At 43.6% G+C, this 576716-nt stretch overlaps 16 protein-coding genes, 3 non-coding genes and 8 pseudogenes across 37 annotated transcripts in view; 12 read left to right on the plus strand and 15 right to left on the minus strand.

Moving 5' to 3' along the window:
• Window positions 1-12320: 12320 nt before the first annotated feature.
• On the minus strand, window positions 12321-25125 carry Vhl (von Hippel-Lindau tumor suppressor). The gene is given in 4 exon segments (XM_004673322.2): window positions 12321-13147; window positions 19026-19148; window positions 24667-24870; window positions 24873-25125. Coding segments are annotated over 4 exon segments (777 nt in total). The 3' UTR covers window positions 12321-12950.
• A 13212-nt stretch (window positions 25126-38337) lies between these two features.
• On the minus strand, window positions 38338-51434 carry Brk1 (BRICK1 subunit of SCAR/WAVE actin nucleating complex). 2 transcript variants are annotated; one of them, XM_004651454.2, is made up of 3 exons: window positions 51249-51405; window positions 39570-39652; window positions 38338-38955 (listed from the first exon to the last, which is right to left on the minus strand). In XM_004651454.2, exons 1-3 carry the CDS (start codon window positions 51364-51366, stop codon window positions 38929-38931), a joined length of 228 nt encoding a protein of 75 aa, XP_004651511.1. In that variant the 5' UTR covers window positions 51367-51405; the 3' UTR covers window positions 38338-38928. The 2 variants fall into 2 exon arrangements, with proteins under 2 accessions (XP_004651511.1, XP_044989149.1); XM_045133214.1 differs by lacking the exons at window positions 38338-38955; window positions 39570-39652 and adding an exon at window positions 40975-41304 and having other exon boundaries at window positions 51249-51434.
• Window positions 51435-57757: 6323 nt separating this feature from the next.
• Fancd2os (FANCD2 opposite strand) lies at window positions 57758-58294 on the plus strand. The gene has a single exon (XM_004651455.2). The coding sequence runs from the start codon at window positions 57758-57760 to the stop codon at window positions 58292-58294; it is 537 nt and encodes a 178-aa protein (XP_004651512.1).
• A 3581-nt stretch (window positions 58295-61875) lies between these two features.
• On the minus strand, window positions 61876-236533 carry Fancd2 (FA complementation group D2). Its single transcript, XM_045133802.1, has 44 exons — window positions 236490-236533; window positions 233000-233096; window positions 229727-229867; window positions 218666-218733; window positions 218239-218342; window positions 215335-215395; window positions 212111-212163; window positions 207122-207200; window positions 203102-203226; window positions 192102-192189; window positions 185083-185187; window positions 183554-183654; window positions 183043-183151; window positions 182630-182665; window positions 179390-179533; window positions 175736-175870; window positions 172313-172444; window positions 168690-168800; window positions 160399-160508; window positions 157264-157324; window positions 154835-154954; window positions 153454-153527; window positions 153030-153173; window positions 151788-151888; window positions 150208-150323; window positions 147025-147133; window positions 144926-145033; window positions 143890-144002; window positions 143112-143255; window positions 126024-126140; window positions 124001-124129; window positions 123273-123391; window positions 116516-116626; window positions 100641-100771; window positions 97064-97157; window positions 94406-94528; window positions 92700-92793; window positions 92083-92154; window positions 91292-91330; window positions 87922-87996; window positions 86309-86383; window positions 69886-70032; window positions 66556-66657; window positions 61876-62215 (listed from the first exon to the last, which is right to left on the minus strand). Exons 2-44 carry the CDS (start codon window positions 233061-233063, stop codon window positions 62147-62149), a joined length of 4353 nt encoding a protein of 1450 aa, XP_044989737.1. The 5' UTR covers window positions 233064-233096; window positions 236490-236533; the 3' UTR covers window positions 61876-62146.
• Window positions 74622-75156, minus strand: LOC105944963 (annotated as a pseudogene).
• Window positions 138286-138392, plus strand: LOC123454887. The gene has a single exon (XR_006633543.1). It is a non-coding gene; the product is annotated as a U6 spliceosomal RNA (small nuclear RNA).
• LOC123454879 lies at window positions 234071-234177 on the minus strand. Its single transcript, XR_006633535.1, has one exon. It is a non-coding gene; the product is annotated as a U6 spliceosomal RNA (small nuclear RNA).
• Window positions 236534-236602: 69 nt separating the features above from the next.
• Emc3 (ER membrane protein complex subunit 3) lies at window positions 236603-259989 on the plus strand. Its single transcript, XM_004651456.2, has 8 exons — window positions 236603-236908; window positions 247246-247303; window positions 247891-247984; window positions 249317-249421; window positions 250165-250246; window positions 253262-253341; window positions 254006-254088; window positions 258828-259989. The coding sequence occupies exons 1-8, from the start codon at window positions 236754-236756 to the stop codon at window positions 258954-258956; spliced, it is 786 nt and encodes a 261-aa protein (XP_004651513.2). The 5' UTR covers window positions 236603-236753; the 3' UTR covers window positions 258957-259989.
• On the plus strand, window positions 238348-238492 carry LOC123454957 (annotated as a pseudogene).
• Window positions 259990-272402: 12413 nt separating the features above from the next.
• Window positions 272403-281183, plus strand: Prrt3 (proline rich transmembrane protein 3). 3 transcript variants are annotated; one of them, XM_004651457.2, is made up of 4 exons: window positions 272403-272457; window positions 275991-277032; window positions 277206-277361; window positions 278440-281183. In XM_004651457.2, the coding sequence occupies exons 2-4, from the start codon at window positions 276048-276050 to the stop codon at window positions 280191-280193; spliced, it is 2895 nt and encodes a 964-aa protein (XP_004651514.1). In that variant the 5' UTR covers window positions 272403-272457; window positions 275991-276047; the 3' UTR covers window positions 280194-281183. The 3 variants fall into 3 exon arrangements, with proteins under 3 accessions (XP_004651514.1, XP_044989863.1, XP_044989864.1); XM_045133928.1 differs by having other exon boundaries at window positions 272423-272488; XM_045133929.1 differs by lacking the exon at window positions 272403-272457 and adding an exon at window positions 272646-272947.
• Creld1 (cysteine rich with EGF like domains 1) lies at window positions 280969-294732 on the minus strand. 3 transcript variants are annotated; one of them, XM_004651458.3, is made up of 11 exons: window positions 294622-294732; window positions 293991-294175; window positions 293683-293765; window positions 287038-287148; window positions 286607-286698; window positions 284774-284950; window positions 284591-284686; window positions 283045-283128; window positions 282799-282894; window positions 282475-282609; window positions 280969-281627 (listed from the first exon to the last, which is right to left on the minus strand). In XM_004651458.3, exons 2-11 carry the CDS (start codon window positions 294153-294155, stop codon window positions 281413-281415), a joined length of 1254 nt encoding a protein of 417 aa, XP_004651515.1. In that variant the 5' UTR covers window positions 294156-294175; window positions 294622-294732; the 3' UTR covers window positions 280969-281412. The 3 variants fall into 3 exon arrangements, with proteins under 3 accessions (XP_004651515.1, XP_044989866.1, XP_044989865.1); XM_045133931.1 differs by lacking the exon at window positions 280969-281627 and adding an exon at window positions 282026-282353 and having other exon boundaries at window positions 294614-294724; XM_045133930.1 differs by lacking the exon at window positions 280969-281627 and adding an exon at window positions 282030-282353.
• Window positions 294733-294909: 177 nt separating this feature from the next.
• Window positions 294910-312732, minus strand: Il17rc (interleukin 17 receptor C). 4 transcript variants are annotated; one of them, XM_045133746.1, is made up of 18 exons: window positions 311337-312729; window positions 311023-311044; window positions 310681-310788; window positions 310371-310433; window positions 310174-310283; window positions 308247-308358; window positions 307909-307953; window positions 304300-304439; window positions 304020-304079; window positions 302507-302561; window positions 302243-302421; window positions 302109-302159; window positions 299461-299506; window positions 299182-299303; window positions 298857-298916; window positions 298394-298442; window positions 295741-295836; window positions 294910-295549 (listed from the first exon to the last, which is right to left on the minus strand). In XM_045133746.1, exons 1-18 carry the CDS (start codon window positions 311439-311441, stop codon window positions 294924-294926), a joined length of 2049 nt encoding a protein of 682 aa, XP_044989681.1. In that variant the 5' UTR covers window positions 311442-312729; the 3' UTR covers window positions 294910-294923. The 4 variants fall into 4 exon arrangements, with proteins under 4 accessions (XP_044989681.1, XP_044989679.1, XP_044989682.1 ...); XM_045133744.1 differs by having other exon boundaries at window positions 310681-310833; window positions 311337-312728; XM_045133747.1 differs by lacking the exon at window positions 304020-304079 and having other exon boundaries at window positions 310681-310833; window positions 311337-312732.
• Window positions 312733-312762: 30 nt separating this feature from the next.
• Window positions 312763-326543, minus strand: Il17re (interleukin 17 receptor E). Of its 3 annotated transcripts, none has more exons than XM_045133748.1 (15): window positions 326315-326543; window positions 325952-325967; window positions 322053-322150; window positions 321669-321825; window positions 321439-321515; window positions 320258-320326; window positions 319275-319341; window positions 317501-317676; window positions 317372-317419; window positions 317252-317297; window positions 316962-317116; window positions 315235-315303; window positions 313915-313966; window positions 313740-313838; window positions 312763-313393 (listed from the first exon to the last, which is right to left on the minus strand). In XM_045133748.1, exons 1-15 carry the CDS (start codon window positions 326429-326431, stop codon window positions 312777-312779), a joined length of 1863 nt encoding a protein of 620 aa, XP_044989683.1. In that variant the 5' UTR covers window positions 326432-326543; the 3' UTR covers window positions 312763-312776. The 3 variants fall into 3 exon arrangements, with proteins under 3 accessions (XP_044989683.1, XP_004651420.2, XP_044989685.1); XM_004651363.2 differs by having other exon boundaries at window positions 321439-321578; XM_045133750.1 differs by lacking the exons at window positions 322053-322150; window positions 325952-325967 and having other exon boundaries at window positions 321439-321578.
• Window positions 326544-335904: 9361 nt separating this feature from the next.
• Window positions 335905-343159, minus strand: Jagn1 (jagunal homolog 1). Of its 2 annotated transcripts, XM_045133962.1 has the most exons (3): window positions 342969-343103; window positions 340389-340467; window positions 335905-336875 (listed from the first exon to the last, which is right to left on the minus strand). In XM_045133962.1, exons 2-3 carry the CDS (start codon window positions 340406-340408, stop codon window positions 336413-336415), a joined length of 483 nt encoding a protein of 160 aa, XP_044989897.1. In that variant the 5' UTR covers window positions 340409-340467; window positions 342969-343103; the 3' UTR covers window positions 335905-336412. The 2 variants fall into 2 exon arrangements, with proteins under 2 accessions (XP_044989897.1, XP_004673255.2); XM_004673198.2 differs by lacking the exon at window positions 340389-340467 and having other exon boundaries at window positions 342969-343159.
• Window positions 343160-371937: 28778 nt separating this feature from the next.
• Cidec (cell death inducing DFFA like effector c) lies at window positions 371938-400425 on the plus strand. Of its 2 annotated transcripts, none has more exons than XM_045133922.1 (6): window positions 371938-372026; window positions 388830-388907; window positions 390217-390370; window positions 392927-393085; window positions 393172-393353; window positions 399488-400425. In XM_045133922.1, exons 2-6 carry the CDS (start codon window positions 388855-388857, stop codon window positions 399648-399650), a joined length of 711 nt encoding a protein of 236 aa, XP_044989857.1. In that variant the 5' UTR covers window positions 371938-372026; window positions 388830-388854; the 3' UTR covers window positions 399651-400425. The 2 variants fall into 2 exon arrangements, with proteins under 2 accessions (XP_044989857.1, XP_044989856.1); XM_045133921.1 differs by lacking the exon at window positions 371938-372026 and adding an exon at window positions 387159-387203.
• Window positions 377175-383981, plus strand: LOC101600295 (annotated as a pseudogene).
• Window positions 400426-414312: 13887 nt separating the features above from the next.
• Window positions 414313-418175, minus strand: LOC101612454 (annotated as a pseudogene).
• LOC101612163 lies at window positions 418174-421986 on the plus strand (annotated as a pseudogene).
• Window positions 421987-424974: 2988 nt separating this feature from the next.
• On the minus strand, window positions 424975-426148 carry LOC123454655 (annotated as a pseudogene).
• Window positions 426149-431123: 4975 nt separating this feature from the next.
• On the minus strand, window positions 431124-431416 carry LOC123454870 (small nuclear ribonucleoprotein G-like). Its single transcript, XM_045134554.1, has one exon. It carries the CDS (start codon window positions 431414-431416, stop codon window positions 431228-431230), a length of 189 nt encoding a protein of 62 aa, XP_044990489.1. The 3' UTR covers window positions 431124-431227.
• An 8104-nt stretch (window positions 431417-439520) lies between these two features.
• Rpusd3 (RNA pseudouridine synthase D3) lies at window positions 439521-444214 on the plus strand. The gene is made up of 10 exons (XM_045133379.1): window positions 439521-439640; window positions 439768-439940; window positions 440182-440321; window positions 441768-441812; window positions 441919-442018; window positions 442239-442346; window positions 442426-442510; window positions 442605-442788; window positions 443101-443240; window positions 443854-444214. The coding sequence occupies exons 1-10, from the start codon at window positions 439521-439523 to the stop codon at window positions 444043-444045; spliced, it is 1287 nt and encodes a 428-aa protein (XP_044989314.1). The 3' UTR covers window positions 444046-444214.
• Window positions 444215-446111: 1897 nt separating this feature from the next.
• Window positions 446112-446573, minus strand: LOC101601081 (annotated as a pseudogene).
• A 14648-nt stretch (window positions 446574-461221) lies between these two features.
• Window positions 461222-528075, minus strand: LOC101601381 (actin-related protein 2/3 complex subunit 4). Of its 2 annotated transcripts, XM_045133453.1 has the most exons (15): window positions 527810-528075; window positions 527479-527684; window positions 524130-524248; window positions 521134-521245; window positions 517464-517559; window positions 500672-500840; window positions 500441-500535; window positions 496838-496952; window positions 493536-493731; window positions 477749-477897; window positions 472578-472821; window positions 470627-471062; window positions 462756-462928; window positions 462044-462120; window positions 461222-461881 (listed from the first exon to the last, which is right to left on the minus strand). In XM_045133453.1, the coding sequence occupies exons 2-15, from the start codon at window positions 527479-527481 to the stop codon at window positions 461532-461534; spliced, it is 2334 nt and encodes a 777-aa protein (XP_044989388.1). In that variant the 5' UTR covers window positions 527482-527684; window positions 527810-528075; the 3' UTR covers window positions 461222-461531. The 2 variants fall into 2 exon arrangements, with proteins under 2 accessions (XP_044989388.1, XP_004651520.1); XM_004651463.2 differs by lacking the exons at window positions 461222-461881; window positions 462044-462120; window positions 462756-462928; ... (6 more) ...; window positions 500672-500840; window positions 527810-528075 and adding exons at window positions 510361-511234; window positions 515687-515857 and having other exon boundaries at window positions 527479-527658.
• On the plus strand, window positions 474140-474245 carry LOC123454899. The gene has a single exon (XR_006633554.1). It is a non-coding gene; the product is annotated as a U6 spliceosomal RNA (small nuclear RNA).
• Window positions 527863-547107, plus strand: Tada3 (transcriptional adaptor 3). The gene is made up of 10 exons (XM_045133455.1): window positions 527863-528189; window positions 528292-528352; window positions 528955-529187; window positions 531363-531613; window positions 531751-531856; window positions 536518-536659; window positions 536755-536858; window positions 538450-538559; window positions 541386-541571; window positions 546655-547107. Exons 3-10 carry the CDS (start codon window positions 528981-528983, stop codon window positions 546845-546847), a joined length of 1299 nt encoding a protein of 432 aa, XP_044989390.1. The 5' UTR covers window positions 527863-528189; window positions 528292-528352; window positions 528955-528980; the 3' UTR covers window positions 546848-547107.
• Window positions 547108-566464: 19357 nt separating this feature from the next.
• LOC101602556 lies at window positions 566465-566803 on the minus strand (annotated as a pseudogene).
• Window positions 566804-573636: 6833 nt separating this feature from the next.
• Camk1 (calcium/calmodulin dependent protein kinase I) overlaps window positions 573637-576716 on the plus strand; it is a 15837-nt gene continuing 12757 nt past the window's right edge. For 2 of the 6 annotated variants that reach the window (XM_045133669.1, XM_045133670.1), the window contains exons 1-2: window positions 574031-574150; window positions 576212-576326. In XM_045133669.1, the coding sequence (XP_044989604.1) occupies window positions 574039-574150; window positions 576212-576326 (227 nt within the window). In that variant the 5' untranslated portion in view covers window positions 574031-574038. Of the gene's footprint in view, window positions 573853-574030; window positions 574151-574187; window positions 574233-576211; window positions 576327-576716 lie in introns of those variants that run through there. The other 4 variants (XM_045133672.1, XM_045133671.1, XM_004651467.3 and 1 more) reach the window with 4 other exon arrangements.

Here is a 576716-nt window from a genome sequence, read left to right on the forward strand (position 1 = left end):
CCTGGAGGACTGGAAGGGATTCACACAGGTGACCTTGGAGTGGTAGTGATGGTATTTATTTTAGTATAAGATGCTAGGAAAGAAATTGGATAGCCAGGCATAGTGGCCAGGGTCACTGAGGATAACATGAGCCTAGAAGTTTGAGCATCTGAGATCAGCTTGGTCAATACAGCAGGATACCACACCAGCTCTAACAATGAGTAGTCATTCAGAATGTTCTGGAGAAATTTGGTGACGGTGGTGTATTGGGCAAATTGTAGAACTGCTTCATGTATTTAAAAACCAAGTTTACTGCTCACTTTACTTTTAGGTAATTTGATTTAAATAGTCATCATTAAATTATGCCTTGAAATCTAGATTTTGGGGAAAGTGGCTCTATTCAGTTGCTAAGCTTTCCTGATTCCCTGGGAGAAGAGTCAGTTCTGGAGAGTTTACACTTGAGGTACTGCAGGCATGCTATGTAAGGCTTAGGAGATTTTTCTAGGAACTGGATACATACTCAAGACCTAAGAATAGCCTTTGGAAGCAAGAATTATTGAAATTAACCTGTCTTATTATCCACAAATACTAGATTTTGTGAGTGAATCAACTGCAACTCAAGTCCTTCAGGTTTATGAAGTATGCCTGAGATGGGATGTGTTCTCTTAGAATTAAAAATATGAAAAACTGTCAGGATTTTATGACACCTTTGTACAATTTAACTTCTGAGAACTGCTTACCTATGCTGTACAAGACATAATGGGTTTGGAAGTGACAGAATTATCTCTTGCACACTGCTTCTAGCCTCTGAGCCAGTCGCTTATAATCAGTCTTTCTTTTTTTTTTTAATTTTTATTTATTTATTTGAGAGTGACAGAGAGAGAAAGAGGCAGATACAGAGAGAGAGAGAGAATGGGCGCGCCAGGGCTTCCAGCCACTGCAAACGAACTCCAGACACATGTGCCTCCTTGTGCATCTGCCTAACGTGGGTCCTGGAGAATCCAGCCTCGAACCGGGGTCCTTAGGCTTCAAAGGCAAATGCTTAACCGCTAAGCCATCTCTCCAGCCCCGATCAGTCTTTCTGTAATAATGGCACTTTGAGGGCCAGGGTGTCCAAAGATAGAAATGAGAAGAGCCAGTCTGGAAAGTCTACCAGGAATGTTTCTTCACAGGCAAAGTGTGGATGTTCTCCTCCTGCACTCAAGGACTCCCAGAGCCACACCACGCACATTCCAGGAATTGCAGGTGGGGTTTCCTTGCCAGTACTGATCGGGACGGGGAACTGGAACAGTTCTGTGACCCAGGCATCCAAAGACTTAGAAAGATCACTTCTAATGTAAGACTGAACAGAATAAAAACTAAGCCCTGTGTTGTATTTAAAATGTGGTGTGAGAAGCCTGTTCCATGGAACGGAGTACATCACAGTGAGATGCTGACATTTCCCAGTGAAGAATTCCTTCCTTTGGTCTGACTCAGTCAATTGATGTATATAGGTAAACTACAGATCAGTGGACAGTGTGCGCATCTTAAAGCTTATTTTCTTTTTTTTTTAATATTTGTATTTATTTAAGAGAGAAAGGAGAGAGAGAATGGGCACGCCAGAGCCTCCAGCCACTGCAAACAAACTCCAGATATGTGCACCCCCTTGTGCATCTGGCTAATGTGGGTTCTGGGGAATCAAGCCTAGAACCAGGGTCCTTAGGCTTCATAGGCAAACGCTTAACTGCTAAGCCATCTCTCCAGCCCTTAAAGCTTATTTTCATTTAAATCCCTTGTTTCTGTTTCATTTGAATAAAACTGATTTCTCTCTTTAAAAAAAAAATTATTAGGTAGGGCTAAAGAGATGGCTCAGCAATTAAAAGTGCTTGCCTGAGAAGCCTAACAACCAGGGATGGATTGCCCCCATACTCACGGAAAGCCAAGTGCAATGGTATATGTATCTGGAGTTCATTCGCAGTAACTTGGAGACCCTGGAATGCACACCCCCCTCTTTCTATCTATCTATCTGCTTGAAAATAAATATTGAAAATACCAGAAGTGGCCAGGCCTGGTGGTACATGCCTTTAATCCCAGCACTTGGGAGGCAGAGATAGGAGAATTGCCCTGAGTTCAAGGGCATAGTGAATTCTGGGTCAGCCTGGGTTAGAGTGAAACCCTACCTCAAAAACAGAGGGGTTGGGGAGGGAGCAAACAACAAAATTAAGAAGCTATGTAGCAGGATATAAAATAAATACACAGAAATCAGTAGCCTTCCTATATGCTAACAACAAACACACAGAAGATGAAATCAGAGAATCACTTCCATTCACAATTGCACCAAGAAAGATAAAGTACCTTGAATAAACCTAACCGAGGAAGTGAAGGATCTCTACAATGAAAACTTTAAAACATTCAAGCGAAAAATTGCAGAAGACACTAGGAAATGGAAAAATATCCCTTGTTCCTGGATAGTAAGAATCAATATTGTGAAAATGGCAATCTTACCAAAAGAAATCTACACATTCAATGCAATTCCCATCAAAATTCCAATGGCATTCTTCACGGAATTAGAAAAAAAATCCAAAAATTCATTTGGAATCACAAAAAGTCTCAAATATCTAAAACAATATTGAGCAACAAAAATAAGGCTGGTGGTATCACCATACCTGATTTTAACCTACACTACAGAGCCATAATAACAAAAACAGCATGGTTATGGCACAAAAGCAGATATGTAGGCTCTCATTCTATCCCAGGCTGACCTGGAATTTACTATGTAGTCTCAGGGTGGCCTCAAACTCATAGTGATCCTCCTACCCTGGCCTTCTGAGTGCTGGGATTAAAGGTGTACACCACTGTACCCAGCCATGCTCAAGTTTTTATGTGGGTTCTACAGCACTGAACTTGGCTGTCTTCATTCATAGAGGCCCTCATGCTTAAGTGACAAGCACTCTTAAATGCTGAGCCTTCTTCCCAGACCCTGGCTTAACTTTTTAAAATATATTTTATTTTTATTTATTTGAGAAAGAGAGAGAGAGAGAGGCAGATAGAAAGAGAGAATGGACTCTCCAGGGCCTCCAGCCACTGCAAATGAACTCCAGAGACACGCAAAATCGTGTACATCTGGCTTACCTTGGTCCTGGTGAATCAAACCTTGGACTTTTGGCTTTGGAGGCATGCACCTTAATTGCTAAGCCATCTCTCCAGGCCCTCTAGCTTAAAATTTTAAACTGTGTTTTCATGTGTACACAAGTGTAAGAAGGAGAAATATACCAATGAAGTAAAACTGCAAGGGTAGTGGTGGTATATACCTATAATCCTAGAACTGAGAAGGCAGAGGTAGGAGGATCATTGTGAGTTAGAGGCCAGCCTGGAACTACAGTGAGTCCCAGGTCAGTATGGGCTAGAGTGAGACCCTAAAAAAGAAAAGAAGGGCTGGAGAGATTGCTCAGCAGTTAAGGCATTTGCCTGTAAAGCCAAAGGATCTGAGTTCGACTCTCCAGGACCCATGAAAGCCAGATGCACAAGGGGGCACATGCATCTGGAGTTTGTTTGCAGTGGCTGGAGGCCCTCGCATACCCATTCTCTTTCTCCCTCTCTCTGCCTCTTTCTCTCTTAAATAAATAGCCAGTCGTGGTGGTGCACACCTTTAATCCCAGCACTTAGGAAGCAGAGGTAGGAGGATCGCTGTGAGTTCAAGGCCACCCTGAGACTACAGAGTGAATTCCAGGTCAGCCTGGGCTAGAATGAGACCCTACCTCAAAAAATCAAAATAAATAAATGTAAAGTTTTTTTTTTTATTTTTTTTTTATTTGAGAGCGACAGACACAGAGAGAAAGATAGAGGGAGAGAGAGAGAATGGGCGCGCCAGGGCTTCCAGCCTCTGCAAACGAACTCCAGACGCATGCGCCCCCTTGTGCATCTGGCTAACGTGGGACCTGGGGAACCGAGCCTCGAACCGGGGTCCTTAGGCTTCACAGGCAAGCGCTTAACCACTAAGCCATCCCTCCAGCCCAAATGTAAAGTTTTTAAAAAAGGAAAACTGGGCTGGAGGGATGGCTTAGTGGCTAAGGCATTGTTTGCCTGCAAAGCCAAAGGACCTAGGTTCCATTCCCCAGGACCACGTTAACCAGCTGCACAAGGGGTCACTTAAGAGCCTCAACCAAAGTAATGCCATGACAGGCTTTAAAAATATTAGCAGGCCTAAGTTTCTGTTTCCTGCAAAGTTACTGACACAGCATTTTGCAGTTACTGGAAAACACCACAAACTGCCCAGCACCTAAAATAACCCTGAAACGGGCCAATCAGAAAGGACTAAGTAAATGTTATACATTCTTGTGGCTCCTGTGGCTATAGATGTCTGCTTAATGGCCCTCAACAAATATGTAACCAATCAGCTTACTACATGTACACCCTTGCTAAATGTCAAACAATCATATTCACAATTCCCCTTTTCTTTGTTTGAACCCAATAAAAGCTGCTCCCAAACGCCATTCTGGGCTCTTGGACGGACCCACTGCGTTGGTGAAGTCTGGAGCCTGAGCTTAAGCCCCAAATAAAGCTCTTTGCTGTTGCATACGTGTCTGACCCTCTTGGTGGTCTTCCGGGACTCCACGATCTGAGCATAACAGGTGCATGTGTCTGGAGTTCATTTGCAGTGGCTGGAGGCCCTGGCGTGCCCATTCTCTCCCTCCCTCTCTGTCAAATAAATAAATAAAAATAATTTTTAAAAGAATAATTTTTGAAAAAGAGGGGAAGGAGGAGAGGGTTCAGCCTGCAGCCCAGGCTGGCCTAGAACTCACTATATAGCTTAAGCTGGTGTGGTAGTTTGATTCAGGTGTCCCCCATAAACTTACGTGTTTTGAATGCTAGGTTCCCAGCTGATGAAGATTTTAGATTTAACATCTCCTGGAGGGAGTGTATTGTTGGGGGCGTACTTATAGGTGTTAGAGCCAGTTTCCCCTTGCCAGTGTTTGGCACACTCTCTTGTTGCTATGGCCTACCTTATGTTGGCCAGGGGGTAATATGTCCACCCTCTGCTCATGGCATTGTTTTTCCCTGCCATCATAGAGCTTCCCCTTTAAGCCTGTAAGCCAAAATAAACCTCTTTTTTCCCACAAGCTGCTCTTGGTTGGGTGATTTCTACTAGCAATGCAGACAGTAAAATGGTACTGAGGAGTGGGGTTGCTGCTAGACACCTGTGTGGTCTTGGCCTCCTGGAGTTGATTTTCAAGAGGAATGTGGAAGGATTTGAAACATTGGCCTAAGGGATGCCTTGTAGTGCTTTAAGTACAGCTTGATTGACCCTTCTGGTCAAAACTGAAAGACCTGAATGCAGTAAGAACTATGGACTGTGAGGTTTGGCTTATGAGGGTGAGAAGAGCTTTGGTTGAACTGGGCTAGTAGTTTGTGTGGGAAGCTTGCTGTTATGGTCATGTCCTGAGAAGTTGTGCAGGGTTGCTTTGTGCAGAAATGAACTGGTGTGAGCAGAGGGATATGGCACAAAAAAAATGAAGTCTTTGGGCCTAAATTGTTGCCCATTCACCTGCAAATTGTTTGAGAGATTACAACCTTTCAGATTGGGCTAGCTGACATGCACTGGGCAACAGGAAAAATGTAGACTATTTTAAAGGGGCCTGAGTGCTCAAGGAGTGTCCTCTTCTTCAAAGTCTGCTTTATTCCCCCTGGATTAACAAATTAGCACCCTGCCTGTTATTGTGGAGAATAAGAAATGCTGAAAAGAGAGGATCATTAAGTTTGCAACATGGTTTTGTGTTTTTGAAATGGCCATTGGCAATGTGAATCAGGTTTGCTGGATGCCTACAATGGAGACTCCATGGAGCCATGAGGATGAACAATGGGTTGCGGTGGAGACCCAGTGGAGATGGCTGCTAAGGAAAGCTGCCGCCCCAGGGGAAGTTTTCCAGGACTGTGAGTAGCATAGCTGGAGGGGTGGAATTGGAATGCCAGAGACTTGTTGCTGGTTAGAATTATCAGACTTGGAGATTTGTCATTGACTAGAGTTGATGGACTTGAAGCTACAGAGTTTGATGTTTGCCCTGGTTGTTTTAGATCTTGTATTAGTTGAATATTTCTTTGCTATGCCCAATGCCATCTTTTGCAGTGTAAGTGTTTATTCTGTGTCATTATGAGTTTGGGGGAGAATATTTTGGTATTATGGCTCAGTTAAAAATTCTTGGACTAGCCGGGCGTAGTGGCGCACGCCTTTAATCCCAGCACTCGGGAGGCAGAGGTAGGAGGATCGCCGAGAGTTCAAGGCCACCCTGAGACTACAGAGTTAATTCCAGGTCAGCCTGGACCAGAGTGAGACCCTACCTCGAAAAACCAAAAAAAAAAAAAAAAAAAAAAAAAATTCTTGGACTATGGGGACTTTTAAAGTTGGACTGAATTCATTGTTTTACATCATGTATGGATATCAGTATATGGGGGCCAGGGGTAGAAATGTGGTAGTTTGATTCAGGTGTCCCCCATAAACTCAGGTGTTTTGAATGCTAGCTTCCCAGCTGATGGAAATTTGGGAATTAACGTCTGCTGGAGCGAATGTATTGTTGGGGTCTGGCTTATGGGTGTTAGAGCCAGTTTCCTCATGCCAGTGTTTGGCACTCTTTCCTGTTGCTTTGGCCCATCTTATGTTGGCTAGGGGGTGATGCCTACCCTCTGCTCATGCCATCATTTTCCCTGCTGTCATGGAGCTTCCCCTCAAGCCTGTAAGCCAAAAGTAAACCTCTTTTTCCCACAAGTTGCTCTTGGTTGGGTGATTTCTACCAGCAATGCGAACCAGACTGCAACAGCTGGCTTCAAATCCAGGTCAACTCTCCTGCTTCAGCCCCTCACATGCTGGGATGTGTGTGTGCATGTACACACACACAAAACCAGGCTCTCTTGGGGCTGCAAGTGATGACTGTCCGATTTTCTATGGGTGGCTGGATAATTGAACCTAGAAATGGAAGGCTTTGCAAGCAAGTGTTTTTAACCACTGAGCCATCTCCCCAGCCCCATATTTGTTTTGTTTACTGTCTTCTGCCTGCCAATAAAAAAATAAAAATAAAAATAAACAATAGAGCCAGGTGTGATGGCACACGCCTTTAATCCCAGCACTCACGGAGACAGAGGTAGGAGGATCGCCAAGAGTTTGAGGCCACTCTGAGACTACACAGTAATTCCTCCACCCTCCCCCCCCCCAAACAGTCTCACTCTAGCTCAGGCTGACCTGGAATTCACTATGTAGTCTCAGGCTGGCCTCGAACTCATGGCAATCCTCCTACCTCTGCCTCCTAAGTGTTGAGATTAAAGGCATGTGCCACCATGCCTTGCTCCTTTTTTTTTTTTAAAGGTAGAGTCTCACTATAGTCCCAGGCTAGCCTCAAACCCACAGAGTTCCTCCTACCTCTGTGTCACCACATCTGGCAATGAGATGATCTTTAAGCATAGGACTAGCTAGGTATGTAAGCTAAATTGGTACTTGCCTAGCATGTGTGATGCCCTGGGTTCAATCCCCAGCACCACACAAAACGATGTGGTAATGTCTGTAATTCGGGCATCAAGGAAACAAGAGGTTGGGGAATCAGGAGGTCAAGATCTTTGAATGATTTGATAAAAAAAAAAAAAAAGTGGTCTAGAGCCAGGCATGGTGGCACATGCCTTTAATCCCAGCACTTGGGAGACAGCGGTAGGAGGACTGCTGTGAGTTCAAGGCCATCCTGAAACTACATAGTGAATTCCAGGTCAGCCTGAGCTAGCAACACCCTACCTCCAAAAAAAAAAAAAAAAAAAAAAAAGTGATATAGGCTGGGCATGGTGGTCCATGCCTTTAATCCCAGCAGGGAGGCAGAGGTAAGAGGATCACCATGAGTTCAAGGCCACCCTGAGACTACATAGTGAATTCCATGTCAGCTTGAGCTAGAGTGAAACCCTACCTCACAAAAAGTAAGTGATCTTTGTGAGTGGTATATGTACATATGTGAGGGTGTGTAAGTACAGTTACATACATAAAATACCTGTATATACCTGACTTTTTAAAAAATATTTTTATTTGACAGAGAGAATGGACACATACTGCAAACAAACTCCAGATGTATGTGTTACTTTTTGCATCTGGCTTTACATGGATACTGGAGAATCAAACCCAGGTCATCAGGTTTTTTTGTTTGTTTGTTTGTTTTTCAAAGTAGGCTCTCACTCTAGCCCAGGCTGACCTGGAATTCACTATGGAGTCTCAGGGTGGCCTTGAATTTACAGTGATCCTCCTACCTCTACCTCCCCACAGCTCTGGATTAAAGGCGTGCACCACCATGCCCGGCTTCCTTCTTAATCTTTTTCTATGGTGTTTAAATTGTTTACAGTGATATTTCCTTTTTAGAAGAAACATGAAGCTAAAATAAACAATGTTATTACTTTTTTTTTTTTTAAATCCAGAGGGAGCCAGGAGTGGTGGCACACACCTTTAATCCCAGCACTCAGAAGGCAGCGGTAAAAGGATTGCCATGAGTTCGAGGCCACCCTGAGATTACATAGTGAATTCCAGGTCAGCCTGGGCTAGAGTAGAGACCCTACCTCGAAAAACCAAGGGGAGCCGGGCGTGGTGGCGCACGCCTTTAATCCCAGCACTCAGGAGGCAGAGGTAGGAGGATTGCTGAGAGTTTGAGGCCACCCTGAGACTACATAGTGAATTCCAGGTCAGCCTTAGCCAGAGTGAGACCCTACCTTGAAAAACCAAAAAAAAAAAAAAGAAAAACCAAGGGGAAAAAAGAATCTAGGGGGGCTGGAGAGGAGGCTTAGCAGTTAAGGAGCTTGCCTGCAGAGTCTAAGAATTCATATTTCACTCTCCAGGTCCCACATAAGCCAGATGCACAAAGTGATGCAAGCACATAAATTCATACATGTACACAATGAGGTGCACACATCTGGAGTTTGATCACAGTGGCTGGAGGCCCTGGCATGCCAATTCTCTCTCTCTCTCTCTCGGGCATTAAATAAATAAATAAATCCAGGGACTGAGGAGATGGCCCACTGGTTAAAGATGCTTACTTGCAAAACCTGCTAGCCTGGGTTCAATTCCCTAGCCACCTATCATGTAAAGCTGGACAGGTTTTTGTTTGCAGCAAAAGACTCTGGCAGCCGAGAGTGGTGGCGCACCCCTTTAATCCCAGCACTCGGGAGGCAGAGGTAAGAGGATTGCCGTGAATTCGAGGCCACCCTGAGACTCCATAGTGCATTCCAGGTCAACCTGGGCTAGAGTGAGACCCTATCTCAAAAAAATCAAAAAACAAAAAACAAAACAAAACAAAAAAAAGACTCTGGCAGCACCCCCCCACCACACACACAAAAAAAAACCCAAAAACCATTTTTTAAATTAATTTATTTGAGAGAGAGAAAGGCAGAGAGAATGGGTGCACCAAGGCCTCCAGCCACTGCAAACGAACTCTAGATACATGTGCCCCCTTGTCCATCTGGCTTACATGGGTCCTGGGGTATCAAACCAGGGTCCTTTGGCTTTGCAGGCAGACAGTTTTAACTGCTAAGCCATCTCTCCAGCCCAAATTTTGTAAAGCCAAACAGGCTCAATTCCCCAGTGCTTGCATAAAACCAGATGCACAATGTGGCAGATGTGTCTGAGTTTGTTTGCAGTGGCTAAATGCACTGACACACCCATTCTATCTGCCTCTTTCTCTCAAATAAATAAAGCTAATAGCTGTTTCCTGACCCCCACCCAAGCTTCAAAACTCCCAGCAAGAAGAACCAGATTAAAATAAGACAACATACCCTGTTTCCTTTACTTAGCACCATTTAATACAAACATCAGCTCTTTCAGAAAACTCAAAACAGGGACTATCGTGCTCTCTGAGGAACAAGACATATAATATATTAATGTGGCCCCGAATGAAACACATGGTACTTATGCTGTAGGTTTTCAATTTTCCTTGGACAACACAAAAATATATATCTAAACTGTGAGTTTTGATGAACACGAAATCTTACTTTGACACAAAAGATGTTTTTAAAAAAGTAAAACTAATATTGCAATACTGTCACACCTGCTGACTTGAGGCATACAAGCTGTCATCTGCACTGGCACATGAAACTTTCTACCCCTGTACTTCTGTGCCCCACCCAACATTTCAACAAAAAATTCAATAGTTACATGTGTGTCACTTCATTTGCCGAATACTGAAGAGACTAAAAAGTTAGGTGACACTTGAAGGGTATGTAGCGAACAGCACTTGTTTTCATCCTTGCACTGATGGCAGAGCTTCTGTACCCAGAGGAGGTAACACTGCCTGAAAATACCCTAAACATTAGTTAGAAAAGCATGAGAATGCTGGTATTTATGCAATGTTCATGATAACATAGGAAGATATTTAAGATATAAGGTTAAATAAAAAAAAGTAGGATACAACACTGTATATACTACATGATCTCCAACTATGTCAAACTGGCTCAACCAATCCAAATATACCTTAGAAAAGAAAACAGTTCAGCAGGTCAGCAGTGGCTGTATACAGCACTGAGTACACAGTGGTCCCTCTTCCTTTTACTGTCTTTTTAAGGTGTGAGTCACCACACTTTGCCTTTTTCTAAATTTTGCTCTACTGAGTGATTAAAAAAAAAAAAATTACTACTTACAAGAGTGTGAAAGCCAGGCATGGAGGTGCACACCTTTAATCCCAGCACTTGGGAGGCTGAGGTAGGAGGATCACCATGAGTTGGAGGCCAGCCTGAGACTGCATAGTGCATTCCGGGTCAGCCTGGGCTAGAGTGAGACCCTTACCTTGAAAAAAACAAACAAACAAAAAATGTGATTGAAGTAATAAATTTGAGATAATGACTTCAAGTCCAATCTGTAATACAGAACGCCAACATTCTTGAAAACTATGAAACATTCCAAGGTTCTCTGTGAACCCACTGTTCAGAATAATGATCTGACCAGTCCTATTCATGAAAAATGCTTAACCCAATGGCAATACCGGGGACTTAGAGTAAGGAACAAAAATAATCCATTCCTGCCTATAGCTTACTTAATGTACAGCTGCTCTTCAACATGAGAATTAAACAGGAGCACAGCTCTTTTCTGCTTTTTTCTGTGTGGAATGATTTCCTGACAGCAACTATGGAAAAATCTATTCTAGTTTAGAAACAGAAGTGCTGCTACAAGAGTGGACCAAGATAGTTCACACTTGCATTTGCAACACTTAGGAGGCTGTGAGGCAGGATTTGTCTTGAGTTCAAAACTACTCTGGAAAGTAAGAAAATTGGTCTTAAAAAAAAAAAAAGAAGAGCCAGGCATGGTGGCACATGCCTTTAATCCCAGCACTCGGGAGGTAGAGGTAAGAGGATCGCTGTGAGTTCAAGGCCACCCTGAGATTACAGGTCAGCCTGAGCTAGAGTGGGACCCTACCTCAAAAAAACAAACAAAAAAAAAAAAAAAAGAAGAAGAAGAAGAAAAGGGCTGGGGAGATGATTCAGCAGTTAAGGTACTTGTTTGCAAGGCCTGATGACCTGGGTTTGATGCCCAGTACCCACATAAAGCCAGATGAACAAAGTGGTGCATGCATCTGGAGTTTGTTTGCACCAACAAGAAGCCCTGGCATACCCATTCCTTTCTCTTTCTCTTTGTGTTTTCAAATGAATATTTTTTAAAAAAGAAGAAAAGCTGGGCATGGTCACACACACCTTTAATCCTAGCACTCAGGCAACAGAGGTAGGAGGATTGCTGTGAGTTCAAGGCAAGGTTGAGACTACATAGTGAATTCCAGGTCACCCTGGGCCAGAACGAGAGCCTGCCTTTTAAAAAAAAAAAAAAAGAAGAAGAAGAAGAAGAAAGGCAGGCACCAGTGGTACCTTTAATCCCAGCACTCAGGAGGCTGAAGTAGGATTACCATGAGATTGAGGTCAGCTGGGGCTACAGAGTGAGTTCCAGGTCAGCCAAGGCTACAGTGAAATACTACCTAGTAAAGAAAGAAAGAGAGAAAGGGAAGTGTGGTGGTTTGATTCAGGTGTCCCCCATAAACTTAGGTGTTCCGAATGCTAGGTTCCCAGCTGATGGATATTTGGGAATTAATGCCTCCTGGAGGGAGTGTATTGTTGGGGGCAGGCTTATGGGCTTTATAGCCAGTTTCCCCATGCCAGTGTTTAGCACACCCTCCTGTTGCTGTGGTCCACCTTATGTTGGCCAGGGGTTGATGTCCACCTTCTGCTCATGCCATCGTTTTCCCTTGCCATTGTGGAGCTTCCCATCGAGCCTGTAAGCCAAAGTAAATCTCTTTTTCCCAGAAGCTGCTCTTGGTTGGGTGATTCCTATCAGCAATGCGAACTGGACTGCAACAGGAAGGATGGAGGGAGGGAGAGAGAAAGAAGAAAAATAAAGAGAAAGAAAAGAGTACTTTGAAAAGGAAGAAGAATCAGGCTCAAGTTCAAGTTCAAGGCTAGCCTCAGCTACATAATGAATTCAAGACTAGCCTGGGCTATAAAAATCACTATAAGGTGTTGCTTTACTTGTACTTTAAGGCCACCCCTCCAAGAACTTTCCATGGAAAAATCCAATACTTTGTTCATCTGACATAAATAGATCCAAGACTCATAATATGCTAGGCACTGGGGCCTCTAAGAGGCCTGACCCTGCTCACAGCCTTCCCAGGGTGGAGGCGAACACACACCATTAAGCATAGGCATTGCTGCTTTCTTTCACTGAATTAAACAAACATGCTTACATTAAAACTTTTCTGGCTTACCAGGAAGCAAAAATGCAACCACTTTCTTCTGATGAGTGCTTCTAGAAAGGCAGATTCAGACCCTTCAGATGGTCTGCCCCCTAGCCACCCACAAAGCCCGTTGATGTCAGTTAACTTTCTTGCAAGCAATGGAGTACACTTTACTCCAAGAATGAAACACTTTGAAAAATGGAAGTGCCCTGGCTTATATCTAGATCAAAATTCATCAGAATTACCAAAAACTGAGACACAGGAATGCTAATTTCAGTTAAATTCTTCAGTTTCCTCTTCCAACTGCTGGTTTTCAATGTGCTCCTGGGTCAGCCGCTCTATGTCTTTGCGCAAATCTGGGTGGTCTTCCAGATCTTCATAGAGTGACCTGACAATGTCCAGCCTCCTGTAATTCTCAGGCTTGACCAGGCTTCGCACAACCTGAAGGCACCGCTCTTTCAGGGTATACACTGCAGAGGCGGGAGACGCAGATCTCAGAACAAGGCAAGAGCAAGACACTACCAACCACAGCTATTACATTTAAAGGAGATACTCACTTTAGGTTTAATTAAAAAAAAAGAGGGGGTGCTGGAGAGACAGCTTAGCTGTTAAGGCACTTGTCTGCAAAGCCAAAAGACCTAGGTTCAATTCCCCAGGACCCACATAAGCCAGATGCACAAGGGGACACATGCATCTGGAGTTCGTTTGCAGGGGCTGGGAACCCTGACTCACCTACTCTCTATATATATACCTGCCTATTTCTCTCTCTCAAATAAATAATTTTTTTTTAATGGGGCTGGAAGGATGGCTTAGCAGTTAAGGCACTAGCCTGCAAGTGGTGCATGCTTCTGAAGTTCATTTTCAGTGGCTGAAGGCCCTGGTGCACCCATTCTTCTCTCTTATCTGGCTCTTTCTTTCTCTCTCTCTCTCTCAAATTAAAGCATTTAAAAAGTCCTTATTTTAAAAAGGGGGGGGGCTGGAGGGATGGCTTAGCAGTTAAGGCACTTGCCTGCAAAGCCAAAGGAACCAAGTTCAATTCCCCAGGACACACGTTAGCCAGATGCACAAGGGGGTGCACATATCTGGAGTTCATTTGCAGTGTCTGGATGCCCTGGTGCATCTCTCTCTCTCACTCTAATAAATACATTTTAAAAAATGATGATGGTCTTAAAAAAAAATGAGCTGGGGCTGGAGAGATGGCTTAGTGGTTAAGCGCTTGCCTGTGAAGCCTAAGGACCCCGGTTCGAGGCTCGGTTCCCCAGGTCCTACGTTAGCCAGATGCACAAGGGGGCGCACGTGTCTGGAGTTCGTTTGCAGTGGCTGGAAGCCCTGGCGCGCCCATTCTCTCTCTCTCTCTCTCCATCTGTCTTTCTCTCTGTGTCTGTCGCTCTCAAATAAATAAATAAAAAATGAACAAAAAAAAAATGAGCTGGATATGGTGGCATACACCTTTAATCGCAGCACTCAGGAGTCTGAGGTAGGAGGATCCCAGTGAATTCGAGGTCAATCTGATACTACATAGTGATTCCAGGTCAGCCTGGGCTATAGCAAGAAAGACCCTACCTTGAAATGGACCCTCTCCCCAAATAAAGGTGAAAGAAAGCACATGTTTTTCAGTACCCATGCCCTCGCATAGAAGCTTGCTCTTGAATGTGGCATATGAAGTGACAATGGGAACTCCAGAAGCTTCTGCTTTCTTCCCTGGGAAGCCCTGAGCTACTGAGCTACCCTGCTGGAGAGGCCACACCAAGAGAGACAAGGCCCCAAGATAAATAGTAAGCAGGCTGGCTAAGTTGGCCTAGCCTGCAGAACTACAACAAATAAAATGGTACTGTTAGTCTGGGGTGGCTGTCACATGGAAGTTCAGGTAACAAAAACAGTATAAACTGGTAGGGTTAACAATTCCTATTGTAAACTCACTGGGAGCCAGGTATATATCATGTCTATAAACTTAGCACTCAGAAGGCTGAGTCAGGAGGATTACCAAAAGTCTAAGGAAAGCCTGAGTGTGAGTTTCAGGTCAGCTTGGTTGCAAAAAAACAACAAAATCCAAAAAAAAAAGACAAGCATGCCCAGCACTCTGGAGGCAGAGGTAGGAGGATCGCTGTGAATTCAAGGCTGCCCTGAGACTACATAGTGAATTCCAAGTCAGCCTGGGCTAGAGTGAGACCCTACCTCAAAAAAAGGGGGCCTGGAGACATGGCTTAGTAGTTAAGATGCTTGCTTATAAAAGCCAAAGGACCCAGGTTCAATTCTTCAGGACCCACATAAGCCAGATGCACAAGGGGGCGCATGTCTGTAGTTTGTTTTCAGCGGCCAAAGGCCCTGGTGCACCCATTCTCTCTCTATCTACCTGCATATTTCTCTTTCTCTCAAATAAAAAAAAAAAATAAGCATTTAAAAAAAAAAGAAAGTAAAAAGCTTGGGCCTGTGAGATGGCTCAGCAGTTAAAGGCATTTGCTTGCAAAGTCTGATGGCCTGGGGTTCAATTCCCCAGTACCCATGTAAGCCAGATGCACATGGTGGTGCATGCGTCTGGAGTTCATTTGCAGTGTTCAGAGGCCCTGGTGAATCCATTTTCTAATAAATAAAAAAATTTTAAATCAAAAACTAGCCAGGCATGGTGGGCTAGAGAGAAAGAACCTACCTAAAAAAAAAAAAAAGATCAGAAACTAGATAAAAATTAAATGGATTGGGAGGGTGGCTCAGTGGATAAAAACACTTGCTGTATTAGCATAAGGACCAGAGTCTGAATCCCCAATACCCAAGTGAATGCCAGGTGGGTAATCCCAGGGTTAAGGAGTGGGAGACAGGGCAAGCAAGATATCTTGCTTGACTAGCCTAGTCAGCAGATCCTGGGTTCAAATGAGAGACTCTGCCTCAATAAATAAAGTGGAGATTGATTGAGGAAGACACCTGATGTCAACATTAGGTCTCCTCACACACCCACAGAAGTGCCCACATGCACACACATGTACACACACCACACAAACAGGACATGGTGGCACATGCCTATAATCCTAGCACTTGAGAGAAGTAGAAGGATTGGAGGAAGTTTAAGATCAGCCTAGTCTATACAGCAAGTTCCAAGTCAGTGAGGACTACATAATGACTCAGGCTTAGGCTAAAGAGATGGCTCACCTGTTAAAACAATTGCCCATAAATCCTAATAAACCAAGTTCGATTCCCCAGTACCCACATAAAGCCAGATGAACATTGTGGCCCATGCATCTGGAGTTCATTTGCAGTGACTGGAGACCCACTCTCTCTCTCTGCCAGATATGGTGGCGTACACCTTTAATTTCAACACTTGGGAGGCAGAGGTAGGAAGACCGCTGTGAGTATAAGGCCAGCCTGAGACTACACAGTGAATTCCAGGTCAGCCTGGACTCAAAAAAAAAAAAAAAAACAAAAAAAGACTCAGTCTCAAAAAAAAAAAGAGGGCTGGAGAGATGGCTTAGCTGTTGAGCACTTGCCTGTGAAGCCTAAGGACCCTGGTTCAAGGCTCCATTCCCCAGGACCCACGTTAGCCAGATGCACAAGGGGGCACACGCATCTGGAGTTTGTTTGCAGTGGCTGGAGGCCCTAGTGCACCCATTCTCTCTCTGTCTCTCTCTCTGCCTCTTTCTCCCTCTGTCTGTCACTCTCAAATAAATAAATAAAAATAAACAAATTTTTTAAAAGAAAGAGAGAGAGATGGGGTGGGAGGGGAGTTAGGGACATAGCTCAGTTGGCACACTGCTTGTCTAGCATGCACAAAGCCCTGGGTTCAACCATCAACCCTAAATAACCCAGATATGGTAGAGCACACCTATAATTCCAGCTCTCAGTTACATAGTAAGTTTGAGGTAGGTCTAGGATACATGAAGTCCTGCCTCAAAACAAGAAAATCGTTAATAATAATTTTAAAAAATTGCTGGGGAACAAAATTTCCTGTGAGACAAAATTCACTACATTTAGTTCATCAATGCTCACCTACCTCATTTATCTATTCTTGTTTATTTTATTGTATTTTATTTATTTACTTGAGAGAGGAAGAGAGCAGGTGCACCAGGGCCTCTAGCCACTGCAAACAAACTCCAAATGCTTACGTGGGTTTTGGGGAGTTGAACCTGGATCCTTAGGCATCACAAGCAAGGTCTTAACCACTAAGCCATTTCCTCAGCCCTATTCTTGTTTTGATGTGCTTTTTCTTTTTAATTTTTAAAGTTTTATTAACATTTTCCCTGATTATAAAAAAATATCCCATGGTAATTCCCTCCCTCCCCCCTGACACTTTCCCCTTTGAAATTCCATTCTACATCATATTACCTCCCCATCTCAATCATTGTACTTACATATATACAATATCAACCTATTAAATACCCTCCTCCCTTCCTTTCTCTTCCCTTTATGTCTCATTTTTATTGATGTGCTTTGAAACAGAATTTCATTATATAGCCCAGGTTGACTGGACTTGAACTCATGATGGTCCTACCTTAGCCTCCTGAGTGCTGGGGTTACATGTGTGTTCTGCCACATCTGGCTTACCCACTTCTTAAAACAGGATGATCAGTGTGTACATATTACTTGAGCCCAATGAAACTGCAGGTATTGAGGGGAAAGGCATTGTTGCTGTTCTGAAGTAGGGTCTCACTCTAGCCCAGGCTGACTTGGAATTTACTATGTAGTCTCAAGGTGGCTTAGAACTCACTACCTCTGCCTCCTGAGTGGTGGGGTTAAAGTCATGTACCACCACACCTGGCTTGGCATTTTTATACACAAGAAAATCTAATTCTTTTTATTTTTACTTATTTTTTCATTTATTTACTTATTTGACAGAGGAAGAGGGAAGGAGAAAGAGAATGGGCATGCCAGAGCCTCCAACCACTGCAAAGGAACTCCAAACACGTGCACCCCTTTGAGCATCTGGGTAACGTGGATCCTGAGGTACTGAACCTGGGCCTTTGGCTTTGCAGGCAAATGCCTTAACCACTAAGCAATCCCTTCAGCCCTTTTTTTTTGTTTCTTGAGGTAGGGTCTCACTGTAGTCCAGGCTGATCTGGATTCACTCTGTAGTCTCAGGGTGGCCTCAAACTCACAGCAATTCTCCTTCCTCTACCTCCTAAATGCTGGGATTAAAGGTGTTCATCACCATGCCTGGCTCCCAGCCTACTTTTTACTTTTTATTTTGCAACAGGGACTCACATAAATTGCTCATATATATTACTGGCCTTGAACTTACTCTGTAGTCCAGAAAGGCCTTGAACATCTGATACTACTGCCCTAACATATCAAGTAGCAGAGATTATAGGCCTGAGCCACCTGGCACAACTTCATGTTATTTTATTCTCAGGCTTAATTCTGAAATTCCAGGCAGAAATGTGCCTCCCTCACCCACGTTAGGGAACCAGAAGGCATTCACAATTCTACAATCTCATACTTCTCAGACCATGGACCAACTTCTTCAAGTGACCTACCTTGTATTCGTTACAACAAACTACTGTATCATTCATTCATTTTTTCAAAATTTAATTTATTTGAGGGCTGGAGGGATGGCTTAGCAGTTAAGGTGTTTGCCTGCAAAGCCAAAGGACCCAGGTTCGATTCCCCAGGACCCACATTAGCCAATGCACAAGGGGGAACACGTGTCTGCAGTTCGTTTGCAATGAAAAGCCTGGTGTGCCCATTCTCTCACTCTCTCCCCCTCTTTCTCTGTCAAATAAATAATAAAACTAAAACATTTAAAATTGTTTTTATTTCTTTGAGAAAGAGAGAAAAAGGCAGATAAAGAGAAAATGGGCACACGAGGGCCTCCAGCCACTGCAAAAGAACTCCAGACACATGCGCCATGCACTACCTTGTTCATGTGGCTTACATGGGTCCTGGGGAATTGAACCTGGGTCCTTAAGCTTCCCAGGCAAGCACCTTAAACGCTAAGCCATTTCTCCAGCCCTGGTTATCTGGCCTGGAATTCCTCATTCTACTTCTACCCCATGAATGTTAGAATGATAAGTGTATACCATCAAGCCTGATCTTAACATCTGTATCTTGGGTTTTTTTTTTTTTTTTTTTTTTTTTGAGGTAGGGTCTCACTCTAGTTCAGGCTGACCTGGAATTCACTACATAGTCTCAGGGTGGCCTCGAATTTACAGTGATCCTCCTACCTCTGCTTCCCAAGTACCGGGATTAAAGGTGTATGCCACCATGCCCAGCTAACATCTGTATCTTTTACAAAGATTGAGCTGGTGTGGTGGCACACAAGACAAATAGACAGGAGGATCACTACAAGTTCAAGACCAGCTTAGGCTACATACCAAAACAAACAAAACAAAAACAAAAACAAAAAGAAAGGCTGAATAAAAGTACCTGGCAGTGTGATATTTGCAAAAATAGGCTGTCCATCAACATTGAGAGATGGCACAAATAATTCAGTTTGGTTAACGAGAAGTCCATCGGAGGTCCCTGCATCCCTGAAGAGCCAGAGGTGACCTGTTAACACAAGCAGACTGTTAAGGAGCCACAATGGTTAAGGCCCCAGTTCTATCTCCCCAAGCCACAAAAAATGCTTGCTTCTCCTTCTGCTTAACTGTCATACAGAGCCTGTCTAGCAGCCTTACACCAATACTTAGAAAGGACACATCTTGGGCTGGAGAGATGGCTTAGCAGTTAAGCGCTTGCCTGTGAAGCCTAAGGACCCTGGTTCGAGGCTCAATTCTCCAGGACCCACGTTAGCCAGATGCACAAGGGGGCACACACACCTGAAGTTCATTTGCAGTGGTCGGAGGCCCTGGCACGCCCATTCTCTCTCTCTCTCTCTCTTGCTTTCAAATAAATAAATAAAAGTATACAAAAAAATTAATATATATATATATACATATATATATATATATATAGAAAGGACGCATCTCTACATAGGAAAGGGGCTGAAGAAGGCAAGTGACTTGCTGCAGAAACCAACAGAGACAAAAAGCAGAGAGCACATCTGGGGCACCAAATCCATAGCCATAGTGGAAAAGCAGAGTCCAGGTAAAGTGACTGCAAATCATTCCAAACCCTGCAAAGTGAGACAGGTCACTGGGCCTCCAACACTGTGCTTCTCAAACACCAGCAGGGACAAAAATAGCACATTGAGAACAAGACCAGAAAAGGACACATGCTATAAGAGCAGACAAAGCGAATACATGTGAAAGATCAGCAGAGTGGAAGGCACTGAGTGGGAAGAGGAAGGACAGATCTTAGTGGGGTAATGGACACGTTCTAATACAATTTCACATACATGTTACTTCAACTGCCAAAGACTCACCAGGCCCCAAGATATGAACATTTTACTATATGAATACCTTAATTTTTAAAAATACAAGCTAGGAGCTGGAGAGATGGCTTAGTGGTTGAGTGCTTGCCTGTGAAGCCTAAAGACCCCAGTTCAGGGCTCAATTCCCCAGTGCCCATGTAAGCCAAATGCACAAGGGGGTGTATGCATATAGAGTTCCTCTGCAGTAGCTGGAGGGCCTGGTGTGTCCATTCTTCTCCCTCCCTCCCTCTCTCTCTTTACAAAATACAGTACATGCAAAAAAAAAAAAAAAAGAGTAAGGGCTACAGAGATGGTTTAGCGGTTAAGGAACTTGCCTGTAAAGTTAAAGGATATATTTTTTAATATATTTAATATATTATATATATAATATATATAAATATATATATAAATATATATTATATTTATTATTATATTATATATATAAATATATTTATATATTTATATATATAATATATAAATATATTTATAAATATATAAATATATTTATATATTATATATATAAATATATTTAATATATTTTTTAATTTAAAAGTATTTTATTTTAAAAAAAGAGAGTAAAAGGTAGACATCAGGAAAAAAATAAATCCCCAGAGCTAAGGATCTGTTTAAGAAAGGAGAATATTATCTCAGAATCTAGCACCTCTTCATGAGACATCAACTTACTTGATGGCTTCACTAAAAAATAGAAGCCAGCCGGGCGTGGTGGCACATGCCTTTAATCACAGCATTGGGAGGCAGAGAAAGGAGGATCACTGCGAGTTCAAGGCCACCCTGAGACTCCATAGTGAATTCCAGGTCAGCCTGGGCTAGAGTGAGATGGACCTCAAAAAAAAAAAAAAAAAAAAGAAGAAGAAGAAGAAAAAGGAAAGCCGGGTGTGGTGGCACATGCCTTTAATCCCAGCACTCGGGAGGCAGAGGTAGGAGGATCACTGTGAGTTGGAGGCCACCCTGAGACTCCACAGTGAATTCCAGGTCAGCCTGGGCTAGAGTGAGACCCTACCTCAAAAAAACAAAAAAAAAAAAGGAAATAGAAATTTGGGGCTGGAGAGCTGGCTTAGTAGTTAAGCGCTTGCCTGCAAAGCCTTAATTTTGCAGGTCCTATGTAACCCATATGCATCTGAAGTTCATTTGCAGTGGCTAGAGGCCCTGGCGTGCCCATTCTCTCCATCTGCCTCTTTCTCTATCAAATAAATAAACAAAATATTTTTAAAAATAAAGAAAAAGAAAAACCATAAATAAATAAATAAAAATAAAAAAGAAATAGAAATTTAGAGGCTGGTGAGATGGGTCAGTGGTTAAGACATATGCCTACAAAGCCTAAAGACCTGAGTTCGAATCCCCATTTCCCATGTAAAGATAGATGCACAAAATGACAAAGTATTTACACATCTGAGTTCATATGCAGCAGCTGGAAGCCCTGGTGTGCACCCATCCTCTATATTTTTTTAATTTTTTTTTTTTTTTTTTTTTTTTTGGTTTTTCGAGGTAGGGTCTCACTCTAGCCCAGGCTGAGCTGGAACTCACTATGCAGTCTCAGGGTAGCCTTGAACTCAGTGATCCTCCCACCCCTACCTCCCAAGTGCTGGGATTAAAGGCATGTACCACCACACCCCACCAATAATTTTTTGTTGTTGTTTGTTTTTCAAGATAGGGTCTCACTCTAGCTCAGGGTGACCTGGAATTCACTATGTAGTCTCAGAGTGGCCTCAAACTCACAGCCATCCTCCTACCTCTGCCTCCCAAGGGCTGGGATTAAAGGTGTGCGGCACCACACTCAGCTAATAAATATATTTTTAAAAAAAGAAAGAAATAGAAATTTGAGGCTGGAGAGATGGCTCGGTGCCTAAAGACACTTGCTTGCAAAGCCTGATAGCACGGGATTAATTACTCAGTATTCCACATAAAACCAAAGGCACAAAGAGGTGCATGCATCTGAAGTTCATTTGCAGTAGCAAAAGGTCCTAATGCACTTTTTTAAAAAAAATTTTCCAATGTAGGATTTCACTCTAGCCTAGGCTGACTTGGAAATTTCACTATGTAGTCTCAGAGTGGTCTCAAACTCAGTGATTCTCCTACCTCTGCCTCCCAAGTGCTGGGATTAAAGGTGTGCGACACCACACACAGCTCTCTCTTTTTTTTAATATTTTATTTATGGGAGACACAGCACCCAGGAAGGGAGTATTACTTAAATGACCTAACTCCCTTGACCACTAGTCCTAGGCCAAAATGGTACAGAGTCCTTAGCCAGAATTTTTTGAACTGAAACTGAGAAGAAAATCCCTTTCCAGCATGGAAGCCATAAAACGTAAAACACAGGAACTGTCAGCAGTCATGTGCCCTGCCCTAGGAAACCAGTTGATCTGCAGTGAAAGAAGCGGTGTGCCAAACCCAGGGGTGAGAAACAAGCGTGAAAGCTGAGTTCCCAGTTACAGCTGGTCCTGAAGCTCCACATTCCTGCCCTTTATGGTTTGGTCAACTCTTTTTTTGATTTCACGAGCCAATGAACATGGACACCTTCATCCTCTGCTAAATTACTTGAGATTGAGGTCCTAAGCGCACTCCATGGCACAGTTAGTGTACAGTACCTATACAAATTAAGGTTCTGTCACTTACAACCAAAACACTTAATTACAACCTCTATATTTCTGTGTTAGCTTTAATTGTGGTAAAAATGCACAGAAAAATAACCATTTTAAACATTAAAAACATTTATTTGCAAGGACAGAGAGAATGAGAATGGGCACATCAGGACCTCCTGCTGCTGCAAACAAACTTCAGATGCATGTGCCACTTTGTGCAGCTGGCTTTACGTGGGTACTGGGGGATCAAACCCAGGTCCTTAGGCTTTATATGCAAGCTCCTTAACTACTGGGACATCTCTCCAGTACCCAATGTGCCCATTCTTATCTCTGTTGTTTTTTTTTGGGGGGGGGGGACACAAGATCCAAGTAGGGTCTTGCTCTAGCCCAGGTTAACCTGGAATTCACTGTGTAGTCTCAGGTTGGCCTCAAACTCATAGTGACCCTCCTACCTCTGTCTCCCTAGTGCAGGGATTGAAGGTTTGTGCCACCACACCTGGCCTTTTTTTAAAAAATAATTTTTAAAAATATTTATTTATATATTTGAGAGAGGGAGAGAGAAAATGGATGCACCAGAGCCTTCAGCCATTACAAATGAACTCCAGACACATGTGCCATCCTGTGCATCTGGCTTATGAGGATCCTGGGGAATCTAACAGAGGTCCTTTGGCTTTGCAGGTCAGTGTCTTAACCACTAAAGCCATTTATCTCTCCAGCCCCCCATTTTTGTTGTTGGCTTTTTTGGTTTTTCAAGGTAGGGTTTCACTCTGGTCCAGGCTGACCTGGAATTAACTAGGTAGTTTCAGGGTAGCCTCAAACTCATGGTGATCCTCCTACCACTGCCTCCCAAGTGCTGGGATTAAAGCGTGTGCGCCACCACACCCATCTTCTTGTTTTCTTTTTGAGAGAGGGTCTCACTATTTGTCCCAGGCTGGCCTTGAACTCAAGAGATCCTCCTATGTGCTAGGATTCTAAGTGTGTGCCACCACATCCAGCTCTCGGTGTGCTTTAAAAAAAAATTATTTATTTATTTATTGGAGAGAGAGAATGGGCATGACAGGGCCTCCAGCCACTGCAAACAAACTCCAGACGCAATATACTACCTTGTGCATCTGGCTTGTATGACTACTGGGTCCTTAGGCTTCACCACCAAGCCATCTGTACAGTTCTATATTTTTAATATATGTCTTTATTTACTTTCAAGCAGACACACAGAGAGAATGGGCGTGACAGAGCCTCCAGCCCCTGCAAATAAACTCCAGATGCCTGTGCCACTGTGCATCTGCCTTTAAGTGACTAACTGGGGAATGGAACCCGTGTTGTTAGGCTTTGTAGGCAAGTGCCTTAACCACAGAGCCACCTCTCCAGCACGGTGTGTGCTTTTCAATATGTGTTATGTATGTATCCCCAAAGCTAAAAGTCACCTTTTGAACTTCCTCTCCCACTATCCCTATGGTCCTCTCCCAATTCCTGTCTTGGGTTGCCTGACGCCCTGCTCCCTTTCCTGTCTGGAACTTGTTCCTTACCTGCAAACACAACCCCTTCTCCCCTCGCCCAGCATATGAGACTGGCTCAGCATTGTCACAAACCACTGCGCCCGGTCCCTAACCCTGCAATTATGACACTGGGTGGCCTTTATCGGTTCAGGCGTTCGACTGTCTCCCCATGTGGTGTCCATGAAATTGGAAATCCAACGCAGACTTGGAAGGCAACAGGCCGTGGCGTATATTTCAACAGGGAGGGAGGGGGGCAGGACCTTTGGGTACAAAGAAGTCGGTTGATAAAGAATGCTCTGAGGCCGGGCGTGGTGGTGCAAGCCTTTAATCCCAGCACTCGGGAGGCAGAGGTAGGAGGATCACCGTGAGTTCAAGGCCACCCTGAGGCTACATAGTGAATTTCAGGTCAGCCTGGGCTAGACACCTACGTTGAAAAACAAACAACAACAAAAAGAATGCCCTGCCCTTTGCTAGCGACACCAATTTGGTTCCGTCAAACTCTGGGACCAGAACTCCTCATCCATAAACGGAGCGGAGCAGACAGGAAGCAGGAAGACGGGCGTCGTCCCGCCTGAGACCTGGCGCCGCCTCCTCGGGACAGGGCGGCCGCAGGCTCGTACCTCGGTAGCTGTGCATACGGCGGCCCGTGCCCGGCAGCAGCGTCGGGTAGGGCTGCGGCTCGCCGTCGAAGTTAAGCCACACGGGCAGCACGACGCGCGGGCTGCGGTTGCAGAAGATGACCTGAGAGGGCTCGCGCGAGTTCACCGAGCGCAGCACGGGCCGCGGCCGCCCGTCCTCCATGTTGTCCTCGGCGCCCGACTCTCACCAGCACACTCAGGGAGCGGCTCTTCCGCCGCCGCCCGCTCCACGCCCTCCACTCCCTCTCCGGGAACGCGCCTTCCGGGGCAGTACCGCGCGAGCCGAGACAACCGGGGCTGACGCGCGCCGGCTCGCTGGCTGGAGGCAGGCGTGCGCGCGCGCGGGCGGGCGTTTGTGCGTGCATACGCACGCGCTCCGGCGAAGGGCTGCGTACTCCAAACGCGCGCGGAAAAGGCCGGCTTGAGACTCTGCCAGTGCATAATTGGATCGTGGGGCTGGAGGCGGAGCCAGAGGGTGGTGGGCCCTTGGGTGGAATCGGGTGGAGCCCTGGTAAATCCTACCCCTCATAATTACAGAGTTTTTGGGTTTTTATTTTTATTTTTCTGGTTTTTCGTGGTAGGGTTCTCTGTGGTTCAGGCTGACCTGGAATTCATTTAGTGTCTGGGTGGCCTCGAACTCACAGCGATCCTCCTACCTCTGCCTCCAATTACATATTTTTAAAATATTTTTCTTTGGTTATTTGAGAGAAAGAGGAAGAGAGAGAGAGAGAGAGAAAAGAAAAGAAAAGAAAGAAAAATATGGGCGCGCCAGGACCTCCAGCCACTGCAAACGAACTCCGGAAGCGTGCACCACCTTGGGCATCTGGCTTACTTGAGTCCTGGGGAATCGAACCAGGGTTCTTTGGCTTTGCAGGCAAACGCCTTGACCACTAAGCCATCTCTCCAGACCCTCTGTTAGACTTTTTTTTTTTTTTTTAAGAACTGATACCAGGGAGTGGAGAGATGACTGAGGGTTAAGGCATTTGGGTACAAAACCAAAGGATCCCTGTTGGACTCTCCAGGACCCACATAAGCCAGATGCAAAAGGGGACGCATGCATCTGGAGTTCCTTTGCAGTGGCTGGAGGCTCTGGTGTGCCCATTCTCTCCCTCCCCCCCCCCTCAAATAAATAAATAAAATATATTAAAAAAAAAACTGATACCAAGCCAACTTTCTTCTGAATATAATCAGAATTAAGGAAAATTGAAAAGGAAAGAACTTTTCACACTGCATGCTGTGTGCCTCTGAAATTCAATCATACAACAGTAAGAAATCTTGCATCACTACTGAAGAGTGCCTATTGGTGCCAATGAGCCATCAAGTGACATGGCTGGAATCACAGCTACCTGATTTTCCTTACAAGCATAGTTTATCTTTTTCCTATTTATTTATATTAAACTTTGAACTGACAACTTTCATAAATACAGACAATATATCATGATCATAATCCCTTCCCACCACCCTCTTTTTCCCCTCTCTCAAATTCCCCCTCCATTGAATCCCTTCTCTCCAACTAGTCTCTTCTATTTTGATGTCATCAACTTTTCCTCCATTTATGCAGATCTTATGTAGGTAGAGTCAACCACTGTGAGGTCATGAATATCAAGACCACTTTATGTCTAATGAAAACATTGTAAGCACTCCTCTAACCAAAAGTGAGACTGGCATTAGTATATGAGCATAAACATGTGTTTAGAGGGCATGATATATGCATTTAGCCAGACAACAATAGTATTTTCTCCCCTAGGATTTTTAAATTATTTATTTATTTATTTATTCATTAGAGAAAGAGAGAGAAAAAGATTGGGTATGCCGGGGCCTTCAGCCACTGCAGATGAACTCCAGACGCATGTGCCACTTTATGCAGCTGGCTTACATGGGTCCTGGGAAATTGAACCTGGGTCCTTTGGCTTTGCAGGCAAGCACCTTAACTGCTAAGCCATTTCTCTAGGCCCCACCCTAGGATTTTGACCTCCCTAGCCATAAGCTTTTGATTAGGTTTTCAGTACCAGCCATGGAGCAGGCCTAGAGGCCTAGAGGCCAAGAAGAGAACAGTTGGTTTCCTCATAATAGACATGCCACCATTGTATCAGCTGGTACCTTTGGCTTGAACTTGCAGGGTCCACTGCTGGTTAACACTGTTAGTGACTTTTCTCCCTCTTTCCAGCATCCTGACAGCTAGTCATCAGGCTTCCAGATCAGTTCCAGATGGATTTCCCAGTGACCTACAACATAAGTATATGGAGCCTTCAGCAATAGGGTCTTACCATGTAGTTCTGGTTGGCAACTAATAGCCTGTAATGTTCTGAGGGCTTCAGGGACCTTCCTGGCCAACATAGCAGGAAGGTATTCTATCCTTAGCACTGAATTTTTTCTAATAGCTATCTATGGTTTCTGGGCACAACATCCTCCTCCACCACTGCCACTGCCACTGGATAATTCTGCCCAAACTCTTTTTTTTTTTTTTTTTTTTTTGCAAAGGGCAGTTTCAAAGTAGGGTCTTACTCTAGCCCAGGCTGACCCGGAACTCATTCTGTAGTCCTCAGGGTGGCCTCGAACTCACAATGATCCTCCCATCCCTGTCTTCCAAGTGCTGGATTAAAGGTGTGTGCCACCACCCCTGGCTTTCATTTAATTTTTTTTTCTTTCTATCTTTCTTACTTTATTTTTCTTGGCTTTTTGAGGTAGGGTCTCACTCTAGCTCAAGCTGACGTGGTATTCACTGTGTAGTCTCAGGGTGGCCTGGAACTCACGGTGATCCTTCTACCTCTGCCTCCTGAGTGCTGGGATTAAAGGCATGTGCCACCACACACAGCTTTCAGTATCAGGATGTATTCCCTCCCATGGAGCAGACCTCCAGTCAAATTAGAGGGCGATTGGTTTCCCCCATTACAGACATACCACTATTGTACCTGCTGCCTCATTTGGCCTGGCTGACCAAATTTAAGGCTTGCAAAATCTTTGTAATTTCATGAGGTCCCAGTGGTTAATCTGTGGTTTTATTGCCTGAGCAATTGGGGTTATATTCAGAAAGTCTTTGCCAAGACCAATATGTTGAGGGGTTCCTCTATGTTTTCCTGTAGCAGTTTCAGAGTTTCAGGTCTGATATTAAGGTCTTTGATCCATTTGGACTTAATTCTTGTGCATGGAGAGAGAGAAGAATCTATTTTCATCCTTCTATAGATACATATCCAGTTTTCCCAGCACCATTTGCTGAAGAGGCTGTCTTTTCTCCAATAAGTATTTTTGGCATTTCTGTCAAAGATCATGTGGCTATAGCTACCTGGACTTACACCTGGGTCTTCTATTCTGTTCCATTGATCTACATGTCTGTTATTGTGCCAGTACCAATCTTTGTTTTTGTTACTATGTCTCTGTAATATAGGTTAAAATCAGGTATGGTGATACCACCAGCCTTATTCTTGTTGCTCAAAATTGTTTTAGATATTCAAGGTTTTTTGTGATTCCAAATGAATTTTTGGATTGTTTTTTTCTATTTCCATGAAGAATGACATTGGAATTTTGATGGGGAGTGCATTAAATGTGTAGATTGCTTTCAGTAAGCTTCCATTTTCACAATTTTGATTCTTCCAATCCAAGAACAAGGGAAATCTTTCCATATGTATCCCTTTCTGCAATTTCTCACTTGAGTGTTTTAAAGTTTTCATTGTAGAGATGCTTCACTTACTTGATTAGGTTTATCCCAAGGTTCTTTATCTTTTTTGGTGCAATTGTGAATAAGAGTGATTCTCTGATTTCATCCTCTGTTTGTTGTTTGTTAGCATATAGCAAGGCTACTGATTTCTATGTGTTTCTTTTGTATCCTGCTACATGGTTATAAGTGTTTATCAGCTCTAACAGTTTGCTGATAGAGTCTTTAGGGTCCTTTATGTATAGAATTATGTTATCTGCAAATAACATTAATTTGATCTCTTCCTTTCCAATATTTATCCCTTTAATGAGAGTCTCTTGTCTTATTGTTATGGATATTTCCAGTACTATATTAAAGTGGGGACAGTGGACAACCTTGTGTTGATTTTAGTGGAAAAGCTTCTTTTCTCCATTTAGTATTATGTTGGCTGTAGGTTTGTTGTAAATAGCCTTTATTATGTTGAGACATGTTCCTTCTATTCTCAGTCTCTGTAGGACTTTTATCATGAAGGGATGTTGGATTTTGGCAAATGCTTTTTCTGTATCTATTGAGATGATCATGTGAGTTTTGTCCTTTAGTCCATTTATATAATGTATTACATTTATAGATTTGTGTGTATTGAACCATCCCTGAATCTCTGGGATAAAGCCTACTTGGTCAGGGTGAATGATCTTTTTGATATACTCTTGTATTCTGTTTGCCAATATTTTGTTGAGAATTTTTGCATCTATGTTCATGAGGGAGATTGGTCTGTAATTTTCTTTTTTTGTTCCAACTTTGCCTGGTTTTGGTATCAGGGTGATGCTGGCTTCGTAGAAGAAGTTTGGTAGGATTCCTTCTTTTTCTATTTTATGGAAAAGTTTAAGAAGCATTTGTGTTAGTTCTTCCATGAAGGTCTGGTAAAATTCACCAGTGAATGCACCTGGGCCTGGACGTTTTTTAGTTGGGAGATTTCTGATAACTGTTTGGATCTCTATACTTGGTATACATCTATTTAAGTGGTTAATCTCATCTTTATTTACGCTAGGTAGGTCATATAAATCATGGAAATCATTCATTTCTTTCAGATTACAGTAAGTACCTATGATGTTTGGAATTTCTCTGGTATCTGTTGTGATGGTGCATTTTTTCACCTCTAATTTTATTAATTTGTGTCTTTTCTATTGTTCTTTGTCAGATTTGCTAAGGGTTTATCAATCTTGATTATCCTTTCAAAGAACCAATTCTTTGTTTCATTGCTTCTTTGGAATATTTTTTTTGTTTCTATCTCATTAATTTCTGCCCCAATCTTTATAATTTCTTCCTATCTACTGATTTTCTGTTTGCCTTGTTCTTCTTTTTCCAAGGCTTTAAGGTGAAACATTAAGTTGTTTACTTGCAACCTTTCTAATTTCTTTATTTTTATTTATTTATTTGAGAGTGACAGAAAGAAGCAGATATATATATGTATATACATATACATTATACATACATATACATGTATGTATATATATGGATATATGTAGAGAAAGAGACAGAGACAGAGACAGAGACAGAGACAGAGACAGAGACAGAGAGAATGGGCATGCCAGGGCCTCTAGCCACTGCAAATGAACTCTGGACATGTGCACTCTCTTGTGCATTTGGCTAACATGGGTGCTGAGGAATCAAGCTTTGAACCAGGGTCCTTGGACTTCACAGCAAGTGCTTAACCACTAAGCCATCTCTCCAGCCCATATAATTTCTTAATATAGGCATTAAAGCTAAATTTCCTCTTAAGACTGCTTTCATTGTGTCGCAAAGGTTTTGTTATGTTGTGTTCTCATTATCATTTGACTCTATAAATTTTTTTAATTTCCTTCTTGATTTCTTCATTGACTATTTAGTAGTGTTTGTTTAGTTTCCATGAGTTTGTGTATGTTTTATAGCTTTCTTAGTATTGATTTGTAGTCCCTTTGTTCCCATTGTGACCAGATAGAGTGCAAAGTATCATTTCAATTTTTTCTCTATTTGTTAAAATATGCTTTGTATCCTAATATATAGTCTATTTTAGAGAATGTTCCATGTGCTCCTAAAAAAATGTCTATTCTGCAGCATTTGGATGAAATGTCCTGTGTGTGTGTATATATATATATTCCAATTGTTCTATGACCTCATTTAATCCAGATGCATCTGTTTAGTTTTTGCTGGGATGACCTGTGAATTGATGAAAGTGATGTGAAGTCACCCACTACAACTGTGTTTGGTGTTATCTGTGACCTTAGTTATTTTTTTCTCAATTTTTTATTAACATCTTCCACGCTTATAAAAAATATCCTATGATAATACCCTCCCTTTCCCCACTTTCCCCTTTGAAATTCCATTCTCCATCATATCCCCTCCCCATCCCAATCAGTTTCTCTTTTATTTTGATGTCATTATCTTTTCCTCCTCTTATGATGGTCTTGTGTAGGTAGTGTCAGGCACTATGAGGTCATGGATATCCAGGCCATTTTATATGTGGAGGAAGCACGTTGTAAGGAGTCCTACCCTTCCTTTGGCTCTTACATTCTTTCTGCCACCTCTTCTGCAATAGAGCCTGAGCCTTGGAAGGTGTAATTGAGATATTACTCAGTACTCTAGTCACTTCTTTCCAACACCATACCTTCTGAGTCATCCCAATGTCACTGCCATCTGAAAAGAGATTCTTCTCCACCGAAAGTGAGAGCAACATTAATATAAGTGTATGAATATTGAGAAGTGCTTACTGGGCAGTTTGATAAGCATAGTCTATACATTTATCCAGACATCAGCAGACGTTACACTTCTAGGGCTCATGAGTACCCATTTTAAGTTTTCAGTATCAGGGATGTATTCCCTCCCATGGAGTGGGCCTCCATTCCAATTAGAGGGCACTTGGTTTCTACCATGATAGACATGCCACTATTGCACCCATTGGCTCATTTGGTCTGGCTGGCCAGTGACCTTAGTTCTAATAGCATTTGTTTGATGAAGTTGGGAGCCCCCATGTTAGGTGCATCTATGTTTAGGATTGTAATGTCTTCCTGTTGGAGTATGCCTTTAATCAATATAAAGTGACCTCCCTTATCTTTAGTAACTAATTTGGACCGAAGTCTACCTTGTCAGATATCAGGATAGCAACCCCTACTTGTTTTCTAGGCCCATTTGCTTGAAATACTGTTTTCCAGCCTTTCACCCTAAGATAGTGTTCATCCAGTGTAGAAAGGTGTTTCTTGGAGGCAACAAATTGAAGGATCCTGCAAACTTATGTCTTTATGGTGGGGCCAAGGTCACCATTGTTATTATTAAAAGGTGTAATTATTTTTGCCATTTTTCTTGTTTTGTGTATTTGATAGTTTCATTATAATATTGCATGGAGAGGTCCTGTCAAGTTTTGTCTGGTGTTCCAAAGGCTTCCTTTATCTGCACTGGCATCTCTTTCCCAATTTTGGGGAAGTTTTCTTCTACGATTTTGTTGAAAATGCCTACTATGCCTTTGAAGTGAAATTCTTCTCCTTTTACTATAACCTGAATTCTTATGTTTGATCTTTTCAGTGTTCCGAATATCTTGAAATTCCCATTCATACTTTCCTATTAGCTTGTCTTTCTCTTTTTGGACTGTATTAGATCTGCCACCTGGTCTTTTACTTTAGATATTCTGTTCTCTCCTTTATCCATTCTACTGGTGAAATTTTCTACAAAGTTTTTTATTTCAGTGTTCTTCATTGCTAGCATTCCTAACTGGTTTTTCTTTCCTTATTTATGTCTTGCATTGACCTCCTTATTTCATTAAAATGGTTTCCTGTGTCTTTGATTTCCTCTTTAATTTCTTTGAACATACTTAAAGTCATTATTTTGAAATCCTTCTCAGGCATTTCCTCTAAACCAGTCTCACTGGAGGTCATTTATGATGCAGTAATATTTTTTGGTGGAATTATATTGTTTTGATTTTTTGTGCTTCTTTTATTACAATGTAGAGATTTTTGCATCTTGGACTAGTTTTATACTTGGATTTTCTAATTATCTGCAATATTACTAGATGTATCAGTCAATCTGATGTTATATACCTTCAGGGTAGGAGCTTAAGGTGCTAGGTATGGCACTTAAGACTCCCTGAGTAACCACAATAGTGACCTTAGGTGTTGGGTTTGCATGTGTTCCCACACTCTTAATCCTGTCAACTAGGAGGCTATGATTTCTGGTCTGTAGAGGGTTCCAAGTCAGCTTGTGACCAAGTGAGACCCTTCCCTAACAAACAACAGAAAACAAAGGCACTATAAATCAGGAAGCAACAAATGACAAGCCCAAAATATAGCTTACTTAAGAACTGGCAAATCCAACCATCCATCAGATTTAACATATAATTTATTCTGACATGGAAGGTGCAATTTGCACTTCTTAATGAAGCCTATATACAGGCTTATTTGACCTGGTATAATCCCAGTTACCTTTTCGGATGGGTTTGGTCTCAATTACACTGCCCTGATCACCTGTGCCTGGTACTGTGTAGGTGAGCTCCCTATCCCAGGTCTCTTGTGCTTGCGCTGCTGGTGGGGGAGGGGAGGCTGTGATGGTGGCTGAAGTTCTCCCACTGGTCCTCAAGATCTTCTTCTTCATGAGCCATTCCTCCCTTCATGTTTCTTGAGTTTGCGAGGACCTCCAATGTAAGTGCAGAATCCCCTCACCTGGCTCTTCCTGTGGCTCAGGCTGAGCCTTATGGTGGTGGCCATGTGGACCTGGTGCTACTGCTGCTGGAGCCCCTTCTGCCTGTTTCTGTGGCTTCTAGATGCTCTAAATCTCTACTTCTCCGCTATAGTTGATAATTTCTTATACACCTCGCTGATCAGTGGAAGAGTTTATTTTGCTAGGTTTGTTTTTTGACTTTTTCTCCCCTTGGCTGTTTTGGTGTGGTTCCTACACTGCCATCTTAACCAGAAGTGGTCTTGAATTTTTTATTTTAAATATTTTAATTCATCTATGAGATGGAGAGATATTGAACATAAACATGGGCATATCAGGGCCTCTTGCCACTGTAAACTCCAAATTCATGTACCACCCTGTGCATCTGGCTCCACGTGGGCAATGGGGAACTGAACCCAGGCTGACAGGCTCTGCAAATAAATGCTTGCAACCACTTAGCCATCTTCCCAGCCATGGCCCTGAGCTGCTACTCCACCTCCCATGTGCTGAGATTACAGGTGGGTGCCCCTATGCCTAGTTTTAAACTTCCTTTGCAGTCAGGTTCATGTTTCTAGCAGAAAACACCCAAGAGAAGCTCGTGGGAGTAAAGGGTTTATTTTGCCTTAGAGACTCGAGGGAAGTTCCATGATGGCAAGAAAACAATGATTTGAGCAGAGGGTGGACATCACCTCCTGGCCAACATCAGATGGACAACAGTAGTGTGCCAAACACTGGCGAGAGAAAAGCGGCCGTAACACCCATAAACCCATCCTCCAACAACACACTGCCTCCAGAGGCTCCAATCCCAAAGTGCCATCAGCTGGGGACATAGCATTGAGAACACCTAAGTTTATTGGGGACACCCAAATCAAATTTTATTTAGTATAATTTATTAATTTTTTTGTCTGTCTTTTCTTTCTTGTGTGTGTGTTTCGAGGTAGAGTCTCACTCTAGGTCAGGCTAACCTGGAATTCACTATGTAGTCTCAGGTTAGCCTCAAACTCACAATTTTCCTCCTACCTCTGCCTACCAAGTGCTGGGATTAAAGGCATGTGCCACCACACCTGGCTTGTTTGTCTTTTCAAGATAGGGTCTCAGTCAAGTCCAGGCTGACATCTAAGGGTGGCTTCAAACTCATGGTGATCCTCCTACCTCTGCCTCCCAAGTGCTGGGATTAAAAGTGTATGCCACCATGCCAGGCCTGAACTTCATTCTTAAGGCAGAGTAAAAACTACTTTTCAATCTGAAGTCTTGCATTTTAGGCTTAACAGATCACTGGCTCAAGCCTCTTTTTAGTTTTTCAGTAAGTAAATGAATTAAACCACATTATAGGGTAGGTAACACTTTCAAACATAAAGGAATGAAGAGGTTCCCTTAACTGCCTAACAGGAAGGAAAAAATAACATCAAAAATAGAATTTCAGGCCAGGCATGGTAGTGCAGGCCTTTAATCCCAGCACTCGGGAGGCAGAGGTAGGAGGATTGCTGTGAGTTTGAGGCCACCCTGGGACTCCATAGTGAATTCCAGGTCAGCCTGGGCTAGAGTGAGACCCTACCTTAACCCCCCCCCAAAAAAAAATTCCAGGGCTGGAGATTTGGCTTAGCAGTCAAGGTGCTTGCCTTGCCTTCAAAGCCAAAGGACCCAGGTTCAATTCCCCAGGACCCATGTAAGCCTGATGCACTGGGTGGCACATGTGTCTGGAGTTTGTTTGCAGTGGCTGGAGGCCCTGGCATGCCCATCCTCTCTTCTTCCCCCACTCTCTCCCCTCCCTCTCTTTATCTCTGCTTCTTTCTCACTCAAATAAAAATAAAATACAACTTGAAAAAAAGAAAGAAAAAATTCCAGGTCTCCTTGAGCTAGAGCAAGACTCTACCTCAAAACAAACAAACAAAAAAAAAAATGTAATTTTCATTATGATGAGGCCATTGGGAATAATTTTTCAGAAAGTCTGGCTGCACTTCAACTCATCTGAAAGTCTTTATTTATTTTTGTTTTTCCAAGGTAGGGTCTCACTATAGTCCAGACTGACCTGGAATTCACTATATAATCTCAGGCTGGTCTCGAACTCAGCGATCCTCCTACCTCTGCCTCCCAAGTGCTGGAATTAAAGTTGTGCACCACCAAGCCTGGCAATGTTTTTTTTTTTTTTTAATTTATTTTTATTTGAGAGAGAATGGGCATGTGAGGGCTTCCAGCTGCTACAAATGAACTCCAGAATCATGTGCCACCTTGTGCATCTGGCTTATGTGGGTCATGAGGAACTGATCCTGAGTCCTTTGGCTTTGCATGCAAGCTCCTTAACCATTAAACAATCTCTCCAGCCCAATAGTCTATTTTTTTAAAAATATTTTGAGAGAGAGGATGAATGGGCATGCCAGGGCCTCCTGCTGTTGTAAAAGGAACTCCAGATGTATGCACCACTTTGGGCTTCTGGCTTTATGTGGGTACAGGGTAATCAACCTCAGGCTGTCAGGTTTTACATACAAGCCATTGCTGCAGCCATTTATTTTTTGCTTTTCAAGGTAGGGCCTTGCTCTAGCTCAGGCTGGCCTTGAACTCAGTGATCTTCCTACTTCTGCTTCCCAAATGCAAGCACTTTAACTGCTGAACTATCTTTCCCTTTAATTATATTTTTTATTAACAAAAATTTGGATTTCCAAGCAGGGAATGGTGGTGCACACCTTTAACCCCAGCACTGGAGAGGCAGAGGAAGATGAGGATCACTGTGAGTTCACAGCCAGCCTAGGAGTACAGAGTGAATTCCATGTCATCCTGGGCTAGAAGTGAGACCCTACTTTGAAATAAATGCCAGGAAAGGATAAAAGTGCCAGTGAGTTGTTGGCCAGGGAGGTCTTTGATACCACCAAAACAGTACAGGCCATTGCAAAGGCTCTTGGTTGTCCACTAGAACTAAATGGCAAGACCCTATTCCTGAAGATTACACATGTTTGGGCTGCAGGTCACTGAGAAATCAAGCCAGAATAAGCTGAAAAGAACCATTCTGTAGGGTGCCTTGGGGAGAGTGGATGCTTACAAGCCTTAATATTGGCCAGTCAGGACAAATGTGCCAACTGGTGCAAGAGCAGCATATTTGTTATGGGGGAATCCAACCACTCTCTTATTGGACTGGAGACCCACTCCATGGTAGGGAATACATGCCTGGTAGTGAAAACCTAGTCAAAAGTCTGTGGCTGGGGAGGTCATATAGGTACTATGTAGGTTACTAGGTAAGAAAGACCTGCTGTTGTCAGGCTAAATGCAGATATTATGCCTAGCAAACTTTGAGCCTTGAATGTCAGCAATTGGAAGGCAGAGGTAGGAGAATCACAATGAGTTTGAGGCTAGGCTGAGACTACATAGTGAATTCCAGGTCAGCCTGGGCTAGAGCAAGACCCTATAGTGGTAGTGGTGGGGGAGACACCATAGTGCTGAGAAAAAGTGACAGTGGTGTGTTTAGCAATGAGACATCTCTATCACACCCTTCAGGGCTCAGGGTTCACTATGGAAGAGGTATGGAAAGAATTTAAGAGCCAAAGGAAGGGTAGGACTGCTTACAATGCAATCTTTCAGACACAAATGCCCTCAATATTTATGACCTGGCACTATCTGAAACTACACAGACCTTTTCCTCATAATAGGAGGAAAAGATGATGACATTAAAATAAAAGAGGCTAGCCGGGCATGGTGGCACATGCCTTTAATCCTAGCACCAGAAAGGCAGAGGGAGGAGGATCACCATTAGTTCGAGGCCACCCTCAGACTACATAGTGATTTCCAGGTCAGCTTGAGTTAGAGTGAAACCCTACCTCCAAAACCAAAAAACAAAACAAACAAACAAACAAAAAAGCAACAGAGGCTAGTGTGGGGGGGGGGGCCCAAGATTCAATGAGGGTGAATTTGAGAGGGGAGAATGGGAATAGATGGAGGGAATTAGGGTTCTATTATCTGTTCTTTTTTAAATTTTAATTTATTTGAGAGTGACAGAGAAAGAGGCAGAGAGAGAAAGAGAGAGTCTATGTGCAAGCCAGGGCATCCAGCCACTGCAAATGAACTCCAGAAGCATTCGCCCCCTTGTGCATCTGGCTAATGTAGGTCCTAGGGAATCGAGCCTTAAACCAGGGTCCTTAGGTTTCATAGGCAAGCGCTTAACCACTAAGCCATCTCTCTAGCTTTTTTATTTTTTTAATTAAATTTTTTTTATCTATTCTTAAAAAAAAAAAACTATTTTAAGGGCTGGAGAGATGGCTTAGTTGTTAAGACATTTGCCTCCAAAGCCAAAGGATCCTGGTTGGACTCTCCAGGACCCACGTAAGCCAAATAGATGTACAAGGGGGCACATGCATCTGGAGTTCATTTGCAGCTGGAGGCCCTGGTGTGACCATTCTCTCTCTCTCTCAAAAAAAAAAGAAATATGTATGTGTGTGTGTTTGTGTGGGTATTATAAAAACACCTATTTTTAAAAAGAAAAGACAGTGGGCATGGTGGCACACACCTTTAATCCCATCACTCGGAAGGCAGAGGTAGGAGGATTGCTGTGAGCTGAAGGCCACCCTGAAACTACATAGTGAATTCCAGGTCAGCCTGGGCTACAGCAAAACCCTACCTTGAAAAACCAAGAGAGAGAGAGAAAGAGAAACAGGTATAGGACAGTCTCTAGCCACTGCAAATAAACTCCAAATGCATGTACCACTTTGTGCATCTGGCTTTATGTGGGCACTGGGAATTGTTAGGCTTTGCAGGCAAGTGCCATCTCTCAAGTGCCATTCTTCTGTTTAAACAGCAGTATTTGCTTTCCAAAGGAGTATGTTTAGCTTGCATCATATAAAACAGTCTTCTCTGGACTGCAGCTAAAGGGTTGGGTGATGGCATCCCAACATATAATCTTTATGTCTGACTCAGTGCCTTATCTTTTATTGGACAACAGCACACCTACATAGTAAATACTTGGTCATGTCTGCTAAATGACCAGGTAATTCCCAGGATGCATTAGTCAGTTGAAGTACCAATATAGGAACTCCAGCTGGTAAGCTACCCAGGTTTTGAATTAAACAGTATCTAAAGCTAGGCATGGTGAGGCATGCCTTTAATCCCAGCACTCGGGAGGCAGAGGTAGGAGGGATTGCTGTTGAGTTTGAGGCCATCCTGAGACTGCATAGTGAATTTCACGTCAACCTGGACTAGAATGAAACCCTACCTCAAAAAACCAAAACAAACAAAGAAAACAAAACAAATAGTGTCTGAAGGCTTTTTGTTACAAAATAAATAATCCCACACATCACATTTCTGTGCCATTAGTAAGCCCATCTCAAGCTCCTCTCCCCACCATAGTCACAGCAATCATATAAAGTTGAGGAGTTTATTAGGGAAATATGAGAGGCAAGAGATAACCCAAGTGACAGAAAGAAAACTGAAAATGTCCCTTCAAGCCAACTGGGGGCCTAGCCTGACCTCCTCAAAACAAGAACATGGGTGAGTAAACAATTCTCTGGTACCACACTGCCAAGCATGAGCATCCAGCCAGGACTGTTCCACCCCACCCCAGGTGGGGAGAAAACAGACTGCTGACAGAATCAGTGCAGAGGCCAGGGGAGCTGGAGGGAAAATCTGAGAGGAGTGAGGTGGGGAGGACCTTGACAGAATCCCAGTCTTTGTGGCTCTGAACACCTCAAACACAACAATAAGTAGTTCCATAAAGTGTAACTGAAAAGGTAAAATGCCTAATGCTGTTTCCAGGAGGTCTCCTGGGCTTCTCCCCAATGCCACACCACATTCCAGATGAGCATGGCAGTAGCAAAGGCCACTTTTGAAAAAAGAAAAACAAGAAAAAGCCCTGTTGCTCTTTAAGGAGAGACAAAGGAGCAGAGGCTGCTGGGGCCTTTCCCACGTGGCCTGTGTTCTGTACAGCAACTTCCCAGCAGCAGCATCCCACAGTTCTAGGTGAGCGTCTCACCTTTCGTCACCTGTAAAAGGAAAACTGACATTTACATACATTCAAAAAGAACAAAGACATTTTTTAAAAAATCTATTTTAGGGGTGGAGAGATGGCTTAGTGGTTAAGGCACTTGCCTACAAAGCCTAAGGACCCAGATTCATTTTCCCAGTATCCACACAAAGCCAGATGCACAAGCTGGTGCATGCTTCTGGAATTCATTTGCAGTGGCTACAGGCCCTGACATACCTATTCTCCCTCATATATTCTCCCTCATATAAATAAATACTTTTTTTTAAGGCCAGGCGTGATGGCACACACTTTTAATCCCAGCACTCGGGAGGCAGAAGTAGGAGGATCACCATGAGTTCGAGGCCACTCAAAGAGAGTACAGAGTGAAGAATTCCAGGTCAGCCTGGGCTAGAGTAAGATCCTACAATGAAACACCTCTCCCCCCCCAAAAAAAAATTAAAAAAATCTTATATTAGACTCTATGCAGTGAGAAATGGTAGAAAAGATAGCTTTTGAGTTACATAAGCCAAGTCCAGACAAAGGATTTATTATCTGTAACCCTGTTTCTGGTTCAGGTTTATTCAGTAGTAATAAGTATGTGTTCTCTTTTAGCTAGCCAGAAACCATACTCACCCGTGCTTCTATGTATTCTATTCTCCGCTCAAGGGCTGTCAATTTCTCGTTTAGTGTTGCAAGTCTTGAACGACAAGACATATCTGGTAAAAGGAGACTGATGTTCAGGATTAATGTCACTCCAAAACACAGGCCCACACTCACTCTCAAAGCTGAAGAGGAAATGCATATCATGCCAAGCACACACAGGAACTGAGGGAGGTTGGGTGAGAAGCACAGACACTCGACTGCTGCTGAGGGGGCAGAAAGAGCATAGTGGACCCAACAAGTGTCATGCCCTAACCTCTGAACTCGTGACTGTATGTTATACGTGGCATCAGGAACCCTGCAGGTGTGATTAAGGTTAAAGACCTTGAGATTCTGGAGTTTTTAGGTTGTTATAATCGGACCATAACTCCATAAATGAGGATGATGAGGAGGAAAGGGACTCAACCCTCTAGTACTGGCTTAGAAGAGGGACAGGTCATTAGCCAGAGATGTCAAGGACCTGCAGAGGCTGATGAAAGCCTCTGCTGAAAACAGATCTGTCCCACAAACATATGAAAATAAACTTGGCCAACCACCCAACAAGCAAAGAAATGGATCCTTTCACAGAGCCTGTAGAAAGGTAGCCCTGTTGTGGAAACCAACTGCCCTCTAATTGGACTGGAGGCCCGCTCCATGGAAGGAATACATCCCTGATAAATACTGAAAACCTAAAACAGGAGTAGTCATGAGTCCAAGGGGTATAACGTTTGCTGCTGTCTGGCTAAATGTATATACTATGCTTATCACACTGCCCACTAAGCATTTCTCTTAATGTTCATACTCTTACATTAATGCTACTCTCACTTTCGGTAGAGAACCTTCTCTTTTCAGATGGCAGTGACCTTTGGATGACTCAGAAGGCATCAAGCTGCTAGAAAGAAGTGACCGGAGTGCTCAGTACTGTAATGAATGTCTCTATCACACCTCCCGAGTACTAGGATTAAGGACATGTGCCACCACATCTGGCTAACACCTTAATTTTAGCCAAGTGATTAGTCTTGAATTTCTGTAGACAGTAGTAAAATGACAAATTTACAGGGCTTCTAGCTATTTTTGTCTCAGGTAGGGCCTCACTCTAGCCAAGGCTGACCTGAAACTTACTGTTGTTAGAGGCTTGCCTTGTAGCACAGACTGGCTTTGCAATTTTCCTGCCTGGACTACGACCTCCATTTATGCATCTTAAATTGCTAAAGTTATTATGGCAATATAAAACTAATATGCAGTTGGGCATGGTGGCCCACACCTTTAATCCCAGCACTTGGGAGGCAGAGGCAGGAGGACTGCTATGAGTTCAAGGCTACCCTGAGACTATCAAGTGAATTCTAGGTCAGCATGAGCTAGAATGAAACCCAATCTTGGGGCGGGGGGGGGGGGGAAGGAAGCCCAATATGCCAAGGATGTACACAAGGGCATTTATAACTAGCAAACTAAGAGTTTCAAAGAATGGGTATGACAAGAAAAGAAAACACATAAGATAGAGTCCAGATAATTTAGTGGAAATTGCACTGGATACACCAGAGTACCACAGTAGTATCATGGATATCGTGACTGCAAGGCTGAGGGGGCCTTATACCAAAAAGGTCAGATCATATAGCTAGCCTGAGGAAAAAAACCTCAAAATCTGAAGTATGCTTTCAGGCTGTACTTACAGCTCAGAGGTAGAGTGCTTCCCCTAATTTATCCAAGGCCCTAGGTTCAATCTTCAGCGCTGGTAGGGAGGGAAGCAGATAGAAGAAAGGAAGGTGATAGCATGTGGGCTCTTGAAGCTTGTCATCACTATTAGTAAAGGCCTTTTAGACCTAGAACAAACCTGAAGTGCACATTAAGCACCCTGAAGAACCTGAATTCCATCAGGAAAATGCAGCTTTAACTCTTCAGTTACCTTTTCCAGTATTCCCCAAAATGTATTTTCTCTTATAAACATCTCTAATTGAAATTATTCAACCACTTTTTTTTCTCCACTATTCTCAACATACAGGAGGCATTCTAAAGTATGGTGGTTTTTTCCTACTACCTCCCCCAACACTTGTTCAGTCACCTCTCAATAACTTGTATTTTTTTGTTTTCTTTGAGGTAGGGTTTCACTTTAGCCCACACTGGCCTGGAACTTACTTTGTAGTTCCAGGCTGGCCTACAACTCACAGCAATCTTCCTACCTCTACCTTATGAGTGCTGGGATTAGAGGCGTGCATCACCACGCCTGGCTACTCTTTACTTTCTGAGTCTAAAATATGCACTCTCGGAACAGTCTCCCACACAATGACTCAACACTTAGCTAAACCTTTTCTTTGCATCTCTTCCCTGGCTGATCAGCACAAGTACCTCAGCACTGGTTTTGACAAATCTTCCTACACTCTGATCTTTCCTCAACTTTCCTTTCAGATATTATTCATCTTGCCTGTCTAACCACCCTTCACAAAGACTCGGTTCAGATGAATTTCTCTAAATACTTGTGGATGAACTTGTAATGAGTTATTTATTTATTTAGTATCTTTATCATGTTCCCCTTCAAATAAACCATCAAAAGTAAGGTAGTCACCAGGCATGGTGGCTCACGCCTTTAATCCTGGCACTTGAGAGGCAGAGGTAGCAGGACTGCCCTGAGCTCAAGGCAACCCTGAAACTACATAGTGAATTTCAGGTCAGCCTGGGCTACAGTGAGACCCTATCTGGAAAAACAAAAACAAACAAACAACAAAGAGATGGTCACCTGGAGTGGTGGCATACACCTTTAATCCCAGCACGTGGGAGGCAGAGGTAAGAGCATCATGAGTTCAAGACTACCCTGAGATACATAGTGAATTCCAGGTCAGCCTGAGCTAGAATGAGACCCTACCTCAAAAAAACAAAACAAGGGCTGGAGAGATGGCTTAGCGGTTAAGCGCTTGCCTGTGAAGCCTAAGGACCCCGGTTCGAGGCTCGGTTCCCCAGGTCCCACGTTAGCCAGATGCACAAGGGGGCGCACGCGTCTGGAGTTCGTTTGTAGAGGCTGGAAGCCCTGGCGCGCCCATTCTCTCTCTCCCCCTCTCTCTGTCTTTCTCTCTGTGTCTGTTGCTCTCAAATAAATAAAATTAAAAAAAAAAAAACTAAAAAAAAAAAAAAAAGAACATAAACAAGGGCTGGAGAGATGGCTTAGTGGGTAAGACGCTTGCCTGCAAAGCCAAATGACCATGATTCGATTCCCCAGGACCCATGTAAGCCAGACACACAAGATGGTACATGCATCTGGAGTTCATTTGTAGGGGCTGGAGGCCCTGGTGCACTGATTCTCTCTCTGCTTCTTTCTCTCCAAATAAAATAATAATAAACATAAACAAATGCCTAGCATTTAAAGAAATGGCTTGACAAAAGTATAACATGTCTATGAAGGACCACTGAAGTGGCAATTAAAAAACATATGGGGGCTGGAGGGATGGCTTAGTGATTAAGACATTTGCCTATAAAGCCAAAGGATCCAGGTTCAACTCCTCAGGACCCACATTAGCCAGATGCACAAGGTGATGCATGTGACTGAAGTTGGTTTGCAGTGGCTGGAGGCCCTGGCATGCCCATTCTCTCTCCCTCTCTCCCCCTTTCTCTTGTAAAATAAATAAATAAAAAATATATGACACCTGTATCTGGGACCATAATTTTTTGCACATCTCTCTTTTTTTTTTCTTTTAGTTTTTGAAGGCAGGATCTCACTCTAGCCCAGGCTGACCTAGAATTCACTGAGAGACCCTTTTTGGGGAAAAAAATACATACACATACAATTCAATGGTTTCTAGTGCATTTGTAGTTATATAACCACTATCATTATCTAATTTCAGAGCAGTTTCATCATGGGCTGAGGAATATTGCTCAGTGGCTAAATACACTTGATTGCAAAACCTACTGGCCCAGGTTCAAATTCCTAGTGCCTACCTAAAGCCAGATGCACTAAGTGGCACATACATCTGGAGTACATTTGCAATAGCAAGAGGCCCTAGTGTACCCATTCTCTGTCTCTCCCTCTCCCTCTCTCCCTCTCTCCCTGAAAAAAAATATACATACATACATACACACACACACACACACAAATATATAAGTTTCAGCTGGGCGTAGTAGCACACACCTTTAATTCGAGTACTTGGAAGGCAGAGGTAGGTGGATTGTCATGAGTTCGAGGCCACCCTGAAACTACATAGTGAATTCCAGGTCAGCCTGAGATAAGAGTGAAACCCTACCTCGAAAAACAAAAAACAAAACCAAAAAAAAAGTTTCACCATCCCTCAAGGTGACTTTGTATTTCTTAGCTGTCACTCCCCATTCTGCTTTCCCTCAGCCTCTGGAAACCACTAATAATATGTAGATTCTGAAAATTTTTCTTCTTTTTTTCCTTTGGTTATGCTTTGAATCAAACTCAAGGCCTTCTCATGCTAGGCAAACACTCTATCAGTGACTGACTTAGTCTTTCAGACTTAAGTCTCTCTTAGCCAGTCTCTCTCCCTCTCTCCCCTCTTCTCTTTACCCCCAACTGCTCCTCCCTTTTTTGAAATAAGGTCTTAGCTGGCCTGGAACCCAGTATGTACCCCAAGCTGGCTCCAAACTTAAGTCATCCTGCCTCCATCTCCTGAAAGCTAGGATTATAGGCATGGGCTGTCATACCCATAGTCTCCTTTAAAAAATCTTTTTCTTCTGCTATTCTGCTTCCTCTATCTCCTCTAGGTCTAGCATGAATGTGGGCATCTAAGCACCCCACCTTTCCTAGGCACACTGCCACTTTCTGTCAGGAATTTCTGCTAACCAGGGCCAAGTTTCCTTTCAGTCTGATCTTTGAAAGTTCAAAAGCACACAACATGTATGTGCTCCTCAACTGTTATTTCATATAACCTTAGTATTACAAAAGCCAGCAAAGTCTCTTGGATTCTGTGTTTAGTTTTTTGTTTCGTCTGAGACAGGGAGTCCTTAAAACAGTTCAGTCTGTATTGGAATTCACTATGTACCTCAGGCTGGCATTGAACTCAACACTCTTCCTGTCTCAGTCTTGTGTGTGTTGTTGGAATTATAGATGTGTGTCATGATGCCTGGCTTCTAAACTACATTTGTTTCAATTTTTTAAAATTTAATTATTTGCAAGGGGAGAGGGAGAGAGAGAATGAGAATGGGTGCAATAGGGCCTCTTGCCATTGGAAACAAACTCCAGATGCATGCACCACTTTGTGCATCTGGCTTTACATGGGTGTTGGGGAATCGAACTCTAGCCCTTAGGCATTTCAGGTAAGTGTCTTAACCCCTGAGCCATCTCTCCAGCCCTGTTTCAATTTTTGACCAAAAAAATTAATTTGCAGAGGAGGATTTTTTTTTTTTTTTGGTGTACAAGCAAAGAAATATCTGCTCTGGGATGCTCACATTAAATGCCTTTCATAATTTATAGAGGATAATGGCTTTTTATTTTGGATTAAAGGCACACACCTTTAATCCCAGAACTCAGGAGGTCAGGGTAGGATTACTATGAGTTCAAGGCCAACCTAAGACTACACAGTGAATTCTAGGTCTGTCTGGTCTTTAGCAACAACCTTACCTTGGGGGGAAAAAACAAACAAACATATATATCATAAGGACAGACTTCAACACATGTTTTGGCAGAGATGAGCATGACCCTTTAGGTCTGGTGTCTGTCTGTAGGCTTTGTGCTGTGTTTACGGTGATCTGATTCAGTGGTATAAAGATTAAATGTTTTCTGAAAGGACCTGGAATTCTTTAACACCGGGTAAGCAAGCCATGTGTTTCCAACACAAGAGCATAAGAGGGAACCAATTGCTCTTTCAAGACAGCTAAGGACTGAATGGCTTTTATACTGTAAGAGCAGAGTCCCAGTTTGTGGTTGCCCCTGCCAGTGTAGAAAGCAAACCTGCAGGCTGGAGAGAAGGCTCAGTGGTTGAGGCACTTACCTAAAAAATCTAAGGACCTGAGTTCAATTCCCCAGTGCCCACATAAAGCCAGATGCACAAAGTAGTGCACGCATCTGGCATTTGTTTGCAGCAGCTGGAGGCCCTAGTGTGCCCCTCCTCTCTGTCTCTCCATCTCTGCCTAGAAAGAAAGGAAAAGAGAGAAAGAGACAGACAGAAAGGCTGGAGAGATGATGTGGTGGTTTGATTCAGGTGTCCCCCATAAACTAAGGTGTTCTGAATGCTAGGTTTCCAGGTGATGGAGATTTGGGAATTAACACCTGGTGGAGGTGGTGTATTGTTGGGGGCAGGCTTATGGGTGTTACAGTCAGTTTCTCCATGCCAGTGTGTGGCACACTCTTCAGTTCCTGTTGTGCACCTGATGTTGGCTAGGGGGTGATGTCCACCTGCTGTTCATGCTATCGTTTTCCCTGCCATCATGGAGCTTCCCCTTAAGCCTGTAAGCCAAAATAAACCTTGTTTCCCACAAGCTGTTCGTGGTTGGGTGCTACTAGCAATATGAACCTGACTGTAACAGATGGCTTAGTTATTAAAGCACTTGCCTGCAAAGCCTAAGGACTCAGGTTTTATTCCCCAGTACCCATGTAAGACAGGTGCACAAGATGACACATGCATCTGGAATTCATATGCAATGGCAGGAGCCCTGGTGCAGCCATTCTTTCTCTCCATGTGCCTCTCTTTTTAAAAAAGGGGGCTGGAGATCTGACTTAGCGGTTAAGGTGTTTGCCTGCAAAGCCAAACGATCCCAGTTTGATTCTCCAGGAACCACATAAGTCAAATGCACAAGGTGGTACATGCGTTTGGAGTTTGTTTGCAGCGGCTGGAGGCCCTGGTGCACCCATTCTCTCTCCTTCTCAAATACATAAAATATATTAAAAAATAGAAAGAAAAAAAAAAGACCATCTGCACCTGAGGGCACACAGATGACGACGTAGCAACAGCATCCAACACCACTCTTATAACTCCTAAAGACTTTAAAGAATATACTGCCACAGATTACAGGTCTTTTAGACTATTCCCCCTCCTAATTCTATGTGTGCAGAAGTATAAAGGCCAGAACTCATTTTTTGGGGGGGTGGGAGGGGAGGTTTCAAGGTAGTTTCACTCTAGCCCAGGCTGACCCGAAATCTGTTCAGTAGTCTCAGGGTGGCCAGGAACTCATGACAGTCCTCCTACCTCTGCTTCCCGAGTGCTGAGATTAAAGGTGTGGGCAACCTCAACCAGCTTAGAACATCATTTTAAAATGTTTTTATACTTAGCTATCAAATATGACATGTCCGTTAAATCCCCAGCTGTGTGTCAGCTGCTGTGAAAAAGATATCAATAAATCCCAGCACTCGGGAGGCAGAGGTAGGAGGATCGCCATGAGTTCAAGGCTGCCCTGAGACTACATAGTGAATTCCAGGTCAGCCTGGGCTAGAGTGAAACCCTGCCTGGAAAAAAAAAAGATATCAATAAATGTCAGAAGGCTGAAGCAGGAGGATCATTTGAGATCACAGACTGGAGACCAGCCTAAGCAACAAAGTGAGACATCTTCTTAAGAAAACAAAAACAACAATAACAAAAAATCCTACCATGGTGACAGTGCATGCCTGTAATTTCAGCACCCAAAATGCTAAGTGAAGAGAATCATGGACTCCAGTCCAAGCTGAGCTACATAAACTAGGCCAGCCTGCACTACATAGTGACACCCTGTCTCATAAAAGACAAAGGCCAGGTTTGGTGGTGCATGCCTTTAAGCTCAACACTCAGGACACAAAGGTAGGAGCATCACTGTGAGTTCAAGGCCAGCCTGGAACTACAGAGTGAGCTCCAGATCATCCTGGGCTAGACTAAGACCCTACTTAGAAAAGAAAAAGACCAAAAAAAAAGGAAGAGGAGGAGAGAAAAGAAAGAAAGAGATGGACAAATAAAGGTTCAGGAAGAAGAGAAGAGAAGGGAATAAAAAAAAGGGAGCAAGATAACTTAGTGGTTAAAGGTGCTTGCTTTGCTTGAGAGCCAAGATTCAATTCCCCAGTACGTACATAAAGCCAGATGCACAAAATGGCACACACATCTGGAGGTTGCAGCAGCAAGAGGCCCCAGCATGTCCATATTTTTTCTCTCTCTGCTTGCAAATATAAATAAAATAAAAAAAATTTAGCTGGGCATGGTGGCACATGCCTTTAGTCCTAGCATTTGGGAGGCAGAGGTAGGATTGCTATGACTTTGAGGCCAGCCTAAACCTGAAACTACAGAGTGAGTTCCAGGTCAGCCTGGGCTAGTGAGACCCTACCTCAAAAAATTACAAAAATTAAAAACATGGGGTAGAGAGATGGCTCAGCAATTAAGGTACTTGTGTGCCAAGCCTAACAACCTGAGTTGAATTCCCTCGTATCCATGTAAGCCAGATGCACAAAGCAGCACATGCATCTGAAGTTTCTTTGCAGTGGCTGGAGGCCCTCTTGCTCCCATACTTTCTCTGTGCCTGTATCTCTCTGCCTGCAAATAAATAAATAAATTATTTAAAAAATATTTTGTGTCAGAGAAATAAAGACATAACTTACTGGCTGTGATGTGCCAAGAAGACCTATGTCAAGGATAAATGGATATGGCTAAAAGTGTAAGAGTCCCAAATGGTGGAGAATGCCTATAGTCTCAGCAGAAGGAACACTTGAGACCAAGAGTTTGAGACTAGCTTTGTGAACACAGTGAGGTCCCACTTTCAAACAAAATTAACATTTAATGATACTGAGCTGATGATGTAGCTTGGTGGTAGAGTGTTTGCCTAGCATTTGTGAGGTCCTGGCTTCCAATCCCTGCAGCAGCACAGCACCCCCACCTCCACTTCCTCCCCCCACCCCAGTCTCTCCTTCACATGGCTACCCCTTGCGGTTATGCAACCTAAAGGAAAGAAAAAAAGACATTTACTAATACAATTCAGTGCTAGTGCTAGGTATGAAATTATTACTAGGATCTAGCCCAGACTGACCTGGAACTCACTCTGGAGTCTCAGGGTGGCCTTGAACTCAAGGCAATCCTCCTACCTCTGCCTCCCAAGTGCTGGGATTAAAGGTGTGCGCCACCACACCTGGCAAATTTTTTAAATATATTTTATTTATTTGAGAGTGAGTGAAAGAGACAATGGGTGTACCAGGGCCCTGGGTTTAGTTCATAGTACTACCAAAACAAACAAATAAAAACTCTTGAGAAAATCTAAACCATAAACCAGCAAAGTAAACAATTGTTCATTATTTCTCAAATGTATTCAGATCACTGAAGTCCAACAATTTAGCCCCTTTAGGTCCAACTGCAAACCCATCTTTTTCCATTAAATCATGCAACTTTGCTTATATTCTTTTTCTTTGTTTAAATAGAGGGGCTGGAGAGATGTCTCAGTAGTTAAGGCACTTACCTGTGATGCCTAATGACCTGGGTTCAATTCCCTTGTACACACACAAAGTGGTGTATGCATCTGAAGTTCGTTTGAAGCAGCTGCAGGCCCTGGAGTGCCCATTCTATCTCTCTGTCTCTCTGTGCTTGCAAAAAAAAAAGTATGAGCTAGGCATGGTGGCCCATACCTTGAATCCCAACAATGGGGAAGCAGAGGTAGAAGGATCACTTGGGAGTTTGATGCCAACCTGGGACTCCAGAGTGAGTTCCAGGTCAGCCTGGGCTAGAGTGAGACCCTACCTTGAACAAAACAAAACAAACAATGGGGCTGGAGAGATGGCTTAGAAGTTAAGGTGCTTATCTGCAAATCCTAAGAACTCAGGTTCAATTCCCTAGTACCCACGTAAACCATATGCACAAGGTGGTACATGCATCTGGAGTTCCTTTGCGGTGGCTAGAGGCTCTAGTGTGCCCATTCTCTCTATATACATCTCTCTCTCTCTCAAATAAATAAATACTTTAAAAAGTTAAATTTTAGCCGGGCGTGGTGGCGCACACCTTTAATCCCAGCACTCAAGAGGTAGAGGATCGCTGTGAGTTCAAGGCCACCCTGAGACTACACAGTGAGTTCCAGGTGTCAGCCTGGACTAGAGTAAGACCCTACCTCAAAAAACAAACAAACAAAAAATTGTATTTTGTGACAGGGACGTAGTTCAGTTGGTGCAGTGGTTGCCTAGCATGCACAAAGCCCTGGTTTTCATCCTCAACACCATAGAAACAGGTGTGGTAATACTTGCCTGTCATTCAGCATTTGGGAGGTGGAGGCAGAACTGAGTTCCAGGCTGCCCTGGGCTATGTATCACAACTCTGTCACAAAACAGAGGAGTGGAGAGGAGATCTCTGAATGTAGAAATTATCCTCAAAATGATGACACTCCTCCTACCTCTGTCTTCTGAGTGCTGGCATTACAGGTGTGAGCCACTACATTCAACAGAGAATGAACTACTTCACAGCCCCTTGTTAATATTTTTCTTTTTTTGGTAGGGTCTCACTCTAGCTCAGGCTGACCTAGAATTCACTATGTAGTCTCAGGGTGGCCTAGAACTTGTGGCGATCCTCCTACCTCTCTGCTTCCTAAATGCTGGGATTAAAGGTGTGCACCACCATGTCAGGCTTAAAAAATATATTTGTTTATTTGCAAGCAGAGGAAGATAGCAGACAGACAGAGAATGGGCGTGTCAGGGCCTCCAGCAGCTGCAAACCGACTCCAGATGCATGTGAGTGGCATCTGGCTTTACATGGGTACTGGGGAACTGAACTAGGGTCATTAGGCTCTGCAGGCCTTAACATCTCTCCAGCCCGCTTACTGACAAAACTTTTTTGGAGGAGTTGGAGATGCCAGGGCCTTGGACATGGTAAGCAGGCACTTAACTTGAGACACACCCCTAACAGAACTGTTGCTGTCACCTTTCCACCAATAAGGACTCACAGATTCTTTAGTTGCAAAATGCCATGATTCATTTTCAATTATTTTTAAAAATGAAACTAGTTACTCCCACTTAGTCTAAATTGTTTAATGTTGCTGAATGACAGAAATCAAAGCACGCAACTGAAAAGGATCACTTCATGTCATCTCTACAGCTTGTAATTACATAAGATCTATCAGGTGCCAAGTTCTGCTGCACTTGGAGAACGTGGGGTAGAAGTCTGCTAACAGTTTTCCTGTCCAGATGACTATGAACGATGTAGATAGAACTGAAGACTGTTACTTAGCCGGCCACGCCTAGGAAGATGTTGGAAAAGGTGACTCAAAGAACGAGCTAGACGATAACATGGCTACAGAAGGGATTCTCAAGGCCCTACAGGTTAGACTTCACTTCCGACCTCGTCTCCTACCACTGTCACCCGCAGCATACTTGGGAGAGGGAGAAATGGCTGAGTGGGGGCTACAACAAGAATAGCGCCTAATGGGTTCCGATATGGTCCTAAGGACCAACGGAACCGTCAAGTTTCTTTCAGTTGGACCGGGTCACATCTGCGCCTGCAAGCAAAGGGGAGCGGGAGCTGGACTGCAGTGCCGAGGCAAGGAGGCCACTCAAGAGGGGAAAAAAAATGACACGGAGGACGGATGACGAGTTTGGGCAATGGGCGTGTTAGCGGGTACGAGCGGGACTATGGCAATGAAGTCATCGGCTTAGGGCAGGCTGACCCACCGAGACGGTGACAGGACCCGGGGCGAGGGCGGCGGGAAAGAGGAAGCCAAGGGCAGCCGAGCAGAACGCCGGGGGCCACATCGCTCCTCCAGCCGGCCGCCTCCGCAGCCTCCCTCCTCCCCGCCTCCCCCGCTAACCGAACGAGTTGAGAAAGTCCGAGATTTTCTTGATGCTGCTGGTGATGATCTCAATGTACTCCCGGTTCGCCCAGTCCTGGCGAATCTCCCGTTGCACCGGATCCTCCTGTCCCGCCATGGCGGCCGCCCAAGGAAGAGTGACTGCGCAGGCGCGCCGACCCCACAGGCCGCCAGTGCGCATGCGCCGCCACCTCGCACCCATTCCTCAGGCCTGCGCAGGCGCGGCGCTGTGGCGCGCAGGCGCAAGTAACGACTTCCCTGCGGGCTCGTGCGGCTCCCACACCTCGGACCGCACGCTTCCACTTGGACAGCGAAGACGGGTGCGCGTGGCTCGTAGCCGCACTTCCACGCCCGTAGCTGCGGTTCTGGTCGTTAAGGGGGCGTGGGCTCCGCTTACTCTTCCCTCAGTCGCAATAAGATGGGCACTCTGAATGAATCCCTTTCTACCTTTGTTTTGTCTTGTTTTTGTCGAAGTAGCCTCTCGCAGTAGCCTGGACTGACCTGAAACTCACATTGAAGCCCCAGGCCCCCTTCGAGCTCGTGGTGACCCTTATACCTGCCTCCCAAATGCTGGGACTAAAAGCGCGTGCCACTTCGTCCCATGAATCCCCATTTTGAAAAATGCCTTTCGACGACACAATATTATGTCGCATTTCACGTTCACCAAATAACTTTTATAATGACAATACCCAAGTGATGGAGTAGCTGGTGCGAAATTGCTAAGGTCATGCAAACTGGCGCAATCTTGCCCGAAGGAAATTTAGAAATTGGTAAGAGCTGTAAAACAATCTTGAATAAACCTTTTGAATTTATCATTAAGAAACTCGCTTATAAGCTGGGCATCGTGGCGCATACCTTTATAAAATTCAAGCACTCGGGAGGCAGAGGTAGCAGTAACTCCGTGAGTTCGAGCCCAAGTGAATTCCAGAACAGCCTAAGCTAGAGTGAAACCTTACCTTGGTTTGGGGGGGAAGAAATGGCAACCATGTATGTGGTTAGGGCCAGTGCCCTGCAAAGGGAATTGTCCTCTTCTGTAGTGAATTCTTCTGAGCCGGGAGTTACAAAAGCCTAAATCTACCCACCCAGCTCTTTCCACTTTCTGCCTGTCATCTCTTCGCACAAATGCTCCTGCCATTTGTCTTAAATTAGAGACAGAGCTTGTGCCAGTTTATTTACTCTGAGGTGAATAAGGCTATTTTTTTCTTCCCAAATAACCTAGCTCAGGTATTTCATTGTAGCTAATGAACTCAAGGAGAAGTCTGGATTTGCTGGATATCAGAAATGGTATTTCCTAGAACATGTCCCTTAGAACTGGACAGACTCCAACATGTTGGGACTTGCATATTAGAAGGGGGGGGCACTATTGTGAGCTGGGCATGGTAGATCACATCTTTAATCTCAGCACTCCCAAGGCTGAGTTAGAGATGGCTGTGATTTCAGAATCAGCCTGGGCTGTATGCAGAGTGCATCCTGGGCTAGAGTGAGACCCTTCCTCAAACAACAACAAAGCCAAGTGTGATGGATGGCTTTAATCCCAGTACTTGGGGGGCAGAGGTAGAAGGATCACTGTGAATTCAAGGCCAGCCTGAGACTACATAGGGATTTCCAGGTCAGTCTGGGATAGCTTGGGGAAAAAAAAAAGTTCGGCATCTAGTGCTTCATTTGTTTTAAAAATAACAGTTGTTAGGCTGGAGAGATGGCTGAGCCGTTAAGTGCTTGCCTGTGAAGCCTAAGGACCCTGGTTTGAGGCTCAATTCCCCAGGATCCACGTTAGCCAGATGCACAAGGGGGCGCACGCGTCTGGAGTTCGTTTGCAGTGGCTGGAGGCCCTGGCGCGCCCATTCTCTCTGCCTCTCTCTGCTTCTTTCCCGCTATGTCTGTCGCTTTCAAATAAATAAATGAAAATGAACAACAACAAAAATAACAGGTGTGGGCTGGAGAGATGGCTTAGCGGTTAAGCGCTTGCCTGTGAAACCTAAGAACCCCGGTTCGAGGCTCGGTTCCCCAGGTCCCACATTAGCCAGATGCACAAGGGGGCGCACGCGTCTGGAGTTCGTTTGCAGAGGCTGGAAGCCCTGGCGCGCCCATTCTCTCTCTCTCCCTCTATCTGTCTTTCTCTGTGTGTCTGTCGCTCTCATAAATTAAAAAATTAAAAAAAAAATAACAGGTGTTTCCTTGAATCAGGAGGAAAGCAAATGGACTGGGGAAGGCTTGTAGTTCAAAATTACTTGCAGCTCTTCCAAGTCTGTTTTCTGTTCCTCTCTTCTGACTGCCCTCCAAATTATTTTACACTTACTACTACTTCTTTGGGGATGACATGCACAGCCAGTGGGCACTCAACAAGTGCCTCAACTCTCTTAGGTCTTCCAAAACTGGATCTCAGCCTCTCTCCATGAGCTTCACACAAAGAATTAGACAAAAGCTCTTGCTGGTGCTGCATTCTACAACTGACAAAGTGCAAGAGAAATTCCATGTGCACAAGAAAGGGGCATGTGGGCCATTAGTTCCCGTTAATTCCTGTGCACTGCCAGGTAGCAATAGCAAGAGGTGGACTTGTGCCTTCCCATTCATGGTAACTGACATGAAGTTCACATGGCTTCTGCTCTGGTGAAAATCAGTTTCTCCGCACTGCACGGTGGACCAGAACCATCCCTTTTGAGACTTACTAGATGATAGGAAAGCTTTCAGTCAGGAGGTCAAGGAAAGACACGTGTATCTTTCTCTTGACAGGTAAACATTTATTATTCGGTCTGCACTAGAATCATTGAAATATAACAAAAGCTTGCAGGACACAGCACACTGTGCCTGAGTATGAGGAAGTGTAAGGCGTACAGAAGAACCTTTTTAAAAAAGTCTTTGAGTTTTTAATAATTTATTTATATTTATTTGCAAACAGAGAGAGTAAGAGATAGAGAGACAGAGCGCACATCAGGACCTGTAGCCACTGCAAACAAACTCCAGATGCATGAGCCCCTTGTGCATCTGGCTTACGTAGGCCCTGGGAAATCGAAACTCGGTCCTTTGGCTTCGCAGGCAAGCGCCTTAACAGCTAAGCCATCTCTCCAGCCCTTTATTATTATTTTTGAGAATGAGCATGCCAGGACCTTCAACCACTGCAAACGAACTACAGTCGCATGCGCCCCCTTGTGTGCATGTGCGACATTGCGCACTTGCGTCACTGCATCTGGCTACGTGGGACCTGGACATTTAAACATGCATTCCTAGGTCGCAGGCAAGCGCCTTAACGGCTAAGCCATCTCTCCAGTCCCAGAATAACTTTTCACACGAACTACAGGTCTTGGAACTTTAATGTAGGGACTTGAGTGCCTGACCACAGCTATTGATGTGGGGTTGTCTGTCTTCTGTGCCCTGATCAAAGCACACTGCTATGATGAGGTGAGGAAAATCCTTTCTGTTTTGCTGGCATTCTGAGCTGGGGGGCCTTCCAGTCCTTGACTCCTCCCAGAGGGGTGCCTCTACCCCACCCCCCCTTCCCGCCCCTCACTGGGGCTTGAATGATCTTGGGTCACAAAGGCGGTTGCCAGGCGCCTGCTGGTGATGGTGTGACCAGCTCGGGCTCTCACCGCTGCCCTGCCTCGGCTAGGGACGTGTGGCCCCCCGCTCCCAGGGAGGGACTCCCTGGGAGGCAAGTCCCTTCTCCAAGCACTACAGCCCCTCGGGATCTGTTTACAGTCCACGAGGACCTCGGCTGCACTTTGGCGCTGCCGTCCCCTTTCCCAGGTGTGGAAATGAAGGGGCATGGGTCCTTAGAAGGTGGAAGCCTTTGAAGGGAAATCCTTTTCGCCCAAAGAAACAGTTGTTCGTCCTGCGGACGCTATTAAAGCAGCTGGTAGACTTCCGTTCAACGCCTGCTGAACTGGATTAAGGTGCTTCTGGTGCTGGGCTTTGGAGACAGAACCTTTTTTTTTTCCCCCGGTTTTTCTTTCTTTAAAGTTTTTTTTTTTTTTTTTCCTAAAATTTATATGGGCGGCGGAGGGAGGGAGAGATTGGGAGAAAGAGAAAGAAAATGGGCACACTAGGGCTTTCAGCCGCTGCAAACGAACTCCAGACGCATGCGGCACCTTATACATCTGGCTTACTTAGGTCCTGGGGAATCGAAGCTGGGTCCTTTGGCTTTGCAGCAAGTACTTTAACCACTAAGCCATCTCTCCAGCTTCTTTGTTTTGTTTTTCGAGGTAAGGTCTTGCTCTGGCCCAGGCTGACCTGGAATTCAGCCTCGAACTGACGGTTATCTTACCTACCTCTGCTTCCCCAGTGGAGTCCTGGGATTAAAAAAGTGTGCCACCATGCCTGGTTGAACCTTTTTTTCCCCCCACCCTGTATTTCGAGGTAGGGTATTATTCTAGCTCAGGCTGACCTGGAATTCACTGTGTGGCCTCGAGCTCATGATGATCCTCCCACCTCTGCTTCCCAAGTGCTGGGATTAAAGGCATGCGCCACCATTTTTATTTAAACTTTAGGTGAAGGTGTGAAAGGCTTCGGATCAGAAACCAAAATATTCCACGTTGGCTCATACCGAACATTTGACAAAGCCCTTCACCTTTGGTTCTATTTCCTTTTAGATTAGGATTCCACAATTATGTTGTGGGATACACATTCAAGGGAGTTAATACCCTCATCCTCCACTCCACTGTGCCATAGTGGTGTATCAGTGGCATCAGCTCTTGGATATATCTTTGATTTTTTTCCCCCTCATCCCTGTAGCCCAGGCTGGCCTTGAACTCACGGCAATCTTCTTGCCTCAGCATCTTGTGCTGGGGTTACAGGAGTGAGCCACCATGCCTGGGTTGGATGCACGCCCTTGAATTCAAGCAATCAAGCATCAAAAACCACTCATGGGCTGTTTGGAATGGTAAATGTCCTCTAGTGTTAAGTTTCTCACAATAAGGCAGACGTTTGAGCACGTAGACATTAGCAATAGGACTGCATAGATGAGAAGCATCCCACTTGGAGGAAATCAGCAAGCTTCCTTTATACTTGTAAAGGGGATTTTTGTGGTTGGAAATGTCACCCATGGTTCTTTTAAAAAAGTGACTCTCCCTGTTTCAGACTATGGTTGAGGGTGTCAGGTTTTCAATGGTGGCAAGTACTAGATGGGATGGAGCTGCTGTCTGCTGTCTTTTTGAGGAAGAGAGAAGGCACAAAGAAATTCTATTTGGATAATTTTTTAAAGAATATTTTATTTATGTGTGTATCAGAGAGAGAGGGAGAGGATTGGCATGTAAGGGCCTCTAGCAATTGCAAATAAACCCCAGAAGCATGCACCACCATGTGCATCTGGATTACACAGGTTCTGGGGAATTGAACCTGGGTCCTTAGGCTTCACAGGCAAGTGCCTTAATCACTAAGCCACCTATCCAGCCCTGGATAATTTTTGAATTAACAATATCTTCCTAGTCCTTATTGTCAAAGGAAAAGAAAAATCATGGTATAAACCAGTGGGTATATCCTAGATTTAAAAAAAAAAGTCCAGCCGGTGGTGGTGGCGCACCGGTAAGAATTTGCTGAAGAGACAGACAGGCAGGAGGATCAGGAGTTCGAGGCCAGCCTGGGCTACACATTAAAAAAAAAAAAAGTCCACCCCAAGGGGAAAAGATTAGCAAATTTTAAAGACTAGCCTTTGAAAACTCCTCATCCTAGCTTGTGTGACTCCTCTAAGGGCTACATAAGTTGTCTAGGGCTCTGGAGAGAGCTACTCCCTCATATCATAAAAAACAAAGGCAGGCCAGGCATAGTAACACATGTCTTTAATCTTAGCATTTACGAGGCAGAAGTAGGAGGATCATTGTGAGTTTAAGACCACACTGAGACTACAGAGTGAGCTCCAGGTCAGCCTGGGTTACAATGAGACACTATCCCCCAAAAAGCAAAGGCTTTTAGGGTCAACAAGAAACTGTCTCCAAAATAAATAGTAAAAACTGGAAGGTGCATAAGAGGAACACCATAAGTAGTTCTCAAACTACAAAACACATCAGAATGCCCTGGATGGGATGTGAACTCTGGGCCTCACTCCTGAGTTTCTGATTTTGTAGGTCTGAGGTGGGACCCAAGAATTTGCATTTCTACCAAATTCCCAAGTGATGATGAAGCTGCTAGTCCAGGGATCATACCTTGAGAATCACTGAGTTAGAATCACAAGTACTTGTAAGCCATGTACTTTCTTCTAATCTTAAATGGTGAGATCTCCTCATGAATTCTTGGCCTGTGTTACCTCAGGGGCATTGGCTGGGATATTCCATTCCAAACAAGTCCATCTCATCTGTAGAATGGGTTAACTTTCCTACGGAGGCTTGTGAAAAGGTTTAGTAACGTTTCAATACACATAGCAGATGCCACATTCAGTATGTTACCATCTACTGCATTCTGTGTAGTAGGGACCACAAAGTAAGTTTTAAGTGAGTAATGAGACTGACATTTGCACAGCCATACCCCCAACAAAAGCACTGCAGGGAAATACCATATCTGATTCCTCTCCTTTAGGACTGTCAATGGCAGGATATCAGCTCTGGTCACCATGGACCCCACTGGATGAGAGCTTCCAATGGCTGCGGCACACAACACCTACTCCTTCTTCCAAGCATCCTTTTAGGGCCTCCCTTTCCTTCCCACATACCCCTTCTGACCTTGAAGTGCAGCTGTGCTTTCAAGAGGTCACTCTAGTTCTAGACAGTCCACTCCTAGGACCTGGAGAGAGTCCCAAGTTACCCTGCCACACATCAGAGCTCCAAACTGTGAATAACAAGAAAGGACTGGTCAGAAAGCCACAGCCTGTCCGCCTCAGTGGAGTGGATTCTGTCTTTGGCAGAGTCATCACGGCTCAACCACCCAAATGGACTGGAACCTTCAGAGTTTCAGACAAGTCGGCCTTCTGCAAAATTATCAGCAGGGAGCATCAGTGGCCCACTGGACTTAAGGAGCCTCAGATTCAAATGACAGTGACTATGTGCAAACAGATGCTACGCTCTATCCTCTTGCTATATGCAACATACAAGAAGTGCACCTTCGCCTTGCAACACTCCAAGTAAAGGATCTCCACTTGACCCCCAATTCTCCATGCTACGTCCTCTGCAGCTGAAGCTTACACAAACCTGTCCATGTGATTCCAACTGTGACACCTCTCCAAATATTTTGCTTTTCTGTCAAGCAGTGACAATTCAGGAGTCTTTCTCCTCCCTTTCTCTTCAAAAGTAGAGCAACGGAGAACATTTCCCTATAAAGTTGAACAGGCATGTAAACATCAAACTAACATGTACATGTGGTAACCATTAAACCATATAACCAATCAGTCGTGTGAATTCACTTAAATACTGAATCCAGACAGCAAAGAGCTGGAAAGAAGAAAAGGAAACAGGAAAGAGATGCATGATTATCTCTGAACTAGAGAATAAAAGGATCAAAAATCATGTGGGTAAAGGAATAGTTCAAAACATAGCCTTCCCTCATTTAAAAAATAGATAGGGCTGGAGAGATGTCTTAGCTATTAAGGTGCTTTCCTACAAAGCCAAAGAACCCAGGTTCAACTCCCCAGAGCCACGTAAGCCAGGGGTGCATGTCCATTCTATGTCTCTACCTGCCTACTTCTGTATCTCTCTCTCTCTCAAATTAATAATAAAAATATTTAAAAAAATTTAAAAAGCTGGGTGCAGTGGTACACACTTTTAATCCCAGCACAAAGTGAATTCCAGATCAGCCTGGCCTAGAGTGAGACCCTACCTCTAAAAACCAAAACCAAAACTAAAAAAGGAATAAAAAAAAAAAACAAAAAACCCCACACCGTAATACTAGCGTGGATAGAAATATTAAAACATTAACCCATTTTTATAACCAGGCCAGAAAGACTCTGACAGCAGTACTGAGACTAAGCTTTCTGCCAGATGATGAGAGGTCCCATTTTAGCTCCTAATATCCTTTCGTAAAATATATTTTTATATTATTTATTTGAGAGTGAGAAAGAAGCAGAAAAGAGAATGGGTGTGCCAGGGCCTCCTGCCACTGCTAGCGAACTCCAGACATGTCCCATTTTGTGCATTTGGCTTTACTTGTGTACTAGGGAATCAAACCTGGGTCATCAGGCTTTCAGGCTTGGCAAGCAAGTGCCTTTAGCCACTGAGACATTTCTCCAACACTAATATTCTATTTCTAATAAGCAACTAATTTTTTTTTTAAATTGCTGCTGTTGCTTTTTGGGTAGGGTCTTGCTCTACCCCAGGCTGACTTGAAATTCACTATGTAGTGTCAGGCTAGCCTTGAATTCACAGCAAACCTCCTACCTCTGCCTCCCAAGTGCTGGGGTTAAAAGTGTGTGCCACCACGCCTGGCTATCCCTCCCAAGGTTGGGTCTCACTCTAGTTCAGGCTGGCCTCAAACTCCTAGTGATCCTCCTACTGCTGTCTCTCCAGTGCTGGGATTAAAGACATGCGCCACCATGCCAGGCCTTTTTTTTTTTTTTTTTTTTGATATTTTATTTGAGAGAGAGAGAGACTAAAAGAGAAGGGGAGCACCAGGGCCTCTAGCCCCTGCATGCGCCACCTTGTGCATCTGGCTTAGGTGGGTACTAAGAACTGAATCCAGGTCCTTAGTCTTTACAGGCAAGCAACTTAATTGCTAAGCCATTTCTCCAGTCCTATTTTGATTCTTTTCTCAATTTGTTTTAAATATTAGCGAGGTGTGGTGGCGCATGCCTTTAATCCCAGCACTCAGGAGGCAGAGGTAGGATCACTGTGAGTTCGAGGCCACCCTGAGGGTCCATAGTGAATTCCAGGTCAGCCTGGGTTAGAGTGCGACCCTACCTCAAAACATACCCCCCAAAAAATTTACTGCCGGTCGTGGTGGCACATGCCTTTAATCCCAGCACTTGGGAGGCAGAGGTAGGAGGATTGCCATGAGTTCGAGGCCACCCTGAGACTCCATAGTGAATTCCAGGTCAGCCTGGGTTAGATTGAGACCCTACCTCGAAAAACAACAACAAAAAAATTTACTGCCAGGCGTGGTGGCGCACGCCTTTAATCCCAGCACTCGGGAGAAAGAAGTAGGAGGACTGCCATGAGTTTGAGGCCACCATAGTGAATTCCATAGTGACTCCATAGTGAATTCCAGGTCAGCCTGAGCTAGAGTGAGACCCTACCTCCAAACAAACAAACAAAAAAATATTTACTGACATATGGATGTATGTGTACATTTTATGGGTGTGTGTACATATATATGCATGCCAAGTCCTCTTAGACGCTCTGCACACAAATGCCAGATGCTTGGGCTATGTTTTTACATTGTGATCATGAAGGAGGTGTGGGAACTGAACCTGGGCCAGAAGGCTTTGCAAGCAAACACATTTAACTGCTGAGCCATCTTTACAGCCCCAATTTTGTGATTTAAAAAAATTTTTTGTTCATTATTTATTTATTTATTTATTTGAGAGTGACAGAGAAAGAGGCGCATAGAGAGAGAATGGGCACGCTAGGGCCTCCAGCCACTGCAAACGAATTCCAGACACGTGTGTCCCCTTGCGCATCTGGCTAATGTGGGTCCTGGGGAATCAAGCTTCAAACCAGGGTCCTTAGGCTTCACAGGCAAGCGCTTAACTGCTAAGCCATCACTCCAGGCCAATTTTGTGATTCTTACAACTAGATTACAGTTATGGCTCAGAGCAATGTGGAAAGAGGCCATAAAACCAGAATAAGGGGCTGGAGAGATGGCTTAGGGGTTAAGGCATGTGTGTGGAGCCTACAGACTAAGGTTTAATTCCCCAGTACCAATTTAAGCCAGATGCACAAGGTGGCACATGTATCTGGAGTTCATTTGCCCTCGTACACCCATCCTATCTGCCTCTTTCTATCTCTCTCTCAAATATTTAAAACTCAAAACAAGCATAAGTTTTATAGTACTTTTCTCCCTTTGCCTAACAATAATAATAAAAAAAATTAAGAAGGTAACCAAAATATTCTTTTTGGCTTTCTTTGGTCACTGATAAGTTCAAGTCACTCCTCCAGAAAGATCACAAAGATCCTCTAATCATAAATGAACAGTCCTTATAACAGGGGACATGATTTTAGGCAGGAGACCTATGTTGGCATCAGTTTGATTATAAAAACTCCAACTGAAGCCAGGCACGGGGACAAACACCTTTAACCCCAGAACTCGGGAGGCAGAGGTAAGAGGATTGCAAGTTTGAGGCCATCCTGAGATTACATAGTGAATTCCAGGTCAGTCTGGACTAGAGTGAAACCCTACATCAAAAAACCACAAACAGGGGCTGGGGAGGGAGGGAATCACCATGGGATATATTTTATAATCATGGAAAATGTTAATAAAAATTAAAAAAAAAAAAAAAAGAAACACACACACACACACACAAATAGGGAAAAAAAAAAAAAAAAAGCTGAGTGTTGTGGCGCATGCCTTTAATCCCAGCACTTGGGGAGGCAGAGGTAGGAGTATGGCTGTGAATTCAAGGCCACCCTGAGACTACATAGTGAATTCCAGGTCAGCCTGGGCTAGAGTGAGACCCTACCTCAAAAAACAACAAAACAAAACAAAACAAACAAAAACTTCAATTGAATTCCACCTAGTCCTTGAATAGTGAGGGAAAAGAGGAATGAGGCACATGAGGCAAAATTTAGAAAAGAATGTATTTGTAAAGCTTAAGCCTAAATTCTAGAATAAACTGGAGGTTCAAAACTAGCTCCCAAAGTCCAGACTCACGATCCAGTCAAACCAACAAATTATGTCACACTGAAATCCTGATGGTGTCAGACAATCTGAGAAATCCACAGGCCAATTAGCAATATTTGAAGGACAAAACAGGCAGACAACAGACTTCAAACTTTGAACACAATGGTAAGAGGTTGCCAGAGACAAGAGGGTGACAGTGTCTCTGGGATCTAATCAGAGTTATCACTTTCATCACTATCTTCATCCTCTTCTTCATCATTGGCTTCATCTTTACCATCCTATGGGCAAAGAACAAATATGTATTTTAGGCCACTTCTTTTTTTTTTCTTTTACTTTTGGTTTTTCAAAGTAGGGTCTCACTATAGCCCAGGCTGACCTGGAATTCACTCTGGAGTCTCTGGGTGGCCTTGAACTCCCAGCAATCTTCCTATGTCTGCCTCCTGAGTGCTGGGATTAAAAGCGTGTACCACCATGCACAGCTTTAGGCCACTTCTTTTGTTTAAAAAAAATTTTTTTTTAATTTGAGAGAGAGAATGAATTGGCACACCAGGACCTCAGCTACTGAAATCAAACTCCAGACACTGGAGCCACCTAGTGGGTATGTGCAACCTTGCCCTTCCTCATCTTTGTACATCTGGCTTAGGTGGGATCTGGAGAGTCAAACATGGGTCCTTAGGCTTCAGCAAGCATCAAGCAATCTCTCCAGTCCCTAGGCTGCTACTTGCAATACAGTTCTCACAGATACAACTATACTGTTTCCATGCTTATAAACCAACACTAAATTTTATTTATGTATGTATGTATGTATGTATGTATGTATGTATTTATTTATTTATTTTACCAGGTGTGGTGGCACAAACAGAGCTAGGAGGATTGCCATGAGGTTAAGACCACTCTGAGACATAGTGAATTCCAGGTCAGCCAGGAGTGGTGGTGCACACCTTTAATCCCAGCACTCGGAGCCTGGGCTAGAGCAAGACAGTACCTTGAAAAAAAAAATTATTTTGTTTGTTTTAAATCACTGGTGTGCCAGGACCTCCACCTGCTTTAAGCAAATTCCAGATTCATGTACCACCTTGTGCCTTACGTGGGTCCTAGGGAATCAAAACTGAGTCCTTTGCTTTATAGGCAAGCACCTTAACCACTAAACCATTCTCTAGCTCCTAAATTTTTTGTTGCTTTTGTTTGTTTGTTTGTTTCAAGGTAGGATCTCACTGTAGCTCAGGCTTACCTGAAATTCACTACATAGTCTCAGGGGTGGCCTTAAACTCAAGATTAAAAGCGTGCACCACCACACCTGGCTCCCCTAGATAATTTTGTTTATTTATTTATTTGAGAGCGACAGACACAGAGAGAAAGACAGATAGAGGGAGAGAGAGGGAATGGGTGCGCCAGGGCTTCCAGCCTCTGCAAGCGAACTCCAGATGCGTGCGCCCCCTTGTGCATCTGGCTAACATGGGACCTGGGGAACTGAGCCTCGAAACGGGGTCCTTAGGCTTCACAGGCAAGCGCTTAACCACTAAGCCATCTCTCCAGCCCTATTTTTTTATATTAAAAAAATTTTAAAACATTTTTATTTATTGGAGAAAGGGTGAAAGAGAGGCAGGCAGGCAGATAAGCATGTTAACCACTAAGCTATTTCTCCACCCCCCTAAATCTTTTCTTTTTAGGTTTTTTTTGAAGGAGGGTCTTGCTATAGCTCAGGCTAACCTGGAATTCACTATGTAGTCTCAGGGTGGCCTCAAACTCACGATGAGCCTCCTATCTCTGCCTCACAAGTGCTGGGATTAAAGGCATGTGCCAGCACGCCTGGCCTAAATCATTTTTTTAAAAAAATATTTTTATTTATTTGCAAACAGAGATAGAGAAAATGAGAATGGGCACACCAGGGCCTCTTGCCATTGCAAACAAACTCCAGATTGTAAGTATCACTTTGGGCATCTGACTTTATGTGGGTACTGGGGAATTGAACCAGGGCTGTTAGACTTTACAATCAAGTGCCTTTAACCCCTGAGGAGCCATCTCTCTAACCATTTTTTTTTTTTTTTTTGCGGGGGGTGGGGGGGATTTAAAGGTAGGGTCTTGCTGTAGCTCAGGCTGACCTGGAATTCACTATGTAGTCTCAGGGTGGCCTTGAACCTCTGCTTCCCAAGAGTTGGGATTAAAGGTGTGTGCCACCATGCCTGGCATCTCTCCAGATTAAAGACAGGGTCTCATGTAGACCAGGGTGGCCTCCAACCCACTATGTAGCTGAGGACAACCTTTAATCTCTAATGCTCTGGCACCACCTCCCAAGTGCTGGGATTACAGGCATGCACCACTATAGCTGGCTGTTTCTACTCCTGCATAAGCCTCCCAAGTGCTGAGATTATAGGCACATCTCACCATTGGGTCCTCTTATTCTTGATATCATAAACCAGAAGCCAAGACCACTGATGGAGCTTCTTTAAAAAAAAAAAAAAATTTTTTTTAATTTATTTGACTCAAAGAGAGAGAGAGAGAGAGAGAGAGAGAGAGAGAGAGAGAGAGAGAGAGAGAGAGAGAATGGGCACACCAGGGCTTCCAGGCTCTGAAGATGAACTCCAGATGTATGTGCCACCTTGTGCATCTAGCTTACATGAGTCCTGGGGAATTGAACCAGGGTCCTTTGGCTTTGCAGGCAAATGCCTTAACCGCCAAGCCATCTCTCCATCCCTGGAGCTTCTTTTGATACTGAACCAAATTTGCATGATTTTTTTTTTTTTTTTTTCGAGGTAGGGTTTCACTCTAGCTCAGGATGACCTGGAATTCACTATGTAGTCTCAGGGTGGCCTTGAACTCATAGCGATCCCCCTACCTCTGCCTCCCAAGTGCTGGTATTAAAGGCATGTGCCACTATGCCTGGTCCTTGCATGATTTTTAAATAAGCCAGATCTCTCCAGCTCTTCATGGACGAGACCCAATAACAAAATCTCATCATTAGGCCATGCCTGGTAGCACATATCTTTAAATCCAGCACTGGAGAAGCAGAGGTAGCAGCAACACAGTGAGTTCAAGACCATCTTGCTGGGCTACAGAGTGAGTTCCAGATTAGCCTAGAGTGAGACCGTACCTCAGAAAAAAAAAAAGTCACATCATTATTCAATATAGGATGAAACTACATATGGTGGTACCAGACTGTAATCCAGCACTCAGATGACTAAGGCAGGAAGATTGTGAGTTCAAGGCCAGTCTGGCTATGTAGCAAGATCCTGCATAGATGAGGTAGATGACAATAGATGTGTGTACAAAGAAACAGTCATTAGAAGTATTGGTGCATTTCAACAGGAATTCAACATAAAAGTCTGATTTGCACTTTAGCAGGGAAGGTTTGCATAGGAGAAAGTACAGAATATTGTCTACTTCAAATTCCTTATGAGAACAAGATAGAAGAGGCCAATTATACAAATAAAACAGAAAAGGTGGGTGTGGTGGCGCATACCTTTAATCTTAGTACTCGGAAGGCAGAAGTAGGAGAATTGCCATGAGTTCAAGACCACCCTGAGACTACATAGTGAATTCCAGGTCAGCCTGGACTAGAGGAAAAGTCTACCTTGAAGGGAAAAAAAAAAAATTTAAAAAAAGAGAACGATGCAGACATTTTCCATATTGGACATCCTTTCTGTGTGAGATTCAAATTGTATTACAGACAAGTTTCATAATAGGGTTTTAGAGCTATACTAACTTGGTGTCCAGAACCCAACCAAATTGTAGCAAAAGTTGACAAATTTGTTTGTTTGTTTGTTTATTTGAGAGAGAGAGAAAGAGAGAGAGAGAGATTGAGAGAGAGAGAGAGAGAGAGAGAGAGAGAGAGAGAGAGAGAGGCAGAGAGAGTGAATGGATGTGCCAGGGCTCCAGCCATTGCAAACAAACTCCAGACACATGCACCTGCTTGTGAATCTGGCTTACATGGGTCCTTAAGAATCAAACCAGGGTCCTTTGGCTTTTCAGGCAAACATCTTAACCACTAAGCCATCTCTCCAGCCCAAAATTTGACACATTTTTATTTAGATTTCTTGAAATTCACAAAAGCATCTGTCCAACAGAATAAAAGAAATAAGGCCCTCCATCCCTCCAAGACTTTATAGTAGCAGTCTGACTCCAGGCTCTGCTTTCACCAAATGCTATCAGATTTCTATTTTTGTATGTAAAAACAAGGTTAGATGGGTTAACTCATCTTCTTAACACTCAGAGAGTATGCTATCTCTTCCTTTACCCCTTCTAGAAGGTTTTATACATGAAAAAACAGAAAGGTATGTGATGAAAAGAAATTTTCTTTGTTTTTGGTGCTGGGGATCAAACCTAGGAACAAGTGCATGCTATACCACTGAGCTGCAATTTCTAACCCCTTGGAAAGAAATTATCAACTCTATAACATCTGCTACACTTTGAGAGTATTCAAAATTATAAGATTATATGATTGTTTCTTATGGATTCTGAAGCATTAATATACACACAGAAGCTTTTTTTGCAGGGAATGGAGACAGACATACAAGTGTTTGATAGTAAGTACACACAGGGAAAGTTTTGCATCCTCTGCCAACTCAGAATATTAATAAAATACAACCACAAATGCCACCCTGATGCCCTTTGCAGATACCTCTGTTGCTTTGCTCCCAGAGGCTTGGGATGTCATACCAGTGCCATCCTCACTCTCCTCTGTAGTGCTCTCCTGGGAATTCTGGGACATAATTTCTTCACCCTAAATGCAGAAGGATCAAGACAAATAGTAGGTTGTAATGAGCACATCTGGGGTTTGGGGAAGGAAGACTGTCTTTATAGCTACTATAAGTCATTTTAGGCTGGAGGGATGGCTTAGTGGTTAAGGTGCTTTCCTGCAAAGCCAAAGGACCTTGGTTCAATTCCCCTGGACCCACATAAGCCAGATGAACAAGGTGGGGCATGCATCTGTAGTTCGTTTGCAGTGGCTGGAAGCCCTAGCATGCTCATTCTCTATGTCTCCTTGTCTCTCCCTCAAATAAACGAATAAAAATTATTTTTAAAAAAGAAGGCATTCTAACCACTTAAAATGGAGGATGTAAGGGTGATCTGGCTGGGACATATGTCACTTCACTAATCAACAGGGTTGATTTGGCTGATCTGGCTGGCTAGGCAGATGACTTCTTCCTCCCTCAACACTTCATGTGCACCCCCCATCAAAGCTGCACTTTCCATCAAAGAGGACAACCTTCTCCTAATGGAGGAGCACTGGTCTTCGGTCAAGGGTATACGAGTAGCTGCACTGCCCTGCTAGAAATTCCAAACAAGCTCTCAAAATGGATACCAGTATTTAGGGAAGGCTTGTTCAAATTCAGGTTTCTGAGAAGCTAATGGCACCAGTATGTACTTATACAAAAGGTTTATCTTTCTAGTTTCACATTAGATTTTACAAACCTAGGCTATATTGGTGATTCAGTCAGTGCTAAATATGGATCTAAAATTCCCAAAAAAAAGCGAGGTGTAGTGGTACACACCTTTAATCCCAGCACTTGGGAGGCAGAAGTAGGAGGATCATCATGACCTTGAGGCCACCCTGAGATTACATAGTGAATTCCAGGCCAGCCTGGACTAGAGTAAAATCCTACCTAAAAAAAAAAAAAAAAAAAGGAAAGAAAAGAAAAGCTGAGACAGGGGCTGGAGAGATGGCTCAACGGTTAAGGTCCTTGCCTGTAAAAGCCTAATGGTCCAGGTTCGATTCCCCAGTACCCATGTAATCAGATACACAGGGTGCTACATGTGTCTGGATTTCATTTGCAGTAGCTACAGGCCATGGCATGCCCATTCTCCCCCCCCCCCCCAGTCTCTCTCTCTCTCTGGCTCTTTCTCTCAAATATATATATATATATATATATATATATATATATATATATATATATATATATATATATATATATATATTTTAAAGAAGCTGAGGGCTGGAGAGATGGCTTAGTGGTTAAGGTGTTTGCCTGTAAAGCCAAAGGATCCCAGTTCAATTCTCCAGGACCCATGTAAGCCAGATGCATAAGGGGGCACACACATCTAGAGTTCATATGCAGTGGCTGGAGGCCCTGGTGCACCCATTCTCTCCCTCTCTCTCTCAAATAAATAAATAAAATCTATTTTTTAAAAAAAAAAGAAGCTGAGACAGGAGAATTAAAGTTTGAGATCAGCCTGGGCTACATAGTGAGATACAACCGTTTAAAAAAAGGAGGGAGGGCTGGAGAGATGGCTTAGCGGTTAAGCACTTGCCTGTGAAGCCTGAGGACCCCGGTTCGAGGCTTGATTCCCCAGGACCCATGTTAGCCAGATGCACAAGGGGGCGCATGCGTCTGGAGTTCATTTACAGTGGCTAGAGGCCCTGGTGCGCCCATTCTCTCTCTCTCTGCCTCTTTCTCTCTCTCTGTGTCGCTCTCAACTAAATAAATAAAACTAAACAAAACAAAAAAATAAAATAAATAAATAAATAAAAATAATTTAAAAATAAATAAATTAAAAAATTTAAAAAGGGGGAGAGCGCTGGAGAGATGGCGAAGCAGTTAAGGTGCTTGCCCATGAAGCCCAACAACCAGAGTTTGATTCTGCAGTACCCACATAAGGCCAGATGCATAAAGTGGTTCATTTGCTTCGGCTGGACACATTGGATTACCCATTCTCTCCTTCTTTCTCTCTCTCTACTGGGTGTGGTGGCACACATCTTTAATCCCAGCACTCAGGAGGCTGAGGTAAGAGGATTGCTTTGAGTTTGAGGTCAGCCTGAGACTAACTACACAGTGAATTCCAGGTAAGCTTGGGCTATAGCGAGACCCCACCTCGAGAAACAAAATAAAAATAAAAAAAGCAAAATAAAATAAAATTTCCCTAATATTTGAAGGCATATAAGCACCAACCATGAACAGCCATGCTGAGGCTGAATAACTATCTGGACTCAAATCCTGGATTCACTAGCTTATTGTTAAGTTGGCTTCATGTAAATTACTACTCTGACATTCAATTTTCTCAAGGAAGCAACATAATCTCATAAGGTTGATCTGAAGAAAGAAAAGTAATCCTCTGTCCTGTTCCTCTTATACATAAGAAATCATCAAACTCAGATAGTTTAAGCATGAACCAGGAGGACTGGACTTTGAAGTGAGAACTGCTATAACTTCAAAGCAGAATTTTAAGCAACACAAAACATTGCCCAATGAGACAATTGAATGACCCTAAAATGCTCATTTCTTAAAATTAGAGAGCAATTTCAGTAATACGACAGACCAGTTTAGGAAAAAGTTCAAATAATCAAATAAGTTTGTCCACATTCAGCCACATTGTTATAAATATGCTGAAAGTAGGGATCATACATAAATGCCCCTCAGGCAGTGGAGAAAAGGTTGTACTGATCTGTTGGCCCTGTCCCCAGGCCTTGTATATATAAATTGCATGTTTTGCCTTTTTGTTTTGTTTTGTTTGTTTTTTCGAGGGGTTTTAGCTGACCTGGAATTCACTACGTAGTCTCAGGGTAGCCTCAAACTCAAGAAGATCCTCCTACCTCAGTGTCCTGAGTGTTGGGATTAAAGGCATGTGCCACCATGCCCAGTGTTTTGTCACCTTTGCTGCCTGGGATGCTGGGATAAGGGGTATAGCTGATAGGCAAATATGCCCTAACTATAAACTTACACTAGGTAATTGCACCTAGGTCCTTACACATGCTAGGTAAGCACTCTACCATTGAGCTATACTCTCATTAAGTTGCCTGGGCTGGCTTTAAACTCACTCTTGGCTCAAACAGGCCTTGAACATATGCATAATGCTTCTGTCTCAGTCTCCTGGGGGGAACTAAGATTATGGACCAGGCACAGCTCAAAGTAGTCATTTTAGGAAAATAACTAAATGATTTCTCTTATATTCTTTCTGATGCGCTTACCAAACATAGGATTGGGGGTTTATCATTGGTGGCCCAAAGGATTACCTGCAAATCCCGGTTTTTGAGATTACCCAGCCAGAAAGCCTCTCTACAATTGTTGAGGACAAGCATGGCTTTGACTCTGCAAACTAACAGCTCCAGTGACTTTTTGAGCAAAGGCACATGTTTGGTGAGTCTTATATCCTGGTGAATCTGAAAGGAAATATATATAACATGTAGATTTATCAACAATGTTTTCTTATTTCCATACAGAAACATCTGAATTCCTCATACCTTAAAAAGTGAGTTAAGAGCCTAGGCCTGGCCAATACAGCCTACAGACATGTTCTATCAAACAGCAGTAGTTTGGGAGATTACTCCAAAAAGAATTCCAGCTAAAAATTCAAAGACTAGAAAACATAGCACTACCACCTATAGATTCCTCTTTATAACCTCTATTAACTAGTCTCCAATGAAACCTAAAATATTTGAGCCTTTATTAAAATGATATTAGATAACAGAAAAGTTTCTCTGGTTGGTTTTTCAGTGCTTACAGAACTCAATTTTTTTTAAATAATTTTTTTTATTATTTATTTGCAAGGAGAGAGAAGAGAGACAGAGAGAGAATGGGCACACCATGGCTTATAGCTACTGCAAACGAACTCCAGACACATGTGCCTCTTGTGCATCTGGCTTACGTGGGTCCTGGGGAATCGAACCTGGGTCCCTTGGCATCACAGGCAAACACCTTAACTGCTAAGCCATCTCTCCAGCCCAGAACTCAGTTTTTGAGTTCTTTCAGACAAAGGTGTCAATGGTTCATCAACTATAAGAATGCTTCAACTGGGAAAGTCCTTTCATGTTATCATGTTCTCACAAGAACACAAAAGATAGATGTGCTCCTTGATAAGCACATAGTATAGCCAAAAAGCTCTAAGACTGCTTTAGAAATACATCTAGTCTCTAACAGTGTTATCCCATACATAACATTCCTACCATTCCAATACAGTAATTTATTCCAGCAGCATTTTATATTTTCATCACTCACAAAGCTGTTTTTTTGTTCGAGAAAGGTCTCTAGCCTTCCTGCTTTAGCCTCTCCAGTGCTGTGATTATACGTGTGCACTACCATACCTGGCTTCTAAGAAACATTTCTAGAGGAAAGAGGGCTATGGAGTAGGTGTCAAATTTCAGATTAAAAAAAAACAAAAACTTGGGCTGGAGAGATGGCTTAGCGGTTAAGCACCTGCCAGTGAAGCCTAAGGACCCCGGTTCGAGGCTCGGTTCCCCAGGTCCCACATTAGCCAAATGCACAAGGGGGCGCACGCATCTGGAGTTTGTTTGCAGTGGCTGGAAGCCCTGGCGCGCCCATTCTCTCTCTCTCTACCTCTGTCTCTCTGTGTCTGTCACTCTCAAAAAAATAAATAAATAAAAAATGAACAAAAAAATATTAAAAAAAAAACTTTCCCTTCAGGCAACTGTCCAATCTCAACTAAGATTTACCTACTTTGAATAAACTGCAAATGGTCACAGTCCCAGATAGAAAGGCTTAAGAAGGAGCTGGAGGCTGGCTGTGGTGGCACATGCTAGCACCTAGGAGGCTATGAAGGATCACAACTTCAAAGCCAGCTTGGACTATACTACATAGTAAGCCCCCCATTTTTTTTGGGGGGGGGTTTACTATGTGTGGTGGTTTGTTTCAGGTGTCCCACATAAACTTAGGTGTTCTGAATGCTAGGTTCCCAGCTGATGGAGATTTGGGAATTAATGCCTCCTGGCGGGAGTGTATTGTTGGGGATGGGCTTATGGGTGTTACAGCTGGTTTCCCCATGCCAATGTTTGGCACTGTCCTGTTGCTACGGTCCAACTTATGTTGTCCAGGGGTGATGTCCACCCTTTCCTCATGCCATCGTTTTCCCCTGCCATCGTGGAGCTTCCTCTCAAGCCTGTAAGCCAAAATAAACCTCCTTTTCCAAGAAGCTGCTCTTGGTTGATGATGTTTTTTTTTTAATTTTTAATTATTTTTTTTAATTTGAGGAAGAGAGAGAAAGGAAGAGGCAGAGAGAGAGAATGGATATGCCAGGGCCTCAAGCCACTGCAAACAAACTCCAGAGGCATGCAACCCCTTGTATTTACATCTGGCTTACGTGGGTCCTGGAGATTAGAACTAGGGTCCTTAGGCTTCGCAGGCAAACAAAACGCCTTAACTGCTAAGCCATTTCCCCAGCCCTTGGTTGATGATTTTTAACCAGCAATGCGAACCTGACTGCAACACTATGTAATCCCAGGGTGGCTTCGAACTCACAGTAGTCCTCCCACCTCTGCCTCCCTAGTGTTGGGATTAGAAGCATGCACCACTATGCCTGGCAAGACCCTTTATTTATTTATTTATTTATTTTATTTTTTCTTTGATCCATTTTTTAATCTTATTTTTTCTCAATTTTTTAAAATATTTTCCATGATTATGAAAAATATCCCATGGTAATGCCCTCCGTCCCCCACCTTCCCCCCTTTGAAATTCTATTCTGCATCATATCTCTTCCCCATATCAATCAGTCTCTCTTTTATTTTGATGTCATGATCTTTTCCTCCTCTTATGATGGTACTGTGCAGGTAGTATCAGGCACTATGAGGTCATGGATATTCAGGCCATTTTATGTCTGGAGGGAGCATATTGTAAGGAGTCCTACCCTTCCTTTGGCTCTTACATTCTTTCTGCCACCTCTTCTGCATTAGACCCTGAGCCTTAGAAGGTGTGATCGAGATGTTACTCAGTACTCTAATCACTTCTTTCCAGCACCATGATACCTTCTGAGTTGTCCCAAGGTCACTGCCATCTGCAAAGAGAAAATTCTCTACCCAAAGTGAGAGTAGCATTAATATAAGGGTATGAATATTAAGAGAAGTGCTTATTGGCCAGTTTGATAAGCATAGTATATACACTTATCCCGACATCAGGAGATGTTGCACCCCTAGGGCTCATGACTACCCCTGTTTTAAGTTTTCAGTATTAGGGATGTATTCCCTCCTATGGAGCAGGCCTCCAGTCCAATTGGAGGGCAATTGGTTTCTACCATGACAGATGTGCCACTATTGCACCCGTTGGCTCATTTGGCCTGGCTGGCCAATTATAAGGCTTGCAGTGTCCACTGTTGAGTATCTTCACTGGTGGTATCTCTTTCTCCCATTGAACTACATGTAGAATGGCTTCTTCCAGCTTTCTGTCAGCTGGTCTACATGGAGGAGGTTATCAGCTCAGTTCTAGCAGGATTTCTCAGTGGCCTTACAGCCCAAGTATGTGGAGTTTTCAGCAACAGGATCATACCATCGATTCCTGGTGGGAAACCAAGGGCCTCAGCAATGGCCTATAATATTTGGGGGGCATCATGGACCTCCCTGGCCAACAACTCACTGGAAGGTATCCTAGTCCTGGCACTGAAAATTTTCTGGCAACAATCTATGGCTCCTGAGTGTTCCATTGTCCAAAATTGGAGGATTCCATATGATTTATTTATATCCTCTAAGATTTTGATTAGCCCTCCTTCCACCTTTCTTTTACTCAATCTCCTCCCCTGACCTCACTTTGGGCCTTCTCACCCCCATTAATCTATTCTTCTACTTACATATATACAATACCAACCTATCAAGTACCCTCCACAGAACTACAACCACACATTCCTAGACAGTATAAATATATGGTTGAACTCACATTAAAACGTCACCATTTTATCAATTACATAATAAAACAACTGTCAAGTATCCAATTATTAAGTTACATAGCTCAAAAGGCATATAATATTAGATGTCTGCTCAGTTCGTTAGCAGACCCCACTTTTTTGCAAGTTTGGAAAGAGGAAAATCATAATTCAAACAAAAAAAAAGCCGGTAAAGAACTTTTGTTAAGTATGGAAAAAATTAAGTATTTCAGAAATTTTGATTAAGAATTGTTTACAACAAAGTATCTCTACCTTTATAAACATTTACTAAATTAAAGAGCACATTCTCTGCTATGCAAGACAAAGGCAACACCTGACTGAGATATTGAACTGCCTCTCTCCCATTCTTTCTTCAGGACCTCCCTGTTCATGTGCACCTCAGAGTGCAAACATTAAATTAACTAGAAGGCTTTTTGTTTGTCTGGAGACATTAAAGACATGTGCTTCTTCAACAATGCAGATTTTCAAAATGGAGGTTTTTCCGTAACAGCATAAAAGACAGAATGACATTAAAATAATCACCAAAACAGAGTTGGTTAAAAAAAAAAAATCAACACTTGAGCAAATCTGATGTGTACTGGTATGAATGTGGGAAATGTAAACATAAAATGAGTAGAAAACTATATATATAGACCCTACATTTGAAATGACTGAAGGAATGAACCACCCAGGGTCTAGTGTCCTTAGCTCCTGAACGTTGGTTCTGTGTGATACTAAAAATGTACAATGTTGTGCTGAATGCTTTGGCAACTAATTGTCCTACATGTCTTAGGTACTGACAAGATTCTGCCACAGGGAACATTTAAAGACAACCATGGCCACATGATTTTAGGAAAGGTCAATTGGTGCAAGTAATAATCACATTTTAAATGCTGACCAGCAAGAATCTTTTGCTAAGTGTTCAAATAAGTTGATCATAACCCAAACTTAGAGGTTGCAATTCTGTCAAACTTACAGCCTGGGAAAACACTCCTATGGACTTCATTAGAATTATTCACCAAGCCAAAATGCTGGCTAATTATGTATGACAAAACAGGTCTTGTCTGAAGTTCCATATCCAAGGCAATAGCATCAGGCACCCCAGTTTTAATGGATACAACAGTTGTTTCTATGACCATTGCAGTCTTTGAAGTGCAGCCGCATTTTAGGATGATACTTCTCCAAATACAAAAGGTGCTTGCTATTGAAAGCACCACGCCGCTTTTGTCTTATGAATTGTACTGCACCTTCATATTTCATCCCACCTTCAATTAATGCTAGGGCAACAAGCACTGGAGCTCTCCCAAGTCCTGCAACACAATGCACAGCAATACAAGAACCAGGTTCTTCATGAAACTTGATTTTTACAAGACTTAACCAGTCATCAACAATCTGGTTGGAAGGTGGTGCACCATCATCAAAAGGCCAATCAAGAACACGAATGCCTTCTTTCTCCACAAGAGCAGCGTCGTAAGTTGCTTCACATACTCTTACTATTGTGGTCACTCCATACTTCTTAAATTCCTCTAAAATTTATTTAAGGTTGCATTGGTTGGATTGTAGTAAGGAATCTAATGTTCTTATATGTGACTTCCACAGGAGCAGGGCGGTTCATTCGAGCCATGTTAATTTAGTTTAAAAAACAAAATCAATCCCAGCACTCAGGAGGCAGAGGTAGGAGGATCTCTGAGAGTTCGAGGCCACTCTGAGACTACATAGTGAATTCCAGGTCAGCCTGAGCCAGAGTGAGACCCTACCTTGAAAAACCAAAACAAACAAACAAACAAAAAAACCACCACCCAATAGGGTTATGAAAGAATTAAAAAAACTGAATACAGAAATGGAGCAAAAAAAAAACCCCTGAAGTCTACTTCAATATACTCCAATTGAACTTCTCAGTGCTTTTGAGTATGGAGCTGAGAGAAATGGGAAATGAAATGAACCTCCTAATAAGAAGCAGCAACTCTTCAACCCAGTAATACTGAGGCAATACAAAGAAGTGCACTGAGGTTAACCCCATCCAGGTCTGAGCTATTGTTAAAGCTGTGGATCTCACTTCCACACTGCTGTGTCCAGGCTAACCACTCTTATGGGGGCTTCTTGGTGGAGTACTAATGGATCTCTACAGTTCACTTGTCTGCAGAGAGGTCATGCTGTCCTGGCAGTAATCTCCACTGCCCGTCAGAAACTCCATAAATATGTGACCAAGAACATCACAGAACTGAGGAATATATCTACTCATTGAAGATTGAGGCCTAAACATACAGCCGGTCCCAAGGCGGTGGTGGTCCTGGCGAGGCGGCAGCAGCGGTGCAGGTGGCGAGGGCAACAGGCCACTCTCCATAGCCCATTTTTTGATTGGCTTGATTTCTTATTACTTAACTTTTTTAGTTCTTTATATATTCTAGATATTAATTCTTTATCAGATATATAGCTGGTGAAGATTTTTTCCCATTCTGTAGGTTGCCTCTTTGCTTTATTCCTTTGCAGTGTAAATTCTTTGTAATTTCATGAGGTCCCAGTGGTTAATCTGTGGTTTTATTGCCTGAGCAACTAGGGTTGTATTCAGAAAGCCTTTGACAAGACCAATATGTTGAAGGCTTTCCCCAACTTTTTCCTCTAGCAGTTTCAGTTTCAGGTCTGACATTAAGGTCTTTAATCCACTTGGACTTAATTCTTGTGCATGGAGAGAGAGAAGAATCTATTTTCATCCTGCTATAGAAACATATCCAGTTTTCCCAACACCATTTGAAGAGGCTGTCTTTTCTCATGAGTATTTTTGGCATTTTTATTGAGTATCAGGTGGCTATAGCTACCTGGGCCTTACATCTGGGTCCTTTATTCTGTTCCACTGATCTACATGTATGCTTCTGTGCCAGTACCAACCTGCTTTTGTTACTATGGCTCTGTAGTATAGGTTAAAATCAGGTATGGTGATACCACCAGCCTTACTTTTGTTGCTCAATATTATTTTAGATATTCGAGGTTTTTTGTGATTCCAAATGAATTTTTGAATGTTTTTTTCTATTTCCATGAAGAATGTCTTTGTAATTTTGATGGGGATTGCATTAAATGTGTAGATTGCTTTTGGTAAGATTGCCATTTTCACAATATTGATTCTTCCGATCCAGGAACAAGGGATTTTTTTCCACTTCCTAGTGTCTTCTACAATTTCTCAAATAACCGTTTTAAAGTTTCATTATAAAGATCCTTTACTTCCTCCGTTAGGTTTATTCCAAGGTACTTTACTTTCTTTGATGCAATTGTGAATGGGAGTGATTCTCTGATTTCAGCCTCTATGTTTATTGTTAGCATATAAAGGCTACTGATTTCTGTGTATTTTTTGTATCCTGCTATGTGACTGTAGGTTTTTATCAGCTCTAACAGTTTGCTAGTAGAGTCTTCAGGTCCTTTATATATAGAATCATGTCATCTGCAAATAATGATAACTTGATCTCTTCCTTTCCAATTTGTATCCCTTTTATGTGTGTCTCTTACCTTATTGCTATGGCTAAGACTTCCAAAACTATACTAAATAAAAGTGGGGACAGTGGACACCCTTGTCTCATTCCTGATTTTAGTGGAAAAGCTTCCAGTTTTTCCCCATTTAGTAATATGTTGGCTGTAGGCTTGTCATAAATAGCCTTTATTATATTGAAATATGTTCCTTCTAGTCCCAGTCTCTGTAGGACTTTTATCATGAAGGGATGTTGGATTTTGTGAAACGCTTTCTCTGCATCTAATGACATGATCATGTGACTTTTGTCCTTCAGTCCATTTATATAATGTATTACATTTACCAATTTGTGTATGTTGAACCATCCCTGAATCTCTGGCATAAAGCTTACTTGGTCAGGGTGAATGATCTTTCTGATATATTCTTATATTCTGTTTGCCAATATTTAGTTGAGAAGTTTTGCATCTATGTTCATGAGGGAGATTGGTCTGTAATTTTCTTTTTTGTTCTATCATTGCCTGGTGATGCTGGCTTCATAGAAAGAGTTTGGTAGAATTCCTTCCTTTTCTAGTTTATGGAAAAGCTTAAGAAGCAATGGTTTTAGCTCTTCCTTAAAGGTCTGGTAAAATTCAGCAGTGAAACCATCTGGGCCTGGGCTTTTTTTAGTTGGGAGATTATTGGTAACTGTCCGGATCTCCATGCTTGTTAAAGATCTCTTTAAATGATTATCTCATCTTGATTTTATTTAGGTAGGTCACATAAATCAAGGAAATCATCCATTTCTTTCAGATTTTCATACTTTGTGGGGCATATGCTTTTATAGTATTTCTCTATGATTTTTTGAATTTCTCTGGCATCTGTTGTGATGTTACCTTTTTCATCTCTAATTTTATTAATTTGTGTCTCTTCTCTTCCTTTTGGTCAGATTTGCTAAGAGTGTATCAATCTTGTTTATCCTTTCAAAGAACCAATTCTTTGTTTCATTGATTCTTTGGATTGTTTTTTTAGTTTCTATTTCATTAATTAATCTTTATTATTTCTTCCCGTCTTCTGATTTTGGGTTTGCCTTGTTCTTCTTTTTCCAAGGCTTTAATGTGAAGCATTAAGTTGTTTACTTGCGAACTTTCAAATTTCTTAACATTGGCACTTAAACCTATATATTTACCCCTTAGGACTGCCTTCATTGTGTTCCAGAGATTTTGGTATGTTGTGTTCTCATTACCATTTGACTCCCTGAATTTTTTGATTTCCCTCTTGATTTCTTCATTGACCCATTCATCATTTAGTAATGTGTTATTTAATTTCCATGATTTTGTGTATGCTCTGTAGCCTTTCTTGCTATTGATTTGTAGTTTGATTCCGTTCTGGTCAGATAGAATGCAAGGAATTATTTCAATTTTTCTGTAATTGTTAAGATTTGCTTTGTATCCTAATATATGGTCTCTTTTAGAAAATGTTCCATGTGCTGCTGAATAGAATGTATGTTCTGCAGCATTGGATGAAATGTCCTGTATATATATGTTAGGTCCATTCCTTCTATGACCTCATTTAGTCCAGATGCCTCTTTGTTTATTTTTTCTGAGATGACCTGTCAATTGATGACAGTGGGGTGTTGAAGTCACCCACTACCCCTGTGTTTAGTGTTATCTGTGACCTTAGTTCTAATAGCGTTTGTTTGATGTATTTGGGTGCCCCCATGATAGGTGCATATATGTTTAGGATTGTAACGTCCTCCTGTTGGAGGGTGCCTTTAATCAACATAAAGTGGCCTTCCTTATCTTTCTTAACTAATGTTGGACTGAAGTCTACCTTATCAGATATTAGGATAGCAACCCCTGCTTGTTTTCTAGGTCCATTTGCTTGAAACACTGTTTTCCAACCTTTCACCCTAAGATAGTGTCCATCCTTTGTAGAAAGGTGGGTTTCTTGGAGGCAACAAATTGAAGGATCTTGCTTTTTAACCCAGTCTGAAAACCTATGTCTTTTGGTTGGGGCCAATTGTGCCCGTTGATATTAAGAGATATTATTGAAAGGTGTGTATTCATTTTTCCATTTTTTTTTTGTAGTTTTCCTGGTTTTACCTTTGCTGTCTTGTGTTATAGTATTTGAGTATTGTTTGCTTTGTCCTGGTTCCTTATATGTGTGCTTTTCTTTTTCTTCAGTATGGAGGATTCTTTCAAGTATTCTATTTTTTTTTTAAATTTAAAGTTTTAATTAGTACTTGCTATAAACCAAACACTGACAATCCAAACACAGAGATGCTATGGAGAAGCAAGGACTATGAATCATACAACTTCCGAACTCCTTGCGAAAAAAATCCAGTATGTTTTCTTGGGCAATTGTCTTACTTGCTTTGGGTTATAATCCATGCTATGTTAAGTTGACTATTAAGTAATGCCAAATAATGTACTGTTGTGGTGGTTTGATTCAGATGTCCCCCATAAACTTAGGTGTTGTGAATGCTAGGTTCCCAGCTGATGGATATTTGGGAATTAAGGCCTCCTGGAGGGAGTGTATTGTTGGGGGTGGGCTTATGGGCTTTATAGCCAGTTTCCCCATGCCAGTGTTTGGCACACCCTCCTGTTGCTGTGGTCCATCTTATATTGGCCAGGGGGTGATGTCCACCCTCTGCTCATGCCATCGTTTTCCCCTGCCATCGTGAAGCTTCCCCTCGAGCCTGGAAGCCAAAATAAATCTCTTTTTCCCAGAAGCTGCTCTTGGTTGGGTGATTTCTAACAGCAATGCGAACCGGACTGCAACAGTAAAGTGGTACCAGAAGTGGGGTTGCTGCTAGACACCTGACTATGTGGCTTCAGCCTTTTGTAGCTGATTTTCAAGAGGAATGTGGAAGGCGTTGAAACCTTGGCCTAAGAGATGCCTTGCAGTGCTGTAAGTACAGCTTGATGGTCTATCCTGGTCAGAGCTGAAAGACCTGAAGGCAGTAAGAACTATGGACTGTGAGGTTTGGCTTATGAGGGTGAGAAAGAGCTTTGCCTGGACTGGGCTAGCAGTTTGTGTGAGAAGCTTGCTCTTGTGCCCGTGTCCTGAGAAGTTGTGCAGGGTTGCTTTGCGTAGAAATGAACTGGTGTGAGCAGAGGGATATGGCACAGAAAGAAAAATCTTTGGGTGAACTCTTGCCCGTTCAGCTGCAACTGAGAGATTACAACCTTTGAGACTGGGCTAGCTGACCTGCGCTGGGGCAACAAGAAGAATGTCAACTCTTTTGAAGGGGCCTGAGTGCTGAAGGAGTGTCCTATTCTTCAAAGTCTGCTTTATTCCCCCTTGGATTAACAAATTGGCACCTACCTGGTATCGTGGAGTATAAGAAATGCTGGAAAGAGGGTCATTGAGTTTGCAACACGGTCTTGTGTTTTAGAAATGGCCATGGGCAGTGTGAAGCAGGTTTGCTGGTTGCCTGCATGGAGACCACATGGGGCCATGAGGATGAACCGTGGCTTGCAGTGGAGACCCAGTGGAGATGCCGGGACCATGAGATGGCTGCCAAGGAGCTGCCGGCCCCGATGAAGTTTTCCAGGACTGTGAGTAGCCTAGCTGGAGGGGTGGAATTGGAATGCCAGAGACTTGTTGCTGGTTAGAATTATCAGACTTGGAGATTTGTCACTGGTTAGAGTTGCTGGACTTGAAGCTACAGTTTGATATTTGTCCTGGTTGTTTTAAATCTTGTATTGGTTGAATGTTTGTTTGCTATGCCCAATGCCATCTATTGCAGTGTGAGTATTTATTCTGTGCCATTATGGGTTTTTTGAGGTTATATTTTGGTATTATGGCTCAGTTAAAAGATCTTGAACTATGGGGATGTATGAACATCAATGAGATTGATAAAAACTATGGGGACTTTTAAAGTCAGACTGAAAGCATTGTATTTTACATCATGTATGGATATCAGTTTATGGGGGCCAGGGGCGGAATGTGGTGGTTTGATTCAGGTGTCCCCCATAAACTTAGGTGTTGTGAATGCTAGGTTCCCAGCTGATGGATATTTGGGAATTAAGGCCTCCTGGAGGGAGTGTATTGTTGGGGGTGGGCTTATGGGCTTTATAGCCAGTTTCCCCATGCCAGTGTTTGGCACACCCTCCTGTTGCTGTAGTCCACCTTATGTTGGCCAGGGAGTGATGTCCACCCTCTGCTCATGCCATCGTTTTCCCCTGCCATCGTGGAGCTTCCGCTCGAGCCTGGAAGCCAAAATAAATCTCTTTTTCCCAGAAGCTGCTCTTGGTTGGGTGATTTCTAACAGCAATGCGAACCGGACTGCAACAACTGTCTACCCTAAAGAAGCCTTCAGGAAACCAAATCACAGTCAAGATTTAATAACAAGGCTTTAATGGCTTGGCCATTTTTCTTGTGATACTATAAATATATAAGTCTTGACAAGGTAAGTTAGTTGCGTAGGAAAATCCACAAAAGTAACAGCTTTTCCATATTACACAGTTACGTTCATTCTTTTGGCTTCGCCAGCCTCCCCTCAACCCCCAAGAGCTTTCAGATTACAGGTGGAAGATACTTTCTGCATGGAAGGTAGAAAATAAGCTTTCAAATTTCATCCTCCAAAATCATACAGACACCTGATCACAAGACCTTGACTGTGAGTCTTGTTGCAGAAGGGTCATAGGTTCAGAGATGTGTTGAGTAATCTGCTGTAATCCTGATAGGCTTGCCTTTATAGGTAACTTGATTTTTCTCTCTGACTGCTTTCAATATTTTTTCTTTGGTTTGTGTGTTTGGTAGTTTGATTATAATATGGCAAGGAGAGGTTTTTTCCGGGTTTTGTTTGGCTGGTGTTCTAAAGGATTCCTGTATCTGCATTGGCACCTCTTTCCCAATTTGGGGGAAGTTTTCTTCTAAGATTTTGCTGAAGACACCTACTATGCCTTTGGAGTGAAATTCTTCTCCTTCTACTATGTCCTGAATTCTTACGTTTGATCTTTTCATAGTGTCCCAAGTATCTTGTAATTCCCACTCATACTTTTCTATAAGTTTGTTTTTCTCTTTGTTGGACTGTGTTAGATCTGCCACCTGGTCTTCTAACTTAGATATTCTGTCCTCTTCTTTATCCATTCTACTGGTGTGATTTTCAACAGTTTTTTATTTCATTAAGTGTGCTCTTTATTGCTAGTAATTCTAAATGGTTTTTCTATATTATTTCTATTTCCTTATTATGTCTAGCATTGGCCTCTTTATTTCATCAAATTGGTGTCCTGTGTCTTCTTTGCTAACTTTAATTTCTTCTTTGAGTTCTTTGAACATATTTATAATCATTCTTTTGAAACTTTTTCAGGCATTTGCTCTAACTTGTTCTCATTGGAGGCCATTTCTGATGCATTAATACTTTTTGATAGATTCATATTATCTTGATTTTTGGTGTTTCTTGTGTTATAATGTATATATTTTTACATCCTGGATTATTTAATGATTGGATTTTCTAGTCAGCTGGATATTATTAGATGTATCAGACAATCTGGTGTTATATAACTTTAGGGTAGGAGCTTAAGGCGCTAGGTATGGCTCTGAAGACTCTCAGAGTATCTACAAAAGTGACTCTAGGTGTTGGGTGTGCCTTCTATGAGAGTATTCAAGTAGGCTAAGTGGAACAAAATACAGGCAGATTCTAAACTTTAACTATAAAATGTACACTTTCAGTGAAAAACAGCACAGAGTATTTACCCAAGAGTAGGTACTATGATAACCAGGTCCTCTGTCTGTCCCTTAGGCTGTGTGGTACCTCACCCACTCCCTTAATCCTGACAAGGCAATTAAGATTTCTGGCCTGTAGAGGGTTCCAAGTCAGCTTGTGACCAGGTGAGACCCTTACCTAATATGTAACAGAAGAGTAAACAAAGCTACTATAATTTGAGAAGGAACAAACAACAAGCCCAAAATATAGCTTATTTTATATGAATGGCAAATTTGACCATGCATCTGATTTAACATATAATTTATCCTGATATCCATATCAAGAGGTGCAATTAGCACTTCTGGTTCAGGCATATATACCAGGTTTATTAGGCGGGTACTGAGCTGGTGTAATCCCAGTTACCTTTGGGATGATTTTGGTCTCAGATGAGATCTTGATTGGGTCTCACTTTGGTGCTCAGTTCAAGTGGGTGTGGCCGGGTCCCTGGACCACTGCTCTGTTCCTGAGGGCTGGACACTGGCAGTGGGGCAGGGGAGGGAGCCAATGCTGCTCTAGTTCGCTCGCTGTTCCATGCGTTCTTCTACCTTGTGATCTGCTCCTCCGTTGTTCACTGCCATTCTCCCTTCACATTTCTTGAGTTTGCGGAGAGCTCTAGTGTGAGTGGAAAATCCCCTTGCCTGGCTTTTCCTGTGGCTCAAGCCGAGTGCTACCACCGTGGTCTGGTGGGCAGACAAACCCCGCCAGAGCAGCTTCTGCTGGTCCATGCGGTCTCTGGATGCCCTGGATCTCTCCTACTTCTCTGCTGCCATTTCAATTTCCTATACACCTCACTTTTTAGTAAAAGTATATATTTTGCTGGGTTTTGTTTGGCTTTTTCCTTCCTACGCTGCTTTGGCATGGTACCTATGCCGCCATCTTAACTGGAAGCTCAAGACCCTTTTTATAAAGTACTTTTTTTTTTCTGAGGTAGGATCTCACTCTAGCTCACACTGACCTGGAGTTCACTATGTAGTCTCAGGGTGTCCTCAAACTCATGATGATCCTCCTACCTCTGCCTCCCAAGTGCTGGGATTAAAGGTGTATGCAACCACAACCAACTTAAGTACTTTTAAATATATTTATTTACTTATTTGAGAGGGAAAGATGCAGATAGAGAGAGAATGGGTATGCCAGGGCCTCTAGCCACTGCAATTGAATTCTTGACACTTGTGTCACCTTGTGCTTCTGGCTTTATGTGGGTACTGATAAAAGAAACCTGGGTCCTTTTGCTCTGCAGGCAAGTGCCTTAACTGCTAAGCCATCTCTCTAGCCTCATTAAAAAAAAAAGAGTAGCAGAAAGAATGTAAGAGCCAAAGAAAGAGTAGGACTCCTTACAGCATGCTCCCCCAGACACAAAATGGCCTGAATATGCATGACCTTACGGTGCCTGACACTACCTACACAAGACCATCATAATGGGAGGTAAAGATCATGACATCAAAATAAAAGAGAGACTGATTGGAAGAGGGAGGGGATATGATGGAGAATGGACATTCAAAGGGGAAAGTGGGGGGAGGGAGGGCATTGCCATGGGATATTATTTACAATCATGGAAGTTGTTAATAAAAAAAATTATATATATATGCAATTTATGAGACAGAGAGAAAGAGGCAGGTGTGAGAGAGAGATCAAATGGGTGTACCAGGGCCTCTAGCCATTGCAAACAAATTCCAGACACATGCACCACTTTGTGCACCTGGCTTTATGTAGGTACTGGGAATTTGAACCTGGGTCCTTAGGCTTCTCAGGCAAGCACCTTAGCCACTGAGCCATCTCTCTAGCCCAGTAAGACACCATCTTAAAAAAATATAGAGAGCTGGAGAGATGGCTCAGTGGTTAAGGTGCTTGCCTACGATGCTTAAGGACCTATGTTAGACTCCCCAGATCCCAGGTAAGCCAGACGAACAAGGTGGTACACATGCTGTACTTTGACTGCAGTAGCTAGAGCCCTAGTGTGCCAATTCTCTCTTATTAAAAAATACATATATAATAGCCAGGTGTGGTGGCACATGCCTTTAATCCCAGCTCTCTGGAGGCAGAGGTAGGAGGATCACTGTAAGTTCAAGGTCTGTTGGGAGCTGTAGCTGCTCTTTGACCATGAGAACTGCAGCTGTTTTTGGATCTCCGGGCACACAGGCCTTATTGTATGGCCTTGGCAAACAGTCTTCAGACACAGAGGCATTTGTGGAGCAGCCTTTAGGCATGTAGGCACTGTGTAGAAAGTATTATTTTCTGCATATAAGCTTGTGTTTGCCTGAATAAATCTGAGACCTTGATCAGAATATAGACTTGGGGGTTGGAGAGATGACTTGGTGCTTAAGGCGCTTGCCTATGCAGCCAAGAGAGGTAAGAAAAGCAACGCAATTATAGGACAAGCATTAAGTAAGCATGAATTGTTTGTTGAAGGGCTTAAAACTGCTCTCAAGACATGAGGAACACAGGTTAAGAAAAAAGATTTAGCCGGGCGTGGTGGCGCACGCCTTTAATCCCAGCACTTGGGAAGTAGAGGTAGGAGGATCGCCATGAGTTCAAGGCCACCCTGAGACTACAGAGTTAATTCCAGGTCAACCTGGACCAGAGTGAGATCCTACCTCGAAAAACCAAAAAAAAAAAAAAAAAAAAAAAGATTTAATGAAATTCTTTGTCTTTTTAGAAGATGTCTGTCCCTGGTTCCCCCAGGAAGGAACTATAGATGAGAAGCAGTGGTGCCGAGTTGGTGACTGGGTAAAGCCCACCGCTGAATAGCGGGTCTCCCCGTCTTTTGTATAAAAGGGAGGAGATATTGGGAGCTGTAGCTGCTCTTTGACCATGAGAACTGCAGCTGTTTTTGGATCTCTGGGCACAGAGACCTTATCGTATGGCCTTGGCAAACAGTCTTCAGACAAAGGCATTTGTGGAGCAGACTTTAGGCATGTAGGCACTGTCTAGAAAGTTTTATTTTCTGTATATAAACTTGTGCTTGCCTGAATAAATCTGAGACCTTGATCAGAATATAGTCTTGGTCTCCTTCTTTGTGTCTCTTGTCTCCCATCCAGGTTAATTTCCCCTCGGGTCCTTGTTTAACTCCCCGCTGGCCGGGGCAAAGGTCACCATGAAACTATACAGTGAATTTTAGGTCAACATGAGCTACAGTGAGACCCTACCTTGAAAAACCAAAAATAAACAAATAATAATAATAATATAAAGCCAGGTGTGATAGTGCTTGCCTTTAATCCTAGCACTCAGAAGGCAGAGGATCTCTGTGAATTCGAGGCCAACCTGGAATTACCTCTGTAATACCTCTGAGTGTCAGGTCAGCCTGGGCTATAGCAAGACCTTACCCCATATAAAACAAAACTAAAACAAGATTATAAGGGCTGGAGAGATGGCTCAGCAGTTAAAGGCACTTGCTTGCAAAGTCTGACAGCCTGGGTTCAATTCCCCATGAGCTATATAGGGCCAGGCGCGCAAAGTGGCACATGCTTCTGTAGTTTGCTCATAGTGGCAAGTGGCCCAGCATGCCCATGCTCTCTTGGTCTCTCCGTCTCTCTAAATAAAAATATTTAAAATAATAATAAGGCATTAAAAAGAAAATAATAGCTGGAGTCCAAGAACCTCACAACAGCAGATGCAGATTAAGCCAGCAATGTGGCCTGTCCCTCTTACCTTGGAATGACCACATAGGTGATGAAGCATCCTTGTGTTCAACTGGAGGGTTTCTAGTATGCTCAGAACATCTTCCTAAAACCAACAAAATTCATAAATAAACCAGAATAATATTCTAATTTCATTTCATTTCATTTTATTTATTTATTTTTGTTTTGGATTTTCAAGATAGGGTCTCACTCTAGCTCAGGCTGACCTGGAATTCACCATGTAGTCTCAGAGTGGCCTTGAACTCACGGCAATCCTCCTATCTCTGCCTCCCAAGTGCTGGCATTAAAGGTATGTGCCATCATGCCTGACATTTAATTTCATTTTAGATGCAAGATGTCCTTGCAACAAAGACTTCAGAGAGATTAAACTCTGCAGGTGCCAATCTATATCAATGATCATCTGAATTTGGCTCTCAGATGCCAGTGCCTACCTATCATGTATCCAGCCCCTTACCTTTGTGCCTAGTGTCAATTAGCCAGCTACTAAGACCAAGCTTTCAGGGGGGTTTATTTTTTTAAATGTTATTTTATATATATATATATATATATATATATATATATATATATATATATTTTTTTTTTTTTTTTTTTTTTGAGGTAGGGTCTTGCTCTAGCCCAGGCTGACCTGGAATTCATTCTGTTGTTTCAGCCTGGCCTTGAACTCACAACAATTTTCCTACCTCCACCTCTCATGTGCTGGAATTAGAGTATACCACCATTCCTGGCTAAAATATTTAATTTATTCGACAGGTAAAGAGGTAGACAGAGAGAGAGGGAGACATAGTATGGATATGCCGGGCTTCCTGCCATTGTAAACAAACTCCAGATACATGCACCACTTTGTGCATCTGACTTTGTAAGGGAACTGGGGAATCAAACCTGGGCCATAAGGCTTTACAAGCAAGTGTTTTTAACCGCTGAGCCATCTCAGGGTTTTACTGTTTTGTGCTTATTTTGTTTGTATGTTTGAAACAGGGTCTCATATAGCCAGTATGGTGTCGATACTTGTTCAATGTAGCTGAAAATGTCCTTGAACTCCTGATTCTTGTATCCACCTTGAGTACAGGGTGACAGTCTGTTAGTTTTCAGTTTTAAATATGTTACCATGTCTTAGGTTTCCTAGAAACGCCACAAATTAGGATAAACTACAACCTGTTTTAAAAATGGTTATGAGGGACTAGCTAAACACTGTGTTTTACAAAGTTCAACTTGCTAAATATGTGTAAGGCACTAGCTGTCCTTAATATGCTAGTCCTGAGTGTGACTTGGCTAGAAATGTATGCACTCTATACCACTGAGCTATACACCCAAACCCAAGAGCTCTATTTTTATCATTCCTAAGCTAGAGAACTATGAAGGAAGAAGCAACTGACATAAGAGATCCTGGGTCTATAGATGCACCCCCCCCAAAACAAAAACAAAAACAAATTTAAGGGAATCATAGCCCTCAGAGGGTGTGGAGTTGTTTAGTTTACTTGGACACCTCTAGTGGTAGCTCACATGGGATCAAGTAGATGAGCAACAGGACTGGTCCTCGCCAAGCCCCAATCCAGGAGTCACCACAGACATGCCATCTGTAAAAGCCTCCAGAGTATGTCTTGACCCTCTGCTCTTAGCTCTTACCCGGTGTTTTCTAAAACTGAAGTCCAGGAGCGGCATACACTGCTTCAGAAATGCTTCCACAAAGTGACGTCCATACTGAAGAAAGAGACATACTTGTGAGCACTGACTCAAGGTTTTCACATTGAAAGCCCTGTCTAAGGCAGCATAGGCCACCAAATCCAAGACTTCTATGCTCCTTTTTTTTTTTTAATTTATTAAAGTTATTTGAGAGACAGACAGAGAAAGAGGCAGATAGAGAATGGGCACTCCAGGGCCTCTAGCCACTGCAAACAAATGCCAGACTCATCTGCCATCTTGTGCATCTGGATTTATGTGGGTAGTGGGGAAATCAAACCTGGATTCTTTGGTTTTGTAGGCAAGTGCCTTAACCACAGAGCCATTTCTTCATCCTATGTTCTTATTTTTTAAAAAAATTTTTATTCAGACAGAATGAAACAGAGAGTAAGAGGCAAAGAGAGAGAGAGAGAAGAGAGAAAGAGAGAGAATGCATAAGCATGGGCATGCCAAGGCCTTGTGCCACTCTAAACCAACTCCAAATATATATGCTACTTTGGACACTTAGCTATACATGGGTACTGGGAAACTGACCTTAGGCCATCAGGATTTGCAAACAAGAGCCTTTAACCACTGAGCCATCTTTCCAGCACACCAAGGCCTCCAGCCACTGCAAATGAACCTTGTGCATTTGGCTTACATGGGCATTGGGGAACTGAACCTGAGTCCTTAGGCTTTGCAGGCAAGTGCCTTGACCACTAAGCCTGCTGTTCCACCCTCATTTTTTTTTTTTTTTTTGAGGTAGGGTTGTGCTCTAGCTCAGGCTGATCTGAATTCACTATGTAGTCTCAGGGTGGCCTTGAACTCAGGCAATCCTCTTACCTCCGCCTTCTGAATACTGGGATTAAAAGCATGTGCCACTGTGCTTGGCTTCAAACCCTCATTTTTATATATAAAAATAAACTGGGAGTGGTCCAAAAGGTAAATCTGGAGGATATAGCTAAGCATGCAAAATAAATAAGCTTGCTAAATGACTAAGCCCCCAAATCAGGCAAACATACCTCAGACAAAGCCAGAGCCCTTGCTCTGAGTGCGAACAGAGGAGCTAGTAGAATCTCACATCTCAGAAGGTAACTTATTCTCAAGGGGAGTAAATGCTTAGGACGAGGAAATACATGGCTAATTTCCAATCAAAGAAATCACTCCCCTAACTTATCCAATCTCCTATACTGTATAAAGGTAGAGAGTGAATGAGGCTACAAAAAGCAAATAAAGGATACCTTGCACTTGGAAGGGGACATCAAGAATAGGAAAGGAGCCAAGTGTGGTGGTGCACGCCTTTAATCCCAACACTCGGGAGGCAGAGGTAGGAGGATCACCATGAGTTTGAGGCCACCCTGAGACTCCATAGTGAATTCTTGGGCTAGAGTGAGACTCTACCTCAGGGGAAAAAAAAAGAATAGGAAAGGAGCCAGGTGTGGTGGCATAAGCCTTTAATCTCAGCACGAAGAGAGGTAGAGGTAGGAGGATCGTTATGAGTTCCAGGCCAGCCTGGGACTACAGAGTGAATTACAAGTCAGCCTGGGCTATAGTGAGACCCTACCTTTAAAAAACAAAAACAAAAAAATAGTTGGGCATGGTGGCGCACGCCTTTAATCCCAGCACTCAGGAGGCAGAGGTGGGAGGATCGCTGTGAGTTCAAGTACACCCTAAGAATTACATACTTAATTCCAGGTCAGCCTGGGACAAAGTGAGACCCTACCTCGAAAAACCAAAGGGCCTCAGGAGAGGTAGCTTAGCGGGAAAAGCACTTGCCTGTGAGCCTAATGACCCAGGTTCAATTCCCCAAGTAAGCTAGATGGTGACACATGCATCTGGAGTTCATTTTGTGGGCCCATGCTCTCTCTATCTCTCCCCCTCCCATAACAAAATAAATAAAATATTTTTTAAAATAAAACATATTGCCAGGCATGATGGCACACACTTTTATTCCCAGCACTTGGGAGGCAGATGTAGTAGGATCACCATGAGTTCAAGGCCACCCTGAGACTACATAGTGAATTCCAGGTCATCCTGGGCTAGTGTGATAACCTACCTTGAAAAAACAAAAGATAAATAAAAATTATATTATATATATAATATATAATGTTTATACATACACACACACATACATACACACACACATACATATATGTATTTATGTATTCTCATGATAGTCCTTTTGGATTTACTATCAAAGGCCAATCTGAGAAATCCCCATGAAAGAGAAGTTAGGCAATTATCAGATTATCAGCTCCCATATTTACACAACCACCCCAAGGACGTTTTTGCTTATTTGTGGCATTAAAGATTAAACTCAAGGCCTCGTACATGATAACCAAGTGTTCAACCATTAAGTTCTTTCCCTAGCCCTGTTTGAAAGGGTTTATAAAAAAATAAATCACTCCATAGTGAATTCCAGGTCAGCCTGGGCTAGAGTGAGACCGTACCTCGAAAAATCAAAAAAAAAAAAAAAAAAAAAAAAAATCTCTGGGCTTAGCAGTTAAGGCACTTGCCTGTGAAGGTTAAGGACCCATGTTTGACTCTCCAAATCCACGTAAGACAGATGCACAAAGATGAGGCAAGCACAAGGTTGCACATGCCCACTAGCACCTGGAGTAAGATTGTACTGGCCGAGTCCCTAGCATGCCAATTCTCTCTCTCTTTCTTAAAAAAAAAAAATTAGGGACTGTAGGGATGGCTTAGCAGTTAAGGCACTTGCCTGCAAAGCCAAATGACCCAGGTTCGATTTCCCAGGAACCACATAAAGTCAGATGCACAAAGAGATGCATGCACTTGGAGTTCATTTGCAGCACTGGAGGCTCTGGCATGCCTACTTTTTCTGTCTCTTTTCTCTCTCTATTTGTAAATAAATTTTAAAAAGTGTTTAATATAAAAATATTTTAAAAAAACCCTCAACCACTCTGCAGTCATTCCTCCCAGGTCTAATATTTTGATGAAAAAATTTTAATTCATGTGGCTGGAGTGATGGCTCAGCAGTTAAAAGTGCTTGCTGGCAAAGCCTAACAACCAGGATTCAATTCCCCAGTACCCACATAAAGCTAGATGTACAAAGTGGTGCATGCATTTGGAGCTCATTTGCGGTGGCAGGAGGCCCTGATGTACCCATTCTTCCTCTAATAAATAAATAACTTTTCTTAAGTTTCAATTCGTAGAAGTACCTTATCTAGTCACCCAACTATTTCAGAAAAACATTATCCATTGTCTTCCTCAAACCGCCATCTATTATTAGGTCAGACTCTGGAATGTAGGCACGGCATTAAGTAATCTAAAGTGATCCACAGAAATATTAAACAGGAACCAGGAAATCTCTTACCTTCAAACACACATGCAGAATGGGGTAAATATCAAACACCTAGAAAAGTAAAAGACAAGAAACCAAGACTGAGGTCTGCTTCTGTGAGGTCTTTCTCACTGTGCACAGTACATCTTTAGGTGTTGAAGAGTATTCTAAAATGAGGAAGGTATGTCAATAGTGTAATTGAAAATCAATTTCCAACATAAAAAAAAACCTGTAACTGGAGTGCAAAAAAGGAAGAATGGAGAAAAAGGGATAAAAAGATTGATTCCAACTGGTGATTCTGAGAAGGCATTACTAGATCTGAAACCCTAAAGAAGACTTTTCAAGAGAAGGAAAGGTGAGAGAATGACATTCTAGGCTGAAGTGAGTGCCAGCCTAGGGAATATCCAATGGTGGGGGAAAAGATCATGTCTGAAGAATAATGAAAGCACTCAGACTTGGAAGGACAGTGCATGCATCAGGACTCAAGGCAAGATGGGGCAATAAGAGGTGGTAAGTATTGTGGCAGAAACAAGGAAAAAAACAGCTGAGAAGAGATGCCTCACCTCACCCTTTAATCTCAGCACTTGGGAGGCAGAGGTAGGAGGATCGCCATGAGTTTCAAGGCCACCCTGAGACTACATAGTGAATTCTAGGTCAGCCTGGGCTAGAGTGAAACCTACTTTGAAAAAAAGAGAAGAGGCTACCCATGATGTAGTAGGGGAAAGAAGGATCAAGACATTAGCAAAGAGTGTCAATTCTCAGAGCTAGGATCCTTAGTTTCTGCAGTTAGCTGGTGATATGGGCCAGGGATCCTCCACACTCACTTTCATGAGATTGATGAGAATACTGAAGTCTCGAACAGCCATGTTCCAATATAGGAGCTTCTCTTCATGAATCTAAAGACAGCCAAACATAGGGACCTCTGAGTCACAGACAAATTCTTCTCAACTGTACTCCCACTAATATACAGCTCTTCCATTATCCTTCCAAAGAGATGTGGTAAGCCACATCTCACAAGAAGGTTCACACATGTTCTGTTAAGATCAGGGTGCCTTACAGGCATCTTTTGCTACTGCCAAGTAAGTAAAAACCTCTGCAGCTTATCTACTTGCTCTGTGGCTCTGATTGTCTGGGTAACTTGCTCTCAGCAGTCTACCTCAGCTCTGGTTAGTAAGCTGCCAAGGCTCACAATATTTCACATAGGCTAGCTTTCCTCAGGTTAGTTGGGAAGTGACAAAACTGGGCAGAAGCCAGGGAAAATAGAGCCAAATTCTCACTTGAAAATAGAGGAAAAGGAAATCAAGTGAGAAGCTCTTTGAAAAAACTCCTGGATCTTGATAACTAAAAAGAAATAGCAGAGGAGAAACCCTAGACCCATGAAATAGAATCAGCAACATCCAAGCACTCATCCACTTATTTGAGAGGGGAGTATCTGGACCACCTGCTGCGAGTCTGTTGCTGTTCCAGCCTGGAGACCTTTCACTGTCTTCTCGAGTTCAGCCATCATCACACGGAAAAAAACGACAAAGGTGTGCCTAGAAGAGGGGGAAGCATGAGCACACACCTGACAATGCACTGCTTAAAAAGAACTTCCAAGGAAAATCCAGGACACCTAACAATAATTTACTTCTCTATCTTTTTTGTTTATTTGGATTTTATTTTAATTATTTTGGTTTTTTAAGGTAGGGTATCCCTCTAGCCCAGGATGAACTGGAGCTTACTATGTAGTCTTGGGGTGGCCTATCTCTGCCTCCTGAGGGCTGGGATTAAAGGTGTGCGCCACCAGGTCCTGCTTTTTTTTTTTTTTCCCCTTATTAAGGTAGGATCTCACTCTAGCCCATGTTGACCTGGAACTCATTGTATAGTTCCAGGCTAGCCTTAAACTCACAGGGATCCTCCTACCTCTGCCTTGTGGGCGGTGGGATGAAAGGTGTGCACCACTGTACCAGGTTTCTCTATCTTAAAAAAAAAAAAAAAAATACTGGAGCTGGAGAGAGATGGCTCACTGGCTAAGGTGCTTGCCTGCAAAACCCAAGGACCAAGGTTTGATTCACCAGAACCCACATAAGCCAGACACACATGGTGGTGCATGCGTATGGAGTTTGTTTGCAGTGGCTAGAAGCCCTGGTATGCCCATTCTGTCTCTGTCTCTAATTTTTAATTTGAGAGAAAGAGACAGAGAGAATGGGTGCATCAGGGCTTCCAGCCACTGCAGATGAACTCCAGATATATGAACCACCTTGTGCATATGGCTTACATTGGTCCTGGGGAATTGAACCTGGGTCCTTTAGTCAAGCAGTCAAGTACCCACAAAGCCATCTCTCTAGCCCCCGTTTCTTTCTCATAAATAAAAATAAAATATTATAAATATACATATTTATTTATTCATTTATATTTATTTTTTGTTTTTTCCAGGTAGGGTCTTACTCTGCCCTAGGCTGATCTGGAATTCACTATGTAGTCTCAAGGTGACCTTGAACTCACAGCGATCCCTCTGCCTCTCAAGAGCTGGGATTAAAGGTCTGTATCACCATGCCTGGCATATATTTATTTATTTGAAAGAGAGAGAGAGAGAGAGAGAGGGAGGGAGGGAGAGAGGGGCATATAGAAAGAGAGAGAGAGAGAGAGAATGATCATGCCAGGGACTCCAGCCACTGCAAACAAAACTCCAGACACATGCACCACCTTGTAAATATGTCTTACATGGGCCCTGGGGAATTGATCCTGGATCCTTAGGCTTTGCAGGCAAGTACCTTAACTGCTAAGCCATTTCTCCAGCCCTCTCACCTCAATTTGTAGCATGTTTCCTTCCTATTCTGGACCATGAGAACAACCTGGAGCCTCACTTTCCTGCTACCACTGATGAAGTGGTTCCCGACACCATGCCTTTCCTGACACGGCAGACTAAAAGTTCTATGAAATCATGATCTTTCCATCAGGTATTCTGTCACAGTGATAAGTAACTAATATACCTTGGCTGACAGCCACTTAGAAGTAGTGCATAGTAGATATATAGTGCTAAAGAAAGGAATAAATGTACCTCCCATTTATATCAGAATTAGATGAGAAGTTAAGGTGGTAATGTAGAAAGGGCATACATTATACAATGTGATTCTACCTTAGGAAAAGACCTAGAGGCTCTCTTACCTGGTCAATGTGGGGAAGGTGGAAGATGATGCATCCTTTGTAGAGTTGATCAATTCTGGGATACCAATGCCAGCAATCTCCTCTATGGCCTTCAGAACGTTGCCTGTGTGCTGCAGATAGATGCTTCACAGAGTGATAGAGGAATATGAACACATGTTATGGAATTCCTAAGTCAAGATTTCTTTCATTAAAAAAAAATATTTTATTTTTAATTATTCATTTGAGAGAGGCAGAGAGAGAGAGAGAGAGAGAGAGAGAGAGAGAGAGAGAGAGAGCGCCAAGAGCGAGAATGGGCACGCCAGGGCTTCCAGCCACTGCAAACAAACTCCAGATGCATGCGCCACCTTGTGCATCTGGCTTACATGGGTACTGGGGAATCAAACTGAGGTCCTTTGGCTTTGCAGGCAAGCATCTTAACTCTTAAGCCATCTCTCAGCCCAAGATTTCTTTCTTTTATTTTTATTTTTTTGTTTTTCGAGATAGGGTTTCACTTTAACTCAGGCTGACCTGAAATTCATTATGTATTATTCTCAGGGTGGCCTTGAACTCATAGCAATTCTCCTACCTCTACTTCCCGCTTGCTGGGATTAAAGGTGTGTACCACCATGCCCAGCTTCAAGATTTTCTTCTTGAGCTGTCTCCTGATCATCATGAAGTAAGCAAGTGTGCTTCATGTGCTTACATTGTGTCACCCTCACCATAGCTAAATGACCATGACCCAGAATCTCTAAAAGCATTAGTCAAAATAAATCTGCCATCTTTCAAGTTAATTTTCTGAGGAATTCCATCCCAATGATGGAAAGTTGACTAGTAACCACCGTCAATATCTAGAGGTGTTCTATGGAAATCTATGAAAAGTTATAAAGTAACCTATAACCATCCATGTTTTAATATCAGATCAGATGGGTTAGTGATCAATTTGCAACAACTAGTAAGGCAGAAGGATTTCAAGTTCCTTGTCAGCTTGGGCTATAGTGAGTTCATGGCTATCCTGAAAAACTTATTGAAACCCTATTTCCAAATATGTAAAAAATGAATGGAAGAGCTGGGGCTATACTCCTGTAATCCCAGCACTTGGAAAGTGGAGGCAGGAAGATCAGGGGTTCCAAGCCAGCCTGGATTATATGTAACTGTCTCCAAAAACAAACTACATATAGTTAGTTAGATACCCTGGAAGTGACAGATGTGTATTGGACATGGTAGGCAACAAACACTTGATTCACTATTAAGAAAGTAGGATACGGGTCTGGAGAAATGGCTCAGTGGTTAAGGCATTTGCCTGCAAAGCCAAAGAACCCACATAAATCAGATGTACAAGGTGGCACATGTGTCTGGAGCTTGTTTGCAGTGGCTGGAGGCCCTGGACTGCCCATTCTCTATCTGCCTCTCTCTCTTTCTCTATGCTTCTTTCTCTCTCAAATAAATAAATAAATAAAATTTTTCTTTTTTTAAAAGTAGGATAGGAGGCCAGGTGTGGTGACGCACGCCTTTAATCCCAGCACTCGGGAGGCAGAGGTAGGAGGATCGCTGTGAGTTCAAGGCCACCCTGAGACTCCTTAGTGAATTCCAGGTCAGCCTGGGCTAGAGTGAGACCTTATCTCAAAAAACAAAACAAAAAAAAAAAAAAAGTAGGATAGGGCTGGAGAGATGGCTTAGTGGTTAAGGCACCTGCCTGTGAAGACTAAGGACCCAGGTTCAATTCCCCAGGACCCATGTAAGCCGATACACAGGTGGTACATGTGTCTGGAGTTCATTTGCACTTGGCTGGTCTGAAGAGCCCATTCTCTTCTCTCTCTCTCAAATTAATAAATAAATTTTAAATTGGGAGGCAGAGGTAGGAGGATCACTGAGTTCAAGACCACCCTGAGAATACATAGTAAATTCCAGGTCAGCCTGGACTGGAGCAAGACCCTACCTCAAAAATCCAAAGAAAACAAGAAAAGTAGGATAAGCAGGTAGTGGTGCATGCCTTTAATCCCAGCACTTAGGAGGCAGAGGTAGGTTAACTAACTGTGAGTTCGTGAGTTCGAGGCCAGCCTGAGACTAAAGAGTGAATTCCAGGTCAGTCTGGGCTAGAGTGAGACCCTACTTTGAAAAAGAAAAAAAGAAATTATGATAATCACCCAAACCCTGAAAAGGGTCACTTAGGCTCTCAAGACATATAAAGACAGAAATAATAAATTTGGGGCAGGCTCCTGTAACCTCCACACTTGGGATGTACCTCACTTAAAAAAAAAAATATAGGACACACGTGCACATACCTCCATGTTCTTTGACTGGATATAACAAGATGGACTTAGGTAATAGCAGTAGAATTAAGAAGATCTTAATATGCACATACTTAAACTATGGCCTTATTTATTTATTTGGTTTTTCAAGGTAGGGTCTCACTCTAGCCCAGGCTGCCCTGGAATTCACTATGTAGTCTTAGGGAGGCCTTGTACTCACGGCAATCCTCCTACCTCTGCCTCCTGAGTGCTGGGATTAAAGGTGTGTGCCACCACACCTGGCTCAAACAATACCCATTTAAAACCTCCATTGTTTTCAAGCTGCTTCCAACAAAGATCATTGCTCTGTTCCTGATCACATGAAGGATCCTGATCCCAATAGTAGCAAAATGGAAAAAGGCAATTTGGTTCACTGGAAGAAACATCTCACCACAGCAAATCATGGAGGTGGTCATTAAAAACGGTGTTCTTCTCTCTGTCTCCATGAGGCCACAACCGACAGAGGAACTGTTTGGCCAGGGAAGCTGATGGAATACAAGACAAAAATCTCTTCAGGGGCTGGAGATGGCTCAACAGTTAAAGGCATCTGCAAAGCCTGCTGGCCTAAGGTTCAACTCCCCAACCACCACCTACATAAAGTGAAACAAAAAATAGTGCCAAGTGTCTGGCAGCCACCTACATTCGCAAGAGACCCTGGTATGCTCAGATACACACACATGCAAACACATATATTTTTATTTTAATTTATTTTCTTTTTTGGTTTTTCAAGGTAGGGTCTCACGCTAGCCCAGGCTGACCTGGAATTTACTATGTAGTCTCAGGCTGGCCTTGAACTCACAGCGATCCTCCTACCGCTGCCTCACGAGTGCTGGGATTAAAGGTGTGTGCCACTGTGGAGAGCTGCGATGTGCTGCGCCCTAAAGATGGCGTTGGCTTCCGCCTTCCGCTAGCCCAATAGCGAGCGCTCTCTGGGATAAACAAGTCCTTATTTGGCTGAGGCTGCTTAACTAATTCTGCTTCCTTAATCGTGGACCTATCTGCATGGGCCACGTGGCTCACTAGGGTTGGCTAGTGCAGGACTACTTAGCTTGTGGGTCGGCTCTCCCCGGGGTCAGAAGATTGTTCAAGGTTCCTGAATAAACTGCTTAAAGAAGAGCTCTTGGGTCGCATCACTCTCGCTGGTCAAGGTGGTCGCGACATGCCACCACGCCCAGCTCAAACACATATTTTTTAATGGCTTATTTATTTTTCAAAACATGGTCTCATTTTAACCATGGCTGACCTGGCATTCACTATGTAGTCTCAGGCTGGCCTCAAACTCACAGCGATTCTCCTCCTACTAGGTCTCTTGAGAACTGGGATTAAAGGCATGTGCTACCATGCCTGACACTTTTAAAAAAAATATATTTTTTAGTTATTTATTTGCAAGCAGAGAAAATAAGAGAACGAATATGGTCATGCCAGGGCCTCCAGCTATTGCATACAAACTCCAGATGCATGTGTCATTTCATGCATCTGACTTTACATGGGTACTGGGGAAACTGAACCAGATCATTAGACTCTGCAGGATAGTGCCTTGACAGTTGAGCTATCTCTCCAGCCCACGAATACATAATTTAAAAAAAAAAAAAATCAGGTTGGAGAGATGGCTTAGTGATAAAGGCACTTGCCAGTGAACCCAAGAACAAATGTTTGAATCTCCAAGTCCCAAGTAAGCCAGATGCACAGTGACACAAGCATGTAATGTCGCACATGCACACAAGGAGGCTCGAGTGTCTGGAGTTCATCTGCAGCAGCCAAAGGCCCTGGCACACCCATTCTCTCTCACACACACACAAATTAAAAAACAAAAAAAAATCCCTGGCTGGGGAGAGGGCTCATCAGTTCCAGGTGCTTGCTTCCAAAGCCTGCTCACTCAAGTTCAATTCCCTAGTACCCATGTAAAGCTAGATGAACAAAGTGGCGCATGTATTTGGAGTTCGATTTGCAATGGCATAAAGCCCTGATGTGCTGCATTCCAAGAGTTCTGATAAAAGTTAAAGAAAAATGTCAAGTGTCAGGCACTATCTGGGTGTGGTCATACACACCTGTAATCCAGCACTGGAGAGGTGGAGACAGGAGGATTCCTGGCTAGCTAGCCTAGTCTAATTGGACAGCTCCAGGCCAAAGAGAGATCTTGTTTAAAAAAGATGAACATGCCTTTAATCTAAGCACTAGGGAGGCAGAGCTAAAGGACTGCTTAAATTCTAGGCCAACCTGGGCTGGGGGTAAGGGGGGGGAGATAATGAATAGCCCATGAAGATAACACTTGAGGCTGTCCTCTGACTTCCACATGCATATATCCATATGTGCACCTGTACATATATGTATACACACACACAATATAGAAAGGAGAAAGAAGGGATGGTTAAACACTGGGTATGCGCTAGGGAGATTGCCCTGTGGTTAAAAGCACTTGCTTTCAAAGCCTGCAGTTCCAGGTTTGAGTCTCTAGCACCTAGTAAAGCTGGACACACAAAGTGGCACATGGACCTGGCGTTCTTTTGAAGTGGCAAGAAGCCCTGACACACCTGTACTCTCTCTCAAAAAAATTAAAAACTAATAGTAATTTAAAAATCTTTTAAAAAGCTGGGCATGGTGTCACACACCTTTAATCCTAGCACTTGGGAAGCACAGGTAGAAGGATTGCTGTGAGCTTGAGGCCAACCCTAGAACCACAGTTCAAGGTCAGCCCAGGATAGAGTGAGACCCTACCTCAAAAACCTCTCTCTCTGCCTCTCACTCAAAAGCAAGCAAAAATAATATATTATTTATTTATTTGAGAGAGAGACAGACCAGAGGGAGCAAGAGAAAAAATGGGTGCGCCAGGGCCTCTAGCCATGGCAAAGGAGCTCCAGATGAATGTGCCATCTTCTGTATCTGGCTTGTATGAGCACTGGGGAATTGAACCTGGGTGCATAGGCCTTGCAGGAAAGTGCCTTAACTGCTAGGCCATCTCTCCAACACTGTAATTTGGCCTTTTCATTCTCAATTAAAAGTATTGATTTTGCAGGGCATGGTGGGGCATGCCTTTAATCCCAGCACTTGGGAGACAAAGGAAGGAAGATTGCCTTGAATCTGAGCCCACCTTGAGACTACAGGTCTCAGGCTCGAGCAAGACCCTACCTTGAAAAAAACAAAACAAAAACAAACAAAAAAACCCCAAACAACAACAACAAAAGTATTTAGTTTAAAAAAACAAAACAAAAGAAAAAGTGTGGGCTGGAGAGATGGCTCAGAGGTTAAAGGTGCTTGCTTGCAAAGCTTGATGGCCCGGGTTTAGTTCTCCAGCACCACCTACAGCCAGATGCATAAAGTTGTATGTGTCTGGAGTTTGTATGCAATGGCAGAAGGTCCTGACATGCCCCTACTCACTCACTCACTCACTCATTCTCTCTCTAAGCAAATAAAAATACTAAAAATAAACACAAGGACTGGAGAGATGGCTTGGCAGTTAAGATGCTTGCCTACAAAGCCAAAGGTTTGATTCTCCAGTATCCACATAAAGCCAGATGTACAAAGTGGCACATTCACTTGAAGTTTGTCTGCCCGCCTGGAGATCCTGGCATGCCCACTCTGTCTCTATCTCTGCCTTTTCCTCTCTATCCCTCAAGTAAATAAATAAAATATTTAACAAAACAACAAGACTAACAACAAACAGAAATTTATCCAGGACTGAGTTGGTAAATCAAAGAATGGTACATGCTTAGTATCCATGAGACCCTGGGTTTGATACTATGCCCCCACAACCCAAGAAAACGATACAGCCAGTAAACATAACCAAAGATGCCCTAAGCAGTATCGTAGTTCCTTCTACTTTAACTGCCTTGGTGAAGTAAGAGGGTATGCCCAAGGTTATTTGGAGATTTACATATGAGTATGGTTCTAGTATGGTTTGTGTGAGATATTAATCATATTCATAACCCCTCAAAAAAGTGGGGGGAAAGAACAAGGATCTGGGCCATTACCGAGTTTTTCTTTCTTCTGAGTAGGAGCTGTAGATTTCTCCAAAAGGGCCATCATAAGTCTGAGGAGATAAAGACCACACTGGAAACTGGGAATGCTGTGCTGGAAATTTTGCAAATAATTGAAGCTCTGGCTGCAATGAAAAAGAAAAAATATATCTGCCTGAATTGTCCAATACTCTTCATTTTCAGGTGCTTTACTGCCAATTTCCTTTTAAGCACCTTGATAGAAAACTATCTTTTATGGAGAAATCCAGGCAGAAGAGAGCCTAGGGACAAAATCTTGGCCTTGAAGGGTCACATATGCCAAGAAGCCCATGTACCATGGTACTATGTGAAACCCATGTAAATTATTTTTTATTTTTGGGTGTGTGTTGGTGGATTTGAGGCCAGGTTTCATATGTATCTGAGATATGGCTTGAGGGCTGGAGGGTATACCTGATCCCCCTGACTACAGTTCCCAAGTGTTAGGATTGCAGGCATGGATCACCATACCCAGGAAATTATCCGCTTTTTAAATACTGTTATGTATGTATGTATGTATGTGTGTGATGCATGTGCCATGGTACAAATGTGTAGGTCAGAGGACAACCTCGCAGTAAGTGCCCTCTCCTGACATCTTCTTTTTGAGACAGTCTCATTGTTTTGCTATTATGTGCATCAGATTAGCTAGACTGTGAGCTTCCAGATTCTGCTGGCTTCATCTCCCATAGCTGTAGGTTCATTTGGATGATAAATGTGTGCACCACCTTGAATCTAACTATACGTGGGTCTGGGGAAGGTCAACTTGGATCAGCAAGCTGTGAATGAAGCAAGCACCTTTAATCACTTAAAAATCATCCCAACTGTTATTTACTTTTTCATATTTTATTTATTTATTTGACAGACAGAGAAAGAGGGAGAGAGAGAGAGAGAGAGAGAATGGGTGTGCCAGGGCCTCCAGCCACTGCAAATGAACTCTAGATGTGAGCGCCTCCTTATGCATCTGGCTAATGTGGGTCTTGGGGAATTGAACCTAGGTCTTTGTAGGGAAATGCCTTTACTGCTAAGCCATCCCTCCAGCCCTCTTACTTTTTAAAGCCTTAAGTAACAGACACACTGAAATGGTTTAAAAATCATGTTTAAACTCTGAGCAGTAGAGACAATATGGAAGAAAACAATAAGAGAAAGTGGAGCTCTTAATGTAATGTACATGGCTCAATTTTTTTTTTTTTTCCTCTGGTAGGGTTTCATTCTATCCCAGGCTGTCCTAGAAAGCACTCTGGAGGGCTGGTAAGCCAGATGCACAAGGTGGCGCATGCGTCTGAAGTTTATTTACAGTGCTTAGACACCTTGGTACACCCATTCTCTGTCTTTCTCTGTCTCAAATAAATAAATATTACATAGTGAATTTTAGGTCAGCCTGGACAAGAGCAAGACCCTACCTCAAAAAAACAAAAAAAACAAAACAAAAAAAAAATTTTTAAAGAAAGCACTCTGTAGTCACAGGTTGACCTCAAACCCAGTGATCCTCCTATGTCTTCCTCCTAAGAGCAGGGATTAAAGGCATATACCGGGGCTGGAGAGATGGCTTAGCGGTTAAGCACTTGCCTGTGAAGCCTAAGGACCCTGGTTCGAGGCTTGATTCCCCAGGATTCATGTTAGCCAGATGCACAAGGAGGCGCACACATCTGGAGTTCGCTTGCAGTGGCTGGAAGCCCTGGTGTGCACATTCTCTCTCTCTCTCTCTCTCTCTCTCTCTCTCTCTCTCTCTCTCTCTCTCTCTCTCTGTCAGTCTCAAATAAATAAAAATAAACAAAATAAAATAAAGGTATATACCAACATGCAATAATGATAAATTAAGTGATAAGTACTCATGATTAGTTCAAAATGTTAAAATAAAACAACTAAATGAAAACTAGAGCCAATACCTGATCTCCTCTTTCTGCTCCTTCTCCCCTTCTTTTTTCTTTTTTTTCCCCACAAGGTAGCCTAGGTGGGTCAGGAAATCACTGTGTACTTAGGCTGGTTTTGAACTCATGGAAATCCTCCTACTTCTGCCTCCTGAGTGCTGGGATTAAAGGTGTGTATCACTATACCCAATTTCTCTCTCTCCCTCCCTCCCTCTCTTTCTTTCTTCCTTCTTTTCCTTCCTTCTTCCCTTCCCTTCCCTTCCCTTCCCTCCCCTCCCCTCCCCTCCCTTCTTTCTTTCTTGGCACTTTCTTTCACTCTAGCCCAAGCTGACCTAGAACTCACTCTGTAGTTCTATGTTGGCCTTCAACTTAAAGCAATCCTCCTACCTCTGCTTCCCAAGTGCTGTGACTAAAGGTATGTGCTACCACACATGGATCTTTCTTTTCTTTATTTTGAGAGAGAGAGAGAGAGAGAGAGAGAGCGAGAGAGCGAGAGAGCGAGAGAGCGCGCGCCTTCAGCCACTGCGAATGAACTCCAGACGCATGCGCTCCCTTGTGTGCATGTGCAGCAGCCTATGTCACTGTGTGTCTGGTTTACTTGGGACCTGGTGATTTGAACACAAGTTCTTAGGCTTCACAGGCAAATGCCTTAACTGCTAAACCATCTCTCTAGCTCAGCTCTTTCTTTTTATTACCAGGCACGGTGGCTCATGCCTTTTATCCTAACACTCAGGAAGTAGAGTAAGAGGATCACTGTGAAATGGAGGGCAGCCTGGGACTAAACCATGATTTCCAGGTTAAGTCTGGGGCTACAGTGAGACCCTACCTCAAAAAAAATCAAACAGTATGGACATGGCAGGGCCTATTGCTGCTGCAAATACATGCCAGATGCATGTGCCACTTTGTGCATAAAGCTTTATATGGGTACTGGGGGAATTGAACCTGGTGCAAACAAGTGCCTTTGACCTATGAGTTATCTCGCTAGCCCTCCTTCTTTTTCTATTTGAAAAAAACACAACAACATATTTTACTTATTTTTTAGAAAGATAAAAAGGCAGATAGAGTGAGAATGTGTTCACCAAAGCCTTCAGCCACTGCAAACGAACTCCGGTTGCATGTGTCACCTTGTGCATCTGGCTTACATGACACTAGAGAATTGAGCCTGGCTCCTTAGGCTTTGCAGGTAAGCACCTTAACTGCTAAGCCAAGCCATCTCTTCAGCTCCCTCCTCCTTTTTCTGAAGTCTTGTCATATTGCCCAGACTGGGTCAAACCTACGTTCCTCCCACCTCAGCTTCTGTGTTGCTATACAGTATTCTATTTAAAATGAAATAAAGTCTTGTCCAAACAGGGATTGAAAGCATTGACTGCTAACCCCATGATACCCTTGGCTTCAGGGAGGGTGATGAAAGAAAAACCAAGTCATTCTAGCTAAAACTGTGTAGAAGACAGAGCCTTGCCCCTTATACTGTCTTCTTACCTCCCTCTTCCACTGCCTTAGCCATATGTGGTCTTCCTTTAAGACTAGCAATTAGTGATAACTAGCTGCTCCCTACAGATCAAACCCTGCTGAGGACAGAGTAGGTAGGAACTTGGACAGGTAAGAGTTGGCTAAGGACCACATATTTGTAATCCCAATACTGGGGAGATCAAAACTCATCAAAGGAGGCTGGGAGATGGCACAGATCTACTAGCCTGGGGTTCACCTCCCCAGTACCCACATAAAGCCAGATATACAAAGTGACACATGTATCTTGAAGTTCATTTACAGTGGCATAACACCCTTGCACATTTTCCTCTCTCCTAAATAATGTTTTAAAAATAAAACAAAAGGCTGATGGTTCACATAAAGACAGATACACAAAGTAGCAAATGCACCTGGGGTTTGTGGCAACAAGAAGCCAGGCATGCCCATATTCATTCTCTCTCTTTCCCAAATAAATTAATTAATTAAATTTTAAAAAGCTCATCAAAGTGCTGAGAAAATGTCAGTGGAGTGTTAAGCACTAAGTGAGACATCTTTATCACACCCTCCACGGCTCAGGAACCATGGCAGAGGAGGTGGTAGAAAGAAAGGAAGGGTAGAAGTGCTTTGCAGTACTGTCTTCCAGACGAAAAGTGGCTGTGGCACTCATGACCTCATATGGCTAATGCTACCTATACAAAACCTGCATAATAGGAGGGAAAACTGATATTCTGTATGTATGTAGGTTGTCAATAAAAAGAAAAAGGGGCTGGAGAGATAGCTTAGGAGTTAAGGCTCTTGCCTGGAAAGCCTAAGGATCCAGGTTTGATTCTCCAGTGTCCATGCAAGCCAGATGCACAAGGTAGTGCATGCATCTGGAGTTCGTTTGCAGTGGCTAGAGGACCTACAGTGCCCATCTTCACTCTCTCATCTGGCTCTCTCTCTCTCTCAAATACATAAATCAATAAATAAAATATTTTTTAAAAAGAAGAAAACATGGCTAAGGCAAGAGGATGGTGAATTTGAGATCAACTTTTGGCTGAACATACCCTGTCTCAAATAGCCAGGCATGGTGGCACATGTCTGTAATCCCAGCACTTGGGAAACAGAAACAGTGGCATGAAAAGTTCAAAGCTATCCTGGAATAGGGAAGTGAATTCCAGCTCAGCTTGTGTTTCATAATAACGCCCCGTCTGGCCCATGCCCTGCCCCACCAAAAAAAAAAAAGAAAGAAAGAAAAGAGTTGACCAAGATAATTAATGGTTCTACCATCATAACTTACAAAGGGAAACTTTTGGGCTGATGTATACATGAATATTTATTGTGATATTAAAAAATTATTTGCAAGGAGAAAGAGAGAGAAATGGGCACACCACGGCTAAAAGCTACTACAAATGAACTCCAAACGCATGTGCTACTTTGCATCTGGCTTTGTAGGCAAGTGCCTTAACTATTATGTCATCTCTCTAGTTCTGATTTTGTTTTTTTCTTTTTTTTTTATTAATAACTACCATGATTATAAAAAATATCCCATGGTAATACCCTCCCTTCCCTCAATTTCCCCTTAGAAACTGCATTCTCCATCATATCCCCTGACCACTTCAATCAGTATCTCTTTTATTTTTTTATTTTTTCAAATTTTTATTAGCATTTTCCATGTTTATAAAAAATATCTCATGTTAATTCCCTCCCCCCCAACTTTTTCCTTTGAAATTCCATTCTCCATCATATTACCTCCCCATCACAATCATTATACTTACATATATACAATATCAACCTATTAAGTACCCTCCTCCCTTCCTTTCTCTTCCCTTTATGTCTCCTTCTCTTTTATTTTGATGTCATGATCTTTTCCTCCTATTATGATGGTCATGTGTAGGTAGTGTCAGACACTGTGAGGTCATGGATATTTTGGCCATTTTTTAAAATTTTTTTCTTTTATTTATCTATTTGGTGGGTGAGGAGGAGAGAGAGAATGAATGGGTACACCAGGGCCTTCACCTGCTGTAAACGAACTCCATATACATGTGCAATCTTGTGCATGTGGCTTAAATGGGTCCTGGTAAATCAAATTTGGCTCTTCTACTGAAAAAAATAAAGGTGTAGAAGAAATTATCAGGTAGTCATGAGCCCTAGGGGTGTAACATCTGCTGATGTCTGAATAAATGTATATACTATGCTTATCAAACTGCCCAGTAAGCACTTCTCTTAATATTTATGCCCTTATATTAACGCTACTCTCACTTTGGGTAGAGAATCTTCTCTTTTCAGATGGCAGTGACCTTGGGACAACTCAGAAGGTATCATAGTGCTGGGAAGAAGTGACTGGAGTACTGAGTAAAATCTTGATCACACCTTCCAAGGCTCAGGGTCTAATGCGGAAGAGGTGGCAGAAAGAATGTAAGAGCCAAAGGAAGGGTAGGACTCCTTACAACATGCTCCCTCCAGACATAAAATGGCCTGAATATCCATGACCTCAAAGTGCCTGACACTACCTACACAAGACCATCATAAGAGGAGGAAAAGATCATGACATTAAAATAAAAGAGAGACTGACTGAGATAGGGAGAGGATACAATGGAAAATGGAATTTCAAAGGGAAAGTGGGAGAGGGAGGGTATTACCATGGGATATTTTTTATAATCATGGAAAATGTTAATAAAAATTAAGAAAAAAATGAAAAAACAAAAAAAGAAATCATCAACCTCAGCAGAGAAGTAGGAGAGATCCAGAGCTTCTAGCGACCACAGAAGCAGGCAGAAGTGGCTCCAGCAGCAGAACAGGTCCCTGCAACCATCAAGCTCTGCCTATGTTGCAGGAGAAGCCAGGTGAATAGATGTCTTACTCACACCAGAAAAAGAGGAATCTTTCTACACTGCTGGTGGGAAAGCATTCTGGTACAGCCATTTGTGGAAATCAGTGTGGAAGTTCCTGAGGCAACTAAAAATAGATTTACCATATGACCCAGCTATAGCACTGCTAGGCATAGATCCTAAAGACTCATTGTATCACCTTAGAGATACCTGCTCAACCATGTTTACTGGCACTCTATTCACAACACACAGGAAATGGAACCAGCCTATATGTCCTTCAACTGATGAGTGGATAATGAAGATGTGGTACATTTATACAATGGAGTTCTATTCAGCAGCAAAGAAAAGAAAAATTATGAAATTTGCAGGAAAATGGACCTGGAAAGGATTATACTTAGTGAAGTAACCCAGGCCCAGAAAGCCAAACATCACATGTTCACTCTCATATGTGGATCCTAGCTACAAATAATCAGACTTGTGTGTAAGTTGGAGAAAAAAACAAAACAAAAAACTGGTAGCAGAGGCCGGTAGGCTATAAAAGGGCTATAAGGGATGGAGGAGAGAAGACTTAGGGGGCTGGTACTGTATATATGTAAGTGGATGAACAGATTACTAGGAGTGGAATGGCCTAAGCAAGGTCAGGGGAAGAGACTGAGTAAAAGAAGGGTAGGGAGGGTCAACCAAAATTCAGGGTATTGTGAATAAGCCATGTGAAAATCTATATGTTTTTGGATAGTGGCACACCCGGCAGCCACAGACTACTACTACAAAAATTTCAGTGCCAGGAATGGGATATTTTCCAGTGAGTTGTTGGTCAGGGTGGTCCCTGATGCCCCAAAACATTACAGGTTATTACCAAGGTCGATGGTAAGGCCCTACTGCTGAAGACTCCACTTACTTGGGCTACAAGATCACTGAGAAATCAAGCTGGGGTGTTGGGCCCTAAAAGGCCTAGGCGTGAGGCCTAGTGGAACTTCCTGAGCCTAGCTAAAGTTTGGCGACCTGTCTCTGGCCAGCTATGACTCAGCAGGATGCCTAAGGGCTTCTGGCCTGCTACTTCCTCATGGTAATTGTAATTACCATTTCAATAGTTAAAGTTTACTATTGGCCCTTACCTCTTCTCCCACCCTAAAATCCCGCCTTCGTCCCCAACATGATATAGGCAACTGCTCAGAGTAATAAAGCAAGTTGTTCCTGCATTGCAAAGACTCCCGACTCAGTGTGGTTTTTCTCCAGTGGCCAGGAGAGGTTTCTGAGTCGTCCGACGCTCATCATCCCCTCAACCCCTAGGGAGGAACCAGCAGGCCTGGTCCTTCCCTCGGCACTACCTGTGCGGGAAGGAGCCCCGCATCTGGCGCCCAATGTGGGGCTCTGGGACCCCGACAGACTAGTACACCCCGTGAGAGGCAGTCGTTGAGGAGGTAATCGGTGTTTGCGGGTGAGCGTACCCTCATAAGTTATGAGTTAGTCTTCCTATTTACTGCACTAAACTTTGCTTCTACAACCTGTACTTACTTGTCGACATCTCTTCATTCTGTTTCTCTTTCCTTTCCCTTTCATTTCGCAGACAAGCTGCATCTGCGGCTTTTGTACAACATGTTTACCTATCTTTTGGATCCTTGCGGTTGTGTTATACTCGTGTGTATGTGGGTTGCTATTGCCCTAGTTTTATGGATATCTCTCTCTCAACTTTATAATATGGGACAGTCTTCCTCTAAATCCAATCCTGCCTTAGAATCTCTCAGGGCACTACTAAAGAGTAGAGGGCTTAATTTGACTGATAATCAGGCTCGACAGACCTGGGATTTCCTTTTCAAGCTGGCGCCATGGCTGCCGGAAGGAAATCTCTTTGACTGGGACACGTGGGATAGGGTAGAGGCCCTTGTTTGTCGGGCACATGTGGAGAAGGGTCAAATACTCCCCTCAGGGGTCCTCCTTACAATCTCGGCCCTCAAGGACTGCTTCCCTCCAAGACTAACCAAACATAAACAAAAGACAGAAGGAAAAGATAATATACAGCCTGATCTGGTTACTCCTCCTGGAGATACAGCTATAAAAACCCCGAAAGAGGATACATCTTTATGTTCCTCACTCGATCCCTTTGAGAGTGCTCCCTGGCCTTCTGAGGGACCTCCTCCATCAACTAACCCTTTCTGGAACCCCTCGGCCCCTCCTTCATATTTAGCCGCTAAGACCCCCTCAGCTCCTCCTTCATATTCGGCTGCCAAGCAGCCAGAAAATAAAGCTACCTTTTTATTTCCTGTCAATCTAAATCCTGGGGGCAATCGCCCTGCTGCTTGGTACCCGTGGGAAGCTCAGGACATTAAGGAGCTTAAAAAGGCAGTCTCAGAGGATGGACCCAACTCTCCTTGGGCTGAGACCCTATTACAGGGACTTGCCCATCAACCTTGTACAACCCAAGATTGGAAAAATCTAGTCAGGGCTGTCTTGTCGGGTCCCCTATACCTTAAGTGGTGTGCCTATTTTAAAGATGAGTGCCATGCACAGGCAGAACGAAACCAAAATCAACAGCCACCTGTGCCAATAACTTTTGGAATGCTCTCTGGTATCTCTGATCAATATGCTACAGGCACTCAACAGGCGGCTATACCTGACCCGTATAGGGACCAGGTCAGGGCACCAGGCTTGGCGGCATGGAAAAAGCTTGATGAGGGACCCTCTGAAACCCCCCTTATGAGTATTACTCAGAAACCATCTGAGGACTTGGCCACATTTATTGATAGGGTGAAAAAAAGTCTCCAAAGAAAATTTCCCCCAGGGACATTACGAGATCAATTTACTAAAATGTTGGTCTGGGAAGGGATGACAGCTGATCACCGCCTCGCCTGTGCAGGTCTCAAGGACAATTCCATGAGTAGATGGATTGTAGCCACCAAGGACGTTGGCACTATCTCCCATCAGGCTAGGGCCATGGCTGCTGCCCTTCAGGAAAATAAACAGGGAGATTTAACTGATAAGACCTGCGCATTACAATTAAGTCCTAAAAACTCAACATGTTTCGGGTGTGGGGACATGGGCCACTTTAAAAAGGAGTGCCCCAACAAAACAAAGCCTCTCCTGCCCTCTAGGGGGATGACTAACGCCCCTCGCACCCGCTGCCCTAAATGCAATAAGGGGTTTCATTGGGCTAGGGACTGCCAATCGAAATTTGACATACAGGGAAAGCCTTTAAACTTCTTCCGGGGCTCCCCCCAGCCCCGTTAAATAAGGGAAAAAAATCTATCAAAGCCCATTGGACCATCCCCCTGGTTCCTGGCCTTAGACCCAAAATTATTTTAAATATTGACAATAAAAAATTCAAACTTCTCATTGACACTGGGGCGGACCAAATAGTCCTGAAAAAGGAGGAAGTGCCCCCCTCCTGGCAGCTTGTGCCTGGCCCTCCCCTACTGGGAGTTAGCGGACAATCCACCTCCTGGGAGACTGCCACATGGCTCCCTTGGACTGACCCAGGTGGAGACAAGGGAAAAGTCCGCCCTCTCGTGGTGACTGGGCTCACCACTAACTTACTAGGGCAAGACATCCTTGGAGATGCCGAGGCTTTCATCACTACTGATCATAAGGCCTTTTATAATAATTTGTTAAATAAAAAAAAATGTCAACAATGGTTTAAGGAAGGGAGGGAATGTCATCCTAAATACTCCAATGAATACCCCCAATTCTAAGGGCCACTACACAGCCCCCCACCATTTAAAATCCAGTGGAGACTGGGGGACCCTATAAGGGTTGAGCAGTGGCCTCTCCCTTCTTCTAAGTTACACCAACTCCACATACTTATTGATCAACAGTTGGAGGCTAAACATATCCATCCCTCCACTAGTCCCTGGAACTCTCCTGTCTTTGTCATAAAAAAGCCTAATGGGTCCTGGAGATTTTTACATGATTTAAGAAAGATCAATGAACGCATGATCCCCTTTGGAACCCCCCAGAGGGGACTTCCATGGATCCCAGCTATTCCCAATATATACCATATTACTATCATTGACATTAAAGATTGCTTCTTCTCTATCCCTCTTCATCCAGGAGACATGGAAAAATTTGCATTCTCTGTACCCGCTATTAACTTTTGTGGCCCAGATAGGAGATTTGAATGGACTGTCTTACCTCAGGGCATGGCTAAGAGCCCGCCCATTTGTCAATATTACCTGTCATCCATTTTCTCTTCTCTTTTCAATCTCCCCAATACCCTGTTTTATATCTACATGGATGATATTATTCTTGGGTGCCTAGATTCCTCCACACTCCAGGACCTTACCCATCAGTGTCTAACTATCCTTCATACTCACGGCTTTAAAGTAGCTACTGAAAAAGTTCAAACTGTGCCTCCCTTTAAGATCTTGGGCTCGACCCTTACTCTAGATACAGTTTCACCTGTTAAACCACAACTTTATATTCAGGATTCTTACACCTTGCCTCAACTCCACAAGCTCTTGGGAGAAATTAACTGGATGAGGCCTTGGATACCCATAACTACTGAAGAGCTGTCCCCTTTGTTTGACCTCCTAAAGGATCTTAACTTCTCCTCTCAGGTAATTTTGTCCCCTTGTCATCAACAAATTTTTTATAAGGTACAACAGGCTATAAATACTGCGACCTTAAAGAGGTTCAATCCTAATTTGCCCATCTCCCTCTACATTTTCTCTGGGGAAACATTATGTACTGCACTGTTGGCCCAGGAAGGTGAGCCCATCCAATGGATCCACCTCTCAATCGGTGGGATCCCCAGAGTTTATTCTATAACCAACCAGGTTGCTGATTGCATTATCAAGGGCAGAGACACCTCTGTCCGGTTGTTTGGCACAGAACCTCACCTTATTGTCACTCCCTTTAAGATAACTGATTTCACCTGGCTTCAGAGAAATAATAACAGAGTTACTATGGCTCTCGAGGGGTTTCTAGGTAAAATTGATTGCCATTATGGCCCCCACAAATGGATGAGTTCTTTCTCCAGGTTAGAATGGAAGCCCCCCAGGCTTTTTCTGTCTCAACCTAACCCTGACTTTCTTACTGTGTTTACCGATGGAGGGCACCTGGGGGCTTCCCTAGTCATTTACCCTCCTTTAAAACAGAAAAAAGAGCCTATCCCCATAAAGTCACTCTCCCATGAGGTTGAGGGGTCAGCACAATTCAAAGAACTATTTGCTGTCGTTCTAGCTTTAGACACCATTCAAGAGCCATTTAACTTATTTTCTGACAGCCTTTATGTTGTTAATTTATTACCCAACCTGGTTAAAGCCCATATTAGATTGGACTCCAACCCTATATCTCCTTTGATGATTCAAGCTCGTTCCCTACTCAAACAAAGAATCAATCCCATTTTTCTTCAACATCTCAAGGGTCATCAAAACTTACCGGGATTTCTCTCTCAAGGAAACAATTTGGCTGATAAAATGGCTTCTATGCCTCAATGTAATACTATTACAGAAGCTACACGCTTCCACTTATTGACCCATGTCAATTGGAGAGGTCTCAAACACAGGTTTCCACAGGTACCAGTCAAGAACCTTAAAAAAATTGTCCGGACTTATAAGTCCTGTCAGCCTTTCCTCCAAGTACCCCCCCTTCAAAATACAGGAAGCAATCCTCGAGGGCTCCGCCCTAATCATCTTTGGCAAATTGATGTCACACACTATTCTCCATTTGGAAAGCTTAAATATATCTTTCTTTCAGTCGATACCTTCTCCCGCGCCTGCTGGGCATCAGCACATGCCGGGGAAAAATCTAAACATGCCATTAGTCATATGCTTCAATGTTTTGCCACTCTTGGGCTACCTGGTCAAATAAAAATAGTTAATGGCCCCTGCTTCATAAGCAAGGCCTTTATAGATTTTCTCCAGACCTGGAAAATTTCACATTCCACAGGCATCCCATACAACCCCTAGGGCCATGCTATAATTAAAAGATATAATCAAACTCTCAAGTCTCAATTACAAAAACAAAAGGGGGAGTCCTTACCCCCACATGACCAACTAAAAAAGGCATTATTTACCCTAAACATTTTAAACTTTTCTAAAGAAAATAAACAATTATCCCCTTTTCAAAAACATTGGTCCTCATCTGTTACCTACAGTTCTATCTGGGTAAGATGGAGAGACCCATTGACTGGGGCCTGGAGAGGGCCTTATCCGCTCCTCACAGCAGGGAGAGGGTTTGGATGTGTCTTCCCTCAAGATGAAAAAAGACCCATTTGGGTACCAGCGAGGGACCTAAAATATTTGTCTGAACAAGAGGACACTGACAATCACTTCTCTAGGGAGTGTCCCACCCCTGAGGACTGTTCCTAAAATGGTCCTTTACCCTGCTAAATTAAATAACTCCCTCCCTTGTGGAGGATTGCTGGCTTTGCCTCCAATCTGGGCCTCTCTGGCTGCTTGCAGTACAGTTGTCCATATGACCTTAAAAAGCTACTCAGCCACCTTCCCCATCCCCGTCCAGCTTTTCCCAATGTTTCCTCTGGGCATTTGGGCCCTTCCTTCTCCTAATAATTCCAGTATAGATGTGAGATACATTCATATTTCCTTCTGTAATTTTAACAAAACTGAGCCCAGTGCTCAACGCTGCCCGCCTTCTGGAATGGCTTATGTTTGTGGAGGCAAAATGGCCTGTAACTTTCCGCCCAGCAATTGGATGGGCCCTTGTGCCCCAGGCACCTTAATCCCTGATGTAGATATCATTCCTGGAAGCTAGATTCCCTGGCTAAGGTAGTCCTACAAAACAGGAGAGGACTAGACCTACTAACAGCCGAAAAGAGAGGCATATGTTTGTTTTTACAGGAAAAATACTGTTTTTATGCCAGTAAATCGGGAATCGTCCAGGACAAGATTAAGAGGCTCCAGGAAGACATGGAGAGGAGGCGACGGGACCCCCAAGACAACCTACTACAGACGGGCTTACATGACACCTTACATCCTCCCTCTATCTGAACCCCACCCCATCCTTCTCCTCCTTCTTCTTCTCCTTCTTCTCCTTCCCCTCCTCCTTATCCTCACTGTCGGGCCTTGTGTAATTAACAAAATCACACAATTTATTCACCAGCGGCTAGAGGTAATAAAACCTCATCAGGTCGAGATATCACAGGCTGACAACTAAGAAATTAAGTTCCTCAGATGACCCACTGCCACCTCCCCTGCCCTCCATGTGACCAATGACGGGTAAGATCCCCAGAGGGGGGACAACCTAAGACAGGCCGTGGAGTGGCTCAGTGAACTAAACACCTGGTACTCAATGACGGGTAAGATCCCCAGAGGGGGACAACCTAAGACAGGGGCCACGGTGACTAATGCTCTTACAAAAACAAAAGGGGGAGATGTTGGGCCCTAAAAGGCCTAGGCGTGAGGCCTAGTGGAACTTCCTGAGCCTAGCTAAAGTTTGGCGACCTGTCTCTGGCCAGCTATGACTCAGCAGGATGCCTAAGGGCTTCTGGCCTGCTACTTCCTCATGGTAATTGTAATTACCATTTCAATAGTTAAAGTTTACTATTGGCCCTTACCTCTTCTCCCACCCTAAAATCCCCGCCTTCGTCCCCAACATGATATAGGCAACTGCTCAGAGTAATAAAGCGAGTTGTTCCTGCATTGCAAAGACTCCCGACTCAGTGTGGTTTTTCTCCAGTGGCCAGGAGAGGTTTCTGAGTTGTCCGACGCTCATCATCCCCTCAACCCCTAGGGAGGAACCAGCAGGCCTGGTCCTTCCCTCGGCACTACCTGTGCGGGAAGGAGCCCCGCACTGGGGCTGAGCTGAAAACATCCTCCCTGTAGACCACTGATAGAAAGCTAGGAAAGCTACACTGTATTCAGGCCTATGGGAGGCAGAAGCCATCAGTGGTGAAAACTGCAAGCCTCAAGTTTGGCCAGCCAGGCCAAACAACCGAACAGGTGCAATATTGGCATGTCGGTTATGGGGGAACCAACTGCTCTCTAATTGGACTGGAGGCCTGCCCTATGAGAGGGAATACATGCCTGGTACTGAAAACCTAATCAAAAGGCTATAGTGAGGGAGGTCATGGGCATTGTCTGGCTAAATGCACATATTATGCTAACCAAACTACCCTGTAAGCACTTTATTTAATGTCCATACCCATATGTTAATGCTACTCTCACTTTTGGTTAGAGAAGCTTCTCTTTTCAGATAGTAGTGACCACTGGGATGACCCAAAAGGAACATACTGCTGAAAAGTGACAGAGGAGTATTCAGTACTGAAACATCTCTAGCACACCTTCTAAGGTTCAGGGTCCACTGTGGAAGAGGTGGCAGAAAGAATAGGAAGGGCAGCACTGCTTATAATGCAATTGTCCAGACAGAAATTGACCTCAATATCTATGACCTCGCAGTGCCTAGCACTACCTTTACAAGACCTTCGTAATAGGAGGAAAAGATGATGACATCAAAATAAAAAAGACTAATGGAGACAGGGAGGAGATATAGTGGAGTGTGGATTTGTAAAGGGGAAAGTGGGGGAGGGGAGGGAATAATCATGGTTTATTGTCTGTAAGTATGAAAGCTGTCAATTAAAAAAAAAATCCTGGCATGGAGGTGCACACCTTTAATCCCAGCACTCGGGAGGCAGAGGTAGGATCGCTGTGAGTTGGAGGCCACCCTGAGACTACATAGTGAATTCTAGGTCAGCCTGGGCTAGAGTGAAACCCTACCTCGAAAAAAACATAAACAAAAACAATGAAATAAATGATGGGCTGGAGAAATGGCTCAGTTGATAAAATACTTGTTGTGCAAGCATAAAGACTTGAATTTAGATCCCCCAAACCCATGGAAAACTAAACACAGTAGCAAGCAAGCATCTGTAATCCTAGCACATCTGTGACAAGATGGGAGGCAGATACATGAGAGTCACTTGGTAACTAATAAGCCAGCTACCCTGGTAATCTCAGTGATTAGAAGAGATCCTGGGCTGCACAGACGGCTTAGTGGTTAAGGTGCTAGCCTGCAAAGCCTAAGGACCCAGGCTTGATTCCCTAGAACCCATGTAAACCAGATGCACCTGGTGGCACATGCATCTAGATTTGTTTGCAGTGGCTTAGAGACCCTGGTTCACCCATTCTCCCTCTCTCTTTCTCTCTCTGTAATAAATAAATATAAAATATAAAATATTTTGGGGAGAGAGATAGCTTAGCAGCAAAGGCACTTGCCTGCAAAACCTAAGGACCCAGGTCTGACTACCCAGAACCCACATAAGTCAGATGCATATGGTGGTGCATGTGTCTGCAGTTCGTTTGCAGTGACTGGAGGCCTGGTGTATTCTCTCTCTCTCTGTCCCTCAATAAAAAGTAAAAAACATATAAAAAAAATTTTTAAATAAAATATTTTGTCAGATGTGGTGGCATGCACTTTTAATCCCAGCACTTGGGAGGCAGAGGTAGGAGAAGCACTGTGAATTCAAGGCTACCCTGAAAGGACATAGTGAATTCCAGGTCAGCCTGGGCTAGAGTGAGACCCTACCTCAAAGAAACAAAATTAATTAATTAATTAATTAATTAAAAGAGACAGAGAGATCCTGCTCAAAATAAGGCAGAAGAATCAACACCAAAAATTGTCTTCTGATCTCCATACATTCATCATGCAACATGTGTGTATGTACTCACACACAAAAGGTGAGAAAGTATATATAGTGAAAAAAAGCTAGAAATATAAATTTCCAGTATAAGTACTAAGAGGAAGATTTCTTGGGACCTACCTGAGTAGTTCCTCCAAAGGCTGTTCCTGTTCCATTTGCCTCAGTCGGCCGGCAAGGACGCCCAGGGCTGAATGTAGAAGATGATGGTTTGCACGATGAACAAATCCTTTCCTAAAGTATTATTTCAGAAAGACTATTTAGACAACATCTGAGGCTACTTGGCTACCAGTCTATACCATTAGTAAGCCATTAGAATTTGATAAAAGAATAACAAGGGCTGGAGAGATGGTGTAGCGGTTAAGCACTTGCCTGTGAAGCCTAAGGACCCCGGTTCGAGGCTCGGTTCCCCAGGTCCCACGTTAGCCAGATGCACAAGGGGGCGCATGCGTCTGGAGTTCGTTTGCAGAGGCTGGAAGCCCTGGCGCACCCATTCTCTCTCTCTCCCTCTACCTGTCTTTCTCTCTGTGTCTGTCACTCTCAAATAAATAAATAAAAAATTTAAAAAAAAAATATTAAAAAAAAAAAGAATAACAAGTCTTCAGATATGAAAGTCAGTCACAGATCTATGTATCAGGTTAGAAGTTAAAGTGCAGCAGAGTATGGTAGCATATGCTTATAATCCCAGCACTCAAGAGACTAGGAGGATAGTGAATTTGCAGTGAGCCTGGACTAGCTACTTAGTAAGTTCTGGGTTGGTATGGTTTATATAGCAATACCCTGAACAAACAGGAAGATGAAGTATCCCCCAAACTGTCTTTCTCAATGCTCATGGGTTTTCCAGAAAACAAACTGCTTTTTCATTCCATATATAACAGTGTTTTTTAAAATATAAAAGTAATTTTGTCAAGTCATGTTCAAGTCATAGTACGTGCTCAATCAAGAATACCTCTTGGAGCCGGGTGTGGTGGCGCACGCCTTTAATCCCAGCACTCGGGAGGCAGAGGTAGGAGGATTGCCGTGAGTTCGAGGCCACCCTGAGACTCCATAGTGAATTCCGGGTCAGCCTGGACCAGAGTGAGACCCTACCTCGAAAAAAAAGAAGAAAGAATACCTCTTGGGCTAAGGAGATGGCTCAGTGGTTAAAAGTGCTTAAAAGCGCTTAAAAAAAGCTGCACAAGGGCTGGAGAAATGGCTTAGCAGTTAAGGGCCCTGGTTAGAGGCTCCATTCCCCAGGACCCACGTTAGCCAGATGCACAAGGGGGCGCACGCATCTGGAGTTCATTTGTAGTGGGTGGAGGCCCTGGCACACCCATTCCCCCCCCCTCTGCCTCTTTCTCTCTCTGTCGCTCTTAACTAAATAAATAAAAACGAACAAAAAATATATATATTTTAAAAAAAGCTGCACAAGCCTGATGACCAGAATTCAATTCCCCATAATCCACATGAAGCTGGATACAGCAGTGCATGCATCAGTAATCTCAACTTGCCTAGAGCAATGGGATGCTGAGATTGGAGAATCCTGAAGCTTGTGGCCAGCTAGTCTGTCATTCACAGTGGTGAACAAGAATCCCTGTCTAGAGCAAGGTGGAAGGCTAGGACTGATATCCTGTACACACATACACAGCAAACATCATTAATAATGAACTGGGTGTAGCGGTGTACACCTTTAATCCCAGCACTTGGGAGGCAGAGGTTGGATGAACGATCACCATGAGTTCAAGACCACCCTGACACTACCAAGTGAATTCTAGGTTAGCCTAGGCTAGACAGAAACCCTCCCTTGGAAGATCCAAGAAAAGAGAGAGAGAAAGAAAGGAAGGAAGGAAGGGAGGGAGGGAGGGAGGGAGGGAGGGAGGGAGGGAGGGAGGAAGGAAGGAAGGAAGGAAGGAAGGAAGGAAGGAAGGAAGGAAGGAAGGAAGGAAGGAAGGAAGGAAGGGAAGGAAGAAAACAAAAAAAGAATGGGCTTTATGTGGATGCTGAGTAATCAACCCAGACTGTCAGGATTTGTAAGCAAGTGCCTTTAACCACTGAGCCATCTCTCCAGCCCCAAATTTCTATTTATTTTTTATTTAATTAATTATTATTTTATTTTCGAGAGCAGGAAAGAAAGAAAGAGAGAGAGAGAGAGAGAGAGAGAGAGAGAGATGGGGGTGAGGAGAGAATGGGCGGGCCAGGGTCTTTCAGCTGCTGTAAATGGACTCCAAATGTGTGCACCCCCTTAGGCACATATGCAACACTGCATGTTTGTGTCACTTTTTGTGTCTGGCTTACATGGGACCTGGAGATTCAAACATGTGTTCTTAACCTTTGCAGACAAGTGCCTTAACTGCTAGCCCATCTCTCTAGCCCTCTATTTTTTTTATTTACTTACAGAGAGAGAGAGAGAGAGATTGGGGGTGCACCAGGTCCCCTAACCACTGCAAATGAACTACAGATGCATGAGCTACTTTGTGCATCTGGCTTTATGTGAACCAGTGCTGGGTATGGTAGCACATGCCTTTAATTCCAGTACTTGGGAGACAGAGGTAGGAGGATCACTGAGTTTGATGCTACCCTGAAACTACATAGTGAATTCTAAGTCAGCCTGGGCTAGAGCAAGTCCCTACCTCGAAAAACAAAACAAGCCAAAAAAAAAAAAAATCATTAATTAAGTCAGTTCCATCTTGGAACTATTTTTCCCTTCCTTTTTAAGCCTACAACATCATTTCAGGCCAGGCCTCTAGACTATGGCAGTACATATAACTGGTTTTTGCTTGTTTTTTGTTCTTTTCCAATCTGTTGCTGGGTATGGTGGCACATGCCTTTAATACCAGCATTTGGGAGGCAGAAGTAGGAGGATCACTGTGAGTTCAAGGCCAGCCTGGGTCTACAAAGTGAGTTTCAGGTCAGCCTGGGCTAGAGTGAGATCCTACTTCTAAAAGCTAAAACAAAGCTGGGCATGGTGGTACATGCCTTTAATCCCAGCACTCGGGAGGCAGAGGTAGGAGGACTGTTGTGAGTTCCAGGACACCCTGAGACTACATAGTGAATTCCAGGTCAACCTGGGACAGGGTGAGACACTACCTCAAAAAAAAAAAAAAAAAAAAAAAAAAAAAAAAAAAAAACCACCAAAACAAAAACCCTGAAACAAAGAAAGAAATTCAATCTGTCTTACATGCTACTGTCAAACAGATTTTTTTTTAGGGCTTTATACCACACCCATCTTCCACATGGCAGGGGCTCTCTGTACTCTCTCCTCTTTCCTTCACATAATCTAATAAAGTCTCTCTAAACCTTAATCAAAAGACTTACTTCAAATGTGTTCATTGTATCATGTCTATGGCAAAAAATATAACAGCAAAAGGGACTCCAAAATTGCATTCCTACACAGTATTTGAATTCTTCTGCCTCACCTTCAGACCACACAATCTGACCCCTGAAGCTTTTCCAGGAACCTTTTCCTTTCCTTCTTTTTCTTTTTCTATTCCCCTCTCTTTCTCCTTCCTTCCTTCCCCTTTCTCTCTCATTTTGAGACAAGATCTCATGTAGGCCTTTAACACACTATATAGTGAGGATGACCTTGAACTTCTGATCCTCTTGCCTCTACCTCTCAAGTGGTAGGATTATAGGCATATGCCATCACAACCAGCTTATTTGTTGCTAGGGATCAAACTCAGGGCTTCGTGCATGTAAGGCAAGCACACTACTAACCATGCTGATTGCTTTTTTGTTTTGCATTTATAAAAGTAGGGTCTCACTCTAGCCCAGGCTGGCCTCAAACTAACAGTGATCCTCCTACCTCTGCCTCAGCTAGATTTGCTTTTTTTTTTTTTTTTTTTTTTACGAGGTAGGGTCACACTCTACTTCAGGCTTATGTAGTCTCAGGGTGGCCTCAAACTCATAGTGATCCTCCCACTTCTGCCTCCCGACTACTGGGATTAAAGGCATGTGTTACCATGCCTGGCTTAGATTTGCCTTTTTTGTTGTCTGTCTGTTTTTTTTTTTTTTTTTTGAGGTTGGGTCTCACTCTTGCCCATGCTGATCTGGAATTCACTCAGTAGTCTCAGGCTGGCCTTGAACTCCTAACAATCCATCTACTTCTGCCTCCCAAGTACTGGGATTAAAAGTGTGTACCACAATACCCAGCTAGACTTGCTTTTTATTTCTTTTTCTTTATTTTCAAGGTAGGGTCTCAGGGTGGCCTTGAACTCATTGCGATCCTCCTACCTCTATCTCCCAAGCTCTGGGATTAAAGATGTGCACCACCATGCCTGGTTTTTATTTTATTTTTAAAATATTTATTTTTATTTATTTATTTGAGAGGGACAGAGAGAAAGGGGCAGAGAGAGAATGGGCATGCCAGGGCCTTCAGCCGCTGCAAACAAACTCCAGACATATGCACCACCTTGTGAACCCAGTTTACATGGATCTTAAGTCCTCTGACTTTGTAGGAAAGTGCTAAGACATCTCTTCAGCCCTAGACCTACTTTTTTGTTGTTGTTGTTTTGGGTTTTCAAGGTAGGGTCTTACTCTAGCCCAGGTTGATGTGGGATTCACTCTGTAGTCTCAGGGTGGCCTTGAACTCATGACAATCCTCCTACCTCTACCTCCTAAGTGCTGGGATTAAAGGTGTGTGTCACTATGCCTGGCTTTAGACTTACTTTTTAATTAAACATAATCATTTTTTAAGACATGATGCTGCATGCATTACATAGCCATGTGGCTGTATCACACTTTGTTTACACATTTACCAGCTGATGGACATTTGTGTTCAAGCTTTCATGTGGACACATGCTTTCATTTTCCTGGCCCAAAGTCAATGGGTGGGTTGGCTAGGTTATATGATAGGTACTATCTGTGCTCTATCTGCTCTATCCTCTTGGTATAGGCTTACTGGAGAATCTTAAGCTTAAATTTATGGGAAGTTTTATCTTTTGAGCTTTAGGGCTTATCTCCAGCTGCCTCCTTGAGAACTTGTTTGAGGGGAGTGCAGCTACTTGTATACCTTTGCCAGAAAAATGGCCCCTCACTACTTGGGGAAGGTCATCCTCTTTGATCAAGCACACAGGTTTGGGAGGGATGCACATGCAGCATTGAGGGAAGAAGAGAACAACTGTCTAGCCAGCCAGACCAGATGAATCAACCTGGCAATCAATGGGGTGACAAATGTTGCAGCCAGATCATCTGCACATCCTCCAGCTGCCTCCTCAACACCCTCTTAGAAATGTCATCAATACCTTAGACTCACATCTAAAATGGAATCTACCGCCAGGCGTGGTGGCGCATGCCTTTAATCCCGCACTTGTGAGGCAGAGGTAGGAGGATCACCATGAGTGCGAGGCCATCCTGAGACTACAATAATGAGTTCCAGGTCAGCCTGGACTAGTGTGAAACCCTACCTCAAAAAACCAAAAAACATGGTTTGACTCAGTAAACGCACCAGCCATTTTCTGAGCCAAGAGACTGGAGCTATTCTTTTCTTTCCCTCTCTCTCTTAGCAATTAATATATAGGGAAAGTATGAAGTATATTGGGTTTTTATTTATTTACTTTAGTTGAAAGAAAGAGAAACATGTACATACATAGAGAGAGAGAGAGAATGGGTATACTTGGGCCGCTGAAAATTAATTCCAGAGGCATGTGTCACCTTGTGCATCTGGCTTATGTAGGTCCTGGGGAAATCAAATCTGGGTCCTTTGGCTTTGCAGGCTAGCACCATAACTGCTAAACCATCCCTCCAGCCTTCTCCCACTACTCTCTACTTTTCTCTTTCCCAAATCCTGTTGACTTATCACCTAGATAAATCTCTCTTCAGTTTCCAAACTCTCATCATCTCCTATCTGCACTAGATTAATTTCACTGTACTTAACACCATTATTTCTACTTTTGCCTATGTTGTATCTCCCTAAAGACAAGGGCCTCATCAAGTCCAACTGCTTCTATGGTGCCACAAAATACCCTAGCTCACACTATGTTCACTTTTTCACTACATAATTTGGGATTCACTTACAACTTGTTTAAACAAAATGTCATACTGAATATTCTCCCCAGTTATTAATTTTTTCTAAATATTTTTATTTGCACATGTGTGTGTATGGGCATGTCCAGGTCCCTTGTTGCTACATATGAATAACAGATGCATGCACCACTTTACATAGGTGTGCAGAATTGAACCCAGGCCAGGCTTTGCAAGCAGGTGCTTTTATCTGCTGAGTCATCTCTTCTTTTTCTTCATCTCCTCTTTATTCTTTTATAAGACTGGCCACATTTGGGGGGAGGGGGAGAGGTCTTACTATGTTACCCAGGTTGGTCTCAAGATCCCTGTGAACACAACAGATTTTTCCACCTCAGCCTTGCCAGTAGCTATAACTTTATGAACACAAGCCCTGCCTAGCCTATTTACTATAGATTGCTTGTGACAGTAAACACAAGAAATAAGATGGCTAGATTTGCCAGGCATGATGACACATGCCTTTAATCCCAGCACTCGGAAGGCAGACGTACGAAAATTGTCGTGAGTTCAAGGCCACCCTGAGACTACACAGTGAATTCCAGGTCAGTCTGGGCTAGAGCGAAACCCTACCTTGAAGCCTCTTTCTTACAATTCCAGTGTTTAGTCAGGTGAAAAAGCAAGCACAAGGCTGGAGAGATGGTTCAGCATGTTAAGGCATTTGCCTGCAAAGCCTGATGGCCTATGTTTGATTCCCCAGTACCTATGTAAAGCCAGATGCACAAAGTGTTGCATGCACCTGGAGTTTGTTGCAATGGTTGGAGCCCTAGCACCCATTCACATTCACACACACTCTCTCTCTCACTCTGCTTGCAAATAAATAAATAAATATTAAAAGGAAAATAAAAACACACACACTCCTTTCTCCATACCTCTGACATGTACTTACCAAGCAAAAAGTGAGTGAAAAATCTGCAGTAGCCTTTGGTAACAGGACGACATGATGTGGTGCTCTTGAGCTTCCACTCCTGGTCTGTCATCTACACCATGATCCTCTGCGAGGAAGCACTAAAAAGACAACTGATTTTAGTACAGCTATTGCTCTTGTTTTTCTTTGATTTTTCTCAGCTAACTTGAGGCTAGAGAAATGTATTAGCAGTTAAGGCACTTGTCTGCAAAGCCAAAGGATCCTGGTTTGATTTTCCAGGACCCATGTTAAGCCAGATGCACAAGGGTATGCACCTGGAGTTTGTCTGCAGTGGCTGGAGGCCCTGACGTGCCCATTCTCTCTCTCTCTTTCAGCCTCTTTCTCTCAAAAATAAGTAAATAAATAAATATATAATAAACTCTGGCAGTTGCTTACAGACCCTCACTGCTAAGCCTTCCAGCAAAACATAATTTTCTCTTTCTTGCCCCATCTACCTCGAAAAAAAAGGAAAAAAAAATTCTGAAGGCTGCTTGACCTGGTACTCTGGACATTCTTACTCACTCTAAAGACCCCACCCACTCTATGTAAGACTTCCATCAGTGAGCCTGTCTGTTCTCAAGAACATATAAATGTCTCTCTCCACCTAAGTTCTCCAGCTTGCCTGCACTATTTCTTTTTCCTCTCACTCTCCAATAACATTGTCCTTGAGGGATTTATAAGTTTCTATAATGATGTGATGGTGTTCTGACCTGAAAGTAATTGTGAATATTCTCCAGGTGGTTACACATTGGGACCAGTAACTGAACAACACAATCAACAACTTCTTGGGCAGATCTCTGATGAAGATGTGAAAATCCAATGTTCCGGCTTCCTTTATTCTACAGTAAATTCAAAGTTACAAAGAAATAAATTGCTGGACACATCCACTAAAACCAAATTTGTTAAAGAGACAAGTTAAGGTTCTGATCCCACATAGAATATAGAAGAAATAAGTGGCTTATTTAAAATAGTCCAAGAAAGAAATTTAAAAAATTAAAAAGGGGCCGAGGAAATGGTTCAGTGGCTAAAAGGTGCTTGTTCCATAAGCCTGCTTATCAGTGCTTGCATGCTCAGTGTACATCCTCACTGCATGCAAGGTGGTATATGCATCTGTAAACTAATTCCTTGTGGAAATGGGAGGCGCAGCCTGGAAAATCTCAAAAGCTGATGAGCCTGCTTGTCTGGCCTTCCAAGAAGCAAACAACAAAAAGACACCCTGTCTCAAACAAAGTGGAAAGCAAGGACTAACACCCTGAGGTTGTCTATGAATTTGATGCACATGGCACAACCCACACATTAAACACACACACAAAAACAAAAACATTATGTACATGTAGGAAAATAGAAAATTGTGTTTTTTTTGAAGTTGGGAGCTAGGGAGATTGCTCACTGGTTAAAGGTGCTTGCTTACATAGCCTTCTAGTCTGAGTTCAATTCCCCAGCACCCATGTAAGCTGGATGAATAAGTGGCACGAGTATGTGATGTCTGTTTGTATTCACAAGAGACACTGGTGTACACATACACATACACAAAATTTTTTTTAAGTTAAAAAAAAAAAAAACAGACCAAGGCTGGAGAGATGGCTCAGTGGATAAGCACTTGCAGTCAAGTGTGATAGTTTGAGATTGGATCTCCAGACTTCATTTCAAGCTGAACATAGTAGCAAGATTGTGAACATCTGTAATCCCACCCTATAGTGAGGTGGGAGACTGAGACAAGAGAATCCCCTAGAAGCTCACTAGCCCAGGAAACACAGTGTTTGAGCAAGAGACACAGCCTCAAAACAAGGTGCAAAATAAGGACCAACACCCGAGGCTGTCCTCTGACTGATGCACACACATGGCAAATGTATTTCCACACTTATGTGCGTGCACACACGCACGCACACGCACACACACACAATTAAAAACAAATACAGACTGAGCTGTATTTAGAAAATGAAGGCAGGAGAAGCAAGAGTTCAAGCTTATTCTTAGCTACATTGTGATTCCAAGGCCAGTTTGGTCTACATAAGACCCTGAATCTAAAAGCTAGCCAGGTTTGGTAGTGCATGTCTTTAATCCCAGCACTCGGGAGGCAGAGGTAAGACTGCCATAAGTTCAAGGCCACCCTGCGACTACAGTGAATTCCAGGTCAGCTTGAGCTAGTGAGACCCTACCTTAAAAAAAACAACAAAAAACAAAAAACAAAACAAAACAAAAAACCCTAAAACTCAAAAATAAGGCTGAAGAGATAGCTTAGTAGTAAAGGCATTTGCTTGTGGAGACCGAGATTTAATTCCCCAGGCATAAGGCAGATGCACAAGGTGGCGCGTGTATCTGGAGTTCATTTGCAGTGGTTGAAGGCCCTGGTGTGCCCATTCTTTCTATCTGCCTCTCAAATAAATCAAATTAAAAAAAAATTTAAAACCTAAAAATATAGACCCATCATAATTAATGAGCTTAAGTTCACACATGCAGAACAAATGCTAAATAGATACCCAAGCCATTTTATTGTTTGCATCATCCAACCTCTTCCCCATAATCTGGGTATCCTAGTGTATCTTGTATGTACAGCTCCTGTTCTGACCTCTTTGTTACACTGAGGTTTTGATTAGGCTTAGTCTTAGAGGCTCTTAAACCAAACCTGAGGGCTGGGGGCAGGAGGAGTTTAGTAGCAGAGAGCTTGCCTAGTATTCATGAGGCCCTGTGTTCAATCCTTGGTACCACAAATAAACAAATAAATTTGCTAACCTTGAGGAAGGGGATTCTCTTGGCAAAAGAAGGCATCAGGATATTCTCTAACTTCTGGGAGAGATCGTCCAGTAGGAAAAGCAGCTCGGAAGGCCCAAGTTGCACAACTTCTGTAGCCTATATACATGGAAGACAGAAAAAATAGTTACAATTATGATCTAGGCAACATATTTTCAATATAGTTCATGTTTACTCTTCCAAATCTGACATCTAATGGAAAATGGAAAGTCAGGCTGGAGAGTTGGCTCAGGGGTTAAGGCACTGGCCTGCAAAGCTTAATGTCCCAAGTTCCATTCGCCAGGATCCACATAAAGCTGGATGTAAAAGTAGCACATGCTTCTGGAGTTCCTTTGCAGCATTAAAAGGCCCTAGCACACCAATTCTCTCTGTCTCTCTACTTGCAAATAAATAAATAAAAATAGATGGGCTGACTTCTAGCTAAAATGGCAGTGGAGTGGTCACACCAAAGTAGCCTAGGGGGGAAAATAAGCAAACAAACAGGAAAATATACTCTAAAAGATAACATCTGTCAAAGAACATTACTTTATCCAGCAAAGCTATCTATCTAAATTGACAGAGAACTAAGGACGCCCCACAACAAAAACAGACTAAAGGTATATATGACAACTAAGCCAGCTCTACAGAAAATACTTGATCCTGAAAAGAAAGGAAAGCACACATGTGAGTAAATAGAAAAAAAAAAAAAAACCATACTCAAATAATACTTAATAGAAGAGAGTAAAGGAAAAACAGCAAACACAAATAAGACTGGCAAGAATACATACCCTTTCAATAATAACTCTTTTTTAAAAAAAAATACATATTTATTTATTTAAGAGAAAAAGAGGCAGAGAGAGAGAGAGAGAGAGAGAGAATGGGCACACCAGGGCCTGCAGCCACTGCAAACAAACTCCAGATGCATGTGTCCCCCTGGTGCATCTGGCTTACATGGATCCTGGAGAATCAAACCTGGGTCTTTAGGCTTTGTAGGCAAACACCTTAACAACTAAGCAATCTCTCCAGGCCTAATAAGCTCTTTATTTATTTATTTATTTTTGATTTTTAAATGTAGGATCCTGCTCTAGCTGAGGATGACCATGAATACATTATGTAGTCTAAGGGCAGCCTTGAGCTCAAAAATAACTCTTAAGCACTTGCCTGTGAAGCCTAAGGACCCTGGTTCAAGGCTCGATTCCCCAGGACCCACGTAAGCCAGATGCACAGGGGGCCCACGCACCTGGAGTTTATTTGCAGTGGCTAGAAGCCCTGGCATGCCCATTTTTTTTTCTCTCTCTCTCTCTTTCTGTGGCTCTCAAATAAATAAATAAATAAATAAGAATAAAAATAAATAAATAACTCTTAGATGGGCATGGTGATGCACACCTTTAATCCCAGCACCTGGGAGGCAGAAGTACTAGGATCACCATGAGTTCAAGAGCCACCCTGAGACTACATAGTGAATTCCAGGCCAGCCTTAGCTAGAGTGAGACCCTATCTTGAAAAAACAAAAACAAAAAAGGTCATTTTATATTGATGAAAGAAAAAATTCAACAGGAAAACATTACAATTCTAAACATACACACACAAAGAAGAGGGCTCCCAATTTCATCAAACACTATTAGACTTAAGGTCACGGATAACACCAAGCACAATTGTAGTTGGTGAATATAATACTCCACTTTCATCAACTGAGAAGCCATCCTGGGAAAAATAAATAGAAAGACATCTGGATTAAATATACTCAAAAATACTCATTGGAGAAAAGAAGACAGCCTCTTCAACAAATGGTGCTGGGAAAACTAGATATGTATCTGTAGAAGGATAAAAAAAAGATCCTTCATGTATAAGATGTATAAGATTTAAGTCCAAATTCCTTACAATGTGCTCCTCCAGACACAAAATGGCCTGGATATCCACAACCTCACAGTGCCTGACACTACATACACAAGACCATCATAATAATAAGTAAAGATCACAACATCAAAATAAAAGAGAAACTGATTGAGAGGTGGAGGGGATATGATGGATAGTGGAGTTTTGTTAGGGGAGGAAGGGAATTAGGATATTATTTATAATTATAAGGGAATAGGATATTATTTATAATTATGGAAGTTGGTAATAAAAATTATTTTAAAAAGCAAGATAACTGGATCTTATCTAAAAAAAATTAAGTCCAAATGGATCAAAGACCTCAATATCAGACCTTAAACTCTGAAACTGATAGAAGAAAAAGTAGGGGAAACCCTTCAACATATTGGTCTTGGCAAATTATAATCCCAATTGCACAGGAAATATAACAACAGATCAACCTCTGGAACCTCATGAAATTACAAAGCTTTTGTACAACAAAGGACACTGTGAATAGAGCAAAGAAGCAACCTACAGGATGGAAGAACATTTTTGCCAGCTATACTCTGAGAGGATTAGTATCTAGGATATAAAGAATTCAAAAACTATATAATAAGAAATCAAACAACTTAATTAAGAAATGGGCTATAGAACTAAATAGAGAGTTCTCAAAAGAAGAAATACAGATGGCAAATATCTTTAAAAAAAAATGTCCTACGTCCCTGGCAATCAGGGAAATACAGATTAAAATTACAGTGAATTACATCTCACTCCTGTCAGATTGGCCACCATCATGAAAACAAATGATCATAAATGTTGGCGAGGATGTGGAAAAAGATACACTGTTGGTGGGAATGCAATCTGGTCCAGCCATTGTGGAAATCAGTGTGGAGGTTCCTAAAACAGCTAAAGATTAATCTACCATATGACCCAGCTATAGCACTCCTAGGCATATATCCTAAGGACTCATCTCATTTCCTTAGAAGTACGTGCTCAACCATGTTTACTGCTGCTCAATTTATAATAGCTGGGAAATGGAACCAGCTTAGATGTCTCTCAACTGATGAGTGGATAATAAAGATGTGGCACATTTATACAATGGAGTTCTACTCAGCGGTAAAGAAAAATGAAGTTATGAAATTTGCAGAAAAATGGATGGACCTGGAAAGGATTATACTAAGTGAGGTAACCAAGGCCCAGAAAGCCAAGTGCCACATGTTCTCCCTCATATGTGGATCCTAGCTACAGATGATTGGGCTTCTGTGTGAGAATGAAAATACTTTGTAGCAGAGGCCAGTAAGTTAAAAAGGAAATATAAAAGGAAGAGAAAGGAAGGGAGGAGGGTACTTAATAGGTTGATATTGCATATATGTAAGTAGAATGATTGAGATGGGGAGGGGATATGATGGAGAATGGAATTTCAAAGGGGAAGTGTGGGGGGGGGAGGGTATTACCATGGGATATTTTTTATAATCATGGAAAATGTTAATAAAACTTGTGAAAGATAATAAAAATTTTAAAAATTACAATGAAATTCCATCTCACTCCTGTCAGATTGGCTACCATCATGAAAACAAATTAACATAAATACTGGAGAGGATGCAGATAAAGGGCAACCCTTCTACACTGTTGTTGGAATGCAATCTGGTCCAGCCATTGTGGAAATAAGTGTAGAGGTTCCTGAGACAGCTAAAAATAGACTTACCATATGACCCAGCTATAGCACTCCTAGGCATATATCCTAAGGACTCGTCTCACTGCCTTAGAGATACTTGCACAACCATGTTTATTGCCGCTCTATTCATAGTAGCTAGGAAATGGAATCAGCCTAGATATCCCTCAACAGATGAGCAGATAATGAAGATGTGGTACATTTATACAATGGAGTTCTGCTCGGCAGTAAAGAAATATCAAATTATGAACTTTTCAGGGAAATGGATGGATCTGGAAAGGATTATACTTAGTGAGGTAACCCAGGCCCAGAAGGCCAAATGTCACATGTTCTCTCTAACAATGATTGGACTTCTTCTATGTGAGTAGGAATAAAATACAGTAGTAGAGGTAAGTAAGCAAGAAAAGAGATATAGAATACAATGGGAGAGAGGGGGGACTTAATAGGATGGTAATGTATATATGTTAAATAGAAGAACAGATTAATGGGAGTGAAAAGACCAAAATGAGGTCAGGGGAAGTGATTGAATAAAGGAAAGGTAGAGGGAGGAGTAATGAAAATCTAAGAGGAGAGCCGAGTATGGTGGCACACGCCTTTAATCCCAGCACTCGGGAGGCAGAGGTAGGAGGATCACCATTGAGTTCAAGGCCACCTGAGACTACATAGTGAATTCCAGGTGAGCCTGCACTAGAGTGAGACCCTACCTCAAAACAAACAAACAAACAAACAAACAAAAAATCTAAGTCACATGGAAATCTACTTTTTTGGACAATTAAATGCTCGCTCAGAAGCCATAGATTGCTAATAGAAAATTTTCAATGCCAGGTATGGGATACCTTCCAGTGAGTTGTTGGCCAGGGAGGTCACTGATACTCCCAAAGCATTACAGGCCATTGCTGAGGCTCTTGGTTTCCCAACAGGAATAGATGGTAAGACCCTATTGCTGAAGACTCCACATACTTGGGCTGCAAGGACACTGAGAAATCCTGCTGGAGCTGAGCTAAAAATGACCATTGTGTAGACCATCAGTCAGAACACTTGAAAAAGCTATGCTGCATGCAGGTCAGTCGGACAGAGAGAAATCACTAGTGAAGATACACAATAGCGGACACTGCAAGCCTTATATTTGGCCAGCCAGGCCAAATGAGCCAACAGGTGCAGTAGTGGCACATCTGTTATTGGGGAAATCAACTGCTCTCATATTTGACTGGAGGCCCGCTCCATGGGAGGGAATACATCCCTTATACTGAAAACCTATAACAGGGGTAGTCATGAGCCCTAGGGTTGTAATGTCTGCTGGTATCTGGCTAAATGTACATAGTATGCTCACCAAACTGCCCAGTAAGTACTCCTCTAGATGATCATACCCATATATTAATGCTACTCTCACTTTTGGTTAGAGAAGCTTCTCTTTTCAGATAGCAGTGACCTGGGGATGACTCAGAAGGTACCATGGTGCTGAGAAGAAGGAACAGAGGGGTGCTTAGCACTGAAATATTTCTATTACACCTTCCAAGCTCAGGGTCCATTGTGGAAGAGGTGGCAGAAAGAATGTAAGAGCCAAAGGAAGGGTAGGACTCCTTACAACATGCTTCTTCAGACACAAAGTGGCCTGGATATCCATGACCTTACAGTGCCTGATACTACCTACACAAGACCATCATACTAGAAGGAAAAGATAATGACATCAAAACAAAAGAGAGACTGATTGAAAGGGGGAGGGAATATGATGAAGAGTGGAATTTCAAAGGGGACAGTGGTGGAGGGAGGGAATTACCATGGGATATTTTCTACAATTATGAAAGTTGTCAATAAAATAAATAAATAGATAAAAATTTCAGCTGGGTGTGGTGGCACATGCCTTTTATCCCAGCACTTTGGAGGCAGAGGTAGGAGGTTCACTAAGAGTTTAAGGCCACCCGGAGACTACATAGTGAATTCCAGGTCAGCCTGAGCTAGAGTGAAACCCTAAGTAGAAAAACAAACAAACAACCAACCAAAAATTCACAGAATCAAATGATAATGATAACATAATTTACCAAAACCTTTTGGACAAAATGAAGGCAGTCCTAAGAGAGAAATTTATAGCTTTAAGTGCCTATATTTAGAACTTAGAAAGGTCACAAGTAAACAACTTAATGCTTCACCTTATAGCCTGGGAAAAAAAGAAAAAGGCAAACCAAAAATCAGTAGAAGGGAAGAAATTATACAAATTAGGGCAGAAATTAATGAAATACAAAACAAAAAACAATACAAAGATATAAGGAAACAAAGAGTTGGTTCTTTGAATGAATAAACAAGATTGATAAACTCTTAGCAAATATGACCAAAAGAAAGAGACACAAATTAATAAAATTAAAGATGAAAAAGACATTAGCACAATAGATACCAAAGAAATTCAGAAAATCATAAGGATATAGTTTAAGAACATATACTACACTACTTTTGAAAATCTGAAAGACATGGATGACTTCCTAGATTTATATGACCTCACAAATTAAATTAGAGTGAGATAAACCATTTAAATAGACCTATAACAAGTACGGAGATCCAAACAGTTATAAAAGATCACTGAACAAAAAAAAATTCCAGGCCCAGATGGATTCACTGATGAATTCTACCAGACCTTTACAAACTAGTTACCAATGCTCCTGAAACTTTTCCATAAAATCAAAAAAGAAGGAATTCTACCAAACTCCTTCTATGAAGCCAGCATCAACCCTGATACCAAAACCAGACAAAGGCTAACAAAAGAAAAAATTACAAGCCAATCTGTCTCATGAACATAGATGCAAAATTTTTCAACAAAATATTGGCAAACAGAATATAAGAATACATCAAAAAGATCACTTGACACAAGTAAGTAGGCTTTATCCCAGAGATCTAGGCATGGTTCAGCATATGCAAATCAATAAATGTAATGCACTAGATAAATGGACTGAAGGACAAAAATCACACGATCATCTCAATAGATGCAGAAAAAGCATTTGACAAAATCCAACATCCCTTCATGATAAAAGTTCTAAAGAAACTGGAAAGAGAAGGAACATATTTCAACCTAATAAAGGCTATTTGTAAAAAAAAAAAACCCACAGCCAACATAAAACTAAATGGGAAAAACTTGTACCTTTTCTACTAAAATCAGGAACAAGACAAGTCTTAGCTATAGCCAGGTATAGTGGAGCATGCCTTTAATCTCAGCACATGGGAGGGAAAAGTAGGAGGCTCTCCATGAGTTTCAGGCCACCTGGAAGCTACATAGTGAATTCCAGGTCAGCCTAGAGCAAGAGCAAGACCCTACCTCAAAAAATCAACAAAAGGGATGGAGAGATGGCTTAATGGTTAAACGCTTGCCTGTGAAGCCTAAGGACCCCAGTTTGAGGCTCGATTCCCCAGGACCCACGTTAGCCAGATGTACAAGGGGGCGCACCCATCTATTCATTTGCAGTGGCCGGAGGCCCTGGCACGCCCTCTCTCTCTCCCTTTTTCTCTGTCTGTTGCTCTCAAATAAATAAATAAATAAATAATTTTTAAAAATAAAAAAAAAGCATTAAGTCTTAGCAATAAGACAAGAGATATACCTAAAAGGGATACAAATTAGAAAGCAAGAGATCAAATTATCATTATTTGCAGAAGATATGATTCTATATATAAAGAACCCTATGACTCTACCAGCAAATTGTTAGAGCTGATAAACACTTTTAGCAATACAGCAAGATACAAAATCAACACACAGAAATCAGAAACTTTCCTATATGCTAACAACAAACATGATGAGGATGAAATCAGTGAATTACTCCCATTCACAATTGCCTCAAGAAAAAAAAAATGATTTAAGTTCCTTGGAATAAACCTACCCAAGGAAGTGAAGGATCTCTCCAGTGAAAACTTAAAAAAATTAAAAATTTCAGAAGACACTAGGAAATGAAAAGCCATCCCATGTTCTTGGATTAGAAGAAGAAATATTATGAAAATGTCAATCTTACCAAAAGCTATCTACATATTTAATGCAATCTCCATCAAAATTCCAATGGCATTCTTCATATAAATATAAAAAACTCCTAAAATTCATTTGGAAGCATAAAAAGCTTCAAATATCCAATACAATTTTGAGCAAGACAAATAAGGCTGGTAATATCACCACACCAAATTTAGCATACAGCAGAGCAAAACAAAACAAAAATAGCATGATGCCAGCAAAAAGACAAACACATAAATCAGTGGTAGAGCTTAGACAACCCATCTGCTTTTCAACAAAAATGCCAAAAATATTCATTGGAGAAAACAGAGCTTCTTTAACAAATGGTGCTGGGAAAACTAGATATGTATGTGTAGAAGAATGAAAATAGATCCTTATCTGTCTCCATGCACAAACATCAATTTCAAATGGATTAAAGACCTTAATATCAGACCCAAGACTCTGAAAATGCCAGAGTGTCGCGACCACCTTGACCAGCAAGAATGACGCGACCCAAGAGCTCTTCTTTAAGCAGTTTATTCAGGAACCTTGAACAATCTTCTGACCCCGGGGAGAGCCGACCCACAAGCTAAGTAGTCCTGCACTAGCCAACCCTAGTGAGCCACATGGCCCATGCAGATAGGTCCACGATTAAGGAAGCATAATTAGTTAAGCAGCCTCATCCAAATAAGGACTTGTTTATCCCAGAGAGTGCTCGCTATTGGGCTAGTGGAAGGCGGAAGTCGACGCCATCTTTAGGGTGGGGCACATCGCAGCTCTCCACACCAGAGGATAAAGTAGGAGAAACACTTCAACATATAGGCATAGGCAATGTCTGAATATAACTCCAGCTGCTCAGAAAATAAAACCACTAATTAACCACTGGGACCACATGAAATTAAAAAAGCTTTTGTATAGCAAAGGACACTGTGAATAGAGCAAAAAGGCAACCTACAGAATAGGAGAAAATCTTTGCTAGCTCTACATCTGACAAAGGATTAATATCTAGGACATACAAAAGAACTAAATAAAAATAAAAAATCAAACAACCTAATTAAAAAATGGGCTATGGAATTAAATAGAGAGGCCTCAAAAGAAGAAATAAAGATAGCATATAAACAACACCAACAACAAAATGTTCTATATCCTTAGCCATCAGAGAAATGCAAATTCAAACTACTTTGAGATTCCATCTCACTCATGTCAGAATGGCTGCTATCATGAATACAAATGATGGGCTGAAGAGATGGCTTAGAGGTTAAGACATTTGCCTGAGAAGCCTCAGGACCCATGTTCTACTCTCCAGATCTCATGTATGTAAGCCAGATGCACAAAGGTAAGACAAGCGCAAGGTTGCACAAGCCCACTAGGTGGCACAAGTGTCTGGAGTTCGATTGCAGTGTCTGAAACCAATTGTCTCTCACTTTCTCTAAAATTAAGAAGAGAAAGGAAAAGAAGAGAAAACAGGGCTGGAGAGTTGGCTTAGTGGTTAAGGCATTTACTTGTAAAGCCAAAGGACCTACTAGGTTCAATTCCCCAGTACTCATGTAAGCACAAGGGGCAAATGAGTCTGGAGTTCATTTGCAGTGGCTAGTGACCTTGGCATGCCCATTCTCTATTTGTCTTTCTTCACTCTATGTCTCTCTGCTTGCAAATAAATAAATAAAATAAAATAATAAAAATATTTTTTTAAAAAATCACACACAAGTCTATACATTTGTAGCTAGGATTCACATATAAGAGAGAACATGCGACATTTGGCTTTCTGGGCCTGGGTTACCTCACTTATAGTTATACATCTGACATCCTTTCCAGATCCATCCATTTCCCTGCAAATTTCATAATTTCAATTTTCTTTATCACTGAATAGAGCTCCATTGTATGAATGTATTACATCTTCATTATCCATTCATCTGTTGAGGGATATCTAGGCTGGTTCCATTTCCTAGCTATTGTGAATAGAGCAGCAATAAACATGGTTGTGTAAGTATCTCTAAAGTACTGAGAAAAGTCATTAGGATATATGCCTAGGAGGATATAAGGGAGGGAGGAGAGGGAAGGTCTTAAGAGGATAGCATTACACATATTTAAGCAGAAGAACAGGGAGGGAAAAGGCCTAAGCGAGGTCAGGGGAAGAGATTGTAAAAAGAAAGATGGGGAGGGAGGGTCAATCAAAATTCAAGATAGTCTGAATAAGACATATAAAAATCTACTTTTTATATAACATCAATTTTTTTCTAATTTTTTTGTCCATTTTTATTTATTTGAGGGTGACAGGACAAAAAGAGGCAGCAAGAGAGAAAGAATGGGTGTGCCAGGGCTTCCAGCCACTGCAAATGAACTCCAGATGCGTGCATCTGGCTAACGTGGGTCCTGAGGAATCGAGCCTCGAACCGGGGGCCTTAGGCTTCACAGGCAAGCGCTTAACCACTAAGCCATCCCTCCAAACCAAAAATCTACTTTTTAAAATAATGGAACATCCAGAAGCCATAGATTGTTACCTGGGATGGGATACCTCCCAGTGAGTCATTGGCCAGGGAGGTCTATGTTACCTCCAAATCACTACAGTCTATTGCCAAGGCCCTTGGTTCCCCATGAGAAACACATGGTAAGACCCTATTGCTGAAGACTTCACATGCCTGAGTGGTGAAGTCACTGAGAAATCAAGATGGTGATGAGCAGAAAACCTTCTCCTTGTAGCTCAGCCAACTGAAAGCTGGAAAAAGCTTCACTGTGTGCAGTCTTATGGAAGAAAGAAGTCATTAGCAGTGAAAACAGTGGACATTGCAAACCTCAAGTTTGGCCAGATAGGCCAAATGTCTGAACGAGTACAATAGTGGCATGTCTGCTCTGGGGGAAACTAACTGCTCTCTAATTGGACTGAAGACCCACTCTATGGGAGTGGAACACATGCCTGGTACTGAAAACCTAATCAAAAGCCTATGGCAGAAGAGGTCATGAGTCTTAGGGGTATAAAGACTGCTCTTGTCTGGATAAATACATATATTACTCTCAGCAAATTGGCCTGAAATCACTAAAGTTAATGTCCATACTCATGTATTAATGTTACTCTCACTTCGGGTTAGAGAAAGTTCTCTTTTCAGATGGTGATGACCAATAGAATGGCTGAAAAGGCAACATAGTGCTGAGAAGAAGGGACGGAGGAGTGTCCAGAACTGACACATCTAACAGCCTCCAAGGCTCAGGGTCCATTGCGGAAGAGACGAAGGAAAGAATGTAAGAGCCAAAAAAAGGGTACCACTCCCTCCATACAACTGTCTGGACAGAATTTGGCCTCGATCTCCAAGACCTCACAGTGCCTAGCAATAGCCACACAAGACCCTCATAATAAGAGAAAAAGATGATGACATCAAATTAAAAGAGACTAATGGACAGAGGGAGGAGATATGATGGAGAGCAGAGCTATGAAAGAGAAAGTGGGGGAAATTCCATGGTTTGTTGTCTGTAAGTATAGAAATTGTCAATAAAAATAAAAAAAACTTCAGGAAAATATTTTTTTTTAATTTTTATTAACATTTTCCATGATTATAAAATATATCCCATGGTAATTCCCCCCCTCCCCACCCCCACACTTTCCCATTTGAAATTCCATTCTCCATCATATTACCTCCCCATTACAATCATTGTAATTACATATATACAATATCAACCTATTAAGTATCCTCCTCCCTTCCTTTCTCTACCAGGAAAATATTTTTAAAAAGAAAACAAATGACAATAAATGTTGGCAACCATGTTGTTGGTGGGAATGTAACTGGTACAGCCATTGTGGAAATCATTGTGGAAGTTCCTAGGACAGCTAAAAGTAGATTTACTATATCGCCCGGCTATACCACTCCTAAGCATATATCCTAAAAATTTTTCTTAGAGATACTTGCTCAACCATGTTTATTGCTGTTCTATTCACAATAGACAGGAAATGGAATCAGCCTAGATGTCCCTCAACTGATGAATGGATAATGAAGATATGGAACATTTAAACAATGAAGTTCTATTCAGAGGTAAAGAAAAATGAAATTATGAAACTTGCAGGAAAATGAATGGCTCTGGAAAGGATTATACTAAGTGAGGCAACCCAGGCCCAGAAAGCCAAAAGCCAAATATCACTTTTGCTCTCTCATATGTGGATCCCAGCTACAAATGTTTAGACTTATATGTGATTTGGAGTAAATAATGGTAGCAGTGGCCAGTAAGCTAGAAATGGAGGGAGAAGAAGGGAGGACTTAAGGAGATGGTATTCTATGTGTTTAAATAGATGAACAGATTACTGGGGGTGGAATGGCCTAAGTGAGGTCATGGGAACAGACTGAGCAAAAAAAGGGTAGGGGGAGGGTTAATAAAAATTCAAGATGTGGGCTGGAGAGATGGCTTAGCGGTTAAGTGCTTGCCTGTGAAGCCTAAGGACCCCAGTTCAAGGCTTGATTCCCCAGGACCCATGTTAGCCACATGCACAAGGGGGCGCACACATCTGGAGTTCGTTAGCAGTGGCTGGAAGCCCTGGCGTGCCCATTCTCTCCCTCTCCCTCTCTGTGTCTCTTTCTCTGTCACACTCAAATAAATAAATAAAAATGAACAGAAAAAAATTAAAAACAAAAAATCAAGATGTTAGTCAGGCATGGTGGCACATACCTTTAATCGCAAAACTCCAGAGGAAGAGAGGTAGGAGGATTGCTGTGAGTTCAAGGCCACCACCCTTTGACTACATGGTGAATTCCAGGTCAGCCTGAGCTACAGTGAGACCCTACATCAAAAGACAGCAACAAGTGCTCGCTTTGGCAGCACATATACTAAAATTGGGACAATACAGAGAAGATTAGCATGGTCCCTGCGCAAGGATGACATGCATATTTGTGAAGCGTTCCATTAAAAAAAAAAAAAAGATAGCAACAACAACAAAAATTCAAGATGCTATGAATAAACACCTAGAAGCCATAGACTGTTACTAAAAACTTTTACTGCCAGGAATGAAATACCCCCCAGTAAGTTATTGGCCAGGAAGATCCCTGATGCCCCCAAAACATTACAGGTTGTTTCCAAGGCTCTTGGTTTCCCACCAAAAATATGGTAAGACCCCACTGCTGAATATTCTACATGCTTTGGCTGCAAGGTCATTGAGAAATCAAGTTGGAGCCTGACTGAAAACCTCCTCCTTCTATACCAGCTGACAGAAAGCAGGAAAAAGCTATGCTACATGCAGCCCTACGGGAGACAGAAGTTAGCAGCAGTGAAAACAGTGGATTTTGCAAGCCTTAAGTTTGGCCAAACAGGCCAAACGACCAAATGGGTGCAATAGTGGCATGTCTGTTATAGGAGAAACCAATTGCTGTCTACTTGGATTAGAGGCCCGCTCAGTGGGAGAGAATACATGCCTGGCACTGAAAACCTAAGAAAAAGAATATGGGGGGGGGGTGCTGGAGAGATGGCTTAGCAGTTAAGGCCCTTTCCTACAAATCACAAGGACCCATGTTTGAGTCTCCAGATCCCACATAAGTCAGACACACAAAAGGTGAGACAAGCGCAAGGTACCACATTTTTACTAGGTGGCACAAGTGTCTGGAGTTCATTTGCAGTGACTGAGGCCCTTGCATGCCAATCTCTGTGTTATACTCTTTCTAAAATAAAAATAAAAAATAAAAGAAAAAGACTATGGGGAGGTCATGAGCCTTAGGAGTGTAACACCTGCTCTTGCCTGCTTAAATGTAATATATTATGCTCACCAAACTGCCCTTGTAAGTACTTTTCATACCTATATATTAATGCTACTCTCATTTTTGATTAGAGAAGCTTCTCTTTTAAGAAAGCGGTGACCACTGGGATGACTGAAAAGGCACCACTGTGCTGAGAAGAAGTTACAGAGAATACTCAGCAATGAAACATCTGTATCACACCTTCCAAGGCTCAGGGTCCATTGTGGGAAAGGTGGCAGAAAGAATTTAAGAGCCAAAGGAAAGGTAGGACTGCTTATAATGCAATCTTTCAGACACAAATTGACATTGATATGCATGACCTTGCAGTTTCTAGAACTACCTTTGCAAAACCCTCATAATAGGAGGAAAAGATGATGATATCAAAATAAAACAGAGACTAATTGAGAGATGGAGGGGAGATGATGGAGAGCTGATTTGTGAAAGTGAGGGAATTATCATGGTTTATTTTCAGTAATTATGGAAGTTGTCAATAAAAAATGTTTAAATACACACACACACACATGGGCTAGAGATGGCTCAGAGGTTCAGACACTTGCCTGCACAGCCTAAGGATCCGGGTTAGATTTCCCAATACCCATATAAAGCTAGATGAACAAGGTAGCATATGCATTTGGAGTTCATTTGCAATTTCTAGAGACACTGGCATGACCACTCTCTCTCAAATAAATAAATAAAATATTAAAAGAAATACATATTACTATATACATATTTTTTGCCTTTTCTAGGTCACTCTAGCTGACCTAGAGCTTACTCTAGTTCCAGGGTGGCGTCAAACTCCCAGCAATCCTCCTCTCTATTTCCTGAGTATTGGGATTAAAGGAGGGTACACCACGCTCAGCTACTTTTTTTTTTTTCTTAAAGGTAAGGTCGTGCACTAGCACAGGCTGACCTGGAATTCACTATGTAGTCTCATAGTGGCCTTGAACACACAGTGATCCTCCTGCCTCCCAAGTGCTGGGATTAAAGGCATGTGCTACCATGCCTAGCTCATAAATAAAGTATTTTAACAAGAACTGGAGATGGCTCAGTGGCTAATGTGCTTGCCTTCAAAGCCTAAGGACTGGAGTTCAGTTCCCCAGTACTCACATAAAGTCAGATGCAGAAGGTGGTGCATGCATTTGGAATTCATTTGCAGTGCCTAGAGGCTCCGGTATACCGACTCTCTCTCTCTTCATCTGCCCCTTTCTCTCTCTCAAATAAAGAACAATTTTTTTTTTTTTTTTTTTTTTTTTTTTTTGGTTTTTTGAAGTAGGGTTTCACTCTAGTCCAGGCTGACCCAGGAATTCACTATGTAGTCTCAGAGTGACCTCAACTCACAGTGATCCTCCTACCTCTGGCTCCCGAGTGCTAGGATTAAAGGCATGTGCCACCATGCCTGGCTCGAAATAAATATTTTAACAACAACAAAAAAGATTAATTTAAAGCCAGATGTGTAATCCCAGTACGTGGGAAATGGAGACAGAAAAATCAAAAGGTCATCCTTACCTACAGTGGAAAATCTAAGGCCAGCTTAGATTAACAAAACAAACAAACAAAACAAAACAAAACAAAACAAAACAAAACAAAACAAAACAAAATGCTAGAGTGATGCTCATTGATTAAAAGTGCTCCTTACAACATGCTCCTCCAGACACAAAATGGCCTGGATATCCATGACCTCACAGTGCCTGGTACTACTTACACAAAACCATCATGATAGGAAGGAAAGATCAAAATAAAAGAGAGGCTGATTGAGAGGAGGAAGGGATATGATGGAGAGTGGAGTTTCAAAGGGGAAAGTAGGGGGAGAGGGAGAGCATTACCATGGGATATTGTTTATAAGTATGGAAATTGTCAACAAAAAATTATTAAAAAAAAATAAAAATGTTTGCTTGTAAAGTCTGACTAACCAGGTTTGATTCCCCAGTACCCACGTAGAACTAGATACACAAAGCGGCACATGCTTCTAGAGTTTGTTAGCAGTGGCGGGAAGCTCTGGTGCACATCCATAGTCTCTTTTTCTCTCTCCCTGACTCATCTTCTCTCTTACATACATAAATAAATAATACTAATACCAGCACTTGGGAGGCAGATATAGGAGGATTGTCATGAGTTCAAGGCTGCCCTGAGACTACTAGTGAATTCCAGGTCAGCCTGGGCTAGAGCAAGACTCTACCTTGAAAAACCAAATAAATAAACACATTAAAAAAATAAACAAAAAAAAGGTAAAGGCTGGGAGTGGTGGCCTTTAATCCCAGCACTTGGGAGGCAGAGGTAGGAAGATGACCATATCAAGGCTACCCTGAGAATATATAGTGAATTCCAGGTCAGCCTGAGCTAGAGAGTGAGACCCTGCCTTGAAAAACCAAAATAAATAAATAAATAAAAAATTTTAAAAACATGAATTCAATACAACTTGATCTTTCATATTTCTTTCCCATACTGGTACAACTACTAATTCACTATGGGCAATATTTTAATATTAAATTGCCAGAAATAGAATAAAATCACCTCATTACAATTTTTTTGTTGGTAAATTTTGTTTTTAGATGCCAATAAAACTTATTTGTTTGATTAAAAAAAAAAACTTATCTTTATTAAGACAGAGAAAGGGGTGGGGGAGAGAAAAAGAGAGTGAGAATGGGTGTGCCAGGGCCTCTGGCCACTGCAAACTAACTCCAGATGCATGTGCCTCTGGCTTATGTGGGACCTGGAGAATAAACCTGGGTCCTTAGGCTTCGTAGGCAAACACCTTAAAGCACTAAGTCATCTTCCAGCCTTCAATCATCTCATTTTATTTTTATTTTGTTGTTTATTTTTATTTATTTATTTGAGAGCGACAGAGAGAAAAAGGCAGAGAGAGAGATAGAGCTAGAGAGAGAGAGAGAGAGAGAGAAAGAGAGAGAGAGAGAGAGAGAACTCCAGATGCATGAGCCCCCTTGTGCATCTGGCTAATGTGGGACCTGGGGAATCAATCCTTGAACTGGGGTCCTTAGGCTTCACAGGCAAGCACTTAACTGCTAAGCCACCTCTCCAGCCCAATCATCTCCTTTTTAACTGTTCACTCAGTACACATTTATGGAGAATCTTCCATGGGCAAGAAGATGTAGACAGATTTTTAAAAGTACTGACTCTATTCTGAAGTTACCTATATTCTTGTAATTATTAGGTAAAATCCATGCTATTTCAAAATATTTTTTTCAAAGTAGGGTCTCACTCTATTCCAGGCTGACCTGGAACTCAATCTGGTAGTCCCAAGGTAGCCTCAAGTACACAGTCATTTTCCTACCTCTACCTCCTGAGTGCTGGGACTAGACGCGTGTGCCTTTGAAAGTGTGTTCACTGTCTAACACATAACATAAAAAAGTGAAAGTACACTGACTTCTACAAACCAGAATAATGTTCTACTATTAAAAAAAAAAAAAAACCACACACCAAATAGCTTCTATTATAAAGTCAAGGGTCATTCACGGTAGTATATAGATTCTAACATACTGAAAATAAACTTGAAACTTATAATATTAGGAGGATGACAATGAGTACTCATCATTATCCTCACATATTTAGGCCTTTGAAGTAAGAAATTACTTTTCTCTCTCTCTGCTCCTCCCCACCCTTTCTCCCTCTTGTCTCCTCCTTGTAACCCTACCCTTTCATGCATGGCCTCACACATGGTAGGCAAATGCTCTACAATTTCCAACTTCTTTCAACTTCTCAGTGTTCTTTTTGAACAAAGAACAGAGGGTTGGAGAAATGGCTTGTGGTTGAAGGAATTTGCTTGAAATAAGAACAGACCAGAGAACTTTCTGCAAGTTTTTTTTTTTGTTTTGTTTTGAGCTAGGGTCTCACTCTAACCCAAAGGTTAAGTTTTAAGATTCCAGGCACTTAAAGATGTCACTTACTTTAGTGTGCATTTCAGTATCTAAGATGAACTTGGTAACCAGTCCACAATGTAAAATAGAGAAGACCTCAATGTCCAGCTCTCGGAAAAATGCATGATACTTCTGCAGGGACACTAATGTCTTCCCTTCCTTCCCGGTGAACTCCTGGAAGAAAAATAGCAGCAACCAAAGGAATAGTAAGTGTTATATATTAATCTAAGTTTTAATAAATATTCCAAAGTCCAGATATATACTCATGTTCAGTAAAAAGTTTCAATTTTACTACCTCACTACTTTTCTTTCACTAAAATCCCTAAAGATTTGCACATAATTTAATAAGACAATATAAGCCAACATTCACAGCTTTGGTTGGTTTCTACTTAGGGATGAACTATCAGGCAAATCAAGGAGTCACTGGATGGAATAGAAACGTATTAGTTCACAGACCAAGAAGATCTGCTTTCAGATCTTAGCTCAACCACTGTGTGTCTTTGAGCAAGTAAGTTGCATATGTTCTCTGGGTTTTCATTGTATACTGTATTAAATACAGGCATTATTACTACCATAAGCTTTCAGAGAAATATAAATAAACACAGAAATGGCAGCTGACAACAGAAATAACTAAGATCCATAAGGCCCAGATAATTTCACAAATACAGGAAGCTTACTCTGAATGGTACAAGACAGGAGACCACTAGGAAAGTATGACTGACTGCACTGAGCATTTAAGTTAAATTATTTTTTACCAGGTTTTTTATGTTTATTTATTTATTTTGTCACATATTCTTCATTCCAATACCTTGTCTTGATGGCTTCTACCAGATGACACAGTGTCACATTCTGTGTTTTCCTCGGTAGAATGTGTGTCAGGGGAGGATACTTTGTTGCCATCTGCTTTCCGTTTCCATCCACCTTATATTACAAAAAGAGAAAACTCAAGTAATCAATTGAGTATATTTTGCCAAATATCACTACCCTCAGGAATTTATTACCAAAATTATGCAACACTTAAAAGCCACCTAAAGAAAGGGTTCAACCAGGCATGGTGATGCATGCCTTTAATGCCAGCACTTGGGAGGCAGAAAAGTAGGAGAATCACTGTGAGTTTGAGGCCAGCCTAGATCAAGAGAGAATTCAAGGTTAGCTTGGGCTAGAGACTCTACCTTGAAAAACAAAACACAAAACACAAAAAACAAAAAAAGAGAGAGAGAGAGAAGGGTTTAATAATATAATCTTTCCAATTACTGATGCCTTGATACATATAACCTGTTAGTTCAACATGGATCACACAGGGACACAAGATAAGTGTGGTGGTTTGATTCAGGTTTCCCCCATAAACTTAAGTGTTCTGAATGCTAGGTTCCCAGCTGATGGATATTTGGGAATTAATGCCTTCTGGAGGGAGTGTATTGTTGGGGGTGGGCTTATGGTGTTATAGCCAGTTTTCCCATGCCAGTGTTTGGCACACTCTCCTGTTGCTATTGTCCACCTTATGTTGACCAAGGGGTGATGTCCACCCTCTGCTCATGCCATCCTTTTCTCCTGCCACCATGGAGCTTCCCCTAGAGCCTGTAAGCCAAAATAAACTTCTTTTTCCCAGAAGCTACTCTTGGTTGGGTGATTTCTACCAGCAATGTGAACCGGGCTGCAACAATAAGGAACATACTCACCGGGGCATGGTGGCACATGCCTTTAATCCTAGCACTTGGGAGGCAGAGGTAGGAGGACTATTGTGAGTTCGAGGCCACCCTGAGACTACATAGTGAATTCCAGGTCAGCCTGAGCTAGAGTGAGACCCTACCTCGGGGAAAAATAAAAACAAACATACAACATACCTATTTTTCCTTTGCTTCTATTTTTTGCTGAAGCAGAAGTGCTATGAGGTATTACATCTAAATTTTCCAAGTCAAAGTTTGCAAGAGGAGGAATATAGTCTGGGGTGACTGAAACAGAGAGCAGACAGACTCTATGTATACTATGATCACCATTACATAGGGACGGCAACCATTCAACTGACTAAAAACCATTTTCCAAAATTACCAACTGCAGCAGTGAATGTTTATTAAATATAGTCCAGTCATCAGACATCATTTTGGCATAGCAAAATGATTAGAGAAGTTAAAAGAATATCACATTATGATAAATTATAAGCAATTAATATAAAACAATATAAATCAATTGATACGAGACTAAAAATAAACTTCAATTATAATATAAACACATGATCACATAGCAATTTGTTTACCTAATGTGGTGGTTTGATTCAGGTGTCCCCCATAAACGTAGGTGTTCTGAATGCTAGGTTCCCAGCTGATGGAGATTTGGGAATTAACACCTCCTGGAGGGAGTGTATTGTTGGGGGCAGGCTTATGGGCTTTATAGCCAGTTTCCCCATGCCAGTGTTTGGCACACCCTCCTGTTGCTGTGGTCCACCTTATGTTGGCCAGGTGGTGGTGTCCACCCTCTGCTCATGCCATCGTTTACCCCTGCCAGCGTGAAGCTTCCCCTCGAGCCTGTAAGCCAAAATAAATCTCTTTTTCCCAGAAGCTACTCTTTTTTTTTTTTTTTTTTTGACTTTACTGTATTCTGTAAGTTTGAGAGTTAAACACAGAACCACAGAAGCTTTGCAGTACTGAGCAGTTTTACAGCAAACACGGATTCCCGCGGTCATCTCTACGTGACCCTGGTGGCAGAGGTACTGTGAGTGCAGTCTGTCCGTCCTTGCGGCCTGTCTGGTCAGCGTAACCTATTCTAGTAGCTGCCTGAGAGTCGACAACATTGAGGACCACTCACAGGCTTTATGACGTCGACTTCAAATGTAAAAGCACTTAGTTTACCAAAATCAACTTACATCGGTGACAGGTTACAGTAAAACATATCTTTTGAGAAAAACTTACAAAGATTACATTATGGACTTACAATAAATTCAGAAATTGTTGCTCTTAAAAGAAAAAAAAAACGTATTTTTAGATCTTCCAGCATACTTTAGATGTAAATTTTGTGAATCTACTTCTTTAGATAATTCAAAACTCTCAGCAAAATATCATTTTGAAATATTTCTAAGGCCTAAAGAAACAGGTCAGAGTATCTGTGAAGTGGCTACCTTATACAGAACAGTATTTGTCTCCACCAAGAACACCTCTTCCATTCTAAAGCTGTCTTCCAGTAAATAACTTACACCTCACAGTGTCCAGAAGCTACTCTTGTTGGGTGATTTCTACCAGCAATGCGAACCAGACTGCAACACCTAATGATAGATGAGATGTTTTATCTAATAAATGATAAATGAGAGCCTGAGAGAGGAACCTTATTTTCACCCAGAAAATCAAGGTAACTTCTTAAAAAACATTTATTTGGAAGAAAGACAGAGAAAAAGGAGGCAGACAGAAAGAGAATGGGTATGTCAGTGTCTCCAGCAACTGCAAAGGCACATGTACCACTATCTGGCTTATGTGGGTACTGAGGAACTGAACCTGAGTCCTTAGGTTTCACAAGCAAGCGCCTTAACAGCTAACTCATCTCTCTAGCCCCTCAAGGTAACACTTTGAGCTCCTGGCTCAAACATCAAAAACCAGTCAACGAATTAATTTAATGGTTACATACAGAAGGTATGTAGAGGACTTCATCTTTATCCCCAGTTCATGAAAACAAAGGTCCCTGGAAGTTTAACATCCAAACTAGCAAAGTAATTTGATAGCAGCCAAAATATCATTTTATAAAAAGTTAAGATATTCTTTATTTTCTTAAGCAGTAAGATATTTTGGTGGTAAATATAGAAGCAAAATGGATGTACTTATTCAAAATCTCTGTTCATCATAAACCTCTTCCTTTACATGAGTGTAGGGGACTGCTATTACGGAGCCAGGCTTAAAAGCTAAGGTCATTATCTCCTTACCATTGGCCTAGTAAGGCTTCCAGTATGAGACTCCCTTACCTGCTAAGTACTTCTTGAGGATTTCCTGAAGTTCTACTATATTTTTTAATCGTGTGAGAACCTTCCCTTTCATCTCAGGTGACGTTTGCTGGCAGAAGGCACTCACAACCTGAAAAGCATAAGTTAAATCTTCTTTTTAAGATTTACTTTTGAATTTATTTATTTATGAGAGAGAATGGGTGTGCCAGGGCCTCTAGCCACTGCAAACAAACTCCAAACACATGCATCACCAACTGCATCTGGCTTATATGGGATCTGAAGAATCGAAGCTGGGTCCTTAGGCTTTGTAGGCATGCACCTTAACCATTAAGCAATCTCTTCTGCCCTAAATTTTCTTTTTAAAAAAATTTTTCATAAGCGGGGCGTGGTGGTGGGCATCTTTAATCTCAGAACTTGGGAGGCAGAGGTAGGAGGATTGCCATGAGTTTGAGGCCACCCTGAGACTACATAGTGAATTACTGGTCATCTCATGGTGCTTTCTGAGTCATCAAGCAGGGGGGTGGGGGGGAGAGGGAAAGAGAGAGGGAGAGAGAGAGAGAACACGAGAGTGAGCCAGGGCCTACAACTGCTAGAAATGGACTCCATTTGAAGGAACCACTTTCTGCATCCAGCTTTACATAAGTACTGGAGAAGTGAACTCTAGTCGTTAGGCTCTGCAGGCAGGTGCCTTAACCACTGAGCAATTTCTCCAGCCAAAGTTTGGATCTTGACTGGATCTTGAATGTCCTGCAAGTTTCATGTGTTAAAACCTTGATCCCTGGACTGGGGTGCTGGCTCAGCAATTAAAAGCATTTGCCTGCAAGCCTATCAGCCTGGGGTTCAACTCCCCAGTACCCTCAATAAAGCCAGACGCACAAAAGTGGAGTATGCATCTGACGTTCATTTGCAGTGGCAAGAGGCCCTAGCACACCCATACTCACTCACTCTCTCTCCCCTCACAAATAAAATGAAAAAGATTAAAGCCATGAATTCCAGTGTCTAAAGGGTAGAAAGGGAAAACAAGCAAGGGTAGTGGGGGAGAAGATAAAATATCACATTTTCTCTCATATAGGAAGTTTAGGTTTAAAGAAATACATATATGCATATGTGACATGAAAGCAGAATGGAGACTACTTAGGGAAGGGGATCAGTAAGAAAAAGGACAGAGTGGCATGTGCAGGGAATAGCAAATAGGAACAAGCTACAATGATACTTATATATGAAAATGTCATGATGAAACCCATTATTTTGTACATTAACTAAAAAATATAATAAAATCCAGGCATGGTGGTGCATACCTATAATCACAGCCCTTGGAAAGTGAAGGCAGGCCAATCAAGAGCTCAAGGTCATTCTTTACTACACAGTGAGCTTGTGGCCAGCCTGGGATACATGAAACCCTGATTCAACAGACAAACAAAAAATATTAAAACAGCCAGGTGTGGTAGTGCACACCTTTAATTCCAACACTCGGGAGGCAGAGGTAGGAGGATCACCATGAATTCAAGGCCACCCTGAAACTACATAGTGAATTCCAGGTCAGCCTGAGCTAGAGTGAAACCCAACCTTGAAAAACAAAAACAAAAAAAAAATAACAAAACAAAAGTAAAAGTGCTGGGCATAGTGGCGCACACCTTTAATCCCAGCACTTGGGAGGCAGAGGTAGGAGGATCATTGCGAATTCGAGGCCAACCTGAGACTACATAGTGAATTCCAGGTCAGCCTGAGCTACAGTGAGACCCTACCTCGAAAAACCAAAAAAAGTAAAAGTGAAAGAGAAACCCCTCAAAACTTCTAATTTATTTAAAGAAAAATAACTACTTATACAAATAAAATGTTCCTGAAACCTTTTTCTTTTTCTTTTTTTCTTCTCCAGACACATGCACCACTTTTTGAATCTGGTCGTAGGGAATCAAACCTTTGTACTTTAGCTTTGCAGGCAAGTGGCTTACCCACTAAGCGATCTCTCCAGCCCCTAAAACTCTTAAGAAATATAGAAAATAACCAAATTGTTTTAGTTCAGGCTGACCTGGAATTCACTATGTAGTCTCAGGGTGGCCTTGAACGTATGGCAATTCTCCTACCACTGCCTCCCAAATGCTAGGATTAAATGTGTGTGCCACCATGCCCAGCCATCTTGGGGATTTAAAAAATACTTATTTATGTGCAAGGAGAAAGAAAAAGATGGGTGCTACAGGGCCTCTAACTGCTGCAAACAAACTCCAGATGCATGTGTCACTTTTTGCATCTAGATTTATGTGTGTACTAGGGAATCAAATTTGGACCATCAGGCTTTGCAAGTCTTTAACTGCTGACCCACTCTCTAGCCCCATCTTGGAGATTTTGATATACTGATAGAAAGTTAACAAAGTCTGTATTTTAGAGATGTTTTTCCTGTGTCAAAATGCAAGCAATCTAACTTTCATTCCTGCTTCCACTTGTCAGTAGTTATGCAGTGAGGAAAAATATCTAGATAGTACCACTTAAATGAAACAAGTCCAGCTCTACTGTTTATCACCCATGCTGGCTGAGTCTATAGCCTTTTGGGGTTTTAATTTCAATCTATAAAGTGGCACTATAGTTGCCATACGAATTAAATAGCACAAGTAGGGAAATATGGCTTAGCACACAGTATATTATAGAGAGTACACCATAAATTTTAATGAGTTTTGAACTTTCTTTACTTGAAATTCTACATGTGTAAAATAAAGAAAATGCTTGTCCTATCCACATCATAATTAACATTGTGATGACTGAGCTTATTTAAGTATGCAAATATTCTTTGAAATAAAATGCAAGAGACAGATACTGAGACAGTAGTAAAAAGTTGCCATTATCACTAGCTTTACTATTGTTAATTACAAACACATTCTGAACGAAAGGAAACTACCACCTATTCATCTCAGCAAACCCACGCCGTAAGCATAGACCTGTGCTAGGAGGGGAAGGATTTTCACAGTGGTGAAGGTGAGAAGGTTACTTGGCAGAAGTAGGAATACATGAAGTCTGGAGGAGGTAAAGCTGGGGCTACATGAAGGGGGTTGTAGATACTCTGATTGATGACATCAGGAGGTATAATCAGTCAGATAAGCACATAGACAGTGGTGCTTGGTAGAGACTTAAGGAGTTTTATAGGAGCCAAGAAAATTGTTTTCCTTCGAGAGGAATTGTAAACAACAGGTCAAATTTCTGAACTCTACTCACCTCTCGAAACCAGTTGAGAGTAAAAAATATGAGTGAACACATGAAAGAACGCTCTTTAGCTGACATGGACTCCAGCTTCTCTAAAGGTTCCAGGTCAGTAAGGAATATAGGACAATCTGAAAGAGAAGAACAAATGTTTCCAAATCCCTTTAGATCAAGCCAAAAGAATCTGGATGTTGCTGGATGTGGTGGTGCATCCTTTAATTCTAGCAATTGGGAGGCAGAGGGAGGAGGATGACTGTGACTTGAAGGCTACCCTATTGAGGAGAGTGAGATCTTACCTCAAAAACAAAACAAAAAAAATAAAAAATTAGGAGCTCGAGGGATGGCTTAGTGGTTAAGGTGCTTGCCTGCAAAGCCAAAGGACCCAGGTTCAATTCCCCAGGACCCACATTAGCCAGATGCATAAGGGGGCACACGTGTCTGGAGTTTGTTTGCAGAGGCTGGGGGCCCTAGCATGCCCATTCTCTCTCTCTCTGTCAAATAAATAAAAATAAAATATTTTTTAAAAAGTTAAAGTGAATTTGGGGCTGGAGAGATGGCTTATTGGTTAAGGTTCTTGCCTGCAAAGCCTAAAGACCCAGGTTCAATTCCCCAGTACTAAAGTAAAGCCAGATGTACAATATGTAACATGTGACTGGAATTTGTTTACAGTGGCTGGAGGCCCTGGCACACCCTTCTGTCTGCATCTGCCTCTCTCTTTCAAATTAATAATTAAAAAATTAAAATGAATCTGGATGCTGCCCCTTTAACTCATATTTGAGGGTCAGGTTTCATTAGAGTCAAAAATACACCCACATTTTGTACAGCAGTCAGCAAATGTAAATAGGAATTTGTGCAACAATTATAGAAAGAATGACTGAGAAGTACAATAGGGAATTACAGCAACAATTTATTACCATAACAAGATTCCATACTTACTAATCTTCTCTGGAATCCCATTTCTAATATTATTAAGTTATTATTTTGTGTATTATGTGGTGAGTTCATACATCTGTGGGTCCAAGTGTACGTGTGCATGTTGAGGCTAGAGGTCAACATTAGGTCTCTTCCTCATTCACTCTCCTCACTTTCTTTTTTTCTTTTTCTTTTTTGGTTTTTTGAGGTAGGGTCTCACTCTAGCCCAGGCTGACCTGGAATTCACTAAGGAGTCTCAGGATGACCTCAAACTCATGGCAATCCTCCTATGTCTGCCTCCCGAGTGCTGGGATTAAAGGCGTGTGCCACCACACCAGGCTCTCCTTACTTTCTAAGACAGGGTCTCTTTTTGAATCCAAACAAACTAGCTAGCATGCTTTGGGGACTGGCCTCTCTTCACTGCCCCACCACTGGGACTACAGGTATGCACTGCCACACTTGGCATTCTGTGTATGTCATGGGACCCCAAATTCAGGTCTTCCTACTTATGCAGCAAGCACTTTCACAGTAAGCCACCTACCCAGCCTCTGAAACTGCTTAGTGTTAGTATTCTACTTTATGATGTTAGAAAATTCCTTCTCACATAAACCAGGTACAAGATTGGCCCTTGCTACGGTTACCAAAAAGGTTACAAAGAAAGATGTGAAAACTTCATCCTATACCTAAGAGACCATCAATCTCTTCCAGGTTTCCATTATGTTGTCTTGCTACAAAAAGTCTCAGTAACCGGAAATGGGAAGCCAAGCACAATGGAGACATGGATCTGGAAAGGAAAAAATCCACTTAGAAAACCATTATATGATACACATTATTAGTTCACATCTATAGGTAGCATAATTGTTTTGTTTATTTTTATTTATTTGAGAGCGACAGACAGAGACAGAAAGAGGCAAATAGAGAATGGGTGTGCCAGGACCTCTAGCCACTGAAAACAAACTCCAGATGCATGCACCCCCTTATGTAACTGGCTAATGTGGGACCTGGGGAATCGAGCCTCAAACTGGGGTCCTTAGGCTTCACAGGCCAAGTACTTAACTTCTAAGCCATCTTTCCAAGACTGGTAGCAGAATTTTATAAATAGGACAAAATAGCAAGAAATTCAATTAATATTAAGCAAATATTGACCTAATTACAGGAAGGCAAGGGGTTCGTGGGATAGATGTGAAGCAGAGATAGAAGGAGGGAGTAAGAGAGACAAAGGTAGCCAAGGGTGTTCACAGGAGAAAGCAAAGAGTAAGGATCAGAAAACATCCTAGCATGGTATATGTTGACTCTCACGAGGCAACAAAAATCTCAAAAGCAGTGAATATGTCCCAATCTCTCTAATCCCTACAACTACGGCCTTTCCTGGGAGAAATACTTTTATGTATTTATTTTTTCTCTCTCACTTTTTTTTGTTTGCTTGGTTTTTTAAGGAAGGGTGTCACTCTAGTCCAGGCTGACCTAGAAATCACTATGTAGTCTCAGGGAGGCCTTGAACTCACGGCAATCCTCCTACCTCTGCTTCCTGAGTGCTGGGATTAAAGGTGTGCACCACCAATGCCTGGAATATTTTTATTTTTTTGAGAGAAAGAGGCAGAGAGAGACAGAGAATGGATGCACCAGGGCCTTTAGCTGCTACAAACAAACTCCAGATCCTGCGAACTCCAGATGCGTGCACCCCGCTGCCCCCCCACACCCGTGTGCATGTGTGACATTATGCACTTGTATCACTGTGCTTCTAGCTATGTGGGACCTAGAGATTCGAACATGAGTTCTTAGGCTTTGAAGGCAAGCGCCTTAACCATTAAGCCATCTTTCCAGCCCAAGAAAAACTTTTTACTCAAATTCTCTACAAGTTGAAGGAAATATGGAATTCTTATGAACATTCACAGCTAACACAGTAAGAGAAAAACTCTACTGACTTTTGTTTTGATTCCTGTGAAGTCATCTGATTCCCATCTTTTGCGAATTCCTGAGAAAATAGCGGCAGGAGGTTGATGGCAATCCCATCATGAGTATTGTATTCTTCAAGTCCATAGAGAGCTTTTATAGAAAGCACAAAATCACTGCAAAGAAAATCCCAAATCTGATGTCCAACTCAAAGGTAAATGAGGCTATAGGGGAAAACACTAGAACAAATCAATTCAAACAAACAAACAAAAACTAAGTGGGAACCTCTTAGCAATCCTGGGGCTGGAGAAACCAAGGTATTAGGGCTGGGTGAGGAAGAAGCTGTGGTAGTGGGCAGAGTCGGCTGAGGTCAATGGTAGTGTGAAGCTTGTGTAATGATGAAACTGACATACACTGCCACCAGTACAACCAAACCAGACAGTAAACAGTACTCACATTTTAGGAATAACACAGCAGTCTACCACAAAGGCATCTTGGAAATCATTAAAGATGGTCTGTCCAACCCATTCCTTCAGGGAACAAACATAAAGACAGTGTAGCAGTCTCTATATAAACTATTGTCTGCCTGCCGGCCTTCCTCCTTCCCCTTCTTTTTTCTTTTCTTTCTTTCTTTTTTTTTTTTTTTTTTTTGTTGTTGCTTTGAGGTAGGGTCTCACTCTAGCCCAGGCTAACCTGGAATTCACTATGTAGTCTCAGGCTGGCCTCAAACTCAAAGCAATCCTCCTAACTCTGCCTCCCAAATGCTGGGATTAAAGGCATATACCACCATGCCCAACTCTATTATTAACCTCGCTAGGACGCAGCTTCTCCATTTCACAAACAGAAATGATAATATATACCTCAATACTGTGAAGTAGAAAGTAGAAAAATGGACAAACAGTGCTTAGCTCAGTGCCTAGCAGAGAACAGAGCAGTCAAATACATGGTATCTATCAATACCACTAACAACCTCCTTCATAATCACTATCAGTACTAGAACTAGTAAGTATTACGTGAAAGAGGCTGCAGAAGAGCCCTGAGGCAGGGTGGAACAAAACAGCCTTCCCATTTCCAGTTTGTGAAAGTTGACAAAATAATTTATTTTCACAATGCAACAGAAGAGCCAGGCATGGTGGCCCACACCTTTAATCCCAGCACTTGGGAGGAAGAGGTAGGAGGATTGCTGTGAGTTTGAGGTTAGCCTGAGCTCAGGTCAGCCTGAGCTAGCTAGAGTGAAACCCTACCTCATAAAACAAAAAACAAAAGCCAGGTGTGGTGGCACACGTCTTTAATCCCAGCACTCGGAAGGCAGAGGTAAGAGGATCACCTTGAGTTCAAGGCCACCCTGAGACTACATAGTGAACTCCAGGTCAGCCTGGTGTAAAGTGAGACCCTACCTCGAAAAACTAAAAAAAAAATTAAAAAATAAAAAAGCAAGAGAGGGAAGGAAGAATATATTGTCAAGTAACTATCAGGTTTTATTGCTTTAAGAGCAGATGTTTGGAGCAGAGCATGGTGGCTTATGCCTGTAATCTCAGCCCTGGGTTGGAAGCAGCAGGAGGATTACAGGAAGTTTGAGACCAGCCTAGTCTATCTAGTGAGTTCCAGGTCAGCTGGGATACAGAGTAAGATCCTGTCTTTAAAGACAGTTGTGGTGGTGCACACCTTTAATACCAGCACTTGGGAGGCAGAAGTAGCAGGATTGCTGAGAGTTTGAGGTCACCCTGAGATTACATAGTGAATTCCAAGTTGGCCTGGGCTAGAGTGAAATCTTATCTTGAAAGAAAAAAAAAAAAACAAAACAGAAGACAAACAAACAAAACACATTTGATCTTACCAAGGTTTTTGAAGCCAGCTTTCTTTGCTGGATCAGGTTTGCAAATTCATCATAATAAAGTGCAGAGGCATAGGGAGACTGCTCACTGCAGGAATGAACCAGCTGTAGCAAGGAAGTCACCTGCAACAGATGAAGAAAAAGAATTCTGTCCAACTTTGCAGGCAAAGCTCTATCAATTGAGGTATTCCCAAGCCTCTTGCCCAGTCTGTCTCTTTCCAATTACATCACATATGAAAAGCCATCAGACACCATAGCCAGATTAATTTTTTTAAAGTAAAGCTTTGGTTATATCATGTCTGGACTAAGAAACCTTTAAGGACTACCTCTACTCAAAGTGTGACATAAAAACACCTTATCTAGGGGCTGGGGAAATGGCTTAGCAGTTAACGCATTTGCCTGCAAAGCCTAAGGACCCTGGTTTGATTCCCCAGGACCCATGTAAGCCAGATGCACAAGGGAGTGCATGCATTTGGAGCTCATTTGCAGTAGCTAGAGGCCCTGGTGCGCCCATTCTCTCTTTCTCTCTATCTGCCTCTTCCTCTCTCTCAAATAAATAAATTATATATATATATATATATATATATATATATTATTTTTCGAGGTAAGGTCTTACTCCAGCTTAGGCTGACCTGGAATTCACTATGTAGTCTCAGGATGGCCTCAAACTCACGGCAATCCTCCTACCTCTGCCTCCCGAGTGCTATGATTAAAGGCATGTACAACCAAACCCAGCTAATAAAATATTTTAAAAACACCTTATCTAATAGTCAAGGACCTTTGTTCCTTTGTTTTCTACCTTTAGATCCAAATCTCCATTATACACTTATTTTCCCCCTACACTCCAACCAGTCTGTGCATGCTAGAAAGGTGCTCTACCACTGAGCTACCTATGGCCGAACTTTCTACTTTTTAATCACAGCACACCTTTCTCACTAAGAATTTACAGTTCAGTTAGAGCTATCAGGCAGACACAGAAATACATGCAACCCAAGCCAATAGATTCTAAGTGCCACAAAAAGTGATAAAATCCATAAAAGCTGAGTGCAGGAAAACTTGTTTGAAGCAAAGTTAGTTTATGAAAAGGTTTTAATATCACTCCTTCCAGAGGTTGTATTATTATATATTATATAATATATATTGTATTTTTATATTAGCAGTTAATGGTTTCTGAGGGAAGAGGAATTATGGTCTACAGTGGTGTAGCCACTGGTAAATTTCCCATGCTCCAGTAAATATAACCACTTACCCATGATTATGCAAGTTACCTTAATTAAACTTAGTAGGTAACATGCACACAAGAGAGAGAAAGAGAGAGAGCACAAGCCTGAAAGTAGAAAGGGGACTAGTTGGAAAGAAAGGGTTTAGTAAGGGTGGCGAAAGGGTAAAGGAGGGGGGTCATATGATCAAAATACATATACATGCATGAAAGTGTCAACAATAAAATAAAAAACTTAAAAGATTTCAACACAGATTTAATTATAAGCATAGAGAGAGAGCTAAGAAGAAACAGAAGGAAAGTAGTATACACTTTAGAGTAGGCATGGGCTTTTCGAGTCACCATGGTGAGCCACATGTGAAGGTATGGGCCTATAACTCCAGCACTCTCAGGAAGAAGGGGCAGACCTGATACAAGTTTGAGGCTAGCCTGATCTACGTGAGTTCCATGCCAGCAGGAAGAAGGGTACCTAGCAACATCTTTTCTTTTAAAAAGTTATGAAGAAACATTTTTAAGTAAAACACACAAACAATACTCTGGCTAGAGATGCAGCTCAGTGGTTGTGCTTGTCTACCATATGCAGACCCTGAGTTCTACCCCTAGCACACATCCCATAAACCAACAGTAAGAAGAAGCAATTTTTTTTTTTTTTAATGGAACATGGGCAATTTACAGTGCTTACCACTTAAGAACATGACTTGCCCTCCTGCTTTCATTGTCCTACAGTCTCTTAGGATTTCTTGGCAATCCTGACACAGACAACCACTTTTGGTTACTGTTTCTGTCCTCATGGCACTTAAAGTTAGGAAGAAGAAGAGAATTAACAGAATCCCAGCTGTCACTATGGCAAGGGTAAACCAAAACTATGGAGAAGGAAACCCAGTCAAAATTACTTTTTCCCAAACTACTTAGGTGAATTTCTTTTTTCTTTTTCAAAAATATTTTATTTATTTGAGACAGAAAAAGAGACAGATAGAGAGAATGGGTGTGCCAGGACCTCTGGCCACTGCAAAGGAAACCCAGACACATGTGCCACCTTATGCATCTGGCTTACATGGGTCCTGGGGAATTGAGTCCTTTGGCTTTGCAGACAAACACATTAACCACTAAACCATCTCTCCAGTTCTACGTTGTTTTCCACTGCCTTTGAGATGTTATTCACTTATAATAATCGGACGCAATTCCTTAGTCACTCATAAACGTCTGAACTTACCTGTGTACAAAGTTCGTTGCTCAGGTCAGCTCTCCCTTGGGTCAAATTAGAAGAATCAGTTCTAGAATCAAGAAATTGTTATTTTATTTTTGTAATATTTTATAAGAACTGGCAAAAGGTCTAACAGTATTATCTTCTTTGAGGGATACCTTCATGGAGGCATAATGGAGTATTTATTTTGACCTACAAAAGGTGAACTACAACAATTATCCCTCACTTTTTTTCTTTTATTTTTTTTCCCCTGAGACAAGATCACACTAGGTTATCTAGGCTTAGGTCAAACTCCTGGGATCAACTGATCATTCTGCTTCAGTTGCTAAAGTGCTGGGACTCTCTGCAAGCATGAGTGTGTGTGTAACATACACATATACGTTTATATATGTATTTGTGTGTGGAGAGCAGAAGTTGTCATAAAATGTCTTCTTCCATTGCTCTTCATTGTATTTACTGAGATACGGTCTCTCAGTTGAACACAGAGCTCACTAGCTCAATTTAGCTAGTCAAGCTAGCCTGCTTGCACTGGATTACAGGTGAGCTTCTGTATATGCCTGGATGCTGGGAATCTGAATTCCAGTCTTCATGCTTGTGTGTCAAGTGCTTTATCCACTGAACTGTCACCCCAGACCCTCTCCTTTTCGGCATATAAAGGGCAAAGGTTGATGTTGGGTGTCTCCCTCTATCACTTTCCACCTTATATAGTGAGACAGGGTCTGTCACTGAACCCAGAGTATACCAATCTATATAGTCTAGCTATCCAGCAAGCTCTGAAGATCCTCATGTCTCTGCTTCCCAGTGCTGGGGTTACAGGCATCCAACACCAAGCCTGGTATTTCACATGGGGGCTAGGTATCTGAAATCACGTCCCCACAGAGCCATCTCTTCAGTCTTGACCATATGTAATGTGTGTTTGTGTGTGTGTATATATATGTGTATGTGTGTATGTATGTATGTATATAAACACACACATAATTAAAAAAAAAACAAAGGAGGGCTGGAGAGATGGTTCACTGCTTAAAGGCACTGGCTTACAAAGTCTGATGACCCTGGTTCAATTCCCCAGTACCTAAGTAAAGCCAGATGCAAAAAGGAAAACATGCATCTGCACTTCATTTGCAATAGCAGGAGGCTCTGGCACGCCTATACTCACACACATATATTCTCTCTCTCTATGATTGCAAGTAAATAAATAATATTTATTTAAAAAGAATACCCTATAGGTGAAGAGATGGCTTAGAGATTTAGGTACTTGCTTGCAAAGCCAAAGGACCCAGGTTTGATTCCCTAGGACACACATAAGCCAGATACACAAGGCAGCACTTGTGTCTGGAGTTTATTTGCAGTGGCTGGAGGCCCTAGCATGCCCATTCTCTCTCTCTTTCTCTCTCTCTCTCTCAAATAAATAAAAGTAAAATAAATTTTTCAAAAGAATACACTAATTATAATGATATGGGAAGCATTTTTTTTGGGGGGGGGGGAGGAAATGAGGTCTGATTTTGTTGCTTAAGTTGTACTTGAACTCCTGGCCTCAAGTCATCCTTCTGCCTTGGCCTTCTAATTAGGATGGGCACGCCCATCAAGAGAAAATACTTCCTCAATATATAGTATGCTCTGGACACTGTTCTAACCCCCAGATAGTCCTAATGAGTATATTACCATTTATTTCAGAGATGTGAGACTACACAGAGAGGTAAAGTAGCCTGCCTAAGGTCATTCAGCTAGAAATAAATACAGCCAGGATTGGACTCCAGACAGGCAATATGGCTTCAGCAAACAAATTATTACCCAGTACACTACAGTCTCTTCAGATTATTTTTTCTTCCTCAGATTAGTAATGCTGATTTCAAGGATAGGTCCAAAGGGTCTTAGGAATTCCTGACAAATGATTTCCAAGAAACATGAACAAAATTGAGACGTAAATTTGCAAAAGCAATATTTTCACCAAGTGCTATATCTGGTTCTTCTGCTTCTTTTTGGGGGGCATGCATTGTGTGTGTGATATGTATATATGATGTATGTGTATGTATACACCTATGCACATGCATGCACAGATGAGAGGAGGACATCAAACATCCTCCTTTATCACTCTTCCATGTTGTATCCTTTACAGTAAGTCTTTTACTGAACTTGCCTGCAGCTGTCACTTTTGGTCAGACTGGCTGACCAGAAAGCTCCAGAGATCTCCTTCTCCACCAGCCACAAAACTGGAGTTACAAGTGTGTGTGGCCATGCCCTGCTTTTTTCACAGAAATTGAGGATCAAACCCAGGCCTTCATGTTTCCATGACAAGCACTCTTACACACTGAGCCATCTCTTAAGACTCTAATGGCTCTTTACATGCAACAACTGGGGCATCAAAGAGGAAATGAGGGCATAGTGGCACACACCTTTAATCTCAGAACTTGGGAAGTGGAGGTAGGAGGATCACTATGAGTTCAAGGCCACCATGAGACTACACAGTGAGTCCCAGGGCTAAAGTGGAAAAAAAAGAGGATAAGAAGAGTCCACAAAGAAAACCTTATTTGTACCAAACATGAAGTTCCAAACAGGTTTAATACAGTAGTGCAGAGACTGGCATTATCCAATGACTAGGTCAAAAGCAGTCCCAGAAAAAAATGAATTCTATGAGGACAAGGATTCCCATTTGTAAAAAGACCTCCCAAACTACCTCTAGGTAATTTCTATGCTTAATCATGAGACTTTAATGACTGCTATTAAAAAAATGGCTATGCAGATGCACAAGGGGGCGCACGCGTCTGGAGTTCGTTTGCAGAGGCTGGAGGCCCTGGTGCGCCCATTCTCTCTCTCTCGCTCTATCTGTCTTTCTCTCTGTGTCTGTTGCTCTCAAATAAATAAATAAATAATGAACAAATTAAAACAAAATGGCTATGAAGCCGGGCATGATGGCGCACGCCTTTAATCCCAGCACTCAGGAGGCAGAGTTAGAAAGACTGCTGTGAGTTCGAGGCCACCCTGAGACTCCATAGTGAATTCCAGGTCAGTCTCGACAAGAGTGAGACCCTACCTCAAAAAACCAAAAAAAAAAAAAAAAGGCTATACAATATAGCATTTCATTTTGCAAGTCAGCAACTTGATTAGCTGATATTGAGGCATAGAAGTAAGAATTTCCATGTGTACCTGTCTTCTGCCATGATGCCAGCCATGGTGACTGCACCAATAATTCCAATAAGTTTGAACTTGGAAGTGGTGCTAGAGAGCTGTTTTCGTATCACCAGGTACATGTCATCCTGTAATAAGACAAGGATGAGAAGAGGTTAGGCTGTACAACAGAAAAATGTAAGAATTTTGGGGGCAAAACAAAAACCTTGATTAGGAAGAGTCCTATCTTTTACTAACTGTGTGGTCTATAGTAAAACATGACATTTCCCTAATATTCTCAGAATTCTGATCCATGAGATGGGAATGTTTTAATATTTAGTGACAAACTGAAAAATCTCCAGAACAATGCCTAGCACAAGGCAGACGTTTAATACAAACTGCTGGTGCTATCATGGTGCTTGCTCTCAGAGGCTGTGAGAAATACTATAGTGCTGGCTACTTAGCTAAAATAATGAAATACAATAAAATATTCAGAAATGAATTTAACAAAGGAAAGAAAAGGCTCACACATTAACATCTGTGAAGCACTGCTAGGCAGACATGTGAATGACCTCTATATAACCCAACACAAGCTTCAGGCCACCCGGGGTGGGAGAAAAGCAAAACATGGCTGAAAGAAAAAGAACTAACTGGGCATGGTGATGCTTGTCTTTAATTCTAGCACTCAGGAGGCTAAGGTAGGAGGATCACCATGAGTTCAAGGCCATTCTAGGCTACACAGTGAGTTCCAGGTCAGCCTGGACTACAGACCTTGCCTCAAGAAAAGAAAAAATGGGCCAGGCGTGGTAGCACACACCTTTAATCCCAGCACTCAGGAGGCAGAGGTAAGAGGATCACAGTGAGTTCAAGGCCACCCTGAGACTACAGAGTGAATTCCAGGTTAGCCTGGACTAGAGAGAGACCCTACCTTGAAAAAAAAAAAAAAAGAAAAGAAAAAAGAATTACTATGGGATATATTTTATAATCGTGGAAAATGTTAATAAAAATTTTAAAAAAGAGAGAGAAAAATGTTGTACATCAAAGAACACTGTGAATAGAGCAAAAATACAACCAACAGAATGGGAGAAAATCTTTGCCAACTATATATCTGACGAATTAATATCCAGGTTGAACAAAAACTCTGTGGAAATAATTCTTTAATTTTTATTTACTTATTTATTTATTTTGGTTTTTCGACGTAGGGTTTTGCTGTAGGCCAGGCTGACCTGGATTTCACTATGTAGTCTCAGGGTGGCCTCAAACTCACGGCAATCCTCCTACTTCTGCCTCCGAGTACTGGGATTAAAGGCATGCGCCACCATGTCCAACCAATATTTACTATTTTTTTTATTTTTATTATTTATTATTTATTTTTATTATTTATTATTTATATTTATTTTTATTATTTATTATTTATTTATATTTATTATTTTTTTATTTTTGCTTTTTCAAGGTAGGGTCTCACTGTAGCCCAGGTTGACCTGAAATTCACTATGTAGTCTCAGGGTGGCCTCAAACTCACGGCAATCCTCCTACCTCTGCCTCCGAGTACTGGGATTAAAGGCATGCGCCACCATGTCCAACCAATATTTACTTATTTATTTATTTGAGAGACAAGAAGAAAAGAGGAGGCAGACAGAGAGAGTGAGTATGGGCCTACCAAGGCTTCCTGTCACTGCAAACTTACTCCAGACACATGAGTCACTTAGTCCATTGGGCTTTACGTGGGCACCAAGAATCAAACTGGGCCCTCAGGCTTTATAAGCAAACGCCTATAATTGTTGCGCCATCTCTCCAGCCCTGGATGTTTTATTTTATATAAATTTTTTGTTTTTTATTTTGTTTTTTCAAGGTAGGGTCTCACTCTAACCCAGGCTGACCTGAAATTCACTAGTCACAGGTTGGCCTTGAACTCATGGAGAGCCTGCTACCTCTGCCTCCCAAGTACTGAGACTGAAGATGTGAGCAACTATATGAGCAACTATATCTGGCAAGATCATTGATATTATAATTGTTTTAGATATTTTTATTTATTTATTTGCAAGCAGAAAGAGATAGAGAGAAGACAGACAGAGAAAGGGTGGGCAAACCAGAGCCTCCAGCCACTGTAAACGAACTCAGACACATGTTCACCTTGTGCATCTGGTTTACGTGGGTCCTGGAGAATTGAACCTGGGTCCTTTGGCTTTGCAGGCAAGCGCCTTACCCAGTAAGCCATCTCTCCTTCCAGGTCAGCCTGGGCTAGAGTGAGACCCTACCTCAAAGAACTAAACAATGGCTCAGGGATTTTTGCGGAAGAGGGGGAAAGACTGTAGGAGCCACAGGTTGAGACAACATGCCCACAGGCATTCCCTCCCTCAAAATATAACTGACTGCTGTTCCCACAATGAATAAACAACAACCCTATGCAAACCCACTGATGAGTATCCACAACAGAATGGGGACAGGGACAAGGGAAAAGAGGGTACCAAACTTTAAAAATTGTTAAGTCATCATACCCATATATTAATGCTACTGTCACTTTTGGTTAGAGACTACATAGAGAATTCCAGGTCAGCCTGGGTCTAGGTCACTCTAGGTGAGACCCTACCTTTTCAGATGGCAGTGACCTTGGGATGATTCAGAAAACATCATCGTGCTGAAAAGAAGTGACAGAGTGCTCAGCACTGAAATATCTCAATCACACCTTCCAAGCTCAAGGTCCATTGCGGAAGAGGTGGCAGAAAGAATGTAAGAGCCAAAGGAAGGGTAGTACTCCTTACAATGTGCTCCTCCAGACACAAAATGGCCTAGATATCCATGACCTCACAGTGCCTGACAATACTTGCACAAGACAATCATAATAGGAGGAACAGATGGTGGCCTCAAAATAAAAGAGAGACTGATTAAGAGTGGGAAGGGGTATGATGGAGAGTGGAGTTGCAAAAGGGAAAGTGGGGGGAGGGAGGGAATTACCATGGTAAATTGTTTACAATCATGGAAGTTGTCAATAAAAAATGAATTAATTAAAAACTTATTAAGTCACATAAAAAAACTAAAAAAATAAAACTTTTAAAATATTTTTATTTAGCCAAGAATAGTGGAACATGCCCAAGCCGGGCTTAGAGTTGTTATCTGCAGAACCATATGTTTTTTATTTCCTTTTCTTCTCTCCTCCCTTCTCCCTCCCTCCCTCCCCCTTTCCTTTCCTTTTCTCTCCTTCCTTTTTCCTCCCTCTCTCCCTTCCCCTCTTCTATCCTCCTCTCTCTTCTTCCCTCCCCTCCCCTCCCTTCTCCTCTCCTTTCCTTTCTCTCTCTCTCTCTTCCTTCAAGGAACTCAGTCTGTAGTCCCAGGCTGCCGTTGACCTCACGGCAATCCTACTTCTGCCTCCTGAGTGTTAGGATTAAAGTTTGGGGGCTGAAGAGATGGCTCAGCAGTTAAGGCACTTGCCTGCAAAGCATAGTGGCCTGGGTTCAATTCCACAGTACCGATGTAAAGCCAGGTGTACAAAGTGGCACGTGCATGTGGAGTTTGTTTATGGTATCAGAAGGCCTTGGTGCACCCATTCTCTCTCTGCTTCTCTCTCTCTCTTTCTCTCTCAAATAAACAAACAAATAAATAAAATTTTTAAATTGAGGGGCCTCAGCAGTTAAGGCGCTTGCCTGCAAAGTCTAACAACTCTGATTCAGTTCCCCATTAACCAGGTAAAGCCCAATGCACAAAGTGACACATACATCTGGGATTAGCTTGAGGTGGTGGGAGGCCCTGGCACACCTATACTCTCTCTCTGTATCTCTTCTATCTCTCTCTGTGTTTGCAAATAAACTTAATTTTTTTTTGTTTTTACTGAGGGAGGGTGAGGTAGGGTCTCCCTCTAGCCCAGGCTGACCTGGAATTCACTATATATTCTCAGTGTGGCCTTGAACTCAAGGTGATCCTCCTTCCTCTGCCTCCCAAGTGCTAGGATTAAAGGTATGTGCCACCACACTCACAAGTAACAATATTTACAATAATAAAATTTTTTAAATGATCAAAATATTAAACTTGGTCATGTATATTTTGCCACAACTCAAAATAATATAATGCTTTATATCATTGATATCAAGCTATTCTAAATATTTTATTTATTTGTGAGAAAGTGAGAGAAATAGAGAAAGAGAATGCCAGGCCTCTACCTACTGCAAATGACATCCAGACACATTTGCCACCTTGTGCATCTATCAAGCCATTTTAAAATGTTCTGGTGAGCTGGGTGTGGAGGTGCATATCTTTAATCCCAGCACTAGGGAGGCAGAGTTAGAAGGATTACTGTGAGTTCAAGGCTACCGTAAGACTACATAGAGAATTCCAGGTCAGCCTGGGTCTAGGTCACTCTAGGTGAGACCCTACCTCAAAAAATGACACAATGAAATTTGAAGAAAAATGGTCAAATCTGGAACAGATCACTCTCAGTGACCTCATCCAATCACAGAAAGGTAAACACCGCATACTCTTACCCATCTACAACTCCTAACCTGAATCTACCCAAGTTACTGACATACCTAGCAAGCAACTCGAGGACCAGACAATAGGGAGGGTAAGGAGGGTAAAGAAGGGGGTGGGGGACACAAAACTGGACCCAAACAGCAATGGTACCATAAAACTCTATATCCCAAAAGAGAGACCAAATGGTTGAACCTTCACTAGGCCCTTAGAGGGAACATGGCATTCACAGGCCCTAGAGCAGGTACAATGAAAACTGACCTTTATCTCTTCCTGTTTCTGTTTTTTTTTCTCTCTCTCTCTCTCTTTCCCTCTCACTCCCCCTCTCCCTCTTCTCTCTCATCTCTCTATCTCTTTTATATCACTTATGTTTTTCTTCCTTCTCTTCTTGGATGCTGACCTATAACTCCCAGTACTAGCAGGTAGATATCATCCACAATGATATCATCAGAGAGATATATCTACATACAAGGTTTCCCAAAAGAAGACAGATTTATGTCAGAGTGTTTGATGACCCACCATAGGTTAGTGTTAAGACCCTACTGCTGAAGATACCACACACTGTTGGCACGTGACATGGCTGGAAGCTGGAAGAGAGTAGGTCCCTATACAGTCTGCGTGTCTAGTGCCAGAAGGTGCAACATGAGTGAATAGGGGAAAATGACCACTATCTGTCCAAACAACACATGGTCTAATCTACTTAGCAGCAAACAACCTGACATAATGCTCATACAAGTGCAATAGTGGCACACAGCCATGTTAGGACACCAACTGCTCTCGATTTGGCTAACTGATCTGCTCAGTGGAATGGAACCCATAGCTGGAGCTGGGAAACAAGTCAGAACCATATCCAAAAATAAGCCCGCTCTCCATTAAACTCTCTGTAAAAAATAATGGTTATCACATTTACTTGGTGATAACTTTACTCTCTGTTGGAGAATCTGCTCTCTTTTTCAGATAGATTCCTAAGGAGAGAACCACCCCATCATACCTCAAAAGGACCCCAGCTGAAACTAAGAATAATTGGGGAAACTTGCAAGAACGCTGTTTTCTTGGTAAACCAGGAACAATGGTGATGGAGATAGACACAGAGAACAATCAACCCCTACCAAACCAGATATCCAGAGATACAGAGGTGCCCAAGTTCTCAACACAGAAGCAGACCTAAAATGAACCCAACAGGGCTCAGGGAAATTTGCAGAAGAGTGGACAGAAAGAATATCACAGCTGCACTTTGGTTATGACACGCAGAGACATTTATTCCTACCCCAAACTGAAAGCTAACCCCACAATACATGACCCATATACCCCAACAAGGAGGGTCCCTGTGGAGAGGGGAAGACAGGGAGAAGGCTGACAATGCTACCAACTTGACTCTATTCACTGGCTACAAAAAATAATAATAATAATAATTAGATAAAATGTAATTTTAAAAAAGTTCTGGTAAATGCAAAAGCAAAATACAAAACAAGAATAGGAAAACAGGATTCAGGTAAATACAAACTTGCCAGTGCAGAATGCTATGAACCAATGATAATGACTGCTTCTAGCTTCTAGGGAAACAAACCAGTTGTCTAGAGGACCGAGAAAAAGGTTTTTGGGTTTTTTTTCCCCCCGAGGTAGGGTTTCACTCTAGCCCAGGCTGACCTGGAATTCACTATGTAGTCTCAGGGTGGCCTTGAACTCATGACAATCCTCCTACCAGTGCCTCCCAAGTGCTGGGATTAAAGGTGTGCGCCACTACACCCAGCTTTTTAAAAAACTTTTAACTCTAATTTTTATTTATTCATTTGGGAGATAAAAAGGCAGAGAGAAAAAGAATGGGTGTCCCCACTAGTTACTGCATATGAACTCCAGACACATGTGTCACCTTGTGCATATGGCTTACGTGGGTCCTGAGGAATCAACCCTGGGACTTTGGCTTTGCAGGCAAGTGCCTTAACCGCTAAGCCATCTCTCCAGCCCATAAAATACTTCTTAAAATATAACATTTTCGGGCTGGAGAGATGGCTTAGTGGTTAAGGCACTTGCCTACAAAGCCAAAGAACCCATGTTTGACTCCCCAAGACCCATGTAACCCAGATGCACATAGTGGTACATGTGTCTAGAGTTTATTTGTAGTGGCTGAATGTCCTGGCATGCCCATTCTTTCTCTCTGCCTCTCTCTCTCTCTTTCAAATAAAGTGAATAATAATAATAACAACAATAATAAACTGTGAGCCAAAAGAAATCCTGAAAAAATAAAAATAAATAAATAAGTAAATAAAAATATTTATTTAGAGCTGGGCCTGGTGGCACATACCTTTAATCCCAACACTGGGAGGCAGAGGTAGGAGGATTGCAGTGAGTTCAAGGCCCTGAGACTACACAGTAAATTCCCGGTCAGCCGGGGCTAGTGAGGCTCTACCTCCCCCCCCCCCAAAAAAAAGGGAAAATAAAATAAATTGGGCTGGAGAGATGGCTTAGCAATTAAGGTACTTGCCTATGAAGCCTAAGCACCCAGGCTTGACTCCCCAGAACTCATATAAGCCCTCTAAGCCAGATACATAAGGTGACACATGCGTGAATGCGCACAAGGTAGTACATGGGTCTGGAGTGCAGTGGCTAGATGCCCTGGCACACCGATTCTCTCTACCTCTCTTTCTCATATAAAATAAATAAATAATAAGCTCTGAATGTCAAAGCCAGTCTAGTAAGGATTAGTACCACAAGGTGGTACTCCCGATAAAAGAGGTATGAGATATAATTCTAGCCTAATAACCTCTCCCTTTGCTTGTTTTTTTTTTTTTTAACTCCCACCCCATGGTTAGGGTTAGGGTTAGAAATAAAAATGAAAGCAAGTCTAAATGAAGTTCATCTTATATGTAGATGTTCCTTAAGAAATAAGAGAACTGTTACCTTTAGGAGGATTGCTGGGGCTTTCTGATCCCAACCTTCTAACTGCATAACAGCCAGGTTCAGGTTCAATGAAAGACCTATCTCAAGAGTTAGAGGTAACTGGGTGTGGTAATGCACACCTTTAATCCCAGCACTCTGGAGGCAGAAGTAGGTGGAGGTCAAGGCAGCCTGAGATTACATTGTAAATTCCAGGTCAGTCTGGACTTGAGTGAGACCCTACCTCGAAAAATTTAAAAAAAAAAAGAGGTGAAAGAGCCAGGCGTGGTGGTGCATGCCTTTAATCCCAGCACTCGGGAGGCAGAGGTAGGAAGATCACTGTGAGTTCAAGGCCACCCTGAGACTACATAGTGAATTCCAGGTCAGCCTGGGCTAGAGTGAGACCCTACCTCGAAAAACCAAAAACCAAAGAGGTAAAAGAGTGATAAAGGAGGACATTTGATGTCTTCCTCTTGCCTCTACACATACGCACATAGACCACACACATGTGCATACAACACACACCATGATAATAATAATGAAGGGAATTCTGCCTCTAGACTATTCAAAACAAAACCTGAAAGGCTTTGCTGACTCAATTTCATGGCTAGCTACTTATATAAATGCATCTCCATTCTAACAAACTGAGCTTTTTATTTTATTTTTGAGAAATGGTTTCACTATGTAGCCCAGGTTGGCATGGAACTCAATCTTCCTTCCACAGCCTCCCAAGTGCTAGCATTAAAGGTATGTGCCACCATATCAGGCTCAGGCAGTTTCTTAAGGGCAAAATATCTAAAAACTAGTATCTCAGTATCAGGCATACAATAGGCACTTAATGTTTGTAAGTAAGAAAAGAATGAACAAATGCTGAGACCATGGCAATGTACTGTTTCCACTATTGCTGCATAGGCTAAAGTTATTTTATAGCAAATATCAAATAAAGAGGTTTAAAACATATGGGTTTTTTTTTTTCCCAACATATGGCCTCTTACCTGAATGTGATTGCTGGTTTCATGCTGTCTGCTAAATGCCATTTTGCTGAGAATATAGAAAAGCTTTCGTATTTGCTGAGGGGACATATTCTCCAGATAATCTAAAAGGCCCTGTAACAAAAAATAAATTCAACAATGAGGCTAGCACATAACATGTTTTTAGTTGTAAGATTATTTTAAGGCAAGTTACAAGTAAGGAATTTAGCATCTCACAGCAATTACCTCTGAAAAGTTACTTGTAAGATCCATAAAAAATATTCCCACAGTTCATCCCCATAAGGGATGAGGAAAAAGAAGGGTGGTAAGAGGGGATTATTATCAGGATATTGTCTATATGTATGGAAATTCCAATAAGCTTCATGCTATCACGTCTGTTCCATTATGGAAGCCAGCTCCCTGTTGGCTGGCTATCGTAGTGCTGGAGAATGCTATTCAAGCTCTGAGTGATAACAGTCATGGAATAGTATGAACAACCAGTGGATCCTACAACCTACAAAAATCAACCAACCAAGCAAGATGAACACACCAGTGGCACTTAAGTTATGGGAGTAATCAAAGCAAGTCATAAGCTATGGCTTGGACGGTCATAGAGGGAAGCTTCCACTGTTCTTTAGCTAAATGGAGAGCCTTCGGAATGAATATATTTATCCCCTTTGATCAGTGCTGACCTCACTCTCAGAGAAAACTGCTTTTTACAGATAGTGACGAATACCAGAGAGACCCAAGACCCATCAGAATGACAAGAAAATCAAGCCAAATATCTAACATGGGACAAGTCACCTCTATCACACTTGCCATGGCCAGGGAAACATCACAGATGAAGAAGCAGATTAAATATGAATGCTGCTCTCACAGCTAAATTTGATAACCTCCTCTAGCGAGATGGTGACAGACACTGAGGAGAGTCAAAATGCGTCAAAGTACAAAATCAAAGGCTCCTGAGAGCTCAACATTAAAGGAAACTTCATGCCTTCCAGGACTTAGGGAACAATGTGGAAGAGGGCTGGAAAGAATTTAATAGCCACAGGGTGGAAAGACATATTGTATGGCATTGTCCTCTCCACAGGAACTGACTAATGCACTCATGACGTCACAGTGACTACCAATGCCCTTGCTGAGGAAGACCTTCAATGGAAAGGAGCTGGGGGTGAGGGAAGGAAGATGGGACAAAAAAATAACATGGAGGGAATACAATACATAATTTGCAGTATGTTTATATATTAAAATTCCCAGCTGGGTGTGGTGGTATGTGCCTTTAATCCCAGCACTCAGGAGGCAGAGGTAGGAGGGCTGCCTTGAGTTCGAGACCACCCTGAGCCTACAGAGTGAATTCTAGGTCAGTCTGAGCTACAGTGAGACCCTACCTTGGAAAAATTAAAAAAAAAATGCCCAATAAAAATTTTCTGATCACCTAATATTGGAATAATAATAGCTATACTATCTTTCAAAATTGGCCTGAAGATGAACCAGTAATAGTAAAAGCTTTTAATTAAAAATACTTTCAAGCCAGGTGTGGTGGTTCACACCTTTAACTCTAGCACTCGGGAGGCAGATCAAGACCACCCTGAGACTACAGAATAAATTCCAGGTCAGCCTTGGCTAGAGTGAGACCCTACCTTGGGAGGGGGAAAAAAAAAATAGAGAGTCTAGTTAGGCAGTAAAAGGGATTCAGTGAAGGGGAGATACAGGAGGGGAAATGTGGGAGGGTGGTATAAGGGGATTATAATCAGGGAACATTATATATATATATATATATATATATATATATAGAGAGAGAGAGAGAGAGAGAGAGAGAGAGAGAGAGAGGTTGTCAATAGTTTTTTTTTTAATAAAAATATTTTCTGGGCCGGAAGTGGTGGCTCATGCCTTTAATCCCAGCCCTCAGGAGGCAGAGGTGGGAGGATTACCAAGAGTTCACGCCACCCTGAGACTCCATAGTGAATTCCTGGTCAGCCTGGGCTAGAGACCCTACCTCAAAAACTATATATATATTTTCCCCCTGGGCTAGAGAGATTGTTCAATAGTTAAGGCATTCATGTGCAAATCCTAATGGCTTGAGTTCAATTTCCTAGTACCCATATGAAGCAGATGCACAAAGTAGTGCATGCATCTGGAGGTTGTTATAGCAGCAGGAGGCCCTGGCTTACCCATTCTGTCTCTCTGTCTCTGTCACTCTCTGATTGCAAGTAAAATAAAGTATTAGGGCTGGAGAAATAGCTTAGTGGTTAAGGTGCTTGCCTGTGAAGCCTAAGGACCCAGGTTTCATTCCCCAATACCCACATAAGCCAGATGCACAAGGTGGCAACATGCATCTGGAGTTCATGTGCACTGGTTAGAGGCCCTGGCACACCCATTCTTTCTATCTGGGTCTTTCAAATAAATAAATAAATAAATACACACAGACATTTGTTTTTTTTTAATTAGGCCAGGCGTGTTAGTACATGCCTTTAATTCTAGGCACTTGGAAGGTTGAGGTAGGAGATCACCATGAGTTCGAGGTCAGTCTGGGCTAGAGCAAAATCCTACCTTAAACAAAAACAAACTAATGATGTAAACATATCTTCCCTGTATTTTGCTTCTCTCTCATAGTACTTTTCTCACCCTTTCCTCTTTGAGGTTTCTCAACATTGAATCTATGCCCCAGGTCTCCATTTCAAGTTACTGTTCTTTGGCTTTCCCTCTCCTTATTCAATGCACTGTTCTCTCAAAAGTTATTACAGTTATCCTAACCACCGAAGCCAATGGCTTCTTCAACTTTACCCTTTATATCATCCAACATTTTATACAATTTCCTTTCTCAACCTCTTCTTCCTAAAGACGCTGCTACGCAACATCATCTTACAATTTGTTATTCACCAATCTTGTTTTCTCATTCTCCTTCCACAGACATGTGTTCTAGCCTGCTACTTTGAAATGCTCAACATTTTTGCACTCTTTTTGACTTCTATGATTTTTTTTTTTTTTTTTTTGAAGTATGATCTCACTGTAGTCCAGGATGACGTGGAACTCTGTAGGCCAGTCTGGTCCTGAAATCATGGCAATCCTTCCACCTCTGCCCTCTTTAGTACTGGGATTAAAGGTGTGTGCTACGCTTGGCTCATTTTTTATTTTTTTTACTTCATTTTATTTTTTTCTGATTTATTTTTATTTATTTGAGGGGGGAGGAGACGGGGGGGCAGAGAGTGAGAATGGGCACACCAGGGCCTCTAGGCACTGCAAATGAACTCCCAACACTTGCGCCACCATGTGCATGTGGCTTATGTGGGACCTGGAGAATCCAACCTGGGTTTCATTTCCTTTCTTTCTTTCTTTTAAAGGTTTTTATTTATTTATTACACAGAATGGGAGAGAGAGAAAGTGAGAATGGGAACACCAGGGCCTCTAGCCATTGCATATGAACTCCAGATATATGTGACATCATGTGCATCTGACTTACGTGGAGCCTGGAAAATTGAACTAGGGTCCTTAGACTTTGTAGGCATGCACCTTAACTGCTAATCCATCTCTCTAACCTTCATTTTTTTTTTTTAATCTTTTATCTTAGTACAGCTTGTTAGCAGGTATCAGACAACTCACATGTATGAAACAAGAAAATTGATTTGATATGACAGTGTAGGCAATACCTTAACAAAAACAGCATTCAGCCTCATAGCAGATGGGTTTAGTACTATCAACTCGAGGAAGACATCCAATGCAGTATCAACTTCAGCTTCATTTCCACTACAAACATGGGTCACAAGGGCACCAACTACTTCCTACACAGAAGACCAAAAGGACAGGGTCAAGAAAACACATGGCATAGCCATCTTACAGGGTTGTATGTGCTGGGATTAAAGGTGTGCACACACCCAGCTTTTGAAGATTCCTTTTATTTTTTGTTTTTCAAGGTAGGGTCTCACTCTAACCCAGGTTGACCTGGAATTCATTATGTGGTCTCAAGATTGGCCTTGAATTCACAGTGATCCTCCTACCTCTGCCTCCCAAGTGCTGGGATTAAAGGTGTGTGCCACCAAACCTAGTGTCTTTTATTTTTGAAACAGGGTCTCATTCTAGCCCAGGCTAATGTAGAATTCACTCTGCAGCCCAGCCTTCCCTCAAACGATTCTCCTATCTCAGCCAGGGTTTAAAGAAGTAAAGTGCGTGTCACCGTGCCCTGCAGTTTCTTTCTTCTTTTTGGTTTTTTAAGATAAGAGTCTCACTCTAGCCTAGGCTGACCTGGAATTCATTATGTAGCCTTGGGCTGGCCTTGAACTTATGGCCATACTCCTACCTCTGCCTCCTGAGTGCTGAGATTAATCAGATGTGCCACTACACCTGTCAAATGTTGCAATTTCTTGAAAAGACTACACTTAAGAGACCTATAGTGGTTTATAGGTTTTCTATACATAGTACAGGTTAGACTTGCATGATTCCAAGAAAACATGGGTCATGATGCTTCCTCTAAGAAATTGGGAGGTTACAAAATGGTCTACAATGGCCAGGCGTGATGGCACATGTCTTTAATCCCAGCACTCGGGAGGCAGGGGTAGGAGGATTGATGTGAGTTCAAGGCTACCCTGAGAATACATAGTGAATTCCAGGACAGCTGGAGCTAGAGTGAGACCCTACCTCAAAAAAAAAAAAAAGGTCTGCAATGAATGTCTTCTCTTCCTTTATACTGCTGCTTCATAACTGAGTAATATAGTTTTCTTGGTTGCAATACCTATCTTATGTTGGCTATACTGACAGGTCTACTTTAAATTAATAGAAAAAATTGTGGGCTAGAGGAATGGCTTAGTGGTTAAGGCACTTGCCTGGAAAGCCAAAGAACCCAGACTCAATTCCCCAGGACTCATGTAAGCTAGACACACAAGGTGGAGCATGTGTCTATATTTTGTTTGCAGCAGCTACAGGCCCTGGTATAATAAATAAAAATTTTAAAATAGAAAAAAAAAGAAAGAAAAAAATGCTTCAGGGGCTGGCTTGTGATAGACACTTACCTAGCATGTGTACAACACCCTGGGTTTGATCCACAGCTATGTAGTAGAAATAACTTTTTAGACAAATTTTCATTTGTAAAAGTTCTATTCAAAGACTGGAATGATTGAGGTATCCCCCATAAACTTAGGTGTTCTGCATGCTAGGTCCCCAGCTGATGGTAATTTGAGAATTAAAACCTCCTGGAGGCAGTGTATTGTTGGGGGCGGGCTTATGGACATTGCAGTCAGCTTCCCCTTGTCAGTGTTTGGCACACTCTCCTGTTACTGTTGTCCATCTGATGTTGGCCAGAAGGTGATGCTCACCCTCTGCTCATGCCTTCATTTTCCCCTGCCATCATGGAGCTTCCCCTCAAGTTTGTAAGCCAAAATAAGCCTTTTTGTCCTACAAGATGCTCTTGGTTGGGTGTTTTCTGTCAGCAATCCTAACCTGACAGCAACAGATGGCTTAGTAGTTAAGGTGCTTGCCTGCAAAGCCTAAGGACTCAGGCTCAATTCCCCAGTAAGCCAGATGCACATGGTGGCACATGTGTTTGAAGTTTGTTTACAGTGGCTACAGGCCCTGGCATGCCCATTCACTATCTGCCCCTCTCTCCTCCAAATAAATAAAATTATTTTAAAAACAAACAGTTCTATTCAAATGTGCTTAAACATTGCTAATAAAAGAAATACTATATATAAAAACATAATGTAAGCCAGGCATGGTGGCTCAAAATTATATTTTCATCATTCAAGGGGCTGAGGCAGGTAAAATCTCCATGATCTCAATGCTACTTTGGGGTACAACAGTGAGGTCAGGACAACTGATCTATAGAGTAAGCCCTGTCTCAATCCCTCCCACCAAAATAAGCAAGACATTTTATTCTTACTAACTTTCTACAAATATAACCCTTTTACTCTGGGTATGTGCTAGTAAATTTTGTGTCTTATGTTCATGGGTAGGGAGAGGCCTCAAGCATTCCTCACTTCTTTATATTCCTTTTTAAATAAAATATTTTATTTATTTATTAGAGAGAGAGAGTGAGAGGCAGCTATATTGAGAGAGAATGGGCATGCTAAGTCCTGTAGCCACTGCAAACGAAATCTAGACACATGCACCACCTTGTGTATCTGGCTTATGTGGGTACTGGAGAATCAAACCTGTGTTCTTTCTTAGGCTTCACAGGTAAGTGCCTTAACCACTGAGCCATCTCTCCAGCCCCCACTTCTTTATTTTCTACTATACATTTTCTGAGAGAACAACTTTAGGATCAACTGGAAGCTAATTACTTACAGCTATCATTCCTATACTGTGAAATCTACTTGACAACCCCAACCTTTTAAGAATCCTCTGAAGTAGACTGGACCTGGTCCTTAACTTTCTAACTCCAAAATACTCCTTTCAGAGTTGGAACCTCCAAGCCAGCATCTTCATCTTAAGGTGAAGATGAGAACTGAACTTTTTCATTTTTGTGAAACAGTATACTGCAATGTAGTAGTTCTAGATGGCTTAAAATTCCTTATATACAGCCAAGCATGATGGCACACACCTTTAATCCTAGCACTTGGGAGGCAGGGTAGGAGGACAGCCATGAGTTCAAGGCCAGTGTGAGATTACAGAGTGAGTTCCAAGTAAGACTGGACTAGAGTGAGACCCTACTTTACAAAAAAAAACAAAACAAAACAAAAAAAAACCCTCCTTATATAAAGCAGGCTGGCCTCAAGTTTCTGGCAATCTTCTTGCCTCTCCAGTGCTGGGATTATAGATGTGTACTGTCATGGCCAGCTTAGAACTGAGTTTTCTAAGCCAGTGTCCAAAGTTATTTCCCCTTCACTGTTGTCTAATCAATAAGAAATGTAAGTCCAAATCCCAGACTGGGAAGGCAGAGGTAGGAGGCTTACAGTGAGTTTGAGGCCAGCCTGAGACTACATAGTGAATTCCAGGTGAGTCTGGGCTACAGTGAAACCCCACCTCGAAAAGCCAAAAAAAAAAAAAAAAAAGGAATATTAGCCCAACTACATACAGTTTATCTAATTATATTTCTTTCCAAGGTCTTGTTCCCTCCATACCCAACTATAACTTTAACATACCTGCTGGCTATAAGTGTCAAAAAACTTAAAAGCATATTTATACAGGAGACTGCCAAATGAAATTATTCTCTGGTCTTGGGAGTGAAACAAACTCTGAGCCATCAACAGGATGGATGGACAAATGTCCTTAAGAACCTAGAAGAGAAATAATACAATAAATTATGGAAAAAACTATAGCTACACAGAATCTAAAATGTGCTATTAAAAATAAAATAAAATTGGGCTGGAGAGGTGACTTAGTGGTTAAGTGCTTGCCTGTGAAGCCTAAGGCCCCCGTTCCAGGCTTGATTCCCCAGGACCCATGTTAGCCAGACGCACATGGGGGCGCACGCATCTGGAGTTTATTTTCAGTGGCTGGTGGCCTTGGAGTGCCCATTCTCTCCCTATCTCTCTCTATCTCTCTCTGCCTCTTTCTCTTTCTCTCTGTCTGTTGCTCTCAAATAAATAAATAAAACAAAAAAAAATTAAAAATTAAATAAATAAATAAAATGTGGTATTAACTACTAGTATCTCTTAAGAAAAGAAATTGGGCCTGGAGAGAAGGCTTAGCGGTTAAGGCGCAAGCCTGTAAAGCGTAAGGAACCCGGTTCAATTCTCCAGGTCCCATGTAAGCCAGATGCACATAGTGGCACATGTATCTGGAGTTCGTTTGCAGTGGCTAGAAGGCTTGGCACACCCATTCTCTCTCCCTTTCTCTGTCTCTAATAAATAAATAAAAATAAAATCTTTTTAAAAAAGAGAGAGAGAAGAAATTGTTTTGGAAGCCAGATGTGGTAGTTCACACCTTTAGTCCCAGAACTCCAGAAGCTGAGGTAGGAGGATCATCTAGAAGGATCACCATGAGTGAATTCAAGGTTGGCATAGGCTTCAGAGTGAGTTACAGGCCAGCCTGGGCTAGAGTAAGACCTTCCATCAAACAAACAATATGTGTTTTGGGAATCTCAATTCTCTTCTACTTATAGCACAAGCCCAAGCCCCACCCTCTCTCTTCCTCCTTTCCTCCCTCCCTTTCTTTCTCCCTCTTTATAGTGCTGTGATTTAAACCCAGGAGGCTGGTACATGTTCTACCACTGGCCTATATTCCCAACCCCAACCCTCACTTTAAGAAAATGGTGTGTGTGTGTGTGTGTATGTGTGTCTGTGTGTATATGTGTATGCATGTCTGCATGTGTATACAGACCAGAAGTAAATGCTCAGTGTCTCCCTCTATTACTCTTTATTTATTGAGTAAATAATTAAAAATTTATTTATAAACTGGGCGTGGTGGCACACACGCCTTTAATCCCAGCACTTGGAAGGCAGAAATAGGAGGATCACCGTGAGTTTGAGGCCACCCTGAGACTACATAGTTAATTCCAGGTCAGCATGAGCTAGAGTGAGATCCTACCTCGAAAAACAACAACAACAAAAAAAAATATTTATAAATAAAATAAAATAGCACCTCTTGCTGAATCTAGAGCTTAGTGATTCAGCTCATCTAGCAAACCAGTTAACCCAAAGGACTCCCTCTCTCTGCCTACCTCTCAGCACTGGGGTTATAACATGCACCATCATGCCCAGCATTTTATATAAGTTCTAGGGATTTGAAATGAAGTTTTCATGCTTACATGACAAGCACTTGATCCACTGAGCCCTTTAAAAAACAAAAAATCTCAATCACACTTTCCATGGCTCAGGGTCCATTGTGGAAGAAGAGGCGGAAAGAACATAAAAGCCAAAGGAAGGGTAGGACTCCTTACAGTGTGTTCCTCCAAACACAAAATGGCCTGGATATCCATGACCTCACAATGCCTGACACTACCTACACAGACCATCATGTTAGGAAGAAAAGATCATGACATCAAAATAAAAGAGAGGGACGGGGAGGGGATATGATGAAGAGTGGAGTTTCAAAGGGGAAAGTGGGGGCATGGAGAGAATTCCCATGGGATATTGTTTACAATTATGGAAGTTGTCAATTTAAAAAAAATGAAAAAAAAAATATTATGGCTAGTATTTGCCAAATGAAGAATTATAAACCAGACTGACTAAATCTTGATTTCCTCAGTCACAATGTCTCTGGATAGGCCTGTGTGGTGGTTTGAATAGAATAGATGGCCACCAGTATATTCAGTTGTTTGTAGTTTGCATCTGCTGGCTACTTGGCTGGAGGCAATGTCACTGGGTAGATCTTAAGTTGTGGTGATGGGCTTCCAAATTCAATATAAAGATATGCAAAGTGGGCCTAGCTGGAGTTCCTGAAGTGTGCTGGGGCTTTTGACCTTTAGGCTGGTACTTCTCTCTGCTTGGGCCTGTGAAGGCAGGCCAGCTTCTTCTGCCATTATGGAACTTCCCCTGGATCTGTAAGCTTCAATAAATCCCTTCCTCCATAACTGTGCCTGGTCTGAAAGTTCATCTCAATGAACCTGAATCTGTCTGCTACAGCCTGCTCTGCTGTTACCATTTAAGACCAGTACACATGGTTCAATGCTAACCAAACAGGTCTTTGAAAGACTATCAGGAAGTGACTATGGCCCATCAATAATGCAATACAGGCACACATCAACTCACCCAGAGTAAATAGTCTGTTGGAAGGTTGAATTTCTTTTCTAATTTCATAACTTAAAAAGTTGTTATCAGGTACTAAATTAGGTATAATGTCTTATTAGGGATATAATGCAATAGAAAAGTATATAGCTTCTTTCTCTGAAAATCATAGCCCAAAACATACATCACTGGCAGAAACTAACAGGAATGTACAATGAAATAATATAAAAAAAGAAGTTTTTTGAGAATGGGCTCACCAAGGCCTATAGCCACTGCAAACAGACACCTACCTGTGCCACCATGTGCATCCAGCTTACGTGAGCTCTGGGGAATCGAACCTGGGTCCTTCGGTTTCACAGGCAAGCACCTAACCACTAAAACATCTCTTCACCCAAAATAATATAAATATTAAATACACAATCCTAAGACCCTTGTACATAGTCTTACTACTTTCTAAATTAAGGCCCAATCTACTGGCCTACCCAATTTTCTAAGAAGCCTTTGGCTATTTGAACTGGAGAAGGTGGTGCATACCTGTATTCCTAGGGAGGTAGAGGCAGGAGGATGAGAGTTTGGGGTCATCTTGGCTACACAGTAAGTCTGAGGCCAGCCTGTCTCCAAAGAAAGAGGGAGGGGGTCTAAGCCAAAGAAGTTCAACATAAATTAATTTTCTAAACTTTTTCCTACAAGAGTGAAAATCAATTTTTAAAAAAAACTTATTTATTTATTTGACAGAGAGAGAGAGAGAGAGAGAGAGAGAGAGAGAATGGGCTGCTAGGGCCTTCAGCCACTGTAAACAAACTCCAGATGCATGCGCTCCCTTGTGCATCTAGCTTATGTGGGTACTGGAGAATAGGACCTGGATCCTTTAGGCCTTATAGCAAACACCGCAATTGCTAAGCCATCTCTCCAGCCCCAAGAGTGAAAATCAATTTTAGGTTGGTTAAGATCATAATGTCTGAAATTAAGCAAAGTAATAATCCTACTCTTTTGAAACTTGTTGAGCTCCCTATCAAAAATATAAATACTAGGCAAAGTTATTGTTAGGATTTCCACACTGGGTGGGAGGAGATGTTGTTATCCTTTCTATATCTTTCAGACTAATGTTCCTGAGTACTTCACACTTACCAAGTAATGAGAAGAGAATGTACTATCAAGCAGCTGCTCTTGAATGCAGCCTGACTGAATCTTACTTCTTAGCAGTCTCTCAATGTTCTTCTTAGTCTGAGTGTTGTTGTTATAGATGATGAAAAGCATCACTACGTCCAAAGTCTATTGACATAAGTGTGCGACAGTAAGAAAACAGTCAATTAGCACAGTAACGAAACAGGAAAGGCAACCACTTTCCACTAAAACACAGTAGACGATACTCATCTGCTCAATGTTCACAAAGCCTAGAAATACTTTTCAGAGAAATAAAGTATTACAACTATTATCCATTGGCCTTTCCTAAAAAATATATGAGAATATAAATAAAGGTGATATAACAAAAGTAGTTTTATTTATTTATTTTGTTATTTTTTTTGATGTAGGGTCTCACTCTGGTCCAGGCTGACCTAGAATTAACTATGTAGTCTCACGGTGGCCTCGAGTTCTCAGGAATCCTCCTACCTCTGCTTCCCAAATGCTGGGATTAAAGGTGTGTTCCACCACGCCTGGCTAGAAGTAGCTTTAGACATCTTGATATTTGCTTAAAAAGTTAAATTACTTGCCAATTAAAGTATATACTTCCATCATTAGGAAAACTACTTTGTGAAAAGTTTCAAAACTCTAAATGCTTATCAATACAAAATAAGTTAAATTATAATAATCATTCTCGGAATATTATATAGCCATAAAAATGAGCTAGGCTGCATTTTTTTATTTGGGGGCGGGAGGGGTTTGAGGCAAGGTCTCAGTCTAGCCCAGGTTGACCTGGAATTTACTATATATTCTCAGGGCAGCCTCCAATTCATGGCAATCCTCCTACCCCTGCCTCTCTAGTGCTGGGATTAAAGGCATGTACCACCACATCCAGCTCCATGTATGTTTAACATATATGCACCCCCACTCCCAGCCTGAACTATAAAGTACAAGTCAGTGTGGGCTAGAATAAGACATTCACTCAAAACAAACAAAAGCCTGGTGCAGTAGTGCACGCCTTTAATCCCAACACTCTGGAGGCAGAAGGAGGAGGACTACCGTGAGTTCAAGGCCACCCTGAGACTCCATAGCGAATTCCAGGTCAGCCTAGGCTAGAGTGAGACCCTACCTTGGGGGAAAAAACAAACAAACAAATAAACAAAATCCACAAAATAATAATCATTGTAAAATTACACTTTGTAAGGCTTGCAGAGCCTGCCAGTCTGGGTTAATTCCCCAGTACCCTCATAAAAGTCAGACATATGGGCTAGAGAGATGGCTTAGCAGTTAAGCACTTGCCTGTGAAGCCTAAAGACCCTGATTCAAGGCTCCATTCCCCAGGACCCACCTAAACTAGATACACAAGGGGCACATGCATCTGGAGTTAGTTTGCAGTGGCTAGAGGCCCTGGCATGCTCATTCTCTCCCTCTCTCTGCCTCTTTCTCTCTCTGTCTGTCGCTCTCAAATAAATAAATATATTTTTAAAAAGTCAGACATGGTGGAACACACCTTAAAATTCCCTGAAGTAGGACAATTGCTGTGAGTTTGAGGCCAACTTGAGACTACACAGTGAATTCAACCTGGCTTAGAGGAAGACCCTATCTCAAAAAACAAGCTAAGAGGGCTGCAGAGATGACATGGCAGTTAAGGTATTTGCCTCTGCAGCCAAAGGACCCAGGTTCATTACCCTAGTACCCATGTAAGCCAGATGTACAAGGGGGTGCATGCATCTGGAGTTCGTTTGCAGTGGCTGGAGGCCTTGGTGCACCTATTCTCTCTCTCTCTCTGTCAAATAAATAAATAAAAATATTTTTAAGTGGGGTTTTTTGATTGTTGTTGTTGTTGTTTTGGGTTTTTTTGTTTTTTTTTTTTTTGTATTTTGAGGTAGGGTCTTACTATAGCTCAGGCTGACCTGGAATTCACTCTGCAGTCTCAGGGTGGCCTCAAACTCACTGTGATTCTCCTACTTCTAACTCCTGAGTGCTGGGATTAAAGGTGTGTGCCACCACACCTGACCCATAAAAAGTGTGTAAGATAATCATTCAATAAATGAATGCCCAACTAACAAAAATCACACCAAACAGATACCAACTAAAGAAAAATCTCGAGTTGGAGAGATGGTCCAATGGTTAAAGGCACTTGCTTGCAAAACTTAATGGCCTGGGTTTAACTCCCCAGTACCCACATAAAGCCAGATGCACAAAGTGACGCATGTGTCTGGAGTTCATTTATAGTGGCAAGTGGCATGCCCATATTCATTCTCTCTCTCTCTCTCTCTCTCCTTGCAAATAAAGATAAAGAATATATAAAAATGAAAAATCTCCAAAGGCACACACCTTTAATCCCAGCACTTGAGAGGCAGAGATAGTAGGATTGCTGTGAGTTTGAGGCCAACCTGAAACTACACAGTGAATTCCAGATAGCCTGGGCTAGAGTGAGACCCTACCTTGAAAAACCAAAAAGAAAAAGAGAGAAAGAGAGAGAGATCTAATACCATTACCCCATTACCTTAACAGTGGAAAGACTAACCAACTTGGGTTAGTTCTCCAAGGGCAAAATAAAATCAAATATGGCCGGGTGTGGTGGCTCACACATTTAATCCCAGCACTTAGGAGGCAGAGGTAGGAGGATTGCCATGAGTTCAAGGCCACCCTGAGATGACAGAGTTAATTCCAGGTCAGCCTGGACCAGAATGAGACCCTACCTTGAAAAACAAAAACAAAACAAACAAACAAACAAAAAAAAATCAAATATGTAGTGCCATTAACTTGACAACTCTACCAGGTTGGAGGAGAGTCACATAGGGACCTGATTCATGACCCAAGTGGGGATATTGGTTCTCTGACTACAATTTGATTTTGGTGTTTTTACTGTTTGTTTTTTGTTTTGTTTTGAGGCAAGGTCTCACTTTAGCCCAAGCGACCTAGAACTCACTCTGTAGCCCAGGCTGGCATCCAACTACAAGCAATCCTCCTACCTCAGTGCTAGGACACCCAGTGGCAAACTAATATGCGTATAACACTTTACTATTTCCCTTTCTAGATACAGTAGGTTTAATTAATTGTCAGGATTAATAAGTAAGAACAAACCATTGGCAAGTCACTCCTTCACACCATCTTCAAATGACAAAATTTATGACAACAGCTACAGATGGAAGACTGGAGGGAAAACAAACTCGGAAGGCAAACTAGCCAAGGCCAAGACTTTAATTACAATGAAGTTCATAGTATAAGAATATAAGTTACCTTATGTGCAGCCACTGAATCAATGCTTTCAATTGCCTAGACAACAAAGAGTCACAATGATATGTATTACTCATAACTTCCTCATCATGCTCTGTTCTCTTATTGGAGAACATCAGCTATCATTTACACATGTATAAAAATGTTAAGACTTTTATTTCAGCTGATTTTACATATTGGTTATTTTATTTATTTATTTAGGTTAGTTTTTTGAGGTAGGGTCTCACTCTAGCCCAGGCTGACCTAGAATTCACTATGTATTCTCAGGTTGGCCTTGAACTCATAGCAATCCTCCTACCTCAACCTCCTGAATCCTAGGATTATAGATATGCACCACCACGCCTGGCCATATTGGTTATTGGTTGATTGACACCCATTATATCTTGAATGCTCAAAGTTCCAAAGATCTCACTCACCTTAATCCAGGCTTCTGAAATGGTTTTCTCATATCTAATAGCTGATTTTATCACATCAAACAGGAGAATAACACAGTCTTTATCATTGTTTTCTTGATTTCCTGAAGAACTACAAATAGCAAAGAGGAAAAAAATATTTCTTCTATACTTATCAGAGGAGTTTATAAGATTTGGGTTCCCACCTGAAACTACAGAGCGAATTCCGAAACACTACTGCAAAAATAAATAAATAAATAAAGGTCTGGGTTCCTGATGACTAGTTACGTGTCCTGAAGCAAGTCATAGCCTCATATGTAAGATGGCTAAAAATAACCTTGTAGTAACTACCTGGTATTGATCTGAATGGCTATGAAAACACACATGCAAACTGAAACCATAATTGTATGTAAATGTAATATACTACCAGTATCAGTAGCTACTTTAAGCTAACTATTCAACTTAAGGATAAATGTCAGAAAACTGGTTGTACAAGACAAAGACTGGCAACTATATAAGAACTCCATATCTGTACCTTGCCAATCCTTTACTTTTCAACTTGGTTTGGGAAGCATGAACTCTTGACGGCAAAACAAAATTCTGGACATTCAGTTTCTCCCGAAGCTCAGAAATTACCTGCAGAAAGTATTAGTCATGTATTCTCCTCAATCTTATTGAACAAATCATTCTCAATGGAATTATTTAAACACTAAAATACTGAAGAAAAACATGTTAAAAGATGATTTTTTTGGTGGGAGGAGTTTAGAGATAGGGTCTTGCTTTAGCTCAGGCTGACCTAGAATTCACTATATAGTCTCAGGGTATCCTCGTACTCAAAGCAATTCTTCCTACCCTCTGCCTCCTGAATGCTGGGATTAAAGGTTTGCACCACCATGCCTAGCTTAAGAAAACATTTTAAATGTCAGAATATGCACTCCAAGGACTGGGGATATAGCTCAATTGATAGAGTGCTTACCCACCTTATGCAAGACACTGGGTTCAATTTCTAGCACTGGAAAACCCAGCTTGGACATGTAATGTCCATAAGCCTAGCACTCATGAGGTAGAGGTAGAAGAATTGGGAATTCAAGGGCACCCTCAGCTAAATAGGACTTGGAAGCCAGTCTTGAGATCCTTGAGGCCATGTCAAAAAAAAAAAAAAAAAAAAGCTAATGTCAATATAGTACACCATACCTCAAGTTCCAGAACTACTTAAGGCTCTTCTTTTTAAAAATATTTCAAGGGCTGGAGAGATGGCTTAGCAGTTAAGGTGCATGCCTGTGAAGCCTAATGATCCAGGTTTGATTCTCCAGGTCCCACATAAGCCAGATGCACATGGTGGTGCATGCATCTAGAGTTTGTTTGCAGTGGGTAGAGGCTCTGGTGTGCCCATCCTCACTGTCTCACACTCTCTCTCTCTCTGACTCAAACAAATAAATGGAAATAAATCTTTTTTTTTTTAAATATTTTAAAGCTGGGCATGGTTATGCATGCCTAACCCTGCCTCCCAGCACTTGGGAGGCAGGGGTCGGATCACCATGAGTTCAAGGCCAGCCTGAAACTACATAGTGAATTCCAGGTCAACCTGGGCTAAAGTAAGACCCTATCTTCGAAAGAAAAAAAAATTAAGTGAATACAAATATTTTAAATTATTTGCAAGGGGAGAGAGAGAGAGAGAGAGACAGAGAGAGAGAGAGAGAGCGAGCGAGCGCGAGAGAGAGCGAAGGTACCGGTGCACCAGTGCCTTTTGCTACTACATACAACTCCAGATATATGTGTGACTTTGTGCCTCTGGCGTTATGTGGGTAGTGGCAGGCCTTGCTAGCAAGCACCTTTAACCACTGGCCCATCTCCCTGGCCTTTCTTAAGGTTCTTCTACACAGAAACAGCAAACAACCTGCAGAAGCTTTTCCTGAATAATCAGTCAAGAGTATTAGCTCTATTCTCTTTCCTAAAAGCTATCTGGAGTAACCAGCACTAGCAATCAGTCTGGGGCACCAAAAAAAAGACAATTTGAACATTTATTTCAATGTACTGTAACTTAAGAACTGTGGGAAAGCATACCTTAAGTGCATTGGAGGCTGTTATAGAATGAAAAATGAACTTGATTATCACAGGTAAGTCATCCAATCTGACTGATGACAGCTTATCCATCACCAACTGGAGAATCTAAACATAAAAAACACAAAAACCAGGGTAGGAGATGGCTCAGCTGATAAAGCACTTGCCACCCAATTGTGAGTACTTGAGTTTGGATACCCAGAACCTATGTAAAAGCTGGAAGTTGTGGAGGGCTTCTGTAATCCCAGCGCACCAACAAAGAGGTGGGAGGCAGAGATAGGAGAATTTTCCCAGATGCTCACAAAAGGAACAATGAACAAAAATGAGAGACCACAATGGTTTAAATGGATAGCCCCAAAGACTCAGGCTTGAAACTTAAATCTGCAGTGGACAGAGCCCCACTAGAAAAGACGTATGTCACTAGGGGGCTGATCTAGAAGTCCAGCCAACTATAACATTTCTGGAGAGACATTTGAAGCTCTGGCTGTCATGATTTGCTGGCTGTTTGGTAGTGTTTCTACACTTGGATCTGTGGAAATGAACCAGCTTCTTCCACCATTGATGATGTTCCCCTGGAATTTAAGTCTGAAATAAACCCTTTCCTTCCATAAGTGGTATCTGGTTGGATGTTTGTCCCAGCAACTTGAAGCTCACTGCAATAGATACCCTGCCACCAAACGAGGTAGAAGGCAAAGACTGACCTCAAAGTTGTTTTTCTAACTTCCACATACATGTGCTTATACTCACACACATGGACACACATTAAATAATGTTTAAAAAAAAAAAAAACACAAACTTTGAGGTCCACCAAAAATACTTGGAACTAAAGACTACAGCTAAATTCTAGAATGCTTACATTTTGAAAGTTATTGGGAGAAATAAGAACATGATTATCATTGTCATTACTTTAAAACATAGCTGGTCCTGAATTCACTATATAGTGGAGGAAGACCTTAATTCTTCTTCCTTGCCTCCTAAGTGCCAGGACTATTATTCTGGGCTTAAACTAGGCTGAGAATCAAATCTAGGGCTTTGTGCATGCCAGACAAGCAATGTACCAACTGAACTATATCTTCAGGCCAAACATGTTTTATTCTTTAAAAAATAAAATAAAATAAGCTGGGTGTGGTGGTACATGCCTTTAATCGCAGCACTTAGGAGGCAGAGGTAGGAAGATTGCCATGAGTTCAAGGCCACCCTGAAACTGCAGAGTGAATTCCAGGTCAGCCTGGACTAGAGTAAGACCGTACCTTGAAAAACCAAAAAAATTAAAAAAAAGACCTATTCCTATGGACAACAGTAACTATTTGGGTATCATAGAAAATTTCTACTAAAATTGAATGAAACTGCACATGGTGGCTCATGCTTATAATCCCAGCACTCAGCAGGCAGAGAGGTAGGAAGATCACTATGAATTTGAGGTCAGCCAGCTTGGGCTATAGTAAGTTCCAGGTAAATCTGAGATAGAGACCTTGCCTCAAAAAATAAACAACAAAAATACACAAATTGCTTAAGAGGACATGATTGTGTAGGCGTAAAATTCCAGTAGTTGAAAGGTGGAAAAACAGGTAGATCAGGAGTTCAAGGTCAACCTTCAACATAGCAGATTGTTTTTGCTCTGAGGTAGGACCTTACTCTAACTCAGGCTGACCTAGAACTAACTCACTTTGCTCATTGCAATCCTACTTCATCCTCCCTACTGATTAAATTAAAGGCAAGTACCACTATGCCCACAAACACAGAAGATTTGAGGCCAGTCAGCCAGCTTGGGCTATAGTAAGTTCCAGGTAAATCTGAGATAGAGACCTTGCCTCAAAAAATAAACAACAAAAGTACACAAATTGCTTAAGAGGACATGATTGTGTAGGCGTAAAATTCCAGTAGTTGAAAGGTGGAAAAACAGGTAGATCAGGAGTTCAAGGTCAACCTTCAACATAGCAGATTGTTTTTGCTCTGAGGTAGGACCTTACTCTAACTCAGGCTGACCTAGAACTAACTCACTTTGCTCATTGCAATCCTACTTCATCCTCCCTACTGATTAAATTAAAGGCAAGTACCACTATGCCCACAAACACAGAAGATTTGAGGCCAGTCTAGGCTACATGAAACCCTATCTTAAAAAACAAATAAGGGCTGGAGAGACTGTTTAGAGGTTAAGGAATTTGCCTACAAAGCCAAAGGATCCCAGTTTGATACTCCAAAACCCATGTAAGCCAGATACACAAGCATCTGGAGTTCAGTTGCAGTGGCTGGAGGCCCTAGTGCACCCGTTTTTTATCTCTCTCTCCTCTTTATCTCTTCTTCTTTCTCTCTCAAGTAAATAAATAGTATTTTTTAAAATTTTTATTAGCATTTTCCATGATTATAACAAAAATCCCATGGTAATTCCCTCCTTCCCGCTCCCACACTTTCCCCTTTGAAATTCCATTCTCCATCATATTTCCTCCCCATCACAATCATTGTACTTACATATATACAATATCAACTTATTAAGTACCCTCCTCCCTTCCTTTCTCTTCCCTTTATGTCTCCTTTTTAACTTACTGGCCTCTGCTACTGAATTTTTTCATTCTCACGCAGAAGCCCAATCATCTGTAGCTAGGATCCACATATGAGAGAGAACATGTGGCGCTTGGCTTTCTGGGCCTGGGTTACCTCACTTAGTATAATCCTTTCCAGATCCATCCATTTTTCTGCAAATTTCATAACTTCATTTTTCTTTACCACTGAGTAGAACTCCATTGTATAAATGTGCCACATCTTCATTATCCACTCATCAGTTGAGGGACATCTAGGCTGGTTCCATTTCCCAGCTATTATAAATTCAGCAGCAATAAACATGGTTGAGCACATACTTCTAAGGAAATGAGATGAGTCCTTTGGATATATGCCTAGGAGTGCTATAGCTGGGTCATATGTTAGATCAATCTTAAGCTGTTTTAGGAACCTCCACACTGATTTCCACAATGGCTGGACCAGATTGCATTCCCACCAGCAGTGTAGAAGGGTTCCTCTTTTTCCACATCCCCGCCAACATTTATGATCATTTGCTTTCATGATGGTGGCCAATCTGACAGGAGTGAGATGGAATCTCAATGTAGTTTTAATCTGCATTTCCCTGATAATTAGTGACGTAGAACATTTTTTTAGATGCTTATATGCCATTCGTATTTCTTCCTTTGAGAATGCTCTATTGAGCTCCATAGCCCATTTTTGATTGGCTTGTTTGATTCCTTATTATTTAACTTTTTGAGTTCTTTGTATATTAATTCTCTATCAGATATATAGCTGGTGAAGATTTTTTTCCCATTCTGTAGGTTGCCTCTTTGCTTTTTTCACTGTGTCCTTTGTAGTACAAAATCTTTGTAATTTCATGAGGTCCCAGTGATTAATCTGTGGTTTTATTGCCTGAGCAACTGGGGTTGTATTCAGAAAGTCTTTGCCAAGACCAACATGTTGAAGGGTTTCCCCTACTTTTTCCTCTAGCGGTTTCAGAGTTTCAGGTTTGATGTTAAAGTCTTTAATCCATTTGGACTTAATTCTTGTGCATGGAGAGAGAGAAGAATCTATTTTCATCCTTCTACAGATATATATCCAGTTTTCCCAACACCATTTGCTGAAGAGGCTGTCTTTTCTCCAATGAGTATTTTGGGCATTTTTATCGAATATCAGGTGGCTATAGCTACTTGGGCTTACATCTGGGTCCTCTATTTTGTTTCACTGATCTACATGTCTGTTTTCGTGCCAGTACCATGCTGTTTTTATTACTATGGCTCTGTAGTATAGGTTAAAATCAGGTATGGTGATACCACCAGCCTTATTTTTGTTGCTCACTATTATTTTAGATATTCGAGGTTTTTTGTGATTCCAAATGAATTTTTGGATTGTTTTTTCTATTTCCATGAAGAAAGCCTTTGGAATTTTGATAGGGAATGCATTAAATGTGTAGATTGCTTTTGGTAAGATTGCCATTTTCACAATATTGATTCTTCCAATCCAGGAATAGGGGATGTTTCTCCACTTGCTAGTGTCTTCTGCAATTTCTCGCTTGAGTGTTTTAAAGTTCTCATTGTAGAGATTGTTTACTTCCTTGGTTAGGTTTATTCCAAAGGTACTTTATTTTTTGATGCAAATGTGAATGGGAGTGATTCTCTGATTTCATCCTCTGTGTGTTTGTTGTTAGCATATATGAAGGCTACTGATTTCTGTGTATTTATTTTGTATCCTGCTACATGGCTGTAGGTTTTGATCAGCTCTAACAGTTTGCTAGTAGAGTTTTCAGAGTCCTTTATGTATAGAATCATGTCATCTGCAAATAATGATAACTTGATCTCTTCCTTTCCAATTTGTATACCTTTTATGTGTGTCTCTTGCCTTATTGCTATGGCTAAGACTTCCAGAACTATATTAAATAAAAGTGGAGACAGTGGACACCCTTGTCTTGTTCCTGATTTTAGTGGAAAAGCTTCCAGTCTTTCCCCATTTAGTAATATGTTGGCTGTAGGCTTGTCATAAATAGCTTTTATTATGTTGAGATATGTTCCTTCTATTCCCAGTCTCTGTAGGACTTTTATCATGAAGGGATGTTGGATTTTCTCAAATGCTTTCTCTGCGTCCAGTGAGATGATCATGTGATTTTTGTCCTTCAACCCATTTATATAATGTATTACATTTATCGATTTGCGTATATTGAACCATCCCTGCATCTCTCGGATAAAGCCTACTTGATCAGGGTGAATGATCTTTCTGATATACTCTTGTACTCTGTTTACCAATATTTTGTTGAGAATTTTTGCATCTATGTTCATGAGGGAGATTGGTCTGTAATTTTCTTTTTTTTTTTCTATCTTTGCCTGGTTTTGGTATCAGGGTGATGCTGGCCTCATAGAAGGAGTTTGGTAGAATTCCTTCTTTTTCTGTTTCCTGGAAAAGCTTAAGAAGCAATGGTGTTAGCTCTTCCTTAAAGGTCTGGTAAAATTCAGCAGTGAATCCATCTGGGCCTGGGCTTCTTTTAGTTGGGAGATTTTTGATAACTGTTCAGATCTCCATGTTTGTTATAGGTCTATTTAAGTGATTAATCTCATTTTGATTTAATTTAGGTAGGTCATATAAATCAAAGAAATCATCCATTTCTTTCAGATTTTCACACTTTGTGGAGTATATGCTTTTATAGTATGTCCCTATGATTTTTTGAATTTCTCTGGAATCTGTTGTGATGTTACCTTGTTCATCTCTGATTTTATTAATTGGTGTCTCTTCTCTCTTTCTTTTGGTCAGATTTGCTAAGGGTTAAATAAATAATATTTAAAAAAAAAAAAACAAAACAAGGGCTGGTGAGATGGCTCAGCAGTTAAGGCCCTTGCTTACAAAGCCTAGTGGCCTGGGTTCAATTCCCCAGTATCCATTCACACAAAGCCAGTCATACAGGGTAGAGCATGCATGAGGAGTTTGTTTTCAGTTCTCTCTCCCTCTCTCTCTCTCTCTCTCTCTCTCAATCTGTGCTTGCAAATAAATAAATATTTAAATAATAATAATTTTAACAAAGCTGGTGTGATGGCGCACCCCTTTAATGCCAACACTTGAGAGGGAGAGGTAGGAGGATTGCCATGAGTTCAAGGCCACCCTGAGGCTACACAGTGAATTCCAGGTCAGACTGGACTAGAATGAGACCCTACCTTGAGAAACAAACAAGCAAACAAAAAGATGGCCATATGTGGTTGCATACACTTTTAATCCCAGTACTCAGGAGGCAGAGGTAGGAGGATCACTATCAGTTTGAGGCCACCCTCAAACTACATAGTAAATTCCAGGTCAGCCTGGGCCAAAGTGAAACCTTACCTTGGAAAAAGAAAAAGAATAAAAAAAAAAAACCTATTACTGTTAGGATGAAGGTGTGGTTCTATGGTAGAATATTTGTCTAGCATGAGGTCCTAGGTTTTTATCATCAGCACAGCAAAAATAAATCTCACACACACACACACACACACACACACACACACACACACACACACACAACCCCTACCTACCCGGGCCTGCTGTAATCCCAGCCTGCTGTTATCCCAGCATTTGGGAGGTTTAAAGTAGAAGGATCATGAATTTTAGGACAGTCTGGACTACATGGTAAGACCATTTCAACAAATAAAAATGCTAGGAGGGCTGGAGAGTTGGCTTAGCAATTAAGCGCTTGCCTGTGAAGTCTGAGGACCCCATTTTGAGGCTAGATTCCCCAGGACCCACTTTAGCCATATGCACAAGGGGGCGCATGTGTCTGGAGTTCGTTTGCAGTGGCTGGAGACCCTGGCCCATTCTCTCTATATATCTGCCTCTTTCACTCTCTCTCTGTCACTCTCAAATAAATAAATAAAAATAAACAAAAAAAAATTTTTTTAAATGCTAGGGAAAATAAAGAAAAAAAAGGGAAAGAGGCTGAGATTTGGCTTAGAGATAGAGCACTTCCCAAATGTCCACAAAGCCTTGGGTTTGACACCATTGGGAGAAAACAAAAGTACCCAGAATAGGACTGGGGAGAGGGTTCAGCAGTTAAAATGCTTGCCTAGAAAGCCTGACGACTCTGGCTCGATTCCCCAGGACCCACATTAAGCTGATGCACAAAGTGGCATCTGCAGTTTGTTTGTTGTGGCACTATGCCCTGCCGTACCGATTGTCTGTCTCTCTGCTTGTTAATAAGATTTTTGTTTGTTTGTTTGTTTGTTTTGTTTTTCAAGGTAGGGGCTCACTCTAGCTCAGGCTGACCTGAAATTCAATATGTAATTTTGGTGTGGCCGTGGCGATCCTGTACTTCTGCCTCCCAAGTGCAGGGATTAAAGGCATGCACCACTTCACCCAGCATGTAAATAAGTATTTAAAAAAAAAATTGCTTAAAACTAGTCAATCTACAATACAATCAAACTTATTGGAAAGGAAAGAAAAGAAAAATGTTAAGTATAATTCCAAAATTCAATAATGACTGACTGACATTGGTTATAGCTGGTCTTGTTTCTGAAAATTAGGGTCTTTCCTACCTTAGAGAGGAAGTTCACATCAAGTCGAAGACTGGAAAAGACATCTAAGATTGGAGCAGTAAGTGAAGTATTCTCCATCAATAGTTCACTGTGAATAGTAGAAAATAAAAAGTTGTATAATGGTTTGAACAGAGCTGGGCATATATCAACTTGAGAAAATTATTCACTACAATGGGGGAAGGAAGGTATCTAAAGTAGATTTGTTTCCAGGTCTCCCATGGGTACCACAATCTTCAAATGCACAAGTCCCTTACATGAAATAATAGTTATTTGCATATGACTTTGCAATTTTCCTATATATTTTCAATCTCCTCTACCAGACTTATAGCTCTTCTCCTTTTTTTGTTTTCTTAGTTTTTCAAAGTAGGGTCTCACTCTAGCCCAGGCTGATCTAGAATTCACTATGTAATCTCAGGGTGGCCTTGAAATCATGGCGATCCTCCTACCTCTGCCTCCCAAGTGCTGGGATTAAAGGCATGGGCCACCAGGCCCGGCTTTTTAAAAAAATTATTTTAAATATGTTTATTTATTTCCCGTTAAGATGGCAGCATAGGAATCACACCAAAGCAGCCTAGTGGAGAAAAAGCCAAAAAAAAAAAAATACACTTTTACTAAAAAGTTAGGGGTATAAGAAATTAAAACAGCAGCAGAGAAGTAGGAGAGATCCAGAGAACCCAGAGCCCACATAGGCAGGCACAAGTGGCTCTAGCAGCAATGGCATCAGGTCCACCAGGCCACAGCTGCCAGGCTCATCTTGAGCCACAGGAAAGCCAGGTGATGGGATTTTCCACTCACACTGGAGATCTTTGCAAACTGAAAGGTGATAGGAGAACCTCATTGAACAAGGGAGGAACAGATCATGAGGTAGGGGATCACATGGACCACTGAGAGAACAGCCTCTCCTCCCGCATCTCCAGAGCAACCGCCATCAAGCACCAGAGACCAGTGAATGGAAGAACACAGTACACAGCACTGGGAAACAGAGTAGTGATCCAGCGACACAGCCAGCCTACTTGAACCCACAGCACACCAAAGAGGGACCCAAGCAGGAGCACAGCATAACTGAGACCAAAATCATCCCGAAAGGTAACTGGGATTAGACCAGGTCAGTACCCCCCTTAATAACCCTGGTATATAGGCCTGAACCTGAAGTGCTAATTGCACCTTCAATAGCAGGATAAATTATATGTTAAATTTGATGGATGGTCAGATTTACAATTCCTTTTTTTTTTTTTTTTTTTTTTTTGAGGTAGGGTCTCACTCTAGCCCAGGCTGACCTGGAATTCACTATGGAGTCTCAAGGTGGCCTCCTACCTCTACCTCCCGAGTGCTGGGATTAAGGGTGTGCTCCATCACGCCTGGCACTACAGTTTTTAAACATGCTATATTTTTGGCTTGTTATTTGTTGCTTCTTGATTTATAGTGGCTTTGTTTCCTCTTCTGTTAAACATTAGGGAAGGGTCTCAGTCACAGGCTGACTTGGAAGCCTCAACAGACCAGAAATCTTAACCTCCTTGTTGTCAGGACACTAAGAGGATCTGGTTGTCATAAAAACCTACTCTTGCATAAATACTCTGTGCTGTTTTTCATTGAAAGTGTACACTGTTTTTTAAATATTAGAATGTGAATGTATTTTGTTCCACTCAGCCTACTTGAATACTCTCATAGCAGGCAAACCCAACATGTAGGGTCACTTTTATAGATATACTGTGAGTCTTGAGAGCCACACCTAGCACCTTAAGCTCCTACCCTGAAGATATATAACATCACATTGATTGATGCATCTAACCAGAAAATCCAAGCTTTCAATTAATCCAAGATGCAAAAATATATACATTATAACACAAGAAACACCAAAAATCAAGGCAATACAAATCCACTAAAAAGTATTGATGCATCAGAAATGACCTCCAGTAAGAATGAGTTAGACGAAAGCCGGGCGTGGTGGTGCACGCCTTTAATCCCAGCACTTGGGAGGCAGAGGTAGGAGGATCGCTGTGAGTTCAAGGCCACCCCGAGACTACATAGTGAATTCCAGGTCAGCCTGAGCCAGAGTGAGACCCTACCTCGGAAAAAAAAAAAAAAAAAAAAGAATGAGTTAGACGAAATGCCTGAGAAAGATTCAAAAGAATGATTATAAATATGCTCAAAGAAGTCAAAGAAAAAAAATCAAAGGAATGAAAGAGAAAATTAAAGGAATCAAAGAAGACACAGGATCAATACAAGACATACATAAGGAAATAGAAATAACAAAGAAAAACCAGTCAGAATTACTAGCAATGAAGAACACAGTTAATGAAATAAAAAACTGTAGAAAATCTCACCAGTAGAATGGATGAAGGAGAGGACAGATGACCTAAACTAGAAGACCAGGTGACAGATCTAATACAATCCAACAAAGAGAAAGACAAACTAATAGGAAAGTATGAATGAGAATTTCAAGATACTCGGGACACTATGAAAAGATCAGACATAAGATTTCAGGGTATAGAAGGAGAAGAATTTCACTCCAAAGGCAGAGTAGGCATCTTCAACAAAATCATAGAAGAAAAGCACACACATAAAGAACCTGGAAAAAACAAACAACATTCAGATACTAGTTAACACAAGAGAGCAAAGGTAAAACTGGAAGAACTACAAAAAAAAAAAAAATGGCAAAATTAAATACACACCTTTCAATAATATCTCTTAATATCAACAGCCTCAATGCACCAATCAAAAGACATAGATTTGCAGACTGGGTTAAAAAGCAGGATCCGGGCTGGAGAGATGGCTTGGCGGATAAGCACTTGCCTATGAAGCCTAAGGACCCTGGTTCGAGGCTCAATTCTCTAGGACCCACCTTAGCCAGATTCTCAAGTGGGCACACGCGTCTGGAGTTCATTTGCAGTGGCTGGAAGCCCTGGCGCGCCCATTCTCTCTCCTTCTCTATCTGCCTCTTTCTCTCTCTATCACTCTCAAATAAATAAATAAAAATGAACAAAAAAAAAATTTTGAAGCAGAATCTGGGCTGGAGGGATGGCTTAGCAGTTAAGCGCTTGCCTGTGATGCCTGAGGACCCCAATTTGAGGCTTGATTCCCCAGGACCCATGTTACCCAGATGCACAAGGGGCCCACACGTCTGGAGTTTGTTCACAGTGGCTGGAGGCCCTGGCACGCCCATTCTCTCTATCTATCTGCCTCTTTCTCTGTCTGTCACTGTCAAATAAATAAATAATAAAAATTAAAAAAAAAAACAAAAGCAGGATCCTGGGAGTGGAGAAATAGCTTAGCAGTTAAGGCACTTGCCTGAAAGCCAAAGAAACCAGGTTCAATTCCCCAGAACCCATGTAAGCCAGATGCACAAGGTAACACATGCATCTGGAGTTTGTTTGCACTGACACATGCCATCTCTCTCTTCCTCTCTTTCTCCTACAAATAAATAAAACTTTTTTTTTTTTTAAAAAAAAAGAAGGATCCTTCAATTTGTTGCCTCCAAGAAACTCACCTTTCTACAAAGGATGGACACTATCTTAGGGTGAAAGGTTGTAAAACGGTGTTTCAAGCAAATGGGCCTAGAAAACAGGAAGGGGTTGCTATCCTAATATCTCACAAGGTAGACTTCAGTCCAACGTTAGATAAGAAAGATAAGGAAGGTCACATTACATTGATTAAAGGCACACTCCAACAGGAGGACATTACAATCCTCAACATATATTCACCTAACATAGGGGCTCCCAAATTCATCAAACAAACACTATTAGAACTAAGGTCACAGATAACACCAAACACAGTGGTAGTGGGTGACTTCAACATCCCACTCTCATCAATGAGGTCATAGAAGAAATGGACCTAACAGATATACACAGGACATTTATCTAACAGATATATACAGGACAGATATATACAGGACATTTATCTAAATGCTGCAGAATATACATTCTTTTCAGCAGCACATGGAACATTCTCTAAAATAGACCATATATTATGACACAAAACAAGTCTTAACAAATACAGGAAAACTGAAATAATTCCTTGCATTCTATATGACCACAATGGGATCAAACTACAAATCAATAGCAAGAAAAGCTATAGAGCATACACAAAATCATGGAAACTAATCAATACACTACTAGATGATGAATGGGTCAATGAAGAAATCAAGAAGGAAATCAAAAAATTCATGGAGTCAAATGATAATGAGAACACAATATACCAAAACCTTTGGGTCACAATGAAGGCAGTCATAAAAGGTAAATTTATAGCTTTTAAGTGCCTATATTAAGAAACTAGAAAGGTCTCAAGTAAATGACCTAATGCTTCACCTTAAAACCTTGGAAAAAGAAGAACAAGACTAACAGAAAATCAATAGACGGGAAGAAATAATAAAGATTAGGACAGAAATTACTGAAATAGAAACCAAAAAAAAAAAAAAAATTCCAAAGACTCAATGAAACAAAGAGTTGGTTCTTGGAAAGGATAAACAAGATTGATAAATGCTTAGTAAATCTGACCAAAAGAAAGAAAGAACAGACACAAATTAATAAAATTAGAGATGAAAAAGACACCATCACAAAAGATACCAGAGAAATTAAAAAAATCATAGGGACATACTATAAAAACATATACTCCACTAAGTATGAACATCTGAAAGAAATGGATGATTTCCTTGATTTATATGACCTACCTAAATTAAATCAAGATGAGATTAATTACTTAAATAGACATATAATAAGTATGGAGATCCAAGCAGTTATCAAAAATCTCCCAACTAAAAATGTCCAGGCCCAGATGGATTCACTGCTGAATTTTACCAGACCTTCAGGGAAGAACTAACACTATTACTTCTTAAGCTTTTCTATGAAATAGAAAAAGAAGGAATCCTACCAAACTCCAGGCAAAGATAGAACAACAAAAGAAAATTACAGACCAATCTCCCTCATGAACATAGATGCAAAAATTCTCAACAAAATATTGGCAAACAGAATACAAGAGTATATCAGAAAGATCATTCACCCTAACCAAGTAGGCTTTATCCCAGAGATGCAGGGATGGTTCAACATACACAAATCGATAAATGTAATACATTATATAAATGGACTGAAGGACAAAAATCATATGATCATCTCATTACACGTAGAAAAAGCATTTGACAAAATCCAACATCCCTTCATAATAAAAGTCCTACAGTGACTGGGAATAGAAGGAACATATCTGAATATAATAAAGGCTATTTATGACAAGCCTAAGGCCAACATATTACTAAACAGGGAAAAACTAGAAGCTTTTCCAAAAAAAATCAGGAACAAGACAAGGGTGTCCACTGTCCCCACTTTTATTTAATATAGTACTGGAAGTCTTAGCCATAGCAATAAGGCAAGAGACACACATAAAAGGGATACAAATTAGAAAGGAAGATATCAAGTTATCATTATTTGCATGACATGATTCTATATATAAAGGACTCTAAAGACTCTCCCAACAAATTGTTAGAGCTGATAAACACCTACAGCCATGCATGTAGCAGGATACAAAATAAATATACAGAAAACAGAAGCCTTCCTATGTGCTAACAACAAACACACAGAGGATGAAATCAGAGAATCACTTCCATTCACAATTATATCAAAGAATATAAAGTACCTTGGAATAAACCTAACCAACATAGTAAAAGATCTGTACAATGAAAACTATAAAACACTCAAGCAAAAAATTGCAGAAGACAGTAGGAGATGGAAAAACATCCCTTGTTCCTGGATCAGAATCAATATTGTGAAAATGGCAATCTTACCAAAATCAATCTACATATTTAATGCAATTTCCATCAAAATTCCAATGGCATTCTTCATGGAAATAGAAAAAACAAGCCAAAAATTCATTTGGAATCACAAAAAAGCCTCAAATATCTAAAATAATGCTGAGCAACTAAAATAAAGCTGGTGGCATCACCATACCTGATTTTAACCTATACTACAGAGCCATAGTAACAAAAAAAAAAAAGTCATGATACTATCACAAAAGCAGACATGTAGATCAGTGGAACAGAGTAGAAGACCCAGATGTAAGTCCGGGTAGCTATATCCACCTGATATTCAATAGAAATGCCAAAATATTCATTGGAGAAAAGACAGCCTCTTCAAGCAAATGGTGCTGGGAAAACTGGATATGTATCTGTAGAAGGATAAACATAGATTCTTCTCTCTCTCCATGCATAAGAATTAAGTCCAAATGGATTCAAGACCTTAACATCATCAGACCTGAAACTCTGAAACTGCTAGAGGAAAAAGTAGGGGAAACCCTTCAACATATTGTTTGGCAAAGACTTTCTGAATATAACCCTAGTTGCTCAGGCAATAAAAACCACAGATTCACAAAGGGGTAAGTGTGGGGGAGGGAGGGAGGGAATTACCATGGTATATTTTTTTATAATCATGGAGAATGCTAATAAAAATTTTTTAAAAACCCACAGATTAACCGCTGGGACCTCAAGAAATTACAAAGATTTTGTATACCAAAGGACACTGAATAAAGCAAACAGGCAACCTACAGAATGGGAAAAAATCTTTGCCAGCTATACATCTGATAGAGGATTAATATCTAGGATATACAAAGAACTCAGTGATCTTGGGATGACTCAGAAGGTATCATGGTGCTGGAAAGAAGTGACTGGAGCACTCAGTACTACAATATCTCTATCATACCTTCCAAGGCTCAGCGTCTAATGTGGAAGAGGTGGTAGAAGGAATGTAAGAGCCAAAGGAAGGGTAGGATTCCATACAACGTGCTCCCTCCAGACAGAAAATAGCCTGGATATCCATGGCCTCACAGTGCCTGACACTACCTGCACAAGACCATCATAAGAGGAGGAAAAGATCCTGACATCAAAATTAGAAGAGAGCCAGGCATGGTGGCGCACGCCTTTAATCCCAGCACTTGGGAGGCAGAGGTAGGAGGATCACTGCAAGTTCGAGGTCAACCTGGGCTAGATTGAGACCATACCTCGAAAAAAAAAAATTAACATTGGTCAAAATTAGAAGAGAGACTGATTGAGATAGGGAGGGGATATGATGGAGAATGGAGTTTCAAAGTGGAAAGTGGGGTGGGGGGGTATTACCATGAGGCATTTTTTATAATCATGGAAGTTATTAATAAAAAGTTGGGGGGAAAAAAAAAAGAAGTGACCGGAGTGCTCAGTACTGTAATATCTCTATCACAACTTTTCAAGGCTCAAGTTCCATTGTGGAAGAGGTGGTTGAAAGAATGTAAGAGACAAAGGAAAGGTAGGACTACTTACAATGTGCTCCCCCCAGACACAAAATGGCCTGGATATCCATGACCTCACAGTGCCTGACACTACCTACACAAGACCATCATAAGAGGAGGAAAAGATCATGACATCAAAATAAAAGAGAGACTGATTGAGATGGGGAGAGGATATGATGGAGAATGGAGTTTCAAAGGGGAAAGTGGGGGGAGGGAGGGTATTACCATGGGATATTTTTTTATAATCATATAAGTTGTTAATAAATATTTGAAACAAAAAAATACAAATATGTGTATTTATTTGAAAGAGAAAGAGAGAATGGGCACACCAGGCCTCTTGCCACTGCAAACAAACTCCAGATGTATGTGCCACTTTGTTTATCTGTCTTTACGTGGGTACTGGGAAACTGAACATAGGCCATCAGACTTTCCAAACAAGTGCCTTTAATTTTTAGCCATCTCCCAACCCACCTTTTAAAATTTTTATTTGTATGGAGGGGGCATACCAGGATCTTTTGCTGCTGCAAATAAATGCAATATGTTTGCAATACTTTTTTAAAAATACGTATTAAAAAAATTATTTATCTATTTATTTGGCAGAGAAAGGGGGGAGACACAGAGATAGAATGGGCACACCGGGCCACCAGCCACTGCAAACAAACTCTAGATGCATGTGCCCCCTTGTACATCTGGCTAACATGCATCTTGAGGAATTGAACCTGGGTCCTTTGGCTGTGCAGGCAGACACCTTAACCACTAAGCCACTCCTCCAGCCATGTAGTACTTTTTATGTCTTTATGCAAGGGACAGAAGAATTGAACCTGGGCCTGCAGGCTTTGCAAGCAAGTACCTTTAACCATATCCCCACCCCTATAATACCTAACATAATGTTATGTAAATAACTACCATACTTTATTGTTTAAAGAATAATGACCAGAAAGTCTGGATATGTTAGTGTGTGTTCAATCTGTAGTTAGCTGAATTTAAGAAGGGAACCCATACATAAAACCAAGTGCATTTAGTTCTAGAAATCATAGGTAATAGAAAGTCATTATGTTCCTTATAAAACTAACACAGTATAACAATTAAAATAATCAAAGAAAGTAGAAATGAGAAGCCCTCTTCCATCTTTATTACTCGGAGGTCACTATTGCTGAGTAGGCATCTACCCTTCCTGAAAACAAATATCCACAATAGTAATAATGAAGTGTGGTAAGTATGTGTATGGTGTTCAGAGAAGTGAGAAGGGCAGTGATGGATTCTAAGAGGAGGCTATACAAATAAGTTAAAATAACAACAACAACAACAAAAAAGGACAGGTTCATTGTGAAAGCAAAACAGTGCTCTATCCAGAGGGAACAACTGTCTTAAACCACATAGGAAAGACATCAGAACATCAGCCAGGCATGGTGGTGGATGCCTTTAGTCCCAGCAGTCAGGAGGCAGAACTAGGATTGCCATGAGTTCGTGGCCATCCTGGGACCAGATAGTGAACTCCAGGTCAGCTCAGCCTGGGCTAAAGTGAGACCCTACCTGAAAAAAAAAAAAAAAAAGAATCTGAGTAAGGGCTGGGGAGATGACTCAGGGGTTAAAGGTGCTTTCTGGAAAAGCTTGCCAACCCAGGTTCAATTCCACAGCTTCCACAAATGCCAGGTGTCAAGTGGAATATATGCATAGCAATAGCAAGAGACCCAGGAGTGCCTATACAAACACACACATATACAAAAAGGAGAGCCGGGTGTGGTGGCTCACGCCTTTAATCCCAGCACTTGGGAGGCAGAGGTAGGAGGATCACCCTGAGTTCAGGCCACCCTGAGACTACAGAGTTAATTCCAGGTCAGCCTGGACCAAAGTGCGACCCTACCTCAAAAAACCAAAAAAAAAAAAAAACAAAAAAACAAAAAGGAGAACAATATATCTACAAGGAGGGAAGCAGTTCAGATTTTCAATACATGCCTACATGGAGAGCCCAGAGTCACCTTGCCAGCACTAGGCAAAAAATACAACATTCTACTCCAGGGATATAGTTCTCCTTCCTCTATTCCTTTGTAATAGTTTCACTTGTTTGAGAGAATGAATGGGTGCACCAGGGCCTTCTGCCACTGCAAACAAATTCTAAAGCCGAGCATGGTGGCGTATGCCTTTAATCCCAGCACTCAGGAGGCAGAGATAGGAGGATAGTCATGAGTTCGAGGCCACCCTGAGACTACATAGTGAATTTCAGGTCAGCCTGGGACAGAGTGATACCCTACCTCGAAAAAAAAACAAAACAAACAAACAAAAACATATTCTACATGCATGCATACTACAAGGGTACTAGGAGACCAAACCCAGTCCAGCAGGCTTTGCAAGCAGCATTAACTGTTAAACTATCTCTGCTGAACTATCTCCCCAGCCAAGTTCTCCCCTTCTCTACCTACTAATCTCTACCTACTAATTACACTACTATTTCCAGTAAACAATGGACCTGAGCAGTAGATACATGCAGAACTTTGAACTACAGTCATCACCTAGGCCAAAAATGAAGCTACTCAACAAGTTCCATAAACAACTCTGATGTGAAGCCTGAGAAGCCTTGGAAGAAACAAGTCACAGACCATGTTGAAATTCTCCAGAGTAGACTTATACATCTAGTCTTGAATTAGTTGTTATCTAAGGGCAGTGGGAGAATTCCCGTAATTCCAATTCCTAGGATTTTGGAGGAAGACCAGGAGAGCAAGGTCATCCTTGGCTAGGCAGTGAGACTGAGGCGAGTCTGGGCTACATAATACTCTGTGCTGGGGATCAAACTCAGAGTTTCATGTATGCTAGGTGAGCAATCTACCCAGCCCCCTTTTTTTGGTGGCTCTTTTTTATTTCTTTTTGAGACTTAGTCTCATAATGCTCAGGCTGAAGTTGCTAGGTATCTAAGGATGAATTTAAACCTCCTGATCCTCCTGCCTCTGCTTCCCAGTGCTAGGGTAACAGGTATGTGCTACCATGCCCAGCTACCTCTTTGTGTTGTGGTGGTGGTTGTTACTGGTGTTGTTTAAGGGAGTCCACTATAGTCGACGCTGGCCTGGAACTCACAGAGCTCCTCCTACCTCAACCTTCAAAGTGCTGAAATTAAAGGCATTTGCCACCAGACCCAGCTCAGAGAACACTTAATATATATATATACACATACATACATACATATATTTGAGAGAGAGACACACACAGAATGGGCACACCAGGGGCTCTAGCCACCACAAACTCCAAATGCATGTGCCACCTTGTGCATCTGATTTATATGGGTACTCAGGAATGGAACCTGGGTCCTTAGGCTTTACAGACAAGCACCTTAACCACTAAGCCATCTCTCCAGCCCCAGCTAACTCTTTTTAAACAGAAAGGCACACATTACTTGTGGATGTGTGTGTATGGTATATGTTGCTGCAAAGAAATGCCAGGCACACGTGTCACTTTTTGCATCTGCCTTTAAGTCAGTATTGTGGAAGTGAAACAGGTCTACCAAGGTTTTGAAAGCAGCTGCCTTTAACTGCAGAGCCATCTTCCCAGCCCCGAATCCCACATTATTTTTTCTCTTTTCATGCAGTAGTGAAAAAGCTCTTGCCGGACGTGGTGGCGCACGCCTTTAATCCCAGCACTCGGGAGGCAGAGGTAGGAGGATCGCCGAGAGTTCAAGGCCACCCTGAGACTACATAGTGAATTCCAGGTCAGCTCGCTCTAATAGGGGAGCCTCACTATGTGGAGACAGTGTCTCAGTGCTTATCTACCTCAGTTCTTTCCCCACTTCGGCATGCTGACAATCCCCTAGGATCTCAGGAAGGCTGATGATGAAGTCATGCTGCAGGTTCACTGGAGCAACACTGATCAGCTGCATGATCTTAGTGGTGAGGTCCTGTAGTGGAAGACACTATCAGTATTGTAGCAGATTACTTCAAATAACACTATCCACTCATAAAATACAGACCTTAAGTTACTCTGTATACAATATGACTACAAAAACAAACCAACAAAGGCTGGGGATGGAGATGCACACCTTTAAATCCAACAGTTGATAGGAGGATCATTGTGAGCTTGAAGCCAGCTTGGCTTCATCAACTGAGTTTCAAGTCAGCCTGGACTAGCGTGAGATCCTTTCTCAAAAAAAAGGTGGTGGGCTGGAGAGATGGCTTAGCGGCTAAGCGCTTGCCTGTGAAGCCTAAGGACCCCGGTTCGAGGCTCGGTTCCCCAGGTCCCACGTTAGCCAGATGCACAAGGGGGCACACGCATCTGAAGTTCGTTTGCAGAGGCTGGAGGCCCTGGTGCGCCCATTCTCTCTCTCTCCCTCTATCTGTCTTTCTCTCTGTGTCTGTCACTCTCAAATAAATTAAAAAAAAAAAAAAGGTGGTGCACGCCTTTAAACCCAGCACTCTGGAGGAAGAGGTAGGAAGGATCGCCATGAGTTCAAGGCCACCCTGAGACTACATAGTGAATTCCAGGTCAGGCTGGGCTAGAGTGAGACCCTACCTCAAAAAAAAAAAACTAAAAAAAAAAAAAACTAACAAAAATCAGGTTCAAGACCCAAATTAAGGAATAAATGAGCCAGGCATGGTGGCACATGCCTTTAATCACAGCATTCGGGAGGCAGAGGTACGAGGATCACTGTGAGTTCGAGGCTGCCCTGAGACTACATAGTGAATTCCAGATCAGCCTGGGCCAGAGTGAAGCCCTACCTCCATCAAACAAAAACAAAAAGGATAAGTGACCCTTCAAAATTAACACAAGACAATAGAAAAAATATATAGGATGAGTGGTAATCATCTAACACTCCCCTACATATGTTATTTCAATTAATCTCACAACTTTGAGTGCATATGAAAATTTCCATCTTCAAAATGTAAGGATATGAGTTATCCAAGCACGCATAGTTACATAGCAGACCCCAAATTCCAGCACGATGTGATTCCTTAAGTAATGTTTTCCCTAATATTTATCTTGGAATGTCTGCTAAAATTTATAAAAATGACTTTAGAAATATCTGAAAAGAAGCTGGGCATGGTGACACATGCTTATAAACCAAGCACTTGGGAGGCAGAGGAAGGAGAATCACAAGTTTTAGGTCATCCAAATCTATGAAGCAAGTTTCCAGCTAATCAGATCTTAATACTGAGACTCTCTGTTTCAAAATAACAAAATCAAAGCAAATCAAACAAAACACAAACAAAAACACCTGAAAAGGGCTGGAGAGATGGCTTAGCAGTTAAGGTGCTTGCCTGCAAAGTCAGAGGACCCAGGTTCAATTCCCCAGGACCCATGTAAAGCCCAATGCACAAGGTGGTACATGCATCTGGAATTCGTTTGCAGTGGCTAGAGACCCTGGCATGCCCATTCTCTCCTCTCTCTGTTTCTTTCTTTCTCTCTCAAGTAAGGAAATAAATAAAATATGTTTTTTCTTTTTTAATATATTTATTTTTTTTATTTATTTCACAGAGAAAGAGGGAGAGAAAGAGAGAGAATGGGCACATTAGGACCTTCAGCCACTGCAAACAAACTCCAGACACGTGTGCCCCAGTATGCATCTGGCTAACATGGGTCCTGGGGAATCAAACCTGGGTCCTCTGGCTTTAGAGGCAAATGCCTTAACAGCCCTAAAATATTTTTTAAAAAAGGAAAGAGGGAGAAATGGCTCAGCAGTTAAGGCACTTGCTTAAAAAGCTAACCTGGGTTCAATTCCCCAGTACTCACGTAAAGCAGATGCATAAAGTGGTGCATGCATCTAGAGTTTGTTTCCATCATCTGGAGACCCTGGCACACCAATTCTCTGTTTCTCATCTATCTATGTTTGCAAATAAATAAATAATATTTTAGATGGGCATGGTGACACATGCATTTAATCTCAGCACTCAGGAGGCATAGGTAGGAGGATCACAGTGAGTTTGAGGCCAACCTGAGACTACACAGTGAATTCTAAGTCAGCCTGGGCCAAAGTGAGACCCTACCTCAATAAACAAAAATAAATAAATAAACCACCTGAAAAGAAATATGATGTTAAACACTGGCTCAAAATAGACTTAACTTTATCACCAAACTTTATTTATATTAACAAATTATGTACTTGCAAAAACTTCCTTTAATTTTCCTCATCATGAAATCAAAACATTTGTAATGAAGGAAGATTGTTTAGGGTCTTACCCCTTTTCAGAAATAAAAAGCATTTTGTTGTTTAAAATGATGCCATCTTTAGGGACTAGAGAGATGGCTCAGCAGTTGAGGTGCTTGTCTGCAAAGCCTGACAACCTGGGTTCCATTCCCCAGTCCCCATGTGAATCCAGATGCACAAAGTGGTGTGTTTGTGTCTGAACTTTGTCTGCAACGGCCAGAGGCCCTGGCATGCCATTCTGCCTGTCTCTCTCTGTGTCTCTGCTTGCAAATAGATAGATAAATATATAGATAGATAAACAAATAGATAAACAGATAGATAGATAGATAGATTCCCGCTTTAATATAATCTGCTTGTATACAATATCGAATCTCTTTTTTATTATCACTATTTTTTAAATTATATATTTATTTAACTACTTATTTGAGAATGAATGGACATGCCAGGGCCTCCTGCTGCTGCAAACTCCAGATGCATGCACTACTTTGGGCATCTGGCTTTATGCGGGTACTGGGGAACTAAACCTGGGCCTTCAGGCTTTGCAAGCAAGGGCCTTTAACCACTGAGCAATCTCTTCAGCCCATTCTCTGAATTTTGAAAAACTAATAAATATCTCCCCAAATGTTTAACTTGCATAAGAAAAGATACCTAATTTTTGTAATTGTATAAGCTTCTCTCTTTCTCTCTCTCTTTGACATAGGTCTTGCTCTGGCCCAGACTAAGCTGGAATTCACTATGTAGTCTCAGAGTGACCTCAAAACTCACTGTGATCCTCCTACCTCTGCTTCCTGAGTGCTGGGATTAAAAGTGTGCAACACTGCCAGGCGTGGTGGTGCATGCCTTAATCCCAGCACTCGGGAGGCAGAGGTAGGAGGGTCACCCTGAGTTCAAGGCCACCCTGAGACTACATAGTGAATTCTAGGAGAGCCTGAGCTAGAGTGAAATCCTACCTCAAAAAAAAAAAAAAAAAGGGTGCAACACCACTCCTGGCTTCCTTTATTTTCAATAAGAGTGTCTCAACTTGCATAATGAAAACTAGCTTAACTCTATAAATGGATAAACTTCTTTTATCTTAATTAAGGGAGGGTTTTACCATGTGGCCCAGGCTGGTTTTAAACTTTAGATCTTCCCACCTCAGCTTTCCAAGTATTGGGATTACATAAATGCACTACCACAGCCAGCTTAAGCTTCACTTTGGAAGAAATTTAAAGGGTCAAATGACTGTCAAATTATGAAAACTGGAAAAAGCTAATGGGACAATGGAAATATGTGAGGATTTTATTTAGAAAGGAGAAAAACGCTTCAAGTTTCAAATATTTGGTCAAGTATGACAAACTTTTCTTATATAGCCCAAGATAGAGTCAAATTACTGTAATACTCCTGCTTCTGCCTCTACCTCTTGGGTACTGAAATTCAGGTATGTACCACATCAAGTTCAAATCTTATGTTTTGTTTTTCAAGATAAAGTCTCACTGTAACCCAGGCTGACCTGGAGTTCACTACAGAGTTTTAGGCTAGCCTCAAACTCACAGTGATCCTCCTACCTGTCTCCAAAATGCTGGTACTAAAAGCATGTGCCACCATGTCCAGCTAACTTAAATCTTTTAAAACCCAAGTGATTTAATAACCCCCACCCACCCACCCAACTTACCTTGGTATCCACAATTCTATCAAGCCATTTTAGCTGATTGATAATGAGTCGAGACATGTCAATTCCATCATTGTTTGTGCTGAAATGTCAGAATGAAAAGGAACTTAGTATTCTCTCTCCAGCCCCCATCCATCCAACTCCTGTTCTTTTTATTGGTGGGAGAAGTGCTAGAGATAGAATCAAGGGACTTACACAAGCTAAACAGGTCCTCTAATACAGAGATATGCCTCTAATTCCTTAGCCTTTCTGACTATATAACAGCTAGAATTTTGGCCAGTTAACATTGCTGTATACTTACTACATATGGGGTACAATGGGAGAAATACAGTTGATAACAAAAACAAAAAACAAAAAACAAAAAAAAAAAGGGCTGGAAAGATGGCTTAGCAGTTAAGGCACTTGCCTGCAAAGCCAAAAGACCCAGGATAGATTCCCCAAGGCCCACGTAAGCCAGACAAATGCACAAGGTGGCACATGCATCTGGAGTTCAAGTGCAGCCCTGGCATGCCATTTCTCTCCCTCCCTCCTCCCTTCTCAGTCTCAAATAAATAAATACAAATAAAATGTTTAAAGATAAAAACAGTAGTCATATGCTTAGATATGTTGAAAAAGATGACTAGAAAATGATCTAAACCATTAACAGTGGATACAGCCAGGGAGGTTTCAGAAAGAAGGGATGACATGACTGAATAAGAAGCTCTTAAAAGTAATATGACTTTAGGGCTGGAGAGATGGCTTAGCGGTTAAGCGCTCACCTATGAAGCCTAAGGACCCCGGTTTGAGGCTCGATTCCCCAGGTCCCACGTTAGCCAGATGCACAAGGGAGTGCATGCATCTGGAGTTCGTTTGCAGTGGCTGGAGGCCCTGGCGCGCCCATTCTCTCTCTCTCTCTCTCTCTCTCTCTGCCTCTTTCTCTGTCTGTCACTTTCAAATAAATTTTTTAAAAAAATTTTAAAAAAAGTAATATGGGGCTGGAGAGATGGTTTAGCGGTTAAGCGCTTGCCTGTGAAGCCTAAGGACCCCGGTTCGAGGCTCGGTTCCCCAGGTCCCACGTTAGCCAGATGCACAAGGGGGCGCACGCGTCTGGAGTTTGTTTGCAGAGGCTGGAAGCCCTGGCACGCCCATTCTCTCTCTCTCCCTCTATCTGTCTTTCTCTCTGTGTCTGTCGCTCTCAAATAAATAAATAAAAAATTTAAAAAAAAAGTAATATGACTTTGCTTGGGCTGCTGTAAACCTCCTCTCTGTCAACCAGCTGACAGAAAGCTGAAAAAAAGCTATACTGTATGCAGCCCAGTGAGAAAGAGAAGTCATCAACAGTGGTAAACAGTAGTGGACACTGCAAACCTTAAGAATGGACAGCCAGGCCAAATGTGACAACTGATGCAATACTGACATGTCTATTATGAGGGAAACCAACAGCTAATTGGACTGCAGGCCCATTCCAAAGGAGGGATTACGTGATTGACACTTAAAACTTAGTCAAAAGCCTATGGCAGGCTGAGCATGGTGGCGCACGCCTTTAATCCCAGTACTCAGGAGGCAGAGGTAGGAGGATCACCATAAGTTTGAGGCCACCCTGAAAATAGAGTGAATTCCAGGTCAGCCTGGTCTAGAGTGAGATCCTACTTTGAGAAACCAAAAAAAAAAAAAAAAAAAAAAAGAAAAGAAAAGAAAAGCCTATGGCTGGGGAGGTCATAAGCCCTAGGGAAGTAATGCTTCCTGTTGCTTGGCTAAATACATATATTATGCCCACCAAACTGCCATGTAAGTGCTTTTCTTAATGTTTATACCCATGTGTTAACGCTACTCTCACTGTTACAGAAGCTTCTCTTTTCCAATGGCAGTGACCACTGTGATCACTCAAAAGGCGTCATGCTGAGAAGTGCTCAGGGTGCACTGCAGAAGAGGTGGCGAAAAGAATGTGAGAGCCAAAGGAAGGGTAGGACTGCTTACAATGCACGCTTCCAGACACAAAATGGTCTGGATATCCATGAGCTCACAGTACCTGGCACTACCTACACAAGACTCTCATAACAGGAAGAAAAGATGATTACATCAAAATAGAGACTAATTGACAAGGGGAAGGGATATGATTGGTGGAGAGTGGATTTGTGATGGGAAAAACGGGGATGTGAGGGGAATTTATCATTGATTGAGTGAGACCCCAAAAAATTAAAAACTAAAAATAGCTACAATTTTGCCATGCCAGAGGGACCACTATTAACATACAAGTTTGTTTGTGTGGGTGTCTTTAAAAAAAAAATACTGAGCAATGTATTGTGGTATGCACATGCAATCCCAGTGTTCAGGAGGCTGAGAGAGAACTGACAGTTCAAAGCCAGCCTAGGTGATATTTGGAGACCCTGCAACAATGTACAAAGCAAAAACAAAACAAATACTATAATGAACTATAAATACTGATTTGTAACATGATCCTTCTGTCTCCCAAGTGTTACAATTACAGATGTATATCACCATGCCTTGATAATGAATTTTGGGCTTATTTTTTTACTTTCAATCAATGTACAGTATTAAATAGTCCTCAACATATATAAATTTTACATAGTATCTCAAGTTATTTGTAGTTTTTTTTAAGTGTGTTATAATTATCTTCACATTGATGAAACAAAAAACTGACCAAGAGCAGCTAATTGCAACAATATACCTCCTCTAGCAAGGACCCACCTCCCAAGTTGCCACCAGCAGAGGACCAAATACCCAAAACACATGAGTTTATGGGGGCAACTTCTGATTCAAACCACAAAGTAGTAGTATCTTTTTTAAATTTTGAGGCAAAGTCTCACTATGTAGCCCAGGCTGGTTTCAAACTCAGCAATCCTATTACCTCAACCTCCTAAGGATTACAGGCATGAGCCACCATGATCAGCTGAACAGCACTATCTTTGTTCTCATTCAATCTTTGTTTTCTTTTCTTTTAAAAATATTTTTGTTAATATTTTATATTTATTTATTTGAAAGAGACAGTGAGCCGGGAAGTGGTGGCACATTCCTTTAATCCTAGCACTCAGGGGGCAGAGGTAGGAGGATTTCCATGTGTCTGAGGCCACCCTGAGACTACATAGTGAATTTCAGGTTACTCTGGGCTAGAATGAAATCCTACCTCAAATTTAAAAAGAAAGGGTGGGGGTGGGTGCTGGAGTAATGGCTCAGTGGTTAAGGCACTTGCCTTTAAAGCCTAACAACCTGGGTTCAATTTCCCAGGACCCATGTAAAGACACATGCACAAAGAGGCACATGCATCTGGAGTTTCATTTGTAGCAGGTGGAGGCCCTGCAGTATCCATTCTCTCTGTCTCTCCTCTCTCCATCTCTTTGCTTTCAAATAAATAAATTTTAAAAAGAGACAGAGAGGCAGATAGAGAGAAGGGTCATACCAGAGCCTCTAGTTGCTGCAAATGAACTCCAGATGCATGTACCACCTTGGGAATCTGGCTTTCTGTGGGTCCTGAGAATTCAAATCTACGTCCTTTGGCTTTGCAGACAAGCACCTTAACTGCTAAGCCATCTCTCCAGTCCCTCTTATATTTTTTTAATTTTTAAAATTTTTTGTTTGTTTGTATGGATAGTGGTATGCCAGGATACCAGGGCCTTACCACGGAAACAAACACCAGATACTGTGCTACCTTTTGCATCCAATTTTCATGGATGGCTTGTTAACTGAATCCCAGCCAGCAGGCTCTGCAAGGAAACGCTCTTACCATTGAGCAGTCTTCCCAGCACTTATGGGTTCATTTTAATTCAATTAGCATCTTAGGATAAATTAGAAGACACAGCAATCAAAATGAAGAATTTTGAAAAATCTCAGGCTGGGGACATGGCTCAGCAGTTAAAGGCACCTGCTTGCAGAGCCTTCCAGCCTAGGTAGCAAGTCACCCACATAAAACATGACAAGTATTTCTTTGCAGTAACAAGAGATTCTGCCGTGAAAAACACATATGCTATCAAATAAACGTTTTAAAATAGTTTGAAAAATATAGAGTTTTTCTTTTTTTTCTAAATGCTAGAGATCAAATTATGGACTTTGTACATGTAAAACATACTCTACTACTAAATTGTATTACCAGCCCACATATTGAATCTTTTTCAGTTTCATGTGTACATGTGTGGTGTGCATGTATATGTAGGAAGAGGTCAGTTGGATGTCAGATGCCTTATTCTATCACTATTTATCTACCTTGAGACAAGGTCTCTCCTTAATCTAAAGTTCACTGACTCAGCTAGACTACCTTTTCAGTGATCCCAGAGTGGGGGAAGATTGATTTACCCACTGAGTCATTTCGCTAGATTATTGTGTTGTGTGCACACACACACATGCATGCACATGTAAGTGTGTGTCTGTATGATGTGTCTGTGTGTTTTCATGTTTTAAGTGCTTCCATCTGCTTTGAGGCAAGGTCTCTCATTGTTAAATGCTGCGTTTTCACCAGACTAGCTGGACCCAGAGCTTGCAGCAGATTCTCTTGTCTCTGCTTCCCTTTTTCCCCATACCAGTGGCTAGAATTATCGATGTTTGCTACAGTTTTCTGGCCTTTTTACTTGAGTGGTAGGGTTTTGAACTTGGGACACTCATGCCCACATGGCATGTGCTTTATCTATTGAACCATCTCCCCAGCCTCTTGATTGTTTGGAACAGGGTATCATGTAGCCTAGGCTAGCCTCCAATTCACTACATGGCTGATTTTTAACTTTTGGATCTCTTGCCTCCACCATCCAAATGCTGAGATTACAAGCATAATACATCAAGCCAAGCCCCCATAGGTTGAAACAATCAACCTGTTGATGGTCAAAATGAACAAATTGATTTATATCTACATTAGCAATATATAAGGGAACCTGTTCAAACTGTTCATTCCAACCAACAAAGACCTGTCATGATAAATATAACACTGTAATTTTTCAAAATAAGCTTACCAGAAAGATACTTAACAACATCAGTGTGCTTTGAGCATTTCAAAATAACTCCACTTACTTTTCAAAAAGAAATTGTGGTAACTTTTCAAATAACACTGTGATAATGGCAGGCTGAAAAATAAGACAAAGAGTTATGAGATGGTCTCAAGATATACAATACAAATGTCTATTTATTCCCAGGTCAAAATGGTGAGTAGCAGAAGGCATCATGGTGCTGAGAAGAAGTGACAAAGGAGTGTTCAGCATTGAAATATCCCTATCGCACCTTCCAAGGCTCAGGGTCCATTGCAGAAGACACTACGGAAAGAATGTAAGAACCAAAGGAAGAGTAAGACTCCTTACAACATGCTCCTCCAGACACAAAAAGGCCTGGATATCCACAACCTCACAGTGCCTGACACTACCTACACAAGACCATCATAATAAGAGGAAAAGATCATGATATCAAAATAAAAGAGAGATTGATGGGGGGTGGTGTATGATGGAGAGTGGAGTTTCAAAGGGGAAAATGGGGGGAGGGAAAAATGGGGGAAGGGAGGGAATTACCCTGGGATAGTTTACAATTATGGAAGTTGTCAATAAAAAAAAAATTAAATAAAAAAAGGGTAAGCAGGTATGCTATTACAATATCAAGGTTGGTAACTAGATTGTACAGAAGAATACCATTAGCGGCTAGACAGATGGTGTAGTGGTTAAGGTGCTTGCTGGCAAAGCAAAAGGACCCAGGTCCAATTCCCTAGTGCCCACGTAAAGCAGATGCAGAAGGTGGCACATACATCTGGAATTCATTTGCAATGGCTAGAGGGCCTGGCAACACAGTCTTTCTCTCAAATAAATAAATAAGACAGGCATGGTGGTGCATGCCTTTAATCCCAGGCACTCTGGAGACAGAGGTAAGATGATCGCCATGAGTTCAAGGCCACCCTGAGACTACATAGTGAATTCCAGGTCATCCTGGGCTAGAGAGAGACCCTACCTTGAAAAATAAACAAAAAATAAATAAATAAAATATTTTTAGGACTGGAGAGATGTATTGGAAATTAATGTGCTTGCTTGTGAAGCCTAACGACCCATGTACTATTCTCCAGGTGCCACGTAACCCAGATGCACAAGGTTGCACATGTATCTGGAGTTTGTTTACAGTGGTTAGAGGCCCTGGCACACCCATTTTCTCAATCTCTCTCTCTCTCTCTCTCTCTCTCTCTCTCTCTCTCTCTCTCTCTCTAACACTTTCTCTCCCTCTCACTGTTTCCAATTAAGAAACTTAAAAAAATTTTTTAAATGCTTAAAAAAAATTCTTTTAAAAGGCATTACAGAGCTGGGCATTGTGGCACATGCCTTTGATCCCAGCACTTGGAAGGCTCAGGTAGGAGGATTACTGTGAGTTTAAGGCCACCCTGAGACTACATAGTGAATTCCAGGTCAGCCTGGGCTAGAGTGAAACCCTACCTTAAAAAAAAAAAAAACCTTACAATGCTGAGGGATTCAATAAACTGAGGTTAATGTGAGATGATACATTACACAAAGGAAAAATGTGAAAGAAGGCATAAGACTTCCTGAAAACCTTTACACCACCAGGATGTTTCACATTAAGCAACCACTGGCACTAACACTGAGGCATCAGGTCTTGCCTGAAGAGCAGAGGACAACAAAATATGAGGATAAAATTCTACATGAACCACATCTGCACATGTGAAAGAGGATATTCCGAAAAGAAAAGAGAATAGGCAAAGAAGTAATCATGTGGTTGAAATCTGTGGATGTACCTGTCCTCAAAGTAATTTATGAAGCTATACTGTAAACACATTTAAGAATTATCTGAATAGCAAGCATCTTTTAATTTCAAGGGTGTCAAACCTGTGGACCATGGGCTGCATGAGAACAAAGGTAACTATTAATGCAGCTCAACACAAATCACAAACTTACTTAAAACAATTTGAGACTTAAAAAAATTTTTTTTGGGGGGGGGAAGGGTTTCAAGGTATGGTCTCACTCTAGCCTAGACTGACGTGGTATGCCTTCACTATGTAATCTCAGGCTGGCCTCAAACTCAGAGCAATTCCTTCCTTCCCTTCTTTCTAAGAATGTGCATGTAAGGGTCTCTAGCCATTGCAAAGGAAGTCCAGACACATGTGCCACCAAATACATCTGGCTTACGTGGGTCCTGGGGAATCGAACCTAGGTCTTTAGGCTTCACACATAAGTGCCTTAATTGCTAAGCCATCTCTCCAGGTCCAATTTGAGATTTCTAAAACACATTTTTATGTATTGGAGAGGGAGGAAGGAAAAGGAGGAGGATCACTGTGAGTTCAAAGCTAGCCAGAGACTACATAGTGAATGCCAGGTCAGCCTGGACTACAGTGAAACCCTACCTCAAAAAAACAAAAGCAAGCCAGGTGTGGTGGTGCACGCCTTTAATCCCAGCACTCAGGAGGCAGAGATAGGAGGATCACCGTGAGTTCATGGCTACCCTGAGACTGTATAGTGAATTCCAGGTCAGCCTGGGCCAGAGTCAGACCCTACAAGGAAAAACCAAAAGGAAAAAGAAAATTTTAAAAAGGGGCACTGGAGAGATGGCTTAGCAATTAAAGCACTTGTCTGCAAAGCCTAAAGACCCAATTCAATTCCCCGGGACCCAGGTAAGCACAAGGTAGCACAGGTGTCTGGAATTCATTTGTAGTGGCAGGAGACCCTGGCACGCCCATTCTCTCTATCTGCCCTTCTCTCGCTCTTCTCCAATAAGTAAATAATTAAATAAATAAATACATACATAAGTAAAGTGGGGCTGGAGAGAGAGCTCAACGGTTAAGGCGCTTGCCTGCAAAGCCTAAGGACCTGAGTTTGATTTTCCAGTACCCATGTAAAGCCAGCTGCACAAAGTGACACATGCATCTGTATATTCTTTTTTTAAAAAGAAGAAGGAAAGCCGGGTGTGGTGGTGCATGCCTTTAACCCCAGCACTCAGGAGGCAGAGGTAGAAGGATCACCATGAGTTCAAGGCCACCCTGAGACTACAGAGTTAATTCCATGTCAGCTTGGACCAGAGTGAGACCCTACCTCGAAAAACCAAAAAAAAAAAAAAAGAATAAGAAGCTGAGGGAATGAATGGGACTGTTGGATGACCCAGGCTAGTAACAACTCAAAGACACAGATATTGCTTACCAGACTAACCTCAGCCAAACTGCCATGGTAAAGCTGTTGCATATCCAAACTATCTAATTAGCCCTACTCAACAATGGGCTCTAGTCACATAACATGTTCACAAAAATGTGGAAATCTCACCTGTAATATGTCAATCCCCAAGAGTAGTTTGATGAGGCTCTTAGAGTATGATATACTTGTGCTTTAAAAAAAAAAAAAAATTATTTCAATTACCTTGTTTAAATGGGTTTTTTAAACTTTTATTTGTTGGGGCTGAAGAGATAGCTTAGCGGTTAAGGCGCATGCCTGTAAAGCCTACAGACCCAGGTTCAATTCTCCAGTTCCCACGTAAGCCAGATGCACAGGGTGGTGCATGCGTCTGGAGTTTGTTTGCAGTGGCTAGAAGCCCTGGCGTATCTATTTGCTCTCTCTCTCTCACTCTCCCCCTGTCTCTAATAAATAAATAAATAAATAAATAAAAATAGATCTTTAAACCTTCGTTTATTTATTTGAGAGAGAGAGCAGAGAAAGACGGGGGGGGGGGCACATCAGGGCCTCCAGACACTGCAAATAAACTCCAGATGCCTGTGCCACCTTGTGCATCTGGCTTGCGTGGGTACTAGAGAATCACGCCTCAAACTAGGGTCCTTAGGCTTCGCAGGCAAGCACTTAACTGCTAAGCCATCTCTCCAGCCCTGAACCTGGGTCCTTTGGCTTTGCAAGCAAGTGCCTTAACTGCTAAGCCATTTCTCCAGCCCTGGTTTATCATTTTTCCTTCGATTACATGGTAAGAGCCTATTGTTGAAGACTTCACACTTGGGCTACAGGTCACTGAAAAATCAAGCTGGAGCTGAACTAGAAACCTCCTCCCTGTTGACTAGCTGTCAAAAAGCTGGAAAGTAAAAAAAGTAAAAAAATAAAAATAAAAAAAAGCTGGAAAGTGCTATGGTGCATGTAGCCCTTTGGGAGAGAGAAGTCATCAATGGTGTTATAATCCTGCAAGACCTAAGACTGGCCAGTTAGGCCAAATGTAAAAACTGGTGCAATAGTGACATGTCTGTTATGGGAGAAACCAACCACTCTAGTTGGACTGGAGGCCTGCCTTTAATCTCAGTACTTTGGAGGCAGAGGTAGGTGTATTGCTGTGAGTTTGAGGCCACCCTGAGACTATATAGTGAATGCCAGGTCATCCTGGACTAGAAAATGAGATCCTACCTTTAAAAAAATTACACACACACACACATACGGAGAGAGAAAGAGAGAGAGAGAGACAGAAAACCTATGGCTGAGGCTAATGCCTGCTACTGTCTGGCTAAATGCATATATTAGGCTCATTAAACTGTTCTCTAAATACTTTTTTAAATGTTTATATCTGGGACTAGAGAGATGAATCAGTGGTTAAGGTGCTTGCCTGCAAAGGCTAAGGACTTGAGTTCAATTCCCCAGTACCCATGTAATACAAGACACACAAGGTGGCACATGCATCTGGAGTTCATCTGCAGTGGCTAGAGACCCTGGCACACCAATTCTCTTTCTATGTGCCTTTTCTTTCTCACAAATAAACACATAAATATTTTTTATGTTTATACCCATTTATTACTACTCTCACTTTTGTCTCTTTTCAGATGACAGTTGACCACTGGGGTGTCTCAAAAGTCACCATAGTGCTGAGAAAAAGTGAGAGTAGAATGTTTAGCACTGGACATCTCTATTACACACTTCAAGGCTCAGGGTCTATTGTGGAAAAGGTGGTGTAAAGAATGTAAGAGCCAAAGAGTAGGAATGCTTACACAAAATGGCAGTGCCTGGTATTACTTACATAAGACCTTCATAACAGAAGAAAAATATGATGACATCAAAATGAAAGAGAGACTAATTAGAAAGGGGAGGGGATATGATGGAGGATGAATTTGAGAGGGGGGAATGGGAGTGGAGGAAGAGAATTATCATGGTTTTATTGTCTGTACTTATAGAAGTGGTCAATAAAACGTTTTAAAGGGGCTAGACAGATAGACAGCTTAGTGGTTAACGTGTTTGCTTATGAAGCCTACAGACCCAGGTTTGATTCTATAGTACTCAGGTAAACCAGATGCACAATGTGGCATTTGTATCTGGACTTCGTTTACAGTGGCTAGAGGCCCTAGCGCTCCCATGCTTGCTTGCGCTTGCTCTGCCACTCTCTCAAATAAATAAATATAATAAAAAAAAGTTAAAAGAAATATTATATTCAAAACATAATCCTGTTAAGACAAGAATATGGATGTGAGGCTGGAGAGATGGCTTAGCAGTTAAGGCACATACCTGCAAAACCAAAGGACCCAGGTTCAATTCTCCATGTCCCACATAAGCCAGATGCACATGGTGGCATATACGTCTGGAGTTCATATGTAGTGGCTGGAGACCCTGGCATGCCCATTCTCTCTCTCTCACTCGCTTTATCTCTCTCTGTCTCTAATAAACAAATCTTTTAAAAAATGCTTTCAGCCAGATGCATAAGGGTGAGGCAAGTGCAAAGTCGCACACAACCACTAAGTGGCACAAGCATCTGGAGTTCAACTTCAGTGGCTAAGGCCCAGGTTTGCCAATTCTCTCTCTCTCTCTCTAAAATAAATAAATAAATACTTTCTAAGTAAAAAAAAAAAAGTTTTTAAAAAAAGAATATGTATTGTATATATGTAAGCACAATGATTGAGATGGGGAGGTAATATGATGGAGAATGGAATTTCAAAGGGGAAAGTGTTGGGGGGGAGGGAATTACTGTGGGATTTTTTTTTATAATCATGGAAAATGTTAATAAAAATTAAAAAAAAGAAGAATATGGAATGTGAGCGAACATTTAGTAAGGGAGACATAACGATTTGAAATTCTATCAACATAGATAAGACACATTAAGTCTTTGACTTACAACTTTAATATTAGGTTTACACACTGAGAAAAGGAAGTTTTAACTCAAAAGTAAAACTGCAAAGGAATTTGCATTCTCCACCTCCAAGTTACTCTAAGAGACTGAATTCAGGGAGATGGCATGCCTTCTCCTCTCCATACCTGGCTTCCTCATCCTGCAGGCGTTCACAAGACAAAAGGCAATTCCGAAAGCTATCACAGTCCTCAATGTAAGACTCCAAGCCAGTAACAAATTCTTCTATTACCTTAGTTAGAAGGCGTTAAAAATAAACAAGAGGAGAAAGACTTGTAGTTTAATGTTTGCTGACAGTCCACTCAACTGTATGCCAACATCTTTATAAATTTCTAATTTCATAGCACTTCTGACCAAATCAAATACCACAGAGGAGTTGGAAAGATGTGAGCACTTAAACACACTTACTTGCAAAACTTGCCAGCCATACACATAAGCCACATGCAAAAAATGGCACAAGCATTTGGTGTTTATTTATAATGGCAAGAGGCCTTCACAAACACACACACACACACAAACTTTTTTTAATAAAAAAAAAAAAAGGAAAATACATACTTTGGGGTAAGAAGGATGTATCCTCAGGGTCTGAATGAGCTTCTTTTGGAAAACTATTTGATCCACACCTATAAGAAAAGATCAATAGCTAGTCACTACAAACTGTAAGACCTACCAGTTTTCTTTTTCTTTTGGTTTTTTGATATAGGGTCTCACTCTAGCCCAGGCTGACCTGGAATTCACTGTATTCCCAAGGTGGCCTCAAACTCATGGTGATCATCCTACCTCTGCCTCCCAAGTGCTGGGATTAAAGGCGTGTGTCACCACACCCGGCCGTGGTTTTCTTAAAGACAGGCTTCTTGCCTAATTAGATACCAGTAAAAGCATTTGCAAGCCAAAACTTCTAAACCTATAGTAATTAGATTGGGACTGAAGAGATGGGTTAATGATGAAGGTGCTTGCTTGCAAAGCCTAAGGAACCAGGTTGATTCCCCATACCCATATAAGCCAGATGCACATGGTAGTGCATTCGTCTGGAGTTCGTTTGCAGGGCTAGAGATGCTGGCACACCCATTCTTTCTCTCTATCTGCCCCTTTCTCTCTCTCAAATAAAAAAATAAAATAAAATAAAAAAGACATACAGAAAAGCCAACACTTGTTGTAAAACAGACCTGCTATAACCTTATTTTACAGCATCTGTCTTAGAAACAGGGCTGAATGTGGCTTTCTACATTTTCTTCTGAAATTATTCTGACACAGATCTAATTACTTCCTGTGTATTAATTTTATTTTGTTTGTTTTCCGAGGTAGGGTTTCACTCTGGCCCAGGCTAACCTAATTCACTATGTAGTCTCATGGTGGCCTTCAACTTATGGCAATCCTCCCATCTCTGCCGCCCAAGTGCTGGAATTAAAGGCATACACCACCATGCTTGCCATTTTCTTTTCAATATTTATTTATTTGAGAGAGAGAAAGCCAGAGAGGAAAGAGAGAGTGCATCACAACTCCTGGCCTAAAATGCTCTTTGAGTTCTGTGAAAAGGATTCAAGACTAAATCTTGGGGATCATCCACAAGGCACCCCTCCTGTTTCAGTTTTGCCTTTTGTCCTTCTCTTAAATTACTTGCCAGGCGTGGTGGCACATGGCTTTAATCCCAGCTCCTGGGAGGCAGAGGTAGGAGAATCACTGTGAGTTCAAGGCCATCCTCAGACTACATAGTGAATTCCAGGTAAGCCTAGACTAGAGAGTGAGACTCTACCTCAAAAAACAAACAAAAAAAAACAAATAAAAAAATCAATACTACTTTATAATAAGATCTTTATTTATTTGAGAGGTAGACAGAGACAAAGAGGAAGACAGAGTGAGTGAGTATGGGAGCATCAGGGCCTTTTGCACTGTAAGCAAACTCCAGACACATGCCACTTTATGCATCTGGCTTACATGGGTACAAGGGAATCACACTGGCTGTCAGGCTTTAAAGGAAGTGCCTTTAGCCACTGGGCAATTTCTCCAGTCCTACAATAAGATCTTTGTAAACAAATCTGGGCATAGCGGTTTACAGCAAAGGTGGGATGATCACTATGAAGGCCAGCCTCACACTACATAATGAATTCCAGGCCAGCCTGGGCTACAGTGAGACCCTACCTTGAAAAAAAAAACAACAGTCTAAGTCATTGAATTTCCTAAAAAAAAAAAAAAAAAAAAAAGAAGTAAATGAAGATTAGAGCAGGGCATGGTAACACACACCTTTAATCCCAGCACTCAGGAGACAGAGGTAGGAGGATCACTATGAGACTACATAGTGAAATAATTCCAGGTCAGCCTAGGCTAGAGAGACCCTACTTTGAAATAAACAAAAACCAAAATGAATATTTTTTATTTATTTATTTATTTTTTAAATGGACATTTTTTTTTAATTTTATATTTATTTAATTGAGAGCGACAGACACACAGAGAGAAAGACAGATAGAGGGAGAGAAAGAATGGGCGTGCCAGGGCTTCCAGCCTCTGCAAACGAATTCCAGACGCGTGCGCCCCCTTGTGCATCTGGCTAACGTGGGACCTGGGGAACCGAGCCTCGAACCAGGGTCCTTAGGCTTCACAGGCAAGAGCTTAACCGCTAAGCCATCTCTCCAGCCCAAAATGAATATTTTTTAAAGCATATTTAGGAACTTCTGGGTAAGATGGCAGCATAGTGGCCATACCAAGGAAGCCTAGGCAGGGAGAAAAAGCAGAAAAATAGCAAAATACACTCTTCTACCGAAAAGTAAAGATGTATAAGTTATTATCAACCATAGCAGAGAAGTGGAGAGACTCAGATCTTTTAGAAAGGAGGAAACCAGTTAGAATCCTGCTGAGGTGCCAATGGCCCTGGCACACATGCCTGCCCAGCCAGAAGGCCCAGCCGGCCAGGGCAGAAACCAGGTGAAGGGATTTTCCACTCACATCAGCCTCCTCACAAAGTCAAGAAACCTGAAGGAAAAGACAGCAGGGACCAGCTGAGCAGCTCCAGAACAATTCCAGTCATCCTACACAGTCTCCCCCAACCAATAGTGCTGCAGTGAACCACCCCATCAGAGAACACTTTCAGCCCCTGGCCACAGGGCATCCAGCACAGCCATCAGAACACCAGATCTACAGTGCAACAGAGAAGGACCAAGGTGGGCACTCAGCACTGGTGAGATTGGAAGCCATCCGCAGCCTATCTTTTAGCCTATTTTTGATTTACTCCTTTCTGAATATACAGTTCAGGCTGTCCCCTAGCTGTAGCAACCAGCTGTTTCTTTACTAAGTTTACTTTAAAATTTTTCATCCTGCCTTTCACCCTCCCCTACTGCCTGTGCCCAGTCCAGCGAACAAAGCAGCGGTCCCAGGACCCGGCCACATCAACTTGTACCGATAGCGGGAACCAAGCAGGAGGACAGGTAACTGGGATTGCACCAGAGAAGGGTCTCACCTGGTCACAAGCTCACTTGGAACCCTCAATAGATCAGAAATCTTAACCTCCTTGTTGTCAGGATTAAGGGTGAGGGTAGGGCACCACACAACCTAAGGGACAGTTAGAGGATCTGGTTCTTATAATACCTACTTTTGGAAACGTACTCTGAGCTGTTTTTCACTGAGTGTACATTCTTTAGTTAAATTTTAGAATCTGCCTGTAATTTGTTCCACTCAGCCTACCTGAAGACTCTCATAGCAGGCAAACCCAACACCTAGGGTCACTTTTGTAGATACTCTGAGAGTCTTGAGAGGCACAACTAACGCCTTAAGCTCCTACCCTGAAGTTATATAACATCAGATTGTCTGATACATCTAATACTACCCAGGTAACTAGAAAATACAATCATTAAATAATCCAGGATGCAAAAATATATATAACACAAGAAACACCAAAAATCAAGACAATATGAATCCACCAAAAAGTAGTAATGCATTAGAAATGACCTCCACTGAGAATGAGTTAGACGAAATGCCTGAGAAAGATTTCGAAAGAATGATTATAAGCATGTTCAAAGAAATCAAAGGAATCAAATATGAAATCAAAGGAATCAAAGAAAACACAGAACACCAATTTAATGAAATAAAGAGGTCAATACTAGACATAAATAAGGAAATAGAAATAACAAAGAAAAAACAGAATTACTAGCAATGAAGAACACAGTTAATGAAATAAAAAAACTCTGTAGAAAATCTCACCAGTAGAATAGATGAAGGAGAGGACAGAATATCTAAGCTAGAAGACCAGGTGGCAGATCTAATACAGTCCAACAAAGAGAAAGACAACTAATAGAAAAGTATGAGTGGGAATTTCAAGATATTCGGGACACTATCAAAAGAACAAACATAAGAATTCAGGACATAGTAGGAGAAGAATTTCACTCCAAAGGCATAGTAGGCGTCTTCAATAAAATCATAGAAGAAAACCACCCCCAAATTGGGAAAGAGGTGCCAATGCAGATAGAACACTAGCCAGACAAAACCTGGAAAGAACCTCTCCTCGCCATATTATAAATCAAACTACCAAACACACAAACCAAAGAAAAAATACGAAAAGTAGTCAGAGAGAAAAATCAAGTTACCTACAAAAGCAAGCCTATCAGGATTACAGCAGATTACTCAACACAAACTTTAAAAACCAGAAGGGCATGGAGTGATGTATTCCAAATCCTGAAAGATAACAACTGTCAACCAACGTTACTTTATCCTGTAAAGCTATCCACTCAAATAGACAGAGAAATAAGGACATTCCACGACAAAAGCAGGCTAAAGGACTATTTAACGATAAAACCAGCTCTACAGAAAATACTTGAAAGAATCCTCCATAATGAAGAAAAAGAAAAGCACATATATAAGGAACCAGGACAAAGCAAACAATACTCAAATACTAGTTAACACAAGAGAGCAAAGGTAAAACCGGAAGAACTACAAAAAATGGCAAAAATAAATACACACCTGTCAATATTATCTCTTAATATCAACGGCCAGGGCTGGAGAGATGGCTTAGTGGTTGAGCACTTGCCTGTGAAGCCTAAGGACCCCGGTTCAAGGCTCAACTCCCCAGGACCCACGTTAGCCAGATGCACAAGGGGGCGCACGCGTCTGGAGTTCGTTTGCAGTGGCTGGAGGCCCTGGCGCGCCCATTCTCCTCTCTCTCTCTGCCTCTTTCTCTCTCTGTCACTCTCAAATAAATAAATAAATAAATTTTAAAAAAAAATATCAACGGCCAAAACTGGCCCCAACCAAAAGGCATAAGTTCACAGACTGGGTTAAAAAGCAGGATCCTTCAATTTGTTGCCTCCAAGTAACCCACCTTTCTACAAAAGATGAATACTATCTTAGGGTAAAAGGTTGGAAAATGGTGTTTCAAGCAAATGGGCCTAGAAAACAAGCAGGGGTTGCTATTGTAATATCTGACAAGGTAGACTTCAGTCCAACATTAGTTAAGAAACATAAGGAAGGTCACTTTATATTGATTAAAGGCACCCTCCAACAGGAGGACGTTACAATCCTAAACATATATGCACCTATCATGGGGGCACCGAAATACATCAAACAAACACTATTAGAACTAAGGTCACAGACGACACCAAACACAGTGGTAGTGGGTGACTTCAACACCCCACTCTAATCAATTGACAGGTCAACCCGGGAAAAAATAAACAGAGAGGCATCTGGACTAAATGAGGTCATAGAAGGAATAGATCTAACAGATATATACAGGACATTTCATCCAAAGGCTGCAGAATATACACTCTTTTCAGCAGCACATGGAACATTCTCTAAAATAGACCATATATTAGGACACAAAGCAAATCTTAACAAATACAGGAAAATTGAAGTAATTGCTTGCATTCTATCTGACCACAATGGAATCAACCAACAAATCAATAGCAAGAAAGACCATAGAGCATACACAAAATCATGGAAATTAAACAACACATTACTAAATGATGAATGGGTCAATGAAGAAATCAAGACAGAAATCAAAAAATTTACAGAGTCAAATGATAAGAACCCAACATACCCAAATCTCTGGGACACAATGAAGGCAGCCCTAAGAGGTAAATTTATAGCTTTAATTGCCTACATTAAGAAATTTGAAAGGTCGCAAGTAAACAACCTAATGCTTCACCTTAAAGCCTTGGAAAAAGAAGAACAAGGCAAACCCAAAATCAGCAGACAGGAAGAAATAATAAAGATCAGGGCAGAAATTAATGAAATAGAAACTAGAAAAACAATCCAAAGAATCAATGAAACAAAGAGTTGGTTCTTTGAAAGGATAAACAAGATTGATAAACCCTTAGCAAATCTGACCAAAAGAAAGAGAGAAGAGACACAAATTAATAAAATTAAAGATGAAAAAGGTAACATCACAACAGATACCAGAGAAATTAAAAAAAATCATAGGGACATATTATAAAAGCATATATTCTACAAAGTATGAAATTCTGAAAGATATGAATGACTTCCTTGATTTATATGACTACCTAAATTAAATCAAGATGAGATTAATCACTTAAGTAGACCTTTAACAAGCATGGAGAACCAAAAAGTTATCAAAAATCTCCTAACTAGCCGGGCGTGGTGGTGCACACCTTTAATCCCAGCACTCGGGAGGCAGAGGTAGGATGATCGCTGTGAGTTTGAGGCCACCCTGAAACTCCATAGTGAATTCCAGGTAAGATTGGGCTAGAGTGAGACCCTACCTTGGAAAAAAAAAAAAAAAAACCTCTCAACTAAAACACACCCAGGCCCAGATGGATTCACTGCTGTATTTTACCAGACCTTCAAGGGAGAGCTAACACCATTGCTTCTTAAGCTTTTCCATAAAATAGAAAAAGAAGGAATTCTACCAAACTCCTTCTATGAAGCCAGCATCACTCTGATACCAAAACCAGGCAGATAGAACAAAAAAAGAAAATTACAGACCAATCTCCCGCATGAATATTGATGGAAAAATTCTCAACAAAATATTGGCAAACAGAATACATGAATATATAAGAAAGATCATTCACCCTGAGCAAGTAGGCTTTATCCCAGAGATGCAGGGATGGTTCAACATACGCAAATTGATAAATGTAATACATTATATAAATGGACTGAAGGACAAAAATCATATGATCATCTCATTAGATGCAGAGAAAACGTTTGACAAAATCCAACATCCATTCATGTTATAAGTCCTACAGAGACTGGGAATAAAAGGAACATATCTGAATATAATAAAGGCTATTTATGACAAGCCTACAGCCAACATATTACTAAACGGAGAAAAACTGGAAGCTTTTCCACTAAAATCAGGAACAAGACAAGGGTGTCCACTGTCCCCACTTTTATTTAATATAGTATTGGAAGTCTTAGCCATAGCAATAAGGCAAGACACACACATAAAAGGGATACAAATTGGAAAGGAAGAAATCAAATTATCATTATTTGCAGATGACATGATTCTACATATAAAGGACTCTACCAGCAAACTGTTAGAGCTGATAAACACCTACAGCCATGTAGCAGGATACAAAGTAAATACACAGAAAACAGAAGCCTTCCTATATGCTAACAACAAACACACAGAGGCTGAGATCAGAAAATCATTCCCATTCACAATTGCATCAAAGAAAATAAAGTACCATGGAATAAACCTAACCAAGGAAGTAAAGTATCTCATCAGTGAAAACTATAAAACACTCAAGGAAGAAATTGCAGAAGACACTAGGAAATGGAAAAACATCCTTTGTTCCTGGATTGGAAGAATCAATATTTTGAAAATGGCAATCTTACCAAAAGCAATCTACACATTTAATGCAATCACCATCAAAATTCCAAAGACATTCTTCACGGAAATAGAAAAAACAATCCAAAAATTCATTTTGAATTACAAAAAACCTCTAATATCTAAAATAATACTGAGCAACAAAAATAAGGCGGGAGGTATCACCATACCTGATTTTAACCTATATTACAGAGCCATAGTAACAAAAACAGCATGGTACTGGCACAAAATCAGATATGTAGATCAATGGAATAGAATAGAGGACCCAGATATAAGACCAGGTAGCCATAGCCACCTGATATTCGATAAAGGTGCCAAAAATATTCATTGTAGAAAAGATAGCCTTTTCAGCAAATGGTGCTGGGAAAATTGGATATGTATCTGTAGAAGGATGAAAATAGATTCTTCTCTCTCTCCATGTGTTATGCCCAATTCTTGGCACCCCCAGAGACCACCCAGGAGAACCAAACACGTATGCAAAGGCAAGGAGCTTTATTTTGGGCTTAAGCTCCGACTCTTGACTTCACCAATGCACTGGATCCCTACAAGAGCCCTGAGCAGCAAGGGGACAGGTTTTTTATAGGGATTTGAACAAAGAAGTAGGGGAACGGTTACATGATTGGTAGATTTAAGTAGTAACTGAACTTGTATTTTTCTGATAGGCTTAGGATGCTGGGGGCCAGAGCTGGTGGGCAGGGGCCAGGGGAATTTCAAGCAGATTAGGTAACCTTTATTGTGAGTGGCTATGTGTGTTTGAGGAACTTAAGCAACTTGTTTATGACTATAGAAATGTATGGCAAAGGAATTTGTGATCTTTTTTTCAGTAACTGTTAAATTATTATTTAAACCTTGCTGGGAAACAGAAACTTAGGCCTACTGGTGACTCTGAAGCCTGTCATGGCATTCCTCCGGTTCCTGAGTCCTTCACATGCACAAGAATTAAATCCAAATGAACTAAAGACCTTAACATCAAACCTGAAACTCTGAAATTGCTAGAGGAAAAAGTAGGGGAAATACTTCAACATATTGGTCTGGGCAAAGACTTTCTGAATGTAACCCCTCAAGCAATAAAACCACAGATTAACCATTGGGACCTCATGAAACTACAAAGATTTTGTACTGCAAAGGACACTGTGAATAGAGCAAAGAGGCAACCTACAGAATGGGAAAAAAATCTTCACCAGCTATATATCTGATAGAGGATTAATATCTAGGATATAAAAAGAACTCAAAAAAATAATAAGAAATCAAACAAGCCAATTAAAAAATGGGCTATGAAACTAAATAGAGAGTTCTCAAAAGAAGAAATGTAGATGGCATATAAACATCTAAAAAATTTTCTACATCCCTAGTCATCAGGGAAATACAGATTAAAACTACATTGAGATTCCATCTCACTCCTGTCAGATTGGCTACCATCATGAAAACAAATGATCATAAACGCTGGTGGGGATGTGGAAAAAGAGGAACCCTTCTACACTGTTGGTGGGAATGCAATCTGGTCCAGCCATTGTGGAAATCAGTGTGGAGGTTTCTAAGACAGCTAAAAATTGATCTACCATATGACCCAGCTATAGCACTCCTAGGCATATATCCTATGGATTCATCCTATTTCCTTAGAACTACATGCTCAACCATGTTTATTGCTGCTCAATTCATAATAGCTGGGAAATGCAGCCTAGATGTCCCTCACCTGATGAGTAGATAATGAAGATGTGCCACATTTATACAATGGAGTCCTACTCAGTGTTAAAGAAAAATGAAGTTATGAAATTTGCAGAAAAAATGGATGGATGGATCTGGAAAGGATTATACTAAGTGAGGTAACCCAGGCCCAGAAAGCCAAGCGCCACATGTTCTCTCTCATATGTGGATCCTAGCTATAGATGATTGGGCTTCTGTGTGAGAAGGCAAAAACTCAGTAGCAGAGGCCAGTAAGTTAAAAAGAAGATATAAAGGGAAGAGAAAGGAAAGAAAGAGGATACTTAATAGGTTGGTATTATATATATGTCAGTCGATGAATAGATTAACGGGGGTGAAAAGGCCTAAAGTGACGTCAGGGGAAGAGATTGAGTAAAGGAAAGGTGGAGGGAGGGCTAATCAAAATCTAAGAGGAAATTTGCAGAAAAATGAATGGATTTGGAAAGGATTATTCTAAGTAAGGTAACCCAGGCCCAGAAAGCCAAGTGCCACATGTTCTCTCTCATACGTGGATCCTAGCTACAGATGATTGGGCTTCTACGTGAGAAGGAAAAGACTTAGTAGCAGGGGCCGGTAAGTTAAAAAGTAAATATAAAGGGAAGAGAAAGGAAGGGAGGAGGGTACTTAATAGGTTGGTATTGTATATATGTAAGTACAATGATTGCGATGGGGAGGTAATATATGATGGCGAATGGAATTTCAAAGGGGAAAGGGGGGGGGAATTACCATGGGATTTTTTTTATAATCATGGAAAATGTTAACAAAAAGAAAAAATAAAGAATGTTAATAAAAAAAATGTTAATAAAAAGAAAAAATAAAGAATGAAAAAAGGCCCTTGGTGTCCATCTGCTTCCCAGGACCACACAGGCCACATGGGCCCCAATATGTGGCATCGTCCGGCACAAGCAGGATGGTGGATGGCTGGTACACCTTCACAGAGGGCTTAGCTGGAGGTCAGCGGAAGACAGTGGGTGCCTCCCCTTGAAAATAAGTGCAAGACATCTTGGTTTGCTAACCGCTGTTGCAGTGGAGAGAATATTCTGTTTAAAACAGATAGCAGGCTGGGCATGGTGGCACACGCCTTTATTTCTAGAACTCGGTGAGTGAAACGTATAGCAGACCAGCCTCAGCACAAAGGCAAAAGATAAGAAAATGGGACTGGAGAGATGGCTTAGCGGTTAAGCGCTTGCCTGTGAAGCCTGAGGAACCCGTTTGAGGCTCGATTCCCCAGGACCCACGTTAGCCAGATGCACAAGGGGGCGCACGTGTCTGGAGTTCGTTTGCAGTGGCGGGAGTACTGAGTAACATCTCGATCACACCTTCCAAGGCTCAGGGTCTAATGCGGAAGAGGTGGCGGAAAGAATGTAAGAGCCAAAGGAAGGGTAGGACTCCTTACAACATGCTCCTCCAGACACAAAATGGCCTGGATATCCATGACCTCACAGTGCCTGACACTACCTACACAAGACCATCATAAAAAGAGGAAAAGCTCATGACATCAAAATAAAAGAGACTGACCGAGATGGGGAGGGGATATGATGGAGAATGGAATTTCAAAGGGGAAAGTGAGGGGGAGAGGGTGGGCATTACCATGGGATATTTTATAATCATGGAAAATGTTAATAAAAATTGAGAAAAAATTTTAAAAAAAACCAAAGCGGGGGAGCATATTTAGGCTAATATATTATCTAGTTGATTTTTATGAAGATGGCTCAGAAGTTAAAGGCACTTGTTACAAAGCCTACCAGCCTGTACTGAATTCACCAGTCACCCACATAAAGCTGGATGGGCATTCTTTTGTAGCAGAAAGAGACTGTGACCTACCCATACACAGACATACAAATAAAAACAATTTTTGGGGGGAGGGAGCACTGGGCGTGGTGGCACATGCCTTTATGAGAGAGGAAGCAAGAGAAAGAGAGAGAAAATTGGTGGTCCAGGGCTTCCAGCCACTGCAATTGAACACCTGACATGTGTACCCCTTTGTGTGCATACATGACCTTGCACATGTGTAACTTTGTGTGTCTGGCTTACATGGAATCTGGAGAGTTGACCATGGGTTCTTAGACTTCCCAGGCAAGTGCCTTATATCCGCTAAGCCATCCTCCCAGCCCTAAAGAAAAATTTTTAAATAAATAAAGTATTACCCAATTGATTTTGATTCTCTCCAGTTTTAAGGATAAGTCCTGATGTCTTAACAAGCCTTTTAAAGACACTGTCGTTTTCTTCAATTTCATTAGGAATATGAGAATTCTTTGCCTTTTTGGAAATTGGTTGCTTCTTGCTTCCTGAAAATAAACACAATGTTCAAGAATATGACCAAAGAATAATTCAAAGGTTAAAAAGCAAACTCCTAATCCCAGCACTTTAAAAATAAAGGGAGGGGAGGGTATTGCCACAGAATGCTTTTAATAATCATGGAAAATGTTAATAAGAATTGAGAAAATAAATAAATAAATAAATAAAATAAAGAGAGGAAGGGAGAGAAAGGAGAAATCCCTTCTGAAGTTCTTTTTTTTTTTTTTTTTCCCAATGAAGGGTCTCATTCTAGCCCAGGCTGTATTGTCAGGGTGGCCTCAACCTCACAGCAATCCTCCTACCTCTCCCTCCCACGTGCTGGGATTAAAGGTGTGTGCCACCACAGCCATTTAGCTCTTCTTTTTTTTTTAAGTTTTTTTTTTAAATATTTTATTTACTAGAGTGGTAAAGAAAGAGAATAAGTACACCAGGGCCTTCAGTCCCTTTAAATGATCTCCAAATACATGTGTCACCTTGTGCATCTGGTTTACATGGGTCCTGGGGAACCAAACCTGGGTCCTTTGACTTCCCAGGCAAATGCTTTAACTGCTAAGCCACTTTTCCATCCCTATAAAAAGATTTTTATTCCCAGAATAGTACAGTATGCATGAATTTTATCAAGCAAACTTCAAAATATATCACCCAAGGAAACCAAGGCATAACATATGCCTGAGAAAGACCCAATCTCTGGTTTCTACCACCTTTCTTTTCTCCTTCCTACCCTGTGCATCAAGAAGCCCTTACTCGGTCCTTCGGTGTGTAGTCTATTGAACAGATGAGTACAGTGTGGTTGTGTCACTATCTTAAGGTTGTTCACATTTGCTGGGACATCTCCCTTCACGAAGTTTTCCATTCTCCCATATGGCTCTCATTGTTTCTGTTTTTATTTTGGGGATTTTTTTTTTTTTTTTTCCAAGATAGGGTCTCACTGTAGCCCAGGACGACATGGCACTTCCTTTGTAGTCCCAGGTTGACCTTGAACTTGATCCTCCTACCTCTGCCTCCCGAGTGCTGGGATTAAAGCCTGGCTCTTTAATTTATTTTTAAAATATTTTATTTTATTTAATCATTAGAGAAAGAGGCAGATAGAGAGAGAATTGGCACACCGGGGACTCTGGCCACTGCAAACAAACTCCAGACACATGTGCCACCTTGTGCACCTGGCTTTATGTGGGTACTGGAGAATAGAACCTGGGTGCTTAGGCTTTGCAAGCAAGTGCCTTAACCACTAAGCAATCTCTCCAGCCCATGGCTCTTTTTATTAATTGGCTTATATTAGAGGCAGGTCAGTTTGCTGGGGAGAGGAAGATGTTGAAAAGCACAGCAAATAAGACACAAGCAAAATAGGCAGCAATTGCAATCCAGAACCTGGGGTCATTGAGCAGTGCCTTGTCGAAACAGCTGAACACCGTGTAGCCTATGGACATCCCAGCAAATCCACCTGTAAATGTGAGCTGCAAAGGACACCGGAGACCCATTTGCTGGGACAAAGAACCTTCTGTAGAGAGCAAATCCCATGTCTGACCCAACTGGAATTCACTATGTAGTCTCAGGCTGGTCTCGAACTCACAGTGATCCTTCTACCTCAGCCTCTCAAGTGCTGGAATTAAAAAGGCTTGTGTCACCATGCCCGGCTCCGACTTGTTTTATAAAGGTCATTCTGGCTGCTATCAGGATGATGATCAGCAGCCTGACAATTCCAAAGGCAGGAATCATTTCTCGGAAATTCACTAGAACATTCATAAAATAGCCTCCCAACAGAGCGTAGACTTCTCCAGAAGCACCCACAGGAGACTTGAGAGGGTCGAAAATGGAGCTGGCAAGTGAACCTTTAATCCCAGCACTTGGAAGGCAGAGGTAGGAGGATCGCCATGAGTTCGAGGCCACCCTGAGACTCCTTTTTTTTTAAAGTTTTTATTTTTATTTATTAGAGTCAGAGGGAGGGAGGAGAGAGAAAGAGAAAGAATGGGTGTGCCAGGGCTTCTAGCCATTGCAAACAAACTCACCATGTGCATCAGGCACCTGGAGAATTGAACCTGGGTCCTTAGGCTTAGCAGGTAAGCACTGTTAACAGTTAATATTAAGCCATCTCTCCAGCCCTGAAGCTTAGGGACACCTTTTCTGGGGAAGTGGCTCAGCAGTTAAAGGTGACTGCTTGCAGTGCCTGTCAGCCAGGCTCAATTCACCATAACCCACATAAAACCAAATGCACAAGCAGGCATGGTGGCACATGCCTTTAGTCCTAGCACTTAGGAGGCAGAGGTAGGAGGATCACCATGTGTTCGAGGCTACCCTGAGACTACATAGTAAATTTCTGACCAGCTTGAGCTAGAGTGAGACCCTACCTCAAAAAAAAAAACATAAATAAAACAAAACGAAAAAAAAAAAATGAACCCACAGATGCACAAAGTGACATATGCGTTTGGAATTTGATCACAACAGTAAGAGTAAGGACCTGGCATGCCTATACTCTCTCTCTCCCTCTCAAATAAATAAATATTTTAAAAATATTTCATATTTATTTATTTGAAAGAACGAGAAAGAGAAAATGGGTACACCAGGGCCTCTAGCCACTTCAAAGAAACTCCAGATTCATGTACCACCGTGTGCATCTGGCTTACATGGGTTCTGGTCAGTTGAATCTGAATTTTTCTTTAAGTGAAAGAGCTAGGAATATAGCTCACTGACAGAGATTTACTGAGGCCCTAGGTTCAATTTATAACACTGGGACAAACAAAGCCTTTTCTAACAGGTTTTTCTTGAAATTCTAATCATCTTTTTTTTGTTTATTACTTAGCCTGAGGGTGGCCTCCAACTCAAGGCAACCCTCCTACCTCTGCCTAGAGAGTGCTGGGATGAAAGGCATGTGCCACCACACCCAGCTCTAAACATCACTGTTTTAAAAAATATATTTATTTGTTTGTGTGAAAAGTCAGAATCTGTCCCAAAGTCATAAGTGGAATTAGAGGAAGAAACTCAATCATTAATCTCCTAATAGTAAATTTTTGTGCTTTATCCTTAACATCTTCACAACTGTACACACTTGAAAAGTAGGACTCTTCTGTCTCTTTGCCAGTCTCACAGATTTGGGATATAGATAAAGTAAATGGCCAGATACTTACTGAAGGCATCTTCTGTATGGATTTCTTTATCCTCAGATTTTGATAGTTTTCTTTTGAACTCCATTTTGAACAAAGTCTTCTGTACTTAAATCACTTCCTAAGACAAAATTAAGGGTTGAAAATTTAGCCCAGGGCTGGAGGGATGGCTAAGTGGTTAAGGCACATGGCTGCAAAGCCTAAGGACCCACGTAAGCCTGATGCACATGGGGACACATGCGTCTGGAATTTGTTTGCAGTGGCTGGAGGCCCTAGCATGCCCATTTGTACTCTCTCTCTCTCTCCTCTCTGTCTCTAATAAATAAATAAACAATAAATAAATAAAAATTTTAAAAGTATTAAAAAAAAAAAAAATGCCCAGTGTGGTGACACACACCTTTATTCCCAGCACTCGGGAGGCAGAGGTAGGAGGATCGTCGTGAGTTTGAGGCCACCCTGAGAATTTAGAGTGTATCCCAGGCCAGCCTAGACTACAGTGAAACCCTACCTCGAAAAACCAAAGGCTCAGTGGTTAAGGCAATGGCCTGCAAAGCCAAGGATTTGAATTTGATTCCCTAGTATCCACGTAAAGCCAGATGCACAAAGTGGCACATGCATGTGGAGTCCATTTGCAGGGGCTAGAGACCCTGGGACACTCATTCTGTCTGTCTCTTCTCTCTCTGCTTATAAATAAATAAAAGTTAATAAAATATACTGTTGGACTGGAGAGATGGGTCAGTGGTTAAGGTTCTTGCTTGCAATTCTTAGCAATATGGGTTCAGTTCCCTAGTACCCATGTAAAGCCAGATGCACAAAATGGTGCATGTGTCTGGAGTTCATTTGCAGTGGCTAGAGGCTGCCCGTGTACCCATTAATTCTCATTCTCTCTCTCCTTGCAAATAAAATAAATAAATGTTTTGTTTTTAGAGGTAGGGTGCCACTGTAGCACAGGCTGACCTGGAATTCACTCTGTAGTCTCAAGGTGGCCTCGAACTCACAGCGATCCTCCTACCTCTGCCTCCTGAGTGCTGGGATTAAAGGCATGCACCACCAAGCCCGGCTCAAATATTTTTTAAAAAAATTTATTAGTTATGTAAAAATATGGAATGCTTCACAATTTTGCATGTCATCCTTGTGCAGGGGCCATGCTAATCTTCTCTATATCATTCCAATTTTTGTATATGTGCTGCCAAAGCAAGCACTAAAAAAAAAATATTTATTTATTTATTTATTTGACAGAGAAAGAGGAAGAAAGAAAAAGAATGAGCATGCAAGGGCTTCCAGCCACTAAAGACAAACCCTAGACACATGCACCCCTTTGTGCATCTGGCTAACATGGGTCCTGAGGAATCAAACCTAGGGCCTTTGGCTTTGCAGGCCACTGGGACGCCAAGCCTTAACTGCTAAGCCATCCCTCCAGCCCAAATAATTTTTTGTTTTGTTTTGTTTTGGTTTTTTCAAGGTAGGGTCTCACTCTAGCCCAGGCTGACCTGGAATTCCCTATGGAGTCTCAGGGTGGCCTCAAACGCATGGCAATCCTCCTACCTCTGCCTCCCTAGTGCTGGGATTTAATTTAATTTAATTGGGCTGGGTGGGATACGCCACCACACCTGGTCCAAATAAAATTTTTTTTTTTCAGTAGTGTTACTGAGGGATTGCAAGGAAATTTGGTCTAGCTTCAGGTGGGGTTGGCAAAGGAAAGTAGAGGAAATTTCACTAAGAAAAAAAAAATTTTTTTTTCCATGCTACAGCCTCTTGCAAGATAGGCAAGAACTCTACTTCCAAGTTACATCCCCTTACCAGAGAAAATAATCTCTTTTCTTGGGGGAGAGGGGGTTCATGCTAGGGTCTCACTCTAGCTCAGGTTGACCTGGAATTCACAGTGACACTCCTACCCCTCCTACCTCAGCCTTCCAAGTGCTAGGATTAAATGCATGCACCACCACACCCAGCAAAAATCTTTTTAATAAAATGTTTTTATTTATCGGAAAGAGACACGAGGAGAGGAGAAAGAAGCAGGGGGTAGGGGGTACAGGGAGGGAGAGAGAGAATATGAGCAACAAAGACACACACAAAGTATGGGTATGCAAGGGCCTCGCACCACTGCAAACAAACTCCAAACTCATGCACCATTTATGCATCTTGCTTTATGTGGGTATGAGGGAATCAAACTCCAGCCAACAGGCTTTGCAAGCAAGCACCTTTAACTACTGAGCCATTTCTCCAGCCCAAGTGAAGGTGATATTTAAGGAAAGATGTAAGAGCTGCAATGACACTTAGCCAGTAAAAGATATTTAAGAGTAATCTAGGCCAGGTATGGTGGCACACGCCTTTATTCCCAGCACTTGGGAGGCATGGGTAGGAGGATTACCATGAGTTGGAGGCCATCCTGAGACAACATAATGAATTTCAGGTCAGCCTAGGCTAGAGTGAAACCCTACCTCAAAAAAACAAAAGAAAACAAGAGTAGTCTAGAAAGAAACTCACATTGAAATAGGAAAGAGCCTGCAGTTAGAAATGACTGTGATACTATTACTGTATTAAAACAAAAAAACAGAGCTGGGCATGATGGCACACTCCTTTACCTCGAAAATCCCCCCCTCCAAATCCCACAAATTAAAAAAACTTAAAAAAAAAAAAAAAAGACTAAACCGGGGGTGGTGGCCCACACCTTTAATCCCAGCACTCGTGAGGCAGAGGTAGAATGATCACTGTGAGTTCGAGGCCACCCTGAGAATACAGAGTGAATTACAGGTCAGCATGGACTACAGTGAAACCCTACCTTGAAAAACCAAAAAAATAAAAAATTTTAAAAAAAGAAAAAGAAACATCTCCTTCCCTGAAGTGATTCTTCTGTAACTGAAGTCTGCTACTTCAGCTTCCCTGCTTCCTAGAGTCTATCTAGGAGCACTTAACACATCATACTAGATTGGGCTCCTTGAGCAGGTTCTCACTCTCATTTATCTGTTTTTCTAGCATTTGATCATAGTATCAGGCACCCAGAATTTCTGAGGTTAGGAGTGTAGGTCAGCGGTACAGCACTTGCCTAGCATGCTCAAGGCCCTGGGTCCAATGCTCAACACCTGGGAAAAAACATCTGAGACTATTCGCTGAGTAGCAGTAGTTGGCAGAACAGGAAAAACACTGATATTTATATACATAATTCATGTGTCGCTCACAAAACTGGTTGAGGTAGATACCCTTACTAGACTCATAATCAGGGGCAGAACAGGGGTTGTGACAGCCTGGCTCCATAACTTTGGCTCCCAACAACCAGCACGGTGACAAGTTGCTTGTTATTTGCTACCTATTAACACATAACCTTGGTCAGCCATTTTGCAGATGGAAAAACTAAAGTACGTCAGGACGGGCTCACTTCGAACAAAACGTGCGACACCACCTCGCTTCCAAAGAAACCTAAAGGTCGGGGAGGGGAGGATGCCTGGGCCCGGACAGCAGGCCACAGGGACGCCAAGCCTCGAGTGACCTAGAGCAGGCCCAGGGCGCTACTCACCCGCCGAGAAGCCGTGGCCGCCACTCGCTTTAGACTTTCCCGCCAGGCGCAACGCCGCTCTGACGGCCTCGAAGCGCGCCGCGTCGTGACGTCACGCTCCCGCGCCGGAAGTTGGCAGCCCGGCGGCCCAGCTAGAAGCGGCTCAGGGAGAAGCGAGACTATCCTGTATCCCACGCCAGCCAGGCTGAAGGGCGGGAGAAGGCCCGGAGTCGAAATCCAAAAGCAACTCAACTCCTCCCAACCGACAGCCAACTTTCAGTGGGGATGGCGGGGCCAGAGCTGTTGCTGGACTCCAACATCCGGCTCTGGGTGGTGCTGCCAATCGTAATCATCACTTTCTTCGTGGGCATGATTCGCCACTATGTGTCTATCCTGCTTCAGAGCGACAAGAAGCTCACCCAGGAACAAGTGTCTGACAGGTCAGTACCCTTCCCCTATCCAGCTACCCTCACTCCGGTGACCTTGGACTGGAAAGTACAAGAGTTATGCAGTTTGCCTGAGTTCGCGTGGTGCTCCAATGGTAGGTTGACCTTGTAAGTTATCTCTGTTTCATATTGATCATTTGTAAAATGGTGATAATAACAGTACCTACATAGTAGATAGAACAGTCGTCTGCATTAAAGTATATGATATCTGAAAAGCCTTTATTAACATAGGGCCTGGGAGGGATGTATTAAGAGCTCAAAGTAAACGATGTGATATTGTTATACTAGTATCCAGGTCATCCTGCTCCATCCTGTTAAGAAAAGTGTCTTCTGGGTGCTAAGTGCATAATTTCTTTTTCTTTCTTTTTGTTATTGTTGGTTGGGTTTTGTTGTTGTTTTTTAAGATAAGTTCTTCCTCTAGTCCCGCTGACTAGAGGAAGACTATGCAGTCTCAGGGTGACCTCAAACTCAAGGCAATCCTTTGCCTTCCTCCAAGTGCTGGGATTAAAGGCATGTGCCACCACGCCCAGCCTATAATTGCTTTTGATACTTGTAAATTCCAGACAAGTGGATATCATACTCCACATTCTACCTAACTATTGCAAAGATTAGCTGAGATGTTAGAAAACAAAGTACTTTATAAAATATAAGATTTCCATTAGGTATTATGGGTTGTACTGATCATTTCCCCTTCTAAACTGAAGGCAACTTCTTCCTCACATGATTCCTTACAGAATTTATCTGTGGAGACAAATACAAGATGATTGTACATAATACCTACACACGTGCCATTCCACATTAAAGTAAAATAATGCCAGAGTATATGAGTAGTCCTGTAACCCCAGCACTCAGGAGGTAGGGGCAAGAGGATTGGCTGCAAGTTTCAGGCTAGCCTGGTCGATATTGTGATTTCCTGGCCCTCCAGGGCTACACTGTGGAACCTTGTTTTAAAAAACAAATAATTGGGGCTGGAGAGATGGCTTCGTGGTTAAGGCATTTGCCTGCAAAGCCAAAGGGCCCAGGTTTCATTCTGTAGGACCCACATAAGCCAGATGGACAAGGTGGCACATGCGTCTGTAGTTCATTTACAGTAGCTGAAGGCCCTGGCATGCCCATTTTCCCTCCCTCCTTTACTCCTTCCCCCTCTTTGTCTCTCTCAAATAAACAAAATAAATTATTTTTAAAAAACAGGGGCCGCAGAGATGGCTTAGCAGTTAAATACTTGCCTGTGAAGCCTAAGGACCCTGGTTCAAGGCTTGATTCCCCAGGACCTGCGTAAGCCAGATACACAAGGTGGCACACGCATCTGGAGTTTGTTGGCAGTGGCTGGAGGCCCTGGCACACCCATTCTCTTCTCTCTCTGCCTCTTTCTCTGCCTGTCACTCTCAAATAAATAAATAAAAATAAAGAAAAAAAAATTTAAGAACAAACAGTTGGCCCTGAATCAAAGCCGGCAGTTTTGCTGAAGTTGCTGGTTTCAAACAGGAGCCTAAAGAAATGTCTTTCTATAGTCTGTTGGTCATTAGAAAGTTCAGAAATTTGGAAATGTGATGGTCAATGCATTAGAATAAAACATCTGGGGCAGGGATAAAAACAAAAATTTGAGGGGTGACCAACGTTCAATTCCCCTGTACCCATGTAAGCCAGATGCACAAGGTGGCACATTCATCTGGAGTTCGTTTGCAGTGCCTAGAGGCCCTGGCATGCCCATCCTCCCTCCCTCCCTCTCTCTTTTGGTCTCTCTTTGTATCTTTCTTATCTTTCTCCCACTCAAATAAATAAAGATGTTCCTTTAGGGAAAGTGAGGGGAGGGAGAGAATTGCTATGAGATTATGGAAGTTGTTAATAAAAAAATTTTAATTAAGGCTGGAGAGATGGCTTAGCAGTTAAGCGCTTGCCTGTGAAGCCTAAGGATCCCGGTTCAAGGCTCCATTCCCTAGGACCCACGTTAGCCAGATGCACAAGGGGCACATGCATCTGGAGTTCGTTTGCAGTAGCTGGAGGCCCTGGCCTGCCCATTCTCTGTTTCTCTCTCTGCCTCCTCTCTCTCTCTGTCACTCTCAAATAAATAAAAATGAACAAAAAAAATTTTATGAAAAAAATTTGATTAAAAAAATCCCTTTAAATAAACATGTTTTTGTTGTTGTTGCTTTTTGGGGTTTTTTGTTGTTGTTTGTTGGTTTTTTCTTTTTTTTGAGGTAGGGCTTCACTCTGGCCCAGGCTGACCTAGAATTAACTATGTAGTCTCAGAGCGACCTCAAACTCACAGCTATCCTCCTACCTCTGCCTCATTTGCAAGCAGAGAGAGAGAATGTCCAAGGCCTCTAGTCACTACAAATGAACTTCAAATGCATGCACTGCTTTGTGCATCTGCCTTACATGTGAACTGGGGAATTGAATATGGGTCTTTAGGTTTTGCAGACAAGCACTGTAACCACTGAGCCATCTCTACAACTCAAACAAAAATGCTTTCAGTTACTAAGCTGGACATTGTGATGCATGTCTTTAATCCTGGGAGGCAGAGGTAGGAGGATCACTGTGAGTTTGAGGCCACTAGTGAATTCCAGGTCAGCCTGGGCTAGAATAAGACTCTACCTTGAAAAACAAAAAAATACAACTCTTTCTTTAACATCTCACGATCACTTAGAAATTTCTCTTGTTAACAAATAAAGTAACCTTAGGTTCAGAATTGTCTACAGTTAAGTGTCTAGCAAAAAAATGTCATAACAGTCTGGTGAGGTGGTGCATGCTTTTAATCCCAGCACTGAGGAGGCAGAGTTTGGTGGATCGCCGTGAGTTCAAGACCACCCTGAGACTACATAGTGAATTCCAAGTCAGGCTGGGCTAGAGTGAGACCCTACCTTGAAAAACCAAACAACAACAAAAAAAGTAATAACATGGATTTTATCATATTTCTTTTGGGTATGTGTGTGTGTGTGTGTGTGTGTGTGTGTGTGTGTTTTGTTTTGTTTTTTAATGAGAGAGAGTGCATCTGAGAATTAGTGTGCCAGGGCCCCTAGCCACTGCAAACAAACTCCAGATGCATGTGCCACCCAGTGCACATGCATTACCTTGTGTGTCTGGTTTACATGGGTTCTGGAGAGTCAAACCTGGGTCCTGAGCCTTTGCAGGCAAATGCCTTAACTGCTAAGACACTTCTTCAACCCTTTTTTGTGTTTTTTTTTTCTTTTTATTGACAGCTTCTATACTTACAGACCATAAACCATGATATTCTCTCCCCTCCTCCACTTTCCCCATCATAAATCTACACTCCATCATATCCCCTCCCTTTCACCATTAGTCTCTCTTTTATTTTGATGTCATCATCTTTTCCTCCTATTATGAGGGTTTTGTGAGGATAGTACTAGGAACTGTGAGGTCATGGATATGAAAGCCAGATTCTGTCTGGTCAGTTGCATTGTAAGCTGTCTCCTACTCTTCCTTCAGCTCTTACATTCTTTCTGCCACCTCTTCCACAATGGACTCTGAGCTTTGGAAGGTGTGATAGGGATGTTTTAGTGCTGAACATCCCTCCATCATGTCTTCTCAGCACTATGGTGCCTTTTGGGTCATCCCAGTGGTCACCACCATCTCAAAAGAGAAGCTTCTCTAACCAATAGTTAGCATTAATATATAGCTATGAACATTAAAGTGCTTACAGGGTAGTTTGGTAGTAATAATATATGCATTTAGCCAGACAAGAGCAAGCATTACATTCCAAATGCTCATGACCTCCTCCACCATAGGCTTTTGGTTAGATTCAGTACCAGGCATATATTCCCTCCGGTAGAGCAAGTCTCCAGTCCAATTAGAGAGCAGTTGGTTTCCCCTATAACAGACATGCCACTATTGTACCCGTTCAGTCATTTGGCCTACTGGCCAAACTTAAGCCATGCAGTGCAGCTTTTCCAGCTTTTTGTCAGCTGTCCTACCCGGAGAAGGTTTTCAGCTCAGCCCCAGTTTGATTTCTCAGTCACCTTACACCCAGGCATGTGGAGTCTTCAGCAATAGGGTCTTATTATCTGTTCCTGGTGGGAAATCAAGAGTCTTGGCAATAGCCTGTAATGTTTTGGGGGCATTAGGGACCTCCCTGGCCAACAACTCACTGGAAGATATCCTGTCTCTGGCAGTGAAATTTTTTCTAGTAACAGTCTATGGCTTCTGGGTGTGCCATAATCCAAAACAGTAGGTTGTCATGTGATTTATTCACAATGTCTTGAATTTTGATTACCCTTCCCCCCATATTCCTTTTACTCAATCTCTTCCCCTTACCTTGCTTAGGCCATTTCACCTGCAGTAATCTGCCCATCTACACACACACGTGTGTGTGTGTGTGTGTGTGTGTGTGTGTGTGTATACACATACATACATATTCTCTCTCTTTCTCTCTCTCTCTCTCTCTCTCTCTTTCTCTCTCTCTCTCTCTCTCTCTCTCTCTCTCTCTCTCTCTTTCTCCCCACATCCCCTTAAGTCCACCCCTTTCTGACCAACAACTCACTGGAAGGTATCCCATCTCTGGCACTGAAAGTTTTCTAGTAGCAATCTATGGCTTCTGGATATGCCATTGTTCAATAAAGTAGGCTTCCATATAACTTATTCATACTCACTTGGATTTTGATTAACTCTCCTCCCACCCTTCCTTTACTCAGTCTCTTCCCCTGACCTTACTTAGACCTTTCTAACCACATAATCTGTTCTTCTACTTACATACACACAATACCATCTCCTTAAGTTCTCGCCCTCTCCCCTCCCTTATAGCCCCTTTCTAGCTTACTGACCTCTGCTACTGAGTTTTATTCCAACTCACATATAAGTTCAAACATTTGTGGCTAGGATCCACATATGAGAAAGAACATGCGGTGCTTTGCTTTCTGTGCTTGGGTTACCTCACTTAGTATAATCCTTTCCAGGTCCATCCATTCCCCTGCAAATTTCATTTTTCTTTATTGGTGAATAGAACTCCATTGTATAAATGTACTACATCTTCATTATCCACTCATCTGTTGAGGGATATCTAGGCTGGTTCCATTTCCTAGCTATTGTGAATAGAGGAATAATAACATGGATGTGCAAGTATCTCTAAGGTAGTGAGAAGAGTCATTAGGATATAGGAGTGCTATAGCTGGGTCATATGGTAAATCTATTTTTAGCTGTCTCGAGAACCTCCACTGATTTCCACAATACCTGTACCAGATTACCTTCCCATCAACAGTGTAGAAAGTTTCCTCTTTCTGCATCCTCACCAGCACTTATTGTCATTTGATTTTTTTTTTTTTTTTGATAATAGCCATTCTGACAGAAGTGAGATGGAATCTCAAAGTAGTTTTAATTTGCATTCCCCTGATGGCTAAAAATATAGAACATTGTTTAGATGTTTATATGCCATTTGTATTTCTTCTTTTAAGAACTCTCTATTTCATTCCATAGCCCGTTATTTAATTGAGTTGTTTGATATCTTATTTTTGAGTTTTTTGAGTTTTTTATATATTCTGGATATTAATTCTCTATCAGATATATACCTGGCAAAAATTTCCTTCCATTCTGTAGATTGCCACTTTACTCTGTTCACAGTGTATGTGTCATACATATGTGTGTGGGTGCACATGTGTATGCATTTACATTTGGAGGCCAGAGGACAGCCTGAGGTTTTATCCTTAGCATTACTGTCCATCTTTTTTTTGAGATAGAGGGGTCTTTCATTGCTCTGGAGCTTACCAGTTAAAATAGTCTGACTGTCCAGTGAGCTCCAAGGATCCTCCTGTTCTGCCTCCCCCGCACTGGGATTACAGGCATATGCCTTCATGCCTACCATTATTAAATAGATATTAAAATTGAACTCATGTTTTCATGACCAGCCCAAGAACTTTTTTTAATCTTTCTGTTTATTTTTATTTATTTGAGAGCAGCAGACAGAGAAAGAGGCAAATAGAGAGAGAATGGGCACGCCAGGGCCGCCAGCCCCTGCAAACCAACTCCAGATGTGTGCACCCCCTTGTGTACCTGGCTAATGTTAGTCCTAGGGAATCAAACCTTGGTCCTTTGGCTTTGCAGGCAAACACCTTAACTGCTAAGCCATCTCTCCAGCCCAACAATGTTTTACTCTCCAGGTTCCACATAATCCAGCTGCCCAAAGTGATGCAAGCTCGCAATACAAGGTGACAATATGTCTAGAGTTTGATTGCACTGCTGGAGGCCCAACACACCAATCCTCTCTTGCTATCTCACTGTCTTCCAAAAAAAAAAAAAAAAAAATGGCCAGTCTGTTGGGCTTGCCTCAAAAAAATTTAGCTTTAAAATTCTATATTCAGGCATGGTTGTGTTTGCACATCTGTAATACCAGCACTTGAGAGGCTGAGGCAGGAGAATTAAGAGCTCCAGGTGAGCTGGGCATAGTGGCACACACCTTTAATTCCAGCATGTAGGATTCAGAGGTAGGAGGGTCCCTAGGGGGATAGGGAGAGTTCCAGGTCAGCCTGGTCTATATGTGGAGAACCTGACTCAATAACAAACATGTTCCATGGATCGCCATTAAGAGCTCCTAGAGGCTAATGCTATCTTCATAGAGAATCTCTGCTTTAGGGAAAACTCAACATCTCTATTCATGATTGTTCCATCTCTTTCTCTCTGTTTGGAAAATTAGCACATTTTTATTTTCTTTTGAAAAAAATGTACAAAATATAATTTTGAATAATACCACAAACCCCATATGTTCACCACTTGGAATTATGTATTAGAATATTTGCATATTTTCCTTCAACATTTAAGAAAAATAAGATTATGAGGCTGGAGAGATGGCTTAGCAGTTAAGCCCTTGTCTGTGAAGCCTAAGGATCCAGGTTTGAGGCTTGATTGTCCAGGACCCACGTAAGCCAGATGGACAAGGTGGTGCATATTTCTGGAGTTTGCTGTGGCTGGAGGCCCTGATGCCCCCATTCTCTCTCTCTCTTTTCTCTGTCTGTTGCTCTCAAATAAATAAATAAAAGATAAGATTACAATCAAGTTGTCATGGATGATGAAAGAAGACAAAATAAAGACATTAAAATAGAAGACCTTTAATGCCAGCACTCAGGGAAATAAAAGTAGAAAAATAAAAACAGTAGTAGTAGGAGAGTGTGGGCAAGCCAGAGTGACTGAGGGGACTGATTAAAATACATTACGTGTAGATATAAAGTTATAATTTTTAAAATTTTTTTTAGGTGGGGGAAAAAAATCAAGGCTTTGCCAGATGTGGTGTACACCTCTGTTTCTGAAACTCAGGAGATTGAAGCAGGAGAATCATAAAATTAAGGCCAGCCTCTGCTACATAAATAAAGCTTTACTGTAAGAAAGTGCTTTTTAATTGTAAATTAACAAGTCTATCTAGTATAAAGACATTTTAGATATTCATAGAAATGAAATTATAATTTTCTCATAGAATTTTTATACTTTGCAGAGTGTTGCCTTGGATCTTACCTTAAGAAAGTGAGCATTTAGAGAAAATGGGATTATTTAAGTTTGCCCTAATGCCTTAGTTGACAGTTCTCAACCAGAACTGTTCAGCAGTATAATAAATATAGGAGATGTAGCTGAATGTCTGTTTCTCACAGTACCTGGAGAAGCCCAGAATTATCATACAGTGAACGAGTTTTCATGGGTGGCCAGCCATCTGCCCTACACTCTACTTGTATGCTTGGTGTGCACAAAAGACAGTACAGTAGTAATCACATCGTGTGAGAAACCTGAAGGACTTAGAAATCCTTCAGAGGGCTAGGGAGATGGCTTAGCAGTTAAGGTGCTTGCCTGTGAAGCCTAAGAGTTCACATTTGACTCTCCAGATCCCACATAGCCATACACACAGTGACACAAACACAGTGTCACACATCCGCACAAGGAGGCACCCATGTCCTGTAGCAGCTAAAGGCCCTGGCATGTCCATTCTCTCTCCTTCTTTCTCTCAAAATTAATTAAAAAAAAAAAAACCTTCAGAGTTTTGCTTTTGCTCTTAAGATTTTGTCAAGGGTTTCACACATGTGAGGACTGGAAATTGGATCCTCAGCACTGATAATGTTCTGTGGCATGGTGGCCTGCCTGTAATCTCAGTTTCGGGAGACAAAGACAGGATCTTGGGGGCAAGCTGGCTACTAGCTGAATTGGCAGCTCTGAGTTCAAGTGAGATACCCCACCTCAGTAAATGAAGAGAAAGCCTGGCACATGGGAAGCACAGATAGGAGGATCACTCTGATTTCAAGGTCATTCTGGGCTAGAGTGAAACCCTCCTCAAAACAAACAAACAAAAAGGGGAGTGGAGAGATGGCTTAGCAGTTAAGGCCCTTGCCTGCAAAGCCTAAGGACCTGAGTTCCGTTCCCTAGTACCCATGTAGAGCCAGATTCATAAAGTGGCACATGTGTTTGGTTTTCATTTGTAGTGGCAAGAGGCCCTGGCATACCCATTCTCTCTCCCTCTGTACCTGCCTTTCATTTGCTCTCAAATAAATAAATAAAATAAAATGTTTCTTTTATTATTATTTTTTATTATAATTATTTTGTTTTGTTTTGTTTTTTTGAGGTAGGGTCTCACTCTAGCTCAGGCTAACCTGGAATTTACTATGAAGTCTCAGGGTGTCCTTGAATTCATGGTGTGATACTCCTACCACTGCCTCCTGAGTGCTGGGATTAAATGTGTGCGCCACCAAACCCGACGTCCAAATAAATAAAATACTTACAAGAAATAAAAATAGTAACAATAAAAGGAGAGTTATCAAGGAAGACAACAAATGTCAGCCTCTGGCTTCCATACACACCTGCACACTTGTGCACTCACAGACACATCACAGTGGGGCTCACATGGCAATACTTGTTCTTGCCCTCCTCTCTAAACTTATTTTCACATTTTCTCTACTTCTCTTTCTTCTCATAAGTGGCATGCTCTCAGGTTCTCAGAGACTAGGTATCAATTCTAATTCTGCCACAGGACTTGTGCCCAGGGCAATCCCCCTAGCATTGTTTTATGTTTGTGTGTTTGTTTGTTTGTTTTTGAGGTAGGGTTTCATTCTAGTCCAGGCTGACCTGAAATTCACTATGTAATTTCAGGGTGGCCTTGAACTCACAGCTCAGGAGGTGCTGCAGCTGAGAAATGTAGGTGAATATAGTGGCAAGCCAACCAAAGGCACCTACTGCTTGGAACAGGGCATTTGTACTGGGCGGAGAAAGAAAGCTAAGCATTACTTCCTTATATTAATTTCTGCCTATTTTCTTCTCATTTTTCAAGGATATCCATTCACTTAAAGGCTTTTTACCACCTTTAAACAACTTGTTACAACCTAGAAAAAAAATGGATTTTGTTTATCTGTCTGTTTAAGATAGGGTTTCACTCTAGCCCACACTGACCTGGAACTCACTCTGTAGCTTCAGGCTGGTTCGGAATTCAATGTGATTCTCCTACCTCTGCGTTCGAGTGCTGAGATTAAAGGTGTGCAACACTATGCCTTGTGCTCATTCGCTTGTGCTTACATGCTGTCTCTTTCTCTGGTTAAAAATTAGCATTTTAGGGGCTGAAGAGATTGCTTAGCAGTTTAAGATGCTTGCCTGTGAAACCTAAGCACATAAATTCAGTTCCCCAGAACCTACACAAGTCAGACACACATGGTGGTTCGTGTGTCTGTAGTTCGTTCACAGTGGCTAGAGGCCCTTGTGTGCCCATTTTCTCTCTCTCCTAATAAATAAATAAAAAATAAAATATTTTTAAAAATTATTATTTTGACTTCTCTATTGATATTTTTTACAACACCCATTTGTATGGCATTCTATTATCTGTAATGATCAACTGTATTCTAAAATCACCAAATAATTCAATTTGCCCAGTAAATGTTTATTGGGAAGTTGGTCAGAGTCAGAGGTGGAATTTGTATTTGTTGTCCATCAGATAACAACCTTCTCAAGGCCTGTCCTCATTTCTCTGTGCAAATAAAGAGGTTTCTTCTTTTATCCTCGCCCTCCTTCCTCCCCGTGCCCCAAGTCCCCTGAGCAGTATCTAGTTGCTCCTCTCACCATGCAGAGAAAACTTCCTGGCTCATTCTGAAGTAAGAAAGGCTATATGTAATGTCCTGTGTGTCTTCCTCAGAAGTCTATTTATTAAGAACCACAATCACTTCTGGAGGCCTGCTTTCCCAAAAACCTGAGTGTTCAGTCTATTACACTGGTTTTTAGGATACTTGAATTTTGGAAAATTTCCACACACAGCTCTTGCCAAATAGGTCCTCTCTCGTGTTTAAATAGGTCTTTTCTTTTATTCTCCCATTTTCTTCTAGTGTTTCACTTTTTAAAAATCTCATTGTGTTGGTTGTGTTTTTCAGTCAAGTCCTAATTCGAAGCAGAGTCCTCAGGGAAAATGGAAAATACATTCCCAAACAGGTACTCATTTATCTTTTATTAAAATGTTCCACCAGGGCTGGAGAGATGGCTTAGCGGTTAAGCGCTTGCCGCTTGCCTGTGAAGCCTAAGGACCCCAGTTCGAGGCTCGGTTCCCCAGTCCCACGTTAGCCAGATGCACAAGGGGGCACACGCGTCTGGAGTTCGTTTGCAATGGCTGGAGGCCCTGGCGCGCCCATTCTCTCTCTCCCCCTCTATCTGTCTTTCTCTCTGTGTCTGTCGCTCTCAAATAAATAAATAAAAAATAATTTAAAAAAAATAAGTGTTACAATGTTCCACCATTTACTGCTCTTATAAAACACCTGAATGTTTTATAAAACATCTGGATGTTTTATAAGAGGACTCTGGGAAAAGCTGTGGCTTGATGGTATTTGCTGTCACTGTTATCTCACCCTCCATAGGAATTGTTTTTAATGTGACTCAGCTGAAGTGTCAGATCCACTGCCAAGCAGGCTGACAGCTCTGAGGGAAATAGCATATTCCAAGCCCTTTTGACCAAACCTCTGGAGGTGAATTGATGATTTACTGTGTTACCCTTCTTATTTAAAATGCTTTTTTTCCCCTACTAGTCTTTCTTGACACGAAAATATTATTTCAATAACCCAGAGGATGGATTTTTCAAAAAAACCAAAAGGAAGGTTGTGCCTCCTTCTCCTATGACTGGTATGTTATTTCCTTCTCTCACCCTCAAAAAGGGTTATGACGTAAATAGGTTTACTTAAATACTAAAGTGTAAATATTTTAAGGGAATTTAGAAGTAATCTATGACGTTTGTGGGAGGGGAGTTTTTTGAGGATTTTTGCAGTATCACCCAACAGCTGTCAGGTTTAAACATTTAAGCCCCTTGACCCAGAAATTTTTCTAAAATTTTCTTCCTCAGAAACAAGTTTGTTTTTTTAGTTTTGTTTTTAAGGTAGGGTCTCACTCTAGGTCACGTTGACCCAGAATTCACTGTGTAGTCTCAGGGTAGCCTTGAACTCAGGTATCCTCCTACCTCTGCCTCCAAAGAGCTTAGATTAAAGGTGTGTGCCATCACACCCAGCTTTTTTAGTCTTTTTTGAGGTAGGGTCTTACTCTAGCCTGGGCTAATCTGGAACATACACTGTAGCCCCTGACTGGCCTCAAATTCACTGTGATCTTTCTACTTTAGCCTCCCGGTGCTATGCTGGGACTAGAGGTGGTACCACTGTGCCCTGCCAGAAACTTGTAAAACTATGCAGATTTGCCAGTAGGAGGATCACTGTAAGTTCAAAGCCAGCCTGGGGCTACAGAGTGAGTTTCAGACCAGCCTGGTCTAGGGTGAAACCCTGCCTAGAGTTGGAGGACAGCTGCAAATTTATCTTCAAGATAGTCATTAGCATCATTTCTTAGCCAAAAAAAAAAAAAAGAAGAAGAAGAAGTTGGAAAGAAGGCTGGAGAGATTGCTCAGGGGTTAAAGGTGCTCAGTTGCAAGGCCAAATGCCCTGGGTTTGATTTCCCGGTACCCACATAAAGACAGGCACAAAGTGGTGCATTCATCTTGCAAAGGAAAAAAGCCCTAGGGTGCCCATTCTGTCTGTCTCTAGATATTAGGCCAACATGGAAATACCATCCAGTCCAGGGCCTTGTACATGCTATGCAAGTGCTCTATATATTATACATATAGATAGAATGGTGGGAGGAAGCCTGGCATGGTGGCGCACACCTCTAATCCCAGCAGATGGGAGGCAGAGATAGAAGGATCATTGCTGTGAGTTCAAGGCCAGCCTGGGCCTACAGAATGAATTGCAAGTCAACCTGGTCTAGAGTGAGACTCTGCCTCAAAACACACACACACACACAGAGAATGTTAGAAAGATATACAACAAGTATTTCAAAAAGTCGAGGCCTAGCATTAGCTTCACAAGACCCTCATAATAGGAGAAAAAGAGAGACTAATGGAGAGAGGGAGGGGATATGACGGAGAGCAGATTTGTCAACCAAAGGGAAACTAGCAATCTTTTGCTTTTGTCATAGATCCCACTATGCTCACAGACATGATGAAAGGGAACGTAACGAACGTCCTCCCTATGATTCTCATTGGTGGATGGATCAACATGACATTTTCAGGCTTTGTCACAAGTAAGTTACAGGTCCAGCAGGCCTCATGTTTTCTTTCTCTGTGTTCCTTCCCCAAGTCTCTACTCAGAGAAATCTAAGTGCTACTGAGGCCCTAATTTATGGGTCTGGTGTTTTCTTATGAAAGTAGTAACATTCTTTGCACAGAAATTTAATGTACTACCACTTATTTAATAGCACCTAATTCAACTCAGGTCCTAAGTTCTTGATGTGTATGCTTTTTGCTAAAGTAGACACAAACGATTGGCATGTTAATTGGCCTCCACAATTGGTATGATGTCCTAGGGTGAGGAGGATGAAAGCAGCTTAGTTCTGTTCTAACTTTCTGTGCTGGGTGCAGTGCATGTCTGTGCGTTGGTGTGCTGATTTGCTTGGTTATCATCAGCTTGATTTCTCAGCTGTGTGGTCCTCTGTGTTCACATACCCCATGAGGGCTTGATGAACCCATCAAAGTGTTTTCTAGATATTAAGACACAGTACAGTTCGAGTGCCTGCTTCCTTAGCAGTCTAGAAGCTGGCATTCAAGAAAGATTAAAGCAGACATTTTGACTTTTTTTTCTTCTTCAGAAACTGCCACTGGTTTCTTTGTGGAAATCATTTTCCAGAAGCCATGTGGCAGAGATTTCCCACCTCCTCAGGAAAAAGAATATGTGCATTTACACTCCACTGTTCTAAAAATAAAATGGCTTGGATACTCATGAACTTCTTTTTTAAAGCAAAAATGGTGTTTTTCTATTTTTCTGCAGCCAAGGTTCCATTTCCACTGACACTCCGTTTTAAGCCTATGCTACAGCAAGGAATAGAACTACTCACATTAGATGCATCCTGGTAAGACTTTCTTTTATCTAATATAATAAAAACTAAAACCAAACCAGGTGTGGTGGCACACACCTTTAATCTCAGCACTCAGGAGACAGAGGTTAGGAGGATCACTGTGAGTTCAAGGCCACCCTGAGACTGTATAGTGAATTCTAGATCAGCTGGGGCCAGAGTGAGACCCTACCTCGCAAAACAACAACAACAAAATAATAATAATAACAAGCTGGAGAGATGGCTTAACAGTTGAGGCACTTGCTAAAATATTTCTTTAAAAAAAGCCTAAGGATTGGAGGGATGGCTTAGCAGGTAAGGAGCTAGCATGCAAAGCCTAAGGACCCAGGTTCGATTCCCCAGGTCCCATGTAAGCTGTATGCACAAGTTGGCACATGCAGCTGGAGTTTGTTTGCAATGGCTAGAGGCCCTGGTGTACCCATTTTGTCTTTCTCTCTCTCTCATAAATAAATATTTTAGGGCTGGAGAGATGGCGTAGCGGTTAAGCGCTTGCCTATGAAGCCTAAGGACCCCGGTTTGAGGCTCGGTTCCCCAGGTCCCACGTTAGCCAGATGCACAAGGGGGCACACGCGTCTGGAGCTCGTTTGCAGAGGCTGGAAGCCCTGGCGCACCCATTCTCTCTCTCTCCCTCTATCTGTCTTTCTCTCTATGTCTGTCGCTCTCAAATAAATAAATAAAATTAAATAAATAAATATTTTAAAAATTGGAGGTGGGGGGAAAGCCTAAAAATAATGTCACCCAAAGATCACAGTTCAGTGTTTGCAATTATTGCATAAAGCTTTTTGTTTTGTTTTTGTTTTTCAGTGTAGGGTCTCACTCTAACCCAGGCTGACCTGGAATTCTCTATGTAATCTCAGGGTGGCCTAGAACTCACAGTGAGCCTCCTACCTTTGCCTTTCAAGTGCTGGGATTAATGGCATGTACCACAACACCCAGCTAAGTTTTGGTTTTATTGTTTTTGTTGTTGTTTTTGTCTGTTAAAACTTTACTTAAGGGGGCTGTGAAAAATAGTTTAGTGGTTAAGGCATTTGCCTGCAAAGCCAAAGGATGCAGGTTCAATTCCCCAGGACCCATGTAAACCAGATGTCCAAGGTGACACATACACCTAGAGCAGTGGTTAAAGGCCCTGACATGCCCATTCTCTCTTTCTGCCTCCTTCTCTCTCAATAAATAAAATATTTTCCAAGGCTGGGAATGGAGGTACATGCCTATAATCCCAGCACTCAGGAGGAGGAGGTAGATGGATCACTTTGAGTCTGAGGACACCCTGAAATTACATAATGAATTCCATGTCAGCCTGCTCTAGAGCAAGAGCCTACCTCAGAAAAAAAGAAAGTTTTAACATTGGACCACACAGTCTGCCCACATCCACTGCTTAGGACATTGTTTACTACTATAAACCAAAATCCAAAATGCTGTTTGGAAACTGCTGCAGTACCTGTAATACATATATTCTGGCTCACCAGACCCCTGTAAACTACTCTCTATGGTTTTTCAGAAACAAAGACAAACAAGAAGAGGGTCTCCAGAGGTGCTTGTGACTCACCTCATTTGTGTTAGGTGGGAAGGGCAAAGCAGATGCATAAATCTAGGCTGTGTACAGCTCTGTGGGAAGAGCTGTATTTCTTAGAGATCACATGATTCCCTTAAACTTCTACCTGCCAAGCCCATTTGGGCTTAAAAAAAAAAAAAAAACCTTTATGGGGGTGGTGGAGAGATGGCTTAGTGGTTAAGATGTTTACCTGTGAAAACTAAGGACCCTGTCAATTCTCCAGGTCCCACATAAGCCATATGTACAAGGTGACATGTTTATCTGGAGTTCATTTGCAGTAGCTAGAGGCCCTAGCATGCCCATTCTCCTTTTCTCTTTTTCTCTCTCTTCTTTTCTCTATGTCTAAAATATATTTTTAAAAAAGTAAAGCTGGCCGGGCGTGGTGGCGCACGTCTTTAATCCCAGCACTCGGGAGGCAGAGGTAGGAGGATCACCGTGAGTTCAAGGCCACCCTGAGACTACATAGTTAATTCCAGGTCAGCCTGGACCAGGGTGAGACCCTACCTCGAGAAACCAAAAAAAAAAAAAGAAAGTAAAGCTGGCCACTGTGGTGCACGCCTTTAATCCCAGCATTCAAGAGGCAGAGGTAAGAGGATCACTGTGAGTTCAAGGCTAGCCTGAGACTACATAGTAAATTCTAGGACAGCCTGGGTTAGCATGAGACCCTACCTTGAAAAACCAAAAATAAAATAAAAAACTTTATGGGTTTGAGCCCATTTCTCTTTTCTGAGCATTTGAGCAGGTGTGTACTGACATACTTGTGTGCGGGCAACTACAGCACTGCCTGCACAGGTGCTAAAGTTACTGCGGCAGGTACATCAGCCTACTGCAGAGAGACGCATTTAGCTGCTTGTGGCCTGGTGGAAAGACCACAATAGACATTCTCCCTTTAGTGTTTATTATATGCAAACATGTTTTAGTTCCTGAAATGGGGATCTTAAGATAAAGATTTCCACCTTTAATTCAGAAGGCAGAGGTAGGTGGATCACCATGAGTTTGAGGCCACCCTGAGACTACATAATGAATTCCAGGTCAGGCTGAGCTATAGTGAGACCCCGTTTTGAACTCCCCCCCCCCCACACACACACACATACACAAGAAAGAAAAGAAGAAGAAAGGATTTCAGTGATAAAGTTCCACACTTGGGCTGCTTTCCCATAAGTAGTCGCCCTCAGCATTGCCACTTCTGATCCTCTGTTATGCATGTAGCACACAGACACACCAATAGTAACTTTCTGGGTGCATGCGGCTCAGGACAGGAGGCTTCTTTTAGACTATAGTCTGAGTTGGTGAAACTGTTTCATCATCTGACTTTTTTTTTCCTTTGGTTGTGCCTTACCTATGTAGAGCCTATTCCAGGGAACTTCACACATATGCTGACCAGCTTGGGGGTAGTGTAGAAGTGTGAGCTATGTTTGTTTCTGAAATAACTACCTACACTTTCCCTCTTGCTTTGCTAGGGTGAGTTCTGCATCCTGGTACTTCCTCAATGTATTTGGGCTTCGGAGCATTTACTCTCTAATTCTGGGCCAAGATAATGGTAAGCAATATACCTACTGTGGCATGCTTCATGCTGGAGCAAGAAAAGCATGTAGATCAGCAGTTTGTTAGTCACACACAGCACTTTATTCCTTAAGTTTGTAAGATATTCTGAAAGAGCACTTAAATACCACAGTTCAAACTAGAGATATGTGTTCCTTGGCAGTCTCTTAGCACTATTTGGTTTCTTGGCATCTTCCACCTTCATGTGAGAGATACAGCACCAGCACCAGAAGCCCACAAGCTTCTAACCAGAAGCTTAGAGAAGCCTATCAGTTCACTAACTACCATTCTTGCTGATACTAGTTTGGTTCTTGTTCCATGATAAGGATCAGACACCTTAATTCTATTTTTCTATAGATAAGGACATAATGGTTAACCTGTGGAGTGGTTAGCAGATAGATAATGAAGTGATGTGTGGGCATATGTTGCTCAATAAGTGGTGACTATATCATGGAAAATTTAAAAAGTTATTGTAGCTGTTGTCACCATTTTTCAAGAGCAGTATAGTAACTTTCCCAGAGCCACATTGCCACTGGGTGGCATGCAGTCAGTTGTCCAGTTCTTGGAATCCACCACTAAGCAGCTATGAGTGCTGTGTGATATTCTTCCACAAGGATACTGGGTACGTAAGTCTTGCTACTCACTGGACCGTCTTCTCATAGCTGCCGACCAGTCACGGGTGATGCAGGAGCAGATGACAGGAGCAGCCATGGCCATGCCTGCAGACACCAACAAAGCTTTCAAGGTAAGCATCACTTCTTCCAGAGCAGCAGTGCTACCAGGTAGTTGCACCAGTCCTTTCTTTTTTTTTTATTTTTTGGTTTTCGAGATAGCGTCTAACTCAAGAACAAGTTGACCTGGAATTCACTGTTTAGTCTTAGGGTGGCCTTGAACTCATGGTGATCCTCCTACCTCTGCCTCCCAAGTACTGGGATTAAAGGTGTGCACCACCATGCTCGGCTCTCCAGTCCTTTCTTAACTACAGTTGCATTTTCTATAGTTTTTTGCCCATAGTAAAGTGCAGTCCAGAAATATTCATTGGGAAATTAAAAATAAATTTCAAATTGCACACTGTTCTGAATAATGTAATGAAATCTTATTTTGTACTACCCCATCCAAGACAGGAATCAACTGTGTTCAGTGTTTGTAGCTACCCTTTATATGCTACCCTCCTTGTGACCACTGAAGGAAGAGAGACTATGTTCCCATTATTACACTGTGATCTTTATTTATTTATTGGTTTTTCAAGGTAGGGTCTCACTCTAGCTTAGGCTGACCTGGAATTCACTATGGAGTCCCAAGGTGACCTCGAACACACAGCAATCCTCCTACCTCTACCTTTGGAGTGCTGGGATTAAACATGTGCGCTACCATGCCTGACCTTTGTTTTTTTTTTTTTTAATTTTTTTGTTTGTTTGTTTATTTTTATTTATTTGAAAGCGACGGACAGAGAGAGAAAGAGGCAGATAGAGAGAGAGAGACAGAATGGGCACACCAGGGCCTCCGGCCACTGCAAATGAACTCCAGATGCGTGCGCCCCCTTGCGCATCTGGCTAACGTGGGTTCTGGAGAATCGAGCCTTGAACCGGGATCCTTAGGCTTCACAGGCAAGTGCTTAACCGCTAAGCCATCTCTCCAGCCCTGATTTTTTTTTCTTTAAAGGACACACTGTAAGCTGGGTGTGGTGGTGCACACCTTTTAATCCCAGCACTCGAGAGGCAGAGGTAGGAGGATTGCTATGAGTTTGAGGCCACCCTGAGACTACATAGTAAATTCCAGGTCAGCCTGACCATACCTCAAAAAATATATATATTTATTTATTTATTTATTTGAGAGACAGAGAAAGGTAGACAGAGAGAGAATGGGCACACCAGGGCCTCTAGCCACCACTGTAAATGAACTCCAGACACGTGCACCATTTTGTGCATCTGGCTTTATGTGAGTACTAAAGAATTGAACCTGTGTCCTTTTGTTTTGCTGACCAGCATCTTAACCACTAAACCATCTCTCCAGCCCTACAATGTCTTCTTATGATATTTGTTCTGTCTCATTACTGATCTCTTGCTATGCCTAAACTTGATTATGGAAACAACAGTATATCTCAAGTTAGACTGTTTTACAGTTGCAGGTCTCCTCCATTTGCTGGTTTGGGAACAGATCTTCTGAGAGTAAAGCGCTCTACTCTATTTTAACAGTGGATTCTGAAGCTATGTGCAGGGTTACACATTCATAGTTCCAGCTATTCTGTACCTGAGCCAGGAGTTTGAGGCCACCCTGTCTTTAAAAGAAAAAGCATATGTGGGCTAGAGAGATGACTTAGTGGTTAAGGCACTTCTGTGCAAAGCCAAAGGACTCAGGTTGAAGTCCTCAAGACCTACATAGATACTAGATACACAAGGTGGTGCGTGTGTCTGAAGTTCATTTGCAGTGGCTGGCAACTCTGGCATACCCATTCTCCCTTCCCAACCCCCAAATAAATAAATTTATTTTTTTGAGGCTGGTTCTCCTTGTAGTTCAGCCTGGCCTTGAACTTGAACTTGTGATGATCATCCTGCCTTGTGAGGACTTAGATTAAAGCCGTGAGCCACAACAGCCAGATTTGGAGTACCAGAGCCTCCATTCACTGCAGTCGAACTCTAGATGCATGCACCATCTTGTGTGCATGTGCCACGTGGTATGTCTAGCTTACATGAGATCTGAAGAGTTGAACATGGGTTCTTAGGCTTTGCAGGCAAGTGCCTTAACTGCTGAGCCATCTCTCCAGCCCAAATAAATTAATTTTTAAAAGCTGGAAAATAAAACAAAAAATTTTAAAAAGCACCTGGGCTTGTGTGTGAGAGCATATAGCTGAGGTACTTGCCACTTAAGATGAACTCCAGACACTTACACCACTTTTTGTGTTCAGCTTACATGGGTGGCTTGGGAATTTAACCAGGTCTAGCAGGCTTTGCAAGCAAGCACCTTTAACCACTGAACCATCTTGCCACTCCCCCCTGTGAAGTTTTTATATGGCAAAATCTCCCTCATTTTCCATGATAAAAACTAAAAATAGACTGGAGATGGCTGAGCAATTAAGGCACTTTCCTGCAAAGCCTAGCAACCTGGGTTCGATTCCCCAGCACCCACCTAAATCCAGATGCACAAATGGAGCATGCATCTGGAGTTGATTTGCAGTGGCAGGAAGCCCTGGTATACCCATTCTGTCTTTCCTTTATCTGCCTTGTTCTCTATGTCTCTCTCAAACAAATGAGAATATCTGGGGGATGGAGAGATGGCTTAGTGGTTAAGATGCTTGCCTGCAATGCCAAAGGACTACGTTCAGTTCTCCAGGATACATGTAAGCCAGATGCACAAGGTGGTGCTTGTGTCCGGAATTCATTTGCAGCAGCTGGAAGCCCTGGTATGCCCATTCTCTCTACCTGACCCCCCCCCTCAGATAAATAAGATAAAACTTTTTGTTGTTTTGTTTTTATTTTTTGAGGTAGGGTCTCACTCTAGTCCAGTCTGACCTATATAGTCTCAGGCTGGCCTTGAACCCAGGACAGTCCTACCTCTGCCTCTCAAGTGCTAGGATTAAAGGTATACGTCACCACGCCCAGCCTAAAATAAAACTTTTTTTAAAGATGTTCTAAAATTTTTTTTAATAAAATATAAGGGATCTCCTTCATTCTGGTGCACCAAAATGCATAAAGAATTCTTAGAATACAACAATTTAAAAAAGGCATCCACATCTCCAGCACTCAGGAAGCAGAGGTAGGAGGATTGCTGTGAAGAGCTGATATTCATGTTCTTGGATTAGAGGATTTCTGCTATATTCAGATAGCAATGATCCCCATATTAATGTGAGATGGAACATAGTCTCTATCAAAACCCCACCTCCCTTCTCACAGAATGACGAAAATGGTAAGAACTGATGAGTGTGGTGGCACACGCCTTTAATCACAGCACTTTGGAGGATTCCCAAGGGTTCAAGGCCACTCGGAGACTACATAGTGAATTCCAGGTCTGCCTGGGCTAGAGTGAATCCCTACCAAAAAAAAAAAAAAACTTGAAAACTTGAAGGGGTTGGAGAGATGGCTTAGCAGTTAAGGCATTTACTTTCCTGCAAAGCCAAAGGACCCAGGACCCACATAAGCTACACACACAGGCTAGTCCATGCGTCTGTAGTTCATTTGCAATGGCTAGAGGCTCTGGCATACCTAAGTCTCTTTCCCTCTCTCCTCTCTCAAATAAATAAATAAAAGGAGGGCTGGAGAGATGGCTTAGCGGTTAAGCGCTTGCCTGTGAAGCCTAAGGACCCCGGTTCGAGGCTTGCTTCCCCAGGTCCCACGTTAGCCAGATGCACACAAGGGGGCGCACGCGTCTGGAGTTCGTTTGCAGAGGCTGGAAGCCCTGGCGCGCCCATTCTTTCTCTCTCCCTCTATCTGTCTTTCTGTCTCTGTTGCTCTCAAATAAATAAATAAAATATTTAAAAATAAATAAATAAATAAAAAGATTAAAAAGTAAGGTTGTCATGGTGGCTCACACTTATAATCCCAGCACTTGAGAGGCTGAGGTTGGACAATCACCATGAGTTCAAGGCCAACCTGGGTTACAGAGTGAGTTCCAGGTCAGCCTGGTACTAGAATGAGATCCTCCCTCAAAAAGGACTGGAGAGCTGGCTTAGTATTAAGTGCTTGCCTGTGAAGCCTAAGGACCTCTGTTCAAGGCTAAGTTCCCCAGGACCCACATGACCCACGTTAATGCACAAGGGGCGCATGCATTTGGAGTTCGTTTGCAGTGACTGGTGCACCCATTCTCTCTCTACTGCTTTCTCTGTTTGTCGCTCTCAAATAAATAAATTTAAAATGCCAGGTAAGGTGACACATACCTTTAGTCCCAGTAATTTGGAGACAAGAGATAGAAGGATCACTGTGATTTTGGTTAGAGGGATGAAGAGATGACTTAGCAGTTAAAGTGCTTGCCAGCCAGTTTGGGATTTTGATTGTTTTATTGTATCCCCTTCTGGACTGAGACAGTCTATATAGCTGAAGATGGACTTGAACTCCTGATCCTCCTGCCTCTGCTTCCCTAATACTGGTATTACAAGCATGCACTAGCAAGCCTGGCCTAAGTAAGGTGTGTTTCCCTCCCCACTTTTGGTTGGTTGGTTGTTGGTCTTTTTCCCTTTTTGGTTTTTCAAAATAGGGTCTTGCTCTAGCTCAGGGTGGCCTTAAAGTCACAGCAATCCTCCTACCTCTGCCTTCCTCTGTTGGGATTAAAGGCATGCATCAACACCCCTGGCTTTCTAGTTGTTTTCTAATGCTTTATGAAGTTAAGACAGCCAACCGGTGAGCAGGACAGGAGCACTTACAGGATCCAATGAGCTTATGCACATAAATAGCTGAAGCTGGCTTCCCCTCAGACTGGGTCGTCTCCAGGTCACCTTGTTGTCAGTGACAAGTCCTCATGTGCTTTTCCTGCCCTGTGTTCTTATCTTTGCAGACAGAGTGGGAAGCTTTGGAGCTGACAGATCACCAGTGGGCACTAGAAGATGTTGAAGAAGAGCTCATGGCCCAGGACCTGCACTTGGAAGGCATGTTCAAAAAGGAACTTCAGACCTCTATCTTTTGAGTGCTGAGCAGGGATTAGCGGTGTCAGAACTTGAGTAGCGCTTAACCTTGTAACTTTTGCTGGAGCCGGAGCCTCTGAGAATAAAAAGGAGGGTGCAAGGGCTGGCGGGCGTGCAGCAAGGCTCGTTCTTGTCTGAGCTGGGTGCCCCTTACTGTTGGAAACTAAAGGAAAGAGGAGTGTGCTGGCTGACGTGCTGCCTAAAGTGTTGTGTGCTCACATTCTAGTCAAAAAGGGGGAAACTCAAGCTATGGTAATAGATCAAAACTTAGCAAACACTCAGTCTGAAAGAAGCATTGTCAGTTATAATTAGTTATTATCATGTTTGTCAGCCTGACTTCTAACCACAGTAAACTCCTGTTTGCTTAGGATCCCAACACCCTGCATTTTATCTTTAATTTCTTGTTAGTCTTTTTAAACTTTCTTTACAGAAGTAATACATTTTTGCTGCTGAAAACTTAGAAACGATGGATGAACAACACATCTCCCTATACTGTTCATTTTGAACCTACAGAATGACAAAGAGCCAGTATATACCAACCTTACTGAAATAAACTCTTCAGAGTGAATACCCAGGGCCAGGACAGAGTCAGCAAACCTTTCATATCTCTTGCTATTGTCCATTGAAAATCGGTGACCCTGAGGCACTGCCAGACTTTCAAGTGTCTTTGGGATCATCAGAGACAGGTGACATACTACAAGTTCTTTATCTGAACTTCAGAAAATATCAAATCCATTGGCCAATCAATGGTGCTGTACTGTAAGTGGCTATTCACTTGAACAAATGGCCTCATTTCCCAGTTCCTCTGGATAGGAGAGAGTTTACATATCACTGTAAGAGGGAGAGAGGGCAGCTGCTGGGAGATACATAGATCAGGGTGTCCAAGAGGACTCTGTCTAGATGAGCAACCCCAGGGAAGTGGCAGGGTGCCATTTCTGTACCAAGAAGTGAATGTAATTTGCATGTTGAGCACTGTAATCAAAAACAAGCAACTCTTGACTCTACTAATTAAACAATCCTGTTTTCTCTTCTTTACCTGTGATAGTGTTTCCTCGGTGGGTCCTGAGAGCCTCTGCCAACAGTTAAGAGTGACTATCTTAGACCAGGGCTTTGGGGGTCTTGGAATATGGCTCAGTGATAAAACGTTTTCTTTGCAACTCTCAGTAATAAAACATTTTCTGTGCAACTCTGAGTACCTGAGTTAGGGTCCCTATACCCTATGTAAGAGCCAGAAGTTTTGATAGGCTTCTATAATCCCAATATGCCTACTGCAGGAAGGGAGGCAAAGCCAGCCATGGTGGTGCACGCATTCGGGAGGCAGAGGTAGGAGGATCGCCATGAGTTCCAGGTCACCCCTGAGACTACATAGTGAATTCCAGATCAGTCTGAGCTACAGTGAGACCCTACCATGAAAAACCAGGGGAAAAAAGGCAGAGGCATAAACTCCCAGAATGGTGAACAGTAACAGTGAACAACAAGTAGATCTTGCCTCATCCAAACACAATTGCACTCACCAAGTATTAGAAATCAAGGGGCTACAGAGATGGCTCAGTAGGTAAGTGCTTCCTGCACAAGCATGAGGGGCCCTGAGTCCACTCATGTTCTAGTTTCTAGAACCTACATACGCAGCTGGGCCCCGCACACCTGTAACTTCAGTCCCACTAAGGGGAGCTAAGGAATTGTCTGGGTTCACGGAAAGCTGCAAGCTCCAGTGTCGGTAAGCAACTTCTCAGAACAGGTGCAAGCGAAGAACAGAATGCCGCCGAGTCTCCACTGGTAAGCACATACATGTGCATATGCCACACACACTACATTGCACGCACACAAACCAAACAAGGCAAAAGAGGGCTGGGGATGTAGGTCACCAAGACTGTTTCATACCTAGAACCAAAAGGAAGAACAGCCTCAGAGAGACTGGGCTGGGGAGATGGCTTACTGGGTAAAGCAAAACACTTGCCAGGCAAATGAGTGAGTTCAGAAACTACTTAAAACCAAATGTAGTCTAGCCTGGCATACACAGTGATAACAAGAGATTCTGTCTCAAGGTCGTAGGTGAAGATCAATACCTAAGGTTGTCCTCTGACCTCAACACGTCCCATGGCATACCCATGCACACACAGAAGACACAACTACTTTAGTGGGTAAAGAACTAGTCTGGGCTAGAATGTGACCCTACCTTGAAAAAACAGAAAAAGAAAAATAAAATAAAACTGTCCATAGCAGTGTCCCTTCCAAAAATGACTACTTAATGCAGTGTTTTGGGCGGGGCAGTGTATGCATGCATGTACATTGGGAATTGAACTCAAAGCCTCTGGAATTCTAAGCTCGTGCTCCACCATGCAGCTACACCAAACATTTCATTTGTGCAAAGTACTCACAAGATGGTGGAGCCTTGTACAGCCTTTTTCTTTCTCCTGCTTCATGGTGACTCTCGCTTTAAATTCTCAAGCATACACAAGAGTAGAGGGATTTATAGGACTTCTCATGTGCCCCTCATCCTGTTTTAGTAATTATCAATATTTTGCCAATCTTATATCTCCCAAACCCACTGTTTGGGAGGGAATAGGGACTGGGATGAATTAAATATTTTTGTTTGGTTTTATTTATTTAGAGAGCAATAGACAGAGAAAGAGGCAGATAGAGAATGTGCATGCCAAGGGCTCCAGCCACTGAAAACGAACTCCAGATGCATAGGCGCCACTTTCTGCATCTGGCTTACATGGGACCTGGGGAATCGAGCCTTGCACTGGGGTCCTTAGGCTTCACAGGCAAGCGCTTAGCCACTAAGTCATCTCTCCAGCCCCCTATAACTTTTATATATGTGTGTGTGTGTGTGTGTATGTGTATGTGTATGTATATATATATGTGTATATATACATACATACATATATATATATGGAAATATATGGATATATATATATACCTATATATGGATATATATATATATATATATATATATATATATATATACACACACACACACACACACACACACACACATCCCCTAAGAGGGACAGAGAGAGAGAGAGGGTGGGGGCGCCAGGGCCTTTCAGCTGCTGTGTACTAACTCCAGAAGTGTGCACCCCCTTGTGGGTATGAGTGCCATTGCATGCTGGCATCACTGTTGCATCTATACTTGGGATCTGGAGGATTCAAACAGGAGTTCTTAGGCTTCATGGCAAGTGCCTTAACTGCTAGGCCATCTCATTTAATTTATTTACTTAATTGAGAGAGAGAGAATGTGCACTCCTGGACCTCTAGCCACTGCAACTTTGGCTTTGCAGGCAAGCACCTTAACCGCAATGCCCTTTCTCCAGCCCAGGTCTGTAATATTTTAAATACAAGAGGGTAGCAAGTTCAAGGCCATTCTGGATAATTTAGCCAGACCTTGTTTCACACAAAAAAGAAATCTAGGTAAAGTGACATGAACCTGTAATCCCAACACTTGGGAGGTGGAGGCTGGAGAACTAGGTCAAGGCCAGCCAGTCAACACCAAAATTAGGGGAAGCTGAGAATATAGCTCAGTGGTAGAACATTTGCCTAGCATGTGCAAGGCCCTACTCCAAACTCCAGTATAATAATAAATACTGAATAAATAAATTATAAACCTTAGATGTATCATTTTACCCACATTTTTTAACTTTTTTATTGACAACTTCCATAATTGTAAAAAAAAAAAAAAATCCCATGGTAATTCCCTCCCTACCCCCACTTTCCCCTTTGAAACTCCACTCTCCATCATATCCCCTCCCCCTCTCAATCAGTCTCTTTTATTTTGATGCCATCATTTTTTTCCTCCTATTATGATGGTCTTGTGTAGGTAGTGTCAGGTGTTGTGAGGTCATGGATATCCAGGCCATTTTGTGTTTGGAGGAGCACATTGTAAGGAGTCCCACCCTTTCTTTGGCTCTTACATTCTTTCCACAGCCTCTTCCAGAATGGACCTGAGGCTTGAAAGGTGTGATAGAGATATTTCAGTGCTGAGCACTTGTCTGTCACTTCTCATGGTACCTTCTGAGTCATCCCAAGGTCATTACCATCTGAAAAGAGAAGGTTCTCTACCAAAAGTGAGAGTAGCATTAATATATGGGTATGAACATTAAGAGACGTGCTTGCTGCACAGTTTGGTGAGCATAGTATATACACTTAGCCAGAACAGCAGCAGACATTACATTCCTAGGGCTCATGACTACCCCTGTTGTAGGTTTTCAGTATCAGGGATGTATTCCATCCCATGGAGCGGCCTCCAATCCAATTAGAGTGTGGTTGGTTTCCTCCATAAGAGACGTGCCACTCTTTCACCCATTGGCTTATTTGGCCTGGCTGGCCAAATATAAGGCTTGCAGTGTCCACTATTGAGTGTCTTCACTGGGGATTTCTCTTCCATTGAACTTCATGCAGTGTGACTTTTTCCAGCTTTCTGTCAGCTGATCTACACAGAGGAGGTTTTCAGCTCAGCTCCAGCAGGGTTTTTCAATGACCTTGCAGCCCAAGTATGTGGAGTCTTCAGCAATAGGGTCTTACCATCTATTCCTGGTGGGAAACCAAGGGCCTCGATAATGGCCTGTAATGTTTTGGTGGCATCAGGGACCTCACTGGATGGTATCCCATCCCTGGCACCAAAAAATTCTAGCAACAATCTATGGCTCCTGAGTGTTCCATTGTCCAAAAATTGGGTTTTCATATGACTTATTTATATCCTCTTAGATTTTGATTAGCCCTCCCTCCATCTTTTCTTTACTCCATATCTTCCCCTGACCTTACTTTGGCCTTTTCACCCCCATTAATCTGTTTTACTTACATATATACAACACTATTCTATTAATTTCACCCCTCCCGCCTTTCTATTCTCTTTATATCCCCTTTTTAGCTTACTGGCCTCTCTTACTGAGCTTTGCTCGTACTCAAATAGAAGTTCAATCATTTGTAGCTAGGATCCACATATAAGAGAGAACATGTAACATTTGGATTTCTGGCCCTGGGTTATCTCACTAAGTATAATACTTTCCAGATCCATCCATTTTCTTGCAAATATCATAACTTCATTTTTCTTTACTGCTGAGTAGAACTCCATTGTGTAAATGTACCATATCTTCATTATCCACTCATCAGTTGAGGGACATCTAACATGGTTCCATTTCCTAGCTATTGTGAATAGAGCAGCAATAAACATGGTTGAGCAAGTATCTCTAAGGTAATGAGACAAGTCCTTAGGATATATGCCTAGGAAAGCTATAGGTGGGTCACATAATAGATCTATTTTTAGCTATCTCAGGAACCTCCACACTGATTTCCACAATGGCTGGACCAGATTGCATTCGCACCAACAGTGTAGAACGGTTCCTCTTTTTCTGCATCCTCACCAGCATTTATGGTCATTTGTTTTCATGGTGATAGCCAATCTGACAGGAGTGAGAGGGAATCTCAATGTAGTTTAATCTGCATTTCCTTGATAACTAGAATTGTAGAACTTTTTTTTTTAGTTGTTTATGTGCCATCTGTATTTCTTCCTTTGAGAACTGTATTCAGTTCCATAGCCCTCCCCCTTTTTAAAGGTAGGGTCTCACTGTATCCCAGGCTGACCTGGAATTCACTCTATAGTCTCAGCGTAGCCTTGAACTCACAGCAATCCCCCTACCTCTGCCTCCCGAGTCCTGGATTAAAGGCATTCACCACCATTCCCAGCCATAGCTCATTTTTAATTGGGTTGTTTGATTTCTTTTTTTTTTTTTTTTTTTCTGAAGTAAAGTCTCACTGTAGCCCAGGCTGACCTGGAATTCACTATGTACTCTCAGGGTGGCCTCCAACTCACAGCAATCCTCCTACCTCTGCCTCCTGAATGCTGGGATTAAAGGTGTGCACCACCACACCAGGCTGATTTCTTAATATTTAATTTTTTGAGTTCTTTGTGTACCCTAGAATATTCCTCTATCAGATGTATAGCTGGCAAAGATTTTTTTTCCCATTCTGTAGGTTGCCTCTTTGCTCTATTCACAGTGTCCTTTGCTGTACAAAAGCTTTGTAATTTCATGAGGTCCCCACGGTTGATGTATGGTTTTATTTCCTGAGCAATTGGGGTTATATTCAGAAAGTCTTTGCCAATACCAATATGTTGAAGGGTTTCCCCTACTTTTTCTTCCAGCAGTTTGAGAGTTTCAGGTCTGATATTAAGGTGTTTGATCCATTTGGACTTAATTCTTGTGCATGGAAAGCGATAAAGATCTGTTTTCATCCTTCTACAGATACATTTCCAGTTTTCCCAGCACCATTTGCTGAAGAGGCTATCTTCTCCAATGAGTATTTTTGGCATTTTTATTGAATAGCTATAGCTACCTGGACTTTTATTGTGGGTCCTCTTTTCTGTTCCATTGATCTGCATGTCTATTTTTGTGCCAGTAGCATGCTGTTTTTGTTACTGTGGCTCTGTGATGGTTAAAATCAGGTATGGTGATACCACCAGCCTTATTTTTGTTGCTCAAAATTGTTTTTAGATATTCGAGGGGGTTTTTTTGTGCCTCCAAATGAATTTTTGGATTGTTTTTTCTATTTCTGTGAAGTATGCCATTGTTATTTTGATGGGGATTGCATTAAATGTGCAGATTACTTATGGTAAGATCACCATTTTCACAGTATTGATTCATCTGATCCAAGAACAAGGGATGTTTTTCCATTTCCTAGTGTCTTCTGTGTAAGTGTTTTAAAGTTTTTACTGTAGAGATCCTTCACTTCCTTGGTTAGGTTTATTCCAAGGTACTTTTTTTTTTTTTTTAATGGAATTGTGAATGGGAGTGATTCTCTGATTTCATCCTCTGTGTGTTTGTTGTTAGCATATAAGAAAGGCTACTGATTTCTGTGTGTTTATTTTGTATCCTGCTACATGGCTATAGGTGTTTATCAGCTTTAACAGTTTGCTGGTAGAGTCTTTCAGGTCCTTTATATATAGAATCATGTCATCTGCAAATATTAATAACTTTATCTCTTCCTTTCAATTTGTATCCCTTTTATGTGTGTGCCTTGCCTTATTGCTATGGCTATGACTTCTAGCACTATATTAAATAAAAGTGGGGACAGTGGACACCCTTGTCTTGTTCCTGATTTTAGTGGAAAAGCTTCAAGCTTTTTCCATTTAGTATTATGTTGGCTGGAGGCTTGTCATAAAGAGCCTTTATTATGTTGAAATATCGTCCCTCTATTCCCAGTCTCTGTAGGACTTTTATCATGAAGGGATGTTGGATTTTGTCAAATGCTTTTTCTGCATCTAATGAAATAATCATGTGATTTGTCTCCTTCAGTCCATTTATATAATTATTACATTATTGATTTGCATGTGTTGAACCATCCCTGCATCTCTGGGATAAAGCCTACTTGGTTGGGGTGAAGGAGTGAATGATCTTTCTGATATATTCTTGTATTCTGTTTGCCAATATTTTGTTTTGGTTTTTCAAGATGGGGTGTTACCCTAGCCAAGGCTGACCTGGAATTCTTCCTGTATTCTCAGGGTGGCCTCAAACTCACTATGTAGTCTTAGGATGGCCTCAAACCTCATGGTGATCCTCCTACCTCTGCCTCCTATGCTGGGATTAAATGTATGTGCCACCATACCTGGCTGGCTGGCTTTCTTTCTTTCTTTCTTTACTTATTTATTTATTTATTTATTTATTTATTTATTTATTTATTTTTGCAAACAGAGAAGAAGATAGACAGACACAGAGAGAAAGAATGGGTGTGCCAGGGCCTCCATCCACAGCAAACAAACTCCAGAAGCATGTGTCATTTTGTGCATCTGTCTTCACGTGGGCCCTGGGGAGTCAAACCCAGGTCATTAGACTTTGCAGGCAAGCATCTTAACTGCTGATCCATCTCTCCAGCCCTCAGTACACTTCCTTCTTTATTTTTTTTTTTCCAAGGCAGGGTTCACTCTAGCCCATGCTGACCTGGAATTCACTATGTAGTCAGGGTGGCCTCGAACTCACGGTGACCCTCCTACCTCTGCCTCCCAAGTGTTGGGATTAAAGATGTGCCACCACACCCGGCTTCACTTCTTGAATCAGCTTGAACAACAGTGTCAGCGTCCTAGCACTATAAGCAGAATGATAGTTATATGCAAAAACAGCACAGGGAAATGTAGCAAGTTCTACAAAAGCTCAATCTCCATGTGGTCTTCATAGCAGTCTGTGGGGAACGTCTAACCAGGCGTGGTGGTGTACAATTATGATCCTAGCACTACGCAAAAAGTAGAGGCAAGAACATCAGAAGTTCAAGGCCATCTTCTCAAAAATAAAAAGTGGGGGCTGGAGAGATAGTTTAGTGGTTATAGTGCTTGCCTGCGAAGCCTAATGACCCATGTTTGATTCTCCAGGTCCCATGTGAGCCATGCAGTGGCTGGAGGCCCTGGCCTGCCTATTCTCTCTCCTTCTCTCTCCACCCCTCGTATCAAATAAATTTTAAAAATTATAAAAATTTATAAAATAAATAAAAATTTAAAAGTGGACCATGGTGTGTCATGCCTGTAATGCACTTGGGAGATAGAGGGAGAAAGATCAGGAGTTCAGAGTCATCCTTGGTTACAAAAAGAATCAAGGCTAGCGTGGACTATATAATGAGACTCTGTATACATTAAATACATAGATAGATATAAGATAGATATAATGAATGTTAAAAATAGCTGGACTTGGGCTGGATGTGTGGCTTAGCAGTTAAGGCATTTGCCTGCAAATCCAAAGTACTAGGTTTGACTCCCCAGGACCTACGTTAGCCAAATGCATAAGGGGGTGTATGCATCTGAAGTTCGTTTGTAGTGGCTGGAGGCCCTGGTGTGCCCATTCTCTCCTCTTCCTCCCCCCCCCCACTCTCTCTCTCTGTCAAATAATAAGTAAAAATAAAATATTTTTTTAAATAGCTGGGGTCAGGTATGATGGTGCACACCTTTAATCCCAGCACTCAGGAGGTAGAGGTAGGAGGACCGCCGAGAGTTCGAGGCCAGCCTGAGACTACATAGTGAATTCCAGGTCAGCCTGGGCTACAGTGAAACCCTACCTCAGAAAACCAAAAACAAACAAACAAATAAATAAATAAAAATAGCTGGACTTGGTGGTGCACACTTTTAATCCTAGCACTCAAGAGGCAGACCTAGGAGGATTGCTTTGAGTTCAAGGCCAGCCTGGAACTACAGAGTGAATTCTAGGTCAGCCCTACCTCAATAAAAAACAAAAAAAGAGGGCTGGAGAGATGGCTTAGCGGTTAAGCGCTTGCCTGTGAAGCCTAAGGACCCCGGTTCAAGGCTCGATTCCCCATTACCCACGTTAGCCAGATGCACAAGGGGGCGCACATGTCTGGAGTTCATTTGCAGTGGCTGGAGGCCCTGGTGTGCCCACTTTCTCTGTCTCTCTCTCTCTCTCTCTCTCTCTCTCTCTCTCTCCTTTTTCTCTGTCTGTCGCTCTCAAATAAATAAACCAAAAAATAAAAAATAAACAACAAAAACAGAAAGAGAGAGAGATCTAAATGCCAGAAGCAGTAGCCAAAAGAGTTGAAAACAATTGCTTCAGGGGAAGAAGAATTGGGAGTGAGAAGAAGTAGAGTCAAGAGCCTACGATTTTAAAATATCAGATTAAAATAATAATAAATAAATAAAATATCAGATTTATTAACAAAACAAATGACTTTAAAAACCATCAGGTTTTACTTTAGTTGGTACTGGGAATAGCTAAAACCTGAGAATGAATGAGTTTAGACTCCAGGATCCACAAAGGCTGACTCCAGCCAAGTTAGTGGAAGAGCATTTCATCCCATGCCCTCAGAGTTGAGGACAGTTGGCAGGGCACCAAGCAGGGTTGTGGCAGGCCCCTGCCCCCACCCGTTCCACCTTTTGTTTGTGCGTCATGCCTGCCCGAGCAGCCAGCTAGAAAAAGGGTGCCAGCCAACTGTTTGAGCATTGTCTACACTGGACAATCTATCACCACCAGCCATGCCGGCTCTTCTCTTCTCTCCTCTCCTCTCCTCTCTTCTTCTCTCTTCTTTCTCTCCCTCTCCCTCCCTCCTTCCCTCCCTGTCTCCCTCCCTCTCTCTTTCTCCTTAGGAGTGTCCAGGGTACTTTTGCATTACAGCTCCTCATAGCTCCCAGCTGTGATGATAGTCTGGAGCCTTTCAACAGTTTGGAAGGTGTGTTTGCATGGAGCAACTCCTAGCAGCGGGAACCACATGGCAGGTCTGGGGGCTTTCATCTCCTTCATATCCCCTTCTTCCTTCTCTGAGGTTCTTCCAGAGGAGCAGCTTGGCTCTCAAGTTATCCTTGTGGATTGCTCGTTGCCTTTAACAAGTTCCTTAACCTTTCTGAGCTTCAGTTTGCCAGCTCTCAAATGAAGAGTATAGCAATACAAAGAGTTGTTTTCAAGACTTACAAAGAATGAAGCAAGTAGATTCTAGCATACCTCTTTCCAGACTAAGTGCATGATAAACAGGACCTATTGATCACCACCCACCCACACTTAGCAGCATCCTCCACTTCCACCTCTTCCACCCCAGGATCCTGGAAAGATGTGAAGAGCCCTTCCCTCCTACACCCAGCACCCAGTATTCCCCACAACATCCACCACTGCAATTCCCTTCTCTTTCTCTCCAACAGTTTTCATCTTGGCCTCTGGCCAAAGGGATCAGAATGTCCTGCCTTTGTCTGGATTCTCAACCCCTCCAGTGCATAGTATAGAAACCCCAACGGATGGGGCTTGCAACTGGAAAATATCACTCAGAAAACAGTGCTTTTGAGGGGGATAAACACACTCTGAGTAGTGGAACCAGGCCAACCCTGAGCTGCTCAGAGGAACCTAATGTCTTGAAAGGCCCATCAGAGAGTCACAAGGGCAGCAAGAGGAGCACTCAAGCAGGACCCCGACCATCTGTAGTGGCCCTAAGACTTCCTTTTCATGGAGACTGACTAAAGGGAAAAGGTGTTTCCCCTCAGGAAACTAGGATGAGGTCAGGAAGGGGAGTATACTGTGGACAGCTCTCCAAATGCCAATTACCTACTAGATAAGGTACCACAATCCATGTAATGTCCCACAAGCTGGAGCAACTGGCTCCATATAACAAGATAAAAAGCAAAGAAAGAAAGACCAAAGAGTACCCTTATAATGCCAGCACTTTGGGGAGAGGCTGAGGTAGGAAGATTGCCATGAGATCAAGGCCAGTCTGCTATACAGGTCAGCCCGGGCTAGAGTAAGACCCTGCCTCAAGCAAAGAAGGCTGAATGCTAAATAGCATCAAGGAACCAAGTGGGCACAAAGCCATGTGGAAGACCTAGTAGACTCATATTGAATGTCAGTGGCTATGAGGTCAAACATGACTCAACTTTTCACATTGGGACAAAACCCTGAGATAATCAACTTGGAAGGGTGGGGGTTGAGGTTTATTTTGGCTCACATCCATGATTGCTTGGCCCTGTTGTTCTGGTTTCATGGTAGTGTACTATATCATGACAAGAGTGCTTGATGCAGGAGGCCTGTTCACCTCAAAGTGACCACCAAGCAAAGAACAAGAGAAGTGGCTGGGGTTCTAATATTCCCTACAAGGGCATGTCCCCAGTAACCCATTTTCTTCCATTAAGCCCACCTCCTAAAGGTTCTACCAACTTCCAAAAGCACCTTGGGCTGATTACTGATCAAGTGTTTATCACATGGGCCTTTGGGAGGCACTTCAGCTCTAAACCATAACAGGTCATATTTTTTAAACTTTATTTATTACTTTATTTGTAAGGAAAGAGCAGAGCAAGCACTCCAAGGCCTCCAGCCGCTGCAAACGAACTTCAGATTTATGCATGTACCACTTTGTGCATCTAGCTTTATGTAGGTACTGGAGAATCGAACCTGGGTCATTAGATTTTTGTAGGCAAGTGTCTTAAGTGTCTCCACGCCTGGCTTCGTTTTTCTTTCTTAAAGTAATAGTCATTATCCTCATGGTCACAAAAGGAGTACATAGTGTGTAGAATATTGATAAATAGAATGATAAACTTAAGCCAAGTGTGGTGGCATGCACCATTAGTCCCAGCACTTGGGAGGCAGAGGTAAGAGGATCGCCATGAGCAAGGCCACCCTGAGACTACATAGTGAATTCCAGATCAGCCTGGGCTAGAGCAAGACCCTACCTCAAGAAACAACAACAACAAAAAAAAAATTTTGAGAGAGACGGGAAAAGAGTATGGGTGCACCAAGGCCTCTTGCTGCTGCAAAGAAACTCCAGATGCATGTGCAATTTTATGTGTCTGGTTTTACATGGGTACTTGGGAATTGAATCTGGGCCTGAAAGTACATTTAACTGCTGAGCCATTTTTCTAGTCCAAGATTTTCTTTTTTTGAGACAAAGTCTCTGTACATCAGGCTGGCCTTGAACATGCTACATAGCCTACGATGGCCTTGAACTCATAATCCTCCTGCTTCCACTTTCTGAATGCTAGGATTACAGGTGTGTGCCATTGGGCCTGGCCACATATATGTTTTCTTAAGCAAAGGAAATGATGTGGTGGTTTCAGTGAGTACATCAGGGGACAGAGTTGAAGAGGCCATGAGTAAAACTTGTTCTTGGAACATTTCTGTGTTGCTAGACAATCAGTATATATTATTTTTTTAATTCAAATGACTAAAATGTTAATAGGTCTACCCTAGAAATTTCTCTGTGGCATTACAGAGTCTATAGCAATTTTGATGACTATATGCATTCCCTATGTGAATTTTCCCAAACTGATGGAGTTTAATGATGGACAGGTGAAGGGCTGCAATGTAGCACAGTGGTAGACTTGCCTAGCAGGCATGAGGCCCTCGGTTTGATCCCCAGCACTGAAAACAAAACAAGCAAAGAAAAAACAGGTAGTAATAGACATTTAGTATGTCACAAATTGTCTAAGGAAGGACCTGTAGCACTTGGCAGTGTCTCTGGAACCTGAAAATGTGCCTAATGCCATCTCTAACTAATCTCAGCTAGATTACCTGACAGACGCAGCGGAGCATGAGCAGAGATGTGCACATGGATGGGCCCTGTCCCATTTTCCTGCTAGCAAGTTCGAGGCCAGCCTGAGACTACACAGTGCATTCCAGGTCAGCCTGAGCTACAATGAGACCCTACCTCGAAAAACAAACAACGACAAAGATCTAGAGTGTCTGCATCAGGCTGTAGGGTAGGATTTAGCTATGGTGATTATCTATGCACTTTCCCTATAAGGACCTAGTAGAGCTAGGAAGGAAAGAAGCTCCCTATCTCATGAGGTACGCAAACAAGCCTAGGTCTTGCATAGCTACTGCAGGCTCGGACATGACCCCAGTTACGTTTTTTTGCCTTGGGAATGTGAGAGAGGGGCAGTGGGACGGGAGGGGGAGTCCACCTCCAAGTGGAAAGGGTTAAGCAGCCCGAGCTCCAGTGGGCGGGCTCGGAGCAGATCGGCAGCGCCGCGCTCTGCTGGCCAAGTCTGAGCATCTCGGAGGATGCGGCGAGGGGATCAGCTGCAGGGACGCGCGCAAGGTGAACGCGGGGCTGGGGGTGCTGCGCGCAGGTGAGGAGCTGGCCGAGGGAGGGGGCGAAGGCGAGACCGGGGCAGGGAGCATGGCCTGCAGCCCCCAGAGTGTGCCCGGGCGGCCAGGCCTACATGGCGCCCACCCCACCCAGGACACTGCAGGAAAGCGCAGAGCCAGAGGAGAAGGAGGTGGATGAGCGGTAACCTGAGATGGACCAGCTCCTGCAGGCTGCGGATCCTTGGCCCTAGCGCTATCTGCCCCCGGGTCATTCTCATCCCTGTTGCAGAGAGATATCTCCCCACCCTCAAATCTGTCCAGCCGCAGGACCCCCAGCGCTGGGCAATTCCCCGCCTTGTCTCTAAATGCCCGCATCTCTTGGATGGGGGTGGTAAGCAGATGGGATGTCATTCGCTGGCGGCTCAGCCCAACCATCTTCTCCTCTGTAAGGCTTTCAGATCTCCCAAGCAAAATGAGCCCTGTGGTCTTCTGTATCCCTGGTATGTGCACACATCGGCTGTGTGACCATGTGTCAGTTGCTCAACCTCTCAGAACCCTGCTTGCCTCCTTCCCTCCCTGCACAATGGATATACTTACACCTGCTTGTGTGGGGAGCCTAAGTGGGTCAATAGCTCAAGACCAGTGCAAAATTATCTAGCAGTTCCGGTGTTAGGAATCCCTAAGTCCTTCCCACAGTTCCAGCCCTGAAACCAAGGCCTCTTTATGGGTCCCCAGCCTGGGCCTGGAGTGAACCTGGGGCTAGGTGGGTGTTGAGAAAGAAGGTGCCAAGGCTTTAAGGCAGTTGGAATTGAGTTAGGGGTGACCCAGAGCCTTTAGCGAACCAGGTTCCTGGGAAAGGTGCCTAGAGGTAGCGGTGGCTTCTTCAGGTGTCTGACCTACCAAAGGTTAGGAGTGAGGGAGACGTGGAAACAGCTGCCTCTCAGAGAAGAAAAGGACACAGTCCTGTCCCTAACACAACCAGGCCTCAGCTACCTGGCCACCATGGGCCCCTTCTGCTGCCCTGGCCTACTTAGGGAGGGACTTGAGAGCAGGTACCTAAAAGCAATAGGTGAAGGTGTGAAATGAAAGTGACAGGAACCCCAGGCCAGAGGGCAGACTGGAGGTTCAAGAACAGAAAGCTTCTTGGAAGAGGGTCTAAGCTGAGATAAGCCACCACCATTTTACCCAGGCATGTGCACTGGCCTCTTTAAAACATTCGTCAAGCCAGGCATGGTGGTGCACGTCTTTAATCCCAGCACCCAGGAAGCAGAGGTAGGAGGATAGCTGTGAGTTCAAGACACCCTGAGACTACATAGTGAATTCCAGGTCAGTCTTGGCTAGAGTGAGACCCTACCTCGAAAAAAAAAAAAAAAAATCTTCAGATTTTGTCATTCCCAAGCTTCTTAGGGCAGGTACACTCAAGTCTAAATGCCTTATGTGACCTGCCAGGCCCCTAGCAATTTGGCCTGTCATCCTAACTTCATCTCCTGCTTTCTATCTTCCAGACATCTTGTGTTCTTTCTCTCTTTTTTTTTTTTTTTTTTTTTTGAGGTAGGGTCTCACTCTAGCCGAGGCTGACCTGGAATTCATATGTAATCTCAGGGTGGCCTCGAACTCATGGCGATCCTCCTACCTCTGCTTCCTGAGTGCTGGAATTAAAGGCATGTACCACCACACCCAAAGTGTTCTTTTTTAAAAATTGATTTTTTTTTTTCACTATATAGTCTCAGGCTGGCTGTGAGCTCACAGTGATCCTCCTACCTCTGCCTCTTGAGTGCTGGTATTAAATGCACCACCACACCAAGCTAAAATTATTTAATGGCATGTATGGGTAGGGGTGGGGCATGCCAGGGTCTCTTGTTGCAAATGAATGCCTGTACTTGAGTAGATGGGGAATTGAACTCAGGCTGGCAAGCTTTGCAAAGTTACTTTTAATCACTAAGCTGTATCTCCAACTCTACCCAGTGTTCTTGAGCTCAGAGCTCATTCCTGCTCTGAGGCCTATGCATATGCTTTTCCCTCAAATCTTCAAATGCCCTGCTCTCTTATCTTTCAACTATTTGCCTTAACTGTAACCTGAGAGATGCCCTCCTGGCAACCCTTTTATAAATAGGCTGCCATTCCTCTTATCTCCTAATCCCATTTTATATTACCTTATTTAAAATTATTTACTGTCCATCTCACTTCATGCCAATTCCATGGCAGGCAGTCTTGTTCACAGTTTATTCCCAAGGTTGACATGCAGTAGTTCAGTTTATTTGTTGAAATAGTTAAAAGGGAGAAAGTTTTTGGCCAAAGGTTAAAGAGATAGGGCCATACTACCTACTAAACTCTTGCTATGGGCATGTTTCATTATTTAAGCCTTTCAAGAATCGCTTTGAGGTATCAGCCTCATTGTACAGACAAGAAGGCCACAATGCTGAGAAGCAAAATCACTCACATGGTAGATGGTAATTCTGTGCTTCCCATTAAGGTCACCTCTAATGCATGGGTATTCTTCTCACATCAGAGCTGAACCTTTAAAATTATAATTTCAAGGCTGGAGATGTAACTCAGTTGGTAGAATGCTTGTCTGGCATGCATAAGGCCCTGGATTCCACCCCCAGGACCACTTAAAACCAGGTATGAGGTGGGCATGGTGGTGCACACCTTTAATCCCAGCATTTGGGAGGCAGGGGCAGGAGGATCATCATGAATTCAAGGCCACCCTGAGACTACATAGTGAATTCCAGGTCAGCCTGAACTACAGTGAGATCCTACCTAGAAAACAAAAACAAACAAAAACAGGTGTGGTGACATATACCTGTAATGCCAACTCTTAGGAGGTAGAGGTGGGAGGATCAGAAGTTCAAAGTCATCCTTGGCTACATGATGAGAAAGAAGCCAGCTTGGGATAGCTCGGTTGGTGGCACACACCTTTAATCCCAGCATTTGGAAGGTTAGAGGTAGGAGAATCACTGTGACTTTGAGGCCACCCCTGAGCCTACAGAGAGTTCCAGATCATCGTGGGCTAGAGTGCGACCCTGCCTCAAAACACCAAAAGAACAAACAACAACAAAAAGCATTCAATTTCACCAAGTGAAGAAAGAGGGAGAGTGTGTTCCATGCTGATGGAACAGGTGCAGAAATCTGACCATAAAGACAGTCCAGTGAGTACTGGTCAATAGGTGAGCAGCCTGTTGCAGCCATGGCCTTGGAAGGCCAGAGAAACTGCTTACATTCTCTCCTAAGGTCAATAAGAGCCATGGAAAGTTTTGGAAGAAGGGTAAGTGGTATGACCAGATATGCAGGGGTTTTGTTGCTGTTTTGCGGCAAGTTCTCACTCTAGCCCAGCCCTACCTAGAAGTTACTCTGTAGCTCCAGGTGGCCTCAGCTACTCAGCCTCCTGAGTGCTGGGATTAAAAGAATATGCCACCATGCCAGCCAGTCAGCAATTTTCAAAGCTTTAAAAACTGAATTTGAAGCCCTTGAAGAAGTTATAGGAACCTCTAACTGTCACATGTCATCCATTCTTGTCTTTATTTTCTCTCCTGTCTCTTGTAGGCTCCTCCGGTGAGGGCTGGAAGTTCAGGGCTCTGCACTGAGGCATCAAATTAGACCATGGCCCCTAGTCCATGGGACCATGTATGTGGGCTTCTGCTGCTGTTGCTTCTGCCACCCCTGGGGGCTGGGCCTGCACTGGGCAGGGACCTTCCCAGGCCATTTGAGGACTCAGAACCCCACCTGATTCCATCACAGCACCAGATCTTTGACCTCCTCTGGGAAAAGCCCAGAAATGAGAGTCCCTGGCAAACTGACACCCCACAGACCCCTGCTGAAGGCTCTGAGAAGTCTATAGACACTCCCCTGAGCCCAGCCTTGCATGGACCCAAAGCAGCCCCTGCACCCCAGAGAAAACAAGTCCCAGTAGCTGATGACCTGCAGCTGGCCAGAGGGCCCAGCTCCCAGGGTTGGACAGGGCTTCCTGATTCCCAGGAGCTCCCAGAGACAGAAGACCCCCACCCAGTGGGGACCCCCCACCTCTCTTTCATCCCCACAACTCCAAGACTTCAACTCAGGGTGGCCACAGTTGCCCCTTCCACACAGGAGACCAGAGACCCAACAGGACAGCAACCAGCTAGAGATGAGAGTCTGAAGGCCAAAGCCAAAACCACGGTCCAACAGTATTCCTCCCTGGACCACCAGGGCCCTTATCACACTCTTGTGCCCCAGGAAGGTACTATCAGGAGGCCAGTGCTAGAGGAACAGGGTGGGCATGAAGAGAACTTCCAGGAGGTTGCCCAAGGCCCCATCTTTACAAAGCAGGATCCAGTGGTCCCCAAGGTTGGTTCAGCATCCCCAAATGAGGTGACATCACCTCAGGAACCTGGGGTCCAGCCAGACCTGGTATTGGCCAGAAGCCTTCCTCCTGCTGAGGAGCTGCCAGCTGAGCCCCTCCATAAGGCAGGAGCTGGACAGACTTGGGAAGCCAGCTCCTTGAATCCCACACCCAAGCAAACTGACCTCCCCAGTGAGCAAGATACCCCAGGACCCCAGCCCACACCTTCCCCAACTTCTGAAGCTCCTGACAGACAGCTGGGACCAGGTGGGTAACACAGCAGGGCTGCAAAGACCAGTAGTGCAGGGCAACTGGGTGTGACTTTGGGTCCCACTCTTTTCATGTGATAATAAGGGTGAAAGTGCCTTCCTTCCTAGGGGACTGGATTTGGGGGACTGATAAAAGGTCAGGCAATGTGGTTACTGATTTTGTCATTTCAGCAATAGCAGCAATGAATGGAGCAGATCCTATCTCTCCCCAGCGGGTGAGAGGAGCAGTGGAGGACCCAGGCACCTCCAAGTCCCTCATCCCTGGTCTCGCAAACCCTGGCCCAGCTACAAATGGAACAGAGGGACCTGTGAGGGATCTGAAGCCAGGTGAGCCTATGGGTGGGAGCTGGAGGATGAGAGAGTGTAGGAACCAAGAACCTGTGTGAAGTGATGGTGGGGTAGGGATAAAGGGAGACAACACCTGCTTAAAGGGAATGGCCAGCACCTCCTTCAAGTAGCTTAGAGGAATAAACTAACACTCACTGGGAACTCCCGGAGAAAGAAGTCATTAGCCCTTTGGAGTTAAAATGTTATTACAGGGTTCTCAAACACTGGAGAAGTTGGTGTTTGAAAATATCTATGCCGAACCAGGTGTGGCAGCGCACACCTTTAGTCCCAGCACACTTGGGAAGCTGAAGTAGGAGGATCACCAATGAGCTCAAGGCCAGCATGGAGCTACCAGAGTAAGTTCCAGGTCAGCCTGGGCAAAAGTGAGATCCTACCTTGAAAAACAAAGCAAAAAGGGCTGGAGAGATGGTTTAGTGGTTAAGACACTTGCCTGCAAAGCCAAAGGACCCAGGTTTAATTCCCTAGTACCCAGATGCACAAGGTGGCACATACATCTGGAGTTAATTTGCAGTGGCTGGATGCCCTGGTGTGCCCATTCTCTCTCTCTCTCTCTCTCTACTTCTTTCCATACACACACACACACACACACACACAGTATACCAAACTGGGCCTGGAACCCCTGTACTTGGGATGCTGACACAGGATGATCACATTTAAAAAGGGGGAGGGGCTGTAGGGCTGTAAAGATAACTCAGTGGTAGAGTTCTTGGTTACTATGTGACATATTGCAGCCTCTTTAGGACCCAATAACTGGCAGGTGCTATTATCAGTATTTGACAAGATTTTTTTTCAAGGTAGGGTCTCACTCTAGCCCAGGCTGACCTGGAATTCAATATGTAGTCTCAGGGTGTCCTCCAACTCATGACAATCCACCTACCTCTGCCTCCTGAGTGCTGGGATTAAAGGCGTGCGCCACCACGCCTGGCTGACAATGTTTTGTTTTGTTTTCTTGATCCCCCTGCCTCTACCTCCTAAGTGCTGGGAATAGCATGTACCACCACACCTAACTTTCAGAAGCACTTTTCAATGGGCTATCTTAATATCATTATTATTGCAGATGAAGCAGAGGAATGGCCTGGACGCCCCCAAAGCCATCCTCCAGCACCCCCAGTCCAGGCCCCCTCGACATCACGCCGTGGCCTCATTCGAGTCACTACTCAGAGAGCCCTGGGCCAGCCACCTCCTCCAGAGCCCTCAGCCAGCTCCATGGCTTCAACCCCAGCTTCCAGTCCCTCAGCCAATGGCACTGCGCCCCCTCTGCGCTGGGGACCCCTGCGTCGGGTGCTGAGTTTTTCCTGGGAGCTCCATGTCTATGGAGTGGGGATACTCTTTATGCTACCCGCGCTACTTGCGCTGGCCACGCTGGTAGCCGCCCTGGCAGGACCCCGATTAGCCCTAGTGGCGGCTGTGCTGGTGCTGGTGGCTTCAGGGCTGCGATCTGCCTACATGCTCACCGATCCTTATGGCTCTCAGGCACGGCTGGGCGTACGTGCGGGCCTGGTGCTCTACAACCTTCCCTTCCCCTTGCTACTGTCGGCGCTCGCGGTCCTGACTCTGCTGGGCCTGGGAGCGGGGCTGCCACAGCCGCTGCAGAACCCGCTCCTGCTAGGAGCCTTGGAATTGGTACATGGCGCGGGATTGCTGGCGACAGACCTGTTCTCCACAAAGCCGGTGCTCAACCTCCTAACCCAAGGCCTATCTTGCGCCTGGGGCGCGTCCGTGGCTCTGGGTACCCTGTGTCTGTGTCGCCGCCGCCTGCTGGACGGCCCGCGGGGCTGGGACGCTACTCCGGGGCCTCGGCTGCTGGCCGTGGCGGGCTCGCTGGGTCTGCTCGCCAGCGGTTTGCAGTTGGCGGCCGCGCTCTGGCTGTACCCGGGGCCGGGCCGAGTGGGCCGCTTCTCGTGGGCCTGGTGGGGCGTCCACTTCTGGCTGCGTCTGTTGGAGCTGACGTGGGCCCTCGCCCTGGCATTGGCTGCCCTGGCCGCCATGCGCCCCAGGCCGCCCACGGAGCACGCTTGCTGGGCTAAGCTGCTGCGCCTGGCGTGCCCCGCGCCGTCGGGCAAGAGCGAGGTGCCCGAAAGACCCAATAACTGCTACCCCGGGCCTAGTGGCGTCGGCACAGGCGGCTTGGACATAAGCAAGAGTCTCATCCGCAATCCAGCGGAGAACGGGCTGCCTGCCACGCCCGGCTCCGGCGTCTGGGGCTCGGCGGCATCGTTGGGCCGCGGTCGTCAAGGCGGTCCGGGCCTCTCCCGTAGCGGCGTGGGGCCGGCGCCGTCGCTGAGCGAGCTGGACCTGCGGCCCCCGTCGCCCATCAACCTGAGTCGAAGCATCGACGCGGCGCTCTTCCGAGAGCACCTGGTTCGCGACAGCGTGTTCCGGCGCTGTGGCCTGGCCTCCTCGCCGCTAGGGGGCGCTCTGCGGCCGCGCCGCGGGAGCCAATCCGACGCCGACCTAGACGGCACGGGCACCTCCCTCCTCCGCGGCCGCTGCCGCTCGCTCAGCGACGTCTGCGTGCGCCGGCCCGTCCCGCAACATGTCGTGGACCAGCCCGTCGGGGCGGCGGCTTCAGGAAGCTCCCTGGACAGCTTCTCCAGAGGCTCGCTCAAGATCAGTTGGAACCCGTGGCGCCATGGTCTTTCGTCGGTAGACAGTCTGCCCCTAGAAGAACTGCCTAGCACAGTGCAGCTATTGCCCACCCCGACACCAGCTCTAGTCCCGGGTCCTCCCGCCCGGCCGCCCGGAGTGGAGGTGCCCCGCTGCAAGCCTGGAGACTCCCGCAGCGCCTCCAGTGACACCATTGAGCTCTAAGTGGCCATCTGGCTGGACCACGACCTTCTTCTGTATGCCTACATGGCTGACCAGGGCAGTTGACTGAAAAAGCTGGCCTTTCAGGACCTCTACCTGACTGCAGACCCTGCAAACAGCTGGGCTTGAATTCTCTCCATCCCTTTTTTTTTTTTTAATATCTCTATTTTTTTCAGCCAATATTTTGCACAGAGGCTGTGAGTTACATGGGATACAGGGTGGATGTGCATGGATTTGAGCATGAGGGATAGAGGCCAGGTGCCCCTGAAGCCCCACTGTGAAAAGATGGCATCTCACTTGTCCAGATTGACTGTCCTCTTTGTGCCAAAGAAATAAACCTTTCCTATTTGGCTCAAGTCTCCCTCTGGTCAGGCCAGAATCCTGTCGCAGAGGAGACATAGGAGGCCCCTGTCCACCGAATTCAAGGGGGCCAGCCAGAGGCCTTCCAAAGGAAAGTTACTTCAAACTTTGTAGTAACAGCTACCAGCATCTGTTGTGCAGTCTCCAGCTTTTACCAGGGAGCACCTCTTTAATTCGCCGGTAAGCCTGAGTGGAAAGCATTCTCACGGCCACCTCAGAAATGAGAGATTTGTCTAGGGTCCTGCAAATGACACATGGTACTCAACCCAGAAAGCTCCATTCTCAGCTAAGCTGGTGCCTCTGTCATCCTTCTGTTCTCCCTCCACTTAGTCATCAGGATAGTTCTCAATTCCCCTGTTTTAGAAAAGTTCCCAAGGATAGTAGTGATGGGGGTGAGGGAGAGTGGTAAGACCAAAGCTTCTCCAGTTTCCAAGACCTTCCTTTATTTCCTGAGATGAATAAATAAGGGGTGAGTACAGAACAGGAGCTGGCAGCATGCACCTGGCAAGAGGGCCGTGGGTGCTCCTCCCCTGTGAGGACCCCTGCATCCTAGGCAGAGGCCAAAGCTCACTAGCAACCTCCCTAAGGAGACATTTTATTTTTAAATCTACACTCTCTGTGAGGCCTGCCCAGCCCGCCCACCCCAGGTTAAGATTTCATAGCATCCAGCATCCAGAGCTTTTTCACCCAGTGGCCAGGCCTGGGTGCCTGGGCTGCTCCACAAGGCAGGTGTTTACCCCACCTTCAGAAAGTGGGAGTGATTACCTCACTCAAAATGAAACCCAACAGCCCAGAGTGTCCAGGAGGAGACAGGCACCTCTAGGGCAGCCTGAGTGGGACAGCCTGCAGGTGGTGGCATGGATTATCTGCCCTTAATGAAGCCCTCCAGCACACGGTCACTGCGCTCGGACAACCAGTACCCAGTCATGGCTGCCACAGCCCCGATGAAAATGGCAGTGAACACCAAATCACCCTTAGCAGCAAGTGTTGCGAGTGCACAGATAATGACGCCAAAGAACATCTGTTGCAGGACCACCATTTCATCTTCTGTCACCTCCGAGAAGAAGCCCTCTGACTCTGCAGAGAAGGGTGTGCAGCTCGTTACTCCCACCTGTTCCTGGCAGGCCCTGGAGCTGCCTACAACTCCCACACTTGGTTGCTTCTGCCAAGCCTTCCAGCACACCTGACACACAGCACCATTCACTGCTCAGGACTCCAAAGGGGTAGTTGTTAGCTCTAAAGTGGAAAGGAGGCTGATAAATGAAGGGATTGCTCAAGCCCTTGCTGAGGGCATGTTGCAGCAGGGTTCCCACCGCAAGTGCTAGTCCAGCTCCAGAGCCAGGATGCCAGATTTGAATTACAGCTGTGCGACCTGTTTGCCACATGGCCCTGGAGAAAGCTATCCTGTTCTCATGCATTTAATTTCCACATAGGTAAAATGGGGATGAGACCACTTATGGTGCAAGGTTGTTTCAAGAGGTTCAACATCATGCTAGGTAGGATCACTGTGTGGCCCACAGTGAGCACTGTGGATTGGTCCCTGTCATCAGTGTGGTTACTCTTCATCTCACCACACCCAGGGCCTACAACAGTTCCATGGTCCATTACCAGGACTGGTTACAATGGGCAGATGAGAAAACAGACTTATGAAGGAAGAAAAAAATTTTTTTAAACAGGGAGGTGGCCGGTAGGGGAAGTCAGGCTTTTTTTGGAGGGGGGGGGCGGATGAGGAAGAAGGAAGGACAAGGAAGAGCAGTTTGATGCCCAGTCTGATTCTCTTTCTACCTGGGAAGTGAGGCCAACCTGGAGAGCAGACACAGGGTCCAGGTCTCAGCACAGCCTCCTGGAGGCTGCTGCTGCTGCCTGGAGAAGGTGCTTGCCCACTCTCCCCTGGTATGACGAGCAGCCCACCAACCCTACTCACCTGGGATATGCTCCTTTACACAGATGCCCTCCACCTGTTTGTAGCCCTCAGCACAGACACAGCGGTAACCACCATCAGTGTTTTCACACTTCTCGTTCTCTCCTGGACACACTGTTGTCTCACACTCATCCACATCTGGGGAGATGGGAAGGGTCAGAGTGATGACTGCCAAGGCCTCCATGTCACATGCTAGACTGTATTTCACTAATATCCTGACTTTCTCTGCCTCTTCCCAGGCAACATGACACCCTTCCTTCCCCTGCCCCACCCATATTCCAGCCTCCTTCCAGTCCAGGTGCCTATGCCCACTGGCAGAATACTTACCAAGACATTTGGAGCCCACTTGCTGGTAGCCTGGCCTGCATTTCTTGCAACGGCCTGGTCCTGCCCCCATACAACCCAGGCAGGCCTTGGCACAGTCTGAAGAAGAAAGAATAAGGGCTGCCCCTAGGGCCATGGAGCCAGGAGGCCCTGGAGCCTGAGAAAGCAGAAGTTTGGAAGGAGAGGCTTGGTGTGGTCTCTCACCCCACCCCCAATCTGCAGCCTCTCCCTGCAGAAGTGGGCACTGACCTCGGCACTCGTAGGAACCTTCTGTGTTCACGCAGAACTGGTTGGCTCCACAACTGGCGCTCTCTGTTCCACACTCATCAATGTCTGCAGAGGCCATTGGTGGGAAGGAATTAGCAAGGAATGAATTTCTTTAGGATATACATGAGTTGCAGAAGCTGCAAGCTGCCCACCAACACTGAGGCAAAGGTACAGCTGGACTCACACTGTTCACTCAGAGACTCTCCATGCTTGCCTCACAGCTATGTAGCTCTGAGATGGAGCTCTGCACACAGGATGAGTAAGGAGACAGAAGTTATGTGTTCTGCTTTTAGCCTAGCCTTAAAACTATAAGCCCTGGGCAGGAGGGATGGCTTAGTGGTTAAGGCACTTGTCTGCAAAGCCAAAGGACTCACTTTCAATTCCCCAGAACCCACATAAGCCAGATGCACAAGGTGGCACATGCATCTGGAGTTCCTTGGCAGCAGCTACAGGCCCTGGCGTGCCCATTCTATCTGCCTCTTCCTCCCTCTCTCAAATAAACAAGAAATTATTAAAAAAAGAAAAAAACCTATCAGCCCCTTTCTGGGTGTATGGTATGTGCATACATGTTCACGTGTGTATATGCAAATAAGAACTCACACCATATACACAAATAGATATGTATATTTGTTATATTTATAAATACATTCTTTGGAGACAGGGTCTTAATTTAGCCCAGGTTGGCCTTGAGCTCATGGCAACCCTCCTATATCAGATTTCTGAGTGCTGACATTATAGGTATAAGCCACTATACCTTGCTCAAATTCTGTATCCTTTAAGTCAGGGTTCCCCCTCCACCCCGTCACAGCAGCTTAACGTGCCCCAGTCTATATAGGTAACTAGGCAGGAAATGGATCTGATACTGAATCCAGGTTTCCTGACCACCACTTCAGTGTCCTCATACTTCTGGCTCACCCTCACCAATCCTAAATGTTCAAGACTTGGCCAAAGTGACACCTCCTCCAAGAAGTCTTCCTGATCCCTTACTGCCGCCACTGAACTGGATTTGGACAGGCATCTCCCACTGCAGGGAGGACAGTTTATACTGTAAATGCCCATCTATTCTGCCTTCCCAGCCTGACGGTGATGTCCATGATGATGAGGATGTGCTGGTCTGGGCCAGGCACATGTGAAGGGACCTGTGGCTTGAATATAAAAACATAAAATGTGCCCCCCTAGCCTTATGTGAATAAGCCTCATACTTGATCTCTAGCTGGTGTGGCCTTGCTGGGGAAGGTACGTCACTGGGACAGGCCTTGGGATTTTAGCCCAGCTCAGCTTGCTAGTGTTAACCAGCTCACTCTCCTTCCTGTCAGCTGATGATGAGATGTGATGGCCAGCTGTCTGCTCCTGCTACGCCTTCCAGGCCACAGTGAAGCTTCCTCTGGAAACTGTAAGCTGAAATAAACCCTTTCCTTCCATAAATGGCTTCTGGTTGGGTGCTGTCCCAACAATGAGAAGCTAACTGCTATAGGAATGAGGTCCAGGCCACTCCCCATCCTCCTAGGCCCAGGCAGAACCCACTCACCTATACACTTGAGGTGATGCAGGGCCCAGCCCTTCTTGCACTGCAAGCAGTTTGATTCCTCAGGTCCTGAGCAGCGGGCACAGGGCCCAAAACATGCTGGATAGAAAGTGGGCAGTGTGAGAGCAGGAAGGCAGGTGACCCCCTTCCTGTTCTTGCCCCATACCACACCTTTTGACTACCTACCCGAACATACCAGATGGCTGCTGTTGCGCTCTGCCTCAAAGTAGCCAAGGCCACACTGGCCGCAGGCCTCACCCCCGTAGCCGGTTTGGCAGTCACAGTGCCCACTGCCCCCTCGAGTCCCTTCCCCTTCACAGTGCCCGTAGCCACCGCAGGGCTTCTCTGTGCCCCCAGGACATGCTGTGGGCAGATACCAACTGGGTGAGATATTATATACAACTATGACATAAAAGAATATTTTCCACACATTTTGTCATAAAACTTAATATCCTATTATGAAACTATTAATTTCTAAGTTTTAATTTATTTGTTATTTATTACTACTCCTGTCTCAGCCTGTAAGTGTTGGGATTATTGGCATGCACCATCACATCTGGTCAATCTTTTATAAGACTGAATCCACAAGGTGGCCATGGCATGTACACCTCACAGGAGCTGATGCTTCCTACATAAAACCTGCAGAATAGGAGGGGGTAAAATGACGACATCAAAATAGAACAGAGACTGGTTGTAAAGAAGGGATTCAGTGAAGGGGGATGAGGAGGAAGGGCATGGAGGGTAACAGGAGGGACATATTATTTTTATGTATGGAGATTGTAAAAAATAATGAGTAAATAGGGATGGAGAGATGGCTTAGCAGTTAAGGTGCTTGCCTACGAAGACTAAGGACCCGGGTTCCACTCCCCAGAAGCCACAGTAATCCAGATGTGCAAGGTGACAGATATGCACAATGTTACACATGTGTACAAGGTGGTACACGTGTCTAGAGTCTGGCTGTAGTGGTCGAGACACTGGCGTACCAATTATTTCTTGCCCACACACTCTCTCTCGTAAAAAAAAAAAAAAAAAAAAAAAAAAAGTTAGCTGGACATGGTGGCACATGCCTTTAATCCCAGCATTAGGAGGAAGAGGTAGGAGGATCACAGTGAGTTCAAGGTCAGCCTGCACTAGAGTGAGACCCTACCTCAAAAAACCAAAAAAAAAAAAAACCCAAAGTAAGTACTGACTTGACCATCCCAGTAACTAATCTTTTGGCTAGAGGGCTGGAGAGATGGCTTAGCAGTTAAGGCATTTGCCTGCGAAGCCAAGGACCCAGGTTCTATTCCCCAGGACCCATGTAAGCCAGATACACAAGGTGGCACATGCGTCTGGAGTTTGTTTACAGTGGCTGAAGGCCCTAGCGCATCATTCTCTCTGTCTCTCTCTCACCCAAGTGAATAAAATAAAATTAGATTAAAAAAAAAAAGGCTAGAAGCAGGCAGGGATGGTGGGGCATGCCTTTAATCCCAACTCCTGGGAGGCTACAGAGAGAAGAGGATTGCTATGAGACTACATAGTAAATTCCAGGTCAGCCTGGACTAGAAAGAAACCCTACCTTGGGGGAAAAAAAAAAAAAAAGACTAGAAGTCTGACATTGTTACATATGCCTGTGATCACAGGTTAATATAGGAGGACTGGGTCACAAGGCCAGCCTGGGTTACAGATGATAATAAATAAATAGGGCTTCTCCTCAGGACTGTGATGATAATAAATAAATAGGGCTTCTCTTCAGGACTATGAAGGGGTGAGCAGTAATAGTCTGGTCAGATAAGAGATTGAAGTAGGTGGCATTTATCTATACCTGATAATGACCACAACTATAAGTTAGCCCTATGCCTTTTCAGAGCCTGTCCCTACTGATTTACTCATCTCAGCACTGGAAGGCAGGCCAGAGCTGAGATCCAAAGAAGTTACCTGAGTAACCTGTACTCACACAGCCAGGAAGGCCACAAGTAGGACTGGGGCCCTGCCCTCAGCAGTCTCCCCTGACCCCAAAGAGAAACTTGAAAAACTCACGTAGGCAGGAGGGCCCAAAAGTGCCTGAGGGACAGCAGAGCTTCAGGGAATCTGAGCAAAGCCACTGGAAGAGGTCTGGGGCTTCTTGCTGCCTGAGGCAGGGGCAGGATTGGGTGAAAGTGAGAAGGTACCAAGATAGTGACAGAAGGGCTGCCACCTCCACTTCCCACTTTCTGCCCCCACTGACTGTGATTCAGCCAGGCTTGGGAATAAGTCCCACAAGGCCACCTGACCAAGGCCCATTTCCCATTCCATACAGAACTAAACAGCAGGTCCAGGGAAGGAGTTTGGGTCTCATAGCAAGCCCTCAAAAATTCTGGGTTTGGAAAGTTCCAAACAAAGACATGGCCCCCTACATGCACCCCTGCTTTTTGGCCAAGTGAAAGCCTTACCACCAGACCCACCCCTAGCGAAGGCCCCACACCACTCACTTGTGAAACCACCAGCTTTCCACCAGCTCCTCACTCAGCTCCAGTAGGCGATGGCACTCAAAGTCTGACTTGCTGCAAACACCTTCCAACACCTCCACCAGGCGTGTCTCACTGACAGAACAAGACAAGGATAGTAGGAAACCCACTGCACTCCCGCCACCTCCTCCTCAGGTCTCTCTCCACCCTCCCTCATATGACAGTATTAAATGAGGGACCACTGGCATAATGGAAGGGGTACTGGTTCTGGGAATCAGACAGATCTGCATTTGAAGCTAGTTGTGTGGCTTGGGCAAGTTGCCAAACCTCACTGGTCCTGTTTCTCTCTTTCTCCCCCTCCCACTTTTTTCTGGTACTGAGACAGGGTTTCATCATAGCCCAAGCTGGGCTCTCCTGCCTCTACCTCCCAAGTGCTGGCATTACCACTGTGCGCCACCATGTCTGGTACACTTCTGTTTTCTCATCTGTAAAATGGGAACAATAATAACTCCCCTGCAGATGTGATGTAAGAAACCTTAAGCCCTGTATCTGAATTAGAATACAGCTTTGCTGTTAGATGTAACTAAAATATGTATCACAGGCTGGAGAGAGGGCTTAGCGGCTAAGCGCTTGCCTGTGAAGCCTAAGGACCCCAGTTCAAGGCTCGATTCCCCAGGACCCACGTTAGCCAGATGCACAAGGGGATGCACGCATCTGGAGTTCATTTGCAGTGGCTGGAAGCCCTGGCACGCCTGTTGTCAATCTCTCTCTCTCTGTCTGTCACTCTCAAATAAATAAATAAAAAATGAACAAAAAAAATTTTTTTTAATAAAATAAAATATAAGCTAGGAGTATAGCTCAGCACTAGAGTAAGGCCTTGAGTTCCATCCCTACACAGCTTCCCTACTTACCAAGTATGCAATCTAACAAGGAAGCGGAGAAACTGGAACCTTTCTACACTTCAAGTGGGAATGTAAGGTGGTGCAACTACCATGAAAAAACAGTTTCTCAATAAGTTAAACATGGAATCGTCATGACTCAGCAATTCCACTCTGAGGCACATATCCAAAAGAATAGAAAACGGGTGTTCAAACAAAAACCTGTACACAAATGCTCAAACCAATATTCATGACAGGCAAAACATAGAAAACAACCCAAATGTCCATCGACTGATGAATGTTCCAAGAAAATGCAGCATATCTATCCACTGAGATACTATTCAGCCATAAAAGGGAATAAGGTAATGTACTTCAAGTATCATACAATATGGATGAGCTGAGAAACATGCTAAGGGAAAAAAGCCAAACACAAAAGGCCACATACTGTATGGTTCCAAATGAATCAGAAAAGCCATACATGTTTCTGCATGATTAAAACATATTAGTGAATATCTAATATGAGATTCCTTGTTTTTTTTCATTTTCAAGTAGACAGAGATAGAGAGATGAGAGACAGAGAGAATGGGCACACCACAGTCTCCATCCACTACAAACAAAACCCAGACACATGTGCTACTTTGTGCATCTGGCTTTATGTGAATACTGGGGAATCAAATCTGGGTTATTAGGCTTTGCAGGCAGGCACCTTAACCACTCAACCATCTCTGCAGGTGAGATTGTTTTTTTAAACAAAATTTTTTTATTTGAAGAGCCAGGCGTGGTGGCACACACCATTAATCACAGCACTAGGGAGGTAGATGTAGGAGGATCGACGAGAGTTCAGGGCTACCCTGAGACTACATAGTTAATTCCAGGTCAGCCTGGGTCAGAGTGAGACCCTGCCTTGAAAAACCAAAAAAGAGAGAGAGAGAGACAGAATTCCAGGTCCACCTCCCAAAACCAAATAAATATATTTGCTTATGAGCAAGCACATGTGTGCACTTGTGTGTGTATGAGTGTGCCAGGATCTCTTGCCACTGCAAATGAACACCAGATGCACATGTGTGTGAAAAAAAAAAAATATATATATACACACACACATACATACATACATACACACATACACACATACATACATACACACATACATACATACATACACATACACACACATACATACATACATATAATGTCTGCCTTTGCTAGGGAATTAAACCAGGGCAGGCAAGCTTTGCCAACACATGGCCTTTAATGTTTGAGCCATCTCCCCATACCTGAGTGGTGAAAATTCTTTAAAGCCAAGTGTGGTGGTGTGTGGATTTCATGTTCATCAACAAGGTAACCTTTGCACAGGCTAACCTAAGGACATAGAAAACTACTACTTTGGTTCAGCACAGAGACATCTTTATCTCACCTTCCAATGCTCAGGGACCACTGTGGGAGAGGTGGTGAAAAGAATTTAAAAGCCAAATCTTACCAAAAGTAATCTATACATTTAATGCACTCCCCATCAAAATCCCAATGGTATTCTTCACAGGAATAGAAAAAACAATCCAAAAACTCATTTGGAAGCACAAAAACCCTCAAATATCTAAAACAATTTTGAGCAACAAAAATAAGGCTGGTGGTATCACCATTCCTGATTTTAACCTATATTACAGAGCCAATGTAACAAAAATAGCACAGTACTGGCACAAAAGCAGACATGTAGATCCATGGAACAAAATAGAGGACCCATATTAAGTCCAAGTATCTATAGCCACCTGATATTTGACAAAAATGCCAAAAATACTCTTTGGAGAAAAGATAGCCTCTTCAACAAATGGTGCTGGGAAAACTTCAAATATATCTCTAGAAGGATGAAAATAGATCCTTATCTCTCTCCATGCACAAGAATTAAGTCCAAATGGATCAAAGACATTATTATCAGACCTGAAACTCTGAAACTGCTAGAGGAAAAAGTAGGGGAAAGCCTTCAACATATTGGTCTTGGCAAAGACTTTCTGAATATAACCCCAATTGCTCAGGAAATAAAAACATCCATCAATCACTGGGGTCTTATGAAATTACAAAGCTTTTGTACAGCGAAGGATACTGTGAATAGAACAAACAGGCAACCTATTCACAAAGAGAAAACCTTTGCCGGCTATACATCTGATAGAGGATTAATATCCAGGATACACAAAGAACTCAAATCACAAAATAATCAAAAAAAATCAGCTGGGCGTGTTGGCGCACGCCTTTAATCCCAGCACTCGGGAGGCAGAGGTAGGAGGATGACTGTGAGTTCGAGGCCACCCTGAGACTCCATAGTGAATTCCAGGCCAGCCTGGGCTACAGTGAGACCCTACCTCAAAAAAAAAAAACAAAAAACACTCCAATTAAAAACTGGGCTTCAGTGCCGGGCGTGGTGGCGCACGCCTTTAGTCCCAGCACTCGGGAGGCAGAGGTAGGAGGATTGCCATGAGTTCAAGACCACCCTGAGATGACAGAGTTAATTCCAGGTCAGCCTGGACCAGAGTGAGACCCTACCTCGAAAAACCCAAAAAAAAAAAAAAAAAAGGGCTTCGGGAAGCTGGAGGGATGGCTTCACAGTTAAGGTGCTTGCCTGCAAAGCCAAAGGACCCAGGTTCACATTAACCAGATGCACAAATTCAGTCTGGTGATCTTATTAACAGAACATAATCTGCTTTCTATCTGCCCCCCCCTCAAATCAATAAATATTTTTTTTTAAATAAATTGGCTATGGAACTAGAGTTCTCAGAAGAAATACAAATGGCATATAAACATCTAAAAAAATGTTCTATAACCCTAGCCATCAGGGAAATGCAGATTAAAATTACATTGAGATTCCATGTCACTCCTGTCACAATAGCTACCATCATGAAAACAAATGACAATAAATGCTGGCAAGGATGCAGAAACAGAGGAACCCTTCTACACTATTGGTGGGAATGCAATATGGTCCAGCCATTATGAAAATCAGTGTACAGGTCCTAAGACAGCTAAAAACATATCCCAGCAATGCCACATCTAGGCATACAGCCTAAGGAATCGCTTCAATACCTTAGAGATACTTGCTCAACCAGGTTTATTGCCGCTTTCTTCACAATAGCTAGGAAATGGAACCAGCCTAGATGTCCCTCAACTGATGAGTGGATAATGAAGATATGGCACATTTATACAATGGAGTTCTATGCAGCAGTAAAGAAAAATGAAATTTGCAAGAAAATGAGTGGATCTGGAAAAGATTATTGTTAGTGAGGTAACCCAGGCCCATAAAGCCAAATGTTGCATGTTCTGTCTCATATGTGGATCCTAGCTACAAATGATTGGACTTCTATATGAGTTGGAATAAAACCCAGTAGCCGAGGCCAGTAAACTAGAAAGGGGATATAAAGGGAATAGAAAGGGAAGGAGGGGGGACTTAATGATGGTATTGTATATATGTCAGTATAACAGATTAATGGGGGTGAAAAGGTCAGGGGAAGAGATTGAGTAAAGGAAAGGTGGGGGGAGACTAATCAAATTTAAGAGGAAACGGGCATGGTGGTGCACACATTTAATTCCAGTACTTGGAAGGCAGAGGTAGGTGGATCACACGGAGTTCTCTACCTATTTATTTTATTCTTTTTTAAAAAATTAATTTATTGGGCTGGAGAGATGGCTTAGCAGTTAAGCGCTTGCCTGTGAAGCCTAAAGACCCGGGTTCGAGGTTTAATTCCCCAGGATCCATGTTAGCCAGATGCACAAGGGGGTGCTTGCATCTGGAATTTGTTTGCAGTGGCTGGAAGCCCTGGTGCACCCATTCTCTCTCTGTTCCTCTACCTGCCTCTTCCTCTCCCTGCCACTCTCAAATAAATAAATAAAACTGAACAAAAAATTTTTTTAAAAATGTATTTATTTATTTTATAGGGTGAGAGAGAGAATGGGCGCAGAGTCTTCAGCCACTGCAAAAAAACTCCAGATGCATGTGCCACCTTGTGCATCTGGCTTATTTGGGTCTTGGGGAATCGAACCATGGTCCTTTGGCTTTACAGGCAAATGCCTTAACCGCTAAGCCATTTCTCCAGCCCTACCTGCCTATTTCTGTATCTCTCTCTCTAAAATAAATAAATAAAAATAAAATATTCTTTAAAAAAAAAAGGCACCATAGTGTTGAGAAGTGAGAGTGCTCAGATGATGACATCAAAATAAAAGAGACACAGAGTGAGAGGGGAAAGGGGTATGATGGACAGTGGAGTTGCAAAGGATAAAGTGGGGGGAGAGGGAACTACCATGGGTTATTATCTACAATTATGAAAGTTGTCAATAATTTTTTTTTAATTTAAAAGCCAAAGGACACCAAGTGTGGTGGCACACACCTAATTTAATCCCAGCACTCCAGGAGGCAGAGGTAGGTGGATGGCTTTGAGTGGAGGCCAGCCTGGGAGGCCTACAGAATGAATGCCAGGTCAGCCTGGGCTGAAGTGAGACCCTATCTTGGATAAAAAAAAGCCAAAGGAAGGGGTGGGGTGCTTACAATACTGTCTTCTAGACACAAAGAGGCCTAGATATTCATCATTTCACAATTGCTGGCACTATCTATACAAGACCTGCATAATAAGAGGGGAAAAATATGACATCAAAATAGAAGAGACTAGTTGCAATGAAGAAGGATTCAGTGGAAGAAAGACATGGGGGGGGACGTTGAAAAGGAAGGGTGGTAGGAGGTGATTACGGAACTTTTTTGTTTCGTTGTTTTTGAGGTCAGGTCTCATTCCAGCTTAGACTGACCTGGCACTCACTCTATCATTCCAGGCTGTCACAGTGATCCTCCTGCCTCTGCCTCCTAAGTGCTGAAATTAAAGGAGTGCTTCATGGAATTATTTTTTAAGACTTAAAAGAAACTTTATTAGGTTAAGAGCATGAAAGAGAAAAGAAGGTACAGAGTACTCCTGCCATATGGAAGGCAAGAGGGGACAGAGAGTCCATGTGGGAGTAGCCTAGCTGGGCTGAGATGAGGGGGCTTATCAGAGCAGGGACCTGGAGTTTCAGAAGAGATAACGACCAAAAGAGAGTGGAGTATTTTTTATATTTATGGAAATTTTCAATTAAAAAAAAAAGTCCAAAAATGGGCAAGAAAGATGGCTCAGAGGTTAAGGCACTTGCCTGCAAAGACAAAGGACCCAGGTGGCACATGTATCTGGAGTTCATTTGCAGTGGCTGGAAGCCCTGGTGTAACCATTCTCTATCTGTCCATGTGCACATGGACATGTGCTTTCACCTTCCATTATCCTCCTTCACTGCAGTCCACCCACTTCTGGGAGACCCACCAACTAAGTCCCACCCTCCTCCCAAACCCCTTCTGAGTGTCACACAGCTTGCTTCTTCAGGTCTGTGTTCAAAAAGAACACCTGGCCTCCAACTCATCGGTGGTCTGCCTGCTTTACTGTTCTTCACCTGACAAGTTATGTAAATATTTATTCGCTGTTTCTTTCCTCTTCTAGAATGCAAGATTTATGAAGATTGTATTTGTTTGTTTGGTTTGTTTTTGCAGGTAGGGTTTCACTCTAGCCCAGACTGACTTAGAATTCACTATGTAATCTCAAGGTGCTGAGATCAAAGGCGTGCACCATCACACCCAGTAAAGATTCGGTTTTGCTTCCTGGTTTACTTCAGTACTGTAAACAGTCATTGATATTTGTGAAATGAATAAACACTCCCCAAGTGCTTGTAGCACCCCCCCCCCTTTCAACCAGTTAAATAGGATTGAAAGGTGAGGTATATATCTTCCCCATCATCCTCTTACCTGTCTTTGTATTTGGACAACTTCTCTTCCTCCCAGGCAGTGTTTCCACCACCAAAGTTGTCCCGGATGGTTCTCTCCAGGCCCTAGATATGGAGAAAATTAGTAAGACCTAACCAGATACATTCTAGCATTTCACTATTTTATTGGCCAGGAAACTGAGGCACAGAAGCAAACTGCCCAAGGCCATAATTGGCAAGCTACCAAGATGGGACTTGAGTCCATGCAGATGTGCATTCCACGGCGGCCTGTTTTCCACTACTGTGCTACAGTAGCTGGGACGCCTCTCTCGAGGCTGTTGGTGCACCCACCTTGTTGAAGCTGTCGACCAGTGCCCTGCAGGTATGACATGGATGGGGGGCAGTGAAGGGAGAAGAATGGGGAGGAGAGGGCTGGAGCCAGACAGGCCCTGGGAGACCCAGGAACAGGCTCAAGCCCCAAAGCAGAGCTGGGACCGGGCCCCTCCGTGGGGCCATCTTTTTCCAGGCGGGGGAACCTGCAAATAGAGGGTGGGGACAGGAGTCACTAGAGGAGCCAGGCACTGGTTGGTTCTGAGATGTCCCAGGGCTGGGAGCCCAGACCTGCGTAATTACACAGGAGGGTAAACTGAGGACCCGGAGGAGCGGGAGAGGGGTTGGGTGAGAAAAGAAACTTTGCAACTCCAGGAGAGAAATACTACTCCCGTTATACTGGGGGAGGTGGCCTGTATCCTTGACAAAGAAAGAGTCAAATCATGGTTTTAGGGTCTTCGTGAGTTACTAGGGGCGAGATCAGCAAAATTAAGGCGACAGGCTCAGATTCCAAATAGTCAGAGAAGGCCGAATGGGCGGCCTTGAAGGAGGAGCCTGGATCCGGATATGAAGAAAGGGGACCAAGTTCGGAGCCTCGCAGGGAAACAAAGACACGACCCAACCAGGGAGGGAAAGGTCCAGACCAGCGTACACCGCGAGGAAGGGAAAAGTCACCGCCCCAGCCACAGACACGGCGAACTAGATCTCCTCCAGCGCCGCCGCCGCCATGCCTGCGTAAAATGTTGAACCTCCACCGCACCGCAGTCAGGGGGCGGAGGCCTCCTTCCAGCCAACGGCTGCTGCCCGTGTACCATTGCGTCACCCCACGCTAGCCAACCATAGGCGGCGTCGGGCCGCGCACCTGTTCCGGCTTTAAAGGGACGTAGGGTTAAAGGCCATCCCAGTGCTCGCCAATAGACACACGTGTGCTTCGCGTGGGTATAGTGTGTTCCTTTATTCAAGCCCAGGCCCCGGTCCCAGGTCAGGGCCCGCATCCCGCCCCCCGGGCGGGAAGTAGCGGTCCAGGGCGGGCTGAAGGGCCCGGCACACTTGCTCCGCCCTCTCCTGGAGTCGCCCCGGGGGCGTGGCGCCGGGCTCCTGCAGGGCGCTCAGGAAGCCCGGCAACTGCGAGGGTAAGGAGAAGACTGGCGCGGCGCGGAAAGGGGCGGGCACGTCGTCCGGATGCAGCAGTCCATCGAAGCACACCCCGAGGTAGCGACCCGGCGCCCGACCTTGCAGGAAGTCGGGCAGCACGCAGCTGAGCGAAGCGGCGAAGGCGTCGTGTGGGCCCGGCGCCTGCTCGGACGCCGACGCCGCGTCCTGCAGCCACTGCTGACATAGGGCCACGGCCCCGGGCGAGAAGAGCAGGACCACCACGCCGCCCTCCTGCAGGGTCTGGCGCCGCTGTGCGTGGAACCAGGCCAGGGCCCCCTGCGCGCTCAGCTCGCGACGGCTCCATAGGTCCACGGCTACGCGCAGCGGCAGGTGGCTCAGGGCCGACGCCAGAGCGGCCACCAGACGCTCGAAGCCCGCGCCTTCGGTGGCGTGCAGGAGCAGAGCCACACGAAGTTGTGCGGCCGCTGCGGAAGACGGGAGAACGGGCGTGAGCCGGCCGTGGGGAGCGATCTCCAGCCGCGGGCGCAGGACCTGCCCTAAGAGCCTTGGCACCCTGTGAGGGGGAGGGCCCCAGGCAGCAGTGTCTCACCGTCCCTCTAGCTCACCCAGCCCTTCCGCACTTTGGACTGCCCCTATGGAATGACTGGGAACTCACCTTTCACGCGGTCCTTCCGGAGGAGGAGGAAGAAAAAAAGTGCAGCGCCCAAGAGTAGGCAGGCCAGCCAGACCAGGGCCCAGCGCTTGTGGATATCTGACACCCAGAGAAGCACGGGCGGGTTAGAAACTTGACACCTTCACTCCAGTTCGGAGAGGAGCAAGACAAGGCGTAAAGAAACCAAGTATACTGACCCAAAGGCCATAGCACATAATGTGAGAACATAGTACCATTTATCTGTGTGACTTTGGATAAATACCTCACCTCCTGTCTCAGGATGTTTGTGAAGTTGGGATAACAGGACCAAGTGCATAAGGTTGCATGTAAAGTACTTAAAGCCAAGCATTGTAAATGTTCAAATGTCAGCTGAAATTGTCCCCTAGGGCTAGTGTTGTGTGTCCTTGGCCTTTCTGTTTTGCCTGACTGCAATAGCCTTCCAACTGGGATCCCTGTTGTCTTCCTCAAGTACAGTGATTCTACAGGCAGACCTAGAGGTCTGTTTAAAATGCAAGTATTTGGGCTGGAGAGATGGCTTAGCGGTTAAGCGCTTGCCTGTGAAGCCTAAGGACCCCGGTTCGAGGCTCGGTTCCCCAGGTCCCACGTTAGCCAGATGCACAAGGGGTTAGGGTTAGTTCGTTTGCAGTGGCTGGAAGCCCTGGCTCGCCCATTCTCTCTCTCTCCTTCTATCTGTCTTTCTCTCTGTCACTCTCAAATAAATAAATAAAAAATGAACAAAAATATTTAAAATGCAAGTATTAGCCGGGTGTGATGGCTCACGCCTTTAATCCTAGCACTTAGCAGAGGTAGGAGGATCCCGTGAATTCGAGGCCAGCCTGAGAGTATATAGTGAATTCCAGGACAGCCTGGGCTAGAGGGCACCCTACCATGGAAGAGACCAAAAATAATAATAATAAAATAAAATACAAGTTATTCTTTTTTTTAACATACATGTGAGGGTAAGCACATGGCCAACCTTGGTAGTACCACCTCTTTGAAACAAGCACTCATTGGCCTTGAGTTCACCAATTAGACCAGACTAGCTGGCTAATTGCTTCAGCAATCCACCTCTCTGGTTCCCCAGTGCTATAGGTACATACTTGAGCATTTCTATGTGGTTTCTGGGAATCAAATTCACAGGACAAGCGTTTTACCAAAGGAACTATCTCCCCGGCCCCAAATACAAATTTTGTTCTAGCCCTTGAGGGAACGTGTGCTCTAAGCATAAAACTCAAATACCCTTCTAGGCCTCTCATCTTCACCTCATGACAAGCTTGCTTGCCTGCCCCAAACACTGACAACCTTGCAACATCTCAAAAATGTACTTCAAGCCAGGCATGGTGGTGCACACCTTTAATCCCAGCACTAGGGAGGCAGAGGTAAGAGAATCGCCATGAGTTGGAGGCCACCCTGAGACTCCATAGTGAATTCCAGGTCAGCCTGGGCTAGAGTGAGTGAGACCCTGCCTAAAAAAAAAAAAAGTACTCCAGGAACTCTCCGGAGAGATGGCTTAGCAGCTAAGGTGCTTGCCTGTGGGCCAAAGGACCCAGGTCTAATTCCCCAGGACCCACATAATCCCGATGCACAAGGTGGCACATGCATCTGAAGTTTACTTGCAGCGGCTAAAGACCGTAGCATGCCCATTCTTCCTCTCTCTCCCTAATAAATAAATAAAAATTAAATATTAAAAAACTTCAGGCTGGGTTTGGTGGCTCACACCTTTAGTCCCAGCACTCAGGAGGCAAAGGTAGGAAGACTGCCATGAGACTACATAGTGAATTCCAGGTCAGCATGAGCTAGAGTGAAAACCACCTCAAAAAAAAAAAAAAAAAAAAAATCAGGGCTGGAGAGATGGCTTAGCAGTTAAGGCGCTTGCCTGCCAAGCCTAAGGATCCAGGTTTGTTTACCCAGTACCCATGTAACCCAGATTCACAAGGTGGCACATGTGTCTGGAGTTCATTTGCAGCAGTTAGAGGTCCTGGCACACCCATTTGCTATCTGTACACCTTCCCCTCCATAAATAAATACATATTTTTTAAATGTACTTCATAGGCTGGATGCAGTGGTGCACACCTTTAATCCCAGCAATCAGGAGGATCGCCAGGAGTTGAAGGCCAGCCTGAGATTGCATAGTGAATTCCAGGTCTGCCTGGGCTAGAGCAAGACCCTACCTTGAGAAACAAAAAAAAAAAAAAAAAAAAAGAAAAGAAAGAAAGAAATGAGGGCTAGAGAGATGGGTTAGGGTGTTAAAGGTGCTTGTTTGCAACCTGATGGACCAGGTTTGAATCCTCAGTATCCATGTAAAGCCAGATGCACAAAGTGGCATAACAGCCACACTAATTTATATTCATTCATGTTTTATTTTCTGTTTGTTTGTTTGAGGTAGGGTGTTGCTCTAGCCCAGGCTGACCTGGAACTCATTATGTAGTCTCAGGGTGACCTCAAACTCACAATAATCCTCTGACCTATGCCTCCTGAGTGCTGGTATTAAAGGTGTGTGCCATCATTCCAGGCTCTGGGAGATGGCTCCATGGTTTAAGGAGCTGGTTTGCAAACCCTGCATGACTAGGTTCATTTCTCCAGTTCTTTCATAGAGCCACATGCACAACAGGGGCCTCCTAGTATATAGAGGAAGGGCAATTCTTGTAATACTCACACTTCTCCATGGGGCAGGCCCATAGTGCTCCCAGGTCGTCATCCCACAGCTGTAAGACAACCAAGTTCAGAGTCCCCAAGTTGGTGTTCCACAACCATTAGTTTCTGGCCAGCCTGATGGGATTCCCTGCATCAGCTCTGCATTTCCTAGTATACGGCAGCTCCTGCAACCAGCTCTGCCTTTGCTTAAGCTGAGCCTACTGCCCAGGCTGATTTCCTCCATGCCAAACTGGGCCCACAGAAAGAGATCCATCAGTGAAGCTCTCCGGAACCTAACATTTATGGGTGTGTTCATCCATTTACTGGTCTCTACTAAGCAGTGAGCTCCTTGGGGACTGTAACTATGCTTCTATGCTTAACCTCCCCAGAGCTAGATACAAAATAGTCACAAACAAATACTGAGTACTGGTTTTAGATATACTGCCTTTGGTCGCTGGGACAAGGCCCTCCTGTTACCAACTCACCTTCAGACACTGTCCTGACTGAAGGTCTTGCAGCAGCTGTTCTCCAAGGTGAGCTGCTCTCTGCCAAACCAAAGAAGGGGGGCTGTCACCTCAGGGTAGTACCCTGAGGAGACCATCAGTATGCAGTTCAGCAAAATTGGCTTGAGGAAAGCTGGGAGACTTGAGAGGCTACTGAAAAAGGCCAAAGTCAGACACCCCACACACTCACACACCATTCATTCATCCCCAGAGAGGAGCACAGAGCCTGACAGAATAGGAGGAATGTGAGTGTCATGTGAAATTTGGAGGAAGATAGGTCCATGGAGGAAGGTCCACTCATCCTCACCATGGAAGTCTTGCTGGGCAGTGGAGTACAGCCACTGGGTCCCAAGGCACAGAGTGATGTGTCGTTCTGCAAGCCTCTTGACTCCACCAGCAGCATATCATTCTTGAAGGGTCCCAGGGAGTCTGGGAGGAATGAGAGGCCACTCTGAGCAAAACCCAGCCATGCTGGGAGCTGCCACCCACCCCTTCCCATGCCCTGACCTTCATCCCCAGAAGCTAGCACCTCTAGGATCACCTAATCACAGTGGCCCTGTCCTAGCCACCCTCAAGCCCTACTTACCAGACCACAAGCACACTTGCAGCTGCACCTTCTCCCTACTGCTCACCTGCTTAGAAAGGTCCAGAGTTAGAAGCACCAGAGAAAGCAAGAGCCAGGGCAGGAGAGGGGCAGGCAAGTGGAAACCCATCTGTCTGTGTCTGCACTCGACTAGAGGTTAGGCAGACCAAGGTTCAGGCCGCAGGATTGAAGTTTTCTTAGCCCCAACCCTGTGAGCATACCTGTCCTAACAGGCATAAAGCCTGTTAAAGCCTTAAAGTTCTTTTAATAAACAGACACTTAAAACATTCCCTTTTCAAAAATAAAAAAAAAAAAATCCCTTTTCGTCTAACCATTGCAGTCCCTTCCCACCTGACCACCTGCTTAACATTATAGCCCCCAACCCTCTCCCTCATTCCTTCTTTTTTTTTTTTTTAATTTTTTGTTTATTTATTTGAGAGCAACAGACAGAGAAAGAGAGAGAGAGAATGGGCGCGCCAGGGCCTCCAGCCACTGCAAACGAACACCTGATGCGTGCGCTCCCTTGTGCATCTGGCTAACGTGGGTCCTGGAGAATCGAGCCTCGAACTGGGGTCCTTAGGCTTCACAGGCAAGCGCTTAACCGCTAAGCCATCTCTCCAGCCCCTCATTCCTTCTTTTGCTGGGATATTTAAATTCAGTTTAAACATGTTAACTTACTATAATACATTTTTTGCTTTTCTTCATTAGAACATAGGTTCCTTTGACATGAGAAAATTTATTGGTTTTATTTACTGACAGACCACAAGTGCCTGGCACACAGTAGATGATCTTTTTTATCATCATTAAATTACTGTATTTATTGAGGGAAATACAGAGCCAAGGAAAGACATCCATGTGGCTAGAGATCCCACATGGAGGGCCTGGGAAAACCGTGTTTTAGAGACAGGGTCTCATTGCAGGGCCCAGTCTGGCATGTAACTTACTATGTAGCCTACACTGTCTTCCAAGTGCCTAGATCAAATGTGTGGTGAGTCACCATTCCCAGCTAAATCGTCAATAAATGTTTTGTTGTTGTTGTTGTTTTTCGAGGTAGGATCTCACTCTATCCTAGGCTGAACCTGAAATTCACTATGGAAGTCTCAGAATGGCCTCAAACTCACAGCAATCCTCTTACCTCTGCCTTCCAAGTACTGGATTAAAGCACTAAGCTCAATAATTTTTTTTTTTACTTCATTATTGTTTAATCTTTTTAAAAAAAAATTTGCTTTATTTTTATTTATTTAAGAAAGAGAAAGAGGCAGAGAGAATGGGTGTACCAGGGCCTCCAGCCACTGCAAATGAACTCCAGACACATACGGCCTTGTGCATTTGGCTTACATGGGTCCTGGAAATAAACATGTGGTCCTTTGGCTTTGCAGGCAAATACCTTAACTACTAAGCCATCTCTCCAGCCCAATAAATGTTTTTTATAGCCAGGTGTGCTAGCACATATCTTTAATCTCAGCACTGAGGAGGCAGAGGTTGGAGGATCACTGTGAGTTCGAGGCCACCCTGAGATTACATAGTGAATTCCAGGTCAGCCTGAGATACAGTGAGACCCTACCTCAAAAAAACAAAAATTAGGGCTGGAGAAATGGCTTAGCTATTAAGGCACTTGCCTGCGAAGCCTAAGGAACCAGGTTTGATTCTCCACCACACACGGCAGCATCTGGAGCTTGTTTGCAGTGGCTGGAGGCCCTGGCATGCCCATTCTCATTCTCTCTCCACCCCCCCCCCAATAAATAAATAAAATATATTTTTAAAAATGAGAGTTTCCAGGCATGGTGGCACACACCTTTAATCCCAGCACTCAGAAGGCAGAAGTAGGAAGATCACTATGAGTTCCAGGCCAGCCTGAGACTACATAGGGAATCCCAGGTCAGCCTGGGCTAGAATAAGACCCTACCTTGAAAAAAAGGGGGGTGGCTGGAGAGATGGCTTAGCAGTTAAGACACTTGCCTGGAAAGCCAAAGGACCCAGGTTCAATTCCCCAGGACCCACATAAGCCAAGGTGGCTCATGCATCTGGAGTTCATTTGTAGGGTCTGAAAGTCCTGGCGCACCCATTCTCTCACTCTATCTGCCTTTCTCCCTCTCTCCCTTTTTCAAACAAATAAGATAAAATAAAGTTAATTTTAAAAAGTTAAAAGTGGGGCTGGAGCCGGGCGTGGTGGCACACGCCTTTAATCCCAGCACTCGGGAGGCAGAGGTAAGAGGATTGCCATGAGTTCAAGGCCACCCTGAGATGACAGAGTTAATTCCAGGTCAGCCTGGACCAGAGTGAGACCCTACCTCAAAAAAAAAAAAAAAAAAAAGTGGGGCTGGAGAGATGGCTTTGTGGTTAAGCGCTTGCCTGTGATACCTAAGGACCCTGGTTCGAGGCTCGAGTCCCCAGGACCCATGTAAGCCAGATGCACATGGTGATGCATGTATCTGGAGTTCATCTGCAGTGGCTGGAGGCCCTGGTGTGCCCATTCTTTCACTCTCTCTCTCTGCCTCTTTCTCTCTTGTCACTCTCAAATAAATAAATATAAATAAAAGAAAAAATAAAAATTAAATAAAAAGTTAAAAGTGAATGTTGAGGATATAACTTGTGTGAGATATATGTGCAGGTTTCACCCTCAACCCAGTGCTCTGGATCCCCCTTCTGACCTGGACACACATGTTGGGGTGACCATCCAGCAATGGGAACTTGTGGACCTTCTGTGGAAAGCAGGAATGAGTGAGGTCATGAAGGGGGACTCCAGGGTTTCCCTCTCTCCACCTCCCACCTCCACCTCACTTACATTCACAGTGACATTCTCCCGTGGCAGCAATGGGACTGCCAGGCAGGGACTCTGGTCGGATGCCTGCCAACACAGAGTCACCTCAGCAGACAAAGAACATGGTGCACTCAGCCTCCAGCTCCGTGAGGGTAGCAGCTGCAGCCTGGCTGCATGCCAGAGGTTCCTGTGTGCACGGGGATCTGCAGCAGAGGCCCAGGGTCACTGTGCACTAGGCTTCCTAGACACCCATGCTGTCTCCAGACCGTCTATGGGAGATCTCCTCACCTTTCTGGAAGGGGCAGAAGTTGGTCCTGACAGAGTCAGGCTCCAGGGGCCACAACTGGAAAAAGCAAATGGTTTTGTTCAGGTTAGTTCAACCCAGCCAGCCCTCTATGAGCATGTGCCAGGCCCCTCTCTGCTAGGCAGTAGAATGCATTCGCAGCTATATTTCACAAACCATATTTCACTTTCACAAACACTTGCCAGGCCATCTCCCTTTATAGAGATACATAGAGAAATCGTCACAGCTGCAAAATATATTCTTTCAGCAAACACTATGCTGAATACTCACATTTGTAATTAACCAACTTTTAAAATATTTTATCATTTATTTGACAAAGAGTGAGAGTATGGGCAAACCAGGGCCTCCTCTTGCCACTGCAAACAAACTTTGTGCATCTGGCTTTATTTGGGTACTGGGGAAATGGATCCTGGGCCATGAGGCTTTACAGGCAAGCACCTTTAACCAGCAAGCACCTTTAACCACTGAACCATCTTTCCAGATCCTCAACAAACTTTTTCTGAGGTAGGGTCTCTCTCTAGCTCAGGCTGACCTGGATATAGCCTCAGGGTGGCCTCAAACTTTCAGTGATCCTCCTACATCTGCCTCCCAAGTGCTGGGATTAAAGGCATTCGCCACCACGCCCAGCTAACTTTGAACTTTGATCCTCCTGCCTCTACCTCCCAAGTACTGGGATTTCAAGCATTCATCATCAGACCCCACTTTGGTGATGCCCAAATGTTAAAGGGATACATTAACAAGAAAGGGCAGAGAAAGGAACCAGGAGAGGCCAGGTGATTGCAGGTAAGTTTCAGGAAAGCTGTGACATGTGAGCCAGCAGGATCTAGCTGTGCCAAAAGTGATGAGGACTGCCTGAACAAAGGCAACAGTGGGTGTATCATTTCATAAACTTCCCACAGAAAACACTGAGAAAAATATAGTGGGAAAAGTTCAGTTGAGGACAGACTATGGGGCTCAGAATGGCAGACAAGCGATGGAAGAGAGGTGGGTTAGAGGTTGTTGAATGTCAAAGATCAAGTGAATGGGACCCCGTGACTAATTAAATGTGTGATGCAGGTAAAGAAAACAACCAAAATATTTAAGCCTGGATGTGGCATTCTTCCTTACCTCAGCCCCATGATCCCATTCCCATTTTACAGGTAGGAAGCAGGTTCAGAGAGTGGCTTGTGCACACAGCTGGTAAACAGCAGAAGCGTGGATTCAAACCCATCTAAGTGCATAGCACACATTCAAAGGAGCACAAAGAGAGAGTTCAAGGAGGAAGGGATGATGTCAAGGAACAGGTGATATGTTAGTGGGCTGTGAGGCATAAATGGCAATCCTGTGGATGGAAGACTAGGAAGATCATTCTGGGCATGTAACAGGCAGAAGGCATAGGACAGCCAAGGGCCCAGGGAAAGACAGCCCCCTGAGGGAGTCATGGTCTCCCAAACAGTATGGAGGATAGTAAGCCCAGAAGGGTGGAGGCCACCTTATCTCCATCTTCTCTGCTCCTACCTGAATGCAGAGGCAGGGAACCAGGTCTGTATGGTTCAGAGTAATGGTCTGCGGCCCAGTCTGTGGGACAAACAGATGGAGAGAAGTTGGAGAAGGTAAAGAAGAGGAAGAGGGGAAGGCCAAAGTTGACAGAACCAGACAGACAGAAGTCCTCCTCCCCTCATCAATGTTCCCTTGCTCTGGGTGTGTCCTCCTCAGGGGTCCTTTTTGACAGTGTATACACATCTTTAGCATAAACATCAGCCTGGGGTGGAAGTGGAGCTGGGAGGAGATGCCTTACCAGGTTTCTGTGCCACCAGGGTTTGAGGGGACCCTGGACCTGATCCCAATACAGCAAGAGGCCAAAGTGCTTCCTCTCAGGGACATCCAGCACCAGACACACATTGTCACCATCTGCAGACACGTTGAGCCATGGCAGGACTGGTGGGGAAAGCAGAGAGGGCAGCTTAGACTTTACTCCTGCACAGCCACCCTGGGCCATACTCACCAATTGCCCCTTTGGAGATGCTATCAAACCTCTTGGACTAGGAGGCCTTAGGAGGGCAGAGATTGTACTCATCTCATACTAGATGTTTTCCCCAGCCACTCAGACCCAGAGCTAAGCCCACGGAGGCTCTTGTGGTCTTGGGATAGCTTCTCTCTCTCTTTAGTCCCTCTAAAGCCAGTAGGGTCCTACACCTCCTTACACAAAACATTCTCCTCAGAATTTCATTATGCCCCACAGAGCACTCCCAGTAAAAGCCAGAGTCCTTACAATAGCTTTCAAGGCCCTAACAAATTTAGTTGCCATGACCTCTCTACCCTCATCTCCTAGTACCTGTGCCCTTGATTACTCTGCCACAGACAAATTGAACTTCTTATCCCTTAAGGACATCTAACCACATTCATACTCTATGTCCTTCACACTGCTCTCTCCCTGTGGCACCACAGTTTCTCAAATATATGGTTCCTCCATCATATCCTCCACTACAGTGAGGCCACCCCTTTGTTGCCAATTCCCAACCTTCCTATTCCTTTTTCTTGAGTTTTCTCTATAGCTGTAGTCACCATCTACCCTACTGTATAGCTCACAGCTTTATGGGTTTATTGTGTCCTCCCTTACCCACACCCCAACTCTGACAAACAGCTCCATAAGGACAGAGTTTTATCAGTTTGCTTATTAATTTATTATACCTATGCCTAGTGCAAAAAATTACTTAGTCAATATTTGTTGAATAAGGGAAGCAATATCTACTGAATGAAGAAGTGAAATACATGATGTCTATCTGTTTTCAAAGATCTGGTGTGGAGTAGTCTATGGATTGCCAAAGAGAAAGGCCACATTAAAATGTAAGGGGCTAAAAATAAAACAAAATTTAAATAAAGAAAGACTCAGGCTAGAGAGATGGCTCAGTAGTTAAGGCACTTGCCTGCAAAGCCTAAGGACCTGGGTTCAATTCCCCAGTACCCACGTAAGCCAGGTAGGCAAGGTTGTTCATGTATCTGGAGTTCATTTGCAGCAGCTGGAGGCCCTAACGTGCTCATTCTCTCTATTTGCCTCTTTCTCTCTCAAATAAATAAATAAAAAATAAAAAAGAAAGACAAAGAAATTATATTTTTTAAAAAAGCAAATAGGGGCTGGAGAGATGGCTTAGTGGTTGAGGCACTTGGCCTGAGAAGCCTAAGGACCCATGTTCAACTCCCCAGATCCCAAATAAGCCAGACACACAAGGCGGCAAATGCACAAGGTTACACATGTGTACAGGGTGGCATATGTATCTGGAGTTCAATTGCAATGGCTGGAGGCTCTGTAGTGCCAATTCTCTCTCTCTCTCTCTCTCATTAAAAAAAAAAAAAAAAAAAAAAAAGAGGGCTGGGGCTGGAGAGATGGCATAGCGGTTAAGCGCTTGCCTATGAAGCCTATGGACCCCAGTTCGAGGCTCGGTTCCCCAGGTCCCACGTTAGCCAGATGCACAAGGGGGCGCTCGTGTCTGGAGTTCGTTTACAGTGGCTGGAAGCCCTGGCGCGCCCATTCTCTCTCTCACTCTCTATCTGCCTCTTTCTCTCTCTGTCACTCTCAAATAATCAAATAAATAAATAAAAATCTTTTTAAAATATTTTAAAAAAAAGAGGGCTGGAGAGATGGCTTAGCGGTTAAGGTACTTGCCTACAAAGCCAAAGAACTCAGGTTCAATTCCTTAGTACAAAGTCAGATGCACAAGGTGGCACATGCATCTGGAGTTCTTTTACAGTAGCTGGAGGAGGCCCTGGCATGCCTATTCTCTGTATATATGTACACATCTGCTCCTTCTCTCCTTTTTCTCTCTCAAATAAATAAATAAAATATTTTTAAAAGAAATAAAAGAAAAGAAAGTTAAAAATTTTGACCTAGAATTCATTATGTAGTCTCAGGCTAGCCTCAAACTCATAGTAATCCTCCTACCTCTACTTTCTGAGTGCTGGAAAATTTTTAATATTTCCAAACCACCAGTGTTTATATCTTAATTTTGGTGCAGTGTTGGTTGTGCAGGTATATACATACATAAACACTAGCTGAACAGAGTTGAATATAGGGGCACACTCCTATAATCCCTGCTACTTGGGACATTGAGGCAGGAGGATTCCAAGTTTGAGCCCAGCCTGGACAATATAGGATGAACCTGTCTCAAAATTTTTTTTTTTACTTACTGGGCATGGTGGTGCATGCCTTTAATTACAGTACTCAGGAGGCAGAGGTAGGAGGATCACCATGAGTTTGAGGCCACCCTGAGACTACATAGTGAATTTCAGGTCAGCCTGGACTAGAGTGAGACTCTTCTTTGAAAAACAAAAAAAAAAAAAAAAAAGTTTTTTTTTAAAAATATAATTGAACTGGACAATAAAATCAGAGCATTTATAAACGTTTCTGTAAGTATGTTATACAGACTAAGTAGAAAAAAATACAGGACTGGAGAAATGACTCAGCAGGCACAAGGTGGCACATGTGTCTGGAGTATGTTTATAGGGCTAAAGGCTATGGCACACCCATTCTCTCTCTCTCTCTCTCTCTCTTTCTCTCTCTCTCTCTCTCTCCCTTCCTTCCTCTCTCAAATAAATAAATAAATAAATATCATATAAAAATACAAAACAGGGCTGGAGGGATGGCTTAGCAGTTAAGGCGTTTGTCTGCAAAGCCAAAGGACCCAGGTTTGATTCCCCAGGACCCACGTTAGCCAGATGCATAAGGGGGTGCACGCATCTGGAGTCCATTTGCAGTGGCTGGAGGCCCTGGTGCTTCTCTCTCTCTCTCCCTCTTTCTCTGTCAAATAAATAAATAAAATAATTTTTAAAAATACAAAACAAAGGTAACAGAACCTTGATCTTCTTGGCCCTTATATTTCATGTTTAACTGCATTTCCATTTTGATCTGTGGAGGAGGGCACCACAATTTTTCTCTTTCCTTCCTTCCCTTCCTCTTTCCTTTCTTCCTTCACCCCTTCCTTCCTTCCTTCCTTCCTTCCTTTCTTCCTTCCTTCCTTCCTTCCTTCCTTCCTTCCTTCCTTCCTTCCTTCCTTCCTTCCTTCCCTCCCTCCCTCCCTCCTTCCTTCCTTTCTTCCTTTAAGACAAGTTTTCATGTAATCCAGCTAGCTTCTAATTCACTCTGTGGCTGAAGATGACTTCTAATCGGCCTCCACCTTCTGCGTGCAAGCACCATAATATTGGCATTACTTGGGACCACTAGATGTCCCTGGTTACAAGGAAGAGATTCATGTTTATATTTCCAATGCCTGATGGAATGAATGAATGAGCTAGGTGAGCTTCTGGAATGTGATATCCCAGAGCTGAGAACTGAAGTCAACTTCAAGGGCTCCTCATGTGAACAACAGACCCCATCCCTCCCTCCACTCAGCCCACTGTTCCTAGCCCCTACCCCAGCAGCTCTGGATGCTGTCCCGGACTTCGAGACCCCTGCAATCTGGAGAGAGAGAGCACAGAAAAGCCTCCAGTGGGGCTGGAGGCCAAAAAAGAAGCAGGCTAATCCAACACATGAGGGCTCTGGGGGGACTTCCTGACCCCCAAATACCACCCACGCCTACCCAGTGCACAAAGCACTCACCCCAGGGGCTAGGAAGCTATGCCATCTGGAGAGAAACACAAGGATGTCAGCTCAGAGCCCTGTCTGAGATGGGGCTAGGAAGAGGGGAGTGACTAGGGGAGACAGACTAGGCAGGTCAGGACAGGGGCCCTTGAGACTCTGAGGCCATTTACCAGGTAGCTGCTGGGTGAGGTTGAGTTCCTTCTGGTACCTGGGCTGTGTGTAGGACCAGATTCTCACCTCAGCCCCCAGACCAGCTTCGAAGCAGTCAAATACTACAGAGCCCTGTAAAGGAAAAGGGTGGTAAAAGGCTGGTGGTAGATGGCTCTGAATCCAAGCTAAGGACTTAGGTTTGTCTACACGGACCATTCAGCCTAGCCACTGCCCACATTCCCAACCATGTCTAGCCTGAAAGCTACCATTAAAGTACCTCCACAGGTTCGTTCTAAAGCAAGCATCCTTTGTAGTGGTGTTGAAAGGGCAGAAGTAGACATGGCTGTCTGAGTCCCTGCCCCACCCTTACTGTCCTAGGCTGGCCAAAATAAAGTTCCTGAAACACCCCAACAAAAGTACGGGGCTCTCTCCTCAGTAGTGCTTATAACTGCCTTGTGAGGTGGGTCAAGCAAGTCTTCTACTCTATAATTTTCCAGATGGGGACTGGGATCTGGAGGAGTTTGAATGATTTGGTTCCATTGGAGTCAGACCTTCCAAATATGTGTGGCCTGCCCCACATGCACAAGCATGGTCCTTAGTCCAAGAGTTCAGAGAAGTGCATGCATCCCATAAAATGCCCTTCTCCAAGCCTCTTCTCTACTTGAGTTTCATTCTCCAGTACCCACAGAAAGGCAGATATATGTGTCACTTTGTGTGTCTGCCTTTCTGTGGGTACTGGGGAATCAAACCCAGGCCATCAGGCTTTGTAAACAAGTGTATTTAACCACCAAGCCATCTCTCCAGCCCCACTTTCACATCTTTCCATCATTTATTTCTTTCTTCTTTTCTGGTTGTTTATTGTTGTTGCTTTGTTTTGTTTTGTCCTTTTGAAGTAAGGTCTTGTTCTAACCCAGGGTGATCTAGAACTCACAGTGATCCTCCTACCTCAGTCTCCCTAGTGCTGGTATTAAAGGTGTGTGCCATCATGCCCGGCTCATTTATTTTCTTAATAAGTCTGTAGGTATCATTTAAAAAAAAATCTTTTTTAGAAAAAGGAAGGTTAGGACTGGGGAGCTGGCTTAGTGGTTAAAGGAACTTGCTTGCAAAGCCTGGTGTCCTAGGTTCAATTCCCCAGTACCCAAGTAAAGCCAGAAGCACAAAGTGGCACATGAGTCTGGAGTTAGTTTGCAGTGGCAGGAGGCCCTGTTGCACCCATTCTCTTCCCACCCACCTCTTTCTGTCTCTTTCAAATAAATAAATTAATTTTTTTAAAAAAAGCAAAACAGGAGCCAGATATGGTGGCACATGACTTTAATCCAAGCACCTGGGAAGCAGGAGTAGAAGGAGCGCCATGAGTTCAAGGCCACACTGAGACAACATAGTGAATTCCAGGTCAGCCTGGATGATAGCAAGACCCTACCTCAAAAAAACAAAAACAAACAAACAAACAAAACCAAGGTATGGGAATGTCAATGTATAATAGAGTGCTTGCCTCATATGTTCAAATCCTTTGGTTCAGTTCCCAGCAATAAGCACACAAATACATACACACACATCACACAACGACAACAACAAATACTACTAGCATCATCATTACCACACACACACACACACACAAAAAAAAAAAAAAAAAAATCAACCCCAGTTATACACCACTACCACAAGTAGAATAGCTACAGTTTCAAACTACAGTACCCAGTGTTGGCAAAGATGAAAAGCAAATGGATGCTTCCAAGCTGGTGGGAATGTCAATGGTGATTTCTCACAAAGTCAAACACACAAGGTAAGCTGCTCTTATCCTCACTTTACAGAGAGAAAAGCCCAGGCAGGAAGGGCTGAAGGATCTTGCCCATTGCTCTGATCAGAACCAAGAGACAGTACATGAGATTGTTTTGGATCTTGTATCTAGAAAGTGGTTATTCTCATCAGGAGGATGACTTCACATACCACAGATTGACCAGGCTGCACCAGAGTAGCAGGCACTTGTACCTCCAGCAGGGCGCAGCGGGCAGTGGGGTAGGCCTGGAAGGAGATCACGACCTGGGCCTGGAGAGAAGCTATGAGCAACAAGTGGGGGTCAGTCAGGCCAGGGGCCATAGGCAAGACGGTCACAAGAAGCAGTTGATCCAGCTGGCTCTCCTTACCGTTCCTAGGATCCTCGAACTCTGAAGCAGATTTTATCTCATCTTTAGGCTGTACCCAGTGCCCTGCAAGGAACAGAGAGCCAGCCCAGATTAGGCTCCTCCTCTAGGCTGGCTTCTGCCTTGGTTTCCCTTTCAAAAAATTCTTTGCTTGGAAGCAGGAACCAGGTCTGGGGAGACCAGGCTAGCCTAGGGATGCTCAGACCAGAATCAAACACCACGGATACCCCACACTGTCTGGTGGAGTCCCTGCTCCTCATGACTTCCCCAGATACTCATGTGTATACACCCAGTCACAGGACAACTTACTCACCATGCACAGCCAAGTGAACAGTAACACGAACACAGAGATCACAGTCGGTCTGCTGTCGACACCTCAACACCAGTTCTGTCTGTAGGAGCGTAGGCACCAGCACAGGGCCTGGGGCAGACAAGATATTCCCAGGCAGGCAGAGCATATCACCATCTGTGTGTGAAAGTGTGGTGGGAACTGAAACTGCTTAGAGTCCAGTTTGGTTGCACCTGTCACCTCCAGAGGATCAAGAAGCTTGGCCTATCCTGGGCCAACGGTGGGCAGGATGGGCATGGGGCTAGAACAGTTCTTATTCCTTTTACCAACTTTTGACATTCTTTCTTTAAAAGAAGCAATACTTACCCCAGAGGTGGCAGGAGAGGTCCTGAGAAGGAGGGAAAAGACAGGGTTTATGCCCCCAAATCTAAACATGTCTCCCTGCCTGAGACCCTTCCCACCGACTTCTTTCTGGAACTCCCCAGCTTCAGCCCCAGCCCCTCCCAAAAGAAGACAGCGCCAGCTCCTGTCCCTTTTCATCTTCTCTGCTTACACCAGCACCAGCCAGACCAGCCAGGGCTGTTCTGGTGGAGGCAGTTGACAGGAACAAAACCAGGGCTTTGATAGGCCACAGACTGAACCCTGAGCCTTCCCCCAAAGGTGCTGGAACCCAGACTCACAGGAGAACAGCGTGCAGTGTCCTGAGGCCCCACAAGCCTCTCCAGAGAGATGACCACGGGGCTTCGGCCCAGTGCCAAGGACAGCAGGAACCAGGGCACAGGCATTCTTCCAGGTGCTAGACAGCACCCAAGCCTGAAGGGCTGCCCTGCCCCCCCGAGGGGGGGGCAGACACACCGCTCTTGCTGCCACTCAGCTCCAGGTTGGTGGGTGACAGTGGGGCAGGGGGAAGAGAATGAGAATTCCTCCCTAGCCTGAGCTAAATTTCCCACTCCTGGGAGCCCTGACTCCCGGTCCAGTTTTCAGCCCAAGTGCTTTCGGTTTGGTTCCCAGCAGCCAGCCCGACTGTTCCCGCCCCACCAAGTCCCTCCCACAGACACCAGGCCTGGGAGCTAGCAGTTTTGGATTGGGGTAGTGGCCTATCCTTCTCCTCCTCCTTGGCTGACACCTGGCTGGGAGGAGCTGGGGAAGCCCGCACAGCCGGCATCTAGGCTGAGTAAGGGAGCTCTTAGTCACCCCAGTGTCCCTAAGCGAAAAGGCCCCAGGACTGAGCAATCCAGGGTATTTCCACTTTCCACGTGACCAGTGCACTTCAGGGACCCACTGAGTACCTCTTTGGATATTTTGGGCTATTCATACACTCCCTGGGCCCCAGTGACCCCTGTGGGACAGGAGCTCTGAAGGCAAAGCTACAAGGCACCACAAAATGGGCTTTTCACTCACGGCCTGATGTAGGTTCAAGGCTGGTGGTGGCAAGGGACAGAGAACCCAGAGCCCAGCAGACAGAGGTGTTGGGGGGTCACCAAGGCTGGACAATCAGCCTCGCTGAACCTCCGTCTTTCCTTGGGTCTTAGAAGAGTCACAGCAAAGACAAGATTCCAGGAGCTCACCAGGTCCTCCCTGCCTTTCACAGGCACTGCTTGTGTGCATGTGAGGGCCGTGGGGGCTGCTAGAGAGTGCGCTACACGGACTCATTAGCTGCCCCAGAACGAGCCTCAGGCACACTCCCCAATTCAGAGAGCCAGCCGCACAAGACTGTGTGTCTTCACTCATCCAGCACATTCGCCTTTATTGATCTTTCTGGAGCTTGGTTTTCTGCAGCACCTCTATTCTGGCCACCTGGGGCCAAAACTTTTCCTGGGTTGAGAAAATCCTATCTTGCTCTCTGGGAAGGGCCTCCCTCTGGGAAAGCGGTGGGGGGCGGGGGGGCTGCTCCTTGGCTCTCAAGGTATTTTTCCTCCCTCACATCTCCTGAGCTCCCTGCAGGGCAGAGAGCGCTCCAGCTCCCTGGCCCTGGCTCAGCTCTTCAGCCTGGACTGGAGCACGGCAGCGGGCTCTTTCTGGAGCTCTGCGGAGAAGCGGCAAGGACACGCGAGGGACCTGGGCTGGGCCTTCCCGGGTTTGGGGTCAGTACTTCTCGGGGACACTCAAACGCAGAGGCCTCACACCGGGGCTACGGTCCGTACGCCTACAGGCTGCGGCCACAGGCAACCGGAACGGCGGGGAAGCTCCGTGGAGTCTCGGCGGGCAAGTCTGGCGGCTTCGAGTTCAAGGCGGCGGCACAGCTCCAGGCGGCCTCGCCAGCACTGCCGCGCCCCGGGGCGGCTCCAGCGGGCGGCTGGCGCGGAAGGCCGCGCGTCTAGTGCCCGCAGCAGGCGCGGCAGGTCCCGCAGCAGGCGGTAGCGGGGCAGCGCGCGCAGCGGTCCGGGGATGTCGCATTTGGCGCAAAGGCGACTGAAGTAGCCGAGCAGCAGCCGCGGACGCGGGGCAACGCCGAGCAGGGCGCGCAGGGGCCCGGCGTGGGGGTCGCAGGCCCGGCGGGGGCCGCTCCACAGCAGCAACACGGTGCCCTGCTCCCGCGCCACGCGCTCCCGCGCAGCCCACAGCCAAGGCAGCGGTCCCCTGCGGGCCACGTGCGTGGCCTCCCACAGGTCCACGATCACTGCCCGCCCGCCGCCCAGCGCGGTCCGCAGCAGCTCCGCCAACGCGGCCACCAGGCGCCGCTGCTCCTCCGAGTCAGCCGCGTGCAGGAGTAGTACTGGCCGCGCGTTGCCCGAGCCTGTGGGGCGACAACACTGCATGGGATGTCCGCTGGACCGCAGCCCGGGCCTCTCTCCTCCAGGCCTCCGGCCTACATTCTAGGGCGCCCCCCAACTTGCCCGCGCCGTGCCCTTATTTCCCCGGGAGTCAGTATCCAATTGGGGCTTGTAGACGTAATTCCCACCCCATCGGCCTCCTGCAGGTGTGCGATCAGGATACAAATTCCAGAGGGTTCTTTGCCTGAACCACTTCTTCCCACTTGGGGGCCTGAAGCGTGCCCTGTGACATAGTACTTAGAATGCAGCAACCCTGGGTTTGGGCAAGTGAGAAAGAAAGCTGAGAAGGTGTGCCCCGGGTGAGCATACCTGACAGTAGGTACCGGCAGGTGAGGACCAGAACTACACCTAGAAGAGCGGTGAGGCCCAGCAGTGCGAGGGTCAAGAGCCCCAGGTGTCTGTGAGAGACTGAATCAAGCAGAGTGAGACCAAGCCTACCTTCGTAGTGCCCAGGTTCCCTCTCCCCCTTCACCCATGAACTCACCATCAGGACACAAGAGGTGCTTCCAGGCAAACTGGACATCGGATCTCCACACCTGGGGATACAGGGGAGGCCCCACCCCTGTGAGCCAGAGTATCTCCTCCCAGGGAGTGAATGAGGTCCAAGGGTATAAAGGGGGTCCCCCACTGACTTGTGAATTCCTCCAGCTCTGGTTTTATGTCTGGCCCAGTGCTGGGCCTGGCACGGAACAAGGTGGGTAAGTGAGTGACAGTGAGATGGGGCCAAAAACAAGCTTACAAAGCTGGCCAAGACGTCTATGAAGACCTAAGGAGCACAAGCGAACTGAAACAACCAGAAACCACTAAGTGCTGGGTCATTGTCACCATCCGTGCCTCACTCTGGACACAGAGCACTAGGCTTTCTCATTTTTCAGGGCAAGGCAAAATACCATTAAAAAATAGCATGTAAGTTGGGCTGGAGAGATGGCTTAGCAGTTAAGCGCTTGCCTGTGAAGCCTAAGAACCCCGGTTCAAGCCTCGATTCCCCAGGACCCAAGTAAGCCAGATGCACAAGGGGCACACGCATCTGGAGTTCTTTTGCACTGGCTGGAGGCCCTGGTGTGCCCATTCTCTCTCTCTCTCTCTCTTTATCTTCCTCTTTCTCTCTCTATCACTCTCAAATAAATAAATAAAAATGAACAAAAATAAAAATAAAAAAATCAAATGAAGCAGTAGCATTAAAAAAATAAATAAATAAATTGGGTTGGAGAGATGGCTTAGCAGTTAAGTGCTTGCCTGTGAAGCCTAAGGACCCGAATTTGGAGGTTCGATTCCCCAGGACCAACGCACAAAGTGATGCATGCATTTGGAGTTCATTTGCAATGGTTGGAGGCCCTTCCATGCCCATTCTCTATTTGCCTCTTTCTCTCTCTGCCTGTCTGTCTCTCTCAAATAAATAAATAAAAATAAACAAAAAAAATTTAATAGCATGTAAATAGTGACAATTAGCCGGGTGTGGTGGCGCACGCCTTTAATCCCAGTATCTAGAGTTTATAATGAAGACAATGATGAATCAAAATGAAAAGAAGAGATGGTATGGTGGGACACGCCTTTAATTCCAGCACTTAGGAGGCAAGGTGGTCCTTGAGACTACATAGTGAATTCCAGGTTGGCTGGGCTAGACTGAGACCTTACCTCGAAAAACTAAAAAAAAATTAAATTAAATTAAAAATTTAAGAAACTGACAACTAATTCCAATTTAATATACTGTTCTAGTCAAACCAAACAGTTTTACAAACTGTATTTGCCATATGTGGAGTAGATGTCAATGGAGTGTCTGCAGACTGAAAGTAGGATTCCTTACCAGGACACAGCCTCCTGGCCTCAGGAAGGGAATGATGAGGTCTAGTGTCACTGGGCCTGAGCCCTGGGTCTGTAGGAGGAACAAACAGCAGAATGACTGTCCAATTATCATTGTCATTGTGCTACAATATATGTCTACTAGTAGTAGCTACCAAAGAGACTGAAAAGCTCTGAAGGGCAGAGACTGTGCTTTTCTTTCTTTCTTTCTTTCTTTTGGTTTTTCAAGATAGGGTCTCTCTCTAGCCCAGACTGACCTGGAATTCACTATGGAGTCTCAGGCTGGCCTCACACTCATGGTGATCCTCCTACCTCTGCCTCCCTAGTGCTGGGATTAAAGGCATGCGTCACCATGTCTGGCTTGTGCTGTTCGTATATATCCCGGGGCCTAATACACAGCGGACATAGAATAGGCACTCAGTAAATATAAAATGAATTGGACAGAACTGCCTGCTGTGTATCTGCAGATGGGATGTGGCTCCACCCTGTGTCCCAGTGTTAGTTTGGGGGTTGATCAATATCAGTCTTCATCCTTTAGTAACACTATCTATGGTACCCCATGCCCCTTAGACCCCACTTTCCAGTCAGCTGGCTGGAGATACTCTCACATTGTAAGTGTTTATTAGCACCTGTCTGCTTGGAAGTACCATGGGATGCAAAGCAAATAAACAAGCTGCAAGTGAGCCTTTTAGAAAGAACTGGAGGCTGGGGAGGTGGCTTAGTGGTTAAGATGCTTGTCTGCGAAGCCTGAGGACTCAGATTCAATTTTCCCATACCCACATAAGCCAGATGCACATAGTTGACACATGCATTTGAAAGCCATTTGCTACAGCTAGAGACCCTGGCATGCCCATTCTATATATACATATACATATACATATACATATACATATACATATACATATACATATACATATATATATATATATATAAAATCTGCCTCTTTCTCTCTCTCAAATAAATACATAAAAATAAAAAAATAGAAAGAACTGGAGAGAGCCAGTCATGCTTAGCCAGTTTTGGTGCTGTGGTTCTGCGGGTGTATCTGATTGTGGTTTTTTTTTTTTTTTTTTGGTTTTTTGTTTTTTTTTTTTTTTTGTTTTTCAAGGTAGGGTCTCACTCTGGTCCAGGCTGACCTGGAATTAACTATGTAGTCTCAGGGTGGCCTTGAACTCATGGCGATCCTCCTACCTCTGCCTCCCGAGTACTGGGATTAAAGGCGTGTGCCACCACGCCCGGCTCTGATTGTGGTTTTTAAATCAGATACACAGAAAAGAGTCTGTCAGTCAATTTCTCAGTCTATCTAACAGAGTTAAGCATTTCCAGTATTGTATAGAAAGCACCTCAACTTCTAGGGGCCTTGTCTTTTCAAGACTGTAAACTCCTATAAGGAAGAGGCATGAGACTCAGTAGAGGACAGCTGGGTGGCACCAATATACAATGTTCAAGCCACTTGGGTGGGCTAGAGATTGGCTGAATGTAGGAGTGCCAGTCCCTGGCCTCTGTTACCTTTGTAAGCTGAGAAACTGAAAGGCTCAGGAACCACCTCACTGAGCACCTATGAACTGGTAGACCAGCTAATCAAAGGCTGAGCAAATAAATAAATTAGCCAGAGCCAGGGATTTCTTGCCTCCATCAACCCAGAGTCTGTCTCACAGAGCTGACAAGGAGATTGGGGATAAGAACTAGCAAGAGAATCCAGTGGGGGACCAACCCCTGGCAAGGCCATACCTGGCTGACACTGTATACAGGAGGCATCAAGGTGTCTGGTCCCAAGTCTGGGTGCCTCCAAGCAGCACTGAATGTGGCATACATCCTTGAGGAAAAGTGAAGGATCAGCTGCTGGGCCTGGATATCCATGCTTACATTCCAGGATGGGAGAGACCCTGTTTGTGGGAGGTGATCAGAGCTGGGCTGGATTGAACCTGGAGTTCAGAGCTGGAAAAGGGTTTGCTGGGTCACAAATGGATGAGGGTGAAATGTGGGAAGAGTGCTCAAGCTGAGGTCACTTATTGACTCACCACTCTGATGAGGACATTCAATATGGCTGCTGTTTTCAAAGGAGAACTGAGAGATATAGGGAAGGCAAGTTAGTAAGCCCATCCTTCCCCCTTCCCCTTCCCCTTTGCCCATGGCTGTACCTTAAAGCAGAGCTTGGGGTGCAAGTCTACCTTCTCCACAATATACCACTGTGTGGGAGAGAAAAGTTAATCAATGAGAAGATCTCTGGACACCAATTCTGCCCATCCTGGGGATGAGGCTGTACTCACTCCTTCTGATTCTTGAGCTGTGGCATTGGGGAGGTCTTCACAGGGCAAGGATGGGTCCTGCCTCTGGCAGAGGGAAGCCTCAAGCTTCAGTGGACAGCGGAGTGTGAGGGACATGGCCATCTGGTTGTGCTGGCTGTAGTCAACAAAGTGCACTGACTTCCAGAAGTCCAAGCCATCTAGGCAGGTGGTAGGGTCCAAGGGTGAGGCCTTAGCCTGGCTCTCTAGCCCTAACTTGCCCACCCCCAACCCCAGCCCCAGGGCACTAGGAGGAAATATGAAAGGACTAGGGGCCCCAGCCTAATTTGGTACTAAATTGATGTGCAACTCTTCTCCAGTCCCCCTTATTACCTTTCTATTCAGTTTCCTTTATCTTCCCATCCAGAGCCTCCATTCTGGCCAGCCCCCTGCTGTGCTCCATACTCTGCCTAGACTCCTCTCAGAACCTGGAATGCCTTCCCCTCCCCTCTCCTTTCTTTTTCTTCTTCTGTTTTTTATTTATTTATTTATTTATTTTGTTTTTTTGAGGTAAGGTATTGCTATAGCCCAGGCTGACCTAAAATTCACTATGTAGTCTCAGGGTAGCCTTGAACTCACAACAATCCTCCTATCCTGCCTCCTGAGTGCTGGGATTAAAGGCATGTACCACCATGCCTGGCTTCCCCTCTCCTTTCTAAATCCTGTCTCTTTCTGTCTTTCTTTCTTTCTCTTACTTTTTTTTTTTTATTTTGGCTCACTCCTTCTTTTTCCTTCCTTTCTTTCCTTCTTTTTCTTTTTCTTTTCCTTTTTTTTTTTTTTTTTTTTTTTTTTTGAGGTAGGGTCTCACTCTAGACCAGGCTGGCCTAGAATTTACTCTGTAGAACCAGGCTGGCCTCAAACTCACAGCAGTTCTCTTACCTCTGCCCCCAGACTGCTGGGATTAAAGGCATGCACCATCTCACCTGGCCCTGTTCATTTCATTTCTTTTTTTTTTTTTAATGTATTTATTTATTTGATAGAGAGAAAGAAAGGCAGATAGGAAGAGAGAGAATGTGTGCGTGCCAGGGCCTCTAGCCACTATAAACAAACTCCAGATGTTTGTGCCACCATGTGCATCTGGCTTACATGGGTACTGAGGAATTGAACTGGGTACTTTGACTTTGCAGCCAAGTGCCTTAACCACTAAGCCATCTCTCCACTCCCTCCCCCACCCCCCGTCATTTCCTAAGCCCAACTCAGGCACCAGTTCTGAAAGACCTCTGCTTACCACAGCTTCCATAGGCTTTTCCTTTTCTGAGTTTATATCCTGCAAGCAGCCTTTAGTGATAACCCTGCTTCATGTATGTAGGCTTTCTGCTACTCACTTATGTCTGAGAATCCTGTCTTTCCTTTTGGAGGATACACATAGCATACCAAATGAACTTGTTCACATTCTCATGCAGATTTAATTCAAACAATTTGATAGTGAGGCAGGCCAAGTCTGATGGCTTTACAGATGAGGAAAGGAAGGTTCAAAGGAGAATCTGTGGTGGAGCTGGGAAGAAAGAGCTCAGGTCTCTGGTTGGTCCTCCAGGATATCATTCTCTGGGTCCCATCCCCCTGACCCTCCCTCACTTCTGCAATGCTCAGCACTCGGGGTGCAATTACTGCTGATGGAGAGACATCACAGCCTTCTTCCCCCACTGATTCCAAGGGAGGGAAATGTCCTCATGGGAGTGTGAATGTGTGTACATGTGTAAGACAAAGAAGGAGTGAGAAACAGATGTGTGTGTCCTAGGGTCCATAAAGCAACACTCACAGGCTTCAGGCCAGCTTTGAAAGGGACATTTTTTGTGCCTCACAGTGTCCTCTTGCAGGTAGGATGCCTAGGACAGAAGAGCATGCAGAGAGGGTCAAGTGAATGGCTTTTGCTATGTTTCTCATTCTGGCTCTAGCTTACTACACTTGCTTGAGTTGGGGAACAATGTGGGATATGGGTTGAGGGGAGCTTGGAGCATAGGAGAGAGCAGCAGGTGAGGGACGATATCTCTTCTCCCCAGAGAAAACTAACTCTGGTAGTAAGGAAAATTTGAGGTCTACATTCCTCAATTTTTACCTTCTCTGACTGCTATTCTCGCTGTCCTATGTTAATCCTTCTTCTGTAGTGACCATGACCACCCTAGCAGTTGCTTGTTGCACCAGATGATCTGCCTGATCCATACTTCTGGTTTCCTTCTGCCTTTCCTGAGTAGTCCAAAAATTTACCTTAGTCATCCCAGACTTGTAAGGAGAGGTGAAGTATGGCAAGTGGATGGGCATTTGGTGGACAAGACTTTGGGAGGCATATGGAACTTTGGCTCCCCAGAACACACAGCAATAGTGATATATCTAGTTTGCCTCTGTGGTCTGAGACCAAGTCTGGACCAGGAAAGTTGGGTCTGGGTGGGATGTGGTTGCAATCCCCTGGGAAGGTACTATGCTCTGAAGGACCCTTCCACCTCTGACTATGTGTGGCTCAGACAAGCCGGCACTAGTTTGCTAAACATCTCAGCAAGGGTTCCTTGGGGCCTTTCTTTTCCAGGCCCACCTAGTTCTTTTTATTTTTATTTCTCTACCTCAGGCTGATCTGGAATTCACTATGTAGTCTCAGGCTGGCCTAAAGCTCATGGTGATCCTCCTGAATGCTGGGATTAAAGGCGTGCGCCACCACGCCTGGAAACATCTAGTCTTTTTTACGCTGAGTTACTGGAGTTGTGCTTGGCCAAGGAGCTATGGATGATTCATGAATTTTCATCTACTCACCTCTATGCACAGGCAGGGCAAAAGGAATTCATATGGTAGGTCTGCAGTGTGGCCCCCAGACACGACTTTCTGTTAGTAAAGCAGCAAAGGGAGAGAAGACATCTATGAAAAATCGTGAAAGCTATGGCCAGGGAAGCTGGGGCCTTGGGCCAGAATAGCCCGGGCTGCAGGTAACAAAGCAAAGGAGAACTTGAGCTCTGAAGAGAGGGGGAACTGAGTGGTCTTGCTTCTTGGGGGTAGCACATACCCTAAATTTCCTCACATGGGCCTTAGCTCTTCCACTGAAAAAGTTCCTCTTAAGGGCATCTGCTCTGTAATCTGGCTATTTGCTTCAGGTACTGTACATGAAGTGGAGGTAAGGAAGGGAATATTTCCACCTGTGGGGCTAGAGAGATGGCTCAGCAGTTAAGCTGAGCTCCAACTGTGTACTAGGTAGGGAGCTAAGAGAATTAACTCTATTAAACACTAGCATCCCAGTGAATTTGAGTTATCACTGTAGAAATGAAGAGAGCTGAGGAGCTCCAGGATATGACATTGATTTCTGCAAATGACATCAATTATGCACAGGGGTCTCTGCACCTGGGGGTTGAGATGGGTTGTTAGGAATTGAATTGAGAGATAGGGGGATGTCTCATTCTCTGAGAGGCAGGACAACAGGTGGGCGAGAGAAGGGTACCAAACATGTGACCATTTTTTTATGTTATTAGAGGGAACACTTTATGTAAAGGATATTTTTTCTTTTCTTTTCTTTTTTCTTTTTTTTGGAGGGGTGGTGGGCAGGTCTCAGTATAGCACAGGCTAACCTAGAACTCACTAAGCAGCCCAAGCTGGCCTCCAACTCCTCCTGATCCTCTCTCTTCAGCCTCCAGATTTTAGGGATTACATATGTATATCACTATGCCAGGCTGGAAAATGTGTCTTAATGAAACCTGAATGACAGTAAGGGTACATACTATGCATACTAAGGGTACATACCATGCTCATTTCTCTACTGATAATTATGGTGCCTCCAGAATTCCACCTACTCATTTGCTCACTCACTAATTGGTCTAATCCACGGCAATCTTAAAGCTAGACACCTCACTTTGAAAAGTTTTGGACAGTTACCTTCTTCCCTGGGTCTTAGTCTCCTCATTTGCTTAGCACTGTGGATCTGGCTCTTTACAGGGGATACTCTGTACCTGGATGTCGAAGGGACCACTCAGGTCTTCACATTCCAGTGCCCATTGGTAACAAAGACGTACACTGGCCTCTGGTCCTGGAGGAATAGTTATCCGAATAGCCCGGGCCGCAGGTAATAAAGCAAAGGAGAACTTGGGCCCTGGAGAGAGGGTGGGGGGGGGTACTGAGTGGTCTTGCTTCTTGGGGGGGTAGCACAAGTAGGACTTCTCTTGTCATACATTATGCCTACCTGTGTGTCTTTGTAAGCCTGCTCTGGGGAGATTCTCCATTTCTGGATCTGAAGGTTGGGTCCTTTTGGAGCGCAGCCGGTTGTGAGAGAAGGCTGGAGTAGGAATGGAAATGTGGTGGCCTTTGTCAGACAGGGAATGGCTACCCAGCAGTTTCCTCTATAAGCAAAGAACAAAGTGGCATTAGAGTAGCAATCAAGAAATCTGGCTTCTCATTCTGCCTCTAGTACCTGAGAGATCACAGCAAGTTGTTCAGACTCATTTGGCCTCAGTGTGCCTTACTTTGTAATCTCTACATTCAAACCTCTCTCAGGTAGATAAAATGAGGGACAGAAAGAAAAGGGCTGTGGGCCATGGGGTATGGCCAGAATTGGCAGGTAGAGTACCTGGAAGGATGCTGGCATCTTGTGTCTCTGATAGAACTTGAACTTGTAAGAATGTTTGTATTTCTGCACCAAGTGATGGAACCAATCCCACTGAAGGCCTGCAGAGGGAAGACACACTTACTATGCAGCCCTTCATAGCTCCTACCCTTCCTGGAGACATGACCCAATCAATGGTGGATAGAAAATCATTTTTAAAAAATTTTTTTGTTTATTTTATTTATTTATTTATTTGAGAGCGACAGACAGAGAGAAGGAGAGAGAGAAACAGAGAGAGAGAACAGGCACACCAGGGCTTCCAGCCACTGCAAACAAACTCCAGACACATGTGCCCCCTTGTGCATCTGACTAACGTAGGTCCTGGGGAATAGAGCCTCAAACCGAGGTCCTCAGGCTTCACAGGCAAGCGCTTAACCACCAAGCCATCTCCCCAGCCCTAGAAAGTCATTTTAAATCAAGGACAGCAATAATGCCAAACTTCTTTGGTGGCAAAAATTATGATGTGATGCCAGGCGTGGTGGCGCACGCCTTTAATCCCAACACTCGGGAGGCAGAGGTAGGAGGATAGCTATGAGTTCAAAGCCACCCTGAGACTACAGAGTGAATTCCAGTTCATCCTGAACTAGAGTGAGACCCTACCTCAAAAAAAAAATTATGATGTGATAAAAGATATTAATTGTTTAACTAGAGAAAAAAGTCACACACACTCACCTCCCATAAAAGTATTCATAGCTGGGTGTGGTGGTGCACACCTTTAATTCCAGCACTCGAGAGCAGAGATAGGAGGATTGCTATAAGTTTGAAGCTACCATGAGACTACATAGTGAATTCCAGGTCTGCCTGGGCTAGAGCAAGACCCTACTTCAAAAAAAAAAGGGGGGGGGAGGGAATTACCATGGGATATATTTTATAATCATGGAAAATGTTAATAAAAATTTTTTAAAAAATTAAAAAAAAAAAGGGGCTGGAGAGATGGCTTAGCGGTTAAGCGCTTGCCTGTGAAGCCTAAGGACCCCGGTTCGAGGCTCAGTTCCCCAGGTCCCACGTTAGCCAGATGCACAAGGGGGCGCACGCGTCTGGAGTTCGTTTGCAGAGGCTGGAAGCCCTGGCGCGCCCATTCTCTCTCTCTCTCCCTCTAACTGTCTTTCTCTCTGTGTCTGTCGCTCTCAAATAAATAAATAAATAAAATTTTTTTTAAAAAAAGTACTCATGGTAACATTATTTCTAATAATGAAAAGTTAAAAACTACTAATTTGGGCAGAGGAGATAGCTCAGTAGTTAAAGGTGCTTGCTTGCCAACCCTGTCAGTCCAGGTCTGATTCCCTAATACTCATATAAAGCCAGATGCACAATGTGGCACATATGGCTGGAGCTCATTTTCAGGGGCAAGCGACCCTGTGTGCCCATACATTCTTTCTTTCTTTTTCTCTCTCTCTCTGTAATAAATAAAAGTATTACAAAAAAAAAAACTGCTTATTATTGGCTGGGTATGGTGGCATACACCTTTAATCCCATCATTTGGGAGGCAGAGGTAGGAGGATTGTGTGAGTTCTAGGCCAGCCTGAGACTACATAGTGAATTCCAGGTCAGCCCAGGCTACAGTGAGACCCTACCTCAAAATAAATAAATAAATAAATAAATAAATAAATAAATTAAATAAAACAAAAAAACCCCTGCTCATTCTTTTGTTTTTTAATACTTATTTATGTATTTATTTGAAAGAAAGACATATAGAGAGAATGGGCATATTAGTGCCTCCAGCCACTGTAAATGAACTCTAGATGCATGTATCACCTTGTGCATCTGGCTTACATGATTACCAGGGAATTGAACCTGGGTCCTTAGGCTTTGCAGGCAAGCACCTTCACTGCTAAACTATCTCAATGGTTTTTTTTTTCAAGGTAGGGTCTCACTCTAGCCCAGGCTGAACTGGAATTCACTATGTAGTCTCAGGGTGGCCTCAAACTCATGGTGATCCTCCTACCTCTGCCTCCCAAGTGCTGGGATTAAAGGTGTGCGTCACCACACCTGGCTCTCCAGCCCTCATTCTTTTTTTGTTTGTTTGTTTATTTTTATTTATTTACTTGAGAGCAACAGACACAGAGAGAAAGAGGCAGATAGAGAGAGAGAGAGAGAGAAAGAATGGGCACACCAGGGCCTCCAGCCACTGCAAACGAACTCCAGATGCGTGCGCCCTCTTGTGCATCTGGCTAACATGGGTCCTGGGGAACTGAGCCTCAAACCGGGGTTCTTAGGCTTCACAGGCAAGTGCTACCGCTAAGCCATCTCTCCAGCCCTCCAGCCCTCATTCTTAAATAGTATATTTAGGGCTAGAGATGGCTTAGTGGTTAAGGTGCTAGACTGCAACACCTAAAGACTCAGGTTCGATTCTCCAGATCCCATGTTAGCCAAGCTCACAAAGGTGAGGCAAGCCAAAGGTCACATATGCCCAGTAGGTGACACAAGCATCTGGAGTATGATTTTGGTGGCTGAGGCCCTGGTGCACCAATTCTCTCTCCCTATCTCTAAAAATTAAATTAAATAGTATATTTAGTGTGTAGCAAATGAGGCAATGAAAGTATAGAAATAAGCCAGGTATGGTGGTGCATGCCTTTAATCCCAGTACTTGGGAAGCAGAGGTAGGAGAATTGCTGAGAGTTCGAGGCCACCCTAGACTGCATAGTGAATTCCAGGTCAGCCTGAGCTAGAAAGACACCCAAATTTGAAAAAACAAAAACAAGAACAAAAAGAAGAAGGAGGAAGAGGAGGAGGAGGAAAGAAAGAAAGAAAAAGAAAGTATAAAATTAAATAGGTTGTCTTCTTGGCCATTTGCTAAGATCAGAAGTGTAGAGATCCTACCTACTTTACAAAGTAAGTTCATAGAATCCAAAAATTTTAGGGCTTGGTATGACTTGAAAAGAAAAACATCTTAGCCAGGCGTGGTGGCATACAAGTTCAAGGCCAACTTGAGACTACATAGCAAATTCTAGGTCAGCCTGAGCTAGAGCGAGACCCTACCTCGAAAACAACAACAACAACAGCAACAACAAAAAAGAAAAACATCTTCATCAAGTCGTACAGTTGCATCCATGAATATTAATCATGATGGACTATTTTAAAATGCCATAAATCCCTGTTGAGATTAACAGAACAGGGCTAGAGAGATGGCTTAGTGGTTAAGGCACTTGCCTGCAAAATCTAATTCCCCAAGACCCACATTTGATTCCCCAGGACCCAAGCAAGCCAGATGCACAAGGTGGTACATATATCTGGAGTTTGTTTGCAGTGGCTGTAGGCTCTGGCATGCCCATTCTCTCCCTCTCTCCACCCTCCACCTCTTTCTCTGCCTCTCTCAAATAAATAAATAAAATATTTTAAAAAGAGAGATTAATAGGATAAAAATCTAACTTAATAAAAGTCCCACTTGCCTCAGCCTAGGTATCCCACCACACACAAATGCTTCTAATTCATGCTTCCACTAAGAATGGCTCAATGGCTATTTCTAATACCTGAGGAGTGTGACACCACATGAAAGCACAAATAGCAGGGCCTGTGCTAGATCCAAGGACACCAAGGCTTTGTAGAGAGTAAAGTCAACTGGGTGTAGCAAGGAGTTTGAGCAGAACTTCCTGCATAAGATAGAAAGGAAAGCTGGCATGGTAGCACATGCTTGTAATCCCAGCACTTGGGGGGTTGAGATAGGAGGATCAAAAGATCCAGGCCTGGGCTACATAGTGAGATCCTATTTCAAAATAAAAACAAAAAGACAGAAAGGAAAAATGGCAGGGTCTAAGGCGGTCCCTCATGCCTCCAAGCAAGTGAATTTGAAGCTGAGCTCTGACACATCCAGAAAGTATAATTTTGAGAAAGCTAAGTCTAGTGGGTCAGGAAATGAGACTCACCGGCAAAACTCTTGTCCTGAAGGTACACGGCCAAGTAGGGAAAACAAAGGAAAGAGATACAATTAGGAGGGATTCCCATAAGGGGTATTCACCTTGGGCTCTTGGCCTCAAATCATCCTATTTTAATGGGGTATAATAATTATATCATAACTAGTGATCCACTCTGGCTTTTTTTCCCCCAACTTCACCCTATCAAGAACCTCAGCACACCAAGATCTTAGAAATCTCTTTGAGACCATGTAGGTGACACACTGGAGCTGCCACCAGAGCACAGGAAGAACAGAGCCTGGGAAGGGCAGGCAGGAGAGTGGGGGCGCTTCACTCTGTGCCACGCAGGCATCCCACCTAGAAACAGCACCTTACCACCAGTAGACAGCAGGTGATCCAGCGCGGCAGGAGGGGACAGCTGATTCCAGCAGAGGCCGAGAGGAGCGGTAGGAGGAGCGGCAGGAACAGAGCTGCCAATCTGGGATTCCCCATGGGCTTCTGCAGGATCAAGGCTCCCAGAACATGGCTTTGTGGTCTGAAATAGGGCAGCAGGGCCTAGTGGAGGAGCTGCAAGGAGCGCATGGTACCAGCAGGAGATCTCAGTCTTATCCTACCCGGGTTCCTCCCTGCCCCAAAGCTCCTCCTCTACCCTAACTAGCAGGCTAGGTTACATTCCTTCTCCAAGCAAAGGGACTGAGGAACGCTTGCTCTTTAGCCGACCATACTGATCTCACCTGAAAAACAGGGGGCTCTTAGTGGGGGCAGACAACTGACAGAAAAGAGACCAGCATCAGGATGAGGAGGTGCACTCATTTCTTAACCCTTCCTACTCCTGAAACACCCTGCACACCTGACCAGGCCATTAACACACTCTAGAAGTTGGGTCTTGCATAGACATGCAGTTCAACCCTTTACACAGAGCTGTTAAGCCCTGCTATACACTGGGATGCCCAAGATACAGAGGTGATTGACATACTGTTTAAAGTCAGACAAAAAGAAAGAAGAAAGAGAGAAAGAAGAAAAGAAAGAAAGAAAATTTTAGGATATATATAACTCTTCAATGCTCCCATATGTACACTGGCTCCTCACCTGCCTAATTCTGAACTATGGCCCCACTTTCTCTACCCATGAACCCTTTTCCAGCTCTTTTTGGCAAAGGACTCCACACCTAAATGGTTTTCAGCTCCAAGGAGCCACTAAACAGTACAGTCTGCCCATGAAGCCCAGAGCTCATAGCTGAGACCTGGAGCAGAGGGAGCCGCCCCACACACTGACCTGGTTTCCTGTGGTTTCCGGTGCAGGAGAAAGGCTGACGAGGCTCCAGTCTTTGTGGGGACCCTCCCCATCATCCCACAGCTTCCTCCCCCACCATGGAACCCTTGAGCTGCTTCAGCCCTCACCTTGATGACATTCACAATGGAAGAAAAGTTTGGGGCATGCCCACTAGGACAAGGAATCTTGAGACTGTTATTGTCTCAGGACTCAATGTGCACCATTCGTCAGTACTATGCGCACAGCCTTCCTTTGACCATTCCTGTCTTCAGACCCACACCTGACCCATTATCCTAAAAATATCATTTCAGGTTTTTAAATATATATTTTATTTATTTATTTGAGAGAGAGAGAGAAGGGGATAGGGAGAGAGAAAGAGAGAATGGGCATGCCAGGGCATCTAGCCACTGCAAACGAACTCCAGAGGCATGTGCCCCCTTGTGCATCTGGCTTATATGGGTCCTGGGGAATCGAACCTGGATCCTTAGGCTTCTTAGGCAAGCACCTTAACTGCTAAACCATCTCTCCAGCCCTTTCTTTTCAGTTTTTGAGTTAGTTAAAAAGTTAAAGTTGGGGACTGGAGAGATGGCTTAGCTGTTAAGCGCTTGCCTGTGAAGCCTAAGGACCCCTGTTCAAGGCTCGATTCCCCAGGACCCACGTTAGCCAGATGCACAACGGGGCGCACACATCTGGAGTTCGTTTGCAGTGGCTGGAGGCCCTGGCACGCCCATTCTCTCTCTCTCTCTCTCTCTTTCTCTGCCTCTTTCTCTCTCTGTCACTCTCAACCAACTAAATAAAAATGAACAACAAAAAAATTTTTTTTTAAAGTTAAAGTTGGGGAACTGGAAAGATGGCTTAGCAGTTAAGGTGCTTGCCTAAGAAACCTAAGGATCCAGGTTCGATTCCCCAGGACCCATATAAGCCAGATGCACAAGGGGGCACATGCCTCTGGAGTTCATTTGCAGTGGCTGGATGCCCTGGCATGCCTATTCTCCCTCTCTCTTTCTTTCTATTTGCCTGCCTCTCTCTCTCAAATAAGGAAGGAAAAAAAAAACAAACACTAAAATTGGGTTAGAGAGATGGCTTACTGGTTAAGGTGCTTGCCAGCAAAGAAAAAGGATCTAGGTTCAATTCCCCAGTACCTATACAAAGCCAGATTCACAAGATGGTGCAAGGGTCTGGAGTTTGTTTGCAGTACCTAGAGGCCCTGGAGCACCCATTCTTTCTATTTGCCTCTTTCTCTCTATCTCTAAAAAATAAGTTAAATAAATATTTTAAAAGTCTTTGTTTGGGACTGGAGAGATGACTCAGCAGTTCAGGTGCTTGCCTGTAAAGCCTAACGACCCAGGTTCAATTACCCAGTGCCCACAAAAAGCCAGATGCACAAAGTGGAGCATGTGTCTGGAGTTTGTTTGAAGCAGCAGGAAACCTTGGTGCACTTACACTCATGCTGTGATTCCTACCAGTCTCTTTATCTCTCTTACTCAAATAAATAAAGTTATTTTGTTTTGAGGCAAGTCCAACAGACAGCTTTTTTTAAAATGCAAAAGTGGGGCTGGAGAGATGGCTTAGTGGTTAAGCGCTTGCCTGTGAAGCCTAAGGACCCCGGTTCAAGGCTTGGTTCCCCAGGTCCCACGTTAGCCAGATGCACAAGGGGGCGTACGCGTCTGGAGTTCGTTTGCAGAGGCTGGAAGCCCTGGCGCGCCCATTCTCTTTCTCTCCCTCTATCTGTCTTTCTCTCTGTGTCTGTCACTCTCAAATAAATAAATAAATAAATTAAAAAAAAAATAAAAATAAAATGCAAAAGTGTGAGTGTGTGTGTGTGAGAGAGAGAGAGACAGAGAGAGAGAAATAGAATTGGTGTGCCAGGGCCTCCAGCCACTGCAATCGAACTCGATGTTTGTGCTCCTTTGGGTGCATGTGTGATCTTGTGCACTTGTGTCACTGTGCATCTGGCTTACGTGGGACTTGAGGAGTCCAACATGGGTCCTTAGGCTTCGCAGGCAAGCGCCTTAACTGCTAAGCCACCTCTCCTGCCTGCGAAGCCTAAGGACCCAGGTTTGATTCCCCAGGTCTCATGTAAGCCAGATGCACAAGGGGCACATGCATTTGGAGTTCATTTGAAGTGGCTATAGGCCACGGTGTGCCCATTGTCTCTCTGTCTCTCTCCTCTCTCTTCCTGCTTGCAAATAAATAAATATGAATAAATTATTTTTTTAAATTCTTTATGGGCTGAGAGATGGCTTAGTGGTTAAGGAGCTTGCCTATGAAGCTTAAGGACCCAGGTTTGACTCTCTAGGTCCCACATAAGCCACACACACCTGACGCAAATGCCCAAAGTTGCACATGCGCACAAGGCGGCACACACTCGAGTTTGATTACAGCAGTTGGTGGCTCTGGCATGCCAATTCTCTCTCACTCACCCTCTTGCATAAAAAGGGCCAGTCTGGGGCTGGAGAGGTGGCTTAGCAGTTAAGCGCTTGCCTATGAAGCCTAAGGACCCCAGTTCGAGGCTAGATTCCCCAGGACTCATGTTAGCCAGATGCACAAGGGGGCGCACACATCTGGAGTTCGTTTGCAGTGGCTGGAGGCCCTGGCGCTCCCATTCTCTCTCTCTCTGCCTCTTTCTCTCTCTGTCTGTCACTCTCAAGTAAATGAATAAAAATAAACAAAATAATTTTTAAAAGGCCAGTCTGTTGGGCTTGCCTCAAAAAAAAAAGTTTTTAAAAAATGGCCAGGTTGAACCAGTCTACCTCTTTAATGTCAGCACTCAGGTGACAGAGGTAGAAGGATCACCATGTTTGAGGCCACTCTGAGATTACACAGTGAATTCCAGGTCAGCCTGGACTAGAGTGAGACCCTACCTTGAAAAACAAACAAACAAAGAAAAGGCCAGGTTGTGGTGGTGCACACCTTTAACTCCAGCACTTAGGAGGCAAAAATAGGAGGATCGCTATGAGTTGGAGGTCAGCTTGGGACCACAGAGTGAGTTCCAGGTCATTCTGGGCTAGAGTAAGACTATCTGGAAAAAAAAAAAGTTAAAAAAGGGCTAGAGAAGGCCGGGCATGGTGCATGCCTTTAATCCTAGCACTTGGGAGGCAGAGGTAGGAAGATCTCCGTGAGTTCGAGGTCACCCTGAGACTAACTAGTGAATTCCAGGTCAGCCTGAACTAGAGAGATGGTTCAACTGTTATGGTGCTTGCAAAGTCTGAGAGCCTGTGTTTGATTCCTCAGTACCCACACAAAGCCAGATACACAAAGTGGTGCATGTGTCTGGAGTTTGTTTGCAGAGGCAAGAGGCTCTGGTGCATCCATACTCATTCCTCCTTGCCCCCCACCTCTCTCTATCTCTTAAATAAATAATAATAATAGTTATTATTTTTGTTTTTTGAGGTAGGGTCTCGCTGTAGCCCAAGCTGACCTGGAATTCACTCTGTAGTCTCAGAGTGGTCTTGAACTCATGATAAAATAAACAAATGTTTTTAAAAACACTTGAGGTTGCCGGGCATGGTGGCGCACACCTTTGATCCCAGTACTTGGGAAGCAGAGGTGGGAGGATCATCAAGAGTTCGAGGCCACCCTGAGAGTACAGAGTGAATTCCAGGTCAGCCTGGACCAGAGACCTTACCTCGAAAAACCAAAACCAAATCCAGAAACAAAAACAAAAACATTTGAAGGTCCAGCTGGGCGTGGTGGCGCACACCTTTAATCCCAGCACTTGGGAGACAGAGGTAGGAGGATTTCCATGAGTTCAAGTTCACCCTGAGAATACATAGTGAATTCCACCTCAGCCTAAGCTACCGCAAGACCCTACCTGGAAGACAACAACAAAATGTTTAAAAATCCAGGTATGATGGTCCACACTGATAATCACAGCACTCTGGAGGCTGGGGTAGGAGCATCACTGTGAGTTTGAGGCCAATGAGAGGCTACAGAGTTAGTTCCAGGTCATCCTGGGTTAGAGTGAGATCTTACCTTGAAAAAAAAAAAAAAAGAAAGAAAGAAACAAAATTTTTTAAAATGGAAGGGCTGGAGAGTTTGTTCAGTGGTTAAGGCACTTGCCTGCAAAGCCCAAGGACCAGAGTTCGATTCCCCAGTACCTATTCAAAGCCAGATGCACAAGGTGGCACATGCATCTGGAGTTCATTTGCAGTGGTTGGAGGCCCTGGTGTACCCATTCTGACAGAAAGCTGGAAGAAGCCATTCTGCATGCAGTTCAATGGGAGAAAGAGAAATCACCAGTGAAGATACTCAACAGTGGACACTGCAAGCCTTATATTTGGCCAGGCAGGCCAAATGAGCCAACGGGTGCAATAGTGGCACATCTGTTATCAGGGAAACCAACTGCCCTCTAATTGAACTGGAGGCCTATTCCATGGGAGGGAATACATCCCTGATACTGAAAACTTAAAACAGGGCTAGTCATGAGCCCTAGGGGTGTAACGCCTGCTGTTGTCTAGCTAAATGTATACACTATGCTTATCAAAATGCCCAGTAAGCACTTCTGTTAATGTTCACACTCTTATATTAATGCTACTCTCACTTTTGGTAGAGAATCTTCTCTTGTCAGATGACAGTGACCTTTGGACAACTCAGAAGGTATCATGGTGATAGAAAGAAATGACCCCAGTGCTCAGTACTGCAATATCTCAATCATACCTCCCAAGGCTCAGGGTGTAATGTGGAAGAGGTGGCAGAAAGAATGTAAGAGTCAAAGGAAGGGCAGGACTCCATACAACATGCTCCCACCAGACACAAAATGGCCTGGATATCCATGGCCTCATAGTGCCTGACACTATCTGCATAAGACCATCATAAGAGGAGGAAAAGATGATGACATCAAAAGTAAAACGGAGACTGACTGAGATGAGGAGGGGGTATGATGGAGAATGGAGTTTCAAAGGGGCAAGTGGGGGGAGGGAGGGTATTACCATGGGGTATTTTTTATAATCATGGAAGTTGTTAATAAAAATAAATAAAGAGAGGAATAAGGAAGTAGGAGGGAAAATGATTTGGTCAAGGTCAAAGTCTGTAGCCCAGGGAGCTCCACTTCAGCTAGGCCCTTGCAACTCCATGCTCTATCATCCTGTAGTCTTTATTCAGCTTTTTCTTACAATCAAAAAGGGTCTACCCCCCACAGTGTAGTTTTTTGGCCTTGGCGCCCATCCATCTGTAGCCCAGGCTGACCTGGAATTCACTATGTAGTTTCAGGGTGGCCTCAAACTCAAGGCGATCCTCTTACCTCTGCCTCCCAAGTGCTGGGATTAAAGGTGCGTACCACCACACTGGCTATTTTTTTTTTTTAAGATATATTTTATTTATTCAAGAGAAACAGAGAGTGAGAGAAAGAGAAAATGGGCATACCAGGGCCTCTAGCCACTGCAAACAAACTCCAGATGCATGTGTCACCTTGTGCATCTGGCTTACATGGATCCTGGGGAATTGAACCTGGGTCGTTAGGCTTTGTTATCAAGTACCTAAGCCACTGAGCTATCTCTCCAGCCCCAGTATTTTAACTTTGCATTACAATCTCCACATGTTGTGTATAATAATGTATACTGATCATAATCCCCTCCCACTGCTTTCATTTGTTCCCACTCCTCTATCCCCTCCACAGAACCCCTTCTTTCTAGCTAGTCTTTCTTCTATTTTGATGTCTTTTTTCTTTTGCTTTCATAGTATGCAAGTCTTGTGTAGGTAGTGTCAGTCACTGTGAAGTTACAAATTCAACAGCCACTTTATCTGGAAGACAGCATTTATTTATTTTGGTTTTTTTGAGATAGGGTCTCAAACCATCCCAGGCTGACCTGGTATTCACTATGTAGTCTCAGAGTAATTTTGAAGTCAGTGATCTTCCTACCTCTGCCTCCCAAGTGCTGGGATTAAATGTGTGTGCCACCACCCCCAGCTGGAAGGCAGCATTTTGAAGTATTCCTCTTCACCCTTTGGTTCTTATATTCTTTCCACCAACTTTTCAGTAACAGTCCCTGAGCCTTGGAGGGTGTGGTGGTTTGAACTAAGTGTCATCCATAAACTCAGGTGTTCTGAATATTACATCCCCATCTGGTAGCAATTTGGAAATTAGAGCATCCTGGAGAAGATGTGTTGTTATGGGAAGTCTTATGGGTGTTATAGCCAGTTTCCCTTTACCAGTATTTGGCACATTCTCCTGCTACAGGTATTCACTTGATGTTGGCCAGGAGGTGATGTCCAGCTCATGCCATGTTTCCCCTGCCATTGTGGAGCTTCTTCGCTAGTCTGTAAGCCAGAATGAACCCTTTTTCCTTCAAGTTGTTTGGTCAGGTGCTTTAAGCCAACCATGAGAAGGTAACTGCAACCGTAAGTTGGTACCAAGAAGTGGGGTTATTGGTGCTAGAAGCCTGACTATGGCTTTCGGCCTTTTGGAACTGATTTGGGGGAGGAATATGGAAGGATTTGAAACCTTGGCCTAAGAAATGCCTTGCAGTGCTATAAGTTCAGCTTGATGAACTATTCTGGTCAGAAAGACCTGAATGGACTGTGAGGTTTGGCTATGAGGGGAAGAAAGAAATTTTGCAGCAACTGGGCTAGAATCAATTTGTGTGAGAGGCATGCTGCATTCTGCCTGCATGTGTTCTGGGAACTTGTGCAGGGTTGCATTATGTAGAAATGGACTGGTGTGAGCAGGTGGATACAGCACAGAAAGAAATGACAGTTGGGTGTGGTGGCACACACCTTTAATCCCAGCACTCAGGAGGCAGAGGTAGGAGGATCCCCATGAGTTGGAGGCCACCCTGAGACTACATAGTGAATTCCAGGTCAGCCTGGGCTAGAGCAAGACCCTACCTTAGAAAAATAAAAAACAAACAAACAAAAAACTCATTACTACACTAGAACAAAAGAATTAGGGGCTGGAGAGATGGCTTAGCGGTTAAGCGCTTGCCTGTGAAGCCTAAGGACCCCGGTTCGAGGCTCGCTTCCCCAGGTCCCACGTTAGCCAGATGCACAAGGGGGCGCACGCATCTGGAGTTCATTTGCAGTGGCTGGAAGCCCTGGCGCGCCCATTCTCTCTCTCTCCCTCTACCTGTCTTTCTCTCTGTGTCTGTAGCTCTCAAATAAATAAATAAATAAATTAAAAAAAAAAAAAGAATTAGAACTATGGACTATGGAGAGGGCAGTTTGGCTAATACATATGAGCATCATCCAGAGGTAATAAAGTGCAAGGGAAATGTCTTTCATGTTTCCAGCAGTGTTTGGGTAAACACAAAATGAACACACCGTGATTAAAAACCTTTTTAAAAGTATTTTTTATTTATCCATGAGATAAATGCAAAGATCATCCTTATTCCACCCAATTACCTTGATCTCCACACTTTCATGCTATATTTAATGTTATGATTTCTGGGTATGAGGGTTGGAGAGGTGGCTCAAACAACTAAGTCACTTGCCTACAAAGATAAGGATCTGGGGTTCCCCAGTTCCCACATAAAGCCAGAGACAAGGTAGCCCATGCATCTGGAGTTGGTTTGCAGTGGCTAAAGGCTCTGGTGTAACCCTTTCTATCTACCTCTTTCTCTCACAAATAAATATATATAAGAAACTTCCAAGTATGAAAGCAACTTTTGTTTCAATCAGCTCTCTCACATTTATCTGTTACAGGTCAGTATATTGCTTATGGCTCATTCCCCCTAGAAGTACCCTGCTTTGGTAACCAGTAAAGGCCCATATGCTGGCTGTTTTGCAGGCAAATGCCTTAACCTCTAAGCCATCTTTTTAGCCCTATATTCATATATTTTTAAATTCTTTGGATACCTTGCTTGCAAAGCCAAAGGACCTAGGTTCAAATCCCCAGAACCCACATAAAGCCAGATGCACAAGGTGGCACATGTGTCTGGAGTTCATTTACAGTGGGCTAGAGGCCCTGGCGTGCCCTGTCTCTCAAGTAAATTTATTTTATTTTATTTATTTGAGAAAGAAAGAGGGGAGGGAGACAATGAGCAGGCCAGGGCATCCAGCTGGTACAAACTCCAAATGCATGTGCCAACTTGTGCATCCAGCTAATGTGGGCTCTGGGGAAATCAAACCTGGGTCCTTTGGCTTTGTGGGCAAGTGCCTTAGCCACAAAGCCATCTATCCAGCCCTTAAAATATATATATATATATTTACTTGAAACTGGGTGTGGTGGTGCACACCTTTAATCCCAGCACTTGGGAGGCAGAGATAGGAGGATTGCCATGAATTTGAGGCCACACTGAGACTCCATAGCAAATTCCAGTTCAGCCTGGGCTAGAGTGAGACCCTACCTCAAAATAACAAAATAAATAAATATATATATATTTATATATTTGAGAGAGAAAGAAAGAGGAAGGGAGAGGGAGAGAGTGTGTAAATAAAATATTTTTGAAAATTCTTTGGATACTATTATTCAGTTTTAGACACATAAAAGACTAGTAAGTATAAAATTCAAGAGCCCATACTCTGAGCCAGCTGGAGAATGGATTATTTTTTGGATAGACAATTTAAATGCCAGGCCCATAGTTCTCAACCAATGAGTTATAGGGTTACAATTGTGTCTTAAGTTCCCCATGACCCCTCCCTCCTCCACTGCCATTGTCATGTTTCTTAGGAAGCTTCTATTCATTTCATAATGCCTAAGGCCACTCAAGTAAACACATCTTTTACACTCTGGCAAATCCCAAACACCAGGCACAGGGTGGACAAGACAGTATTAATTTTATTGAAATTCTCTTTAATAAAATGGTTCGCAGTAGAGAACACAACCTGCAGGGGGAGCAGCTTCCCAAATATTTCCTGCCCTGTGACCCACAGAATTAAGTAGATTTGATTTATTCCTTAGTTCTTTCAGTCTTAGTTGTAAAGGGGTGATGAATGGAAGAGGGGGAAATGACCATGGGAGGCAAGGATAAGGCTCGATTTTAAACAAAAACCCTGAAGGGCTTTAACTTCAACTAGATGCAATCTGTTTCATAGCTGTTGGTCAACCCCTTCTAACCAGTTAGGAATAAATTAAATATAGCTTCACTACCTCAGCAGATGGCAACAGGAAAACTCTAGGCCAAAATATGAACCTAGTGTGCATTTGGTACAAACACCACAGCTGCCCAAGTCAACAGAAGAGATTTCAGAACAGCTTCTCTACCCTTCACTCTTCTTAGTGGAAGGCCCAGGTTTCAGCCGTCAGTGGAGTCCATCAGGCAGGCTTCATTTACGCTTCTTCTCCTGTGTGCTGATGAACCAAGAGTCTAGTAGTTTCTTGCTGTAGTACAGCTGCCAGGCATGCACTTGGACTGCCAGTACCAATACCAGGTACATAACAGAGACAGCAGAAAAACCAAATAAGAAGCGGTAGGTCTTGCCATGGCGGTAAAGTTGCTGTGCAGCAGGGAACATCTCCATGCTGCCATAAATGAGGGGAGCAATGGAAAAGAGTCCCATGCTGATCATAGAGAGCACCAGGTAGCTAATGTTGTTGCGGGGAAAAGAGAGCAGGCCCAAGAGAGATGGCACAATGCTCAGCAAATAGGGATATTCCCACTGATAAGGCATGGCCACCTGATCATGTGACAAGAGCCTCAGGTGTCCTATGCTCATCTTGGCAACCAAGAGCAGCCATATGACCAGATGCACGTAGATCAGCTTCTTGATTTCATACTTGAGAGTAACACTGTGGGGCAGAGAAGAGGGAGAAGCACCTTTCAAATTTTTCTGATCACTATATGACAGGCACCTGTATCAGACACAGGGATACAAACTTAAATGATATGTCTCTAATAGAAACTGGCACAAGGAACAGAAAAAATAAAAACTAGAAAGTGGCAGGGCACGGAGGCACATGCATTTAATCCCAGCACTCGGCTCGGGAGACAGAGGTAGGAGGATCACCATGAGTTCGAGGCCACCCTAAGACTACATAGTGAATTCCAGGTCAGCCTGGACTAGAGTGAGATCCTACTTTGAAAAACAAAACAAACAAACAAAAACTAGAAAGTGAAGTGTAAAAGTTCTAGTAAATATATGTTCTATGGGATTGCAGGAGGGAGTATTCAATTCTGCATGAGATGGAATATCAGCTATCTAGAGGAGGAAGCTATTTCAGTTAGGTTCTGAGATATGAGTATGGGTGGAGGTAGACATTCTGTGCACAGGCAATAATTTGCTGGCACAACAGCGTAACCATTTGTATTTCAGGAAATCAAGCAGCTGTGTGTGGCAAGTACACACTGGGGGAGGGAGATAGTACCAGGATATGAAGCTGCAAAGACCATAAAAGAGTTGGCCTAAAGGAAGGATAATGGGGGCTGAAGAAATGGCTCAGGAAGCACTTGCTTGCAAAGTCTGATGGCCCAGATTCAATTCTCCAGTACCCACATAAAGCCAAATGCATAAAGCAGTACATGTGTCTGGAGTCATTGGCAGTGGCTGTTAAGTGCTAGCATGCCATACTCACTCTCTCTCCCTGTCTGAAATAAATAACTTTTTTTTCAAAAGAATAATGGTGGCACATACGTGTAGTTCCAGCACTAGAAGGATGAAGCAGGACTGTGAGTTGGAAGCTATCTTGGACCACTAGAAAGACCCTATCTCAAAAAAAAAAGACAATGGCCAGATGTGGTGGTGCATGCCTTTAATCCCAGCACTGGGAAGCAGAGGTAGGAGGATCGCCATGAGTTCAAGGCCACCCTGAGACTACATAGTGAGTTCCAGGTCAGTCTGAGCTAGAGTGAGACCCTACCTTGAAAAACAACAACAAAAGACAATGGACTAGAGACATGGCTTGGTGGTTAAGCCACTTGCCAGTAAAGCCAAAGAACCCAGAGTCTATTGCCAAGTACCCATGTAAAGCCAGAAGCACAAACGTAGCCACATGTGTCTAGAGTTCACTTGCAGTGGCTAGAGGCCCTGATGCACCCATTCTCTCTCGCTCGCTTAAATAAATAAAATAAAGAGAAACGAATTCTAAGGGCTGGAAAAATATTTGAAAAACAATTCTGAGCTGTAATAACTTTTTTTTTTTTTTTTTTTTTTTTTGGTTTTTCAAGGTAGGGTCTCACTCTGGCTCAGGCTGACCTAGAATTCACTATGTAGTCTCAGGGTGGCCTTGAACTCTTGGCAATCCTTCTATCTCTGCCTCTCGAGTGCTGGGATTAAAGGCATAGGCCACCACACCAGGCTATGAGCTATAATAATTTTACACCATAGAAATACAGGACAAGCTGGAGAGATGGCTCAGAGTTAAGGCACTTGCCTGCAAAGACTAACAACATGGGTATGATTCCTCAGTACTCATGTAAAGACAGATGCACAAAGTGGCATATGCATCTGGAGTTCATTTTCAGTGGCTGGAGACCCTGGTGTGACCATTCTGTCTCTCTCTGCTTGCAAATATATAAAGAACGAAACACAGGACAAAATGGAAACCAGGCAGGTATGGTGATGCACACCTTTAATCCCAGCACTCAGGAGGCAGAGGTAGAAGGATTGCCATGAGTTCAAGGCCACTCTGAGACTACATAGTGAATTCCAGGTCAGGCTGGGCTATAAAGTGAGACCCTATCTCAAAAAAAGGAAACTAAAGAAGTGCACTCTCTCAAATCTTAATTCTCTCAGATTACAAATGTATCCTATTCATACACTCAAAGGCAATGTTTATGCTCTAAGTAGGCATGAAAATATGTGCCTAGTGTTATAAGGCCAAGCAGGCATGGGTCTACGGTTAATAAGGGCCCAAGAGTTTGTCATTCTTCAAAACCATGGAGGAAAAAAATGTGAAAACATTCTGGAGAATTCAATGGATTTAAGGAAAAAAAACCTTTAGGGCTAGAGAGATGGATTGATGGCCCAAGTTCAATTCCCCAGTACCACATAAAGTCAAACACACAAATGATACATGCGTCTGGAGTTCGTTTGTAGCAGTTATAGGCCCTGGTGTGCCCATACTCACTCTTTCTCTCACATACATAAATAAAAAAAAAATTTTTTTAAATGTTTGCACTCGAGAAATGGCTTAGCAGGGGCCAGGTGTGGTGGCACACACCTTTAATCCCAGCACTCATGAGGCAGAGGTAGGAGGATCGCCATGAGTTTGAGGCCACTCTGAGACTACATAGTAAATTCCAGGTCAGCCTGAACTAAAGTGAAACCCTACCTCAGAAAAAAAGTTTTGTTTTCTTTTTTTGAATATTTTATTTATTTATTTATTTGAGAGAAAGAGGTAGAGAGGGAGAGAATGGGCACGCCAGGGCCTCCAGCCACTGCAAAGGAACTCCAAATTCATGTGCTCCCTTGTGCATCTGGCTTACGTGGGTCCTGGAGAGTTGAAATGGGATCCTTTGGCTTTGCAGGCAAATGCCTTAACCACTAAACCATCTCTCCATTCCCAGTTTTGTTTATTTTTGAGCTGGAGAGATGGCTTAGTGGTTAAGACACCTAGTGCCTGTGAAGCCTGAGGACCCACGTTCTACTATCCAGGTCCCATGTAAGCCAGATGCACAAGGTGACACAAGTGTGCAAGATGCACATACACACAAGGTGCTGTATGTGTCAAGTTTGACTGCAGTGGCTGGAAGCCCTGGCACACCATTTCTCTCTCTCTCATTAATAATAATAATAATAATGATGATGATGATAATGATAATGCCAGTTTGTTGAGCTTGCCTTCAAAAAAAAAAGTTTACTTTTAAAAATCATTATAGAGGGCTGGAGAGATGGTTTAGTAGTTAAGTGCTTGCCTGTGAAGCCTAAGGACCCTGGTTCAAGGCTTGATTCCCCAAGTCCCACGTAAACCAGATGCACAAAGGGACACATACATCTGGAGTTCGCTTGCACTGGCTGGAGGCCCTAGCACACCCATTCTCTATCTATCTGCCTCTTTCTCTGTCTGTCACTCTCAAATAAATAAATAAATTTTTTAAAAAGTCATTATAGAGCCAGACGTGGTGGTGCACACCTTTAATCCCAGCACTCAGGAGGCAGAGGCAGGAGGTAGGAGGATCACCATGAGTTGGAGGGCACCCTGAGACTAGATAATGAATTCCAGATCAGCCTGAGCTAGAGTGAAAAACCAAAAAAAAAAAGTCACTATAGAAAATGTGAAAAAGGGGGGCCAGAGGGATGGCTTAGCAGTTAAGGTGTTTGCCTGCAAAGCCAAAGGACCAAGGTTCGATTCCCCAGGACTCACATTAGCACACGGGGGCACATGCGTCTGGAGTTTCTTTGCGGTGGCTGGAGGCCCTGGCATGCCCATTCTCTTCCTCTCTCTGTCAAATAAATAAAAAATTAAATATTTAAAGCCAGGCGTGGTGGCACACACCTTTAATCCCAGCACTCGAGAGGCAGAGGCAGGAGGATCACCACAAGTTTGAGGCCACCCTGAGACTACATAATAAATTCCAGGTCAGCCTGAGCTACAGTGAGACCTTACCTTGAAAAACAGAAACAAATACAAATATATAAATAAATATATTTTTTAAAAAAGCCAAAGGGCCCAGGTTCAATTCCCCAGGACCCACATAAGCCAGATGTACAAGGTGAGGCATGCATCTGGAGTTTATTTGCAGCAGCTGAAGGCCCTGGTGTACCCATTCTCTCTCTTTCTCAAATAAATAAACTAAATTTTAAAAAATGTGAAAAAGTACATAAAAAAATCAGGTCAGACATGGCAGCTCATGACTTTTAATAATCAGTGCTTCCTAGAGTTCAATTTCCATGAAAGCAGGGTACAGTTTTGTTTTTTCCCCCCTTTGGTTTTTCAAGGTAGGGTCTGCCTCTAGCACAGGCTGACAAGGAATTCACTATGTAGTCTCAAGGTGGTTTTGAACTCATGGTGATCAACTTACCTCTGTCTTCTGAGTGCTGGCATTAAATGTGTGCACCGCCAACCTGGCTGATTCTCCCTGCCCTCTAGTAAGCTTTTTTTCTTTTTCTTTTCCCCAAGACAGGATCTCACTGTGGCCCAGGCTGACCTGGAACTCACTCTGTAGCTCTGTGCTGGCCTAAAACTCACATCAGTCCTCCTACCTCAGCCTCCTGAGTGCTGGGAATAAAGGTTCATCACCACAACTGGCTCAATAAACTTTAAATAAAATATACATGTGTGAGGATATGTGTGTGTGTGGGGGGGGGGAATGGAGGGAGAGAGGGAGGGAAGGAGGGAGGGAGGGAGGGAGAGAGGGAGAGAGAGAATGAATATGAATGAATGGAGATGCCAGGGCCTTTGCCTCTGCAAACAAACTCAAATTCCATGTGCCACATTGTGAATCTGGCAATACATGGGTAATAGGTAATAGGGACAGCTTGCTTTGCAACCAAGAGCTTGTAACTGCTAAGCCATCTCCCCAGCCCTCACCTTTCATCTTGTTTTGAGAGTCTCTGATCTCTTTGTTGTACTGCATTTAACAGTTTATCTGACCCGGAAGCTTCTACAGATACTGTTTCTGGCTTCCATCTTGGGCTGGAGAGATGGCTCAGCCGCTAAGGTGTTTGCCTACAAAGCCTAAAGACCTGACTTCGATTCCCCAGTACCTACAAAAACCAGATGCATGGTAAGGCATGCATCTGGAGTTCCTTTGCTGCAGCTGAAGGCCCTGTGCTGCCCATTCTCTCTCTCTCCTCCTCTCTAGCTGCCTCTCTAAAATAAATAAATTCTGAGCCTGGCTGGTGGCTCACGCCTTTAATCCCAGCACTTGGGAGGCAGAGATGGGACTGCCATAAGTTCGAGGCCACCCTGAGACTACACAGTGCTAGAAGGAGACCCTACCCCGGGAAAAACAAAAATTCTGTCTTCCATCTTGCCATAGGAACACTAGGATTGCAGGCCTGAGTTACCACACTTAGCTTTACCGTTCTGGGGACTGGACCTTGGTCCCTCACACTAGCACACCAATCACTTTACGCAAGGAGCCACCTTCCCAGCCCAAATTTTCTTGTTTTAAATTTTGGTTTATTTGTTTGAGAGAAAGGGGGAGAGGGAGGGAGAATGGGCGCACCAGGGTCTCCAGCCACTGCAAATGAACTCCAGAAGCACCCGCCTCCTTGTGCTTCTGGCTAATGTGGGTCCTGGGGAATGGAACCTGGGTCCTTTGGCTTCACAGGCAAACACCTTAACAGCAAAGCCATCCCTTCAGCCCCAAATTTTTTTTTTAATTGAATTTAATCATTTAACATGAAAGCAAAAATCAGGTGCATTTGCTTACTTATATCCTCAATGCCTACCACAACGTAAGATGAATATAAACTTACCAAAAGTTTATCAAAGGAATAAGTGAATGAAGAAATACCATGGTAGTGTTTCTAAACTTCACCTTAGACACATCTTTTACCATCCACATCCCTCTAAACAGTCCAAACCCTAACAGCAACCACGTGGGTAGGTTTTATGCTATGCCCTTTACATAAATTATTTAATTCTTTACCCAAACCTAAAAAGCAAGATGACTTTCTCCCTCTGAGGGTGAGGGAACTGAGGTAAGAAAGGAGGTTTCCGGGTCAGGTCTGAGGCAGGCGCTGAGAATGTGAGGCCAACTTGAGCTGTACGGCTGCTCTATTTAGTGAGACCCGGTCTCAGTCAAAAAACCTAAGGTCATACAGAGGCCAGGTATGGGGGTGATTCCAAGCCCGCGCTGGTGAAGGAGGCGAGGGGCTCTCAGGGTCTGCGGTCAGGCCGGGGGCGTCACGGGGGCAGGGGCTTGACAGAGGCAGGACCCCGACACCCTGCTGGCTCCGCAGCGCAGGCCTCGCAGGTTCCGGCCTCGCTTCGTACCTCATCTGGTAGTGCATGGCGACACGCTCCCGGTGCTGAAAGTCGCTGCCGTCCGTGCCAGCCGCTCGCGGGCCGGCCCGAGAGGCCATGGTGCCCGGCCAGAACCGTGGGGCCCTCGCGCCCACGAGCTGCTGCCACTACCCAGCCAAGCCCTCTCCTTCAAACCCCGTAGGCGCCGCCTAGGCCCAGCTACCTACAGGCTGCAGGTCCCAGAGCAGAACTTCCGGGGCCTCTCTGTGCTGGGAGGACCGACTCGGTGGTTACTCTTCCACGCATGCGCCTTAGGTCTTCGGCGCTTCGGTTGCTCGGCAAATGGAGCTGCTCGGAAATTATTGCTTAGCCTGGAACTGCTGCTGCTGCTTTTTTGGTTCGAAGTAGGGTTTCACTGAAGTTCAGGCTGACCTGGAATACACTATGTAGTCTCAGGGTGGCCTCGAGATCACAGTACTCCTCACAGTAATTGCAGAGTCGGATTAAAGGCATGTGGCACCACGACCAGCCTAAGCTTGTTTTTATCTTTTCTTTTAATAGTCCATTTAAAAATATTTTTTTTTATTTGAGAGAAAGAGGCAGATAGAGAGAATGGGCCTTTAGCCACTGCAAACGAACTCCAGACACACGCTCCACCTTGTACATTTGGTTTATGTGGGTACTAGGGAATTGAATCTAGACATTAGGTTTGGCAGGCAACTGCCTTAACGGCTAAGGCATCTCCAACTTTTTTTTTTTTTTTTTTTCGAGGTAGGGTCTCACTCTGGTCCAGGATGACCTGGAATTAACTCTGTAGTCTCAGGGTGGCCTTGAACTCACGGCGATCCTCCTACCTCTGCCTCCCGAGTGCTGGGATTAAAGGCGTGCGCCACCACGCCCGGCTTCCAACTTCTATAATTATAGACAAAAAAAAAACAACATAATTTTCTCCTCTCTTTCACTTTCCCCTTCACAAATCCACCCTCCATCATATATCCTCTTTTTTTCCCTTTCTCTCTCTCTCCCTTTTTCTTTCTTTCTTTCTTCCTTTTTTTTTTTTTTTTCAAGGTAGTGTCTCACGGTAACCCAGGCTAACTTGGAACTCACTATATAGTTTCAGGGTGGCTTCAAACTCATGGCGATCCTTCCACCTCTGCCACCCAAGTACCGGCGCCAGCACACCTGGCTCCCTCATCCCCCTTTCAGTTAGCCTTTCTTTTTTTTTTTTTACTTTTTTATTATTGTATTTTTTTAAATTTTTATTAGCATTTTCCATGATTATAAAAAAATCCCATGTTAATTCCCTCCCCCCATTTTCTCCTTTGAAATTCCATTCTCCATCATATTACCTCCCCATCACATTCATTGTACTTACATATATACAATATCAACCTATTAAGACCCTCCTCCCTTCCTTTTCTTTCTTTTAAAATTTTTTTTTTGAAATTTATTTATTTGAGACCGACAGACACAGAGAGAAAGACAGATACAGGGAGAGAGAGAGAATGGGCGCGCCAGGGCTTCCAGCCTCTGCAAACGAACTCCAGACGCATGCGCCCCCTTGTGCATCTGGCTAACGTGGGACCTGGGGAACCGAGCCTCGAACCGGGGTTCTAAGGCTTCACAGGCAAGCGCTTAACCGCTAAGCCATCTCTCCAGCCCTCTTTTTTTAAATTCTAACTATTTTATTTATTTATTAGAATATGGGCTTGCAGGGCCTCTAGCTACTGCAACAAACCAGTCACATGTGCTGGAGAATTGAACCTGGGTCCTTAGGGTTTGCAGGCAAGTGCTAAGCTGTGCCCTCTTTTATTTGGATATCTTCATCTTTTCCTCCTATTATGAGGGTCTTATGTAGGTAGTACCTGGTATTGAGAGATCATAGATATCTAGGCCATTTTGTGTCTGGAAGATTACATTGTAATTTTACATTCTTTTTTAAATTTTTGTTTATTTATTTGAAAGTGACCGAGAGAGAGAGAAAGAGGCAGAGACAGAATGGGTGTGCCAGGGCCTCCAGCCACAGCAAATAAATTCCAGATGCATGTAGTCCCTTGTGCATCTAGCTTACATGGGTCCTGAAGAGTCAAGCCTTGAACCAGGGTCCTTAGGCTTCACAGGCAAGGGCTTAACCACTAAGCCATCCAGCTCTGGCTCTTACATTCTTTCTGCCACCTCTTCTACAATGGACCCTGAGTCTTGGAAGTTGTGATAGAGATGTCTCAGTGCTGAACACTCCTCTGTCACTTCTCAGCAGTGTATCTTTTGAGTCAGCCCAGTGGTCACTGCTGAAAGAGAAAATTCTCTAGCCAAAAGTGAGAGTAGGCCAGGTGTGGTGGTGTATGCCTTTAATCCCAGCACTCAGGAAGCAGAGGTAGGAGGATCACCATGAGTTCGAGGCCACCCTGAGACTACATAGTAAATTCCAGGTCAGCCTGAGCTAAAGGGAGACCCTACCTCGAAAAACAAACAAAAAAGTTGGGAGTAGCATTAATATATGGGCATGAACATTAACAAAAGTGCTTACAGGGTACTTTGGTGAGCATAACATAGTATGCAACCAGACAATAGCAGATGTTACTCCCCTAGGGCTAACGACCTCCTCTGGCCATAGGCTTTTGACTAAGTTTTCAGTACCAGGCATGTCAGTCCTCCAGTCCAATTAGTGGTTGGTTTCCCCCAGAACAGACATGCCATTATTACACCAGTTGGCTCATTTGGCCCAGCTGGCCAATCTTTTTTTTTTTTTTTTTTGTATATGGAGATTGCCAAGAATAGCCTTCCACTTTATTTATTTATTTGAGAGAGAGAGAGAGAGGGAGGGAGGGAGAGAATGGGCATACCAGGGCCTCCCATCACTGCAAACAAACTAAGGATGCATGCGCCCCCCCCTTGTGCATCTGGCTTATGTGGGTCCTGGAGAACTGAACCAGAATCCTTTGGTTTTGCAGGCCTTAACCACTAAGCCATCTTTCCAGCCCCTTATTTTTTGAATTATTTTATTGACAACTTCCATAATTATAGACAATACCCATGGTACCCTTCCCTCACTTTCCCCTTTGAAACAGCACTCTCCATCTGTTGCAGTCAGGTTCACATTGCTGGTAGAAATCACTCAGCCAAGAGAGTAGCTTGTGGGAATGGTTCGAGGGAAGCTCCATGATGTCAGGGGAAAATGATGGCATGAGTAGAGGGTGGACAACCCCCCTGGCCCACATAAGGGTACAACAGGAACAGGAGAGTGTGCCAAACACTGGCAAGGGGAAACTGGCTATAATATCCATAATCCCACCCCCAACAATACACTGCCTCCAGGAGGCATTAATTCCCAAATCTCGACCAGCTGGGAATCTAGCATTCAGAACACCTAAATTTATGGGGGACACCTGAATCAAGTCACCACATTCTGCCCCTGGCCCCCGTAAACTAATAACCATACATGGTGTAAAATGCAATGCACTCATCCAAGTTTAAATGTCCCCATAGTTTTTTTTTTTTTTTACCAATTCCTATGATATTCATATATCCCCATAGCCCAAGATCTTTTTTTTTTTTTTTTCAAATTGAAAGAGGATTTTAATCCAAGCGCGCTGGGGCCCATAGTCATACACCGCACAGGGGTAGAGGACTGCAGAGCCCCGAATGCAGGAATGGGACAGTTTTTATACGGTTTCTAACAAAGCCTGTGCATTAGACCAATCATTTTTTTAATATCAGGAGCCCGCGGGGTGCGAGCCAGTCAGTTTGTGCCACCCCATAGTTTCTAAGCCAACTAGTTTAATTTGTTCAAGCCCCTCGTGGACCAATCATTCTCTTATGACCTTGGTGGTCAGCATTTGCGCAGGTCCTTGGGTGGGGGTAGAAGAGTGTGGTATCAGTCTCCTATGACTTTGGAGGTCTGAGGCAGGCTGCTACAGCTTATGGTGCAGGCTATTTACAGAAACCAAATAAGTGGTTTACTTTATTACTCATTTCCCATCCTTGAGGGCTATCTCATGCTCTTTTTACCTAGTTTTATATTAGGAGCGGGGTCTGATATAATGAGAAGAGGGATTCTTTACTTGCTTTCAACAGAGAGTAAAGCCTGGAGTTTGAGGTATGCAGGGGCCTGCTTAAGCTCCCTTTGGAGCGTGATAGTATTTCTGGGCTTTTGAATTCTTGGGCCTTTCATTTCCCACTTTTTCTCTGGTTAATAGTTCTAATCCTAGAACTTGGAAGGACTAAATGTAAGCTTTTTCTTTGCCCTGAAGGCCCTTGTATTGTTGTCTAAGTATTATGATCTGGACCTCGCTCACTTGTTCTCTAACAAAAGTAAAAATCTTATTAAGTATGTAAGGCCCAACTGAAAGCATCAGGAGCAAAACCATTAAGGGTCCCATCAGGGTGGAAAGCAGAGTAGTCATCCAGGGGACTTGTTGAACCATCCCTCAAACCATCCTTGGTCAGTAGGACGAGGTAGGGGCCCTTCCATCGAGTCTCAAGGTTTCCTGCGCGGTGGCGTCTGGCATAGACCGAATCTCCCACCTGGAAGCGATGTGGGACCTGTAAGTCTCCTTCTCCTGAGTAAGCCTCCCGGAGTCGCTTCCACGCTCGTTGTCTCACCCACTCGAGCGCCTTGAGCCTAGAGAACAGAGGCTGGGAAAGCGGCACATCAGTACTATGTATAGAGGTTATTTCTACCAGTGGAGGAGGCCCCCCGTATAGCAATTCATAGGGGGTCAGTCCAAATTGTCCTGGTGTGTTTCTGACCCTAAAGAGCACAAGGGGTAGGAGAGCTATCCAATCATTAGCACCAGTCTCTGTGGTCAATTTGGTGAGGGTCTCTTTAATGGTTCTATTTATTCTTTCTATCTGTCCTGAACTTTGGGGTCTGTATGCATAATGTAATTTCCAATTAATCCCCAATATTTTGGCCAGTCCTTGACTTACCTGGGCAACAAAGGCTGGACCATTGTCTGATCCTATTACCTTGGGTATCCCAAATCTTGGGAAAATTTTTTCCAGTATTTTCTTAGCCACCATGGTTGAGTTTTTTTTTTTTTTTTTGGGGTAGGATAAGCCTCTATCCATCCTGAAAAAGTGTCTACAAAAACTAGTAAATACTTATTACCATACTTAGCTGGTTTTACCTCAGTGAAGTCCACTTCCCAGTGAGCACCTGGGCTGTCTCCCCTTAGCCTCTTCCCAGGAGGCATTCTTGAGGGATTAGCATTGACCATCTGGCAAGGTACACAATGCTTGACTACTGAGCCAGCTATCTCTGGCAACCTCAGAATATGGTAAGGAGACGTCGGCAGCAGTTTTTGTAGATGTTTGGTCCCCAGATGGGTTAGGCGGTGTATTTGTTGAACGTACTCTAGTCCCTTTGCTTGAGGTAGAATCTCTTTTCCCTCTGAGGTAAAACAGGCCCCCTCCGGAGTTTCGGAGAACTGGCCTAACTTTCTAACTTCTTGCCAGTCACCTGGGGTATATCGTTGCTCACTTTTTTGGTTTTTTGGCTTTTCTATTATGGGCAGAAGGTTGACCCCCCTGGGCAGCCTGCTTGGCCATTTGGTCAGCCATCTGGTTCCCTTTGGAGATAAAATCTTTGGCTTTTTGGTGGCCAGGGCTATGCATAATGGCCAGTCTTTTGGGTAGATGTAGAGCTTCTAGCAAACTTAGAATTTATTTTTTGTTTTTAATTTTTTTTTCCTGCTAAAGTAAGTAGCCCTCTCTGTTTGCAGATGGCCCCGTGTACGTGTGCAGTAGCAAAAGCGTACCTGCTGTCCGTGTAGATATTCACAGACTTTCCTTCAGCTAGTCGTAAGGCCTGTGTGAGAGCCATGAGCTCAGCCTTCTGTGCTGAAGTTCCTTCTGGCAGACTGCTGGCCCAGACTGTTCGTGTCCCGTCTACTATCGCCGCCCCAGCCATCCTCTTACCTTCTACAATGTAACTGCTTCCATCTGTGAACCAGGTTAATGTTCCTCCGGTCAGTGGGACATATGTAAGATCCTTTCGGATCCCAGTTTCCTCAACCAGCAGTTGATGACAGTCATGAGTCACTGGCTCATCAGTTTCTTCAGGCAGAAGAGTAGCAGGGTTGAGGGTGGCAGGAGGGGCAAACGTTATCCTGTCGGTGAGGAGCAGGCTCTGGTAGTGAGTCATACGGGCGTTAGTCGTCCATCGGTCTGGGGGCTGCCGGACAATGTTCTCCAGGGCATGGGGGGCAATGACAGTTATCCTCTGCCCTAGAGTTAGTTTATCAGCATCTTTGATCAACGTGGACACTGCCGCTATGGCTTTTAGACATATAGGCCATCCATTAGCCACAGGGTCAAGTTTCTTTGATAGGTAGGCAACGGGTCTTCTCCATGGCCCTAAGGATTGTAGCCCAAGATCTTCTAACTGAGCCATAATACCAAAAAATAAACTCAACCCATAATGGTATAGAATAAACATTCACACTGCAAAAGCTGGCACTGGGCATAGCAAAGAAATACTCAAGCAACACATGATTTAAAACAACAAGGGCAGGGCTGGAGAGATGGCTTAGCGGTTAAGTGCTTGCCTGTGAAGCCTAAGGACCCCGGTTCGAGGCTCGGTTCCCCAGATCCCACGTTAGCCAGATGCACAAGGGGGCGCACGCGTCTGGAGTTCGTTTGCAGAGGCTGGAAGCCCTGGTGCGCCCATTCTCTCTCTCTCTCCCTCTATCTGTCTTTCTCTCTGTGTCTGTCGCTCTCAAATAAAATAAATAAATAAATTGAAAAAAAAAAAAAACCAACCAGGGCAAACATCAAACTCAGTAGCTCCAAGTCCAACAACTCTAGTCAGAGACAAATCTCCAAGTCTGGTCATTTTAACCAGCAACAAGTCTCTGGTATTGCTATTCTGCCCCTCCAGCTAGGCTACTCACAGTCCTGGAAAACTTCATTGGGTCCCGCAGCTTTCCTTAGCAGCCATCTCATGGTCCCGGCATCTCCTCTGGGACTTCACTGCAATCCACGGTTCATCCTCATGGCTCCATTGGGTCTCCATGCAGGCATCCAGCAAACCTCCTTCACACTGCTTATGGCCATTTCCAAAACACAAGACTGTGTTGCACACTCAATGACCCTCTCTTTCCAACATTCCTTATACTCCACAGCATTACCAATTTGTTAATCCGGGGTGGGGGGTGATAAAGCAGACTTTGAAGAACAGGACACTCCTTGGGCATGTAGGCCCCTTCAAGAGTCTACATTTTTCCTGTTGCCCCAACGCAGGTCAGCTGGCCCATTCTCAAATGTTGTAATCTCTCAATTGCAGCTGACTGGACATCAGTTCACCCAAAGGTTTTTCTTTCTGTGCCTTATCCCTCTGCTCACACCAGTTCATTTATATGCAAAGCAATCCTGCACAACTTCTCAGGACCCAGGCATATCAGCAAGCTTCCCACACAAACTGCCAGCCCAGTCCAGGTAAAAGCTCTTTCTCAACTTCATAAGCCAAACCTCACAGTGCATAGTTCTTATTGCATTCAGGTCTTTCAACTCTGACCAGAATAGCCCATCAAGCTGTACTTACAGCACTGCAAGGTGTCTCTTAGGCCAAGGTTTCAAATCCTTCCATATTCCTCTTGAAAATCAATTCCAAAAGGCCAAAGCCACACAAAGGTGTCTAGCAGCAACACCACTCCTCAGTACTGTTAGGTCAGAACACAATGGAGTCACTGAGGACAGCAGGAGAGCACCAGAGGGTCATCCACATTCCTCAAGGAACCACCCAGCCATTATCCCTTCCTTGCCTAACATTGCCCCAGGTCTAGGTTTCCTACCCCCTTATCTCTCAGGACACCCAGTTACTATTCTGGTGTCACATCTTGGCCATCTTAGATCTCCCCTAAAGAAACCTTTTACTTCCCCCTTCATTACCTTCCCCCAACTGAAGAGCTCTATATAGTCCATTGTCTGTGAGCCCAAGTCAACTGCTCTGCTCTTGAGAGTCAGTCCTGGCAGCTTGTGTTTTTCCTGAATAAAAGCTTCCATCTTTGCCTCAGAGTGGTCTCTGTGGCCTTGGTCACCCCTGAATCTTACAGGTACCACTTTACTGTTGCTGTCAGGTTTGCATTGCTGGTGGAAATCACCAACCAAGAGTAGCTTGTGGGCAAAAGTGGTGTATTTTGGCTTACAGGCTGTGGTAGTTTGATTCAGGTGTCTGCCATAAACTTAGGTGTTCTGAATGCTAAGTTCCCAGCTGATGGAGATTTAGGAATTAATGCCTCCTGGAGGGAGTGTATTGTTGGGAGTGGGTTTAGGGGTATTAAAGCCAGTTTCCCCTTGCCAGTGTTTGGCACACCCTCCTGTTGCTGTGGTCACCTTACGTTGGCCAGGAGGTGATGTCCACCCTCTGCTCATGCCATCGTTTTCCCCTGCCATCGTGGAGCTTCCCCTCGAGCCTGTAAGCCAAAATGAATCTCTTTTTCCCAGAAGCTGCTCTTGGTTGAGTGATTTCTACCAGCAATGTGAACCAGACTGCAACACAGGCTCGAGGGGAAGCTCCATGATGGCAGGGGAAAACGGCATGAGCAGAGGGTGGACATCACCCTCTGGCCAACATAAGGTTGACAACCAGAATAGGAGAATGTGCCAAACACTGGCAAGGGGAAACTGGCTTTAATACCCCTAAACCCACCCCCAACAATACACTCCCTCCAGGAGGCATTAATTCCCAAATCTCCATCAGCTGGAAATTTAGCATTCAGAACACCTAAGTTTATGGGGGACACCTGAATCAAACAACACCATCATGCCCCTTTCCCCTCTCAATCAGTCTCTTTTATTTTGATGTCATCATTTTTTCCTCCTATTATGATGGTCTTGTGCGGGTAGTGTCAGGCACTGTGAGGTCACGGATATCCAGGCCATTTTGTGTCTGGAGGAGCATGTATTAATGCTACTCTCATTTTTGGTTAGAGAAGTTTCTCTTTTCAGATGGCAGTGACCTTGGGATGATACAGAAGGCACCATGGTGTTGAGAAGTGACAGAGGAGTGCTCAGCACTGCAATATCTGTATCACACCTTCCAAGGCTTAGGGTCCATTGAGAAAGAGGTATAGGAAAGAATGTAAGAGCCAAAGGAAGGGTAGGACTCTTACAACGTGCTCCTCCAGACACAAAATGGCGTGGATATCCGTGACCTCACAGTGCCTGACACTACCCGCACAAGACCATCATAATAGGAGGAAAAAATGATGACATCGAAATAAAAAGAGACTGATTGAGAGGGGGAGGGGATATGATGGAGAGTGGAGTTTCAAAGGGGAAAGTGGGGGGAGGGAGGGAAATACCATGGGATTTTTTTTTTTTTTTTACAATTATGAAGTTGTCAAAAAAAAGTTAAGGGCTGGAGAGATGGCTTGGTGGTTAAATGCTTGCCTGTGAAGCCAAAGACCCCGGTTCCAGGCTCGGTTCCCCAGGACCCACGTTAGCCAGATGCACAAGGGGGCGCACACATCTGGAGTTCGTTTGCAGTGGCTGGAAGCCCTGGCGCGCCCATTCTCAATCTCTCTCTCTCTCTCTCTCTCTCTTTCTCTCTCTCTCTGTCTCTGTCTCTTTCTCTCTCTCTCTGTCACTCTCAAATAAATAAATAAATAATGAACAAAAAAGTTAAAAAAAAGAAATACTCATAAAATGTTTGTGGGTAAAATGATACATCTAAGGTTTATAATTTATTTATTCAGTATTTATTGTTACACTGGAGTTTGAAGTAGGGCCTTGCACATGCTAGGCAAATGTTCTACCACTGAGCTATATTCTCAGCTTCCCCTAATTTTGGTGTTTTTTGACTGGCTGAGGCTGGCCTTGACCTAATCCTCCAGCCTCCACCTCCCAAGTGTTGGGATTACAGATTCATGTCACATCACTTGGGTTTCTTTTTTTGTTTGAAACAGGGCCTGGCTAAATTATCCAGACTGGCCTTGAACTTGCTATCCTCTTGCCTCACCCTCCTGCATTTAAAATATTACAGACCTGGGCTGGAGAGATGGCATTGCGGTTAAGGTGCTTGCCTGCAAAGCCAAAGTTGCAGTGGCTAAGGGCCCAGGAGTGCACATTCTCTCTCTTTCTCAAATAAATAAATAGGGCTGGAGAGATGGCTCAGCGGTTAAGCGCTTACCTGTGAAGCCTAAGAACCCTGGTTCGAGGCTCGTTTCTCCAGGACCCACGTTAGCCAGATGTACAAGGGGGCGCACGCGTCTGGAGTTCGTTTGCAGTGACTGGAGGCCCTGGCGCGCCCATTCTTTCTCTCTCTCTATCTGCCTCTTTCTGTCTGTCACCCTCAAATAAATAAAAATAAATAAAAAAATTAAAAAATAAGTAAATAAATTAAATGATATGGCCTAGCAGTTAAGGCACTTGCCATGAAGCCTAAGAACTCCTGTTTGAATCCCCCAGATCCCAAGTATAGATGCAACAGTGATGCCAGCATGCAATGGCACTCATACCCACAAGGGGGTGCATACTTCTGCAGTTAGTTCACAGCAGCTGAAAGGCTCTGGCGCCTCCATTGTCTCTGTGCCCCTTTCTCTTAAATATATATATATTTGATATATATTATATAATATATATATGGCTGGAGAGATGGCTTAACGGTTAAGCGCTTGCCTGTGAAGCCTAAGGACCCTGGTGGGAGGCTCCATTCTAGGTATCCTGTAAGCTAGCTGTAGAAAGTGGCGCGCATTTCCCTGATGGCTAGGGATGTACAAATTTTTTTTTAGATATTTATATCCAGCTGGCCAAACTTAAGGCTTGCAATGTTCACTGCTGTTTACCATCATTGATTACTTCTATCTCTAATAGGGCTGCTTGCAGCATAGCTTTTTCCACCTGCCACCTGGTCCACAGGGAGGAGATTTTCAGATCAGCTCCAGCTTGTTTTCTCAGTGACCTTGCAGCCCTAGCATGTAGAATCTTTAGCAACAGGGTCTTACCTTCTGTTTCTGGTGGGAAACCAAAAGCCTTGGCAATGGACTGCAATGTTTTTGGGACATCAGGAAACACCCAAGCCAAAAACTCATTGGAAGGTACCCCATCCTGGTAATGAAATTTTTCTAATAACAGTTTGGCTTCTGAGTGCACCACTATTCAAAAAAGTAGGTTTTCATACAACTTACTCATAACATCTTAATTTTTTTTTTGTTTTCTATAAAATTTTATTTATTTATTCATTTGACAGAGAAAGAGAGAGGGAGAGAATGGGTGCACCAGGGCCTCTAGCCACTGCAAACAAACTCCAGATGCATGCACCTCCTTGTGCCTCTGGCTAATGTGGGTCCTGGGGAATCGAACCTAGGTCCTTTGCATTTGCAGGCAAATGCCTTAACTGCTAAGCCATCCCTCCAGCCCATCATAACATTTTTAATTTTGATTAATCCTCCTTCCACCCTTTCTTTACTTAATCCCTTCCCCTGACCTCACTTAGGCATTTACACTCCCAGTAATCTGTTCATCTGCTTACATATATACAATATCCTCTCCATTAGTCTTTCTCCCTCCTTCTTCCATTATAGGCCTTTTCTAATTTACTGGCCTCTGCTACTAATTTTTACTCCAATTCACATACAAGTCTAAACATTTGTAGCTGAGATCCACACATGAGAGAAAACATGCAGTGTTTGGCTTTCGGGGCCTGGGTTACCTCACTTAGAAAATCCTTTCCAGCCGGGCATGATGGCGCATGCCTTTAATCCCAGCACTTGGGGAGGCAGAGGTAGGAGGATTGCTATGAGTTGGAGGGCATCCTGAGATTACATAGTGACCTTCAGGTCAGCCTGAGCTAGAGTGACACCCTATCTCGAAAAACCAAAAAGGAAAAAAAAAAAAAAGAAGATAATCCTTTCCAGATCCATCCATTTCCCTGAAAATTTCATTTTTCTTTACTGCTTAATAGAACTCTATTGTATAAGTGTACCACATCCTCATTATCCATTAATCAATTGAGGGACATCTAGGTTGGTTCTTTTTCCTAGCTATTATGAATAGAACATCAATAAACATGGTTAAGGTCCATCTTTTCAAGCCTTCAAAAACTTTTTAATTTCATGAGGTCCCAGTGGTTGATAGCAGTTTTATTTCCTGAACAACTGGGGTTATATACCAAAAGTTGTTGCCTATTCCAATATGTTGAAGTGTTTCTCCTACTTTTTCCTCTAGCAGTTTCAGAGTTTCAGGTCTGATATTAAGGTCTTTGATCTATTTGGATTTGATTCTTGTGCATACAGAGAGATAAGGATCTATTTGTATTCTTCAACATAGATATCCAATTTTCCCAGCAACATTTGTTAAAGAGGCTATGTTTTTTACAATGAGTATTTTTGCTGAAAATCAGATGGCTGTATGTAATATGATGGAGAATGGAATTTCAAAGGAGAAAGTGGGGGGGGAATTAACATGGGATTTTTTTTATAATCATGGAAAATACTAATAAAAATTTTAAAAAATAAAATAAAATGCAAGCAAAAAAATATATTAACATTTTAAAAACTTAAAAAAAAAAAAAGAGAAGGAAAAAGCAGCAGCTATCCATGGATGGTGCAGAATGGGAAAGAAGGAATGAGGAGAACTACAAGTCCAGCCACTCCGCCTAAGTCACCCCCTTGGGACTGCATTGTAGTCATCCCACAAACATTGCCTGGGCATTTCTAAATCCACATCTGTACCAAGCCACCAGGATACAGAGACCTTTACACTCCTAGACTTCAAGGAACTTAATGTCAGCTGACCAAGCCTTAGGACCTCTCTGGCCCCGCCAGCCACCTCCCTGCTAGCCTCTGGGAACTGCTTTACATCCTGAGATTCCTGTCCACATCCCTGTTCTACCACCGAAAGCTAGAAGTAATCTAGGGTGATGTTTCACATGCTAGCCAAGTACTCGGCCATCAAGCTCCAACACAGCCTGTCCCATGCTTCCTAATGCAGAGCAGAGTGGAGTGCTGCAAATGGTGTACAGGAAAGTCTGAGGAGAGTTCATTCTTCAGCCAACCCAGCATTACAAGAGGTGGGGGAGATGAGACCTAGGCCCTAGGTCAGAGCTTGGATACCACTATGCAATGAGAAGCATGAGGTCAAGTAACTTGGGCAGCACTGAAAACTGATTTATCAAGTTATCAACCAAAACATCTAAACACAAGTTCCAGTGCTATGCCTAGAAGCTACAGCTGGCCTTGTAGACAACTTTGACTTGATAATTTAAAGATTGATAATTCATCTATAACATTAAATTTTTTAAAAATTAAAAACTAGCCAGGCATGGTGGTGCATGCCTTTAATCCCAGCACTCGGGAAGCAGAGGTAGGATTGCCATGAGTTTGAGGCCACCCTGAGACAGCATAGTGAATTCCAGGTTAGCTTGGACTCGAGCAAGACCCTACCTTGAAAAACCAAAAATGAAAGAATAAATAAATAAAATAAAAAGTTGTAAAAAAAAAAAAAAAAGAAAAGAAAATCAGATGGCTGTACCTGCCTGGATTTACATCTGGTCCTCTATTCTGTTCCATTGATCTATATGTCTATTTTAAAAATTATTTTATTTATTTATTTGCAAGTAGAGAGAGCAGAAAAAAGAGACAGACACACAGAGAGAATAAGCACTCTAGGGCATCTAGCTGTTGCAAATTAACCCTAGATGCATGCACCATTTTGTGTACCTGGCTTTACATGGGTGCTGGGAAATTGAACCTGGGTCATTGGGCTTTGCAGGCAAGCATCTTAACTGCTGAGCCATCCCTACATGTCTATTTTTGTGCCAGTAACATGCTGGTTTTTTTAAAATTCTATTTTTATTTATTTATTAGAGGAAGAGAGACAGAGAGAGAACGGATACACCAGGGCCTCCAGCCACTGCAAACGAACTCTAAATGCATGTTCTACCTTGTGCCCAGCATGCTGTTTTTGTTATTATGGCTCTATAATGTATCTTTTTTTAAAATTAATTTACTTTTGGGCTGGAGAGATGGCTTAGCTATTAAAGCCCTTGCCAGCAAAGCCAAAGGATCCCGGTTCGACTCTCCCTCCAGGCCCCACGTCAGCCAGATGCACAAGGTAGAACATGCATTTAGAGTTCGTTTGCAGTGGCTGGAGGCCCTGGTGTGTCCGTTCTCTCTCTGTCTGTCTTCTTCTTTCTCTCTCTCAAATAAATAAATAAAATATATTAAAATTAATTTATTTTTATTAACAACTTCCACGATTGTAAACAATATCCCATGGTAATTTCTTCTTTCCTCTTTGAAACTCCATTCTCCATCATATCCCTTCCCCCTCTCAGTCAGTCTGTAATGTATCTTTATTTATTTATTTATTTTTATTGGGTTTTCAAGGTAGGGTCTCACTCTAGCCCAGGTTGACCTGAAATTCACTCAGTAATCTCAGGGTGGCCTCGAACTCACAGTGATCCTCCTACCTCTGCCTCCTGAGTACTAGGATTAAAGGTGTGCACCACCACGCCCAGTTATTTATTTATTTTTATTGACAACTTCCATACTTATAAACAGTAAACCATGATAATTTTCTCCTCTCCCCCACTTTCTCTGTAATACATCTTAAAAAAAAGTCAGGCATGGTGAAGCCAGGCATGGTGGTGCACGCCTTTAATACCATCACTTGGGAGGCAGAGGTGGGACAATCACCCTGAGCTCAAGGCCACCCTGAAACTACATAGTGAATTCCAGGTCAGCCTGGGCCACAGTGAGATCCTACCTCAAAAAATCAGGTATGGTGATATCGTCAGCCAGCCTTCTTTTTGTTGCTCAAAATTGTTTTAGCTATTAAGGTTTTTTTTTGTTTGTTTGTTTGTTTTTTTGAGGTAGGGCCTTACTCTAACCAAGGCTGACCTGGAATTCATTATGTAGCCTTGAACTCACAGTGATCCTCTTACCTCTGCCTCCCACGTGCTGGGATTAAAGGTGTGCACCACCATGCCCAGTTTATTTCAGGTTTTTATTTTTAATTTCTTTATACTTCCAAATGAATTTTAGGATTGTTTTTTCTATTTCCATGAAGAATGCCATTAGAATTTTGATGGGGATTACACTATTATGTAGTTTGCTTTTGGTAAGATGAACATTTTCATAATATTGATTCTTCTAATCTAAGAACATAGGATGTCTTTCCATTTTCTCATGTCTTCTGCAATTTTTTACTTGAATGTTTTAAAGTTTTCATTATAGAGATCTTTCACTTCCTTGGTTAGGTTAATTCCAAGGGACTTTATTTTTCTGGAGGCAATTGTGATGGGAGTGATTCTCTGATTTCATCATGTTTGTTTTTAGTATATAGGAAGGCTACTGATTTCTGTGTGTTTATTTTGTATACTGCTATGTTGCTAAACGTGTTTATCAGCTTTTCCAGCAAACTGTTAGAGTCTGTAGAGTCTTTTATGTATAGAATCATATCATCTGTAAATAACGATAATCTTATCTCTTCCTTTTCAATTTGTATCCCTTTTATATGTCTCTCTTCCATTATTGCTATAGTTAAGACTTCCAGTACTATATTAAATAAAAGTAGGGACAGCTGGGCATGGTGGCACATGTCTTTAATCCCAGCACTCAGAGGCAGAGGTAGGAGGATCACTGTAAGTTCAAGGCCACCCTGAAACTCCATAGTGAATTCCAGGTCAGCCTGAGCTAGAGTGAGACCCTACCTCGAACCCCCCCCCCCAAAAATGGAGACAGTGGGCACCCTTGTCTTGTTCCTGATTTTAGTGGAAAAGCTTCAAGTTTTTCCCTGTTGGTATTATGTTGGCTGTAGGTTTGTCATTAAATAGCCTTTATTAAAATTATTATTATTATTTTGTTTTTTTGAGATAGGGTCTCACTCTAGCTCAGGCTGACATGGGATTCATGATGTAGTCTCAGAGTGGCCTTGAACTCATGGCAATCCTCTTACCTCTGCGTCCTGAGTGCTGGGATTAAAGGCGTGCACCATGTTGCCTGGTCTTATTTTTATTTATTTATTTGAGGGTGAGAAAGTGGCGGGGGGGGGGCAGATATGTCAGGGCCTCCGGACACTGCAAAGGAACTCCAGATGCATATGCCACCTTGTGCATCTGGCTTAGGTGGGTTCTGGGGAATCAAACCTCAGTCTTTCGAAGGATGACCAATATTTTGGTTCCTATTCCCAGGTCAGAAGGCTGCAGGAGATGATGAGACACTTGCTAATGTCTAGCTTCTGGTAAGTCACCTGTCTTCTTGATCAGAGAGGATATGGAAACCCAGAGATGAATTCCAAGTTGGTGTATCTGCAACAGGAGAGTTACATCAGGAAAAAAAAAAATCAGTTCTCCAGGCTTCCCAAAAGAGGGAGGACCACTTGGTGAGCATTGCCTTAACTTATCCTAGAAGATGAAAATGCTGAGAGTCATAGATAAAAGTCCCTAAAAGTCTCTCCTACAGCGCCATTATTGACCTCCAAAATATATAGTTAATTCTGGTAGTCTGCATGGTCTTAATCACCCAATTAAAAAAAAACAAAACTGCCGGGCATGGTGGCACACGCCTTTAATCCCAGCACTCAGGAGGTAGAGTTGGCGGATTGCCATGAGTTCGAGGCCACCCTGAGACTCCATAGTGAATTCCAGGCTAGAGTGAGACCCTACCTTGAGAAATTGAACAACAAAACAAAAAACCCCCACAAAATATTATGAAATAAACAAAGAGTCAGATTAACAGGCTCCCCTGTCTGACGCTGGTTTACAACACTAAACTCTGACATTAACTCATGCCTTCTCCTCTGCCTGTCCCTGATTAATCAGCCACTGTTGATTGTAAATAAAAATTCCAAAAATTGTCCTCACTGGTTATATTCACCTGATAGTTATTGATTTGTATTAGTCCAATCTATCCTTGGTATATCTTATTAAAGGAGGTATATCACTAAGGACAGATCTGAGACCCCCATCCTAGCATGTAAAAACAACTTCAAATTCTAATTATTTGTACTTGCTGATGTGGGTGGTGCTGGTTGTTTGAGGGTGTCTCTTTGCTCAAATTTATAGAGTTACCAGATTTGCTTGCCATCGATGGTGCTTCCTTAACATTTGTAACACAAGGGGACCCACATACTCTCAGGAAATTGGGCCCATACTCATCAGCCAAGGGGTATAGATTCATCAACCCAGAGTCAAGAAGACAATGTTCTCAGCTGATTATAGCAGCTAACAGATAACCAGGAACCCAGAGGGTCCCCTCCAAGTCAAGCTCCAGAGGACACCTGCCCCTGACAAGGAGACTACAGCCCTACTCTAGTCACTCTGAAAGCTGACTAGTCTATGCATGACAAGAGTTTGAGGAATTCAACATGAGATTTAAAAAATATATATGATGTACACTGTGCCTTGTTAAAAAATTACATGTTAGAATATAAGAGATTATGACTGAAAAAAAGAGAAATGTAAAGTCACTATAAGAGCTAACTGCTAAGAAGCTGAATTTGTCTCTTTCAGTAGCTGAAGGAATCCCAAAGAGGCAATTTCTATTAATCTTTGTTCATTTGGTCAGTTGCAGCAGGCCCTTTATTACTTGTCTTACTTGCCCTAAGAAATTGGGTCATGTGTTCTCTGGGACATTATGAATTTTTAAAAATATTTTATTTTTTTATTCACTTATTTGATAGAGGGAGAGAAAGAGAGAGGGAGAGAGAGAATGGGTGCACCAGGGCCTCCAGACATTGCAGACGAACTCCAGACACGTGTGCCCACTTGTGCATGGGTTCTGGGGAATCGAACCTGGGCCCTTTGGCTTTGTAGGCAAACGCTTTAACCGCTAAGCCATCCCTGCAGCCTAACATTACTAATTTTGTATCCAGAGAGAAACTATTAAAATACTTACTCTTCTTAAACATTATCAACTAATACAGTCAATGGAAATAAACCCCCCTATCAAAGATTTGACAGGGATACATAAGAAAAGGGGGGGATGAAGAGCCAAGCTGACTCCATTTTAACAGCAAGAGCCATTTTGATATAATGACTAAGTTAAATTTCTGTTTTTCTAAGTTTCTTTGTCTGAGCTGGGGCCACAAATTTTTTTTTCCTTGGTTACTGTTCCCAGAATTGTGTATTCATAATGTTCCAGGAAGTAGTTTAACTCTAACGGCTGGTCTGCTTCTGTCACCATGCTTGCTTGCCTCTGAAGACCCCCTACCCTGTGATTTCTATGGTTTCACCCTATAAAAAGATTCTGAGAAGCTCACTCAGGACTTCTCTCTACACCTCGCCTTTAGGATACAGACGCTGGACCAGCTCTATTGTGCACAATTAAAAGCTTGCTTCAATTTGGCCATAATTTGTGATCAGTGATCTTTATTCTTGCAAATTCTGAGTTAACACTACCTGTGATTTCTTTCCTCACTGTCAGTTCTGCTCTACTGCCCAGGTACTCCTCCTGGAAAACCAAGCCTCACTTCACTCCATTAAAACTCACTTCTCCCCTTCTTTCCTCTTAAACTCTGACATAAAGGGGTCAGGACTGGTCATTTCTGGAATACCCAAAATCTGACCACTGAAGCCCAAGGAATTTTAGGTGCGACATCATTCAGTCAATTTATTTCCTAGAGCCTGACTAGGACTTAAATTTCATTTCATAGACCCTGGGGGTCCTTATTGCACTACTTCTGTTTCATAGACCCTCGAGGGTCCTACTGTGGGAGACTCACATCTTCTGGTGCTGACCAAAAGATACACCCACATCTCCAAATGGCCAGCTCAATAGCAGATGTGTCTTTCTGACAATCTTTGTCTCAAAGTTCAGCCTCTATCAAAAACTTCAAAGTGGGCATTACTTCCTATCTGCCTCACTGATACACTGCGGCTGAGGCTTCTGACCCCTCTCCCCATTCTCTTCCTCAGGGGAGCCTGCAGGATGGAAACTTCCCATCCTCGCTATGCTACAGCCGTTCCTACCCCTCCACCTGTGCCTCAGCTCTTATAGACCTCCCTAAGCCTCCACTTTTACTCATGTCTCATTGAAGGTCTTCCCCCCCCCCAACATCTGATACCACATGGTAAGACAGAACTCATTTCTCCACCGTGTGGACCTTCATTTACCAGTCATAAACAGTGGCCACATAAATTGTTCTTTGTGACACCATCAACTACATGCCTAGAGTCCTTTTAAGGAAAAAGAAAAAGTATCAATTTTTTGCCCCGGCCAGCGGGGAATTAAACCTGAGGGGAAATTAACCTGGATGGGAGACAAGAGACACAAAGAAGGAGACCAAGTCTATATTCTGATCAAGGTCTCAGATTTATTCAGGCAAGCACAAGCTTATATACAGAAAATAAAACTTTCCAGACAGTGCCTACGTGCCTAAAGTCTGCTCCACAAATGCCTCTGTGTCTGAAGACTGTTTGCCAAGGCCATACGATAAGATCTCTGTGCCCAGAGATCAAAAAACGGCTTCAGTTCTCATGGTCAAAGAGCAGCTACAGCTCCCAACAAATTTTAAATTCAAATTGCAAGAAGCTGTTAGTTAAGATATACTGTCTATACTGCTGATATGGAAACATTGACTTACAAATGAGTACTTGTATGAATTTTAAAACATCAAATTAAGGGGGCTGGAGAGATGGCTTAGCAGTTAAGGTGCTTGTCTCTGAAGCCTAAGGACCCAGGTTCGATTCTCTAGCACACATGTAAGCCAGATGCATAAAGTGGCACATGCATCTGGGGTTCATTTATAAAGGGGGGGAGGGGCGGCTAGAGAGATGGCTTAGCTGTTAAGGCTCTTACATTCGAAGCCTAAGGACCCAGGTTCTATTCTCTAGGTTCCATGTTAGCCAAATGCACAAGGTGGCACTTGTGTCTAGAGTTCATTTGCAGTGGCTGGAGGTCACTCCGGCCCCATTCTCACTCTCTCTCTGTCTTAAATAAATAAATAAAATAGATAAATAAAAAGGCGGGGGGGCTGGCTGGGCATGGTGGTGCATGCCTTTAATCCCAGAGGTAGGAGGATTGCCGTGAGTTCGAAGCCACACTGAGACTACATAGTGAATTCCAGGTCAGCCTGGGCTAGAGTGAGACTCTACCTTGAGAAACCAAAAATAAATAAATAAATTTTAAAAAGGTGTGTGTGTGGGAGGTGGAGGGATGACATAGCGATTAAAGCATTTGCCTGCAAAACCAAAGGACCCAGGTTCAATTCCCCAGGGCCCACATTAGCTAAAGGCACAAAGGGGCACATGTGTCTGAAGTTAGTTTACAGTGGCTGGAGGCTCTGGCATGCCCATTCTCTCTTTCTCTCTCTCCCTCTGTCAAATAAATAAATAATGAAATATTTTAAAAGATAAGTTCATTTATAGCGGCTGTATGCCCTGGCATACCCCTTCTCTCTACCCCACCTCTTTCACTCTGTCTCTCGCAAATAAATAAATAAAAATTTAAAACTATCAAATTAAGGCCTCACCAATTTAAACTATAACTAAAATCTTTAAAAGGACATCTTCTAATTGTGTTTTGTGTTTTTTTTTTTTTTGTCATGTCTAATGCTAGCCAGCCATGCCATGTCATGTGTTATATATTTTATGTAGTCTGCCTGCATTTTTTTTTTTTTTTTTTGGTTTTTTCGAGGTAGGGTCTTACTCTAATTCAGACTGACCTGGAATTCACTATGTAGTCTCAGGGTGGCCTCGAACTGCCGAACTGCCTCCCAAGTGCTGACATTAAAGGAGTGCGCTACCACACCTGGTTTTTTTTTTTTTTTTTTTTTTTTTTTTTTTTTTTTAACGTAGGGTTTCACACTAGCTCAGGCTGACCTGGAATTCACTATGTAGTATCCAAGTGGTCTTGAACTCACAGCAATCTTCCTACTTCTGCTATATTTTGGGATGATGTTAAATTGCTAAGAACAGGTTTACAATATATTTAATCTCATTTACTTCTGGACTTTTGGCTTTATGTTTATTTATGCTTACTACAACAATATGCCAAAGTTTAATCCTGCTCCTAACATTGTCTTCTGAATGTTTATTATGACTTAAATCCTTAATCTTTAAAGAAGTGATTACTTTGGGTTTAGTGACAAAATACAAGAATCAACATTCTTGTATAGGTCTCCTATATTTGTAACTGTTAAGATACAACATACATGCTTTCTGTTGAGCCACAGCTTCTTTGATTTTAAGGTTAATTTCTAACTTTTTATAATCACAAAATAGAGAAAGGTATTGCTGAAGACTCCACATACTTGGGCTGCAAGGTCACTGAGAAATCCTGCTGATAACCTCCTCCATGTAGACCAGCTGACAGAAAGCTGGAAGAAGCCATTCTGCATGCAGTTCAATGGGAGAAAGAAATCACCAGTGAAGATACTCAACAGTGACACTGCAAGCCAAATGAGCCAATGGGTGCAATAGCATCTTTCATGGTGGAAACCACCTGCCCTCTAATTGGACTGAAGGCCCACTCCATTGGAGGGAATACATCCCTGATACTGAAACTTAAAACAGGGGTAGTCAGAAGCCCTAGGGGTGTAACGCCTGCTGCTGTCTAGCTAAATGTATATACTATGCTCCACAAACTGCCCAGTAAGCACTTCTCTTAATGTTCATACCCATATATTAATGCTACTCTCACTTTTGGTAGAGAACCTTCTCTTTTCAGATGGCAGTGACCTTGGGATACTCAGAAGACATGATAGTGCTGGGAAAGAAATGACAGGAGTGCTCAGTACTGCAATATCTCTATCCCACCTCCCAAGGCTCAGGGTCTATTGTGGAAGAGGTGGCAAAAAGAATGTAATAGCCAAAGGAAGGGTAGGACTCCTTACAACGTGCTCCCCCCTCTGACCTCTGGTCAGAAGACAGTGTCTTTTTCCCTTTCAGCACTTGGAGGGAGAGGTAGGATTGCTGTGAGTTTGAGGCCACCCTGAGATTACATAGTGAATTCCAGGTCAGCCTGGGCTTCAGTGAGACCCTATCTTGAAAAACAAACAAACAAAAAATTAATTTATCATCCTTTCCTGTATATGAGTTGACATCTCTGAACAACTGAGGCACCTGCTGTTCTGGGTTATATTTCTTATAGACATATTCCTATTAAACTAGACATATACAGACCTTTTTAATATTTTTGTTTTTTTGTTTGGTTTTTCAAGAATTTTTCTCTAGTGTAGGCTGACCTGGAATTTACTATGTAGTCTCAGGATGGCCTTGAACTCATGGCAATCCTCCTACCTCTGCCTCCTGAGTGCTGGGATTAAAGGCATGCACCATGACGCCTGGCTAATTTTTAATGGCTTAGTGGTTAAGGTGCTTGCCTGCAAAGCCAAAGGATCCTGGTTTGCCCTACAGGAGCCACATAAGCTGGATGCACAAGGGGGCGCATACATCTGGAGTTCATTTGCAGTGGCTGGTGGCCCTGGTGTGCCCATTCTCTCTCTCTCTTTGTCTCTCCTCTTTCTATCTCTCTCAAGTAAATAAATAAATAAAATATATTTTAAAAAATATTAAGCAAGGGCTGGAGAGATGGTTTAGTGGTTAAGGTGCTTGCCTGCAAAGCCAAAGGACCCAGGTTTGATTCTACAGTGGCCACATAAGCAAGATGCACAAGGTGACACACACATCTGGATTTTACGGTGGCTCGAGTCCCTGGCATGCCCATTCTCTCTCTCAAATAAATAAAAATAAAAAAATATTTTAAAAAGCCAGGGGCTGGAGGGATGGCTTAGCCATTAAAGGGCTTGCCTGCAAAGCCAAAGGACCCAGGTTTGATTCCCCAGGACCCACGTTAGCCAGATGCACAAGGGGGCACATGCATCTGGAGTTTGTTTGCAGTGGCTGGAGCACCCATTCTCTCTCTTTCTCTGTCAAATAAATAATAAAATATTTTTAAGAATAACCTGGGCCTGGTGGCGCACACCTTTAATCCCAGCACACGGGAGGCAGAAGTAGAAGGACTATCGTGAGTTCAAGGCCACCCTGAGACTACATAGTGAATTGCAGGTCAGTCTGGGCTATAATGAGACCCTACCTTGTAAAACCAAAAATAAATTAAGGAAGAGCTGGGCATGGGAGTGCATGCCTTTAATCTCAGCACTCAGGAGGCAGAGGTAGGAGGATTGTCATGACAGTGAATTCCAGGTCAGCCTGGGCTAAAGCAAGATCCTACATCAAAAAAACTGAAAGAAGGAAGGAAGGTAGATAGGTAGGTTGGGAGGCTCAGCCAAGAGGACTGTCTTGTGTTTGAAGCCAGCCTGGGCTACATAGCAAGACCTGTCTCAAAAAAACAAAAAACAAGGCTGGAGAGATAGCTCAGCATTTGCTTGCAAAGCCTGAAGGCCTGGATTCAACTCCCCAGTACCCATATAATGCCAGATGCACAAAGTGGAGCATGTGTATGGAGTTCATTTGCAGTGGCACTAGATCCTGGCATACCCATTCTAACCTCATGCCCTGTGCTTGCAAAAAGACAAAAAACGACATAATGGTCCAAGTAGCATGTATCTGTAGACCCAGCAACTTGAAAAAGGGAAGGAAAAGGGAGGGATGAAAGAAGCGATTGGAATCTATATCACCCAGGTTTACCCCAATCCCTGGAGTAATCCTCTTGCCTCAGCCTCCCAAGTTCTAGGACTAAAGACAGATGCCACTGAGCCTCGGTTTCTTGTATTGTTTTGTTTGTTTGTTTTTTGAGGTAAGGTCTCACTCTAGCCCAGGCTGACCTGGAATTCACTATAGAGTTGCAGGGTGGCCTCGAACTCACAGGGATCCTCCTACCTCTGTCTCCCTAATGCTGGGATTAAAGGTGTGCGCCAACACACCCGGCTTTGTTTTTGTTTTTTGAGGTAGGGTCTCACCCTGGCCCAGGCTGACCTGGAATTAACTATGTAGTCTCAGGGTGGCCTCAAACTCACAGTGATCCTGAAAGGTGAGAGAGGTGATGCAGGGGCCAACGGAGTCTCCCTCAATGTTTCTCGAGAGGCTCATGAAAGCATTTAGGAGGTTCACACCCTTTGACCCCACCTCTAAGATTCAAAAAGGCTCAATAACATTAGCTTTCATAGGACAGTCAGCTCCTGATATCAGAAAGAAACTTCAGAGATTGGAGGGATTACAGAAAGTTGAGCTGCGTGATTTAGTAAAAGAGGCAGGAAAGGTATATTACAAAAGGAAGACAAAAGAAGAAAGGGAGGATAGGTGCAATAGATGACAAGAGAAAAATCTGACCAGGATCCTGGCCACAATGGTAAAAAAAAGAAAGAAAGAAAAAAAAATTCTAAAATTTAGGACAGGCCCTAGTCAGATAGGGAACATGGGCAACAAGACCCCAACTTGATAGAGATCAATGTGCCTGTTACAAGGAAAAAGGGCACTAAACAAGAGACTGCCCTAAGAAGAACAGCAAAGGACCTAGGGTCCTAACCCTTAAAAAAAATAAAGACTAGAGAGGATGGGGCTCAGAGCCCCTCCCCGAGCCCAAGGATTCAAGAACTCCCCAACCATCTTTTATGAAGCCCTACACAGGGACCTAACCAATTTTAGAGTTCAACACCCCCAGGTAACCCTCCTTCAATATGTTGATGACTTACTCCTGGCAGGAGCTACCCAACAGGACTGTCTAAAAGGTACAAAAGCATTACTACTGGAGCTGACTGACCTTGGTTACCGAGCCTTGGCTAAGAAGGCCCAAATATACAAAAGAGAGGTAACATATTTGGGGTACTCCTTGCGGGATGGACAAAGATGGCTGTCAGAGGCACAAAAGAGGACTATAATACAAATATCGGTTCCAACTATGGCCAGACAAATTAGAGAGTTCCTGGGGACAACTGGGTTCTACAGACTATGGATCCCAGGGTTTGCAACCCTGGCAGCCCCCCTCTATCCACTAACTAAAGAAAAAAGGAAAATTCACTTGAAACTCTGAACACCAGGGGGCATTTGATGCCATCAAGATGGCACTATTAAGTGTGCCTGCCCTAGCCCTCCCTGATGTGACTAAACCATTCACCCTTTACGTAGATGAGCATAAGGGGATAACCCAGGGAGTCCTAACCCAATCCTTAGGGCCATGGAGAAGACCTGTTGCCTACCTATCAAAGAAACTTGACCCTGTGGCTAGTGGATGGCCTATATGTCTAAAAGCCATAGCAGCAGTGTCCACGTTGATCAAAGATGCTGATAAACTAACTCTAGGGCAGAGGATAACTGTCATTGCCCCCCATTCCCTGGACAGCATTGTCCAGCAGCCCCCAGACCGATGGATGACTAACGCCCGTATGACTCACTACCAGAGCCTGCTCCTCACCGACAGGATAACGTTTGCCCCTCCTGCCACCCTCAACCCCGCTACTCTTCTGCCTGAAGAAACTGATGAGCCAGTGACTCATGACTGTCATCAACTGCTGGTTGAGGAAACTGGGATCCGAAAGGATCTTACATATGTCCCACTGACCGGAGGAACATTAACCTGGTTCACAGATGGAAGCAGTTACATTGTAGAAGGTAAGAGGATGGCTGAGGCGGCGATAGTAGACGGGACACGAACAGTCTGGGCCAGCAGTCTGCCAGAAGGAACTTCAGCACAGAAGGCTGAGCTCATGGCCCTCACACAGGCCCTGCGACTAGCTGAAGGAAAGTCTGTGAATATCTACACGGACAGCAGGTACGCTTTTGCTACTGCACACGTACACGGGGCCATCTACAAACAGAGAGGGCTACTTACCTCAGCAGGGAAAGAAATTAAAAACAAAGAAAAAATTCTAAGTTTACTAAAAGCTCTACATCTACCTAAAAGACTGGCCATTATACATTGCCCTGGCCACTGAAAAGCCAAAGAACCAAAAAAGTGAGCAACGATATACCCCAGGTGATTGAGAAAAAGTTAAAAAGTTAGGCCAGTTCTCCGAAACTCCAGAGGGGGCCTGTTTTACCTCAGAGGGAAAAGAGATTCTACCTCAAGCAAAGGGACTAGAGTACGTTCAACAAATACACCGCCTAACCCATCTGGGGACCAAACATCTACAAAAACTGCTGCCGACGTCTCCTTACCATATTCTGAGGTTGCCAGAGATAGCTGGCTCAGTAGTCAAGCATTGTGTACCTTGCCAGATGGTCAATGCTAATCCCTCAAAAATGCCTCCTGGGAAGAGGCTAAGGAGAGACAGCCCAGGTGCTCATTGGAAAATGGATTTCACTGAGGTAAAGCCAGCTAAATATGATAATAAGTATTTACTAGTTTTTGTAGACACTTTTTCAGGATGGATAGAGGCTTATCCTACCAAGAAAAAAACCTCAACCGTGGTGGCTAAAAAAATACTAAAAAAAGTTTTCCCAAGGTTTGGGATACCCAAGGTAATAAAAACAGACAATTGTCCAGCCTTTGTTGCCCAGGTAAGTCAAGGACTGACCAAAATATTGGGGATTGATTGGAAATTACATTGTGCATACAGACCCCAAAGTTCAGGACAAGTAGAAAGGATAAATAAAACCATTAAAGAGACCCTCACCAAATTGACTGCAGAGACTGGTGCTAATGATTGGATAGCTCTCCTACCCCTTGTGCTTTTTAGGGTCAGAAACACACCAGGACAATTTGGACTGACCCCCTATGAATTGCTATACGGGGGGCCTCCTCCACTAGTAGAAATAACTTCTATACATAGTACTGATGTGCCGCTTTCCCAGCCTCTGTTCTCTAGGCTCAAGGCGCTCGAGTGGGTGAGACAACGAGCGTGGAAGCGACTCCGGGAGGCTTACTCAGGAGAAGGAGACTTACAGGTCCCACATCGCTTCCAGGTGGGAGATTCGGTCTATGCCAGACGCCACCGCGCAGGAAACCTTGAGACTCGGTGGAAGGGCCCCTACCTCGTCCTACTGACCAAGGATGGTTTGAGGGATGGTTCAACAAGTCCCCTGGATGACTACTCTGCTTTCCACCCTGATGGGACCCTTAATGGTTTTGCTCCTGATGCTTTCAGTTGGGCCTTGCATACTTAATAAGATTTTTACTTTTGTTAAAAAAACGAGTAAGCGCGGTCCAGATCATAATACTTAGACAACAATACAAGGGCCTTCAGGGCAAAGAAAAAGCTTACATTTAGTCCTTCCAAGTTCTAGGATTAGAACTATTAACAAGAGAAAAAGTGGGAAATGAAAGGCCCAAGAATTCAAAAGCCGAGAAATACTATCACGCTCCAAAGGGAGCTTAAGCAGGCCCCTGCATACCTCAAACTCCAGGCTTTAAAGTAAAGAATCCCTCTTCTCATTATATCAGAGCCCACTCCTAATATAAAACTAGGTAAAAAGGGCATGAGATAGCCCTCAAGGATGGGAAATGAATAATAAAGTAAACCACTTACTTGGTTTCTGTAAGTAGCCCACACCATAAGCCATAGCAGCCTGCCTCAGACCACCAAGGTCATAGGAGACTGATACCACACTCTGCTACTCCCACCCAAGGGCCTGTGCAAATGCTGACCACCAAGGTCATAGGAGACTGATTGGTCCACGAGGGGCTTGAACAAATTAAACTAATTGGCTTAGAAACTATGGAGCGGCAAAAACTGACTGGCTCGCACCCCGTGGGCTCCTGATGTTAAAAAAAATGATTGGTCTAATGCACAGGCTTTATTAGAAACCGTATAAAAACTGTCCCGTTCCTGCATTCGGGGCTCTGCAGTCCTCTACCCCTGTGCGGTGTACGACTGTGGGCCCCAGCGCGCTTGGAATAAAATCCTCTTGCAGTTTGCATCAAGACCACTTCTCGTGAGTGATTTGGGGTGTTGCCATATCCGGGCAGAGCGTGGGGTCCTCGTTTTGGGGGTCTTACAATCCTCCTACCTCTGCTTCCTAAGTGCTGGAATTAAAGGCATGCACTACCACGCCTGGGTTATCCTCCTTTATATGACCTATAATTCTAGCCCTCGGAAGGATGAGTCATGAAGACTATTTTGAATTCAACAAACAATTAAGCAAATAACAACAGAAAAATAATGTGATATAACAAATGACTGGGGAGCTAAATTGGCCTATGGAGTTGGTGTGGTGGCACATGCCTTTAATCCCAATACTCAGGAGACTGAAGTAGGATTGTTGTATGTTCAAGGCCAGCCTGGAACTACAGAGTGAATTCCAGGTCAACCTGGGCTAGAGTAAGATCCTAGCCCAAAAAGAGAAAATTGGGCTGGGGATTCAGGGAAGGTTTTGGAGGATGTGAGCTTTGAGCTATATTCAGGCAGGTGAGACAGATGCTGATCTGAAAATCTGAGGGGACAATCAATGCAAAGGAAGAATCATGACTCAGGTCTATAGTTGCAGTAGTCCCAGAATGCAGGAGTCAGAGGTAGAAGAATGAGGAATTCAGAATCATCCTCTGCTCCATACAGAATTTGAGAACAGCCTGGGCTAAATAAGAGTGTCTTTCTCAAAAAAAAAAAAAAAAAAGAAAGAAAGGCCTGCGAAGCCTAAGGATCCAGGTTCAATTCCCTAGGACCCACATAAGCCAGATGCACAAGGTGGCACATGTGCCTGAATTTTTTTTTTTTTGCAGTGGCTGGAGGCTCTGGTATGCCCATTCTCTGTCTCTCTGTCTCTTTCTCTTTCTATGAAATAAATAAACTTTTTTTTTTAAAAAAGAATCAAGTGCAGCCGGGTGTGGTGGCGCACACCTTTAATCCCAGCACTTGGGAGGCAGAGGTAGGAGGATTGCCGTGAGTTCGAGGCCACCCTGAGACTCCATAGTGAATTCCAGGTCAGCCTGGGCTAGAGTGAGACCCTACCTCGAAAAACCAAAAAAAAAAAAAAAAAAAAAAGAATCAAGTGCAAAGGATCTGAGAAGGGAACACAAATAGCTTAAACCTTAGACAGCAGAGCCAAGGGAAAATCCAAGCCAGGCATTTCAGAAGGGAGTTCTGGGGGAAAGGGTCAGGCCTCTCCCTTGGACATTCATGCCCTAAACATTTATTAAGCATTCCATGTGTACTTGATGTCCCATGATAAATCAGTCAGTGGATGACTCAAGCAGACTGGTCCTGACAGACTGCAAGTACATCACAGAAGGCACATACAGAGAAGATAGAGAAAACTGCCACAAACTAACCTTGCCTGCAGGCGCTCCTCAGTGATTTGGAGAATACCAGGTGGGTTCCTTTGAAATCAACCTACACTTCTTGATTTTTTTTTTTTTTGTTGTTGTTGTTTGTTTGTTTGTTTGGGTTTTTTGGTTTTTCGAGGTAGGGTCTCACTCAAGCTCAGGCTGACCTGGAATTTACTCTGCATTCTCAGGATGGCCTTGAACTCACAGTGATCCTCCTATCTCTGCCTCCCGAGTGCTGGGATTAAAGGCATGCGCCACCACGCCCGGCAGAGATAGGAGGATCACTGTGAGTTGGGAGGCAGAGATAGGAGGATCACTGTGAGTTCGAGGCCACTCTGAAACCTCATAGTTAATTCCAGGTCAGCCTGGACCAGAGTGAAACCCTATGTTGAAAAACCAAAAAAAAAAAAAAAGGAGGCTAACCATGTGGGCAAACCCTCTTTCCCTCTTTCTTGCCTGTGATTTTGCCTGAATAGCAGGGTATAAGTCTGTCTTTCCTTCCTTGCCTGGCTGGGAAGGGGGCAGCACTTCTTTTTGCCTGGGCAGTTTCCTGCTTGCCTCCTGCATGTGTCTTGTTTTGGGGTGCTTTCTCACTTTGTTACATGTATGATTTTTCTTTGGTCACTGAGTCCTTCACTATTTTTATAAAATATATTTTTGTTTATTTATTTGAGAGAGAGAGAAAGAGAGAGAGAGAGAGAGAGAGAGAGAGAGAGAGAATGGGCATGCCTGAGCCTGCACACTGCAAATGAACTCCAGATGCATGCGCCCCCTTGTACATCTGGCTGATGTGGGTCCTGGAGAATCAAACCAGGATCCTTTGGCTTCGCAGGCAAATGCCTTAACTGCCAAGCCATCTCTCCAGCCCCTCTTTTTTTTTTAATTGACAGCTTTCATACTTACAGACAATAAGCCATGATAATTCCCTCCCCTCACCAATATCTCCCTTCACAAATCCATATTCCATCATATCCCCTCTGTCCATTAGTTTCTCTTTTATTTTGATGTCATTATCTTTTCTCCTATTATGAGGGTCTTCCTTCACTATTTCTCAATCCTCTCAGGTCTTTTCTGTGAAGGGGATCTTTTGGTTCTCATACTTTGCCTTCTACATGTGGGCTTATTGCCTCCTCCAGAGTCTTTTTACCCCCAGAGTTCCTCTGTGGAGAATCTCCCTTTCCAGCCGGTCAAGGAAAAGTCTCCTCCAACTTGAGACTTTCAGCTAGCCTCCTCCCAGGATCTTAATTCCTCCTACTATAAACCTCAATTCATAATTTACCCTTCTTGGAATCTATTTCATTAGTCATTTGCTAAAATAGGATAAGGACCCAAAAGTTGGTGTTCACAGATCCTCCTTGAACCCCCAAATCCTGCATCAATATCACTACTGACCCAGGCTGGCCTCAAACTAGAGATCTTCCTACCTCAGCCCCTTGAGAGCTGGGGGTAGAAGTCTGTGTCACCCTGCCTAGCTGAAATTATTTTGTTTATTTACATATTTCTTTTTTTACCTTTAAAATGTATTTTATTTTTATTTATTTGACAGAGAAAGAGAGTGAATGGGCGCACCAGGGCCTCTAGCCACTGCATACAAGCTCCAAACGGGTGTGCCTCCTTGTGCATCTGGGTCCTTTGGCTTTGCAGGCAAGTGCCTTAACGGCTAAGCTATCCCTTCAGCCCTTTTCTTTTGTTATTTCGAGGTAGGGTCTCACTTTGGCTCAGGCTGACATGAAATTCAGTATGTAGTCCCAGGGTGGCTTCGAACTCATGGCGATTCTCCAACCTCTGCCTCCCAAGTGCTGGGATTCAAGGTGTGTGCCACCACACCCAGTTTACACATTTCTCAGTTTTGGGTCCTGAAAGTGTGGTTCAAAGCTATCTTGTTTCCTGCCATATTCTCAGCTACTAGTGTTGCACAGGAAGTGCTGAATGAATGATGGACTTAGCAAGATTCACCAGGGAAGGATTTAGATCTAAATAATAGTAACAATGCAAAGGAATTTAGAAGCTGCTTTTGCCAAAAGGAAGACATCCTCACTTGGACCTGCAGAGATGCATGAGTTTGATGCTGGGCATGGTGGTGTACGTTTTTAATCCCAGCACTCAGAGGCTGAGGAAGCAGGATCACCAGGCTTTCAAGGCCACTCTGAGACTACATAGTGAATTCTAGGTCAGTTTGGACTAGAGTGAAACCCTACCTCAAAAAAAAAAAAAAGTTTGCCATCTCTGCTTTCATATTTCCTCTTCCTCCTTTTGCTACCTTAAACTTAGATTAGCTTCCTCCTCAACTCTGTACATAGACATGTTAGTCATGTAAGGAATCCTCAGTTTACCTGATCCCTCTCTCCACCCTTCAAGGGTGAAGATACCCGGATAAGGGTAATTAAGACACTCAAAGTTTAGAGGGATGTCATAAGCAACAGGTTGTCAATTTACTAGCTTTTGAAACTTTAACCTGGTGGAAGACACAGCAGCTGTCCTAAGCAATCCCTTCTGGCCACTCCATCACCCATCCTCCCTCTGAGCCCTTTCTCCTTTCCAGCTCATCTCAATTTCCAGCACTGGGGAGTCTTGCAGGCAACCGTCTCCCCGGTACAGGCAGGAACCCCACAACCAGACTTGAGATAATGATCAGTCATACCAGTGTGGCCAAGACTGTTTGACTATGTGTATGTACTGCAGACTCCCCCTTCTCTTTTTCTTCCTCTAGGAAATCCTGGGGCTATTGTCAGTACTCCAAAGACAGTGCTTATGATGCTGGTCATAAGCTGGGCATGGTGGCCCAGCACTCAGCAGGCACAGATAGGAGGATCATTATGAGTTTGAGGCCAGCCTAGACCACAGTGTGAGTTCCATGTCAGTTTGTTAACTATGACTCTGTCTCAAAATACAAAATAAAACAAAAGAACAGAAAAAAAAAATTAAGCCAGGTGTACTGGTGCATGCCTTTAAACCCGGCACTTGGGAGGCAGAGGTAGGACTGTTGTGAGTTTGAGGCCACCCTGACACTACATAGTGAATTCCAGGTCAGTCTGGACTAGAGTGAGACCCTACCTTGAAAACCAAACAAACAAACAAACAAAAAACCAGAAAAGATGCTCATCACCCTTACTTTTCCTGATGTGACTTTAAATGAAAAAACTTCTTTTCCTGTCTCACCATAACTTGTCTCTCTGACTGAATTTTTGAGGTGTCAGGTGGCAAAATCTGGTCTGTTGGGGTCAGGCCTGTGGCCTAGGATCCTGTAACGATAGATAATTCCTATTTATTGGACCCTGGGGATGGATAGACTCTCAGACAAGTACATTTCATGATTACCTCATTTAGTCTTCATGAAAACTTTGTTGAGTAGAAGCTGTTATTATCCCTCTGTCAGATCAAAATGACCCTTAGGCAAGGAGATCATTTAGCTAGTGTCAGACCAGTGGTTTTCTAAATGGGTTCCTGTATAGCCACAGCCTCAGCCTCAGCTTCTCTTAGGAATCTGTTAAATATGCAAATCCAGAGCTGTGGAACACATGCGGAGGAACTAATCTTCAGCACCATTCGCAAAAACATCTTTTATTTATTTTTTTTGACGTAGGGTCTCATTCTAGCCCAGGCTGGACTGGAATTCACTATGTATAGTCTCAGGGTAGTCTTGAACTCATGGCAATCCTCCTACCTCTGCTTCCCCTAGTGCTGGGATTAAAGGCGTGCACCCCCATAGCCAGCTCAAAAAAAAAGAAAACTTTTTATTTAGTTCAGTGGTAGAGCATTTGCCTAGCAAGTGCACAGCCCTGGATTCAGTCATCAGCATGGGGCATGGAAAGATTCAACAGATAAGATACTGAAAAAAAAAAAACAAAAAACTAAGCATTTGTGTCAGTGGGTAAAGTGCTTACCTTGTGTGGTGGTTTGATTCAGGTGTCCCCCATAAACTTAGCTGTTCTGAATGCTAGGTTCCCAGCTGATGGATATTTGGGAATTAATGCCTCCTGGAGGGAGTGTATTGTTGGGGGCAGGTTTATGGGTATTTCCCCATGCCAGTGTTTGGCACACTCTCCTGTTGCTATTGTCCACCTTATGTTGGCCAGGGGGTGATGTCCACTCTCTGCTCATGCCATCGTTTTCCCCTGCCATCGTGGAGCTTCCCCTCCAGCCTGAAAGCCAAAATAAAGCTCTTTTTCCCAGAAGCTGCTCTAGGTTGGGTGATTTCTATCAGTTATGTGAACTGGACTGCAACACCCTGAAAGTATGAGGAACTTAGTTCAGATCCCCAGCCCCACATAAAATCCAGGTGAGGTGATGTGCAACTGTAATCCCAACACTGGAGAAGCAGAGATCCTTAGGGCTTACTGGCTAACTAGTCTAGCTCAGGTGGTGAGCAATAGGTTCAGAAAAACATCCTGTCTCAAAAAAGGGGGGAGGGGCTGAAGGGATGGCTTAGTGTTTAAGGCACTTGCCTACAAACCAAATGACTCAGATTCAATTCCCCAGCACCCACATAAGCCAGATACATAAGGTGGCACATCCGTCTGAAGATCATTTGCTGTGGCTGGAGGCCCTGGCACACCCATTCTCTCTCTCTCAAATAAATAAATAAAATTAAAAACAAATAAGGTGGGGGGAGGGAGGGTATTACCATGGGATATATATTTTTTTCTTCCAAATTTTTATTAACAACTTCCATGATTATAAAAAAATATCCTATGGGAGGGGGTATGATGGAGAATGGAGTTTCAAAGGGAAAAGTGGGGGGAGGGTATCACCATGGGGTATGTTTTATAATCATTGTTAATAAAAATTTGAAAAATAGCCAGGCGTGGTGGGACACGCCTTTAATCCCAGCACTGGGGAGGCAGAGGTAGGAGGATTGCCCTGAGTTCAAGACCACCCTGAGACCCCATAGTGAATTCCAGGTCAGGCTGGGCTAGAGTGAGACCCTATCTCGAAAAACCAAAAATAAAAATAAAAAAAAGTTTGAAAAAATAGCCAGTGTGCACCGAGCACGCGGGCAGCGTCGGGTGGCCATGCTCTTAGTGCCTTGCCCCACCTCCACTTAGGCCTCTGTGCGCCTCCGCCACCGCTGAAGTTCCTGCCTGGTTAGTACTGGGGGAGAGCTATGCTGCCCGGCCCACCTCGGCTTTGAGGCGAGAGGAGCCCCTCGGCCTCTCTCCGCTTGCTGACTTGCATCGAGCCCAGGACCACCATGTCCACGGCGCTCTCCTTCGGTCCGGGGCTTTGGGCTCCACCACCATAGCCGCCGGAGGGACTGGCACAGGAAGCGGATTCTCCTTCGGGTCCAGGACTTCTAGCAACCTGTGAGGCTCAGTCTTGAAACTCTTGGAAACACTGCAACTCCAGCAGTCATTTCTGCTCCTTCCAGTGGTTTTGGAACTGGACTCTTTGGATCTAAGGCTGCCACTGGGTTCACTCTAGGAGGAACAAGTACTGGACCACCAGCCACTACATCTGCATCTACAACAGGATGTAGTTTAGGATTCAGTAAACCTGCCACATCTGCCACACCATTTGCCCTGCCTGTTACTTCTCCCTCAGTTAGTGGTCTCATGCTTTCATCTGCTCTGACATCAATGCCAGCAGCATCCACAGGATTTACTCTAAACAATTTGGGAGCAACAACAGCCATAGCTACAACTGCATCCACAGGCCTTTCTTTAAGGGGAGCCTTAGCTGGTCTGGGAGGTTCACTATTCCAGACAAATACAGCAACATCAGGTCTTGGACAGAATGCTTTAACTTTGTCTTTGGGAACTACAGCACCCACTTAAAGTGTAGGCAATGAAAGCCTTGGTGGTATAGATTTGAGTACCTCATCAGATAAAAAGAGTGTTAAAACAGGAATGAGACCAGAGGATAGTAAAGCACTGAAAGATGAAACCCTACCTCCTGTCATCTGTCAGGATGTTGAATATCTCCAAAATTTGTCAAGGAACAAAAACAGGTTCAAGAAGAAATTAGTAGTGGTTAAGATGGTGGCTTAGGTACCACGCCAAAGCGGCCTAGTGGGGAAAAAGAATGAAAAAACTCAGCAAAATACACCCTTTTACTAAAAAGTGAGGTGTATAGGAAATCGAAATGGCAGTGGAGAAGTAGAAGAGATCCAGAGCCCGCACAGGCCGGCAAAAGCGGTCCTGGCAGGTCGGCAGACCTCAGCAACAGCAGCGCACCGGAAAGCCTCCAGGCTCGTTCTAGCAGCAGGAAAAGCCAGGTGCGGGGAGCTTCCACCCATACTGGAGCTCTCCGCAACTCAAGAATCGTGAAGGGAGAGCGGCAGTGAACAACGGAGGATCACAAGGTAGAAGAACACGTGGAACAGTGAGAGAACTAGGGGAACTAGAGCAGCTGCGGCTACCACACCCGCCCCCCCAGCCCCGGGACCTGGCTGCGCCAACTTGAGCCAACAGCAGGACCCAAGCAGGAGCAGAGTCCAGCAGCAACATCAGCGGCTCCAGAACCAACAGCGGCAGATCCAGCAGCAGCAGAGGATCCAGCAGGGGCAGCTAAAGCAGCAGCAGCAGTGGTGGACCCAGCAGAGGCCGCTTTAGCAGCAGCAGCAACAGATCCAGCAGCAGCAGCTTCAGCAGCAGTAGCGGTTCCAGCAGCGGGGGTGCTGATCTGCAGGGCCACAGTTGCCAGCCTCGGTTTGCCCTGCAGGAAAAGCCAGTGCCCAGTGCCAGAAATCAGAACAGCAGCCTGAGGATCCAGGCAGCAACTTGACTGAGACCAAAATCATCCAAGGTAACTGGGATTGCACCAGGGAAGGGTCTCTCTCACTTGGTCACAAGCTGACTTGGATCCCTCAACAGACCAGAAATCTTAACCTCTTTGTTGATAGAGGATCTGGTTGTTATAATAACTACTCTTGCATACATACGTGGGGCTGTTTTTGACTGAATGTGTACAGTTTAGTTAAATTTTAGAATCTACCTGTATTTTATTCCACTCAGCCTGCTTGAATACTCCCATAGCAGGGAAACTCAACCCCTAGGAACACCTTTGTAGATACTCTGAGAGTCTTAAGAGCCACACCTAACACCTTAAGCTCATACCCTGAAAATATATAACATCAAATCAATTGATACAGCTAAGAATACCCAGCTAGCCGGAAAATACAAGCTTTAATTTAATCCAAGATGCAAAAATATATACATTATAACACAAGAAACACTAAAAAGCAAGACGATATAAATCCACCTAAAAGTATTAATGCATCAGAAATGTCCTCCAGTGAGAACGAGTTAGAGGAAATGCCTGAGAAAGAGTTCAAAGGAATGATTGTAAATATGTTCAAAGAGGTCAAAGAACAAAATCAAAAGAATCAAAGAAGAAACCAAAGAGGAAATCAAAGGAATCAAAGAAGACGCAGGACACCAATTTAATGAAATAAAGAAGGCAATACAAGACATAAATACAGAAATAGAAATAATAAAGAAAAACCAGTCAGAATTACTAGCAATGAAGAACACAGTTAATGAAATAAAAAACTCTGTAGAAAATCTCACCAGTAGGATGGATGAGGGATAGGTCAGAATATCTAAGCTAGAAGACCAGGTGGCAGATCTAATACAGTCCAACAAAGAGAAAGACAAACTTATAGAAAAGTATGAGTGGGAATTTCAAGATATTTGGGACACTATGAAAAGATCCAATTTAAGAATTCAGGGAATAGTAGAAGGAGAAGAATTCCACTCCAAAGGCATAGTAGGCATCTTCAACAAAATCATAGAAGAAAATTTCCCCCAAATTGGGAAAGAGGTGCCATTGCAGATACAGGAAGCCTTTAGAACCCCAGCCAGACAAAACCTGGAAAGAACCTCTCCTTGCCATATTATAATCAAAGTTCCAAACACACACACCAAAGAAAAAATATTGAAAACAGTTAGAGAGAAAAATCAAGTTACCTACAAAGGCAAGCCCATCAGGATTACAGCAGATTATTCAACACAAACTTTAAAAGCCAGAAGGGCTGGTGGTATCACCATACCTGATTTTAACCTATACTACAGAGCCATAGTAACAAAAACAGCGTGGTACTGGCACAAAAACAGACATGTAGATCAGTGGAACAGAGTAGAGGATACAGATGTAAGCCCAGGTAGCTATAGCCACCTGATATTTGATAAAAATGCCAAAAATACTCATTGGAGAAAAGATAGCCTCTTCAGCAAATGGTGTTGGGAAAACTGGATATATATCTGTAGAAGGATGAAAATAGATTCTTCTCTCTCACCATGCACAAGAATTAAGTCCAAGTGGATTAAAGACCTTAACATCAGACTTGAAACTCTGAAACTGCTATAGGAAAAAGTAGGGGAAACCCTTCAACATATTGGTCTTGGCAAAGACTTTCTGAATACAACCCCAATTGCCCAGGCAATAAAACCACAGATTAATCACTGGGACCTCATGAAATTACAAAGATTTTGCACTGCAAAGGACACAGTGAAAAAAGCAAAGAGGCAACCTACAGAATGGGGAAAAATCTTTGCCAGCTAAATATCTGATAGAGGATTAATATCTAGGAAATACAAAGAACTCAAAAAGTTAACTAATAAGGAATCAAACAAGCCAATCAAAAAATGGGCTATGGAGCTAAATAGTGCTTCTCAAAGGAAGAAATACGAATGGCATATAAGCATCTAAAAAAATGTTCTATGTCACTAGTTACCAGGGAAATGCAGATTAAAACTACATTGAGATTCCATCTCACTCCTGTCATATTGGCTACCATCATGAAAGCAAATGATCATAAATGTTGGCGGGGATGTGGAAAAAGAGGAACCCTTCTACACTGCTGGTGGGAATGCCATCTGGTCCAGCCATTGTGGAAATCAGTGTGGAGGTTCCTAAAACAGCTAAAGATTGATCTACCATATGACCCAGCTATAGCACTCCTAGGCATATATCCTAAGGACTCGTCTCATTTCCTTAGGAGTATGTGCTCAACCATATTTATTGCTGCTCAATTTATAATAGCTGGGAAATGGAACCAGCCTAGATGTCCCTCAACTGATGAGTGGATAATGAAGATGTGGCACATTTATACAATGGAGTTCTACTCAGCGGTAAAGAAAAATGAAGTTATGAAATTTGCAGAAAAATGGATGGATCTGGAAAGGATTATACTAAGTGAGATAACCCAGGCCCAGAAAGCCAAGCGCCACGTGTTCTCCCTCATATGTGGATCCTAGCTACTGATGATTGGGTTTCTGCGTGAGAAGGAAAATACTTACTAGCAGAGGCCAATAAGTTAAAAAGGAGTATAAAGGGAAGAGAAAGGAAGGGAAGAGGGTACCTAATAGGTTGGTATTGTATATATGTAAATACAATGATTGAGTTGGGGAGGTAATATGATGGAGAATGGAATTTCAAAGGGGAAAGGGTGGGGGGGAGGGTATCACCATGGGATATTTTTTTATAATCATGGAAAATGTTAATAAAAATTTTAAAAAATAGAAAAAAGAAATAAGTTCTAGAGCTAGGGAGATTTTCCAGTGGTAAAAGTGCTTGCTTGCAACGCCTAAGGACCCGGGTTCAATTCCCAAGTACCCACGTAAGCCAGATGCACAAGGCAGCACATGCATCTGGAGTTAGTTTGCAGTGGCTGGAGCCCCTGGCATGCCCATTCTCTTTCTGGCTTCCTCTCTCTCTCCCCCCCCCCCCACTCTCTCTCTCTCTCATAAATAAATAAATAAAATTATATATATATATCTATACATATATATATATATCTATACATATATATATTTTTTAAAAATAAGTAAAGTCTAGTGCTGGAGAAATGGCTCAGTGGTTAAGCAAACATGAGGGACATGAGAGACCACTTGAGGTACATCTTAAGGACCCACATAAACAGCTGAGCATGGCTTGGAATTCACTATGTAGTCTCAGGGTGGCCTTGAACTCATGATGATCCTCCTACCTCTGCCTCTGGAGTGCTGGGATCAAATGGGTGCACCACCATGCCCAGCTAGAAAGGGCAATTTGTGAGATGGCAAAGCCTAAGAGGGATTAGCTATCACCCTTGTAGAGGCTGGTGACAGATGGTGCGGCCTATCTGCCTTGTCTGGCTGATCCCAACAGTCCTTTAGGCCTGCCTGTGACCTTGGCCTGGGACTGTCTGCTGAAGACCTTTGGCAATGGAGGAGATGGTTCTAGGGAGGTTCTAGCACCAAGGAAGGGACTCAGGTGGCACCTACTGTACTGCCTTGCCATGTTGGGCAAGCTGGGTGTGTCTTTCCATTCCTGGAGAGTTGGCTCACTGTTCCCTCCTTGCTGGAAACAAACTCAAGATGCCCATGGTGAGGTCAGTTTCAGTTGAAGATGCCTTGCATGAGAAAGAAGAACAAAAATGTATTTCCTCCTTTTTAATTAGAGTTTTCAGTTCGCATCTAGAGACTTAGATATCATTAACTCTGGCATTTTCAAATACAATTTGTTTTAGTTGATTCTCATCCCCCATCTTCCCCTGAGCTCCCCTCTTCCCCACACAAGGTTCCTCCCCCTTCTGTTTCCACGTCACATGTGCTCTTTCACCCTTCCCTCACCTCTCCCCCTGAACATCCCCGTACTCGCTCTCCATTACCATTCTGCTTTTATAGATTTGACCAAAATTTCCCTCTTTATTTGCATGCTCATAGATGTAATTAGCTGGGATCCACATGTCAGAGGGAACATGCAGATTGGGCCCATGTGAGTATGGGTCACTTCACCTGATAAAATTCTCTCCAGGTTCATTCATTTGTCTGAAAATTTCATTGTTCTGTACTACTAAATATAATTTCTTTGTGCGTATGTACCACATTTTCATTATCCATTCATCTATTGATGGGCATTTAGGGTGATTCCACTTCATAACTATTGTAAATAAAGCAATAAACATGAATGTATAAGTAAAAAAAAAAAAAGAAGAAGAAATTAGTAGAATGTCTTCCAAAGCCATGCTTAAAGTCCAAGAAGACATTAAAGCTCTGAAGCAGCTTCTGTCTTTAGCTGCCAGTGGATTGCAGAGAAACACCCTCAATATTGACAAATTGAAAATAGAAATGGCTCAGGAGTTAAAGAATGCTGAAATAGCTTTAAGAACCCAGAAAACACCACCTGGACTCCAGCATGAAAACACAGCTCCTGCTGACTACTTCAGAATCTTGGTTCCACAGTTTGAGGCACAGCTTCAGCAGTACAGACGACAAATTGAAGAACTGGACAATCATCTTGCCTCTCAAGCAAATAATTCACATATAACCCCTCAAGATTTATCAATAGCTATGCAGAAAATTTATCAAACGTTTGTAGCTTTAGCTGCCCAACTTCAGTCTATTCATGAAAATGGAAAGGTGCTCAAAGAACAGTACCTTGGTTACAGGAAAATGTTCTTGGGAGATGCTGTAGATGTGTCTGAAGCTAGGTGAGCAGAAACTGAGAAGTGGCAGAATGCACCCACAGTTACTACTGGACCCACCCCTTTCAGCACCATGCCAAATGCAACAGCCGTTGCCATGGCTGCCACACTTACACAGCAGCCACAGCCTGCTGCAGGGCCACAGCCATCTCTGGGAGTTAGTTTTGGAATGCCATTCGGCTTGGGTATTGGCACTGGCTTGCAATCAAGTGGCTTAGGTTTTTCAAACCTTGGAGGATTTGGAGCTAGCTCTGGTTTTGGATGCAGCACCACAGGGGCCTCTACATTTGGATTTGGAACAACAAATAAACCCTCAGGAAGTCTTAGTACAAGCTTTGGCAGCTCAAGTACATCTGGGTTTAACTTCAGCAACCCTGTCATCACAGCATCAGCTGGTTTGGTATTTGGGGTGTCCAATTCTGCCTCTGCAGGTTTTGGAACAGGAGGACAACTCCTTCAGTTGAAGAAACCTCCATCTGGAAACAAAAGAGGAAAAAGATAAACATATGGGTTGATGTGTTGAGAGACTGCTTAGCCAGCGCCGCTCCCTCTATGATTCTATTTTTCTAATGCAGCAATGGAATTGCATCCCAGGAGATTTACAAAGCTTTCATATTTTTTCCCTACTCTGGAATTTGAACTTTGTTTGCCATACTGAGCGTCATCTTTCTTGTGGATTTTATATCCAATTGTGTTTTTTTTAATTCTAAATGTAGGAAATGTGATTACATTAATGATTGATAGTGGTAAAAACAACAACAAAAAACAACCTGAAACCTGTGATTTAACGTAGTGTTGATGTAAGTGTTTTTGTTGATAAGGTAATATGCACATTGGTTTCTTACACAGATGGTATGAACTGTGGTGCCTATACTTGTATTAGTTCCTTGAAATGGTATTTTGAACTATACTGCAGGGCATCTTGTGAATATGTATATAATTATATGCAGAATAATACACACTATGTGTGCATATGAAATATATATTTACAGACTTACTAATTTTGCCTCAGACTGTTCCCCTTTTCTAGTGATATTCAATTTTTCACCTTTTAAGCTTGAAATCTTCAGTACTTACAGTGATCAGCTAGAGAGGTACCCAGTCATTTCATTTGTTTGTAACACTTACTAAGTGGTTATTGACATAAATAATTAACCAACTCAATGGCAGTGCTCCCAGTCCTTTCTGTTTTTGTTTCCACCTCAACCTTTAGTAGATACTTCCAGTGAGGGGTACTGCTAAGACTCATCACCAGATTTTAACAACCTTTCCCCTTACTTACTCCCCTCCTACTACTATGAGATCATTTCTCCTATCTGAAATGGGCTTTCAGGAGCATATTTAAACTCCAGACTGTGGGCCTGGGGACAAAGAGGTATTAAGCCAAATTGAATCTATGCAGGTGAAGGGCAGACGCATTGTTAATTCACTGAGAACTTATTTAGCTGTGCCAGCACAGGCCCTTCTTACAGGGCTAACTGACACCAAATGGAGGCTTCTCAGCCTTCTATGTCTTAAGTGAGTGCATAATTTGTAATAGAGAAAAATGGATTTTAAGAAAAATATTCTTTGTAACAACTGTAAACATGCAGTTTTAACAGTGAACAAAGCTCCAGGTGATGGAGCAGAGGCGTGTCAGGTTGTGCCAGTGTAATATATGTCCACATTAGCAGTGATGTCGAGTGGGTAAACAAGAACCCGTACAAAGAGAAATGCCTTAGCCATGATTTTTGAAAACCAGTAGATAGGCCTCTATTTATCTTTCAAGTACAGTTTGCAAATGGGATAGAAACACGGAGTTTCACTGAAAATAGTTTTAAGTTTTTAATATAGAGGTTTGTACATAATGTGCATCAGTGAATATTTCCAGAATTATTTTCACCTATGCACCTTTTTTCTAAAATAGGTATGATGTATATAAATACACATATATTTTCTAGTATAATGTTAGTTGGGTTTGATTATAAAGTGTCATCTTTTATTTATTAGCATATAACAATGATTGGCTTTCATCATTTTGTTATTTTTGCATCTTGATGCATTAAGATAAAGTTCTAAACATGCTTTTATTATAGATTTCTCTAGTACTACAGTCTCCAGTCCAGATCATGGGGGAAGATAGGGAGAAAAAAGTGTGCTTTTACTTTTTGAGTTACTGTCAGAGTTATATACACAGTTGCACCAAACTTTCTTTGGGGGGGAGACATTGCATTGTGCTACAAATATCTGAATATATATATTTTTTCCTTTCTGTACTTTACATTTCATGTGTTGATCAACTGGAGATCTGTAACAGGTTAATTTGTGACAGGAGTCAGAGTGTTTTGTCATTGTCTTGTCTTCACTTTGTTCAGCACCTCCTGTGGAAACAATAAAACTTACTGTGTCAGTTGCTTTGAATCTTAAAAAAAATTTTGAAAAATAAAAAAGAAAGACAGAAATAAAAAATAAGGTGGGGCTGGAGAGATGGCTTAGCAGTTAAACACTTGCCTGTGAAGCCTAAGGACCCCGGTTCGGGCTCAATTCCCCAGGGCCCACATTAGCCAGATGCACGAGGGGGTAGGGTCTCACTCTAGCCCAGGCTGACCTGGAATTCACTATGTAGTCTCAGGGTGGCCTTGAACTCATGACAATCCTCCTACCTCTGCCTCCCAAGTGCTGGGATGAAAGGCGTGCACCACCACACCAGGTGAGCTTCTGTCTTAAATAAGTAAACAGATATGATTCATAGGGCATACAATTTAACCCCCTCCCCAACTCCAGTATATTTTTGGTATATTTACAGTTATTCAGCTATCACCAAGCAGATTGTGATGAGATGGATAGATAAGAGCATTCTGTTTCCTCTAGAAGAAATACGGCACCCCTTAGTAGCCACTCTCCATTTTCTTCCCATCCCCACTCACAGCCTTAATCACCAACTAATCTATTTTCTGACTTCATTGGTTTATGTATTCTGGACATTTCATATATGTGGAATCATATTGTGATCTTTTATGGCTGGCTTCTTCCATTTTGTGTAATAATGTACAGCTTTTCAATTGAGAAGTTATACATTATTTATAATGTATATTCTATTTTGTTTTGTTTTGTTTTGGTTTTTTGAGGCTGACCTGGAATTCACTATGTAGTCTCAGGCTGGCCTCAAACTCAAAGTGATCCTCCTACCCCTGCCTCCTGAGTGCTGAGATTAAAGGTGTGCACCATCATGCCCAGCATATACTGTATTTTTATCCATTCACTGAGTAAAGAACATTTGTGTTGTTTCCACCTTTCTTGTGATTCTAGAACCAAATAAATAGACAATTGAGATTAACTATCAGAGTAGCCTAGGCTGCCTAAAACTCTCAGCAATCCTCCTGCCTCAGACTTCCAAGTGCTGGGTTTACAGACTTGAGCCATCTCACCTGCCTTCAAAGCACTTCCTGTTATTGTAACTAATTCCTATCACAATCCTATAAAACAGGATCATTATCTGCTTACAAATATGAGACTCATCTGAGCAGCTAGCATGAGGTGGAACTCAAACCACAACCCACTTCTGCCTTCTGTGCCCTCTTGCCTGGTATCATGTCCTGGCTGTACTCTCTTGCAAAGCTTTCAACACATGCCTTCTTCCCTCCTTTCAGGCCTTTCTGGAAGTCAGGCTGGCTCAAAATCCCTAGGGGAGCATTTCAGACTCACTCCCTATGCCTTTTTCCCCAGTGGGGTGGAAGGCCAGGGGTGTGGCTTCATGGGTGATGGAAATAAAATGGAGAGAGAGGCCTGTGCTGTGCCGGCCACACAGTGTTGTAAGCAGGCTGTGAGGGGGAGGTGAGCAGTCTGGTGTTTTGCTCCTAGAGCAGGTGTGGTGGGGCTTGGTGGAGTTTTGCCAGGGATAGAAAGTGGGGAATAATGCTAATGTGAGTGGGTTTGGGATGTGCTAAGCGGGGAACAAGGCTTTGACTGTGGGGGCTAATCTGGTGAGATTTCAAGTTGTTAGAAGGAAAGAATGGTTTTATTACTAGATAAGGGATTCTTTTAAAATATTTTATTTGTTTGGGAGAGAGGGGAAGGGAGAAGGAGAAAGAAAGAGGCAGAGAAAGAGAAAATGGGCATGCCAGGGCCTCCAGCCACTGCAAACTCCAGATGCATGGGCCATCTTGTACATCTGGCTTACATTGGTTCTGGGGAACCGAACCTGGGTCCTTAGGCTTTGTAGGCAAGTGCCTTAACTGTTAAGCCATCTCTCCAGCCCAGATTTTAAGAAATTCTGTTTATTTGCACATGTGTATATATTTGGGCATGCCAGGATCTCTTGTGATTGTGATTGGACACTAGATGCATGTCACACTTTTTTAACATCTGGCTTTATATGGGTGCTGAGGAATTGAGCCTCAAGCCAGCAGGCTTTGCAAGCAAGAGACTTTATCTACTGAGGCATTTCCCCAGCCCCAGGGGAAGGGGATTCTGTCCCATGCCTACTCCTTCCTGTGCTAAGGGCTGAGATGCAGGGACCAGTGATACTAGAGCAGAAATGGACAGAGAGGCACCTTGCCTAGGAAGGGTAAGATGGATAGGTCATTCTGTGAGCCATCTAAGACTTTCTGGATCAAAAGCAGGGAAACTGGGGCCCTGAGGCTATATCCTTCAAGCTCTGAGTCTGAGGAGAGCATTACAGGTGGAAGGGACTGCCTGGGCAGAGGACTGGAGCCAAATGTGAAGGGTTGAAGCATAGAGAAAACAGTGACACGGGAATCCAGGGCTACCTGCCTAGACCTGTGCTATCCAATATGGGTACTCAGAGTCACACACCACAGTGGCTATTAAATTAGCTAAAATAGAACAGAATTCAAGATTAAGTTCCTTAGGGTTCAGTAGCCACATATAGCCAGTAGCTATGGTATTGGAGAGCACAAACTCAGACCATCTTCAGCATCACAGAAAGTTCTCTTGGCCAGTGCTAAGTCTCAGGAGGGTTCAATTGCTCAAGGGTCTGTGGGAGAGAGCAAGCTCAGATGGGCTAGCTGCCTGTGAAGTGTCTGAGCAATTGGTGACCTTCAGGTCCCTAGCAGCGAGAGGTGACTCACCTCCTGCCAACATAAAGTGGACTCTGCCCCCAGGGACAGGAACAAGCCAGGCAGGGCTTCTTTAGTGCTGACTTGAGCTCTCTTGCTCAGTGTGAACAGAGCCGGGGCCAGAGAGACATGGAGTGAGTGGAGCTGATGCAGGGAAGCAGCTGCTAAGGGGAGGCTAACCTAAGCACGGGGGGGGGGGGGTAGGTTTTTAGAGGCTCCAGCTGGGTCATAGCTGGCATAGGGCTTGGGGAGGCATAGGGACATTTACAGGAGAGATGGTGCAGGGACTTGCTGGGTAGTAGTTGGGATACACAGTCAAATGATAAAAGAGAGGTCCTTCCTCCTACCCCACTCTAACCAGTTATTTCTGTTTCCATCCCAGGTCCAACACAGTCCAGCTGACAAGGATGGAATATGCCATGAAGTCCCTCAGCATGCTTCACCCCAAGTCCCTGTCCAGGTGAGGAGAGGGCACAAGGGAAGAGGAGCTGTCAGTTAGAATGTCTCAAACTCTAAGTGTCTCCTGGAACAAGGCGTAGTGGCACATACCTTTAATCCAGCACTTGGGAGGCAGAGGTAGGAGGACTGCTGTGAGTTGAAAGCCAGCCTGGAACTACACAGTGAATTCCAGGTCAGTGTGGGCTCGAGCAAGACCCTATCTTGAAAACAAAGCAAAACAAATAATAATAATAAATAAATTATTATTAATTATAATTATTATAATATTATTAATAATATTATATTATTATAAATCATGTTATTATTATATTATTATAAATAATAAATTAATAAAATAATAAAAATAGAAATTAAAAATAAAGAGTCTCCTGCCCTACCAACTGAGCTAGCATCTCACAGAACTCAAACTTTAGTGGATATAGAAATCATAGGGGCAACTCCTTAAAATGCAGACTTGAGCTGGGCTTGGTAGACACACCCTTAATCCCAGCACTCGGGTGGCAGAGGTTAGAGGATTGCTGTAAGTTCGAGGCCAGCCTGGGACTACATAGTGAATTCCAGTCAGCCTGGGCTAGAGTGAGACTCTACCTTGAGAAAACTAAAAAATAAAAATACACAACTGAGTGAAGGGGTTGGTAGTGGAGCCTGAGATCCTGCAGTTCCGACAAGGCTGCGTAGGGTGTTCCTACTTCCACCTCCACTGACCACCACATCTGCAATAGAGAGGGGCCAGGCTATGTGCTTGATGCTTCCATTCCTGATCCCCTGTGAGCCTCCTACCTCCTCCTGGAAGTGGAGCTCATCATTCCAGTGTGAGGAAACAGGCACGGAGTGGACCCTCATTCACCTACTAAATCTGTTGGCAGTCAAAATTTAAACTTGGGCCTGACCTAATCCCAGACCCAGATTCTCTCCAGTCTTCTGTTCTGTGTACTTCAGTGTTCAAAAATGCCCTACATTGGCCTCAGGCTTTCCCTACTTTGCAGGTGAGGGGACCGAGGCCAAGAGGGGAAAGTGATCATAGAAGAATATGGCTTGGCCCCATTGCCTTGCTACCTGTCGGAAAACCACTTAGTAACTTGTTAGACATTCAAACCCTCCATCTGTGCCAGATCTGCTGAATGGGGGTCTGCATATGAGCAAGACCTAAGCAATTTAGGGACATCCATCTGAGTTGCATTCTCTGGCTGCCTGTGAGAAAGTCGCCTGAAGCAGGCGTGCTGGGTGGGAGGGAGGAGGCATGTGTATGCTCAGCCTAGCAGTCCTTGTGGAAGGCAGCGGCTCACCTTGATGTTCCAAACTGTCCGTAGGCACGTGGCAGTGAGCACAGCAGTTGTGACCCAGCAGCTGCTGTCTAAACCTAGCCGGGACGCCCCCAGGGCCCGGCCCTGCAGAGTCACCACCGCAGATCGGAAGGTGCGCAAGGGCGTCACAGCACACAGCCTTAAGGACCTCATCAGCAAGGTAGGGACCTATTTGCACTCCACATAGCTCAGCCCCAGATCGTCACTGAGAGCTGGTCCTGCCAGCTGCGTTTGTCTTCTGGGTTGTTGTCTGGGGTTCTGGGTGGAGAGGGGAGAGGAGGAGCAGGAGAGGGCATAATGGTGAAAAGTTCATTTGGGTTGGCTTTATCTGCCTGGAGAACTATGACAGGTGATAGCTGTCTAGTGACAAGCGAAAGTCAATACATTACCTTCCTACACAATAACAGTAGGCCAGTGGTATTTACAGAGCATTTTCTTGCTGAAAAGACTCTTAGGCTCCCTTTTCCTGTGGTTCTTAAAGTCTAGTGGAGGCATGGCAGTGTGGACAGCCTGTCCTCTCAGTAGTCAGAAGGTACAGGCTGGAAGATCACCTGACGGCCAAGGCCAGCCAAAGATACATAGCCAGACCCTGTACAAACCAAGCCCCCAAATCAAAGCAAAACATTAATAGTCACTTTACCTGAAAGTGTCTAAGAGTTGGGGAAATGCACAGAACGTCAGAGCTTTCCTTCTTCAACTCTTACCTGCAGCCAGCACAGCTCCTATCTCTGTATTCCACCATGAGACTTATGAAAAGGCTCTGTTCAAACTCTTAGTACACTTTTGTTGGAGGAAACCCAGAGCAGTCAGCTCTTGTACTGATAGCAAGCAAGAACAATACACCATCCCCATTACCCCTCTCCTCTCCAGTGAGGGGGGACTTCTCCCTCTGCCCTTACAATTCTGCTTGTTCTTTTAAGTTTTATTTGTTTATTTATTGAGGCAGGGTTTCACCCTAGTCCCAGGCTGATATGGAAATCATTATGTAGTCTCAGACTGGCTTTGAACTCACAAAGATCCTCCTACCTTTGCCTCCCAAGTGCTAGGATTAAAGGCAGATATCACCATGCCTGGCTTAAGTATTTATTTATCTATTTACTTGAGAGAGACAGAGAAATAATATAATAAATAAACAAATAAAAATATTAAATAAGTTGGGTGTGGTGGTGCATGTCTTTAATTCCAGCACTTGGGAGGCAGAGGTAGGAGGAGGATCACCATGAGTTCAAGGCCAGTCTGAGACTACATAGTGAATTCTAAGAATTCCAGGCCAGTTTGGGCTAGAGTGAGACCGTACCTCGAAAAGCTAAAACCAAAACCAAAACAAAAACAAAACCCAAGGGCTGGAATGTGGAATGTGACTCAGTGGTAGAGTGTTTGCCTAGCATACATTAGGGTGGCTTAGGCTGCCCTGGAACTCACTATGTAGCCCAGGCTAACATGAACTTGTGGCTATCCTGCCTCAGCCTCCCAAGACCTGGAAATATAGTAGTGAGTTATCTACCATCTACCTCTTTTCTTCTTTTCTTTCCTTCCCTTTTCTCTTTTCTTTCTTTTCCACAGGATGAGGAACTCACTATGTAGATGAGGCTGGCTGAAACATGCTTTGATCCTCCTGCCTCTGCCTCCTAAGTGGTAGGATTACAGACATATGCCACCATACTTGGCTGAACTGTATAATTTAAATGTGAAGTTGTACAGGCCTGTAAACCCAGCTACTTGAGAGGTTGAAGTAGAAGGCTCCCAAACTCAAGGCCTGCTTTGTGCTGCAGGGTGAATTTAAGGCCAGTCTAGACACCTTAGTAAGATCCTATCTGAAAATCAAAAGGAAAAAGGGAAGCTGGATATGGTGGTTTACACCTATAATCCCTGCACTAGAGGTAGGAGAATTGCCATGAGTTTGGGGCCAGCCTGGGCTACAGAATGAGTTCCAGGTCAGCCTAGACTAAAGTGAAACCCTGCCTAAAAGAAAAAGGAAAATGAGGACTGTAGGTGGAACTAAGTGGTAGAGTGCTTACCACATGCAAATACTACCAATTTTTAAAAATTATTAAATTATTATATTTATTGAGGTCAGTAGAGCCAAGGAAAGGCACCTGCAGGGCTAGAGATCCCATGTGGATGGCCTGGGGAAGAAAGCGTGGGAAGAAAAGAGAAAAGAAAGTTCAAGGAGCTCCTGCCATGTGGGGAGCTGGAGGGGAAAAAGAACCCATGTGGAGAGTCAGGGCTAGGGGGCCCTCTACTACCAAAATTTTTTCAGATCGCAGCATGGTAGCACACATCTTTAATCCCAGCACTCAGGAGGCAGAGGTAGGAGGATTGCCATGAGTTCAAGGCCACCTTAAGACTACATAGTGAATTTCAGGTCAGCCTGAGCTAGAATGAGACCCTACCTTGAAAAAAACAACAACAAAAAAATTTTTTAAAGACTTATAAATTATATCTCACTAAATTAAAAGTACATACATGGCTCCTATTATATTTTATTGGACTGCCCTGTTCTAGACTATTCCCAAGCTCTCTTAGTACTAGGAAGTGTCAATGTACAGTCCTTGGGTGGTGACCCCAGGGCAGAGAGCGTGGGCCCCAGGGCCACTGTGTGGATCCCAGCCTGCTTGATCTTTCTCTGGCTACTGAGGTGCTGCTAAGTGGGTCTTTCCGGTCCAGCTTTATGGTTCCATGGGGATGTCAAAGACAAGGCCAATCTATTCCCCAGGTCTGCGACATCTTGAGGCTGAAAGATAAGCGTTTCTCCCTGGTGCTAGAGGAAGATGGTACAATGGTAGAGACTGAAGAGTATTTCCAAACCCTGGCAGCAGACACAGTGTTCATGGTCCTGCAGAAAGGACAGAAGTGGCAGTCCCCATCAGAACAGGTAAGGGCCGCCCTGTACAGGGGAGAAAATGAAGAGCTTGGGAGAAGTTCTGGAGGGGCACTAAGCATGGGTTTGTCTGGGAGCAGAGGAATAGGTACCTGCTCTCCCAGAAGCCCACCAAGAAGATTGATGTGGCGCGCATGACCTTCGACCTGTACAAGCTGAACCCACAAGACTTCATTGGCTGCCTGAACGTGAAGGTGACTCTCTATGACACATACTCCCTCTCCTACGACCTGCACTGCTACAGGGCCAAACGCATCGTGAAGTAAGTGGATTGGGGCAACTGGGGCCGGGTGGGTACAAAGGAAGGCTGAGCTTCTGCCTGTCCCCATGGAACTGAGCCTTTTCAGCACAGGGGATAGCAAAATGTAACAGTCACATTTGTTTTGTTTGGTATTTTTATTTTATTTTATTTTTATTAACAGCTTCCACGATTGTAAACAATATCCCATGGCAATGCCCTCCCTCCCCCCCACTTTCCCCTTTGAAAGGCCATTCTCCATGATATCTCCTCCCCCTCTCAATCAGTCTTTTTTTTTTTATTTTGATGTCATGATCTTTTCCTCCTCTTACGATGGTCTTGTGTAGGTAGTGTCAGGCACTGTGAGGTCATGGATATCCAGGCCATTTTCTGTCTGGGGGAAGCACGTTATAAGGAGTCCTACGCTTCCTTTGGCTCTTACATTCTTTCTACCACCTCTTCTGCAATAGACCCTGAGCCTTGGAAGGTGTGATAGAGATATTGCAGTGTTGAGCACTCCTGTCACTTCTTTCCAGCACCATGATGCCTTCTGAGTCATCCCAGGGTCACTGCCATCTGAAAAGAGAAGGTTCTCTACCAAAAGTGAGAATAGCATTAATTTAAGGGTATGAATATTAAGAGAAGTGCTTACTGGGCAGTTTGATGAGCATAGTATATACATTTAGCCAGACAGCAGCAGACATTACACCCCTAAAGCTCATGTCTACCCCTGTTTTAAGTTTTCAATATCAGGGATGTATTCCCTCCCATCGAGCCGGCCTCCAGTCCAATTAGAGGGCAGTTGGTTTGCACCATGAAAGATGTGCCACTATTGCACCCGTTGGCTCATTTGGCCTGGCTGGCCAAATATAAGACTTGCAGTGTCCACTGTTGAGTATCTTCACTGGTGATTTCTCTCTCTCCCATTGAACTGCATGCAGAATGGCTTCTTTCAGCTTTCTGTCAGCTGGTCTACATGGAGGAGGTTATCAGCTCAATTTCAGCAGGATTTCTCAATGGCCTTGCAGCCCAAGTATGTGGAGGAGTCTTCAGCAATAGGGTCTTACCATCTATTCCTGGTGGGAAGCCAAGGGCCTTAGCAATGGCCTATAATGTTTTGGGGGCATCAGGGACCTCCCTGGCCAAACATCTCACTGGAAGGTATCCCACCCATCTCTGGCAAACACGTTTGTGCAGAGTTTATTGAAGTGTCTTGGACTGTACTAGGGTATGCTAAAAGGTGCATACTCATGTCTTGGCTGAATATGCAATGAGTTTTTATGATTATCTTCTATGGCAAAGTGCATCTTTTCACCCCCCAAAATAAACTTTCCAAGGTAGCCTTGTAATGTGTATGCAACCAGCATTTCACACAAGCTAAGCACATACTCTAACATGTCCAGCTAATCAGTTTGTAAAAAAATGAGTATGCCACTGTAAGCCCAGAACTTGGGGATGGGGTAGAGGCAAGATGACCAGGAGTTCAAGGCCAGCCTTAGCTACATAGTGAGTTCAAAGCCAGCCTGAACTACATGAGACCCTTCTTAGGTACAGCCTTAAAAAAAAAAAAGTAATAGTGGAATGTAGAAATAACTCAGTGTGTAAGGGTGCTTGCTGTGTAACCCTGAGGGCCTGAGAAGGTCCAAGTTCTAGCCCTAGCACCACACAAGAAGCACAGCATGGCTGGGTATGATAACATATGCCTTTAATCCCAGCACCAAGGAAGCAGAGGTAGGAGGATTGCTATAGTTCAAGACTAGCCTGGTACTACAGAGTGAGTTCCAGGTCAGCTTGGTCTAGAGCAAGACTCAACCTCAAAAAACAAAACAAAACAAAACAAAACATGAAAAAAAGTAGCTAGGCTGTAGAGATGGCTTAACAGTTAAGGTGCTTGCCTGCAAAGGCAAGGGACCAGGTTCAATTCCCCAGTGTCCACGTAAGCCAGATGAACAAGGTGAGACATGCATCTGGAGTTCATTTGCAGTGGCTGAAGGCCCTGGCACACCCATTCTCTCTCTCGCAAATATATGTGTGTGTGTGTGTGTGTGTGTGTGTGTGTGAGTGTGAGTGTTTAAAAAATATTTCCCTGGGCTGGTGGGATGGCTTAGCAGTTAAAGCATGTGCCTGTAAGACCAAAGGACCCAGGTTCGATTCCCCAGGACCCACGTTAGCCAGATGCACAAGAGGGCACACACATCTGGAGTTAGTTTGTAGTGGCTGGAGGCCCTGGCATGCCCGTTATTTCACTCTCCCTCTTTCTCTGTCAAATAAATAAATAAGAATATTAAATTTTTTTAAAAAAAGAAACTTAAAAATTACTTCCTTAAAGTCTGGAGAGATGGCTTATCAATTAAGGCACTTGCCTGCAAAGCCAAAGGACCCAGGTTAGATTCCCCAGGACCCACATAAGCCAGATGCACAAGGTGTCCCATGCTTCTGGATTTTATTTGCAGTGGCTGGATACTCTGACATGCCTATTCTCTCTCTTTCTCTCTACCTGTCTGTCTGTCTCTCTCTCTTTGTAATAAATAAAAATTAAATATTTAAAAATTCCTTAAAGACGGGCTGGAGAGATGGCTTAGCGGTTAAGCGCTTGCCTGTGAAGCCCAAGGACCCCGGTTCGAGGCTCGGTTCCCCAGGTCCCACGTTAGCCAGATGCACAAGGGGGCGCACGCATCTGGAGTTCGTTTGCAGAGGCTGGAAGCCCTGGTGCGCCCATTGTCTCTCTCTTCCTCTATCTGTCTTTCTCTCTCTGTCTGTCGCTCTCAAATAAATAAATAAAAATTAAAAAAAAAATTCCTTAAAGACAAAGCTGAGCATGCACATCTCCAGTCTGGAGACCAGAGAATTGCTGGGATTTGCTGGTCAGACAGACTGACTAAAAATGACAGCTCCAGGTTCAATGAGAGACCCTGTCTCAAGGGAACACGGGAATAAGCAATAGAGGTAGAATCTGATGTTCTCCTTAGGCCTCTGCATGTGTATTATAGGACATGCACATATGCACACATACATACATACACCACACATACTCCACCATACATAGTAGACACACACACTCATGCACACACACCAAAGCAGCAATGACAAGCCAGATGTTTTGGCTTATACTTGTGATTCCAATTCTTTGAAAGGCTGAGGCAGGAGGACAGCCATGAGTTTGAGACCACTGTGAGCTACACAAAAAGCCCGTGCCTCAGAAAAAGAAAAGGCAATGGAAAGTTGAGTTATCTTAGTGACAGTGCTGTCACTATGAATCTTTTTCTTTTTTTAATATTTTATTTATTTTGAGAGAGAGAGAAAGAGACAAATAGGGAGAATGGAAGCTGGGTGTGGTGGCGCACACCTTTAGTCCCAGCACTCAGGAGGCAGAGGTAGGAGGATCACTGTGAATTGGAGGCCACCCTGAGACTACATAGTGAATTCCAGTTCAGCCTGGGATAGAGCGAGACCCTGCCTCAAAACACCACACACACACACACACACACACACACACACACACACACACACACACACAAAAGAGGGAGAGAGAGATAATGGGCATGCCAAAACCTCTAGTGACTGCAAAACAAATTTCAGACACATGCACCACCTTGTGCATCTGGCTTTATGTGGGTACTAAAGAACTGAATCTGAGTTTTTTGGCTTTGTGGTCAAGCACCTTAACTGCTAAGCCATCTTTCCTGCCCAGTTATTTTTTTGTGTGTATGTCACTATGATTTTTTTTTAAATAAAAGACCTGGGTTTTTGTTCCTTGATTTTTTAAACATTATTTATTTATTTGCAAGCAGAGAGAGAAGCAAGACAGGGAGAATGGGCACACCAGGACCTCAAATGAACTCCAGATGCATGTGCCACTTTGTGCATCTGGCTTTACAGGGGTACTGGAGAATTGAACCCAAGTCCTCAGGCTTCGCAGGCAAGTTCCTTGACTGCTGATCCATCTTTCCAGCCCCATCATTATGATTTAAAAAAAATGGCAAATTACAGCTGGAAAGATGGCTTAATGGTTGAGGCACTTGTCTGCAAAGCCTAAGGAAGGACCCAGGTTCAATTCCCCAGTATCCACATAAAGCTAGCTGCACAAGGAGGCACAAATGCCTCTGCATGGAGTTTGTTTGCAGTGGCTAGAGGCCCTGGCATGCTCATTCTCTCTCTATTTATCTCTTTCTCTGTCTCTCAAATAAAGTAAATAAATAAAATATTTAAAAATTTGTAAAATAGGGCTGGAGAGATGGCTTAGCAGTTAATGTGCTTGCCTGTGAAGCCTAAGGACCCATGTCCAACTCTTCAGGTCCCACGTAAGCCAGATGCACAAGGTGATGCTAGTGCACAAGGTCACACATGCACAAAAAAGGTGGCACACATGTCTGGAGTTATTACAATGGCTGGAGGCCCTGGCATGCCAAATATCTCTCTCTTCCTGTCTCTCTCTTTACCTCTCTCACATAATAAATAAAAGGCCAGTCTGTTGGGCTTGCCTCAAAAAAAAAAAAAAAAAAGAAAGAAAGAAAAGAAAAAATTTTAATACACATTGCATACAATTTTCCAGTTTTTCCTTTAAATTTACAATTCAGTGTGTTGTAGTCAGTTCCACATTGCTGGAATGACCATCCAAATGGGACACAGTTTTATGGGAGGAAGGGGTTTATGTCAGGCTTACAGATCCAGAGGAATGTTCCATCTGTGGTGGAAGAAAGCAGTTAGAAGAAACCATAAACTTGTAAGCAGCTAGTCTGGTGTTCTTAGTAGACAACAGAGACTATCTCAAACAAGGTAGAAGGAAAGGAGCAATGCTCCAAGTTATCCTCTGACTTCAGTATGTGTCACACAAACACACACAAACACACACACACACACACACACACACACACACAGAGTAATGAAAAGAAGCTGAGAAGCTGGGTGTGGTGGCACATGTCTTTAATCCCAGTGCTAGGGAGACAGAGGTAGGAGGATCTTTATGAGTTCAAGGCCACCCTGAGACTACATAGTGAGTTCCAGGTCAGCCTGGGCTACAGTGAGACATTACCTCGAAAACCTAAAACAAAATAATAATAATAAAAGCAACAAAAAGCTAGGCATGGTGATGCATGCCTTTAATCCCAGCACCCAGAAGGCTAGAGTGAGATGCTACCACCACAAAACAAAATAAAAGGACTGGAGAGATGTCTCAGCCATAAGGACACTTCCTGTGCAAGCATCTGGGAGTGGCCAGAGAGCAGAGACCTGAGAGTCACCAGGGCTCACCCCCCCCCAAAAAAAAAGCAAGCCCAGAGATAAGTAAGAGACTCTGGCTCAAATAAGAAACTAAGAAACTGAAAAAGAACTGGAGAGATGGCTTAGCAGTTGAGGCACTAGCCAGCAAAGCCAAATAACTCAGGTTCGATTCCTCAGGACCCACATAAGCCAGATGTACAAGGTGGCGCATGCATCTGGAGTTTGTTTGCTGTGGCTAGAAGCCCTGGTACACCCATTCCTTCCTTCTCTCTCCCTCTCTTTCTGCTTCTTTCATGCTCTCAAATAAATAAATAAAAATAAAATTACTAAAAAATTTGCATATCTTTAATCCCAGCACTTGAGAGGCAGAGGTAGGAGGATTGTCGAGAGTGTGAGATCACCCTGAATCTACACAGTGAATTCCAGGTCAGCCTGAGCTAGTGTGAGACCCTACCTCAGAAAACCAATATAAATAAATAAATTAATTAATTAATTAAAAATTAAAAATAAAGAAACTGAGTCGGGCATGGTTGCGCATGCCTTTAATCCCAGCACTCGGGATGCAGAAGTAGGAGGATCGCCGTGAGTTCAAGGCCACCCTGAGACTCCATAGTGAATTCCAGGTCAGCCTGGGCTAGAGTGAAACCCTACCTCGAAAAAACCACATAAATAAATAAACTGGAAAAGAGTAATGGAGGAGCACATGGGCGGGGGTCCTCCAGGGCACATAGTGTACACCACATGCACACACACACCATCACTACACAAACACACACCCTGGATATACATCTGTAAGCAGAAAGAGAACATGAGAGTACAAGCAGGCAAGCTAACTTGAAGCTAGTTCCTCTCACATGGAATATCGAACACATTTTGGGGAATGCAAAGAGGGGTATTCTCCATGTGTCTGACCTGAGTGCCTTATCATTTTTTTCCAGGGAAATGCTCCGCTGGGCCCTCTTCAGCATGCAGGCCACAGGTCACATGTTGCTTGGCACCTCCAATTACATGCAGCAAGTCCTGGATGCCACAGAGGACGAACAGCCCTCCAAGGCCAAGGCCTCCTCCCTCCTCCCTGCCTGCCTGAAGATACTGCAGTGAAGGCCCCAGTCCTTCCCCAGCCAAGGACTAGACTGGGGATTGCTTAGCTAGAAGTACCCACAGCAAGCCTGGCAGCTTCTGACACTCCCTCCTCCCCTCACAACACAGCATCATGGACAAGCAAGCACAAGAAAGGGCTGGAACCTTGGGGTCAGCTGGTACAAGGAGAACTTCTGGTTTCTGGCCTGACCAGGCCTCTTCCTGTTCCAGATAGCTTTAGTGACCAACACTGGTCCCTGGTGGTCTGTGGCAGGAAGTCTGCCCCCTGCCCCCCGGGATTCTGTCTTCACATGCTGTACGCCACTCCCTCCCTGCTGTAGTGCGCAAATCCTCTAGACCTGAAATGGCCATCATGGAGCAGATATTGCTGTGGTAACCTGTGGTCTACCTTGGCCCTGTCATAGCAATGAGATAAAGTGATAGAGTGATGACTAAATCTATGGTAAGGGTACCACCATTGTCAACACTCCCTAGAAGCAGGAGGGGAGGAGGATCATCACTACCTGCAGCTGCACATGATCTTGGGAGAAGCTAGAGTATGTAGGAGGTGGAGGTTAACTAAAGGTGACACTGCATTCATGCAGCGTTTGTGAGGCTGTAACCCATGCTGGGTGGGACTCTTCAGTCATGCTGTTTTTCCTTCTATAAGTAGCCCTCACCCATGCTCCTGTAAGTCTCCCACTAAACTCATTGGTTTGCCAAGCTGGACTTGGGTGGACTCATCTCTTTGATCTGTCATGGGTGCCCTGGCTGGGTTGAACAGACATTTGTTGAAATCTCCCCAGGAAAGGTCATGTAACACTTCCTTCTGCCCTCAATCCCAGAATACTCCTGGGTGAATTATCAAGCCCACTAGTGGATGATATTGAGAGTTTGCAATAAATTATTTATGTGGATACATCTTCTTTGCCTGTATTCTTTGGGGATGGGCTGGGGTTGCAAAGAGCTAACAAAAGACAAGAATCTATTGTCAAACCACTCTCCATAATGTTGTGGAACAGAAAATAACATGTTTTTTGGGGGGGGAGAGGAGGGGGAATTGAAACAGTGTCTCATATACTGTAGCTGACCTCAAATTCATTATGTAGCAGAAGATAACTTGACTTCATGATCCTGCTATCTCCACCTCCCAGTGTTGGGATGATGGGCATGTGTCACTCTGACCAGCGGTTTTGTTTCTTGAGAAACAGTCTCACTCTGTAGCCCAGGCTGGCCTCAAACTCATGGCAATCCTTTTGTCTCAGTTTCCTGAATGATGGGCTTACAGTTTGGAGCCATTTATACCCTGGTAGGAAATAGCATTTTTCCTATCTTAAAAAAAAAGTATCTGATTTTGGAAGTCTTTCACATTTGAGAGGAGCAGATCACATAATCCTATATGACTGTCAACTTACAAATGGAAATGGCCTATTTAGATGGAATGAATCATTCTTCTAAACTCCTCATTAGGTGGGAAAGTACTAGTGCAAGGCCATGCCCCACCCGTGCCAATCGTAGCTTGCTCACAGCCTACCATTCGTTCATGTTCAGAACTTCTAACCTCAGGATTACAAAGGCAACTACTCCTAGTATGGTGAGATCTGAGCTTGCTCCCCAGCACTGCAAATATAAACACACACAGTGAGCACAAGGTAGGGTCTCACTCTAGCGTAGGCTGACCTGGAATTCACCATGGAGTCTCAGGGTGGCCTTGAACTCATGGTGATCCTCCTACCTCTGCCTCCCAAGAGCTGGGATTAAAGGTGTGCACCACCATACCCGGCTTTTAGAGAGGCCATTTCTTTTGTAGCTGGAAACTCACATAAGACAAGTATGAAAGACCTGGCTTGTTGGCGATTGTGCCATAGTCTGTGATTCTCAGACTCAAAACACAACATTTCATAAGCTTTACTTTAAAGCCTATTTGAATTTTTATTAAGCCAAAGGGCTGTGTTACCCAAGCTTGTCTGGGAAGCAACTGTTGGCAACTGTCCCATGTCTGTCCCATGCCTGCAGCCATGAGTGAGTGGGGAGAGTGGCCAAGCCAACTGAAAATTTTTTGTTTCTTAAATTTTTATGTATTTGAGAGAGTCAGAGAGAGAGACAGAGACAGAGAGAATGAGCATGCCAGGACCTCCAGCTGCTGTGAATGAACTCCAGATGCGTGCACCACCTTGTGCATCTGGCTTATGTGGGCCCTGGGGAATCGAACCTGGCTTCTTTGGCTTTGTAGGCAAATGCCTTGACCACTAAGCCATCCCTCCAGCCCCTGAAAAGTATTTTTTTATTGTCGTGCACTTGCACTTGGCTGGAGGTTGGCTCCAAGTCAGACTGGCTCCATGGAGTTGGCTCCCGACCAGGAGGCCCAATGCTTGCATCACTCCTGCTCCACCCTGGCTGAAGCATGGCCTATCTACACCTCTTAGAACGTTATAAATAACTAAGCCAGAAGCCAGTGATGCAAGCTGATATTTGTCCCAAACACTACTCCTCCTGAAACCCACTTGCACAGTGTGTGAATTCAGTGACTGACCATGGCCTCCTGGCACTGAGCCTTCTCAGCCAAGGGGGACTGGGGTTCTTCTCCTTTGCCAGAAGCTTGGAGCCCAGTGAAATGCAGATCCTGAAAGGGAACAGGAGAGTGAAAGTGCCATGAGGCAAGAAGGAAACTGCCAAAGAGCTGGAGCACTGAGAGGTCCAGGGACCAGTCCAGTTCAAGTGGGGAAATAGCCTTTGTAGGTGCCGACACTGCCAGTGGAAGAAAGGTCAGCTGAGCTGAGGTGGCTTGTGAACCAGGCCCAGTCCCATGTTGGTCTTGATTTTCTTTTTTCTTTTCTTTATCTCTCTTTTCTTTTGTCAAAACAAAAGACACAGCCTTTACCTCAAGGGAGATAAGAGTTTATTCTGGAGCCAAATATGAGTGATCATGGCCCAGGAGCACAGATTTAGGCTACCCCAAATTTCATGTTTACAATTTCATGAAGGTTTTATAGTTACAGAACAAAAGAAGATCATAAGTCAAGGCACTTTTCAAATACATCAGCTGTCCCTCAGGTAGGTGGGTTATAGCAAAGCTGGGAAATCTACACCATAGGCCTCAGATGCTGTCTGATGGCATTCTTAGCCCTTGGGCTGGTGGAAGCTGGGGTCTGTCAGTACATTCCAAAAAGGTTGCACCTGATGAACTGACAGTCATGTGGTAAACACAGAGGTAGGCAATAAATCACTATTGAGGGCTAAAGATAGTCCAAGGTGGGACTGGAGAGACAGTTTAGTGGTTAAGGTGCTTGCCTGAAGAACTCAAGGACCCAGGTTTGATTCCCAGTAGCCACATAAAGCCAGATGCACAACGTGGCACATGTGTCTGGAGTTCATTTGCAGGGGCTGGAGGCCCTGGAATGCCCATTCTCTCTCTCTCTCTCTCTCTCTCTCTCTCTCTTTCAAATAAATAAGTATTTTTTTTTACATTATCTCATTTAATGTTGCAGCCCCCAAAAGAGAGAGTGGTCATCAGTCCAGTTACAGACAAGAACACTCATGGCACAAGAGGGACATGGCTAGGTATGGTGGCACACCCCTGTAATCCTAGCACTTGGGTAGTAGAAGCAGAAAAACCAGGAGTTGGAGGCCAATCTCAGCTACACAGCAAGTTGAAGGCCAGCCTGTGCTACAGAGATGCTGTTTCAAAACAAAACAAAATAGTAAATAAAAATTTTAAAAAATTTAAGCTGGGCATGATGGCACACACCTTTAATCTAGCGCTCAGGAAACAGAGATAGGAGGATTGCCATGAGTTCAAGGCTGCCCTAGATCAGCTTGGGCTAGAATGAGATCCTACCTTGAAAAACAAAAAACAAAAAACAAACAAACAAAAAGACTTCTGGTTAAGGTGGTGGCATAGGAACCACACCAAAGCAGCCTAGGGGAGAAAAAGCAAAAAAAAAAAAAAAAAAAAAAAAAAAAAAAAAAAAAAAAACAACAACAACAACAAAAAACACCAGCAAAATATACTCTTCTCCTAAAAAGTGAGATATATAAGAAATTAGGGCTGGAGAGATGGCTTAGTGGTTAAGCGCTTGCCTGTGAAGCCTAAGGACCCCGGTTCGAGGCTCGATTCCCCAGACCCATGTTAGCCAGATGCACAAGGGAGTGGGCACGTCTGGAGTTTGTTTGCAGTGGCTGGAAGCCCGGGCATGCCCATTCTCTCTCTCTCTCTCTCAGTTTCTGTCTCCTCTCTGTCACTCTCAAATAAATAAATAAATGATAAACAAAATTTTTTTTAAAAAGTCTCTAATTCTAAAAAAAAAAAAAAAAGAAAGAAAAGAAGAAATTAAAACAGCAGCAAAGAAGTAGGAGAGATACAGAGCATCTAGAGCCCACATAGGCAGGCAGAAGTGGCTCCAGTAGCAGCGGCGGCACTAGGTCTCCTGGCCACAGCTGCCAGGCTCGGCTTGAGCCACAGGAAAAGCCAGGTGAGGGGATTTTCCACTCACACCAGAGCTCTTCCCAAACTCAAGAAATGTGGAGAACCACAGTGAACAACGGAGGAGCAGATCATGAGGTAGAGGATCACATGGACCAGGAATAGAACTAGAGCCACCATTGACAACCTCTCCTCCCCCACCGCCAGTGCAAGCACCAGCAAGAACCAGAGACTAATGGAAGGGAGATCACTGCACCCAGCACCAGCGAACAGAGCAGGAATCCAATGACCCAGCCAGCCTACTTGAACCCACAGTGCACCAAATAGGGACCCAAGAAGGAGTGCAGCATAAGTGAGACCAAAATCATCCCAAAAGGTAACTGGGATTACACCAGGTCAGTACCCATCTAATAAACTTGATATATAGGCCTGAGCCAGAAGTGCTGATTGCACCTTCCATAACAGGATAAATTATATATTAAATCTGATGGATGGTCAGATTTGCCATTCTTAAATAAACTATATTTTGGGCTTGTTATTTGTTGCTTCTTGATTTATAGTGGCTTTATTACCTCCTCTGTTATACATTAGGGAAGGGTCTCACTTGGTCACAAGCTAACTTGGAACCCTCAACAGACCAGAAATCTTAACCTCCTTGTTGTCAGGATTAAGGGTGTGGGGTATCACACACCCTAAGGAACAGTTAGAGGATCTGGTTGTCATAATACCTACTCTTACATAAATACTCTGTGCTGTTTTCCATTGAAAGTGTACATTGTTTAGTTAAATTTCAGAATCTGCTTGTATTTTGTTCCACTAAGCCTACCTGAATACTCTCATAGCAGGCAAAGCCAACATTAGGGTCACTTTTGTAGATACTCTGAAAGTCTTGAGAGCCATACCTAGTACCTTAAGCTCCTACCCTGAAGAAATATAACATCACATTGATTGACACATCTAACAATATAGCAGCTAACTAGAAAATCCAAGCATTAAGCTAAACCAAGATGCAAAAATATATACATTATAAGACAAGACACACCAAAACTCTAGACAATATAAATCTACCAAAAAGCATTAATGCATCAGAAATGACCTCCAATGAGAAAGAGTTAGAGGAAATGCCTGAGAAAGATTTCAAAAGAATGATTATAAATATGCTCAAAGAAGGCAAAGAAGAAATCAAAGAGGAAATCAAAGGAATCAAAGAAGACAAAGGACACCAATTTAATGAAATAAAGAGGTCAATACAAGACATAAATAAGGAAACAGAAATACTAAAGAAAAACCAGTCAGAATTACTAGCAATGAAGAATGAAATAAAAAACTCTGCAGAAAATCTCACCAGTAGAATAGATGAAGGAGAGGACAGAATATCTAAGCTAGAAGACCAGGTGGCAGATCTAATACAGTCCAACAAAGAGAAAGACAAACTAATAAGAAAGTATGAGTGGGAATTTCCAGATATTCGGGACACTATGAAAAGATCAACATAAGAATTCAGGACATAGTAGAAGGAGAAGAATTTCACTCCAAAGGCATAGTAGGTGTCTTCAACAAAATCATAGAAGAAAACTTCCCCCAAATTGGGAAAGAGGTGTCAATGCAGATACAGGAATCCTTTAGAACACCAGCCAGACAAAACCTGGAAAAAACCTCTCCTCGCCATATTATAATCAAACTACCAAACACACAAACCAAAGAAAAAATATTTAAACCAGTCAGAGAGAAAAGTCAAGTTACCTACAAAGGCAAGCCTATCAGGATTACAGCAGATTGCTCAACACAAACTTTAAAAGCCAGACGGGCGTGGAGTGATGTATTCCAAGTTCTGAAAGATAACAACTGTCAACCAAGGTTACTTTATCCTGCAAAGCTATCCACTCAAATAGACAGAGAAATAAGGACATTCCACGACAAAAGCAGGCTAAAGGAATATTTAAAGACAAAACCAGCTCTACAGAAAATACTCAAAAGAATCCTCCATGATGAAGAGAAAGAAAAGCACACATATAAAAAAATCTGGAAAAAACAAACAATACTCAAACACTAGTTAACACAAGAGAGCAATGGTAAAACTGGAAGAACTACAAAAAAAAAAAAAGGCAAAATTAAATGCACACCTTTCAATAATATCTTTTAATATCAACAGCCTCAATGCCCCAACCAAAAGACATAGGTTTGCAAACTGAGTTAAAAAGCAGGATCCTTCAATTTGTTGCCTCCAAGAAACTCACCTTTCTACAAAGGATGGACATTATCTTAGGGTGAAAGGTTGGAAAACAGTGATTCAAGTAAATGGGCCTAGAAAACAAGCAGGGGTTGCTATCCTAATATCTCACAAGGTAGACTTCATTCCAAAATTAGTTAAGAAAGATAAGGAAGGTCACATTACATTGATTAAAGGCACACTCCAACAGGAGGACATTACAATCCTAAACATATATGCACCTAACACGGGGGCTCCCAAATTCATTAAATAAACACTATTAGAACTAAGGTTGCAGATAACACCAAACACAGTGGTAGTGGGTGACTTCAACACCCCATTCTCATCAATTGACAGATCATCCCAGCAAAAAATAAAGAAGTATCTGGATTAAATGAGGTCATAGAACAAATGGGCCTAAAAGATATATACAGGACATTTCATCCAAATGCTGCAGAATATACATTCTTTTCAGCAGCACATGGAACATTCTCTAAAATAGACCGTATATTAGGACACAGAGTGAATCTTAAATACAGGAAAATTGAAATAATTTCTTGCATTCTATCTGACCACAATGGAATCAAACTATAAATCAATAGCAAGAAAAGCTACTGATGAGAATGACAACACAACATACCAAAACCTTCGGGACACAATGAAGGCAGTCCTAAGAGGGAAATTTATAGCTTTAAGCACCTATATTAAGAAATTAGAAAGGTCTCAAGTAAATGACCTAATGCTTCAGCTTAAAGCCTTGGAAAAAGAAGAACAAGGCAAACCAAAAATCAGTAGATGGGAAGAAATAATAAAGATTAGGGCAGAAATTACTGAAATAGAAACCAAAAAGTAATCGAAGAATCAATGAAACAAAGAGTTGGTTCTTTAAAAGGCTAAAAAAGATTGATAAACCCTTATCAAATCTGACCAAAAGAAATAGACACAAATTAATAAAATTAGAGATAAAAAAGGCACCATCACAACAGATACCAGAGAAATTCAAAAAATCATAGGTACATACTATAAAAACATATACTCCACTAAGTATGAAAATCTTAAAGAGATGGATGATTTCCTTGATTTATATGATCTAAGTAAATCAAGATGAGATAACCACTTAAATAGACCTACAACAAGTATGGAGATCCAAGCAATTATCAAAAATCTCCCAACTAAAAAAAGGCCCAGATGGATTCGCTGGTGAATTTTACCAGACCTTCATAGAAGAACTAACACCATTGCTTTCTAAGCTTTTCCATAAAATAGAAAAAGAAGGAATCCTACCAAACTCCTTCTATAAAGCCAGCATCACCAGGCAAAGATAGAACAACAAAACAAAATTACAGACCAATCTCCCTCACAAACATAGATGCAAAGATTCTCAACAAAATACTGGCAAACAGAATACAAGAATATATCAGAAAGATTAGTCACCCGGACCAAGTAGGCTTTATCCCAGAGATGCAGGGATGGTTCAACATACGCAAATCGATAAATGTAATACATTATATAAATGGCCTGAAGGACAAAAATCACATGATCATCTCATTAGACCAGAAAAAGCATTTGACAAAATCCAACATCCCTTCATGATAAAAGTCCTACAGAGGCTGAGAATAGAAGGAACATATCACAATATAATAAAGGCTATTTATGACAAGCCTACAGCCAACATATTACTAAATGGGGAAAACCTGGAAGCTTTTCCACTAAAATTAGGAACAAGACGAGGGTGTCTACTGTTCCCACTTAAAAAAATTTTTTTGTTTATTTTTATTTACTTATTTGAGAGCGACAGACAGAGAGAAAAAGAGGAAGAGAGAGGGAGGGAGAGAGAAGGAGAGAGAGAGAGAGAGAATGGGCTTCCAGCCACTGCAAATGAACTCCAGACACGTGTGCCCCCTTGTGCATCTGGCTAACGTGGGTCCTGGGGAATCGAGCCTTGAACCCCGGTCCTTAGGCTTCACAGGCAAGTGCTTAACCACGAAGCAGTCTCTCCAGCCCCCCACTTTTATTTAATATAGTACTGGAAGTCTTAGTCATAGCAATAACACAAGAGATGCACATAAAAGGGGTACAAATTGGAAGGAAGATATCAAGTTATCATTATTTGCAGATGACATGATTCTATACATAAAGGACCCTAAAGACTCTACCAGCAAACTGTTAGAGGTGCTAAACACCTATAGCCATGTAGCAGGATACAAAATAAATACAAAGAAATCAGTAGACTTCCATTATACTAATAACAAACACACAGAGGATGAAAGAAAATAAAGTACTTTGGAATAGACCTAACCAAGGAAGAAAAGGATCTCTACAATTAAAACTTTAAAACACTCAATTGAAAAATTGCAGAAGACTCTAGGAAATGGGAAAACATCCTTGTTCCTGGATCAGAAGAATCCGTATTGTGAAAATGGCAATCTTACCAAAAGCAATCTACACATTGAATGCAATCCTCATTAAAATTCCAAAGTCATTCTTCACAGAAATAAAAAAAAAATCCAAAAATTCATTTGGAATCACAAAATCCTTGAATATCTAAAATAATACTGAGCAACAAAAATAAAGCTGGTGATATCACCATACCTGATTTTAACCTATACTACAGAGCCGTAGCAACAAAAACAGCATGGTGCTGGCACAAAAGCAGACAGTGCAGATCAATGGAACAGAATAGAGGACCCAGATGTAAGCCCAAGTAGCTATAGCCACCTGATATTCAATAAAAATGCCAAAAATACTCAGTGGAGAAAAGACAGCCTCTTCAGCAAATGGTGTTGGGAAAACTGGATATATATCTGCAGAAGGATGAAAATAGATTCTTCTCTCTCGCCATGCACAAGAATTAAGTCCAAATGGATTAAAGACCTTAACATCAAACCTGAAACTCTGAAACCGCTAGAGGAAAAAGTAGGGGGAACCCTTCAACATATTGGTCTTGGCAAAGACTTTCTGAATACAACCCCAGTTGCTCAGGCAATAAAACCACAGATTAACCACTGGGACCTCATGAAATTACAAAGTTTTTGTATGGCAAAGGATGAGGTAGAAACTAACCTAGGCTGGTTTCAAACTCCCTATGTAGCTGAGGATTACTTTACACTCCTGATCCTCCTGCTTCCACCTCCCAAGTGCTGAGATGATGGGTGTGGTGGATTGATTCAGGTGTCCCCCATAAACTTAGGTATTCTGAATCCTAGGTTCCCAGCTGATGGAAATTTGGGAATTAACACCTCCTGGAGGCAGTGTATTCTTGGGGGCAGGCTTATGGGTGTTATAGCCAGTTTCCCCTTGTCAGTGTTCGGCACACTTTCCTGTTCCTGTTGTCTACCAATGAAGTTGAGGAGATGATGTTCCCCCTCAGCTCATGCCATTGTTTTCCCCTGCCATCATGGAGCTTCCCCTCAAGTATATAAACCAAAATAAATCTTTTCTCCCCCCACAAGCAGCTCTTGGTAGGGTGTTTTCTGCAGCAATGTAAGCATGACTGCAACAATAGTCATGTACCACCACAACCAATTTATGAGGTGCTTGGGAGAGAACCCAAGACCTCATGTGTGCTAGGCAGTCACTCTCACAACCAAGCTATATCCCCAGCAGAAAAAAAAAAGTTTGAAAAAATATTTATTTATTTTTATTTATTTGAGAGAAAGAGGGAGAGAATGGGTGCACCAGGGCCTCCCGACATTGCAAACAAGCTCCAGATGCGTGTGCCATGCACCACCTTGTGCATCTAGCTTACATGGATCCTAGGGAATTGAACCTGGGTCCTTTGGCTTTTTAGGCAAGCATCTTAACTGCTAAGATACCTCGCCAGGCCCCCCAAAACACTTGTCTCTTAAAAAAAATATCAAATCTTAGCCAGGCATAGTGGCACACACCTTTAATCTCAGCACTCAGGAGGCAAAGGTGGGAAGATTGCCGTGAGTTCAAAGCTACTCTGAGATTATAGCGATTTCCAGGTTGAAAGGCCCAAGAATTCAGAAGCTCAGAAATACTATCACGCTCCAAGGGGAGCTTAAGCAGGCCCCTGCATACCTCAAACTCCAGGCTTTACTCTCTGTTGGAAGCAAGTAAAGAATCCCTCTTCTCATTATATCAGAGCCCACTCCTAATATAAAACTAGGTAAAATGGCATGAGATAGCCCTCAAGGATGGGAAATGAGTAATGAAGTGAACCACTTATTTGGTTTCTGTAAATAGCCTGCACTATAAGCCTTACACTATAAGCCTTAATAGCCCACACTGTTAACCTTAGTAGCTCGCACCATAAGCTGTAGCAGCCTGCCTCAGACCACCAAGGTCATAGGAGGCTGATACCATACTCTGCTACCCCCACCTAAGGAATTACACAAGTGCTGACCTCCAAGGTCATAGGAGACTGGAACCACACTCTGCTACTCCCACCCAAGGACCTGCGCAAATGCTGACCACCAAGGTCATAAACTAATTGGCTTAGAAACTATGGGGTGGCACCAACTGACTGGCTAACACCCTGCGGGGCTCCTAATATTAGAAAATGATTGGTCTAAGGCACAGGCTTTGTTAGAAACCCTATAAAAACTGTCCTGTTCCTGCATTCAGGGCTCTGCAGTCCTCTACCCCTGTGCGGTGTACGACTGTGGGCCCCAGCGCGCTTGGAATAAAATCCTCTTGCAGTTTGCATCAAGACCGCTTCTCGTGAGTGAGTGATTTGGGGTGTCGCCTTATCCGGGCAGAGCATGGGGACCCCCTGCGGGGGTTTTTTCCTACAAGGTCAGCCTGGGCTAGACTGAGATTTTACCTAAAAAAAAAAAAAAAAAAGTCTGGAGGGATTTCTTAGTGGTTAAGGTGTTTGCCTGCAAAGCCAAAGGACCCAGATTTGATTCCCCAGGATCCATGTTAGCCAGATGCATAAGGGAGTTCGTTTGCAGTGGCTGGAATCCCTGGAGCACCCATTTTCTCCCTCTTTCTCTGTCAAATAAATAAAAATAAAATAGTTTAAAAAATCAGATATTCAGAGTTTATATTCCTGTCAGTAAGTTTAGCTATGCTACTTGCTGAAAAAGCTGATCAAGATGTCCTATAGCAAGCACTTGGAAGGCTGAAGCAGGTAGATGGCCTTGAGTTCAAAGCCAGTTTGAAGCCGGGCATGGTGGCGTACACCTTTAATCCCAGCACTCAGGAGGCAGAGGTAGGAGGATCGCCATGAATTCAAGGCCACCCTGAAACTACATAGTTAATTCCAGGTCAGCCTGGACCAGAGTGAGACCCTACCTCAAAAAACAAAAACAAAAACAAAAATAAAAAACAAAGCCAACTTGATCTACATAGTAAGTTCAGGATAGCCAGGGCTACAGAGTGAAAAACCTGTCTCAAAAAAATAAAATAGGGCTGGAGAGATGGTTTAGCAGTTAAGGTGCTTGCCTGTGATGCCTAAGGACCCATGTTCAACTATCAGATCTCATGTAAGCCAGACACACAAAGATGAGTAAAGCCCAAGGTTGCACATGCCCATTTAGCTGGCGCAAGCATCTTGAGTTCAATTTCAGTGGCGGAGGCCCTGGTACACCAATTATCTCTCTCAAAAAAAAATATATATATATTATATATATATTTATATATATGTGCTGGGATTACAGGTGTGAGTTATCATGCCTGGCTTCACCTCAATTTTTTTTTCTTTTCTTAAAAAAGTATTTATTTGAGAGAGAGGCAGATAAAGAGGATGGGCACATCAGGGCCTTCAGCCACTGCAAATAAACTCCAGACACATGTGCCACCTTGTGCATCTGGCTTACATGAGTCCTGGGGAATAAAACCTGGGTCCTTTGCCTTCAAACACCTTAACTGCTAAGCCATCTCTTCAGCTCTGTCCCACTTTTTAGTCTTAAGAATTTGAGGTTGAGCTGGAGAGATGGCTTAGAGTTAAGGCACTTGCCTGCAAAGTTAAAGGCCCCAGGTTCAACTCCCCAGGACCCACTTAAGCCAGATGCACAAGGTGGCGCATGTGTATGGAGTTTGTTGGCAAGGACTGAAGTCCTTGGCACACCCATTCTCTCTACCTCTTTCTCTTTCCCTCTCTCTCAAATAATAAAAATTAGCTGGGCGCAGTGGTGCATGCCTTTAATCCCAGCCCTTGGGAAGCAGAGGTAGGAGGATTGTCATGAGTTCCAGGCTACCCTGAGAATACAGTATGAATTCTAAGTCAGCCTGGACTAGAATGAGACCCTACCTTGAAAAACCAAAAAATAAAATAATAATAATAATAAGTGGGACAAATTAATCCTTCAAGATTCAGTTCAGTTCCTGGTACTTTCTCAACAGCAATTGCAGTGGCATAAGACCCCCTTGGGGAATCTGTCTGTAAACCTCACATCTAAGTCCTGTAAAGAGCAGCTGCTGGGTGGGCTGTAGGGCATCACCCTCTAAGGTGGTCTTGTCCAGCTAACAACAGGAGCTTCCAATGACTCCCCAGGAAGCTCAGGCAGGCTCTGCGCGGGGGCAGCTCTCCAGCACATACTCACCATTCCTTCTTTGACTACCCCTGCTCCTTCTTTGTTGCTCTAGAAGGCAAGCGTGCTAGTTAACAGGGAAAGGCTTCCAGTTTAACTGCAGTCTGATTTCTCAGTGTCCTAGAGCTCAGCAATACTATCTTACCATCTAGCTCTTATCATCATGTATGTACAATTTTTATTTTTTTGAGGTAGGGTCTCTCTCTAGCCCAGGCTGACCTTGAATTCACTATATAGTCTCAGGCTAGTCTAGAACTCATAGCAATCCTATCTTGGCTTCCCCAGTACTGGAATTAAAGGCATGTGTCACCAACTCACCTGGCCATACTCAACTTATTTATTTGAGAGCTTGTTTGGAGGTTCTAGGAAGGTAGTGCAGGTACTCTATACTCTTGACCGAGACCAGTCCTGCTCCATTTGGAGAAGGTTGTCCTCTTTTTTTTTTTTTTTTTTTTTAAATTTTTTTTGGTCATTTTTTATTTATGAGCGACAGACACAGAGAGAAAGACAGATAGAGGAAGAGAGAGAGAATGGGCGCGCCAGGGCTTCCAGCCTCTGCAAACGAACTCCAGACGCGTGCACCCCCCTGTGCATCTGGCTAACGTGGGACCTGGGGAACCGAGCCTCGAACCGGGGTCCTTAGGCTTCACAGGCAAGCACTTAACCGCTAAGCCATCTCTCCAGCCCAAGGTTGTCCTCTTTGACCAAACATTGTTAAAAAAAATTTTTGTTGTTCTTTTTGAATTATTTATTTATTTATTTGAGAGCAACAGGCAGAGAGAAAGAGGCAGATAGAGAGAGGGAATGGGCGAGCCAGGGCCTCCAGCCACTGCAAAATGAACTCCAGACGCGTGGGCCCCCTTGTGCATCTGGCTAACGTGGGTCCTGGGGAATCGAGCCTCCAACCGCGATCCTTAGGCTTCACAGGCAAGTGCTTAACCGCTAAGCCCTGACCAAGCATTTTTTGAAGGCTGCTGCTAAACTCCTTTCCCTTTGAAAAAAAAAAAAGCAAATTTCAAGTCATGATAGTGCAAGAGGTAAGTTTTTGATTTACAGAATATTTATAGACTAATTGTGATTAGTCTATAAATAATTTCCAATTCATTGAAAAGAACAGAAACTGCATTGACAAGTTTAATTTTGCCTAAATTTACCAGTGCATCCAGGAATCACACACCAGGATTAGGATAGTTTGATTATCTGTGATTCTGTGAGCCCCGCACATCGCGTCTGGAGGGAGGGTAGGACCAGCGAATGGACGGACGGACAGACGGACCGAGGCCCCACAGGCTCTGTGCTGTGCATCACTCTCTCCTCTGCAGTCACAGTACCCGAGAAAGCAGTTCTCCCCCAGATTCGGTCCTCAACCAACTTTCAACACGACTCTTATGAAGAAAGCAGTGCGGAATGGAAGACTCGTTTGTTCAGTTAATCTGGGAGGTCTGAGTGTTCTGGGCTCCGCGCCGGCATGTGTCACAGATGTGGCTCTTCTGAATGTGAGTACTCACTACCGAAGGGCTCCGCGGGTCAAATTTTTCGCAGCCACTGTCGTCAGTCATCACCTCTGTCCCCTGCTGCTCTGTGGGACGCGAGCAGGTCGGCTGGTTTCTGGAGTCTTCAGTCCGGCCCTCGTGGAAGCCCATGGCCTGATGGCTGGCCATGAAGACACTCCTTTCCATGCGAGAGAGGCTCAGAGTACTTTCTAGGTTGTTTGGGTGAAAATCAGAGTAAGGGGGAGGAGGATAGGAGGGCTCTGGGTCTCCAAGTTGACGTCTACCTTCAGCTGCAAACCCAGAACAGGCCATCGGAGGACTGAACGCTGGCCCCACACTTTCAGCTGACCTCTGTCTGCTTAACATCGTCTGTTGCAATCGTCTTTCTTGTTCCTTTTCATTCTTCCTGAGTGATTTGTCTTCTTAATTTGTTCACTTCTGCCTGACAAGATTAAACACCCGCTCACTCTTTTCTACATCCGCACTCACTGCCTGCACTTTCTCCTGAAGTGCATTATAAACTTGATAAAGAGCCCTGATGTCTTTCAAGACTCCATCCTTGTCAAAAAAGTCAGTGCCATGTTCTTTGATAACTTTGGAAAAACTCTGAGAAGTGTTTGGCACTGAAGATAATTTGTATTCCTGCTAGCTAGTATTGCCTAGATTGGGAATAGCAAGTGATATCCTTTGATTATACCTGCGATTTGGTGTAAAGAGAACATATTCTAAAGCATGAGTGGGATTATTGGCAATGGAGATGAAACTAAAGAGAAGGAAGACAAGGTCGGGCATGCTGAGGATGCGGGTGAGCTGCTTGTGGATAACCTGCTCTCCATATGACATTGTGTGTTTCACTGGAAAATCTGTACCACTGATAACCTTCTTCCTTTGATATTTAAGAATTCTGTCCAAACTCTTCATTAACTTTGCTTGCGTAGTCATAAAAACTAAAAAGTTTAGAACAAGGCTGATGATTGCAGATACCTTGTACTGTGTGGCACTTCTGTATGCTTGTCTTATTTATCCTCCTCTTTGTCTGGAAGGCAGAAGTACACCTGGATATTCCTTTCTCTGCCTAGCTCAGTCCTCAATCATGACATTTTTAATAGATGTTTGCAATTACTTGTAGAAATTCTGTGTTGCTGATTTGTGAGTCCCTGATGCTAACTTTCCTTTTTTTTTTTTTTAATTTTTTATTTATTTCTTTGAGAGCGACAGACACAGAGAGAAAGACAGATAGAGGGAGAGAGAGAGAATGGGCCCAGGGCTTCCAGCCTCTGCAAACGAACTCCAGACACGTGCGCCCCCTTGTGCATCTGGCTAACGTGGGACCTGGGGAACCAAGCCTCGAACCGGGGTCCTTAGGCTTCATAGGCAAGCGCTTAACCGCTAAGCCATCTCTCCAGCCCCTAACTTTCCTTTTGCCTTACTTCTCCTAGCAGAAATCCTTCGTGGTCTGAGTTGCTTCGGCACTGTGGAAATACACAGCGCTGAAGGTGCAGTTGGAGATGGGAACCGCCGTGATGGAAAGCTCTTAGATGTTCTTTTTGTGTAATATGATTTTAATTTATATATTTATTGGGGGACAGATAGAGAAAGAGAGAATGGGCATGTCAGGGCCTTTAAGCCACTGTAAATGAACTACAGACACATGTGCCACCTTGTGCAACGGGCTTACCTGGGCCCTGGGGAATTGAACTTGGATTCTTTGGCTTTGCAGGCAAGTGACTTAACTGCTAAACCATCCCTCCTTTCGTGTAATATGAAAAGCACCAATAAGAAAGACATGGGATTTAAAAAAAAAAAAAAAGCAGGTCATGGTGGCACGCAGGAGGCAGAGGAAGGGGGATCACCAGGAGTTTGAGGCCACTCTGAGACTACATAGTGAATTCCTGGACAATCTGGCCTAGAGTGTGACCCTACCTTGAACCCCTCCCCTCAAAAAAAAACCACAAAAAACATGTGAGCCAGGCATGATGGTGCATGCCTTTAATCCCAGCATTCACCAAGCAGAGGTAAGAGGCTTACTGTGAGTTTGAGGCCAGCCTGAAACTACATAGTGAGTTCCAGGTCAGCCTTGAAAAAATAACTAAAATAAAAAGAAAAGAAAAGAAAAGAAAAGAAAAGAAAAGAAAAGAAAAGAAAAGAAAAGAAAAGACATAAGGATGGGAAGTACAAAGGTGAATTGGTCCAGTGTGGTAACAATAGAAAGTAAGTAAAGATATTTTTGTGCTTTTGTAAATTTACTTTTCAACATTGAATTTTGTTTGTTTGTTTGTTTTCCCAAGGTAGGGTCTCACTCTAGCTCAGGCTGACCTGGATGGAATTCACTATGGAGTCTGAGGGTGGCCTTGAACTCCTGGTGATCCCTCTCTGCCTCCCAAGTCCTAGGATAAAAGGCATGAACCACCATACCAGGCTCATTTAAAATTTTTTGTTGTTGTTTATTTTTATTTATTTATTTGAGAGCAACAGACAGACAGAGAAAGAGGCAGAGACAGAGAGAGAATGGGCATGGCAGGGCCTCCAGCCAGAGCAAAAGAACTCCAGTTGCATGCACCGATTTGTGCATATGGCTTACTGGGTCCTGGGGAATCAAGCCTCAAACCAGAGTCCTTAGGCTTCACAGGCAAGTGCTTAACCTCTAAGCCATCTCTCCAGCCCTGAATTTTTTTTTTTTTTTTTTTTTTTTTTTTTTTTTGAGGTAGGGTCTCACTCTAGCTCAGGCTGACCTGGAATTCACTATGTAGTTTCAGGCTGGCCTCAAATTTAGGGTGAACCTTCTACTTCTGCTTCCCAAGTGCTGGAATTAAAGGCATGTGCCACCACACCCAGCTTCACATTGAATCAAAATTTTTTTTGTTTGTTTATCAAGGTAGGGTTTTACTCTAGTCCAGGCTGACCTGGAATTCACTATGTAGTCTCAGGGTGGCCTTGAACTCACATTGATCCTCCTACCTCTGCCTTCCGAGTGCTGGGATTAAATGCGATTAAAAATGGAACCAAGTCACCAAATAGAGGTTTGTGGTGTGTTTTTTTTTTTTTCCTATAAAGGGTTGGGGGCTCTTTCTCCCTATATAATAGAATCATTGCTATATACTGTTAAGCCATTGATAGACATATAGACAGACAAAGAGTGGTTATGTTTATCATGAATCCAATCTTTAGGGCCCCAATCAATAATAGAACAGTTTTCCAATCTGGTACATGTCCTGTAGGGCTCCAACACATTTGCCATGGGACATATATATATATATATACATATATATATATATATATATATATATATATATATATATATATACACACAGGATGAGGGTCTGTATGAACAGAGCAGCAGAGTGTGGGGGGCTGAAACAAATAGTTTCTTTGGGGCTGGAGAGATGGCTTAGTGGTTAAGGCACTTGCCTGCAAAGCCAAAGGACCCAGGTTCAACTCTCCAGGGCCCACATAAGCACATGCATCTGGAGTTTGTTTGCAGTGGCTGGAGGCCCTGGCATGCCCATTCTCTCTCTCTACCTGCCTATTTCTGTATATTTCTCTCAAAGAAAAAAAAATTAAAATTAACCTTTTAAAAAAATAGTTTCTTTGTCATTTGTATAACTACCTGCAACCAAAAATTCAGTTTGGCTGGTTTTTAAGTGGAGCTTGGGTATAAGGCATAAATTATTAGAACCCATGCATATTGACAAATGAATGGACCAATAATCAATTTCTGAGGGTGAAATGTGAGTAAGATTAAACTGGCTGTAAATTTCAGAAGGCTGTATGCCTCCTAGCCAAGAAGTGAGGCTATGGAAAATAGGGAGGGGCAGATCCGTCCCAGTCATCAGCTCCCATAAAGGGAGGTCAGCAAGGAAAGCCCAGTATGAGTTCCCTTTGACCCCAGGTCATTACCACATAGGAGATGACTGCCACCATGTCCACAAGCACAATGGCAGGATTTTAGGTTGTCCTGACACAGAACCACCTCAGTCTCATGGGAGTCTCTTCAGACTCTGTCAGGCCACAAAAGGCCCTTCCTGGTCTGCAACAGGAGCAGAGGGCTAGGCATGATTGTTTTGGTTTTCCTGAGTTTGAGCATCCATGAGACAGACCATCTTTTTGAACAAAAATAAAATGAAAAGTAATGATAGTAGCATGTAGTTCAGTCATGTGTGACTCTGGCCTTAACCCTTATTCCACCTCTTTTTGTTTAAATAAACTGTTTTTTTATATACCATGTGTCTTTTTTGGTCTAAATATGCCTAAAATAGCGCTTGGGAGGCTGAGGGAGGAGGATCACTGTGAGTTCAAGGTCAAGCCGAGACTACATAGTGAATCCAGATCAGCCTGGGCTAGAGCGAGACCCTGCCTCAACAACAACAGCAACAACAAAATGTTCAAGAATTTCATTCTAGCCCAGGCTGACCTGGAATTCACTATGCAGTCTTGGCCTGACCTTGAACTCACAGTGATCCTCCTACCTCTGCCTCTTGAGTGCTGAGATTAAAGGTATGTGCCACCATGCCCAGATGCCTTTTTAAAATGAAAACATACCTTAGTTTGTAATTTTATTTCTTTATATTGAATGGTCTCTTATTATTATTATTTTTATTATCATTATTATTGTTATAATTTAGAAATTAAAGCAAAAACCGTGGAAAATGTATTTTATAGAAAGCGTAACAGTTATAAATACAGACAAAATACATTAACAGTCCTGTGGGCTGTTAATAAATTTAAATTAATTAATTTGTTAAAGATTTAAGTCATAATATAAATCTAAAAGGTAACTTTAAAATTTTTGTAATAAGTATGGAGAAGCATTAAGCCAAAAGCTTAGAAATGAATTATTTTAGATATATTGTAAGTCTGATTTTAGCAATTTAGTATTATCCATGTACCATGTGTGTGTGTGTGGGGGGGGGGGTTCAAGATAGGGTCTTGCTCTAGCCCAGGCTGACCTGGAATTCACTATGTAATTTCAGGGTGGCCTTGAACTCACTGTAATCCTCCAACCTTTGCATCTCAAGTGCTGGGATTAAAGGGGTGTGCAACCATGCTGAGCTATCCATGTACTTTTTATTTTTTTAAATATTTTATTTTTTATTTATTTGAAAAAGAGGCAGAGAGGGAAAGAGAGTGAGAGAGAGAGTGAGAGAGAGAGAGAGAGAGAGAGAGAGAGAGAGAGAGAGAGAGAGAATGGGCATGCTAGGGCCTTTAGTACTGCAGACAAACTCCAGATGCATGCACCACCTTGTGCATCTGGTTTTTGTGGATCCTGGAGAATTGAACCTGGGTCCTTTGGCTTTGCAGGCAAGTGTCTTAACCACTAAGCCATTTCTCTAGCCCCCATTTACCTTTTTTAAAAATATTTTTATTTATTTATTAGAAAGAGAGAATGGTCACTCCAGCGCCTCTAGCCACTGTAAATGAACTCCAGATGCATGAGCCACCTTGTGCATCTGGCTTACATGGGATCTGGAGAGCTGAACCTAGATTTTTAGGTTTTGCAGGCAAGTGTCTTAACTGCTAAGCCATCTCCCCACCCCTAAAAAATATTTTTTTTTATTTATTTAAGAGAAAGAGGCAGAAAGGGGGTAGGGAGAGAAAGGGCACATCAGAGCCTCCAGCCACTGCAAAAGAACTCCAGACACATGTGCTACCTTGTGCATCTGGCTTATGTGGGTTCTGGGGAATCAAACTAAGGTCCTTTGGCTTTGTAAGAAAGTGCCTTAACCATTAAGCCTTCTCTCCAGCCCTACCCATGTACTTTTGAACATTTAATGGACATAAGTTTAGTTACACATGAAGACAAACTACCTGAAACATAAACAGAACAGCATAACAAATGAGATGAGTTCTAAGTCAATGTTACTATATTTATAGTATAGACAATATACATCACCCTTAGCCACAAAGGCCACTGTTAAGGCCAAATAAATCTGGAGTTTTAAAATTTGTCATTAGTTTTAAAATCAAACAATTATGTTAATTGTTATTTTTTTACAGCACTAAGTAATAGGGCATCAGCTATACAAAGTTAGAAGTGACATATTTTTGTTTGTCTTTGGGAAAACTCTGACATTGAGGGAACAATTATAAATCAAGTGAGGGTCTTTTTATCCTCATTTTCCCCACCCATTATGGAGTTGTCAACAGCTCCATTACCATTACTATATACCTTGTATCACTGTATTGTTTTGTGTTAAAGTTTTAGTAGCTACCTTGGCAAGGCATTTTTTTTTTTTGTATACTTTCTTATTTATTTAATTGAAAGTGATGGACACAGAGAGATAGAAAGAAGCAGATAGAGAGAGAATGGACATGCCAGGGCCTCCAGCCACTGCAAACTAACTCCAGATGCATGTGCCCCCTTGTGCATCTGGCTAACGTGGGTCCTGGAGAATCGAGCCTTGAACCAGGGTCCTTAGACCTCACAGGCGAGCTCTTAACTGCTAAACCATCTCTCCAGCCCAAGGCATTTTTTTTTTACCTTAAAATAACTTTATGTTATATCTAGAGAAAAATTAAAATATCAAATAACACCCTCCAGGTGAGGACATTTTTCTATGAGAGGAGAGAATAAAATCTTGAAGCAAGCTGGGCGTGGTGGCGCATGCCTTTAATCCCAGCACTCGGGAGGCAGAGGTAGGAGGATCGCCATGAGTTCAAGGCCACCCTGAGACTACAGAGTTAATTCCAGGTCAGCCTGGACCAGAGTGAGACCCTACCTCGAAAAACCAAAAAAAAAAAAAAAAAAAAAAAAATCTTGAAGCAGAGACTCTTGTTTTGAGGGCCAGTCTAAGCAATGAGGACTTTTTGTGAAATTAGAATTGAGATAGGTGGGCTGGAGAGACTATCAGTGGTTAAGGCACCTCATCCACCAGGCACTTCGTACAAGTAAATTTGAAGAAAAAGATGATAGTGTGCCTAAGTTGGAGCAGCTCAACAGCCTGGATTGTACGACTAACATGAATCTAGTGCTTACAAAGCAATATGGAACTATTATTATTAGAAACCTTTCAGTGGAACTTATGCCTTCCAACAGCTGCCCATTTCATTGAATATTATCTCTCTGAAGCAGTACATGAAACAGATCTTCATGATGGCTGGCCAATGATTTGCTTAGAAAAAACTAAACTCTACATGGCCAAGTATGCAGATTACTTCCTGGAAGTGTCTCCACAGAGTATGCCTTTCTAAATCATGCACCTTCTGTAGTAGCTGCTGCATGTGTGGCTCCTTCGAGGATTATACTTGGTCTTTCTCCAGCATGGCCTACGAGACTGCATCGCCTTACTGCTTACTCCTGGGATTTCTTAGTGCAGTGTATTGAGCGGCTATTAATTGCTCACAATAATGACGTGAAAGAAGCAATCAAACAGAGAGGACAGACAGGTTCTCAGTCAGCAGAGCTGGGTGTGTTCCAGACAGCCTCCCACCCCTCGCTGCCAGTTCACTTTCAGCAACCTCAGTATCTTCCCCAGACCTCCCTATAGTAATGCCATTCTCTATCAGAACCACCAAGCTGCTGGCAGATTGTCTCTACTACGCACACCTCATCTTACACACTACAGACATGTCCTTCTGGCTTTCAAACTAGTGTTCAAAACCTTGGGCACATGCAGACTGGTGTTGGGATGTCCCTGGCAATACCAGTGGAAGTTAAGCCCTGTCTGTTTCCTATAATCAGAGCTATCAAGTAAATGAACATTACCCATGTATTACTCCATGTTTTTTTTTTTAAATTTTAAAATTTTTGTTCATTTTTATTTATTTATTTATTTATTTGAGAGTGACAGACACAGAGAGAAAGACAGATAGAGGGGAAGAGAGAGAATGGGCGCGCCAGGGCTTCCAGCCACTGCAAACGAACTCCAGATGCATGCGCCCCCTTGTGCATCTGGCTAACGTGGGACCTGGGGAACCGAGCCTTGAACCGGGGTCCTTAGGCTTCACAGGCAAGCGCTTAACCGCTAAGCCATCTCCCTACCCAAATTTTTAAATTTTTATTAACATTTTCCATGATTATAAAAAAATATCCCATGGTAATTCCCTCTACTCCATGTTTTGAAAGGTGATTATTTGTACGGGTTATAACTGACCCAGACTATTTTGTGACTTGTAGCTCTCAGGCAAGCTTTTTGTAAACCACTCTTCAGAAGGAAAAGGGATCCAAATAACACCAGAACTCTTCAGGTACCAGCACCAGGAAGACTTTTGATATACCATGAATACCTAGGAGGACTAAGCAAACCCTCTAAGTGTGCGTGTCAAATCCTGTTACAACAAATCCCTGTGTGACAAAAAATACTCAAGTCCTGGTGGGTGATCCAAATATTTCAAAACACTCCACACAGCAGAAAACTTGGACAGAATCAATTTGCCATCCTGAGATTTGACCTGTAGTAGGCTTTGGACCTTATTATGGCGTATATGTCAAAGACTAGTGTTTATCTGTGGTCTTGCCAACAATGTCTTTTATGAAAGAATGTTACAGTATTAATTTTTGAACATACCTTTTTTAATTCAGGAGTTTTGAATTTTATTTTATGACCTACATAAAGTCCAGTAGGTTTACTATGGAGTGGAGGGTATCCAGGGTAGTACTCAGGTTCTGGTAATACAGTACTTTGTTATGAGGAGGATGGTTTTATAAACAACTTTAGATTCCAGCTAGTTAGTGTACACAAGCAAGGGTACTGCTTACAAAATGTATTTCATCATTTTCATTAGGTTGGCCCCACAACTGCCTGGAACATTTCATTATGTTGTTAGTGAATGAGAACAGCAATAATTGTCATTACAGCAAGGGCAACTTGGGTATAAAACATCTGGAGAGAATAAACTTAAAAAGTGAAAAATGTAATAACTGATAAACTATACACATTGTGCTCTTATCCATGGGAAAAGAGAGATTTGCTGGAGGGAAACTTTCTGGTTTGAAAGGTATATCTGTGTATGTGGTTTTTTTTTAATGGCACTTGAAATAGAAGGTAATCTGTGTGGCAGATACGTGACTGCCAAAGTGTGTATTGGAAAAAACTCATTATTATAAAGATGTGGGTTTGCAGCAGGAGTCTCAGTAATCAAACCAACAGCCTTTGTGAGGAAGGGATGGGGTCCCCATGGATGAATGTTGCTGGGTGGATTCTGCCAGCATATAAACCAACTCTTGTTATTGGAATAAAGTTTAACATTAACTGAAAAACATTATGGATGTATTGCCATAATTTTTGTTCTTAAATATTGGTACGATCTTGTATATTGTTTGTAGTTTTATAAAGCCATTTATTATTGTAGCAGATAGTTTGTATTTAAGGGCTGGAGAGATGGCTTAGTGGTTCAGGTACTTGCCTACAGAGCCAAAGGACCCAGGTTTGATTCCTCAGTACCTCTGTTAGCCAGATGCACAAGGTAGCACATGAATCTGGAGTTTGTTTGCAGGTGGTGGAGGCCATGGCACGCCCATTCTCTCTTTCTCCCTCCCTCTTTCTCTTCCTCTGTCAAATAAATAAAAATAATATATTAAATAAATAAATATTTTCAAAGATTGTATTTAGAGGGAGGGAATTACCATGGGATTTTTTTAATAATCATGGGAAATGCTAATAAAAATTTAAAAATTTTAAAAAGAAGATTGTATTTAATTTATGGAAGTCCAACAAACCTAAATATTTTATTGTTAAAATTTTATTTATTTTTAATTTTTTTTCTGTTATTTTCTGTTCTGTTTTTTATTTTCTTCATTTCTTTCATTTTTTAAAAATTTTTATTAACATTTTCCATGATTATAAAATATATCCCATGGTATTCCCTCCCTCCCCACCCCCACACTTTCCCATTTGAAATTCCATTCTCCATCATTAAAATTTTATTTTTTCATTAATTTTTTTAAAGTTAAAATCCAAAACTTTATCCAAGTCACCACTTAAACAGGATTTTTTTTTCTTTTGAGGTAAGGTCTCACTCTAGTTCTGACCTGAAATTCACTATGTAGTAGTCTCAGAGTGGCCTCGAACTCACAGTGATCCTCCTACCTCTGCCTCCTGAGTGCCGGGATTAAAGGCCTGCACCACCATACCTAGCTGCTGCTGCTTCTTTTCCTTCTTCTTCTTAATATTATTATTATTATTATTATTATTATTATTATTATTATTATTATGAGAGAGAGACAGAAAGAGGGAGAGAGAGACCAGCTCCAGACGCATGTGCCCCCTTGTGCGCATGTGTGACATTGCAGGCTTGCATCGCTTGCATCTATCTGGCTACTGGGACCTGGAGATTCAAACAAGCGTTCTCAGGTTTCTTCACAGGCAAGTGCCTTAACCACTAAACCATCTCTATAGCCCTTAAACGGGAGTCCTTAGAATGAGATACCTACTGTAAGACACACACCAACACTAAGTAGTTGTCAAGGGCACTCCACTACCTCTCCTGACAAGCTTGTTTCTGCTCTGACATTCTGCTGAAAGAACAATTCAAGGTGCAACCTAGGGCACAGGCCTGGGGAAAGCTGAGGCTGTGGAAGTAGCCTGATGGAGCTGCAAAGTGGTCATCAGGAAAGTAAGTTTGATCAACAGCAAAAGTACTTGAATTTAAGTGATGGTTTCAGACTGAAGAGAGCAGAAGGTACACTTTCCATACATGAACACAAGGGAAAGGCCATCCAAGGACTGGCATCCACTACCAGCTTGAATCTTCTAACCGTGACTTCATCTGAGTCAGGTGTCCCTCAACAGCAAAGTACTGAAGAAAATCGCTTTGGACTGTAGCCCTGAATCCCAGGTAAGGACTGTTTCTTGGCATAGAGAAACCCAGAGTTCTGGACTTGCAGAAACAAGCACGTTCTAAAGGTCATGTATTTGTTTCTCTACCAGTACTGTGCCACTGATTCTTGCATAAAATTCTGAAAGGCTGGCTCTTCCCGGCTTTCCTCTGCGACTCTGTGGTCGATGTCGTCAGTGTCACTGTCAGCTTCCTCGTCCTCTTCATCCAAAGTTCCTTGAGTCAGGATCAAGTCATAAGGGTCCAGCACAGGAGAAGTCCTGTCTTTGCTGGTCCCTGTGTCCAAGGCTATGGAGCCCATATCTTTCTGAAGATATTCCAGTTGCTGTTCACCTTGTACACTTGCCAGTGATTTCTCTAGACGTTCGTATTCAGGATGAGCCTCCCTTTCATATTCTTCTGCAGCACTGGTGACTTGCACAGAGTTCTTTGAAGCCATTGCCCACCACAGCACAGACACCCACCACTCTGAGTGAGCTGTAGAGCTCATCTAACACCAGGCTCATTGAACGAGTCAAGTTACTGACATATGTTGTCTCTTGATTCAAGGCATCTTGGAAAGCCTAAAAATCCTGCATTCATTCCACCACAAAGCTATGATCAATGATGTCAGTTTTGTTCAAGACCAAAAATGAAAGGTCACTGGGTTTAGTACTTTGAGACGTGTCTATTACATAGATGACCACTGTTGGAAATGAGGATGCCAGGGCCTCAGTGATGATTGTCCCAGAAGCTGGCCAGGTGAATGCCTCAATCTGCCCAGGTGTGTCAATCAAGACATATTTGAATGTATTCTAGGCCTTTTCAATAAATGTCATTACCTGATCAAATCTGTTAGGAAAGAGATTGAGTGATGTCACTATACCACTATTTGGCCCAAGTCCATATTGCTTCATGACTTCACTATACTTCACAGTGTCCCAAATATCAATATTGGCAGGAAGGGGACTTCATGTCCGGCTGGGTCCAGGTTAATCACATAAGGTGGAGAACCTTGGCTATGCAGGTGTCCTGTACAAAGGTGGTTTTTCCAGATCCTGCTATGCCCAACATGAGCAGACACATGGGAGCTGAGGAGCCGAGGAAGCTTGTGGCTGCTCAGGAGCCAACAGTGCTACCATTCCCCGCCGCCATGCCCACCACATGCCTTTTTAATTAATTTATTTTTTTATTTATTAGAGAAAGAGAGAGAATAGGCACACCAGGGCTTCCAGCCACTGCAAATGAACACATGCTCCATAATGTGCAGCTGGCTTACGTGGGATCTGGAGAATCGAATGTGGGTCCTTAGGCTTCATAGGCAAGTGCCTTAACCTCTAAGCCATCTCTCCAGTCCCAAACCTAAATATCTTAAACTAAACCAATTATTAAGGAAAAACTTACCAACCCAATTATTTAAAAAAATCTGTACTCAAGCCGGGCATGGTGGTGCATGCCTTTAATCCAAGCACTCGGGAGGCAGAGGTAGGAGGATCACCACGAGTTCAAGGCCACGCTGATACTACATGGAGAATTCCAGGTCAGCCTGAGCTAGAGTGAGACCCTACCTTGAAAAACAAAACAAAACAAAACAAAATCTGTACTCATGGAAGTAAAATAATTCTTTTAAACTAAGGCACTAAAAGGGTGGTGTAACTCCCATTGAAATTGTCTTATGAGGCTGGAGAGATGGCTTAGCAGTTAAAGCACTTGCCTGAAAAGCCTAAAAATACAAGTTTGATTTCCCAGGACCCACGTAAGCCAGATGCACAAGATGGCACATGCATCTGGAGTTCATTTACGGTGGCTAGAGGCCCTGATGTGCCCATTCTCCCCCACTTCTCAAATAAATAAAAGTAAAATATATTTTAAAAATAGCCAGGTGGTGGTGGCGCACACCTTTAATCCCAGCACTTGGGAGGCAGAGGTAGGTGGACTGCCAAGTTTGAGGCCACCCTGAGACTACATAGTTAATTCCAGGTCAGACTGGGCTAGAGTGAGACCCGACCTCAAAAAACCACACACACACACACACACACACACACACACACACACACACACACAAATGTTGAGCATGAGGCTGGAGAAATGGCTTAGTGGTTAAGGCAAATGGATGTGCAAAGGCCTCCTGCCACTGAATTAAACTCCAAATGCATGCACCACTTTTTGCATCTGGCTTTACATGGGTACTGGGGAACTGAACCTAGGTCGTTAGGCTTTGCAGACAAGCATTAACTGCTGAGCCATCTCTCCAGCCCTACAAAATGTTTTAAAATCTGATTCTTTCATATAGCTTGTTTGTAATGTCTCCGGTAGTAAAGTAACTCAATATGGCATGGCAAAAATATATAGATTAAATGTAATATTTTTGTTTTCTTTTCCAGTTTCCAACTACAAACTTGTTGAAACTTGAGGTAAGACCTACCTCTATTCCAGGTTGACAGGCCTGCCTCAAATTTATAGATATCTTTTTACTTTTGTCTTTCAAATGTAGAGATTAAAGCCTTGTGCAATCACATCTTGTAAGTCTAGCTATTTTTGGTCTTTATTTTTAGTTAATTAATTATTATTATTATTATTATTAGTTTTTCAAGGTAGGGTCTCACTCTAGCTCAGGCTGTCCTGGAATTCACTATGTAGTCTCAGGGTAGCCTTGAACTCATGGTGATTTTCCTACCTCTGCCTCCCGAGTGCTGGGATTAAATGCATGCGCCACCACACCCGGCTATTTTTTTTTTAATTTTTAAATTATTTATTGATTGATTGATTGATTATTTATTTATTTTTATCTGAGACAGAGAAAGAGGGAGAGAGAAAGAGAATGAATGGGCATGACAGGGCCTCCAGCCACTGCAAACCAACTCCATATGCATGCGCCCCCTTGTGCATCTAGCTTGTGTGGGTCCTGGGGAATCGAACCTTTATCCTTTTGCTTCACAGACAAGTGTCTTAATCACTAAGCCATTGCTCCAGAGCTTGTCTTTATTTATTTATTTATTTTGTTTTGTTCGAGGTAGGATCTCACTCTGGCCCAGGCTGACCTGGAATTCACTATGTAGTCTCAGGATGGTCTTGAACTCAACAGCAATCCTCCTACTTTTGCCTCCTGAGTGCTGGGATTAAAGGTGTGCGCCGCCATGCCTGGTTCTATAAATTTTAAATCTATATCCTGTTTAAAATATTTTAATTTCATATCCAAACATATCCTCAGCAAAAGAAATACCTCAGGTGGCATCACCATACCTGATCTAAAGCTATACTACAAAGCCATAGTAATAAAAACAGCATGGTACTGGCATAAAAACAGGAGTATAGACCAATGGAATAGACTTGAGGACCCGGAGTTTGGGTCCAGCAACTATAGCTACTTGATATTCGACAAAGGCCCAAACAATATAGGCTGGAAAAAAGATAGCATCTTCAACAAACGGTGCTGGACAAACTGGATAACCACATGCAGGAAACTAAAACTTGATCCACACACTTCACCGTGCACTACACTCAAATCCAAATGGATCAAAGACCTCAACATAAGACCAGAAACTCTAATACTACTGGAAGAAAATTTAGGAAGTACTTCCCATGATATAGGAATGGAAAAAGACTTCCTGAACAAAACCCCAGTGGCTCAAGTTCTTAAACAGTCACTCAACCAATGGGATCATATGAAACTGAAGAGTTTCTTTACAGACAAGCATATAAGCAAAGCCAATAGAATTCCCACACAGTGGGAGAAAATATTTGCAGGTTATCCAACTGATAGAGGCCTTATTTCTAGAATTTACAAAGAACTCAAAAGTCTAAACAATAAGAAGATAAATACCTCACTCACAAAATGGGGTGCAGAGTTGAACAGGCAATTCACAGAGGAAGAAATACAAATGGCAAACACACACTTAAGAAAATGTTCATCATCCCTAATCATCAGAGAAATGCAAATTAAAACAACTATGAGATTCCACCTTACCCCAATAAGGATAGCCAACATCAAAAAGTCAAATGAAAATAAATGCTGGCGAGGATGTGGAGAAGCAGGGACACTCATTCACTGTTGGTGGGAATGCAGGATGGTATAACCACTCTGGAAAGCAATATGGAGACTCCTAAAAAAGCTGACTATAGAAATACCAACAGACCCAGTTACTTACTGGGCATCTACCCTAAAACCTTCAAACCAAAGGCCAGAGAGATTTGCTCAACCATGTTTGTAGCGGCTCAATTCGTAATAGCTAAAAGCTGGAATCAACCCAGATGTCCATCATTAGAAGAATGGATAACAAAGATGTGGTATATCTACACAATGGAATTCTATACAGCAGTAAGAAAAAACGACACAAAGAAATTTGAGGAAAAATGGTTGAACCTGGAACAGATCATTCTCAGTGAACTTACCCAATCACAGAAAAAAAATCGACACATAGTCTCACTCATCTACAACACCTAACCTGAATCTACCCAAGATACCTTACATACTCAGCAAGCACCTCATGGACTAGACAATAGGATGGAAGGGAGGGCATCGAAGGGTGGAAAACAGTAATCTGGACCCAAATGGCAATGCTACCATAAAATTCTACTTCCTAAAAGACAGACCAAATGGCTGAACCTTCACTAGACCTTTACAGGAAACACCTGAACCACAAGACACTGGAGCGGGTAGGATCAAGACTAACCTAAATCTTCTACATCTTCCCTCCCTCCCTCTCCCCCTCTCCCCTCTATCTCTCTCCTCTCTAACTCTTGTATATTAGTTATGTTTTTCCCCAATTTATCAGTGGGCACTGGCCTGTAACCCCCACTTCCAGCTTGGGGCTACCATCCACAATGAGCTGTTGATCAGAGAAACCTACAAGGTTTCCCAAAACAATGACAGACTTCTGTCAGAGTACTTGATGACCCACCAAAGGCCAGTGGTAAGACCCTATTGCTGAAGACTCCATATGCAGCTGATACACAAAATCGAACAGCATGGCTGGAAGCCAGGAGAGAGTCATTCCCCAGACAGTCAGCGTGTCTAGTGTCAGAAGGCGCTACATGGGCGACTGGGGGAAACGACCAATAACTGTCCAAGCAACTCATTGTCTAATCTAATTAGCAACAAATAACCTGACGTGATGCCCACACAAGTGCAATAGTGGCACACAGCCATGGTGAGGAACCAACTACTCTTGATTTGGCTAACCGATCCACCCAGTGGTACTAGACCCATAGCTGGAGCTGGGAAACAAGTCAGAACCATACCCAAACACAAGCCCACTCTACAATATCAAGCTACCATCAATCATGGGGTACAAGAGGGCCTACACCTATCAATCTGTCTATCAAAAAGGTAAGTGTTATTTCAATTTTCTGGGTGCTAACTTACTCTCCGTTGGAGAATCTGCTTCTCTTTTTCAGATAGATGCAGATCCTATGGAGACAGCTGCCCCAACATACCTCAAAAGGGGCCCAACTGAAACTAAGGACAATTGGTGAAACAAGCAAGGGTGATGTTTTCCTGTGAACCGGATACCAGCACAAAGGGGAAGGAGACCAACGCAGAGAAAAATCAACTCCTACCAAATCAGAGAGCCAGAGCCTCAGAGGCTCCCAACACCTCAGCACTGAAGCAGACCAAAAATGAACCCAACATGGCTCAGGGAAATCTTGTGGAAGAGGGGGCGGAAAGAATGTCAGAGTCACATGTTGGGTCATGATTTGCAGAGACATTTAGCATACCAATAACTGGGGACTAACTCCACAATGCACGACCCATTTACACTAACAAGGAGGGTCTAATGGGAGGGGTTAGATCATAGATGAGCCTAAACAATGGTACCAAACTGCCTGTATTTGATGAAAAGAAAACTAATAAATCAAATTAAAAAAAATATTTTAATTTACTTTTTGAGAGACAGAATGGGTGGACCAGAACCTCCAGCCACTGCAGAGGAACTCCAGACTCATGCACCACCTTATTCATCTGGTTTATGTGGGTCCTGGGGAATCAAACTTAGATCCTTTGGCTTTGCAAGCAAACGCCTTAACTGCTAAGCCATTCCCCCAGCCCTAAATCTATATCATTTTTAAATTGTATTTTTCAAAAAGTTTAATATGAAAAAGTACATGACTTGATTTCACATCAATAGTAAAATAGGCCTTTTGAGAAGGGGGCATGAATTCCTCTGAAAAGCCACTGTTTAAACTCGTTCCAAAGCTTTCAACATGATGATGCCATTTCCTCATATGACCACCATCCCAATATTATTTTGCTGCCCACTAGTTGCCATTTCCACACATTCATCGATCACAAGATTGATGAAGGGATCAAATCCCCGCAGTATTCCTTGGACATGTCTGCTGCCATTTAATTTCAGTGATAACTTCTCATCCATAAGTTTCTTCAGCTTGGAAGGATGGGCCTTGCTCATGGCAGCTTGTCCGCAGGACCCGCGCTCCTCACCAGGGGGTTTACAGCCAGTCTTGTGCCCTAAATCTTATATTTTAAAAAAGATATGACTTAATAGAAATAGACCTTGAGCCAGGCGTGGTGGCGCACGCCTTTAATCCCAGCACTCGGGAGGCAGAGGTAGGAGGATCTCCGAGAGTTCGAGGCCACCCTGAGACTACATAGTGAATTCCAGGTCAGCCTGAGCCAGAGTGAGACCCTGCCTCGAAAAACAAAACAAAAAAAAAAACAAAAAAAAAAAAAAAAAAAAAGAAATAGACCTTAAACATACTGTTTGGAAGGAGGAGAGCACAGATAAACAGGCAATAACTTTTAAATCTTAATATTACACTGTAAGTTAAAATTGATCTAAAAATATAAAACATTATTTTAATATTTAACAACAAAGACATCTTTCTTACATATCAATAGGTTTACCCAGATTCTTTTTTTTTTGGGGGGGGGGGTTGGTTTTTCTGAGGTAGGGTCTCACTCTAGCCCAGGCTGACCTGGAATTCACTATGTAGTCTCAGGGTGACCTTGAACTCATGGAGATCCTCCTACCTCTGCCTCCCAAGTGCTGGGATTAAAGGCATGTGCCATCATACCTTAACATAAAAATCCCCAACAAGCACATAAAATAAAATTTTATATTTGGTACTTGTATTTCATCCTGAAAAAGAAATCCACTGTAATCTAAATTAAAGGACCTTTAGAATATATTTAGAGGTATTTTGGTATTTTATTTTTGTTACCTATGATCATATAAAAATGGGATAGAATTGTTGTAAAACCTGTTTGGGAAAGAAATCATTATTAAAATTTATACATCTGAGCTAGAGAGATGGCTTAGCAGTTAAGGAACTTGCCCACAAAGCCAAAGGACCCAGGTTCAATCCCCCGGGACCCACGTAAGCCAGATAAACATGGTGGTGCATGAGTTTGTTTAAAGCGGCAGAAGGCCCTGGTGCACCTATTCTCATTCTATCTATATATCTATCTGCCACTTTCTCTCTTTAAAAAAATGTATGTATCCAATAAATGTTAATATCTATAGCCTAACTGATGCTTATGTATTATGATTCCAATGAATATTACATTGCCCAAACAAGTAGCATTTATGATTTTATGAGTCATCTAGTAAATCCAAAAATAACATTTGTATAGGTTTTAAGAAGTTAACATTAGCCAAGAGAAAAATGGCTGTTAGCACTTCTGTTGTCCCTGTGGCAGTGGCCGTGGCTGTAATCCCCAGCGTGGCCACTAATGTAGATTTCTCGGAGTCATGGGAGATTAAAAAGCAGCTGCTGTTGATTGTTTCCTCACCCGGGTGCAGGGCCTGTTGCACAGTAGAAAATGATCCCCCAAGCTGGCCTTCCCCCTTCCAGCGCTGCCCCTGACCAAGCTGCAGCCACTGTTGCCCATGGCTGAGACCCACCAAATGACCCTGAGCTTTCATCAGTGTCACCTTTTCCTGACTGACCTGCTAGAGGACATTTGGTTAATGCATGGTCCATCCACACCTTTGATCAACTACTTGAGGCTACTGAAATCCTTTGGTCACAGGACATTATGTCTTTTCAGCCTCACCAGATTGAACTCTTCACTCTCGCCCTTCATTTTGCCCTTCACCAGGATTGCTCATACTCTGCCCCATCCTTCCCCTTGGTCTCACTTCATACCATTAACATTCTAATCATAAAATGTCACTTCTACTTCCACTCACCTTACTCTTTCTACCCTCTCTATTAATTTCCAACTCTTCCCAAAGATTATAGCTTCTGCTTACACCTTACCTGACACATATGTGCCCTTTGTATCCCTAATAGGATCTGCCACCACAGGATCTCACCTTTCATGTCCTGACACCATAATTGGCCCTATTAAATGGAATAAGGATGATCAAGGAATATTTCGCCAAGATACCATACAGGGACCATGAAGAAAATCTCACAAATCAATCGAAAAGAGATAACAAACTACAGTATCTATAAAACTCTTACTAGCCCTCAAGACTCAGGGATAGATTCTTTCTTTCTTTCTTTTTTTTTTGTTTTGTTTTGTTTTGTTTTTCTTTTTTTTTTTCAATATTTTTTTGTTGTTCATTTATTATTTATTTATTTGAGAGCGACAGACACAGAGAGAAAGACAGATAGAGGGAGAGAGAGAGAATGGGCGCGCCAGGGCTTCCAGCCTCTGCAAACGAACTCCAGACACGTGCGCCCCCTTGTGCATCTGGCTAACGTGGGACCTGGGGAACCGAGCCTCGAACCGGGGTCCTTAGGCTTCACAGGCAAGCGCTTAACCGCCAAGCCATCTCTCCAGCCCTTGTTTTGTTTTTCGAGGTAGCATCTCACTCTGGCCCAGACTGACCTGGAGATCACTATGGAGTCTCAGGGTGGCCTTGAACTCACTGCGATCCTCCTACTTCTGCTTCCTGAGTGCTGGGATTAAAAGCATGGGCCACCATGCCCGGCTAGATTCTTGTATTAAACTTCAAAGGAGATTCCCCATAGATACAGATTACTCAAAGACCTTAAACTTAAGTATGTCCATGAGCCCCCTAGAGTCCTTAAATACTCAAAACTTCTGGGTATAATTGCTGTTGACACATGAACAAATGTTCTATTTGCCTACAAAAACAAAACAACAACAACAACAGAAAACTCAGTCCATCAACTGTTAACTAATAACCTCAGGGACCTGTCAATCAGATATAATAAATATGTTAATGTCACTGGGGACAAAATTACAACACAAGACTATCCTGTACTCCATTCTGAGCCAGCACTCCCAATCTCTTTAATGATCCAACAACACTGTTTACACATCAACTGTACCCTCCTCCTAATTTCCTCTAGACCCTCAACTCCTAATTGTTCTATTAAAAGAAATATTTCTTTACCTTATGGCAAACATCTACCTAAGGGATGGGTCTTCCTCTGAGGCCAAACAACCTACCAGGCCCTTCCTGCCAAATTATCTGAAATCTGTTCCACTGGACAGATCCTTCCCTTACTACTTTCCCTAACCCCTTCTAGAGAAATTATCATGAGCTTGCCCGCCAATTGTGATGATAATTTAATCTTATTATATCCAAAACAGGTAACCATCACATCAGCCTTTTTTCTGCCTGTTTCAGGCCTTGTGACAGGAATACAAAAGGAAATCTCAAAATTGGCCTGTGTTTTCAGTAAGACTGCTAATGTCACTGCATGAGTTCTGGCAGAAATTAACCAAAAAATAAAAGAACTCCAGATCTCAATATTACAAAATGGAACTACTACTAATTTCCTATTATTAAAACATCATATTGAAAGCTTGGCATGGTGGTGTATGCCTTTAATCCCAGCACTTGGGAGGCAGAGGTAGGAGGACTGCCATGAGTTCAAGACCACCCTGAGACTACATAGTTAATTCCAGGTCAGCCTGAGCTAGAGTGAGACCCTACCTCAAAAAACAAACAAACAGGGCTGGAGAGATGGCTTAGTGGTTAAGCGCTTGCCTGTAAAGCCTAAGGACCCCGGTTCAAGGCTCGGTTCCCCAGGTCCCATGTTAGCCAGATGCACAAGGGGGCGCACGCGTCTGGAGTTCATTTGCAGTGGCTGGAGGCCCTGGCGCGCCCATTCTCTCTCTCTCCCTCTATCTGTCTTTCTATGTCTGTCGCTCTCAAATTAAAAAAAAAAAAAATGAACAAAAAAAACCCCAAACAAACAAAAAATCATATTGGATGTCAACAATTCCCTGGAATATACTGTTTCAACATCATAGATAATCCTAATATTGCTGGGCGTGGTGGTGCATGCCTTTAATCCCAGCACTTGGGAGGCAGAGGTAGGAGGACTGCCATGAGTTCAAGGCCACCCTGAGACTACAGAGTGAATTCCAGGTCAGCCTGGACTAGAGAAAGACCCTTCCTTGAAAAACCAAAAAAAAATCCTAATATTATTCAACAACAGATAAGTAAGAAATCAAGCAATAAATTAACAAAATCCATGAGTAATTTTTGGTCAGACTTAGGGCAATGGTTTCCATGGTTAAGCTCTTTACTGAGTCCCATTGTTACGATTCTGCTAATCGTTACTCCCTCTGCTAATTCTCTCTCCCTCTTTTTTTGTTTTGTTTTGTTTTGTTTTGTTTTGTTTTGTTTTGATTTGATTTGATTTGCTTTGGTTTTGGAGGTAGGCTCAGGCTGACCTGGAATTCACTATGTAATCTCAGGGTGGCCTCGAACTCAGGGTGATTCTCCTACCTCTGCCTCCCCAGTGCTGGGATTAAAGGCATGCACCACCAGGCCTGGCTTAATTCTATTTTTTTGGTCCTTACATACTCAGATACCTCACTAAATTCCTCAAAGACAGAATACACACCTTCACTTCACAGTGAGTCACTAAATTTCTCATGGCCACTTAATATCAGCCCCTGAACATCCAACTTCCACAGGACTACATGGGACACCCCAAGATTTACTACCCTTCCCAGCAAAAAGTAGTTGGAGAAGAGCTTGTCACCCCCATTCTGGCCATGCAGTCCTCCCCTAAATGCCCCACTCATTCCCAGTTCTCCCCAATCTTTTTTATCTTTCTGGAGTCTGGACTGAAGGGTTAATAGCCTTCTATGAAAACTAGAAGGAACTAAAGAGCTAACAGCTATCCCTAAGACTAGCAAGCAATAAAGAAGCCTCAGAGGCATGTGGCCTTGAAAGGCCTAACTACTCCCCATGATTGATAAACTTCCCTTAGCCCAGAAAACCTTGAGGAAACAAAAACCATCTGGTGGGATATCCTCCCTAGACAAGTTTGCTAAAAAAGCTTATTCTGAGCAAGGACACAAATAACTACAGTTCTTTATCTACTTTCCTTGGACCTGCAGCTGGCACAGTGTTTTTCTTAGGATCCTCCTTATAAGTTTAAACCCCAGCCTACTTCAGTGCTTCAGCCTTCATCCTGTGGGAAGCCTACTGCCCCTCACTGTACCTCTCAATAAACAATCTGTCTGTAGAGATCATGTCTGATGTTCTCTTTTGCTTTTCTCTTACATTTTCCTTATACCTGGTGTGCCCGTTCCCTCTCTCAAATAAATAATAAATAATATTAAAATTAAAAAGTCAAGTTTACTTAAATTTATGAATATGTAATTAGAAGGCCTTTTAATATGTCACCAAAACATTCACATCACATACATTCACACTTTAAGTTGGTATATCAAAAGTATTTTGTTTTATTATTTTTTTTTAATTTTATTAGCATTTTCCATGATTATAAAAAAATCCCATGGTAATTCCCTCCCTCCCCCCGCCCACACTTTCCCCTTTGAAATTCCATTCTCCATCATATTACCTCCCCATCACAATCATTGTACTTACATATATACATATTGTATATATTACATATATACAATATCAACCTATTAAGTACCCTCCTCCCTTCCTTTCTCTTCCCTTTATGTCTCCTTTTTAACTTTTTAACTTACTGGCCTCTGCTACTAAGTATTTTCATTCTCACGCAGAAGCCCAATCATCTGTAGCTAGGATCCACATATGAGAGAGAACATGTGGTGCTTGGCTTTCTGGGCCTGGGTTTATTTATTTATTTATTTTTATTTATTTATTTTTATTTATTTATTTTTTTTGAAGCAGGGTCTCACTCTAGCTCAGGCTGACCTGGAATTTACTATGTAGTCTCAGGGTGGCCTTGAACTCTCAGCAATCCTCCTACCTCTGCCTCCCAAGTGCTGGGATTAAAGGTGTGTGCTATCGGGGCTGGAGAGATGGTTTAGCGGTTAAGGCACATGCCTGTGAAGCCTAAGGACCCAGCTTCCATTCTCCAGGTCCTATGTAAACCAGATACACATGCATCTGGAGTTTGTTTTCAGTGGCTAGAGGCTCTGGTGTGCCCATTCTCACTGTCTCTCATTTTCTCTGTCTTCTAATAAATGAATAAATAAAAATAAACCATTTTTTGTTTATTTTTATTTATTTATTTGAGAGCAACAGAGAGAAAAAGAAGCAGAGAGAGAGAGAGAGAATGGGTATGCCAGGGCCTTCAGCTACTGCAAACGAACTCCAGACGTGTGCACCCCCTTGTGCATCTGGCTAATGTGGGTCCTGGAGAATCGAGCCTCGAACCAGGGTCCTTAGGCTTCACAGGCAAGCATTTAACCGCTAAGCCATCTCTCCAGCCCAAAATAAACAATTTTTTAAAAAAGAAAGATATAGGAGGATCACTATGAGTTTGAGGCCACCCTGAGACTACAGAGTGAATTCTAGGTCAACCTCAGATAGAGTGAAACCCTACCTCGAAAAACAAAAGAAAACTTGAAGTGGCCAAAACCTATTGTTATGCTCTATTTTCTTCTGACAAGACAACATACAAAAATAAACATGAAAGCCGGGCGTGGTGGCACCCGCCTTTAATCCCAGCATTCAGGAGGCAGAGGTAGGAGGATCGCCGTGAGTTCAAGGCCACCCTGAGACTACAGAGTTTATTCCAGGTCAGCCTGGACCAGAGTGAGACCCTACCTCGAAAAACCAAAAAAAAATAAAATAAAATAAATAAACATGAAGTAGGATGTGGTGATGCACACCTTTACTCCTAACACTCAGGAAGCAGAGGTAGGAGGATCACCATGAGTTCAAGGCCATCCTGAAACTACGTAATGAATTCCAGGTCAGCATGAGCTACAGTAAGACCCCTACCTCAAAAAACCAAAAAAGTAAAATTTGCATGAAACATGACAAATATCTCCTAGGTGCACCTTAAGAAAATTACATTGCAACTTTATATCTTTTTAAAAAATATTTTATTTATTTATGTATTTGAGAGACAAAGAGGCAGACAGAGAGAGAATGGGCACTCAGGGCCTCTAGTCAGTGTAATTGAACTCCAGGTGCATGTGCCACCTTGTGCATCTGGCCTACGTGGGTACAGGTGTCCTTAACCACTAAGCCATTTCTCCCACCCGTAACTTTATATCTTTTGAGATGTAAGATTCAATAACATAAAAGATCACTGGTGAAGTTATTTATGTAGATCTACAGCAAATAATTATCCACATGTTTCTGAGGGCTAAACAACAGAGAGGAAGAAGTCCTTACAGATGGAAGTATCTTTTTAAATGTTTAGGTCAAAAGCTTATATTCTGTTATTCAGTCTATATATTCTGCCCTTAAAAGCTAGGGAAACTCTTTTAAACACATATCCAGATTTAGAGACTAATCAACTCATCAGGTTCATAACAAGCAGGGAAATTTAGAAGAAAGCCAATTTTTTATATCTTGGATCCAGAATGTTCTGCTTTAAGAGTAGCTCTTCCATGTTGTTTCCAATTGTTCTCTTGAAGGTGGGAAGCGTTTAGTATGTCTTGGGAATCAGCCTGTACATAATATCCTACCAGAAAAGCCATGCACCATAGAAAGAGATCAGCAAAATTATCCAACACATGTTTGAAAGAAAAAGAGAGAAGCTGCTATTTGCTATGGCACAGTGAAAGAAGGCAAGGTCACCACTTTGGGCCCAGGCAAGGTGGGTAGTCTTGGCTAATAGTAACTGTTTAATGGAAAAAAAGGAGGTTGTTCCCCAGGAGGAGGACCTGGGTCTGAAAGCAGAACTGACAGAGGGATGACGTTGGAGGTCTCCCTTCTCAAGAGCCCATCTCATATTCTGTCTCCCCGGGAGTCCACAATGCCACATCCACTGTGCCATGGTAAGGAAACCAAAAATTACTACCACCTACTGTCTGCAGTAGCTTTAAAGAGTTGTTCCTCTAAGATGTGCCCCCTGAGGATGATTTTTTTTTAATATCGAGAGGCTGGAGAGATGGCTTAGCGGTTAAGGTGCTTGTCTGCGAAGCCTAAGAACCCAGGTTCAATTCCTCAGTACCCATGCAAGCCAGATGCACAAAGTAGTGCATGCATCAGGAGTTCCTTTGCAGTGGGTTAGAGGTCCTGGCACCCATTCTCTGTCCCTCTCTGTATCTGTCTGCTTGTAAACAAATAAAATATTAAAATAGGAGGGCATCTTAGCGACTAATGCCACCATGAAAATGCTGAAGGAAAAATTAAGAGAAAGTTTTCTGTTCAGTCAGGCATGGACAAGAGCTCCATGAGAGAACCAGATGCCATCCTGACCGTTCTGGCAAAACTAGAACTCGCAGGTAACGCAGTCTCCACACCAGGCCAGGCTCGTCCAGGTTTTAACCTAAACCAGGTAAGTCCGCCCAAAGTAAACTCCACTTTTGTGCCTGTTTTCCCAAGAGCCCGAATGAGAAATTCCACATTTCCTTCCGGGTCGGGCCCAGGGGCTCGGAGCCACGCCCCCCGGCGCTGGCTGACAGCTGGCTGGGCCAGTCAGCGCGCTGCGGGCGGGAGCAGGCCGCGCGGGCGCACGTGCGCGCGCTCGCTCCGGGATGGGCACCCTGCGAGTGTGGAGGGGGCTGCCGGGAGGCTGGCTGCGGGGGCTGGGGCTGTGCGCGCCGCTCGGGGGCGCGGGCTTCAGCAGCGAGACCCGGTGATTACAATCTCCCGCTTTCCCGTCGGAAGAAGGCCAGGACGAGGGGAGGGATTGGGATCCCGTCCCCGCGGGTTCTGGCCCCGCTGTGCTGCACGGCACCGGGCGCCCCGCGCCCTCCGAGGGTGGGGTGGGGAGCGGGGCGGGGCGCTGGTCCGCGGGGCTCGGACGGGAGGAGTTTCGGAGGCGCAGCCCCGCCGGCCTCCCGCGGGTCCCTAGTCGCCTCTCGCACCCCTTCCAGGCGACCGGCGCACGCTCGAGGCTCCCGCAGGCCCACGGGTCCGGCCGTGGAGCAGCCCTTTCCCGGAAGGCTGCGGACAGAGACTCTCGGGCGGGAGGAGCTGGTTGACGCGCTGAGGGCCGCCGTGGTGGACCGGGAAGGTGAGGGGCCCTCCTGCTCTGCAGGTGCAGACACATCCTGTCACTGAGGTTCACAGACTTGGGAACAGGCACACCATTCTAAGATCTGCTGTAATAAGCTATTGTAGCCTAAGCAGCATGCTTTGTGACTTCAGGAAAATAACTCAGTTTCTCTGAACCTGAATTCATGTAGTGATGCGTTCATTTTGCACATATTTTCTGAACATGTGCTGTGTCCCATCAGAGCCACACAGTGCTGAAAACAAGGTTTCTGCCCCAAGAGAGCCAATAGTCTAGTGTGAGAAACTAATCAGAAAATCACCGCTGAAGCTAGTGGTAGACGCCTGTAATCCCAACACCAGGGAGGTGGAAGCAGGAGGATTGCCAGTTTGAGGCCAAGATTCTGTCTGGGGAAAGAAGAAAAAAAATCGGGCTGGGGAAATGCCTTAGTAGTTAGGGTGTTTGCCTGCGAAGCCTAAGGATCTTGGTTCAATTCCCCAGGACCATGTAAGCCAGGTGCCCAATGTGGCCCATGCACCTGGAGTTCTTTTGCAGTGATTGGAGTCCCTAGCATACCCATTCTCTGTGTGTGTGTGTCTCTTTCTCTCTTGCAAATAAATAAATAAAGTATTAAAAATTAGGGCTGGAGAAAGGGCTTAGCAGTATTTGCCTGTAAAGTCAAAGGACCCAGGTTCAACTCTCCAGGACCCACATAAGCCAAATGCGTCTGGCCTTCCTTTGCAGTGGCTGGAGGTCCTGACACACCCATTCTATCTACCTTTTCCTCTCTCTCAAATAAATAAATAAAAATAAAAATATTAAAAATCAGTGCTGTAAACAAAGTGTTATGGTTACAAGGAACAGGAGGACCAGCATTTTATTGAGGAGTCAGTCCTGTCTAGATTGACAGTCAGGGCAGTATGAGCCAGGCCTATGAAAAACTGGGACAGAAAGTCCAGTGTGGTGGCACATACCTTTAATCCCAGCACTTTGGAAGCAGAGGTAGGAGGATTGCTGAGACTGCATAGTGGATTCCAGGTCAGCCTGTTCTAGAGCAGGACCCTCCCTTGAAACCAAAAAAAAGGGGTGGGGGGGACAGAAGAGACAGCAAGTGCAAAGGCCCTAAGATGGTGACAGGTGACTTCTGTGAGAAACAGAAATTCAGTTTACAGTGGGTCGATAATTCTTTTTTATTTTACTTTTTTCGGTTTTTCGAGGTAGGGTTTCACTGTAGCCCAAGCTGACCTGGAATTCACTATGTAGTCTCAGGGTGGCCTTGAACTCACCATGATCCTCCTACCTCTGCCTCCTCAGTGCTGGGATTAAAGGCGTGCGCCACCACGCCTGGCCAATAACTCTTGAGAAGTGGAGTCATGCTGAGGTGACTGGGGGAAAAATGTTCATAGACCTGCTCATGCAGGTTGACCACCATTGCTCTTTCTGATGCCCATGTAATGTATGTTTTAGGGCCTCTGTTGACACTGAACAAGCCACAGGGTCTACCTGTGACAGGTAGGACTGAGGAGGGGGAAGGGAAGGAGGAATAGTGGGCTGGAGAGTCAAGTATGACCTGTTGGCTTTTGGGAGCAACTTCTCCTTTTCCCTCTTTATTTTCCAGGAAAACCAGGAGAGCTGACCTTGCTGTCGGTACTGCCACAGCTGAGCCAGTCCCTGGGGCTCAGGGAGCGGGAGCTCCAGGTTGTCCGAGCACCAGAGAAGTGAGTGATGCATAAGGGGTTTTTTACAGCTACTGTACCTGCCAAAGGGTAGACACTTAGTACTTGCCAGTTAGTAACTGTTAGGCATGTGACTGAGCTCCCTGGAGGCCAGGACAAAATGAGAAACACTGCATGGTCTTAAGACTTGTTTCTCAGGAGGTCTGGATTATCCTGGTGTTACTGGCCTTAAGCAGATATTCTTTTTGCCCTCTTCTTCCAGGGAGGCCTCTGGGCTTGTGCTCCTCTCCAGTTGTCCCCAGACAGCAAGCCACCTCCAAAAGTTCTTCAGCCACTCAAGGAGAGCCCAGAGACCCACAGCCACTTACTGGTGAGAGGTGCAGGCAGCTCCTGGGGCTATGGGGAGGTCTCAGTCTGCCACCTTGTGACCTCCTCCTGCCCTTTCTCAGTGCTGTCACGTATGGCATCCCAGCTCCTCGTGAGGGGAAGATCTCTGTGGCTCTGAAGCTGGAATGTCTCAATGGTATCAATCTTGTGAGTCAGGGGCTACCAGGGAGGAGAGTCCTTCCAGGCATACAGCCCTGCAGAGGAGTCTGGGCAGGGGTGACTGGTTCCACTGTCCATGTAGCAGCAAGATGTGTGGGTGGCACTCCCAGGTGTGGATGTTTGTTCTTGGCTGGCACCACAGGCTGTTCCAGTGGAGTCCCCATCTCGAAAGGACACCCAGAAAGGCATCAAGAAGACCATTAGCCACTTCCATGTAATGGCCACAGGCCATGGCTGTGCCCTGGTCCAGTTGCAGCCACTGACAGGTGGGTCTCAACAGTACTTGGTTGGTGGAGGCAAGGGGAGCATCTGGTGGACCCCAAGAGTGCGAGAGCAGGCCTGGCTGGAGGTGGCAGCTCTGAGTTTACAGCCTGTCTCCAAAGCAGATGTGGTTCTTTGTTCCAGAGCTTCAGCCTCAAGGTTGAATCTGATAGGCCACATAGGTAACCAACTTTTACAGTTCTGACCTACTCCTGTGCCGCTGTCTGGAGGCAGGGGCCACCTACAGATCTACAGGATCTGAGAAAGGGTGGTTAGGAAGAGCAACTGTCTCTACATCCCTCACTTGTGTTGCCCAGTGTTCCCCAATCAGCTACAGGTTCACATGGTGCTACAGCTCTGCCCTCTGCTGGGAGACCACACTTATGCTGTTCGCATGGGCACTGTCTTGGGCCAGCGCATCCTGTTGCCAGCTGAGAGCACCAAGCCCCAGAGACAGGTACCCAGGCCCACCTGCCTGCTCCCTCCTTGGGTGTGGTTTGGCATCACCTGGTGCAGCTTTGCCTACTGAGGCTGGGAGGCAGCTGCCTTGACTTCCTGTGCCCCATAGTACTACGTGGTTTTGGCAAGTGACACTGTTCTCCAAGGCCTACTGTCCATATGCCCAGTAAGAGGTTTCTATCAGCCCCTTTGTCTGCTGTCTTTTTAAAGCTATTTGGTGCAAGGAGCAAAAGAAGTAGAGTGTGATTTTTCCTCTGGTGTTATGTCCAACGAATGGGAATGCAGTAGTAGATGACTTTGCTCCAGGTAGCAGTGGGCCTGCGACTATCTGTCCAGTGAGGAAGACCAGAGGTTCACAGGAGTGATTTTATGGGCCATACCTAGAAGCAACATGTGCCTTTCTAAAAGCTTCAGAGGGGCTCAATCATGTGGCCTCTCCAGATGCAAGAGGGGCTGAGAATTGTAGTGTAGCTCTGTGTGTGTGGAGAAAGAAAATAGCAGCTACAGACCTGGGAGGATATGTAGCCTCACTCCCTCCTCCATTAGCTCTGGGTGCCCGACTGGCTGCAAACACATGTAGCTGAAGGCTGCGATGTCCCCTCCAATCCTAGGTCCTGGATGAAATTCTCCTCAGACGCCTGCACCTGACTCCCTCCCAGGCCGCCCAGATGCCCTTGCACCTCCACCTGCATTGCCTCCTCCTTCCCGGCACCAGGAGCAGGGGTGCCACCAGAGAGCTTCTGGCACCCCCGCCCCCTTATTTCTCTCGGACCCTGCAGTGCCTACAGCTCTCTCAACAATAGGGAGTAAGGGAGAGGTCTGTGTCTGGGTCACAGTGCTGAGCCTGTTGCAAGTCCTAGGCTCCACAGTCATGCAAACCTACGATGAGATCTTTGTAGGCACTTGCTTCCTTTTGTGGCACTGGGCAAGTGACTTCTCCCTGGACTTGAAATAATAAACGTTCCTACCTCATGATCTGGTTTTGAGGATTTTCTGAGAAAGGCGGTGTTTACCATGGACCATGCTTTGTGTTCTCAGTTGAATATGTGGCCAGGTCTGCAAGAGGTTTCTGTTGTAATCCTGACCAGGAGAGGTTAGATTTTTTAAAAAATATTTTATTTTTATTTATTTGTTAGGGAAAGAGGAAAGGAGAGAAAATGGGCACGCTAGGGCCTTTAGCCACTGCATACGAACTCCAGACACATGTGCCCCCTTGTGCATCTGACCTACGTGGGTCCTGGGGAATCAAAATGAGGTCCTTTGGCTTCGCAGGCAAATGCCTTAACTGCTAAGCCATCTCTCCAGCCCCTTTTTCTTTCTTTTTTTTTTTGAGGTATTCACTGTAGCCCAGGCTGACCTGGAATTCACTATGTAGTCTCAGGTGGCCTCAAACTCATGGCGATTCTTCTACCTCTGCCTCCCAAGTGCTGAGTACTGGGATTAAAGGCAAGAGCCACCATGCCTGGCCCAAAGATGTTTTCAAACACAGGTGCCAAGATTTTATATTGTGTTACTTGTCCCTTTCTGACAATTTCTAGGTTAAATTAATTGGTTTAGATTTGTATTGTTTTCAAGACTGGTAACAGGTTCTGCCTGCATTTATAGCTATTAGATATTTAAAGGGTAAGTTGTGTCTACTTTCTATGCTTCAGATATGGCCTGTGCTACCACAGGACAACTAAAAAAAAAAAAAAATGGTTGGACAAAATGACTTTAAGCTCTTGTGCCATTTTTTTCCCCCAATTATTTGATGCAGTGTCTCACTCTAGCTCAGGCTGACCTGGAATTCACTCTGTAGTCTCAGGGTGGCCTTGAACTCACAGTGATCCTCCTACCTCTGCCTCCCGAGTGCTAGGATTAAAGGCATGTGCCACCATGCCTGGCGCTTGTGCTATTGTTTAACTAGACCTGTTTTAGTAATGAAATGTCCTCTGTACGTACATATATTGAGGCTGGTGTAACTTCCTTTCTAAGTGTGTTAATCACCTATGTAGAAGCCAAAGCCAATTGGAATCATCGGAGCAAAAAAGGGCCAGTATTTTGGCCTGTGCTCCCAGGTCATGAGGCCACTGGAGTTGATGGGACACTTCTACACTGGCCCCCTGGTAAGTCACCTGTCTTTCTGAGCAGGGAGGATACAGAGACCCAAACAAAATTGATGTACAGTCTGAAACAGGAGAGTCACAATTGTGGAGCAATTACTGCTCCTGTCTTCCCAAAGAAGGGAAAACTACTTGGCCAGCACGGACCTGACTCATCCTAACAGACACCAATATCGGAGAAGTTATAGGTTTACTCCCAGGTCCCTAAAATCTCCTGTGGAGAGTCATTAGTGACCTCAGAATTAATCCTTGGTTTAATTTTAGCTATCTGCTTGGTCTTAAACACTCAGAAATGTATGACCAAAGATAAAGGGAGATACCTTAAATATGTAAATAGACTATTAAGTAATACAACAAAAGCTTTCTAAAAGGGGAAACAAGCCAGGCATGGTGGCACATGCCTTTAATCCCAGTAAGATGAGGCTGTAGCTCAGTAATAGTGCTTACCTGTTATGTGAGGTACTGATGTAAGACTCTAGCACTGCCAAGGGGTAGCAGAGAGATATTTTAAAAGCCATTTTCTGACGATTTTATATTAAAAATAGGTTCGTTCTTTTTTTTTTTTTTTTTTCTTTTTTTGAGGTAGGGTCTCACTCTAGCTCATGCTGACCTGGATTTCACTATGTAGTCTCAGGTGGCCTCAAACTCATGGTGATTCTCCTACCTCTGCCTCCTGAGTGCTGGGATTAAAGGCGCATACCACCACGCCTGGCTTTTTTTTTTTTTTTTAAAGTCTGAGGCTTTTATTAACTCATATACACAATTATTTATTTGTCTTCTGGTTTGTTGAAGCCCCCAGTCAAACAACACTTGCCACAGTAAGGTCTGTCAAAGTGGCTGGCCATAAAAACCCCAGCCCCACACTCATCAGGACACTCTCAACGAAGGCAACTAATTTTACCATTTTCCTCCACCTTATAATATTCCAGGACAGCCAACTTAACCTTTCTCTTGTACTTATTTTTCTTGGGAGTGGTGTAAGACTTCGTCCTCTTTTTAGCACCACCACTAAGTCTCAGTACAAGATGAAGGGTGGACTCCTTTTGAATGTTGTAGTCAGACAAAGTACGCCCATCTTCCTGTTGCTTTTCAGCAAAGATCAGCCTCTGCTGCTCAGGAGGAATTCCTTCCTTATCCTGGCTCTTGGCCTTTACATTTTGTATAGTGTCCGAGGGTTCAACCTCAAGCGTGATGTACTTCCCCATAAGGGTTTTCATGAAAATCTGCATCTTGGCGGTGGCCCCACTGCAGATGGCAGATCGGACAGTAAAAATAGGTTCTTAAATCTAACATATCAGCAAGAGATTTACTTTTCTAGGTCATAAGAAAGGTGAGAATAGGAAATGTGACTGGAGAGATGGCTTGGCAGTTAAGGTGCTTGCCTGTGAAGCCGAACGACAGAGGTTTGATTCCCCAGGATCCACCTAAGTTAGATACACAAGGTAGCTGGAATTGGGTGCCGTGCTGGAGGCCCTGGCACATCCATTCTCTGTCTGCCTCTCTCACACACACATACGCTCCCCAAGAAATAAGTAAAAACTTTTTTCCTTAGGTTATTTTTTTTGTTTTTTTTTTTTTTGAGGTAGGGTCTGTCTCTAGCTCAGGCTGACCTGGAATTCACATTGTAGTTTCAGGGTAGCCTCGGATTCACAGCAATCCTCCTAATTCTGCCTCCTGAGTTCTGGGAGTAAAGGTATGCACCACCACACCCCGCTAAATAAAACTATTTTAAAGAAAATATGAGTATGGCAAAACTTTTTACATTATTTTAATTTTTTTATTTTGGGAAACAATTATAGTCACAGAATAGTTAACAAAATACAGACTTTTCCCATATGTCCATAACACAGTTTTCCCTAATGATAATGATATATTGTCATGGAACACTTAACAAAATAAAACGCCAAATAAACAGACAGAATTGTATCACTATTTTATAGCCCTTGTCTCTTACTCTTTTTTTTTTTTTAATTTTTTTTTTAATTTGAGAGCGACAGACACAGAGAGAAAGACAGATAGAGGGGGGGAGAGAGAATGGGTGCGCCAGGGCTTCCAGCCTCTGCAAACGAACTCCAGACACGTGCGCCCCCTTGTGCATCTGGCTAACGTGGGACCTGGGGAACTGAGCCTCGAACCGGGGTCCTTAGGCTTCACAGGCAAGCGCTTAACCACTAAGCCATCTCTCCAGCCCCTCTTACTCTTTTTTAAAAATATTTTTATTCTATTTATTTATTTACTTGTCAGAGAAAGAGAGAGAGTATGGGTACGCCAGGCCCTCCAACCACTGCAAACAAACTCAAGATGCATGTGCCCCCTTGTGCATCTGGCTTACATGGGTCCTAAAAAAAATCAAACCTTGGCCCTTTGGCTTTGCAACATTCCATGGTAATTCCCTCCCTTGCCCCACTTGCCCCTTTGAGTCTCCACTCTTTACCATACCTCCTTCCCTTTTCAATCAGTCTTTTATTTTGAAGTCATGATCTTTTCCTCCTATTATGATGGTCTTGTGTAGGTAGTGTCAGGCACTGTGAGGTCATGGATATCCAGGCCATTTTGTATCTGGAGGAGCATGTTGTAAGGAGTCTTACTCTTCCTTTGGCTTTTACATTCTTTCTACCACCTCTTCCTCAATGGGCCCTGAGCCTTGAAAGGTGTGATAGAGATATTTCAGTGCTGAGCACTCCTCTGTCACTTCTTCACAGCACCATGATATCTCCTGACTCACCCCAAGGTCACTGCCATCTGAAAAGAGAAGCATCTCTAACAAAAAGTGAGAGTAGCATTAATATATGGGTATGAACATTAAGAGAAGTGCTTACTGGGAAGTTTGATGAGCACAGTATATACATTTAGCCAGACAGCAGCAGATGTTACATTCCTAGGGCTCATGACTACCCCTGTTGTAGGTTTTCAGTATCAGGGATGTATTGCCTTCCATGGAGTGGGCCTACTGTCCAGTTAGAGGGCAGTTGGTTCCCCCATAACAGACGTGCCACTATTGCACCTATTGGCTCATTTGGCCTAGCTGGCCAAATTTAAGGCTTGCAGTGTCCGCTGTTGATTATCTTCACTGGTGATTCATCTCTCTCTCTCATTGACCTGCATGCAGCGTAGCTTTTCCCAACTTTCTGTCAGCTGGTCTACAAGGAGGAGGTTTTCAGCTCAGCTCCAGCAGGATTTCTCAATGACATTGCAGCCCATGTATGTGGAGTCTTCAGCAATAAGGTCTTACCATCTATTCCTGGTGGAAGCCAAGGGCCTGTAATGTTTTAGGGTTATCAGTGACCATCCCTGGCACTGAAAATTTTCTACTAACAATGTATGACTTCTGAGTGTTCCGTTGTCCAAAAAAGTAGGTTTCCATATGACTTATTTATATCCTCTTAAGTTTTGATTAGCCCTCCCTCCACCTTCCCTTTACTCAACCTCTTCCCCTGACCTTACTTAGGCCTGTTTATCCCCATTAACTGTTGTCTACTTACATATATATGCAATACCATCCTATTAAGTCCCCCCACCCTCCCTTTCTGTTCCTTTTATATCTCCTTTCTAGCTTACTGGCCTCTACTACCGAGCTCTATTCCTACTCACATAGAAGTACAATCATTTGTAGCTAGGATCCACATATGAGAGAGAACATGTGACGTTTGGACTTTTACCCTCAGAGCTGCTCTCCACCCAAGTGTTGATCTCCTCTGCATCCAGTCAGAAGCTTCCACAGAGTTAACAGGCTGTGCCTCTGCACCAAAATATGTCCTCACATCCTCTAAATATTTATTATGAAATGGGTGCATTCTTTCCCCACATATTGTATTGGCAGTTGTTAGTATTAAGAGTTGTCCGGCTTGAGTTCTGCCATGAGCATCTGGAAATCAAAGTGTATTTCTCCAACCCTGCCAGGACTGAATTCCTGCCTTATCTGAGCTGCACTGTTTCCTTTGGTACCTAAGTACACCATGGCCAAGAATGTGGAGATTCCCCAGGGAGAAAAGATGTTTTTCCCTTCAGCAGCTTCAGGTAACTTTTTGATAAATGCCAGGGCAAACTGGTTAATAGATGATGCAAGAAAGTCCATTGGGAAAACCTAAGAAAAGCTTTCTTTTTTTTTTTTTTGTGGTTAACACAACATTTATTCTTACAGAAAATTAGAACATGCCAGATATACAGTGTGATCTCAACAATGTAATACCCAAAATAGGAAAGAAAGAAATTTAGAGAGTTATCAGTGAAAATGTTTTGTTGATAACTACTGGGTGATGGAATCAAATCTATAGACCAAAATAATGTAAATGGATTTTTCAAGTCAGAGTCCCACACTAGCCTAGGCTAACCTGGAACTCACTCTGTTGCCCAGGCTGGCCTTGAATTCATGGCAATGCTCCTTCTTCAGCCTTCCAAGTGCTGGAATTAAAGATGTGAGCCGCAGTGACCAGCGTGTAAAGGCATTTTATTTAAGTGGTTTGTTCAACATTTTATTATGATACTGTACTCGGTCCATGATGGTCGCATAGTTGGTTGAAAGAGTATCTGTAGGATTCCAATGTCTAGAGGGCTTCTTTGACTTCCATAAAACCGGGCCTGAGGGAATGATGCGGATCAGGGTTTGGGGTTTGCAGAAGGCTCCTGGCCCCATTCCTATTCTCTGCTCTTCTTTCCCATCAAATCTTCACTCCTAGTTCAATGGAATCTCCTCAGACATGCTTTTCGTTATGGGCCCACACCATCCATGCCACGAAAGAGTTAATGGCTTTATAGTTTTGCCCCTGACAGTGCAGGAGTTCCAAGGGGAGGAGGAAGTCACATGAGCATCCGTGTCCCTGATGGTGCTCAGAGAAAAACAATGTGCTTTGTAGTTCCTTCAAGAGTGTGGACCACTGGTCACTGCGCAGTCCTGTGGCTGCGTGAACACTTAATCCGGGGCATGAATCCAGTTGGAGCCTGATGGCTGTGATGGACACTTTGTGATGAGGAGAGATGTATGCTGCTATTGACTAGCAGAACCTGGTGACATAATGTTCTGTTTGTGCCCAAAGGGCATGAGCTGTGGGGTCTGATTGAATGCAGGCTAAAGGAGGTGGGGAAAATACTGTGTTTATGTGGGAAACAGGGTGGTGGGTGGCCTTCATCCTGAGAGCAGAGCCAGAAAGGACTGTTTAAATGGTCCTGTGGCAGCTTTGTGGCAGAGTGGAGGTATTAGTGGAGTGAGATGAGAGACAAGTTGGATTCTAGATTTCTTAACTCATTTTTCCTATGACTCAGAAAAATTGCTTTCCCTTCTGAAGTACATATAAGTAATAATTTATATGAGAAGATTGTTCCAAAGGTATAGTTGGGAAATTTGTCTGGTAAAGTATTGGAGTGATATTACATATTTCAAATATGGTTTATTTAACCCTGTTGACTGTTACAAACAAGTAAGATCTACATTCTTTTATTTTTATTTTTTTTTAATTTTTAATTTTTATTAGCATATTCCATGATTATAAAAAAATATCCCATGGTAATACCCCCCCCCACTTTCCCCTTTGAAATTCCATTCTCCATCATATTAGCTCCCCATCTCAATCATTGTACTTACATATATACAGTATCAACCTATTAAGTACCCTCCTCCCTTCCTTTCTCTTCCCTTTAGGTCTCCTTTTTAACTTTTTAACTTACTGGCCTCTGCTACTAAGTATTTTCATTCTCACGCAGAAGCCCAGTAATCTGTAGCTAGGATCCACATATGAGAGAGAACATGTGGCACTTGGCTTTTTGGGCCTGGGTTACCTCACTTAGTATAATCCTTTCCAGGTCCATCCATTTTTCTGCAAATTTCATAACTTCATTTTTCTTTACTGCTGAGTAGAACTCCATTGTATAAATGTGCTACATCTTCATTATCCACTCATCAGTTGAGGGACATCTAGGCTGGTTCCATTTCCCAGCTATTATAAATTGAGCAGCAATAAACATGGTTGAGCACGTACTTCTAAGGAAATGAGATGAGTCCTTCGGATATATACCTAGGAGTGCTATAGCTGGGTCATATGGTAGATCAATCTTTAGCTGTTTTAGGAACCTCCACACCGATTTCCACAATGGCTGGACCAGATTGCATTCCCACCAGCAGTGTAGAAGGGTTCCTCTTTTTCCACATCCCCGCCAACATTTATGATCATTTGTTTTCATGATGGTGGCCAATCTGACAGGAGTGAGATGGAATCTCAATGTAGTTTTAGTCTGCATTTCCCTGATGACTAGAGACGTAGAACATTTTTTTAGCTGCTTATATGCCATTCGTATTTCTTCCTTTGAGAATGCTCTATTTAGCTCCATAGCCCATTTTTTGATTGGCTTGTTTGACTCCTTATTATTTAACTTTTTGAGTTCTTTGTATATCCTAGATATTAATTCTCTATCAGATATATAGCTGGCGAAGATTTTTTCCCATTCTGTAGGTTGCCTCTTTGCTTTTTTCACTGTGTCCTTTGCAGTACAAAATCTTTGTAATTTCATGAGGTCCCAGTGATTAATCTGTGGTTTTATTGCCTGAGCAATTGGGGTTGTATTCAGAAAGTCTTTGCCAAGACCAATATGTTGAAGGGTTTCGCCTACTTTTTCCTCTAGCAGTTTTAGTTTCAGGTCTGATGTTAAGGTCTTTAATCCATTTGGACTTAATTCTTGTGCATGGTGAGAGACAAGAATCTATTTTCATCCTTCTGCAGATATATATCCAGTTTTCCCAACACCATTTGCTGAAGAGGCTCTCTGTCCTCCAATGAGTATTTTTGGCATTTTTATCGAATATCAGGTGGCTATAGCTACCTGGGCTTACATCTGGGTCCTCTATTCTGTTCCACTGATCTACATGTCTGTTTTTGTGTCAGTACCATGCTGTTTTTGTTACTATGGCTCTGTAGTATAGGTTAAAAATGGGTATGGTGATACCACCAGCCTTATTTTTGTTGCTCAGTATTATTTTAGATATGTGAGGTATTTTGTGAGTCCAAATTAATTTTTGGATTGTTTTTACTATTTTCATGAAGAAAGCTTTTGGAATTTTGATAGGGATTGCATTAAATTGCTTTTGGTAAGATTGCCATTTTCATAATATTGATTCTTCCAATCCAGGAACAAGGGATGTTTCTCCACTTTCTAGTGTCTTCTGCAATTTCTTGCTTGAGTGTTTTAAAGTTCTCATTGTAGAGATTCTTTACTTCCTTGGTTAGGTTTATTCCAAGATACTTTATTTTATTTATTTATTTTTTGATGCAATTGTGAATGGGAGTGATTCTCTGATTTCATCCTCTGTATGTTTGTTGTTAGCATATATGAAGGCTACTGATTTCTGTGTATTTATTTTGTATCCTGCTACATGGTTGTAGGTTTTGATCAGCTCTAACAGTTTGCTGGTAGAGTCTTTAGGGTCCTTTATGTATAGAATCATGTCATCTGCAAATAATGATAACTTGATCTCTTCCTTTCCAATTTGTAACCCTTTTATTTGTGTCTCTTGCCTTATTGCTATGGCTAAGACTTCCAAAACTATATTAAATAAAAGTGGGGACAGTGGACACCCTTGTCTTGTTCCTGATTTTAGTGGAAAAGCTTCCAGTTTTTTCCTATTCAGTAATATGTTGGCTATAGGCTTGTCATAAATAGCTTTTATGATATTGAGATATGTTCCTTCTATTCCCAGTTTCTGTAGGACTTTTATCATGAAGGGATGTTGGATTTTGTCAAATGCTTTCTCTGCGTCCAATGAGATGATCATGTGATTTTTGTCCTTCAACCTGTTTATATAATGTATTACATTTATAGATTTGCATATATTGAACCCTCCCTGCATCTCTGGGATAAAGCCTGCTTGATCAGGGTGAATGATCTTTTTGATATACTCTTGTATTCTGTTTGCCAATATTTTGTTGAGAATTTTTGCATCTATGTTCATGAGGGAGGTTGGTCTGTAATTTTCTTTTTTTGTTCTGTCTTTGCCTGGTTTTGGTATCAGGGTGATGCTGGCCTCATAGAAGGAGTTTGGAAGAATTCCTTCTTTTTCTGTTTCCTGGAAAAGCTTAAGAAGCAATGGTGTTAGCTTTTCCTTAAAGGTCTGGTAAAATTCAGCAGTGAATCCATCTGGGCCTGGGCTTTTCTTAGTTGGGAGATTATTGATAAGCTTGCAGCTGCCTGAATAAGCTTGAGCCTTGATCAGAACTTGTCTTGGCTCCATTCCTTGTGTTCTTGCCCCAGGTTCATTCCTGCTCCTTCCCTCGGGTACTGTTCGATTCTGTGCTGCGGGTCGGCACACTTCTGCATCTGACTTATGTGGGTCCTGGAGAATTGAACCAGGATCCTTTAGCTTTGCAGGCAAGTGCCTTAACCACTAAGTCATCTCTCCAGCCCTTGGAGTTTTTTCTTTGTGGTAGGGTATATAACCCAGGCTGGCCTCAAAACTTGCTATGTAGTCATGAATGCCCTTGAATTACTGGCTGTCTTGCCTCTAGCTTCCAAGAGCTAGAATTACAGACATTCGGCATACCTTTTCTTCTGACTTGGCACTGGATTTAGGGTTGTCGCTAATGAATCGAGATTCATTACTAGGATGACCTCAAGATGTCAGTTGAACTAGATCTGCAAAATTCTTCCCATATGAGGACACACTCACAGGGGATATATAGGTAGGACCCTCTTTGGAGGATTACCATGTAGCTCACAGGTAGGAAATGCTGTATTATTACTTTTCAACCTTAATATAATGTTCATGTCACCTGTAAATGTCATGTCACATGCAAGAAAACTCATACATGGACAATAACCAATCCTAATGGCTAATAGGTTTAATATGATATAGGAGTTCCTTTCCTAATGGCTCTGATAAGTATCACTCTCCTGAAGAGCTGTTTCCTTTCCTGTTCATAAGATCAACATGAGATAATTGCCTACTATGTACACAAATTGCAAAATGAAGTTTGACAAATGAAAAACCAAAAGCCATACCCATGTGACTACGATTTCAACAATGGACTACAATGTCAATGTTTCACTCTCAAGTAGCACAAAAGTTCACTGTGCTTACTACTCTGAACTAAACAGCTGCCTGTACCCTCTCCCACTGGACTTCTGAACTCTGGACTAGAGGCCTCACACCATGTGATCTGCTGCACTCATACCCTCATCAGATCACAATGTTCGAGACAAGGTACTCACTGTTGGTCTGTGGTGGAGGTGCTCTGTCTCAGACCTTCGAAACTTTGGGCATTTCTCACTTTTCAGTCCCTGGACAATAGGAGGCTCTGGGAGTCCCCCACCCCCCATGTATCACTCCACTGGACACCTTAAGCATTATGAGTGCAAGGACACTCCCTCCTAATCTTTGGGTTTTGTTTGCCCTCCTTAAGCCTGGGAGATGTCCCTGGTGGTGGGATTGGCCACTCCCTTAGTATCTGTCCTCCAAAATGGGCTCTAAATTATCTGTTCCCAAAAAATATTCCATTGACATGTCTCAAAGCTAATTTAAAAGAACTCGGACTCTGAGCTCCTACCTATGAAATTACTCCAACTCTCTATTCAAATTTGGCCAGTAAACAATGGCCAACACTGGCCTGAATTTGGTACCTTGGATTTCAACATTCTCATTGGTAACTTTCTCCGATGAAATGCCACAGCAAATGGTGCGAGGTTCCCTTCCCTGCTTCTGCCCCTTCTAAAACTCACACACAGTTTCACCAGCTGGCCATGACTTAACAGGTTCTCTTTCCTCTTACACCAAATTTGAGCCATCCCACTAAGTCAAATACAAACCCTGCCTCCAAAAAGAAACTCCTGTCTTCACTGGGCCTCTTTAACTTCTCCTACATATGGATATCTAATTTTTCTCTCCTTGCTAAAAGTTAAAATCACTATTCATCTTCTAGGGTTTTTTTCCTTTTTCTCTCATTTCCCCCTTTTTTTTATTATAAGCCACCAAAGGAAAAATAGTCAACTTTAAATTTAAACCACTGGCTGTTGCCCTGTTAAGATTTAAGTCCTCACCAATTTAAAATAACTAAAATCTTGACAAGGATGTTGTCATGTCTAATATTGGCCAACCATGTTATGTCATGTGTCCTATGTTTCATGTCGTCTGTCTTTATATATGACTAAATTCATGGTCATTAATTGTTCTAATGCTTATGGTCACTAAGTATTCTAATGCTCATATATTTTAAGATAATAAATTATTGGAAACAGGTTTACAATGTACTTACAATAATTAAACTCTATGATTTTAACAACATGCTTGTTCATGGTTACTACATGTGGTAGACATATTTGTATACCAAATTCTAATCCTACTTCTACAGAAAGAGATGTTTTAGATCAGAAAAGACTATGAGATAAATGATTGTTATAAGGCATGTTATTAAAAGGATATGAAAGTGATATAAAAAGGTTGTGGGACTTAAGCTGAAAAAGGTTTAAGTTGCCTTGATAAAATGGGTTAACTTAAAGGTTTTCATTTTTCATATTTTTTCTCATCTTAATTGTTCATATAATTCAGACTTTACTCTTTGTAACAAGTTGATAAATTCACTTATACTGCCATGTCTCAAAAGTTAAAATTGAGCTATGCCTGTATTTCCTACCATTAAATTTTGACTACTGAAAAAAAACTACATGTTTAACAAAATCAAGATTCATTTTAATGAGTTTTGTTCATTTAAACCTTATCCAAATACAACATAAAAGTCAAAATATGAAAATAATATAACTGACCTTATGAATAGTCAAAAAGGGGGGAGTCTAGGGAGACTGCTGACCCAAGGAATGGGAGGACAGACAATCAGAACCCAGACAATTTATAATTAACCACAAGAACAAAAACCATAAAAACAGAAGTTATAAAAAAGTTGCTATGATTGAATTGTATCCAAATGCTAAATTTATATGTTTTCCTATGGATAAAGTCTTCCTTTTATTGGATAAAACATCTGCTTCTCTGTTTACAACAATAGATTTCTATGTATTTTGCTCTTATATCTTTTCCCATTAGTTAAAAATTTGTTTAATAAGCCAGGTGTGGTGGCACACGCCTTTAATCCCAGTACTCAGGAGGCAGAGGTAGGAGGAGTGCTGTGAGTTCGAGGCCACCCTGAGACTATGCAGTTAAATCCAGGTCAGCCTGAGACAGACTGAGACCCTACCTTGAAAAAAAATTTTTGTTTAATAAAATGTCATTCTAATAGATACATAAAACCTTATTAAGAAAGATATTTAAGCCAAGCACGGTGGTGGATGCCTTTAATCCCAGCACTCGGGAGGCAGAGGTAAGAGGATCTCTATGAATTTGAGGCCACCCTGAGGCTATATAGTGAATTCCAAGTCAGCCTGGACTAGAGCAAGACCCTACCTAAAAAAAAAAAAAAAAAGAAAGAAAGAAAGAAAAGAAAGCTTTAAATATGGTCCATACAAGTTTAAAATGGTTTAAACATGTAAACAGTAAGATTAAACAACAAAAGATGGCCAGATGTGGTAGCACACACCTTTAATCCCAGCACTCAGGAGGCAGAGGTACAGAAGTAGGAGGATTACTGTGAGTTCGAGGACACCCTGAGACTACATAGTGAATTCCAGGTCAGCCTGAGCTAGAGTGAGACCCTACCTCAGGGAAAAAAAATTAATTAGTCAACAGTTTTCTCTTTAAAACAGATTTGTAAAAGGTTGTGTGAGAGTTCATCTGTTTTAGTTCAACAAAGACCAAATTCTGCTCTTTTATGTTCTCTGGTATCTCAGGTTTATTGCTCGTAACTAAATTAACTCTTAAGACATACATATTCTCTGTCTTAGGGCACAGCTCCATGCTCAAACAATGGTCTTCACCTAAAATAAATGATTTCATACTCTACGGCCCTGCTTTCAACCTTCCCTGGGTAATTGGTACCCACACAGGTATCTAAACTAATCAAAGATGTTACCAAAGACAAATGCCAAAACTTTATGCTGCCTTACTTAACATGTTCTGCCTGTACATGTAACTATTACATGTTTAAAGAATAAGATATGCCTGACTTCTAAAAAGCTGTTCCTCTGTATTTCTCTTGCCTTAATTGTTTACATAGTTCAAACTTAATTTTTTTTAAAATTTTTTTTAAATTTATTTTATTTGAGAGAGAGAAAGAGGCAGATGGAGAGAGAGAGAATGGGTGCTCCAGGGCCTCCAGCCACTGCAAATTCCAGACACATGCACCCCCTTATGCATCTGACTAACATGGGTCCTGGAGAATCGAGCCTCGAACCAGGGTCCTTAGGCTCCACAGGTGAGCGCTTAACCGCTAAGCCATCTCTCTAGTCCAGTTCAAACTTAATTCTTTACTTTTGTGCTGACACTGTAGTTTTTGTACTGTTCCAAGGCCATGGTTTGTATTACAGCTTCTGGCCAGTACTGAAATTATCTTATGTTTCTTCTTAACTCCATAACATAGATACAGATATCTTTCTAATAATTGACCATTTTTTCAGACCATGGAAGTGATTCCCCTGGACTCATGATGATGATTCTCCACTCTGTCACTGGTGCTGGTTCTATAAGCCTTAGTTTCCCATATTAATATCAAGGTCACCAAGATTAAGATATTTAAAATAGTTTTGTCTGTTTATTTATTTAAATTCTATCTAAGTGTGACAAAAAAAATCAAAATCTAAGCCTTTATTTTGTTGCATAGGACACCTGTTTACAACAATAGGTTTCTTAAATATTTTACTCTTATATGTTTTCCTATTGGGTAAGACTTATTTATTTGCTATATTTATTCTAATAGGTAAATCTGGGCCTAATTATATAAAATATGTCATTGTATTATATGACCAATATAATTATATAAAACATAATTTCATTATGTTTATATAATAAACTGATAATAACAAACTTTTAGTCTTTCAGCCCAGCATACTTTTGTTAGTTCTTCTGAAGATAAGACTTTTTAGCGGGACGTGGTGGCGCACACCTTTAATCCCAGCACTAGGCAGAGGTAGGAGGACTGCCATGAGTTCAAGGCCACCCTGAGATGACAGAGTTAATTCCAGGTCAGCCTGGACCAGAGTGAGAGCCTACCTCGAAAAACCAAAAAATAAAATAAATAACTAAAAATAAGACTTTTTGATCTTTGGACCAAGTAAGTAAAGACTTATGCAAAAAGAAACCTTTTGGGGCTGGAGAGATGGCTTAGTGGTTAAGGTGTTGCCTGCAAAGCCAAAGGACCTAGGTTCAATTTCCCAGGACCCAAGCCAGATGCACAAGGTGGCACATGCATCTGGAGTTCATTCGCAGTGGCTGGAGGCCCTGGCACACCCATTCTTTATCTGCCTCTCTATCTGCTTCTCTCTCAAATAAATACAAAATAAAAAAGAAACCTTTAAACCTAAACTTCAAACTTAGTTAACCTCTTAATCTCTATCCAAATATTGCTTTAATACTAATCTCTTATACTTTCTACCTTACCCAAACCAAATCTTTATATTTCCACAAATTCCAATTAACTTTTTATCCAAGTTAACAAGTCCTTCCTCCTATATTATTTTTTTCAACCTTAAATACAATGTTCATGTACCTGTAAATGTCATGTAACATAACCAGATCATAATGGCTAATAGATTTGACATGAACTAGGTGTTTCTTTGCTAATGGCTGTGGTATCACTCTCTTGAAGAGCTGCCTGCTTGCCTGTTCATAAAATCAACGTGAGATAATAGCCTACTATGTATACAAACTGCAAAATGAAGTTTGACAAATGGAAAACCAAAAGCTGAGGTGGGTGTGGGGGCACATGCCTTTAATCCTAGCACTCAGGAGGCAGAAGTAGGAGGAGTTTGAGGTCATCCTGAGACTACATAGCAAATTCCAGGAAAACCTGGGCTAGAGTGAGAACCTACCTTGAAAAAAAAAAAGCTGAGACTCCCAAAAGCCACACTTGTGTGACTAAGACTTCAACAATGGACTACAATGATTGTTGTGAAAAGGAAATGTTACCAATCCAGTGCCAATAATATTTTGGGCTGTATTAGCCTTTTTTTTTAAATTTATTTTTCGAGGTACGGTCTCACTCTAGCTCAGGCTAACCTGGAATGCACTATGTAATCTCAGGGTATCCTCGAACTCATGGCAATCCTACCTCTACCTCCCAGGTGCTGGGATTAAAGGTGTGTGCCACCATACCCAGCTGTATTCGCTTTTTTTTTTTTTTGGTTTTTGTTTTTTTGAGGTCTCACTTTAGTCCAGGCTGACCTGAAACTCACTATGTAGTGTTAGGGTGGCCTTGAACTCATGGCTATCCACCTACCTCTGCCTCCCAAGTGCTGGGATTATAGGTGTGTGCCACCACACCCGGCTTTGTATTAGCCTTTTTAATGGCCAATATTATTTCTCTACATGTGACCTGACATCTCTCTGTGACTAGCTAAGATATCTATTGCTATAAATTTAAAAAAATCTCACAGCTCTACTCCCTTCAAGTTAAACCTATCCTGACATGTACTTTATTCCCCTGATTATAATGTTCACTCTCTCTTTTGGTCCTTGACTACTCAATGAAGTCCTCCAAGACAGAATCTTTGCCTTCACTTCACAGCAAATCACTGAATTCTTATGGCAACTGAGTATCAGCCCCTGGGCATCCAACGTCCACAGGATTGTGCAGGACACCCTGTGAGATCTACTCCCCTTCCCAGCAGGAAATAATCAGAGGATCTGATGTCACCCCTGCTTCTGCACATGTAGCCCATCCCAAGGTGTCCCACTTATTCCCAGTTCTTCCAATCTTTTTTATCCTTCTGGAGTCTAGACTGAAGGGTTAATAGATTTCCCTGAAAACCAGAGGGAACTAAATAGTTACTATGTATCCCTAAGGATAGAAGGCCATAAAAGAAACAACAGAGTTCAGTCTGGCTTCTCGGATTGATGTACTCCCCTTAGCTCAGATGGTCTTGAAGGACTAGAAATCATCTGGGTATCCTCCCTTAGATAATCCTGGCTGAAAAAGCCTATTCTGAACAAGGACACAAACACCTACAAGTTCCTTATCTACTGTACCTGGTATAGTCTATTTCTTAGGATCCTCCTTATAAGTTTGAACCCCTGCCTGACTCAGTGCTTCAGCCTTCATCCTGCAGGAAGGCTGTTGCCCCTCAGTTTCTCTCAACAGTCTGCCTTAGAGATCAAGTCTGATGCTATCTTTGGCTTTTCTCTTACACTTTCCTTATACTGCTACCTCTGCCTCCCTAGTGCTGGGATTAAAGGCATGTGCCACCATACCCAGCTTCCTTTTTCTTTTCTTTTGGTTTTTCTAGGTTTTTCTCACTAGTGCAGGCTGACCTGGAATTCACTATGTAGTCTCAGGTGGCCTCAAACTCATGGCGATCCTCCTACCTCTGCTTCCTGAGTGCTGGGATTAAAGGTGTGCACCACCACACCCGGCTTAAAAAATATTTTTATTTTAGAGAATAAATATGGTTGTGTGAGAAACTCTAGCCACTGAAATTAAATTCCAGATGCATGTGCCACTTTGTGCATCTGGCTTTGTGTGGGTTATGGAGAATTGAACCCAGGCCATCAGTCTTTGCAAGCAAGTGCCTTTAACCACTGAGCTTCTTTCCATCCCCACATCTCCTTTTGCAGACTCTTCCACACTTTATCCAAGGAGTCCTGCACTGGAAGCCCTGTGTCTGGGAAGTTGGGCCTTGGTGGTGGGCCATTGTTGATGGGCTATAGTTCTTGCTCCAAACCTGGGGCTGAACTCTCTCCACCCCTGTTCTTCATACCCCAACAGTGGAGCCAAGCCCAGAGTACTTTATTCACTCCTTTTATTTGGTGTTGGATCTGGGATGGGGCAATGGGGATCAAAGCAGGGGGGGGGGGTTGTTTGTTTTTTTCTTTCTCTGGCATAGATTTATAGTTCCCATGGTCCCAGCCTCTGGGATGTTAAAATAAAGGACAGGGGGTGTTCAGGGAGGCGCAGCCTCTTCTCAGGGTTTGCATCAGTCTTGGGTGTGTCGTAGAATCTGGCCTCAAACTTGTCTTTGGCCTTGACCTTCCTGTGGGTGCTAGGAAGAGATCCAGCTTCAAAGGGTACAGGCCACAAGGCACTTCCAAGATGGAGGCCTTGAAGGGGTTGGGGAACAGCAGCCTCCATGCAAAGGGGGGAAGAGGAGAGAAATGATGAAGACTTTGTCTAGGAAAGGGGTTCAAAGAGAGATGAGCCCTTCCCTTGGGCACTGTCCAGCCTGTGCCTTTCAGCCCCCACCCAAGTGTTCAGCATTGCCCACCAGGTTGTGAGGCACAGTTCGAGGCCCACCTTTCTCGGCTTCAGGATGCTAGGTGCCAGCTTTAGATGAGGGTGAGGTGGGAAGGATATCAGAACCTTGGCAGTAGGTAGAGTCATCAAGGCCTTGCCTGTGGTTGACAGAGCCTTAGAGCCCACCAGCTTACCGTGCTGAAGTCTGAGGACCTGGCTCTGTGATCGGAGCACATGGGGAGAAGGCAGCTGGGCCTTGACATGTTGGCTGGGGAAGTGGGGAGGGGCTGCAGGAAAAGGGGAGCTGTGAGGGTCTGAGGAGGGCCCAGGGCTGACCAGTTGTCCCACAGGGTTTGTGTGGAAGTGGTGGAGAGATGGTGAGGTGAGGACAGATGAAACCCTCCCAGTTCCTCCTCCAGAGACCATGGGAAGAATGGGGTCCCACAGACCTGGGTCTGCATCCCAGCTCTGCCCCTTCTGAGCTGCAGAACCTCTGGCAACTTCCTTATACTTCCTGCCACCTCGGCTGGAAAATGGGGACAATAGTACCTACCTCACTGGGGTGCTGGGAGGACTGAGGGAGCACAGTGGTAAGAGCATGGTGTTAGCAGTCAACTGCTGTACAAGTGTCAGCTCCTTTCCTCAGAGGCCACTACACAGAAGCAAACTGCCTATAGCAGCAGCAGCCTGGGCTCTGAGAAATGAGCCCTGGCAGGTTTTGGTCTAACTTCTTGGCAGGGTGACTACTTTGGAGGTAGTAATACTTAATTTGTCTGTATATTTAAAGATACACAGTGTGATTAGTTTACTCTGTTGGCCTCTGGCGGGAAAGAGAAAATCTAGGAGAGGGAAGGACTTGGATTGCAGAAGATATCACATTGGGACACTGGAGTATTTGAGGGAAACAATTTTATCTCAGTGCCTGGGGTGTTTTCAGGCTCAGTGACCATCTGTTTAGGGGTGGGGTTGCCTATTCCCACTAGCAAAAGTTCTTGTTAAAATTGTAGCCCTTCCTGGTGGTGGGAGGGTCCCACTTTGAGAGGGTGGGGCAGACCAGGACTGTGGCACTTTGCCTTGTCTTTCTTTCCCTTTCCAGGATCTGAGGTGGTGGCAGTGGAGTCTGGCCTCTCCATAGCCCCAGCACTGTTCCTAGAAGCTGACCTGTAGGTAGGGGTCCCTGAGTCCTTGCCTTCCCCAGAGCCTTGCTGGGTCAGCACATGGTGGACTGCTTGGCGGGCCCCCATCCGCTTGTGACACATCCTCATAGGCTTCTTGATGGTGGAGCCCTCCACCAGGAGCTGGATACCCACATACTGGGGCACTTTCACAGCAGGCTGTGGGCAAGAAGAAAAGACAAAGCCCACTTAGACACTAGCAATAGAATCTTTGGCCTAGAGGACAGATGAATGGAAGCAATTTCTGATGTGCCTGTTTAAGAGACATTTCTGGGCTGAGAAATGAGGAGCCCACCTTTACCCCTAATAGGTGTACCTAGAGTACCCAGAGAATCACAGAGCCCAGGTATTGTCCATGCCTCCACAAGCACCTGACCCCATTGTTCTCCCAGGTTTCTCCTGGAATGTGCTAGAATGTGTGTGGTGGCTCTATACTATAGACCACAATGGATGGACAGTGTCCTGAACATAGCCAATCAGATTCATACACAGAATTTGAAAAATGACACTGAGACAGAGAGACAGATAAGAAGCTTATGGCCTGCCTGCAGCTTCCTGTGAGCCCAGCATGGGAGAATAGAAACTGAGACCTTTAAAGAAGGCAGAGGAAGCCACAGTGGTGCTAACTCGAGGTCCCTCCCAGCTACTCAGGAGTATAAGACAGGAGGACCATGAGTTCAAGTTCATCCTAGGTAACTTGGTGAAACCCTGTTTTAAAATTTCAAAGGTGGGGAAGGGAAAGAAAGAAGAAAGGAAGGAAGGAAGGAAGGAAAAAAGGGAAGAAAGAAAGAGAAATTCAACCAGTTTTGGTCAGCTCACCAGAAGAGGGAGTTTTGGCCTAATGGCATCCTGTCCTCAAAAATTAGAATAATGGGGCTGGAGAGATGGCTTAGCAGTTAAGGCATTTTCCTATGAAGCCTAAGGACCCAGGTTTGAATCCCCAGTTCCCATGTGAGCCAGAGGCACATGGTGATACAGGTGTTTGGGCTTTGCAGTGGCTAGAGGGCCTGGTGTACCCATCATGCTCTTGTTCTCTTTCATATGTTCTCTCAATCTATCTCAAATAAATAAATAAATAATAGAATAAGGTCAAAATTCAGCTAGATCACTTCAGTGTTACTTAAGGTAAGCCCTCCGGGAAGATTCATTTCACCTTCAGAGCTGTGACAGAACTGGTGAACTTTGAGCATTTGAGGCCAGGTGGTCTACATAGTACCTCATCATACATACATAGGAATACATAGCAGAACCCTATCTCAAAAATAAGTAATGGGCCTGGGTATGGTGGCACATGCCTATAGTCATAGCACTTGGGAGGCAGAGGTAGGAGGATTGGTGTGAGTTCAAGGTCAGCCTGAGACTACATAGTGAATTCCAGGTCAGCCTGGGCTATAGTGAGACCCTAACTCAAAAAAAAAAAAAAAAAGAAAAAGAAAAAGAAAAAAGTAATGGGTTGGTGAGAAGGCTCAGTGGTTAAAGGCACTTGCCTGCTGGCTCCAGATTCAATTCCCCAGTACTCACATAAGATCAGATGCACAAGGTGGCACATGCACCTGGAGCTCATTTATAGCAGCAAGGGACCCTGGTATACCCATAGCACTATCTCCCTCCACCGCCCCTCCCTGTACACAAATAGAAATATTTTTGAAATGGCAGGCATGGTGGCACACACCTTTAATCCCAGAACTTGGAAGGCAGAAGTAGGAGGATCCTCGTGAGTTCAAGGCCACCCTGAGATTACATAGTGAATTCCAGGTCAGCCTGAGCTAGAGTGAGACCCTACCTTAAAAAACAAAACAAACAAAATTTTTAAAAAATTAGAGTGTGTGTGTGGGGGGGGGTCTGGAGAGATGGCTTAGTAGTTAAGGTGCTTGCCTGCAAAGCCAAAGGACCCAGGTTCAATTCCCCCAGGATCCACAAAAGCAAAATGCACAAGGCAGTGAACGTGTCTGGAGTTCATTTACAGCAGCTGGAGGCCCTGGTGCACCCATCCCCCTCCCCCAACCTCTTTCTGTCCAGTAAATAAGTAAATAAAAATAAAAATATTTTAAAAATTAGAGCTAGATGTGGTGGTACATGCCTTGAATCCCAGCACTTAAGAGGCATAGGTAGGAGGATTATCATGAGTTCAAGACCAGCCTGAGACTACAAGTGAATTCCAGGTCAGCCTGGGTTAGAGCAAGACTCCACCTTGAAAAATAAAACAAAATAATAATAAGGAAATAAGCGAGCAAGAGAGAGAGAGAATGAATACGGCTGGGGGTGTAGCTCAATGGTACAATGTTTGCCTAGCATGCATGAGACCCTGGATTCTATTTCTAGTACTAAAAAAAGAGGTGGGATGGGGCTGGAGAGATTGCCTAACAACCTGAGTTCCATTCCCAGTAAATTAAGCCAGATGTACAAAGTGGTACATGTATCTGGAGTTCATTTGTAGTGGCTGAAGGCCCTGGCATGCCCATATTTTATCTCTCTCATTTCTTGCAAATAAATAAAAATATTTTTTAAAGGTGGGGAGGGCTGGAAAGATGGCTTAGTGGTTAAGGCACTTGCCTGCAAAAACAAAGGACCCAGGTTCGATTTCCAATACTCATGTAAACCTGATGCACATGGTGGCAAATGCATCTGAAGTTCGTTTCCAGTGGTTAGAGGCCCTGGCACACCCATTTTCTCTCTATCTGCCTCTTTCTCTCTCTCAAATAAATAAATAAAACTTTTTTTTAAAAAAAGGTGGGGAGCAGGGCATCATGTGTCACAATTATAATCCCAGCACTCAAAAACTCAGGAAGCCAGGCTGGAGAGATGGCTCAGCAGTTAAGGCACTTGTCTACAAAGCCAAAGGACCCAGGACCCATGTGAAGCCAATTACACAAAGTGGCGCCTACATCTGGAGTTTGTTTGAAGTGGCTTAGAGGCCCTGATGTGCCCATTCTCTATTTTCCTCTCTCTCTCCCCATCTATCTATCTATCTATCTATCTATCTATCTATCTATCTATCTATTTTTCAAATAAATAAATAAAAATAGTGGTGGCACACGCCTTTAATCCCAGCACTCAGGAGGCAGAGGTAGGAGGACTGCAGTGAGTTAGAGGCCACCCTGAGACTACATAGTGAATTCCAGGTCAGCCTGGGCCAGAGTGAGACCCTACCTCAAAAAACCAAAAATAAATAAAAAACCAAAAATAAATAAATAAATAAATAAATAAAAATAAAATATTTAGGGGCTGGAGAGATGGTTTAGTGTTTAAAGTGCTTGCCTGTGAAGCATTAAGGACCCAGGTTTGATTCCCTAATACCCAGATGCACAAAGTAGCACATGTGTCTGAAGTTCGTTTGCAGTGGCTAGAGGCTCTAGCATGCCCATTCTCTATGTGCCTCTTTCTCTCAAATAAATAAATCAATGAAATATTTTTGTTTGTTTGCTTGTTTTGAGGTAGGGTTTCACTCTAGTCCAGGCTGACCTAGAATTCACTCTGTAGTCTCAGGGTGGCCTTGAAATCGTGGTGAACCTCCTACCTCTGCCTCCCGAGTGCTGGGATTAAAGGTGTGTCCCACGCCCGGCTAAATGAAATATTTTAAAAAATAAAAATAAGCCAGGTGTGGTGGCGCATGCCTTTAATACCAACACTCAGGAGGCAGAGGTAGGAGGATCACTATGAGTTCAAGGCCACCCTGAGACTACAGAGTGAATTCCATGTCAGCCTGGGCTAGAGTGAGACCCTATCACAAAACAAACAAACAAACAAACAAACAAAAACTTTAAAAAAGAAACTCAAGAAGCCAGGCCTAGGCTATATAGTGCATTCCAGGCCAGAAAAAAAAGGGGAAGAGGGGATGGATGAAATGTAGTTCAGTGGTAGAGCATTTGCCTAGCATGCATGAGGCCCTGAGTTCAATTCCCAATACTTAAAAAAAATTTTCGTGCCGGGCGTGGTGGCGCATGCCTTTAATCCCAGCACTTGGGAGGCAAAGGTAGGAGGATCGCTGTGAGTTCGAGGCCACCCTGAGACTCCATAGTGAATTCCAGGTCAGCCTGGGCTAGAGTGAAACCCTACCTTGAAAAACCAAAAAAAAAAAAAAAAAAAAAAAAAAAATTCGTGAGCCCTGTGTGGTGGCACAAGCCTTTAATTCCAGCACTCAGGAAGCAGAGGTAGGAGGATTGTCGTGAATTCAAGGCCACCCTGAGACTACCTAATGCATTCCAGGTCAGCCTAGACTAGAGTGAGACCCTTCCTCAAAATAAATAAATAAATAAATAAATAAAGATAGAAAGGAAAAGAAGATAAACAATATCACAACAAGTGGGTGGCTAGGGAGATGGCCCAGAGGTTAAAGGTGCTTATTGGCAAAGCCTGGAGGTCCAAGCTCAATTCTCTAGCACCCACATAAAGCTGGACACAAAGTGGTAGTTTTGTTTGCTAGAGTTTATTTATAGTGACAAGAAACCCTGGTGTGAAAATAATTTTAAAACAAAATGCAAAAAACATGGCTTAGCAGTTAATACATTTGCCAGTAAAGCCTAACAACCCTGGTTCAATTCCCCAGTACCCACATAAAGCCAGATGCACAAAATGGCACATATGTCTGGAGTTTGTTTGCAGTGGCTGGAGGCCCTAGCATGCCCATTCTCTCTGTCTTCTCTCTATCTCTCTGTGCTCACAAATAAACAAATTTTTAAAAATACAAAAGAAGTGGGAGTAGGAAGATTGCTCAGTGGTTAAAGGTACTTGCTCTGCAAGGCTGCCAACTAGAGTTTGAATCCCCAGCATCCACATAATGAGTGGCACAGGCATCTGTAATGCCAGAAGATGCCTCCAGAAATGGGAGACAGAGCTAGGAAAATCCTGAAGCTCTAGGACCAGGTAGACTGGGCTTCATAGCAGCAAAAACGACAAGAGAAGGCTGGGGAGATGGCTTAGTGGTTAAGCGCTTGCCTGTGAAGCCTAAGAACCCGGATTCAAAGCGTGATTCCCCAGGACCCATGTTAGCCAGATACACAAGGGGGCACACGCGTATGGAGTTCATTTGCAGTGGCTGGAAGCCCTGGCGCGCCCATTCTCTCTCCCTCTCTCTATCTGCCTCTTTCTCTCTCTGTCTGTCGCTCTCAAATAAATAAATAAATAAATAAATAAATAAAATAAATTGAAAAACAACCCACAAGAAAGACCTTGTCTCAAACAAGGTGGAAGGAGACAATCAACACCCCAAGAAGACAAATAACACCTCCACCTGCATGAAGTGGCACATGTTCACACACATACACACACACACACAAATAACGATGATGATGATGGAGGGCTGAAGAGATGGCTCAGCAATTAAAAGCACCTTCTGATTAAGAATGAGAGCCCAGGAGGCCTGAGAGACAACTTAAGTTTGATCTCCAGGCCCCACATAAACAGCTAAGTGTAGCCACAAACATCTGTAAACCTAGACCCTTATGGGAACACAGAGCTAAGAATCAATGTACCTCATGGCAAAACAGTAAGAGCTTCTGGCTCAAGTAAGAATGTACAAAAGAGCATTGGAGTACATGGGGCGCTGCATGTGCATAAACCACACACCACATCTCTCTCTCACACACATACATAGAAAAAAATTTAACCAGATATGGTAGCTTGTCTATCTAATCTCAGCACTTAAGAAGCTAAAGTATGAACCTTCATTAGACACTGGCCTAAAAAACTCAAAACAGGCCAGCAACAAATGATATTTGGGAGACAATGCACCACATGAAAAATGCAGGTGCATAATCCCAAGCCTGACATGCTCCAGACATCTATAGTTAACCAACCAATCAACCTTTCTTCTTCTTTCTTTCTTTTTGAGGGTCTCATGTCTCCCAGGCTGCTCTCAAAATCACTATGTAGATGAGGATGAACTTGGACTATTGATCATCCTGCTTCTACCTCCCAAGTGCTGGGATTTTAGGTGTATGTGCCACCTCCTCAAAAATGGCCGTGAGTGGTGATGCACACCTTTAACCCCAGCACTTGGGAGGCAGAGGTAAAAGGATCACTGTGAGTTCAAGGCCACCCTGAGACTACAGAATGAAATCCAGGCCAGCCTGAGCTAAAGTGAGACCCTACCTTGAAAAAACAAAAACAAAAAACAAGCAAACAAAAAAAACATATTTGATCAGTTTTAAATTGAAAATTATTTCTTCTCTTCCATTTCCTCTGCTTTTTCTTCCTGAACTACTTATATATTTTAGAGACACATCTCACTGTGTTGCCTTAACTGGCCTGACACTATGTAGACTAGGCAGGTTTTGAGCTTGTAGAGATCTACCTGCTTCTGCTGCTCAAGTGCTAGGACTTCAATCATGTGCCACCATACTGAGCTATGTTTCCTCATTTATTTTGAGGACAAGAGAGGTAGCTCAGCAGCAAGCACTTGCCTAGCATATGCAGAATGTAGTAGCTCTAAGTTCAGTACTTGGACTCTGAAGCAGGATGATTAGTTAAGTTGTAGACCGAGCTACAGCATGGGTTCGAGTGAGACCCTGCCTCAAAGAAAGAAAAAAAATCCTATTTTAAACCAACTGCTCTGATTGGATTTGAGGCCCACTCCATGGGAGGGAATTCATGCCTGGTACTGAAAACCTAATAAAAAACCTATGGCTGAGCCAGGTGTGGTGGCACACGTCTTTAATCTCAGGTAGGAGGATCACTATGAGTTTGAGGCCATCCTGAGACTACCTAGTGAATTCTAGGTCAGCCTGGACTAGAATGAGACCCTGCCTCAAAAAACAAAACAAACAAATAAATAAAATCCTATGGGGAGGTCATAAGCCCTGGGTGGAAACTACTAGTGTTGTGCGGTTAAATAGATATATTATGCTCACTAAACTGCCCTCTAAGTACTTATATTTATGCTCATATGTTAATATTACTCTCACTTTTGGTTAGAGAAGCTTCTCTTTTCAGATGGTGGTAACTAGTAGGATCATTCAAAACTTGTCAAAGTTCTGAGAAGTGGCAATGGAGTGTTCTAAGTGAGACATCACTATCATACCTTCTGAGGCTCAGGGACCATTGCAGAAGTTGTCCAAAAAAAAAAAAAAAAATCCAGCCAGTTGTGGTGGCATACACCTTTAATTCCAGCACTCAGGAGGCAGAGGTAAAAGAATTAGTATGAGTTTGAGGCCAGCCTGGGACTACAGAGTGAGTTCCAGGTCAGCCTGGGCTACAGTGAGGCCCTACCTGGAGAAAAATTTTAGGGTCAGGTGTAATGGCACACACCATTATTCTTAGTACTTGGGAGGCAGAAGTAAGAGGATTGCTGTGAGTTCTGGGCCACCCTGAGACTGCATAGTGAATTCCAAGTCAGCCTGGGCTAGAGTGAAAACCTACCTGGAAAAAAAAACAAAACAAACAAACAAACAAAAAAAACAACACAGAATAAAAGAAAAATCCTAGCCAGGCATGGTGGTGCACACTTTTAATTCCAGCACTCGGGAAGCAGAGGTAAGAGAATCAAAGTGCGTTTGAAGCCACCCTGAGACTACATAGTGTATTCCAGGTCAGCCTGGGCTATAGCAAGACTCTACCTTGAAAAAATAACACCAAAAAAAAAAAAAAAAATCCTGTTTTAGAAGTTTAGAAGCCCAGGTGTGGGGGGGAGGCTCATTAGGCTCTCTTGCTGCTAAAAATGAACTCCAGATGCATGTGCCACTCTGTGCACCTGGCCTTACATGGATAGTGGGGATTATAACCTAGGCCATAAGGCTTTGCAAGCAAGTGCCTTTAACCACTGAGTTCTCTCTCCATTCATAACCCAGGTCTTGAATGGAGTCTGTCTGCAGAGCCCTGTCACTGTGGAGCTGCCTGTCAGAGGGGTCTGGGGCACCTCACCTGTTTATAGATGAGCTCAAAGGCTCCTGTGTCACAGTTCGGGTCCAGCCGATGGTCGATAACCACACGCAAGGTGTCAGCTTGCACACCAGCACAGAGACGGGCAGTAACGTGTGTGGAGGGTGCCATGGTGGGGCTGGCATTGATTTCAATCAGCCAGGGCTGGAAGTCTTCTCCAAACACAAAGTCAGCACCATAGAGCTCAAAGCTGGCCTTCCGGCTCTGCACAGTGTCCTGGGAAGACTGCAGTGCGTGGATTACAGCAGCCTTCATGCCAGGCTGGATGACACTGGACCAGGCATTTGGAGCTCCCATCTCCTGCAGATGGATCTGAAACCTCTGGCTGGACCACATGTTGTCCGGGGGCAGCAAGGGGTTCCGGTGGCAGGAGGTCTCCAAGTGCTTCTGGATGGAATTGTTGCACAAGTGCACAGAGCTGGTGAGAGACAGGGCTCAGCTCAGGTGTGTCACAACCAACTCAGGGGCACAGGCAAGTCCTGGGACCAGCCATCTAAAATAGGATTCTGCTTGGAAGGACAAAAAGGGCAAGAGGCCTTGACCCACCCATTGTTCTAGAGCCAGAACCAGTCACTTGGTGCTACTTAAGGGGCCACAGTAGCAAGCGTTTTGAGTGTAGACCCAATTAATCCTTTTATGTTTCTAAATTAATAAAGTGGAAACATCATGGCACATGCCTTTAATCCCAGCACTTGGGAGGCAAAGGTAGGAGGATTGCTGTGAGTTGGAGGCCACCTTTTGACTACTTAGTGAATTCCAGGTCAACTTGGATTAGAGTGATATTTTACCTTTAAAAAGAAAAAAAAAAAATTCAGGTGTGGTGGCACAGGCCTTTAATCCCAGCATTTAGGAGGCAGAGGTAGGAGGATCACCATGAATTCAAGGCCACCCTGAGACTACATAATGAATTCCAGGCGAGCCTGAGCAAGAGTGAAACTCTGCCTCCAAAAACCAACCAACCAATCAAACAAACAAACAAAAAAAGATAAAGAGTCTGGTGGTGGCACATGTCTTTAATCCCAGCACTTGGGAGGCAGAGGTAGGAGGATCACTGTGAGTTTGAGGCCACCCCGGACTACATAGTGAATTCCAGATCAGCCTAGACTAGAATAAAACCCTACCTTGAAAAAACAAACAACAACAACAAAAACATAATAAGGTGGGCATATAGGATGACCCTGTAGTCACCAAGGCAGGCTCAAGTCCTGCCTTCCCCATGGATGTGAGATTTTAAGCAAGCTGTTTAATCTATATACTTCCCATACTTACAAAATGAGGCAGAAACAGAAACACTTGCCACATATGAAGCACCCGATAACAGATAGCCACAGATTTGTGAAAACTAATCTTTTAAATCTTTTTGAGGTGATCTCATGTGGCCCAGGTTAGATTTACTCTGATCCTCCTGCCTTCACTTCCCAAGTGCTGGGACTATAGCATGAAGCATCACATGTGTGTGTGTATGTAGGGTCCAGAAACCAACCACAGGTGTCATCCTCAGAAACACCAGCCATATCTTTTTTTTTTTTTTTCTAGGTAGGGTCTCACTCTAGTCTAGGCTGACCTGAAATTCACTATGTAGTCTCAGGGTGGCCTGGAACTCACGACTCTGCCTCCCTAGTGGGATTAAATGGGTGCACTACGATGCCTAGCAGATCATTTTACTTAAGTTAATTGCTAGTCTGTTTCTCCCTGCTAGGAGTGGAGTCCTTGAGAGCTGGGATCTTGTTTGCTCACTGCTGTATCCCCAGGGCTGAGAGCAGTGAACCCCACAGCACCCTCTTGGCAAGCATCTGCAGGAAGGAAGAATGGGTGTGGGTGCTTCACTGCTGGCAGAGTTCGTGTTTAAAACCTAGTTTTGCTGTAGCAGTCCTGTTTTCCAACCCCCACACGACACTGTCACTCAGGGAAGGTATGTGTGGTATGAGCTCACTTGTCCAGGTTCCTCAGGGAGAAGGGCTGTGTGGAGAAGCGGATGTAGCTGTCTCTGTAGAACCACACAGTAAGTGGGTTCCAGTCAGTCACCAGAAACCACTGTCTCAAGTCAAATTTGGTGCCAAAGATGAGCAGGGGGCGCTCAATATACTTCTGCACCACCCACTTGCCATCCTTCATCATCATGGGGTTGCAGTCTACCAGCTTCAGCATCTTTTCCAGGTGGTCCATGCACATGATGCCTAAGGGGGAGAGGAAATGGTCAGGAATCAGGAGGTGGGGATGGGCTGGGTAAAATGCCAACAGAATATAACCATCTTGTCACCAGCTCTCATCCTCACAGAACCCAACCAAATGTTAAAGCTGTACTCCCTTGGCCAGAACCCTGTGGTTTTAACCTTTTGTCTAGATAGAAAACTCTAGCCTAGGCTGACCTGGAATGCACTCTGTAGTCCCAGGCTGGCTTCAAACTCACAGTGATCCTCCTACCTCTGACTCCTGAATTCGGGGATTAAAGGTGGACACCGGGGCTGGAGAGATGGCTTAGTGGTTAAGCACTTGCCTGTGAAGCCTGAGGACCCACGTAAGCCAGATGCACAAGGTGGCACATGTGTCTGCAGTTCGTATGCAGTGGCTGGAGGCCCTGGTGTGCCCATTCTCTCTCTATCTGCCTCTTTCTCTGTCTGTCACTCTCAAATAAAAAATAAAATAAAACTTTAAAGCCAGGCATGGTGGCGCATGCCTTTAAAAAATTTTTTTAATTAAAAAAAGAAGGTTATAGCCGGGCATGGTGGCGCACGCTTTTAATCCCAGCACTCGGGAGGCAGAGGTAGGAGGATCGCCGTGAGTTCAAGGCCACCCTGAGACTACAGAGTTAATTCCAGGTCAGCCTGGACCAGAGTGAGACCCTACCTCAAAAAACAAAAAACAAACAAACAAACAAAAGAAGGTGGACACCATCACAACCAGCTAATTTTCTTCTCTAATTAACATTCATTTAAGAAAGGTCTGGGCCAGGTGTGGTGGTGCACACCTTTAATCCCAGCACTAGGGAGGCAGAGGTAGGAGGATCACTGTGAGTTCGAGACCAGCCTGAGACTATTTAGTGAATTCTAAATCAGCCTGGGGGCTAGAGCAAAACTCTACCTCAAAACAAAAACAAACAAACAAACAAACAAAAAACTGGCTGTAAAGATGTCTTAGTGGGTAAGGTGCCAAAGGACCCAGGTTTGGTTTTTCAGGAACCACACAAGCCAGATGCACAAGGTGGCATGTGCATCTGGAGTTTGCAGTGGCTGGAGGCCCTAGCATACCCATTCTCTCTTCTATTCTCAAATAAATATAATGCTGGAGACATAGCTTAGGGGTTAAGGTGCTTGCCTACAAAGCCAAAGGACTCAGGTTTGATTCTGCAGGACCCACATAAGAGAGATGCACAAGGTGGTGCATGCATCTGGAGTTCATTTGCAGTGGCTGGAGGCCCTGGTGCACTCATTCTCCATCTGCCTCTTTCTCTTTCTCTCTCTCAAATAAATAAAAATAAAATAAACAAACAAAATAGTGCTCACTTTGGAAGCACATATACTAAAGTTGGAACCATACACAGAAGATTAGATGGCCCCTGCATAAGGATGACATGCAAACTCATGAAGCATTCCATATTAAAACAATTAATTAATTAAAGCCAGGCATAGTGGCATATGCCCTTAATCTCAGTGTTCTGAGGCAGAGATAGGAGGATCGCCGTGAGTTCAAGGCCACCCTGAGACTACAGAGTGAATTCCAGGTCAGCCTGAGCTAAAGTGAGACCCTACCTCGAAAAACCAAAACCACAAAATCAAAAATCCAGGAAACTATTTCCAGGAATTTGTCCTGAAGAAGCAAATGTAAAATGCCAGACACATATGTGTACAAAATGGTCACCATAGAGTTGCTTATAAAAAGCAATTAAGGGGCTGGAGAGATGGCTTAGTGGTTAGGCGCTTGCCTGTGAAGCCTAAGGACCCTGGTTTGAGGCTCAATTCCCCAGGACCCACGTTAGACACATGCACAAGGGGGCACATGCATCTGGAATTCATTGTCAGTGGCTGGAGGCCCTGGTGCGCCTATTCTCTCTCTCTTTCTCTACCTGCCTCTTCCTCTCTCTGTTTGTCACTCTCAAATAAATAAATAAAAATGAACAAAAAAAATTTTTAAAGCAATTAAGTGGGCTGGAGAAATGGCTTAGTGGGTAAGGCACTTCCCTACAAAAACATAAGGACCCAGGTTCAATTCCCAGATGACCCACATAAATCAGATGCACAAGGTGGCACATACGACTGGAGTTTATTTGGCTAGAGGCCCTGGCACACCCATCCTCCCTCTCTATCTGCTTCTTCCTCTCTCTCTCAAATAAATAAATAAAATATTTTTTAAAAAAGCAATTAAGTAATTGAAAAAAGAGAAAGAACGTAAGCCATCCAGGTGTGGTGATGCATGCCTATAATCTTGGAATTGAGGAGGCTAAGGCAGGACTGCCATGAGTACAACATCAGCCAGGACTACAGAACAAAGTCTTATCTCTTAAAAGCACAAAAACAGAGGTGGGCTTGATGGTACACACCTTTAATCTCAGAACTAGGGAGGCTGAAGTAGGATTGTCAATGAGACTATATAGTGAATTCCAGTTCAGCCTGGCCTTGAGCCAGACCCTACCTTGAAAAACAAAAAACCAACAGCAATAAATATCTATCAAAAATTAGGACTGGCAACAGGTGCAATAGTGGCATATCTGTCATGGTGGAAACCAACTGCTCTCTAATTGGACTGGAGGCTGGCTCCATGGGAGGAAATACATCCCTGATACGGAAAACCTAAAACAGGGTAGTCATGAGCCCTAGGGTTGTAATGTCTGCTGGTATCTAGCTAAATGTTTATACTATGCTCATCAAACTGCCCAGTAAGCACTTCTCTTAATGTTTATACCCTTATATTAATGCTACTCTCACTTTTGGAAGAGGACCTTCTCTTTTCAGAGAGCAGTGACCTTGGGATGACTCAGAAGGCATCATGGTGCTGGAAAGAAGTGACAGGAGTGCTCAGTACTGCAATATCTCTATCACACCTTCCAAGGTTCAGGGTCAGTTGCAGAAGAGGTGGCCGAAAGAATGTAATAGCCAAAGGAAGGGTAGAACTCCTTACAATATGATCTTTCAGACACAAAATGGCCTGGATATCCATGACCTCACAATGCCTGACACCACCTACACAAGACCATCATAATAGGAGGAAGAGATGATGACATCAAAATAAAAGAGAGACTGATTGAGAGGAGGAGGGGATATGATGGAGAATGGAGTTTCAAAGGGGAAAGTGGGAGGAGGGAGGGCATTACCATGGGATATTGTTTATAATCATAGAAGTTGTTAAAAAAAAAATTAGGGCTGGAAGCCGGGTGTGGTGACACACGCCTTTAATCCCAGCACTTAGGAGGCAGAGGTAGGAGGATCATCATGAGTTCCAGGCCACCCTGAGACTACATAGTTAATTACAGGTCAGCCTGGACCAGAGTGAGACCCTACCACGGAAAACAAAAAAATATAGGTCTGGAGAGATGGCTTAGCAGTTAAGGCAATTGCATGCAAAGCCTAAGGACCCAGGTTTGATTCTCCAGGTCCCATGTAAGCCAGATGCACAAGGTGAAGCAAGTGCACATGGTCGCACATGTGCACAAGTTGGCTCACATGTCTGGCATTTGATTACAGTGCTTGGAGGCCCTGGCATGCCAATTTTCTCTTTCTCTTCTCTCTCTCATAAAAAAAAAATTATAAAAAATATTTTAAAAAATTAAAAGGGCCAGTCGTGGTGGCACGTGCCTTTAATCCCAGGGCTGAAGAGGTGTTTTGAGTTGAAGGCCAGTCTGAGACTACATAGTGAATTAGAGGTCAGCTTGAGCTAGAGTGAGTCCCTACCTTGAAAAACCAAAACCAAAACAAACAACAAAAAGAGCCCAGTTTAGTGGTGTAGGCAGAGGTAGGAGGATCACTGTGAGCTCAAGGCCAGCCTGGGACCACAGAATGAATTCTAGGTCAGCCGGGGCTAGAGTGAGACTCTACCTCAAAAAAAGCCAAGAAAAAGGTTTGGAGAGACGGCTTAGTGGCTAAGGCACTTGCCTATGAAACTTAAGGACCCAAGTTCAATTCTCCAGGTGTCATGTAAGCCAGATACACAAGGTGGCACATGCATTTGGAGTTTGTTTGTAGTTGCTAGAGGCCCCGGCACACCCATTCTCTCTCTCTCTTTCTCTGCCTTTCTCTCACTCTCTGTCTCAAATTAAAATAAATAAATAAAATTTTAAAAGCTGGGCTGGAAAGATGGCTTAGTGGTTAAGGTGCTTGCCTGCAAAGCCTAAGGACCCAGATTTGATTCTCCAGGTCCCATGTTAGCCAGATGCACATTGTGGCACATGCATTTGGAGTTCGTTTTCAGTGGCTAGAGGCCCTAGCATGGCCATTCTCTCTTTCTCAATCCCTCTGTATCTAATAAATAAAACAATAAAAAAACTTTTTTAAGCCAAAAAAAAAAAGGATGGAGCTAGGCGTGGTGGTACATTCCTTTAAACCTAGCACTTGGGAAGCAGAGATAGGAGGATCACCATGAGGCCACCCTGAGACTACTTAGTGAATTCCAGGTCAACCTGGACTAGAGTGAAACTCTACCTCAAAATAAATAAATAAATAAATAAATAAATAAATAAATAAATAAATAAATAAATGGCTGGGCATAGTGGCACATGCCTTTAGTCCTAGCACTCAGGAGGCCATCTCTCCAGCCCTGATATTTTTGTTTGTTTGTTTGTTTTGTTTTTTTGGTTTTTCAGGGTAGGGTCTCACTCTAGCCCAGGCTGACCTGGAATTCAATATGTAATCTCAGGCTGGCCTTGAACTCACAGTAATCTTCCTAACTCTGCATCCTGAGTTTTGGTACAAAAGGTATACACTACCACACCCAGCTCCTAAACTGATTTTTGTCAGGTATTTTTGTCTCAGTAAAGAGAAAATAACTGATACAGTAACAAAAGTGGGATTTGAAACCAGGCAATAGGGGAGAGTCTAAATTTGTACCTCCTTGGCTTCTAATGGCAGACAGAGGTTTCAGATGCTGGTATAGGAAAAAGAGGCTGACCCCCACCTCGTCCACGGGACTTGGCTCCTGGCTTCACGATCCAGATGTTGCGTTCCCCTTCCATGTCCATCTGGGGTACCACAGCCCGCAGCTGCTGCAGGATGTTCTCACAGCGTTGAACCTGGGTATCGAGGTGTTTGAGTTCTGCCCCTTCACTGTGGGGAAATGGGGGGATGGTGGGACTTGGACAGGGTGGGGTCTGGGGGTAAGTGGGAGGATAGGGCAAGTGGTGACACCTCCCCTTCCCTTGGCTGTGCTCCAACCAGCTTCAATCATGCCTACCCCCTTGAAATCTAGACAGGCTTTCTCCCATCCCATGCTGTGCTCAAGCCACCCATCCCCTAACCTGCTCATACTACAGGAAGAAGACTGCTGGGCAATCTCATTTACTATACACCCTAGCCTCACCGCAGCATCCCACCATTTGTCACCATCCTTCCCATTAAAATTGCCTTTGAAGCTGGGGGTGGTGGCACATCCCTTTAGTCCCAGCACTTGGGAGGCAGAGACAGGAGAATTGCCATGAGTGAGTACGAGGCCAGCCTGAGACTGACTACATAGTGAATTCCAAGACTGCCTGGGCTAAAGTAAGACCCTACCACAAAAATAAATAAATAAATACAATTGCCTTTGGCAAAACTGGATGGGTTTAGGTCCTGATGATGTGCCAGGCACTGTGCCAAGGGCTTTCCATATATAACTCTATGTAACCATATATAACCACTCATCCTCTCATCTGTGGGGAAGCATTACTGATCCCATTGTAGAGAAATGCAAACTGAGGCTAGAAGAGTTAAGGAACTTGCCCAAGGCCAAAGGCCTGATCATTACACCTAAAGGTGCTCCCCTCCTAATATGGACCTGACACAGGTCAATAGGTGGGTCACCTCCCAGTCACAGGCTCATGCACATATGTATCCTACCCTGTCTGGCTTTGATTCTCTGCCATCATTCACCCACTTCTGACAACTGTGTATTTAGTTATTATGTATCTTCTCCCACTAGAACTTTTTGCTCTGTGATGCTGAGGTTTGACTTGAACCTAGGGTCAAGAAAGCTAAGCACACACTCCAGCAGTGAGCAGAACCCCAGCCTGAGCAGGAAATAACCTGTTTCTGTTCTCAGTTGTATTCCTCTCTCTAAGCACTACCCCTGCCACTTATCAGGTGCTCTGTCAAAAGTCCATAGAGGAGCTGGAAGATGGTTCAGTGATTAAGGTGCTTGCCTGCAAAACCTGATGACAACAGTTTGATTCCCTAATATCCACATAAAACCAAGTACACAGTAGTGCATGCATGTGGAGTTCATTTGCAGCAGCTGGAGGCTCTGGCATGTCCATTCTCCAACCCCCCCCCCAAAATAATGCAAATAAGTAAATAACAATTTCTTTTTAAATGTGTTTTAAAAAACACAGAAAAAAGTCCATTAACTTTGAAGGAGTCTGCCATAGCAATGAGACTAAATAGATAGATTCATGGGCAAGAGGAACCTTGTTCCCTGGAGGAGGGAGAGCCCTGTTCTGAACAGGGTGGAAAATGTCCTCAGTTCACCAAGCCATGAAATATCCCAGATGGTGGCCTCATCCAAATTCTGCTGAACAGCAAGGAAGCCTCCCCTAAGAGTAACTTGTTAGTCTGTGTCTTGGCCATAGAGATTTTTTTTTTTTTTTTATGAGACACGACAGGAACAAGGACAACCAAACAGAGGGAGCTTGGAGGTCTCCCAGGAACATTCACACCTCAGTCCTGATAAACTGCTGCTTAGTAAATTTGGAATGGGATCAAAAAATCTGCCATCTGGTGGTGTCAGAAGTTCCAGTAATTTTACAAAGTATATCCAAGGACTTTTGGTTAAGATGGTGGCTTAGGAAACATGCCAAAGCAGCCTAGGGGAGAAAAAGCCACAAAAAAAAAAAAAAAGAGAGAGAGAGAGAGAGAGAGAGAGAGAGAAAGAAAGAAAAAAAAACAGCAAAATACAGTCTTCTACTAAAAAGTGAGGTGTATAAGAAATTCTGAACTGCAGCAGAGAAGTAACATCTAGAGCCAACAGAAGCAGGCAGAACCAGGTCCATGTGGCAACAGCGGCAAGGCTCGGCCTGAGCCACAGGAAAAGCCAGGTGAGGAGGTTCTCCACTCACACCAAGCTCCTTGCAAACTCAAGAAACACAAAGGGAGGACAGCAGGGACCAATGAAGAAGGAAGACAATTGGGAGGACCAATGGGAGAACTTCAGCCACCATCCACAGCCTCCCCTCTCCCATGACCAGCGCAAGTGCCAGCAAGTACCAGAGACCTGGGGAGGGAGCTCACCTACAGAGCACCCGGCACAGGCAATCAGAGCAGTGACCCACCAACTAAGCCAGCCTACCTGAGCATACAGTACAGCAAAGAGGGACCCAAATGGGCGTGCAGCATAATTGAGACCAAAACCATCCCAAAAGTTAACTGGGATTACACCAGGTCAGCACCCACCAAATAAGCCTATTATATAGGCTTGAATCGGAAGTGGTAATCCATGTCATCCATGTCAGGGAAAATTATGTTAAAGCTGATGGATGGTCAGATTGGTCATTCTTAAATAAGCTATATTTTGGGCTGGTCATTAGTTGCTTCCTGATTTGCAGTGCCTTTGTTTCCTCTTCTGTCCTTCATTGGGGAAGGGTCTCACTTGGTCATGAACTGACTTTCAAACCCTCTACAGACCAGAAATCTTAGCCTCCCAGTTGACAGGATTAAGGGTATGGGGAAACACACATCCTTAGGGACTGTGACTATGTTAAAGGATCTGGTTGTCATTATATGTACTCTTGCTTAAATATTCTGTGCTGTTTTTCATTGAATGTGTACATTGTTTAGAATTTTAGAATCTGCCTGCATTTTGTACCACTCAACCTACTTGAATACTCTCATAGTAGGAAAACCCAACACCTAGGGTCACTTTTGTGGTTACTCGGAAAGTCTTAAGAGCCACACTTAGCACCTTAAGCTCCTACCCTGAAGATATATAACATCAGATTGATTGATACATCTAATAACAAATACTGCAGATAATTAGAAAATCTAAGCATTAAATTAATCCAAGATGCAAAAATATATACATTATAACACAAGAAACACAAAAAGTCAAGACAATATAAATCCACCAAAAGTATTATAAAATTATAAAATAGCATTATAAATGACCTCCAGTGAGACTGATTTAGAGGAAATGACTGAGAAAGATTTCTTAAAATTATTTATTTATTTATTTATTTGAGAGTGACAGACACAGAGAGAAAGACAGAGGGAGAGAGAGAGAATGGGCGCGCCAGGGCTTCCAGCCTCTGCAAACGAACTCCAGACACGTGCGCCCCCTTGTGCATCTGGCTAACGTGGGACCTGGGGAACCGAGCCTTGAACCGGGGTCCTTAGGCTTCACAGGCAAGCACTTAACCACTAAGCCATCTCTCCAGCCCCTGAGAAAGATTTCAGAGTATGATTATAGATATGTTCAAAGAAATCAAAGAGGAAATCAAAGGAATGAAAGAGGGAATTAATGAAGAAATCAAAGGAATCAAAGAAGACACAGGAAACCAATTTAATGAAATAGGGAGGTCAATACAAGACATAAATAAAGAAAGAGAAATAATAAAGAAAAACCAGTCAGAAATATTAGCAATGAAGAACACAGTCATTGAAATAAAAAAAAAAAACAAAAAACCTCTAGAAAATCTCACCAGTAAAATGGACGAAGAAGCAGACAGAATATCTAATCTAGAAGACCAGGTGGCAGATCTAATACAGTCCAACAAAGAGAAAGACAAACTAATAGAAAAGTATGAATGGGAATTTCAAGATATTCATGACACTATGAAAAGATCAAACATAAGAATTCAGGTTATAGGGGCTGGAGAGATGGCTTAGCGGTTAAGCGCTCACCTGTGAAGTCTATGGACCCCGGTTCGAGGCTCGGCTCCCCAGGTCCCACGTTAGCCAGATGCACAAGGGGGCGCACGCGTCTGGAGTTCGTTTGCAGAGGCTGGAAGTCCTGGCGCGCCCATTCTCTCTCTCTCCCTCTATCTGTCTTTCTCTCTGTGTCTGTCACTCTCAAACAAATAAAAAAAAAAAAAAAAATAAATAAATAAAATAAAGAATTCAGGTTATAGTAGAAGGAAAAGAATTTCAGTCCAAAAGCTCATTGAAGAAAACTTCCCCCAAATTGGGAGAGAGATGCCAATGCAGATACAGGAAGCCTTTAGAACACCAAACAGACAAAACCTGGAAAAAACCTCTCCTTGTCATATTGTATTTTTTTCTCAATTTTTATTAACATTTTCCACAATTATAAAAAATATCCTATGGTACCTCCAGTGAGTTGTTGGCCAGGGAGGTCCTGTCCTTTATGTCCCCAAAACATTATAGGCCATTGCTGAGGCCCTTGGTTTCCCACCAGGAATCGATGGTAAGACCCTATTGCTGAAGACTCCACATACTTGGGCTACAAGGTCACTGAAAAATCCTGCTGGAACTGAGCTGATAACCTCTTCCATGTAGACCAGCTGACAGAAAGCTGGAAGAAGCCATTCTATGTGTAGTTCAATAGGAGAAAGTGATACCACCAGTGAAGATACTCAACAGTGGACACTGCAAGCCTTATAATTGGCAAGCCAGGCCAAATGAGCCAACGGGTGCAATAGTGGCACGTCTGTCAAGGTGTAAACCAACTGTCCTCCAATTGGACTGGAGGACTGCTCAATGTGGGGAAATACATCCCTGATACTGAAAACTTAAAACAGGGGTAGTCATGAGCCCTTGGGGTGTAACATCTGCTGATGTCTGGATAAGTGTATATACTATGCTTATCAAACTGCCCAGTAAGCACTTCTCTTAATATTTATACCCATATATTAATGCTATCTCACTTTGGGTAGAGAATCATGGAAAATGTTAATAAAAATTGAGAAAAAAAACAAAAAAATATATCCTATGGTAATACCCTTCCTCTCTCCCCACTTTTTCCTTTGAAATTCCCTTCTTCATCATATCCCCTCCCCATATCAATCAGTCTCTCTTTTATTTTGATGTCATGATCTTTTCCTCCTCTTATGATGGTCTTGTGCAGGTAGTGTCAGGCACTATGAGGTAATGGATATGTAGGCCATTTTATGTCTGGAGGGAGCACGTTGTAAGGAGTCCTACCCTTCCTTTGGCTCTTACATTCTTTCCGCCACCTCTTCACATTAGACCCTGAGCCTTGGAAGGTGTGATAGAGATGTTACTCAGTACTCCAGTCACTTCTTTCCATCACTATGATGCCTTCTGAGTCATCCCAAGGTCACTGTCATCTGAAAAGAGAAGATTCTCTACCCAAAGTGAGAGTAGCATTAATATAAGGGTATAAATATTAAGAGAAGTGCTTACTGGGCAGTTTGATAAGCATAGTATATACTTTTTTCCAGACATCAGCAGATGTTACAACCCTAGGGCTCATGAATTCCCCTGTTTTAAGTTTTCAATATCAGGGATGTGTCCCCCCCACCCCATGGAGCAGGCCTCCAGTCCAGTTGGAGGGCAGTTGGTTTCCACCATGACAGACATGCCACTATTGCACCTGTTGGCTCATTTGGCCTGGCTGGCCAATTATAAGGCTTGCAGTGTCCACTGTTGAGTATCTTCACTGGTGGTATCACTGTCTCCCATTGAACTACATGTAGAATGGCTTCTTCCAGCTTTCTGTCAGCTGGTCTACATGGAGGAGGTTATCAGCTCAGTTCCAGCAGGATTTCTCAGTGGCCTTGCAGCCCAAGTATGTGGAGTTTTCAGCAATAGAGTCTTACCATCTATTCCTGGTAATTGCCATATTGTAATTAAATTATGAAACATACAAACCAAAGAAAATATATTGAAAGCAATTATAGAGAAATATCAAGTTATATACAAAGGCAAGCCCATCAGGATCACAGCAGATTACTCAACACAAACTTTAAAATCCAGAAGTGTTTAGAGTGATATATTCCAAGTTCTGAAAGATAACAACTGTCAACCAAGGTTACTTTATCCTGCAAAGCTATCCATTCAAATGGATGGATAAATAAGGATATTTCACAACAAAATCAGGCAAAAGGAGTATTTGAAGACAAAACCAGCTCTACAGAAAATATTTGAAAGAATCTTCCATGCTGAAGAGAAAGAAAAGCACACCTAGAAAAAACAAACCATACTCAAATACTAGTTAATACAAGAGAGCAAATGTAAAACCAGAAGAACTACCAAAAAAAGGGCAAAAATAAATATACACCCTTCAGTAATTTTTCTTTTTCTTTCTGTTTTTTTTTTTTTAGGTAGGGTCTCACTCTATCTCAGGCTGACCTGGAATTGACTGTGTAGTACCAGGGTGGCCTTGAACTCATGGCAATCCTCCTACCTCTGCCTCCCAAGTGCTGGGATTAAAGGTGGGCACCACCACGCTGGCAATATTTTTTTGTTGTTGTTGGTTTTTTTTGTTTTTTTTTTTGGTTTTTCGAGGTAGGGTCTCTCTCTGGCTCAGGCTGACCTGGAATTCACTATGTAGTCTCAGGATGGCCTTGAACTCTCGGTGATCCTCCTACCTTTGCCCCCCCGAGTGCTGGGATTAAAGGCGTGCGCTACCACGCCCGGCTTGGCAATATTTTTTAATATCAATGGCCTCAATGCCCCAACTGAAAGACATAGGTTTGCATACTGAGTTAAAAAGCAGGATCCTTCAATTTGTTGCCTCCAAGAAACTCACCTTTCTACAAAGGATGGACACTATCTTAGGGTGAAAGGTGGGAAAATGGTGTTTCAAGCAAATGGGCCTAGAAAAGAAGCAGGGGTTGCTATCTTAATATCTGACAAGGTAGACTTCAGTCGAAGATTAGTTAGAAAAAATAAGGAAGATCACTTTATATGGACTAAAGGCACACTCTAACAGGAGGACATTATAATCCTAAATATATATGCACCTAGCATGAGGGCTCCCAACTTCATCAAAGAAAAGCTATTCGAACTAAGGTCAGGGTTGGAGAGATGGCTTAGTGGTTAAGCATTTGCCTGTGAAGCCTAAGGACCCCAGTTCAAGGCTTGATTTCCCTGGACCCACATTAGCCAGATTCACAAGGGGGCGCACGTGTCTAGAGTTTGTTTGCAGTAGCTGGAAGCCCTGGCATGCCCATTCTCTCTCTCTCTCCCTCTTTCTCTGTCTGTTGCTCTCAAATAAGTAAATAAGAATGAACAAAAAAGCTAAAAATAAAAAAATAAATAACTGGCTAGAGCAGCTTCTGCCTCAGAGTTCTCAGGTCTGTACCCCAAGCCACTGAGCATCTTCCCATCTCTGAGCAGACATCAGCCTGGAAAATAAAACATCTGCAGAAATGAGCCCATGCATCACTGGCAACAACACTACTCAGCCTTCCATGCAGGGTGTGCTCCAGCAGAATGGAGATGGAGTCCCCAGTTCCATTCCTATAGGGGCAGAGAAGTGCTTATTGGGATTATTAGGATTATAATGTCCTCCTGTTGGGGCCTCGGGAGTCAAGGTTAAGGAGGACTGTGCAGGAACGTGTAGCACACACCAGATGAAATCGACAGTGGTGATGAAGGCATCCAGATTTGAAGAAGGAACTCTGTGTGCCTCGAGCTCTTCTGAGGATCCACCTCTGACAGGATGTGAGCCAAATGATACTGATCTGGCGACTGATGTGGACCCTGAGTTGTACCCAGGGGAGGAGGATTCATGTGTATGGAGCAAGTCAGAACTGACACGTTCTGAAGGCCCGCTTGGATCACTTGAATGGTGCCCCGTGCCCCCTGAAGAGTTGACTAAGGCATTTGATTTCTGAAGAAAGAACTCAGGAAACCAAGAAACAAAGGAAGAACTGCACAAGAGGTGGGCACAATGGCCCAGGCCTGAAAGCCGAGCTTCCAGGAAGACTGAGGTGGAAGTGTCGCTTGCCTCCAGGTGTTTCAGTCAAACCTGTCTTGAAGAACTAACCCTGTTCTATAAAAGAGCAATAATTTCTGAAATGTACAATTCCTTTTATGTAACTCATCTTACATAGAGACTTTGAAAAGGATCCCATTGCCTTAATAAAACAGAAACGAGGAGAGGTAGATGGCTTAGCGGTAAAGTGCTTGCCTGTGAAGCCTAAGGACCCTGGTTCGAGGCTTGATTCCCCAGGACCTACAAGGGGGCGCACGTGTCTGGAGTTCGTTTGCAGTGGCTGGAGGCCCTGGCGCGCCCATTCTCTCTCTCTATCTGCCTATTTCTCTCTCTGTCTGTTGCTCTCAAATAAATAAATAAAAACGAACAAAAAAAAAAAAAAAAAGAACTAAGGTCACAGATAACACCAAACACAATTGTAGTGGGTGACTTCAATACCCCACTCTCATCAATTGACAGATCATCCCAGCAAAAAATAAACAAAGAGGCATCTGGATTAAATGAGGTCATAGAAAAAATGGACCTAAGAGACATTTCATACAGGACATTTCATCCAAATGCTACCAAATACACATTCTTTACAGCAGTACATGGAACATTCTCTAAAATAGACCATGTACTAGGACACAAAGCAAATCTTAACAAATACAGGAAAACTGAAATAATTCCTTGCATTCTATCTGACCACAATGGGATCAAACTACAAATCAATAGCAAGAAAAACTATAGTGCATACACAAAATCATGGAAACTAAACAATACAATATTAAATGATGAATGGGTTAATGAGGAAGTCAAAAAAAATTCATAGAGTCTGAGCTGGACATGGTGGCACATGCCTTTAATCCCAGCACTTGGGAGGCAGAGGTAGGAGGATCGCTGTGAGTCAGAAGCTACTCTGAGACTACATAATGAATCCCAGGTCAGCCTGGGCAAGAGTAAGACCCTACCTTGAAAAACCAAAAAAATAAGTAATAAAATAAAAATTCAGGGCTGGAGGGATGGCTTAGCAGTTAAGGCGTTTGTCTGCAAAGTCAAAGGACCCAGGTTCAATTCCCCAGGACCCATGTTAGCCAGATGCATAAGGGGGTACATGCATCTGGAGTTTGTTTGCACGGGCTGGAGGCCCTGGTGTACCCATTCTCATTCTCTCTGTCTCTCCTTCTCTCTCTCCCTCTTTCTCTGTCAAGTAAATAAAAATAAAATTTTAAAAATAAAATAAAAATTCATAGAGTCAAATGACAATGAGAACACAACATACCAAAACCTTTGGGACACAATGAAGGCAGTCCTAAGAGGGAAATTTATAGCTTTAAGTGCATATATTAAGAAATTAGAAAGGTCGCAAGTAAACGACCTAATGCTTCGCCTTAAAGCCTTGGAAAAAGAAGAACAAGGCAAACCAAAAAGTAGTAGACAGGAAGAAATAATAAAGATTAGGGCAGAAATTAATGAAATAGAAACAAAAAGAACAATCCAAAGAATTAATGAAACAAAGAGTTGGTTCTTTGAAAGGATAAACAAGATTGATAAACCCTTAGCAAATCTGACCAAAAGAAAGAGAGAAGAGACACAAATTAATAAAATCAGAGATGAACAAGGTAACATCACAACAGATTCCAGAGAAATTCAAAAAATTATAGGGACATACTATAAAAGCATATACTCCACAAAGTATGAAAATCTGAAAGAAATGGATGATTTCCTTGATCTATATGACCTACCTAAATTAAATCAAAATGAGATTAATCACTTAAATAGACCTATAACAAACATGGAGATCCGAGCAGTTATCAATAATCTCCCAACTAAAAAAAGCCCAGGCCCGGATGGATTCACTGCTGAATTTTACCAGACTTTTAAGGAAGAGCTAACACCATTGCTTCTTAAGCTTTTCCAGGAAATAGAAAAAGAAGGAATCCTACCAAACTCCTTCTATGAGGCCAGCATCACCCTGATACCAAAACCAGGCAAAGATAGAACAAAAAAAGAAAATTACAGACCAATCTCCCTCATGAACATAGATGCAAAAATTCTCAACAAAATATTGGCAAACAGAATACAAGAGTATATCAAAAAGATCATTCACCCTGACCAAGTAGGCTTTATCCCAGAGATGCAGGGATGGTTCAACATACGCAAATCTATAAATGTAATACATTACATAAATGGGTTGAAGGACAAAAATCACATGATCATCTCATTAGATGCAGAGAAAGCATTTGACAAAATCCAACATCCCTTCATGATAAAAGTCCTACAGAGACTGGGAATAGAAGGAACATATCTCAATATAATAAAGGCTATTTATGACAAGCCTACAGCCAACATATTACTAAATGGGGAAAAACTGGAAGCTTTTCCACTAAAATCAGGAACAAGACAAGGGTGTCCACTGTCTCCACTTCTATTTAATATAGTTTTGGAAGTCTTAGCCATAGCAATAAGGCAAGAGACACACATAAAAGGGATACAAATTGGAAAGGAAGAAATCAAGTTATCATTATTTGCAGATGACATGATTCTATACATAAAGGACCCTAAAGACTCTACTAGCAAGCTGTTAGAGCTGGTAAAAACCTACAGCCATGTAGCAGGATACAAAATAAATACACAGAAATCAGTAGCCTTCGTATATGCTAACAACAAACACACAGAGGATGAAATCAGAGAATCACTCCCATTCACAATTGCATCAAAAAAAATAAAATACCTTGGAATAAACCTAACTAAGGAAGTAAAGAATCTATACAATGAGAACTTTAAGACACTCAAGCGAGAAATTGCAGAAGACACTAGAAAGTGGAGAAACATCCCTTGTTCCTGGCTTGGAAGAATCAATATCGTGAAAATGGCAATCTTACCTAAAGCAATCTACACATTTAATGCAATCCCTATCAAAATTCCAAAGGCTTTCTTCATGGAAATAGAAAAAAACAATCCAAAAATTCATTTGGAATCATAAAAAACCTCGAATATCTAAAATAATACTGAGCAACAAAAGAGGCTGGTGGTATCACCATACCTGATTTTAACCTATACTACAGAGCCATAGTAACAAAAACAGCATGGTACTGGCACAAAAACAGACATGTAGATCAGTGGAACAGAATAGAGGACCCAGATGTAAGCCCAAGTAGCTATAGCCACCTGATATTCGATAAAAATGCCAAAAATACTCATTGGAGAAGAGACAGCCTCTTCAGCAAATGGTGTTTTGAAAATTGGATAAATATCTGCAGAAGGATGAAAATAGATTCTTCTCTCTCGCCATGCACAAGAATTAAGTCCAAATGGATTAAAGACCTTAACATCAGACCGGAAACTTTGAAACTGCTAGAGGAAAAAGTAGGGGAAACCCTTCAACATATTGGTCTTGGCAAAGACTTTCTGAATACAACCCCAATTGCTCAGGCAATAAAACCACAGATTAACCACTGGGACCTAATGAAATTACAAAGATTTTGCACCGCAAAGGACACAGTGAAAAAAGCAAAGAGGCAACCTACAGAATGGGAAAAAATCTTCGCCAGCTATATATCTGATAGAGGATTAATATCTAGGATATACAAAGAACTCAAAAAGTTAACTAATAAGGAATCAAACAAGCCAATCAAAAAATGGGCTAAGAGCTAAATAGAGAGTTCTCAAAGGAAGAAATACGAATGGCATATAAGCACCTAAAAAAATGTTCTACGTCACTAGTCATCAGGGAAATGCAGATTAAAACTACATTGAGATTCCATCTCACTCCTGTCAGATTGGCCACCATCATGAAAACAAATGATCATAAATGTTGGCGGGGATGTGGAAAAAAAGGAACCCTTCTGCACTGCTGGTGGGAATGCAATCTGGTCCAGCCATTGTGGAAAACAGTGTGGAGGTTCCTAAAGCAGCTAGAGATTGATCTACCATATGACCCAGCTATAGCACTCCTAGGCATATATCCAAAGGACTCATCTCATTTCCTTAGAAGTACATGCTCAACCATGTTTATTGCTGCTCAATTTATAATAGCTGGGAAATGGAACCAGCCTAGATGTCCCTCAACAGATGAGTGGATAATGAAGATGTGGTACATTTATACAATGGAGTTCTACTCAGCGGTAAAGAAAAATGAAGTTATGAAATTTGCAGAAAAATGGATGGACCTGGAAAGTATTATACTAAGTCAGGTAACCCAGGCCCAGAAAGCCAAGCGCCACATGTTCTCCCTCATATGGGGATCCTAGCTACAGATGACTGGGCTTCTGTGTGAGAATGAAAATACTTAGTAGCAGAGGCCAGTAAGTTGAAAAGGAGACATAAAGGGTGGAGAAAGGAAGGGAGGAGGATACTTAATAGGTTGATATTGTATATATGTAATTACAATGATTGTAATGGGGAGGTAATATGATTGAGAATGGAATTTCAAACGGGAAAGTGTGGGGGTGGGGAGGGAGGGAATTACCATGGGATATATTTTATAATCATGGAAAATGTTAATAAAAATTTAAAAAAAAAAAAAAAAGAAAGAAATTAGGGGCTGGAGAGATGGCTTAGCGGTTAAGCGCTTGCCTGTGAAGCCTAAGGACCCCGGTTCAAGGCTCGGTTCCCCAGGTCCCATGTTAGCCAGATGCACAAGGGGAAGCACGCGTCTGGAGTTCGTTTGCAGAGGCTGGAAGCCCTGGCGCACCCATTCTCTCTCTCTCCCTCTATCTGTCTTTCTCTCTCTGTCTGTCACTCTCAAATAAAAAAAAAAAAAATTTAAGAAATTAGAAAGGTCTCAAGTAAATGACCTAATGCTTCACCTTAAAGCCTTGGAAAAAGAAGAACAAAGCAAACCAAAAATCAGTAGATGGGAAGAAATAATAAAGATTAGGGCAGAAATTAACCAAAAAAACAATCCAAAGAATCAATGAAACAGAGTTGGTTCTTTGAAAAGATAAACAAGATTGATAAACCCTTAGCAAATCTGACCAAAAGAAAGAGAGAAGAGACACAAATTAATAAAATCAGAGATGAAAAAGGCACCATCACAACAGATACCAGAGAAATTCAAAAAATCACAGGGACATACTATAAAAACATGTACTCTTCTAAGTATGAAAACCTGAAAGAAATGGATGATTTATTTGATATATATGACCTACCTAATTAAATCAAGTTGAGATTAACCACTTAAGTAGACCTATAACAAGTATGGAGATCCAAGCAGTTATCAACAATCTCCCAAGTAAAAAAAAAGTCCAGGCTCAGATGGATTTACTGGTGAATTTTACCAGACCTTCATGGAGGAACTAACACCAATGCATCTTAAACTTTTCCATAAAATAGAAAAAGAAGGAATCCTACCAAACACTTTCTATGAAGCCAGCAACACCCTGATACCAAAACCAGGGAAAAATAGAACAAAAGAAGAAAATTGCAGACCAGTCTCCCTCATGAACATAGATGCAAAAGTTCTCAACAAAATACTGGCAAACAGAATAATACAAGAATATATCAGAAAGATCATTCACTCCGACCAATTAGCTTTATCCCAGAGATGCAGGAATGGTTCAACATATGCAAATCAATAAATGTAATATATTATATAAATGGACTGAAAGGCAAAAATCACATGATCACCGGGCGTGGTGGCCCACGCCTTTAATCCCAGCACTTGGGAGGCAGAGGTAGGAGGATCACTGTGAGTTCGAGGCCACCCTGAGACTCCTTAGTGAATTCCAGGTCAGCCTGGGCTAGAGTGAGACGCTACCTCAAAAAACAAAAAAAAAAAAAATAAAAATGAATTAGATGCAGAAAAAGCATTTGACAAAATCCAACATCCCTTCCTGATAAAAGTCCTACAGAGACTGGAAATAGAAGGAACATATCTCAACATAATAAAGGCTATTTATGATAAGTCTACAGCCAGCATATTACTAAGTAGGGAAAAACTTGAAGTGTTTCCACTAAAATCAGAAACAAGACAAGGGTATCCACTGTCTCCACTTTTATTTAATATAGTACTGGAAGTCTTAGCCAAAGCAACAAGGCAAGAGACACATATAAAAGGGATACAAATTGGAAAGGAAGAGATCAAGTTATCATTATTTGCAAATGACATGATTGTATCCACAAAGGACCCTAAAGACTCTATCAGCAAACTGTTAGAGCTCATAAACACCTATAGCCATGTAACAGGATACAAAATAAACACACAGAAATCAGTAGACTTCCTATATGCTAACAACAAACACACAGGAAAAAATCAGAGAATCACTCCCATTCACAATTGCAACAACAACAAAAGTACCTTGGAATAAACCTAACCAAGAAAGTGAAGTATCTCTATAATGAAAACTTTAAAACACTCAAGTAAGAAACTGTAGAAGACACTAGGAAAGAAAAGATCCCTTGTTATTGGAATGGAAGAATCAATATTGTGAAAATGGCAATCTTACCACACTTAATGCAATCCCCATCAAAATTCCAATGGCATTCTTCAGGGAAATAGAAAAAAAAATCCAAATATTCATTTGGAAACAAAAAAACCTCGAATATCTAAAATAATACTAAGCAAAAAAATAATAAGGCTAGATATGTATCTGTAGAGGAATGAAAATAGATTCTTAAGTCTAGATGGATTAAAAATCTTAATAACAGACCTGAAGCTCTGAGGAAACTCTGCTAGAGGAAAAAGTAGGGGAAACCCTTCAGCATATTGGTCTTGGCAAAGACTTTCTGAATATAACCCAATTGCTCAAGCAATAAAACCACAGATTAACCATTGGGACCTCATGAAATTACAAAGATTTTTGTATGGCAAAGAACACTGTGAATAAAGCAAAGGCAACCTACAGAATGGGAAAAAAATCTTTGCCAGCTACACATCTGATAAAGGATAAATATCTAGTTCTTTGTATAAAAGAATTCAAAAAATTAAATAATAAGAAATCAAACAACCCAATTAAAAAATGGGCTATGGAACGAAATAGAGTTCTCAAAAGAAGAAACACACATGGCATATAAACATAAAAAAAAAAAATGTTCTACATCCCTAGTCACTAGGGAAATGCAGATTAAAACTATGTTGAGATTCCATCTCACTCCTGTCAGATTGGTACCATCATAAAACCAAATGACCATAAATGCTGGCAAGGATGCAGCACAAGAGGAAGCCTTCAACAGAGTTTGTGGGAACACACTCTGGTATTCTGGTAAATAATAAATAAATAGGTATGGTTGAACTAACATTAATACATATTATCATTTTATTAAAAAAATGATTAGTGAGCAGGGCGTATTAGTGCCTGACTTTAATCTCAGCACTCTGGACGCAGAAGTAGGAGGACTGCCATGAGTTCAAGGCCACCCTGGGCTACATAATGAATTCCAGGTCAGTCTGGGCTAGAGTGAGACCCTATCTCGAAAAACCAAAACAAAAGATTGGTAATGTGCTGGAGAGTTGGCTCAGAGGTTAAAGCACTTGCTTGCAGGCCTAATGGCCTGGGGTTCGATTCTCTGGTAACCATGTAAAGCCAGATGCCAAAGTGGTACATGCACCTATAGTTCTTTTGCTGTGGCTAGAGGCCCTAGTGTACCCATTCTCTGTCTTTCTGTTTGCAAATAAATAAAAATATTCCTTAAGATGATTAGTGATGTCCCCAAGGTCACAAAGCTTGAAAACTATAACCAGAATCTGACAGCCTGGGCCATGGTCTTAATGCTAGGAAGCATATCCAGGAAGAGTGGTTTGGACTCTACCATGAAGCCAGCAGGAGCCCTCAGAACCCCTGAGCAGGAGGAGCAGGACAAACCAAAAGGGGAGGGCCTTGTGCTGTGCCAAGTAGAGGGGGTCTGCCTAATACCCTGCCTGCAGGGTACTTACTGGACTACTTGGTAGTAGCGCTGAAGGAAGAGGGACCACTGCTCAGGGCTTAAGCACATCGGAGCTCCCAGGTCCTTGTCGATGTCCATGTGAGCCAGATTGCTAAGGTGTTCTTCACAGGCACTCAGAGCCTCATCAACAAACTGTGGGGACACTGCTGCTGGCTGTTTCTTCTGTTTCTTGGTCTGTGTGTCTCCTGCAGAGATAGGAGGGACCTGTCATTCTTCTACTTCAAAGCATGTAACATGACATATACCACCGCTCCTGTGGACCTCAGGCCTAGCACAAACCTAAGTACCAAGCTTCCCTGCATCCTGTCACTCACCTGAAACTGCTCTAGATTCACCTGCAATACTAGTGGCCCACCCTTGGCCTCTAATGTCCCACCCAGGACCTTGCAGTTGAGGCTCCACGCTAAATGTCTGCAAGATCTCTAGGACAGCCGTATCGCCAGCACACACAGGGAGCCTTCTCAGTTCCTAGACATTCTGGGACATTGGATACCCTGACTACAACACAGCCGGGAGCCTGGTGAGCCCAGATATACATAAAACCGAATCTGACATGGCTCTTTATGTCCTAGCAGATGCCAGAATCCAGCCTCACTCCCAGAATCCTCATAGACAGGTACAGCCTGTAAGCCACAAAGTGTTCACCTACACGTATGATGCCACCATCAAGAGGCCCGACACAAATGGAAGTAAGGAACATACTCCTCAGAGGACTGGATGCACACCCACAGCCCTGAACATCTATCTGCAATGTTCCCAAACCTCCTGAAGCCTAACTCACACCTGAACCCAGCAGCATGAAGTTCAAACGCAGGGTCTCTGATTCCACAGGGTGCCTTGGCCCTTTATTCTGGCATACAACATTCTTCTAGGTACCCAAGTTATGTCTCCCTCTGGTAAGAGCTGCCCTTTTCTTCCCCAGTGCCTAGCTATGGGGCTCCAGGATTGCAGGGCTAGTTTTAGAGCTATGTCTGAGGAGGAAAAGAGTATGCAATGGCCCAGGCCATCATGCAAACTCCCGAGTTCCTTTCCTCTTCAGTGTTCCTCATGCTCAGGACAACTTATAAGAAAGTTTCTTTTCTTCCTCCTCCCCAAAGACTTGAGCTGGCTGCAACAGGGATGAACTATGGAGTTCTCAGTATGCCTCTTTACAGTGCTCATTCACAGGCCAGGCACATGCAAGTTCTGATCAATTAACAAAAGGATACCAAGACAAAAACCAAAAAAAAAAAAAAAAAAAAAGCCAGGTGTGGTGATACACACCTTTAATCCCAGCACTCAGGAGGCAGTGTAGGAGGATCACAGTGAGTTCAAGGCCACCCTGACACTACAGAGTGAATTCCAGGTCATCCTGAGCTACAGTGAGACCCTACCTTGAAAAACCAAAAAGAAAAAGAAAAAAAAAGGATAACAAGATAAACAGTGTAGCTGAGACAGAAGAACAGATGAGTGGATGGACTGCAGGATGGATGGATGTTAGACAGAACAATGGACAAACAGATGGAATGATAGGTTGATGAACCTGTGGAAGTAGAGAAAGGAAGGTGGGATGGACAGGTGGATAGGTTATGGATCAGCATTGAGTAAGTAGGTGGGATAATGGATGGCTGAATGGATGGATGGTGAGTGGAAGGATGAATAGGTGGATGGATAGATGGAGGGACAGATTGGTGGGAAAGGATACAGGCTGGTCAGGCAGGTTACACATACATGGATGGATGGATGGAAGCATGATGGTGAAGGGTAGAAGTGACATGGCACTCACCTTGGGTGTCTTCCACTTCTTCCAGGATGCAGTTGGAGTCTAGCTTCCATTCTGATTTTACCACCAGCTTGAGAACGTTGCGGGCAGCTGTCAGCCAGAAGTCCTCTGCTCCCGAGGCAGGGGATACCTTACTCAGCCCCTAGGCTCGAGACCTGTCCTGGTTCCGGAACCTCATCATGACTTGCCCCATTATGGATCCGGAACCTGTCTCCACCCTTCTGACTCTAGAGCCTGGTTCCTCTTCCAGCTGGAGACTATCTGTGGTGGTCTGATTCAGGTGTCCCCCATAATATTAGGTGTTCTGAATGCTAAGTTCCCAGCTGATGGAGATTTGGGAATTAATGCCTCTGGGAGGCAGTGTATTGTTGGGGGCGGGCTTATGGGTGTTATAGGTAGTTTCCCCATGCCAGTGTTGGGCACACTCTCCTGCTGATGTTGTCCACCTGATGTTGGCCAGGGGGTGATGTCCACCCTCTGCTCATGCCATTGTTTTCCCCTGCCATGATGGAGCTTCCCCTAAGTCTGTAAGCCAAAATAAACCTTTTTTCCCCACAAGCTGCTCTTGGCTGGGTGATTTCTGCCAGCAATGTGAACCTGACTGCAACATTATCATTTCCAAATAACTGGACTTGGCATATCTAGTCTTCCTAAACTGGCCCAGGCCTGTTGTCCTATTCCTTTCTTCACATGGGTTCTTTTTAAATTTTTATTATTTATTTATTATTATTATTATTTTGGTTTTGAAATAGAGTCTCATTCTAGCTCAGGCTAACCTGGAATTCATTATGTAGTCTCAGGGTGGCCTCAAATTCACAACAATCATCCTACCTCTGCCTCTGAGTGGGATTAAAGGCATGAGCCACCACGCCCGGCTTCATGGGGCCTTTTTGTTTTCTGAGAGAGGGTTTTGCTATGTAGCCCTGACTGACTTGGAATTTTCTAAATAGACCAGGTTGGTTTTGAACTTGTGGTAATTCTGCCTCTGCCTTCTGAGCACTGGGATTACAGGCATGTACATTACACAGGGCTAATCCAATGCTGAGGTCAAACTCAGGACTTTGTGCATGTTAAGCTATATCCCCCAAACCTGCATCCACTAGACCCTGACTTTAAATCTATCTCAGATTTGGAATATAAATTAAAACATGGCATATAATCTAGATCTAAATTCTGACATGAATGGAGAATCCATGCTGAGTTGGAACCCCACAGCCAAAGCCAATAGCCTTTTACAGAACCCCATCCCACCAACAGAACTTATCATCAGCCTGGAATTGCTCTGGATTCCAAATGGAACCAACTGCCAACTTCCACAACCTGCTCTACAATACAAGCTGGGTTCCTAGGCTTCTCTGGAGGCCAGGGTTGGCCAGGCTAGAAGTCTCACTAAGGGAGGACCCATGAGTGGAAAAAGGATTAGGGGCATGGAGGAAATCTGTTTAGATAGATGAGGATGAGAGGTGAGGCCTGCTGCTCCCAATCCAGGAACCTGAGGGATTCAGGCACATGACAGGGGGTCTCCTTACCTATGAAGGCTTTCTTGTCGTCCTCAGCCCCTAGGCGGTAGCAGCGTGGGAAGAAGTAGTCAGCATCAGCCTCATCAAACCAGGGCAAATTCCGAAGGTTGAGACACAGACCCACCTATGGAAACAGACATTGAGGGGGTGGGGTGCTCAGAGTGCTCCAGTGGGTTCCCTGACATGTAGGACATGTCTAGACAGCAAGGAGGGGCCCTGGATGCTCTCAGAGGCCACCCCCTTGCTAGGCCTGACTTGATATCTGTCTTCAAGTTTATTTAGTTGACAATGATCCGTATCCCTCCATCCACCCTTTCCCACTGTAAGACCTGCCTCCTCCAGGAAGCTTTCCTAGCTCACACCAATGATTAAAATGGCAGACTCCAGTGATAAAGCCTTTCATCGCTGTTGCACATTTACACAACAACTCTTACGGTAGCCCCACTTAAAGATGTGGAAACTGAGGCTTGGAGAGGCACAGCTAGTGCTAAGAAACCAAGGGAAGACTCAATGAAACCATCAGCCAGTTGCTTAGGTTAGGGCCCTTTGCTCGATTTTTGGATTTGGTGGGGTTTTTGTTGTTGTTGTTTGTTTGTTTTTTTGTTTTGATCCGATGGGAATCTGGAGCCCATTTAGTCATTATATCAATATATATCAGATATGGTGCAGGAGTTGGATTTGAACTGAGGCCTGACTGACCCCAAGTTTTACTGAATCACATACTTTGTACTCTCCTCATTATTTTCTCTTACTAATAAGAGTAAGGAACAGGGTTTTCAGCCCAAGTGGTTGGTGTTGGAAGCTGCTCTCCCTACTTCCCTGAGGAGCCCACCTTTGTAGTAAAGGATCCTGCCCGGGCATAGTGGTTTATCATCTGATCTTTGGAGAGGAAGCGACAGTCCAGCACATTCCTCCGAGTGGTCCAGATGAGGTAGGGAGTCTCATTCCGAACCATACGGGACTGGGAAAAAGGGAAGGAGATGGAGTCGGGGATGCTGCTGTGAGCCGCTTCTCACTGCCCTACTGCGCAGAAAGGAGAGGACGCATGTACCCAACGTGTCATCTGGCCCACACACCATTTTTATGTAAGACAGGAGAGCCACATCTTCCTGCATGCAGGACATATGTTGGTCGAACAGCAGGCTAGCTTTCTAGCTGCCATTTGGCTGAGTGTCCCAAAGTAGTGACTAGGCTCCATCACACAATGTCACACCTTGCTGGAGCCTATGGCTGGCCCAGGGGCAGCACAGTGACTCCAAGCTGAAGGGTATACAGCACGGTGCCCCACCTGTCCACCTTCCCTACAACTCTGGGACATCGGATGGTTAATAGCCACTGACAGTGTCCCAGACCATGAGACAGATCTCTCTGTATAGCCCATCTAGGCCTTGAATTCACCATCCTCTTGCTTCACCCTCCCGAATGCTGCATTACAGGCATACACACAGCTTGAAACCGCCACTTCTGTAAGTTAGAGAAAAATACATGTTGGCTATTTCAGGTTGCTCAAATTGTGAGCCTTTATATAAATCAATTACCTTCCCTTTACCTCAATTTCCTCACCTGTGAAGTGGGGATCATAGTAACACCTACCTCAGAGGTGACATGAAAGCTGGAGAAGTGGCTCAGTGGGTGAGAGCACTTGCTGTGCAAGCATGAGGACGTGAGTTCAAACACCAGCATCCACATCAAAATCTGAACCTGGATGTATAAACCTGTAATACCAGTACTGAGGGGGAAGAGACAGGAGGCTCACTGGGGTTCTGTGGTCAGCAGGTCTAACCAAAAAATGAGACTCTCCAGGTTCAGTGAGAGACTGTGTCTCAGGGAAGTAAGAAGAGTGACAGAAGAGGACAGCCAGTTTTTTCCTCTGGCTTCCACACACATGTGCATGAGCATGTACACAAGTACATAGACCATACACACCACACACACACACACACACACACACGCACACGCACACGCACACGCACGCACGCACGCCAGGTAGCATGGTCCACACATATGCACTTAGAAGGTGGAGGCAAGAGGATTAGGAGTGCAAGATCATCCTCAGTTGCAGAGTTAGAGGTCAGCCTGGGCTATATGAGACATTGACTCAGAAACACAAGCAGGAGGAGAGAAAAAGGGAGAGAAAGGCAAGTAGATTGGTGAATGCTTGCCAAGCATACATGAAGCCCTGGGTTTGATTCCTAGCACTACATGAATTGGGCATGGTGGCACCCACTTGTAATTCTAGTACTCATGGGAAGTAGGTGGAAACAAGAGGATCAATAGTTCAAGGTCAGAGTCAGGTGTTGTGGCACCTCCTTAGTGTAGGGAGGCAGAGGTAGGCGGATCACTGTGAGTTCAAGGCCACCCTGAGACTACTAGTGAATTCCAGGTCAGCCTCGGCTAGAGTGAGACCCTACATGGAAAAACAAAAACAATACAAAACAACAACAAAAAAGAGTTCATGGTCATCTTCAGCTACATAGCTAGTGTAAAGTCAGCTTGGGAGACATGAAATCTTGCCCTGTCTCAAAACAAATCAATGGTGGGACTGGAGCAATGATTCCATGGAAGAAAAGAGTCCTTGAAGCACAAGCATAAGGATCTAAATTTGATCCCCAGCACCCACATAAAAAGCCGGACATAGCTGGGCATGGTGGCGCACGCCTTTAATCCCAGCACTCACAGGCAGAGGTAGGAGGATCGCAATGAGTTCAAGGCCACCCTAAGACTACAGAGTTAATTCCAGGTCATCCTGGACCAGAGTGAGACCCTACCTCGAAAAAAAAAAAAAAAAGCCAGACATATCCGGGCATGGTGGCACACACCTTTAATCCCAGTACTGGGGAGGTAGAGGTAGGTGGATCACTGTGAGTTCAAGGCCAACCTGAGACTACACAGCGAATTCCAGGTCAGCCTGGGTAGAGAGTAAGACTCTATCTTGAAAAAACAAAAAGCCAGACATGGCTTTGTATGCTTGTAACCTCAAAAGTGAGGGGAGGAACAGAGATTGGAAGAGTGCTGAAGTTCAGTGATGAGACAATTTAACTGACCAATGAGGAGCTTCAAGTTCAGTGAGAGGCCCTGTCTCAGGGAAATAAAGTGAAAGAGCCAGCAAGGCAGGCATCTAACATCATCCTCTGGCCCCCACATGCATGTGCACAGATCTCACACTTGTCCATACAACACATATACACACTACATATTGCACACACCCCAAAACATTATGGAAATATCATACAGTTCTACTAAGTCTGAGTGGGGCCTTGCTCTGAACCAAGTATTGAACTCTTTAACACACGTGCCATCCATACAATCACACCAGACTATTTCAGCTTTCCAAGCCTTCCTTCCAGCCTGCCCTGGCCAAGAGAAAAGGAGAAATGAGTCTGTTCTTGGCAGGGAGAGCCACCATGCCTGAGAATATTTTAGCCTAAGCCTAACCCACTCCTTAATCACTCTGCAGGCCTCCCCAGCCTTTAGAAGGGTAGCATGTGTTTATACAGATAGAGAAATTGAGGCCCAGAGAAAGAAGGACTTGCCTGAGGTCACCTAGCTGGACACCAGTACTCTCCTAACTAGAAAGTTCCCTTGACTCATCCTGACCCTCAGGGTCCTCACCATCAAATCATGTATTTCATTTAGGTCGTCAAGTTCCAGAAAATCATCAAAGTTGAGCACCTGTGGTGCCTGGAGCTCCTTATTCTCTTCATCCTCTGTGGACGTAGAAAAACCCTCCATGGGACCCTGTCTGTGCCCCACAGACTTATAAGGTCTCAATTGTAAAATGATGGGGACCAAAGTTAAAGGGCTTGGGAGGGGCAGCTAGTGGAAAAGAAGGAACCTGCTCACCATTGTCTGTGGCATTGCTATCACCCAGCGTTGAGCTATCTGGATCATTCTGGGATGGTGGTAGGATGATGCCTTGGTGGTGGACCATCTTCTTTTCTACCCAGCCCCTCCGACGCAAGAGACACCGGATTACTGGGTAGCAGCCTTGGATCATAAAGATCTTCTTATGCTATAAAGTGAGAGATGGGGACTTGTTCAGTAAGCATTGCCTTGGTGTCAGTCTTATAGGACAAAACAGAGGATGAGACAGTTCTAGTTTTTACATTTAGGGAAGTTTTATATCCCAGCAGAGATGGCTCCTAAATATGGAGAAAAATAAGGATACAAAGTAATCTTTACAATGTATTACTATGTGGTAAACATAAAGAATATGCTTTTTTTTTTTTTTTTTCTTTTTTAGGGAGACAGAGAGAGATAGAGAACTGGCACACCAGGGCCTCAGGCACTGAAATCAAACTCCAGACATTTGCACCACCTAGTGGTCATGTGGGACTTTGCACTTACCTCACCTTTGTGTGTCTGGCTTACATGGTCTGGAGAGTCAAATGTGGGTCCCCAGGTTTTGTAGGCAAGCACCTTAACCTCTAAGCCATCTCTCTAGCCCAGAATATGCATATTATTAGGTAGTTATCCATACCATATTGGTTACCAAACAGACACACAGAGGTCAAATAGCTTCTCAAAAGTTGCATGGTGATTAAGAGAGAGAGAAAGCCCTGGTGTGGTGGCGCACACCTTTAATCCCAACACTCAGGAGGCAGGGGTAGAAGGATCGCTGAGAGTTTGAGGCCACCCTGAGACTACATAGTGAATTCCAGGTCAGCCTGGGCTAAAAAAAAAAAAAGAGAGAGATACATGGTCAATGAAAGTCAGAAAGGAGCTATGAACACATAGCTGAACTAATGGCAGCTCAAGCAGAGGGAACAGCCTGTGCAAAGGTGCAGAAGCCAGTATGAGTAGAGTCTGAACTTAGGGTTTATACAAGAGGCCTAAAGCAATAGGGTAAGCAAGGAAGTACACAATTCAAGGCTGTGCTAGTTAATCTCCAATTGTCAACCTGATAGATTCAGAAGCATGATGGAAACAAGTCTCTGGGAATGTCTGAGGGGTTTTCTAGATTAGGAAAGTGGGCAGCACAACTCCATGGGATGGGGTCCTCAGACTGAATTTTACTTCCTCTATTCAAGAGGAAAGCACATTCATGAGGCAAAGGTAGGAGGATTGTCATGAGTTCAAGGCAACCCTGAGACTACAGAGTGAATCCCAGGTCAGCCTGGGCTAAAAAAAAATGAAGAAAGAGGACTGGATAGATGGCTAGGGTTAAAAGCACTTCCTGTTCAGGCATGAGTGCCTGAGGAAGCCTGAGAGAGTTTTGACACCTACGCAAACAGGTAGGTGTAGCATGCACATCTGTAACCCTACTTCTGTGAGGAACCAGAGAACACCTGGGCTCAAGGGAAAAATAAATAAATAATAAATGTTGGGGCTGGAGAGATGGCTTAGCAGTTAAGGCATTTGTATATGGACCCAGGTTCAATTTCCCAGGACCCACGTAAGCCAGATGCACAAGGTAGTACATGCGTAAGGAGTTTGCAATGCATTCTCTCTCTCTCAAATAAATAAATAATAAATAAATAAATAATAGAGGAAAGCAAGCTAAGAGGTGAGCCAGGATTCATGGTTCTCCACTTCCTGATTGGACTGCATGTGACCAGTTGCCTCAAGATCCTACAGCTTCACCTTGATGGACTGTAACCTTGAACTATATGCAGAAATAAACCATTCCTTTCTTGTTTTTCTGGCATTGAGCCCCAGCATGAAAGTAACTAATACAGAGGCTATGTAGGTTTGGCACTCTACTGCATGAAGAATAGATTGGCCAATCGTTCCATTGTGGAGGCAGACCCTTTGAAGGCTGTTGTAGTTTGTACAATCACAGTATATAGAAGATGGTTATAGTAAAAATTAGGAGGAAGTCAATGGGCTACGACTCATCCTGTGGTGGTTAAAGGCATATGCTTGCAAAACTTGCTGGCATAGGGTCATAGACTACATAGTGAATTCCAGGTCAGCCTGGGCTAGTGCAAAACCCTACCTCAAAAATAAATAAATAAATAAATAAACAAACAAATAAATAAATAAAAAAACAAAAGAAAAAAGGGGGACTGGGGAAATGGCATTTGCCTGCAAAGCCTAAGGACCCAGGTTTGATTCTCCAGGACCCACATAAGCCAGATGCACAAGGAAGCCCACGTGTCTAGAGTTCATATGCAGTGGCTAGAGGCCCTGGCATGCCCATTCTCTCTTTCTCTCTTTCAAATAAATAAATAAAATATTTTCTTAAAAAAGGAAAAAGATCACACATGCTGAAATCTGATTTTCTTTTTCAGAAGGTAGGGAGACCAGAGGAGATAAACCACCCCTCACACCTCAGCCAAGACCCAAGTGAAACAACAGAGGAATTGTGGAGATGAGCAAGAGTCACTTCCATGGTGAACCTGACAATCAGTGCCAGGGTGAAAGCTATTCAACACCTACCAAAACAGAGATCCAGAGCTCATCACTGAAGTAGACTTAAAACACGCCCACCATCGCTCGGAGAATTGTTCAGAAAAGATTATAAGAGCCACAGGTTGGTAAATCATACCCAGAGGTATTGCCACCCTGCCCATGCAGCAAGAACTGACAGCGCTCTCACAATGTGTAGCCCACAACTCCATGGTGAGTACCAGAAACATAGCTAAGGAGAGCCCTCAGTGGAATGGGGGCAAGGAGGAAGGAAGGAAAAGATGGTACCAACACATGATGTATCCATAACAAGTCTGTTTTTAGTTAAAAAATAAATAAATAAAAAAGAATAGAGAGGAGAGGAAGGGAGGAGAAGAGAGAGGAAGAGTAGAGGAAAGAGTAGAAGAGTAGAGGAAGAGAAGATAGGAAGAAAAGAGGGAAATGAGAGGAGAGCAGAAGAAAGAAAAGGGAAGGGAAGGTCAGGAGGAAGGGTAAGAAATGAAGGATGAGGGCTGAAGATATGGCTTAGCAGTTAAGCGCTTGCCTGTGAAGCCTAAGGACCCTGGTTCGAGGCTCAATTCCCCAGGACCCACGCATAAGGGGGCGCACGCGTCTGGAGTTCATTTGCAGTGGCTGGAGGTCCTGGCATGCCCATTCTCTCTCTTTCTCTGACTCTTTCTCTCTGTCTGTTGCTCTCAAATAAAGAAATAAAAATAAACAAAAAAAAATAGATGAAGGATGAGGGCTGGAGAGATGGCTTAGAGGTTAAGGCACTTGCCTACAAAGCCTAAGGAGCCAGGTTTGATTCCCCAGTACCCATGTAAGCCAGCTGCACAAGGTGGAAAATTTGTCTGGAGTTTCTTTGCAGTGGCTAGAGCCCCTGGCATGCCCACTCTCTCTCTCAAATGAATTTTTTAAAAGCATGTGGAGTGGTGGGTGGGGTAGCTGGAGAGATGCCTCTCAGGTAAAGCACTTGCCTGTAAAGCGTAATCACCAGAGTTCGATTCCCCAGTACCTACATGAAAGCCAGATGCACAAAGTGGCACATGTGTCTGGAGTGCATTTGTAGCACCTAGAGGCCCTGGTGTGTCCATTCTCTCCCTCTCTCTCTTTATCTCTCTGCTAGGTGTGGTGATGCATGCTTTTAATCCCAGCACTTGGGAGACTGAGGATCATTGTGAGTTTGAAGCCAGCTTGAGACTACAAAGTGAATTTCAGGTCAGTCTGGAGTAGAATAAAACCCTATACCGAAAAACAAAACCAAAAAAAAAAAAGGAAAGAAAAGAAAGATTGTAAGAGCCATAGGGTGGGAAGGAGCATCCTGAGGCATTGTTCCCTGCCTCGCCCCCACACAGACTGACTGTCCCTCGGTGGAATAAGGGCCGGGGAGAGGGTATATAAGAGGATAACACAAGGGGAATGGAACCAACACACGATTTGTTCATAAAGTTCATAATTTCTAAAAAGATTCATCCAGCTGAGCCAGGCATGGTGGCCCAAACCTTTAATCCCACCATTTGGGAGACTGAGGTAAGAAGATTGCTGTGAGTTCAAGGGTAGCCCAAGACTATATAGTGAATCCCCGGTCAGCCTGAGCTAGAACAAGACCTACCTTGAGAAACAAAACAAAATTCATCCTGGAAGGAGAGATAATGATTGATCTGGCTCTACAAATTGGAGGACGGGTTAAAAAAAACTGGATTAACAGGATTGGGCACGAAAATAGAAGTATGGTTTAGGACACAAGTGTGAAATGCTTGAGAGCTCACTGGGTGGAGAAATCCAGCAGAAGGCTGGATCTTCAGGGTGGTGAGCTGGAAGCCAGGTAGGAGAGGGCATGTACAGGGCATAGCATGCTGCCTGGACTCCCAGCCCAGGCCAGGAGGTAGGCATGGGAAGGCACACAGGAAACCACTAATGTCTGGCAATTGAATAGCAGAATTCAGGAAGGGAGCAAGGAAAACTAAGAGTGCAGTCAGCCATGTGAAGAGTGTGGGGCACCGGTGCATAACACGGGGTACTCCAGCAAGAGGTCAGTAAAGGGCTTCAGGACTTGCTCCTTACAGGCCACCCCTGGAGACCTGAGAGTGGTTTCCAATGGGAATGGGATAGAAGGGCAGGGAACAGGGCAGGGCAAAAGGAGCTGAAGAGTGAATCCCAGATAAGACCATTCTACCAAGTTTAGCCCGGAAGGGAAAGTGAAATGCGGAGGCACTTAAAAGACGGATTGTAAGAAAAGGTCTAACCCAGGCTGGCCTCAAATTTGTGGTAATCCTCCCACCTCAGCCTCCCAGAGTGCTGGGATCAGAAAGTAGGCTACCATGCACGTGACCTTCTTAGGGACATGAGAAATGAGAACTTGAATCACACCACTCTCCATCCCTTCCAACCTTGATAGCTGTCTCCACGTGGATTTTGGCATTTATGAACCGGCCCATCTGGTGAGGTGTCTTGGCGAGTCCTAGCCAGAGGACAAGGGAACCTGCAGAGATGTGAAATAAGGACATGGTAGGCTGGAAGCTTAGCCTAGGGGCCTTTCTGGCTCCTCTGGCTTTCTTGTGCCCCTTCTCTTCCTTTGGAAGTTCAATCTCTGCCACTCTTCTTACACGCCCATTCGCTCCACCCCCAAGTCTTCTCCCCATAGCCATCAGGACTTGGGCTGTCGGACCTCACCATCCTGAGGAGGCAGCGGATCATCCAGTTCCGGGGTGCGTGAGGGGTCGACAGGGCAGGGCTCCACAGAGTCCGGGGCCTGGGTGCCAAAGGCGAGTGTCTCACGGGTGCTGCCTAGGTGGCATGCATTGGCACGACTGCAATACCAGCGACTGCCGCCAGAGCGCACACCTGGGCTGAGGCGGGTCCCCTCCATAGCCACCGCCGCAGGGCTAGATAACTGGGGTGTAGCTCTGAAGGCGGGAGCTTCCTTGACCAGCTGCATTCGGGGCCGCCCTCCTGGGTGTAGCAGGTGGCCCCAGGCCCCAGGGGCCCAGTGCTCAGAAGCAGCGCTGCCCCTGGGACCTGCATTCGCCACTAGCAGCCCGCAGCCTTCCAGCCCAGCTGCCCTGCCTCTCGCAGCTGAGGCCTCTGTTCTGGCTCTGTTTCCTGTTGCCTAGGAAACTGTTCCCTGGCACAATCACTCAGGTGAAAGGTTCGAGAGCTGCCAGGGCTTCACACTAAGAGCACCGGGTGGACTAGTGTTACTACGTACATCCTGTATTCAGCAGTTCAGATGGCCCAGTGCTCTTGGCTCAGGGTTAGGATCTGTCACGTGGTCCCTGCCCTCAAGGAGTTTAGAGCTCAGTGTGAGGAAACAAAACGATAGCAACAGAAATACATATACTGTAAGGGCAGTGAACAAACAATGAGCTGAACCCTGCAAGGGGGCACCCATTAGGGAAGGTAGTCAAGAATGTCTAGGAAGAGTTGACAGTTAAACTAGAGCCACCAAGTGAAGAATATGCAGAGGAACCCTTCTCAGCAACAGACATGGAGAGTCTGCAAACCTTTCTGGGGCATTAAATGCAACTGGTGTGGCTCGATTAGGCTTGCAGAACCTGACAGGCAGGGACAGTAAGGTTATGTTAGGGGATAAGTAGGAAAGCCAGCCGGGCATGGTGGTGCACACCTTTAATCCCAGTACTCAGGAGGCAGAGGTAGGAGGATCGACGAGAGTTCAAGGCCATCCTGAGACTACACAGTGAATTCCAGGTCAGCCTGGGCCAGAGTGAGACCCTACCTCGATAAACAAAAACAAAATAATAAAAATAAAAAATATTTATTTTGGAACTCACTATGTAGTCTCAGGGTAGCCTCCAACTCATGGCGCTCCTCCTACCTCTGCCTCCTGAGTGCTGGGATTTAAGGCATGCACCACCATGCCCAGCCCAAAACATTTTTTAAAAAGTTACAAGGAGGGACTAGAGATGGCTTAGGGGTTAAAGATGCTTGCTTACAAAGCCTGATGCCTGCTTCAATTCCCCAGTACCCATGTAAAACCAGATACACAAAAGTGGTACATGCATCTGGAGTTCATTTGCAGTGACAGGAGGCTCTGGTGCACCCACTTTCTCTAATAAGTATCTTTTTAAAAAAATTTACAGGGAGCCAGGTATGGTGGCACACACCTTTGTTCCAGCACTTGGGAGGCAGAAATTTGCAGAACACAAGGTGTTGGAGGCCAGCTGGGGACTACAGAGCAATTAAGACTGCCTCAAAAACAACAACAACAACAACAACAACAAAACGCTGCAAACCAACTCCAGACGCATGTGTCCCCTGTGCATCTGACTTATGGGGTCCTAGGGAATCAAACCTGGGTCCTTTGGCTTTGCAGGCAAACACCTTAACCACAGCCACCCCTCCAGCCCAGACCTCACTTTTTAAACACTCTCACAGAACTCTATCATCACTGTTAAGGTTTGGTGTTGGGCACATAATTACTACACTCTAGCAGTGGCTATTCAAGCAGAGTCCAGGGAAGAGTATCCCAGGCCAAGAACTTAGTTCTAGTGACAAGGCAGTTAGATCCTCCATCCTACCAGGTGAGCCCAACAGAGATGCCCTTTCCCAGTTTCCATTTGGCTTGTAACTGGGCTTTCTAAATGACAGTTCCCAGGAGAAAAATGGTTGGCAGCCACCCAGTCTGTCCTAAGCCTGCAAATCTAAGTTTTAGAATCTTTGAACCCTGGGAGATAAATTCCTGACAAAGCAGGGTTCTGGCTGGCTCACCAGGACTAGGCTGTCTTGTAAGGGTTGAATGACCAGTTTCTATTCCCTCTTGGGTCATTTAGCTCAGTCTCTACAAAGCATGTACCCAGAAAGCCCAAATGATGCAACAAGGCAAGAGATCACAGAGGTAGTGTCATAAAGGGTACAGCAGTTCAAATGCTCCCTCTCTCAGCCTTTGAAAAAGACCCCTTTGAGGCCTGAGCATGAGCTCAGCCATAGGCTTGCTTAATATGCTCAAGTCCTGGGGTCAATAACAGCACTGAAAAAACAATTTTTTTTTTTTTTTTTTTTTGGTTTTTCATGGTAAGGGTTCGCTCTAGCCCAGGCTGACCTGGAATTCACTATGTAGTCTCAGGGTGGCCTCGAACTCAAGCAATCCTCCTATCTCTGCCTCCTTAAGTGCTGGGATTAAAGGCATGTGCCACCATGCCTGGTCGGAAAAAAAAAACCTTTTTAACCTCCCCCCAAAAAAAATATTCCTTTGGCTGGGCATTGGTGGTTCATGCCTTTAATCTTAACATTTGGGAGCTAAGGAAAGAGGATCTCTGCAAGTTTGGGGGCCACAGGGTAGTTCCACGCCAGCTGGGAACAGAATGGAACCATGTCTCAAAAAAACTAAAAACCTGGGCTGGAGAGATGGCACAAGCACCTGGAGTTAAGTTTTCAGCGGCTGGGAACCCTGGTGCACCCATTGCTGCTCTCTCTCTCAAATAAAAGGTTATTTTTTAAAGACCTTAAAAGAAAAAAAAAAAAAAAAAGCCAGGGCTGGAGAGATGGCTTAGTGGTTAAAGGTGCTTGGCTTGCAAAGTCTGAGAGCCTGGGTTCAAGTACCCAGTACACATGTAAAGCCAGTGCAAAAAGTGGCACATGCATCTGTTCATTTGTAGTGGCTAGAGGCTCTGGCACACTCATTCTCTTTCTGCTTGCAAGTAAATAAAAATATTTTTTTTTAAAGCCCAAACCAAAATATTCCTTTAGCCAGCTGGAAAACTCATAGGTTATTTTTTTCTTTTTGTTATTTTTATTTATTTATTTTCTAGGTAAGATCTCACTCTAGCCCAAGCTGACCTGGAACTCACTTATGTAGTCTCAGGGTGGCCTTGAACTCATAGTGATCCTCCTATCTCTGCCTCCCAAGTGTTGGGATTAAAGGCATGAGCCACCATACCCAGCTTCTTATTTTTTTTTTAAATAGTTTTTTGTCCATTTTTTATTTATTTATTTGAGAGCAACAGACACAGGGAGAAAGACAAATAGAGGGAGAGAGAGAGAATGGGTGCACCAAGGCTTCCAGCCACTGCAAACGAATTCCAGACGCATGCGCCCCCTTGTGCATCTGGCTAATGTGGGACCTGGGGAACCAAGCCTCGAACTGGGGTCCTTAGGCTTCACAGGCAAGCGCTTAACCGCTAAGCCATCTCTCCAGCCCCCAGCTTCTTATTTTTTAAGACAGGATCTCACTCAGTAGTCCACGCTGGCTGGTATTCCCAAGTATTGTACAAATATGAACTACCAAACCTGCCTCAAGACCAAGCATCCTCAAAGCTGTTTCTGACACTCTCTCTCCTATAAATATACCCTTCATCATCCCCAGACTCCAACAGTAAACACAAAATATTTCATGCACCTGTTTTAAAGACATAGCTTCTACTGGATCGTTCCATTTTCTCAAAGTAGGTCAAATGCCATTACCAATGCCTGAAACACTGGAAGTTAAAATAGCCTGGATACTGAGCTGGGGGAGTGGTCAACTAGTGTTACTTCAGAGCCCGTGTGGAAGGGACTGGGTTATGGCTATGTAGTCATCATTTCCACTTTACACATTAAGAAACTTGAGACACAGAATACAACTTACCCCAAAATCAGCAACAAAGTCAGGACTCAAATACTTTTTTTTGGTTTGGTTTTTTTTTTTACCTTAGAGTCAATGAGTAGACCTAGCACACTTCGATGTAACTTTCTTCAGCACTGTTAAGGATAACTGTTACTAGCTACTTGTAGCAACTTAGTACTTGAAATGTCACCAGTGAGAATGAGGAAGCAGATCTTCCTTCACTTAATTATAATGATCAAAATTTAGATAGCTACATGTGGATAGTAATTACTGTATAGCACAGGCAGACATTAAGTCTACTGTTGCCAGGCTGGGAGATTTGGAGCAAGTTACTGTATATATTGTGACATCTGTTTCCTTATCCACAAAATAGGATCATATTCTGAGGTTACCGTCTAGCCCAAATGAGAGCATTACGTGAAAAACATGAAAGCTCTATAAAGTCAGAGTATTTTCAGAAATGAACAGTTTCTGGGCTACAGTGAAGGAGGTCTCTGAGCTGGGCCTCTGGCAGAGGACAAAAAACTGTCTCATAGGGAGCTCCAGACCCCTACCAGCCACAGAGCCCTGGGGTATAATTAAACACCTACTTTTCACATACATACACAGAGCACAGACCTCATGCAGCCCCAATGGGGCAAAAAGAAACTTTAATTAGGGGAGGGAGGATCCACCAGAATCACAGGAGACAGTGAGCTTGGGAGCAGAGGAGCCAGAGCAGGGAGAGGCTTGGCCAGGAGCTCTGGGGGACTCACCTCCACCTTGAGGGAAGGCACCGCACCCAGACAAGGCAAGATATGGCGCCTCTCAGATGGGAGGCGTCAAGCAGCCCCTGCAGCCAAAGGGTTCCTGGCTTTTGGGCTCCAGCTGCTAGGCCTGGCTGTCACTCATGATTCAGCCCTTGTCCCCAACCAGTGTTGGGTGGCCATCTTTAGGCAGAGCTCAGGAAGCTGGCAGAGGGTCCCCGCCACCGCTACTGGGCCCAATGAGGCTAGTGAATAAGACAGCAAGGAATCTGAAACTTTCCTTTCTCACCACCTGGGGTGGCATGGGGAAAACAGTCGCCTTCTGGCTCCAGGCCCGCCCAGACCCACAGCGACCAATAAGGTACAATCACTGGGACCAGTCACAGCCACTGGAGGTGGAGGTTTGTTTAAAAAAAAAAAAAGACAAAAAGGTTACAGTCTCCTACAAGCACAGAGTTTAAGTTTCAAGATCTTTAAAAAAAAAAATCCTGGCCCAGGGGACTGAACATCAGAAGCCAGCCTGACCAGGCACATGTGGCCTTGGGGCAGGTCCACTGCTGCTTTCTTGCCCAGCTGCAAGCACACCACCCCCTCCCGCATTGAATGCCCACCCGACCCAGCTCCCCGCTGCCACTGCTGCTGCTTCTGCTGCCACCGCTCCAGTGACTCCAAGACGCCTTTGCAGACACGCAGAGACACAGGGAAGGCTGAGGGGAAGGCCACGAGATCCAGCCAGGTGGATTAAAACTGTCAAGAGAGAACCAGACAGAGAACGGTGGTTGTTACTGTATCCAGGTGAGTGGGCTCCAGGGAGGCTGGCTGAACCACCACTGTGATTCCAACTCTGAGAGGCCAAGCAAGTATCACAGTACCTCATGAGAATACACTTCACTTAATCAGCCCTTAAGCAGTGACTACCATCACTGACCTGAAACCCACCACTGGACAAGTCAGAAGACTGAAGTGTTGAGGGTTCCCCACAGTTCTCCACACATAACTTTTCTGCCTTGTCGAGTGCTTGATTGCATTAGAGCTGCCTTCAGACATGGTAGAGCTACACATAAAGAGCTTGGGCACTCAGTGAGTCAAGGGGAGAGGGGCCTAGGATCTGGTACTTTGTGTCATGCTCTGGGTGATCCTCTGACCAGGATGGGCCTGAGAAATGCTTTCAGCTCAAATACTCGTCATGGTGCAGAGAATAATCATCAGTATTTGATAGACCACAGACTATCAAGAGCAAAGGACTGAGCACAGTGCAAGACTGGCCACGTGGTATTCAAGACTATGAATGAGTTGCCAACTTTTTTTTCTGAGGTACGGTCTCATTCTAGCTCAGGCTGAACTAGAATTCACTAGGTAGTCTCAAGGTGGCCTCAAACTCAGATCTATCCTCCTACCTCTGCTTCCTGAGTGCTGGGATTTAAGGCATGCACCATCATAGCCGGCTAGTTGCCAATTTTATTTTATTTTTAAATATATATTTTATTAATTTATTTGAAAGAGAGAAAGAGGCAGAGAGAGAGGGAGAGAATGGGTGTGCTAGGGCCTCTAACCACTGCAAACAAACTCCAGATGCATGTGCCATCTTGTGCACCTGGCTTATGTGGGTCCTGGAAAAATCAAACCAGAATCCTTTGGCTTTACAGGGAAACATCTTAACCACTAAGCCATCTCAACAACCCTAGTTGCCAATTTTAAATACACACCAGACTCCACATACAGATCCACACAGGATTCATACAAAAGTTTTGGGCTAGTCTGATTATGTAAACCTGTATCCCAACATCTATGGAGGCTGAGATAGGAGGTTCGTAAATTCAAGGTTTGCCTGAGCTATAGAAAAATGCTGTCTTAAAATCCAAAATAAAGCCAGATGTGGTGACAATGCTCCTATGAGTTCGATGCCACCCCGAGACAGGCAAGCTGAGCTACAGTGAGACCCTACTTCAAAAAAAAAAAAAAAGGGAAAAGGACAGCTGGAGATAGAACTCAGTGGTAAAAATGCCTGCATAGCATGGACAAGGCCCTAGATTCAATCCCTATTCTTGAAAAAAGGGGGAGGGACACCAGGAATAGATGGTAAGACCCTATTGCTAAAGACTCCATGTATTTGGGCTGCAAGGCCACTGAAAAATCTTGCTGGAACTGAGCTGATAACCTCCTCCATGTAGACCAGCTGACAGAAAGCTGGAAGAAGCCATTCTGCATGCAGTTCAATGGGAGAAAGAGAACTCACCAGTGAAGATACTCAACAGTGGACACTGCAAGCCTTATATTTGGCCAGGCAGGGCAAATGAGCCAACAGGTGCAATAGTGGCACATCTACCATGGTGGAAACCAATTGCCCTCTAATTGGACTGAAGGCTGGTTCTATGGGAGGGAATACATTCCTGATATTGAAAACTTACAACGGGTAGTCATGAGCCCTAGGGGTATAACGTCTGCTGCTGTCTGGCTAAAAGTATATACTACGCTTACCAAACTGCCCAGTAAACACTTCTCTTCATGTTCATACCCATATACTAATGCTATTCTCACTTTTGGTAGAGAACCTTCTCTTTTCAGATGGCAGTGACCCTGGGATGACTCAGAAGGTATCATGGTGCTGGAAAGAAGTGACAGGAGTGCTTAGTACTACAATATCTCTATCACACCTTCCAAGGCTCAGGGTCCATTGCGGAAGACATGGCATTAAGAATGTAAGAGCCAAAGGAAGGGTAGGACTCCTTACAATATGCTCCCCCCAGACACAGAATGGCCTGGATATCCATGACCTCACAGTGCCTGACACTACCTACACAAGACCATCACAACAGGAGGAAAAGATAGTGACATCAAAATAAAAGAGAGACTGATTGAGAGGGCGGAGGGGATATGATGGAGAATGGAGTTTCAATGGGGGAAGTGGGAGGAGGGAGGGCATTAACATGGGGTATTTTTTATAATCATGGAAGCTGTTAATAAAAGTTTGAAATTTAAAAAAATATATCTGCAGAGGGCTGGAGAGATGGCTTAGCGGTTAAGCGCTTGCCTGTGAAGCCTAAGGACCCCGGTTCGAGGCTCGGTTCCCCAGGTCCCACGTTAGCCAGATGCACAAGGGGGCGCATGCATCTGGAATTCGTCTGCAGTGGCTGGAAGCCCTGGGGCACCCGTTCTCAACCTCTCTCTCTCTCTCTCTGTCTCTTTCTCTCTGTGTCACTCTCAAATAAATAAATAATGAACAACAACAACAAAAATTATCTGCAGAGACAGACAGATACGTCGAGACAGAGAAAATGGGCACACCAGGGCCTTCAGCCACTGCAAATGACCTCCAGATGCATGTGCCACTTTGTCTATCAGCTTTACCTAGGTACTGGGGAATTAAACTCAGGTCATTAGGTTTTGCAGGCAAACACCTTAACCATTGAGCCATCTCTCCAGCCCCATGATGTTTTTTTAAAATCGCATTAACTCTTAGAAATGTAATTATTCATGGAAAATGTTAATAAAAATTAAAAAAAAAAGAAATGTAATTATTGATGAGCATGGTGTTGCACACCTTTAATTTTAGCCCTTGAGACGGTGAGGTAGAAGGATCGCCTTCAGATTAAGGCCAGCCTGAGGCTCAAGAATTCCACTGGGCTGTACAGATAGCTCAGTAGTTAAGGCACCTGCTTGCAAAGTCTGATGGGCAGGGCTTAATTCCCCAGCACCCATCTAAAGCCAGATATACAATGTGGCACATGCATCTGGAGTTAGTTTGCAGCTGCTAGAGGCCCTGTTGAATCCATTCTCTCTCTGTCTGCAAATAAAGAAATATATGAACTTAGCTGGGTGTGGTGGCGCACACCTTTACTCCCAGCACTCAGGAAGCAGAGGTAGGAGGATCGCTGTGAGTTCGAGGCCACCCTGAGACTACATGGTAAATTCCAGGTCAGCCTGGGCTAGAGTGAGACCTTACCTGAAAAAACCAAAAAACCCAACCAACCAACCAACCATAAATGAAATGACTGACTACTGAATGAGAAAGCTAAATAGTAAATTAGGACAAGAGCTATCTTCCCCTTGGTTGAACAAACCTAGAGGCCTCTTTGTCCTATGGTCAAAAACTTTGGTGCTACCAAACATAAAGTTTGTAGGGTACCAGAGGTGCTCTCATGTTCTCTCAAAGTTCAACCACTGTGAAAGGTGAACATCAGTAGCATCCTCATTTCAGAACTGAAGCAGCTGAGGTTTTAGTTGTGACATGTCTGAATAGGCAGGCAAGTCAGAGTGACACCAGGTGGTCTGACTGGTGAGCATGCTGAACAAACTCTACCTTCTGCGGATAGCATACTGAGTTTGTACACTGCCACCTGCAGGGCAATTAAAGGCCAGGGGAAGCGGGAGTAACTTCCATCTTTAGGAATCTAGCTCCTTCTGGGCTGTGCCTGTGTGTACTGGGAGGAATAAACACTAACCCTACCATCTAGAGATCAGTCAATGCTGAGTGGAACATATCCACAAACTGAATAGTTTGGAAGAGGAGGAAAAAATAAGCAGTATGTCCTGAATATCTAAACAAGAGCAACTATGTTATTAGTTCCTCAATGTAAACAAGCTCAAGAGACTGCAATCCTCTCTGTCAGATGACCACAATCATGATTTCAAGCCTGAGAAACAGACGATGAAGAAAAATATTTAAGTCTATTTGAAAGTGTAATTATACAATGATTAATTGACATGTATTCCCAGAAAATTCACATGTACCCTCAGATTTGAACTAAAATAGGTAGGGACTATGCAGATCTATATAGATATTGTAAGACAGAGAATTAATGTCCAAGTTCCCCTAACAGGCATCCCAGATATCTAGAAATGGAAAATACCAGCTGGGCGTGGTGACACACACTTTTAATTTCAGCACTTGGGAAGCAGAGGTCGGAGGATCACCATGAGTTTGAGGCTACCGTGAGACTAGTGAATTGGTCCAGGTCAGCCTGAGTTACAGTGAGGTCCTACCTAGAAAAACAAAAACAAAAACAAAAACAAAAACAAAAACAAAAACAAAAACAAAAACGAAAAAAGAAAGAAAGAAAGAAAAGAAAAAGAAAGAAAATGCCCTGCAGCTCTCAAAGATGAATCTTGCACCAGAGGTCCAAGGGGGCCTCAGGAAATATGAGGAGCACAAAACCCACAGCTCCTTCCACTTCCAGCAGAGCAGAAAGTCCTACTCACATTCTTAAGGAATTCCTCAGCCACGATGCGTGCTCGGGCATTGACTGACAGCTTCATCTCACTAATCTCCTTGTCGATCTCCTCCATGAAGTGAATCACAAAGTCCACCAACTTGTGTTTGTACATCTGCTCTGTGTGGAAGTTGGTGATCAGAAAGCTGATGTCATATCCCTAGCAAAGAAAGCCAGCAGGGAAGAGAAATAAGAAATTAGCACCTTAGGGAGACTTGGCTGGCCAGATCTTCTCCACTTACCTAAAAGCTTATAGTGGGTTATTAATCCTCTACCAAGGTACATGCTTTTCAGTCAGCAGCCTACCTGCTCAAGGATCGCATGGGTGTCTGTGTACATTTGATTTGCATAACTGAACCCACTTCAGAATTTTGTGTATGTCAGATGTCTCAGGAAGACTGGCACAAACAACCCCACATCCAAAATTAGTCAAGGACAGAGGCTGAGGAGATGACTCAGTGAATAAAGTGCCTCCTGGGCAAGTTTGACTCCTAGAAATTGAGTCTCTAGCATCCATGTAAATATCACATGTGCATGTTAGCCTGCTTTAACCCCAGTGTTCTCAGGAGGTGTACACACAGCTGGGCATGGTGGTGCTCGCCTTTAATCCCAGCACTTGGGAGGCACAGAGGAGGCTCGATCTGAGTTCAAGGCAACCTTAAGACTACACAGTGATTTTCCAGGTCAGCCTGGGCTAGAGTGAGACCCTACCTCGAAAAACCAAAAAAAATAAAATAAAACTGTGCCAGGCATGGTGGCTCAAACCTTTAATCCCAGCACTAGGAAGGTAGAGGTAAGAGGATCACTGTGAGTTTGAGGCCAGCTTGGGACTACTGAATGAGTTCTAGGTCTGCCTGAGGTGGAGTGAGACCCTACCTCAAAAAGAAAAACAAAAAACTACGTGTGAAGCCGGGCATGATGGCATACACCTTTAATCCCAGCACTCGGAAGGCAGAAGTAGGAGGATCACTGTGAGTTCAAAGGTACCCTGAGACTACATTGTGAATTCCAGGTCAGCCTGGACTAGAGTGAAACCCTACCTCGGGGGTTGGAGGGGAATGGGGGAGTGTGTGTGTGTGTGTGTGTGTGTCTCTGTGTCTATATATATATATGACACACACACACACACACACACATACATACAAAAATGAGTCAAGGGCAAATAAAAGGAATTCACATCTTGTTCCAGAAGAAAACAGAAGAGGTGACAATGGAAGAGAGGTGGCCCTGGGTTTTTTTGTTGTTGTTGTTGTTTTTCGAGGTAGGGTCTCACTCTGGTCCAGGCTGACCTGGAATTAACTATGTAGTCTCAGGGTGGCCTCGAACTCTCGGCAATCCTCCTACCTCTGCCTCCCGAGTGCTGGGATTAAAGGCATGCGCCACCACACCCGACAACCTGGGTCTTTTACTATGGGAGAATGTGTGAGAATCTGATTACCCTGAGTGCCCCTCCCAGAGACTAGAACTAGGACAAAGAGAGCGAATTTGGCTGATGTGAGGTATGGTGGCTGTTTAGCCACTGAGGATATTTTAAGTTAACCTGGCATGGAGTTTGCAAAGATTTAAGTACACAGTTGTCAACAAATGACCCAATGTTTCCTATGGCTTTTACAGGCTAAGTTCTGTTGGTGACAGAGCTCAGGAAGGTTCTGTTTCAATTGTGATACAGGGTCTGGAATATAGCCCAGGCTGAATGCCCCGTACTCAGGAAGGGCACCTCATGATAAAACCCTAAGGACTGAGTATACAGACCCACATGATCTTACCTCCACTGGTTTTCTTCGAAGGATAAAGAAGTTCTCTGCTCGCATCATCATAAAGCGCATAAATTTATGGCATAAAATCTTCTCAATCTCATCAGCCTGGTAAGAACAAAGGAGAAAGATGGCTCTTAATGCTGATAGCCTAAGCCTGTTAGCCTGGTTTTCTGTTCCTGACTCTAATACTTTCCAGACTCACTGGACACATGTGTTTGATACTGAGAGGAATGACTGCTGAACTTTGAACTGTGGCACTTCAGTATCTATGTTAGGGCTACTCTAATGTAATGAGACATTCCTGTCTGGCAAGGTAATTCAGGCAAACCAGTGTTATTAGCTGTCAGAGCCCATCCCTATATTCACTGCTATCTTTCCTTTCTCACTTCACTAGTTCTCAAAGTGGGTGGCTCATATCTCCTGAGGTATCACAAACTTAGGGCAGGTCTACTTTAACAACACCCAACAGCAAACAATTCCCAGTTTCCCCCTTTTTGATTTACTTCAGTATTTCTGAAGGAATTCTGGGGCTAGAGAGATGTCTTAGTGGTCAGGGCTCTTGCTTATAAGCCTGATGGTCCAGATTTGAATCCCTAGGACCCACATAAAGCCAGATGTATAAGGTGGTGCATGTATCTGGAGTTTGTTTACAGTGGCAAGAGGCCCTGGCATACCTATTCTCTCTCTCTGGTTGCAAATAATAAAAAGTAAATTTGCCAGGTGAGGTGGCACACACCTTTAATCCCAGCACTTGGGAGGCAGAAGTAGGAGAATTGACATGAGTTTGAGGCCACTCTGAGACCACATAGTGAATTCCAGGTCAGCCAGGACTACAGTGAAACCCTACCTCAAAATAAATCAATCAATATATAAATATTTTAAAAATTAAAAAAAAAAAAAGGTCTCGCCAGGGTGGAGGCACACGCCTTTAATCCCAGCACTCAAAGGTAGAAGTAGGAGGATTGCTGTGAGTACAAGGCCACCCTGAGACTACATAGTGAAGTCCTGGTCAGCCTGAACTAAAGTAAAATCATACCTGGGGGGGGGGGGGAATGTGGAGCTAGAAATGAGTGCTAGAATGCTGGTAGTTATCTCCTAGCACATGTTAACTTTCCTGTTTTGTTTTGTTTTTTTTTCCCTTTGAGGTACAGTCTCACTCTAGCCCACAGGCTGACCTGAATTTAATTCCCTATGTATTCTCAGACCAGCCTGGAATCATACCAATCCTCCTATCCCCGCCTCCTGAATGCTGGGTTTAAAGGCCTTCGCCACCACACTTCCATCTTAACAGAAGACCTAAAGAGTTGGAGCTTTCAGTAGGCAACAGTATCTAATCTGAATTTAGCAACATTGTTGTGTTTTGGTTGGTTGTTTTTAGAGCTGCTCTTCAATGTGACAAGTAATACTGTTTTTCCACTTACAAAACAAAGTTTTCTTTTTCATGCTTAAGTAAAAGAATGTAAGTCAAGTTTGTCTGTCTGGAGTCAGGGTCTCAATCTAGCCCAATCTAACCTACAACATCTGCTCTGTGTGGAACAGCATGTTGGCCTCCAACTTACAGCTATCCTCCTATCTCAGCCTCTTATGTGCCAGGATTGAAGGGATATGCCACCAAGCACGGCTGTAAATACATTTTTTTAACAATCTGAGAAAAATATATTTACTTACTTGAGAGAAAGAGGCAGATTAGGAGAGAGAGAGAGAGAGAGAATGGGGGCTGGAGAGATGGCTTGGCGATTAGGGCACTTGCCTGCAAAGGCAAAGGACCTAGGTTCAATTCCCCAAGACCTATATCCCAGATGCACAAGGTGGCGCACATGCATCTGGAGTTTGAGTGGGTGGGGGCCCTGGCACACCCATTCTTTCTCTCTCTCTCTCTCAAATAAATAAATAAAAATAGAATTTTTTTTTTTTTTGAAAAGAGAGAGAATGGGCATGCCAGGGCTTCCAGCCGCTGCAAATGAACTCTAGACGCATGTGCCCCCTTGTGTATCTGGTTTATGTGGTCCTGGGGAATCAAACCTGGGTCCTTTGGCTTTGCAGGCAAGTGTCTTAACCACACTTCAGCCCTAAAAATCCATTTTTAAAGCTGTGAAGTAAATAATCACCCACACAAGGGATACATAAGCAAGGCAAGATTCACAGAGTGTTGGGAATGACAGATGTTTACAAAATACTGCCTGAGGAAACACAAGAAATGTTTGCTGTTGTTATTTTAATATTTTTATCTATTTGTTTTGTGACAGTGAATGGGTGTGCCAGGGCCTCTTATAGCAGCAAATGAACTCCAGATCCATGAGCCACATTGTACATCCAGCTATATGTGGGCACTGGGAATTGAACCCAGGTCAGCACCTTTAATCTCTAAACCATCTCTCCAGCCCTAGTACTTTCTTTTCTAAAGGGCAGCTTTAGAAATTCATATCAGCCAGATGTGGTGGCTCAAGTCTTTAATTCAGTCTGAGGTAGGAGGATTTCTGTAAATTCAAGGTAATGTGGGCTACCAAGTGTGTTCTAGGTTAGCCTGGGTTAGAGTGAAGAGTGGAAGGGAGGTGAAGGAAGGAAAGAGGGAAGGGGAAGAAAGAAACCAGTTTAGGGTTGGAGAGATGGTTTAGCAGTTAAGGTGCTTGCCTGTGAATCATAAGAACCTAGGTTCAACTCCCCAGAACCCATCTAAGCTAGATGCACAAGGTAAGCTAGATGCACAAGGTGACCCATATGCACAGGTGGGGCATGCAAACAGGTGGCACACACGTCTAGAGTTTGTTTGTAGTGTCTAAGAAACAAAGTAGTCACGTATGGTGATGTACACCTTGAAACCCCAGCACTTGGAGGACTACCTTAAGTTTGAGGCCAGCCAGGTACTACAGAATGGGTTCCAAGTCAACCTGGCTAGAGGCAGACCCTTAAAGGCTGGAGAGATCATCAGCAGTTAAAGGCGCTTGCCTGAAAGCCTGAGTAACATTCCCCAGTACCCACGTAAAGCATGCATCTGTAGTTTATTTATAGTGGCAAGATGCCCTGGCCCACCCTTACTCTCCCTCTCTCATAAATAAATAAATACAAAGAAAAACAAAGAAACTACGGTTATCAAATTGGCATTGCTTTTGCTTAATTTTCTAAGTGGACATAACCCTCATTCCTTAAGAATGTTCTAGGAGCTGGGTGTGGTGATACATGCCTTTAATCCCAGCCCTCAGGAGGCAGAGGTAGGAGGATGGCCATGAGTTCAAAGCCACCCTGAGACTACATAGTGAATTCCAGGTTGGCCTGAGCTAGTGAAACCCTACCTAAAAAAAAAAAAAAAAAAAAGAATGTTCTATGACCTTATACCCAACTAGTTTCATGGCCTTGCCACTAGATTTCCTTATTTTCTAATCAGGGGAAAAGACTATGAAGTAAGATTGCTTTTTGTTTTTGTTTTTCAAGGTAGGGCCTCACTCTAGCCCAGGCTGACCTGGAATTCACTATAGAGTCTCAGGGTGGCCTTGAACTCATGGCGATCCTCCTACCTCTGCCTCCCAAGTGCTGGAATTGCAGGCATGTGCAATCAAGACAGTGCCTATTGATTTGTTCTGTATTACCATTCCAAGTACATTCCACAAGGCAGTCTCTGAACCCACACTCTAACCTTTCAGAAGACAGTCCTCAACACTGGGCCTCTTCCATAGCGACTCACCTGTTTCACAGCGATGCTGACCCGGACAGAGTTGATGGAGCCCTCAATTAGAACCTTTTCCTTCTCATTCCTGCTGATGGTGACAGGCTGCAATAGGAGCTCTTTGCTACTCCTGAAAACAAAATCACAGAGGCCACTGTACAATAAAGGGACAGAACAGCCATGGCAACCAACAACAAGTCCTAGAACCACTATCTGACACCTGTGAGTCCAAGGACTGCTAAGAAAGGCCAAGGAGTATGTTTACCAGCAGAAACAGCACAGGCTCTAGGGTCAGAGTGAAAAGGTTTTGAAATCCAGCCTTCGGTTGCCTTCTTTAGGCAATACACCCTGTTGGAATTCAATTTCCTCATCTGTGAAATGAATGAATTTTATTTCAAAGGGTGAGGTTGGAGAAACCAAAAAGGACCAAGTGCCTAATAATGCTCTATTTTATTTTATTTGAGAGACAGAGGAAGAGAGAGAGAGAAGCACAGACAGAGAATGGACATGCCAGGGCCTCCACTGCAAACGAACTACAGACACATGTACCACCTTGTGCCTCTGACTTAGCTTAGATGAGTTCTGGAGAATTGAACCTGGGTCCTTTGACTTTGTAGGCAAGTGCCTTGACTGCTAAGCCACCCCTCCAACGCTAATAACGATCTTTCTTTTTCTTCTTTTGATTTCTTGAGATAGGACTTGTTGTGTAACCCAGACTAGCATTGAACTTTCAATCTCCTGCCTCAGCCTCCCACATTCTGGGATTAATAGGCATTTGCCATTGCACCTGGCTACATTACAACTTTTTTGGGGGGAGGGGTTGAGGTAAGAACTTGCTGTAGCCCAAGCTGACCCAGAATTAACTAGAGTCTCATGGTGGCCTCCACACCCAGCTCTAGATTACATTTCAAAAAACAATAACTATTATGAAATGAAGACTACTGAAGAAAAAAAATCATTCAAAATTTGGAGCATTTGTGGCTGGAGAGATGGCTTAGCAGTTAAGGTGTTTGCCTGCAAAGCCAAAGGATCCTAGCTAGATTCTCCAGGACCCATGTAAGCCAGATGCACAAAGTGGTGCATGCATTTGGAGTTCATTTGCAATGGCTGGAGGCCCTAGTACACCCATTCTCTTCCTCTCTGCCCTTTTCTCTCTCTCAAATAAATAAATAAAATATATTTAAAATTTTGGAGCATTTGGTGGTAAGAAACTATATGCTCTATAGGCTGGTAGGCAAAGAAAAATTAAGAAAATATAAGGCCAGGAGTGGTGGTGCATGCCTTTAATCCCAGCTCTCAGGAGGCAGAGGTAGATGGATTGCTGTGACATTGAAGCTACCCTAAGACTCCGTAGTGAATTCCAGGTCAGTCTGGGCCAGAGTGAGACTCTACCTCGAAAAACCAAGAAAAAAGAAAATATAAAAATCAGCTGAGTATAGTGGCACACGCCTTTAATACCAGCACTCAGGAGGCAGAGGTAGGAGGATCACCTTGAATTCGAGGCCACCCTGAGACTACATAGTGAATTCCAGGTCAGCCTGGGCTAGAGTAAGACCCTACCTCAAAAAAAAAATCATATCTATCTATCTATCTATCTATCTATCTATCTATCTATCTATCTATCTATCTATCTTCGATCTGCCGGGTGTGGTGGTGCAGCACTTGGGAGGTAGAGGTAGGAGGATTGCTATGAGTTTGAGGCCAGCCTGACACTACATAGTAAATTCCAGGTCAGCCTGGGCTAGAGCAAGACCTTACTTTAAAAAAAGAAGGGGGGGTGCTGGAGAGATGGTTCAGCAGTTAAGTCACTTGCCTGTAAAGCCTAACTACCAGAGTTTGATTCACCAGTGCCCACATAAAGCCAGATGCACAGTGGCACATACGTCTAGAGGTCCTAGCACACCCATTCTCTCTGCTGGTGTGGTAGGAAGATGGTTTTGAGTTTGAGGCCACCATAAAGACCACATAGTGAATTGCAGGTCAGCCTGGGCTGGTGTGAAACCCTGCCTCCAAAAAAAAAAAAAAAAAGGAGAGAAAGAAAAGAAAGCATGCATGTACACAAGCATGCACACAGGAATTGGCAAGAGTGCTGCTTCCACTGTGAGCCTGACAACCTGTACTAGGGTAATGGAGATCAACATGGGGGACATGCAAAACGCACCAAAGCAGAAATCCAGAAGCTGCTGGGAGCTCAACACAAAGTAGACTTAAAAACACACCCATTAAGGCTCAAGGAATTTTGCAGGAAAGGCAGTAGGAAGAATGTAAGAGCCACAGGGTAGGAGGGAATTTTAGAAGGCCTTCCCCCCACCTCACAATGACTGAATGCTACTCTCATAACCCACAACTCCACAGTGAGTACCAGATATCCCACTAAGGAGGGTCCTCAAGTAGAGTGGGGAGCAGGGAGGGAAATGATGGCACCAACACATGATGTGCTCATATAAAGTTTTTACTTAATGAAAAAAAAAGGAAGGGACCTGGAGAGACGGCTTAGTGGTTAAGGCACTTTCCTGCAAAGCCTAATTAGCCAGGTTCAATTTCCTATTACCCATGTACAGCCAAATGTACAAACAGGCATGTGCATCTAGTGTTTGTTTGCAGTAGTTGGAGGCCCCAGCGAACCTACTCTGTCTCTCTCCTCTCTATGCTTGCAAATAAAATTTAAACACACACACACACACACACACACACACACAAATATCTTTGATCATTAAATTAGAAAAGTATATAGAAGGCATCTCAGTAACTTTCATGAATACCTTTCATGAATACCCTGCTCTCTAAGAAGTCACACCAATTTTGGTTCCAGAGGAGCTTCTCCCCTGAGTTTTGCTCTGCCAATCCCCTGACCCTATTTTCTTAACTCCAAATCAGGAAACACCATTCATCTGACTTATGTTACTGACAGGTGTTTTGACAGTTCCAAAACATAGGTTCATGACCCCTTCCAGAGAAGGTCCATTCCTAAGTGCTGAAACCCTCGGTCCCACCCTGACCTTTTCCTTCCCTACCTGACTTCCACCTCCGGCTTGTTGTGTCTTTCCACGACCTGGGAGGAGAAGTTCTCCAGGCAGAGGGCAGCCTGGAGCGTGGCCCGCACGGCGCTAAGGTAGGGGCGGAGAGTGGCAGTCTGTAGAAATAAACTCAAGAAGTTGGAAGGAGCAGAATCTGCTTCACCCAAACCATAGTCCCCCTTCTCTAGTTCCCATGAAGTCAGTCATGAAGGTTTTCTATTCTGAGACATCACAGTGCACAGAACACAGCAGACCTCAGAGATGTCTTTCAGTCCCAAGCCTACAGCACGGGTTCTCAATAGCAAACTGTTCTGCCTGCCAGGGGACATTTGACAATGTCAAGACATTTTCTGATTTACAGCAGAGAATTATCAGCCCTAAATGTTATCAGTGCTGAGGCTTAACTCTGATATAGAAACATAGAGGCAACTTTCCTTCTGTGTGTCTATTACACAACAAATGTGTACATCCACTGTTTGCCAGGCACTGAGCTAGCTGGGAATTCAAATTAAGGTCATCCCTACCCTCAAATACCTCAAATAGGATTGGAGAGATAGCTTAGCAGTTAATGCACTTGCACAGACAAAGTGGCACAGGCATCTGGAGTTTGTCTGCAATGGCTAGAGGCCCTGGTGTGCCCATTGGTTCTATTTCCCTCTGCTTGCAAAATATTTAAAATATCTCAACTAGGGAGGAATGTATGGTTTATTAGAGGATAAAATACAAATGATCTATAAATAATCCATATTGGCAGAAGTTGGTTTTGACCAGTTACAGGATCAGGAGGGGTTTCACAATGAGAGGAAGCAGAACAAGGGACAATCCTAGTGGAGGGAGCAGCTTCTAGCTACACTGGTCAGTTATATTAATCACCTTAAGCAAGCTTTCTCTCACTTCAGTGTTTGTCACATGCTGAACCTCCCATCTGCAACCTTTCCTCCTCTCTGTTTAAGTCAGTTCTTCAGAGCTCAGCTGTTCCTCTAAGAGGCCTTTTTGATTTCCCTTTTCAATGCATGTACAATTTACAGTACGTAGTTTGCATATAATTTATAATGAAACATTCTTCATGTATCCTGCCAAATGAATTCTCCTTCTCTAGACTGTGGTCCTCATGGTCAACAGTTCCAGAGGTTGAAGCTAGCTCAGTGCCTACCACTGGTACTTTACTATTGCTGCAAAATGAAGGAACAAATTAAGTAATTAAAGGAGGACTAGATTAACACAAGAGGCTGTTAAGAGTCCCAGAAGTGAGCTGAAGAGATGGCATAGCAGTTAAGGTACTTGCTTGTGAAGCCTAAGAACGTATGTTCGAATCTCCAGGTCCCATGTAGCCAGATGCACAGTGACACAAGTGTGCAATTTCACATATGTGCAAAAGGGGGCAGATGCCGTCTGGAGTTTGTTCACAGTGGCTGAAAGGCCCTGGTGTGCCTATTCTCTCTAGCTGCCTCTTTCTCGTCTCTCTCAAAAAATAAAGAGCCACACGGTAGTGCACGCCTTTAATTCCAGCACTCAGGAGGCAGAGGTAGGAGGATCGCTGAGAGTTTGAAGCCAGCCTGAGACTACATAGTGAGTTCCAGGTCAGCCTGAGCTAGAGTGAGACCCTACCTCAAAAAAAAATAAATAAATAAATAATAAGAGTCCCAGAGAAATGAGTAAAAGGCTTATTCTTCTGTATATGGGAAGCATTTTAAAATACATAGATCAGACTGGATAAGGTCATAAAAAATCTAGAACATCTGCCTACTGAGTTAGCTTTTCTTCTAATGTGGCAAGAACTAGTGGGGTTTTCTGAGAAGGAAGTTACATGAGTGCAGCTGCACGGTGGCTCTGTGGAGAATGGACTGAAGAGGGAAGTGAGACATTCAGCAGAGAGGGCTTTTCAAGTGCTGATGAGCACCAGGACTGGGGCAGTAAGATTACAAGCACCACAGCAACCACAGAGCAGGACTAACATCAGAGGATAAAGGAACCAAAAATACAACTACTCACTTCCAACAAATCATGTACCTCAGTGCTTGCTGAGCATGTGTGAGGTTTTGGGGTCCATCCCCACATTAAAAAACTAAATTACGCCAGGCGTGGGTGGTGCATGCCTCAGGAGGCAGAGGTAGGAGGATCTCTGAGAGTTTGAGACCAGCCTGAGACTCTATAGTGAATTCCAGGTCAGCCTGGGCTAGAGTGAGACCCTACCTCGAAAAACAAAAGAAAAAAAAAAAACTAAATTAGTCCAGAAAATTCCATTTATATGGCAGAAAAGGCAAAACTGTAAGGGAAATAGCAGTGGTTATCTGGTGTGAATGTGTTGGATTATAAAAGGATCTGAGAAAATCTGATGACTTGATTGTAGTGGCTATGTGATTATTTTTGCAAATATTCATAGACAGTAAATCTAAAGGTGAACTTTAGGTGGCCAGCTCTGTGGTATTTGTCCTTTCATGAATAAAATAATCTCATGAAATAGCACAATGAATTTGAACTTTAAAAAAAGGTGTTTCCTCAAACAAAAAGAAAACAAGAAAACGCCAGCTTTGTAGCTGAGTTCGTATGAAACCAGGATAGGGAACACAGAAAAAGTACGTTTACAAAGGCTGGTGGCTTTTGAGTAAGAGGCCTAATTTCAAATATCTTCAGAACAATCACTAGAACACAGAAGGCCATCAAAGCCTGTAAACTGGATAGGCATTACCAGGTTAAGCACTAGGAAGAGAGGGCGTTGAACCCACACGTAAGAAACCGGAGCAATCTCGGGAAGGGGAGGGCCAGCAGTGTATCAGAGTTTACGAAACACAGTAAGTTAGCATAGGCGAGTTCTGACCAGGAAGGAATCTGAATGAAGGCAACACAAGAGACCTCCCCACTGAAAGGAAGCAAGGCTAGAGGGACCGACCGGGGACAAGAAGTGGACAGCTGCCTCCCGACGCCGTGGGGCTAGAAGGCAGGCGAGGGCACGGGTGTGCTTCGCGAGCTCCTCTGCAAGAGGAAGAGACACTGTCTACAGATCTCAGGGGCCCTGCCATGGACTACGAGGCCTACTAAGTGCCCACAAGGCACAGCCTAGACGATACTGCTCTGGCTTCACCCAAGCTTCACGAACATTCTGCACTTGCCTCCAAAGTCCCACTGGAAAGCCTCCAGGCCTGCTTCTTCCTAGGGAGTCCCCCAGATCGCCCCTTGCTCCTCACTTCGGCCCCCGCCCCACTCCCTTCCTCCCACCGTCACCGTATCCCCACATCCCCTGACATCCCTCAGCCCCGAGCCTCGGCTGCAAGCCGCATCTCCCCCAAACCCACAGCCTTGAGGCAGAACAGAGGGTCTGCCGGGCCAGCCCGGCCCCGGCTCTCACCATCGCGGGCGCTGGCTGGGCCGGAAAGCGGAAGTGCGGAAGCTAGCAGCCCGCGACGCCTTGCCCTTTCGCCAGAGGCGCAGCCGCAGTCTCCGCCCGGACTCCTGGGAAGTACCATCTGCGCTTCGAGAGGGGAAGACAGAGAATGGGCCTACTTGGATCTCCTAGACTGCTCAGGTTACGGTTACTGTGGCACCCTTAAAGCCCTAGAGTAGAGCAGAGCACAAATATTAAACATCCTCCATGTACCCCTGCATCTCTCACGTATGTCTTTGACTTTGTGTCACATTTGCTTGGGTTTCCCCCCCGTCGTATAATAGTACAGTCCGACCTTAGGTTGGGCACCAAATTAGGACAAGCGGAGCTGCGGAGTTCGACGTTCTTCCGGCCGTGCTCCGATCCCTTCTCCCGGCCCCTCCTACCTGCAGCCCCTGGGGCTCGGCGGGGCTAAGTGGCGCGCGAAGATCCCGGCCGCCGAGCCCCGCCCCTGTCCCGGGCTGCTGCCTCGGGTTCGCCTAAGGCCCAGCAGCCCTCCTCCAGAAGTCTCCTCGCGGCCTGCAACCCCCACCGCCACTGACCACAGTGGGCTCGCCGTCTCCCCGCCCCCGCGTCAGCTTCTGGGGACCCGCCCATAGCCAGTTCGGGGCGGTTGCTCTGGTCCACCAGATCTCCCCGCCCCCTCCTGCGGGTGCAGGAGGCCGCGGAGAAGAGGTAGAGGGGGCTGGGGCTGCGTTAGGGGCCCCCTAGAGAGCGGGCTATTGGGACGACCCACGGGCGGAGCCAGCCACTAAGCAGTCTCACTTACTCTGCCAGGCACCGAGTGAACTGGGCCCTAACGAGCATCACCTCTTAATCCTCAGAACATCCCAGGGAGGTAGGTACTCGCTATACCCATTTTACAGATTCATACTGCTTAGGGGGAAAATAAGAGTTGAGACATCACCTTTTGTGCTGGAAAAACTGAGACTGGGGTTACATAATATATTCACAGGGACACATAAGTAGAGAATGGGCTGGAACTAACTTCTCCCTGACTACCCCAACCACTTAAGGACAGAAAAGAGGAAAAGGAGTAAGGTGAGACGAGAGGCTGGAAGAACCTCTAAGGAGAGAGTGCTTGAAATTCCGAGCTTAGCCCAGTGTAGGAAAAGAGTACACAGAAGGGCATGGGAAGACGGCACAGCGCTTAGTGCTGCAGATGTAAGACTACCTGGGTTCACATTGCAGCCAGTACCCCAAGCACGTGTCCACGCGCTGTCTCAGTTTGCTTCTTTGTAAAAAGACTGCTCTAGTGTTGGGTGCAGAATTCAGTGAAATAAGCTCTGTCCCTTGCTTGCTGCAATAGTGGTAAGCCCAAGCTTTTCCACCAGTTCTATCTGTACGGCAACTGAAGCCTAGATTCCCTGTTGGAGCTACCTCCCATGGAAGAGACAGCTTTTCTCAAACTACATCTCATCAATGGTCCTCTCCTTCTAGGTCCACAGGGTCCCATCTCCTGGGCCATGAGTGAGCTGAAGGACTGCCCGTTGCAGTTCCATGACTTCAAGTCTGTGGACCACCTGAAGGTCTGTCCCCGCTACACAGCAGTGCTGGCCCGCTCTGAGGATGATGGCATCGGCATTGAGGAGCTGGACACCCTGCAGCTGGAGCTTGAGACACTGCTGTCCTCTGCAAGCCGGCGACTGCGTGTGCTAGAGGCTGAAACCCAGGTGATATCTCAAAGAGGGATGTCTCCACAGATAGATTATGTCAACACATGGGATGGGTCTCTATCCGTTGAGGCTAAGGGACTCAAGTGCATGGTCCTTATAAACTGTAAGAATTCTCATTGACTTATTTATATACAGAGAGATACAGAAGGAATGAGTGTGCCAGGGCCTCTTGCTACTTCAAAGGAACTCCAGATGCATGCCCCACTCTGTGCATCTGGCTTGACATGGATGCTGGAGAGTCAAATCCAGGCTGTCAGGCTTTGCAAGCAAGCACCTTTTAACCACTGAGCCATTTCTCCAGCCCCAAGAATGTTCATTTATTAAGCTTTCATGACTCCACCAGTCATGTTTTGGACCCTGTGCTAGTCAGTTGAGAGCTATAAATTAGGACAGTTGTGGTCGCTGGGGGCATACCAACTGAAGGAGATGGAGAGATCTAGATTTGAACCCTGTCCAAAGCACTTGATAGTGTTACTGTTTCCTGGCTCTTTGGCCTGAGAAAGTTACCTCATATCCCTGAGCCTCAGTTTCCCTATCTACAAAGTAAACAAATAACACCTATCTTAGAATTTGGATGAGTGCTAAAATTTATTTGCAAAGGCTCAGCTCAGTGTCTGACACTAAGTAAGCTTTTCACATGTTATTTTTTTTAAGTTTTTTTGTTTGTTTGGTTTTGGTTTTTCAAGGTAGGGTTTCACTTTAGCCCGGGCTGACCTGGAATTCATTCAGTAATCTCAGGGTGGCCTTGAACTCATGCAATCCTCTGCCTCTCAAATGCTGGGATTAAAGGCATGCAACACCACGCCCGGCTTTTTTTTTTCTTTCCTGAGGTAGGGTCTCCTCTAACTCAGGCTGACCTTGAATTCACTATGTAGTCTCAGGGTGGCCTTGGACTCACAGCAGTCCTGTACCTCCCCAGTGCTGGGATTAAAGGTGTGTGCCACCACACCCGGTTTAAGTTGTTGTTGTTTTTTTTTTAAACTTTTACTGTTTTATTTTTGTTTATATGAGAGAGAGAATGGGAGTGCCAGGGCCTTAGCCACTGCAAACTAACCACAGATGCGTGCGCCACCTTGTGCGTCTGGCTTTACATGGGTCCTGGGGAATCAAACCTGAGTCCTTTGGCATTGCATGCAAGCACCTTAACTGCTAAGGCATCTCTCCTGTTCTTCACATGCCTTTTTTGTTTGTTTGTTTCCTGAGGTAGGCTGACCTGGAATTCACTATGTAGTCTCAGGGTGGCCTCAGAACTCACAGTGATCCTCCTACCTCTGCCTTCTGAGTGCTGGATTAAAGGCATGCGTCACCATGCCTGGCTCAGTTCTTCACATATTATTTTTAGGTATTACTATGGTTTTTCTTTCTGTGCTAGATCCTTGGGAACAGAGATGGTTAAGATGAGCTCCTAGTGATCTTAAAGCCCAGCAGAAGAGACAAAATAGAACCAAATAGCATGGTTGAGTCTTACTTAGTACAGGTGCCAGGGACCTAGACTGGAAGGAGATATCATTCCTACTAGGCCTCAGGATCAGTCCTGTTGCCTGTCACTTACAGGACCTTCCTGAGGAGAGCTGAAGCACAGTCACTTGTACTGTAGAAGACTTCCTAGGCACATGATGTTTGACATGAATATTTCCTAGGAGGCTTGCTTGGCTTCATTAAATAATTACTGCCAGCTTCCCTGCACTGGGGTTTGCTTATTTGTGCTTTCTGCTGAACAGCTTAGATAACAGGAAAGTCATAATAAAGACTAAAACTGAACAAAATGATGAGAAATACATGAATAAAATCACGTGAGATGAGCATAAAAAAAGAGCTTTGAAGAAGTAGTAGGAGGTTGTTACATGAAAAGATATGCATAAGGGCTAGAGAGATGGTTTAGCAGTTAAGGCACTTTCCTGCAAAACCTAAGGATCTAGGTTTGATTTCCCCAGTACCCATGTAAGCCAGATGTACAAGTTGGTGCATGTGTCTGGAGCTTGTTTACAGTAGCTGGAGGCCCCGACATGCCCATTCTCTCCCTCTTTCTCAAGTAAATAAATTAATATTTTCAAAAAATGATAGGGCAGGACCTTGGACCCTCTTTGGTTTTCATATCCTAATTTACTCATAGAGGAAAGAAATTTGTCCTGTATCTTCCCTTCTCCTAGTGACAATCTCTGTAAATTTCAGATCCTCACGGACTGGCAGGATAAGAAAGGTGACCGACGATTTCTGAAGCTGGGAAGAGACCATGAGCTTGGAGCTCCACCCAAACATGGGAAGCCCAAGAAGCAGAAGCTAGAAGGGAAAGCAGGACATGGGCCAGGCCCTGGCCCTGGCCGACCCAAATCCAAAAACCTTCAGCCCAAGATCCAAGAATATGAATTCACTGATGACCCAATTGACGTACCACGGATCCCCAAGAATGATGCCCCCAACAGGTTATGGGCCTGAGCACCCTAGGGGGAAGGAGGGGGGTGGAGTTTAGGATTCTGACACTTGACAGGAGAAGCTTAGGAAGCCCAGGGCTGAGGCTGGAGGAACCCAGAGGTGCCCACCCAGGATCTTCTCCCTGCAGGTTCTGGGCCTCTGTGGAACCCTACTGTGCCGATATCACTAGTGAGGAGGTTCGCACACTTGAGGAGCTCCTGAAACCCCCCGAAGATGAAGCTGAACATTACAAGGTAGAAACCCTGAGCTTCCATAGACATGGGAAAGAACAAGAGGACTCAGGAGAGCCTCAGAATCCCAGAGAGCACACCCTTTTTCACCTGTCTTATTCCTTCCTGGCTGCCTGCTGGGGATTGAACCCAGAGTTTCATGTATGTTAGAAAAGTAATTTAAATTTTTGTTTGTTTGTTGTTTTTCAAGATAGGGTCTCACTGTAGCCCACACTGACCTGGAATTCACCATGTAGTCTCAGGGTGGCCTTGAACCTACAAGTGATCCTCTTACCTCTGCCTCTATAGAGTGCTGGGATTAAAGGTATGCACTATCATACCTGGATTTTTTGGGGCGGAGGTTGTGGGGTTTTTTGGTTTAAAAATTTTATTTTTAGCAGCTGGCGAGATGGCTTAGCAGTTAAGTCACTTTCCTGCAGAGCCTAAGAACTCACGTTCTATTCTCCAGATCCCATGTTAGCCAGACACACAAAGGTGTGGCAAGCACAGGGTTGCACATGCCCACTAGGGGGCCCAAGCATCTGGTGTTTGAGTACAGTGGCTGAGGTTCTAGTGCACCAGTTCTCAATCTCCCTCTCTGTCTCTTTCTCTCTCTATCTTGTTCTCTAAATCAATAAAAATAAAAAATATTAGCTGGCCATAGTGGCACATGCCTTTAATCCCAGCACTTGGGAGGCTGAGGTAGGAAAATTGCTCTGAGTTTGAGGCACCCTGAGGCTACACGTAGTGAATTCCTGCTCAGCCTGGGCTAGAGTGAAACCATACCTCATCCTCCCCCCAAAAATAGTATATATATTTGTTTTTTGTTTTTTTGTTTATTAGAAAGAGGTAGAGAGACAAAAAATGGGCACACCAAGGCCTGTAGCCCTGCAGATGAACTCCAGACACGGCTACCACCTTGTGTATCTGGATTACGTGAATACTGGGGAATCAAATCTGGGTTCTTAGGTTTCACAGGCAAGTGCCTTAACTGCTAAACCATCTCTCCAGCCCAGTAATTTTTATTGGTGGTTTTTCAGGTTAGGATCTTGCTCTGGCCCAGGCTGACCTGGAATTCACTGTGTAGTCTCAGGGTGGCCTCAAATTCATAGTGATCCTCCTACCTCTGCCTCCCAAGTGCTGGGACTAAAGACTTGGGCAACCATGCCCAGCCAAGTAACTTTTTTTTTTTTACAATGAAAATAAAGCACATAAATAATAAAGTGTAGGAAGGTGTCAGGAAGTTACTCTAGCTTAGGACAACACGCATAACAAAGCCCTGCTTCCTGGCCACCAATAGTTCCTGTTAACCACAGGATTAAGTCCACGTGTGTCATTGTTTGGTGGTACTGTCTATATCCCCTATCCAGTATCCTTGGCCACACCTCTTTTTTTTGTTTGTTTGTTTGTTTTCCAAGGTAGGGTCTCACTGTAGTTTAGTGCTGACCTGGAATTCACAATGTGGTGTCTGGGTGGCCTCAAGCTCATAATGATCCTCCTACCTCTGTCTCCTGAGTGCTGGGATTAAAGGCTGCGCTAACATGCCCAGTTTGGCCACACCTTTCTTTGCTTTTGATTGTTTACCAGTCCCACCAACCACCTTATCTCTCCCTCTTGGGTCACACAGATCCTTAGGATTGTCTGGTCTTGTATATGAGTTAGTTTTCCCTTAACAGACTGCCTCATTTTTCAAGGATCTGATTTCATATTCCTGTCACCTAAATGTTTTTTGAAATTCCTTAACAGAAAGCAGAGGCTGAGGTCTAGGGAGACGAGTTAGTGGGTAAAGCACTTGCCAGGCAAGCATGTGTACCTGAGTTCAGATCACCAGACTGGACTTAAAAGTTGGAAACTATGGGGAACTTCCGTATTCCCAGCGTGCTTATGGCAAGACGGGGTGACAGAGACAGGAAATTTTTCTTGAAGCTTGTGAATCAGCTAGTCTGGTCAACCAAGATATGAACATGAGAGACCCTGATTCAAAATGAGATGGAAGGCAAAGACTGACCTCTAAATTGCCCTATGACTTTTACGTGTATGCCAGGACTCACACAAGGCTCATGCCTATAATCTCGGCATTTGAAAACCTGAGACAGGAGGACTGCTCTTAGTTCTAGGCCAACCTGAGCCACAGTGTAAGTCCTTGTCTCAAGAAAATAAAACAAGGGCTGGAGAGATGGCTTAGCGGTCAGCATGCTTGCTTGTGAAGGCTAAGAACACTTGTGGTCGAATCTCCAGGTCCCACGTAGCCAGATGCAAAAGTGACAAAAACATGCAATGTCACATGTGCACAAGTGTGTGCGTGCATCTGGAGTTCATTCACAGCAACTGAAAGGCCCTGGCACCCCCATTCTCTTTCTCCACCACTTTCTCAAGAAAAAGGGCTGAGGAGGAGGCTCAGCAGTTAAGGGTTGTTTGCGAAGTCTGGTTGCCTGGGTTCAGTTCCCCAGTACTCATGTAAAGCCAGATTCACACGTATCTCGAGTTTGTTTGCAGTGGCAAGAGCTGGGCATGGTGGTACAAGCCTTTAATCCCAGCACTAGGGAGGCAGGGGTAGGAGGATCACCATGAGTTCAAGGTCACCCTGAAACCACATAGTGAATTCCAGGTCAGCCGGGACTAGAGTAAAACCCTACCTTGAAAAACCAAAATAAAAGCCAGGTGTGGTGGCGCACGCCTTTGATCCCAGCACTTGGGAGACAGAGGTAGGAGGATCGCAGTGAGTTCGAGACCACCCTGAGATTACATAGTGAATTCCAGGTCAGCCTGAGCTAGAATGAAACCCTACCTCGAAAAACCAAAGAAAATGAAAAAGAAAATCCAAAATAAATAAATAAATAAAACTGGATGTAGTGGCACATTGCCTTTATTTACGTATCTTTGGTCTTTCAAGGTAGGGCCTTACTCTAGCCCCAGCTGGTCTCCAACTCACAGTGATCCTCCTACAGAGTGCTGGGATTAAAGGCATGAGCCATTATTATGCCTATATTATTTTTTTTTAATATTTACTTATTTATTAGCATGCATACAGAGACAGAAGAGAGAGAGAATGTGTACACCAATGCCTCCAAATGCATTGGCCATTTTGTACATCTGGCTTTACGTGGGTACTTGGGGAATAGAACCAGGGTCATTAGGTTTTGCAGGCAAGCACCCTAAATAACCACTAGCACTTAGCAGGCAAAAGTAGGAGGATTGTTGTGAATTTGAAGCCAGTCTGAGACTGTATTGTGAGTTCCAGATCAGCTTGGGCTGTAGTGAAACTACCTCAAAGAAACAGTCAATGACAAGTAAGTAAATAAAAATATTTTTCTAACAAATGTGGGGTGTGGTAGCTCTTGCTTCTAATCCCAACACTCAAGGATGAAATAGGATCACTGTGTGTTTGAGACCAGTCCAGGCTAGAGACTAGAGTGAGACCTTGCTTCCAAAATTGGGTGGACTGATTTCACTGTTGTGCTGCTCTAACAACTCATTTGCTGCTTTTCTTGCACTTACCTGAGTTTATTTGAGGGCTGGAGCTATAGTTCAGTGACAGAGCTCAGTGACAGGGCATTTCTTAGCATAGATAAGGCATAGGTTCATTCCTGACTAAAAAATAAAACAGCAAAAAATTATTTTATACCTGTAATCTTGCATTCAGGTGGCTAAAGCAGGAGGACCATTAGTTTGAGATCAGTTTGTACCACATAGCAAAACCTGTCTCAGAAAACTTGTTTTGAAAAAATGAACCCTATTGGCAGTAGCAACACAAAAAAATAATTTCCTCTTATCGCTGCCCCAGTGTCCCTAGTTCTCTTTAGAGGCATTACTTGTGACTGAGATGACCCACATAGACATATTATTTTACACCTTGTACCTTGGATATTATGACAACTTCTGTATGTATTTTGTTCTCGTTTATATATTTTTATTTATTTGAGAGAAAGACAGCATGGGTATGCCAGGACCACTTGCTGCTGCAAATCAACTCCAGATGTATTGTGCATCTTGCTTTTTCATGGGTACTGGAGAATCAAACCCAGCCTCACAAGCTTTGCAAGCACGTACCTTTATCTGCTGAGCCATCTTGGTTATTTTCAGATAGGATCTCAAGGCCCAGGCTAGCCTCAGACTTGATCCTCTTACCACAGCCCCCTAAGTGCTAGGATGACAAGTGTGCACCACCATGCCAGTCTATTTTTATTCTTGTTTTTTTTGTTTGTGTATATGTATGTGTGCGTGCCTATGTATGTATGTATGTGTGTGTATGTGTGTGTGTGTGTGTGTGTGTGTGTGTGTGTGTGTGTGTGTTTCCCTTATGTGAGCCAGAGCCAGAGAGAGAGTTGGCATGCCAGGGTCTCCAGGCACTGTAATGGAACTCCAGACACATGTGCCACCTTGTGCCTCTTACTGTCAGTGATCCTCCTACTTCTGCCTCCTGAGTGCTGGGATTAAAGCCATGTGCCACCATGCCTGGCTCTGTTTTCATCTTTAGGTACCTGTCTCTCTATTAAAGTGTGAGTATAGAGATTATTACCTCCTTGTCCCTTTCACCTAGGGACTTGGGTAACAGATAAGTGATTAGGAAAGATAAATTGAATGAAAAGCTTACAAGTGATGCCAAATGCTCAGAGAGCCCTCCACACTCTAGACTCTGGTGGCCAGTGTGTGCCCCTCAGGACTGAATGGTACCTGTTCCACAGATCCCCCCACTGGGGAAGCACTACTCCCAGCGCTGGGCCCAGGAGGATCTTCTGGAGGAGCAGAAGGATGGGGCCCGAGCAGCTGCCGTAGCTGACAAGAAGAAAGGCCTCATGGGACCACTGACTGAACTGGACACAAAAGGTAGACACCTCAGCTAGCTCCTTGTCCACCCCTGGCCAGGATTTGAATTTCCAGAGCTTCAGATCACCTGTCATCCTCTTCCCCTTCTACTTTAGATGTGGATGCCCTGCTGAAGAAGTCTGAGGCACAGCATGAGCAGCCCGAAGATGGATGCCCCTTTGGTGCCCTTACGCAGCGTCTCCTACAGGCCCTGGTAGAGGTGAGCACTCACCTCAAACTAGGAAACACCAGCTGGCTGTGTGATGTACACCTGTAATCCCAGCAGCTCTTGGGACATACAGGCAAGAGGATCTGGAGTGCAAGGGCTAATGAGACTCCCTGGTAAAACGAAAACACACATAGGTACACAACTCAGGGGTCACATTTCCTTTCTGTTTTTTTTTTTTGGGTAGGGGGCTTTTTGAGGAAGGGTCTTGCTCTAGCCTAGGTTGACCTAGAATTCACTATATAATCTCAGGCTGACATTGAACTCACATTGATCCTCCTACCTCCTCTTACCTGCCAAGTGCTAGTATTATAGGTGTGTGCCACCCATGCCTTTTGTTTTGTTTTGTTTTGTTTTTTTGGTCCTTTCTGTTTTTATTCTTTATGCCTGTCATTTTCATAAATTTTCACAACTGAGCTTGTATTACCTGCCCAGAACCCACAAACTGAAACATTCCCATATCCTAGAAGCAACACATACTCAAACATGGGATTGTTGCTGCTCTGCAGCACTTTATGTTGGGACTGTGTTTTGTTTGGTGAGACAGTTTCACTCTACTCCAGGCTGGTGTTGAACTCATGGGGAGCCTCCTGCCTCAGCCTCCCAAGAGGTAGGATTACAGATAAAAGCCATTATAAGCCGGGCCTGGTGGCACACACCTTTAATCCCAGCAATCGAGGCAGAAGTAGGATATTCGAGAGTCCTGGTCAGCCTGGGCTAGAGCCAGACCCTACCTTCCCGGGGGGCGGGGGGGGGGGGGAAGAAAGCCATTACACCTGGCTTTTCCCAGCTGCCTTTGTGAGCATTAGGTAGGGATTTTCCAGGTCTTTCCTCACTGGAGGCAAGGAGAGTTGTTAGTTTCTTGTTGCATGTGAGCAGTTTGGGCTCAGAAAAAGGAACTTAAACTCATCCAGCTGATAATAAATGAAGGTAGGAATCAAACTGGCTTCAGGGTTTCCACTACCTAACCCAAGAAACATTCTTTTACCTCACTGAGGTTCTGGGTTGGCTAAGGTGGGATGGGGGGCAGTTCTCTACCTCAACCTATCAGACAGAGACCCCAGCTTATTTTGGCTTTGTTCTCTGACCAAGGTCACTCTGGGTGTGATTGCCACTCAAACCAAGCCCATAGAAAGTGAACAAGAGTGTGTGAAGGAAGCTTTTGGGATATGACTAGCTGTGACTGTTTGGATCACTTCCCATGGACATTTGTCCTATGAGCACACCTGATTGCAGAGGAGCCTGGGCAGCATAGTGCAGCAGCTGTGGAAGAAAGAACATGGTGTGAACTGCTAACCTTTGTCCCATTGTGCTCCACATAGTGCCATGTGTCTTGCAGAGGCTTGACAATCCATAGCTACTTGTGAACATCTGGTAGATGACTGTTATTACTGCTTTTCTGTCCACTTTACCCAAAAGGAATTTCTAGACTGACCAGAGCTTTTAGGGAAGGCTTCTCACCACAGGTGGGAGTGAAAAAAAAAATGAAAGGCTATCTTTGGCCCGTGAAAACTGAGTAAGTCTGAGAGGAACAGGAAGATAGAAACCCTGTAGCTCTTTGTCACTGTCATCTCTGCTCTTCTAGGAGAATATTATTTCCCCTATGGAGGACTCCCCGATTCCTGACATGTCTGGGAAGGAATCAGGAGCTGATGGGGCAAGCACCTCTCCCCGCAATCAGAATAAGCCCTTCAGGTGAGTGATGCCCCCCCCATCTGTACACCACAGCCTGGGCCCTGCTTCTCACGTCTGTCTTCTCATGAGGAAGGCCTTCACTAACAGTGAGGCTGAGGACAACTTGATAAAGCTCAGTAGAAGCCTTCCACAGGAGTGTGGGTCCAAGGTTCCTGCAGACACAGGCTTAGTCTAGGAGTCTAGGTTTGGTCATCACAGGCTTGCTTCTAGAAGTAACCTGAATGCCCAACTGAAAGGGATTAGTTGGCTAAATTGTCATAACTCCATGTGATGAAATATCCTGAAACTACTAATCATATTGGAGAAATATAATTGATTGATGTGAAAGATTATAAGTAGTAGAGTACCAAATGGGAAAATATATGATCCAATTTTTTTCGTTTGTTTTGTTTTTTCTAGGTAGGGTCTCATTCTAGTCCAGGCTGACCTGGAATTCACTATGTAGTCTCAAGGGCCTTGAACTCACAGTGATTCTTTTACTCTGCCTCCTGAGTACTGGGATTGAAGGCGTGTGCCTCCGTACCTGGCTATTTTATTTTATTTTAAAGAATTTTTTAGCCAGGCATGGTGGCGCACGCCTTTAATTCCAGCACTTGGGAGGCAGAGGTAGGAGGATCGCCATGAGTTCAAGGCCACCCTGAGACTGCAGAGTTAATTCCAGGTCAGCCTGGACCAGAGTGAGACCCTACCTCGAAAAACCAAAAAGGAAAAAAAAAAAAAAGTATTTTTTAGAGCTGGAGAGATGGCTTAGCTGTTAAGGCGTTTGCCTTTGAAGCCAGAGGACCCAGGTTCAAGTATCCACGTAAACCAGATGCACATGGTGGGCACACCCATTCTCATCTGTTTCTCCCTCTCAAAATAAATAAATGAAATATTTTTATTTATTTATTTGAGATCTCTAACCCCACAAATGAACTCCAAATGCATGTACCACCATGTCCATCTGGCTTACATGGGTATTGGGGAATCAAACCTGGGTCCTTAGGCTTTGCAGGCAAGTGTCTTAACAGTAAAGCCATCTCTACAGACCCTGAACTATTTTTTAAGTGTTTTTTTACTTATTAGCAAGCAGAGTGAGACAGAAATGGGGAGGGAATAGGCAAGCCAGGGCTTCCAGCTGTTGCATATGAACTCCAGATGTATGTGCCACTTGTGCATCTGGCTTTACATGGTGTAGCAGACAGATTCAGGTTCGCTGAGATGAACTTCCAAACCAGGCACAGTTATGGAGGAAGGGATTTATTGAAGCTTACAGATCCAGGGGAAGTTCCACAATGGCAGAAGAAGCTGGCCTGCCTTCACAGGCCCAGGCAGATAGAGAGAAGTATAAGCCAAAATAACCAAAAGCCACAGCACACTTCAGGAACTCCTGCTAGGCACACTTTGCATATCTTTATATTGAAATCTGAAACCCACCACCACACCTTAAGATCCACCCAGTGACACTGTCTCCAGCCAGGTGGCTACAGATGCAAACTACAAACAAACACCTGAATATACTGGGGGCTATCTATTGTATTCAAACCATCACATTCCACTGTTGGCCCCAAAAGATTTATAACCATCACACATTGTAAACTGTACTCAGTTCAGTTTCAAAGGTCCCCACAGTATTGACCAATTTAAGATATTAAGACATATAAAATCAAACAAGTTGAACATTTCTAACATATAAAGGCACTGAATATATTGGGGGCCACCTATTCTATTCAAACCACCACACATGGGTATTGGGGAATCGAACCTGGGTCATTAGGCTTTGCATTAGGTTAAGGGAAGTGCCTTAACCATAGAGAAATCTGTCCAGCTCCCCCCCCAAAAAACAAAAATAAAATAGGGCATGGTGGCGCATGCCTTTAATCCCAGCCCTTGGGAGGCAGAAGTAGGAGGAGCGCCATGAGTTCAAGGCCACCCTGAGACTACATAGCAAATTCCAGGTTAGCCTGGGCTAGAGTGAGATCCTACTTTGGAAAACCAAAATAAATAAATTAAATATATTTAAGAGGCTTGGGCTGGAGAAATGGTTCAGTAGCTAAAGAAGCTTACTTGCAAAGCTTGCTGATACAGGTTCAGTTCCCTAGTACTCACATAAAGCCAAATGCATGTGCCTGGTACATATATCTGGCATGCATTTGCAGCAGCAAGAGGTCCTGCCCCCATATGCAAATAAATAAAAATATTTAAAGTAAAAATTAAAAATGTATTTAAGGATTGTAAAGCTAAAAAAAAGAATTCTAGCCTGGTGTGGTGGTGCATGCCTCCCAGCACTCAGGAGGCAGAGGTAGGAAGATTGCCATGAGTTGCCTGGGATTACATTGTGAATTCCAGGTCAGACTGGGCTAGAGTGAGACTGCACTTCAAAAAACTAAAAATAGGGCTGGAGAGATGGCTTAGCGGTTAAGCGCTTGCCTGTGAAGCCTAAGGACCCTGGTTGGTTCGAGGCTCGATTCCCCAGGACCCACGTTAGCCAGATGCACAAGGGGGCGCATGCGTCTGGAGTTCGTTTGCAGTGGCTGGAGGCCCTGGCACGCCCATTCTCTCTCTCTCTTTCTCTCCCTCCCTCTTTCTCTCTGTGTCACTCTCAAACAAATAAATAAAAATAAAAAAACTAAAAATAAATAACCCTGGAAATAAATATGAAAGATCACAACTAACACATAACAAGATCTGTAGTACATTTATGTATGGATATATAGCAGTCCCCCAAGGTAATGGAAAGTCTCCACTAACCCTGGAAAGCTCAGAAACCTCCGAGGGTAGCTCCTTCTGGCTGGCCCTTCAGTTGAGGGACCATTCCCAGAGCTGGAGGGCTGGCTTTCCCCACAGTGTGCCACACACCAAGTCCCTGGAGAGCCGTATCAAGGAGGAGCTGATTGCCCAGGGCCTTTTGGAGTCAGAGGACCGGCCTGCTGAGGACTCAGAGGATGAGGTCCTTGCTGAACTACGCAAACGCCAGGCTGAGCTGAAGGCACTCAGTGCCCATAACCGCACCAAGAAACATGACCTGCTGAGGTGAGTGAGCACAGGAGGGACTGGCCACTGTGGTCACCTCCAAGGGGCTTTATATAGACTTCTTAAACATGGCTGACCCTTTGCATCCCCCAAGAGCTTTGAACAAGTACATATAAAAGCCCCCCTCCCAGGAATGTTTCAGATAAATATTAAGTCCAGGGGCCAGGCTCCAGTACCCTACAATTGACTGACTGACAGATTTGAATTCAACTTTGGGGATATGGGGTTTTTTTTGCACATGTGTGTGGGTACATATTTATAGCTCACAGATTAGACTAGTTGGTCAGCAAGCTCTAAGAGTCCTCCTGAAAAAACAGAATCATCTTGTTTCTACCTACCCAGCACTAGAATTACAATACACGATGCCTGACATTTTACATAGGTACTGGGGATCTAACTCTTCTTCCTTTTTTTTTTTGATTGTAGAGGTAGGGTCTTACTCTAGGCCAGGCTAACCTGGAATTCACTATGTAATCTCAGGCTGGCCTTGAACTCATGGCATTCCTCCTACCTCTGCCTCCCAAGTGCTGGGATTAAAGGTGTGCACCACCAACCCTGGCTTTTCTTTTCTTTTCTTTTTCTTTTTTTTTTTTTTTTTTTTTTTTTGAGGCAAGCCCAACATACTGGCTTTGTGGGGGGGGGGGGGAGAATTGGTGCACCCGGACCTCCAGCCATAGTAATAGAATTCCAGACACATGCACCATCTTGTGCAGATGTGCAACCTTGAACACTTGTGTCACCTTGTATGTCTGGCTTACGTGGGATCTGAAGAGTCAAACATGGGTCCTTAGGCTTTGCAGGCAAGCGCCTTAACTGCCAAGTCATTTCTGCAGCCCTTCTTGTGCCTTTTGTTTTATTTATTTATTTAAAAGAGAGAGAAATAGAGAGAAAGAGAAAGAGAGAGAGTATGGGCATGCCAGGGTCTCCAGCCACTGCAGATGAACTCCAGATGCATGTGCCACTTTGTGTATCTGGCTTACATGGGTTCTGGGGAATTGAACCTGGGTCCTTTGGCTTTGCAGGCAAGCATGTTAACCACTAAGCTGTCTCTCTAAGTCTTCTTGTGCTTTTGAGGGAAGCACTTCACCAACTGAGCTAACTCCCCAGGCCTGGGCATAGTAGCTCATGCCTTAAATCCCAGCACTTGGGAGGCCAAGGTAGAAGAATTACCATGAATTCGAGGCCACCCTGAGACTACATAGTGAATTTTTGTTTAGCTTATTATATATTTTTTTTTATTTGAGAGAGAGAATGAGAGGGTGAGAGTATGGGCACACTAAGGCTTCTTGCTGCTGGAAACAAGCTCCATATACATGCTTCACTTTGGGTGTCTGGCTTTACATAGGTTCTAAGGAATGGAGCTCTGTCCAGGAGGCTTTGCAACCAAGTGCATTTAACCACTGAGCCATGTTCCTGGCCCCTTGAATTCAGTGTTTTTTGTTTATTTCAGGTTTTACATTAATATTTATGAAAAAGAGAATATGAATGAGCATACCAGGGCTACCTGCCAATGGAAAAGAACTCCAGACCCATATGCAACTTTGTGCATCTGGCTTTGTAAGAAAGCATTTTTAGGGCTGGAGAAATGGCTTAGCAGTTTATACCTGCAAAGCCCAAAGACCCAGGATCGATTCCCCAGGACCCGTGTAAGCCAGATGCACAAAGTGGCACATGTATCTGGAGTTCGTTTATAGCAACTATAGACCCTAGCATGCCCATTCTCTCTCAAATAAATTAAATAAATAAATATTTAAATCATGTGCCAAGCATGGTGGCGTACTCCTTTAATCCCAGCATTTGGGAGACAGAGGTAGGAGGATCACCATAAATTCGAGGCCACCCTAAGATTACCAAATGGGCTAGAGCAAGACCCTACCTCAAAAAACAACAACAAAAAAGAGCACTTGGGCTGGAGAGATGGCTTAGCAGTTAAAGTACATGCCTGCAAAGCCTAAGGACCCAGGTTTGATTCTCCAGGTCTCACATAAGCCAGATACACATGGTGGCACATGTGTCTGGAGTTCGTTTGCAGTGGCTAGAGGCCCTGGCACACCCATTCTCACTTACTTTCCCTCTGTCTGTCTCTAATAAATAAATAAACAAGTAATCTTTAAAAAAAAAAAAAAGTGCACCTGCAGGCCTGGGCATAGTAGCACATGCCTTAAATCCCAGCACTTGGGAGGCCAAGGTAGAAGAATTACCATGAATTCGAGGCCACCCTGAGACTACATAGTGAATTCCACGTCAGCCTGGGCAAGATCCTACCTTGAGAAACAAAAGAAGAAGAAGAAAGCACTTTTATCCACTCAGCCATCTCTCCAGCCCATTGTGTGTTTATTTTTAATTTTTTATTTATTTACTTATTTGAAAGAGGCAGAGGGAGAGAATGGGTGTGCCAGGGCCTCTAGCCATTGAAAACAAACTCCAGAGGCATGCAGCACCTTGTGCATCTGGCTTACGTGGATCCTGAGGAATTGAACTTGGGTCCTTAGGATTTTTAGGCAAGTACCTTAACCACTAAACCATCTCTCCAGTCTATTTGTTTCAAGGTAAGGTTTCATCAGGCTCATCTGGAATTTACTCTGTAACTCCAGGCTGGCCTCAAAATCAGTGATCCTCCTACCTCCACCTCCCTAGTTGCTGGGATTAAAGGCATGTGCCACCACACCTAGCTATGTGTAATTATTATTTTGTTTGTTTGTTTTCTGGTTTGTTTTGACTTTTCAAAACGACATCTATGATTTTTATTGGCTAGTCACTGAAAATTAATCAGTGCTTTTAAAAATTGGCCATAGGCAGGGCCTGGAAAGATGACTTAGCAGTTAAGGTGTTTGCCTGTGAAGTCTAAGGACCCAGGTTCGATTTTGCATTACCCACTTAAGTCTGATGCACAAGGTGGCACATGCATCTGGAATTCGTTTGCAGTGGCTATAGGCTCTGGTGCGCTCATTCTTTCTCTCTCTCTCTCTCTCTTTCCCTCCCTCCCTCACTCCCCCAGAAGTAAAAGAAAAAGAAAATTGGTCACAGGGGTGCTCGTTTTATATTATCTCATATCCATCTTGCCCTACATGGACAAGAGTATAGGTGATATTTGAAGGAAGGTCAAGGTAGGAACTGCTGCCCTTTCACAGCTTCTCACAAGCAGGTATGCATGTGGCTGAACCTCATGAAACCCTGACAGGTGGGGCACACTCTTTTGCCTGGCCAGCACTTACACTGTCTATGACAGGGAGAAAGCTGAGCACAGTCTCCCTAGTAGCTGTTTGGGAACCACATGCACTGTTAAAAGGAGAGGCAACTGCTGAGAAGCTGAGGGCACATGAGGATAAGGAAATGAGTGTGCCAGGCTCTCCTGCAGTTTTACTATAGACCAGTTTCAGGACTATGGGCAAGACACCCCTGTTTCAAGCAGCAGCATCCCCTTCTGGAAACTGAAAAGGCTGTGCCATATCTCTAAACATCCTTCAGTGGAACGAAGTCAGAGTTTGTTTGGTTACTGCCATGGTGCCTCCCTGACCACCTGCTGCCTTAAGATGGCTGGGCTTCATCTTGTTCTGCAGTATGGATGCCAAAGAAGGAAGCAGGTCTCCTGGCACTAAAACATTTTTTTTTAATTATTCATTTGCAAACATAGAAAGAGAAGGAGAGGGAGAGGCTGGGGCATGCCAGGGCCTCTTGTCACTACAAGCAAACTCCAGATATATACACCACCTTGTGCACCTGCCTTTATGTGGGTCCTGGGGAATAGAACCCCAGGCATTCAGGCCTTGCAAGCAAGCACTTTAACCACTGAGCCATCTCTCTAGCCCTAAAGCTCTTTTTTGGGGGGGGCAGGGGCTTTCAAGATAGGGTCTCACCCTAGCCCAGGCTGACATGGAACTCACTGTATAGTCTAAGACAGACCTCAAACTCATTGTGATCCTCCTGCAACAGCCTCCCGAGTGCTGGGATTAAAGGTGTGTGCCACCACACCCAGCTTTTTAAATTTTATTTTTTTAATTTTATTTATGTGTTTATTTGAGAGAGACAGGTACAGATAGAGAATGGGTGCACCAGTGCCTCCAGCCACTGCAAATGAACTCCAGATGCATGTGCCGCCTTGTGTATCTGGCTTTACGTGGGTACTGGGGAATTGAACCCTGGCCCTTTAGGCTATGTGGGCTATGTGGGCCTTAACCACTGACGAATCTTTCCAGCCCCTCCCCTCCCTTTTTTTTGTTTTTGAGACAGGGTCTCACTTTCTAGTCTAGGCTGACCTCAAACTCTTGGCAATCCTGCTTCAGCCTCCCAAGTAGTGGGATTACAGAGGTGAGACAATTACACCCAGCAACCATAACACCTTTCAAGCCATTTGTTTAAAAACATTTTGCCCAGGTAAAGCCAGACACAAAGTAGTGCATGCATCTGGTATTTGTTTACAGTGGCAAAGGACCCGGATGCACATGTATACACATGTATACAAACTTGTGAATTTGAGGATTACCTCAAGTTCAAGGGCAGTCCGGTCTACAGTATGAGACCCTGTCTCGAGTTTTTTTGTTTTTTTCAAGGTAGAGTCTTCCTCTACCCCAGAAAGACCTATATCTCCCTTTGTAGTCTCAGGCTGGCCTTGAACTCACAGCAGTCCTCTTACCTCTGCCTCCCAGGTGCTGGGATTAAAGGTATTTATCACTGCACCCAGCAAAAAGATTTTTTTTTAAACAGTCATACCTTCACCATAAAATTGAGAAGCAGAGATTTCCCACATCCCTTGCCCCCGCCCCCATTAGTTAATTTTTTTTCAGAGTAGGGTCTCAGTCTAGCCCGGGCTGACCTGGAACTTACTCTGTAGTCCCAGGCTAGCCTCAAGCTCACAGCAATCCTCTTACCTCTGCCTCCTGAGTACCTACCACATTGTCCCAGATAAATGTAGCTCTATAACTTTGCAAGTTATAGATCATGGCCATGATCATATGAAACAGGGCAAGCTTGGGATGGGATGGGATGGGATGGGATGGGATGGTGAGGTGGTTTAGTCTGGAAGATGGAGGAGACAACATTCTGAAGCCAGGGTGGTTGACAACTGGCTGGCTGGTTCCCACAGGCTGGCAAAGGAGGAGGTGAGCCGGCAGGAGCTGAGGCAGCGGGTCCGGATGGCAGACAATGAGGTCATGGATGCCTTTCGTAAGATCATGGCTGCTCGTCAGAAGAAGCGGACCCCCACCAAGAAAGAGAAGGACCAGGCCTGGAAGACTCTGAAGGAGCGTGAGAGCATCCTAAAGTTGCTAGATGGGTAGCTCTCACTTTGCTGCTGGCAATCTTCCTGGTCTGGCAGGGGCCAACTTCCTTCAAAGCCCTGGCCCATGGCTGCCCATCAAATGCCCACGGTCTCTGGAAGGCTGAGGCCCTCCTCCCTGGTCTCTCAGGCTTTGTTTCTAGATTCCTCTTTTCCTTTTTCACATCCCCCATACTCCTCTGTCCCTTGAGGACTTCTCCCTTGTGGTTTTGTTAAATGCAAACTTAAGAATAAAGTGACTGCTGTGTTTTCTTATTTTAATTTTTTTAAATATTTGATTTACTTATTTATTTGAGAAGGAGACAGAGATAGGTAGAGAGAGAATGGGCGTGCCAGGGCCTTTAGCCACTGGAAAAAAATTCCAGATGTGTGTGCCACCTTGTGCATCTAGCTTTATGTGGGTACTGGGAAATTGAAACTAGGCAGTTAGGCTTTGCAGGCAAGCACCTTAACCTCTGAGCCATCTCTCCAGCCCCTTATTTTATTTAAAGGGTTTTTTTTTTTCAATGTTATATATTTGAGAGAGAGAGAGATAGAAATAGGCGGGTAAAGAGAGAAAGAGAGAGAAAATGGGTATGCCAGGGCCTCTAGCCACTGCAAACAAATTCCAGATGCTTGAGCTCCCTTGTGCATCTGGTTTATGTGGGTCCTTTGGCTTTTCAGCAAGTGCCTTAACTGCTAAGCCATCTCTCCAGCCCCCGTATTTTAACTTATTGCATCTGTTACTTTGGGACAGGGAGAAACTGAGGTAGGTGGCAAAGGTTAAGGAGGGCACACTTGGTGTCTCAGCCTGTGGACACTCATCCCTAGCATTCACTGGAGACTTCTAAGCACCTTTTCCTGAGGATACTTGTGGCGCAGAGTGTGTTGGCAGGGGTCGGGTGGGTTTGGATGGGATTGCCTTCAGGGCTGGCCAATCTAGATATGCATGGGGCCACTAGTGGCCCTGTTCTTCAGATGTCTTTACACTGTCCTCCATAGTGACAGCTTCAATTAAGGTCACTACCCTCTAGTTGTGGGGTGACAGGCAGGAGCAGTGGAGGCCAAATGCTTCCTCATTCATGCACAACCCTTTCCCAGATGTCTATGTCTCAGTGGCCCAAACTGGGCTCATATGTTTTTCCTAAAACAATCTTTAAGGCAAGAGATGACTCTAATGGGCTTCTTTTGTTTAGTTGGGAATTTTTGTTTTGTGACAAGGTTTCACATATACCAGGCTGGCCTCAAATGGCCTGTGTTGCAGAGGATGACCTTGAACTTCTGGTCCTCCTGCCTTCACCTCCACATATAAGCATATGCCCAGTTTTATGTGGTGTTGGAGATCAAATTCAGGGCCTCACACATGCTAGGCCAGGGCTTATCAACTGAACTACATCCCCAGCACCAAAAAGGTATCACTATGTGATCCTGGCTGCTGCAACCTAACAAACCCGCCTCTGCCACCCAAGTGCTGGCATTGTAGGTTTGCGCTACCTTGCCTTGCCTGCTCCACTGAGTTTCAGCTAGGCAGAGTATAGTCTGCTGCCCCACGAAGCCCAAGATAGCAGGAGGAGAGAACAGAACCTGACAGGACTTGAGCAGGAAGGAAAGTGATTGCTGAGTGGGCCATCAACAGTGTAACAGAGCTTGGATAGGAAGCAAAGCCTGGGGGATGCAAATAAATCAATGTTCTCCCTGCCTCAGCTTCCCCTAGTAGACTTACCAGTTACATCAGACCACAAATGTGTCTTTTAGCTTGAGCTATATCACTTTCAAGTTTTGTCATTTGTAAATAAAAACCTGACTAATTTGGCTGATTTGGGGCTGGAGAGATGGCTTTAGCAGTTAAAGCACTTACCTCAAAGTTTAAGGACTCAGATTCAATTTTTCAAGGCCCACATGTACCAGATGCACAAGGTAGCACGTGTCAAGTTCTTTTGCAGTGGCTGGAGGCCCTGTTGTGCCCATTCTCATTCTCTCTGTCTCTCTCTCTCTCTTCCACCTTCTCTATCTGTCGTTCTCAAATAAATAACAGATCAGCCTGGGCTAGAGTGAGACCCTGCCTCAAAAAACAAAAATATGGGCTGGAGAAATGGCTTTGCAGTTAATTGCTTGCCTGTGAAGCCTAAGGACCCCGGTTCGAGGCTCGATTCCTCAGGACCCATGTTAGCCAGATGCACAAGGGGGCCCACACATCTGGAGTTCGTTTGCAGTGGCTGGAGGCCCTGGCATGCCCATTCTCTCTATCTGACTTTCACTCTGTCTGTCACTCTCAAATAAATAAAAGTACCAAATGTGTGTGTGTATGTGTGTGTGTGTGTGTGTGTGTCTGGCTAAATGTATATACTGTGCTTATCAAACTGCCCAGTAAGCACTTCTCTTAATGTTCATACCCATATATTAATGCTACTCTCACTTTTGGTAGAGAACCTTCTCTTTTCAGATGGCAGTGACCTTGGGATGACTCAGAAGGTACCTTTTTGTTTGTTTGTCTTGGTCATCTTTTTTTGTTTGTTTTTTTGTTTTTGTTTTGTGAGGCAGGGTCTTACTCTAGTCCAGGCTGACCTGGAATTCACTATGTAGTCTCAGAGTGGCCTTGAGCTCATGGCAATCCTCCCACCTCTGCCTCCCAAGTGCTGGAATTAAAGTCTTGGGCCACTATGCCCAGCCATCTTATATTTTTTGATGTTTAATTCTATTTTATGACAACTTGCATAATTATAGACAATAAACCATGATAATTCCCCTCCCTCCCCTACTTTCTCCTTCACAAATCCACTCTTTATCATATCCCCTCCCCCTCTCGATTGGTCTCTTTTATTTGGATGTCGTCATCTTTTCCTCCTATTATGAGGGTCCTGTGCAGGTAGTACCAGGCACTGTGAGGTCATGGATATCCAGGCCATTTTTGTGTCTGGAAGAGTGTATCGTAAGCGCTCCTACCCTTTCCTTTGGCTCTTACATTCTTTCTACCACCTCTTCTGCAATGGACCACCCTGAGCCTTGGAAGGTGGGATAGAAATGTCTCAGTGCTGGACAGTCCTGTCACTTCTCAGCTTTTTGTTTTGTTTTGTTTTTCTAAGTAGGCTCTTGCTGTAGCTCAGGCTGACCTGGAATTTACAGAGACCCTCCTACCTCTGCCTCCTGAATTCTAGGACTAAAGGTGTGCCCCACCATGCCCAGGTGTTTTTAGATAAGGCCTTATGTATCTTGTGCTATTCTCATACTTGTGATGTAGCAAAGGATGACCCTGAACTTCTGATGCCTCCATATCCTGAGTGCTGGAATTACATGCCCAGTTTTTATGCTGTAGAGGATCTGAACCCATGGTTACATGCATGGTAGCAAGCACTACATCAACTGGGCTCCATCCTCAGCCCCATCCTTGATAGGTTTTAGGACTATGATTGTGTTGCTGGAGCCAAAGGAGCCAGGGTTAGAGGAAGTTTGGTTCAGTAGGAAAAAGGGAAATAAGTTCTAGTCTCCAAGACTTTTCATTTGAAGCCACCCTGGCACGTAGGAGAAATCATAGAAAGAGTGCATGCACCTACACAAGCATTTCCCCAGATATCTCACGACAGATGGAATGCAGGGAGATGAGGCTTGTTCCATAGTGGGGTCACCAGACTACCAGCTCCTGCACACATTGGTTGGGGGACACCTCGTGGGCCCCAGCTCCCGTCCTGGCCTAGGACTCAGGACTTCTGGGGAAAGAGCACACACAAACCACTGCAACACGGCTGTCTGTGTCCTAGCGCACTGGCTCACTGACTCCATCAGCTTGCTCCTTTTCTTTCTTATGCACTCCCTGGCCCTGTTGCCATGGCTGGGAGGTATGCAGGTGACCGAGGCTCCCAGGACAGGGAGATGCTGGCCCATCAAAACGCACAAGATGAGAGCCACACACAGAAGAGAGGAGATACACAGTTTGCAGGGACCTGGGCAGAGAATGATGACTCAACAACAGCTCAGAGGGTCGTGAAAGTCTCCCAGGAGGACAGGAGAGGAAGTTGACAGGCAGAAGATGGCATTCCAGACAAGGGAAAGGCACAGCATGGAAGTGTGAACAGCTGGCCTGCTCCCGGAGAGAAGCGAGAACTTCAGCCTGACTTGGGTGTGTGGAATGGGAGGGGACAGGCACACAAAAGAAAGTGGGACAGTAGTTTGGCAGCAGGCTGAGAGAAGTAGAGGAAGAGTGTGGACTTTACTCTCCAGGGCAATGTTTCTCAAAATGTGGTACCTAGGCCAGGAGCCTCAGCATCACCTGGGAACCTGACAGGAAAATTCTTGGGTTCCAGACCTACAGAGCCAGAAACCCTTCTAATGGCACCAGCCACCTCTCTTAACATGGCCTGCAAGGCAAGTACAGTGGTATGTGCCTGTAGTGCCAGCTTCTGGGTAGCCCAGGAGTTTGAGGCCAGCCAGAGCAACAAAGGGAGATCTTATCTTTAGATAAACTAGATACAGTGTCTCACACCTATAATCCCAGCACTTTGGAAGTGGAGGCAGGAAGAGCCACACATTCAAGAGCAGCATGGGCTACATATATAGTGAGTTCCATGGTAGTTTGGGCTACAAAGTAATATCCTTTCTCAAAAAATATGAATAAGGAGCCGGGCATGGTGGTGCACACTTTTAATCCCAGCACTCGGGAGGCACCATGAATTTGAGGCCACCCTGAGACTACATAGTGAATTCTAGGTCAGCTGGGATAGAGTGAGACCCTACCTTGAAAAACCAAAGCACACACACATATGAATAAGAGGCTGAGGAAATAGCTTAGCAGTTAAGGCACTGGCAAAGCCAAAGGATCCAGATTCGAATCCTCAGGACCCACATAAACCAGATGCACAAGGTGGCACACGCATCTGGAGTTCGTTTACAGTGGCTGGAGGCCCTGGTGCGCCCATTGTCTCTATCTTCTTCTCTCTCTCTCCTCTCAAATAAATAAATAATTTTTTAAAATATGAATAAGGACTGGAAGAATGGCTTAGTGGTTAAGGTGCTAAGTCTGCAAAGCCAAAGGACTCAGAATTGATTCCCCAAGACCCACATAAGTGAGATGCAAACATGGCTCATGCTTCTACAGTTTGTTTGCAGTAGCTGAAGGTCCTGGCATGCCCATTCTCTCTCTCTCTGCCTCTTTCCCTTTATCTCTCTCAAGATAAATAAATAAACGGATAAATTTAAAACTTAAAAAATATGAATAAATAGGGCTGGAGAGATGGCTCAGCCATTAAGGTACTTGCCCATAAAGCCTAACAACCAGAATTTCATTCCCCAGAACCCCATGTAAAGCCAGATGCACAAAGTGGCACATGCACTGGGAGTTCCAAGCTGACCTGGAACTCAATATGTAGTCTTGGGCTGGCCTTGAACTAGTGTTGATCCTCCTACCTCTGCCTCCCAAGTGCTGGGACTAAAGGCGTTGTCACCACACCTGGGTCCCTTTTGTAAATTTTTATATTTTATTTTTACTTATTTATTTGGGAGAGAGAGGCATAGAGAGAGAGAGAATGGCATTCCAGGACCTCTAGTCACTGCAAATGAACTCCAGATGCATATGCCACCATGTGCATCTGGTTTGAGTCCTGGGGAATCAAACCTGGGTCCTTAGGTTTTGCAAGCGTCTTAACTTCTAAGCCATATCTCCAGTCCCTCTTTTGATTCTTTCTTTCTTTTTTTCCCAAGGTAGGGTTTCACTGTAGCCTAGGCTGACCTAGAATTCACTATAGACTCTAATGGTGGCCTTGATCCTCTTACTTCTGTCTCTCAAGTGCCTGGCTTCTCTTTTTCTTTTCTTTCTGATTTCTTTTCTTTCTTTCTTTCTTTCTTTCTTTCTTTCTTTCTTTCTTTCTTTCTTTCTTTCTTTCTTTCTTTCTTCTTTCCTTCCTTCCTTCCTTCCTTCCTTCCTTCCTTCCTTCCTTCCTTCCTTTCTTTTGTTGTTGTTGTTGTTGTTGTTGTTGTTTGAGGCAGGGTCTCACTCTAGCTTAGGCTGATCTGAAATTCACAATGTAGTCTCAAGGTGGCCTTGAACTTTTTCTTTTCTTTCTTCCTTTTTTTTTTTTTTTTTTTTTTTTTAGGTAGGGTCTCACTCTCACTCTAGCCCAGGCTGACCTGGAATACACTATGTAGTCTCAGGGTGGCCTTGAATTCATGGTGATCATCTAACCTCTGCTTCCTGAGTGCTGGGATTAAAGGTGTGCACCACCACGCCTTGCTTTGTCCTACTTTTAAAAAGAATTGATAGACAGACTCAAGAAAGATACATTACAAATTACTAAGTTTGAGGGGGAAAAAATCACAAATTGTGGGGTTCAGGAAACACGTTCTCATGTAGAAACACAGGAGTGACCAAGACCACAGAGACCACTCTGAGGCAAGGATGGAAGCTTTTATTCAAGGGAAAAAGCACGAGCCGCCAGGACTGACTCTCGAGAGCAGAGCAGTCGACTTTGAGATCACAGCTAGTGGGCTGTATCGAGCTCTTCAGTTGGGGGAAGGTGAGGAAGGGAAATAGCTAGCGTGTGAGACTAGAACAGTGGCCAGGTTAGAGAGAGGGAGGCAGGAAACCTAGACCTGGGGCATTATTAGGCAAGGAAGGGATAATAGCTGGGTGGTTCCTTAAGGAATGTGGATGATCCACTTCCTTATGTCTCCTGCTGTAACTCCATTTTGTCCTAACCTAAAATTCCAGCCTTTTGTTAATGATAACAGACAAAGGTTGAGCCTGGCATGGTGGCGCATGCCTTTAATCCTAGCACTTGGGAGGCAAAAGTAGGAGGATCACCGTGAGTTCAAGGCCACCCTGAGACTACAGAATTAATTCCACATCAGCCTGCACCAGAGTGAGACCCTACCTCGAAAAAACAAAAAAAAAAAGAGACAAAGGTTAATTTCTTCATGCTGACCATAAGGATGATGTGTTCTTATGGAAGAGGCTGGATAATGTGGTCGATGGGTCCCTCTTCAGGGCAGGTGATGAGGAGGCAGTCTCATGGTGGCTAGAGGTGGCAGAGTAGTGAGATCAATAGTGCCAGTGTAGCATGTTGTTACAACTTGGTCCTGAGCAAAGTAGAGACTTCTCTCATACCATCCCTGTATTGAGCTGCCTTCAGGGCAGTCACTGGCAGACACCTGTTATAGAGAAGGTGAGGGAGATGGGCTCCGTGCACCCCATGAGAAGACACAAGGGAGAATCAAGGAGCTTGTTACTCTTGTCAAAACGCCAGGTGTAAAGGCAAGATGAGCATTCAGAGGTGAGAGATAGAGGGCTTGGGACAAGAGGAGGCAGAAGGGCATTTGGGGATTAGGGGAAGTGTAGGAACACAAGAGAGTTTAAGTTTGAGAATGCCCATTGGGGTGGCAGTGTAATTATCTCTGGATGAGATAGGGTAAGCGCTAAGGAAGGATGGGGCCTAAGGAATAGCTCTGATTCTGGCTAAGGGAAATGGGAAGAGCTGGGGTCAGGATAGGTGAAGTTAATCAGGGATAGGTATAAGCAGAAGGCATGAGTTAATGTAAGTCAGCATTAGACAGGGAAATCTATTAGGCCAAATTATGGTTTATATTGTAGTTGTATTTTTCTCATTGGGTGATTAAGACCATGTAGGCTGCCAGAATTAACTGTATATTTTGGAGGTCAGTAGTGGCTCTGTAGGAGAGACTTTCAGGGACCTGTAAGTAGTTCTATGACTGTCAGCATTGTCATCTGCTAGGATAAATCAAGGCAGTGCTGACCAAGTGGTCCTCCCTATTTTGGGAAGCCTGGAGGACTAATTTTCCTCTGATGTGACTCTCCTGCTGCAGATACATTGACTTGGAATTCATGTCTGGGTCTCCACATCCTCTCTGAACAAGAAGACAGGTGACTTACCAGAGGCTAGAAGTTCAAGTAAACCATCATCTCCTGTGGCCTTTTGACTCAGGAGCAGGAACCAAAATATTGTTTATCCTTGTAACTTCAATGTTTCCAATTGATTTTGGCTTCTACATATAATTATTACTCAGAGAGATTGTATGTATCTGAGTAGCAAAACAGGTTAGTTAAAAAGGGTGCAGAACATATTTGGTTAGCAAAGCAGATCTGGTTAGAGAATGACATAATAGTTTAAAATCATTCTGATTAATATTTAAATTTAGTTGTCAGGTGATAGTGTAAGCTATATCTGGGACATAGAAAGCATACACCTATCTTTTTTTTTTTGGTTTTTGGTTTTTCATTTTTTGGGTTAGAGTCTTACTCAAGGTTAGCCCAAATTCAGGCTGACCTGGAATTCACTATGGAGTCTTAGGGAGGCCTTGAGCTCACAGCAATCCTCCTACCTCTGCCTCCCTAGTGCTGGGATTAAAGTCATGCACCACCATGCCTGGCTAGGCAGAATATTTTAGTAGCCCTAAAAACATTATTTTTTTTTATCAATTATTTTATTAATAACTTTAAGGCAATTGATTTAATCTAGAAATTGTATGTTAGGAAAAAAGGACAGTATAAAAATTTAGCATCTGTGTTTGAAAACAACTTTGGCTAGTCTGTATATCAATGTAAGTACCAATTAACCCCCAAACTGGAAGCAGAACAGCAATTTAAAGTTATTTTTCTAGGGCAGGAAACATGTTTTAAGTATCAATATTGCTATAAGCAATGAACTTAAGATACCAGAAATGAGACAATTGATTAAGTGAAAACTTGACTGAGACTGATTATCCATAGCTCAAGAATAAAATAAAATTTTGTCATCATTGAGTTTAACTGGAGACAATATGACAGACACAAAGTAATTTCTTAAATAAATAGCTTTTACCATTGAGCAATTTCAGGGCTTAACTATTTATTTATATTTATGACTGTTAAATGAAGCTTAGACAAACTATATTAACATTGTTTGTATACAATGGATTTTTCCAAGACATGGGGAGCTTTTTTAGTTTTTCTAAGAACAAAAATTACAATAAGTCACTTTTTTTTTTCTTTTTTTTTTGAGGTAGGGTTTCACTCTAGTCTAGGCTGACCTGGAATTCACTGTGTATTCTCAGGGTGGCCTTAAACTCACGGTGATCCTCCTACCTCTGCCTCCTGAGCGCTGGGATTAAAAGAGTGCCAACTTTTTATAAAACTTAGATTATAACCTCAGTGATAATCATCTAGCAAAATCAGCATGAACAAGACAAGAACCATCTTAAAATTATAGAGTTTTAGGCAGGCATGGTGATGCATGCTTATTGATAGCTAAACATCATGGACTTTGTATGAACCAAATTACAATATTCTGATATTTGGAAAAATCTGATATTAACCAAAGGTAAAGTTTACATATTTAAGGCACATGAGGCTGCAGAGAGTAAACTATGAACAAAAAAATCTTGACAGAATTGAAAATAAACAAGAAATTTGTATGGCTTAAATATGAAGACATAAAAACTTTTATCATCTTTAAAGTTCATCAGAAGTGGGATACCTTTATATAATATATATATTTATAAGGAGATTTAGCACTTTTTAAAGTTATGCAAGATGCCCATCCAATCTATAAGTCAGGTTTGGTTTTTTTTTTTTTTTTGGTTTATTTTAATTTATTTATTTGAGAGCGACAGACAGAGAAAGACAGAGAGAGAAAGAATGGGTATGCCAGGGCCACCAGCCACTGCAAACAAACTCCAGATGCATGTGCCCCCTTGTGCATCTGATTAACATGGGTCCTGGGGAATTAAGCCTCGAACCGGGGTCCTTAGGCTTCACAGGCAAGTGCTTATCTGCTAAGTCATCTCTCCAGCCCTATAAGTCAGTTTATGAAATTAATTTAGCTATATTTAACATACCCAAAGAATAGAGGAAATGTATTAAATTGCCATGATCTAATAAAAAAGAAAACAAGTCTCATGAAGAACAGCTGAATGAGCATGCCAGGGCCACTTGCCACTGCAGACAATTTCCAAGTGTGTGCTCCTCTACGTGCACCTGGCTTTGCAAATAAGCACCTTTAACTGCTGAGCCAAAAAGAAATATTTTTAATCTCTTAACATACACAAAACTTTATGACACAATCATTAACTATTTGAACCTTAACCAACTCTAATTCTGCCTGTGATAATTTGGTAAAATTGTTCAGTAATGACATAAGTTAAAATTAAAGTATCAAGACTGATTATTGGAGGAAATGAAGAATTACATCTTAAATCACAACAAAATTTTCAAGTGTGTGGCAGATAAATACTGTTTAATATTTCAAATGTGGCCTATTTACTTTATAAAATGGGGGGGAGAGAGTAAACAGTTCTTCTGTGAGGATTTTTTTTTTTGAGGCAGGGTTTTAGATATAATAATCTTAGGAGAGAATATTGATGAGTCAATTTTAACCTTAAGATTTAGTTAAAAGGTTGACAAATAGAGGAACCTAATTAACTTTGTTGGGTACTCTAAATTCAGTCTTTCATAACCATTCATACCTTCATCTACATACTTTTACCTTACAATCCATGTAACCACTCTGTAGCACTCTTTTTCATCAGACATTTAACATCCAACATATAAAGTTTTCTTTCCAGTTTATCTTTTTCATTCAGTTCATATCATAACTACCAACAAAAACTTTTATTGTCCTTACCAAAACACTTTTAATATGACCATTTTTTCCCCTTCAAAGGGCCTTTTGAGGGCTGGAGAGATGGCTTAGCGGTTAAGCGCTTGGCTGTGAAGCCAAAGGACCCTGGTTCGAGGCTCGATTCCCCAGGACCCACGTTAGCCAGATGCACAAGGGGGCACATGTGTCTGGAGTTCGTTTGCAGTGGCTGGAGGCCCTGGCGTGCCCATTCTCTCTCCCTCTCTCTCTCTCTCTGCCTCTTTCTCTGTCACTTTCAAATAAATAAATAAACAGAAAAAAAAAATCAAAGGGCCTTTTGAAATAACTTTTTTAAAAGAGTAGAACAGATTTCACTTATACTATTTACCCTGAATAAACATAATTTTGGAATTTTGTTTTTTATAACTTTCCTAAAACACATTTTTTTTCAAATTTTTATTAACAACTTCCATGAATATAAAAAATATCCCATGGTTATACCCTCCCCCACAACTTTCCCCTTTGAAATTCCATTTTCCATCATATCCCCTCCCCATCTCAATCAGTCTCTCTTTTATTTTGATGTCATGATCTTTTCTTCTTCTTATGATAGTCTTGTGAGGGTAGCATCAGGCACTGTAAGGTCATGGATATCTAGGCCATTTTGTGTCTTGAGGGAGCACGTTGTAAGGAGTCCTACCCTTCCTTTGGCTCTTACATTCTTTCTGCCACCTCTTCCACAATGGACCATAAGCCTTGGAAGGTATGACAGAGATATTTCAGTGCTGAGCACTCCTCTGTCACTTCTTCCCATGGTGCCTTCTGAGTCATCCCAAGGTCACTGCCATCTGAAAGAGAAGCTTCTCTAACCAAAAGTCATTAATATATGGATATGAACATTAAGAGAAGTGCTTACTGGGCAATTTGATAAGCATAGTATATACATTTAGCCAGATACCAGCAGACATTACACCCCTAGGTATCATGACTACCCCTGTTTTAAGTTTTCAGTATCAGGGATGTATTCCCTCCAATGGAGTAGGCCTTCAGTCCAATTAGAGGGCAGGTGGTTTCCACCATGACAGACGTGCCACTATTGCACCTGTTGGCTCATTTGGCCTGGCTGGCCAATTATAAGGCTTGCAGTGTCCACTGCTGAGTATCTTCACTGATGATTTCTCTTGCTCCCATTGAATTGCATGCAGAATGGCTTCTTCCAGCTTTTTGTCAGCTGGTCTACATGGAGGAGGTTTTCAGCTCAGTTCCAGCAGGATTTCTCAGTGGCCTTACAGCCCAAGTATGTGGAGTCTTCAGCAATAGGGTCTTACCATCCATTCCTTATGGGAAACCAAGGGCCCTGGCAATGACCTATAATGAAAAGAGAAGAACTTTTTTTTTTTTTTTTTGGTTTTTTGAGGTAGGGTTTCATTCTAGCCCAGGCCGACACGGAATTTACTATGGAGTCTCAGGGTGGCCTTGAACTCACAGTGATCCTCCTACCTCTGCCTCCTGAGTGCTGGGATTAAAGGCATGCGCCACCATGCCCGGCGAGAGCTGAAACATATTGTTTAAAAAAAATATGAAAGCAGATTTAAACATTAGAAAATTTAGAAATTTTTTTACAAAATTAGTATTGAGCCGGGCATCGTGGCACATGTCTTTAATCCCAGAACTCGGGAAGCAGAGGTAGGAGGATCACCGTGAGTTCGAGGACACCCTGAGAATACAGAGTGAATTCCAGGTTAGTCTGGCCTATAGTGAGACCCTGCCTCAAAAAACAACAACAAAAACAAACAAACAATGAAAAAACAAAATTAGTATCAAGTACTTCTAAATTGAAACATAAATCTTGAGGCTATTGTCGGTTAGTAGTTCCATAGAAGTATGAAAAAAATCAAGTAAACATAAAACAGTTACAAATTTCTTATAAGAAGTCTCCATCTGTTTATTGAGACTTGGCATTCTTTCATCATCATGCTGGGGCCAGAATCCTGAGATTCTCTGTGCTTGCAGCCCCCTGGCTCAGCAAGGCAGGGAAACTAAGAAAGAGCCTTTTTTTTTTTTTTTCCTCCTTAAATTCCAGTGAGAGTTTTGCTTTTTCCTCAGGCTATATAGGCTGCTTTCCGATCCTGTCATTTTACAACTCTTTCAGAGCAGGAGAATCTTTATTTATTTATTTGTTGCCTATGATCTTAATTACTTTTAGTGTTTCTTCTGGGAGACATTCCACAGTAAGAACTAACTATGCCATCTGGTACAGTGGGCTTTGTGGAAAACATCCCACAGTGAAATGACACTGCTCAGAACAGAAACCATTCTGCAGCCTTAGGACTATGAGCCCTGTACATACTCACACACACATTCATTTCAAGTGCACTTTTCATATAGACTCTAGACAACCATTTCCCCTTCACACATTCATTCATTTAGAAGTTTTGCATTCCCATTTAAAATTTCTGTTGTATTTACAACTCTGGAGACTAAAATCAAATCTTCTTACCAGGTAGGCTGTCAGGAGAGGGTGAGGGAGCTGGAGGAACTATTGGGATGAGGTGGCTAGAAAGACCTGGTGAGAAAAGCAGGTAGAGCAGAGGAAGGCTGTGCATGAAGAGTGAAGATAGGGTATTTCAGACCATTTGCCTGTATGTTGGCAAAAATTTGTTTAAACCAGTGAGAATTTGGAAATAAAAAGTATAATTTTCAGGCCATTTGGACTCATTATCCAGCTTATGGATGTGGCCAAGCAGAGTTGCAGAGAAAGATAAGATGTCGTCCAAGAGTTGTAGGAGGTTTTAAGTTGTTAAGGAGATAAGGAAAGAGCAAAACAAGGGTGACGGAAAAATAAACCAGAGCTTAATCTGGGTTTACACAGAACACCAATATGACCCCCTGGCCCATTAGGGTGAATGGGGCCTGCACCAACCACGTGGACAGAGGCTGTACAAATCACAACTGTTGGCTTTTTAGCCTGTTAGTGGGCGAGGAAGGCGACTGTGCTCCCGATGGCAAAAGCAGCTGGCTGTGAAAGATGAAAGCAGCTGGCAGAGGAGGGAGAGGGGGTGTCCTGAGATGGTGCAACCAAACCAAAGGGTGCCCCTTAGGGTATGGAAAACCAGAGAGTGTGAACCAACCCTGAGGGGTCGAGAGTGCTTCTTTCTTGAGACCTGGGGTTGGGGCTTAGCAGCCTAGGGGTGTGGCCTGGCATGGCGGCATGGCTTCCATGAGGAGGGATGAAATCTGAGAGTACACCAACCTAAGAGAGGGACACTTACCAAGAAGGAAGAAGGAGACAGAGAAGGGAAGAAAAGTGAGGCTGAATTGTAGTGGGTGTGAGAGCCTGTATCAAGCAGGGATGGTCCTAAGTCTTCAGAGGGTCAAATGGCAGCTCAGTGGTCTGGTCCAGGGGAAAGGAGGTCTGGCTGTCCCAGAGGGCAACTGGAAGCTTCCTATCCAAGTCACGGCACCAGATGTAAGGTTCAGGAGTGACCAAGACCATGGAGACCACTCTGAAGCAAAGATGAAAGTTTTTATTAAGGAGAAACGTGAGCTGCCAGGACTGACTATCAAGAGTGGAGCAGTAGACTTTGAGATTACAGATAGTGGGCTGTACAGAGCTCTTCAGTTGGGGAAAAGTGGGGAAGGGAAAAAGTTAGGATATGAGACCAAGTGGGAGATAAGGGGGCAGGAAACCTAGACCTGGGGCATAGTTAAGCAAGCAAGGGATAATGGCTGGGCAGTTCCCTGAGGAATGTGGATGACCCACTTTCTTGTCTCTGTCACCCTCCTGCTGTGACTCCATTTTGTCCTGACCTAACACATAAGGTTCATTTAAGAGACACTGAGGGTTTTTTGGGAAAATTACTAGAGTACAGTGCAAGCATGGGGACTTAAGAGAAAGTGAGGATTTTAAAGGGAAATTAGGGTAAAGCTGCAAACGTGGATAAAAAGCATAGGTTTTTAAAGAGTTTGCTGGCACATGGAAAGCAGAATCTAGGAGCTTGTGTAGGGAAACTTGAGAAGAACCTGCATGCGGTAGAGTCAGAAACCAGAGGAATATCATGCATGTAATCAAAGAGAGAAGTTACCCCAAACTATAAAGCAGAGCCAAGCAGAAAAGCCATCCAAACCAATACACAGTTTTATGCTCTTCCCCACCCCCACCCAGCCAGGGTGAGTGGTGGGAAGTCAGAATCACTCAGCTCAGCAGAGCAGAGTGGAATAAGGCAGAGTCCCTAGCTGCAGAGTACAGGACAGGAAAAAGACCAGCGCCTTTGTAAGCAAGCAGAAGTCCCAATTGGTTGGTGAATTTAGAGAGCGGATCCCTGGGCCAGCCCATCTGGCAGTCTGTCTTGGTAGCGTGCTACACTGGATAGCAGAGGGCGCTGTAGATCAGTCTCAATCAGACACAGATTCTATTTCTGCCAAGTTCCCTTTTTCTGTTGGGGGGAAGCAGCTTATTTCAAAACTAGCTTTCTTCTATCCTTCAGTAGAGTCTCACTCTACCCCAGCCTGACCTGGCCCTCACTTTGTCGTTCCAGGCTGCCCTCAAACTTACAGCGATCCTCCTACCTTTGCCTCCCAAGTGCTAGGATTAAAGTTGTGTGCCACTACACCTGGCTTAAATAATTTTCTTTTCAAGGTAGAGTCTCACTCTAGCCCAGGCTGATGTGGAACTTACTCTGCAGTCCCAGGCTGGCCTCAAACTCACAGTGATCCTTATATGCCTGCTGAGTACTGAGATTAAAGGCATGCACCACCAAGCTTTAAATGTTTATTTTTGAAAATTTCATATATACATAAATGTATTTTGATCTTACCCCCATGCTCATGAAAGCAACCCTGATTTAATTCAGTGGGTCATAAATGAGAGGTTTTTAAAAAAACATTATTTAGGTATTTATTCATTTGTAACCAAAGAGAGAGAGAAAGAGAGAGGAAAGAAGGTAAAGTCTGAGGCCAGCCTGAGAATACACAGTGAATTCCAGGTCAGCCTGGGCTAGGGTGAGACCCTAGCTCAAAAAACATTCTCTCTATATATATAATTTATTTATTTATAAGCAGAGAGAGAATCAAATCAGGGTTGTTAGGTTTTGCATGCAAGTACCTTCCTTAACTGCTGAGCCATCTTTCCAAGCCAAAACTTTGTTTTTTAATTTTTAGAAATAATTTTGGAGCTGGGCATGGTGGTGCATGCCTTTAATCCCAGCACTCGGGAGGCAGAGGTAGGAGGATCGCCATGAGTTTGAGGCCACCTTGAGACTGCATAGCGAATTCCAGGTCAGCCTGGGCTAGAGTTAACCCTATCTCGAAAAAGAAAAAAGTGTCTATATATATTTGGAGCCAGATATGGTAGTAGCGCACATCTTTAATCTCAGCACTCAGGAGGCAGAGGTAGGAGGATCGTGAGTTCAAGGCCACCCTGAGACAACATAGTGAATTCCAGGACAGTCTGGGGTAGAGTGAAACCCTACCTCAAAACACACACACAACATATTTGACAGAACATGGTAGCTCATGCAGGAGCCATAGATTGTTACTAGAAAATTTTAAGGGCCAGGGATGGGATACCTTCCAGTGAGGTGTTGGTCAATGAGATCTCTGATGCCCCAAAAACATTTCAGGCCATTGCCAAGGCTCTGGGCTTCCCACCAGGAATATAAAGTAAAATCATATTGGGCTGGAGAGATGGCTTAGCGGTTAAGGCATTTGCCTGAAAAAACAAAGAATCCTGGTTCGATTCTCCAGGACCCACGTAAGCCAGATGCACAAGGGGGCACATGCATCTAGAGTTCATTTGGAGTGGCTAGAGTCCCTGGCGTGCCCACTCTCTCTTTCTCTCTCTCAAATAAATAAATAAATAAATAAATAAATTTTTTTTTTTTTTTTTTTTTTTTTTTTTTTTGAGGAAGGGTCTCACTCTAGCTCAGGCTGACCTGGAATTCATTATGTAGTCTCAGGGCAGCCTCGAACTCACAGTGATCCTCCTACCTCTGTCTCCCAAGTGCTGGGATTAAAGGCGTGCGCCACCATGCCTGGCAAAATATTTTTTAAAAGTGTTTTTAAAACAAAGTAATACTATATTGCTGAAGACTCCACATGCTTTCGCTGCCGGTCACTGAGAAATCAAGTTGGAGCTGAGCTAAAAACCTTCTCCCTGTGACCAACTGACAGAAAGCTGGAAAATGCTGTGCTGCATGCAGCCCTATTGGAGACAGAAGTCATTAGCAATGAAAACAGCGAACTCTGCCAGTCTTAAGTTTGGCCAGCCAGGCCCAATGAGCCAACAGGTTCAATAATGATATGTCTGTTATGGGGGAAACAAACACCTCTCTAATTGGATTGAAGGCCATGAGTTTGATGTCACTCTGACACTACATAGTGAATTCCAGGACTGCCTGGTCTACAACAAGACCCTACCTAGAAAGACAAAAAAAAAAAAAAAAAAAAAGTTAAGCCAGGAATGGTGGCACATGCCTTTAGTTCCAGAGTGAAACCCTACCCTGGGGGTGAGGGGAGGGAGGGCTGGAGAAATGGCTTGTTAAGGAGCTTGTTTGCAAAAACTAAGGACCCAGGTTCAATTTGGTCCCACATAAGCCAGATGCACATGGTTGTGCATGTGTTTAGAGTTTGTTTGCAGTGACTAGAAGGCCCTGAACAGCCCATTCTCCTTCTCTCTCTCTCCCTCTCTCTAGCTCTAATAAATAAATAAAAATAAATCTTTTAGCCAGGTGTTGCGGCTCATGCCTTTAATCCCAGCACTTGGGAGGCAGAGGTAGGAGAATTGCCATGAGTTCAAGGCTACCCTGAGACTACATAGTGAGTTCCAGGATGGCCTGGGTTAGAGTGAGACCCTAACTCAAAAGAACCAGTAATAATAATAATAAACCCAAAACATTATATATACCACTTCATGCATCTGGCTTTAAGCGAGCACTAAGGAATCAAACCCAGGCTTTAGGCTTGACAAGCAAGTGCCTTTAACCACTGAACCATCTCTTCAGCCCCCTAACCTTTTCTATTTTTATTTGTTTTGACTTTACTGTATTCTGTAAGTTTGAGAGTTAAACACAGAACCACAGAATCTTTGCAGTACTGAGCAGTTTTACAGCAAACACAGATCCTCGCACAGTCGTCTCTACGCTACTCTGGTGGCAGAGGTACTATGAGTGCCTACCTGGTCAGCATGAGGATGCATCGGAGCACAGCAGGGCAGCCCTGGGGAACCACAGCAGCAGTAGTTGGTGAATGGTTGTGCACAGAACTGACTTGAAGGCTCACACCGGAATTGTCCTATAGTCCAGGGGCACACACACTGACAGATGGAGAACGTCACTTCTATTGACAAGATAATATGTTACTTATGTTTTAAGTTTAAAATTCCAGGGCACTTTAAAAGCAGACAATACAAGGTGTTCAAATTCTAGATGCCATAACCTATTCTAGTGGTTGCCTGAGAGTTGATGACACTGAGGACCACTCACAGGCTTTATGAAGTCAACTTCAAATGCAAAAGCACTTAGTTTACCAAAATCTAGTTTATTGGTGACATATTACAGTAAAGCATATCTTTTGAGAAAAAACTTACAAAGATTACATTGCGGATTTACAATAAGTTCAGAAATTGTTGCTCTCTTTTTTCACTGTGTAGTCTCAGGGTGGCCTTGGACTTATGGTGATCCTCCTACCTCTGCCTCCCATTAAAGGGGTTAAAGGCTTGCACCACCATGCCCTGCCACTGTTGCTCTTAAAAGAAAAAAAATACTTTTAAGATCTTCCAACATGAAAATTCCAACATGTAAATTTTGTGAATCTACTTCTTTAGATAATTTAAAACTCTTAGCAAAATATCATTTTGAAATATTTCTAAGGCCTAAAGAAATAGGTCAGAGTTTCTATGAAGTGGCTTCCTAATACAGAACAGTATTCATCTCTGCTAAGAACACCCATTCCATTCTAAAGCTGTCTTCCAGTAAATAATTTACACCTCACAGTGTTATACAAATATGTCATGTTTCTGGCATTTAAATCTATGCTACCACATAGACAATTTTTACAAAAAAAGTTTTCTATTTTTATTTTATTTTATTTTGATAGAGTCTCAGGGTGGCCTTGAATTTATGGCAATCCTCTTACCTCTGTCTCCCAAGTACTAGGATTAAAGGTATGTACCACCATGCCTTGCTATTTTATTTTTTATTTTAATTTTCTTTTTAGTTGTTCAAGGTAGGGTCTGACTCTAGCCCAGGCTGACCTAGAATTCACTATTCAGTCTCAGAATGGCTTGGAACTCACAGTGATCTTTCTACCTCCACCACCTACTGAGTGCTGGGATTAAAGGAGTGTGCCCCATACCTGGAGAAGAGACAAAGAGACAGAGAGAGAAAATGGGTGCTCCAGAGCCATTAGCCCCTGCAAAGGAACTACAACTGCATGTGCCACTTTGTGCATCTGGCTTTATATGGGCACTGGGGAATCAAGCTTGTGTCGTTAGGCTTTGCAGGCAAACACCTTAGCCACTGAACCATCTCTCCAGGCCTATTTTTATTTATTTAAGCCATTTCTCCAGCCCTCCTATTTCTTAAAATTTATTTGAGAGAGAGAGAAAGAGACAGAGAGAGGGAGAGAGAGGGAGACAGAAAATGGGCATGCCAGGGCCTTCAGCCGCTTCAGATAAAATCCAGATGCATGCACCCCCTGTGCATCTGGCTTATGTGGGTCCTGGAGAGTCAAACAGGGATCCTTTGGCTTTGCAGACAAGTGCCTTGACTGCTAAGCCATCACTCCAGCCCCAGCCCCCCCTATTTTTATTTCTAGTTTTAATTTTATCTTTTATTTTTTCCCCCTAGGTAGGGTCTTGCTGTGGCCCAGGCTGACCTGGAATTCACTATGTAGTCTCAGGGTAGCCTCAAACTCAAGGCAATCCTCCCACCTCTGCCTCCCAAGTGCTGAGATTAAAGGCATGCACCACTACACCCGGCTTATTTTTCTTTTCTTTTTTTTATTAACAACTTCCATGATTTTTATTTATTTTTTTTAAAACAAGCTCTGGCAAGTTTTATTAAAGAAAAGTTTTACATAGTTTACTTTTCACCAATCTGCTCTGGCATGCTTCTAATAATGTCAGAATCACCTGGATCATGGTAGGCAGTGTGCATACTTTGTAGTACCACATGCTGTGCCTAATTCAGTATGATTGCCACTATAGTGTTGGACAGCAGTTTCAGCCAACATAGCATAGTAGTCTATCTCAGATTTCCTCGACACTGGGCAGTTGGCGAGGATGACCAATTGTGCTTTTCCCTGTTGATCATCTTTAGCGTCTGCTTGTACCCCAGCACGTACTTTCCACTCTTCATAACGAGCTGGAGCCTCGAGTTGATGGACTCCAGGGATGTTTTTGTCTTCTTTGTGGCCACCATCTTCCTACCTTAGGTGTGGGATGGGCCCCAACCAAGAGCAGTTGCCAAGATGTAGTATTTTTATTTTTTAAACAAAATTTCATTATAGACCAAGCTGGTCTGGAATTCACAAGGTAGCCTTGAATTTAAAGTAAATTTCATGTCTGAGCTTCTCAAATGCTAATATTACGGTTGTGGGATTACAGCAGGCACCCACTCCAAACCCAACGGTGCTGCTACTGCCTCAGTCGTAGGAAAAGAAAAATGTGCACATGACATTTAATGATATTAATTTTAATTTTTATTTATTAATTTGGGAGAGAGAGAGAGAGAGAGAAACAGAATGGGTACACCAGGGCCTCCAGTCACTGCAAATGAACTCCAGATGCATGGACCATGTCGTTTATGTGAGTCCTGGGGAATCAAACCTGGGTCCTTTTGGCAAGCGCCTAAACCACTAAGTCACCCCTCCAGCCCTTAATGATATTTAAATCTATTTTATTTCATGTGTGTTTGTGTGTGTATGTTAGTAGTTTTGTTTCCTGAGACAGGGTCTTTCTGTTTTTGCTGCTTTATTTTTCGAGGTAGGGTCTCGCTGTAGCCCAGGCTGACCTGGAATTCACTATAGAGTCTCAGGGTAGCCTCGAACTCATGGCAATCCTCCTACTTCTGCCTCTCGAGTGCTGGGATTAAAGGTGTGCACCACCACGCCCGGCGAGACAGGGTCTTTCTATGTAGTGTTGGTTGGACTCAAATTTGCTATGCAAACCAGGCTGGCCTCAATTTGTAACAGTGCTTCTGCCTTTGTGTTCCCAATGCTAGGATTATAGATATCAGCCATTATAACTGGCCATTTCTTATACTTAAAATTTTTTTTTAATTAGTTTTTTTTTGAGGTAGGATCTCACTGTAGCCCAGGCTGACCTGGAATTCACTATGTAGTCTCAGGGTGGTCTGGAACTCATGGTGATCCTCCTACCTCACCCACTAGAGTGCTGGGACTAAAGGCGTGCGCCACATACCCAGCAAAACTTGTTAGTTATAAAGTTAGTATTACTCAACAAAAAAGTTTGGAGAATATAGACATGTTGAGAAAAGCAAAAGAAACAAAACCAAATAAGAACTTTCTTTGGTCACTGTTAACATTGGTGGTGTTCTTCTCCACTCTGCTATGAATAAATTTATGGTTTGTGGGTCACTTTGAAGGTATCACATTGCATCTCACACTGCTTAACCTCATATGAAGTTATTCTCTCTGGTTTTTTTTTTTTTTTTTTTTTTAGGTATGGTCTCATTCTAGCCTAGGCTGAGCTGGAATTCAATATGGAGTCTCAGGGTGGCCTCAATCTCATGGCAATCCTCCTACCTCTGCCTCCTGAGTGCTGGGATTAAAGGCGTGTGCCACCACGCCCGGCTTTGTTTTTCTTTTTTAATTTTTATTGACAACTTCCATAATTGTAAACAATATTCTATAGTAATTTCCTCTCTCCCTCCACTTTCTCCTTTGAATCTCCACTCTCCATCATATCCCCTCCCCTCTCAATCAGTCTTTTATTTGGATGTCACCTCCTATTATGACGGTCTTGTGTAGGTAGTGTCAGGCACTGTGAGGTCACGGATATCTAGGCCATTTTGTGTCTGGAGAAGCACATTGTCCTACCCTTCCTTTGGCTCTTACATTCTTTCTGCCACCTCTTCCACAATGGACCCTGAGCCTTGGAAAGTGTGATACAGATATTGCAGTGCTGAGCACTCCTCTGTCACTTTTCAACACCATGGTGCCTTCTGTATCATCCCAAGGTCACTGCCATCTGAAAAGAGAAGGTTCTCTAATCAAAAATGAGAGTAGCATTAATATATAAATATGAACATTAAGAGAAGTATTTACTGGGCAGTTTGGTGAGCACAGTATATACTTTTAGCCAGACAGCAACAGATGTTACACTCCTAGGGCTCGTGACTACTCCTATTGTAGGTTTTCAGTATCAGGGATGTATTGCCTCCCATGGAGTGGGCCTCCAGTCCAATTAGAGAGAGGTTGTGTTGCAGTCAGGTTCACATTGCTGGTAGAAATCACCAACCAAGAGCAGCTTGTGTTGGGGGTGAAGAGGTTTATTTTGGCTTACAGGCTTGAGGGGAAGCTCCACAATGGCAGGGGAAAACGATGGCATGAACAGAGGGTGGACATCGCCCCCTGGCCAACATAAGGTGGACAATAGCAACAGGAGAGTATGCCCAACACTGGCAAGGGGAAACTGGCTCTAACACCCATAAGCCACCCCCAACAATTCACTCCCTCCAGGAGGCATTAATTCCCAAATCTCCATCAGCTGGGAACCTAACATTCAGAACACCTAAGTTTATGGCAGACACCTGAATGAAACCACCACACCCATGTTTGATTCTCCAGATCCTACATAAGCCAGCCACACAAAGGTGAGACAAGAGCAAGGTTGCACATGCCCACTAGGTGGCCTAAGCATCTAGAGTTTGATTGCAGTGGCTGAGGCCCTGGCATGCCAATTCTCTTTCTCACACACTCTCTCTCTTAAAAAAAAAATTGAGCCGGGCGTGGCGGTGCATGCCTTTAATCCCAGCACTCGGGAGGCAGAGGTAGGAGGATCGCTGTGAGTTCGAGGCCACCCTGAAACTCCATAGTGAATTCCAGGTCAGCCTGGGCTAGAGTGAGACCCTACCTTGAAAAACCAAAAAAAAAATAAAAATAAAAATAAAAATTGATAATAATCCTAGCACTTGGGAGGCAGAGGAAGGAGGATTGCTGTGAGTTTGAGGCCACCCTGAGACTACATAGTGAATTTTAGGTCAGTCTGGGCTAGAGCGAAATTACCTCAAAAAAAAAATTTTTTTTTTTTTGAATGCTAGAGAGGTGGCTTAAAAGTTAATGTGCTTGTTTGTGAAGCCTATGGACCCAGATTATATTCCCCAGTGCCCATGTAAGCCAGATGCACAAGGTGGTACATACAACTGGAGTTTTTCCTGCAGTAGCTGGAGGCGCTGGTATGCCCATTCTCTCTCTCTCTTTCTCTCTTACTCTCTTCTCTCTCAAATAAATAAATAATTTAAAAATATTATTATTATTATTATTATTATTATTGGTTTTTCAAGGTAGGGTTTCACTGTCGTCCAGGCTGACCTGGACTAGAGGAAGATCCTACCTTGAAAAAAACCAAAAAACAAAATAGGGAATGTCTGTTTATTTATTTTAAAATTATTATATATATATTTTTTTTATTGACAACTTCCATAGTTGAAAACAATATCTCATGGTAATTCCCTCCCTCCCCCCACTTTCCCCTTTGAAACTCCACTCTCCATCATACTCCCTCCCCCTCTCGATCAGTCTCTCTTTTATTTTGATGTCATGATCTTTTCTTCCTATTATGATGGTCTTGTGTAGGTAGTGTCAGATACTGTGAGGTCATGGATATCCAGGCCATTTTGTGTCTGGAGGAGCACATTGTAAGGAGTCCTACCCTTCCTTTGGCTCTTACATTCTTTCTGCCACCTCTTCACAATGGACCCCGAGCCATGGAAGGTGTGGTTGAGATATTTCAGTGCTAAGCATATCTTCTCAGCACCATGGTGCCTTCTGAGTAATCCCAAGGTGACTGCCATCTGAAAAGAGAGTGTTCTCTAACCAAAAATGAGAATAGCATTAATATATGGGTATGAACATTAAGAGAAGTGCTTATAGGACAGTTTGGTGAGCACAGTATATACGTTTATCTAGACAGCTCATGACTACCCTGTTGTAGGATTTCAGTATCAGGGATATATTCCCTCCCATGGAGTGGGCCTCCAGTCAAATTAGAGGGTGGTTGGTTCCCCATTAACAGTCATGCACTATTGCACCAGTTGGCTCATCTGGCCTGGCTGGCCAAATCTAAGATTTGCAGTGTCCACTGTTGGGTATCTTCACTGATGATTTCTCTCTCCCATTGAACCGCATACAGCATGGCTTTTGCCAACTTTCTGTCAGCTGGTCTACATGGAGGAAGTTTCAGCTCAGCTCCAGCAGGGATATTTAATTTATTTATTTATTTGAGAGAGAGAAAGAGAAAGAATGGGCGGGCCAGGGCCTCCAGCCACTGCAGAGGAACTCCAGATGCATGTGTCCCCTCAGGCATCTGGCGTATGTGGGTCCTGGAGAGTTGAACCAGGATCCTTTGGTTTTGCAGGCAAACACCTTAACCGCTAAGCCATCTCTCCAGCCCTGTTTATTTATTTTTGAACAGAAAGTATGGGTACATGGGGGCCTCTTGCTGCTGCAAAGGAACTCCAGACACATACCTAACTGTGCATCTGGTTTTACATGGGTACTGGGGAATCAAACCCAGGCCAGCAGGCTTTGTAAGCAAGTGCCTTTTTAAAAATTATTTATTTATTTATTTATTTAGGTAGGGTATCACTCTCGCCCAGGCTAACCTGGAATTCACTATGTAGTCTCAGACTGTCCTGGAACACACTGTGGTCCTCCTATCTCAGCCTCTTGAGTGCTAGTATTAAAGGTGTGTACCACCACTTCCAGCTTTTTTTTTTTTTTAATTTGTTTATCAAAGAGAAGAAGAGACAGTGGAGTGCACAGCACTAAATAAGACATCTCGTCACACTTTCCAAGGCTCAGGAGCATTGTGGAAGAGGTGGTGGAAAGGACAGAAGAGCTACCCAGTGTGGGGGCACACACCTTTAACCCCAGCAAAAAATCCAAACAATAAAAAAGTTAAACAATTTATTTGTGTGTGTGCGCGTGCACATGCCACAGTGCACATGCCACAGTGCACATGCAGAGGTTAGAGGAGTGGTCTGTGCTCCATGTCCTTTGAGACAGGGTCTCTTGCCACTGCAAATGGGCTTTAGCTCTCTCGGCTCCACCTCCCATTGTTGTAGGAGCTCAGAGATCACAGAAGTGCACTCCACCTGTGTCTGGCTTTATGTAGGGCTGGGGAATTGAATCTGGGCTGGTAGGCTTGCTAGCAAACCTCTTTAGCTACTGAGCCATCTGCCTAGCCATTTATTTGAGAAAGCCAGGTGTGGCGATCCACAGCTCTAATCCCAGCACTCAGGAGGCAGGCAGTGGTAGGTGGATTGCCCTGTGTTTGAGGCCACCTACATGGTGAATTCCAGGTCAGCCTGGACTAGAGGGAAACCCTACCTTAAAATAAAATTTATTTGAGAGAAAGACAGAGCATGGGTGCACCAGAGCTGATTGTCACCGCAAATGAACACCAGACACATGTGCCACTTTGTGCATCTGACTTTATGTGTGTAATGGAGAATCAAACCCAGGCTGGAAGGTTTAGCAAGCAAGTGCCTTTAGGTGCTGAGACATCTCCCTAGCTCTCTCACACCCCCTTTTAATTTTTTTTTTCAAGGCAGGGTCTCACTTTCTAGCTCAGGCTGACCTGGAACTCACTATGTAGTCTCAGGGTGGCCTTGAACTCACAGTGTCTATCTCTGCCTCCCAAATTAAAGACATGTACCATTACACCCGGCTAATTTTTTTCTTTTCTTTTCTTTTCTTTTCTTTTCTTTCTCTCTTTCTTTCTCTCTCTCTTTCTCTCTCTCTTTCTTTCTTTCTCTCTCTCTCTCTCTCTCTCTCTCTCTCTCTCTCTCTCTCTTTCTTTCTTTCTTTCTTTCTTTCTTTCTTTCTTTCTTTCTTTCTTTCTTTCTTTCTTTCTGTGGTGTTGGGGGGTTTGAGCTAGAGTCTCACTCTAACCCAGGCTGACCTGGAATTCACTAGGCTAGTCTTGAAATCATAAGGATCCTCCTACCTCTGCCACTGGGATTAAGGGTGCTGGGATTAAAGGCCTACACCACCATGTTTGTTTATATAGATACTGGGTTTCAATATGTAGCCTCCAAGTGTTGGCAGTACAGGTGTTCTAACCACTTTACATCCATTACCCTGCAGCCTCAAGAGAATCCTGTCAGCCATCAACATGCCCATATTCCAGGGGAAGAAACAGGCTCAGAGAGGTAAAGTGTGGCCAGGAGTAGTCTGACTCTAAGGCCCTCTAACAACACCCTTGGCTCTCTTCCTGTCTGTATGCTGGGCACAATAAACTGACTGCCCCAGGACGAGGGAGTCGGGGTATGTGTGGTTCTCTGTCCAGCTCCAGCTGGAAAATACAAGAACCTAGTAATAAGAGTGGTACTAGGAGAGAGGCTGCGACCCAAGTGCCTCTGGTGGCCCCAGGGCAGCCCCTTCTCTAATTCCTGGCAACTGCTCCCTTCCTATTCTGCATTCAATTTATCCCAAAGAGCCTTGTATAAACCGACTTAAGTCAGGTCCTTTGGCCCCTTGCCTGCAGCCTTAGAAGCAGACTTCTGTTCCACCCTCCCCATCCCGGCCCCAGCCATGGGCCCCAGTCACGTGGACCTCTTTGGCTGCTGCTTTCGTGATCCAAAATTAACTCCCCACTCCTTTCCCTCTCTGTCTGGCCCCTCAGGCGCCACACGGTTCTCAGGGAAGACTGGTCTATCTGACAGACTTGAGGCCTCAGTTTACCAACCTATCAAATGGGATTCCCTCTTCTTGCCTTGTCCTGTTGTATCCCTTATACTCCTCACCTTCCTCTGAGCCATTCTGAAGGCTCAATTCCCTTTTCCCACTGGAGGGCAGGGAAAGCCGGGAGAGGCAAAACCTTGGAAACAGACTCCAGAGCCGCTGTGAAAGCAGCTGCAGGGTGAAAGTGGCCAGCCCTGGCGTCACAGACGTGCGCTCCAGTTCTGCTTGCCTCTGACCAAATGCTGATTTCAAGACCAACCCTTTGGACCTCACTTGTTCCCTCTGACATGGGCCCTGCTGGGGGGTAGCATCTCGCTCGGGTTGACAGACGCCCCCGGCCCAGCGGGAGACAGCGACCTTGACTCCCCTCCCCATCTTCAGGCTGCAGGCTCCTCCTCCACTGACATCAGAGCCGCACTCGGGGCGGAGAGAGGCCCACAGCCCAGGGCCGGCAACCGAGCCAGCGGCGGGAGGACAGGCGCAGAGGGAGCGCAGCGCTAGCTACCTCCGCCTCGCAGCCAGCTCGGCGGGGCAGACGCAGGTACTCACTCTGCCCTGCTCTCCCAGAGCTCCAGCCGCTGGGCCCGCTGTCCACGGAGGGTGGGGTGCCTCTGTGGGCTGGACCCTGGGGGTGGTGGTGGACAGAGCTGGGCCTTTCCAGACCCGCAAGTGCCAGGAGATCTGGAGGGATACTGACTAGGTGTCAGCGGGGTGGGTAGGGAGGTCTATGCCGGCGGTCGGGCCTGACGGGAAGGGCGTGGCCTTAGGAAATACAGATGGAGGCATGTGGGGGTGCCTTAAACGTCTTACTGCCGGCATGTGCTTCAGCGCGCAAGGAGGTACCGTGATGTTTGGGAATTCATTTTTTTGTTACAGACGGTGACCAGACGTTGTGTGTGCTGCTGTCTGGCCTGCAAGGTAGTAAGTCAGCATTGGAGTGGAGGGGGGTTCAATTGTGCCCTAGGGGTGTTTAGTTGGGTAAGAGGTTGGAATTTGGTGTTCAGTAAGGACGTCCAGGGCATGGGCCAGATAAGCTGGAGGGTGTAGGTGTGAGTGAAGCTGGCATGTTTGGTATACTGGGGAGGGTTGTCACTTTGTTCAGGTGTGCATGGACATATGTTCTGTAGTGTAAGGGGTCTGAGTGATGGATGCCTCCTAGACAGGCAGGTGTGAGGGTGTCTGGGAATGTGTATGTTGATGTACGGGTGTACATGCATAAACTGGGTGTCATTTTGTCTGGAAACAGGTGTGCTATACAGGCAGGTGTATAGGCCCAGGATTCTGATAAGTCCTGGGTTGGAGTGTGTGGTGCAGGGTGTGGAACTGTGAAGGCTGTACTTGTAAGGTCTCAAGATGGGTTCTCGCTTCTAGAGCTTACTATTGTCTCTCCTTGGAAGTCTCTAGATGACCTGGGCTCCTGGAACAAGGTCCCACCTAAGGACTAGAATCTCACATCAGCATTCTGGTCATGGCACCATCCTTCATTCTCTTGCAGAGAGGTAGAGCAGGAAGGAATTCTTTCAGACCCCTCTCCCCCAGCATACTGGGCTGCTTAAGCACCGCCCTCTGTGACCCTAGCACGGGCTGAGAGTTTTCTGACTGGGTCCTAGTCTAGGGTCCTCCTGAAAGGACCGGTGGGGGATAGCCCCTCGATGGCCTTTGCGGGGCTCCAGGTGGCTATCACAACTCGATCCACCTCCAACCTCAGTTTCCCCATGTTCCATCATATAAACGGGGAGAGAACCTACCTTCTACTGCTGGATGGCCCAAAGGGAGGGTCCAGCTGGATTAGGTCACATAAGGCTAGGTGGGAACAGACTGGATGGGTTCATTTCTCAGGCTGCTGGGACCCTGACAAGGAGTCAGGGGAGAGGCCTAGGGAGTTCCAGCTGTGGCTGCTGTTAGCTTGGTAACAGTGAGGAGCTATTTTAAAATGTGGCTGAGATATTGCTGTAAACCTAGACTGCCGGAAACCTGATTTCTGAGAGGCCATGGCGGGAAGGAGGAGGGAGAGGAAATAACCCAGTCCTTCCCAGGGTAAGGCTGGGATATGGCTGGTTCTTAGGCCAGGAGGATCCTGCAGGGTGCTGTGCAGCCATTACAAGCTGCTGTGTGGTCTTACCTACTATCCTTCTAGGGGCCAGGTTTTCCCTGGGCATTAGGATTTTGAGAGGGAAAGACTGAGACCAAGAATAAAGGACTGAAGGACTTCATGACTCTAGATCAGGCTGACTTGGAATTCACTCTGTAGTCTCAGGGTGGCCTCCAACTCACTGTGATCCTCCTACCAGTGCCTCTCCAGTGCTGGGATGAAAGGCGTGTGCAACCACGCCCAGCTTCTTTTGTTTGTTTGTTTTTTGAGGCAGGGTCTCACTCTAATCTAGGCTGACCCAGAACTCACTCTGTAGCCCGGGCTGGTCTAGAACTCATGGTGATTGTCCTACCTCAGCCTCCCCAGTGCTGAGATTAAAGGTACAAACTGCCAGATTTTTTCTAGGCATAAGATTTTGATGAATAGTGGCTGAAGAGATGGCTTGGTGGGTAAGATATTTGCCTGCAAAGCCAAAGGACCTCGGTTCAATACCCCAGGACCCAAGTAAGGCAGATGCATAAGGTGGCACACACATCTGGAGTTCGTTTGCAGTGGCTGGAAGCCGTGGCACACCCATTGTCTCTCTCAGCCTCTTTCCCTCTCTCAAATACATAAAAAAAATAAAAAATTTTAAAAAGCATTTGCTGAATGAATGAATAAATGGTGAATGAGTGATTGCTGCCATGATTTTGTCAGTGAGTGGGGTAAGGAGTGAATACATGCAGGCTGAGCAGCTGAGGAGGCATGGCAGCAGACTCCCAGAGAGAAGGCCAGGCCCTCTGAAGCTCTTCCTCCTTTCCCTTTCCAGGAGCCCTGGCTGTGGCCGGGGGCCAGTGGGCCATGCCAGGGGCAGTGGAAGGCCCCAGGTGGAAACAAGCGGAGGACATTAGGGACATCTATGACTTCCGAGATGTTCTGGGCACGTGAGTCTCAGGGCAGGGCCAAAGACTGTAGTACTATCAGAGCTGGGGCAGAATTGGGAAGCAAAGGCCCTTCCATCATGTTCCTGGGCTTGATGGCTGGAGGAGGGGCTAGAGGGCTGGGTCTGGGGTTGTGTTTCCTCTGGTCAGTTTCCTGTTTCTGCAGTTCAAGGCCTGTGGCAGCCTTGCCATGGCTGAGACTGGCCTCTTTTCATTTCTGGCTGACTGTTGCTAGCATGGGAGCTGTTCTTGTATAGCTGTTGGTTCTTAATAAAATGAAGAAGGAAAATAAAAATTGGGGAAAGTAAGAGGGCCATTTAAAAGTAAAACAAGGAGTCAGGTGTGGTGGCGCACGCCTTTAATCCCAGCACTTGGGAGGCAGAGGTAGGAGGA

Source organism: Jaculus jaculus, chromosome 14 (genome assembly GCF_020740685.1).
Source record: "Jaculus jaculus isolate mJacJac1 chromosome 14, mJacJac1.mat.Y.cur, whole genome shotgun sequence".
NCBI lineage: Eukaryota > Metazoa > Chordata > Mammalia > Rodentia > Dipodidae > Jaculus > Jaculus jaculus.

What these genes read in the sequence shown, in the direction of transcription:
- Emc3 (XM_004651456.2), top strand. Translation starts at nt 236,754, where the DNA reads ATGGCGGGGCCAGAGCTGTTGCTGGACTCCAACATCCGGCTCTGGGTG. An exon ending in ATTTTCAGGCTTTGTCACAA is followed by an intron (nt 249,422 to 250,164) that starts GTAAGTTACAGG and finishes ATTTTTCTGCAG; the next exon opens with CCAAGGTTCCATTTCCACTG. An exon ending in ACACCAACAAAGCTTTCAAG is followed by an intron (nt 254,089 to 258,827) that starts GTAAGCATCACT and finishes TTATCTTTGCAG; the next exon opens with ACAGAGTGGGAAGCTTTGGA.
- Creld1 (XM_045133931.1), bottom strand. Translation starts at nt 294,155, where the DNA reads ATGGCCCCACGGAGGGGCCCGGTCCCAGCTCTGCTTTGGGGCTTGAGC. An exon ending in GCATCACCTCAAGTGTATAG is followed by an intron (nt 283,129 to 284,590) that starts GTGAGTGGGTTC and finishes TGGCCTCTGCAG; the next exon opens with ACATTGATGAGTGTGGAACA. An exon ending in AGGTTCCTACGAGTGCCGAG is followed by an intron (nt 282,895 to 283,044) that starts GTCAGTGCCCAC and finishes TTTCTTCTTCAG; the next exon opens with ACTGTGCCAAGGCCTGCCTG.
- Il17rc (XM_045133744.1), bottom strand. Translation starts at nt 311,441, where the DNA reads ATGCCTGTGCCCTGGTTCCTGCTGTCCTTGGCACTGGGCCGAAGCCCC. An exon ending in CCTGGTGGCACAGAAACCTG is followed by an intron (nt 304,080 to 304,299) that starts GTAAGGCATCTC and finishes TTTGTCCCACAG; the next exon opens with ACTGGGCCGCAGACCATTAC. An exon ending in TTCCCTGCCTCTGCATTCAG is followed by an intron (nt 302,562 to 304,019) that starts GTAGGAGCAGAG and finishes TGCTTTTTCCAG; the next exon opens with TTGTGGCCCCTGGAGCCTGA.
- Il17re (XM_004651363.2), bottom strand. Translation starts at nt 326,431, where the DNA reads ATGGGGAATCCCAGATTGGCAGCTCTGTTCCTGCCGCTCCTCCTACCG. An exon ending in GCACCTCTTGTGTCCTGATG is followed by an intron (nt 313,839 to 313,914) that starts GTGAGTTCATGG and finishes TGCTTGATTCAG; the next exon opens with TCTCTCACAGACACCTGGGG. An exon ending in CTGCCGGTACCTACTGTCAG is followed by an intron (nt 313,394 to 313,739) that starts GTATGCTCACCC and finishes GTCGCCCCACAG; the next exon opens with GCTCGGGCAACGCGCGGCCA.
- Tada3 (XM_045133455.1), top strand. Translation starts at nt 528,981, where the DNA reads ATGAGTGAGCTGAAGGACTGCCCGTTGCAGTTCCATGACTTCAAGTCT. An exon ending in ATGAAGCTGAACATTACAAG is followed by an intron (nt 531,857 to 536,517) that starts GTAGAAACCCTG and finishes CCTGTTCCACAG; the next exon opens with ATCCCCCCACTGGGGAAGCA. An exon ending in AAGAAACATGACCTGCTGAG is followed by an intron (nt 541,572 to 546,654) that starts GTGAGTGAGCAC and finishes TGGTTCCCACAG; the next exon opens with GCTGGCAAAGGAGGAGGTGA.
- Prrt3 (XM_004651457.2), top strand. Translation starts at nt 276,048, where the DNA reads ATGGCCCCTAGTCCATGGGACCATGTATGTGGGCTTCTGCTGCTGTTG. An exon ending in TGACAGACAGCTGGGACCAG is followed by an intron (nt 277,033 to 277,205) that starts GTGGGTAACACA and finishes TTGTCATTTCAG; the next exon opens with CAATAGCAGCAATGAATGGA. An exon ending in TGTGAGGGATCTGAAGCCAG is followed by an intron (nt 277,362 to 278,439) that starts GTGAGCCTATGG and finishes TTATTATTGCAG; the next exon opens with ATGAAGCAGAGGAATGGCCT.
- LOC101601381 (XM_045133453.1), bottom strand. An exon ending in AAGCCGGAGGTGGAAGTCAG is followed by an intron (nt 521,246 to 524,129) that starts GTAGGGAAGGAA and finishes TTTTGTTTTCAG; the next exon opens with GAGTAGCAAAGAGCTCCTAT. An exon ending in TCAGCATCGCTGTGAAACAG is followed by an intron (nt 517,560 to 521,133) that starts GTGAGTCGCTAT and finishes TGTTCTTACCAG; the next exon opens with GCTGATGAGATTGAGAAGAT.
- LOC123454870 (XM_045134554.1), bottom strand. Translation starts at nt 431,416, where the DNA reads ATGAGCAAGGCCCATCCTTCCAAGCTGAAGAAACTTATGGATGAGAAG.
- Rpusd3 (XM_045133379.1), top strand. Translation starts at nt 439,521, where the DNA reads ATGGACAAGAGCTCCATGAGAGAACCAGATGCCATCCTGACCGTTCTG. An exon ending in GGCTTCAGCAGCGAGACCCG is followed by an intron (nt 439,941 to 440,181) that starts GTGATTACAATC and finishes CACCCCTTCCAG; the next exon opens with GCGACCGGCGCACGCTCGAG. An exon ending in GCACCAAGCCCCAGAGACAG is followed by an intron (nt 443,241 to 443,853) that starts GTACCCAGGCCC and finishes CTCCAATCCTAG; the next exon opens with GTCCTGGATGAAATTCTCCT.
- Jagn1 (XM_004673198.2), bottom strand. Translation starts at nt 343,057, where the DNA reads ATGGCCTCTCGGGCCGGCCCGCGAGCGGCTGGCACGGACGGCAGCGAC. An exon ending in GCCATGCACTACCAGATGAG is followed by an intron (nt 336,876 to 342,968) that starts GTACGAAGCGAG and finishes TCTGCCCCACAG; the next exon opens with TGTTACTCTCAAGTATGAAA.
- Fancd2os (XM_004651455.2), top strand. Translation starts at nt 57,758, where the DNA reads ATGGCAGGATATCAGCTCTGGTCACCATGGACCCCACTGGATGAGAGC.
- Fancd2 (XM_045133802.1), bottom strand. Translation starts at nt 233,063, where the DNA reads ATGGAGTTCAAAAGAAAACTATCAAAATCTGAGGATAAAGAAATCCAT. An exon ending in AGAGAATCAAAATCAATTGG is followed by an intron (nt 218,734 to 229,726) that starts GTAATACTTTAT and finishes CTTTTCTTATAG; the next exon opens with GTGTGGATCAAATAGTTTTC. An exon ending in TAGAAGCAAAGGAAAAATAG is followed by an intron (nt 144,003 to 144,925) that starts GTATGTTGTATG and finishes TTGTAATATAAG; the next exon opens with GTGGATGGAAACGGAAAGCA.
- Cidec (XM_045133922.1), top strand. Translation starts at nt 388,855, where the DNA reads ATGGAATATGCCATGAAGTCCCTCAGCATGCTTCACCCCAAGTCCCTG. An exon ending in TTAAGGACCTCATCAGCAAG is followed by an intron (nt 390,371 to 392,926) that starts GTAGGGACCTAT and finishes TCTATTCCCCAG; the next exon opens with GTCTGCGACATCTTGAGGCT. An exon ending in GGCAGTCCCCATCAGAACAG is followed by an intron (nt 393,086 to 393,171) that starts GTAAGGGCCGCC and finishes GTCTGGGAGCAG; the next exon opens with AGGAATAGGTACCTGCTCTC.
- Brk1 (XM_045133214.1), bottom strand. Translation starts at nt 51,429, where the DNA reads ATGCGCACTGGCGGCCTGTGGGGTCGGCGCGCCTGCGCAGTCACTCTT. An exon ending in GGACTTTCTCAACTCGTTCG is followed by an intron (nt 41,305 to 51,248) that starts GTTAGCGGGGGA and finishes CCTCCCTACCAG; the next exon opens with CGCTGAAGATTGAACCTAGG.